Consider the following 534,634-nt stretch of genomic DNA (forward strand, 5'->3'; position numbering starts at 1 on the left):
AGGTCCCTCTTCTGCCTGACAAGCCAGTCCACCAATGGTGTGCTGGGCCCACCCCCTCTAGAAGGTCCATCAGTGGCCCTGTCTCTCCCAGGCCCTGGAATCTTCCTCCCCATCAAGCCGGCTTTGCGGCAGTGCCTGCAGTTACCCACATGCTCGGTCTGGCAGCCATCCCTCCCCTGGCCAGCATGACATCACTAGGTCTACCTCTCTACCATCCTTAATCCCTTGCGGGGGCCCTCCCTCCCTCCACCCACCCCCTCAAGTCAGAGTCACGCTGGGGAGGGCTCCCTGCCTCTGTCTGTGAGGTCTCCCTGTGCCCTCCTGCTACCCCCTCAGCTCCCGCCATGGCCAAGACCACATGCCCATCATTTGCTAAATCTACTTTCTAGCTCAGTCCTCTCCCCTGACCTTCCATCTGGCCCCTGGGATCCTATGGGCACTTTCCCAGGTCACGGGCGCGTAAGACTCACCCTGTCTCAACCTGAGACCAGCCTTGATTTCGCCCTGCCCACTGAATTCCAGAGGAAGGGCAGGTTGCACCCCTGCCTGGCTTCTGACAAGGCCAGCCTTGACTCTGACGATCCCTCATCCAGCCTGCCTGATCCGTCACCCCGGTCCTGACAACTTGCCCTCCTAGATATTTCCCAACTCGGTCCTCTCCCCTCCATCCCCAGGACCACAGCCCAAGGTCAGACCCTCCTCCCCTCCCCCTGTGTTATTACAACAGGCTCCCGTACCTTCTGCCTCTGTTCCCTCTGAGTCAGCTCCCACACTACTTCCAGGGCCATATTTTACAACACAAATCCAAACAAGCCACTCTGCAGCTTAAGAACCCTGTAGATGAAGTCAGACTGCCGAGGATGACCCATCAGGCCCCAGACGTGGCCCCCCCACCGAGCCTTCCAGTATCTTCCCCCCCCTCTACCCACCCTTGGGTGTTAACACAGCAGAACTCAGCACTTTATCCAGCTTCATGGATTTTCACACTGGTGTGTCTGCTGACGGTACCCTGTCTCGTTTTCAGTCAGCTCTATTCTCTCTCATCTTTCAAGACTCATCTCAGGTGCCTCCTCTTCCGGGAAGCCTTCAGTGGCTTCCCCTCCTCCCATCTGACATTAGACACTCTGCTCTGGGGGGTAGGATTATTCTGTTAAAAATGCTTGTTCAGCTGGCCTTTCTCTCTGCAAATTATGAGTCTTTCTTGATACCTGTATTCTCAGCACCCAGAACCTATTAGGTGCTCACAGAGGTGACGTGGAAGTGAGAGAAGGAGGAACACAGCAAGGGTGCCCAACTAAGGTCCCCTCACCTTCTCAGGCTAAGGGTGGCTCCTCTCTCCATCCTCTGAAAATCTTGAAATGCTATATGGTCTTTCCTAGTTTAGCCAGACTTTTTAGGGGGAGACGGGTGAATTGGTGATACCACCACAGTTCTTGAAACATAAGTAATGTACAATTTTTGGCCAAATCTCAGCCAGGTCTTCTACCTGCTGGCTCCGCCCCGGCTTTCCCCACTTTGGCATCGCTTACTGATTGTCCCCTTCTTCCAGCCCATCCTTGGCTCCAGCAGCCCCCACCACGCTCCCTGGAACTCAGTGTAGTCCCTGTGCACAGGCAGAAAGCCCACCAGGATGCAGGCTGTCCTGGTTCTGCCAATGGCCCCCAATCTGGGCCTCAGTCCTCAGTTTCCCCTGTGCAGAGTGAAGGATAGAGCCAGAGGATCCCTTGGGCTGTGAAGCTCTACGTGTAGAATTTCTGGAAGCTGAGAATGACGGTGGGACCTGGAGGTCACTGGGGACCCATACGAAGTCTGCATCCCCATCCGTGGGGACCGCAAACACACACCATCTCTCTGCCCTCTTCTGTGTGGGTCTTCGCTTCACCTCCGGCCACAAGACATCCCTGCTCATTCGAAGTGAGAACAAGATCCAGCAAGGGAGTGGGGCTGTTTTGTTGCGGTCACTGAGCTTGAGGTTAATCCAGGAAAATCAAATAGAGACATGACTTGGCCCATCCAAGCTGGTCTGACCCCAGAGATGCAGGGCTATCCTTGCTGCGGTGGCGTTTGAGGGTTTTATGTTAAGGTCACAGAGCTCGACGTGGGCGTGCTCAGACCATGGGGTTGGGCCAGGTTCGGTGGAAGAAGAGAAGAAACTGATTGCCACCACGCAGTGGAGCGACCACACCCGTGCCCACCACGGTTGCTGTCCTCGGTTGGGGGGACTCGAGCCATTTGGGACAAGCTCGACAGAGGAGGCGGGATTTGAAGACAGGGCAAGGAGCAGACAGGGTCGCGGAGAGCCAAGCATACTTTCTACCATGTCACCCTCCTGCTAACAGCCATCCTTGGCTCCCCGCTGTCGAGTGGATAAAATCCAGACTCCTCAGGCTGGCATGCAAAGCACCCCCCACCCCGCCCCACGCTGACCCCAGGGTGACCCCTCTATTCCACCATCCCTGGGCTGCCTGCCTGCCCTGACGGGGCCTGGGGGTCAGTCTCCTGGACGGCGCCCCACTCCACAAACAGCTGCTCCCGCGCCCCACTGGCTTTGCACCTGCCCTTCCCACTGCCTGAGACACACTTCTCGGCCGTCCCCAGCCTCAACTTTATCTCATCTTCATGGAAAATTCCTTGTTGTTGTTTTAGATCCGCACCCAATGTCCCTTTTTTCACGGCGCCTACCCCAAGCCCCTCGCTGGAATCAAACAATCTGTCCCCGTGTTCTGCCGAGCGGCGCTGGATATTCAAAACAAACAAACACACAAAGCTGTGTTCCAGCAGAGACAAAGTCATCCCTGTCTACCGTGAAGGGTGTCCCCGTGCCGTCCCCATGCCATCCATCCCCACGCTGTCCCCGCAGCGCCATCACCTGATTCTCTCTGTCTGTGGAGTGGGAGGAGCCGAGTAACTCTGGCTGCTATTTAGCCTCAGGCACCTGAGGCTCAGAAACCTCCAGGGCTTTGTCCATGGTCCCCTGGTCACTGGCTAGCTGTGTCCCACACAAGGCTGACTCGAGATTCCAGGCACTGGACGGTAGCCTCCCAGTTCTGACTCAGTTCACCTGTCTTTCTACCACCATCCCTCAGTCCTCAAGGGCGGGCCCTTGCCCAGCTCCCACCGTGCCCTCTCGAGCACGGAGCTGGGTGTTCAACGCGTAGGTCTGATGGTTTCTCAGCAAAGGAGAGGACTCAGCAGTCCAGGAGCCACAGAGAGACAGGGTCCCCGCTGTGCTCCCTAGAGCCGTGTGTCCGGAATAAGTGAGAGAAAGGGCAGTGGGCAGGCTGGGGTAAGCAGGGCAAGGCCAGCCCAATGGTTCATCAGCATGCAGAGGCAAGGGGACATCCTTGGAAGGTGTGGAGAAAGGGATGCCTTGCAGGCCCCCTCACTAGAGCCCCAGGAAGGAGTCATCGCTGTAAGAGGGAATTCCCAGCTCAGACCAGAACCCACATGTCCCGCAGCTCCGCGGCAGCCCTAGGGGCCACCCTCCTGAGGAGAGGCTGGGGGGAAGGGACAGCCTCCAGAATGGTGATCCAAATGGGACTTTTTGCAGCCCAGGGCTGGAAAGGGCTTGGCTCTCTGGGAAGCTAGGAATGTCAGCTCCTCCCGGACCAGAGACAGAAAGAGTAGGGAGCACTTCCTGCAGTAACCCTGGCCCAGGAGTCCTGAGTCCTGCATCCCACTACCCACCTGGGGAGGGAGGAGCCCCTCTCCCTGCCGCCTGGGCCCAGTTCTGCTCCGGGGCCCTTTCCACACGCAGACAGACAGCTCCTCATCCTCAGCCCGTGTGTCAGCACTTGTGAAGACATGGAGAGGTCTGGATTTACCAAGATAGTCTCCGAGGATAGCCAATGGGCGGGGGAAGGAGATGTCTCTGAGGGGCCCATGGGGGCAGCTCCCCAGGTGCCCAGCCATGCACGGAGTTCTGAACACAAGGCATTCCTTCCCTGCTGCAGCGAAGTAGACGTGGTCTCCCTGCGCTCGCCTCCCCTGTCACCAGCACAGGTTACATGTAGATTGGGCTCCAGCGGGGGTCCTCGGTCCAGCTGCTGCCAAGACACCTGCCTAGAGAACATACCCCAGTTCCACGTGGGTCTGGCAGAGCTTCCCACAGCTGCTCCCTGGCTGGGCCTTCCGGACCCTGCTCATTTGACCCCAGAGTCCCTCCCTCCCCTATCTCTCAAGCCAACATCCTCCTGGATCACTACCTCCCGATACCTGCACAGACCTTTTCTCCGACTTGAATTAGGGCGGCCAGGTAAAATATAGGATGCTCGGTTAAATGTGAGTTTCAGATTTATGACGAACGAGTGTTTGGCATATGTCCCGCACTATACTTGGGATATACTTATACTAAAAATTTACTTACTATTTACCGAAATCTAACTGGGCGTCCTGTGTCTTTATCTGTTAGATCTGTCTTTATCTGTTAGATCCCTAACTTGGGCCCATCATCCCTCCATCCCCACCCCAGTGAGGGGTGCTCTTCTGCGCCTGAAGTGGGTGGGCCCTGCTGGCTTTGCCTCCCCGGGGCCGCCTCCTTTTATCCTATTTCGGGTTATCAGTTGTTATGTAACTAACTACTCCAAACCTTAGTGGCTTATAGTGTAACCTGTTTTATTACACCTTACGGTTTTGTGGGTCGGGGATCCTGGCAGGGCTACGCAGGGCGACTCTCCTAAGCCCACGTGGTACGGCTGGAGGTCCCTCCTGCAGCATTCAGCTGGCGGACGGGCCCATCTGAAGGTTCTCCTCAGGCTGTATTTACACACCTGGCACCTTTGCATGGATGGCTGGACGGGAGAGCTCAGCAAGGACTGTCCCCCAGAGTCACTGCCTGTTGGTCCTGACGATTTAAGGTCAGCGGACTTCTTCCATGGAAGCTTGAGGCTCCCACATAGAGTGTCCTGTGAGGCCCAGGGAAGCTGTGTGCAAGTCTTCTCATCACCCAGCTCCAGCCCCAAACATCTGCCACATTCTATTGGCCAAGGGACTCCCTCAGGCCAGCTCAGATTCAAAGGTCAAAAATGACACTGCACCTCTTGGCGGGAGAATTAGCAAAGAATGCACAGCCCTCTTAAATCGATCGCACATAGTCCCCTCTACCCCCTGCATGTGGCCCAAGCTCGCACCTGCCTCCCTTGTCTGCACCCTCTCTGGTGTCCTTCTGACCAGCCTCCCTGCCTCTGCCTTCTCGCCCATTCCCAGACTCAGCTACCATCATACTTCATTTTTCCAGGATGTCAGTCTGACCATGTCATTTTATTACCTAGGCACTTTCAGTGGGTTCCTGGTAGACTCTAAGCTCGACAAAGGTAAGCACCAAGTGCTATTTTTGACTTGGAAATGCCAGGCACCTAGCCCAGAGCCTGATACACAGTTAGGGCTCAGTCATTGTTGGTGAAACAAATACTTGAGCGAAGGAGCTATAGGAAAATGTCCAAACACCTGATTTTCATAAGTTTTTGCAAAAGTCCCCACCCATCTTGGCATCCCGCATGGAACCTATAGTGCTCTTCAACATCCTCCTTCCTTCGATGGCATCTCCGTCTGCTTTTCCCTTGGCGTATGGTTTTACCTACTTTGCAAACTCCTCTGCAATCCTCATCGCCTTACTCAAGCATCACCTCCTCTCCTAAGCTCTCCTGCCTCACTTTCCTTAGCTTTTCCCAGGTCAGTCAATAATGTGTCTGTCTCAAATATGAATTCCTTCTAGGTCTTAGCTCCTCAAACACAGGGCAGGAGTGAAGGGCTTCCTCTGGTGAAAGAGAGCCTACCACTGTATCAAGCAGGCTAACACACATTTATCAAAAGCAAACAAAACATCTCTCCCTTTCCTCTGCCTGTGCTGCATTCCCCCAAGGCAAAGAGTAAGCCTCGCCTCCCAGAGCAGAACTCTCTTGATCACCACTTCCTGCAAATGGGCACTGTGGGTTATCTGGCCCTGAATCCCCACTGCAGTGAACTAGCACTCATTTGACACTTACTGTGTACTATTCCTTTGACCATATTCCTGGGAACCTGCAGCAAGCCAGGCACTAGCTACTGGGGAATTCACAGTCTAGTGGGGAAGGGGGCAAGTAAATAAGGCAATGCAGAGCTTAGAGGGGCCCCCCAATCCCCATCTGTATTGGGGGAGGTTTCCAGAGAAATAAAGTCTAAATTGAGATCCAGAGGAAAGTAGGAGTTGGCAAGAGGGTTTCTGAAAGAGGGAACAGTGTGCTCGAAGGTCTGGAGGCAAGAAACCAGTTCAAGAAATAGTTTAAAGGTATTATGTTGGTGGGAACATAAAGCAGCGAGTCGGGGGGGCGTGTGGAAGGGAAGGTAGGAGAGGAAAGCAGAGGCCAGGTAATGAGGCTTTGCTCATCCAGTGAGACATCTGGGCTGTGGCAGAGAGGACGATAATGCTTTTAATAATAATAGAGCTAACCTCTGTTGACCAAGCACTGTGTTCTGGTTCGCTTAGCCAGTCAGCCCTCCTGACCATGCTTTCAGATGGGCACTGTGATGATCACTCATTTCTGGAAGAGGCAGCCGACACTTAAAGCTACTCTACACTTCACCTGGGGTCATATATCTGGTAAGAGACAGAGTGAGGGTTTCAGCCCAGGCTGCCTGATCCAAGAACCTTCACCCCTCCGCACACCGTTGTTACTGCTGGGGTATGCTCAGTGGCTGGGGAACGGTCCTATTGGCACATTCATGGCCTTTTGTCTGAGCAGGACACAGCACTACCATGTTCGAGGCAGAGAAGCCCCGAGACTCCTTGAGCTCTTACTAGGTGGCCTCAGTTTTCCCATCCATAAAATTAGAAGTCTAGACAACTTTCAAGCTACTGCCAAGATGGGGCCCTCTCCCGGTCTCCCTCGACTTCAACGTGCCAGTCCTCAGAGGCCTTGCTCAGATTTGCCCTTCCCTGGGCTCCCGTAGGACACCTGGCATAGCTCCAGGCCCCAGAAGAGCCTCCAGAATATTTGACCCAAGTCTGCTTCATCAGAACAAATTCAAAGAACCCAACCTCCATTTTGTATCAGGTGCCCCTAAGCAAGCAGATGTCCTTCACCCAAGAGCTCCCTGCTGGACCTCAGACAGGGGAAGAGAGACGGGGTCACCTGGGAAACACCACCTGCTGGCCCCCAGAACGGCTTGACAGCTTGTCACATCCGCTGTCTTGGGACCAGAGCCAGGTCACCTTACCTGGCCTACTCCAGGAGATGGCAAAAGTTCTGAGTCAGGGAGGGGCTGGCCCAGGCCACCACAGGTCAATGGCAAGTTGGGTCCGGATGTAGGCTGGGCCCCACCCCAGAAGCTAGCTGTCCGTGCCATCTCACGTCATTAGAATGCTGACTGAGAGGCTGACCACAGTCATCTGGTCATTGGGTCATCATCCAAGGCAGTGCCATTGTCAGCCCAGTCATTCAGAGAGAGGGAACGAGGAGCCCATGTGTCTCAGTGTCTACAAAGAGCTGCCAAGGGCTCCGAGCTGCCCTTGATGAAAGCAGGAAACATTGGCCATAGATCAAAGCCCTTCAAAACAGCAAGGGCAGAGGGAAGAACGGCATGGGGCCAGTTGGGTCTGGGTTCCAATCCTGCTGGGCATTTGTAGCTGGGATCTGGGGTAAGGGGTGTTTTTTCATATCAGAATGGGAATTATTTGCTTATTTTTGTAGTTCTGATAATGGCCCGGTGGTTATGAAAGAGAGTGTCCCTGTATCAGTCAGACATGTGTACTGATGGTACCATGCCCCATGTGAAGTCTGGGGTGGGCTTCATCCCAACACTGCTGGAACCCTAGTGCTTAGGCAGATCCTGGGGCTCTGGCCAAAAGGTGGATTCTGACTCTGTAAGTCAGAGGCTCAGGGTGAGGCCTGAGCTTCTGCATTTCTGATTAATTCCCAGGTGACTCCTGTGCTGCTGGTCTGTGGACCACGCTGGGAAGAACATAGGCTCCAGATTCTTCAACGAGAGCTTCAGCAGAGATCGGTCCCGATAAAGGAGTTTGTTATGCTGCCTCTACTGTTTTGGTATGTTGGTGGGGGGAGGCGGAGGGAGTGGGGAGTGACTGCTAATGGGCACAAGGTTTCTTTGGGGGATGAGGAAATGTCCTAAAATTAGATTATGGTGCTGCTTGCACAACTCTGCAAATAGACTAAAAACCACTGAACTGTACTCTTTAAAAGGATGAACTTTAAACAATAAAACTGTTAAAAAAAAAAAAAGAAAGAAAGAAAGAACAGTAGTTTCTTCATGGGTTCTTGCAAGGAAGAAATGAGTATATGTAAAATGCCTAATTCCCTGAGAAGATTCAATAAAATGAAATTCTCTGCCCCTAGAAGCTTTGGATTTTCGTGGATTGAAAATCTTTGAAGCAGGACCCACGTGTATCTAAAACTAAACCATCATGTCCTTAGAGTTCAATGCCAAAGAGCCGAGGGGTCTCAGAGAGACAGGTGTTGGGAGGCTCCAGGAAAATGCTGGGGAGGGACCAGAGGAATGGCTCACCTATTTTAAGCCTGGCTATTGTGTGCCTTGTACAAGGGATGGGTAGAACCCTGCCCCATGCCCAGGGCTGGAGTTCCTCTCTCCTGTCTTCCCTTTCATTCTAGTGATGGAATCCAACTGAAGCCAGGGTTTTAATGACCCCTCAGCCCAGGAAGCTCTTCTTGGAGCCTTCCATGCCCAGTACCAAGGTCACCTCCTCCAAGAAGCCTTCCTTGAACTTCCATATCCCTGGATTTGTCTCTCCTTTAAAGAAGGGACCATTCTCCCCAGCCTAAGCTAGTAGGTCACATGGGCTGGCTCTGAAGGATCCAGTGGGCACCTGGCAATTACAGAGCTCCTACAAGAGTCTGTTCTGTGCTAGGCATCTAGTGTGGGGCATACATCAGAGAACCATTCATTCACTCATTCATCCCTGGCTGAGTCTGCATCTCAAAGATCATCTCCTGTGCAGTTTGGTCATAGATTGATCACCTACACTGTGCCAACCTCCTTGACTTCTCACCCCGATGCTGAGGCAGGTGAGGTTGCAGAGGAACCTGCAACCTCAGGAACTCCGGCCACCCCATGTCATGGGTTCCTTGGAGACAGCCCAGTGCTGAAAACCAGAAAGTCTGAGTCCTCTTCGGCCAGAAGACCACAAGCAACACCATCCTGGCCTCAGTTTTTCCATCAGTGGAATGGGGATCAAAGCCATGCCTGCCGTCCTCCCCGCAAGGCTGTTGAGAAATTTGAAGGGTTCCATCCGGAAGCTCACCCAGCCACTAAGGAGCACATCCACCCTTTGGAAATACTCTCCCACCTATGAGGTCAAGAAACTGAGGGCAGAGAAATGGCCCTGGACTGGAAGGAAGGCAGCCCCACTTTCTTCCCATACAGAGACTCAGTTTCTCCTTTGCCTGAAGAGAATGACAAGGCCTCCCTCATGGTGCTTCTGGGAGGAGAGGAGCCTGCCAAGACCATTAGCATCAGAGCTCTCAGCCTGGAGAGGAGAAGAATGAGCAGGAGGTGGGGCATGAACCATGAACATGAACATGTCTGGGGAGCTGTGGACCCTGATGAAGCAGGTCAGTCGTCACTCTTTTTTTTTTTTTTTTAATTTTATTTTTTTTAAAGATTTTATTTATTTATTTGACAGAGAGAGAAATCACAAGCAGGCAGAGAGGCAGGCAGAGAGAGAGAAGAGGGAAGCAGGATCCCTGCTGAGCAGAGAGCCCGATGCGGGACTCGATCCCAGGACTCTGGGATCATGACCTGAGCCGAAGGCAGCGGCTTAACCCGCTGAGCCACCCAGGAGCCCCAGTCGTCACTCTTTCAGGCTCTTGAGAGCATGGACTCTGGCATTAGACTACCTGGGTTCGAGTCTCGACCGCCCCGCTTACTAGCTGTGGGACACATACTTCTCCTTGCTGGTGCCTCATCTATAAAATGAGGACAATAATAATAAGTCCCTCCTGGTTTGGTAAGAGGATATACTCAGTTAATGCTGATAGTTAAGAACAGGGCCTGTTGCTTACAAATGCTGTGCAAGTCGTAGCTGTTACTGCTCACTCCTCCATCAGGCACCTGCTGCGCCGGGTACAGGGAGCAGGGCCGGAGGGACCCCGCCCACACAGAGTCAGCAGTCCAGCAGGACAGACCAGACCAAGAACGCATGAACCAACAGACAATGACAGACTGTGATAGTGCCAGGAAAGAAACAAACAGAAGGTGGAGGAACTGTCAAGGAAGAGAAAGGAAATGTATTTTGTGGCAATCAGGGAGGGCCTCCCTGAGGAGGTATGAGAACCGAAGGACATGGAAGAGCTGGCTGTGAAAAGAACAAAAGAAAAGGGGGTCCAGGCCATGGGGACAGCGGGCAGAGAGCGGCACACCATGAAGGGAGGCTTGGCAGAGGGGCCAGGCTGCCCAGAAGCACAGGCCAGCTGGGCCCAGCTGCCGCCTGTCAGTCCTGCCCGTCCCCCACCTTGCCCCTTCTCACTCCGGGCTTTGTTCTCCAGACAACTCCAAACAAACAGGTCTGACCTTGGGCCTTGTGACCAGGGATTGGTCCTGGGAGGACAGGGCAGCCTAAGAGCCCAGGGCTCTCTGAGCCAAGCCAGGACAGAGAAGGGCTGAGCCAAGAGGGGAGGTTGGGGGCAGGGGCACACAGCAGTCCAGCTAGGCCAGATGCATCACTCAGTGCAGAGCCCAGGGAATTCTGAGCCGGTGCCACAGTCCGCACAGCAGCCTCTCAGCACGGGGAGGGAATCCCAAAAATCATCAGGCACCATGATCGACCATGGTGGGCCCCATGGGGCTATCCAGTCTCCCCCACACACCTCTAGGGATGAGCCCTCATGTGACCTTATCCTGAGCCTGGAATCTGTGTCCCCAGTTCTGCCCTCCAGGGCAAAAAGTTTCATGTCCTCCTCAGTCCGAGAGAGCTGTACCCGACGCCTTGCCAGAGGCTAAGTGGCCGGGCTCAGCCAGTGGCTCCCTCACGGATGGGCACCTGCTCCTTCACACAGACAGGAGGATATAGGCACAGGGAGCCCTCCTTTTTCTGCTATGCCCTATGCACCCCACGGCCCCGGGGCCCACCTTCTGCCTCAGGTGAAATCCTCCTTTCAAGAAAGAAGCATACCTTGTAGTGACAGAAACCACTGTATCTTGAAGATGCCAGTGGTAAATTCCCAGCTGTGATACTGGGCTCAGGTTTTACAAGATGTTACCACTGGGGGAAATTGCATAAAGGGGACACAGGATGGATGTCTGCGCTGTTTCTTAAAACTGCGTGTAAATTTACAATTACCTTAAAAGATTTAATTAAAAATAATATATAAGAGAAAGCAGCATGATAACACAAAGTATTACTGTAATCACTATGAATTCCTGGTTTTCTTCCTTGTCTTCCCTCTCTGCCTCTTCCTCCTCCCTCAGGCACACGGGCTTCCAAAGATGCAGTCAGACTCCTTAAGTGACTGAGGACCCACGGCCACAGATGCCCTTCGAGGGCAGCCCCCAGCATGGGGCAGCTCCAGGCACCACGTCCCCTTCAGCATCGGCCAGGCGATCCGCCATTCTCCTGGGTCATGGCAGAGAGAATCAAGCGTCTTCACTGTACAGAGGGGGCGACTGAGGCCCCGAGGGAAGGAAGGGCCGGAATGGCCTACCTGAGGTCAGGCACACACAGTGCACTTACCGGAGGGCCGTGCGTCTCTAAGCCCGCCTAACGCTAATGATCAAGACACGTGTTAGCATGGGGCAGGCCCTCAAGCCCTCAGACACGTTAACCCCGTCCTTCCTTTGGTCCCTCCTGCTGCCTGCCTTTCCCCTTCGCATCTTTTCTTCCCACTCAGTTCCTGAATCAGATTCCAGGGGCTAATGTTCCAGTTACCTAGTTCTGTGTAATAAACCACCCCAAAAAGTTAGTGGCTCAAATCAACAATGGTCACTTCATTGGCTCACCAATCTGCAGGAAAGGCAAGGCCTAGCTGGGAAGGCTCATCTCTGCTACACATAGCACCAGCTGAAGCCATTCACCTGGAACCTGGAGGCTCTGCTTCCCAGACGTCTCCCTTCCGTGGCTGGCCAGTCTGTGCTGCCGAGGACTGGCAGCGTCCCTTCCTCTCTATGCAGACCTGCACATGGACTCTCCCCCGGCTGCCTGGACTTCCTCACAGCATTGGTGGCTGGGCTCAAGGACCGAGTATCTCAGAGACGAGAAGTGAAAGCTGCTAGTTTCTAAAGACCTGGAAACTGGCCCAGCACTACTTCTGCCATATTTTACTGGTAGAAAACCTCCAGAGCAAGACTGAGCACTAGGGACGCAGATCCCATCTCTCAAGGGGAGGAATATCAAGACCATTTTAAAACCATCACAGCGTATAAAAGCATATATGAAAATCAATTGTATTTCTATATACTACCAATAAAGCATCTGAAAATAAAATTAAGAAAACTCATTCACAACAGCATCAAAAAGAAGAAAAGTATTAGGAACAAATTTAACAAGAGACATAAGAGAATTGTAACTAGGAAACTAGAAAATACTGTAAAAAGAAATTAAGCCTACAGAAATGGAGATCTGAGTAAATGTGTGTGAATTGGAAGAGTCAAAATTGTTAAGATGGCAAGTTTCCTCAAATTGCCATCAAAATCCCTATCAAGTCTCTATCAAAATCTCAGCAGGCTTTTTTTGTTGTAGAAATTGACAAGTTGATCTTAAAATTTATACAGAAACGAAAATAGAATAGCCAAAACAATTCTGCAGAACAACAGCAAAGTTGGAGGATTTGCACTACTAGATTTCAAATTTTACTATAAAGTTACAGTAACCAACACAGTGTCACATTAGTAGAAAGATAGACATACAGATCAATGCCACAAAACAGAGAATACAGAAATAAACCCACATATATACAATCAATTGATTCGCCACAAAATGCCAAGGCAATTCAATAAGAAAAAGATAGTCTTTTCAACAAATAATGACGGGACAATCGGATATCTGTGTGCAAAACAAAACAAAACAAAAGTTCAATTCTAACCTTACATCCTATACAAAATTCACTCAAAAGAGATCATAGATCTATATAAAAGCTAAAAACTATATAACTTCTAGGGAAACAAAATAGGAGATCTTTATGACTTCAGGTTAAGCAAAGATTTTTTCACTATGACACCAACACCTGATCCATAATAGAAAAAGAATAATAAACCAGATGCCACTAAAATTTAAAACTTTTGCATTTCCAAAGATGCTTAAGAGAATGAGAAGACAAGCCCCAGACTGGGAGAAAATGCTTGCCAATTAAGTATCTGGAAAAAGGATATGGGAAGAGATGGTGAGACTATAGGAAGAGATTTTATAACTCAATAATAAAACCAACAACCCAATTAAAAGAAAAAGATTGGAATAAACACTTAACCAAAGATCTACTAATGAATAATAGACCTATGAAAAGTAGCTCAGGGTCATTAGTCATCAGGGAAATGCTCATTAGAGACACCCCTACATATGCAGTCGGATGGCTCCCATAAAAAAAGGTAGGCAAAAACAAGTGTTGGGGAGGAAGTGGAGAAAGCCTCACATGCAGCTGGGGAGATGGTAAAATGGTATAGCCCCTTGGAAAGACAGTTGGGCAGTTTCCTTTTTTTTTTTTTAAGATTTATTTATTTGACACAGGGATATCATAAGTAGGCAGAGAGGCAGGCAGAGAGGGGGGGGGAAGCAGGCTCCCTGCTGAGAAGAGAGCCCAATGCAGGACTCCATCTCAGGATCCTGAGATCATGACCTGAGCCAAAGGCAGAGGCTTTAACCCACTGAGCCACCCAGGCGCCCCAGCAGTTGCGTAGTTTCTTAAAAAGTTAAGCACACACTTAGCGTAGGACTCGTAGGTGTCTACCCAGGAACAGTGAGGACCTCTATCTGCAGGGAAACTTCGACGCAAATACTCGTCGCAGTGTTGTGGGTCACTGCTCAAACTTGGATGCAGCCGTGATGTCCGTGATCGGGTGATGGGATAAATACAACGTGTGGCCGCCGGATGCGAGATGACAACCCAGCAGTGGAGAAAGGGATGGGACGACATGGCCATGCCTCAGACACGTGATGCTGTGTGACAGGAGCCAGACACAAAAGACGATTTGTTGCACGAGTCCCCTTGCACCGGATGCCTAGAAAAGGCAAAAGTACAGAGAAAGAAAGTGGATCGGCAGTTTCCCGGGCTGAGAGCTGGAGCAGGGATTGACACAAAACAAGCAAGAGGGAGCTTTCAGGAGCCATGAAGATGTTCTAAGCGTGGATTGTGGGGACAGCTGCTCACTGTATAAATTTACAAAAGCTCATCCTACTGAACACTTCCAGTGGGTGAATTATACCTCAATACAGCTGGTTCCTTTTAAAAATAAATAAATAAATAAAAGCCACAGCAAGGTGCAAGCGTATGCAAGGGGAAAGGGGACAGAGTGGGGAAGAAGGGACCCTGGGGTAAGACTGGCTATAGAGAGGGGGGGGTCACACGCAGAACCCAGGACACAGACCCTTCATCAACCTGACTCCTCGCTCGACCGGAACTCTGAGGGTCATGGACAAGTTAGATGCCTCTTTAGCAGGCTCCCTACAAGTCTGTAACTCACTTGGGGATATCCACTGTTATTCCCTCAGCTGTGCCGGGTGGCACTGGCCTTTCTTGCTGCCCGCTCGCTTACCTTTGTCACCGGGGCTGTGTGGCCCTCTTTCTCGCCCCTCTGAGAGCCTGAGAAAGTATGGTGGGCCCTGGAACACGTCTTTGAACCTCCCTGGGCACTGTGGTAACACAGCTCCCTGCCTCTCTCCTGGGGGTGTGGGTGGCCGTTAGGATCAGTGGGGAGAGAGGGAGAGATGAGGTCTGACAAACCAGCTGTCATGAAGTAAACATGGCGGAAAATTGAACCACCGAGCCAGGGGGCATCCTGGGACACAGGAGAGATACGTTGAAATGGCCAGTTTCCTTGCCTCAGATCCAGCCCGAACTCTATAGCCCCAAACCCTCAGCTCATAGAAGTCTCAGTGGGGTAGGAAGACCTCTGGAGACGCCATTCAACCTCTACCTTATTCAGGGTCTCTGCTAGCTCAGCCTAGAGGGTTGGTGCCCCAAACTGGGCCTGGACCACTGTAGCACCAGAGGCTTCACTGCGTTTCTAGACAGCCCTTGTCTCTCTGAACAACTCCAGATGTCCAAAAAGCACTTGTCACCCTTAAGCGAGACACAACATCTCCTGTGACCTCCTCTAGCAAGTTGGGGCTGGAAGCGCTGGAGTGTCTGACGTGGTCTGAAAACTCCAGTGCTAAGTGATGCCCAGCAAGTGTATTTGGAAAAAGTCCTCCAGGTTCATGCAATGCTCACACACAGAGATCAAGAAGCACTTTCTAGGGCAATGGGTCTCCTAGCATGGTCCTCCAGAGATGCGGCATCCATCGGCATCACAGAGAACTTATTAGAAATGCAGATGATGTCAGGCCCCGCCCCAGACGCACTGAATGGAAACTCTGATTCCTGGAACCCACATGCTGTGGTTTAACCAGCCTTCCAGATGGTTCTGATGCAGGTTAAAGTTTGAGAACCGATGTGCTTCTCAGATGCCCGATTTGAAAAAACAGATTTAACATGAGCCCAGGATGGGAGAGTTGAATGTCACCCACTGAGCCTCCCAGTTCCCCTCAGCAGCTTAATTTGAAAGCCACCAATCGTGATGCTTTAGGTGGGCTGGGAATTTCAGCTTCCCCACGAGAAAGATATTTTTGAGGAAACAAAAAACCCGACCTGAAGCTTTCCCTCCATAAGAAAGGTGGTGGCAGGTGATGACAGCCCATCAGTCAGTCCTAGGGTGACAAGCACGGTGACAAAACATCCAGGCAGTCCAGGCAGGCTAAGTGTTTGCCTCTACACCTGTCAGGCCGTGCCCTGCAAGCCAGCAATGCTCAGCGCCAGGCCACCAAGGCGGTGGGGGGTGGCAGGTAGCCATTGTTTCTGTCTGGCCTCCGGCAGGCACAGTGATGCCGACACTGGGGTCTGACAGCCTCTGGTGAACCTTTTTGTCTCACGGCCATGGCCAATGCCCACAACTGATGTGGATTGTGGGGCTGCCCCCCTCTTCTTGGCTGGCAATTAGCACTCACACCGCGGGCTGTCAAAAATTCTTGACGCTTGCAGGCAGTGAGGCTTGTAAGGTTGCCGGGTGGCCCACGTGGCTCATTGTGCCAGAGGCATGGGGTCCCCCACCCTCCAGGTCCTTTGATTGCTTTTGGGCGGAGAGGGCAGGTGGCCTATCTTGTCACTTCTCTCTTTTAAAGAAGGTGAACCGGAGCCTCTGGTGATACCTTCCTGTCTCTTTCCCATCTGGTGTTCCTGAATCCTACACAGAGTGACCGACGGGGCAGGCTCTGGCTGGGTTAAGGTTGAGCCAGCAAAAGGGAGTGGCTGTGAAGGGCAGGTGGCTTGGGAGTCTGTGGGCTTGGACCCTTGCAGCCTGGGAGAGGGGCTGGTCAGTCCTGGGCCATCTTTGGCCGTCAGAAAACTGAGGCAGTGGATAGGTTCAGAATTACCAAATACTGGCCACACCCATTAGCGGATCATAAAACGAATTTAATGCATCAAGACAGCATTTTTAAAACTGAGAAAAGATTGGAATGGAACCAAATGTAAGGAATGGAATGGAATAGAATAGAGTAGAATAGAATCTCAAACTTGCATTAAGGGTAAGTATTGTTTCCTACACATTTGTTCCAATTTCGTATGTATAACGTGTCTGTATACACTGGGATGCAATGTAAAAAGTTTTCTTCTGATGAACAAATACAGTTTGAAAGCTGCCACATTGGATGAGCCCCTAGCTTCTGGAACGGGGGCTGAGCAGGCCATCCTTTCCAGAGTGTGTTCGTGGGAGAGGAGCGAGAGGAGGCAAGAAGAGGGAGAGACCCAAATCATGGCTTCAGAGACCTTCCACAGTAAAGGAAATGGACAACAGAGGAGTCCCCATGAGACCCAAAGGGCCAGGCAGGATCTCTTCACTTTCTGTGGCTGCCCATGCTTGCCCACTGCGGGGCAGGGAGGGGGCCCTGAACACTCCTTAAAGTGTTTTCCAAATGGGACTACCGAAGAGGGAAGAAGGAGTCCTCATTGGCTGTTTTCTGAGTGCCAGCCCCCGGGATGGTTCCTCCCGAGCTCATTCAGCCTGCATGTGGGGGCTCCTTCCGGGGTCTGTGCGTTTGAAGGAGAATACGCACAAATGGTGTATACTTCTGTGATGTATACGCTGCAGTTCTTGCACACAGAACTTCCCAGGGCACTCCAGCAGAATCAGCGACCCGCACACAATGCACACACAAAAAATAAAAAATAAAAATAAAAATCTAACACTGTGCCTAAGAATTGCAGGGGCCTTTCAGCTAGGGCCATGCTGAAGAATGACCGTGAACTGACCACCCCTTGCATGCTGCAGTTTTTTACAAAGCTCTTTCTTGGGCCCCTGCATACACTCCTCCCTGTGAGACCAGCACCCTTATCCCCAGTTTACACATGAGGAAAGAGAAGCTTGGAGAACGTGCAGTAGCCCGGCCAAGTTCGTACAAGCAGCCAGCAGTCAAGCTGGGAGGCTGCCGGCCCTACCTGGGTCCATGGGTCTGGTGGTCTAGCCCCTCCTTCTCCCCCTCCCAGGACAGCCTGTGATCTGACAGCCTGTAAGGTCCCTCCCCTTTTCAGACTAAGGGCAGCTATTTTGGAAAATCCCTGCTGAGCTAAGTCAGGTTCGACAGGGTCCAAAAAAGGCTTTATATTTTTCTCTTTGCTATTAAACCATATTTTATTTAAAAGGCTGAAGTCCCACGAATCACCACTAAACCAGCCTGCCCCACGCTGGCTGGGTCTATATCCACCAGCGCTCCTCCCTGGATTGTGTCGGTGGCCCCGCCCCCCCTCCCCTCCCCCTGCTGCCCAGAGTGAGGATGTATTGAAGCTTATGACTATTATATTGTATCTGTCTTAAAAGCCAGCCCCTCTTTGCAGACGCAGACACTCCCCAGCTCACATTTATCAGTTTTATTCCTTTAATGATTCAAACTTGTGCTGTGATGGGCTCCTCGGAACGGAGGATTTTATGGATTTAACAGTTTTATTAATTTAAGAGGTTTCCACTGAGCGCCAGAATGGCTCAGTGTGACAAAGAAGGTATCATAAATGAATTGATTTGTCACGTATCAGAATGCGATCCAGCAGTGATTTCATTATTGGAGTTATTTTCCTCCAATTATCTGCAAACTTAAAATGCTAAAGAGCAGCCCCCTCGCCCCGACCCCCAGCAGCGGCCAGCCTGGATCATTTGAGCAGGAAATAAATGCAAATCGATGGCCTAAATTTGCCACCATGTGTGGAGGCCTCCCATGCCTCCCTCCTCCCTCCCACACTGCCACCCCGAGAAAACAAAGCCGTGGCATGTAGGGTGTCTTTGTGAGGCCTGTGGGTCCAGGCCACCTGCCACCCCACATGCTGGGTCCAGGGGACCAGTCTCATCCCCAGTGGATCCCAGGGCCTGGAGGGACCTTGGGATCCCGGTGCACGTGCGGTCTAAAGAAAAGCCAGCAGAACGGCATCTGGCCATACCTTCTCCTGTCTGTTCAGGCTTCTAGACTTGGGTAGGTAGTGTACACGGGAGAGTGAGCACTGGACAGGGAGCCTGTTCAGACAGGGTTCTAGTGGGGGCTGCATCCATGCCTCACTCTGCAGCCTAGGCGGTTCTAGACCCTAATAACTTTCCTTCTGTGTCCTAATGGGACTGCACGCTCTCATACAGGGGCTGCCACATGCTCCTTCCCCACGTAGAAGACGCTTATCCCACCCCCATCCCCCTCCCTCGGGTCTCCTCCTCCGGCCCAGCCTCATTACTCGCTCCTCCACCCTCAAGCCAGGGCCACACTCCCACAGACCCCGAGTTCCTGGCTCTGAACCCTTCCCCGCCTGCCTTACTCTGGCCCACTGCGTCCTCTCCTCAGAGTTGTGTCCTCCAGGACCTCTGTTTCCCCATCAGCAAGATGAGGGGTAAATGCAGCTTCCTTTCCCAGCCAGACCGAATTCCCCTGACTGCCAGGTCTCTGAGCCCTTCACCTGCGGCTGAATTTATTTGTTTATTTACTCTGCAAAGAGCCAGCACGTGTCAGCCCCCATTAGGGACCAGGGAAGGAAAGGGATTGAACTTGATGACATCTCACCCGGATGGGGAGATGTGACAGTGGCCCGGCCCAAAGACGGTGTGTCCAGTTCCTTCCCTGGGCCCTATAGAAATTCTGACAAGGCATGACCGGGAAAGCTCTGACTCCCCACTTCTCCATCCACCCTGGTGCTGCGCTTTTGGGGGCTTGGTCTCTCTCGGATCGATATGGGGCCATCTGGGCTTGCCATGAGATCAGACAGGAAGGGACAATAGGGTTCAAGGTGACAGTGTGGGGGGGTGAGAGGCTTAACCAAGCCAGAATTCTCATAGACAAACTGGCTCCCACCTACTTCCCCGGTGAGGAAGATCCAAGAAGACTTAACTCCAACCCGCTCAGGTCTAAGGGGAAGAGAGAGGAGCAAGAACCCCTGAAAGTGACACACCTACTTCCTTCTGGCATGATTTCATGGGTGAAGAAATAAAGGTCCAGCAAGATGAAGTGACCTGCCCAAGGTCATACAGCTGGCCCCAGCCCTCACCTGGAAGGGGGGCGACTCCGAAGCCCTCCAAAGAGGCCACCTCCCTGCCCCTCCCTGAGGTCCACTTAGCTCCCATCCCTGCAGCATCTACCCAGCGAAGCATCCAGAAGCAGGGAGAGAGGATTGGTGGGTTGCAGGTCAGGGGTGCAGGGCTTTGAGACCAGACCCAGCTCGGTCCCTCACTCGCTGTGTGCCCGTAAGTGGCTTGTCACCCTCTTTATCTGCCCCAGAGGCTGAGGCTATGAGGGATCTTGAGCCACTAAAGGGCAAAGTCATAGTAAACTGTGAAGTGCCATGCCCATGAGAGCCAGGGCACCTGTGGGGGCCAGCAGCCTGGACAGCCAGAGGAGATCTGAGAGCCTTCTTCCATGTCACCAGAGTGTGCCCCGGGAGCCTGCTTGCCTCCTCTCCTACCCTCCAAGTGCCCCAAGGAGACCAGGCCTTCCAGAGTCTTCATGAGGGCAGAGGGGAAGCCTCACGCCTGCTTGCTTGTTGGGGAGGCTGCCCTTCTCACGGCTTCAGCCTCTCTCCCAAGAGCCAAGAAGAAATCGGAGAGTGGCACCCCGAGGAGGAGGGGTCCTCAAAGGGCGTGAGATGGACATTCCTGAAGCATCACCAGCTGAGTCAGCAGCCCTGGCAGACGAGCAGAGACCCCAGAGCAGGTCAGACTGCCCAGTCTAGGAAAAAGGGGACCCGGTGCCCAGCGAGGGCCTGAAGGGACTCACCACAGTTTCCTGGGAAGCAGCTGAAGGTTTGGGGCCCAAAGCCTCCTGGCAGGGGGAGCCTAGGCACAGCGAAGGCAAAGGGTGCCCTCGGGCCACTAGGCAATGCTCAAGCCATGTGTACAAACCAGGTCTCCTGAAGCCCAGGCCAGAGATCCAGAATCCTGGCATCGTGAGGCTGAGGGTCCGTCCGCCACCCCTGCAGTGTCCCTCTTCCCTTATAAGAGTCCCTCCAAAGAAGCCAGCTGCCCAAGTGCATGATCTCCTCAAATGGCAGGGAGCTCACTGCTCCACAGGAAGCCAGTTTCCTTCAGCTCACTTAGAAAGATCTTTACCCACATACATCTGCATGGGAACCCACTTACTCTACACACACACACACACACACACACACACAGCCCTAGGCACATAAACACGTGCTCACACACAGGTGAGCTTACACCACACATGCACACACACCCACACCTAAATGCCCCACTTCTCACTTCTCCGCATGTGCACCCACATCGGATCACCCGCGCAGACCCTCGCCCTGCCTGCCCACCGTGGATCTGGGCCGCCCAAGGCCGCCTCAGGCCGTGGGCAGCGTCTGACGGATGAGCTGACGCTGCTGAAACACAGGGAAATGGCCAGGCTCAAGGTGAAGCGTGATCTCTCCCTTCTACCTCAAGCACTTCATTACCTCCCTGACCTCCGACGGCTAATAAAGGTGTCTACTCCACATGGCACTAAAATAGCCTCCTAATGTGCACCAGGACCATCTCCTAAAATTAATGCAATGACAAGTAATGAGGGTCTCCATTAGCTAATATCTGCATGTGGAAATTCTCATTTTCACCGAGCGGGCTAATGTCTCGGAAAGCCCCCCTTCGGGGAGTTTGCCTTCCCCAGCTCCAGATGCAGAGCAGGCTGGAAGGCACTGGAACATGTCACCAGGCTACCACAGACAAACAATGACCAGCCAGTCACTCCAGATAGCAGCAGTGACCAAGGACAACCAGCAACTGTCCCGAGGATGGCAGGACAGGCAGGAGGCCCCAAGGTGCCCCTGAGCTAACCTGGGTGAGAGAGTACAAATGTACCCTCAGTGAGTATTCCCAGGAGGTTGTAATTCACTTGGCCCAGGGGAAGTCTGTGAAGGCTTCTCGGAGGAGGTGGTAGTACCCCCTCCTTGTTCCTTTTGGTGTTTGCAAGAACAAGGATGGTAAACTGAAGAGGGATATGATGTGGGCCTCTATCTTTGCATTCCTTGGTGTTGGGACTCATTTCTGGGACTCCTTCTAAGATTTATGACTGCATGTGATTTACGATTTGGGACACAGCCAAGCCCATCACACCAGAGCCCTTTCCTCTCCACAATGCATACATACACAGAACTTGTCAAGTTCCGACTCTCACCAGCTCCTGCCAGACTTCCAATAAACAGTGCCTGAAACAGGCTGAAGTAGCAAGAGACATTCAGGTGACTCCCTTCTCCACCTTCTTCCTGATCTACAGCCTGAACAGTTTCCTTCCCCCCTGCATCTTCCTTCCCTTCCCTTTCCTTCCTTCCTTCCTTCCTTCCTTCCTTCCTTCCTTCCTCCCATACTCTTTCCCTTCCTTCCTGTCTCAATTCAGAAATCACCTCCTCCAGGAAGCCTTCCCTGGTTGAGGTGCTCCTGCTACATGCTCTCACAGCCCCTGAACTGCCCCCCATCAGAGTACCTCCCGTGTAAGTGTTTCCAGTCCAGCTACTTATCTGCCTCCTAACCAGACCATGAGCTGCTTGAGGGCAGGGGCCAAATCTGTCCTATCGTCTCCCACACCCACAATCACCAGGCATGTAATTTCATCTCCATTAATCTCTTTGATCTTCCAACTCTCTTAGGAGACAGAAAGATTATTACTAAAATTCCCATTTTATAGATGGGAAGCTGGAGGTCCTCAAAAGGGGAAGCAGCTGCCCAGCACCACACATTGATAGCGACTGACAACTGGAGGATGGAGACAGAAGTATCTTCACTGAGGCCAAGCCTGGTGCTCTCCTGGGGCCCCTGGAGTCTAAGGCTGGGTTTGAGACACACCACTGCACCTCCAACCACTGCATTAGCTCAGTTCTGTTTTCTGAAAAAATTCTACCTTTGGGTGCCTGGCTTCCCTGGCAAATGCAAATCCCCCCACACAGCCGTGCCTTTGCAAATGGTTTCCAAAAAACCATGCAGACCCCTTCTCCCCTTCTCACTCATCCATGAACCCATCCAGAGATCTCCTCGGGCTGCCGGAGGAATGAATCACGGTTCCTTTCTCTGCCCTGCAGGATGCTCTCTTGCTCCATGAGAGCCTGCCCCCACTAGCCATTCTGTCCCCTGTGTGGTCCTTCCAGTCAGTTTCTGCGTGTTCCAAACATGCGCTATCCCCCCGGCCACACGAGGGCCCTGTGCACGGTAACTTCCTCTCTGGGGCAAGCCAGGGATGCTTATCTGGGCCCTGCAAATTCAGCCCTGAAGCTCCCTTTCTGTGTGGATGCCAGCCCATTCACTGGCTGGTGGTATTTCTCAGAATGTCCACACTGCATGATTGGTCTCATGGCCCCATGGTTCTGCCTCCTCTCGGCTCTCCCAGGGCACAGGGGATAAAGGGTGTGAGGGGCACTTCAAAGAAAGTCCTTAGCTGCTGCTGTCCTGGAGCACCTTTCTTGTGTGGTCTGTGGCATGGACTCGCAATTATCCTTTAGCCTCCAACCTAGTTGTCACCTCCTCCAGGAAGTCTTCTCTGATTACCAACATGGCTTCCAGTGAGAGGATTTTTCTAATTCAGTGATATAACTCAGGATTTGTATCCAGGGATGGTCAGGCACAGAAGGCTCCAGTAGACATGCTCAGGGATCTGGAATCAACCTGAGGTCCTTGGCATTCAGGGAGGAATTGTAAGCAAGGAAGGATTGGCTCGATTGTGCCTCAGGAGGATCCTTCAGTCTGAATGATGGAGAAGCAGTCAGAGGGAAGAGCCACTGGGTAGAAGAGAAGCATCTGAGAGACAGTGACAGTGACTAGGCGGGTCAGAGGTATGCAAACAGATAGGGGCAATGGAGCAGGAAGGAAGTGAGCAGAAACAGGGTATTCCCAGTAGCTGATAGTGGAGGGGGCTCGGGTGACAAGAAGAGTGCAAATGGGTCCCCAGGATCTTTTCTGGGGGACTCGGGTTGGGGGCAGGGCATGGCTAAGCTGGCAGGCTGGGGCAAGGTGAGAATGCCCCAGGAAGGCTGTGAAAGTCACGTGTAAACCACAAGGTCCTGCTCCAGTGGTGTCCTCCTGGCATTTTATTAAAGATTTCCACTGTGTGCAAAGTTGAGCCAGGAATTCCCAGATCAGCTGGCAGGACCGCTGTGCCCACCCCTCTGCTGACCTCCCTAATCCTGATCGAGTCCTGGTTTCTCTCTGCCTCCTCCAGGAAGGAGCCTGACCACCCAGGACCTTTTCTCCTGCCACCCACCAAACCCGTCTGGGGCCAGAGTTGCACCAGGCCTCTCTCATTCACGTGCTCCCTTGGCACAGACCAGCTCTTGTTGGCGACACACCCCCATGTCTCCCACCTAGACTGGAGGGGGCCCAGCTCAGGTCTCTGAGAAGAGGCCAGGGCTGTGTCGAGAGGCGGAGTAATACAGTGGCTAAGAAGGAAGCTCGAGGGGCGCCTGGGTGGCTCAGTTGGTTGAGCGACTGCCTTCGGCTCAGGTCGTGATCCCGGACTTCCAGGATCGAGTCCCGCATCGGGCTCCCAGATCTTTGGGGAATCTGCTTCTCCCTCTGATCTTCTCTTCTCTCATTCTCTCTCTCACTCATTCTCTCTCAAATAAATAAATAAATTTAAAAAAAAAAAAAAAAGAAGAAGGAGGAAGCTCGGGGCTCACCGTGGAGACTTGTAAGTAGCCCTGTGACTTACTAACAGATGCCATGAGTGATTTGCTTCCTCTGTCCATGCCTCAGCTTCCTCTGCTTCGAGAAGGGGGTCGTAACAAGAGTAGCTACCCCACTGGTGGGTTTGTGGATCCAGTGAGTGGCTACAGGAAGCCTCTCAGCCTGTTACCAGGCCTGGAACAGGTGTTCGGGGAATTAGGGGAAAAGCCAGTCACTAAGGCCCACATTTAAGGCATAATTCGGACGCACGTTTGAAAGAAGGAATGTCAAAGAATAATGGGCACATGTAAAAACCTCACATTTGGCACCTCCAAGTGACAAAATGCAACCTAATTGTCATAAACCATGGTGGCAGCTGCGTTGGGTGCACAAGCTGACCTCACCCAAGATCCCGGCTTTTAAGCCCTATCTCACTGGGCACACTCAGCCGTGTGGGTGAAATCGCACACCTTCTCTCCCCCCAGGCCCAGCAGGAGCCTCTGCTATGCCAACACTCCCATGCTCAGACCTCAAGGGAGCCAAAGCTGCTTCCGCACGGCCAGCGTGGGCCACCCCCGCTGCCCGCTCACTGAGTGCCCTGCTCCAGTCTGAGCAGTGGCCTTGCCTTCCCAGCCGCCCAGTGACAGTGAAGAATGACAGGCTCTCCGTTCAAGGGTGCACTCCGGTGATTAGCACAGGAGAGTGATGTCTGCGGCACTGAGCCACGGATCCAGCCTGCCTGGTGGGCGCTCTGCGGTGGGCAGGACGGCAGCAGCAGACACACGCAACGCTTGACACATCCCCGTGTGCCGGGTGGACAGGCAGGAGCAGAATGAAACCAGAAGGCAGGGAGATGGGCCGGATGTCCTGACCAGGGGCTGAGTGGACACACCCGGCCCTGGGAGAGGAAGCTCCGGTGGCCTTGGTCATAAAGGGGATCAGTAGGCTGTGCGCCTGCTGAGGTCACAGGGAGTGGAATGGCCTTGGCCAGCCCTGCTTCCTGGAGAGAAGTTGTCCTCGGAGTCTTCAGTTTGCTGAGGTTCAATTCGCCCCTAAGCTATGTTGGGGCAGGAGGAGGCCAGCGGAGATTTTTTAATTACGAGCACTGCAAGAGAAGGTTCGGGAACCCAAAAAGGCCTGAAACTGACCCTTGTCCATGGGGGGGGAATGAGGAGCTAGGGAGGACATGCCTTGGCTCTGGACTCAGAGCTGAGGTTATGTGACGTCCTTAGGCAAGTCCCTTCCCCTGGCCAAGACTGCTTCCCCCTCTGTCACGCGGGAGTGACAAGGCCATTATGAAGTGCCTGTTGTGTGCCAGGCCCCTTGTTCCCTGTCTTACGGTGTTAACTCATTTAATCCGAGCTGTAATCCTAGGTGGTGGCTACGACTCTTACAATCGGCCTTTCACAGCCCAGAGAATCCAGTAACTTTCCCCAGGTCCCCCAGGGCATCGCGTGCCAGGAGTCAAGCACAGGCAGCCAGCTCGCATCCCAGCCCTCAGCCACTCCGCTTTTCTGCCTCTCGTCATGCTGGACGCGGCCGCCGCTCAGGGATTGGACGGGTACACTACTAAGGACAAACGGCAGATTCATGTGCTGGTCCAGGAGCAAGAATGTTCCATACATTAGCTCATTGAATCCTCACAGTAAACCCAGGGGGCAGGTGGTCTCATCATCTCCATTTACAGGTGAGGAGAGTGGGAAACAGGGAGGTTGGGTTACCTGCCTCAGTCACCAAGCTTATGAGTGCGGACAGTCTGGCTCTGGTCCTGTTCTCCTTGCAAAGCAAGGGCATGAAGGGGCCCCAGCCAGTGCTTGGTGCCCACGCAGGGCTAAGGGAGACCATCTCTACCCCGGGGCAGCCCTTCTCCCCAAAAGAAAGTCGCATACGGTGAACGCCAAGGAAGGCTCCCCGCCATGCCCACAGTGAGGGAGGGCTTGGGGATGTGCCCTAGGACCCCAGATCTCCCAGGACTCCTGGCCTGCATGTGGAGCTAGACAGACTCAGAAATGCCTCTGATTCAGGGAAGATGGAGGGAAAGCTGGGACGAGGCCCCCAGCATTCGGGGACTTCGCAGCAGAGGTGGACAAACCCGCCCATAGGAGGTGGGCGGGTGGCGGCTTGTCAGAAAGGCAGAGCTCACTGCGGGCGGGCGACGGGGCCGAGGGAGAGCTAGGAGGTGAGTGGTGAGGCTAAGGGGGCAGACAGATGGCCAGGACTCTCAGAATCTGCCATTCCAAAAAGTCCCGCAAGCCCTGGCCAGGAACGGGGGTCACAGGGAGCAGCCAGCAGGTGGACAGCTTTGGAGAGGGACATGAAGGAACGGGCAGCCTGTGACACGCCACCCCAGCCTGAGGCTCAGGCAGCCCTGTGGCTGCGCAAGCAGGAACTCTGGGCCTCACTCCCATGGGGTCCCACCCTCCTCCCAGTAGCTTTTGCTCCCATCCTCCAGCTGCCCGGGACCCCACCCCTTAAATCATTACCCCAGATCATTAAGCTGGAAGTCCGTAATGCTGACACTCCCTCCTAGAGCATTTATCTGGAAAGTCATAAAATCACACCACAGACTGTAATTAACGATTAGAGATGCTTATCCCTCAGCCAGCTCTGGCCTGTGGGAGGCTGCCACAGGGACAGAGGCCAGCTTCCCTTCCCTGAACGGAGGCGGGTGGCTGCCACTGCCAGGTTCCTGCCATCAGAGATGCACCAACACGGGAAGTAAAGGCCATGCCCCTCCCTGGGGTCCCTGGTAGCTCACCAAGCCACCTTCCCAGCTCCTGTCCCCTGCCACCTGACCATTCCTCCCGCCCTTTGTATGAGCTGTGCCTCTTACCAAGAACACCACCCTGTCCACCCCTCAAGGATCAGCCACCTCCGAGAAGCCCTCCCTGACTCTTCCGGGTATAGAGAGGCTTCCCCTCAGACCCTCAGGACTCCCACCTCCTCAGACCTCCACCTGGTTATGAGGACGTGTCAGCATGTGTCCTGTGTCTTGATCATACAGACAGACTGGATACTCTCAGAGAATACAAACTCACTTGTCTCCAGTCCTCTGTCCCTCCCCTCCCCCACACCTAGCACAGGACAGTGCACCCAGCAGTTCCTCAGAAATGAACCACGATGCCAGAGTGTTCGAGCAGCAAGAGGACATGCCCACAATGGAGAAACAGCACTCTGCATGCGTGTTTATGCGCAGCTCTGAGGAGTAGGCCCTGTCTCCTTCTCAAAGGGGCGTGTGACCCAGACAAGTCCAAGGACCAAGTCAACTTGGAGAACAGAGGCCTCGACTGGAAGTTAGGAGCCATCTCAGGATCTGGGCGCACTTTGGGTAGCAGTGCCAGGACCCGGACCCAAGTCCTTAGGCACCTAGGTCTCGCTCCCCCGAAGGTGTGATGCACCACCCCCCACCAAGTCACCCGGAGAAGGCTGGACAGGATCCTGGGCCCCATGGTGTGGGCTGGCTCAACCACAACGCTCTTTGTGACCCCAGGCATGTCTCTGACCTCCTGGGCATCATGGTGAAGCTGATGAGCGGGTAAAAGTCTGCCGTCATAGGCAAGCTCGGAGTGAAGCAGCCATTAAAGTAGCATTCATGCTGGGTCCTTCTGGGTCTGGGTTGGGAGAGGGTTCTGGGGCCCCAGTTGGCCCTCTCATTCCTCCTTGGACATGGGCACTGACCCTTCTCTTCCTGGCTACCTGGTTGGCTGCCTGCAGGCTGTGGCTGCCCATGGCATTCTCAGGGAGGAGCCTTGAGGACCCCTGCCCCCTCCCCTCTTCCCGCCCAGTGATGGCATTCACCCACCCAGTGCTTCTGGCCGCTGAGCCAGCTCTGAGTGCCATCCAGTTTGGGTTCATCTATTCCAAGCAGCCAACCCCTGCCCGCCCACCTACGGCAGAGAGCCTCCGCTCTGATCTGTGAGGCCAACGTGTTAGGTCATCTAGTCCAGCCTTGCCCAGAGGCTCGCCCCGAGATGCTCAGTGTGGACAAAAAGGGCCCAGGACTCGGAATAGCTACGCAGCAAAAGCTGGTCTTGGAGATGCAGAGCCCACCTGGGCATGTTAAAGGCTCAGACAGGGTTTCAGGAGAAAACAAAATGAGGTTCTTAACCACCCTCTGTATGGGCGTATGTGTTTGCATGTATGTTCTGTGAGCATGGAGACAGATGTGTGAAGACACAGCCCAGGCGGGAGCGTGGCCGTCTATGGTGAGGTGGGAGTTACAGAAGGCGCTCGCCACTAACGTTGGCTTTATAAGACTCTACGCTCCTCACTGGTCACAGTGAGGACACGTTTCTTTTGAAGCTAAATCAATTATTTAAATAAAGAAGCATTAGGAAATAAAAAGTGTTGAACTTTGTTTAACCCAGTGTTTCCCAAAGGTATTTGATGATGAATTGTTCCTTGTAATGTCTAGAAACATCCACTGGAACTGGGGATGTGCCCAAAATGTATTTTGGAGGAGGATAAACTTGTCTAGTTTTTAACAAAGCAAGCCATGGTCCCTTCTGACTCTGAGAACCAGAAGGAGGCAGGGGCTTGCCGAATCCAGATACCTTACCAATATCGGGGCTGGACTGGAGCCCACAGACCTCTCAACCCCATCCCGGACCCTGCTGCTATGCCCTGTTCCCTCTCACACTTGGGGTGAGCAACAGGCAGGACATTAAAGGGGGACAGCAGTGACATGACAAACATCTGGCAGAGGGACAGTGACAGGGCCACAGAGGAACAGGACAGAGCCTGTGTTAGAGTTGGCAGGGTTACAAGCCCTTCTGGAAAGGACAACTGAAAATCAGGTGGCGCTGGGCAGCCCCTGACATCTTGCAGTCAAGGACTGTTCCAGCCGCTCCAAGCTCCATGGCCGGGCCAGTGGTTTAATCCCTCTGGGCAGGAGACAGATGTCTCATGCGATGACCTCTAAGGTCACTTGAGCCTGAAATTCTAGGTTTCTGGCCTTCACCATGATCCCGGCAGGGACGGTCCTGTAGTTTACCCCCGCCACTTTATAGGCAATATAAGTGAAACTCAGCAAGGGTAACTGACTTCTTCAAGGTCAACAGAGAACAAGCGGGAGTGCTCTGCTTCATGGCCTGAGGAACTGTGGCTTGTGTTCTGAGCCAGCCCTGAAGTCACACTGCCTAGGGTTCAAATACTGGCTCAACCTGTTGCTGGCTGTACAATTTGGACCAGCCCTTGGAGCCTCAGTTTACTCTCGTGAACTTGGAAATGCTACCTCACTAGATACAAGGCAGATTCCAACAGCATCCAGATTCAGCCCGGGGCCCAGCACACTCAGCTCTTCGGAAGCACAGACCATTACTGGTACTCTCGTTCTGTGAATGACTCCATGGTTAGGAGAGAATGGAGCGGTAGGATTGATTGATCTCAGGGCGTACTTATGTGGGGTCTGGAAACCTGTGGCCCATATGGGTCCCAGAACTGTCTCCCACATACTGAGTCAAATCCTCAGTCAGCAGCCGGTTTGTTGCCCATTGGAGGCTCCGTATAGAGCTTCAGTTTCCCCATCTAAAACAAGAGAGCTTGGACTGGATGACCTCTGGGAACCCCCAGATCTATCATCAGGATGAAATAGAGCCTCCAAAAGATACTCTTTTCCTACCATGGGCTGGAGGAGTTGGTTCTCCAGCAGCATGCAATCCTCTTCTGGGATATGGATGTGGAGGGGCATACGGAAGAGAAAGGGGGACAGGGCAAGGACAGGAGTAAAGAGAACATGAGTGGGGCACTTCTTGTATACTGGTCATGGTTCTAGAAGCTTTCCACAGATTAACTATTCGAGTCCTCAGAACAAGCCGATGAAGTCAGAACCAGTCAACCCATTTTACAGATAAGAAAACTGGCATCCAAAAAGATTAAATAATATGCTCACGGTCACAAGGTTGGTGAAGCAGGAATTAAACCCAGACCTCCCAGACCTTCACACTCAGAAGATGTGAAGCTGTTCTACAGCCGAGACACGTTTTCAGGAAGGGAGGTGGGAAGCCCACTGGGGACCGATGTCTCCCTCCATTTGGGACCTGCTCAGTTTTGGGGTCATTGTGCCCAAGGCAGAGAACACAGAGGGTCCCGCCTTCCTCAGATCACCACAAAGGAGATGCCTGCTGCCTGAAGGTACCACTGGGTTTGAACTGTTCTGTGGCCTCTGGGCCAGGGAGCCACCCCGGTCACCCTGGTCCCCTGCCGGTCACCCCAGCCCCGCCAGCCCCCCGACTGCCACTCACTCTGAGGCAGTTTTCTCCCAGACGCCACGTGCAGAATGTTTGTCAGTTCCTGACACTAATATTATTTAAGGCCCAAAGTCTAATGTAAGACTTCCTTTTAGCAAGATTGTCTCATTTAATAAAGCTCCCTGTCTCTGTTCCCCCAAGGTAATCACGTTGATGGTAACGCATTCCCCGTGCCATGATTTGATCTGGGAATAGAATTATCACACAGCCTTGCTTTGTTGTCAGATTTGTATTTTTTATTTTTTTTTCCCCTGGAATAAATAAACGAGAGAGCCAGCCAGGTGAAAGGCAGTGCTCTGCTCACCTGGGACCCTCCGTCACTGGCCTCCTTACGGGTTCACTCCTCACCCCCTGGAGTCACGCATTGGCTTCTCCATCGATCTGATCAATGAGCATTTCCCCAGTGTCAGTACCCTCGGCTGTACCCAGGCTCTGAGCTGGGAGTGGGGGGCACTGAAACAGAAAATCCCTGCCCAAGGAGCGGACAGTTAGTGCAATGGCCCGCACACCTCAGCTTCCTAGGAGTGCTCCCCACCCCGAGGTAGCACCAAGGGGCAGTCAGATAAAATGGGGGCGCTCACTCCCGTGGAGGCCTTGCTGAGAAAGAAGGCCTGGCTCGTCGCCCCTGCGTTGTGTCCGTGGCCTCAGGCAGGCCACTTGCCTCCTTCTGAGCCTCTATACTTCTGGGCCGGAAGATCAGATGAGCACAGGAGCTTGGAGTCAGACAGAGTCCGGTTCAAATCCCAGCACGGCCTCTTCCTGATTGCGGCTTGGTGCCCTCATCTGAGACACACACTGCTTAACCAGGTGCTGTGGGCCAGGCTGGGCTGCATGGCCCTGGGATGGAAGGCCCTCCCGAAACTCCATGCACCCCAGGAAGGAGGAAAATTAAGTGAGATGATGTCAGCTGAGTGCCTGGCTTGCGGCAAACACTCAGGACACCGTTGCTGTCAGCATTGCTGTCCTCGTCTTCAACATCATCATCATTGATACTACTCAAGGGAGAAATAAAAGCTGTTTTAAAGTTAGGGGCCTGGATTAGTGGGTGTGACTGAGGACAAGTCCCTTCAGTCCTCCTGTCTTGGTGCGCAGCTGTGAAGAAGTATTATTCCCAAGCCCAATGACCCAGCGTGCACAAGCACATTGGGGGACCTGTCCCTTACCCCTCTGTGCCATCTCTCACTGAGCTAGGTGTCCAAGGGAAGATCGAGCCCTGGTTAGTCCTCGGGAGTCCTCCAGCTTGTGAATGCCACAAACAAGGACATACCAGGCTAAGAGCTGATCCAGTGGGCAAAGAAGGGGTACAGGGTAATGGGATCTGGGGTTCAGCCTGCCCCATTACAAGGATGAGCTCCTAGACATCACAGGACATGAAGCCAGGAGTTCTGGGTTCAAATCCTGCCTCCTCCAGACACTCTCCGTGGGAGGCACTCTGAGCCTCAGGTTCCTTTTATGACGTATGATGGATGATGGATGATGGTATGAATGCGTGATGTGTATCAGTGTTCACGGGCAGGATGTGGTCGCCCAAGACGGTCACTGAAGAGAGTCTAATAAAGGGACTTTTAGAAATACGGGCAGGGTTAAAGGAAATCAGATGGGCCGGGGTTCACAACAGTGGGTGCTGCTACCACCCTTTGGGCTAAACACAGAAGAGGAAGAGACCCCCGCAGGGTGAGAGTAGCCATGGAGGAGAGGACAGGCCCTCCAGAGCTGTGGAGTGGAGGGGAGGAGCATAGGCCATGGGCCGGCAGGGAGGAGGCCACAGAATGTGGGCGGCCTGAACCAGGGAGAGGAAAAGGGAATGAATGAATGACTCTCATCTCTTGCTGGGCCATCCGCTGGCCTTCCCCTGGCCTTTTCCCTGGGGCTGCTTCTGTATCTCCCCCATCCCAACACACCCTTCTCCCTGTGTGACTTCAACCCTCCCTGCATCTGGGCACAGGTGTGATGACATCAGAGTGACCCTGCATGGCATCCATTGGGCCATAAGGACATGCGGTTTCCACCTTGCTGTTTCTGGGGCACACACACCTTGAAGCCGGCCACTATGGCTGGAGGAAGGGCGAGCAGCCACACCAGGAGGCCATGCCCAGGCATTTGGGGGACTGCACACCTGAGGTCCCAGCCCAGGGGCCACACAGATGATGAGCGAGGCTCTGGGGGCGTCCATGCCCCCGCCTTCCAGGCTTCCAGCATGAGGTTCCCTGACCCCGGGAAGCGGAGACAAGCTGCCCCTGCTGGTACTTTCGGAATTCCTGACCCACGGCATCAAGAAGCACAGGAAAACTGTAGGGGGTTTAGGCCACCACGTTCGGGGCAGTCAGTTATACAAACTGCTTGCTTCGTTCCATAAGGGCCACCCTACACCCCCACCCCGGGGGGTGGGGGCAAGAGCAGGGCGAGGAGGGGAAGAAAAGAAATATGAGGAGAAAACAGGGAAAATCTGGCGGTGGAGATGGCACAAAAAGGATGTGGGTTTTAGGACCCGTGGCCTGCTGGGCGCTCCATCCAGCCTAGCAGAATCTGAGATTCCATTCTCACATAGAAGATCAGTCCCAGTAAAGGACACTACCGCTCCAGCTACCTAAATCGCTTGTTTGCATCTCCCACCGGTCTTGCCTGTGTCCCAGGCTGACCCAGGACAGCACACACTGCGGGACAAGCAGCACACACCCTCTTGGCTTGTCATACGCTCAGCTTCTGAGCCAGCCCGGCCCCCTGCCTCATCACCGGGGCACACCCGCATAGACTCAGCTCTGCACCCTCTGGCCTGGCTGGGGAAAGAGGGGGATGGCAGAGAGGCCTGGTGGGACTGGCCTTCTCATGCTGCCCTCCGCATGCCCAGGCACGTACTTACCCTTTGCCCTCCTCTCACCCGGCATCCCCTCCCCACCACACGTCCAAATCTACCACCATCATGACATCTTCAAAGTAACCCACTGCTTTGGGCTGCATGTTTGCGCCCGACTGACATTCGTATGTCGGAGCTCTTATGCCCAGTGTGATAGTATTTGGAGGTAAGGCCTTTGAAAGGTAATTTTAGGTCATGAGGGTGAAACCCTGATGAGGGGGTCAGGGCCCTGATAAGAAGCACAGAGACATGATCCATCTCACCTCCAAGGGAACACACAGCAAAAAGGCAACGGTCTGTGAGCCAAAGACCAGATCCGCAGCAAGCTGACCCTAGACTCACAACCTCCAGAATGTGAGACACAAATGTTTGCTGTTTAAGGCCCCAGGCCTGTGGTCTTTGTTTAGTTGCCCAGGCCAACTAAGACACCCACCAACTCCACCATCCGCCCCCTTCCCAGGACCCCGTCCAAAAATACACCTTGTTATAATTTTCCTGGACATGCCCACAGGAGACCTTGAGGGCAGCATCTGAGTAAGAGAACTGGCGTGGACAAGATTTTTGTCTCCCCAGAAATCTAGAAGGGTCTGCACTAAATCCCACACGTGCCTTCTGCTGACAGCCTTTGCTGGGCTCAATGCCAGGCGCTAGAAACCCATCAGCGATGTCACAAAGCCTTCCTGGCTTCCCTGAGCACCCACGGCATCTCACGCATGCTCCCCGCTGCCCCAGCCCAGAGCTCTGTAACTCAGCTTCTCGAACCATGCCTGCCACAGGAGCAGGGCCCACATCTTCCCATCATTCCTGACTAAACAACAACCACGCTTAGCATTGCAGTCACTGTTGATAAAAACAGCTCACTTCCTCACTGGATATTCCCGACGACATATGAGGAGTGTGCCTGCGTTGTTTCCCTTCCACTCGTGCAACAAGCTCAGAGAACAGATGTGACTTGTCCGAGGTCACCGAGACAGTGAGACCAGAGCTGGGACTCAGAGCCAGCTCTGGTGGACTCCGAGGCCGGTGCTCTCTGCTCCTCCCCATCCACCTCCCCATAATGATTTATCACCTTCCAGCTCCCACACTAAACACGGGGCTGAGCACAGAGCAGGCCCTCGATAAATATTTGTGGAACTGAACAAAACCTTAACAAATTCTTGTTGCGTGAAACAACTTCTGATACCGAATAGAAACCAAACCGCCTCAGTGATTTCCAATTCAAACATCACCATCCGCTGCAGGCATTCTGATGCACTGAGGTCTTTTGTTTTTTGGAGGGGTTTTGTTTCCTTCAGCAGTGAAAGCTGGCGGTGAGGAGGTACACAGAGTGCCCTGGGGAACAACTATGGCATGGCAATTCGGACGGGAGGTGGAGAAGCATTCTAGAACAAAGGGGTCCTGGTTCTCACAGCACCGCCGAGAGGGAGGGGGGGCAAGGACTCAGGGTCCCACTGAACAGGTGACAAGCCTTAGGCCTCCAGAACCAAGGGACATGCTTGAGCTCACTCAGAGAGGGAGGACCCACACCAACCATCCAGATGCTGAGGGCAAGGTAGGTACAATTCCCCAGCTCCCACCACTTCCAAAGCGACTGGCTCTGAACTCCATGGCCTCATAGGAAGGATAGAGGGCATGGTGCTAGGAAAAACATGTGGCAGACTCCCTTGATCAAAGGACCAAGCTCTGGGTTCTGGCAGAAAGCAAAAAAAACACATAGGCCTTGTCATCCCTGCTCACCTCCTCCCGCAGGCAGATAATCAGAGCACATGGACTGAGTCTCCCAGAGCCACGCAGCTTTGCAGAAGGAAGAGAGGAAAACTGGCAGCCCATATGCCCTCTTGGCAATTGATGACTCGGGCTGGGCCTGGGGTTTTCTGAGGCCCTCAGAGGGCATCCTCTAGGAGTGACTGGAGACCCATTCATGGTAATCTCCTTCGGGAAGTCAGACCCCATCTCTGGGGTGGAAGGCGGTGTGGTAGAGTGTACCCAGTTCCAGAAAGCCCTCTGATCCTTTGAGTTCCTGCATGACCTTGGATAAATTACATCTTTCTGAACCTCAGTTCCCCATTCGTCAAACTGGGTTCCTTCTACCTTCCAGTGCTATCTCTGGGAGTACATACCTATTGCCAGAGATAAAATGGTGATACTTAATAGTATACTTGCTTTATGACTAACTCCCCAGCCCCTGGTCCTGACTCAAGCTGCCCAGGGCCTGTTCTCAGAGCCTGGAGGTCAGTTGCCCTGGCCTGGGACAGCAAAAGGCCAGCCTGGATGACCAAGTGTGGTTGCCCATGGCAACTGAATCAGACTGCATCCAAGGGACAAGGTCAAGCCTTAGCTAAGAAGGGAAGCAAGCCAGTTTCTCAGGAGCAGCATTAAGCATCAACACAGAAGGGAGATAAGGCAGGGGGTCAGGAATAACAGATAGGAGGCTGGTCAGGAAGCTGGCACCAGGGCACTGGAGCCAACAGATCAGGAAGAAGACTGTAAATGAGATCCAGGAAATGGCCACTCAGTGCAAGGCCTGGCAGGCCACAGAACATGGACCAGGCCACCAGGGGTCTGGGTGGCCAGGGACTAGAGGGAGACAGGCCTATGTGGTCACAAGAAGACCCAGCACTGCATTTTCAGCTGGTCATTGAATCCTGGGTCAGCCTGGGAATATTGTGCCCAGAAATTCTGTGTGTCTGCATTTAATTATATCTCATCTTGCTCTTAGGAAAAGAATTCAAAGCATACATAAACCCATAAGGAATTTGTAAGAATAATTAAAATACTTCTCTAAAACATAAATTGGAAATTGATAAGAAAGAAGCAAAACAGAGGAAAGGACATTAAACAAGGCTAGTTCAAAATGAGGATGACAAAGTCCTAAATGTTATTTCCAAGGATTAAAATTATAGCTCTGAGCTGCCTGGTAGCAAGTGCAAAAGGGGAAACCTAGTCAGTTACACAATGTCCATGAAATAAAAAGAAATCTATAAAACCTAATACTTAAAAAACTCATAACTGTCTCTAGCTGTAGAGCAGGGATTTTTCCTAATGGTCTTCATTATAAAAGTCAGAATTGACACAAAGATAAATCTCGTGGCAATGTGTTCTGGGGAGTGAAATCATACAAACAGACAGTTCAATAAGGGCAGTCCTGCAGGAACCAAAATAATGTGCCATGGAAATCATCCTGGCCTGGCCTGGCTTAAGGCCCAGACAGATAAGGCTGGACTATTTTAAGCAAGTAGCATTATTGCCATGACTGTTAATAGCATTGTTGTTAATTAATTTATTTATCTAAAATTTATTGTGCTCCTAATTAGTGCCAGCTTTGTATGGGCCATTGGAGAAGCAGTGGTGAGTAGGACAGACATGAACCTCAGCCTCCTAGGGCTTAAGGTCTTGGAGGGGAAGCTGTCATGAAACAGGTAGCAGCAGACCACCATGTAACAAGGGTCTGACAGGGAGCACAAGGGGAAGACCAAGGAGAGGCCTGGTGCTACAAATCAGGGAAGACTGCCCGGAGGAAGTGAGGCCTGAAGGGGGCCTATGTGGGACAAGCCAACCAGGGAAAGACTAACAGCAGAAGTAGCTGGGGCTGGACCACCCAAAGTCGGCATGCTAAAAAAGCTTTCACAACCCAGAGCTGCCACTGGAAAGGGCTTGAAAAGGGACTTCAGAGTCTAGGCCTGGGTGGGTTGGGTTTTTCATCCAGCCACACAGTCAGGACCCACTTCAGACAAAACCACGAGTAGGGCAAACTGGGAGCAGATCCCCCAGAGCCCTCTCTGGGTCTTTTCAACTCGTGGGTTGTGCTCCCCGCCTCCTTCTCATGGCTCAGCCCAGCTGCCGCAGGCTCAGGGCTATGTGCCCTCCTTAAGTTGATCACAATCAGGGTGGACTTGGCTTGGGCAGTGGGGGGGGTGGGCAGCAGCAAGGAGTCCTGCAGCCAAGCCAAGCCCACCTACGAAAACCAAGTGGGTCATTTCAGAGCTGAAAGGGTCCATCGACTCTAGCTAGCCCCACTGCCTTACCTTATAAACAGGAAAACAGAGACTCAGAAAGTTTGTAAAGGGACTTATCCAAAGACACCCAGACTGTGACTCTAGAAGTCCAGACTCCAGAAGTCCAGGGATAGGAAACCACAGAAATAAGGAGGAGACTTGAGTTGGCCAGGAGCACTAGGGAAGGAGCAGAGAGGAAAGATCTAGAAGAGGCTCACCTGAATAGGAGAAAGAGTCCACATTTCGGGCCATGCGGCCTGGAGTTGCGGTTTTCTCATCGCTTCAGTAAGGTGGATCTGCGCTATGGGGTTATGGGGGGGCAAGAGCATCTTGTAAACTGTAAAGCTCTGTGCACAGGAGTGTGACACAAGAGGCCAAGGAGAGGATGAGTCCACAGATCATAATAATGGACTCTGAGTGCGAGACAGCACTCTGAAAGTAACCCTCGGTTGGAGGTGTTGTCATCTCTGTTGCCCAGACTGAAGAAACTGAGTCCAGCAAACTGTCCAAGACCTCAGAGTGAAGAAGTGGTAGGCACGGATCATGCACAGGAGGCCTTGAGGCAGACACAGATTGGAGGAGCTCATCTCTGAGAAGGGAGCGGGCAGAGGAAGCAGAGCAGATCCCATTCCCAGGAGACTCTGGGCTCCCCAGTCTCGCACCCGCACCCTTCCCTTGGAGCCATGCCTGGCATGGAGAGCATGCACCCGGCCCACTACCCAGGCACTGTGGGGGAGAGATGCTCGAGGCGGGGCCCCTGAGATGACCACGTGGTGTGTCCTGGCCTGTCTACCGCAGCACAGCAAATCACCTCATGGCTTAGTGACATAAAACAGCCTTACCTGGCTTCCAGTTTCTGTGGGCCCAGGGTTCAGACAGAGCATATCAGGGATGGTTTGTCCCTGCTCCACAATATCTGGAGCCTCTGCTAGGAACCCTCCAACAGCTGGGAGGTCAGATGGCGGGGCTCAGCACAGACCAGAGTCCAGACGTGGCCTCCCCACGTGGCACTGGCTTCCTCACAACATGGTGGCCCAGGCTAGCGGTTCTTCTTGCCTCCTACATGGTGCTTCAGGGATCCAAGTGCTAGTATTCCAGCCAACAAAAAGGAAGTTGCCTGGTCTTTACTGACTTAGCATCACTTCTGACATTCTCTGTGGGTGAAGTGGTCACAACCCTGTCCAGATTAAAGGATTGGGAACACTCCATTTCTCAACAGGAAGAGTGTTAAAGTCTTTGAAACCACCACAATTGTCACGGTGACCCAGCAGTCTTTAGGGGAACACAGTGGGGACCCAGCCTCCATGACAGCTTCACAGAGGCCGAAGGAAGTCATGGTCAGTCAGGGCAGATGCAGGACCCAGTGAGGGCCACAGAGGCCTCCTCCAACTGTGCCCTTGACCTCTTGCACCCCACCTTTGACCCAGACTGTCCCCTAGAATGATCAAGTGGTTGAGCCAGGCACTTGCAAAAGCAGGACTTCCATTGTCATCTCTGCTGTGGCAGGATGACCTTGAGTGAGTCGTACGACATCTCTGGGGCTCTGGGCTCCTCTCCTGCATGACAGTGGATGTTTCCTCTCTTCCAGAAGAAAGAACATATGGGAAACGCCGACACCCAGTAGGCTCCTAGAATACTGGTTTCCTTCCAGGGAGAATGGGGTGGGGCGGGGGTGCCACATGCGAGGAGAGGATCTAAGGGCCTGACTCACTGGGTTCTCTCCCAGGGACTTAACCAAAGCAGCATGTCTGCACTTGAAGCTGCACCGGGCACCTCTTGGGCCTGTGGCTCCTGGCTCTAATTACAGCTTTCTGGACATGTTTCCTGTTTGGGAGCTGGCAGGGTACCCTCAGAGGAGCCACAGATAATGAGCAGCTGGCTGTAGGCCTCCATCCGTGAGGGCACTGACCCGGGAGCAGGCCCAAGCAGGCCCACCTAGGCAGGCAGAAGGCCCTCAAAGCCACCTGGTCTCTTTCTCTCTCTCACACATGCGTGCATGCACACACACACACACACACACACAACACATGGAACCACCACCATGGCCACAGGATTTCCCAGTCTCCGCTTGTATAGCTCCAGCAACAGGAACCTCATTACCTCACAGACAGCATGCTCACCCCCAGATAGGACAGGAGGTTAGAAGCAAGTCCCAAATCAGGTTGAAGCCAGCCCTTCAACTAGCATCAATCCTCAGGCCCATAGAGAACAAAGCAATAAAGGACAGAAGAAAGAGGGGAACAGTCTCTGGGGGCAGGAGGAACCAGGTTCAAATCCTGACTCTACCATTTTCAGGTTCTACAAGCTGGCTCAAGTCCCTGTACCTCCTTGAGCCTCAGTTTCTCATCTGTGAAATGGGAATACTCCTACACTCCCCCTCTAGATTAGGGTGGCTTCTCAAGGCTTAGAGGCCAGAGATGCGCTCAGACTAAAGCAAGTGACTCCCTGCAGAACCAGTAGCATGCCTGGAGAACCAAGGAGGCAGAAGACCATCTCCTCAGCCACATGCAGAGCCTCATGGCACGCTAGAGAGGACTAGTAGGGGGCAAACATTCCCATTTCTGCTAGTGCAGCTGAATGGCTACTGACTGAAGAATGAGAGGACGGACCGTTGGGTGGATGGATGGACAACTGAACAGTTTAAACAAGTTTTGAAACAAAAACACTAATTTGAAGAGATATTTGGCCCATGAACCTCAGTGCACTCAGCCTCATTTACTGTAGCCAAGACATGGAAACAACCTAAGTGTCCCTCATTGGATGGACTATTACTCAACTATAAAAAAGAATGAGATCTTTCCATTTGCAGCGACGTGGACAGACCCAGAAGGTAGTATACTAAGTGAAATAAATCAAAGACAAATGCTGTATGATCTCACTTAAATATGGAATCTAAAAAAACAAAACCAAGCTCACAGATACAAAGAACAAACCAGTGGTTGCCAGTGTGGTAGGGGAGGGTGAGGAGGATTAAAAGGTACAAGCTTCCAGCTGTAAAGTAAAGAAGTCCTAGAGGTGTCATATACAGTGCAGTGACTATAGCTAATAATACCGTATTGACATTTAGAAGTTGCTTAGAGAGTAGATCTTAAAAGTTGTCATCACAAGAAAAAAAAAGACTAAAAAATCTGTGATTGTGTATGGTGACAGATGGTACCTAGGCTTATCCTGGTGATCATTTTGTAATATATACAAATATTGAATCATTATGTTGTACCCCTAAAACTAATAGAACACTGTATGTCAGTGATACCTCAATAACAAAAGACAGAAATAAACAAGGCTCAAGGTCTAGCCAGGAAACGCCCATTCCCTTTTAATAACAGCCCTACTGGATGTCATATTTTGGCTAAGAAATTGTATAAGCAGTGATTTCTAAAATTTATGAGCATTGGGAGAGGGCTCGTAGAATGCAGATTCCTGGGGGCCGCCAATAGAGATTTTGACACTGCTGGCCTCGGTGGCAGTGCGGGGTCGGGGGGGGGGGGCGGTGCCTGGAGTCTGCGTTTCTAACCAGCTCTAGGTCGCTGTTGCTGCTGCTCCACTGGCCACACGTTGAGAAGCTCTGGAACCAAGCAGAGCAGCTGACTTACAACACCTATCAGAAAATAGGCCCGTGGCCAAGATGCAGTCATCTGGCCCTGGGGGCTTTGGCAGGCAGGAGAAGGAAGGGGCCCCTCCCAGCCCTGGGATGCCAGGGGAGACATGACCAACCCCACCTCTCGCCTCCCACCTCCTTAAATCTCCTTTCCCGACTCCCACTCTGGGCTCTCTTACGACCTGTGATGGCTTCATTAGGACCAGAAGATCACACCTCCCTGTAGAGATTCAACAGGCACAGAAACCCCAATAAATAGATGAGGTGCTCAGAGGCCACATAGACCCCACGACAGGCCTTTCTGCAGGAGGGGGAAGCCCTGGAAAGAAGGGACTCTAGCCTCCTGGCCTCCCAGACACGCACACACGCACACACACGCATGCCTGCACACACATGCACGTATATACACGTGGGGTAGGGAGGCTTCCTCCCCAGACCCCCTCCTCACTGAGGATCCCGTGGGCTGATGGCCGCCAAGGCAGAGCTCAGGACTCAGCTCAGGCACTAACTGGCTGCGTGGCCTTAAACAAGGCCCTTTCCTTCTCTGGGTATGAGTTCCTCTGCCTGAGGTGATTGGACTTGGCCTTGTCTAAGGAGAGAACTGGTATTACCTGAGCCACCGATGTGTTCGCTTATTAATTCTTTCGTTCAACAGATGTTTATTGAGCAATTCCTGCAAACCCGGATCTGAGCTATGGCACCGAACAAAAGAGGAATGAAGCTCATGTCTCGCGGAGCTGGACCGATTCTTTGTACCAGATGTTCCATTCCTCCCTGTGGCTTCGCTCCAGGCGGCTTGGGAATGGGAGCTGGCCGTCCTTATCCCCTGCCTTACAGACGTGGAAACTAAGGCACAGAGTAGGCGGCAGAGCTGGAGTGCAGACAGTCAGGGGATCCATAAACCATCATGCAGCCCTGAGACCTCTGCCCTACACCCTCTAGCTCTCTGCTGGGGTGGGGGTCGTACCCTCCCCGGGACGCATCACCACCACCCTCTGAAGTCCACCACCCCAGAGGGAAGTGGAAAATCCTAAGGCCATGGGAGATGACTGTTCCCACCCAGCCCCAGATCTGGGGATTTGGGGCTGGGCCGAAGCTTGTACAACTGCCCCCACCCCCAGCCTGGGAGAGCCATTCCTGGCCAGAGGGGCTTCGACCTCTTAGGAACAGTAGGTACCCTGAATCCTCTGGTGTTCTAGAAACACTGGCGGGTCCTTTTCAGTGCCCCCTCCCCCCCATCCCACTCACCATTCACCCCAGAGGCCCATCCGTGACTCACAAGGCAGAGCACGCGCACACGGCGGGCACTAACACAGCACGGCCTCAGGAAAAGGAGGCAAGTTCTGCTTCTGTGCCCTTACCCGCAGTTTTGCAATCCAGAAAGTAGAAGCAGGCTATTTCAACTTCCAACACACAGGAAGCTTAGCGTCGCTATGGAAAATAAACTTTATTCTGAGTTACCATGCAGGGTGCGAGCGAGCACCGTGATCTTTTGAGTGCTTGGGGCCCTAAAGGTCTCAGCCGGCCTTGGCCCCGTGCCCCGCCTTCCCACTTTGAAGATGTGCCCGGTTGTTTCCCACGGCCTGGAAGATTCTCTCTCTCCCCTCTGCCTCTCTAAATACGCCCATCTGTTGTGGTTCCATTCACCTCCTGTGTCCTCAGGAAGCTACCGGAAGCCCCACTGGCTTTCCCAGGTTCCATGGATCCAGCTCCGTCTCCAAGAACCACTGGGCTCTTGAACCTGGTGTCCTGCCTTCGGCCAACTGCTGGGATCATATAGCATCTGTCAGGCTGATGGGGGAGTCCGGCTGACAGCAGTCCCTGCAAGGCCCACATCAGGGACAATCTGAGACACCCGTTCTTCCTGAGGCTCTGCAAAGTTAGAAGGCTTTGTTTGCCCTATATGCTCTCTTTCTTTGGCAAACAAATGTACAGAGAAGTTTTCCAGAGGCATCAACAAATTAAATCCAAAACCAGACATGAGAACCCAGCTGTCTTCTCTTAGGTGAGTCATTAAAGAGATCTGCAAAAATGTGAAGTGATTTTTTTTCTTTCATTTTAGAAAAATAGTTATTTTTCATGAAAATGTATTATGTTCATATGCCGTGGTTTGTTCTCATTCTTCAAGAATATTTTATGATTTCTCGGCTTTAATTTCTAATATGGTAAGTATCAGTAGGTATAACCACATAAACAAAAGCCCTTTCAAGTCTCCAATAATTTTTAATAGTGTAATAGGGCCCCGAGGCCAAGTTTGAGAACTGCAGGTTGAAGAGAAATGACCCCTTCCCCGCAGCTGAACAGACAAGGGGTGGGGTCTGACCATCAGGGAGCAGAGCCAAAGGCAGATGGAGGCAGGGGACGGGACGGGGGACGGGACAGGGGCCGAGAGAGGACCGGGGCCGCAGACCCTGAATTGGAAAGTAGGAAGAAAATGGGGCAGGGGAGAGCCAGAAAGGGAATCCAGAGAGAATCTGAGAGGAGAGTCAGTGGGATGGCAGCCGCGTCTATGAAGAGCAGGGGCTACGGTCCAGAATGGCTATGCAGAGGGGAAGAAGAGAACTCGGGTGTTTACCTGGAACCAAAAGTAAGAAGCACAGAGATAAGAAGGAAACCCACTGGGGGGAGGCTGAGCTGCAGCTCCCGGGACTTCTGGATGCTGGGTAGAGGCAGGGAGGGCTCCTGCTCCCAGCCCTCACAGCACATCCCACAGTCCTGCCCTGCCTGTGGCGCAAGGGCTGGCTCCCCCAGGTGCCTGCAAGGTTCCCCTTCTCACTCAGCCCTCCCTTACTTAAGGTCAGCTGAGTACCTCTGGTCTCTGCCGTCCTCCGAGCTCAACCAAAATAGCCGAGTTCTGTTACAGCTCCGGGACCCTGAGGATCCCCTGGCTGTCAACATGGAGACGCAGCCAGCTCACGGAGCAGGGGAGGGCTCCAGGGAGCCGATGACAGAACATATGCAGAGGGCCTGGCACGTGCTAGACACTCAACAGGTGCAGCTAATATTAGTCTGCTAGCTCCTGCCTCGACGGCCACCGTTATTATTAGTGGTTGTATTAATATCCCAGCAGGAAATGGTCTTCAAGGTCACAGAGCTCCCAGTGTGACTGAGGGACACACAAGAAAGTCAGGAACAGTCAGAGGCGGACCCAGAGTCAGAACCCACGTCGGGGTCCCGGGGAGATGGTAAGCTCCCTGGGGGCCAGAGGCCCGCCAGCCCCGTGCATACTCACATCACCACCCCTTCCCTCTCTCAACAGTTACTTTTGGGACACGTCTCGTGGACCAGGCGCTATGCCAGCTGTTGTCTGCCCACAGCAGGGCTTGGCCCCAAATTGGTTCAATCAATGTTTGTGGATCGATCTTTGTCCTCTCCCATCTGGCTGGCCACCGAGAATCTAGGGCAGGCGCGGAGCCCCATGAGCCATCTCCCCGATCACCCATCACAAAAACACAGCTGTTCCCCTGAGCAGCTCTTGTACCTGCCACCCACCCAGGGGGCCCTGCCTCCTCATTCCCTTAGCCAGGGAGGAAACAAGACTCAGAGAGGTTTAGTGCCTGTCTCAAGACACATAGCCACAACTGGGAAGGCCAGTGCTGGGAACACAGGCCTCTCAATACAGGTTCTGGACTCCAGAGCGTGACTGGAGATGGCCACAGAGGGCCCGGGCAAATAAACCTGGGCCAGGACATGCCTGAGAGTAGGGAACAGAGAGCATCGTCTTAGGAGTCTTTGCGGGAGTGGGGAGGGTGTGGAAGGGGAATGTCTGCTGGTGCGGCAGCCCAGAAACTGAGCTCCGACAACAGTCACTTCTCCCTCCCTCTGTTCCACCGAGCAACTCCAAACGCAATTTCACGTTCAGGTAGTAGGCATCTGTGCCCACGGAAGCCTGTCTGTCCCAGCTAGATGCGAGGTTCCCTGAAGGCAAGCCCACTGTGCCTTGCTCACGGTCACACCGAGGGCCAGCAGGAGCTGGGCACGGTAGCTCTGCTGAGCATAGGCCTGCAGAGCCTGAAGTGATGGGGAACCAGAGCCCTGTACCCAGAAGAGTCCCCGCTCCTGCTCCACCCTGGTTTCCAGGTTCGCTTTGGCTGTTGTGACCCAATGGACAGAGGGGAGCAGAAAGGAGAGCCTGGAGTGGATGACCACCCTACAGCTGAAGTATTAGCAAGACCCAGGCAGGGGGGTTCAGGGCCCCACCCCGAAGCCGTCGCTCTGCTGGCAGCTGAGGCTGAGCTCCCGGGTGCAGGGACACCCCACCCCCGGACACCCTGCCATGGGGCCAAGGCCAAAAGGCTGATCTTTGGCCCCCAACTTGAGTCTGTAGCTGATCTGGGCCAGCTTGGCAGAGAGCGGGATCTTGGGGCAGAACTTCCTCTCGAGGCCATAGGAAGGAGCGCTGCTGCTGGGGCCCAGCCTGGTGAGCTCGTGGGAGAAAGGACGCGGGGCCAGCACCATCCAGGGACAGCTCCTCTTGCAGATCCCTGAACAGGCTACACAGGGAAGAAAGTGCCCTTGGGGCGGGGGTGGGGTGTAGAGAGCTGCCCTTGGTCAGCACCCAGGAGGCCTGAGTCGTGGTCCAGAGATGCCTCTGGCTCCCTGGGTGTCCTCAGCCAAGGTGGTAACCCACCGTGTCTGAAGTCCCTGAGGGGGCTCTGTCATCAGATGACGTGTGCCCCCCCCAACACCTGCATACACACGTGCACACACATACACAGCCACTTGTGCCCAGCATGGGCTCCAAAAAGCGCCCCTGGCCTGCCGCGGAGGGGATGGCGAAGCAGCCTAGGCAGCAGGCCCACAGCAGGGCCCCAAACAAAGGCGGTGGATTGGGGGGGGGGGGTTGGCAGCGTGAGGAATGGGGGAGGGCGGCTCAGACTGGGGAGGGATGTGGCTCCGAGCCTAACAGGCCACCAGCAGCCGCAGCATCTGCTTTTTCTCACCTCTAAAGGGAATCGATTTGTCTCTGACTGATTTCCCTGACGTCTAGTTTTCTTCTCCGCCCGGCTGTCAGCCCAGCCACTGTGCGGGGGAAGCGGGGGAAGAGCCCTGGCCGCCTGCCTGCCTGCCTCCCCCCACCTGCCCCCCCACCTGCCCAGAAAGCCTCTCCCCGCCTCACACCACCACCCCCCGCACTCTCACACCACACGCCACACTCACACTCACATGCCCAACAAAGAAACCCACACCCACACCACAGCCAGCCTCCCGGACACCCACACTCCCACCCGGACAGGCGGACCTGCCACACACAATCCAAACGCTCCCACCCAGACTGACACAAACACACACGCCCCCACCCAGACGAGGCACACACAGCCACACACACATTCCCAGGCACCCCCAGGGCACTACCCACAACCTATACAAATAGTCTCACACACACCCCCACACACATACATATGGCATTGCCACAGTCAGACACCAAAATGGACATCTACGCACACACCCAGAGCTACTCCCAGACAGCAGAGACCCACGCACACACCCTCATACACCCCCCATTTCCATGGCCACGCAGCCTACATCACCACACACACACACACACTCACACTCTCTGACACCCACCAACGCTCCCACGCCCCACACGGACACGCCACAGTCACATTCCCCGACACCCATAGGCACACACATCCCCACACACCCACACGCACCCACACACCATACCCACACTCACACCACTGTCCCCTGCCTCGGCCCCACCACCCTGCCAAGCCTCCCTGGACCGGGACTCCTCAGGGTTTCTGGAACCCTGGGTTCACTGATGTCGCCCTCATGCTGCTACCACTGGCACTTGGCAATGACTGGGCAGGGGAAAAGCTTGGGTAGGGGAGGCAGGAGGCGGCCAGGAGCAGGCTGAGGGCGGGGCTGGCAAACCTCGGGGCAGCCCAGGGATGAGGAGCTGGATCCCGGCAGAGTGTGAGTGATCCGGAGTAGGGGGCTGTCAGGGGTGGGGTGGGGGTAAAACCCTCAAGGTTACCAGAATCAGCCCGGGTTTTCCTGATCACAAGCACGCCAGCGGGGGCTTCCCGGCAACATAGGCCCCTGGCTGATCAATGACCCTGCTGGCGGGAACCACAACAATAAAGATACAAACTGACGTTTTCCCAAAACATCTTCACTGCCATGAAAGCATTTGACTGCATCTTGCAAAACCCACTGGGGCTGACATTATTCTTTTCTCCTGGGTGAGGACACTGAGGTCTAGATCAGGAAAGGGACTCCCCCAGGGTCCCACACGCTTCGTGAATTTAGACTTCTGACTCAAATCCAGGTCTCCTGATTGTGGAGCCAAAAATTCAGACCAAGCCAACCAAATCCAGAAAACAAGCCACCTGTCCTCAGAAACCCCATAAGGCCAGTCTGTCGCGGCACCACTTTCCAACTTGGAGAACCCAGAAGGAGCCCCAGCAGGCATGGGCCCCAGCAGGACGTGCATGTGGAGGATATGTGTGTACACACGTGTGCGTATGGAAGGTATGTGAAGGTGTGTGTGATTGTCAAGGCATGTGATTGTCAAGAGGTAAGCAGGGCATGTGGGAGCGTGTGGAAGCTCTCTGAGCAGATGTTAGGAGAGGGTGTGTCTGTGTCTAGTAGGACGTGTGTGGCTGTTGGGTGTGGGAAGTCAGGGGGGCAGGGGGAACTTGCTATGGGAAGACCCAGGCATGGCTTGGGTTCACATACATGAGAGGTGTAGGAGGGCCTCGTGAGCCTGTGGGGCTGTGTGTATGCATGAGAAAGGCGATGGGTGTGCCCATAGATTTACACTCAGGATGAAAGTGTGGATGTGCACACCCGTTGTGCTGTGTGCCCACCATGGTGTCCATCCAGACCGCGGCTGGCCTCCACTCGTGCCCCCTGTGTGTGTCCTGGTCCCCTGCCCCTCCCCTGGGCTTTATATGGCCAGGAAGTTCTGTTCTCAGTGCACACAGCAGATAATTGATTAATAGAACTGGTTCTTGCTTCTTCAAGGTCTGGCCAGAGATAAGCAGGGGCGGGAGTATGAGCAAAGAGTGGGTGCTGAGGATTCAGGAACCACGGACACCTCCGTTCCCAGCACAAGCCTCCTCCCTCTGCTCTCAGTGATCCACCCACTCACCATGGTAGCCCACATAGTTCAAAGCTACCCTAGAGGGAAGGAGGGAGCCCAACTGCCCTGGGTCCTGGCACAGAAGCAAAGCCAAGGGATGCTTGCTGATCGAGCTAACTCCCAACTGAACATTCATTCGTTCAGGCATCCCTCGTTCCAACACCTGGCCTAGGGCCTCCTGGGTACTAGGCTGGGGTAACTCCTGGGGCTGTAGAAGCCGATCAGACATACACCCTGCCTTGGGACCATCATGGTCTCTACAGCCTCTGAGGGCCCACTCCAGGACAACTAGGCAGATAGGAAGACAGTCCCATCAACCCCAAAGGCTTGGTCACATAAGAAGAAGCCACAGAGATCAGGCGAACAGTTATTTTGGGCCAGGGGGGTCTCTGGCTGACGTCAGCAGGGAAGGCATACTTGAGAACGGATAAGCGTGGCATGCCTGGGGACGGCACTGATAGGAATGCCACCACCCACCACTCAGTTCCTGTTACGTACTCGACACTGCACTGCCAAGCACTTGAGAGTGACAGTCACTCCGCCTGGTCCAAAGCCCTGGTAGGTAAGTACGCCTATTATCTAAGTGAAGGACGTCATCATCCGGGTGACTTGAGACAAATGAGGGAGGTGCCAGATGGACTTTAGAAAGATCCAGCCCCTACCCTAGCATATGCAAGAGAAATATGTCACCATTGTCAACGGAGAGCACACAGGCTCTTGCTAGGCTCCTTCTAGGGCACCACAAAATTCTCTCAGACCAGATCCCCGGGATGGCTGGGGCTTTCAGGGATGAGGGCAAGAGGACCGAATTGCTGATGGGCATGGGGGGCAGGTGCCTACTCTTAACTCGGGTAAAACAGGGCAAACTCAAGGACCTTGAAGTCGGGGCAAGGGTCCAGAGCCTCTAGAGTCCAGCCACGACTGGGCTCCACAGTCCTCCCTTCAAAGAGCAGCAAGGAGCAGCTGGCCCCTGGGCAAGGTGCTGCCTCCATGACCATGACCATGGCCTCTCTCCACATGGCCCACTCCAGACCGATGAGCTGGAAAACTACCAAAGGCCAGGGCCAGAGGGGCCTCATCTTACCAAAGGAGAAACCGAAGCCAGTGAGAGCACACAGCAGACTGGTTTCTGGTCGCACAGCTGGTCTGCAACAGGGCTGGGGTTTGAGTTCAAGTCTAATGCTTGGCTATTCTATTCTATTCTATTATAATAATGTTTTATTATATAGAGTGTGGGGCTCAAGCCAGTCAATGAGGGATGTCATTGAATTTTCCTCCCCTCTTTCTTCCACCTCTTTTCCTGCTGCCTCTTCCTCCTTCTTTTTCTTCTTCCTTGTACCATCTCTTGCTTAAGTGAAAAGTGGTTCCAGATCAGAAAAATCAGAAGCCTTGCTCCCCGTGTGTGGTAGCCAGAACACTACCCCACATCTTAGTCCCCAGAAGCGAGGAGAATATGAGGTTATCCAGAGTGGGGAGTGAAGGCCACAGATGGAACTGAGGTTGTGAGTCAGCTAACCTGGAGAACGGGGGATGCTGCGGGCCGCTGCAGGTGGGCCTGATGGGGTCCCGAGCGAGGAAGGGCGCGCATAATGGAAGCGGGAGGCAGAAGAGAGAGGCGGGGCAGTGGCAGCCAGAGGGGGACCCAGCAGGTCATTACTGGCTTTGCAGTCAAATGCTCTACCACTGAGCTATACCCCCTATTACTGGCTTTGAAGAGGGAGGAAAGGGGCTGTGAGTCCAGGAAAGCAGGCGACCTCTAGAAGCTGGAAAAGCAAAGAATTGGATTCTCCCCTAGAATCTCCAAAGGGAATGCAGTCCCTCTAACACATGAATGCTAGCCCAGTGAGACCCATTTTGGGAATTCTGACCTCCATAACAATAAGATAATAGATCTGGGTCACTAGCCATGACTCTTGTGGTCATTTGTTACAGCAGCAATAGGAACTAATCCACTGTTCCATACCCCCTCCAGGTGCGTTCCTTTGGTGACAGGGAACTCTCTTCAGTCTCAGTCAGCTCTCACCATTACTAAACCCCCCCTCATGGGATCCAAACTCTTCCCCTGGGATGGCTTTCCAATGTGCCAGCTCAGTCCCCCTGGGCCCCCCAAAACAAGCCACTCTCTGCCTTTCTGACGTCTGAAGGTAGTGATGGTGGGATGAATCCTCCTCTGTTCTTTCCTTCTCTTTGCCCAGCATTCCTGAATTCTGCTCTGCTGACCCCACCAGAAAGTCCTCTCAGTGGAATCTTATTCCCTGCTCCTAGCTTTCTTCTGGATTCTAGGGCTCACTCTTGCCCAGGCCAAAGTTCTCAGGAGCATAGACTCAGCCTGCCTACCAAGGAGGCACTGAGGTAAGGTGGAGGTCGTGGTCTCTGCTGACTGTTTGCCTTGGGCAAACCCATACCTTCTCTGGATCTCTGGTGTCCCATCTTCCCAGTGGGATGAAACCCCACGAGCTCCACGGAGGGTCTTGGGGTGAGGGGGGTCTTACCTGCCGTTGGTTCCTTTGCCAACAGGTTCCTTTACCTGCCTTCTCTCCATGTTGCTTGTCATTAATAGGGGAGGAGAGGAGCAAGGAAGGGAGGGGAAGAGAAGGGAAGGAGAGGAAAGGGGAGGGGAAGGGAAGGGGAAGGAGAGAGGACAGGAGAGGAAAAGAAGGAGAAGGGAGACATACATCCCTACAGAATTGGTATTCGAATGTTTTATTATCTGCTCTGGCTCGGGTAGCACCTTAGTTAATGGTGTGTCAGATGATGGTACAAATTTATAGCTGAAGGTTTACATCACAGACAGCTGGAATGAATGACAATAAATTAATTTAAAGTGCTACCAAAGTGTTCCCCAAAGTATATGTGCTTATGAGCTCTGGGCTAATAATTTATAAATGCATGCCTTTTATAATCCCGGTCTTAAGGCTTGAAAGCAGCTAGTTAAAAAGCAGTCACATGACATAAATTACTTTTATTAATATCACAAGTGCATGATTAGGGTGGCGGAAATGGTGGTCACCCGCCCATGGTTTCAGCAGCCAAGACCCCTTCCTTCCTTCCTCCTTGGCCTCTCATTCTGAGGGGTTCGGACTTCACAGTCCCAGCCTTCATCCCTTCCTCAACCCCCTCTAGCTTGCCAGGGCCTGAGCTGATGCCCCCAATCCCTCATCCCCTCTCCTGGGTTGCAAAGACCTCCATGTCCATTATGGGTTCCCTCTTCCAAGGAGTTGTGACATCTACATGTTCCTCAGATAGAAGAGCAAATATCTTTTATGTGCAGACAATCACCCCATTCACACAGACTCAGAGACAGAGTTCACTGAGCTCCTGGGGCTTCACCCATAAGGTGGACATCACAACACTGACTGCAACTGACCTCCTAGAGCCATTGAGAGAATTGGTAAAGGCCACAGGTTAGCCTCAACAATACATATCACTCTTGAGAGGCTCCCTCCACTACCTAGCCCACAAAGAAAAGGGAAAGTCCGAAGTGAGTGATGTAAGCCAAAACTTGGTAGTTGGTTGACCTAGTCTGACCTTCTTGACAAAGTGTAAGATGACCCTACCCTCCTAGACATCCATCCCAAGCCCTCTTTTCTCTAAAGCCAATCCCACAATATATGCCATGGGTCCCAAGCCCTACTATTTTCTGGATGGATTCATCAATTTTCTTTTATACACTCACCTCCTATATTACATGAAAGATTGTCCAGATTCTTAGCAGCTCTTCTCATCGAGAGATGGAGTCTCTTGCTCTACCCCTTCAGCTGGGAATGGCCTGTCACTTGCTTGACCTATAGAATGTGGCGGGAGTGAAACCAGGTCCCTTCCAAGACTGGATCTTAACATATGGGCAGCTTCTGGTTTGGAGCACTTGCAATACTCTTTCTTGAAATCCAGCTGCTCTACTGTGAAAAGCCCAGTCAGGGTGGGAAGGCCACCTGGAGAAGAATCGAGATGTTCCAGTTGGCAGCCCTAGCCAATGGCCAGCACCAGCTGCTGACCGTGTGAGTGAGCCATCTTGGTGTTCTAGTCAAACCTACAGGTGACCACAGCCCCAGGTAAGCCAGTTGAGCCAGGCCAGTCCAAGAATTGTGAGAGGCTATAGCGGGTTGTGGTTTTAGGGCATTAGGTTTATGGTGGTTTGTTGCTCAGCAATAGATAACCAGACACACCTCTCTATTGCTGCCTCATCTCAGTACTTAATGTACAAAAGCTTCACTCATCTAAAATCCTCCCCTGATCCCACGTGCCTCACCATCCCCACCCAGGCCCCCCACGCACGACCGAGCTTCAGGACAGAGAAGAGCATCTAAACTGAATCCCCTTTCACCAGCTCCTCACCAGCCAGTGCTCTGCCCTTTGCTGCCCGCCTTCCTCCAAGGGGGACACCTCTAAAGTCAACAGGGGATGGCTGTGCTTGGCCCTGCAGTGGGGTTGGCTTGAGCCCTGAGCGGCATGCCTCCCCTTTCGTTACCCTCTCCATGGGCTCCTCAGCACGCTGCTTGGTCTGCACCTTCTTCTCCACGACATTTCCTTCCATGTCACTTGTACCGCTCGTACCCTCCTCTTCAAGTCCTGGTGTACCAAGGGTCTCTGTCTTGGGCCCTCAGCCCTCCATGCTCTTTGCTAATTCACTCTCTCCTCCATAACCGTATCTTATGACTCCATGTGTCCAGCCCAGACTCTCTCCACAGGCCCGAATACCCCACTGCCAGCTGGATTTCCCAGATGTGCAGATGCTCTTACTCAGCAAATCCCACATTGGTGCATCATCTCCCTACTACTGCCCACTCCTGCCTCATTCCTCTTCTAGGCATAGACACTACCATCTGGTCAGTTGCCCAGGTCCTAAATCTGGGATCTAGACTTATTTCATTCTACTGCCTCCCCGCATGAAATCAGTCAACAGATCCTGGCAAGTCTGTCTCTAAGTCAGTCTCTTCTTCCCATTACCCTCATCCAGGTCACTGCCATCCCTTCCCTGGGACACTTACCACACTACCACCCAATTCTTTCTCTTCTCTACAGTAGAACTATAGATCATAATGATATCACTCTGCAAATAGAAAGCCAAACCCATCGATGGGACTTACGGACCCTCCTCACCTGTCCTAGGACCACCTCCTCAGCCCCAAATCCAACCAGTCCCCATATTTACACTGGGCTCCTTCCTCTGAAATGTGGGGGGCTCACACAGGGGACTTCACACTGCTGTTCCTCTACCAAGCACACCCTTCCCTCCTCCATCGTCTGGCAAATATGCTCCTACAGCCCTTGACTCCCTGCTCAACAGGCAATCTCCGTCTCCCTCTCCCTCTGCCTCTCCCCACCTCTTCTTCTCTCTTTCAAATAAATAAATAAATAAAATCTTTTTAAAAATAAAGTTCTTGGCATCATTTCTGTCACATTCTATTCATTTGAAGCAAGTTGCTATAGCCAGCCCATATTGAAGGGGAAGGGAATAGAATCCGTATTTTCACGGGAAGAGGACATGATTTAAACTCATCATAGGTACTATCATTGGACCGCCAGGAAATGCTATGTCCACCAGGCCCAGCGACTACATGCACTCACATTCACAGTGTCTACAGGCAGTGGAGCACCACGGACACCTGGATGGCCCAAAGACAGCTTTTTTCATTGTAAGATCATTATTATAATAACATTAAAAGAGTATTTTGGAAAAAAGGAAAATCACTCCTAATTGCTACTTATTCTCTGAGTGACCCTAAGTCATTTACCCTCTGTGCATCAGTTTCCTGATCTGTACAATAGGCATAATTATAGTCCCTACCACATAGTGTTATTGTGAAGATTAAATGAGATCATTGTGTCAAGTGCTTAGAGAAACACGGCATATGGCAATTCCTAATAACACATAGTTTTTCATGCTGGCTAGAGGAGTAAACGAAATGATCTATGGAAAGAGCTTATAGCAGCTCCTGCCTGGCACATGAAAATAAATCAGTTACATGTTATTGCTATTATAGTTATCATCATAATTAGCCATAACCTCCTCAAGACTTCCAGGATAACGTACAAATTCCTAGGCTGCCATTCAAGGTCCTTTGCAAATACATCCCTGCCCATTCCCCTGCTCACCTATAACTTTCCCTACATACACACCACAGATACCATCCCTGCACCTGCTCCAAGCTCACAGCTTCCCCCTATGCAGCCCCTTCTCCTAAGATGTCCTCCTCTACACCTCTTCCTGGTGAACTTCCACTCACCATGAACATTGGCTTGGGAGTCCGTGATGTCCACTTCTAGCCATAACAGAGTAGCCGGTAATCCAATGAGCCTTACCACCATTTAAAAAAAAAAAAAAAAAGGAAAGAACAGGAAAATTGAACAAACTAAGAAACACCTATTTTCACATAGAAGCACAGGTCAGTAACTCCTGAGAGAAGGGAAACTGAAAATGTAAGCTTCGTGATTATCTTGCTTTTCTAGCTGGAAATATGTTCCAGATCACTGAACAAAGAAAGAGAATCCAAGAGGAGCACAGCGTCTCATTGAGCTGATGAGTCAGAGATTGGAGCACAGGAGCAGGAAGGCCTTGGCTGCTGGAAGTTGTGGGCAAAGTACCAGAGAGGAGGGAGCTAAGTGGAGAAAGCTCTACAAATCTGCATAGTCTTACAATGAATTATAAGCTGTGTGTGTCTAGGGTGAAACTTGATAGGGCCAGGCAAAGACCAACTATCAGAGAAAAGATTACTACCAGGGAGCTGTGAGTTTCACAACTAGCAGAGTTCGTACAGATCTGGGAGACTTTGAGTTCCAACCAGTCAGAGCAGAGCGGCTTTATTGATTGACTTAACAAAGCTTGAAAATGAGCCTCAAAAGGAGCAACTTGATCTGCAAGTAAACTAATTGCCCGTCAAAACCATATCTTTATTACTCTTTGATGTAGATCACAAACTCCAAATACTCTGCAAGGAAAGATCACGATGTTCAGAGTCAAAACAAAAACTACTAGACATTTAAAGAAAGCAGGAAAACATAACCTACAACAAGGAGGAAAAAAATTCAATAGAAACAGAGCTAGAAGCAGAAATACTGGAATTAGCAAACTAAGACATTAACATAGTTATTATTAAAATACTCGAGCGTTTAAAATATATATAATGAAAATACAAATGGAAATACACACATACAGAAGGAAACAACAGAACTTCGGGAACTGAAAAACATGATCTGTGAAAGGAAAATTTCACAGGAATGAATTAATAGCAGATAAGACATGACAGGTGAAATGACCCACAAAGTTGAAGATAGGGCAACCAAAATCACAAGGGAAATTAAAAAATATTTTGAACTGAAAGAAAAGATATAAACACAATATATCAACATTTGCTTTATGCAGACAAAAGGTGCTCAAAGGACATGTATAGCTTTAAATGCTTATATTAGATACAATGATACTTTGAAAACATTTGTGCAGAGAAGCCTTAACCGAGTCAGCTTAAGACTGCTCTCCTTAGGAGCACCTGGGGGGCTTAGTGGGTTAAAGCTTCTGCCTTCAGCTCAGGTCATGATCCCAGTGTCCTGGGATCAAGCCCCACATCAGGCTCTCTGCTCGGTGGGGAGCCTGCTTCCTCCTCTGTCTCTCTCTCTCTGCCTGCCTCTCTGTCTACTTGTGATCTCTGTCAAATAAATAAATAAAATATTTTTAAAAAAAGACTGCTCTCCTTAGAAAAGGGCCTGTTTATAAGGTGGACCTCCATCTGGCATCTGGGAACTTACATTTCAGGGGAGTTTTCATCATTCCTTGATAGAAGGGGCTTGCTGATCAGCTGTATGAGTCAATAATATAGTTTATGCTGAGCACTACTTTCTTTCTGGTGTTCTGGAACATTAGTATGTGCCAGGCAAAAAGTGTCTATGTGGTGCACCCCCAACACCTGGTACACAACATTTCACACGTGTTGTCACAACTCATTGTCATAACCTGCATAACTCAAGAGTTTTAGAAGCTTGTGCCTGGTTGTCTTCAAATGTCACATCATCTGCCTTTTCCCTTTGCAGTTATGCTTTGTATCTTTTGTTATAATAAATCTTAGCAAGGAATATCACTTATATGTTGAGACCTGTAATTTCTCCTAGAAAATCATTGAAACCGAGGATGGTCTTGGGGAGCCCCATCACATCATTGATCACCTAAGGAAGTTTTTACAAAGAAGACTAAATTTAAACCAAAGTAAATAGAAAGAAGGAAATAATACAGAGCAAAAGTCAATGAGCTAGATAACAGACATACACTAAAGAAACTCAATGAAACCAATAGCTTATGTTTTTGAAAAAATTAATAAAAATCAGTGAGACTCTAGCTTGAAGATTAAGAAAAAAGAAATAAAACATAAGTTATCAATATCAGGAATTGAAGTGGGTTCATCACTACAGATCTTACAGATGTTAAAAAGATAAAAGAATATTATGAGCAACTTTAAGATTATAACTTTGGTGACTTAAATGAGGAAATTCCTTAAAAAACACAAATTACCAAAACTGACACAAGAAGCAGAAAGCAAATAGTCCCATAACTATCACAGAAATTTAATTCATAAAACCTTCCCACCAAGGAAATTCTAAGCCTCATGGCTTCATAGAGAATTGTATCAAACATTTAAATAAGAAATAATACAAATCATAAACTCTTTCAAAATAAGAGGATGGAATGCTTTCCAACTTTTTCATAAGCTTGCATTACTAAGATATCAACACCAAACAAAACTATCACAAGAAAACTACAAACCAGGGCACCTGGGTGGCTCAGTGGGTTAAGCCTCTGCCTTCGGCTGAGGTCATGATCTCAGGGTCCTGGAATAAAGCCCCGTGTCAGGCTCTCTGCTCAGCGGAGAGCCTGTTTCCCCCTCTCTTTCTCTGCCTGCCTCTCTGCCTACTTGTGATCTTTGTCTGTCAAATAAATAAATAAAATCTTTTTTAAAAAAGAAAACTACAAACCAATGAAAAATTAGAGTTCACTTTTTTAAAAAAATTAAAAATGACAGGCTGATTCTAAAATGTATAGGAAAATGAAAAAGACCTATAATACCAAAACAATTTTGAAAATGGACAAATTTGGAGAACTTACACTGCTTGATATCAAGACTTACATACAGTTACAGTGGTTGGCAGAGTGTGGTATTGGTATAAGGAAAAACAAATAGATCAATAGAACAGAATAAAATTTCAAAATATGTCCACACACCTGTAATCAATTAATTCATTTTTCACAAAAGTGACACAGTTATTTAGTAGACAAATGATTGTGTTTATAAATAAATAAACAAGCAAAAGTGCTAAAATAAATGGGTATCAGACATCTAGTTTCCAGACTAACAGGTAAGGAGATTGGAAGCCATCACTCCCATCCTCCTAACAAGAAAAAAGCTAAACAAACTAAAAAGCAACTACTCTTCTTAGATCTATCAGCATGGAGTTCATGGAATAAACCACTGCCTCAAAAATTGGAGAGCCAGGCAGAGATACAAAGAACCACATCTTCCTGAAAGCAAAATATCTGTGGAAATCAGGACCAAGTTCTTTGTATGTAGTTCATCAAGTCTGTATTCCAACAGAAATAATTACAAGGCATACTAAAAGGCAAAAACAAACAAACAAAATCAAATTTGAAGAGGCAGAGTAAGCATCAGAACCAGACTCAGATATGGCAGGAATATTGAAATTATCACACCAGGAATTTATAACAACCATGATTAATATAATAAGAGCTCTAAAGTAAAAAGTAGAAACATGCAATAGCCAATGGGTAATATAAGCAGAGATATGAAAATTCCAAGAAAGAATAAAAAGGAAATACTAGAAATCAAAAACATTGTAACAGAAATGAAGACTGTCTCTGATGGGCTCATTAATAGATTGGACACAGCTAAGGAGAAAATCTCTAATCTTGAGGATATCTCAAGAGAAATCTCCAAAACCTCCAAAACTCCAAAAGAAAAAAGACTGGAAAAAAGAACAAAGTATTTAAGAACCACAGGACAACTACAAAAAGAGTAATATAAAAAAAATACAAAATATACAAAAGTGATGTATAAAAGTAATATACAAGAAGTGCAATGGGAGTACAAGAAGGGAAGGAAGGAAGAAAGGAAGGAAGGAAGGAAGGAAGGAAGGAAGGAAATATTTAAAGTGGTAATAACTGAAATTTTCAAAAAAATTAATGGCACCAAACCACATATTCCAGAAAGCCCAGAGCAAGGAAGAAAAATACCAAACACACGCAAACACACACACACACACACACACACACACACCGGGAAGTACCCAAAACCAAAGATAAAGAAAAAAAATCTTTAAAAAACCTGCAGTTGGGGAGAAGGGACCCACACTTGTCTACAGAGGAGTAAGAATAAGTCTTCAAAACCATTCAAGCAAGAAGACAATGGGGTGAAATATTTAAAGTATTGAGATGGGGGTAAAAATCACCAATCCAGAGTTCTGTTTCCTGCCAAATTATCCTTCAAAAGCAAGGGAGACAGACTTTCTCAGATAAATAAAAATTTAGGAAACTTGTTGCCAAAAGACCTGCCTTGCAAGGAATATTAAAAGAAGTTCTTCAGAGAGAAGTCAAATTATACAGATCAGAAACTCAGATCTATATAAAGGAAAAGCATTAGAAAAGAAATAAGTGAAGGTAAAATGTAAACTCTAATTCTTCTCATTCTTAATTGGTTTAACAAATGACAGTTTGTTCAACATGATAGCAACAATGTAATTAATGATTATAGCTTATGAATAGGTAAAATCAATAACAGCAATGCTATAAAGCAACAGGAAGGATGAATTAGGCATACTTTGTTATTATAAGGTCCTTGAACTACCTGTGAAGCAGTGTAGCATTATTTGGAAATGGAGTCAGATCCATTATAAATGTATACTGCAAACTCTAGGGCAACCACTAAAAAGGGTTAAAAAAAAAAGGAAGTATGATTGATAGGCTGAGAAAGGAGACAAAACAAAATCACATCAAATATTGTCTAAACAGTGGGAAAAGAGTGGAAGACAAAACCAGGAACAAAGACCAAAGGAATTAACAAAAAACAGTACAAATATGGTGAATGAAACAACTCCACCTCATACCATTTACAAAAATAAACTCAACAATGGACCATACACTAAAATTATAAAATATCCAGAAGGATACTTATAAGAAAATCTTTGTAACCCTGTTAGCAAGCAAATATGCCTTCGACGAGTCATAAAAATCACTAACATGCAAGCATGTTAAATCAATAACTTGACCTTTGCCCTCCAAAAGATAACCATTAAGAAAGTGAAAAGGTAAGCCATTGACTATGGGAAAATATTTCCAGTACGTATATCTGACAAAGAAACTTGCATCCAGAATTTATATGAGGCATTCTTACAGTTCAAGAATAAGACAAACAACACAATAAAACTGGGCAAAAGATTCCAATAGATGCTTTAACAAGGAAGTTACAAGTACTTAAAAAGATGCCCAGCATTGTCAACATTGTTAGTCATTATGTAAATGCAATTTGAAACAGATGCCACTACATGCTCACTAAAATTGCTAAAAGCAAAAAAACTGACAATGCCAAATGTTGGCGAGGATATAGAACATGTAGAATTTTCATGCACTACTGGGGGCTAAAATGGTGCAAACACTTTGGAAAAGAGCTTCTCACAAAGTAACACATACCATACCTTAACCCAACAGTTCGATGGCTAAACACTGACTCAACACAAATGAAAACGTGTTCACCCTGATTTGTACATGAGTGTTCATAGCAGCTACAGTCATAAAATTCCAGATACATATTTGCTAGTGAGTGGAAGAACAGCCTGTGGTATATCCACTCACTGAAATACCACTCAGCAGTAAAAAGGTCAAAACTACCCAGATATGACGCAGTGTGGACAGAGCTACTCAAAAGAGCACATTCTGTTGAATTCCATTTATAAGAAGTTCTAGAACACACAGAATTAATCTATAACAATAGAAATCAAGTCAATGGTTCTCTGTGCAGGCGTAGGGAGAGGGATTGCCAAGAAGAAGTAGGTAGATGTTTTGAGGAGTGATGGAAATGTACTTTACCTTGAGCATGGCAATGTTTATACCCCTGTCCATATCTTGCAAAACTCATTGAACTATCCTGTTAAAATGTGTGTATTGTGTAAATTGTTGCTTGATAAAATTAACTTTTCTAGCAAGAGAGTGATCAGAAGGAGAAAAAGAATGTACTTTGGGGAAGAGGGAAGGATGGAGCCTGGAAGCTGCAAGGGACCCTCTGGAGAGTCTTGGCACTGTTCCAAGCCCCTCTTGTGGGTCCCTGGTGCTGCCTTTTGCTCCTGCCTTAGCAGAGGGAGCCCACAGAGAGGGCAGGTCTAGGACCACAGGCCTTGAAGACTTGGTCCTTTGGTGTTTTTTTCTTTCAGTTCGCTTTGGTGCTTATTTATTGAGCACCTACTGTATACCATCTCCTATGGTGCCAGGAGATTTAGTCACATTAATCTCTTAAAGACTTTGCAGTTGGACTCCCTGCATTTCAACCCTGGCTCAGGACTGAGTAGCTGGGTGATACTGACCATGTTCCCCCAACTTGCCTCTGTTTCCTTCTTTGCAAAGCAGAGATCCTCATTGCACAGTCTCCTGGCAGTTTTTCTGTAAGGATGAAATGAGGTGGTTCTTGTAAAGCACTTGGCTGAGTGAACTGCAATGTTATGGTAGTTGCTGTGTCTGCATATTTGCATGCGTCCTGCCCAGCTCCAGGACTCCAGGCAGACCGCCAGGCTGCGAACCCTGTCTTCACTTCTCCCTGGCTGCGGGGCCTGAGGGTGGTTTATTCGGCCCGTCTGTGCCTCCATTTGCCATGAGGTGGGCATGATACTGAGCTTCCCTTACAAGACATTTGAGAATTAAATGAACTAATAGAAGAAGCAAAGCACTTGGCTCAGTGCCTGGTACATCGTAAGTGCTTAAGAAATGCTGACTCTTATTCCTCTTGGTATGAGCATTGCATTTGAGTAAGGAACACTGTAGCCCAGAGATGCTGGGCCAGTTGGTCAAGGTCACACAGCAAGTCAGCCAGGACGAGTCACTCCATGTCTCCTGGACCATGTGAGAGCATGTCTAGCAAGAAGGCTGACTGAGAGTCTTCTTTCTTCCTACCACAGCATGAGACCTCCTAGGCCTCCCTCCCCAAACACGAAGGAGCCTGAGGAAGGCTCAGGGCACCAAGAGCCGGGGCTGACTTCTGTGGCCCTCCAAAGTAGAGCTCAGACTCCTACCTATGGGGGAAGCCAAGATGGAACACGTGCTCCCAGAGGCCAGGATACTGACCCCTTCAGCCCACAGACAAAGGGTGTCACCCTATCCTTCCAGGCTCAGACCATGTGCTATGTTCTCCATGAAGCCATTCCTGAGTGCCTCCCAAGACCCCCAGGCCAGGAGGGATCACAAAGAGATATTGTATGAAAGAGTAAAAATAAGACATTCCGCTTTACTCTCAGCTCAGATTCAAGACTCACAGCACTGTGAGGAGGAGTCCGTGGGAGGAAGAGTTCGTGCTTCAGGAAGAGTCTGACATGGGACAAAGCCCTAGAAGTCTTCAGCGAGTGTTATTTTCCTTAAAAGTCAGAGGGAAACTGAGGGGTTCAGGCTTGAGAATGCACAGCTGATAAGTGGAAGAGCTGACCTTTCTCATTTCTCCATACCTGCCAACCTCCTAATAGCCCTGTTAACTGCAGGATGGGGAAACCAAAGCCCAGAGAGGGCAAGTGACAATCCAAGGTCACCCAGTCACTGACAGAACCCAGAACCCAGACTTGACCCCGGGTCTCCTGACACCAAACTTGAACCCAACTTGACCCCACACACTCCGTCTTGGACTGAGCCGATAGACATCACTCCACAAACCCAGACCTCATGGGGATGAACAGCTCACAGCAGGTCTAGGTAGGGCTGGGGCTATGTCAGCTGCCCCTTCGGGGATCAAGACACAGCTTCAAAAGGTCAAGGGCAGGCTCTGCAGCTGAGCGGGGCTATTGCACGTTGGTGAGGAGAACCAGAACCTGGAGGTTCTAAGTTAAGAAGGGGGGATGATGGACGGACTATGGGCAGCTTGGGCCAAGCAAACACCAGGTTGATGTCTGCTAGTACCGAGTAGGAGTCCTCCCTTACTTCCTAGCTATGCCATTTGCCCAAGAGGGGCTCTCTGACAGTCAAGGAAGCATGAAAAGTGTGAAAAGTTTACAGAGATTCTTGTCCCTGGCCTGCTCATTCCAAGAAAGATGTCCTTGGACAATCACAACCTCTGTGATTGTCTCAGTCTCTTCATCTGTTCAGTGGAGCTAAGAGTACTATAATGGGGGCATGAGGCTATACCAACATGGATAGCTGCAGGAAGTATACCTTCTAGATTTTTCTTTTGAGAAACTAAATTCTGATCATCCCACCTCCACCATCAACAGGATGTCACCATCAGCCCCAGGAAGGGAGAAGCTCACCACACCCAGGACTAGGTCAGGGCCTTGCAGTCTGTCTGGGCACTGGGGAGGCCCTTGTGCTCTAAGAAGGCCTTCCAGTCCCCGGCCTCTTTTTCCTTTGATCCCTGCAACCCCATGAGCCAGGCACTGCAGGTGATGAAGGAAAGGCCCAGAGTGGGCAAGAGCCATGGAGAATGTCACACCATGAAGCAGGGTGTCCAGGGCATCCACTGAGCACGCCCTCCCTGAGAGGTGGGTGCGTTCCCAGGGCGTCTGGTTGCCAGCCTTACAGGTGATGTGGGTCCTAATGAGAGTTAAAATTAGAACTAATTGGAGAAGTATTTTTATTACAGGAATGAGCATGTGGGCAGTAAAGAAATCCAGCATGGCAGGAACAGGCACGGGGCTGGTGTGAGATAGTGTCCTTCCTCTCGCATAAGAGACTCCATGCTGGCCAGGAATTAAGGGCAGTGGGGGTGGCAGGGGAGGGCTGCCTTGGAGGCTGGCAGAGAAAGACGTTTGCTATTGACCAAGGTCCAGAAAATCAGCCTCTGAATACAAGCAAGGAAGCCTGGGTGCTTGGGTCTTGGTTTCCCTCTCTGGGAAATGGGTATGATGGCCAATGTGAGACTTAAACAGTTTTGTCCCACTAGTAAAGAACTTTTGTGAGCACGAAATGGCTATAGTCTGAAAGCCTGTGTCCCCCCAAAGTCCTAGGTTGAATCTTGACCCCAAGGTGATGGTGTTAGGAGTTAAGGAGATCACGAGGGACACCCCAGGTGTCCTCCTACTCCTTCCACCTTGTGAGAACTTAGAGAGAAAATGGCTAGCAATGAACAAGGAAGCAGGCCCTCACCAGACACAGAATCTGCAGGTACCTTGATCTTGGTCTCACAGCCCCCAGAGTGGTGAGAAATAAATGTTAAAGCCACCTAATTTGTGGTATTCTGTTAGAGCAGCCTGAACAGGCTGAGATTCTCCCCATCTGACAAATTTCAGGACAAGGGGCAGAGTAAAGTTTCCTCTAGTGTCCTGGCTTCCTCTGCTATGTGCAGCTGTGGCTTATCCCCAGCCCAGCCCAGCCCAGGTGGCGGAAGATGGTTCATCTTTGAGATAGCCCGTGACACTTGCAGAGAGACACACGTCAGGGGAATTATTTGCCTTACAAAAAAAGATGTTTCCTTCACAAGAGACTCCCCCAACTCCCCACTGAGCTCCCTGGCCTTCTGAGCTTCCCTGCCTTGACCTGGATGTGGGAGAGGCTGGAGGTGCCGTGAGGAAAGTACAAACAGGCTGTACCAGCTACCACCCTGCTCCGGGGGTGGGGTGGGGGGGTGCCGAATTTCTTCACCCCTAAGTAAGGGTTTGGAGAGAGTTGTCTCAAGGGCTGGGGTGGTGTCTGGAGGCTTGAAGCAAGAGGTAGGAAACCCAGTGCATGGAGTTTAGGAAGAAATGGGAAGCACGGTTCCCATATGGGCCTGGATTACCAAGAGAACACTGGGAAGAGGAGGAGCCCCAGCTCCCACCGGGCTGTTGGAATGGCTGGGGTTCAGATCCCCCTTTAGATGCCCCTTTTCTCCTCCCATGGGGCATGACAGCTGAACCTGGGAGAAGGCCAAGGGCAAGGAACCTGTCCCTGGCAAGAGACTGGTGCCTGGCCAGGTGGGACAGTCTCCATGATTCTTGGAAGGGAGAAGGGAGTCACCTTATTTTTCTGAAAAAGAGGTCAAAACCACATCAATACCTCTCAGCCTCCACTTCTCCCTTGTAGTACTCCTCAACTCTGCTGCCACCATCATCCTTCCAGAACATAGTCTTGATCATGGCGTTCCCTTGCTCACCCACCTTCAGGAGCTCCCTATCATCCCAGCCATTTTCCCCAGATTGGCAACTGAAACTTTCTGAGGTCTTTGTTAAGCACACAAAATCCTCAGTTCCTTGCCTGATAGCTTTCAGAGTCCATCAGGCTCTCTCAGGGACCCCTCCAACTTTCTCATTTGATCGCTAAGCCATCTGGTACTCAGAGAGGCTAAGTGACTTGCCAGAGGTCACACAGCAGGAGGACTTGAAATTCGAATCCAGCTCTGGTGACTTGGATAGAGTTCATATACTCTCCTCAGAGGGGACATAAGCCTAGAGCAGAAGTTTCAGAAGGCTGTGCCCTCTTGGCTGAGGAGAGCCTGGGTCCTGCGTGGGTGTAGAAAATGTCAGGTAAGGAAGGAGGGGGTTGAGGGTGAAGACTGAGGGCCGCACAAGCTGAGGGCAGAGCCCAGACTACCAGTCCAGAGGCCCCAGGCCCTAGCTGCCTTCGCCAAGCCTCAGCGGCCTGCTGTGGGAAATGGACAAGTCCCTTGATCTCTCAGGTGCCTGTGGGAGTGAACAGAGAGAGGGTGCTGCCCAGCCCGGAGCCCACACCCCTTGCCTTTTGCACAGGATCCAAAGGCTCAGGGCTGTGGTTACAACCCTTGCCAGCCCCAAATCCACCGCAATCCCCCCAGGTGCACCCCCCAGTGGGGCTTGGCAGGCCCAGCAAACAACCCTTCACCTCCTCATCAAATGGAAACTTTTTTAAAGCAACAGAAACCAACCTCCGGGTGCTGCCCTACCGAGTGTGCCAGTGACGGTGACGGGGAAGGAGATCTGCTACAGAGGAAAGGGCTCAGGGTGGGGGTGGAGGCCAGGCAGAGGCGGTGCCAGGAGGGGAGAAACGGAGATCTGATAAGGGGGTTCTGCTCATCTGGGCCCAGCGTGAGCGGGGGAGGCACCGGGCCCGACTCAGGACCTGCAATTGCTGAGTGGGGGAGTGGGGACAGCGGGCAGGGTTTTGCGGTGCCCACCCCCCTCCCCCGCGCTGCCAGGCCCTCAGACCACAGGGTTCCAAGGCTCAGCAAGCTTCCCCCACCCCCACCCCCCACCGTTGGCTGTTTCCTGGGGTGTCGCCCTCTTCTGGGCTCTGCCTCCCACCTCAAGTTGCTCTCAGAGAGGCAGCGGGTCTGGGCATGGGAACCAGCCAGAGGCTCCAAGGTCAGTTCTTCTCTGTGTCTAGCTCCACAGCCAACTCACCAGTGACCTTGACCCGACTCTGCCCCAGTAGGCCCGTGTCCCCCTTCCCCAAAGAGAGGTGCTGTCTGCGGTAATAGCATGAGGATGCGGGACTGGCCTGGGAATTGGGAGGCTCCTGGGTGTGTGCCTGCTATGCAGCCTGGAGTGAGAGGCTTTAGCTAGGGGTGACCGAGACTGTTGAGCTTAGCACTGAAAGTCAGCAGCCCAGGAAACTCCACAGTCCTCGGGAAACCACCGGTCACACTTTACCGCTCAAGAGTGGGGTTTCCTCTGCTGAGACTCTAGAGGTCATTACCAGCTCCCTGCACGGTGTTTTCTGTGACTGTGAAGTGACCTGGCCTCTTGAACAGATTCACAGCCCACCAGGAGAGAGTGGATATGCACCTGTCGCTGGGAGGCTGGGCCACCCCCAGGCCAGGCAGCCTGAGTGAGCAGGTAGGTCTCAGGAACCCACAGGGGGAGCAGGTACAGGGAGATGGGGTGTGGCCTGGGCCTCACAGGAGAAGGCACACTGGGGAGGGGGTCATGGCTTCGCCCACCCCGGCGAGGGAGGGGGAGCAGACCACGAAGAAAGCTGAGTACCAGGGCCTGTACTGAGTGCTCAGCCTCATGGAGGAGCCACACTGGCCCTCAGGGGCTCCACAGTTGAATTTTTAAATCTACCACCTTTGCTCTCTGAATTCCCCTGGTGGCATCTCCTGCTGAGTGACTGGCTTCTGAAGAAATACATAAAAAATACAACTGCAACAGGCAATAAATGTTTGTCTGTTTGTTTGTTTTTTAAGTAAAGATGGGCTTTACACAGAAATTAAAAGCCCCCAGGGGGCTCTCAAAGTGGACGCCTCTACACGCCCCATGCTTCCCTGACTCCCTATACAGCTGGCCCCAGCAGAAGCAGACCACCCCAGAGAGACTAAAAGGAGGTTGAGCAGACGCCCACCGTCCCCACCCACACTCCGGGGCCACAGGGCAGCTCTGCGGGGCACAGCCACCTGCCGAACGCCAGCCCCTCAGAGCATCTCACCAGCAGCTGTAGGGGTAGCCTGGGTTGCCACCCCTTCCTAGTTTCTTGGGCCCAAGAGACTTCACACTTCCTAGCTGGGTAGCCCTACACAATTTACCGACCCACTCCGAGCCTCAGTTACCTGAACTGCAAAAGGAGGGCACTGAGGCAAGGGCAGGCAGAAAGAAGAGGAGGCCCCACTCTCACCGGCTGGGCTCCAAGCTCTAGCCCAGTCTCATCCAGAAGCGTCCACTGGGAGGAGGAGAGGGACCACAGGGGGAGAAGGAAGGAGAATTTGAGGAAAATGCTGCTAATGTTATGTGGCCACCTCAGCTGGCCTGTGGCCTTGAAGAAGGCCAAGGCTGGACCTGCCCTTCCTCTCACCCCTGGCACCTGCTAGGCCAAGTCACATGACCTGTCCCCCCACCACACACACACACACACACACACACACACACACACGTTGTATGCGTTAGATACCCTTGTACTTGCCTGTTCACTGTCCTATATTCTCAGGGCTTCTATCCAGAACATGTTGGCGCTCCCACTTCTTAATCAGTCGCTGACACTTGGATAGAAGTGACTTGCCCAGTCCTACTGCGCAAAGCAGAGCAAGGATTGCAATCAGAGCTGACAAGAGCTCTGGCTTCTTACCATTGTGTGCAAAGATCTCACAGCCAGTGCCCCCGGGCAGGAAAGGGGTATTTGCAAGGCACTAAGGTTTCTGAGGAGGGGAGTAGCTTGATTGGGTGGGCCATTCGAAGTTGGACTAAGGGCCCTGAGCCTGGGCACTGCAAGACCAGTACAGTGGCTGTGATGCAGGGGGGGGGGGGGGTGGATTGCACAGGGTACCAGCAATGCTAGGAGATTGGACCACAACCCCTCTCAGCCTCTGGGGGCCTCAGAGGTGAAAGAGGAAGCCTGGAGGAGGAGGAGTGGGGATGGGGAGGACACGTAGAGCGTGTTCCCAAGCATTACATACTCAGCAAGCCAGGCGGCGGGCTTAGTGGGGTCGTCAGCTCAACTCCCAGATGGCAGCCGCCGGGGGTGGGGGTGGCAGGGTGGAGGGGCGCTGTGGCTCCCCCAGTGCAACTTGGCCAGTCGGAGCGAGCCCCCTGAGCCCACCGCAAGGGCCGGGCCAGCTCCTGCACCCACTGTTTTTCCAAGCTGATTCCCCATGCCAGATTGATGAACAACGTAATAAAGGGGGCAATCACATTATTCCTGAATGCATTTTAATAAAAATCAAATAAAAGCAATTACGTGAATTTTCAAGAGGATCACCTCTCCTCCTTTCCCCGAGGTAGGAAACAGAATGAATTCAGGAAATCATTAAAATCAGAAACCCGAGCCGCGCGCCACCGCTGTGTTGGCGGCGGCCACACAAAGGCAGCGGGGGAGGCTGGCCCCCAGCACCCGTGCCCGTGCCTCTTTTTCGCTCTTTGAGTGGAAATTCCACCTATGGGTGAAGAAGGGTAATTAAGGGCCAAGAGAGATGCTTTGAATCCAGGCTGCCTTTGCCCCTTCATTGCGGACTTCCCGGCTTCAAAGGGGCCTCGGACGGCCCGCGTGAGAGCTCTCCCACCTGGCAGCTGCGGAGGCCTGCAGAGAGCGGGCGCAGGGCTCAGAGTGGTCCCCAAACAATCATGGCTCTTTCTTCTGTGGGGGGACATGCAGCTCTCAGCCAAGCTCGAGGCCAGAATGCCGGGTCTGGGTGCAGAAAGACAGGGTCCCATCAAGGGGTGATGGGTACCTATTCCCCACACCTGCATCTTCAAAATGGACACAAACTTCATGATTTGCAAGGCCCTTCTCACCAGATTGGTCATTCTAGCCGCATGTGCCCCTCCGACGGGTGTGTTCTCTAGGGGCTGAGGATGCTGAGGTGGGAGGGGCCCCTGTTACACCCAAGGTCACCCTGCAGGTAAAACAGAGGCTGGGGCTGGAGTTCGGCTTTCCCCGGGCTGTGAGGCAGGCCGAGGTCCTGTGGTTTGGGTGCTCTGGGGATAATACAGGTTTGCCTTGCATGACACTCACAAGAACAAGCCCCAACCACCCCCTCTGACGTTTTCTAGGCCCGGGCCTGGCCCACTGTCCCCAAACATTGTAAAGTGAGTGCGTTCATCTTCTCAGTACAAGTTCAGGACCGAGCTTCAACAGAAGGAAGCGACCTACCCACAACCCCACAGCCAGAGGTGAGGAATCCTGGATTCACCCTGGGCCATCAAAGTCCAGAGCCAAGGATTCTGACTGCCACGCCCCAGTGCTACCCTTATCACCGGAAAGAGACCTTTTCTCAGGGCCTCCAGGATGCATCTGGGTGCTGGGGAAGCCAAGACAGCGATCGTCCCTTTCCCTGCCCTCCCCATTCACAGTGGCTAACCCATGTCACTCTCTCACGCCCTACAGTCGTCTCCCTCAGCACCAGAGTCTTGATTCTCAGATAGAGGGCAGACAGGAAAGCTGGCAGCCGTAGGGCCCTTTCGAGGGCAGCCTGAGTTAGAGGAGCAAACCGGAACCAGGAGGCCGAAGACTAGCAGTGGACAGCTTCCACTGCCTCTCTGGGAACGCATGCATGTGTGCACACGTGCATTTGTGCATATGTGCCTAGATACTTACGTGTGTGTATGTGGGGGCAAGGGGTGACCGGCCCCCCACTTTGAGGCTGTCCCACCCCGTCCCATCCCAGTCAGCTGCGAGCGCCCCCAGTCCCTGCTGCTGCTAACAGCTATGGCGCCCTCCTACAGGATGCTCAGGGAATGACACCCCCAAGTGCAGTTGCCAGGAGGATTCTGGGTGGCTCCTCCCTGTGCCAGGGCTCCCTTGGAAGCAGGGGTTTCTGGCAGGCCTCTGGGTAGCATCTGGACCAAGAATTGGGTACTGGCATGAGGGCTTCTAGTCTCAGCCTCCCACCTCCCCTGCTGTCCCTCTCTATTCTCTGGGGCCCTCAGAGGCCTCAACTGGGAAGTGGAGGTGGCACCTGGCTTTTAGGGCGAGTGCAAGGGAGAGCACAGAAGGGGACAGGAAGGTGGTTGTATGAATCCTCTGTCAGTCTTGTGCCCCCACTGCACCGCCAACCCCACTGGTCTGACCCACAGCATGTCCTCCCCATGCCTGTGCTGTGATATTCAGAAGAGAACAGGCTTGTCCTAGAGGGGGCTGAAGGCAGGAAAAGGAAGGGCCCCTGCATTTTCTGCGGGGCCTGTGGACGTGGAGCCCTGGGAGTGTAGACACATGTGCAAGCACTTGTAGGCATGTGCACTCCTCTGTCCACACCCACTGACCTGCACATGGGTCGCGCACACACCCATCAATGGAACAAATGATAAACAGAAGCCCCTAGCCCTGGGCAGTCTCCTCTGGGCCTTGCCTCCAAATCCTCCATCCAGACAGGCCTCAGAGCAAACCTGGTGGGACGTTTGAGGTCCCAGAACATGGAGTGCCACAGGGAGGTCCTAGTGCAATCACCTTCACCCTGATTTTGTCTTGGTCACTCTAGAAGCACCTGTCCCTGTGTGACAGTCCACTGTGCCTGGAATCTAGGGAGGAAGGCTGCTCTTGGCAGCTACTAGAACATCTGCTCTAGAATAAGACCTGACGGGAGGGTACCCAAGGACTCAGACAAGGCAGAGGAGGGCACACCCAACTCTGTTGGGAGGGTCACAGGATGAGGTTCACCAAGAAGGCCTCCCAAAAAATGACACCTTGGAGCTGAACCTACGAACTGGTTTTCCCAAGCAGACTAGATGGAAACGCATTCCCGGGGAAGGGAACAGCTCATGCAAAGTCATGGTGGTATGCCTTGTTCGGGGGATACCCAGCTGCCTGGACCCTGCAGCCCCACTCTGGCTGCACCACGAAGAAATGTCCTTTCAGAAGAAATGTTCTTTCCTCTCTGGGGAAGGCAGAGTAGAGCCCCACATTGCAAATACCCTCCAAGCATTATAATGGGTGCAGATGGCAGACCCTGATGGGGAGGGGGGTGTGGGGGTGCAAGTTACTCTTCAAAGCTCTCCCGTGCCTTTAAAGGCGGCACGTCTCCTGGGAATGCAGCCTGTGATTCACTGTCTCAAAAGTGGTTAGCCCAGGATAGCACACGTGTGCTCCAACCATTTGTTCCAAAGAGGAAGGGAGTCGTGACTGAGTTGCAGGTCGTGGGTCCCTCTGGGACATGTCTGTAAATGCTCCAGTTCTTTAGGATGATGGTCATGAGTGTTCACTGTAATGAGTTTCATAGCTTACAGTCTTTCATATGTATGAAATTGAAATAGAGCATAATAAAAGTTTTAATTGTATTTTTGTGCAAGTTTACAGGGCTGTTCTGAAGCTGGGTTGGCTGAGATGCCTCTGTGTGATTACCTGAGTTTGGCATCCTCGCAGGGGCCCCCATACTCGGGGCGGGGGTGGGCAGCATGGGGTCTGGACTCTGGTCCCAACTCCACTGGGTCCACAGAAGTTTCCAGACATTTCCAGAATAAGATCAGGTGGAGCTAGGAAGGTAGGGCATGGATGCCCAGCCAACTTCCTGTATGGGACTGGACACGTCCCTTCCGCTCTCTGGGTCTCAGTGTCCCTTCTGCACAGTGAGGAACTACAGGTGACCTGTGTCCTGGCTTTGAACCCAGACTCTGCTGACATGGGACAGTGACATGGAGCATTCCCTTACCTTTAAAGGGGGACGCCACAGAGCTGCTCTGAGGGCTGGATGGTACGAGGCTCTTTAAGGCACAGTTCCTGGCAGGTAGTGAATCCTCCATATGTTGTGGTTTTCTAAAAACTCACCGGAACAAACAAAAACCCCTAAAGCAAACGGGGCCAGATTGGAGGTTGGGAGAGCTATGCTCCAGGTCTGGACCCCACCACTCACTGGCCTGAAGCTTCTGGAGTCCTTTCATCCCTGGGCCTCACTCTGCTCCCATGTAAAATGGGAACCAAGGGCCTCTTGGAGAGGAGAGAGGATGAGAAAGTTTTTGCAAAAGGGAGTGTGCTGTAAAGGCCAGGGTCAGTAACCAGAGCTCTAATCCCCAAGACCCCCTCCCTGGGAGAAAAATCTCAACCTGCTGCCTGGGGGGCTATGCCTGGGGGCCTCACCCAGGGCAGCCCTAATCTCAGGCAGACCCAGAGCCTGCTCCTGCTCCGAGTTAGGGGCCTGGGCTGGATCAAAGGCAGAGAGAATTAGCATCACAGAGAGCCCGGGGGAGGGGAGGCCAGGATTAATTTATCTCTTCTTCCTGCTGCTCCTTCAGCAGCCCCTGGGGTTGGGGGAAGGGTAACCGTCCACCCCCAAGCCCCTACCACACCGCTGAGGCGCAGTTCCTATAGAGAGGGGCAGAGCGGGGCAAAGATTTGGAAGGGACCTGCACAGTGCACACATTCTGGAGCCATGGGCTTGAAGAGACAAGAATGAAGATCCCTGGGCCACAGGGCCATCCACAGAGACTGCAGGCCAGGGGGATGTGATGTGAGTTCACAGATCCCACTGGGTCATTTGGGGGACACAGGAGCGTATGTGCCTCTGTGTGTGTGTGTGTGTGTGTGTGTGCCGGAGAAGATCTAAGAGTGTGTGAAGGACACTCCCATGTGTATTTGTCAGGAAATGCTGCCACTGGGTGCCTGGGCTTGTGTGTGTGTGTGTATGTGTGTGTATGTATGTGTGTGTGTGCATGTGCGTGTATGTGTGTGTGTCTGCGGCAGGGTGGTCACGGGGCCTGTTCCCGTGCATGTGACTCAGTGACGGCGAGACTCATGCCGGACTGTCTCTGTGCGTCTGCACGACCGCAGTGTCCAGTGTGCGGGCATTCGGGCACACGTGTGGCCAGAGGGGCTGCTTGGGAACTGGGCAATGAGCAGGGACCCCACACAGGGAAACAGCCAGAGAGGTGCAGACTTGCACCTTGCAGTCCCTGCTGCAGGGCTCCGTGGGCTCCCCGCAACCCTCAGGCTTCGTCCCTTCCTCCATGCAACCGCAGTGGGACCACCAGGCTTAACCTGTCCCTGCCTGTCTCCTCGCCTGAGATGGATGTCATCAGTGTGGTTATGAGGATTAAATTAGTTAATATTATGGAAACATTTAAAACAGCCCTTGCCACACAATGAATGCTCTCAAAGCATTCATTAGTACAATTAGCGCTACCTGGAAGGGCCTAGTGGGCCCGAGGCGGGCCGGCCGCAGGAGCAGGGTCACCGCACAGCCTGCCAGGCGCTGTCCTGGCAGAAGCTTTGGAGGGAGTTTGGTTTTAAGCCAGCAGAACTGGGCAGCCTTTGGCAATGCCGGGAAAATGGAGCATGTGGTGTGGGAAGAATCACGAGGCACAACCTGAGCCAACTTGGAGGGCTTGGTGCTCTCTGGCCATGCACGTGCTCCTCCTCCCATCCACCCCTTCTGGCCTCTCTTGCCCCTCCTCCGTGGACCTCCCACCCACTTCCTACCACAGGAGTGTCAGGCATGGCCCCACCACCAGCCCTGTTTCCTTTTTCAACTGGCTCCCCAGGTCCATTTTTCATGCTCATTCTGCAGATGGTGAAACTAGGGCTCTGAGAAACTGAGGGATATAACCAGGAGGCGGAGCTTGTTCAGGAACCCAGGACTCTGAGTATTCAGAGTAGCTTATAAAGCAGCAAGATGCCAATCTGGCCCATAGGGCAACCCAAGTGGCTCTCAGCTCTTTGGAGTCTCTCCTGGCTTTCAGAGCCCCTGCAATAGTTCCCTTAGCTTTTTCTGAATCACAGACTGAACGACTAATACACCCTTCCCCATAGTGACCTTATCTGCTCTACCTACCCACCAGAACACAGGAGAAGGTCTAGACTGACACTTAAATGCATCCCTAATATACCTCTTCCACCTCTGCACTTTTGCTCTTACTGTTCTGCCTTGCCCCTGCCGACCCAGATCCTCCCTGGTAAGGCCCACTGCAAAAGCCACCTCTTCCATGAAGCCTTCTCTGACTGCCTGACTGCCTAATCCATTAGTGGCCTCTCAGTCCCCTGCCCCTAGGGAGCTAGAGACAATCCTCTTCAGCACTAACCACTTAACCTGCTCAGAAGTCCTGGAGGACAGACCAGGAGCTTCTCTGTCCACCCTGACCCCACAGGATAGGACAAGAATGTCAACAGGCCAGGGTACCCTGTGGACAGCCCTCCTGTTCCACAGCTCTTTAAGCCCTTCTAAGCCCTTCTACCATGGCCATTTAATACAATGTTCCAGAGCTAAGGCCCTGGAGCCAATTTTCCTAGATCCAAATCTCAGCTTTCCCACTCACTGTGTGACCTTGGGCTTGTTAGCTAACCTTTCTGTGCTTCACACTGCTCGTCTATCAGTGGGAGGAATAGTTCTGATGCCACAAGGTTGTTGTGAGAATGAAATGAGTTAGCACATAGAAGTTCTTAGAACAATAGCCCACACGTAGTCACACTGCTGTATTTACCATTGTTAATATTTATACTGCTGTCATAACCAGAGGACACACAGAAGCACCAGACACAATCTCTGTCCCCTAGAGATGGGAGTCCCAGACAGGAACAGGAAAAGGGAGTTCCATTTCTTATCCCACTTAACAGTCAGACCACCTTGGAAGGAGTGATGGCCAGCCCCACTTTACAGATAGAGAAGTTGAGCTTTCAGAAGGTGGTAGGAGGTTCCCTAGGGCTCACAGCTGTAAGTGGCAAGGCTGGGATTCAGCACCAGGTCGCGGGGCTCCAAAGTCCACACTCTTTCGGCAAGCCCGCTGCCTCTCAGTCTGGCAGAGAGATAAGCCGAGTACACAGATAGCTGTAATCCAAGGTAGAAAGTGATAAGTGGCAAACAGGGGCTGAGAAAGGCTGTAGGAGGGCGGGCGCCTGCCTGCCCCGGGAGGGGAAGCGGTGGCAGGCAGGGCGGGCTTTTGAGAGCAGATGACATCGGAGCATAGCCTCCAAGGTGGGCAGGCCGAGCGGGAAGACTTTCAGGCTGGAGAGGCCGGTGTGAGCAAAGACACGGGTGACCAGGGCTGTAGCATCTCGCAGGTGCCTGGTGGGTCACAGAGGCCCAACAAATATTTGTGAAAGGGAGGGAGGACGGAGAGACAGGGAGGAAGGGTGAGTATACCCTGACCCCACTTGGCCCAGGAACTTCCCCTGTCACGAAGAGATAGAAGTCAATTCCTCCTATTCCCTGAAGGGCTTCATGGAGGTCCCGGGGCCCCTTGTCCTATGACACCCTGGAGAAGTATCAGAAGTATCCCGTACCAGGAAGAACTTCCCAAGGCGTAAAGCTGGACAGGGCTCCTCTGTGGGGCAGGCCAGTGGTGTGCTGGAGCCGGCTGGGACTGGCTCACATGGCTGAAGGCTAGATTTTCTGGAACTGTGGGAGCTGGGTGTTGTGAAGTCAGCAGCTTGACCTTGGCCGCAGGGGGAGTATTCATACAATGGAAATCAGCAAACGCTATCTATCAGGTCTTCCCCACTTTGGAGAGCCAGATGTTAAACACTTACCAGCACATCACTGCGCAGTGTCTGCCAGGTGAGGAAGCAAGCTCCCCATTCCCAGAAGGATGCAAGCAGAGGCAGTTGCCTCCTGAGAAGAATGAGACCTAGGGGTTCTCGCTTCGATGACCTCAGAAGCCCCTTTCGGGCTCTGAGAGCTGATGAAAAGTCAGGTTTGAGAAAAAATTAATCAGAGTAATTATTCATGCTAGGAAATCATTAACCACTTGACTCAGAGGCTGGGAGGAGGGCAGAAACCTGAGGAAATGCGTAAGGTGCCACACGTTTGCAGATTTCACAGGTAGAAAGTCTTGTCCGGCATTGCACAGGGAGTTGGGGCAACACTAGGACCAGAACCTGTGTCTCCAGCCTCCTAGCCAGGGCTCGCTCCGGGGCACATGCGCTGGGCTGGTGGGCATGGGGACATCTTCCTGCATAGTCCGTTTGCTGTCTCTCCTCCAATAGAATATAAGCTCTGTGACAGAGACCCTATCTGTCTTATTCACTGTCGGATTCCCAGTGCCTAGTTTTGTGCCTGGCACATTGCAGAGTCAATAAATGTTTGTGAGATGAATCAGTGTGTCTGGGATCCCGTCCTCTGACAGCCATCCTCTGAGACCATTACCACTCTGGTCCCAACACCTGCTTAGTGACATGAAATCAGAAGACTGTTGTTCAAATACCAGTTCTGCCCCTTCCTGTATGACTCTGGCCAAACCATTGGGCCCCTTGAACCCTCAGTTTATTTCTCTACAAAGTGAGTTGTGCGATCTCCGCCTGCCTCGTGGCACTCAGGTAAGACATAAAGTGCTTTTTACAAACTCTGAGTGCTGCACCCAGAGGAGGAAAGGGGAGGCTAGGGAAGCCAGCTTTGAGGGCCAGGCCAAGTCCCAGGGCTCCCAGTGGACATGGGATAGTGGCCAGGTGGCTGCTCTCTTTGGGCTGATTCTTGGGGTAATCGGGGTCAGATAGGCCCTTTGGAGAAGAGAGGTGGGGGATGTTGCCAAACGGAACTCAAGGTTCTAAAGGGGCAGGGAGGGGAGGTTGAAATGAAGGCAGCAAAGGAGAGTTTGGGGAATCCTCTTCCTCCAAAGACCAAGTCTCTTGAAGCAAAGGCAGCGGGCAAACCAGGAACTTTAGAAAGCACTTCTGTGCCTGCAGAGCTCTTTGTTGCCACCTACCCTGCCCCTCCCAACCCCCAAACCTTCCCTGCTGCAAATTGCCTTAACGGGTGAGCTTGGACTGGCACTTGCCAAGTCGGGTGGGGGTTGGATGGAAAATCCTGGTATGTTCTGAAATCAAACCAGTGTTCCAAATGATTCCGTGGAGAAAGGATTTCTGCCACTCTCCTAGACAGGCATCCGAAGACACCCCCCCCACCTTGGTAGAGTGGGGGACACGGAAGGGGTCCAGCTCATTCTGGGTTGTGGAAGATGAGGAAGGAAAGTCGGGGGTGGCGGTGCTCCAGAGCCCTCCCAAGTGGCATCTGATTTTTGCAAAGGGGGTGAGGGCAGTGGGAGACTCAGAGCTGGGGCCAGGGAGGCAGGTGGAGAGGGTGCCCATGGAGGGGACGAAACGTCAGCCTGGGCCCCCGGGGGGAAAGCAAAATAGAAAGGCCCTGTGTCAGCAGCCAGGCCCCTGGCGGCCAGGCTCTCGGCTCCATTCTGTTCAGCGGGATTCTAGTTGGCACCAGCTGCAGTCAGGAACAATGCCTGGATTTCTTTCTTTCTTCTTCTTTTTAAAAAAAATTTTAATAGAGGGGAGAGAAGAACTAGAGCCACTCATTGAACAGCTCAGCATCATGAAGGCGTCTGGGACCGTGTGTCCTTGAAAAACAGCACAGACTCAGGGAGCCCCCCACAGCTGGCTGCAAGGTGCAAGAAGGCACATCATTCTGGGAGCCGGGGGTCCAGCCTACTGCTGCCTCACGCTTGCTGGGGGACTGGGGCACGTCCATGCTTCACTCTGGTCGTTTCCCCAGCAGAGCCTGCCTTCCAGATGCCATTCAATACCAACTCCCCTCTTTCCCCAGACTTTTAGAGTGCTATTTGCTGGGGACGGTCCTTTCTGATAGCCTGTGAGCTCCCAGAGGACCGGGCCAGGCTCGTCCTTAGGCGCCCCTTGCCTCTCCCCCTGTCCTTGACCGCCTATCAGTCACTCAGGCACTATGCTGGGTGATGGGATAGAGCAGTGAGCCGGCTTCTGGCCTGCAGTCTCAGCCTGGGAGGAGATGGGTGCACATCAAAATAATCTCCCAGCCTAGTGAGGTGTCATGCTGGACAGACGAAACTCCCTGTGCCTCAGGTTCCTTACCTCCAAAATTGGAGACATTACTACCACTAATAAAAATCAGCTCTTGTGAAGACGAGAGGAGTCTGTGGGCATGAGACCCTCGATGTCTGCCACAGAGTAGGAAATTTAATACGTAATCATTATGGTGATAATTATGATGGGGGAGGCAAGGGCAGCAGCACATGGGGGCTGAGACCAGGTAGACGGCACATCTGCCGGAGGTATGGGGCAGGCCTCTGAGCATGTGGCTGTGGATGTGGCCTTAAAGTTCGGCAGAGGTGTGTCCCAGGAGGCAGGAAGAACATGAGGAGCCAGGAGTGTGTACAGAATGCTGGCAATTCTAAAAGCCACCCAGCATGGCTACACGCATGGGGCAGGGCAAGGGGGTAGGAGACCTGAGGCCAGAGGACTGCTGTCCAGGTGAGGAGGGGAGACACGGAAGCTCTGGGATCTTCTCCTACCCCCTCCAGTGCCAAAGAGGAGGGACCCTTCCCTCAGGATGCTGGAGCTGCCAGCATAGAGGGAGGAGGCTTCATTCTCCTCTGCTGCTTGCTCTAGGCCCCCCAGGATTGCTGGACCTCCTAGCTCCCAGGTGGCTCTCTGGCAGCGCTGGAGCAGAGAAGAGAACCCTGTGTCGGAACACCTGGTTCTTGTTCCCGCTCTGACACTTCCCAGCTGTGTGGCCATGGGAAAGCCACCACCTCCTTTCAGGCTCAGTTTCATCACTAGAAAAGGGGCCATTGCAGGCTCAGAAGACGGGTGGTACCTTGTGAAGCAAGGTGTTAAGGTCATGACCGACTGGACGATCCTCTCTGTGTACACATGTTTTCCTTTCCCTACACAGCTAAAGGAGACACTCTGAGGGCATTCCCCAAAGCAGGGCCCCCCTAAACCCTGAAGTACACTATAGCTCAAGAGTAAGGGTTCAATCAGAGCCAGAACATTGGACATCCCATGTCCCATACTCTCCTACTTGACAGATGGGGAAACAGGAGGACGGAGAGAGTCTGTGAGGCGCTCATGACACACTGCAAGTTGGACAGTGGCGGGCTGGGAGCAAAGGTGTCCCAGCTCTCAAAGCAGTCTCTCCATTGATTCTCCTGGGCCTCCCATCAGAAGAAGGGAGTGGTGGCTGAGCTGGGTCTGGAACCATGGGGCAGAGAGCCATGATGGGAACTGAGAAGATGGCATACATACCTGTTGGAAAGATCTGGAGAGCCAAGGCCAGGCGGCTGGACAGGTGCAGCCTCAGAGAATGGAGTGGGCAACCTGACTGTCATAGGGAGAGGAGGCATCCCAGGGGTCCCTGCTATGATGAGGGGCACACCTACTCTCTGCTGGGCCCAACCACCCACCTCTAGAAACACAGTTGCCTCAGAGCTGGGCAAGGACCAGGTGCCTCCTGGATCCACCAGTGAAGACTGAATCTACTCCTCATGACCCCACTACCATGGGAGGGGACCCGATCATCCCCTGGCAGATGAGTCCTTCCCCCATCCACCCCAGAGGGCGCAGAAAGTCACCTTGTCTGTACCATGGCCTGGTGATGAATGAAGGCAAGTCCTCATTCTCAACCCTGAGGTCCAGCCCCACCCATGGAATAACTGTGAGACTTTAAGCAGGCCACTTAACCTCTCTGAGCCTTTGTCCTCAGTGGAGAATTATACCTTCTGGCTTATGCAGAGGATGGAATGAGAAATGCCTGGGAAACAGGAAGCTCTCGACAAGGTGACATTTCTCCGGCCCTTTTAGTCCTTAGGCTCCCTTTCGGGGAGACAAGGGTGAATCCTGGAGACAGAGAAGGCAGTCCTGGCACCCCCACATGTGCTGGTTCCCTGCTGCCCAGCCCACTGAGGGCCTCCAGCTCAGGAGGCCATAGTCACTATACCCTGTACGGGTTCTCTGCTCTCCCCAGGACATAGAGCCTCTTCCCACTGCCTTCCTCCTGGCCTCCTGGACCTCCTGGCTCTCCGCTCCCCAGGCCTAGGCCTAAGTCATGGACTTCTTTCCCGCTCATGGTTCCTGGAAGGCAAGGCAATTAATAAAATGTAAGTCTACTCTGAAGATAGGTGGGGCAGGACCCTGCACTGGCACACACAGGTTTGCCCCGTGCACTGAGCTGCCTCCAGAGCCATGTGATTTCTCGGCCCTGCGTTGGCTGAGTGATATCTGTCTTCTCAGTGGCTGGGAAGTGAAAGCACTTTTCCCTCTGCCTCACCCCCAGCTTTCTAGGCACACAGAAGCCAGGGTCAGGAGGGTGGAGGCTCAGGACACATAATCCCCAAAGAGGCCCGGCCACTGCCATGAGACCTGACCCTTGGTTTAAAGAAGCCCAGAGAGGGCTAGCAACTTGTCTGGGACCACACAGAGAGTCTATGGATGAGGAGGCAGAACTGGGCTAAGATGTCAACAGGATACATTGTTAATGAGAGCCTGAGTTTGAATCCTGATTGACCAAGGGACTCCAAGTGTAGTTTGCTCTGAAGGGGAGATGGTAATAGAGCATCTAACTCGAGGCAGTATGAGAATTCAATACGCTCATGCTAAGAGGCCCTTACCATAGTACCCAGCACACAGTAGGTACTAAATAAGTCATAACTTCTTCCAAGACTCCACAGGGATCCAGTCAGCCTTGTTATTTCTCTGAAGGATGAATAGAGACAGCAAAGGCCTGAGTCCCAAGGACTGGAGGCCAGGATCCCTGGGATGCCTGGGCAGACCCAGAGCCCAGGTAAGGTATCTCAGACTTGCTGCCATCTTATCATGCTTGCCCAGCTAGGAAGAGCTGAAGTTACCCTTGGCTCAAGTCTTCTTTGTATCCTGGGCTTGGCTCCTCTGCTCTCTGCAGTAGCATGCTAATTTTCAGATGTAAGTTAGTGGGCGGGGGGATTTTCTGGACAAGAGTTTTGAACACAAGTGATCATCCCCAAGGCTGTCTCCATTCCCCATTTCCTGGAGGTGGGGAACCCTTTTCACTTGGTGAGGAATTTGGACAGAAATGATGAAAGGAGAGCATCCTGACCCATCCTGACCCATCTAGGTCTTGGCTGAGGCTGGATTCTTGCCCTCCAGGCTCTTAAACCCGGAATCTCCACATCCTGAGGTTTTGGACCTGGGGTGGTGTGGGGGGCTGGGAGCTTTCTGGCTATTGCGATGCTATAGATTTCCCAGAGGGAGCAGTTGTGGCTCCAGCCACCACTCAGCCAGCTGAATTACACCTTCCAGCCCTAGGTCAGGCTTTTAGGGGGTTCTGGAGCTACCCCCATGTCCTGACTTAGGGTCCTGGGCCACCCAGAGGCTGAGGGGGAGGGGCTCAGGAATGTACTCCCACAGGAATGTACTGTACCATGCTCCTCTGGTGTCCTGAGAGGTCTGGAAGGTTCTCATCCCATCCACCTTCCCCAGGGGTACACTATCTGCCACCTGTGCAGAAACGGCAGCTTGGTAACAGTCCATGTGACAGGTCTAAAGACTGAGGCCCCGGAAAGGAAAGGAGCGCCTTCCCGTGCACCTACTGGCCTCCGGGCGGCAGAATTTCCCCTGGGAGTATCAAGCAGGTCCCTGGCATCCCCTCCCAGGCCCCTGTGGACCTCAGCTGCCGCCCTCTAAGCCCTCAGGAATCCAAGCTGAGTTCACGGGCTGTCAGACTAGCGAAGCCTTGAGAATGAATTCCGGGCTGGCAAATTCATTTTGCTTCCTTTCCCTCGGTGGTGGAAGGAGTGATCTAGCCGGCCCTGAAGGAGTTCAAGCCGAGGTCAGAGATGCCCACTGAAGGATGTTTTTAAATAGGGTGAGGGGGGAGTGTACTCTGGCCTGCTCCTCACGCTGGCCCAGGGTCGGCGCTGATCACTGCCCAGGAGGCCTGGACGATCCTCGAGTCTGCGTGGCACGTCCGCGCTCCCAGGCGGGCCTCGTCAATCAGGCAATGGCCCTCGCCTGTCCTGGACATCTTCCGCTAGTCTCAGTTCCCGCGGGAGACCCCCGCCCGTGCTGCCTCCGGGTACCCGCCCCCGGCGGTGTCATTGTTCTCTGACGTCACGCCGCGGCCCCGCCCCTCGACCCTCACCACCCCCCACCCCCCCACCTCCGGCTCCTGGCGCCGGAGACCCTCGCAGCCTGCAAAGCTCAGGCAATGCAGGGCTCCCCCCGCGGCCCTGCCCGGGCTGCGCCCCCTTGCGCTCTCCCCAACTTGCCTTTGTTATTCCAGCTCCCTTCCTCGCCTCGCCTCCGACACCGCGGCAGGCTGCAAAACACGGAGCGCGGAGCCACCGCCACACCTGGAATCCGAAGCGGGCGCCGGCCAAAGCCTCCCCCGCCTGTGCAGGGAGGAGAGTGCTTGCGTGCGCGCGAGTGTGTGTGTCCAACCCGCGCCGCGCGGGCGCCGATTATGATTTGGGACTGAGGGTTGCCGCAAATCACAAGCGGTGATGGGGGGTGGTTCTGGGTGTGAAAGAGGGAGTGGGAGGAGGATATGGGTTTGTGTGTGTACGTGAGCTTAAGGATTTCATGCACGGGGGAATGTTTCTTTTTTTTTGGAGTGTATTTGGTTGTACGGCGATGTGTGTGTCTGCGTGCAGTTGCGTATGTGTATGTGTAAATGCGGTGGCTATGGCCGTGTGCACGGGTACATTTGTGAGGGAAAGTGTACGTATGTGCGTGTTTGTGTGTGCGCACGTGTGGAAGTGTGTTTGTAAAACTGAGTGTGGGCGCGACTGTGTGTGCTGTTTGTGTAGGAGTTTCCGTGTGAGTGGCAGTGGACGTCAGCCAAGGTGGGTGCGCACTTAAATGCTCTCGTGGGTGGCTCCGCAAGGGGAACCCCGCGAGTGGGTGCACCCCGCAGCACCTTGTGAGTGCCATCCCTCTCCGTGGCCCTTGGGGCAGTGCGCAGTCCGGAACGTAGAACTGGGCCTGGGTCCCGGCGCCCCCATCCCACCCACGTGCACTGGGCCTTGGGCGCACTCGACGGTCCTCGGGGACCCGCCGGCCTCTGGATCGCGCATGGTGCCAGGGTCAGACCTTGCGTCCGGGTCCATCCCGGTTGTCGGGGACACCGCGCTCCAACCTCCCCCAACGTCACCCTTGGTGGTGACGGTGTTTGTGGTGTGTTGGGGGGGTTCCTCTACTCTCCCCACCAGTCAGTCCCTGGGCTTTCGGAACAACCCCAAAAGTCACCTCCAGGGGAACGCTTGGGCAATCCTTGCTAGCAACTAGATTACCCCCAAATAGGTTACCTGACAGCGTTCACAGCCCCAAGTGTACGCTAGTCCCGGGCGCGCGAACCAAGGGGGTACCGTGGGTGCCGGGTGGTTTTCCCCCCTCCCCAATGTGGTCCCTTCCCAGGCTCAGCATTTCTCTCCTACTCTAAACTTGCAGGAGCGGGGAGGTGGGGGCGGGAAGGGAGAAGTGGAAGAAGGGGGAGAGAAAAGGGAGGTGAGTGACGGGGTTGGGAGGGTGACGCGCGAAGCTCTTCCGAGCCACAGAGGGGGGAAAGCTTGGAGAGGGCCGGGACTAAGGAGCGGGGAAGAAAAAGCAAAAGAAGGGACAGGAAAGGCGAGGGAGAGAAAGAGGCGAAAAGGAACGAGGTAGAGTGAACGGCGAGAGCGCTGAGAGAGCGCGAGCCGAACGGAGCCGAGCGCTGGCGGCGGCGGCGGCGGCGGTGCCGCGTAGCTCCGTTCCGTCCGTGGTTCCGTACCTGCTTTTGCGGGCGGCCGGCGGCGCGGGGCCCTTTGGAAATAGAATAGCCAATGTAATCTGACACTTCAACTTGCTCGGCTCCGGGCGAGTTGATTCACTTACTCACCCCCTAACGCCGAGTTCCTTTTCACTGTCTGTGGACATTAAAAAAGCGAGCGGCGGCGGGCGCCCGGGAGAGCAGGCGACCGGGCGGCGGGCGGGCGAGCAGCGACCCGGCGGCGGAGCAAGCGAGCAGCGCCGGCGCAAGGCGGTGACCCCAGCCCCGGTCGGCGCGGAGCAGGAGCCGAAGCGGAGCCGTTCTCGGCGCCCTCGTAGCGCTCCTCCCGGCCCGAGCCGGGCCTGCCCGGCAGCGGCCGCGGCGGCAGCGGCGCGTCCTCCAGCGGCGGCAGCGGCGCTCGCAGCGCGGGGTAAGTTTGGGTCCAGACCCGGGCGCCCACTTGCCCCGGGCCTTCCTCTCGCTCCCCGCGGACTCTTGGGGTGCGAGCGTGGGGCGCTGGGCGCTGAGGGCTTATCCCTTGAAGGGTCTGCCGGGGCCAGGCAAGCCGGGCGAGCGGCCGGCGGCCGAGCTCCACTGCGCTCCCCTCGGCGGCCCGGGGACGAGGCCCAGGCGACCGGCGAACGCCCGGCTGCGCGGAGCCGGCTTGGGCTGCGCGCGGGGGCCGAGGATCTTCGGGTGTGCGGGGCGTGAGTAAGGTTGTGCGCGCGCGGACCCTGTGCCCGCCTCCTGCCGGTGCGCCTCCAGCCCTCGTTCTGAACGCCCGGGCAGGAGCGGGATTCGGGCAGGGAGGGAAGGACCCGGGTAGGACCACCTCGGTCTCCTTCACCACCTTCGGGGAGACGCGAAGTTGTGCGCCTGTGTGTAGGAGAATCGCCGGAGACGGCGCTGGATTTCGGGGTGGCAAGGGGTAGCGGTGCTAAGTTGTGCATCTGAATTTCCAGGCAAAACACACACTTTTGTAAATGGGAGGTGGAGGCGCGGTTAAGTTGTTCGTGTGTGAATTGCCCGGGGAGACGCGGCGCACGGTACTAGCGGGGAACGCGAAGGGGTGTGTGTTTGGGGCTTCCCGTAGGTCCTGAGAAGCCCGAGGGGCCTTAAGGCCGTCGCCCGGACGGGGCTGCCCCGGCCAGAAGGGGAGCCCAGAGGGAAGATGTGCGTGTGTGTGCGCGCGCGCGTTGCAAATACGAAAGTAATTTCTCCGTGTTCTTTCTTCCTCTCAGTCTCCGGCGGCGGCGGCGGCTGCCCCGGGGGAGTGGGAGGCCGGCCGGGGCGGAGGTTGGGGGGCCGGGCCGGGGCCGGAGCTGGGGTGGGGGGGCGGGCTCTGGAAGCTTGTTTCACATTCCTGGCGTCTGGGCTGGGGAGAGAACAGTGGGGAGCGCGGCCTCGGCGTCTGGGGCGCGGGCAGCGGGCGCGCGTCGCCCCCTCGCCGGGGACATCTGTCCAGGAAGCCAGGCGGGCGGGGAGAGGGCGCGGTGCGGAGGGCAGGCTCCCCGCCCCGGAGCAGCGGGGGCGCGGGCGAGGGGCGGCCGCCTTCCCGGCCATTGTGCGCCAGCAGATTTTCACGGGAGACTGCCCCGGAGCCGCCGGAGAAGGCCGAGAGTCAGCCTCAGCCCTGGGTTTAAAAGACACTCCAGGAATGTAAACAACCCGGGCAGGAGGGCGGGCTGGCGGGAGCGGGCCAGGGCAGCTGGCCCGGGCCCCCCACCCCTCCCTGGGGGACAGCCCGACAGCGGGGCCGCCCAGCCCTTACCCCTCTACCTGCCGCAAACTTTTTCTTCCTCTGCTTTCCCCTCCCACCTGGCCCCTCTAGCTGGGCACAGAGCGAGGGCCTCTCCTGAGGCTGGGGCACTGAGCGACTGACACCCTGCGCCTGACCCTGGAGGCCCGGCCCCTCCTTGGGTGTCCCGAGTTCAGGCTGCTCCTGCTCCGGAGCCGCGGGCTGCTTCCTTGGATAGTGCCAGAGTAACTGGGGCTCTGAGAGCTGCCTGCCTGCCTGCCTGCCTCTCTCTCTCTTCCTCCCTCCCTCCCTCCCGCTGCTCCTTCCCCACTCTCCCCCTTCTCCTCTCCCCTGACTGCTTTTCCAATGCCTTGACATGAGGGAGGAAGATTTAACTTGGCAGCCCAAACAAATGTTCTCTCAGAGGTCCCCCAAGAAGCTGGCGGCCGGGCTGGCAGGGTGAGGGCACTGCTCGGCCAGTCTTTTCCTCCTCCCGGCTCTGCCGTGGCCGTTTGGAGCCCCCTGGGTGGACAGCCCCTGGCATGGGAAGAGTAGAGCCCAACCCTGCAGATTTAAAAGGGCAGTGAGAAGCTGACTGTGGAAGCCCTGGGCTCGGAGCTGGGCAGAAGCCGCAGGGAGCTGCCTCCTGGTGCCAAGGGTTTTCTGGAGGATTTTCTTGAGCAACAGTTTGTCTCCCTGCTGCAACCCGGGAACAGAGCCTGGTAGACCAGAGGGTTAACCGGCGCTGTCTCCTCCTCTCCTGTGGGTGTGAGGACAGGCTGGTTACACAGGGCAGGGCAGGAGGCCAGAGGCTGTTCCCAGAGGTGCCTGCATTTGCTTATTATTGTTTTTCTGAAGGTAGAGATAAAGAGGCAGGCGCTGTGGTTGGACAATGGGCAGCTTGGCTGGCGTTGAATTCGGACTTGACTTCGCTGGTGTTGGTATGCTCCCGAGAGTTTAAAAGTTGTTTGCAAGATATCAGGGAAGTTTAGACCAGGGGGCGAGCACCTAGCTTTTTCTGTCCTGGCTGCTTTTTGAGGAGATCCAGAGCAGAAGTTGGGGTGGGGTGGTGGTTGGGGTGGGGGGGGGAATTCCTGGCCCCTTGCTTCCCCACTGCCTGGCCCCGGTGGTGTGGTTTGTGAATGCCCCAAGCCTTGTGCTGACCTTTTTCTCATCAAGTTGAGGATGTTGAAACACCAGCATCAGACAAAAGACACATTGAAAGCCCTATCTGCCACAGAGCACGTGTGACTTTGGGGCCAAGGGAATGCATCTGGAGGGAGATGGTGTTTTCTTCTAAGTTTTATGATTTCGGTTGGGTTTTGTTTTTCCCAAAAGGACAGAAGCATCTCCTTGTCCCAAGTCACGAGGTTATGAAACGCTGTTTTCACATGTAAATCTAAAAACCTTAGACTTTGGAGAGTTGGTGGCAGGGACTGGAGCTGAGGGGGTGGGGGCTGGGGGGGCGCTCAGAAGTAGGGAGTTTTCAAGAGTTTTAAATCGTTTTTGGATTGGGGTTTTGAGGCATTTGGGATATGGCTCACAGAGAAGAGTTGGGAACGAGAAATTGCCTGACTTCTGGGAAGCTTTGATAACTAACCCTGTCTTTGCAAAGAAGGGATGTCTGGCTTCTTGGTTGGGGACAGTATGTCCCTTTTTCCTCCTAAGGAAAGAAGAGAGGAGGATCCTCGTTCCTTTCACGGCCAGAGACTGAGGGGTTTAACCACAGAACCACAGGTTCTCTCTCTCTCTCTCTCTCTCTCTCTCACACACACACACACACACACACTCCCCTCACAACAGTAACACAACACTCTTTTCGTACCTGGCCCCCAGAGGTGTGCCCCCATATAGGACAGGTGCCCGCTGGCGACTCATCCTGGAAAATCGCCTAGGGAAGGCTCCCTCTGAGAAGAGCTGCACTCTTCACTTTTTCCCCTGATTGACAGAGATGGGGGGTAGATAAGGAAGGAAGGCACTCTGAGGCCTACCGTGTCCTGAGAATCGTGTCTCAAGAGTACCCATGTGTGACGCCACGGATACGGAGTTCTCAGGCCCTGGCTAGTGTCCAAACAAGCAGCCATGACCCTCACCTCAGGGTGAAGCATCGCAGTAAGAAATTTGGGCACCAACAAGTTAATTTCCGGAAGCTTCTCTGGGCACTCTGTCATGGAACCAGGAAGCGAGGCCTGCCAGGTTGTGACTGGGTCCCATACGTTTTCATTCATAACTTTGCTCCCGAGGGCTTCTGCAGGGCTCCTATCACAGCCTCATCTTTATGAGGTTCCTCGGGTTTTGTGTGGACAACAAAGGCCAGGCTGCAGTAATTACTCCGGACCCCGCTGCAGCCTTGCCTGGTGACTGCTCTGACCTCTCAGCAGGACACAGTGGCCTCTGTCCACGCCCTCTGAGGGGAAGCTCTTTGTCCCTAGGGCCTCTGACAAAGTGAGGGGAGGGAGGCAGGGCTTGCCTAGGCTGTAAACTCTAGGGGTGATTTTGAGGTTGGGCCTTGTCCTCAGGGAGGATCAAGAGAGGCTGAGTAAATCAGTCCCACACGCAGGCTCTGGTAAGACTCCAGGAAACCCTTCGTTGATTTTGGGGTTTTCCCAGTGCTTGAGGAGATGGTGGAGGAGTGTCAAGAGGCTGGCTCCCTTAGGCCAGTGGATTCACCCTGCTGGGACTCAGCCTCCTAATCTTTAAAATGGGTCCAAAGGCAGAACAACCCTGATCCCACTCGGCTGTGGGGATGAGACAGATGTGAGTAGTGGAGCCCTTGGCCCGTGTCCTCTGAAGGCCTGGTGGGCTCTAGGTGCAGAATGGAGCACAAAGGTGTTTCCTTAGGGGAGTTAGTAGCATTTTCCAAGAAGCTGCTTCCCCAAGCCTACTTCCTTGGCAGCTTATATCCAGTTTTGGCTTGCATGCCCCCTGTCACAGGGTGCTCACCACTCCAAGCAGCTTCTGCCTTCAGTGGACAGCTCTGTCAGTGTGCTCTATTGCATGGCATGCTTTCTGGAAATCATCTCTTCCTGACCCTCACTCTGGGCTTGAGGTGTTGGCGGGTCCACCAGATCACAGACTCATCCTTTCTTGAACGATCACAGATTGAAGACTAGTGCTCAAGCAGATCCTACTAACGGCTACTTTCAACTGTTATTGGAAAGGAGCTGCCGGGAGTGAGAAAGGGTCCGACTGAGGGACTCAGTTTGATCTGTCAGTGTATAGGCCTGGTCTGCCTCCTGATACTTTTCTCTCCTTGGATTGCGTATGAGGAGAAGGAAGGAGCTAAGTGATGGGAGTGGGGTCAGGTTAGGGGCCCAGCGTTGGTGCCACAGATAATTCCTAAGAGTCCACTGTTGTGAGGATCATGGCCTGTGAGACACCCAGAATGTGTAAGACAGTTCCTGTTCCTTAGGAGCTCGCAGCCAGTAAGGGCAGGAAGATCAGTCCAAATAAATAATTAACCACTATGAGCTGGCTCCCTGCCATGGGGCGCATGACAGGAATAACCACGGGCCCTTGCCTTTGTGTATGGCACTTGGAGGATTTAGAAGCACTCTCCAAATTTACAGCACTCCAGCAACAACAGTGGAAGCTAGCTGCGATTTGGAATTACCCCCACTTAACAGACAAGAAAATCAAGTTTCAGAGAGGTAAGATGACCTGTAGCTCAGCCAGGACTCAGCCCCAGGCCCCAGAGATAGGACACTGCAGCCACCCTCCCAGTCCACCAAGCACGGGTGCAGAAGTCGGTGTGGACCCCGCGGGATGGAGACCTGGGCACTGAGGTTAAGGGGGGAAGAGCCAGAAACAGGAAGGGTCCCACATGGGCTTACCTGTACCTGCCCCCCGCCCCTTGCAGCCATGCCCCTTTCTTTTGGCAAAGTGTCTTAAAGTCGAGCTTGCTCTGAGCCCCAGATGCTGCTGTGACTGCTAGGGCACATGTGTCTGTGCGTGGGTCTCCAACCCCCTCCCTGACCCTAGAGCAGGAAGAGGAGATGTTTCCAGGCCCCAGGTCTTTGTGCGGCCCAAGGCTCTTCCTTGGACTGTGATGGTTTCTATAGATACAGGCATTGACTCAGCCTGCCCCTCCTCTGGCTGAGTCAGTCCTCGGGCTACGTGGGGTGGCCGCCCTGTGGGCGCTCTTGGGTCCCTCCTACCCCCAGATGCAGCCCTCCTGCTGCCCATGTCCCTGTGCCTGGTGCTTGGAGCTCAGCTGAGGACCACAACAGGACAAGGCCGTCGCTGGAGGGGTACAAAGCAGGATGCAGCCTCGCAGGCTGAGCTTGTACCTCCCCAGGAAGCCTGGCCCAGCCTGGCACACCTGCACAGGTAATGACTGCAGCCCAGGAGGGCCCTGGGGCCCGCGTGTCAGGCCCAGCTGCCGGGGTTACTGCAGGATCATGCTGGGGGAGGCCGGGGTGTCTGAGCTAATTAGATTTCTTAGATTTCAATGCTCCCCTAATCCTGTTAGCCCGGCTGTAATTGTAACCACTTGAAGGTTTCAGCCGTGGCAGGCTGTTGAGGACAGACGGTGTGGGGACTCCGCTCTGCCCCAGCCCCAGTCTTAGACAGCCATCTGGGGACGTGGGACTCCTTTTCCAGTTCTCTAGGGTGGGGGCCTGAGTGGTGGTAGGTGTTGCACTTTTCTATAGAGCCTTGGTACCGCGAACTGTAAGAGCAGGCATGGCCCTTAGGATCATCCGACTTCAACCCTTCACTGTATAGAGGGGGTCACAGAATTCTGCAGGGGGCAAGGAGTGGCCCCGGCCCTTAGTGGCTGGTAGGGGCAGGGTGTCTGGGTCTTGCAGACCCAGATCTTTGTCCCTGGAGACTTCAGGGCAGGTCTAGAATTGTACAGGACTTGTGAACCCTACAGAGAAGTCTACCCCAAAGATTGGGGCTAGGGGTGCTTCATTTGTCCCAAAGCCTGCTCCCTAGTTGGCATTACCACCCCCCCATACATACATATGTATGGATCTATATGCCCTCACACACATGATGTCACCTGTGCTGGCCCAGGTTGCTGCTGAGGACTCAGGCCCATCTCTCCTAGGGCTCTCAGACATTGGGGGCTTTTTCTCTTCCTCCCCTGTCCCAGATTCTTGATCTCCTAGAGGGTCCAAGTCAATGCGGATGAGTGCTTTGCCAGAAAATGGCACAGCTATTCTGATGGGGTGTGTGTGTGTGTGTGTGTGTGTATTAGAAGACAGTTTCTTTGTACTTTCAAAGGCTCTCCCAAAATTATTCTTTTGGTGTCTGGTTTAAATGAAACTTGCACCCTTTCCCTATGCTCTCTCCTGCCCTACTGCCATCCGCATTTCCCAAAACTTCAGTCATCCACTCAGAGGTTGGTGCTTACGGGAGAAGGGGTGGGGTGGCTGTGATACCTTCAAAACCCCTGTTGGGGAAGTTCCCACCAAGCAGTCCCATCCTGTCCTCCACGTGGCCCTAGAGCAGCAGGGAGAGGGGTTCAAAACCTCCTTCCACTCTGGACGCTCCCTGACTCCGAGCACATAGTACAGAGCTGAGGGGCGGTAGGGCTCACCTGGTCTGACCCTTCCTTTCCTAACCCAGGAAACCCAGGTCTGGGAAGAAAGAATCATCCGTATCTAAGGGCAGCAGTGAATTAGTGACACAGCCAGGCCTGGAACCCTGTCTGTCCAGCCCATTAGCTCATTAAACATTTATTGAGCATCTACTGTTGGCCGGGCACAGCCCCGTTAGCCACGCTTTGGAGCTCATGGGTAAATGCGCTTCCATCTTTCACTGGGAAGGACCAGACGAGCCTGGGGAGGATGGGGTACATTTCTGAGCTCTCGGGGTGAGGAATAAGCATGGGGCTTTTCAGAAGTACTCCCTGATCCTACACATCTGGGAGGGGACAGGCATTAGCACTCCATCTAGCAATGTGTTTCTTAAAAGGTAATTGTGGGTTAGTTGCATTGTAGATTGGAGGGAAGTAAAATAAAAACCCTCTTGGAGGATATAAAGTTTCTTATCTGCCCAAAGCCTGCTTAGTACGAGAAGATGGGTGGCTTCCTTTGCCTGTCCCCTACCTCCCCCCAGACATCCTAGTGCTGACTTTTGTCCTTCAAGGGCTAATGGCCCACAGCCTTTTCCTGCTAACATTTCCTCTGCGTATGGAGAAGCAGGCAAGGAGCCCCCTTGGCCAGCCCTGGGAATCACATGCATCAGGCCCAGGTGAGAGCAAATGAGGAAGAGCCAGCAGGCTTAGGACAAGGGAGAAGATGCTGAGGGCCTGGACCTCACCCTGTCCACAGGCCCTTACCTAAACCCCCACCCTGCCCCCTGATAGACCAAAGCTGGGAAACCTGGCCCTTGGCCATGACCAGCCAGCCCTGTGGCTGAGGGACAGATGGGGCAGGGAGTCCTCTGGGAAGGGTTCAGAATCCCTCACTTGGCATTTGCAAGTGGGGAGGACTTTCCAGCCTTCTCATCTGGCAGTTGAAGAGACCCAAAGCCCAGAGAGGTAGAGGGACCGGCTACAGGTCCCACAGCAACTTGGCTCCCCTGCACCAGGGAGGCTGAGTTGTCTGTGGGTGGGTAGAGGTGGAATTTTCTATTGCTATCATGTTTTGGTGCTCCTGCTGTTGTTTACATCTTTAAAACAACTTCCCAGCGTCTACCAGAAACATCCAACAGCCAGTACTTCTCAGGCTACTACTTTGTTTGAGGCTCTGCTTAGACTGCCTGGCGTTCATTTCTCAGCTCCACTCTTCCTGGTCCTGTGACTTGGGGCAGGTTCTGTTAAACTTCTCCAACTCCCGTCTCCATGTCTGCAACACACACTTCTTCATGGTTTAAAAAGTTTCATTTCACCTTCCCCCAGGCTGTGAAAATGGAGCTCCTACAGCACCTGACACATAGTAAATGCTCAAGAAACAGGTCCTCAAACTTACACAGGAGACTCAGGTCAGGTGGGTTGCTCAAGGTCCCCTGGTACCTCAGGGCCAAGCATAGCTGGACCTGGCATCCAGACTTCCTGACCCTCAGCCTCCTTCTGCCATTCTCTACAGTCTCCCCTCTGTAGCAGCAAGGGCCAGCAGGTGATCTCTAGGAGGCCCTCCGTAACATTTAATCAAGTTCCTTTCAATTCACCCTACCAGGGAGGTCTGTTCCCCTTGCCAGCATGTTCCAAGGTGGAGATTTACATCTGGGTTCCTACCTGCAAACCTCTCTTTCTTCCCCTGTAAGGCGAAGCCAAAAGGAGGATACCACTTCCTTCCTGGGCTCTTCCCACATGGAGAAAAGGAGAGCATGAAAGACTGGGCCTTGTCAACCACGTAATGGGTTGTGGGACCTCAGGCCAATGACCGACCCTTCTGGGCCTTAGTTTCCTCACCTGAAAATCGAGAGTTGAGACCACATCAGGGTTTCCCAGAGTGGGTTGTCAGGAACCACAGTCCGCCAGAGGAAGGACAGCAGAGCACAGCCTCCTTCTCCCTGGGGACCCTGCCAGCCCTTTGCCTCACTCAGTGGTGCCCAAAAGAGGAGACCCTCCTCCCACCTTCCTTTTTTATGCAAATAGCTGTTGAAGATACCCCCTGTGGTCCCTTCCTGCTCTGGCATTGATGACTTGGTCCCCTGGTTGGTTTCCCTGTCCAAGAACCACCTTCCCAGAGGGGCTGTGCACAGTGGGGAAGTCGAGGGCAGCTTTCCCATGGACAGAGTCCCCTGTCCCCTGCCCCTGCTGCCTCTGCTGAGCGCCGCCCGCCCCTCCCGCCAGCTTTCTTGGCAGTGCCCTCTGACTTCTACCCCTTAAACCCACAGTCTTCTGTCTCACTCTCTGGCCTCCTCTTCTTTTATTGTTACGAGACCACAAATCTGTCTGGGGCTGGGCAGTCCCAAAAGCCAGGCCAGCTTGGCAGAGGGGTGGGACCTCTGCCATGTCCCTAGAGATGAGCCTGGAAGACAGAGCAGCTATCAGAGCAGGAAGAGCCTCGTGCTCACCCTGCCAGGGCCACACACCCCTGCCCCCACATGCATACTTTTGCAAGTCCAAGTTTGTCCGGAGAGATGATCCACAGCTTTATTCCTATTCTTTAATCAGTTTGGACACCCGAGAGCAGTGTAAGAACCATGACCTTCATCCAGGGGTCTAAAATCGCCCTAGCCCCTGAGTGGAACAGGACTGCTGTGCCGTCTTGCCCCACCTCCTGCCCGCAGACTCTTCTGTTGCGACTCACTGGAATCACCACGCTCGCCATGGAGGCATCTGTGTTCACAACTCCTGCTTCTGATCCAGCCTGACATCGTCCTGGGGAGGGCATCAAGGCCAAGGGAGGACAAGGGACCTGACTAAGGTCACTATCAGTGGCAGTCCCCTAGGACACAGGACCTGGTATGGGGGCTGGGGGGTGAGGAGGGGGCCCAAAGGATGGCCTCCTGTGCTGGCTGAGTGCACTGCTGGAACCGTCTGGTCTTGTCCTCTGCAGGTGCTCCAGAGATGTGTACCAGAGCTTCCGCAGTCATGGTCCCCAGCGAGCTAGGGACTAAGTGAAGGGAGGAAGTCCCCACCCGCTACATCTTCTAGGAAGGCTGGGCAGGTCTGGTTTAGGGCTTATGTCCTCTGGCTTGGGAGAGCAGTCCCCCACACTGCTATCTGCACTGCCTGTTTATCCTGCTCTCTTGGGTTCATATTTCCTCTTCTAGGGCTGTGGGGCTCACTGGTATTTACATACAGAGGAGCACTGTCTACACTCAGGATGCCTGGCTGGTATGAATTCTTCGTGAACCCTTCTGCTGTTAGCAGCAAGAGGCAGCCTGAGGCCCTGGGGAGGGATCTGAGCTGGGGGAGCTCCCATGCTGGCAAGCCCACCGTGGATGACTGCCTCGCTGGCTCATAGCCCTCGTGTTCTTGACTTTCTGGGGTCCTCAGGAGTGGGCTCTGTAACTGCCGTGAGCACGTCGGGGGCCAGGGTGAGGGGAGGCCTCCTTGGCCTTCCACCTCTGTACCCGGTTTGCTCAGTGCCCCCTGAGCTCCAGGACCCCTGAGTGCTTCTGATCCCGAAAGAAAAAAGGACACCTCAGGTGTGATATTTTGCCTGGTGTCTGGCCATGGGGCCATGGCTGCAAAGGGAACTTCCCCGAAGCTGTGAGTTCAGTATGGGTTGATTTTCTGCAGAAGGGCGGCGTTCTGATCCTGCCAACGTAGCTTGGGTTGAGGCCGGCAGTTTAACTCGAGCTTCAGCTTCAGGGCTGATCCCTCCAGGGGCAGTGGAGCCGCTTTGGGGTGTGGAATCTTTGAGGGTCCCAGAGTTCTCCGAGCGTCCTACCTGATGGCTGGCTCCCCTTCCAGCCAGCTCCCCGGAGGCAGCCAGGTCGTGTGATCACCTCCTCCGCCTGTCCCGACAGGGCTCCTGATGCCAATGTTCCTGGTACTCGGGGACCTTTAATTCTCAAGACTGCAGGGAGCTCGGCAGCCACCTCCTCTGATGCCTGTTACCCAGATGACTTGTGCCCCCTTCACGACATCCCCACAGAGTACCTTCTGGTGTCGACTTGCATGCCTCTGGGGACAGGCTGCTTCTCCCCTCCCAGCAGCTCCCTTCACCTAGAAAGCTCCATGTAGGGAGCTCACCTAGGCTGCTTCCTCCCAGGACCTAGCGCTCCTCTTGGGACGATGCAGCATGTGGTGAATATGGTTCTTGTGAGCCCCCTTCCATACTGTGCATCAGAGATTATTCCTCTCCAGGCTGAGTGCAAGGCTAGAGTGGGCAAAGTGGGCTTCCTGGAAGAGGTAGCCTTCTATTCCCTGGGCCGCCTCCTTATTTCTGTCTCTGTTCAAGAGCCTGGGCTGCTTTGAGATCTCACAGCTTGACCTGGAAATGGTCTAACCCAGGTCATGAGACACGGAAGTAGGCTGGGGAGGTCCCAACCATGGCTCCATGGGGTCTGAGGGAAAGAAGGTGGCCTGGTGTCAGCTCTTCAAGCAGGGTCAGACATGCCACATGGTTTGAGAAAGGTGTCTGTCTGCCTAGCCTCTCCCAGCAGATGGGGACTGGGAGGGTAGCCAGGGGTTGGGGGGGGGTCGGCTATGAGTAGTGCCCCCTCCCCTTTCAGCTTCTCCCTTCTTCTAACTGAGCCCCTGTCTGCCCAGCTCTGCTTCTGCTTCTTACAGGGAACATTCTGCTTACATGTCCTCTGGCCCCAGAGACCTGGGGTGTCTGTGGAGGGCGTTGGATTTGGACTCACAATGTCGGGCACTGCCTCCTTCCAACAGTCTCTCGGGGGTGTGGGGGGCTGTCGATCTCCCCCAAGGGCTGTCGCAAGAGTCCAAGGGGAGGGCCAGCACTCTGCGTGCTGTACTGTGTCACCGCGTCAGGGAGCGTGATGTTTTATTACCACGTGTGGTGGTGATAATGTCAGCCCAGAAAGGCCTTGGACATCATCCAGGCCAACCCTCTCATTTAGCCACCGAGTCTGACCCCAGAGGGGACAGAGGGCTCCCCAAGGTCACAGGGCAAGTTCATGGCAGAGCTGAAGCAAAAACCCAAGCGTCCTGCCCATCCGCTAGTGTCTGGTCTCCCTCCACCCTTGTCACTTGACAGAAACTTTTTGCTAGGGAGACACGGGGTGGAGGTCCCTTTGTGGCTGTGACAGTGGCATCTCGCTCGTCTGGGACTTACCATCTTCATCTCACAAAAGCTCCTGGACCTTATGCCTCTGGCTGTGGCCACCAGAACCGCTGGCCCTGGGGGAAGGCAGTGTTCCCTGGGGTCTCCATGAGGCAGCTGGCTCCCCCAGCTTGCCCCCACATCCCTGGCGCAACTGCCCTGTGAGGGGGCACTCCTCTTTTCTTCCTGGCCTAGACAGGGCTGCCTGCACCCTGCCTGCTGTCACCTTGGGTGGAAATAGAGTCTCCAGAAGCCCTCCTGAGACCCCTCACCTAGGTATCTGACCCAGCTGGCTGCAAGATGTGACCCCATCTGGGACCACAGCTTGAATTTGTGGCCCTAGTTTCAACCTGGTGTGACCCCTCCCATGACTCTGAAGACCTAAAAATGACCAGACTGTTGGAACAGGAGGGACCTGGGCAACCAACTTAGTTCATCCTCTTCTCGTCCCCATTTCTCAGATTTAGGGAACTGAAGCCCCGAGAGGGAAGGAAGCTAGCCGCACAACCACCAAGATACTGGCTCTTTCTCCGCTGTCAGCCTGGGCTCTTCTATCTCTTGCCTCCCTGATTCCTGAGGCTGCCCAGGCCCGGAGTGTATGGACTAGGGACACTGGTAATGAATAGCGACTGCAGGTCCATCTCTGCAGGGCTCTTCCAGACCCTCAGGCCAGGCCCTGCTTCCCTGTCAGATCTGGGGAGCCAGTGCACTGGAGGGCAGCACAAGTTTCCTGCCTGTGGGTCCTTGTGCCAGTCTGAGGACAAGGTTTCCTGGCTCTTCTGGAGCCCCCAGTGTTCTGAGCAGAGTCTGGGAGTCTTCTGTATCTCCCCTTGCCTAGCTCCCCAAGAAAGATTAGTTATTCATTCACCAAGTTTGTTGAACACCTACTACATGCCAGGCACCATTCCAGGCCCTCGGGATACAGTGGTGAACTTGACGGAGGCCTTGCTTACATTGTAACAGGCGAGACAGACAGTAAGTCAACAACTTCATGTATGATGTCATTGTGAGCTATAATGAGTGTTTTGAAGAAAAACAAATTAGGATAAGGTGTTATGAAGAGATGGATGTAGATCAGTCTTCTTTAGATGGAGTGATCAGGGAAGGGTTCTCTGAAGAGGTTACATTTGAGCAGATACCTCAAGGAGTGAAGGAAGAGAACCCCGTAAGCATATAGGAGAAGGGCATTCCAGACAGAGGGAATAGCATGTGCAAAGGCCCTGTGGCGGGAATGTGTTTGACATGCTCTAAGAAAGTCAGAGAGGCCAATGTAACTAAATGGAGTGGGAGAGGGAGGAAGAGAGGAGAGGAAGTTAGCAAGATGGTCAGAGAGTGGTGGCAGATGGCCTTTTGGAGCAGGAGAAAGGCTTCTGACTTCATGCTCAGTAATTCAGGAGCCACTGGAGGATTTTAATTGAAGGACTGAGACTATCCGATGTGCCAGCAGGTCCTTCTGGCCAGTGAGCTGAATATAGACTATAAGGGACAAGGGAAGCAATGAGGAGACCAGCTGGGTGGCTTTTAGTGAAGCAGGCAAGGATGCCGGTGGCTTAGACCAGAGTGTTCAGTGGAGGTAGTGAGACAAGGTCAGATCCTGGATGTAATTGGAAGGTTGACCAAGGTCATGCCCAGAAGCCGGTGGGGAATGCTTGCCACCCCTACAAAGCAGACTGAGGGGCTGCACCTGGAGAGCTGGCCACAGTCTCCAAGTCCCGTGGGTCTGAGTGGTGGTCTTTTATGCTGCCACTGCTCGTAGAGCCGTGAGCGGAGCCGTAAGCGACTGCCTTAGGGCATCGGTTTAATAATAGGGGCATGATGAGGAATTCCAGGCACCCTCGTGGCACTTGTCATTTTGCCATTCATCCACGAGTCTGCCACCTTTTCCATCCCTCTCCTCCACTTCTGCATCCTCTCCTCTGCACGCTGCTGGCTTTCTGACATGCCATCATCCTCAAGCCCTGGGGCCTGGGCCTGTGTCCATTCTTCCACCCCCATAATTCTATCTGGCGAACTCCTGTGTATCCCTAAGAGCCCAGCTCAGAAGCTATTGCCTCTGAATTCCCTTCCTCGACACTCTTGGACTCTGGGGATTTCTTCCTCCACTGAAAACCCTCCCTCCTGTACTCCATTGCCTGGGATCAACCGCCGCTGGGGCTGGGGCTGTGCCTTCCTTCACACCCCCTCTTTCCGCTTTGTGTCCTCACAGCCTGGCCCGGGGCCGGCACAGAGGAGGGAACAAAAACATTTCAGAATATTCTTGGAGCAGTAGCTAGTTACTATGGAAACAAGGAAGTGTTGCAACTTCCCTAACTTTTGAGGTTGGGGTCACAGAGGCCAGCTCTGTTTTGACCCCATGGGATCAATCCAGGATGACCATTCTGGGGTTCTTAATGGATTCAGAGTCACCTTAGGTAGGTAGGTCCCTTCCCATCCCTGGGCCTCAGTTGACCCATCAGTAGCATGGGAGCCTGGGGGTTGCTTGGCTCTCTAAGGCCATTTCAAACATCCCCTATTTCTGTGCCCCCATTCCTGCCATGTAATGACAGGCAGGCCCTTTGTTCTGTTCAGGCCTCAGTTTCCTGATTTCATTCCTCTCTGTCCTCTAAGAAGTTACCTGCCTGAGTCAGATACCTCCAGAAGCCCAGAGTTTTAGCAATCAAGAACTAACCTGGGATTGTTAGGACCTGCAGAGGCACCAGGACGGAAGTCTGGCTTCCAGAGCAGCAACATGGGAAGCAGGAAGGTGGGTTGTAGGGAGAAGTCAGGCCAGCTCACTCTGGTCTGAACCTGCACCGGCCCCTGGTCTCCTTCCCTCACCTTGAAGGTGGCCAGAGCCAGTGTTTGGCAGATGGGCCTTACCTCTGCTGGAGGCCATGCACTCAGCCTTCTGGTGTCAGCAAAGGGTTAGGGCCGGCAGTCCCGGGGAGAGGGGAGGGCCAGAGGCCACCAGCAGTGGTGGGGTGGAGTGGGTAGGCAGTCCCTTCTGGCCAGGTGTCTTTTCCCTCCACTTCATTGCTCAGCTTGGTAGCAACCCCTTCCCACCCCCCCCCCACCCCCTGGCTTTTTCAGAGTGGCTTGGCCTTCCCCATCAGGCTCCAAATGGGAGTGATCTGGGGTAAGAGGGCCTCTGGGCTCTCTGGGCCTACTTGCTCATCTGGAAAGTGGGTGCGGAGTCCTCATCTCCCAGGGCTGCCAGAAGGGGAGACTGAAGAAGACAGTCTGTGCCCAATGAAAATACTTGTTAGGGTTGCCAGCTGGAGGCAGGAATAGGCCTCCGCCGGACGGATGCCCGTGCAAACGACTTCTTCAGAAAATGAAAGCCGGAGCCTTTTCAGCATGGGAATCTGGAGTTGTGTCGCAGAAGTACCCCTGCCTCTGTGTCTGAGCTGCTCCCAATTGTCAGGAACCATTAGAGTGGGCTTCCCTGGCCATCCGCCTACCCGGCGTGTCTGCTGTTAGGCTGAATAACACCCCCAGGGCAGTATTGGGGCCTGGAGCGGGGCTGTGACCAGGGTCAGAAGACCCATTTCCCATCTCACCCATGGATCAGCTTCCTGACCTGGTCAAGGCCCTGGCTCTTTGCTCTTTTCCACATCTGTGCATGGAGGCCCCTTTTAGCTGGTATTCCTTTTGAAAACCTGTTTGAGCATTTTTACCTTCAAGATGAGCAAGGCTCCCCTACACCAGCCCCCCGCCCCCAAGATCAAAGTGTTTATCTCACCTCTACTCAAAAAGTTCTCACTTTTCTTAAACGGGACTGCCGTCTGCCCACATGACTTTGGACTTCACCGTGTGGATGGTGGTATAATGAGTCACCTAGCCCCTCCTCGCCAGCAATCCTGTTTGTCCTTGCTTCCTCCTTGGGGGGGGGGGTGGTTTCAGGTTGTCTCCCTCTGCACTCCCCCAGTCCTCTGCATTCTCCCCCACTGGACTGTCCCCTCTGTGAGGGTACCAACTGGTTCTTATTCCTATATCCCCAGAGGGCCTGGAGCAGAGAAGGTGTTCAGTAATGCTTAGGTGAATGATGGAATGGAAATCCTGATCCATTCAGATAGTTCCAGTTTTCTCAGCACGCCGGTTTTACTCTCCTATGTTCACTTGCTGGAATTTTGCTCAGTGTAAAGGATCTTTTTTCTTTTCTTTTTTTTTTTTTTTTTCCAATTAATTTTTTAGTAAGCTCTAAAGCCAGAACTGGTTTTCTATACTTTTTGGCCAATCCCCATCTTTCATAAACTGGGACTGTCTGTCTCATGTTTTTGCATTTCCTTTATCTGCCTCGTTTGAACAGTTTCTTTTTCTTTTTGGGACTACATGTAGATAGTAAATAATTCTACCTCTCATTTTATTGAGATTTCTCATGCCAAAAAGGCCGGGAGGGTTCGTAAGCACTCAGTTGGGGTGGTTCTTTGCTTTGCTGTGTTTTTTCCTTTGTGTATTGGATTATATCTGCTTTTTCTGCCTGGTCCCTGGGCCTCTGACACCCCATCTTCCCAGGCCTTGCTTGGTGGCATCTGCTGGGTCTACCATGTGTGGTAATGCCCATTGCACATAATCCACACATTATACATTTATTAAACCAATTTCTGGTGGATGGTGGTAAAGTATTTTGAGGAAGAGGAGCCTTGTTCTCGTTCTCATCATGCCACTGTGAGGATGAGAAGTAGGACTGCCATTGGCCTGCTGCCCTGGCTGAAACTTGGACTCTCCCTTGGTTCCTCCCCAGGACTACAACCTATGACACTGGGTTTCCATGTCCCCACCTCCCTGCCCTGAGCCTGGCCTGTGGGAGTACCTCGGAAAGAGCTGAAGCCTCCAAACTGCACCTTCCAGATGTTTCTGAAGCTGCCCATCCTCTCCACCCCCCATGCAACTGTCTTCTCCTTCAGGTGTCTACCTCCAGCCTCCCCTACTTGGCCCCAAGTGTGACCTTAATACAAGGCACCTACAACCTTGTTACCTTCTCTGCCCTACCTAAAACTCCTTCATGACACCCTACCACCCACAACCTGGCCCTCAAGGCCCTATGTTCCCTGGCCCCAGCTGAATTTTCACTTATATGTGTTTTACTGATTCTGTACTCTGCCTGTCTGCCTGGCGAACTCCTAGGCATCCTGTAAAACCTGGTGCAAGCCTTGGCTAGCCCTTGTACACCTGCCAGATCAAGTGGGCTGGGCCCTCACCTTTGCCCTAGTTCCTCTGGCACTGTTTTTTGACCACTGTTGTAGTCCTCACGTGGCATGACTGTAGCTGCCGGCAGGGTACCCCAGCCATAGGTGGGCTGTGGCTCCCCTATACCGAGCACCACACGTGACATCTAGCAGACATTCCATAATATTTGGTGAATAAATGAGTAACCAAATGATGGCTCCACTTTACATAGAATTGGTAGGTTTCATGGCTTGGGGGAGAAAAAAAATATGCGTATGTATGTGTATGTATATGCGTGTGTGTGTGTGTGTGTGTGTATTTATATATATTTGCAGTCTAGGCAGTACCTTAGAAGTGACTTGCACACTTTCTTGAGAAAGAATTGATTAATCTCAGCCCTGGTGTCACAGCTGGCCGGTGTACATGGTCTGAACCCTGGACCCTTCTTTTGCCCTCCCTTTCTCCAGTTAGAGCCAGATGGGTGGTTCAGCTGGGCCAGGCTCCCAGGAGTATCTCCTAGCCCTGATGGTCTTACTCAGAGCTGCCAGGGTCTGAGGCCACCTGGGTGTCAACTGTGCCCGCACCACTGCCCTAGTCAGCTCTGCTTCCTGGGAGAAATGGTTCAGCAGCAACAGGCTGGCCAGGCCGCAGCACCTCTTGGGCAAGACTCCCTGGGCAGGGCCAGGGGCTGGAACCTTCCATGCACGGCCTACGCACCAGGCAAGTCTGCGGGCAAATGGGCTCCAGCTTACCCTGGTGCTGGGGCAGGCGGGAGGGACACACTTCTGTTGGGTAAACACGGGTGTTCAGGCCTGCCTAGACTCATCCCTGTGCCATATCGGTTAGAGGCACGGGACAGCTTTTGGCAGAGCTGGGAGTTGCCGGGTGTTCGGCCAAGGGTGACAGAGAAGGACACTTGGGAGTCTCCACAGACCTTGCCTGGGACTCGGCCCTTCTGGGCTTTGTCAGAAGCAGAGCCGAGGTGGTATGGGGGGAAGTATGGGGGGTCTTCAGGCGGGCCTGACTGCTGGCCCTCCCAGTGTTGAGTTTTTTCTCCACCTCCCCTGGGACCTGGGGAGGGTGGGCCTCAGGATGGTGAATTTGCTAAGCTAGGACTGAAATCCGAGCTTCTAGGTAGATGTACCCCGCAGATGCATTTCATTCCACGCTTACCTGAGGTGAAGCTCATGTCCTTGGGAAACCCCACATGCATCAGGCACAACTCTTTGGAGTCTTGAAGTTGCCACGACAGTCCTCTGAAGTGGCTGATGTTATCCCCATTTTAACCAGGAGGACTCTGGAGCTCAGAAGAGTCAAGTTGTGTTAGGCCCTGCAGCTACTAAGGGGAATCTGCTCTCTCCCTACAATTGGCCCCTTTTCAATTTTCCTTTTTAAATCCATGCCTCTTGGTACAGATGAGTAACCCTATGGGCATGGTTGCCAGCCCCTGCCTCTGACTGGAGAGCCTGGCAGGTGCCTGGGCCGGTGCCTCACAGGGGAGGTGGACGGGTGGCCATAAAACGCTGAGAAGCTGGCAGAGTTCATGGCCACCAAGGAGAGCACCTCTGTTGTCCATGGCTGGAACCCCAACGCATTGGACCATTCTCCCCCCACGTAGCTGGAGCCAAATCCTGCTTCACTGGAGGCAAATGTGACTTTGGTGCTTGTGTAAACACAGATCGAGGACTGCACCGTTGACAGAGAAAGTAAGATGCCCTTCCCTCCCACTGCCACCCCATGAACCCGGCACCATGGGCAGGAGCGTTGCCTACTTTCCTTTCTCGGAGTTGAACTTGGCTGAAGCTATTTTCTGTCTTCGGATTTCCTCTTGGCTAGTTGTCGCCCAGTGCTGTTAGAGTCCCTGCCTCCTTCTAAGGGAAGCAGCGGACCCCCTTCCTGGGCCCCGAAACCTCGTGCAGTGTTGAATTAGACAGAAGTCAGGTGGACATGGGAGGGACTGGGCCCTCTGGGGCCTTGCGGGGGGCAGCTGCATGCCCCCTGAAGGGGAGCCCCTGCAGGGCGTGTTGGCTAGCGTGTCTCCATCTGGAAATGAGGATAACCCCCTGGCTTTGGAGGGCTGCCAGCATCACCTCTGCAGGCTACACCTGGAACAGGGAGCCAACCAGCCTTTTTCAGGACAGGGGCCAGACCTGCCCTCTCCTTTGTCCCTCTCCCACCTTCATCGTCCCAAGGCCACCTGCTCCCTTTGTACCCATACACGCGTGTCCACATGTGTGCGCAAGAGCTTCTGGTTTGGGGAAGGGAGGGACGCTTGCAGAGAGACAGGGTGAGCTGGAGTGTAATTTTATTTCTGTGGTTCTCTTTTCAAGCTGTCACGGTGAATCTATTTTACTTGTCACTTTGTAAATCATTATGCAGGATTAAGCCTTTTACCAGCTTTTAAGGCGCCTGCAGCCATCGACAACCCATCTCTTCCCCACCGTGCCTTCCGAATGTCCCTCGCTGCTCATGTCCCTCGCTGCTCATGTCCCTCGCTGCTCAGGGCTCTGGACCGACAGTGGCTCCTTTAAGGGTGCTCCTGGAATGAACGTGGGAGCCTAGGGGATTGCATGCCTGTCTTCATGTTTAGCTGGCCCATTTTCCTGATGGGAAAACAAAACTCGGGAGGGGCAGGTTGCAGGGGGAAGAAAGGGTCTGATGGTCACGGTCAGGCAGGGTACCGCAGCAGCAGGGTTTGTCCTTCATTGCCCCAGGGGGCAGGGCCGCCTCTTCTCCTCAGTAGTAAGACTGCTTAGGACCCACAGGGAGCTCCAGCTTGGAAGACTTTGAAGGGTGGCAGGGACAGGGTGGGCTGACCACATGTGCTTGGAGCCCGAGGAGGACCCCCTGTCTGCTCTCGGGGTTCCGGGGCCAGGCACACAAGCTGGGGTGACGGGGAGCTGGAGATGTAGTCAGAGGTCCCCACACTGGCGTGCAGGATCCTGTTTACTGATTTCTCTAGAATGCCTTGCCCTCCTCAGTAGGCTCCAGGATGCCAGAACAATGAAAGCATTCCCAAGGCTCACTAGGCCAGGCACCCGCAGTGAGCAGTGCTGCGTTTCCCATCGCCGGCCCATCTGGGGACGCCTACAGAACAAATCAGGAAGCAAAAAGGCACCCCCTTGCAAGGTTGACACACATTTGGGGAGCTGAGGCTCGTGGGGTGCCTACTGTGAGAGGGACAGGGATGTGTGTGGGGCCAGGCGACCCAAGAGCCCTGCCAGATGAGGCTCAGGCTTGTTGCTCACTGCCTTTTCCATCATGATAGATGAGCCTTCCCTCCAGGCCACGGGATTCCTTCTTGTCGCTTGGGGCCCAGGGCTTCCCCCTGCCTGTCCACTGGTTAGAGGCCCCAGCCTGGGAGACCAACATTCACCCAACCTGCTTCTCTCATGCCTCTCCCAAACCTCCTTTGTCTTGAAACTTGACAGATTCATCACTGGCTTGGAATTTCAGGCCAGCAGGAGAGCTGCTGGAGCAGCCCGTTAGGGCAGGGCCCTTGCTTGGCCTGGCAAGGACTCCTGATGGAGAACAGGAACCCTCTTACAGCCTCCAGATGCTGGGTCATCCCCCACACTCCCGCCATATGCTGGGTGGCAAGTGCCTGCTTAATTTCCTGTCTTTAGATGAGCTCCTTCTAGAAGGCCAGACCCTGTCTGTTATAGCCCCTGGCAATGGGTAGGGGGGGCGCATGGGGCACAGGCTAGGGCAATAGTTCTTAAAAGGATGGCCCAACAAAAATCCCAAGACCATCACTTTAAGGAGTTTCACAGTCGAACAGGAACGATACATCCTGAAGTATTAGAGAGATGGACTAAGAAGTTGCATGGAGAGCTTGGAACAAGTGAGAGATGAGAATGGTTTAGAGTGGTCAGGGAAGGCCTCCTGGAAGAGGAGACATTTAAAGGTGACTGTTGAAGCTAGAGAGACTTTAGCCAGAACAAAGCAGGAAGGAGGGGAAGGAAAGACACTTTCGGGAGGCAGAAAGTTGGGACCAAAGGAAGGGAGGTATACATACCGGGGGTCTGGGGGAGCTCAGCCAGTGCTCCCTAGCTTCAGGGGAGTAACTGAGGCCAAGTGTCCAGGGATAGCTGGGACCCCAGAGAGAAGGCTGGGTGAGGAGGGGACATTTATCCTAGAGGCAGGTGGCAGGGAGGCTTGAGCAGGGAAGGGGAGGGACCAGAGCAGTGTTTTGGGAGATGAGTCAGAAGGCAGGGAGCTGCCCAGCTTGGAGGGAGAGGCGGAAGCCTTGCTCGTGTCACAGGTGAGTGAAGTCCCTCGGGGGCACTTCAGGACCAACTGACCTGTGCCGGGTGGGAGGTTGTGAAGGTGGGCGGAGGCGCTGGCCACTCCTCCAGAGGGGCTCCTGCAGGGCTGAGGAGGAGGTAGAAAATGCAGGGGCTTCTGAAGGCCCAGCAACAGTTTGGCCTGACACCACCCTTACTACGTGACATGGTCCTCAGCCTCTGTCCTCAACCTGCCAAATGGGGAGATGTAACAACCTCTTCCCCTACCTTCCTGCCTGGCTGCTGAGAAGAGGGAAAGAGGCACAGTTAGGGGAAGGCTTTTGTGTGCTGACATCCTCGGCGGGGTTTCATCCCATTCTAGAAAATTCGTGGCCGCGTGACACGGCCATCGCATGGCTGCTGGCCTCCCTTATTCTCTGGCCTGGAGGCAGCCTGTGCGTCTAGGGTTTGTTCTCAACAAGGCATGTGTCTTTGGACCAGTCACTTCCCTCCTGCAGGCCTCAGCTTTGCCCTCTATAACTGCATCCCTCTGTCCTGGTAATCCCTGCACCCCCCCCCCCCCCCGGGGTGCTGAGAGTGGCAGTAAATGCATGCCCCAGGGCCTTGGGAGGTCCCTGCTCAGAGATCGAGGCTGGGGCGTCCTATCATGGGCAGGGCCTGGCAAGCCTGGTTGTGACGATAGCACCTGACGCCTCCTCAGAAGCTTCAGAACTTCCACTAAGAGAGTCCAGTGCAGTGTCTCAGTCTCTGGAGACTTCTAGGTCTGTTTTGTGTGTCCTTGCACTTCCCGCCCACACCCTGGAGTCCCCCTTAGGAGTCTAGCCCCAGCAAGCACTCCTAGAATCCCGCTATTCCCCAGCAAGCCTTGTACAAGGCATGTGCCTTTAAGTGATGCTCATGGCTGTTCAGAAATCCCAACGCCAGCTGGCAGAGGGGCGGTCAGGTAGCTTGCTTTTCTGGAAGATGGGTGAATTTTTTTTTAGAACATTTTGTTTTTCTGATCATCAAAGCTGTTTGCCTATGATGCAGGCAGTCAAGGGACTGAGTAACCAGCCAGTAGGAGAAAGGCTCCTGGGGACTCAGTGTCCATAGGGGAAACTGAGGCCCAGAGCATAAAAGGGACCATCCTGAAGCCACCCAGCAAGAGTGACTGGGTGGCCGGTCCAGTAATAATAACGTGACCATTATTTTCTTATTCTTCACCATGATCACTGTGTTCCAGAGACTTACTAGGGTCTCAGCACTGCGCCGGGTGGTGTCCATGTTTTATCTCATTCAATCTGCCAAAGAACCTTACGAGGGAGGGCCTATTTTTATCCCCATTTAACACACATGCACCATTGGAGTGGTGTTCAGAGAGATTAAGGCCACTAGAATGTGTCAGAGGCACAAGTCTCAGAGTCTAGAACCTTCCTTCCCACTGCTCTCACTGACCCCTTCACATGCCCGGGATGCCTCTTCAGGGCCCATCCCCAGGTCCGTCCCCACAAAGCAGCACGATGCCATCTTCCTCTTTCTAGGAGGTGTGGGGTGCAGAGGACTTTCTGTATTGGGCAGATAAAAGAGCCCGTTTGGGATGATTTTTATCAGCTTGAGCAAGCTGGTTTGACTTACAGGAAGAAGCCAGTTTGCATTTTGGGAAAGAGATGAGTGTAAAGGCCACGGCAAGCCTTGGATGGATTTATAAATAAACAGTCGACCGGAGGCATTGTATGTCCCTGGCCGTACGATGCTAGGCTCCTGTTGACTCCACAGACCCACTTGGCGTCACAGCTGCCCTTCCGACAGAAAGGGCCTAATGGAGTAAGAGCATGCAAGGAACTCGTCCTCTGGCCTGGCTCCCCAGGCACGGGGCATCGGAGGCTGCGGGTGCCTCCACTCTCCCCACAGCTCGGGGCCAGGTGCCAGGAGTCAGGATGGCGGGATGGCCGTGGATAGCAGGATGCAAACGCTCACTCTGCCCCCAGTAGTGCTTCTCCTTTCTGGAGACTTCCATTCCTTGGCCTTGAAATGAGTAGGGTTTACTTCCCAGGTGACATTGAGAATTAAGTGAAGTAGGGTCGACTCCTGTCCAGTCGTCTCTGCCCTCCTGCCATGGGATAACTGGGTGATTTGGGGCAAGTCCGCAGCCTCTCTGGACTGTGCTCTCCTCCTCAGAAGGCGATGAGGGGGATGCTGGTCAGCCTAGGATATTCGGGCTCGAGGGGGCTTCTCCGGCCCCACAGGGTCCAGGAACTCCTGGGCTGGCCAGACTTACAGCCCACAGCCTCCCCGTGCAGGAACTTTGGATTCCCTGTCAGCGATGAGGGTTGATGATGGAGTTGTGAAGAGGAGGTGTGCTAAGGTATATGCTTAGTGCTTAGCACGGAGCAGGCCTGTGGGAAACGCTAATAAATAAATTATATCTGGAATCCCTATTTCAGGAAAAAAATCTGTCTTCAAATCAGAATACTCTCTGTTCAGTCCAATAGTCTGATTTAATTCCAGATAATCCCATATACCAATAATAGCCATAATGTCAGTAGTTAGAAGACCACCCCTATCTGTTCGCCTTGTGAACTCCCAGAACTTTCCAGTGACCCTTGCTTAAGGCAGCCCCGCTCAGACAGACTGAACCAGCCTGGTTGTTCAGCCTCTCGGGCCTCCAGCTTGCCTCTCTGCCCAGATAAGGATCATCGGTCCTTATCTGACTGCTCTGAGGGCAGACCTGCCACTTCCCCGGCTTTCTGATCACGCCTGTCTGTTGCCCTGGGCCTGGAACGTACCTAATACATGCCACCGTGTGCACAAGGATGCTTGGCACCTGTTTGCCCAGGGACGTCCCCTGGATCCCTGCACCCCCACTGGGATGCCCAGTTATTCTGCAGCGCACAGCGGGTCTTTCCGTCGGAGTCTCGTCTTTGTTGTTCCAAGCCCTTAGGGGATCCGTGTCTTGTGGCCACCTGGGTCCTTGTACCTCAGTCCTCATGGCCAGAAGGCTGGCAGACTTTAGCACTAAAAGCACCCCAGGTGTACACTGTCCATGGCCACCGAGGGAGATGTCCACTCCTCTTGTGGAACCTGATACCTCCTGAGGTCCCTGTGAGACTGGACAGGGGTGGGGGGCACAGGTTTCCTACCATCATTTTGTAGGGAGACCACTGGGCAGACCTTGGTGCCATTAGTTACGTGCTCTGCCTACGTGGTGAGGTCGGTTCCTGGCCTGACCTCAAGCCCTCCGGTTCCCACTTGCCCTGCTGCCTCTGAGGGGTCCTGAAGGACACTGAAGGGGAGGAGGGGCTGGATGAGGAGGGCTAGGTGATGAGGGCTGATGCACAGATGTTTGCCCCAGAAGCTAGAAGGGAGGTGTTTCGTAGGATTTCTGGCATGGAGCTTGGGGTGGGACGAGGAGCATCAGCCCTCTAAGAACCAGCCATCTTTTCGAGAACTTCTTGATTCAACATGCAGCCTTCAGGGACTGCTGGAATCTGGTTTCTCAGATGCTCACTCCCCACATGGGTGAGGGGGCCCGCAGAGGGAAGTGGCCCACTGGGCTCCGGGGCTGTCACGGTGACCAGACAAGGTCCATGTCTGCAGGAAGCCAAAGGAGGGAAACAGGGCAACCAACACCCCCTTTATAAATTATGGTAAGCACTGAGAAAGAAAGAAGGGGGCTGCTGTGTGGAGAAGGGGGAGGGGTGGGTGTGGGGGCCCTTGAGGCAGGAGGGCCTTTCTGAGAAGAGCCATGAGATGATGGGGAACGCGGGCAGGGGGAACATCCCATTCAGAGGCAGGCCCGAGACTGGAAGGTGCTTGTCATGTTCCAGAAACTTCACAAGGAGTCTCATGTGGCTGGGGCCAAGTGGCCTGAGACAAGGTGGGCCCCACACACATCTTCCACCTCATCTTGGGTCTCCCACTGGCCTCCAGACCAGCCAGCGGAGCTGCCAGGTCTGCTGTGGGCCTAGGCCCAGGTATGGACACGGGAGTGGATCTGCTTGTGGGATCCACATGGGGCCAGTTCCCTGCCCCAGGCAAGGAGCACATGACAAGATGACTTCAATGGTTATTTCTGCCTCCCCCATCAGCCACCTCCATGTTTGCAGCAAGAATGGAAGGCCTGCTCTGAGCTCTTGCTCTGTCCCCTGGCTCGACTCTCCTTTGGGGACACCACATTTGCCACTCTTTGCCACCTGGCATTTCAGTGACCCTCCTGTTATTGAGGAGGGTGGAGGACGGTCACCAAGGGTCCTGGAACGAGCTCAGGTTCTCCCACCGGAGTTGGCCCTGGTCCCGAGACCTTTATTTACTTTGGTCCTTTCTTAAAACCTCTGGTAGCAAAGCTGCCTGGAATGAAAGTGAAGAACTCAAGATAATAATAAAATCAATTGGACTGTTTCCCCAGTAATTCTAGAGACTGATGCATCATTAATGTTGGTAATACAGTGCCTGTCAGATCACAAACTTCTCAATAAATGTGCAGCTGGCAAGCTCTGATAGAAATTGGAGGCAAGCAGAGAATGAGATTTGGGGCCTTTGATATATGGGGTGTCAGCGGTGCGGTGAAGTTTTTATCAATTTCTGTCACTTTGGGCTTTTGTGTTCACTACCTATGTGGTCTTCAAGGCACCTCTCGTGGGCTGCCTGGATACTAACTGTCCCTCCCCCATAGTAGGAGGAAGAAGAGCTCCTGGAGGGGCCTCATGACCCAAGAGCTTCTCAGGCATCGTGAGTCCCTGAGATGGGCACAATCGGAGGCTTTTGGACCTGATCCCATATGTCACTCAGCCACCCCATGAGCATTTATTGGGATCCTGCCGCCTCCAGAATACCACTGGGTCCTGCCTTCGGGGGCTCCAGGGGCTTTGTGGGAAGCCTTGGGCTTGGGAAGGGAGAATGGGTGAGTGGTGAATGGGTGAGTGGTCATTTCGATCTAAGGGTCAGGGTTAGAGGGAAAGTGGAAGGAGTGAGTGTCTGAGCTGGTGTGGTAGGTCAGAGTGGAGTGCCTGTTCCATAGGGAGCACACGGGGGACCAGAAGCACCATGGAGTTGATGGGGAGCAAGGAAGGAGTTGGACAGGTGAAGCACCCAGGGTGGGGGAGAGAAGGTAGAAGCATCTCAGAATCAGCCTCACATGGTGCTTAGTGCATGTGCCCCTGAAGCCAGAGCGCTGGCGCTGAACCCTAGCTCCCCCGCTGAACCCTAGCTCCCCCGCTTCCAGCTGGGCTGCCTCAGGAAAGTAACTCGACCACTCTGTGCCTCAGTCTCTTCATGTGTAAAATAGGGGTATAGCAGCAGAGCCACCTGCCTCGGCAGGGTTCTGTGAGCATCAGTGAATTAATTAATAGTCCAGGGCTCAGAGCAGGCCTAGGTGTGCCGGGAGCCCTTGACCAGTACTGGCATCACTTTTGCACGGCTCTCTGAGTTGACTCCGGGAACCTGACAGCCAGACATGTGAGCTTTGGGGAGGTGAGGTAGGATATTCACACGGAGCTGGGATGGGAGCCCAGCTGCCATGGAGGCTGGCACAGGAGGTTGGTCACAGGGGTCAGGTGCCAGAGGGAGGAGGTACCATGGGGTAGGGCCAGGACCTGTCCGAGGACTGGACCTGTGAGGTCACCATCATGGTCGGCGAGGTTAATCAGCAAGTGGGCAGTGGGTGGGTGTACGCTTTTGTAGGCTTTTGTCACTTGTTGGTGCCTCTGGCAGGGAGTGGAGGCGTTCTGAGACTCAGGCTTGAGTGTGGAGCTTTGGAATTGGCTCCACCTGGCAGGTGAGCCAAATGGGGACCATTCTGTTAGCGAGCCCCAGCCAGGGGTTAGATGCTTCCCATTGCACCCTGCCAGCGAGCAGGCTCTGAAAGCCAGGAAGGCCTGCAGCCTCCTTGACACCCACCCGAGGGCTGCAGCCTTGGAACCCAGAGCCTAGAGGGCTCCCTGGTGGTGGGAAGGGCTTGAGTAAGGGGTGGGTGCAGTCATGACTGCCTCTGACCTGCTGGGACCTAAGTGCAGGGCCTGGGAGTTGGGTGTGCCAGAGCTGGGTAGCCAGTGCTCCTGGCAGTACCCTGAGCACAGGAGCCCTGACCCTACTGGACAGGGATCCCTCCCCAGTCTGCCTATAATGGGTCCCTCCCTCTCCTGGCTTTGCAGATACCTAGGATTTACTTACTGGTTTTGCATCTGTGTTCACTTTGAAAGGAAGGCCAGGTTGCAAGGCCCCCTGGGGCCTCAGGAAAGAGGAAGCAATCTTGTTAGTCTGGGGTGTGGGAAAGGCAGGGGCCCTGCACTGCTCCTTGAGCCAGGAGAGGTGGCATTGGGGCCCAGCTCCACCCCAGGGAATCTGCACGTCTTGGGGTCCCTGTGACCCGTACAGGTCCTCCTGGTACTGACACTGGTGCTTGTTCTGGGCTGGGGAAGATGGCTGATCTGGCACTATGCAGGTGACTTGCCTGGGAAGAATCACTCTCCATACACCCCTCCCCCTACCCGCCTACCCGGTGGCTGGGCTTGGAGGAAGTGTCCCCTTCCGCCCAGAGAGAGCTCAGGCCCCGGTGGGAGTGGGGCCTGGGTGAGGAGCTGAGAGGCTGCAAGGTACAGTAGCTGCAGGTGCATTTGAAGGACAGGGGGCTCTCTTTACTACCTAGAGGGCCGGGCCCAGAGGCCTGGGAGCCCGGGTGCTGGCTCTTCCTACCTTGCACGGCTCCCACCACTACTGCAGACATGACCTAAACCAATCCTCAGCCCCTCTGAACACCACTTTGCTTATCTACAAAATGGGAGTCCTTGATTGGGGGTAGGTGGGCCATGCCCTATGATGCCCGAAACAGGTCTGCTGAGTTTCATCCCCGTACCAGGCTCTGGGTGACAGGAGCTCAGAGCCTCACTGTAGAATAGGACGGGCCAGCATTCCTACAACAGTGGGATCTAGCGGCTGTGATCCTAGACGAGCTGAGTGGAACAGCTTAGGTCAGACTGCTGGGAAAGGGTATTCAGGGAGGGCTTTCCACAGGAGGTGACCTTTGAGCTGGACCCAAAAGATGAGTCAGGCAGTGCTGAGCAGAAAAGGCCTGGTGGGGTCATCAGGCCTGGGTGGGTGGGAGCCAAGGAGCTCCATGAGGGACCCAATCACGTCCTTGGAGGACCTTAAATGCCATCAATGCCTTAAGTTTTATTCTCGAGGCAGGGTCATCAAGAAAGGATTTGGCGGGGAGGAGTGACCTAGCCAGATCTGATTTATAGAACAATCACTGTGATGGCAGCTTGGAAGATGTTGTCACAGGAACTTTGAGAGTCCCACTACCATCCAGGATGGAAGGCACCCGCCCAGCGCTGGCAGGGACCCGGCCACGCGAGCAGGGGTGCAGCGCTGCTGCACAGAGCAGGTGTGGGCACTGGGTGCTGTGGTATGTGAGGGGCTTGTCCTTGGCTTGTGCACACAGAATCCGTGGGTGCTCGTGCCGTGGTGTAGACGCCAGCCACACGCCAGTGTATAGGGGTGGGTACATGTCAGAGGCTGCTGGACTGCTGTGGGTCTGATGAGCAGGAGAGACGCTGGGCCTCTGAGAGCACAGGAGCCTCTGAAGGCCAAGGGTAGAGCTGATGGCAGATTGAAGACTCTCGAAGGGATACGTGGAGGTGTCGTGGGGGTGGACTTGGAGAGGAGACAGGACGGAGCTCTTACCTCGAGAGTTAACTCAGCAAACGGTTACGGAGTGCCCTTCCTGTGCCAGCTTTGTGGGTGACAGGGGCAAGGTCCTTGCTCTGCAGGAACTCCTGACTATCTAACGGAGGGGGGCACGTGACACTGGCAGTATGCCGAGCTCACTCTGCTGGCGAAGGAGGCAACTAAGTCAGTGCTCTGGGATGACTGGAGGGTTCTCGGGCGGAGAAGCAGGGGAAGGGCATCAGAGGCAGCGGGACAGCCCCTGCAATGTCTCTGAGGACCAGAGGGATTCATGAAAGAGCTACAACCATTCAAGTCAGGCCAGAAGGCAAGGACTTTGTTCCCATCTAGGGGCAACAATTCAGCCAGGCGTCCTGTCAGAGAAGAAAGGTCAGGGGCTGCCAGATCCTAAGAGGCCTCAGGTCCTACACCTAGTGGGTGCTTGGGGGTATAGTGGAGGACAGTGCTTGCCCGTCACTGCCTGCCCGAGGAGGGTGAACGAGCAGGACGCGGATCCTCCGACAGCCTGCGTGTTTCTTCTTGGCGTGGCCTCATTCATAGGAATTGTGAGGTCAGAGAAGAGCCTGTTTGTCCAGAGGGAGAGGCTGCCTCTAGGCAGGCAACTGGCACCTCCCCACTCTGGTGTTAAAGTCCATCTGGGTGAACCAGGGCAGGAAGGGAGGGAGGAGGGGAATAGGTGATGACTGTTCTGGCGAGTGTACCCGGTCATCCTTCACAAGACAGCCATGGGGCCCCAGGGGCCAGTCCTGATTTCCACTGACCCCCTGCCACCAGCACACCTGCAAAGGAGGCACCGCCGTGCCCCATGCTCTGGCAAGGAGATGCGAGGAACAAGGTGTCCGTTACCGCACCGAGCAGTGACTGAGGACCAGAGAGGGGAAGTGGCCAGCTCCAGCTCACACAGCGAGTTGGACCCACCCGTTCCCAGCTTTTGTGGCACCAAGGCCCCCAAAGCTTTGCAATAAACTGGCTGGGCCCCCACAAGGCTCAGGTTCTGTCCACCTTCTCTGTACCCCTGGCTTTAGCTGTGTCCCTAATGCCCAGGAGGAGGAGCAGTAAGCTCCCTCCTGACAAGCTGTCAGCTCCTGCTGCTTTCCTTATCTCCCTCCTCCTAAAACAACCCGAGGAAGCAAACCCAAAAATTCCCGGTCCTCGCCTGCATCAGACCTGGTACCTCCCAGCCCAAGTGGACTATGTGTCGCGGGTAATGCGAACACAGCGAGGTCCTGAACCCCTCCTGACAGGGAGGCAGAAATCCCAGCTCTGGGAGTGTGTAAACACAGTTATTTTTAGCCCTCAGAGGGCTGTGGGCATAGCAGCATGACCCGCATTTGGCTCAGCCCCCTCCTCCTGCCCCACCAGGGAGAAGAGGGCTCCTTTCTCCCCTCTCCCCGCCGTCAGCCTCAGGGCTGGGTCAGTGGATTCCAGGACCCACTAAGAGAAGGAGCAGGGTGGGGGATCTCAGCGAGGCTGCCCACGGCGGGGAGCTGAGGCCAAGCCCAGCTCACCAGGGGCAGGATGTGGTTTTTAGAGAGGCGACATTTCAAGTTGCAAGAGAAATATTGGAGCCACACAATTTCATGCTTTTTCCATGGGCTCTTATTCTCTAATCTTCGTTACTGTCCTCCGTCTGGGCATCAGGAGGCCTGGTCCCAAGGGAACATGCTGCCACTTCCACCACGGAGTGCTCGCGGGTGCATGGGACACCTCTTGGTATCTCGTTGGGGCCCTCACCAGTGAAGTGAGGTTATTCCCAACCCAGCTGTGGGGCTGAGGGCTGAACCGACGAGATCATGGGTGCTCACTCGCTTGGTCCTTCCACAAACACTCGCTGAGATCGGGTTGGTGCCAGTGCTATTCTTGCTGCTAACTATAAAGCAGGGAGCCAGCCTGGCAAGGTGCTGACCCTCCTGGGACAAACGTCATTGGTGGGGTGTAGCGGGGAGACACAAGAGACAATTAACAAATAAGTACATCCATCAGCAGCTGTCAGCTTGCAGTGCGTACAGTACAGGAATAATGCAGAGTGATGTGTTGTGGAGTGACTGGGGTGGGCGAGGGGCATGTATTTCAGACAAGGGCTATCAGGAAAGCCCCCTGAGAAACTTCAATAAAACTGAACTCACTATACTGGTGGGAGGGGGTGGTGAGCGGGAACAGCAAGTGCAAAGGCCCTGGGGCAGGAAGACCAGTAGGGCTGGAGAACAGTAATGGTGCAGGAGCAGGCAGTGCACTTGGTGAGATGGGCAGGGGCCAGAAGCACAGGGTGTGTGGGTCATGGGGATGCCTTGGGAAGGGCTATACACAGGAAAAGGTTTGCTTCATGCCTGCAAGGAGGAGCAGGCCAGTGAAGGGCTGTTGCCCTTGTCCAGGTAAAGGAGCTGGCGAGAGAAAGACAGGTTAGAAACCAGGGAGGTTGGACGGTGCAAGTGGCAGATGGCTTGGCTGAGAGGGAGCTCCTTGATTTCTGCATTTGATGCCTGGACTGTTGGGGGGTGTAGGAGAGGGCAGTTGATCCAGAAGGGACCAGCAGAGGGTGGAGGAGGAACAGGATCTGGGGAACAGGCTAGTGTGCATTTGCTATACCTGTCAATGTTCAGGTCCAGAGGGTTTCTCAGGGAGCAGTTGCCTGGGGAGTGCCAGGCCCCAGTCTGGCACGGATCTCCTCCCAGGGGCTCTCTGCCAGCTTCCAGCCAGGCTGTGTGGGCGGTTGCTCCCTCCAGGCCTGGCCTGGGGTTTTGTCCCAGTGCGTGATAGATGAAGGCCTTCCGGTCCCCCGACTTGGAAGTGGGCGTGGGCGTGGGTGGGGGTGGGCAGTGCCTGCATCCTTGGGGCACAGGATTTGAAGGCTCTGCCCAAAAAAAGGACCAGAAGGCGCCCTGTTGGGGGGTGACTGGAGCACCATTTGCCGTCAGCTGGACCTAAAGCCTGGGTGCCCCCTACCAATCCTTCTTCTCAGCTAGACTGACTTATTTTGAAGGAGCCTGTGAGTCCCCCTGTGTCTGAGCTAGGATGCTCAGACATCCTAGGACAAAGGGAGTTACCAGCACATTTGGGACTTTTCTTCAAGTGAGCTGTACACCCACCGTGGAGCTTAAACTCACGACCCCGAGCCAGCCAGGCACCCCAACTCATGAGATTTTTAACAGCAAACCTAGTTTGCCTTCATTTGTCATCAGCCAGCTTTGTGACCCTGAATGTGTCCCCTCGCCTCTCTGGGCCTTGGAATTCCCACCTGACACTAGGATGGAGCGAAATGTCCTCAGGGTCCCACAGCTTGGGATGCTGCATTTTAGTTACAGAAGATCAGTATTGAGGGTCACAATGTGGGTAAAGACGGGGTTGTGGAGATGCCTTGCAGGGCCCTGGGGTGCCGATGGGTATGGCATAGAAGCCACCTGAAGGATGGTCACAGGAGATCAGTCGGAAATGGCAGGCTTCCTGGAGAAGGTCAAAAGGACCAGCTTACCATACAAGCAGTTGTGTCCTTGGGAAAATCACTAGGACTTTTGAAGCCTCAGTGTTGCCATCTGCAAAATGGGGTCCTAAACATCACTGACATCAGAGGGGTGAGTAACTGCGGAGGTAATGTGAGGAGAGTGACATCAGGAGCTCAGTTTGTAGCTCATGAAATGTCTGGTCTCTGGAGGTTGCCTCCTCCTTGTCCCTCTTCAGTTGACAGCAGGAATCCGAATTTCACGGGAGGGGCTCTTCTGCTGTTGGGGCTTCCTCTGAGAGCCACAATCCTGGGCCTGGGCGTCCTGCCAAACCTAACTCTGGAGGCAGTGAACCTCGCTGTGGCCTTGGGGACTGGCCCATTGGCCTTGGCTTTCGAGCATCAGCATAGGTATCGCTAGGAGAGACGCTTTGGGGCTCCAGCCAGAGGCGGTAATGAGCCCTGAACTCACGCCAGTTGCATTTTGTTTTATTTCTCAAAGAAGGGACGGGCTTTGATCTCCTATCAGCATCGATGTGGTTGCTCTCGTGTGTGTGCGCGCATGCATGTGTGCGCGCGTGCATGTGTGCACGCGCACATGTGCGTGTGTGTGTGTGTGTGTGTGTGTTGACTGCTCTGGGTTTTGGAGCTGTGGTGGAAAGTGCGGAAAATAGCAGATGCTGTATCCATTTGCCTCCAAACTGTCTTGAAACGCTATAAATATTTTCTAAAAAGACTAGCTTCCCAAGCCCAATGTGTTAGTTATCTCCTCCCCGAGAAACTGATTCCCGAAAATTAAGACAAATAACCTCTTAAATCACAGTTGTTAACCTCAGGTGTAAAAACCGTTACCACGCCAGCCGCGGGTCAGAGTGACTCCCTCTGCCTAAGTGACTCCAAGTGGCATCCAGAGGGTTGTGGCTGTAAAAGGGGAGGAGCCTTGTGCTCCGTCAGGGGGCCGGAGTCCAAGCCTGGCTTGGCCGCTTACTGCTGTGTGACCTCAGCCCCACAGGCTCTCCTCTCTGAGTCTCTGGTTCCCTCATTGGGGTGACAGACACCTGCCACCTGCCTCCTCTCAGAGGCGGCAAGTGTCACTGCTCTGTCTTTGTGCTCCGCAAGGCACCCAAAGGTGACTGTCGGGGGTTCTTCGTGCAAGCCACTCTGCCCCCCGCCCCACCCTGCCCCCTCCAGTCACCTGGCTGATTCAAGGACAGCCTCCAGGACCTGGGATGCTTTTCAACAGAGAGAGGCAGGGGCCTTGGAGCCTCCAGCAGGCCGCCAGCGCAGTAATGCCAGGGCCCACTCTCCTTGTGTTGACTCTTCCGTTCAACTTCTATTTGTGGCGAGGGAGGCTGATTGTGTATTTAAGGTAGTCGTGTAAAGTTAAAAAAAAAATAAGTAAATGTCGTTTAGCAAAAACTGAGTTGGTTTTGAGAACAGTATTAAGGGACGCCTGTGGGGCTCCGTCGGGGAAGCGTCTGCCTTCAGCTCAGGTCATGATCCTGGGGTCCTGAGATGGAGTCCCATGTCAGGCTCTTTGCTCAGCGGGGAGCCTGCTTCTGCCTCTGCCTCTGCCTGCCGCTCCCCCCTGCTTGTGCTCTCTCTCTCTCTGACAAATGCATAAATAAAACCTTAAGGAAATGAAAAGGAACACTACTAAACAAATGGCAGTCTAGATGGCAGGAGGAATTGACAAAAACCAGGTAGGCGGCTGGGACACATGGGGCCAGTGCACTGTTGATGTCCTTGTCTTCATAGCCTCCTGTCAACCTCCTTTGCCTTCTCTCTCCTCATAGGGGAGTGGACAGGGACAGGCGATGAGAAGAACACTCAGGCAAACTGTCTTCTGCCCACTCGACACTCCCAGGTGACCTCTATGCTTCATCGCAGAGGGGCTAAAGGGGTCCCTCTCCCAGGGTACAGGCCTTCCTGGCAGAGGGTAGCAGAGACCCCCACCAGCAGGTGTGTCAAATGCCACCTGGGAGGGACAGCCCGGAGTGTCGTTTCCAGAAGCAATTCTAAGGTCGCATCTGTCTCTGAAGGAGAGCGCGGATCGATGGTTCGTGGCTGCTGTGGTATGGGAAGGGGGCTTGGTGACATGCCTGCCCTCCTGTCACTCAGGAGCCCCTCCAGGCCCGTGGCCGGACGCTGTTCATTCCACATCGCCATCACCAGGCGTGGTAGTTAGCCAGCGGCGGAGCCAGAAACTCCCGCTGGGATATAGCAGGTGCTCCGTGGGTAGCCAGCAGGCAGGGGCGTCCCCCCATCACACTGCAGGCCAGGAGGGTCCATACCCAGCCCTGCGTTCATGAAGCCCACATGCTGATCGGCACGTGCCGTGGCTGGCCTCGGGCTGCGTACGGGGTAGGCACCCACTAAGTGTGTTGACAGACCCGAGAACAGTCAGTGTGCTACCAGAGCTTCAGACCCATTATCTGTTGTTCTTGGGGTCCCCAACAGAGCAGGCATGTGGGCTTCTGGCTTGGAAATCCTGGCTGCCGTGTGTACACACGTTATGATCAGGCTCTGTTGTCTTCTGGTTGCTCTCTCTACCACTGCCTTCGTATCGCGTCAGTAGGTGAGGCAGCCCCATATGTCCCCATTTTACAGATGAGGACATTGAGGCCTAGAGTTGGCAAATTACTTGCTTGAGGCTACTAAGCTAGTTAATGTAGAGACCTGGCCTGATTCACCATGGCACTCATCTCTGGCCATTTCACCTTCCACTCACAAAGAAAGCTCAGAAGACTTTATGCATCCTGATGTTTAAACTAACTTCCTTCCTTCCTTTCCTCCTTCCTTTGTTCATTTGGAATCTTTGTAGTCTAGTGGCTAGGAGCTCTGGAGCCAAATATTTAGCCTACGTTGCATTTCAACCACTTCTTGGCCATGTGACCTTTGGCAAGTCCCTCAATCTTTCTGTACCTCAGTTCCCTCATCTATAAATGGGCATAAATACCACATAGGGTTGTTGTGACCAGTAACAGGTTAACAGTGCGTGGCTCAGGGTGAGGGTTCTCAAGGGCCAGCTGGTGAGTGCAGGGCAGGGCTCCCTCTCCCAGGCCATGCCCTGATCATGGGCACTGAGGAATTGTAGAGGTAGGCCGTGAGGAGGATCTCGTGGTTGGGTAAATGTGAGATGAGAGGCAGATAGGTACACCGAGAAAGCATTTTGGGTGGACGGGCAAGGTCCAGGATGCACTGGACTCCATGGGGTGGTGGGACTAGGGACAGTAGGCATCAGTCCCCATGCATGAGGGGCTACTGAGAAAGGCTTGCCCATCAGAGGGAGGCTATCACTTGTGGATGGCAGGGAGAGCCTGCCAGGCAGGGGGACCTAGGTGTCCGGGGCACAGAGGCATGGAATGGGAGGCCCCTGGGTCTGGTCCTAGAGTGCTGGCTCAGTGGGGTGGGAGGGGTGTTGGGGGGGTGGCTGGCCTGACCCTGGCAGATCACCGTGTCCAGAAGTTCTTTGGACAAAGCATATCCCCATCCCTTACTCCCTTGCTTACTCCTGCAGTTGAGGCCTCTGGGCTCTACTCTACGGCGGGGCCTGGGGCATGTGAAAGAGAAGTGGAAAGGCCTAGTTGGTTTGTTCCAGTGGTAGGCAGAGAAAATCCTGCCCAAGAGCCTTGGCGTGGGGTAACTGCCTCTCCCTCCTCAGCTGATGAGCCAGCTCACGGCCGTCTGTCTGTCTGCCTGCCTGCTTGCCTGTCTCCTCTCTGCATCTGTCTGTGCCCTGCAGTACAAACAGTCCCTCCCCAACACACGGCCAGCACTGATCCACTCGCACGCCTGGTACTGCCACCCCGGCCCACCCAGAGACCCATTTATTCTGCTGCAGGGGCGTGGGCCCGTTTTAATCATCCTCGCTCTGCCACAAGATACAGATGGTTGTATTATTAATAGTCATAATTAATCAGCCTCCACGGAGGATCTTTTCCCCTGGGCGTCAGATCCTCAGGACGAGCAGCCCCACGAGGGCCCGTTCCAGTCTCTGCTTTATAGACAGGGAATGTGAGGCCGGGAGGAGGAGGTGGCTCACGGCAGGGCCAGGGGACAGCAGCCTCGTCGGCGCTCCTGCCCAGCACACCTAGGTCACTGGGGGGAAGCCTTCAGGGCTGGGGGTGGGAGAGCAGCCCTCAGCCTGGGGGGGTGAAGTAAGAGGTCCCTGGCAGAGAGCAGAGGAAGAACGGTAGAACGCGAGCCAAGGCAGATGGAGGCAGGGCCTCGCGGGCTAGCAGGAGAGAGGTCTGGGGGCGAAGGTGAGGAGCCGGCCTTGAGTGGAGGGGGAGCCAACGCCAGCCCCCCCGCCCCCGCACCCGGACGGTGGACCTGGGCCTGCTGCTGGCTGCTTCCCCCGCTAAGCTCTGTGTCCCACGGACAGTGATTTAATGCTTGCGGCAGGCGGCTTCCTGATTTATGGGCTTGTTCTGGACAGGCCTGACTCTGTGAGCACAGCGGCAGTAAGGGGCTTCTCGCACAGTCCTGCGGATGGCCGCCTGCCCACCTGCTCCCCTCGCACACTCTCCTGTCTTCCTCAGAGTGACAGCATCCACACCCGCACGGTCACATGTGCATAGACACACGGCGACCAGCAGGGCTGGCCGAGACACCTGGTCCTCATTGTTAGGCTCATCCTGAGACTCGGCCACGGTGACCCAGAGCCTTGGGCTCATGCTCGGGGTACTCCATTCCATGGAAGGAGTCTGGGAGGGGGGATACAGCACCCCTGAGTCTCGGCCTCTCCCCACTGTGTTCCCCAGCCCACGTGTACCCTGTGCCAGGCCTTGGGGACAGCCCTGTGTCATGGGAGAAGCCCAGTCAGGAGTCAGGCAGATCAGGTCACACACTTAGGCTCTGCCACCAGTGCATGGCTGCAACCTCGGCCTATCCCGTCCTCGGCGTCCTCCTGTCCCTAAAGCGGTTTCAACAACAGCCACCTCGTGGGGTCAGCATGAGGATTCGAGGAGTAGAAAAGCTGCTGGCTAAATCAGAGCCCTTCCCCATCAAGCTCCGCCTTCCCAGTCTGTGACGTGGTCCGTAGTAACTATTGCTGGCCCTCTCCTGGAGCTCTTTTGAGAGTCAGATGAGAAGAGGGCCCTTTGAAGGGTGGGGGTGGCCAGGGCACTGGTTCCAGCCCTGTGCATGCTGGGCGAGGGGCTCTGGGCACGTGGGGTGGGACCGGTGCAGGGGCCTGGGCCTCTGTCCTACTCCCCAGCTGCCACAGTGGGGCCCTGCGGCTTCGGCACAGACTTTCTCTTCCTTGGGATCTCTAGGCAGCGTGCGCTCCTCGTCTCTGAAGCGGGCGTGGTGACAGCATGTACTGCAGTGCGTAGGAGGACCCATGAGACATGTGTGTTGAGCTTGACACACAGCAACCACTCGAGTTGCCAGTGTCCGTCGGTGGTGTCGCCGGCCTGACGGCATACGGGTGGATGCGGGGTTCGTAAGTACAGATGAAGGCCTAGCGAATGACCTACTGACATCACACTGCAACGGTTCCCATGTTTCCAGACATCACATCCGTTCGTCCCCACCCAAGAGTCCAGGCCCTTCTTCAGGGCAGCTTAGAGGAGGGGTGGCGGACTCACACCCTGGCCAGCACAATGGTGCCCCGTGGTCTGTGTGGATCTCGGCTGACTCCCAGGGGTCAGCTGCCCAGCCCCACACGGCCACTTGGCTCCCCAGGAGGCCAGCACTCGCCTCTGTTCTTGCTTCGACTGCACGTCCACTGACCAGAGGAGGCTGACCTCCTGCAAAGAAGGCTGAGAGGCGGTCCTGATGTCTCACCTGAGCTAGGTAGGGCCTGCAGACCCCACGGCCAGCCCACGAACTTTCTTCTGCTGGCTGCAGCCTGAGCCCATCACAGCTCCTGTAATGCGTGGACTCCTGGGTCTGTGCCCTGCTCCCATGTCAGCTTCTGGGGTCCAGAAGACATGCAGAGTCCCCATCTTGGCAAGGACTTTGCTGAAGAAACGAGCCCCTGACACTCAGCCCAGGGCTGTGGGGGCTCAGAGGTTATACGGGCCAAGATGGGCCCAGAGAGGCAGGGAAGAAAGGAGGCAGGACAGGCTACGGCCAGGCCTTGAAGGACGGGGATTTGTGCACTAGAAGGGATGGCCTTCTAGAAAGATCAAAGTGTGTGGGCAAAGATTTGGAGTCATTCCTAGGGAAAGGCATGCCCTCTCCCATAAGACATCTGGACTTCTCTGGCCCAGATGGTCTCGGCTCTCAGTGACCAGTGGCTGTGGGATGCAGCAGATGGCCAGTGAGGGGCGGGGCCACCCCAGGCTGGAGCCAAGCAAAGCCAAGTGGCCCACACAGGCCAGAGCCCAAGACTTTGGCACCAGCCACTCAGAGCTCTCGACTCGAGAGTTAATGATTCATTTGTGGCCAATTTCTGCTGGCCATTGCCTGGAAATTCCCAAGCCTGCCCCTTCCCTTGGCTCTGCGAGCTCCAAGAGTACAGTCTCATTTATACTTGGCTGAGAACATCTCACCGACTATCCAGGGAATGGCTTTTAAAATGAAAGCAGGAGTGATGCAGGTTAGGCATGAGGAAGAACTAATTGTGGGCGGTAGACCAGGGGCTGGAATGGTTGGCTTGTATGTAAAGTAACGTTAGAGTCCCCTCTCTGACCCCATGTGCTCAGTGCTGATGGAAGGAGCCCTGTTTGTGTTCGTGGTGTCCCCCGTTTAGTTCAGAGCAGGTGGGAATGGAATCCAATTGAATGTAATGTGGAAAATGTTGTAGCAGTTACAAGGGGGAAGTAGAGCTTGACCAGAGCAGGACTTGGCTGAGTAGAGAAAGCAATAACACATGCAAAGGCCCTGGGGCATGAAAGTCCAAGGGAAGTTGTTAGAGGAGGCTGAGTAGTTGTGGTGTGACTGGAGTGTGGCTGGAGGGTATGAGAGATGTCTAGAAGTATGGACTCAACTCGTAGGTGAAGGGCTTCAAGGACTTGGGAATTTGGGAGGCACTGGCAGGGGCCAGTCAGGACTGGTACCTGAGCAGGGACAGGTATGTTCAGTTTGGGTTTTTGGCTCATTTGTGCATTCGTGTCTTGATTCTGTTGGCCAACAAACCTTTCGTGGTAGCCTGCTCTGTGCAGGCTTAGGCCCAAGCCCTGCGTGGGCCCCTGCACTTGGCTGAAGGTGGGCTAGAGGGAGGGGGTTATATGTAGCAATCCAGGGGAGGGCTGCTGAGAGCATGAGCACAGGTCAGTGTAGAGGCAGGGAGATGGCCGATGGCCTTTTCAGACCCAGCCGGCCCCTGTGTTCCTTGCAGACTGGACAGACAGCCCGGACATTACCCCTGTCTGGTATGATCACGTGGTCTTACTGATTCCAGATGTGTGATCTGGTCACTTGCAGATGACTAGACTGAGGCCCAGGGAGGGGAGGGTGAGTGCCCGAGCCCAGACACAGCTCAGGGGCCCCCTCTCCCTGTCCTGGCTGGTTGCACACATATCCCCCCACCTCCCCACCTCCCCAAAGTATTTCTCCAAATCAGACAAAAGAGAGCAGCCTAATCTTCCAGGTTGAAATATCCGGGGGCTCGGGGAGGAGGCTTCCTTTCTATCTTCAACTTTGCAAATTTAATTTCTTCCGATTATTTCTTGACAGTCCCAGGCGTTGGTGGTAAACAACCGTTCTCCCCAGAATGTTTCCCTGTGACAGCAGCTTTCTCTGGCGAGGGTGCTATCAACACTTGGCAGGGCCTCCTCCCGGCTCCTGAGAAGTGAGAGCTTCTGAAAAGCATTCAAGAATGTGGCTCTCCCAGTGCGCTGGGCTGGCAGGGGCTGGGACAGGCATGGGCCTTGCCTCTTTGTTCCCCACGGCTGCCCATAGCCCAGCCTGCCCTCAGAGCCTCAAATGCCCCTGGTTGTGGATGGTCCCCAAGCGGAGAGGTGGGGCAGTATCAGGTATCCGCTGGCTCCCGAGGCCCTGGTGCCCGGGTCCTTGGCACAGCTCAGCGACCACAGGGAGCTCATCTCCAAAGGGTAACTCTGCCAGGCCTATCTGTGGCCAGGAGACCGGCAGTGTCCCGGCCCTATGTCCTCCGTGGCCTGCGTCATGCTGGCTTAGGTGTCCTGAGTCAGAGCCAGGAAATGGATCTGTGTACCGGGTTAGAGGTGCCATCGTCCTGGGTGGCTGGGGTGAACCCCAACCTCCTGCCTGTCCATGCTACGGTGGGCCTGGCCTGGGTTTGAACAGTGCCTGGAGGAGAGGCTGAGATAGACAGCCAAGCCTCTAACCCCACACGGTTAGTAACTGCCCCTGGAAACGCGTGAGCCTGTGGGTGGAGCAGAGCACCCAGACATGGGCTGCAGTGTGTTTACCCACGCTGGACCACTCTCCTGGAAGGCCCTCTTGGGCTTGTCCTCTGGACAGGAATTTACCCAAGAATTATTCTCCGGTGAATCCTTTCCCTGCAGCCCCTCCTGTAAGGGACGCTGCCCTCTTTTCCTTAGAGTGGGCCTCCGGATCTCCACCAGGGCCCCATCATTAGGTCCTGTGGTCACCTTTCCCTGCAGCAGGCTCCCCCGGTTACCTGTGTGAGTGCTTTGAGCTTATCTCTGCTCCTTGCATGCCTGACACATACTAGATGCTCAGGAAGAGCCTGCTGGATTTGATGAAGGGGGTCCTCAAGGCAGTGTCGGGGTGTTCCTTTGTTAACGATGTGGTAGAGAGGAGAGGAGAGAGTTTGTCGATGGAGAGGCTGAACTCCCTAGGCCAGGTGCCCCACCCCCCGCCCTGCCCTGCACAGCCGGGGCCCGGGGGATTGCTGGGGTGCTGCAAGGGACCCCTCCCCACCTCTCTGCAGCCCAGCGCCTTCCTTGCTGGCAGGAGCCAGCTCCCTGGGTTGGCCGTGTGATCACTCTCCAGAAAACACCCCAGTGGAAACTGCATGAATGATTGATAAGAGCTGAGAGCTGTTTAATTTTTTCCCCCTGTTTAATGGCTATCAATAATTTAATACGCTCTCTGTATGTTTTTAAGAAATAGCACCCATTTTGCCCGTCTCCGGTTTAGCGGGCTAAATGATTTAAGTGTTGGGAACAGGCTCTGAGGACGGAGGCTGAGCAAGTCAGAGGGATCTGGAGGCTGGGGGTGGGGGGAGACAGATTCAGAGCCAGCCAGCGGCCCGTGGCCCGGGTGTGTGTGCATGAGCGTGTGTGTGTGTGTGTGTGTGTGTGTGAAGGTGGGAGGGATGGAGGACCGAGGGGGCGGGTGAAAGCCAGCGCCTCTCTGCTAAGAGCAAGATAATTGCTTTTCCGGGTCTCACTGAGCAGCAGCTGAACAGCTGTCCGCTCGTCGCTGCCCCCCCCACCCCAGTGTCGAGCTTTTCTGGATGACTCTGGGGGGGTCACGGGGGCTCGGAAGGAGCTTCAGCTAGTACTACTGGGGGCTGAGAACAAACCCCCCCCCCCAACACGTCTTTGCCCCCTTCTAAAGGTTTTAAGTCATTTTTATTTTAACGATGCAGTGACTCCCTGGCCAGCCTTGTTTTCCAGACGGGGTAGGGCTGATGTTGGAGCAGGGAATTCAGGGCTCACAGGGACCAGGAAGGTCATCTGCCAGTGTTCCCCCAAACTTCCCAGATGCAAAGGATCCCCTGGGAGGACTTGTTAAAAATTTAAATTTCTGGGCTGTTTTCCAGACCCACAGCCTTCCCTTCTCTAGGGAGAGGCCTAGAACATGTGGGTTTACCAGGTAGCCCAGGTAAGTTCTTATCGGCAGAGGAGTTCAGGAAATGTCGACTCCAGCTCCGGCTTCGGTGCTCACAGCACACATAGCACCACATGGCTGCTCCCCCTGCTTGCACACCTCCGGGGACAGGGTACTCACCACTCTGGGAGACAGCACATGCACTTAGGGAAAGTATGCTCAGTCCAGAGATCCCTCTGACATTAGGCTTGTCCCACTCAGGCTATCCTAATGTATGTGGAGTTAACTTCCGCTAAGGACAGACTACCTCTCCTAGGACCTCTCCCTTTCTGGCGGTCCACTGGTTTATCTATGCCTCTCTGTTGGGCAAGGAGCTTCCTTTCCTAGAAAAGCACTCTGGGTACCAGAGAAAATGTCCCAGGGATAGCCCAGGCATAGGGGTGGGGAGGGAGTGGGCAGACACCATCCCTGGCACAATGGGGACCTGGGGGGAGGCAGAAGGGGACCTGGGCTTCAGAACTGCCTTGGCCTGTCACGGTCCAGTGCTCCCGTGGGAGAGAAATATATGACTCACCAGAGACTGTGGACTAAGCCAGATCTCCGGGATGACAATGAGGGATCTGAGACCAGAAGAAACTGCCCCAGGGTCATACGGCCATTAAGAACGGAGCTGGGACTGCAAAGATAGGACAGGGGGGCCCAGCGAGGGGCATCAAAGATGAAGCCCTGGTGCTGGGGGTCCACTGAGACCCCGGTTACCGCTGGGCTGGGAGGCAGGACAGGGCAGGGCTCCTCCTCCTCACTAGGCGCTCGCTGGTGGAGACAACTCAGTACATCCAAGGATTTGTAGTAGAGCCGAGGCCCCATCTGTCTGGCATCACAGCTCTTCCTTCGCTTTGCCTGGTCTTTTGCCTTGTTCCTACCGAGAGGCCGCAGTAACTGCATGTCAGCCTTGCTCTTTTCTTTTCATCGTTAGAGGGAAGGAATGGTACACATTTCACAGGTGTCATTGTGCACTGCAAAACAGGGTGCCCATTAAGCCCTCCTCCGTTGCATAGATGCTCATGGTACCCTCAAGTTCAGCCCCACCCTCGATGTATGTGGGAGAAGCCTGGGTCCTGACAGGTGCTGGCATACAGTCCCCCAGTGCCCCTTCACCGAAACCTGCTCTGGTCTTTACAGCATCACTCGGGGCCGTGGGGTGGGGGGTGGTTATGGGTCTTGACCCCAGAGGAAGAGGAGGAAGGGTGCCGCTGAACCCTGACAGGGCTCTTGCTTGCAGAGCTCTGAGAGCTGGCAAGACCACAAAAGACTAATCCGTGCTCAGGAAGGCCCAGCCCTGGAGCGAGAACTGCGTGAGTCTAGATACCTGGGCAAAGCCTGGGGCAGTCAGGGAAGGCATCCAGGAGGAGGTGCCACCTGCCCTAGGGCTTGAATCATGGAAGGAAGAAGAAAGGCATTCCAGGTACAGAGGTGTGAGGCAGCACTGTGAATGTGTGCAGGGAAAGTGAGATGAAGACAGCTGGGCTGGAGAGGTGGGCAAACCAGGGTGGGCTGGACCTGGAATGGCTGGGTGGAGCACCACAGAAGGCTGGATTGTTCCAGCTTCCGTTGAAGGACTACATCCACGCAGAAAAGTGTGCATATCCAAGTGTAGCTTGACAAATTATCACGAAATGAACACAGTCATGTAAACACCATGCAGATCAAGAACATTCCAGATGCCCCAGAACCCCCTATGTGCTCCCTCCCTGTCCCTGCTTCCCCTCCAGGACAGTGACTTCTGATTTCCAACAGCATGCTGCCAACAATACAAACACCCCAAAACTTCATGCTTCAAACAAACGACCACCGTTTGTTATGTCTCCTGGTTCTGGGGTTTGCCTGGACCATCCCTCTGGTGATTTCCCTTGGGCTCATGTGACTGTAATCACCCGAAGGGCCGACTGGACCAGAAGGCTGGTGGTGATGGGCTCAGTCACATCTGGCGGTCGGCACTGGCTGTTGGTTGAGTGGCCTCAGGTGTCCCCCATCCTCCAGTAGGGGAGACTGGCTTCTGACGGGGGCCAAGGTCATAAACAGCATGCCCCGAAGGCCTAGTCTCTGTAAGCCAGAGAATGTTCCTTTCAGGAAGTCCTATTGGTCAAAACAGGTCTCAAGTCCAGCCCAGGTCCAGGGCATCGAGAACAGACTCCCCCCCCCGCCTTGATGGGAGTCACCACAGCGAAGAATCTGTCACCCTGTTTAGTCGACCACAAGCACAGAGTAGTCTGCCTGGTTTTGACCTTTCTGTAAATGGGGCCCTTAAGCATGTTCTGTATTGCATCTGGCTTCTTTGGGTTGTCAAGTTTGTGAGATTTCTCTCTATCCTTGGATCCAGTTGCGGATCCTTTGTCCTCATTGCCGTGGTTTTTATTCCACTGTGTGGGTCACCAGGTGTCCATCCTATGACTGATGGCCTTTTGGGAGGCTTTTGGCGGGGGGTTGGGCCATTACAAATAGCACTGCTCTGAACATTCTAGTACATGTCCTCGGGTGCCCCACACACGCGTATCTCTAGAGGTGGAGTTGCCCTGGTGCGATAAGCCACTTGGAAGGATGGGAGACACTTCCAAACTAGTTTCTAAGGCAGTGGTCGGTGCATGCCCTTCCAGCTGTGTTTGGGAAGGCTGCAAAGGCTTTGCAGCGGGGAGCAATGTGTTTACGGGGCTTTTCGGAAGTCCTCCTGGCTGAAGATCTCTGACCCTGAGGCTCCCTGTAGTGTCCCTGATGGACCCACCTCGAGCCACAGGCCTCCAGGCTAGGGGAGATAGAGCCATCAGACCAGCTGGCCTCCCGGACCCCGAAGACTCGAGGAAGCTGCGTGCCTGCAGCGCTGACCCATGAGGACCCTGGAGCCGGAGGGGCTGCCATGATGGCCTCCATCCGTGACAACTCGGGGCAGTGGGTCAAGCAGTCCCCAAGGAGATTGGGGTCTACCTCTGGCTTTGCCTCTCTTACCATGAGCCCCTGGGAGGAAACCATTTCCCTAGCAGGGCTTTGCTTTCCACATTTGGGAATCAACAGAGAAGAGTATCAACCTCACCAAGTCTCTCTCTTGCCTCTCCCCAGCCCCAAGGCTATATTCTGGAATGTAACAGGGAGGGGCATCAGGAGGCCCTTGGAGAGCTCATTGGGCTTCCCCAATTAAAGACACGTCAAGGGCACCTGGGTGGTTCAGTCAGTTAAGCGTCTGCCTTCAGCTCAGGTCATGATCCCGGTATCCTGGGATCAAGCCGCACATCCATCAGACCTCCTGCTCAGTGAGGAGCTTACTTCTCCCTCTGACCCTCCCCCTGCTCACTCTCTCTCACTCTCTTAAATAAATAAATTTTTAAAAAAATAAACAAGTACATAAATCTCCAAGATGCGTCAGTTGGCCAGTTTTCTTCATCTTATTCACTAAACACCTTCACTGCCCCGTCCATCAGTCACTCGTTTGTTTGTCCAACCATCCCTCCAGAAGTCACTGGCCTTTCTAGTCTCCGAGGAGAGGGATAAACTTGACTCTGTTCCTGTGGTCCAGAAGCTCCATGCAGGGAGGAGACTGGCCTCCAGAAAGCTGGAGAAGACACGGTCGACCAGACCCCAGGCCCCTGGAAGGAGAACAAGGGAAGGCCGGGCCGGTCCTGGAGGGCTCAGTGGAGGCACTTGAGCAATGTCTTGAAGGCCAATGGGGCCCAGAAAGACAGAGCAGTGGGAGACAGGGCTCGGAGCAGAGCACCAGACGTGACCCGCGGCCCTGAGGAGTATGTGTGTGCCTGTGAGCTGCTGCTGTTAGAGCCAGGGCCTGGGCCAGGCCTCTAATACCAAGTTTAGAAGACAAGCTCTGGCTGGGGAGGTGGGAGACAGTGTCCAGTTTCTGGAATGGCTCCACTTCGAGGGAGTCAGCTCAGCCTTCCAGGACATGGCCAGAGGAGCCTGGGCAGGCAGAGCTAGGAGGTCAGTGGGGCAGATGGGGGCCACCTGCATGGTTGGCTTGGCGCTCACTGTGCTCTCTGGTCTGTCCCGCAGGACTTGCTGTGCTGTGTTTGGCCAAGTTGGACCGCAGGGGCCGTCGCCTTCTTCCCACCTTGGCGTCCTTTTCCTAACGCTCTTAGCAGCCTTGAGTCCTGGTCGTCTGCAGAGGCCTCAGCAGGTAAGCAGGACAGACTGGCCCCCGGTGCTGTGCCTCTTGTGCTATGGGACTGGGGAGCTGAAGAACGAGGGGACAGGGCTTGTTTCTCAGTTTTCACTTCTTTCTTGGCTGCCTCCTCTCAGAGGGAGCCAGAGAGTGGAAGGGGTTGCATCCTGGCCTGGAACTGGGATATTAGGTTTTGCATTGTTGCCAGGGCCCATGTGGGCTTAGACAGACCTACCTGTCTCTCTCCAGCCCTCCCATCTGTACTGAGAATAATAATGGTGGACACGCTGACCCTGTCTCTGTGTGCCAGGCACCACACTAAGTGCTGTGTCGTTATTAACTCTTTCCATCTGCACACCAACCTGTGAGGCAGGTGCTGGAATCAGGTCCACTATAAAGGCAAGAAGACTGAGGCTTGTGGTTGGGAAGGAACTTGCCCAAGGTCACATACCTGGCTAAGCCCCCGTGGGTACCCCTTTGGGTCTGTGTGGCTCCAGTACCCATCCCTAATCCCTGGACCGTTCTGCCCCTGGCTGTGCCCACCTCTGCTAGCCTCTTCCTGGGGGCAGGAACTGAGGCAGTCATGGGGTTTTCAGAAGTGCCGGTCCTAATCCAACTCACGGCAAAGGGAGGGGACTCCCACAAGGTGACAGTGGCTGCAGTGACCTGGGGTCACGCCTCATTTGTGGATGTGGTGTGACATGAATCAGGCCTGGCCTCTGCGGTCCCCAAAGTGGTACCTAGGGCCCCTTCTAGAGGAAGAACATGCTGGCTAGATAAGGTTCTCTCTCCCTCTGCCTCCCTAGTTTAGTTTTCCTAGCCTGTATTAGGCACTTACTGTATGCTAGGCCTGGTGTCTGGCCTAGAGGGGAAAGGGGCTCATCTCATTCAGGGAGATCACAACAGATGTTATACAAGCCCCATACCAGTGCAGTGGACAGTGCTAAGAGGTTGGGGGTGAGCATTCCAGAGGAGGTAACCCCAAAGTGAGTAGTGTTGTAAGGAAGACAGGAGCAGGGGACGGGTAGGAGGGCCTGGCAGGAAGGGGGATGAGGTTGGCAAGGGGATGGGAAGACTGTAAAAGCCACAAGTACCAGGATGGAGAGCTGGATCCCAAAGGCAGTAGGGAGCCGTGGAGGGTTCAAAGTGAGATAGGGGCCTAATGAAGGTGGCTGCATTGGAGAGGCTATCAGAAGGGCCCTGCTGTAAGCAGGGAGACTAACAGGACTGTCCCAAGGGCACAGTAAGAGGTCAGATGCCTCAGGTAGAGCCAGAACAATGGGCACAGAGCAGGAGTGAAAACGTAAGACACCAAGGCAGGGAAGTTGGCAGGGGTGCAGTTGGCCAGGGGTGGGGGTGAGGCATGAGGGTGGGAAAGCTGCCATGATGCAGGGTGCGGGGTAATGATGGAGCTCTGCATGAGTATGGGGACTCTGGAGTCTAGGAAGTGTTCTTGGAGGCAGTGGGCCAAGTTGTGGTCCAGTGTTGTTTCTGAGAGGGCCAAGATTTTTGTGAGAAGGAAAATGATTTGGGTGGTGTGGTGGTTAAAAATGGGCATGATGTTCTCAGCTATAAATACTCATATACATATAAGTTCCAGAAGATTCTCCCCACCCACAGTCAAACCTGTATCCATGAATAGCTAGGCACACACGCTTATGCACACAGACACGCAAAGCTGTCCATGTGTGCCGAGGGTATACAGATGTGCATGCACACCCGTGTGCAAATGGGCACGCATGCACAAATGCGCGCGCTGATACCCGGAGGAACGCTCCCTCACACACGCATGTACACAGACATGGCTCACGCACACCGTAAACATACACATGTGCACACAGACTTGCACGCACGTACACACCCATAGACGCCTTCACAAACTCCCATGGTGAAGTTCCACAGCCGCTGGGCACAGTTCCTCCGAGTGCACATGGTCCCCCACAAGCACGGGGAGGCGCTCCTGTGCGTGCACAAAGGGGCTCTGTTCCAGGGAAAAGGAGTCGTTCGGGGTTCAGTAGATTCTTGGCTGTCAGAGCTTCCATGGCACAGGGAGTTGCAGGGTCTGTGTGGTGTGGAGGGTTAGTCTATGTGTGGGGAAGAGGTTCGGGCAGGAGATAGGAGAGGAGGATCAATCTGCCAGCTTGCTTTAGAGACCCAAAGCAACCGAGCACAGAGCTCAGCTCTTGCAAAGTCGCAGACAGGTGGAAGTTTTCACCTGCCCTTCGCTGGCCCTGCCCAGCTCCCCAACCCATGTTTGTCAGAATCCACTAGAATCAGGACTGGCTATGTCATGTGTGGGGCTCATGGAAAGACAAAAATAAGAGTCTCATTATTCACAAATGATTATGGGTTTGGTGGCCACAGAGCATCATGGGTCCTTCTAAGCATGGGGCCCTGTGCAGTTGCCCAGGGAGCCCACTCTGCCTGTATGAAGTGGAGTGATTGCAGGATTAAGTGCCAAGAACTGAGTTTGTGTGCAGTCTCCACCAGTAACTTACCAGCCCAGAGACCTTGGGCGAGTCCCTCATTGCCTCTAGGAGTCTTGTCGGCCAAGGGGAGAGATGTGCCCCTCCTCCCCCAGTGCCAGCATCCGTCTTGTCCCCAGCAGCCTGGGACAGTGGCTTCAGCTAGAGTGAGATTTAGATCCCCTCTGTCAGGCAGTGGTGTCAAGGAGGCCCTGACCTTTGACAGCCTGGTTTGTCTGTGCTTTGCCAAACCCACCAAGGGCAGAGGTGGCTGGGAGCGTCTGCTCTGTGTTTTATTTGCAGAGTCTTCTGCCTTATTGTCTTTTGCCTACCCACCTCTGCTTGGCAGACTCGCTGTAGCTCAGATGCCATGGAGCCTTTTCTGACCCCTGCCTCTCCCTCCTGACCTTTGCCCTGGGACCCTTCCAGGAGCTACCATGACCCCTTGCCCTGAGACTTCTCTACCACGTGCAGAGCTCGTTCACACCCCAACCCATCACTGAACAAGCCCTTGAGAGGTCCCCTCTTATGTGTCAGACGGGAAACAGAGGCTCAGAGGTACAGCCCACACCCTGGCACCTGGGTGAGGGCAGGCCCGTAGCAGCCAGTGGTGCGGGCAGTGACAGCAGAAGGAGGCCCCTGGGCTCTGCTCTGGGCCAGCTTCCCATGTCAGCATTCTGGAAGACTGGCTTTTCCCCCTGGGAAAGAGCTCCAGCCTCTAGCCCAGTAGAGACCCCAGAGGTGTGTGGGGTGCCGAAGAGGGCCTGGTGGAGCTGGAGGGCTGGCCAGCTGGAAGAGACAAAACCCTAGCCCTGCTCCTCCCTGTGGTGACTTGGCCCCGTTCCCGCAGCCAGGAGGCCTGCAGCCAGATGTGTGTGGTTCCGAAGCATCAGGCGCAGAGGTGAGAAGGCCCCAGCTGGTCTGGACCATAACGGCCTACAGAGGCTGGACACAGAGAGAGGGTCTCTCGTCGGGGGCATGACCGCGGGCCCGTGTAGCCGGCAGCTTGTGAACAGCACTGTGAACAGCTTTGGCCAGTACCTGCAGAAGGTCCTGACCTGATCAAAGGTACAGACTGTGGGCCGAGGCTTCGGGGTTTTCCAGCTCTGCCACTCCTCTTCGTGATGCCAGATTAGTGGCTTGACCTCTCTGTGTCTTATTTCCTCGTCATTAAAATCAGGATACTGGTAGGACCTAACTCACTGTGTTGTGAGGAATTCGGTCAACTAAGCCATGAGAATCTCGGCTGCTGTGTCTAGAATGTGGTTCGCACCCCACCGCGTGTGGGTGGATGGTGGGCAGGCAGCTGGAGGACAGCGGTAGAGCAGACCTGAGCACTGTGGGCACACGGAGGTGGCGGAGTGGAGGGGTGACATGGCTGGTGTCATTTAAGAAAGGACGTAGGGAGACAGCAGCGTTGGGGCTGGGCTGGATTCGAGTTTCATGAGATAATCACAGTTGTTGATCCCAGCTCTGTGGGCAGAGACATGGGGTGACAGCCACACTCCCTGGCCAGCCCCTCTGGCCCCTGGTTTGTAACTTTGGGTTGCCAGCATGCACACCATCAGCTGTCAGTCAGCAGACTTCCCGGGTTATATGGAGCAAGGCGGCCTTGGGGCTGGCTGCAAAGACCTTGACAGCAGGCCCGGCCGTGGCATTCCCCGGGGCCCCATGGGGCGTGCCTGTCCATCTTCGGCACCAGCTGAGAATGCACACCCCGTTCTCCTTGCCTGGAATTTGTTGCCCGCGGCCCAGGCCCCTCCACTGCCAGCCTGGGAAGCCTGCCCTGAGCCCACATCCCTGAACCCAGCTGGAACTGGAGATCGTCTACAGCCCCCTGATCATTCCTGCCCCAGGTAGACGACTCTCGGTCAGGAGAGCAGGGCTGCTGCCCTGGCAGGTCCTCCAAGCAGGACTTTGTTCAAACCTCAACCCTGCCACATACCTGCTGTGTGACCTTGAACAAGTGGCTGCCCTTCTCTGGACAGTTCTTTATGGGTACATAAAATCAGAAAGCTGGCACCCGTTGGGGGTCACAGCCTGCAGTGGTCTTCGGGGCTTTGACAGCCCAGTGAGGCTGAGATTATCTTCTAATACAGATAAGGAAACTCAAAGCACAGAGAGGTTAGCAAGCATCCCCAGGATCACAGAGCTGTTGGTAGAGCTGGGATTCAGCCCAGTTTTATTTGACACCATAATATGTGTTTTCTCCACTACAGCAAACTGTGATGGGTACTTGGGTACTCCCGGGTGATCCATTCACTCTGCCAGCCACAGCCTGCGGAACGTTTACCAGGCTCTGGTCCCGTGCTAGGCACTGGCGTCCAAAACTGAATCTGCATCTGAGAAGCTGAGTGAGCCCAGCCCTGGGCTTGGAAGTCCCAGGGTCTCCAGTGTAGGACCTGCTAGCAGGGGGCCCTCAGCAAGTGAAGGCTGAAGCAGCTGGGAGGAGCAGCTCTTCCTGGATGCTAGAGGAGGCAGCCTGGGGGACTGCCTTGAGGAGGAGGCTGGATCCCTATGCAGAATGGGAGAATAGGGTCTTTCTAGGGTCTCTGTACAACTTGGAAAGACTCGCCCTGTGGGGTGTTCAGTTGAAGAGGAAGATTCATTGAGCCACAACTGGAAGTAGGTGCTAAGGGAGCCCCTGGGGTTCTCAAAGGCTGGGCTAGTTTGACCTTGATCCTGTAGAGAGTGGGGAGCCAAAAGGGCTGTCCAGTAGCAGTAGCAATTCTGAAGGCCAGGAAGGGAGGGTGGGCTTTGGCCCCCTAGGCTCCCAGCTCCACCCAGAATGGCGACAGCAGGGAGTAGCAGGGCTGGACCTTGTTGACTCCAGCAGGCTGGAACCCCAGCTTTACCAGGCCCTCTTCTGTACTCCAGACCCCTCTGTGGCCTCTCCTAGGCCAAGGGCTGGAGTTCTTTACCAGAAAAGGCAGTCTTCCAAAATGCTGGAATAGGAAGCTGCCCCAGAGCAGAGCCCAGGAGCTGCCCTCCATTACCCCCATCCGTACCCCTGCGTGATGTGGGCCTGACCTTAGCCCACGGGTGGGGTTGCAGGGAGACATGGGCGAACCTGTTGAGTGATGTGCTAGGGACGCAGAAGCCCAGAGATCAGCCCAGGGTCAACTAGCATCCCCGAGACAGGTGCAAGAGACCAGCAGGCCAGGCGAGAGGGATTTTTTTCCTGAGGGTGGGAGGGAAGGTCTGTGTCCCCCTCTGGCTCTCCCAGAGTCCCGTGTGAGCCTCGCCAGCTGGATGTGATCACCCCTGTAGGTATGCAGAGCTGCACATGTGCCGTAGGGGCCCCTGACTTCGGCTACCAACAGGGCCGGCTGGGAATTGGTAAATTACACCGAGAAGGATTCCTTGGGTGTTATGCACTCTGGGTGCTTTTCCCTCCCACTGATGTTTGCTCACCTGGCTTTGTCTGAGCTCCTGAGTCCGTCTCCCTCTGGTCCCTAAGCCACACACTTAGGATGAGAACAACCACGCCTCTGCCCTGTGTCCCAGGTCCCAAGCCTCCGTGACCTTGCGGGGTGGGAGCAGACACTGGGTGTGGCCGCAAGGGTGGCATCTTCATTTGAAGCATCTAAATAGTCTTTAGAAATCATTTGGCCCAATGCCTCATGGTACAGACGGGGAAACTGAAGTGTGGCCCGGGGTGGCACGCCATGCTTTCAGCGGAGGCCGCTGCCTCCCTCAGTAGATTTTGAAGCAGGGCAGGGGTAGAGCCTGGCAGGGCCCCAGACCCGCAGTGGGGGTGGTGACCTGGCCCTGGGGCACAGTGAAGAAAGGCAGGACCAACCCCTAAGGGCCAGGGGGCACAGAGATTAGGGCCTGGGATGTTCTGGGGGGTCTGTGGAGATCCGCCCAGAACTGGGACTGAGAACAGCCTTGGGCGCCCTCAGACCTGGCTCTGTGAAGCCTCTTTTGTCTTCCAGCTCCTGTAATCACCACCTCCTGCCAAGGCCTGGACCATTAGGGCTCCTCCTCCCATCTGTTTACCAAGAGAAAGGAGTGAGGGCTAGAGATTACTGGCCCACAGGCCAGGGTGGAGAGAATACTCTGGAGTCAGGGCCCTATTTGAAAGCTGACAAGTTACAGGGGTGAGAAAGGACAGAAGGCTCCTGAAACCAGGGTCCGCCCAAAGTCCTTTGTCAGCTCCCTGGGCTGAGCCACAACAGGGTGCCCAGTGCAGCCTGCAGTTTATGAGGCCAAGGATCTGGTGTGGCATCCAGAAAAAATGTCTGGGTTCCAAGGGACTCTAGGGTCAAGGAGGGCTTCCTGGAGGAAGTGGAGCTGCAGCTGGACCCTAAAGAAAGAACATGACTGTGAACTGAAAGCATTCCAAGCAAAGGGGACCAGCTAGGTCAAGGCCCTGAGGCAGGCACGTGAGGTGGGGGTGGGGGGCAGACTGTGGGGCTGGGTGGAGGGCCCAGACTGGGCAATGAAAGAAATGAGGTGGACATGCCCCCTAGAGGCCAGATGGCAGAAGGAGAAGGGAGTTTGCACTTTCCTTCTAACTTGCTAAATCCCTGAGCAGATCCCTGCCCTACTTCTGTGCCTCAGTTTCTCTCAGATCTCCCTAGAGTTTCAGACACAGTAGGGCAGTACCTCAGTAGAAGGGTCTGCCTTTGGGGAGGGTGTGGGCAAATGCCAAGATCCTAGGCTGCCTGGAAGTTGGCAGCCAAAGGCAAAGGCACTGCTGTAGGACCCAGGGCTTCTCTTTGGCTAGGGGAGAGCTGACCTCAGACTCCACGGTTTTGCCAGGAGTCTCCCCGAGCCTGGCCGGATGGGGCCTTGGGCCCCCTGGGGAAGGACCACCCCCCCACCCTTGCAATGGGCTAAGGGTCTGGCTCTCAGAGCCAACTCCAGAGCCAAGAGTCTGTGGAGTGGGCTTCCCTTGTCCTTCCTATTCTCAGGGAAGGGGGGACAGGTGGCCCTCCTCAAGGAAGGAGGCCAGGTCAGAGCGTGAGTCCCACACGCCGGCACCAGGCCTGGGATGTGTGGAGGGCTGGGTGTGCTGGCGCCCCTCCGAGTGTGGGCCCTCCCTGTAGCCCAGGCTGAGCCCCGGTTATGTTCGGTCCGCCTCCACTGACCCCTAGAGTCCTCTCTCACCCTCTCCTATCAGCGGGTTGGCAGCCACAGGCTCTTGGACACCTAGTACCCGAGATTGTGCAGATCTCCCCAGCAGTGTGCACCATGGCCAGCTCAGGCCCTATCAGCCCAGGGCTGGCCTGTGTTCCCGCTAGGACAGCCCAGAACTCTCTTCTGCAAGAATACAGCTACCACCACTGGCAGGAAGGGCAAGTCACCCTCCTGCAAAGCCTCTTCATGACCCCAGCTCCTGTCATCCTCATAAACAATAAAATGGTGGTCTTTGTGGGGCCCATTTTGTAGAAACTGCACTTTGGAAAGAGAGGCAGGAGTTTGGGTCAGGGTGACACACACGCTGCTGAGCAAGAGCTCAAATCTAGGGTCCCAGGCCCCAGTCAAGCTCCTCTGGGGACCAAGCCCATGTTTTCTGTTCGTGGCCAAAAGGCAGATGCACCAGGGCCTAGGGAGAGGAGGTGGAGGAGGAAGGGAGACCCCCCTGGGAGCCCGGCGGCCGGGGAGCCAAGGACAAAGACGCCAGTCATGTCTCTCTTCCTTGGCTCCAGCTACTTTAACTGGCTGGGTCTGCCAGGGTACTGACATTTACCTGGTGGGGAGGAGGGCCTCCTTCCTCTTGAATCAAGATGCTAAAAATAACCAGGCCCAGCTTCCCAGGGCCCCTGCCCAGCTAGCGCCTGCCTGCCCACCTCAGCGACCTTTCTCCTGGGCGCTGTGAGCTAATTGCTTTGTGAGCACGCAGTTGCTGGTGCCTAGGACTTCCTTGGGGTCACAGCAGGAAGGGCATTGTGCACTCAGCTTCGAAAACTGAAGAGGGGTCTCTGCCAGGCCTACCTGACCCCCAGGTATTGGGGTGATGGGCCACTCCCTGAACCCTGGCACTCACCCCCCTTTCTCCTGCATTCCCCTGGCCCCCCTACCCCTGCATGCTTGGACCCCTTCCCTGAGCTGCCAGAGTTTCTCTGGGCTCCCTAAATTCTAGGGGGAGGGGGGGCTGTGCCCCTCATCCTCAGAATTATTGGGTGCTCATCTGAAGTCCTACCATGGACCTACAAGCTGTGTCCTCCTGCCCCCATGCTGCTTGCTCATCCTTTCCCATCAGCCGCTGAGAGGAGACCAGACATTGGAGAAGGACATGTTTAAATCCAGCTGGGCAACCTTAGCAAGTTTCTGAGCCTCTATATTCTCATCTCTGAAATGGGCATCCTACGTGATCCTGTGTTTTTATAAGAATGAAATGAGGTCACTTGCAGAAAGTGCCAGATCCAGAGAGCTGGGTCCCCGGGGCCACCAGGAGGCCTCTGGGGGGTACCTCTGGGGGCTTCCCTCTCTCTCACTAAGGTATCCATAGACCCTAGGAACCTAATAAATTTGGTGACTGTGTTTGGACCAGAAGGGGAAGGACTGAGGACTAGTGACTTGGTCTCCCTGAGAACAGGGGTCCCTTGCCTGTTCCTGCCACACCTGCCCAGCCTGTGTATTTGTCCAGCATAAGCAGAATTGTGTTGACCCTGGCCTACAGGTCCCCCACTGTGGGGCCTGCCCAGTGGAAATGGAAGTGGTTTTCTGGGCTCTGTACTTGCCAGCTGTGAGAACCTGGGCTGGGGGCCGAGCTCCTCCATGCCTTGGTTTCTCCTGTGAAAATGGCCCCTGCCCCATAATCATGGTGAGGTTAAATAGCGCACATGTACTGGGCTTAGATGGGGGTCTGGCCTTGGGCGAGCATTCAGTGGGTACTAGTCGGTCCTCACGGTAGGAAGGTACTGGAAGCGGTCAGTGACAGTAACGGGCACATGCGTACAAGATTTCATCCTGTCTTCATGACGGCTGTACACGAGGTGCTCTGACAAGCTCTATGTTCCAGATGAGGAAACTGAGGCACAGAGAGGTCACATACAGTCTGAAAGTGGTAGAACTAAAAACTGGAATTTACATTCACCCCTGCTAGGGTGAACAACGGTTAGGGTTTGCCTGGGACCCCCCCCAGTTTTTAGTACTGGGAGTTCCATATCCCATGTACCACTCCATTCCAGGCACCCCAGAACAGCTGACCATGCTAGTCCCATCTAAATCCTAGGCCCCCCAGACCCTCTGGACCCCCTCCTTGGCTTCAGGGGTGGCTGGTACCTTCTGGGTTATTCAGGAGCTCCTGCCGGGTCCCCTCCCCCACATCCTAGATCCCTCTTCTAAACTGATCCTCCTTGCCCATCCCCCACAGCCTGGCTGCAGTTCCCCCAACCCCCCACCAGCTTCCTCTTCTCCCTCCCTCCCATCTGCCAGCAGGAGGGGTGCGGCCGTCCCCCACCACTCTGGCATCTCTGCTCCTGACTTTCTAGAGATGCTCTGGAGACTTCTTCCTTAAAAGAGGGAAGGCAGAGCGAGCCCCCGCCCCCAGCCCTGGCCCAGGCAGCCTGGCGAGACTGCACTGGCCCTTCCGGTGAATTGATAGAGAACACTGCTGACAAAGGAGAAAGGTCAGCAGGGGGACAGAGCCGAGGTGGTGACAGCCTGCCAGCCAGCAGTGTCCCCCCAAGTCAGGACTTCCTAGCGGGAGGGGCCCAATGCTCCTTGGGGTTCTGGTCAATTCCTGTTGACTCGGTTCAGCCACTGGTTTAGCACAGCTGAATGTCCCAGCCCCAGAGGGCTGGGGGAGATGCCCGGGTCATCCTGGACACCTTCCCCTCCCTCACTCCCACCTCCAACAGTCAGTTCAACCCCCTGACCCATCTCCGGACCTGTGTCCCTCTCACCACCCCCACCTTCTGCTGGCTTTGAGGGTCTTCTCCTCTTCTTGCCTCGCCATGACTCACCTCTGTCCGGCCGTCTGCTGCCCTCCCCGGCTTCCCACTGTCAGCAGGAATGAAGTCCAAATTCTGAAACTGACATTAAAGCCCTTTTTGAGCTCGGTGAGGCTGCCTCAAGCTGCCAGGCCTCCACTGAGGACTTCAGCCTGCCTATGCTCTCCCAACCCTCAGACAAGGGTTGAACCTCTCCAGCCCTCCTCCCAGCTTGGGTGTCTCTCCCCCCGCCGCCACAGACATGTCTTTCTAGGACCTGGCCCGCCGCTTTCCTCCCTAGGATCCCTGCCCTCTGGGGGAGGTTGGAAGAGCTCTTCTGTGAGGTCGGAGAGTGCCCTGAGTGCCAGGCCGGCTCTGCTCCTGGCGCTCCTGCCTCACCCAGGCTGCAGGGCCAAAGCCTGTAGCAAGAGCCTATGACCCCACGCCATCCCTTAGACTTTCCCTTGAGCCATCCAGTGCACCTCATACCCTAGCTGCAGAGAGCAGGAGCCGTGTCTCCCCAGTTCATGTAGAGGTCAAGCCCCAGTGAGGGCGGGAGGTACACTGAATAGTGCACAGGCCCTGGGATCTGACCCCACCTCCATCACTTAACTGGCTGTGTGACCTTGGGCAGTCACTTAACCTCTCTGAGCCTGAGTGGTACCATTTGTGGGATATGGGTAGTATCCTTCATAGGAGGCTGAGAGTCAGTGTGGTGATGGGTGTTGAGTATTTGTGGGGCCCTGGGACATCTTAAGGATCAATAAAGTTATCTCTCATCATTACCATCAGAGTGGGCAGCTCCCCTATTCATGAGATTAGGGGCTCCTCCTTGTTATTTGAATGGACATTCCATTTCTGCCCCCTTACTGTCCCTTCTTTGCTCTTCATCCTGTCCCAGCACTGCTCCCCCACATCTCCTAAGACCCCAGGAAGCGCAGACCTCCCTGGTTCCAGGTTGTCTCCTGCATGCCTGCCTTACCCACCCTGTCTTCACAGGATGCCTTCAGAGCAGGGACCAGGATTTAATCTCCGTTTCTCCCATGGCCCCTCACAGGTAGCTACTAAGAGTCTGTTGGGTTGAACCGATGTTCACCAAGCCAAAGTCACCTCTAAGAACAACACAACAGTGAGCAGCCGGCCCCTGGGCTCATCCTCGGGCTGCCGAGGGGCATTTCCGAGAGTGGGTGTGAGCTGCCTGGCTTCCGGTGACAGAGGACAAGGGACACCGCCTGGCCTCACCCCTGTGTTTGGGGAGGAGACTGGGGCAGTGCTGGGGTTTGACTGCTGCCTTGTAAGGTATTTCCAGGCTGGTGCCTCTCGCCGTCCTCTGAACTGTCTTGTTTGCCTGGGTCTTTTCCCCACCCCCACGGTTTTCTGTTAAATTGTGTTATTATATTTAAACAAATCAATTCCACTGCAGAGTTTTCCTGTCCTAATGATGAGTTTGCAGCACAAATGCCATTGATTTCTCACAGTCCTGAAAACCAGTTGATGAATAGCACCGGGCTTGTCTTTGAAGAGGCACTTAGAGCAGCTCTGTGAGCCCCTCTCTGCTCCCCCACTTGCACGGGCCCCCCCATCACGACCCCACCCCACCCCGCCTCTCGGGGTCCAGCTACAAAAGGACACCCCCGGCGCCGCCAGGGGTGGAATGTCATCGCAAGGAGCCGGCCTCTTGTGCTGGTAAAACAATCACAGTGCAGATTCTTATTGATTTTGGCCAAAGGCAGGAGCGCAGCCTACAGAGCAGAGAAGTGGTGAGGGTGTGATCTTCGTCTTCCCTTACAAGTTCAGAGCTCTGTCCCCAGTGACAATGGCTTGCAGCTCAGGCGCCATTTCCAGACCAGGATGGGACTGCTTTGTACAGGGATGGTATAGAGGTTGGAAAGCTGGCCAGGCTAGGGAGCATGAGGGTCCCCCCTTTGTGTAATCCTTCAGAAACCCCGCTGCTGGAAGTCCCTACCCAGGGCTTTGCCTTGCGGATTGCTGCCCAGGGCTTGTCTGAGCTTTTGAATGGCCCCGGGTTTGGGTGCATGGGTAGCTCATTGCTCCCAGTTTAGACACGGTCAGCCTAAGTCGAGGGTGGTCACTGGTGGTGAGGAGGGAAGGGCTGCTGGCCAGCTGCAGCCAGAGGCTCCCCAGGGCCCCAGGGCCCCAACTGTCTTCCTACAGGGTTAATGACAGGAAGTTCCTCTGACTCTTAGGCTTTCTGCTGTCCCTTCACCTGCTCCTGAGCTTTTGGACTGTGGAACGCAGGTTGTCAGCTGGAAGGGCCTTAGGTGGTTATCATTCAGGGTCTCAGTTCAACTCTTGGTGTGGCATGCCTCACAAGCCCGTGCACTGGGCTGGGGCAGGGCAGGAGGGAGCAGCAGGGACTGTGGCAGATGAGGTTGCCTACCTCTCTTAAGTCCCTGAGAGCACATAGGCTTTAGTGACCCCAGGCACATCACACTATATGGGATTGGCACTGTGGGCCAAACTGGTCACTGCCTATCCCCCATTCTCTTATAGGTCTTTGTTTTGGAGACAAGAATATGTGGCCTGGAGTTAGGAGTGGCTCCTCAAGGTCACAGCAGAAGGCCACACAGCTAGGACTGGAGTCTGGGAGGGGGTGGGGCCTCCGGCAGTACTGTCGCCCCTCCCCTGGGCTTGGTGAGGCCACCCCAGCATTCAAGGTTAGGGGGCAGGGCACGGTGCTCCATTCTAGGACAGGCAGGCCTCTTGCTCCAGAGATTCAAGAGTGGCCCAGCATGCCCCCCTTCCGTCACTTTCAGAGCAGTCACCCACCCTCCGCCCTGCAGACAAACCTCCTGTCCCTTATAATCAGGTTAGCCTCCTGCTCTGTGCTCACTCAGCTGAGCTGAACCAGCTGCCTCTGATGGTCTGTGGCCTTCCCCTCTCCCTAGCTCTGGGGTTGGGGGAGGGGAAGCCAAGAAATGAGCTGGGAGTGGGAAGGGGCTGCCCCACTCTCTCCATTCAGACCTTGCCATGGTTTCCAGGATCAAGTCTAAACCTGTTCTTAGCCTGGCATCTAGGACCGGCTGCAATTAGGCCCTGCTTATTTCCTTAGCCTCCACAACCTTGATACAGTCTTTCCTACAGTCATGGGATGCTATTTCCTACCTCCCTGTCTTTGCACATGTGGCTCCTTTTGTTACTTCCCACCGTCTCAGAAAACTCCTATACATCCTTTAAAACCCAGCTCTTACCTCTTCCTCTGGGCTGCCTCCTCTGAGGACTCCTGCCTCTGTACTACCACTGGGTTCTCCACTGGTCTGAAATGTAATCCCAGTGTTTGGGTACTTTATTCTGCACCTGGTTCTCCTGAGTTTCTGGAGGAAATGGGCAATATTCTAGAAGAGTATGTCTCTGGGTGCAGGACAGAGAATACTCAGTGAAGGAAGAGGGCCAGCAAAGAAGAGAGAGGTAGGAACCAGGGGAGGGAAAGAGACAGAAGTGCACAGAACAGCTGTTCTCAGACCCTCCATGCAGCTCTAGCCTACTTCCTGTCAGGGAGGCCATTCCCAGTGACACATGCAGGGCCTGAAATAGACACGTGGGGGCCTTGGTGGTACACTTCCAGAGCCCAGCGCTAAGCATGAAGCACCCCTCCATTCCTTGGGCACTGAAACCCCTCTCCTCCCAGCGCCCTGCCCCTGCAACCAAGACCCCCTCCCTCAGCAATGCCCAGGCCTCGTCCCTCTGTTTCTGCTAACTTTGTTTTATAAATAAACTATATAAATAGGCCCCTCTGATTCCTCGGCGCACACGCTTAAGGACTAGGGCACGGCTGCAGGCATAATTGTGCTACCAAATCCATCAGCTGCCTAATTACCATTTATTTTGCATTTATTTCTGCTAATTAAAAAGAGAGAAACTCCTAACAACTTTTACGTAAATACTATATTTGTTCTATGTAAAGATGGGATGCTAATTTGCTGGTGATTAGCTGATTATCTAATTTTGTAGCTGTCACACAGGATGGCCCTGTCTCCCCTTGGCACCCCAGAAGTCGCGTGAGGCCCCTGATCAGGTGTGCGAGGGATGGGTCAAGGGAGGTCTCTGTTGGTGGTGAGAAGAACTGCCTGGGACCCGGAGGTCACCATGGTTCAGAGAGGCTGAGAGGAACCTTTGGCTCATTCACAGTTTCTGTACAGATGCAGACACTGAGGCCCAGAGAGGTCTAGCATCCCCTAATAAAGAGATAGACCCCTGCCCCACATGTTTGGGCTCCCCCTCCAGGGCTCCTCTGGCTGCATCGTGCTTGGGTCAGGAGGACTCAGTAGGAGATGGCTTTATCTGCAGCTAGGAAATATCGGGACCAAACTCCAGGCCCAAGAGAGAGAATGTGTAGTCTGGTCTGAGCCGATTGCCAAACCAAACCTGTGTACCTTTCTGGAACTTACACCTCCTCCCACTTCCCCATCCAGCACAGGGCTCTGCTCTCACAGCCCCCTGAGCATACCTCCAGAGGCTCGCCCCCCCAAGTTTTGGCCAGCTCCCCCAGGACCTGCCTGCACACAGTATTGTGCCTCAAGCTCTGTGGGCTACCAGGGCCTGTGTGAGTGTCTGAATTTCAGATCTTAATGTTACATATTTATCCTTATGGAAATTAGAAAAACATATGATTAATATAGGAAACCCATGATTTCATACAGTATTGCTTTGAATGAGGGTATGTAAAAAGAAAGTGATTTCAATAACAATACATAAATTATTTAGATAGAACACGGATGAGACTTAAAGTATCTGGTAACTGAAGTTGGGGACATGCTCAGGGAGGGTCTGAGAGCACCAGGTCACAGGAGGCCAGGCGGGCGAGGCCAGGGTCGGTGGCAGGGACCTGAGGTCAGGGTTGGCCAGGCCCTGGCCTGCAGGCCGCCACTGCCCCATCCCACATCCAGGCCGGCAGTGTCCCTGGATCACGTTGCTCTCACTGCTATCAGTAGGAATTAGCCCACCACAGAGGAAGCATTTGCCTCCAGAAGCAGTCTAAAAGGACTCTGGTTCAGGGAGGCGGGAAGTCAGACTCTGCTCCATCTTGCACAGAGTGACCAGCTGTGGCTAAGTGATTCCGAGGGGACTTTCTGACCAGCCAGCTCCCCGGGCCTTGGTGGACAAGACCCTGGCTGACCTTCCACTCTCTTTTTCCTGAACAGTCTGAACATGGCCCTTTCTGGATATAAAGGCGGAACGACTAACGAGGCCAGCTGTCCTGTGGGTGGCCAGAGAGTTCAGGACCCTGGTTGGTATGGCCTGTTGGAAATCTCGGAAACCAGAGACCCATCCTGGCCACTGTTCTCTGGACTCTCAGCCTCACCCTCCGTAAAATGGGAGGTGGTGGTGGTTTGCTCCCAGGGTTGCCAAAAGGGTTCTGAGGGCCATGGGCCAAGCGTCCCTCAGAGAAGCGCTCCACACAGCTGGTGGTGAGCCCAGTCACCCGCCCGGGGCCCCCCTCAGCCACCCGCCGCCGCCACAGTGTCTATGTGAGGTGACGGCTGCCAGAGATCTCGCGCTCATCTGCCCTTTTATCGCCCTGAACACAATCAGGGGAAGCCTGGAAGGCTGGGGGCGCGGGCAGATGGAAAACAGAGAGAGAAAACAAAGGGCCTGCTCCAAGGAGGCCAAAAGGCAGGGTTGTGTCCTCGCTCTGCTGTGGCCTGGCCAGCCGGTCCCACCAGCACCAGGCCTTGACTGCCCCTGGGGCTGCTGGCGACCTGCCCCACCCCTACAGAGACTGGCCTTGGGCCTCACGCAGGGTCACCGCTCCCTGGGTGGCCCTGGGGAAGCCATGTTTCTCGTGTCTATAAGATGAAGGAGTTGGACAGCATGCTACGTGACCTTCAGCAAAGCCCCCTCCTCACCCTTGACTCACGGTCTCTTTGGGTGGGCCCAGCCCATCTCCAGGATACCTCCCCAGCCCCAGGAAGTCAGTGGGGTGCCCACTTCTGCCCATTGAGAGGACCCCAGCATGCTCTGAACAAAGCGAGAAAGTGGGGGGGGGCTGTTTACTGTCACAAGTTTGGTGCTGGCACGTGAGGATTTGTGCGGAATGAATGGTTTACGCAGAGGGGACTTCACACAGTGTCCACCCTTGGTCTCCGCTGCTGTCCGAGGCTCTGCGTCAGAGAAAAGGTTCCTGGGCCCTCCAGAGCAGGACCCGGGAACACTGGTTGCGGGCTCATACCTGCACCAGTGCTGGGCTGTCGGGGTTCATATCCTGCCTGTGTGACCGCGGGCTGGTTTCTGAACCTTGCTGTGACTGTGTCCTCGCCTATTAAAATAGGCAGGGTACCTACCTTGTAGGTTGTGGGGAGGTTAAATGAGTTCATTCACATCAAGTACTTAGAGTGGTACCAGGTCAAGGCCCGTTAATGTTAGATATTATGTTCATTGGCAGTTGTATCACTGTTATTGATCAGAGGCCGACTGGCCAGGAACTCATGAAGCTCCGGCCTCTGGGCCCAACCCCTGCACCACCCTGGGGAAAGTGGGAGTTCTGCGGGCAGCTCTGGAGTGTTCTAGGTGGGGCGGGCAGCAGGTTGATGTCGGGAACATTCCTGTGTGAGCATCTCTGGTAAACGGTTTAGAGGGGCCCAGACTCCTGAGGCTCTAGGAATATGATGGTGTTTCTTTTCTCATTTTAAGTAAGTATCTCTAATTCTATATATATGTCTACAGAGGACCCCAAAATAGTATATGCTTTTAGCCCCATGAGCCGGGACCACCCCCTGCTTATTCCTGTTGCCCTTACTGCACTTCTGAGGCCTGGCCCTGTGTGGCCTGGCCCGGAGCTTGGGGGATAGAGGGACCTAGCTTCTCACCTTGTAGGCTTGGCCCTGAGCACCCCAGACTGCGAGCCACACTGCACACCTGAGGCTGAGGGAGCCCTAAGGAAAGCAAGCAGGAAGAATGGGACTTCAAAGGAGTCGCTGGACGGGCATATCTCAAGAGCCCCATGCCTGTGGGCAAACGTCCCTGTGCTGCCGGCCGGAGCCCTGTCCCCCGCTCCTCCCCTGCCCCTTCTGTGCTATGTGGGCCCCAGTGGGCAGGCACAAGAGGCGGTTGGGGTCGTGGGAAGCAGGTTGCTGAGTTGGAACAGTTGCTCCTGAGGCTGTCACCAGGGTGGCTGGCTGTGTGCCAAGTCCTGGGTTTCAGCCGGGTAGAAGCCCAGCCTGGTCCCTGCCCTCTGAGAGCTCACAAGGTAGCTGGAACCACAAGATTCACACCTGGAAGGGCATAGAGTGGGCAGGGGGAGGTGGGATTAGACCCTGTTGGTTCAGACATCATAGAGACAGGAGGTGAGCGAGCTTAGAGATCGTGAGGGCTACACACTGTGGAGGGCCTCCTGGAGGATGGGCCCTCACCTGGAAAGCCCCCTGGAGGAGTGGGGGCTATGGACCCTCCACCAGCGGAGGGGCCTCTCGGCCTGGGCTCTGACAGGGACATTTATAACTCACAGCTGTGCGGTCCTGGGCCCAACTGACTGTGGTAAACCGATCAGCCTTCAGGAAGTCAGTCCCGAGGCCACTCCCTACCCCGACCCCACACTCTCCTTCACCTCCTGACACCCACATCCTGTTCTCAGCGGGAGGGGCAGGCACCGGGGCACTGGGCTGGGGGCCCAGTCAGGGTCTCCAACCTGGGGGCAGAGTGGGGAAGGATGGAGGGGTGCAAGAACCACAAGGCTAGGCCTCTGGCGTCCTCAGGCTCTACCCCTCATGGCATACCTGGGAACACTCATTCCACTCTGGAATACCAGAATGGGCACCCAGAGCCACAGAAGCTCAGAGGGGGAGGCATTCTGTGCTTTCAAATCTAACCAGAGAAGCGATTATGCTTTTAGCCCCTGATGACCAACTCTGGCCTGGGGGATCCTGGTGCAAGGGGCAGATGGGAACTAGAGATCTCAATACTGAGAAAAGATGCCATCTTGGACCTTGGTCCTCGAGTGTGGCCTACAGTCCTCCACTAGGACACCCCATCCTGGGGCCCCATTCCTCACAAGGCCTAGTGCCCACCTGCCTAGCTTCTCACAGCCAGGTTCACCTGTGGGGAGAGAAATGGTCTCGCCCAGTGCTGTGAAGACAGGACAGTATTAAGTTTCTAGCACATCATGACTCTGACCTCCTTATACTTCCCCTGACCTTATTTGCTAGTGGATTCTGGGGCCCTGTGAGCCATCTAACCCTCCCCATGACTCTTTCTGTGCAAGGAGAGGGCTGATAAGCAACAGTGAGTTTGCCAAAGCTCGGCCCATGTAACTCCGGTAGCCTGTGACAAGATTCTGGAATTCGGTAGTAAATGAAAGACATACACTTTTCTTTCATTGGTCGTGTACTTATTAAGGGATATTGGCAATATGAAATGAGCATATCAGATGGGCTGTTTCGTGGATATGATCGATTTGGACAAGGCCAGATTTATTGAAGCTTAAAAAAAAAAAAGTGACTTGAAGTAAAGGTAAATATTAATTAAGTCAAAAATATGTATGTTAGTTAAGCCGCTGTCCAGACGGGACTCAGCTGGGACCAAGAGTCACGAAGGGCAGGAAGTGAGCTAGTTTTCTGAAGAGGTGGACGCACATAAAATGGCCCCCAGTGCTGGCGAGAGATCTGGTAAGCAGTTCATACCGAGGAAGGAATTCAGGCAGGGGTCAGAGAGCGGCTTCAGAAGCGGCTGCCGGCCGGCCCTGTGAGATAATTCCGCGGAGCCAAGCACGGCAGAGAGGAGACGCTGTGGGGGCCTGTAGCCAGCTAAAAATACCCCGACAGCTTCTCCCTGTCACCCTGCCTGGGGGCTGCACAGGAAGGCCATGGCCTTCTGCTTTTCTCACCAGGAGGAAAAAAGACAACGACACAAAGCTCCCGAGCACCAGAAGAAACAAAACTTAAATATGTGTTTTAGTCTTCAAGATTCCCACCAGGAGGGGTTGGCTGGCTCGTGGCCGTGCCACAGGGATGGGGAGATGGGGCCCCAGGGTGTGCATCAGTGGCTCCAGAGGCCACGGAGATTAGCCTGGCCATGGGGGGGGGGGCGGGGGATGGAGGTGCGGGGAATGGACTGCGGTCTTTGTCCCTGGCTATTCACATGTGTCCTGTCTCTGTCCCTGTGTACCCAGGACGAGGAGGAGGAGGAGCCGCTCGGTGTCAGACCAATGCTGTGAGGGGTGTGAGGAAGAGAGCCACCGCCCGTCCCTCAGCTACCAGACCTAGAAAGGTAACAGCAGACCCCTGCTGCGTGCATGCTACCCAGCCACCTTCACCTACCTGGCCAGGGGCCTGGTCAGGCAGCCGGGTCACCATAGGGCTGGCTGAGTTCAGGGTCATCGGTCTCCACATCCAGCCCCTGACCCAGGCTGTCAGACTTCCATAACTCCTTGTGTGTGTCCGGTACAAAATGTCGCTGGGCTTCAGTTTGTCCATCTCGGAAATGGGTCATGGTTTAGTTCAGTTCTTGAGGATTCTGTGACTCCGTTGGACCTGATGGTTATGTGGAGTTAATCTGGCTCAATAGCCTGGTTCTGTCTGAACTCTGTGGGTGTGGCCAGCGTTCCAGCCCCTGTGGATGGAACAGTAAGGGTACACTTCAGCGGGGCGAGATGGGGCTTGAGAAGAGAGAGCTTTCCGAGGCAGCACTGGCCAGACATGTGAGTTGTTGGAAATGTGGCCATGATCTCCTTTGTGGCAGTATTTGAAATTTCAAAGCGATTTCCCTGATCGCCCTGGGTAGGAATAATTATCTGCATGTTTATACTGCAAGACCTAGGCACAGGGAAATGGTCACACAGCAAGCGCCGCTCACACCGTAGAGGCTCAACTCAATCCTGTCTGTTGGTATCCGTTTCTACACATCGAATCTCATGACACTGCTCTGGTCTTGCCCACTCACCGCATAGAACTTTGCCTGTCGAGCCTAAGCAACCAACTAGTCTTTATTGTGTGACTGTGGTGAGACCCATCCCCCTGTCCATCCCTACGTCCCGTCCATCATCCATCCTCTCACGGAGCCATATTTCCCCTCATCAATCCTCATATCACTCCTCCATCCGTCCATCCATCTACTCCTCTGTTCACCCACCTGTCTTTCCAGCCATCCGTTTACTCATTATTAGCTCACACATCCAACACTCACAGACTCCTATACCAAGCCAGGCCTACACTAAGGGCTGGGTTTGGAGGATAGGTATCCGATCTAGCCTTGCCCTGAGAGGTTGCAGTTTGCAATGGAGGCAGGCCCAACTCCATAAGTTCAGCGCTCAAGGCTTGTGTTGTATCTCTGATTACACAGGGAAGGGAGGAGAAGAGGCTTTGTGCAGTTTCTACAGGCAGGCAGTCAGGGAAGGCTTCCCAGAAGAAGTGGTGTCGTTCATTTACTCATATCCCAAGTGTTCGTTAAGAAAGTCTCCGTGCAGGGACTAGGGGCTGTTTCGGAGACCCAGCAGGAGACAAAATGATCAAGACCTCCTTTCCTCATGCTGTTTACATTCTCATGAAGAGGCATGGACAGAAAAGACCTAAGATGTGATATATGTTATGTCCAGTGATGCCAAGTTCTAAGAAGGGAAGCTTGTTGAGTAAAGGATCAGAGTCTGCCGGGGTGAAGTGGATGTCCTCGGATCAAGGAGGATCATAAAAGGCCTCTGACAAGGCAGCCTTTGAACAGAGACGTAAATGGAATGAAGGAGTAAGAAAGGCGCTTGGCACATTCAAGGAAGGAGCCAGGACGCCATGCGGCTGCAGCGAAGTGAGAGGTTAGGAAATCCCCTGGGGGACCCACTCGTGGAGGAAGGCAAGAGTGGAGCAGGGAGGTGGCCAGGACCCAGGTAGAGGTGGTGGCAGCTGGGTCTAGAGCCAGCAGGGGAAGGGGCTGGGAACCATGGGAGTCCGAATGACTCCAAAGACCTCGTAGACAGGCGTGCATGTGGATGAGAGGTGTCGAGGAGAGAAGACGGGGACAGTCAAGGAAGGCTCTTGGGTTTGGGACAGGAGCCACTGGTAGAACAAAGGTGGTCATTTACTCAGCCATGGATGATGGTGGAGCAGGGCCGAAGGCAGCTGAGGAGCGTGTCTTAGACACATGAACTTGGAGATGCCTCTGAGACACCTGAGTGGGAAGCTTGAGCGGGCAGTTGGGTACAGGAGTCTGGAAGATGGAGAGAATCTGACTGGGGATAGAAGTGTGGGAGCTGCTATGCACCGAAGAGGTTGCAAGCCATGAGGCTGAGAGGTCACGTCAGGAGCGAATGGAGAGGGAGCCGATGAGAAGCCTGAGTCCCGAGTCACAAGCATCCAGCCCTTGGAGGGAGAGAAGGCAGGGCAGGGACAGCAAAGGAGACGGAGAAGGTGCAGCCAGAGATATGGGAGAACTGAGACAGCAGGCTTTCAATGGATGAGGAGAATTTTGCTGGCAAAGCAGGGAAAAGACACTCCAGGTGGAGGGAACAGCATAGAAAAGGTTCGGGGGCCTCAGTCAATGAGCCATATTTAGAGAGGGGAGAAACCAGAGCAGCTTCCCCCTCCACACCTGGCCACACAGGGGCAAGGCCCGTGGGCATCTGGGCTGAGTGTGAGCCCATATCCAAGGACCTCTGTGTCACCTGGGCCAGCATTCCCTGGTCTCAGTGGAGTCTCCTGCCCTGATGTCTGCACACTTTGCACTTTCTTTAAAGAAGTTTCCACCTGTTCTGACCTCCCACCTCCTCTGTGAGGTTCTTGGGCTCAGGAGACTTCCCCCTTGCCTGGAGCACTTGTCTGAAAACACAGGGCTCAAGGCAGCCGCTTGGAGCTGCCTGCAGGGGGAAGGGCACCCAGCAGCTTCCTATTGAATCTCTAAGCACTGCTGGATCCTTTATCTTAAAAGAAACCGTAGAAACTTCCTGACTATGAGTGTGTGTCAGAGCTGCCCGCTCCGATCACCAGTTAGAGCAGAGGAGCTCGCTGCCTTTGGTGGGCCATTGTGTGCGAATTTGGTGGGGGAAGGCATCCTCTTTTGTGAGTCTGTGGGGCTTCACACTCCCTCTCAGGGGATGCCCACGGCTCTGTCAGGGAAGGCTGCGGAGCTGGGCTGCTGCCCAGGGGCAGGGCAGGTGCGTGTTGTCAGGGGGCCCAGGAGTGGAACAGGAGGTAGGGTGTGAGCATGAATCCATCTGGGGGCCTCCCGGGGGGCACAGTCCAGCACATCCACCTAAGTGCACAGCCTCGTAAGACCAGGATGCAGCCAAGGCTTGGGAGTCTTCTCCGCACGGAGGATAGGATGGAGCCAAGCAGAGACTTGGTGGCCCCCTCCCCAGTCCTTCTAGGAGATGCGCCTTTGTCTCTGCACTGGGAACTGGGGAGCCATGGGAAGCGGCTCTGATGCTGCCCAGCTCTGTGGCAGGAGGCTGTGGGTAATCTAATTAGTGTTCCAGGCGGATGGGACAAGTAATCCTGCCTTCAGACTCACTTTTTAAGCCTGTCCCCACCCAATCTCTCCCTAAATCCTTCCACTGCCTGGGTGATGTTGGGTGGGAGTGGGCTTATCTCCATTGAACAGATGGGTAAAGCAGGGCCAGAGAGGAAGAAGCTTGCATGATATCACAGCTACTAAGTGGCAGGGCAGAGCTCTGAACCGAGTCCTTCTGAATCCCGAGCCCAGACTCCTACCTCTGCCCGCCACTACCTCCCAGGCTTTCCTACAATATCCCAGCTGGCAGGCACTCTCATGTGAGCCTCATCATCTAAGTCCTCATTTTGTAGATGAGGAAACAGAGGCCCAGAGAAGGTGAGATACTTGCCCAGGGCCACACAGCAAGCCAAGGGCAGAACCTGTACCAGAATCTGCTCCGGCCCCCTGCGTCTGCCCAGCCCCAGCCCCCACTAGCAGGTGCAAGGAAGAGGTCCCAGACCCTGCCCACTTCCTCTTGGAGCACCCACTGCCTTCTGTCCTCCAGCAGCCTTTGGCACTCGCTCTGGTTGAAGGCACCAAGTTCCTCATCAGAAGGCTCCATTGTGCCTATTGTTTAAATATAGATTACTAATGAAATGCCTTTTCATTGCCTTCCCAGTGAATAGTTTCCGTGTAAAGTTAATTTGCAGTGTTATGTAAATTCTGTTTAACTTCAATCAAGTTTCTAATTATGTTTTTACCGCAGTAATTCCCATTTGATTTGTCATCTCCTGTTAGGTATTTAATGTTCGGTGGGCGGGTGTGCGTTCCCTCTGCCTCTCGGTTTTCCAGGGCCCTCTCCTTCTCTGACCCCGGCTCCCTTTCTGTCTGTCTGCTTCTCCTTCCTGCCTTCCCATCCCTGCCCCTTGCTTCTGGGTTAGTCCCCACATCGTCTGCTTCCCCTTGCTCCTTCCTTCCTTTCTTCCCCTCCACTCTTTTGGGCTGTGTCTGCCCTCCTCTCCTCCCCTCTACCTCCCTCCCGCCTGCCCTCCTTCCTGCCGTCAGCTTTCCTGGCCCCCATCTCTGTTTCTCCAGCCTCTCCTCTCCTGCCCTTTCTCTCTGTGTTTCTCCCATCTCTCTCCCCTGTCCCCCACCCCACCTGCTGTCTCTATCTCTCTCCCCTGTCCCCCACCCCACCTGCTGTCTCTATCTCTCTCCCCTGTCCCCCACCCCACCTGCTGTCTCTATCTTCCCTTGTGCCCTTGCTCTCCCCCACCCACACTGTCTTCCCCCCTCGTCCACGCACCCTGGGGACCCTCCCAGAAGCTGCCTGGGGCCGTGGGGGTTGTACATCCCAGGGGACCCCTTGTCTGGGCTTTGTAGAGGACCGGCCAGCCCAGCACCCCGCCCCAGGGACTTAGGGTTCTGGTTAGAACATAGACGCTGGAAGTGCACGGTCAGGGAGCAGATCCCGGTCTGCCCCATATTAACCCTGTGACCTTCAGGTTGCTGAGCCCTTGTCTGTCGTCTGTCGCATAGGGTGACAGCATCACCTACCTAGTGGAGTGGCTGTGAGGATTCGGTGATACAGCATAGGCTGAAGGACTTACCCAGGCCTGGCCGGAAGTGGCTTCTATCTGAGAACTCCCAGCCACGCCCCTCATCTCTTTGTTGCCTTCCTGAGGTGTCTGGGAGGTGGGTTCCTGTGTCCGCTGGCCTGCTGGGAGTCCGGCCTGAGGCCAGGGCAGTGGGCTGATGGCACCCCCTCCCCCTACCAGCCGGTCTCAGCCCTGCCTGTCAAGAGACATGATCTCCTTCTCCCTAAGTGGGCTGTGGGGACAGGCCTGCCATTCTAGGGAAGTATCTGAGACACAGAGCCCCAAAGCTGGAAGAGCCCTCAAAACCCTGGCCCACAGACCTTTCCCGAAAAACAGACCAAAGGCAGAGCTGCTTCAGACCCCCCCCCTTCTCCCACCCTTTCTCCTCCCTGGATGCCCCCTGGGCCAGCCACGGAGTCCTGCTGCAAAACCCGTCTCTGGTACGAGGCCTTGACAGGTCTGCTGCTGACTCACATGCAGCCTCCTCCCAGAGCCGCGGCCTCCCTCCTGCCTGACATCCAAATGCTGGGCTCGGGGTTTCTCCCTGGCTGGGCGGCAAGGTTTCCCAGCAGGCAGCTGCCCTCTGGGTGGGGAGGGCGGAAGGAAAACACCCCACAGGGGCCAGCGGGCTGGGCGCAGGCTCCTCCCCCTCCTTCCCCCCTTCCTCCCCCCCCACCCCCACTCCACTCTCTTCCCATCCAGCATGGCTCTGGTGCGTCCAGGAAGCAGAAAACAAGTGTTTGGAGAAGGCATTCTTCTGGGTGAAGAAAGGCAGGCCCAGTCACTTGTCCTTCAGAGACATGGGAACCTGAGCTGACCCAGTCCCTGCCCTGCTGGGCCACATGACAACCTGACCCACTGCGAGTGTGTGTGTGTGTGTGTGTGTGTGTGTGTGTGTGTCCGTGTCTGGTCCAGGAAACCTTAGCCAGTCACGTGGCTGCTTTCCCTGTTTGTCTAAGTAAGCAGTCAGGCCGGCTACAGCCAGGAGGCTGTAGACATGGAGGCTGAGACATGGAGTCAGGGGAGGGGGCCACACTGGCCTGGGTGGTGGACATAAGATCACTGGGGACAGAGGGGGCAGCCCTAGACTTCTTGGGCGGGGAGGCCCGGCCCGGGAATGGCCCAGCTTCTGACCTCCTGCCCTCCTTGGACCCCTCCTACCTCCATCTGTGCAGAAGTATTGGCTTTGGTGACTCTAGGGAACCCTCCCAGCCCTGAAATGTCCTCTGACCAGGAAGGGCTGAAGAGGGCAGGGCCCCAGCCTCGCAGAGGGGCAGGCGCGGATGCACCCACCGTCTGTCACGTGCCCTGGAGCGTGCTGCTGAGCTCTGTCCCCTCAGCAGGAAAGCCCAGGTCAGGCCTTCCCATATGCATCCAGCAGGCCACTGATAAATTCAACAGGTGGGAGTTAAGCACCTGCTGTGTGCCAGGACCTGGGCTGAGCTGAGCAAGGAGTAGGGTCGTCGGAACACAGATCTTCTGGAACTTCTGTGGAACCCTGCCCTTCTGACATATTTTCTTCCTGTTGGATGGGTGGGATTGCCTGTGACTGCAGAGACCCCATGCCCCCGTCATGAAGCAGCCATGTCCCATGCCACTGCCACTCCAGGGGAATGGGCCTCCTGCACCTGCAGGGCGTAACCAGCAAGGTTCAGAGATGGTGCCTAGTGGCTGGGGAGGAGGGTCCCTTTCCTCCAGAGTGATGAGAACCAGAGCAGATGTAGGCAGAGTACAAAACCCTTGAACCCTGGAGACTTCAGGGCCTTCTCTAAGGCCCCCTGGGTGGAGAGCCCCAGGGAAAGTGGGCCTCCTCCAGATTTACCCAGCCAACTTGGCATGTCTTAGCTATAGAAAACACAATCCCGCTGGGATTTGGAGGAGCAGGAGGACTGTGGGGGGCCCATAGGAGCCTCTGAGAGCCCACCTGGGTTCAAGTGTCTGATTGCCCCCTTTCTCCCTGCTCCTTCTCTTTCTCCTTCTTTTGACCAACATTTCCTGGCAGCCAAGTCTGTGCCAGGCTATGCTCAGTACAAGACCCATCCCTGGCCCTGGATCCCCTTTCCCCAGGGAACTGAGAGCTGAACCCAGCAGGTGCCCACGATGAGGGGCACAGAGAGCTGACATCTGAGCCACACAGAGCATTGTCAGACCTTGCTTCTGTTGCAATAGGATTTAGGGGTATTCAGCCCGGAAGAGTCCCACCAGCTCATGAGCCCAAGGCTATTCTGTTATAACAGGAAGCTCCTATTCAAGAAGGGGATAGAAGTTGGTGGGCCAGTGGCTGAGCTGGTGACACAGGCCAACCATCTTGCCACCCACAGCTGAATATGAATCCTGGATGGGGTGGGTATGCAGGTACTAGGCAAGAGTCCCAGAATGCCACCTAGGCAGTGTGTCCCTGGCCTTAGCTCGCATGTCCCCAAGGTCAGGAAACACTATTGCCCCGTGGCGGTCTTAGTAACTCTTCCTGGTAACTTGTCCCTTGCTACCCACCAGGCTGGAGTCTGGCTTCTGTCTTCTACCCTGCTTACCTCGGGCCCATAGACCTTAGGCCTTTGGCGTCCCTAACAGAGTCCCCCAGGCAGAACATCAAGCTGGGGCCACGGACAGCCCCATCATGGTGTATTTGATTGAGGAATATGGATAAGTCACCGCCAAAGTGAGCTCCTGCCCAAGGGATCAGACCCATCCCAGGATGGCCTCCAGGGAGGTTCTTAGGCTGCCTGTGGTGCACGCAAGAGACCTGGCTCCCAGCTCTGTCCCTGTTCCTGGGGTGATGTCAGGCAGGGCCCAGCCCCAGTCCGACCCAAACCACCTCCCCTCTGTGCTTCTCCCCAGCACTGAGCTCTGAGAGGCCTCTGTCCCTGGTAGGTTTACAGCAGGCTGGAGGAGCGTTCTGGATGTTCTGGCCTGTTTGCTTTCGGAGGCGCCTGTTTGCCCAGCAGCGTTGAGAGAGACCAGGGGTGCTGGCGTTGTCCAAAGCCTGTACCTTAGGAAACCAGGAGGAGCAGGGTTGGGGGCTAAGGGCCTTTGTTCAAGCCTTTTACCCCTCCCTGGGCCAGCCCACCAACCTCGATGCTCCCACCACATCCCCACTTATGGACAGGTGAGTTTCCAGCTCCTGAGACACAGGGAATAGGTTGGGTTCACATGAAGGCCATAGGTGGGCCCACAGCTACTGGGTCAAGCTTCCAGCCAACCCCCGGCCCCGCCCCTGCCCCCAGACCCCTAACACATGTAAGGATACAGGTGTGCAAGGCTGGGAATGGGATGGAGGGCTCGCACCCAGGGTCCAGGCCAGGGTCAGACAAGGTGCTGTTCCAGGGTCGGGCTGCGCTGCCCAGTAAGAGTACCATGCCTTCTGCGGAAGGGGGCTCTGCCCCCCCCCATCTTTCACCAGTGGGAATTTCTTCCTCTGAGGCCTGACAGCTATCCCTTCTTCGACTTCTCCCCTTATCCTCATCCCTCCCTCATGGCTCCTCAGAATTCAAACTGCCCCTCTGCCTTGAGTGAGGGAAGACGGTGCTTCCAGGCCCCCCAGGAGGGGCTGGTTCCTGCAACCCCCACTCAGCTAGGCCCGGAGTTGTGTGCAATCCCACTGCTGCTTTTGTGGAGTCCTCTTGCTAGGAAACCAGTAGCCGGAGGTCTAGAGGTCAGAAGCCAGAGGCCACCGAGCAGGCCGGGGCAGTCTGCCCCGCTCTTGCCCCAGAAAATCTGAGCGTCTGTGAGGAGGCCCTCCCCACCCTGCATCTCTCCCAGGCCGGGTGCGGCCAGTGGGACAGGAAGCCGGGGAAGGCCTGGAGGATGGGACTCAGGGTGGTCTGGGCCTGAGCCAGGGATGAGGCAAAGCCCAACCCCGGCCTGGCCCCAGGGTCACAGGCACGCAGGTCACCCACCCGAAAGGAAACCCTGCCCGGCACCCCCTGTGTCCCACCCCGTTTCCCGCGGGTGGCGCTTCTACTATTTCCCGTGGGAGCTGCTGCCAGGAATCATACCCTCTCGAGAAAGGAAGCCGGGCCTCAGGCTCTCAGGCTGCCCTGCCTCTGACCTGCTCTGATCCCCTTCTAGGTCCTCCCAAGGGTGGAAGCTTTGGGCCCACGCCCATGCCTCACCCACACATGCTGATGACTTATCTTCTCCCAGACAGTCGGTCACCTTTAGCAAGTGGCAAGAGAAACCTCATCGTAGGGCTAGGCCCGGGAGCCCAGAGACCAGGCTTCGTGGTCTAGGATCCACCACGAGCTTGCTGGTACACCTGGGCAAGTCAGTCCACCACGCTGGGCCTCAGCTGTAGAAAGAAAAGAGAGAAGCAGCAGCTCTGCCCCCACTAAGAGCATCCCATGAGATGAAGGGTTTGTGGGTGGGATGAATTTATACCCTATGCTTTGGGTATTAACTGACCCGGAGCCTCAGTCATGTATCCCAGACATTGGTCTCCAGCCCAACAGGGTGCATTGTCTGTGCTAAGCCCCAAGCAAGGAGACAGATATGGGTGGCTGCTGGTGTCCCCATGTGGATGAGGGTGACGATGCTGGCATGACCCCTCTCTTGGGTCATCCCAGGTCTGGGGCAACAGCGCAGGGGCGAAGCTGGGGATCTGCCCCTAGGAGGGAGTCTGCCTTTCTCTCTCCTCCCGGGGTCTGAGTGATGGTGCCCAGGGGGGTCTCTGCACACAGTGATCAGGCAGGAGGGCCAGGGGAGCAGGCCTGGGGGCCAGAAACCAGGAAGGGGACCCTGTGCCACCAATCTCCTGTCCTCCTCCTCCCTCCTGGCAGGCACTCAGAAGCCTTTGGTTTTCCTTCATGTTGTGATGTTGAGCCCAAGGCACAGGGAGACCCGAGGTAATACCGTGAGCTCTGAGTGCCTCTGTAGTCCTCTACAGCGCTCTAACCGTCTGTCTACAGAAATGCATATTCCCCATCTCTGTGAAGTCATTGCTCCCCTTACCCCCATTTCTCGGGGAGAAAACAGAGGCACAGGGAGGTGAACCAGCCTGTTGAGGTGGTTATGCTGGACGTTGAACCGGCAGCCAGTCCCAGGGTCCGTGCCCTTGTCTACTGCGCTGCCCTGCTTCTCTGACCCGTGGCCTCCACCCCAAGCCTACACCCAGCTCAGTATCAGCAGGGGGTACAACCTAGAGTGTCACCTGCTCCCAAAGCGGGGCAGGGGGAGGGTCAGGATGCCAAGTGAGCGGATCCGAGTTGCCGTGAGATCAGAGAGGCTCACAGTCTCGGGGCTACGCTGAGCCGGTGGACCAGCCGAGGGCTTGTCAGCAGCCGGGACACCCAGAGGTCAATGCGGCCCAGCCCCTCCCTGTGGTGCGGTCACAGCTCAGCCCCCATGGCCTTGGACACCTCAGCCCCTGAACCTCGCTGTCTACATCTGCCACATGGGCCTTTCAGAGCCAGCTGTGAGGAGTCCTTCATATTCAGAGTGCACATCGTCTGAGCCCCCGCAGCCCCTCGGCGGGTGTTCATTTCTTCCCCATTGCATCAGGCTGCGGGCACCGAGGACATTCCTGGCAGCGGGATTAATATGGGCAGGGGTGCAGATGTGGGAGACCCAGATATGTTTAGGGAAAGGTTACAGGTCAGAGACAGGCTGAGGCCTTGAATATGAGGCTGAAGAGTTAGAACTGAGCCTCCTAGACAACGGCGAGCCATGGAAGGCTCTTGGAGAGAGGAGAAACACATTGTTGGGGACAAGAAGCAGCAGCAGGGAAGCCTGGCTTGTTCATCCAGGTATGGGGCTCTGATTCAAAAGGAGCCATGTGGCTAAGGTTGACCCAAGTGGGTGGCTTGGCAGGCCTCCGTTTTCCTCCTATAAACTGGGTCTGTGGTCCCCAGGGTGCTAGCCATCGCAGGCGGGAGGTCTGCGGGCACCACAGGGAGGGGCCCGGGTTAGCACTCATGTCTCTTCCTCTGCATGTCCCTGAGTCCGTGTCCTTCCTCCTTAAGCTGGTCTGGGTTTCCTACCCGGCCCTGGGTGGGGCCCCACAGCTCCTTCCTCCCTCTGTGGCTTTCTGGTCCTGAACAGGAGGGGCTTCGGGGTTGCAGTGGGCCGTGGGGTGTGAGCCAGGCTGGGGACTTTGGCGGTGGGTGGAGTCACGGGATGGGTGGCCATGAGTCAGGAATTGCTGGGCCTATGTGTCATCAGGCTGCGTGCTGTCCTGGCCTCCCTGGGCCTTCTGCCTCCTCTCTCCCGCCCGCATCTGCACCGTGGGCTGCTCTGCCGGGCTGATGGTGCTGTTTCCAAGAGCTCAGAGCCAAGTCAGAGAAGTCAGGACACCTAGACTCCAGGTCCCAGTCTCCCCCAACACTCACCATGCTCCTGGACACGTCCCCTCCCTCCCTGAGCCACACTTTCTCTGGATTGGAGAAAGGGTGGGGCTAATCAGAGGCTCTCACCCCTGCTGCCTGAGGGCTCTAGGGCAGCCCCAAAAAATAGCACACCCCCACCCAGTTCCATCACATTCCTGGGGCAGGGTTTGGTTGGGCACCCATGCTCTGGGGGGCCTGTGGTGGGCTGCGCCGTCCACACCGGGGGCCCGCCTGTGGATTCCGGAGCTCTGGGCCTACACCCAACCTAGCTGTGCCACTTTCTGACACCAGGAGTAGCTGACTTCATGTCTCCGAGCTTCGGCTTCCTCATCTGTGAAATAAGGGTGCCGGGACCGCTTTGGAGCATCGCTGTGGGGACTGAATGGGGCAACCAGTGCTCAGTGTCACATAGAGCCATGCCTGGGCTGGATGTGGAAGGCGCCGTGCAAGGGGTCAGCTGCCTGTGTTCTCTGACCTAAAGCTGTTTTCACCCTGCGTCTTCCCTCACTGCTCCTCATGTATCTGGCAAACATTCCAGGGGCCAATGCTGGGGGCTGTGCACAACGGAAGAAGATACCCATCTTGGGGACTGGTCTCAGCCCCTCTCTTTTGCTTGTCCAGGGGCCCAGTCCCAGAGGTCAAGTTCTGTACCAAAGATTGATGGGCACATGAGAGGTGGCTCCCCCCCAAGTCCCCCCCAAGTCCCCTCAGCTGGGCTGAGGGACCCCTTCCATCTGAAAGAAGACCCCAGACTCCAGGAAGAAGGAGGTCCCTGGCACCTCAGCTGGGAAGCAGCTGCAGAGGTCCTCGTGCCCCCTGCTGGGACCCTGGGATACGCTCTGGGTGTGTGATGGCTCCCACAGGGCTGGGCTCTGGGGCTGCCCAGGGTCAGCCAAGGCTGGCAGCTCATGGGACAAAATGGGGACCTCCTCACAGCACGTCACCTGGCCTGGCCACCTTCTCCATCTCCCAGAGCTCCTCCCGAAGGCCTGGGGATTAGGCAGACATCATCCTCTCACATTACACATGGAGGATGAGACCTCCTGGGATGGGGAGGCTTGGGCTCAGGTAGCCGAGGGTAAAAGGGCAAAGGCAGGGTTGGAATCCCCCTCCATTCAAGCAGGGTCGGGAGGAGACAGTCAGGCTTCCCTGGGCAGGTGCCTGAGTAAGCATCCTGGGATGGGCTGCGGAGGGCATCGTGATGATTAATATGCCCGGCGGCTCCCTCCCAAGCCTTCCCAGCAACAACCCTGCAGACTGCCGCTGGGCTGCTGTTGACCGGAAGACTGGCTTTCCTATAAACAGCAAGAGCCCCTGTAACCTCCGGAGGCAGGAGTTGAGCCACGCATCTACCCCAGTTAGACCTCCTCCCTCCCCATTATACCACAGTGTAAGCTGAGGCAGGGGTAGTTAGGGGACTTGACTAAGGCCATGTGGCTTGCAAGCAGCAAAACCAGGGTTTCATCTGGGCCTGGTCACATTAGTGCCTCCGCTCGAACCCATTACCTCCCGCCATCAAGACCAGGGCTTTCCTTGGTCTGGTGTTTGTAAATCTGGGCCTCAGCCATCACCTCAGACTGGCCTGGCCCTCACATGGCCATGATCCCAGAGGGATGCCTGTTTGTGGGGGGTGTGACTGCCAGGGGCTGGCCCTGGCCCCGGAGAGGGGTCACCAGGAATGCTCAGTGCTAGGCAGTGTGAGGGTTCCACAGGGAATCCCTGGGCCATTCAGCCTCTCGACCTTCATGTCCACTTCCTTGGTGCCCAGGCTGTGCATGGAGCTGCCCAGCCCTGTGCCAGCCGTGGATGAAATGTCAGCTCAGCTAATCCTTCAGCCAGTGTTAGCCCAGATAAAGAGACTGAGACCTCAGGGGACAGGTGACTTGCTCATGAGTCCTTCTCCCTGGTCCAGGCTCAGCACTAGAACTGACCCACTCTTTGGTTCTTATCTTGGTCTTGGGCCCATTCCTGTACCTCTTAGGACTTATGTCCCCTCCCCGGTAAGGTGGCAGGCTGAGACTGAAGACTTCCAAGGACTCTTCTGAGAGCCTCTGTCAGCCTCGGTCAATGCTGTAGAGGAATTGACTTGGGCGGGGGGCAGTGTGTCCTAGGGGTGGGGATAAGGGGTATTCCTCCTGGGTTGCCTTTTGATGGGCAGTGCAGGACCAGGTGGCAGGTTCCAAGACACCAGATTGTTCCAAGACAAGCAGAGTGGGCAGAGGTGAGAGACAGTGTCCCTAAGGGAGGGTCATTGATAGAAAATTCCATTTAGATCCTCAGCACTGGGAGTGGCAAGTGCCCAGATGGGTGCTAAGGTCCCTGGTTTGGCCCAGCCCTCCTGGGTGCCCCTCTAGGCAAGATCCTAGCCCCTGGAAGGGAGAGGCTATGCCCAGCCCGAAAGGACTGATGGGAGGGCGGGTGCAGAAGGAGCACCCTGTACAGAGCTGACTCCTAGAAGGTGCCCAGCACCTTTGGCTGGGATTAGGATGGGAGCAGGGGACCCTCAGGAAGGCCATCTCTGGGGAACAGACCCCCTGGACCTACTCCTGAGTCCGCCCTAGGAGGGATCTGAAGCCAGGGTTCATCTTCACAGAGTCCTTCTCTGTGATAAGAGAGCTGGTGTCTCTCCCCATGCAAGACCCCAAGTCTTCGCTTGGGGACACACCGAAGCCAGTGGTGATGACGACAGTCCCTGTTTACGGAGCATTTCCCACAGTGGTACGGAACAGGTCTGCCCTCGTTGAGGCCTTACAGCTCTGACAGGACGGCCTCCTATCATCCCCATTTCACAGATGAGGAAACAAAAGCCCAGAGAGGCCCTGTTTCTCTCGCAGCACCGCAGCTCAGGAAGCAGCAGAGCGGAAGCCCCTCATCTTCTTTCAGAAACCACAGCCGCGCCGTGTCCCCTCAGGCTATGTTGTGTCCTTACCCCTTTGCACAAGCCCAACACCAAGGGTCTGGGTGGCTTGGTGGGGTGAGATCCACCTGTGTGCCCTGTGAGCCTGAGCTCCTCTGAGGGGCCGGATGGGTAAGCGTTGTCCCTTGGGACCTGGGCCATGCCCACTACTAGTGAGGATAGCGGTTCTGCGAGGGCTCCCTGGAGGAGGTGCCACTCCATCTTTCCCTGGAAAACACAGCAAATCAGGCTTGGGCCCTGGTGAGGCTGTGGAAGGGTTCCAGGGATGTGTCTGTATATGGCTAGGGATGCTGGCGTGTCCCCCGACATGGACCTTGTCCCCTGCTCACTGATGCCACCTACAAGTCTCTCTTCAGCCCAGATCTTTGCTCCTGCCAGGCCTCTGGGCTTTTGCCCTCCTGTCTGAGAGACTGCCCGAAAGGGTGATGCCGCAGGCCCTCTGTTCTGCTGCCAGGTCATGATGGACACACCCAGCACTCTGTCCTTGAATTCTCCATCTTTCAATGATTTGCCTGCCTCATGTTAGGCACTGTGCAAACACCCTTGGGAAGCACACAGGCTGGCACTTGTCAGCCTTTGACCCTGTCTTCCCTTTCCCCACCCACAACCCCAACCCTATTCCTTCTTGTCCTCCTCCAGCAGATGGCAGGCACCATCACTAGTTGTTGAAAGAAGGAAATGGATGGATGGATGGATGGGAGCGTGGATGGGAGGATGGATGGATGGATGGATGGATGGATGGATGGATGGATGGAGAGATGGATGGATGGAGAGATAGATGGATGGATGGAGAGATGGATGGATGGATGGATGGGAGGAGGATGGATGGATGGATGGATGGATGGATGGATGGAGAGATGGATGGATGGATAGATGGATGAAAGGAAGGAAGGAGCAACCCCCGAAGTCACTCCTCCATTTTCAGTAAGGGGAAACCAATGTCAGATGTTATGAGGGTGGAGAGGGTGCTTCTGGGAGCCCTCCTTCTCCAGCTCCTGCTCTCTGGGCGCCCCATAGTGCCAGGACATGGCCCCAGGTTTGTGCTGGGTATCACCTGGGCACCAGAGCTGTCCCTACCCAAAGGCATCCGCCAGAGCCCCGCAGCAGACCTGCTAGGTCTACACTTCATTCTTAAGTCCCTGCAGGTCAGTGATGACACTGGTCTGCCCTTCCCCCCACACTTGCCAAGATTTCACACTAGAGAGAAGGAGGGGGAAAACCCAGGGGCCTGGACTGGGCTTCCCTGGGCCTGGCTGTGGGCAGACTGTCAGAACAGCTTGGAATTCTTTCAGAGGAAGTGAAGACAGATGGAATTATTGAACCAAGGGTAGTTTTGGATTCTCGATTAGCCCTACTCAGGAGTTTCCCAGACCCTACTTACTTGGTCAGCCTTCTTACCTGTTCCTTAAGGACAACTGCAGCTACTGCTCTTTCATGAAAAGTCTCAAGATTTCAGTGTTACCCTGAGCACTCAGGCCTCTGAGCCTCCGGGCTCAACTCTGCTGTACCTGGATGGAGTAGGTGGGCAAGGATCTCACAGCCAAAGAGATGACTGGGCACCGGATTTTAATTATGCAAGAATAAGGAAAAAAACAGCATCAAAATGTGTGGAAGTTCAGGAATAGAAAAAAAAAAAAACACTTGGGGGACAATCAGGGAGGGCAGCATGATGGAGGTGATCCATTTGGCATTGAAGGAAGGGGTTCCAATGGGCAGAGCAGTTGAAAGCATGGTTGTGGCAAGATAGTACCCATTCTTCCACTTTCAGCTTTGTGACCACTTGTCTGTGCTGGGCATTTCTTCAGCTATAAGATGGACTATACGGCTCCCTGTTGATAAGATTATGGTCAGGATGGAGTGGGGTAGCCAGGGCTTCTGGGGTTGCTGAGGAAGGGCCCTAACAGGGGCACCTGGGTGGCTCAGTCCGTGAAGCATCTGCCTTTGGCTCAGGTCATGATCACGGAGTCCTGCGATTGAGCCCCGCATTGAGCTCTACAATGGGGCCCCCTGCTCAGCAGGGGGTCTGCTTCTCCCTTTTCCTCTGTTCTGCCTTCCCCTCCCACTCCTACTCCTTCACTCACTCACTGTCTCTTTCAAGTACATCAACGAAATCTTTAGAAAAAAAGGGGGAGCCCTAGACGACTGGAGAATCCTCGTGTTTCTGGCAGGCTGGGTTTCTCACTCCATAGGCACACCGGACATGCATGTGTGCGCGCAGCCCTGTGCGTGTTGGGTGGATGATGGACAGCAGGGGTGAGGAGCCGGAAGCCCGGTGCTGGAGCCCCCAAGTGCAGGCTCAGAGGTGGCACTGGGATAGACCCCACCCCCCCAACACTACTCTGGGGTCGTCCAGCTCCCTCCTCCGGTGGCCTGTGGGGAGGTCAGTGCTCTGGCCCTGTCCTGCGCTAGAAGATCCGCCACCCCCCACCCCCACCCCCAGTCAGGGTCTGGTCAGAGGGACAGTTTGAAGCTGCCCTTCTTTCTCCTGGCCAACAGGCCTGGGCTTCCACTGAGGCCCAGGACCCGTAGTCTGGTCCTTCCCCATGGTCTGGCTTCCTCTCCCCCAGCCACAACCCCCCAGCTTGATGAGGTCAGGGAACATGTATTCCAGGAATGTGGGAGGCGGGGCAGCCAGCCTGGTTTGGACAACCATCGTGGTAAATATTTGCCTAGCTCCTGGAGCCAGTACCATCCGCCCTGGGGAGGGCAAGTGGCCTATTCCTAGGGTCATGTAAGGGGATGCTTTCCTGGGAGATCTCAGAGGGGTGAACCCACATCTCCCCAGTGAACCTGGGTCTGAAGCCACCCCTCTGGGCAGGGCCAGAGACAGGGTCCCTGGCCCACAGGATGCCCCAGCTTGGCCCATCTGTAAAATGGGAATGAGAACAGCCCAGTTGGGGAAGGTCAGTGCCCAAGGAGCTGGTTCAGGGCAGCTCAGCCTGTGGCGCAGCAGGGTAGACCCAGTTTGGGTGGGTCCCAAGTGATCGTGTTTTGGTCCCAGTTTGACCACTTACGACCTTGAGGAATTGCACCCCCCTTCAGACTTCAACAGCCATTATCCCTGACCTGTTGTTTCATATGTAGTACCTGGATGCACAAACCCATTTCATCTTAAGCCCTCATAACCACCAGGGAACAATTAGCAGCATGTGACCCGAACCCTAAACTCTGGCTCAGGGACGCCGTCCATACGGCCCCCTGCCTACAGACCACGCTGGGCCGTCTGAACCCCACTGTATTCTGTGGGTAAGTCAGTGATCTGGCCAACGCTGGGCTCTACAAGGTCAGCCCGCCACCTCGCTGGTGGGCAAATAGCTACAAGGGCCACTGGTCCCTGTTCAGAAAGGAGATGAGCTCCCAGAGATCCCGAGTGACTTGCCCAAAGTCACCCAACATTAAAGGGCAAAGCAAGGATTCCAGTCCACTCTGCCCATCCTTGTCCTTGACCCCACCATGGAGGACAGGACCAGTGCTCCAGCCCGGAATGTGGGTTCTGAACCTTTGGCAGCTGTAGAGAACAACCAGTCCCTTAGCCACAGGCTTGGAGCTGGAGACACGAGCCAGCAGGGTGCCTCTCATCCTGGATGACCCGTGGCCTGGGCAGCCTGTGCTCCAGTGAGCCCCAGTTAGCCCAGCATCTCTCTGGGCCAGCCTTGGCCCCAACCCCAGTTGGCTTCTTCCCACCAAGCCAACACCCAGGGCCAGGGCATCCCTGCAGGAGGAAGGGATGGGCAGGTGGGTGTGCTTGGGAGAATGTGTCTGGGTCCTGGGATGCTCTCCACCCCCTGGTGACCTTGGCCATGTTCCCAGACCCAGAGTTGCCGCTCTCCAGCTGTGAGACCTCTGGCAATCCTATCCTTCCTCAGAGCTCAGTTTCCTGCTCTGCAGAATGGGCACCCTTCCTGCCCTGCCCTGCCCCTGGGAGCTCCAGACCTGCAAGGAGAATGAATGCATGGTTGTCCTGAGGTCTGCATGCTCCTCTCTGCCCTTGTGGCCTTTGCAGTCAAAGGCTTTCCCTCAGCTGGGCCCTCACCCCCTTCCCTGGCTCTGCAGTGAGAGTCCTGCGCTAAGGATGCCGGGAGAGCCTCTGGGTGATGGGGTTCCCAACCTGTGGGGACACTGGGTGCTCCGCCCCCGACCCTGAGGTTCAACCCGTGCCCCACCCTGCTGCACGGCCTCAAGAGCCCTCGCAGCAGAGAACATTTCCCCGTGGTGGATCTGTGTTGTTTCTGGTGGTGGTGATGCTGGTCTCCTTCTCCCTTATTCTCCCCCTGGTCGCCAGGGGACCAAACCCACACAGACTATGAGCTTCACCTCAGGGCCTCCTGATGTGGGGCAGGGAGCTATCACCTCCGTGCTCACAGCTCTTCTGTGCCTCTGTGAGTGGTGCCCGGGTGCCCAGCCCTGTCTCTGAGCTGGTCCACCCTCTGGCCGAGCGTGCGTGGGCAGACCACCAGCCTGCGTGTGTCATGGCTGTGTTCTTGTTATTCATTAGCTCCTTATTGCCTGTGTGACCTCGGGAAGTTACCCAACCTCTCTGGGCAGCGTGTGTAAGTGGGGGGTGCCAGTTTTGTTTCTACCTCATAGCACTTACCAAAGGTTAAAGAAATCGCAGGTAGAGCCCCAATATGGACTCAGTAGAAGCAGGTCTCCTAGTCCTGTCTCCTTCCCAGGGTCACAGGGAAAAGCCAGGGGGCAGTCAGTTCCCAGCCAAGACTGGAGTTCGTATCCTGATGCAGCCCTGAACCTATCTGTGCACTTGCTGTGTGACCTTGGACACATCTCTTCCGCTTTCTGGTCTGTGTGCCCCTTTGCCCAAGCCCAGCAGAAAGCCTGGGGTCTGAGGGCACAGGTGCGTGTGCGGTGAGCCGGAGCGCCCCTGAAGGGCAGGATGGGCAGGCGTCATTCCTTGGAGCCTGGACATGGCTCACTGTGTGAGCGAGGGCTTTCCGGCTCTGGCTTCGATCTCAGCTGCCAATATCATGATTTTCTCTCTGTCAGCGGGTCTGCAGGCCAGCTCGCTTTTGGGAAAGGCCTGATTTATGGGTGGTGGTGATACCGGTTTTACCCCAGCCTCTGACTTGCCACGTGACCCTGTAACAAGGGCGCTCACGGACCCTCTTCAGGCCTCAGACCCCTCCTCTGAGAAATGGGAGAGTTGGAGTCTGTGAGCACATGGGCTGCTTGTGTTCCTATGTCAAGCAGTTAGGGGGCTGCCAGAGCCGAGGGGTCAAGGTGCAGAGACATTGTCTTTCCCTCCTGGGGCAGGGATGCCAGCCCTGGCTTGGGGAGCTTGGGGCCTAGGAGCCTGCTGCTCCGAGGAGCCTGGCACCAGCCCCTGCAAGGTCTGTGGTGCCCCTGCTGACCTACCCGGAATGCTGCCTGTGTACCCAGCACTCATGTGTGCTACCTTCTACCATCTGTACACGGCTTTGAAGGAGGTCCTCTCATGACCCCTGTGTTCCCACCTGCAGATGAGAAAACTGAGGCACAGAGAGGTTTAAGTTCACCCAAAGCCACACACTTGTTAAGAGGGGTGAAACCCAGACTCGGAGCAGCCAGTGCACGCACTTGTCATCCCAGCTGCATCTGACGCCAGCTGCCCAGGACAGTGGGCCGGCTCTGACGCCTCCCATGGCCCCCTGGCATGTGTGGGAGCCCACGATTCATGTGGCCCGCACACTCCTCCCTCCTCTGTTAGCCACGGGGTTCACCCCAAGAGGCTTTCAGTCCGCAGTTAGGTTTCCCATTTCTCAGAAGATGCACAGCCCCAGTGAATTAGGGCAATTGTCTGGAGCTACCCAGTGGGGCACCTTTGTCGCCGGCTCTCAAATGTGAGGCTCTGTGGCCCGTGCTGTGTAGCCAGGACTCCAAGAAACCCACCTGCTGAGCCTTTGGGTCCAGTCCTCCAGGATCCCTCTGGGGAGTGGAGCAGAGCGAGGAGGGCTGGTAGCCCTTGAGGAGCTGGGCGAGTGGGATCTCCTCCCCCACCCCATGAGGGTTATTGTGCCCCAGCAACAGTGTGGAGCAGGAGACCAGAGTGCCCATGCCTTCTTTCTCCATCATTTCCATATACCCAGTGCACCAGCCGTTCCTGCCACTCTGTCTGCTGTGCCCTCTGCTACGAGCACCATTGCCTCTGGCCCGGACCCCTGAAACAGACTCTACACCAGTCTCCCTGCCTCCTCCCGAGCCCTTCTCCCCCAGCAGCCACAGAATCTTCAGCCACAGCTAAGGTCATGTCTTTCAGCTGTTCAGACCCTCCTGGAGCTCCTGTCCACCTCTCAGTGACTGGCCATCCACTTGACCCCCACTCACCCCACCTCTCCTTCCCTCACCACTCCTACCACCACCCACTCTCAACTCCTCCCCCTGAGTCAGGCTTTCTTCCCTGTCTTCAAGTCTTCACATGTACTGTTCCCTCTGCCTGGAATGCTGTTCCATGCATCTTGGCCTGCCTCTCTCAGGCTCACCCTTCAAATTTACTTCCTCAGAGAGGCTCCCCTGAACCTTGAGTCTATGTGGTGTAGCCCCTGTAACTCATTCTTTCTGGCAGATGCCTCTTCTAGTTATGTAGTGTCTAATTATCAGAATTCCCTCAAGGACAGGACCCAGCACAGCTCAGGGGTTTGTTCAGGGTTTCTTGAGCAAATGAGTGAATGCCGAGTGCTTCCGTCACCCCAAGTCCTCAGATGCTCCTAGAAACCCTGAGAGAAATTGTGATTCCCCCGTTTGACAGGTGAGGCCTGGAGCACACACATGCAGCTGGTAACTGGCCGATGAGGGGTGTCAGGGGTACTGCGTCGGGGCACCCCATCGTTGGGCCCCTCTTCCTCTCAGTCCCTCTGACGCTCCACCTTCCAAGTGGGGATGACTGGGTTTTGCGGGCAATAAACTTTCCAGAAGGTGGGTGGGTGGGCAGCGGTGGCCCAATCAGTTCAGGGCCCTGCAGCGAGGGTCCCCTCTGATCATCCCTTCCTGTTGCAGCAGGATGGCACAGGAGTGAGGCGGAGGGGCTAAGCACCGTTGACCAGACGTGGGACACTGGTGGTTCGCGGGTCACTGAGGTAGGTGTACAGCTGGGCTGGTGGGGGCAGGTTTGGCCTGGATGCTCGGAGAAGGGGTAGGCATGTCCTGAGTGAGGAGTAGTACCAGCCCCAACAACCGTGCCTTTGACTGGGCCTTGGTCCTCATGGGCTGCATGGGGTGCGGCCACCCCGACTGACCTTGTCAGCCCCCCAAAGGGCCTCCAGGGACCTCTAAGTCCTGGCCTTTCTCTAGAGTGGCTGCCAAGGCAGGAGGCAGGGGAATGCAGCCAGGGAGAAGGGCAGGTTTGGTGTCCCCAGCCTTGCCCCACGGCTTTGTCTGTACCACTCAGCCCCACGGCGTGTGGGGCACATCTGCTGAGCAACATGGCGGCCACACAGGAAGAGGCTGTTTGCTGAAATGGGTGTTGTGGCTGCCCGCACCCTTCTGTCCCACAAACACACAGACCTCTGGGCTCTGGAGTCAGAGTGAGTGTGTTCAAATCCTGGCTCTGCCACTTGTCCACCATGATCTTGTGCGGTTTCTCTGTGCTCGATTTCCCTGTCTGCAAAAGAGGGAGGGGTTCCCAGCACCTGCCCCGACATGTGCGCTGGCACACCTGGTACCAGTGTGCATGCAGGAGGCTAGGTCAGCATTCTTGTTGGGGATGCGGGGACACTTCCTCCTTTCTGACACCACGGTTCCCACCAGCCCCCCTGCCTCGAACACCCATCAACTCCAGAAGGGACGCAAACTGGGCATCCACCATACTGAGGATTTGGGGGCTCCTGGGAGCTCCTGAGTGTTGGAGCCACTAGGTCCTGGGGCTGAGCCTCCCGGCCCTGTGGAGACTGGGGCACCAGCATGTCTCAACACAGGGCGGCATTTCAGGGTTGATCACATTTGGTCCTGTGTCAGAGGGTGACCTGTATAATCCCTCTTTACTCTGCAGCTCCCAATCCAGAGATGAGAGGCCTTCACAAAATTGCTGACTTGGGCCAGGGCCCTTTGTCCCAAGGCCCTGGAGCTCAGCGGGGGGAGGCAGAGTCTTTGCTCTGGCATGATGCCTTGCCCATTCTATTCCCTAGGGCCCTCAGCTCCTCTCCTGAGACCCCTTGTGCTCCCAGGCGCCCAGACACAGGACCGGGGGTCCTGGGATGCTCCACACTGCCACTGGGCTCTGGAACCAGGGAGCCGGGTGGCGGGAGAGCCCAGCTCCCTGCTATCAGCTCATGACCTTGGGCTAGTCCTTTCACTCCTGTGAGAGTGAGAGCCAGTGTTCTCATCTGAAAATGAGGATAATTATACCCACACTGCTGAGAAGGCCATTATGGGGATGCTCAGAATCCTGAAATATTTTTAAATGTTAGAGCTTAGTGAGAGTCTACTGTGTACCAGGCACTATGCTCCTTAAATACATACTTCTCCCCGCAGTAATCCCATGAGGAGGTGTTTAGTGCCTCATTCTCCAGAGGCTCAAAGTGGTTAAGAAACCCATAGAGCTGTAAGTAGTGGCGTGGGGATTTGAACCGTGGAATTAAGTGGTCCACAATGCCGTAGAGACCAGGGCTCTGAGCCACTGGCAGGCCCGAGGTGGGTGCTCGGGAAACCACCTCCCTTTCTGCCTGGCGCCTTTGCCCGGCTCTCTAAGCCTGATGCCCTCAGGAGCCCAAGGAGGGCCCCTGGAGGCTGGTGGGCGCCCCTCCCCAGAGGGCCTGCCAACAACTCGATAAGCCTAGGGGAACCCACTGCTAATTGTGGGGTAACCTCTGAAATTCTCCTTCACGGTGGGTTCTCTTTTCGGATGTTTTTCAAGGTAATTCATTCCCTTTCCAGAAATTGCCAGTGGCGGAGCATTAGGGAGCTGGTAATTAATCATAGGAGAGGCTTGGAGTTTATTCTTTAAAAGGGGGGGAAAAAAAAAGGAAGACTAGAAAGCCTTGATGGAAAAAGAAAAGAAAAGAAAACCACTCCAAGGCAAGGGTGGTAATCAATACCTCGGTGTCCTAGAAACGGCTGAGGGGGTGGGTGGCGAGACATATTGCTCCTCCCTTTCTTCCTGGGGTTGACAGATGGTCAGCGCCTGCCTCCGCATGGATGAGGCTCTGCACCTCAGCTCCCTGGGCCTTTTGGAGCAAGGCACTGCCTCTCCCTGGACTCAGCTTTGCCACCTGTAAAATGGGTGAAGGGCAGGTGTCAGACTAGAAAAAGAAAATTAAATTATTTGTTCACCACCTCATCCTGGTGCCCGACGCAGGGTCGTTGCCCAGTTGATATTTTATTAATTGAGTGAGTGAGTGAGTAAGGGAATGAATGAATGATTTTCTTGGTCTTCATTAGCTATCACCAGTCAAGGAGATGGTACTTGCTCTAGAACATTGTTTCTCTAGTTGTGTTCTAATCTGGAGTGATAGCTGGAGTGAGGGGCCTGCTCTGTTGCATGGCAAACTCCTGATGAAAGGACCCTCTTACCCAGCAGACTGTAGCTGGCAGAGCTCAGGCCCTCAGGGGCGACTGCACTGGCATCCTCTGGTTCGACTTTCCAAGAGTCTGAGAGGTCTGGAGATTTTTAAGTTGCCTTCTGGGTGGGTAGTGACTTCCTCATCACCAAAAGTATGCAAGCTGGGGCTGCATGGGGCACTCAGGTGGCAGACTAGGTCGGGATGGGGCAGCAGGCACTCAGAGCATTCCTGAGTTGGAGAGAGAACATGAGGTTCTCCAGGATGGACACAGGGGAGGCTGGACCAGTAGACAGGGGAGCCCCTTCCCAGAGGTGAGCTAGAGGAGGCTGCTGAGAAAGGGGGTGGCCATGTAGGACCCCTATGCTTTGGTGCCTATTCCCTGGGGGAAAGAGGTGTGTGTGGGTGTGTGTCTCTCTCTCTTTCCGGATGGCTCTCTCTGTGCATGTGCCTCTCTCCTGCCCAGTTTCCCTGTCTTCTCACGTGGGCAGCCCCTGCTCTGCCTCCCTAGCTTACCCACTTTCTCCCTTTCCAGTCACATCCATAGCTCCTCCCGGAGCTCCCTCTGGAATTTCTTTCTGAGCCCCAGGACCTTCTCACGTCTGCTCTCCTTATCTTCGGAGGCACCCCTAGCCAGGCATCCCTGCAGACATCTGCTCCGTACCATCGCCTCTGTGGTCACCAGGATTGAGTAGAACTGAGAATTCCCAGGCTTCCAACCTGCCGCTCTTCACCTTGTTCTTCCAGCCCTGGCGGTGCCCGGCTCCCTCCCACCCTGCCCTTTGGAAGGGTCTGAGGCAGTGCCCCCCACTTCCAGCCTTGGGGGCGGCACACCATATGGGGCCTGTCCCCAAGGACCCACCATGCCACCCGCTCAGGAGGGACCATGAACTCCCAGCTGCCCTGTGCTGTCCTGGGCTCATGGGCCTCTGGCCACAGGCGAAAGTAGGAAAGCAAGAGGGGGCCTGTGTCCACTAAACAGGGCACTTGGAACCTGGCATTTCCCTCCAGCGCTAATAGAACTGCGGCTATAATTAGAAGTGAGGTGTCCAGAAGCTGGCTGCCAGGCAGGAACCACTGTATGCTCAGGAAGAAATCAGCTGTCCTCTCCGGAGGGGAGAAGGAAGCAGAGGGTGAACTCCCGGAGATCCATGGGCCTGGAGGGTCTCAGAGGCCGGCGAAGTAGGCCAGGTGCCTCCATTCCGCTGGATGTCCTCTGGGAGCTCCCTCGGTCCCCATCCCTGGCCAGTCCGTCTGTGCTCCTGGGACTCCTGCTGTGCGCCCAGCAGACTCTTCCCGGCGTTCGAAGCCACTGCTGTCCGCCCCTGCCTCCTTGCATGGCCGCGTCTCACCCTCGCTGTCTGCTGGCTTCCCGTGCCACCCGCCCTCCCATCTTCCTCACACGTCCCCACAACTGAGCCTTCACACCTGTGCCTCCTTCTGCCTTGAAAGCCCAACACCCTGGTTGCTGTGCGGTCTGAACCTTCTGGAGCCTTCCTCAAGCCCTGCTTCCTCCGTAAGGTCAGATGTGGCCTCCTGCCCACCCCGGGCCCCACAGCCTCTGCTTCCCAGAGTCCCTGGGCATTTCCTCCCTGAATTCTTCTGAACTGGAAACCCACTCTATGCCCTCAGGGCCTTCAGAGTGCTGGCCAGGCGGCCCATCAGCCCATCCTTGCTTTTGTCTTCATTGTATACTGGAAGGATGACATGCGGGCTCTTTTACACTCTGTTTTCCTCTGAAACCTAGTATGTGTTTAACACACACCCCACAGGCAGATGCGTGTTCAGTTGCCACGTGTGGTTTCCTCATTTGCCGGGGAGGGGGGTGGAAACTGAGGCTGGCGAGGGAAATCTTGCAGATGACAGTCGGCACAGTGAGCACCTTCCCTGTGGGCCAGGCTGCCACTGTCCTACCATTCAAAGTAAGACAGGGGCATGCCACACTGGTCATAAAGGTAAACTGAGGCAGGCAGAACTGTGGCAAGTCCCTAGACAGCCAGACCTGAAGAGGAATGGAGGGAACAAGTTGTGAAGGGTTCCATTCCCCTCACAGTGGGCTCCAGGGCTCCTGGTGCCTCCCTACCTAATCCCCAAATAGCCCTAGACCAAGGGGACAGTCACAGGCTGTGCCACATGAGAGTCAGCACGGCTGCTCATCACTCCAGACATTGCGTACAGCCTAGGACACTGGGGTTCTGGGGGTTAGCTCCTCTGACAGTCAGACTCTCATTTGCCTCTGGTCAGGCATCATGGCAAGAAGTCTGGGAAGATTCAGATGCTGGGCTTATCCTCCCTCCCACCCTCAGGGCTGGAGCCACTGCCCAAGGAGGACCCCCCTCGGAGGGGCTACCTCTTCCCACCCATTCGGGGCTGCAGATCTCAGGTGGGCTGAGCTAGCCCTGTGAGATGCATATATCCCCTCCTTTAGCTCCACGCATCCATGGCTTTTCCTCATGTCTTCCCCTCCAAGCCAACCACCTGCTGACTCCCTGGCTGGACTGGAAGCATCTTGAAGGCTCAAGGCAGACCGAACCGTGTCCCAGGCCCAGTTCCTGGTGCACCTGTGCCGCACAGCAGCAAGCCAGCAGACACTCAGGCTGTGTGCCCCCCACTCTTTCTGGGGATGGTAAGACGATTTTATCGGGTAGGCTGGTTCTTAATGTATGGGGTGGGCTGTGTTAAGAAGCATTCTGAGGCTGTGCGCAGGCTGGCAGATGTGTTGTGTGCTGCCTGGTGCGTGTTTGTCCTTTCCAACCCCAGCTCCCTGGGCTTCGAGTCCAGTGGTCAGGTGTCTCAGGTCTGGGCTGTGGCCAGTGTGGGCACAGGGAGGAGACAGTGACCTCGGTGGTGCCCTGCAGGTGCCCGTCTGCCGAGGCTACTGGGCAAACTGCCCCAAGAACCTTCCAGAGTTCTGGGGTAGTGGGACTCAGAGAGCTGACTGGGGAGCATCACCCCCAGGCCCCCCAGTCCGGTTAATGGAAATCTGTGAGAGCTTTTCCCTCACATCTGTCTTTCCTGTTAAGTGCTTCTTACCCTTGTTCAGTTCCGGTTTGGGAAATAGCACATCTTGCCTCACAGCTGTTTGGGACCCTCCACTGCTTCCCCGAGGCTCTTTGGGGGCCTCTTTTGGAGCCTGTGGGAACATCTCTGCTTCATAACCCCCGTGGAATGTTCCCATGCTGCCCCCTCCGTCTGGCCCACACTCTGGTTGGCCGGTAAGACAGCCTAGTGTGGAACAGCTCTCACTGGGTGGCCCCTGGTGAGCTCTATCTCAGCTCCCCGTCCCAGCCAGACTCCCCACCACAGCCAGCCCCCAGACCTCTGTCCCTGTCACCACCTGGGGAGCCAGCCCCCAGACTCCTGTCCTTGTCACTTCCTGGGGAGCCAGCCAGCCCCCTTCACCCCCACCATCTCTGTCCCCAACAAATGCCCTCTCGGCCGAGGCTTCCAGCCATCCTCTGCCCAGAAGTTCCAGAGTGGCCAAGGGTTGAGTCAGGAAAACATTGATGAACTAAAACCTGTAAATAATCCAAAACATTTTTCTTTGTGTGTGGAAGAAACACAATAAAAACCCTTGCGTCCTTTAGCCAGCTTCACCTGTCCCCAGTCATAGCTCCAGGAGGGCTGGTCAGGGTCATCCCATGCCTGCAGGGGGCTCCTCTAGCTGCTGCTTGCTCACCTCCACCGCTGGAGAGCTCACTACCTCAAATAAGGGTTCACGCATGTATGTGAGTTTTAGTGTGGTCAGTGATGCAGTGTGACATGTGGTTAAAGTATGGTTTTAGGAACAGATGGTTCGGGGTTCAAGACCTTGCTCTGCTACCTATCAACTGGGTGAGTCTGGGCAAGTTACTACATCTCCGATGCTCTCTGTTAGGTTACAGGTGAGGACAATCTATAAATGGGGAGAAGCCTGCTTGCAGGGGGTGCTGTGAGGCAGACAGGCAGCAACAGCTGGGTGGCACCAGTCTCCTCTGGTCATGGAAGATGGAAGTTCTAAGGGAGCTTGCCTCCCACCCCTCAGCAGTGGGGCATCTGCCCGAGGTTGGCATCAAGTCTGGTGCCCAGATACTTCCCTCCCTGGAGATACTGGCCTCCCAGGTCCTCTCTGGAGCTCTCCCATGGGAACTGTCCAGATGGAGACACAGTACTTCCCCAAAGTGCCGACATCACCAGGGTATTGGTTCAAATACAGTTTCTCAGGCCTCTCTCTTGATGTCTGCTTCCGCAGGTCTGGGGCCCAGGGCTCTGAATTTGTCACCAGTGCCCCATTGAACACCCGTGATCAGGCCAGTCTGGGACACACTGAGGCCTGTAATGGGGAGCTGGCCTAGAGCTTGGGCCCTGGATGGTGTCATAGCCTCACTGGTTGAACTGGAACAAAGCTGTCTGTCCCTGTGGCTAAGTTTTCGCATGGACACACCAGGGGTCCTGGTGATCCGTAAGGGCTCTTCCTGCTCTTCTAAGTCTGTGCTAATCAGAAGGACGTTGCCTAGGGGTCCTCTCTGCTAGGATCCCTGAGGCAGACCTCTGGGTTTCGGCCCCATTCTCTTTTGCCACAGAGCATTCATGTCCTAAGATACTCGCCAGACCCAGAGCCCGAGGGACAGAAAAGCTATTCCCTGAGTGCCACATGCCATGGAGTGGTGGTTCCCCTGGGCCTTCCAGGATGCCTTTAGATCAGCAGGTGTCTGTGAGTCCACTCAGATCTCACGTTTCTTCTGGAAGCTGAGAAGGACCACTTACTTGGAGCCAGCTGGGGGTGGGGGACAGGTGTAGCGGGGTCATCCAACTCCTCTGAGGGGCATTGGACCTTTATTAGTTAGCATATGTGGAAGTCTGGAGTGTCAGAACTAGAGGGGGCCCTGTGGAGCCCCTTCCTTTTTACAGATGGGGAAACTGAGATCCTGCATGGAAAAGGACTTGCTTCACCCAGGGAGAAGTGGAGAGCTGTGCTGGAACCCAGGTCTCTCAGCTTATAGTCTGCTCTCTGGACAGTGCCTGGCCTCCAACCACACCTCTCCTTGGGCTGTCTGGGACAGATGGCTCCACTGGGCCTGAGCCCTGCAGCAGCCTGTGCAGCCCCCCTGGGAAGAAGTGGGGCCATGTCAGGACAGGGTCCAAGGGGCTGCCTGCTCCTGAACACTGGGCCCTTCTTTGACCTTCACTGTCAGCCTAAATCAACAGCCCTGCTCAGCTCCTGGTCCTCCCACCCCAGCCAGGACAACCCCCATGGAAAGTTTCCAGGAATATCCACGCGGAGGGCAACACGATCCAGAAATGAAAAAGGCTCTCGCTCCTAGGCTCCCTCCTGTTTTCCACTCGCGGGTGCTCAAGGGAGTTCGTAGGCAGAGGTGGAGACGCCGGCCCTGTCCTAATGAGACCTTGTTGGAGGCGGCTCGGGCCTGGCAGGTGACAGAGGAGGCATTATTCACCGTTGGGGCGTTCACCCTGCCCCGGTCACCTGGGATGATGTCAGGACTTGGGGCCCAGAGTCGGGGCTGTGCGGTCACTCGGATGAGGGCCTGGGGCTCCTCTGACCACTGGCTTCTCTGACGCAGCCAGCCTTGGGTGTGGGCCGAGGTTAGCGGCTCACTCTCCTCCCTGGGCCCGGAGCCCAACTGGGTCCTCCATTCATAGCCAGGGCCAGGTATAGGACACGCCTCAAGGCCTTTGCATAAGCCAGCCCCTCCTCCCCACATTCTCCATCTGTAGTCAGTAAGGCAGAAGTATTTAGTAAGCACCTACTATATGCGTGGATCTATGCTCAGCTCTTGGGGAGATAAGGGAACCAAAGACTCTATATCAGCCCTCAGGTTGGCCCAGTCTAGGCCAAGGATCGCCCAAAGAAAGGAGAATTAGTCCTACCCAGGGCCCTGGGGCCAGGAAGGTGCTGAGATGACAGAGAAGGAAGCCTTGGGAAGTGTGAGATACAGAAGGCTTCCTGGAGGAGGCAGGTTAGAGCAGAATGACATTCTAAATTTCAAGGATTGCAGGTGGGGCTGAAGGTGAGGCAGGAAAGGCAGAGCCTCAGGTCAGGGTATAGCCCCCACCAGGACCCTGGATGGTGCCTACTGTGTGAGTGTCGTGCAGTATGACATAAAAAAAGGAAGACCCAAACTCTGAACAATCACTTGAAATCTTGCATTATCGATCAGTACGCAGGTCCTTCTGGTGCCTTCCCAGCTCTGTGGGAAGATGAACACCCAGTGGTTAGAGAATGGGCCCTTTCCCTGAACTGGTCTTTTGTAACGTAAGTAAATTATCTGCCAGCCTTTGGTGCCGGGCAGTTTGATAATTCAGGTGTTTAAACGGTAATGACTGTATGGCCAGCCCGGGCAGGAGGCAGTGAGTCAGGCAGCAGATTCAACAGGAATGAAAGGTACTTAATCTAAGTGCAGTGTGACTTTTCTAGATCTGCCTTCTCTGCATGAGGAATGATCTGACCAGGGATACCAGCCCCCCTCCCCCCGGGGCTGGTACATGATTCCCTGGGGCTGGGCCATGATAGACCCTCTTAGCTCTCTCTGTCAGGGGGAATTTGGGTGCAGAGCTTCTGGGAGGTGGCAGGAACTTGGTGGCTGTGAGTGGAGAAGAGGATGTGAAGGGTCAGGGGACAGCCTGGGCGTCCCAGTTGCCAGCAAATCCCTCAGGCCCTGAGGATAACCTGCTTTTTTAGGGTTTCCAGAAGGGTCTTCTGGAAAGCAATAGGAAGAAATTTAAGAATAGACCTTGGCCAGCAGAGAGAGAAGTGACTTGCCCAAGGTCAGGCAGCTAGGATTTAAGACCCAGTCCTTGATGCGGATCACTGTGATGTTGCCGTGTGTGTGTGTGTGTGTGTCTGTGTGTCTGTGTGTGTGTGTGCATGCTTGCACACACATGCACACATGAGTGTTTTGCAGGAGTCTGAATGATAGTCATGTTAGTGAGCGCCTGCCCCATATAAATTGTGTTTACCAAATGAGTAAGTTATGGGACAGAGAAGTTAAGTCATATGGTCACATGGCCCTTGGGAGATGGGGTCAGAACTTGAATCCAGCTTCGTCTGACTTTAAAGCCTGAGCCCAGCGTTGCCAGGAGAGAGCCCCTGCCAACCAGGAAGATCATACGTGGCTTCCTGGAGATAGGCTGCTTTTATCTCCAACAGACCAAGTATCATGAACCTTCAGGTCCCAAGCTGCGTAAGGCTCCATCACCTGACCTCAAGCTGTGTAAGGCCCCATCACCTGACCTCCCAGAGGCTCTTCCTCTGGGTCATAAAATGAGAAGGAAAAGGCCTCCTTGCCGGGGCTCGACGGGGACAAGGCCAGTGGTGGGTGTGTTCCCCAGGTTCAGTTCGGGTAGCTGTAGTGGCTGACGCAGCTGTGGGTGAGGCCAGCTGGCATCAGGGCCCAGAGCCCTTCCTAGTGTCAGCTCGCAACCAGGGGGCTCGGCTTCAGGGCCGCCCCTGGGAGGAGAAGGGAAAGGCCACGACAAAGTACGTGGCACGGTGTGAGTGAGGACAGAGGGCAGGCCAGACCCCAGCACCCAGTTGTTGGCCACACATAGGTGAGTGGGAGCAGTGGCGTGTGATGAGGCCTGGCGGCTCACGCTGGCTTTGACGGGCAGCGAGGGGCCAGCAGAGACATGGACCTATAGAACGACACAGCGTGTCACTTCTCTGTCACTGAGATGCAGCTTGTCAGAGTCCAGGGATGGAAGGTGGTTAGATCGTGGCTCTGCTCCCCTGGGCACTGGTAGGGAAGGAGTGCCCATGTCAGGGAGCCCTGCCGTCGCAGAGATGTCCTTCTGCACATCTGGGCTTGGAAATGCAAGCCCAGTGGGTGTGGGGATTGGAAGAGGTCAACGAGTTCCTTCAGAAACGGGGCTGGGACGGAGTGAAGTATGTGGAGGACACACACACACACACACAAGCGCGCGCGCGGCAGCTGCTAAATGTGACATTCCAGAGACACACGGCACAGGAGCAGCCAGAGACGCCAAGGAGCCAACAGACCCCCTCCTCTACATAGGGAAAACTGAGGCCCAAGGACAGGAAGGGGCTTGTTCAAAGGGACCCAGGTCATCAGAGGTGAGCACGGACACTTCCTTGCCCTGCTGCCCTCCATGGTTGGCAGGGGAGTTGCCACCTCCCACTCTACCCTTCCTCCCCTGGCCTCTTTCTGAGCACGAGCTGGGGGCAAGGCCAAAAGGGACCACAGTTAGTGTGCCTCACCCAGGGCACCTCTCTAGCCTTGGAGGGTACAAAGTAAGGGGATTCCTCACAGGACACAGTGGGGTTGCTCAGGGCTCCGTTCTCACTTCCCAGACATCAGCCTTGTGGCACCTGGACAGGGAAGGGGGGCGCCCGTGGCAGCCAGTGTTCCCAGAAGAGTCTGCCAGGGCTTGGAGCTCATGCATGTGCAGCAAGCTGCGTGTGTCTGCCCCATGGCCGCCTCCACACCCCTGGCTGGCCCTGGCTCCCTGTCCTCCCCGTGTGGCCCTCCCTGTCACACTCCTCCTTCCACCCTCTGTGGCTCTTTCATGCACTCGTTTCTGTCTCTCCCCTTCCGTGACTCTCTTGTGTGCGTCCTGCCCAGGGCAGCGGCTCTGTACAACTCCAGGGGGGCGCCCTCACACAGAGGTTCTCTGTGGGCCTCTTCCTAACTCCCTCTGTGCTCGATTGTCTCTTGGCGCCTCCCTGACGTGCGCCCTCTTTCTCACTGGGCCCCTTGCTGTTTTTTTCTCCGTCTCTTATTTTCTTCTCTGGGTGTGTACCTGCACGTGTGCTTGCCTGTATGTGTGTGTTGCCCCCCACCCCAGCTGTGTGTGCACACGCGGTGTCCGCCCTTCTGTGGGCCGGGCGCAGGCTCCTCCCTGATCCTGAAGGCCCCAGGAGGGCAGCCTGGAGCTCGTGCCCTGAGCACCCACCCCTTTGGCAACTCCACGGCGGTCCGTGCCGAGAAGGTTCTGTGTCTGTGTCTATGGTCAGCCTCCCTGGCCCAGCTCGCAGGACTCCTGGGAGCCAGTGCAAGCCTGGCTGTCACACGCCTGGAAAGTGGCTCCCGTTTGGGAACAGGAATGCCCTGGATAGGAAGAAGAGGGAGGGGAAAGTTGGTGAAAAAAACAAACAAGCAGGGGATTATGATCCCTGAAAATGTGCCCTTTGTCTAAGGCTGGAATGTGCCCAGCGAGGGAGCAGCGGGGCATGGGGAGGGCTCTGTGCAGAAGGGGCCGGGGGGCGCCCACGATGGAGTGCTGGGATGGGGTGCTGCTCGGCGGCCATGGGCCCTGGGGGCCGGGATGTGTCTCTCCTCCTCCCTAGAAACATCATAAATACATGGCTAGAGAGAAGAGCTTTTGGGTCTCTCCAAAGCCACTATGTGACCAGAACCCCCCTGCCCAACCACCATCCCCCACTGGTCATTCAGCAGACATTTATTTAACACCACCTGTATACCTGCACTCTTCTGAGTATTTAGCACCATCTGTATACCTGCACTCCTCTGAGTGTTCTCCTACTCAGTGAGTAGGAGACCAGGTCCCTGTCCTCAAGGAAGTGACCTTCTAGCAGGGGGAGAAAGAGCATGGATGTTTCAAGCCCCAGGGCCTTTGTGACAGTCCCCCTGCCCATTTGTGAAGCCGGCAGCAGGCTGTGGTCTGCGAGGGCCTCCTATGGGCCCGGGCACAGCCTCCTCCCTGCCAGCACAGCCCAGGGCTTTCAGCGACCCCCGGGGCTGAATGCAGAGCTCAGCTTCAGGCATCGCTCAGTTTACCAGGAATTTCCAGAAGCACCTGGAGAGGGGAGGGGCCCCCCAGGACCTGTGTGATTGGAGGCTTTCAGTCAGCTGGAGCTAAAGCAGCTTCAGACAGCAAGGAGTAGTGCTGAGAGCAGCCCCGGGAAGGAGCGGGGCGGGGAGCTCTACAGGGCTGCATGAGGCTCCGAGCTCCATGGTTGCCCCCTGCCTGACCTAGAGGGGCTCCCAAGCCCTGCTCTGCCTCAGTGTCCTCATCTGTCAGATATAAAGGTCAGACCGCTCACCCAGGCTTGTTCTGGGTTGAGCTGTGATCATGGTGCCCAGCTTCTAGGCCCCTAGTGAAAGTCCCCTGTCAGGACCATCCTGGGGGGACAGGCTCACTTTGCCAAGAGACTCGGTCGGGAATCTGCCAGTCTGGTTAGAGGGGTTAGAGGTCATTCTTTCCACACCAGTCATCTGGTGGCATTGGGAAGCCTCTTCTGTCTGTGGGCCTCAGTTTCCCCATCTGTCCGCCAAGGGAGTAGGGCTCGCTGATGTGGGAGCCAGGGAGCCAGGGCTGTGGTTCATAGAGAGTCCCTGGGTGCATTGGGAACTAACAAAACTGTATCAACTGTGGGGCATGGGTGGCCAGAGCAGTTCCGTGGGGATCCCATGGGGTCCCTCTGGGGCCCTGGAGCTCCCCTGGGCCTGCCAGGGGCTCCCAACTGCAGCAAGGCCTGGAACTTCTCTCCTCCCACGGCCAGCCGGCTGGCGGAGCGCAGGCTGCTCACGGCGCCTGGCAGGGACCCGTAAATTGAAAACATGATGTTTCCTGTCAGAGGCCAGCGCGGGGCTGGACTCGGTGTGGCCTTGGAAAGCTGGCCTCACTCTCAGGAAGCCCTGCTCCCCGCAGCACTGCCACAAAAACAGTGGAAAAGTGAAACCTTTTCAAGTCTGTGTTTCCACTGTAAACAGGGGATGAAAGCTGGCCCCTTGCCTCCTGGCTCAGCCAGTTCCCCCGCCCTACACCAGCCTGCCCAGTCTTCGGAAGCACCTCAGCTGCCCCCTCTGCCCCAGACAGCACCCCTTGGGTCAGAGAAGCCCCATGTGCCTTGTCAGGAGGGCTTCCAGCTTTAGATCAAGCGTCTGTCCTCAGTACCCATCTCCTGAGGTGAGGCGGACGAGGGGAAGACACCAGAGCACAGAGAGGGACCGGACTCACCCAAAGTCACACAGCAAAGTGAGGGCAGCCCCGGTCGTCTCTTTCCTGCCTGTGGTGGCTTTCCAGGGCCCTTAGGCCATGGAGGGAAGCTCTGGTGGCTGGGCGTGTGTGTGTGTGTGTGTGTGTGTGTGTGTGTGTGTGCGCTCAGCTGCTGCCTCCCGCAGTGAGGCCTCCTTTGACTTTGTCCTGCAGATGGAGAGCTTTGCATGAGTAGCATTTAGTGGAGGTGACTTATCTCAACCCTCAGAATGTCCTTTTCTCCTAACTGTAAAAGTAATGCACACTTGTTATGGAACCTTCTGGAAGTCACATAAAAGTTGAAAGAGGAAAAATAAAAACTATCCATAATCGTCCCAATCAGTGGTCCTCCTGATCAACTTTCTGGTCACTTTATAATTTTTCTTCTCTTTAGGGCTTAGGTCATGAGTGGATTTCAGGGTGATTCAGTGTTCCTAGAAAACATGATTCTTCCTGGTCCCCTGGGAGAGGCCGTTAAGTATCACTCCCTTCACAGGTCTGTTTGAGCCCTGGCCTGGATGTGATGTGGCATTGGTGGGGGCACTGTGAGGAGAGGCCCCAACCCTGGAGTTCATGATGAAGGTGCCCTGGCCCAGACCCTGGGCTGGGGAACACAAGCGGTTCTGATTTGCCATGTGACCGTGGGCCTGTCTGACCTGCCTCCCTATCTGTGAAATGGGTGCATGGGCTCCACCAAGTCCTTATGGATAGTCAGCCTGCCACTGAGGCCCTGCTTGCCAGCTGCCTGCATGCAGAGAAGCGTTCGTAGTCCAATGCTGAGTGACTTCTGTATGCAGATGTTGGCGCAACGGCTTGACAAGAAACCGTTTCCAGCCCCGTTCTCCCCACAGTTGTGCCTCCCACTCTCCTGCCCCTTCTAACCCTCAAGATCCCCAGGCCCTCCTCCTTGCCAACCCCTCACCAGGTGGGGGCTGGAGCCCAGCTGGGGTCCCAGGAGGAGCCATCTCCGGCCCCCTCCATCCACCAACGTCCTTGGTGGCCCTTAGACAGCTTTATGGAGGACGGATGGAGGCTGTCTCCCTCCTGGCAGGTTTATTTCTTCATTTTTCAAGCCTTGCTCTGATTTTTCCATGTTGGCTTCCCTGGTCCCCCCAGCCCTCCCTCTACATGTTTCCCCTACCTCCCCCTCCAATCTGTCAGCCCAGCCAGGAGAGAGGGCCACTGGCCTCCAAGGTGATTGAATTATTGGTGAGGGGAGACAGGCCAGGGTTTTCTGCGTGAGTGCTTTTGGCTTCCTGCCCTTGGAGAGGGGCTGGAGGAGGGGTGCGTCTGGCGGCGACTGTGGGCCGTGGGTTTCCCAGACAGCCCTGCTCTCTCCCATCTGGGCCCAGATGAGTGCTGCCGCTGGCCGAAGGCCACTGCCCCTGTGCCTGGCCCAGCCCAGCCCTGGCCTGCTCAGGTCTGTTTCACCTCCGACTGAGTGGGCAGGTCTCCATGCAGGCGAATAGAGGAAAGAGAGGTGTGAGGGCAGCCTCGAGCACTGATGCCCATAGGAGGATCTTGGACATGTCTGCTGTCTGTGCTGCAGGCCCAGGACCCCGGAGGAGGACGAGGAGGAGGTTGAAACCTAGAAAGCCTACCGTGTGCGCCAGGCACATACCCATACATGACTTCACGGCAACCTTCCCTCTCGATAGTAGTAGCTCAAAGATAGGCAGTGACAGGTGTGAGCTCCTGGCCTTGTTTTTACAGCTGAGAAATGCGCCTGATAGGAACTCCTCCCGCTGACCCACAGACTCCTAGACGACCAGGAGCTTTTTCTGGGCCTTTTAGGTTCTCTAGAGAAAGCTGAAGGGTAGACGCTTAAAAGGTACCCAATCAGTGCTTGGTAAATGTCCTTCTGCTGAAGCCAGACCAGAGAGGTGAAGTCACTCACCCGAGGTCACAAAGCTAGAAATGGAGCCTCGCATTGCCTGTCTCCAGCCCACCTCTCCTGGGCTAGGTGTGAGCAGGGAAGGCAGCCATTCTAGCTGGCACTATCCGACCCACATGGCTGCTATGGTGGGTTGGGAGCTTGGTGGCTCCAGGTCCCACCCCCTTCCCACCGGTGTCCGTGCCACAGCTGGTGAGTCCGCACACACGCGCTCTCTCTCCAAGCGGCCTTCCCCCGGAGGAGGGGCTGAGAGGAGAAAGCCCCCTCCCCCGCTTGGCTCCGCACTTCGCTCCTGGAAATGAAAAACACATTGGCTTCATTATCCCCAGACTGAATGAGCAGGGTTGCCATGGTGACAGCCATCTCAGGCCCGCGAGGGGGCAGGGAAGGGGCTGGTGAGGCCATGGCAAGTAGGGACCGGGCAGCAGGTGAGCAGGCATCCCGGGCGGGCAGGCGCTAGGAGCAACTGCCCCTCAATACCACCCACCCCCCCGCCCCTGTGCCTGGCCCGGGGTTCTAGATCCCCACTCTCGGGCCGAGAGAAGCAGTCCGGGCCCATCCTCCACTGACTAGCCCCTGGGCAACCTGGACTCCCGTCTGGCCCTCTGCCCCTTCCTGGAGGATGGCTGGTGCTGAAGGTGGACCTCATGCCTCACACCGTCCCAGAGGTCAAGAAATGAGGGAAAAGATGGGAGGTTGGGGGGGCGCAGATGAAGGCAAGAAGCCCACTCCCTCCAGAGACCCATCCTGGGTCTCCACAGGCCTCTCCAGGGGCCACAACAGAAGAAACGCTTGAGGTTGCCAGGCTGGGCACACCCCCACGCTGCTGTGTGACTGGGTTCATCCCGGTGCCCTGGTCCTCAAGCATAACCCCCTTACAAGAGGTGGGGTCTTCAAATATACAACAGGAAAATAGGTGTGATGGGGATTGTGGGAAGGCCCCAGGAAGGTACCATTGCCTCCAGGCCTGAGCTGGGTGGTCCCCATGACCCTGACCCTGGCCAGAGCCAGGAACCCTGCTACCCATAGGCATCCATTTCTTCCCAGGAACCATCTCCCCAGGGCTTGAGTCAGAGCAGCACCCCTAGGCAGGCCGTGGCTCTATCATCCCTGTGCTCAGGCTGGTCCAAAGAAGACTGATGGCACCCTCTTTCTCCTCTAGCCTCCCTGGCGATCTGGGAGCCCAAGTGGCCCTCTGGAGTGGCCCCAGGCATTGCAGCCTGTCTTAGAGCAGATCTTCTCAGCCGGTCCCTCCTGGTGACCCAGGGGCAATGGCCAAGAGCTCCTGCTTAGGAGTATTGAGTGCTCACAGAGAACTTTCCTTTCCAGCAACCCCAGTCAGAGGAACCCCGCGATAACTCCAATTCCAAATTTACCCTTGCCCCTACACCCAGCTTCAGATGGAGCCTCAGCACCCGTCTTCTGGTCCAGCCCACCTGGGCACATTTCCGGCTGTTCTCAGTTCTGCTTCTGTTCGAGCCGTTCTGTCCACCTGAACTACCTTCCCTCGCAGCCTGCACATCAGCAGATCTGGCCTCCTGCTTCCCATTTTAGAAGAGGAAACCCATGCTGAGAGAGGACACATGACTTGTCCAAGGCCATAGAGAGTCAAGGCAATGTGGCCTTGGGGGGAGGAGGGGAGATGTCTCTTTCCCAAGAGACAGAATCTTCCATTCCCCAGTGAGATGCGTCGGGGGATCCACATGGCCCTAGACCAAGAGCCTGGCAACTATAGGGGCTGGGGACGGGCTCCCCGCCAGAGCAGTTTTGGAGGGTAGGCCAAGAGCGCCAAGATCTTAGCTCCTTGACAGCTGTTCTTGGTGGAGAGGGGCCCAGAGGGAGAGCTCAGGGGCCGACCCCAGCCTGCCTGACCAGGCCCTAGTAAGCGGACCCAGTCGTGGGGCCCCTCCCACCAGTGGGCTGTGTGCCTCCGAGGAGACAGGTGGTGAGCAGCCACACTCGGCAGATGTGGTTGGGGTGTCCGTGGTACTGTTATCGTCTTGCCTGCTTGCCAAGTGGAGGTTGGTGCCAAGGGGAAGGCAGCGCAGGCAGGAGAAACCCCAGCAACCCCACCAGGGCAGAGGAAATCCTGGGGTTCCCAATCAGCCATCTGACACTCAGCTGCCGCCAGATCCCAGGGGCTCATTCTAAAATGCTGATTCCCCAGCCCACGCAGGGAGGCTGGGACAGAGCCCAGGAACCAATGCTTTTGCAGCTTCTCAAGCCCCAAACCCTGAGCGGTGCTTGCCTTGCTGCCTCCAGGGGCCTAGCCAGTCTGCCTCAGGGTCTCAGGCCCCATGCCTTGAGCCTCTCTGCAGAGGTCCCCTCCCTGTGCTTCTGGTCCCAGGTTCATGTCCGCTTGCTGACCCTCCCTGGGTCATGCCGTACAGAGGGCGGGCCTCAAGCCAACCCTGGGGCCTTGTGCCTAGCCCTTCCCCCTCTTCCCTCTCATCCATCGTCCACCCACCCCAAAGCCCACAGTCCCCATGACATTTGTCCCCCACCATTGACCTCCTCTGACTCAGCGGCTGCGTGTCCCAGGCCCGCCTCCCAAATACCACCACGGCTACCGCCCAGCTCCCTGCCCATCAGCTGAGGGCAGCCACTGGGCAAAGCTGTCATTTTCCCTGCCAGGAATTATAGGTTTAGTACTAAGGAAGTCTGAACTGGAGGAGGAGGAGCTGGGCCTCTCACCCCTATGCCAACCCCAAGAGACACCTCAGGAGAGGGTGGCCTGGTGTGGAGTGCTTTTGGGGCTGGATGGGGATTCCTATAGCCCCGTGTCACCCCAGCTCTGTGCGTGCACGTGTGTGTGCATATGTGCGTGTGCATGTGCATGCATGTGAGTAAGTATATATACGTATGCATGTGTGTGCGTGTGCACATGTGTGTGCATAGTCTCTTAAGACACATGGATTCTCATACTCATTGAATTTAATCCTCCCAAGTATCATATAAGCAAACGAAACCCATCTTCCAGCTAGAAAAGACACAGCTCAGACAGGGCAGTGGACAAGTCTGGATCACACAGCAGACTAGAGCAAAGTCAAGACTAGGCCCACCCTGGCCCTCGGCTGCCCCCCCAGGAGAGCTCCTCCTTGCCCTGCACTGCTCATCCTCCCACCAATGAGGATGTTGCTGCAGAAGTGACTGGGCCATCAGAGACCTCCACAAAGGGCCCAAGTGTTGGGTCCCAGGGTCCAGTGGCGTGGGCCAAGCCGCTGTGCTGGCTGCTGGGGAAGGCTCTGCAGGGCAAGGTGGAAGGAAGAGGGAGGGCATGTGTCCCTCTTCTGCTCGGCCATCACAGTGCCCCCCGGAGCCGGGTCTGGAGGGGCGGGTGTGAGCCAGGCCTGGAGTATGGCTACCCTGGGTTAGGGTGTGCGGAAGCTGGAAGCATCTTCCCGACGGTTCACCCACCCGCGGGGTGACCCCAGCCAGAGCCAAATCTGGGCGCCCCATTATCCACTCTGGAGAGAACTGGAGTGAGTGTCTGTGTGTCAGGAATGGGGCCCAGGGGCCCGTAATGGGTTTGAAGATTGGAGGGAACACAGTGGAGCTCTGGAATCAGGTTGACCATTCTGGGGTCTGAGCCCAAGTTGCATAACATCTCTGAGCCTTGAGACAAACCAAAAGCACTTAGTGCCGAATGATGGGGTAAACAGTGCATGTGCGGTAAGTGTCAGCTAGGGTCCCCCTTCTCGGTTCTGCAGGTGCTAACGGGCCCTGCTCCTCACCACCTGACCAGTGAAGACTGTAGTGTGAGAGCTAGCTTGTGGTGGGACCCGCAGGGAAGGACCACCTGTCCCTTTTGGGGCTTCCGCAGGCCTGAGGTGGCTCAGGAGCCAGCATTTCTGATGAGTAGGACTGGGCCACAAGGTCGGCAGCCACTCCCTGGGCTGAGCTGGCCCTCCCAACGGGGCCCATTTCAGGAGCAGGGAGCATGAGGGAGCCAAGGCTGGGGGAAGGCCTGCCTGTTCTTGGGAATTCACGGCATGTCTGCCTGTCACAAGTACCTCGATAGGGAAGATTTGTGGGTGAGATTTGCAATTCTGTTTTCTCTGAGGGTTATAAATCAGCTGCGTGCACACCCGGCTACAGCGTGGGCCTGAGGCACACACACGCGCACGCTCACACACGCACACAGAAATGCAGTCCGGCTCCTGCCTGCCATTCCCTGGGATGGGAGAAGGAGCTCTCCAGGGAGCTGAGCTCTAGGAAGGGAAAATCACAGGTCCCCAACTGCTGCCTAGCCTTATTTCGCCATCACTGGGACATCCTGCCTCCCAGAATCAGACACTCAAGGCTGGGAGGCAGGATGTTCCAGTGGTTAGAGAAACAGCACATCATGTGGGTTACTAGTGTGAGCTCAAGAGTCTGCCTGGCTGGGTCCAGACCTTGCCCCTATGCCTTACTAGCCATGTTGCTTACAGGGCTCTGTGCCTCAGTTTCCACATCGGTGAAATGGAATGAATTATAGCATGTACTTCATGGGATGGCTGAGGAAGAAAATAAGTTAATATGTGTAGAATGCTTTAAATACAACAGGCACATCGCATGAGCTCCGGTGGGTCTGGCTACTCGTCACCATCATCATCGTCATTAGTTAAGAGGTGTCTGTATTTTGGCATCAGACTCGGGTTTAAATCCCTGCCCTCCCTTCTTGCTAGCTGTGTGAACATAGGCGTGCTACTGAGCCCCGAATCCCTCATCTATGAAAGGGACCATGACGCTCTATCTACTTCATGGGGTTGTTCTGGACATAAGGGAGATGGAGCTTAGGAAGAACATGATATTGGGCCCTCAGGCCCGGTCTGCCTCCTGGTTCAGAGCCTCCAGGTGGCTCTCCTCCTCGGCCTGTCTTCCTGGGAAATGTGAAGAGGCCAGGGAGGCTGAGGGGAAGGGAGCGGAGGGGTGAGTTCTGGAACCTCTGTCTCCTTTCTGCCAGCAGGCAAGTCAATCTCCAGCTGGGGCCACTTTCCTGTCCCTGCCCCAGGCATAAGAACAGGCTTGGGGGCTGGCAGGTGTGGCTACCAGCTCTGCCGATCTCTTAGTGGGTGGCCTTGTGCAGGTCACTTGACCCCTCGGTCTCCTCCAGGAGGAGTAGCTATGTCTGCTTCGCCGGGCAAATGGAGGGCAGGTTAAATGAGATGATGTGTGTGGAGCATTTAGCACAAGCCCTGGCAGCCAGCTAAGTGCTCTACTGCAATGGCAGGGCCCCTGGCCGCCTCTTCTCCTTCCTCCCACCGGCCCGCCACTCCCACTCACATGTGGTGCACCGAGGGCGTCTTCCCTGGCCAGGTGCTTAAATGGTCCTTTCTGGGAAGATGGGCCCCCAAATGCAGGAGGTACTGAGGACCCCCTTGAGGGACCCTGGGTAGAAGGAGATGAGCTCAGAAATGTGGACCTGCTCTTTTCCAATATAGTTCCCCCATGCCAGCCGCACGAGGCCAAAGCGTGCCCGACAGGAGGCTCGGCCTTGCTGGGCCCTTGACCGTCCACCCCAGAGCTGTCACTGCTCCCTCGGGGTCCTCAGGTGCTGTCACATACAGGCTCGTATCCAAGCTGTTTCTGACATTTTTACCTGCTCCTTCCTAAAGCCCTAGGAAGTGGTGATCTGAGGATGAGTAGCTGTGTGCACAAGGGTAGGGGGAAGAAAAGGGGACCGGGGTCCACTGTTTGCCCCACCCCCCCAACCCCCCCAGCTTGTGGCCCAGGAAAGCAGGACGGTAAGACCTTGGCCGTGGGTAATTGTTGGGAGCATCCCAGGCCAAGCCTTCGTCTCCCGGCAGAACTTTGGAGGCTGGACTTCTCTGTTGCCAGGGAAACCTGTGTGTTCCCTGGAAAAGGAAACCACAGTGCTTTGGCTGTTAAGAACCCCCTCTCCCCCCTCCCCAAAATAAGTTCCCTCCAAAACTGATTCCCCAGAAACTATTGAGTCGGCAGCATCCCACCTCCTCCCCGAGCCTGCTGAAATGATAGAAAATGAAATCTGCCCCTGACCTTGTGCTTTTCACCTCTTTTTTAAACATTCCACTGTAGCACAAGGCCATGTTTTGTTTTTTCTTATTTATCTTCCTCCCATGCCAGCTGGGGCTCGGAGTCCTTCTCTCCTCTTGTTGACTGGAGCCAGAAGGGGAAGGACTTCCACATTTTTTTTTTGTTCAGCTGTCAGCAGAAATAAAACAAGCAGGTTTATATTTGGAAAGCAGAGGGTCTCAGCTACCAGATCGCTATGTCCGGGATAGGTCACAGCCTCCGTGTCCCCTCACGGCTGGAAATTTGATCTGCAGATTTGGGGTGGAGGGGGGGTGGTTTGCAGCCGGCCTGGCTTTCCTCACATTGACTTTTAAATGGCATTGGAGGGTCACGGGTGGTTCCTCGGCGGCTGACAGCTTGGGGCCCAGGGACCCAGGCCAAGACGGCTCTTCTTAGAAAAGAGTCCTGTGGGAGGACCTAGCGTGGTCAGGCTCGGGCAGGGTCTGGAGAGCCTGCATTTCCCTCCCATCCATCTTCCGACCCTGTGCAGGGAGGCAGGGGGCCCTCACCCAGCTGCACCAGCAAGGCACCTGGGTCTCAGAGAGTCTCGAGATTATCTAAGGAGAGGGGTCTGGACTCCCAGCCAGACCACAGTGACCCTGTGTGTCATCTTAGTAGGAGACAAAGCCAACACAGGGAAGGAGGGAAAGAGAAAGGTGGCCAGTGTCCACTTTCAAGAGCCCTGAATGCTTTGGGGGATACAGTAGAGAAGGGAAAGGATGTGAGGCGACCTTGCTCCAAATCCCAGACACCCACCTGCCCCTCTTGGGCCTGGGTCTCCCCCTCTGAACAACTGCCTCAGACCCGCCTCCTCCCAATGCCCACTTGGGCCTGCCCCCCACCCCATCCCTGCTCTCAGGGCCTCTTTGTTTTGGTGATCTGAGCAGTTAATTTTCCACCTAGAAGTGACTCTCTGTTCCGTAAATAATTTTAAACAAATTCTGTTTCTGCCCGTGCACTTCCGTGGGGTGGGAGAGAACAGCGGGAGCCGGCCCGGTTTTCCACCATCCTCTCCTTGGCCACAGAGGGTCTGCAGGCAGGACTTGGCGGCCGGGGACCTTTAGAGCCCCGGGCAACGAGGGCACAGCACTGTGTCCCCGCGATCGGCATCAAGGGACCCAAGACCCAGCCCCGGGTCAAGCATGTGGGTCCCGAGGAGCCATTTTGATATGTCCTGTCCTCTTCGGCCCCATGCTGGATTTTCAACAGGTCTTTCTTGGTGACTCCTGAAGCCTTCTGTCAGATCTCGCTATTAGCATGAGGCTCTAAGAGTGTAGAGTAAACTAATGAATTACAACATGATTACGCAGCACATAATTAACTTTGTAATTAATATGCAACTGGCACTTAAGCTAAAACACTGCTTATAGAGACGTACGGCAATAGTAAATCACAGGTCAGAAATAGCACTTTGGAATTTTCAAAAGAATGAGCGTAAGCAGGGAATCACTTAAGGCAGCAGGGCGAGTTAATTAAAAAGCAGATGAATTGTGAGCGTCCTGCTTCATCTCAGTACCCTGTCCCTTAAGAAGGACCCGGATGCCACCCTTCCAGACTGGCCAGGGTCTGGCCGGAAAGAGACCGAGCATGCAGTTGTTTTTCCAAAATAAGACAGGCCTTCCCGGCCCCTTTCTAGTAACCAACCCCCCACCACGGCCTTAGCCCTCTGCCCAGTTCCACCTACCCTGCTGGGAGCCACCCCCCTGGCCCTTGGGGTCTGGCTCTACCTCTCCTCCTCCAGAGAGTGTGTGGGAATGCCCCCAGCCCAGCCCTGAGTCTTCCCTAGGCCGGCCCCCGTGGTGGGTGCTCCCAGGAGGTGGATTGGTATAGCTCATGGGCCTTTGCCTAGATTCTGAGTTTCTAGAATGCAGAGATGTCATCTCACTTTTTTTTTTTTAAATCCTTTCTTCCCTCAACCTCCTGCCAGAGCATTAAAGATAGAGAATGCCTTAGAAACAATCTCACCTACCCACTTTCGCCAAGGCCAGACAGTCCAAGGGCTGAATGTTGTGGTCACACAGTGTGACATTGGGCCCATGCCTGGCAGGAATCCCTCCCCTGTCCTCTGTTCTAGCTCTGCACTAGGCTGGGGAGGCCTTTGAAGTATATCAAACCTAGGTTCCCATCCCAGGAATTCCACTGTCCTGCTGTATGACCTTAGGCAAGTTACATAACTTCTCTGGGCCTCCGTTTCCCCATCTGTAAAGTCTGAGCAATGATGCCCAACTGCCTGGGTCAGTGTGAAGATTAAGTGAAGTAATGTGTGTGAAAGGCCGGGTGCACGCCGAGTGCCCTTGGTGACCCTCAGGGATTTAGGGGTGCTTGATGACATCTCTATCAGCCCCATCCTTCAGGGACTGAGAAAACAGGCCCAGAGAGGCCGACTCTGTGTCTGCAGCACTGCGTGTGCGCTGGCATGCTTGGGACCCCCCGGGGCCAGGAGCCCCCTGAGAACAGACCTCTTGCCCGCCTGGCCCACTTCGGGCTGGGCACAGCTGAGCAAGTTAGCAGAGAACAGCACCTGGGGACAAATGACCTGCAGGCCTCTTCCGGGGCCACCTGGAGCCGGCCCCTCTGCAAAGCCCCAGGATGGTGCATAGGAAGCCTGACTTAGGGGACGGATGCTGGGCTTCGAGGCCTGACAGGGTGCAGCTTCAGATCCCAACTCTGCCATGTTGTCAGCTGGGGCGAGTTACTTCACTGTTTCCCGTCACCCTTTTCCCGTCTGTAGATGGCGCTCGTCACTGTTCTTCGGTTATATCGTTTTAATGATATTGCACATGAAATGCCAAATGTGCTGCCTGACGCAGAGCGGATACTTAATTTTGTTCTCATTATTGTTCACAACTACCAACAGAGGCTTCTGAGTGGCTGCTGAAGGGCTCCCCACCCCCACAGCCTCACGGGTTCTCTGAACTCTGGCCTTCTTGGCCACCTTGGCCTGTGTCCTCCCTTGGCAGTTCTTGGCTTGGGTGGGGCGGGGGAGGAGCCCGTCTCTGCCTCAGGCAGCTCATGTGACCTTCCACTCTGGCCTTTGCCCTGGCCTGGGCAGCTCTCCCCACCCGGGCCAGCCTTGCTGGGGGTGGGAGAGCTGAGGGCCAACCACCCCCCGCCCCCCACCTGGGGCAGGCTCCAGGTTGGTTGGGTGTATCCCGTTGGCCGTGACACCGGATTCAGAATCCAGGGCCCCAGTCCTCAGGTGTGGTGGCTTTCATATCTTGCCACAGGTGCCCTGTGGCTTCTCTTCCTGAAGACACTTCAGCTTCTGGTCCCCCTCCCTCAGCCCTCAAGCCCTCCTGTCTTCCTGTCTCTTCCCTTCCTGCTGCCTGGTCTCTACCCTGTAGCCACCCTCCCTTAGGTCAGAATTTCTTAAAGCCAGTTCCTGGGAAAACTAGTTCTATGGAATTTACAGATGTGTTTAGTGGGGAAAAAAGTGGTTTGTGATCTAGTAACTTTGGGAAAAACCCAGTTCTTCAAGGCACTGGCAGGGGAGAGTGCCTTCGCGAACTCCTGGAGAAGGCAGAATACACAGCTTGCCTCCAAACTAATCAGACCAGAGAATCCTTTGTTTAGGGAGGATCTCAAGGGCCTGGTTTCTGAGGAACTGACCGCAGGCAGCCTCATCCCCGGTGAGCAGGGCTCCGCCCCTTTTTGCCCAGAATAGGCAGTGTTTTCCCTCTGGCTACCCTGCCTCCATCCTTGACCCTGCCCACCTGGACAGACTTCTCATGGGTGTCCAGGCTGCCACCTGGGAGGAACAGAGCTCAGATCACATGTTGTGAAGGGCTAACCTGACCCACCTTCCATCTGGAACTTTCCATAACTTGCCTTTGCCACTTGGACAGAGCCCTTTAGCTCCTCAACCTCGCGTTCTGATGGGTGGGTATAGCGCTACCTCAGCCACCTGTGTCCTCAGAAGCCCCTTCTTCAGCCCACGGGGTGGTTCCTAGGGTTGCCTGTGTGAGAGGAAGTGGGGTGGGGGAACAGCCCCTCACCACCCCCTCTTCCAGAGCACAGCCCCTTTTGTTTTTGTAAAAACTGAACTTGTGCCTAAAATGTTGCTGCAACTAGATTTAAAAAACTAGGGTGTTTTTTTTTTTAATACGCTTAAAAAAAAAAAAAAAAAGGTTTAAGATCTTTAGTGTCTAGGGCAGTGCCATTTATCCCCCCAACCCCCCCCCCCCCAAGCAAGCACGGGCTCCTCTCTGGCCCTGGTTTCCTCCTGCCTGTGATGGAGACAGACGATAAAGCCCACCTGGGCCTTGTGTAGTGCCAACACTCGTGTGCTCGGGCTTCCTATTCCCCCGCTCAGTGAACTAAGCAGGCTCTGTTATTACTGCTTCCGTTTTACAGACCGGGAACCTGAGGCACACAGAGGGTAGCGTTTTGCCTCAGATCCAGAAGCTAGCAAGCGGCAGAGCCAGAATTTGAACCCAGGCAGCCTGGTGATCTTGACTGCTGAGCTCTACTGCCTGTGTAAGATGAGGGGCTGTGGGGCCAAAGGAGGTCCCAACGCCAGTGCTCTGTGAACTGTCGAGTGCCTTGATCGACCAGCGTGCGTGGCAGCACACGGCTTCAGAACACCTGGTGTGAATTTTGTCTCTTAGCTGACATTCAGGAAACATGTCTTCAGGTTGCCTGTGGGATGCCTGGTTTGTGCCCGGAAGTTTGCAGGGATGAGAGCCCCCTCCTCCCTGCCCCTCCTCCCTGCCTCCTCCCAGCTCCTGAGTAGCCTCCCATGCAGCAACTCCCTGAGTACACACCAGATGACAGGCACCAGACCCAGCCAACTCAGTTCCAGAGCCAGAGGGCGGGCACCCTTGAAGAGTCAGTGTGCCAGCCTTAACCCAGCTGGGACGCCTAGAATCTCCGCATGAGGCCGGGGGACCTCGAGGTCATTCTGCAGGGAAGCCACAGGTGCTGGCAGTGGGAGAAGAGCCTCAGCTTCCCCGGCAGGCCCTGGGGTGAGGCATCCATTCCCCAGGGAGCACAGACACGGGGAGGGGCAGAGAGAGAGTTGAGTTCGGGGCAACTAGGGCTCCTGAGGCCTGGGTGGGTATGAGCCCTGGCCCCATCAAGACTCTGCTTCAACTCGACCCCACCCCTACTCCTGCCATGGGCCTCCATTTCTTCATCTGTAAGTGTTAGGATAGGCCTGAGCAGATGTGAGGATCCCTTCTGGATCTAAGGCAGAGAGACTGTTGGGTTGTTGTTGTTTTTTAAATCATCTACCATGTTTAGTGCAAATAATTATCTGCTTTCTGATTCTTTTGTTTCCGTCTCTTTTGTTTCCATCCTTAACTTTTTATTTCTTGAGAAGTTAAAAAAAAAAAAAAATCTGACCATTCATAGCAACTAGCTAAAGGAGAAGGCACATACAGTAAACACAGAAGCCCAGGCTTGGGAGAAACTACCGTCCTGGGTCAGCCACACTTCCCTGTGTGACTGAATAGAAATTACCCACCCCTTCTGAGCCTTAATTTTCTCATCTGCAAAGTGGTTCACAAGCTGCTGTGACAGCAGCTGTGGCATGGGTTACTTGAAACTTGGCTCACCTGAGTGGTCCTTTTGTGGCCTCTCGGCTGACAAAGAGCCTGGCTCTGACTTCCAGCGTAGGGGAAAGAGTACAAAGTCAGAGGTTGAGAAGTCTGGGTGCGGATTTCTGCTCATGCCTATAGGGGGTGGTGACCCCAGGCTAAGCCCTCCCCTGCTGGGCCTCTCTCTGTTCACACCCCTTTCAAAGGTGGGGCTGTCCTGAGGTTGTCTCCTCCTGTGTCAGTGCCAGGTGGGTTGAGAAAGGCTGGGCAGAAGGGTGTGTGGAAATAAACAAAATCTTTAAAAAAAAAAAAAAAAGAAGAAGAAGAAGAAGAAGAAGGGTGTGTGGAGGAATGGCTGGCCATGTCTGGGTTCAATGGGAAGAGAATGGTGGCTCATCAGCCGTGCCTGCCGTGGGTATGGGAGGTAGGGGAGACATCTCACCTGGCCACCCCTGGCTCCATCCCCAGCTTTATCCCACCCCCTGTCCTCCTGGGGTCCTCAGAGAACTGTCCCCATGCTTCCCCATCCGCGCCTTCAGAATTGTCGGCAAGAGCTCCGAGACAGAGCCAGGTGAAGGCCACTACCTGAGCACCACTGTCCTGGGGCAAGCCTATGTCCCAGGCCCAGCATGGCGCAGCACAGGCATGACTCCCTGTCTCTGCACCGTCCTCAGCACTCCTCAGGCACCTTCGTCACACGTAGGACAGTTGGGGCCGGGGGCGGGGGTGGGGGGGTGGGGAGCGTCTAGTTGAGGAAGGCTGGCCGCGTCCCCATGAAAGCATGACGGAGAGTGTAATCGACCAGGGTCCCAGTGCTGTCACTGCTCACTTCTCAGTAGCGGGACCTCAAGCTGGCCAGTGGATCTCCCTGAGCGCCGGTGTCCCCTTCTGTCGTACCGTCCTGATGACTGGAATAGCTAGGCAGGTGTGGGATTCGGAGGCCCAGGGTGGGGTGAGGCAGAGACTCGAATGTCCGCCGCGTGCAAGCAAGCTCAGGACTTGTTCGGGTCCTCCTCCCACTCTGAGGAAGCACACGGCAGAGGCAGCACGGCCCTGGGGATGCGAGAAAACCCAGTGACCTTGTCCAGGATCGAATCTGGCCTTCCTTGGCCGTTTCGGGAGAGAAGCTGTGAGAGCAAGTTCATTGTGAGGTCATGGAGTTGGGCAGGGCCAGGAGGGGGCAGGCAGGAGGGTCCGGGCGTCATCACATGGCCCGGAGGGATGAGGCACACCCAAGTGCAGCTGGGACCAGGCTGGCACTCTTGTGGGGGCAGTACTGACACATGTTCTCGCAAGGAAGTTATCCCGCCCTCTGGATTAGCATGTGGGTTCCAGAAGAGGCTGTCCGACGGCTCTGCAGGGCCAGCCCTCAGGAAGCCCCCTCTCTGAATGGCGAGGGTGCGTCGTATTGTCCCATTACCCTCCATTGACGGTGGGTGTGCCTCCAGACCAGGGGCGGGTGCTCCGAGATGGGGTCACGGAGAGAAGTGGGCCCACCCTTCCAGGAGCCTCAAGAGTGCCAAGTCAAAGCCTCTGCCCCAAGCGGCCAGGAGGCTGGAGCCTTGTCTCGTCTTGGCAGGGGGGCACTCCCTGAGCGGAGGAGGGAGGAACTGGATGGGGAAGGGCTGTTGTCTAAATCAGAATTTCCCTTCAACTCCTCAGCCCCGGGGCACGGAGAGGGCTGCCCCTTCGGGTTGACAGTTGAGAACCCCCGGCTCAGGGAGTTAAAGTGGCCTCCCCCAGCCTCTCAGCTGGGAAGGTCTGACTGTCAGGGCTCACCCCCTTTCCGGGGAGCCTCACCCTGTGTGAGGCCTCCTCCCAGGGCAAGGGCCAGCTCCAGCTGCTGGGCCAAGAATGGGGAACAGCTGGTGCCGGTCAGCTGCCTGGCCTTGCCTCTTCCCTCCCTCTCCCTTCCCATCTCCTGTCCCTCTGCCCTTCCCTGACTTTCCTGCGCTAGGACACAGAGTCCCTCTCCTCTGACTGGCTTTGCTCCATCCTGCTCTCTTTCTCTGCCACCAAGCAGTGTACGCCATCGAGGAGTGGAGGAGCCACGTGCTGTGTGGCCGCAGGCCACCCCTGCACCTCTCTGAGCTTCTGCTCCTTTACCTCTGAGACGAAGAGCGTTGTCAGATTAGATCGGTGCTTCCGTAGCCTCCGTCACTTTCGTTCCATCTACACTGTTTAAAGTGGTTCTTTAACGCACTTGGGTCTGCCATTGCTTCCCAATTTCACCTCATCCTAAATAATTATATCCACCGGCTCACCAGTGATCATTGTTCTAGTCCAAACACTTCACTGTGGAAATGCACAAGTTGGGCCCACAGACCACCTAATATCCTCCCTCTTCCACCAAATGTACAGGTATCAGCCTTCGGGAAGCTTAGACTGGGTTAATGGGAGGCTCTCCGAGGCCAGAGTTCCTCTGATTGGGGCCCGGTCGTTGGATATTCAGCTCTTGCCATACTGTGGGTCACGTGTATGCCCAGCGCTGGCTGTCCATCCACCTGTCCATCCGTCCATCCATCCATCCAATGAGCTTCGCTGAGCACCTGCTGCATACCAGGCCCTGGGCTAGGCTCTGGGAATCCATAACTGGAAAACAGCCCAGCTGATGGGGGAGAAAGATACAGAGACATACCCCTGGTCTGGTGTCACCAAGGTGGTACATGGAATGGAAGTGAGTGGCTGTGCTAGAGGAAACCAGCAAAGAGGGTCATGGTTGTCCCAGGTCTTGTTGATGAAGGGGACCAGGAATTCTGGGCTTTGGGACAGAGGCAAAGACACAGAGGTATGATCTTCAGAGTATGGTCCAGGATGCAGGGAGTAACGCCATGCGGAGGACACCGGATGGGGCTGAAGTAGTGAGAGGTGGCGGCCAGGCCAGGGAGGACCTTGGCTGACACCATTATAGGCAAGGTTGGTGGGTCACTTGACATCTGTCCCATGACATCTTTCCGGGCCCATGACATCTGTCCCTCTTGGGAATCTGAATGCTGGTAAAGGGGCCAGACCTCCAGCATCCCCTGGACCTCCAGGCTCTCTCTCCCACCAGGGAGGTCCCAAACTCGCTGGCCCTGGCCATGTCTTAGAATGCAGCCTCTGCTCTGCAGGCTGTAGGTAAGCCCTCCACCTCCCCCTGCCACCTCCAGCCCGCTGCCGCCCCTGCTGCCAGCACCGCTCTCCCCAGGGGATCTGAGCTGCAGATGTGCGTGGTGATTGAATCATTTCTGCACACCGCTGCTCACACAGCTCCCCTGGGGACCCCGCCACTTGCCTGTGCAAGCTGTCGGGAGATGTGCATGCTCGAGTGCATCTGTGCCAGCCCTTGAATGTGTATGTGTTCCTGCACTTGAGTGTGCAAAAAGTGCCTCTGGATGTGAGCGTGCACACACATCCACAAATGCCTCTTTCTGGGTACATGTGAGCTGAGTGCACCAGTTAACTTATTGGCCTCAAGTGTGAAAAATAAAAAATAAAACCTCCTGATGTTGGTATAGCTGATGTGGGCCCACGGCCCTAAGGAGCCACCTCTAGCTCCAGCACCCCACATTTCCACAGGGCAGCTAAGAGCAGCCTGTCCCCATTTCCAGGGAAGAGCCTGCCAAGGGCCATGATGCTGTCAAGGGGAGCCAGCCAGGTAGGCACTAGTCCCACTCGACCCATGTCTTCCTCTGTGCCCCCCTCTCTCCATCTCTGCCCCCTCCCCTGTCCTGCCATGAAGGGCATGGGACCAGGTGGTCCCTGGGATCCTTCTGGTACTCCACATTCTAGCTCAGAGCAGCCTTCTGCGTGGAAGGGCAGCTTTCTCTAAAAACGGCTTCTGTGCGAGGTTCCACCAAGAGTCAGCTCGGCCTGCTAGGCAGTGAGGCATGTGGAACAGGAGCTTGGCCCTTCCAGACTTCCTGGGTCAGAAGACCACACCGATTCAGGGGTCACTAGCAGAGAGCACATATGTGTGGCGTGAAGCCAAGCTGAGCCTCGGGGGTGAGGAGGCGTGCGTGTGCAATCTTAGGGTTCCCCGGACCAGGGGCTCTCCCTTGCAGAGTTTTCAGGGCTGCCTTGGGACAGGCTTTGCAGTTTCAAGTCCAGCATTCTACACTTTGCTGAGAGAAAGTGTTCCAAAGAGCTGGAGCTCCTGACACAGGAATCCTAAGATGTTGGAGTTTGAAAGGCCTTGTTTTCCACGCAGGGAAACTGAGGCCTGGAGAAAGGTATCACAGCGCAGTCCCCCCAGACTCCTAGGCTGACTACAGGCACATGGCTGCCCCGACCAGGAAGAGGAGTCAGAGGCCAGAGGGGGTTGGGGGCTTGATTGCTTGAGCCTGCTCCCCATTCGGAGACAGGCAGGCGGCTGGGCAGGACTGAGGCCCCGGGTGCACCCAGAGCCAGGCCATCAGCCGTCTCCAGCTGGGAGGGAGCCCGGCCACTGTGGGCACCGGAGTTGCAGCCACGGAGGATTTGTAACTACTTGTAAAAGGTTTATAAAGAAGCCGGAGGTCTGAGGAGGGAAGCAACAGCCAGGCCAAGCAACGCTCCCGCAGCGGAGAGCGACCTCTGCTGGCTGCTGGGCTTGCGCCGCGTCCCTGCGCTGCCAGCTTGCAGGAGACCTGTGGCCCCGGGAGGGCGGGGGGCGGGCCTTAAAAGTGGATGAGTTTGGACAGTTTGGACGGAACAAGAGGACCCCTCTTTGGGCCCAGCACGGTCTTTCTTCCAGGAAGAAAAACACATGAATCGTTAGAAAGGCAGAGGGTCCGAATCTCAGCTCAACTGCTTCCTGGGCCTGTGACCCTGGGCAAGTTGCTTCCCCTCTGTGAGCCTTTTAGGATTCAGTAAATTAGCAATGCACGGGAACTGGCCTGCTGCCTAAACAAGGCAGGTACAGGCACAAGGAAGATTCCAGACTGCCCCACAATGAGCTACCTCTCCTAACTCCTTTAGCCCACCCTTCCCGTCTCCGCACCCAGCACCCTAGCCTTCCAGGCCTTCACCCTTTTTCTGTGTGGCCTGGAACCGCCAGCCTCATCCATTGCTGCTGTTAATAATCAAAATTTCCCACCGATCTCGGCAGTTTAAGAATGTCACCTCACCTGTGAGTGTCTCCTTCATCAGCTGGACATTGTTCTTCTGTAGATTAAGACCTATAGGACACACAGTTGTCCCCGTGATCTGTGACACCTTTCCTTCTTTCCTGCTCGCTTCCTTGCCAGTGTTCCAGGCTCAGACCAGTGGGTACTGAGCAGACAGAAACAGCCTCTGGCTGCCTAGTGGGTCTGGCTTCCAGATGCCGGCATAGGGCTTCCCTGGGTGGGTCGAGTGCCCCCTCAGTCTCCAGAAACGATCTGTCAGCCATTCAACAAGCATTTATCAAGGTCCCACTAGGGCTCTGACCCTAGATGAAAATGCTGTGTCCATCCTGGGAAAAGTCTACGTAGGGATAGAGTCTTGTGAGGCCGCCTAATCCTCACTCACCATCCTGCTCTACAAATGGGAAATCCGAGACCTAGGAAGCCAGAGAAGTTTACTCAAAACCCTCTGTTTGGGGCCGGCACGTCCTCACTGGAGGAGGGCACTAAAGAGAGAGCCCCACAGAGCGGGTTTTCCAGCTCTCTGGGTACTTAGCTTCATCAACAGCGCCCCCTGCTGGCCAACTGGGCACCATGGTTTGTCCCTGACTCCAGGAGTCCTGGAGGAGTGAGTGCAGCATGGGACTCTATAGACTAAATTCAGGAGAAACTCAGCCCCTGCCGGGGGGTCCTCCAGGAGCAGCAAGGGGAGCGACGCTCTTCTCCCATGACAACTGCCTACCACATCGCAGCAATTCTCCAGTGGAGACCCCCAGCCCCTCCCCCACTAGCAGCACCAAAGTCTGGGTTGTAATGGGAAAGCCCGGATTCTAGAGCTGACCGCTGTTAAAACCTCTGAGCCTCACTTTCCTCATTTGTAAAGTGGGGATATAGTAACAATGTCTGTCCACGCCCAGTGCCTGGACCAGTGCCTGACTTACAGCAGGAGCTCGACAAACAGTCACCTACTAGGTCACGTGGAGTGAATACTGGCTTAGTAATCTCTCCGTGGCTCCTGGATCTGGCAGAGGACCCAGCACTGTATAGATACTGAAAAGTATTTACTGGGTGAGTGGGAAGCATGCATGGGTGGGCACGTGGAGACTAGAGGTATTTGGGTGGATGCGTGGATAGGTGGCTGGATAGACAGAAAGACGGACAGGCATTTAGGTGAATAAGCGATGGATGGAGAGGTTGGTAATCTGGGGGTGTAAACGTGATCGGTGGGGTGCATGGAGGGTTGTTGGAGGGTAGAAAAAGTGAATGTGGAGGACTCCCCCTCCCTTTCCCTTTTTGTGGGAGAGCTCTGAGGTTGAGGGAACCCAGAAAGCATTTCTCAAAAGTGCAAATGCCCAAATGACCCAGAAACTCCACTTCTAAGAATAGGCTCGCCAGATTAATTCACATGTGGATGATGTGGCCAGTATAAAAGGTGATCTCGCAGGCCCGTCTGCACTATGGATTTGGGGACAGCTCCAGGCTTCATCACTCGGTCTGGAGCATGAGCCCTCTGAGCAGAAGGGCGGCCAAGGCCTCTGACCTTGGGGCAGTGCCTGGCAGGGGTGAACATTCAGAATTTGGTTGGGTAAGTGATTCATCTGTGCCTAGAAATACTGGGCCACTATTAAAAACTGAAAAGGCTCTTTATAGGACGCCTAGGTGACTCAGTCGGTTAAGCGTCTACCTTCAGCTCAAGTCATCATCCCAGGTTCTTGGGATTGAGTCCCCACATCAAGGTCCCTGCTTAGTGGGGAGCCTGCTTCTCCCTCTGCCTGCCTTTCTCTCTCTCTCTGTCTCTGACAAATAAGTAAATAAATAAAATCTTTTTTAAAAAGGCTCTCTGTATCTTGATGTGGAATAAACATTGAGATACGATTCAGAGGAGAAAAGCAAGGTCCAAGTAGTTTGTATTAGAATGCTATCACTTTATGTGTTTTCTTCTTAAGGGGTGGCAGGGAATAGTACCCATATATCTTTGCTTCTCTGTGCCCCTCAGGAGACCTGTTACCCTGGTCCTACCAGGAAGACCATCTGGGAGCTTACGGACAGAGCCAGAACATCATTGGACTTTGATTTTTGAACCATGCATGCCTTTCTTTCTTTCTTTTTTTTTTTAAGATTTTATTTATTTATTTGACCGACGGGGATCATAAGTAGGCAGAGAGAGAGGAGGAAGCAGGCTCCCTGCTGAGCAGAGAGCCTGATGCTGGGCTCAATCCCAGGATCCTGGGATCATGACCTGAGCCAAAGGCAGAGGTTTTTAACCCACTGAGCCACCCAGGCACCCCATGAGCTGTCTTTTCAATACAGATGGAATGATAGGAAGTGCTTGGAAGGAGCTGTGTAGTAAAGTGCTCCTTCGAAGTACAGCCAGGCCTTTCTTCCCAAGGTTAGGCCCCGGCATGTTCTGCTGGGAGTTCCCTCAGCCAGGGGGTCTCGTGCAGGGGACAGAGAGTCAGGACATGGAAGCAGACAGGCTCCTACGGGCCATGGGGACTTGGGTGATCTCAGATCTCAGACCTTTGTTTCCTTGTCTATAAAATGGAAATGATTCTAGTCTTACAGAAGAGTAAAGGAGAGGATGCAGGGCCCCAGCGTGCGGGAGGTGTCTGGTAAATGGGACCTTTGGTGACACCGCAGGAGCTGAGGGGACTTCCGGGGGGGGGGGTGCCGCAGGAACTGAGGGGAACTTCTGAGGGGCAGTGCCATGGGAGAGCGAAGAAGGCCGAGAGCCAGGGGCCTCTGTCCAGCACCCTATGTCTGTCACTTGAAATGCCCACTGGGTTGTGGGAAAGCAAACCCAGTGGCCATGGGCAGATTTCTGTATTGGCCCAAAGACCTGGGTCACTGAGTACTGGGTAGACTCTCCAGCTCTCTCTCTTTCTCTCTCTTTCTCCCGATCTCTGCCATTGCCATTGTGGCCTCTCTGGAGAGGCCCAGGGACTCTGGGGACTTTCTGGAGTGAGGGGGCTTCCTCCACCTAGCTTCCCCCGCCGGAAGGAAGTCACATTCATGTTGGAGTTCCCGAGGCCCACAGCTATTCAGGAAGTGAGCCTGGTGGCCGTGACGTCTGTGGGCCCTGCCCTCTGAGCCACAAGCTGGCGGCCAGAGCCCTAGTTCCTGGCCTGGGCTCTCATCCTGGCTCCCTGTGCCACCGTGGATGACTCCCATCCCCTTCTGAGCCTCAGTCTCCTTGTCTTGGAAAGGGGGTGGCACGGACGCCCACCCTACTTGCCCAGGAAGGCAAAGGGAGGAATGGAATCGGGTTCACAGCATGAAGAACTCGAAAGCATGGCGGTCTGAGGTGGGGGACCGTGGTACCCGTGGCAGGTCGCTGCTCTTACACCACACACGCAGTGAGGGCCATGTGGGTTGACCCCTCCACGTGGGTGCACACACACTTGCACACACACAGAGCCACGTCAGGTAAGCTAAGCCCTGAACTGGGAATCCGAAGATGGGGTTGCCATCCCCATCAGCCCCCCAACACACTCACAGGTGTGTAGAAATGAGTGTGCCCGAGTGTGCTGTTCCGTGTCCCGTGGTGGACATGCGTACTCCGGGCTGATGTGAGTCACCCACAGAGAACACCCAGGAGCACCTCCCACCCCCAGCCCAGACGGGCTTCCTCTTGGGCCAGGCAGCTGTGGCTGAAGTTCCTCCCTCCAGCACAGGGCTGGCTAGGACAGAGGCCACAACTGCTCCCAAAGGGGCCTAATACCTGCTGGGAGCCACTGGGCCCAGCATGTCTGTCTGTGTTGGGGCTGCAGGGTGGCTGTGAGGTTGTCGGGTCTGGTGCGACCCCAGTGACACATGCCCTCTTCTGTTTTCACAGGCTGGACAACGTTCATGGCTCTCGGGTAGAACCCAGTGAAACGGCCAGAATGAATTCTATGGACAGGCACATCCAACAGACCAATGACCGACTACAGTGCATCAAGCAGGTGGGTGTGTGGCCTGCGCTCACGCCTCTTCCCTGCCCAGCCTGGCATAGCTAGCGAGGGCAGGGCTGGTAAGACAGGCAGAGCAGGAGGGGTGCTGGCCTGCACTGTGGAGCTGGGCCTCTTGGGTGCTGGGTGGCGGTGATGGCAGGCCAGGGCTGACTGCCCGGGGTCTCTCTGACCACCCTGAGGTCTCTTGTCACCCACACTGACATTGCACACCAGGGTTCATGTGCCAGCTCCACACGGTCCCTTTCCTCCCTGCCTCTTCCCTCCCCTCCCCTCCCGTCCCTTTCTCTTCCCAGCTGTGTGATTTGGGGCCAGCGTCATGCCCTCTCTGGGCTCTGCTGTGCCATCTGGGCTGCTGTGAAGATGTAGTAAAGTACTTAGTCTCCTTCCTAGACCGAAGCTCCCCACCCCTCTGCTTCTGTGGTTCTCTATAAAGAAACAGAAAAGGAAAACTTTGGAGAAATTAGATCACACTACAGAAAAGGAAACAGAGGCACAGAGAAGAGAAGGGGGTCGGCTGAGGTCACACAGCCCAGCTTCACTCATGCTAGGAGGGCCTCATCCCTGAGCACAGCAAGCTCCCTCATCCGCCCATGCTCACGCAGCGTTCTAGAGGAGATCTTCCCACAAGCGTCCTCTCCAGATTGTTTAGAGTGGGGCAGGTTCCAGGTGGGCTCAGAGCCCCCACCCCCCACTCAGAGCCTGGTTCAGCCAAAGCTGACGGGCGCCCCCCAGTGTTGACCAGGAGTGGCGTACCACCCTCTGGGCGCAGCCCCCTTGGCAGCCCTGCATGGAGGTGTTTGTGCAGACTCTAGAGTGTTACCGTACTCCAGGAGCGAGCGAGATGGTAGAAGGGGCTGAGCTTTGACATCAGAGAGACCGGGCCCAAATCCTCACTCTTCCACATGCCCACAGTGTCATCTCAGGCCTATCCCTTTGTTTCTCTAAGCCTCAGTTTCCCCACCCATCCGATGGGTCCAGACCGTCATGGGGTGGCAGGGGCTATTATCCTCAGTGTCTCAGCATAGGGGGAGGCAGGCACTGGGGTGAGGCCCTTAGCTTAGGCAGCTTAACAGGACATGGGTCCCAGCATGGGCCACTGGCCTCAGGACTCCTGGGGAGGCAGTGCTCCCAGCCCCACCACCCCCGCAGCCGGCCCTCCCAGGGCCCAGTGGAGCTGAGGCCAGTCCCCAAGTACTGGGCGTGTGTCCTCTCATAAATATCAAGCAGAGCTCTCTCGGAAGCCCAGGCGGGGTCAGAGGAGAGGAAATTGAAGAAGACCGGTTATAGATTGAACCCAGCCCAAACAGCTCCCCCAAACGCCAACAACGCCTCTGCTCATGGTCACAGAGTAGAAGCCAGACGGTGCCCTCCTTCCAACTCTGCACTCGCCTCCTCCTTGGGGCTCTGCAGGGCTCTCTCCCAGCTCAGCCTGTGGCCCAGTTTCTCCCAGCCCTGAGGGGCCGCTGTCAGTGGCCTCCACCCCCAACAGCACAGTCCCACCACCCAGCATGAGCCCCTCCTTGCACTGGGCACGGGCTCCTCCTGAGACCTGCTCACGAGCTGACCTTTCTCCCGTGGCTGGCTTTGCGTCCCCAGGAATCAGGGCACACTTTCCCCCCTCCGAGTGTGGCCCCCAGGGCTCAGATTGACCCATCAGCAAGTCCAAGCCCCCATTCCGCCACTTGCTAACTACCCGACCCTGATTAAGCCGCCACAGTACCCCACTCGCGAGGTCTGGAGAATGACATCAGAAGGGACACCCAGCCGGTGTGTGCCAGGGCAGCTGGAAGGCCAGGGATCCCCTCAGCTGCCCTCCCCGGCTGGCCAGCCCACACATGTGTATACACACGCACACACGCGCACACACACTCCCAGAGCTCTGCACTGGGGCCAGACCCTGCTGCGTTTGTGAGGGTGAGCAGACTGTGCAGATGACTCCCAGGGCCATCCAGAGCTCCCGACGCCCCCACATCCACCTCCACACCTCCGGTCAGACACAGCTCGGCCCTTAACGTCTGTCTGCTCCGTGGCTGCTCCAGAGGGCAGCGCGTCTGGCTGAAGACTGTTGATCCTCAGACGTCCCCTGTCCTAATCAGAAGAGAAAGGCGAGCAGGTCTGCATGCTCTGAGGATGACAGATGCGTTGGCTGGGCCTTGCTCTGGCTAGTGGGCCTATGGCTCCCATCAGGGGCTTTGCAGCCTCAGACTCCCTGCCTCACTTCTAAGCACAACCTCCCCCACACACACACCCCACCCATTCCATCCTGATTCTCTCCGTTGCTCACCCTGGCCATCCCCCAAGCACTTCACTGCCTCTCTTCCCTCCAAGCTGCCTTTCCCCTGTCTCAGCCCCAAGGACTGGGAGAACCAGTGCCTTCTCTACAGTGGGCCCACTCAGAGGTCACAGACACATCTGGGCTGCACACACAAATTGGCTAATTCCTGCGCAACAGCCTGCCCCAGCCTCACGGCCCTTCTGAGCAACTGCACTGCCCATCTCTGAGCCCCACTGCTTCCTGGGCACCCAGCTGCCTCACCCACCCTGCTCTTTCTCCTTTGGGCCCTCGGCCCTGTGGGGCACATATCAGACCTGCCAGGCTTAGTTCCTCAGGGGCAGAGAACGTGCTGTATCCATCTCAAAGTCAGCAGATCCTAATACAGCACCCAGGCCATGGCCCACAGAGGTTGAGGAGGATCAGGGGAGAGGTGAACTGATGGATGGATACCTAAAGGAATGAGCGGAAGGGTGGACGGATGGACATAGGGATGGGTAGTTCGGCAGGTAGGTATAGATGATGGATGGATACACGGATGGATGAATGGAGGGACAGGAGGTTGGACAACTTCTGGATGGATAGACAGATAGGTAGGCAGATGAATGGATAGATGGGAAATGAATAAAGTAGTGAATGGTTGAATGGGTAGATGGACAAGGGGATGGTTGGATGGATAGACCGATTCATTTTTGGAAGGATGGACAGGTTGTTTGGATCACAGATGGTCTAATCAGTAGATGCATTCATCACTTGGTCTGCGTAGTCAGTCCAAGAGGTCTAGGCTTTGGTGTCCCGTAATCCTGCCCCCAACAGACCCAGTGGCCAGTGAATATAGCCCAGATCATCTCAGAAACCATGGAGACAGGCAGTCGGTCTGGTGGGAATTGAGGCATTGGTATCCAGGAACGGCCACACCCAGGGAGGCTTCTGCCTATGATTCAGATCTGTGCTCCCATCCCCAGATCAAGCTGGCCACACTCCCCCCGCCCCAGCTGGCCAAGCTCCCCCATAAGCTGGCCACGCTCCGCCCCCCCCCAGCCCTGGTTGCTCCACGAGCCACTAGGGACCTGTCCTGCAGCGGCCAGGTTGCCGGCCTACACCATGGATAGACTCTTTTGGACAGTGAACGGGTCACCAACTGTTTCTGTGCGGACCTGGCCTTGGGCCAGTCTTGAGGGTTCCAGAGGGGGACAGGGCACTACTTCTACCCTCCAGAAGCTCCTAGGAGAGAAGAAACTGGACAGAGGTCAGAGCAGTAGCCGTCTCTACGGGGCCCCGACTCTCTCATGGGGATGTCATGATTTAAATTGTTCCCGAGCCGTGGGGCAACCCTGCAGGCTATGGGCACCCCGTTTCACCAGTGAGGGGTCTGACACTCAGGAGCACACCCAGCATTGTGGAGCTCAGTGGCCGAGGTGGGGTTTGAGCTGGGTCATCCGTTTCTGTGCAGGCAGTGACCTCATAGTCGAAACGGGAAACAGAAGCCCTTAGAGGGGCGGGGGCGTGGCTGAGGCCACAGAGCTGCTGAGCAGCAGCCACTGAACGGGACACCCGTGTCCATTTTATCAGCGAGTCACACCCACCAGTCTGAAGGCCACATGAGGTGGAGAAACTTGAAGGTGGGCCGGCCACAATACGGAAGACGGTGTGCTCCGGGGGCCAGAACAAAACCGGGCCCCGGAGACTGGCCTCAGAAGCCACTTGTGAGCCCAGAGCTCCAAAGGGGGTGCCAGGAGTGAGGGTGCTACGGGCAGGCCGCTCTGAGAGCAGCATGTGGTGGCTGCTGACCCAGCTAATTGGGTGTGACATCAGGTAAATAAACGGAATAACTCAGTTAGCCAGGGGAGGCTGCCAGGCAAGGAATGAGCCGATTTGCATGGCTTTCCATGTGGAGCAGGGATGCCCCCTGCCCCCGACCCTGCGCTTCGTGGCCTCAGAAGGGGTCCACGTTAGAGAGCGGGCACAGAAGGCAGAGGGGAGAAGTCCCCACTGCCCTCTCAAAGGGCCCCGTCCTCCATGCGGAGGCTGCTCCCATCTCCTTTGCGTCAAGGGCAGGGAGCTCTGCCTTTGCAGAGAGAGCCTGTGTGAGCCAGGGCTGAGGGCTGCCGAGTGCAGCTGTGCTTCCAGGGGAGACTCCGGGAGCCAGAGTCAGGGCCAAGGGCAGCCCCACGTGGGAACACCCCACGCGCCAGGCGCCGTGCCAGGGGCCGCATGAGCCTCATCTTGTCTAAGCCTCCCCAGCCCCGTGACAGAGGGCTGCGCTGCTGCTTGCTTGTCCTCTTGCTCGCCTCCACCGCTCCCTCCCCTAGGGGCACCATGTTCTAATTCATTTCACTGTCTTCCATCCATTTTTAAATCTTTCTTACACGAACCGTGTCGTAGGAATAGTCATGAAGCCCTGCACAAACGAAAGAAAACTTCCCACCACTAAGCCATGATCCGTCATCCCCCTTTTACAGATGGGATGACTGAGTTTCAGGAACGTGAAGGGACTGTCCTAGGTCGGCAGCTAGCAGGAGGCGAAGGCAGAGGGAGCCCCTGGGGCCCTGCCCCACAGGGGCTCCCACTGTACGTGCCATTCTTTCCCAATTCTGGGACCTGGTGGCTGCTATGACCCCAACCCCGCCCCCGCCCAGCCTCCTTGTCTTGAAGACAGGCTCGAGCTGCAGTTTGGAATAGAGTGCCCACCCCAAGGGAAGCTACTGTTCCTGTCTCTCCCAGCACCAAGGCAACAGGGGCCTTAGAAGTTCCCACCATCCCCTTCGCAGCTGGCTTGTGCTCTGACCCTTATATCACACCCTAGATGTCTCTCTGGAGGACCGATTCCTGGAATTCTAGCTCTGCCCCTGCGCTGCTGTGTGATCCTGAGCGAGTCACTCATCCCCTGGGCTAAGGCTAGGCTCAGCAGGGCCTGGGAACACCTGGACAGGTGGTAGAGAATGAAGCTACCCCACCCCCACCCCCGCTCCCCCGGCTGCGCTGTGACTTGGGTCCAATGCAGGATCCAGAGGCCTTGGCACCAAGATTCAGTCTCTGCCGACTCAGGTCCCCTGACTGCGAGGGGCTTGAGCTCAGGCATGGACCCCTCCTGACAAGACGAGCAGACTGGGCCTGGAAATCTGGTTTGGGGAAGCTAAGCCACGTATGCCATACCTTAGTGTGAGGATATCCTGGGCACAGCGTGCTTGCACTTCAATTCCCAGGCTGGCTGTGGCCCAAAGACCTCTCTCTAAGCCGCCTGACCCTGCCCTGTTTGGCCATGGCTGAGCTCCCTCTGCAGTCAGAGCTGGTGGACGCCCAGACCAGGGCTGCGCTAGTGGTAGTGGTTAGTGGGAGAGGCATCAAGAAGGAATTTCTAGGGCTAGCCTGCCCTGACTCGAGGACAGCCAGCCCGCAAGCATGGGGGCCACAGGCCACCCTCCTGAACCCTGCAGAGTTCACCTGCCCCCACAGCCAGCATCCAGAAAACACTTGAATATTATTGTCTTTCTCTAGACCTTGGTGTTACTATCTTTGCAATGGGGTTACTAATCCACATCTTGCAGGGATTGGGTGGGATGGATGCATGGGAAAAGTGAATGACCGGTTGTTCGAGAAGGTTTTTTCATCCTGGCACCAGCACCCCCCCTTCACGTTTCATCCCCAGGGAGTCCTGGGGTCTTCGCCACCCCAGACCCACGTGCCACCCCCGCTGGCCTTGTTGCTGGGGCTTCATGCTGCCTCCTTCCCTCTCCCACAGCACTTACAGAACCCTGCCAACTTCCACAATGCCGCCACGGAGCTGCTGGACTGGTGTGGAGACCCGCGAGCCTTCCAGCGGCCCTTTGAGCAGAGCCTGATGGGCTGTTTGACGGTGAGTCTGCATCCGACCCCCCCACCCCTGCCAACCTGCACTGGTGCCAGGGGAAGATGCCTGAGGGGCTCACGTGCCTGTTCAGGTGTTGGAGAGGACCCAGACAACAGGATGAGAGATAGAAAGACACCAGTGCTGGAGGGGACAGCCCTTCTGGGAGCGCCCCCCAGCGTGCACCTTCAGGGAAACCATTCTGATGGGGAGACACAACCCTCGGGATAGTGTGGGCTCCCCACACTGGATAGGAAAGCACCAGGCCCACGTGGGGGGAGTACCAGGTCTGATGAGGGTGGATGTTGCACCCGAAGTGAAGCAGAGTCGTGGAGGGTTTGTAGCCCCCCTTTTATCCAGTCCTTCATTCATCCAGCTGGGCAAACATCTTTAGAGCTCTTTCTATAGTCATCTGTCCTTCCGTCCTGCTATCCATTCACAGAAGCATTTATTGAGCTCCTCTTACAGCCATCCATCTATCCAAATAAACACTGATTGATCCCTCATTTGTCACATCTGGTCTCCTCTGCTAAGTCCTAGGGAACCACAGAATAAGACTTTGCCCAGCCCGAGTCCCTCTAGCGGGGGAGCCCCACATGGAAAGAGAGGGCCAAGAAAGTTGTGTGCAAGGAGAAAGCAGCAGCGGGCAGGGAAGCGTCGGCGGCCCGGGAGGTGGGGCGGCTGGCTGGAAACTGAGGCAGGGAGCCCCAGACCCCTCTGCCGGAGTTCCCAAGCAGCCAGGCAGAGTGAGCACGTTCTAGGCACTGGGAACAGCATGTGCAAAGGACCAGATGGACCACAGAGCCCAGAGAGCTGAAGTTCACTCAGCTCAGTGAGGACCTAGGACACAGGCTGGGCAGAGGCCAGACCCGGAGCTTGCCGCCGGACAGCTGCCTGGAAAGAGCTCACGGCTTGTGAACAACCCCAGCCACGTGAGCTTGAGGGAGGCTTGGTGGCCAGCGAGGGCAGCTGCTCGGAAGGCCCTGAGTCAGCTTTGAAGAGAACATGGGTGAACAGATGGCCACAGAGCCTCGCTGCCCCAAGACTGGGGAGGAAAGGCCGAGGCGGATGCCGGGCCGGGAAGGAGCAATAGGTAAAACGGGGGTGCCACGTTCTCTGAGAAGCTCCAGAGAGGAGGGCGGCGAAAGGCCCTAGCACAGCCCTGGCCTGGAGCAAGTGGAGAGTGACATGGTCGTGGGCCATCCTTTCCAGGCACCCCTTGTGCCCGCGACGGAGCTGGGCCCACGACACACCTTCTCACCGAGTCCTCACACTCCGTGAGGCCAGCCCCGCCATCATCCCCATTTTCTAAAGGAAACTGAGGCTTGCTGAGATGGCTCTCCAGGGTCACACAGCCAAGACCCCACTGCCTCTAGAGAAAATGCTCCTGGCCCATAGGGATGTCAGCCAGGTGTGCAGCCGAGACCCTCAGCACTCCCGCGGTGGAGGCCGATGCCTCTGGCTCCCTTGGAACCACCAGGCCAAATCAGGCGGCCATCTGCACTCCGCCACCCTCCTCATCCTCCGCACTCCCCCACCCTCCTCATCCTCCAGCCCCCTGGGCTCCCCTCCCTCTACCAGCTCCTGTAATCCTCTTTGCAGGGATCCTGGTTCAGGCTGAGCCCTGCGGGCAGGGACAGATGTTACCGGAGGCCTCCCCCGTTTCCATCCCAGCTGCTGGCAGCCATAAGTGAAATGAAGTAGGAGGTGGCGGCCACCTCAAGGTGCTGACAGACTGGCTGCCACAGCCTCCCAGCACCCTGCCCAAGCCTGGCCCTGCCTGGGAGGTAGGGATTCAGAGCTGCATCAGGTGATGGCCCTGAGCAGGCCGGGTGGGCCTGGGGGCACGAGATGAGCAGTGACTGGCCCTGCTCCAGCCCCATCACTCATTTATTCAGTTGACAAGCATTCACCGAGGCCCTGTGCTCACCAGAGGCAGAGCAGCAAGCGCAGCGGACCTCTCTCAACAGCATATGTTCCCGGGGAGGATGGGGGAGGCAGACCCTAAACACTAAAGGAGTAAATAGGGACATAGGCCAGCGCCCCATGAGAGGGATTGGGGTGCTGCTCAGGAGAAGCCTCCTGAGGGAGGTGACCCCCCAGCTGAGACCAGAATGGCAAGAAGGAGTCAGCCAGGAGAGGGGAGGGTGCTCTGGGCAGAGGGAACCACCAGTGCAAAGGCCCCAGGAACTGATTTGTTCAAGGAACAGAAAGGCATCTTGGGACACTGGGTAGCTCGGTCAGGGAAGCGTTGTCCTTGGCTCAGGTCCTGATCTCAGGGCTCATGAAATCAGGCCCCTACATGGGGTTCCGTGCTCGGAGGGAGTCTGCTTGGATAGTCTCTTTTCTCTGCCCCTTCCCCCACGCACATGCACTCTCTGTCTCTCGAAAAAATAAATAAATCTTGAAAGGAAGAGAGGAAGAAGGAAGGAAGGAAGGCAGGAAGGAAAGGAAGAAAGAGAGAGAAGACAAGAAGGAAGGGAGGAAGGGGGGAAGAAAGAAAGTCTCAGATGACTGGAGCGCAGGAGAGGGAAAGGACGCAAGATGAGGTTAAAGAGGGAAGCAGAACCAAGGCAACACAGGACCTGCCGGCTGAGGGAGAGGAGCTCAGATATTATTTGAAGGGTGGTTGGGGGCCTTGAAGGATATTAAGCAGGTGAGCGATAGGCTATGGTTTATGTGAGGATAGGAGTTCTTTTTTTTTTTTTTTAAGATTTTATTTATTTATTTGACTGACAGAGATCACAAGTAGGTGGAGAGACAGGCAGAGTGAGAGAGAGAGGGAAGCAGGCTCCCTGTTGAGCAGAGAGCCCGATGTGGGACTCGATCCCAGGACCCTGAGATCATGACCTGAGCTGAAGGCAGCGGCTTAACCCACTGAGCCACCCAGGCACCCCGAGGATAGGAGTTCTGAGGGGAGCATCCTAGGAGGATAGGCTAGAGGGATTTTTGGAGGTCTTCCTGGAGGAGGGAGCCCAGGGAGGAGCCTATAGGATCTAACTAGACAGCAAGGAGGCCTTGGCTTCCTGGACTAGGACAATGGTGTGACAAAGGCACAGTGCCAGCTGCTCTGGGCCTCTCTTCATTGCAAGACAGTTTACGCTTGCTTGAATGGTGGGCTTTAACCCGCACCTCTCTAGTCTGCTGCTTAACCAGTAAGGGGTTTGGTTCTCCTGCCACAGTGGCAGAGATGTTGAGTTTGACTGTCCCTTGGAACTCCGTAGAACCAGCAGCAGGAAAGTGCAGGGAATGGGGAGGTCAGAGCAGACCCCTTGGTACCCAAGGCACTGTCCTGGGCCCTGTGTCCGCACATCCTTATGAAGACCCTGCAGACCAGGCAGGGAGGGAATTGTCACTTCTCCTTAATGAACAAGGCCACTGAGAAAGGGGGAGTAGCTCGCTACAGTCCTAGGCTGGTACTACCGACGCCCAGGGCCCTGATGCTGGTTCCACGTCCTCAGCTGTGCCCCTTGGAAAGGAAGGGGATGCGGGAGGTCAGACATCCTGAGGGGCCTAAGCAGGGCAAAGCCACCAAGCTCCCCCCAACACACGCACCCATCCCCATCCAGGTGGCAGGTCGAAGCATTCCAGGTGGCAGCAGTCCCCTGGGTGACCCCTGGGAACAAACTCCTCGGACTCCGGCTTACTTGGAGGTTAGAAATTAAAAGCCACTTAGCCTCAAGCAGAAAAAGGGCACTTTTTTGTCATCCTGGGGCTGGGCCCTGGGGTGAAGAGCCACTGGCACTCCCCTGCCCCACGTTCCCCTTCGGACCCTCTGACCCCACAATGCAGAAGTGTGGGAGTCCTGAGTCCCCTCCCCAGGGGTGAGGGCTGTGAGCCCTGGTCACCACTTGCTCCTCAGACCAGGTTTTTGCTGATGAGCCGGCGACTCGCCTCCCGGACCCTCCCTTAGCAGCAGGACTGAGCCCCATGCCTGAGGAGCCCCTCAAAATCAGGCCTTTCTGAATTCACTCCTTCTTCCTCCCCCGAGGTGGAGCATGCTGGATATGCTCAAGGAACAGAAAGGAGGAGGCCAGAGAACAGCAGAAGGGGAGACAGGGAGGAGAGGAGGTGGCAGAGAGGAACAGAGGCCAGCCAGCCTAACTGCAGTGCCCTCCCTTCTCTCCAGGGAGAGCTTCCTCACAGCAGCAGAGAAATCACTCCTGCAGCTATCAGGCTATGTTCACAGCTAGCGTTCATTGAGCTTTGTGACTGGTCCTGACTCTCATCCTCACAGGGAGGGCATTTCACAGATGGGGAAACTGAGGCCCAGAGAGGCTAAGTCACTTGGGTGAGGTAGAACAGCTAGTAAGTGGCACATGCAGAACCCCATCTCGTGCCTGACTCCGCGGCAGCCCCAGCAGCAGCCCCAAATACATGCACATCCTGCACCGAGAGGGGTGGCAGAGTGGGGAGAGGGCTCTGCCTTGGGGAGCTTCTGTTAGAGCCGGGAGACAGAACTGGGACACATGGAATTATCAGAAGCCACTGCACCTGCCGTGGCAGTAGAGGATGTCCCTGCACTTACACAGAGAAGGAACCTGAAACTTAGAGACATTAAGTAACTTGCCTTAGGTTGCACAGTACAGGGGGGGAGCAGAATTGGAGTACCCCTTGGCATGCCTCCAGTTTCCCTGACTCCCTCAGAAGATGTCAGAGTCCAGCCCCGTGCCTGGAACAGAAATCCCTTCTCTGGCATCCCCCAGACAGCTTGTCCTGCCTTGTAGCCAGGAGGCTCACCACTTTTCAAGGCAGCACACTCCGGGCTTCGGTTTCCCTCTCTGGCACTATGGGCTGGACTCCCTGACCTGTAGGTACCCCAGGGACCTCAGGGGCTAGGTCTCAGAGCACCCTGAGCTGGCTGGGCCTGAGCAGCCAGCAGAGGGCAGCAGCACGGCTGCCTCTCCCCTCTGGTCTTTCCGGAGGAGGGGTCTTCCAGCCCACCTGCACACAGGACCCTCACTGGGGGTGCTGTGCCCACTGAGGGGGGAGCAGGCCTCTGAAACACAACTGTCTACTCACCTAACCCCACCTCCCCACCACTGTCAGTCAGACCCACCTCACGGGACTTTCCAGCGGGGTCCTCGGGCTGGGGTGGATCTCAGGCCAAGGGGTGGATCTCAGGCCTCTAGAGCCTCGGGATCCAGCTTAGCCACACTGTGTTGTGCTGCCTTCAGTAAGGCTCTGCCCTCTCTGGGCTTAATGAAAGGGGGTTGTTGCCAGTGACCCTTCTGAACGGTAGAGCTCAGGGGATTTGGTGACAAGTGGACATTCCCAGGCCTGCAGGACAGCCCTATACCAGCACCAGGCCTCTCTTGCTCAGTTCAGCTAGTTATTTGGTTGTGTGTGTGTGTGTGTGTGTGTGTGTGTGTGTGTGTGTGTGTGTTTTAAACCAGAGCAACAGGATTAGCCAGTATTGGCCAAACAGAGGGACCTTTGCCTTTCTGCCCTCAACACAGGGCCTGAGGCTTCTCCCTTCATTTGGGAGTTATGTCCTTAACCCTTTATGGGCTGAAAAAGAGAAACTGTCATGGAAAGAGCCCAGACGTTGCAGCCTGCCTGCCTGAGATCACATCCAGGCTCTATCATGGACAAGACTCGTAACCTTTGTCTCATACAGTACTCTGTTTCCTCCTGTATAAAACAAGAGATAATGATACCACCTCGTGGAGCTGCTGTGAGAATTTGGCACTTCACTGCTCACAAAGCTTTCATTTAACCCTCCTACCAGGGAGCCAGCACTCTCATGACGCTATTTGCCTCCGTCAACATTTCCCACCAACAGCAGCCTCACTGATGCACTAGTCCAAACAAATTGTCTATGCTCACTCATATCCATTCCAAGGTTCTGCCAAAGAAAAGGCCACAAGAGTCATCATCTAAGCTGAAGTGACTCTTCTGGGCCTACTGGGGTGAGTCCCAGCTCTGCCCAATCTTGGGGACCTGCCTTAACCTGCCTGCCTCACCTGCCTCACTTGCTAAAGGGACAGTGCCAGTCTCCAGACCCAAAATGTCCAACGGGCCACAGAGAGCCAGTGACCTTGGTTTTTCTGCCTGGACAGTGAAATGAACAGTTACCCTGTTTACCCTGCAGTTACCCAGTTTACCCTGCCCAGAGGTGGCCCAGAGCCTCTGGACCCGGGGGTGTATGTAGAGGCAGGGGCAAATAGAGCCTGTGGAAAAGAGGCTTGGAGGAACAGGGGAGCTCTGCGTCAGGGGTTTCTGTTTGCAGCAGAGAAGCTGAACAAACATTCAAACCTGAGACGTCCCTTTTCCTTCCTGCCCTGGGTGTTCCTAGGAGGTATGAGGGGGGCAGCACCCCATTCCAGAGGCCATGGTGGTCCTGGGAAGAGGGCATCCCATGGCTCCTGCCTGGTTCAACACACACACTCTGTCCAGGTCTTAAGTGTTCATACTTTTTTTAAATGACAGGATTGGCCTAGATTAGTACTTTTCCCATCCTTTTGTATCCCTAGAGCCCTTGTAACGAACCCTTAAATATAAAGCAAAAAGCAAAAAAAAAAAAAAAAAAACTCTCATGGTTACAGGGGCCGGGCCAAACCCCATGGCAGCCTGAGGCCCTCTGAGGCCCTCCGAGCGCTTCTGGAGCAGGTGGTCTCTAGGGGCTCTCTGACGGAGTCTTCCCTCAAGCTCCCACATCTGGGAGCACTCCTCTCCCACTCAACCATAGCGGCTCCAGCTGCTTGCTGCACTGACTCTGTTTTCCAAGGTCCTTCCTTCTTCATAAGGAAACCTAATTTTGCTGCCATTAATAAGGGAGGCGGGCAGGAGGGAGTAGGTCTGGCTGTGGCAGGACACCTGGGCAGGGGCAGGAAGGAGTGCAGCCTGTGGAGTTATTTGCGGGGCTCCCAAGAGCACCCCACCCCACACTGCCCCAGGGGACTGACAGCGCTCCCCGCCCCTCACCTCTCCCCCTTCTGGCCCATACTTCAGAGGTTCTCAAGGAGAAGGGAGGGACTCCAAATACACAGCTGTTAGCAAGCTTCCATCGACACTCCAATGGAAGCCTCCCGTGTGCTGAGCAGGTGCCCCATGTTGGAGACAGACCCCAGGCTGTGCATGAGGGCCCTGTGGTCTCTGGGCCTGAGAGGCAGCAGGGTGCCTGGCACAGAGTGCAGCACTGAGAAGCATGGACATGTCCACCTGGAGAAGCCTTAGCAGTCTGTCCGGCAGCTCCACACTGCAGCTCGTTGGAGCCATGTCCTAAATCCCTGCTTCTCCCCAGGCACACGTTTTGACTCAGGAGGGGCCAGTGCCGCTGGGTGGGGACCATGCCTGGAATGGTGAGGGCAGCGAGCACCCACGAAGGTGGGTGCAGGAGCTCGGGGAGGGAATGTGAGAGGTGCTAGGTGTGGGAGACTTCCGGGCTGGGACTTAGAAGGGAGTTTGGGAAGCTGCCCCAGGGGAAGGAGGGAACAGAGGCCTGGCCTGTAGCCATCCAAAACACGGTGGTACAGCACCTTCTGGAATGTGGCCAGATGGAGTCCTTGAAAGCCACAGGGCCTGGACTTTGGGGTTAGGCTCACGGGAAGACTAGAAACCCCTGAGGGCAGGGGTCTGGATCCCAGGGCCTGGCAAGGAGGAAGAGCTTTATGGAGCAACTGAGTGAGGCAGAGTTTGAGTCCCAGCTCTGCCTGATGTTGGGGACCTGCCTTAGCCTAGCCTGCCCGCCTCAGCTGCCTTGCCTGCTAGATGGACACATGTACCACTCTGGGCTCGGAGGCCTGGCACTGGCAGTGACTCACCCCGCCCTTCCTCTCTCTCTTGGCTGGCAGGTGGTCAGTCGAGTGGCAGCTCAGCAAGGGTTTGACCTGGACCTCGGTTACAGACTGCTGGCGGTGTGTGCTGCGAACCGAGACAAGTTCACTCCCAAGTCTGCGGGTAGGTGACTGCTGGGGGTTCCATAGGGGTCATGGGGAGGTGGGAGCGTGACTGGATTTGAACCCGGGGCTACGCGCCGCCTCTGTCTGCTGGTGCCTTGGTTCATCCAGGTGTGGTGTGAGCCTCCAAGAAGCAGCGGTTTGTCCACCAAGCTGGGCAGCCCGCGACTGAGGCTTGTCCCTCCTCTCAGGCAGTGTGTTCTTACCTGCGGGGGTGCCTCGGGGCCAGCGAAGGACCCATGCACACCTTGAACGACCCAAAGCGAAGGACCCAAGCACACCCAAGGTTCAAGAGTGACATGCATCACCGTAATGACCCCTGGGTGTAAGCCCTGTGATCATCCCCATTTGACAGATGAGGGAACCAAGGCTCAGAGAAACTGAGGATGTTTCTCCAGGTCACACAGCTGGAAAGCGGCAGAGCTGGGGTTCGAGCCCAGGCCTATATACCAGAATGGGCATTCTTAGCCCTGTATTCACTCAAAACATCTGTATTTAAAATAAAATCCAAAATACAAGTGGATTGGTACATGCAGGTTTCTAAAAGCATAGTATTCTCTGCATAATATTCTCCGTCGCCACTCTGTCATTGCCTGGGACCTCTTACTTCCAGGTTAAACCAAGGCCACAGAAGGTGCTGGCAGCCTTCTGTGGCTGAGGGCTTTAAGCACACCAAAGATACAGTTTTACATTTCCCATCGTCCTCATTATCTTCCTTAAGCTAAGGGCCTGGCGTAAGCTTTCACTCCCACAGACCTGGGACAGCCCCGCCCTGTCACTTTCTGACCGTGTAGCCTCTGAGCCTCAGTTTACCTCCTTGGGAAGGCAGGAATGACAATGAGCCTTACCCTGCAAGGGTCACGGTCAGTTCTAGATATATGTGCAGTGCCAAATGCAGCGTCTACATATTGTTAATATTTTTTATGTTCGAGTAATTCATTGAAAAAGAAAAGAAAATCAATTATTTCCATTGTATAACAATAAAACAGACGTTTTCTCTGAATTCGTCAATCAGTTCTTTGGAGTAGCTCTAGAAACAGCTTCATGAAAATGTTTCAAAGACATCTTCCGATGTATTTTCATAAATTTGCTCAACCTATAATCTCCTGAGTGCGGGTTTGTGCTCCTCCCCATGCATGTTTGCAGACCACGCATGCAGACTCTGGGTCATTTGTGGAATGTGTGTGCAGTGACTGCTAGCTCGGAGGGCCTTTGCCCCACCAGCCCTTGTTGGGACGGTGCTATCGTACTGAGCTGTGGGCCAGAAAATGGTCTGGGAATCTCATAAGTGATGTCTACTCTTAATGGAATCTGCAATTTTAATAATAACTTAAGTCAACACAATTTGGACAAGGTAAAAAGTCCTACTTATCCAAGAAACATATATCTCTGTATCTCTGTTGGGCACCTGGCCAGGTCTGGGGTCTGATGAAGGCTACAACAGATGTGGTCCCACCTTGGGAAACTTAGAGTCTGGAACAAGGGGGTAGCAAATGTTCATGAAGAGCCAGATAGTACACAGTTCAGGCTTTGCAGGCTGTCCAAAGGCAGCCTTAGATAATATGTGAACAAATGAGCACAGCTCGTTCCAATAAAATCGCACTTATGGAATCAGGTGATTGGCTCTGGGTTCCTGACCCCAGTCTAGAAGAAAAGAAAACATCAAATAATCATAGGTGTATGCGGGTGTGCATGTGTGCGTGGGCATATGTAAATTCAAGCTGTGGTAAGTTTCAGGAGGGAAAAGTTGGGGATGTTATGAGACTACTCAGGAGTAGGGAAAGGCTTCTCTGAGGTCTGGAGGTCGAGAACCTTTGCATACTTGAAGAAAAGAAGGAAGAGCTTCTTCCCAGGTAAAGAGAAGAGCCTGAACAAAGGTCCTGAGGTAGAAGGAAGCGTGACTTAGTGGCAGAACCAAACCAAGGACAGTGGTTCCAGAGCCTGGAGGCGAAGTCAACAGCACAGGACCTGTCTTGAGGGTTGTGGGTTTTGTACTGAGAATAAGAACATAGCTACAAAGATCGCTCTGACTACAAAGGAAGAACAGATTGCGCAGGGGGAGGCGGCAGTGTAGATGCCCGGAGAGGGTTGACAGATTGCTGGGGACATCAGGATGATGGTGGCTGGACCAGTAGGGTTCCGCTTCCTGTGGAACAGAGTGCAGAGTCAGGGATGAATCCAAACACGGTGTTAGAGGCAACACCAAGACCAGGAAAGCATGGCCGTGGTTGGTGGTGTGGGGGGGGGCGGGGACAGGAGAGTGGGCTGTCCCAGAATCCCAGCTGCTTCCTTGTTGGGGAGAAAGGGGCTCAGGTCTCTGTGCAGCCCTTCCTCAACAGTCTCTTAGGATCCTGCTGATACATGCTAGGTGCTGTCTTATGCTTTGCTGCAACGCTCAGCTCTGTAAGACATGGAGTCTTGTCTTATTATGGGTGAGGACATTGAAGCTCAGAGAGGTTTGTGACTTCCTTGTGGTCACACAGCTCATTAGTGATAGAGCTGGGACTTCAACCTATGGCCTCCTGACCCCAGGCCCAGTCTTTGGCCACCCCATCACAGCTAACTCTGGACCTCGACTTTGGAGGCCGTGCCTCCACCTGAGAGAGCCCTTTACTTCCCTCAAGTCACTCCAAGGTGGTCCTGCCCTTGGCTGAGTGGCCTTTCCAGCATCACTTCTCCTGAAATAGGGGTTGTGTTCTTCCCTCTGTTTGCACTCCCAGTTATGCACAACTCCTTACAGTTTATTGAGCCTTTTTCCAGGCACTGTGTCTCTTAGTTAAGTCACATGGTAGACCCTGAGCTGAGGCTTCAGCATACCCATTCTGCAGCTAAGGACACTGAGGCCCGAGGCCTGGCAATGCCTGTGGCTTTGCTGTTGCTTTAATGCCCTTCTTGGGAATCAAACCCCTGTCAGCACCAACAGCCGTGACTAAGCACCTCTCACAGATTGTCCCCAGCCCCTGGAGAAGTAGGGGCCTCAGGACTCAGGTTCCCAGCCGGGCCCCTGCTGGGCCCCTCCTCTGGGAAGGCAGGCTGCCAGCCTGAGGGGGAAGGCTTCCGCTGCTGCTTTCACTGTCAGCGTAAAGGGTCTGCCGGGCTGGACCATGAGAGGGGCAGAGGCCACAAGTTGCTGAGCGGTGTCCCTGAGTTCCCGAGGTAGCTCCAGCACGGGCTCCCATCTCCGCCATGTTGCCTGCCTCCTAGACCCGTGGCCTCATCTGTAGAGATGGATGATATGCCTCCTTCACAGGCTGCCTGTGAGGATTCATGAGATTCCCTCATCGTGGAAGCGAGGGGACCTAGCAGTACCTGAGGCCCAGGGCTGCCAAGCCAACAGTACTCTCCAGCCCTCCTCCTCTGCTCTGGTCTGCCTTCTCCCTGCGCGCCAACCCCCCGGACCGTTCCTGACCTGACTCAGCATTTCTCTGCCCCAGCAAACTTGCGTCCCACTGCTCCAATTCCCTGAGGCTCTGTGCTTGGTGTATGACCTGTCGTAACCCCCTGCCCTGGCTATAGCTCTGAGGGTCCCCGCGGCCTCAGGTGTGTGCAGTGGCCATGCTGGCCATAGCCAGGCCTGCCCAGGCCTCTTCAGGCCAGGCCGCTGCACATCTAGCACCTACTCTGTCCATAGAGCTCCCGCCACCAGCCCATGCTTCCTCTTGTCCTCCTCTCCGTCTCTGCCTGGGCTCCCGTTGTGTCTGACCGGCTTGTGCAGTTTTTACCCTCCTCGTCTCTCCCTCCCCTTTCTCTCTGAGGGTCTCTGATGTCCTACGTCTCTCCCTGTCTGTCCTTCCCTTCATTGCTGCCCCTCAGACTTTCTCCCTGTGTGATGTGCGTGTCTGTGTGTGCATGTCTGTGTCTGGGTGAGTACATGTCTGGGTATATATGTGTCTGTGTGTGGTGGCGAGCATGCCTGTGTGCTTCTGTGTCTGTAGGGGCTACATGTCGGTGTGTGTGTGTGTGGTGAACATATATGTGTGTGTCTGTTGGGGATGTGTGCCTGTGTGGTGGTGAGTGTGTGCGTGTGTGTGTGTGGTGAGTGTGTATGTGTGTGTCTGTGGGTCTATAGGGACATATGGCTCTGTGTGTGTGTGTGTGTGTGTGTGTGTGTCTGTTGGAGATATGTATCTGGGTCTGCAAGGGTACATGCCTGTGTGTGGTGGTGATGGTGTTGGTGTGTTTGTGTTTCTGCATAGTGCTGGTGAGTGTGTGTGTGTGTGTGTGTGTGTGTGTTTGTGTGTGTGTGTGTCAGGGTGGCTGGGTATGTTTGTGTCTGTGTGTGGTGGTGAGTGTGTGTGTGTGTGTGTGTGTGTCGGAGATAAGTATCTGGGTCTGGAAGGGTCCATGCCTGTGTGCAGTGGTGAGGGTGTCGGTGTGTTTGTGTTTCTGCATAGTGCTGGTGAGTGTGTGGGTGGGTCTGTGGGGACGTGAGTGTGTGTATGTGTGTCAGGGCAACTAGATATGTTTGTGTCTGTGTGTGGTGGTAAGCATATGTGTGTGTATGTGTGTGTGTGTCTGTTGGAGATATGTATCTGGGTCTGGGAAGGAACATGTCTGTGTGTGGTGGTGGTGAGCGTGTTTGTGTGTTTGTGTTTCTGTGTGTGTAGTGTAGGTCTGTGGGGACACATATCTGTGTGTGTATGTGTGTGTATGTGTGTCAGGGCAGCTGGGTGTGTTTGTGTGTGTGATGGTGAGCATATGTGTGTGTGTGTGTGTGTCTGTTGGAGATATGTATCTGGGTCTGGGAAGGAACATGTCTGTGTGTGGTGGTGAGCGTGTTTGTGTGTTTGTGTTTCTGTGTGTGTAGTGTAGGTCTGTGGGGACACATGTCTGTGTGTGTGTGTGTGTATGTGTGTCAGGGCAGCTGGGTGTGTTTGTGTGTGTGATGGTGAGCATATGTGTGTGTGTGTGTGTGTGTGTCTGTTGGAGATATGTATCTGGGTCTGGGGGATACATGTCTGTGTGCAGTGGTGAGCGTGTTTGTGTTTCTATTTATGTGGTGGTGAATGTATGTGTCTGTTGTGGGTCTGTGGGGACACGTGCGTGTGTGTGTGTGTGCATGCGTGTGTGTCGGTGAGCTGGGTGCATGTCTGCCTGTGTCTCCCCACCCCCCCTTCTCCCCCACCCTTCTCGAGCTCCGTCTCCCTGTCTGTCTCTCTTGTCAGGAGGCCAAGCTGGGGCCAGACGAGGGCCGGTGGGATGAGATCATGCGGCGGGAGCAGGGCTTTGTCAGGAGGGATGACGGTGGGCTGGGCCGGGCTGTGCACGCCTGCATCGCCAGGCTCTGGAGCAAGAGCTCGGGCCTGGGGGCAGCGCTGTGTGGCGTGTGCGTGTGCGTGTGTGCGCATGTGTGTGTGTGTGTGAGAGAGAGAGAGAGACAGAGACGGAGCGTGAGCGCAGAGCAGACACTGCAGCAAACCGCCAAGCCAGGCGTCTCCACGTGGGCCCCTCAGCTACCCAGCCCCCAGCTCTTTGTTCTGGTGCAGCCTTTAGCCTGTGCGCGCGCACACCGGAGCACGCGCGCACGGGAACACGCACACGCGGGCACGATGGTCAGGAGCCTCCCCAGGAACAGGTCCTCGGGGGCTCCCCGCCCTTCCTCTGCCTCCGTGCGGAAGGTCACCTGCTTCGCGCCTTCCCTCAGTCCCCCAAGGGGCTGCAGCGGGTCCCCCTGCCCCCACCACCGCCGCGTGCCAGCCCCCAGCAACTTGGCAGGCTGCGCGGAAATGTCAGCCTCCTCGGCAGCCAGCGGGCCCACGCCTGCTGGCTGTGTAGGCACCAAGCAGCAGGCAGTCGCCATGTCCCGAGGTCCCCGAGAGCCCCCCTGCATGCCTCAGCTACTGGCCCAGTGTAAATGACTCTGTGTCCCCTCGGCTGACCTCAGCAGACTCAGGGACATCAGAACCCAAAGAATGGGGAGTGCTGGTGCCTGAGAATGGAGCAGGACCTGCCCCAGGTCACAGCAAGGCAGGGCCGAGTCCAGACGAGAGCCTAGGGTGCACACTGGCCATCCGCACGTCCCTCCTGTCTCCTCCGTGCAGACGAGGGTCTGTGATGGCTCTGGGCTCTCCTCTGGGGAGAGGAGAGGCCTGGGGCTGTTGGCAGAAGGGAAACATGCAGAGGGCGGCAGGTACGGGAGACGCCAGGCTTCCCAGGAGCATCCTGGGAGAGGTGACCGGTGGGCTTTGGAGAGGGAACAGAGAACTCAGGAGAGGACTCAGGGCTGGTAGAGGCTGCCTGTGACCACTCCAAGGAAGAGGCCAGCCTTCCTTAGGGACCGGGGGCGGGGGGGGGGGACAGTTGTCAGTCACCCGCCTGTGGGCTGAATGTGGCCCGCAGACATCTGAGCTCTGATGTTTGGTGGTTTTGAAAAACGCATGTTATTTGCCAACATTTGCTCTTTGGGAGTTCGTACTGTCAAGTTCAATGCCTGTCTTCCTTTCAGTGGGAATCTTGGACCCACAACCTACGGCTAACTGGGTGATAGCGGACCCCTCGGATGGCTGCTGTGCTTCTCCCATGGTCTTATGCCTCAAGCATTTTCTGAATTCGAGAACCCACCAGGCCCTGTGGTCATGTGTCTTTATGACCTCTGTTCTAAGCACACCCTCACATCCCAACACAGAAGCCTGAGCCCAGGGTCCTGGAGGGGAGCCCCAGGCAAAGTGGACCACTTGCTTTTTATCAACAAACACCTGCTTTCTCTGACATGCTGACAGTCCCCAGAGGAAACATTCATGGGAAGGGGACTGAGACATGCCCAGGGCCACCAGCCAGCCTGGAAGGCGAAGCATTAGGAATATGATGAAGCCCCTGCCTTGTCCCTCTGGGTCTGTGTCCTGTGGTCCCTGCAGAAGGGGCTCGGGAGAGGCTCGGTCCTTTGGAGCTTTCAGTCCCAAGGGACCTTCTTGTAGGAACTTGCAGAGCAGCCCTGGGGCTCAGACACAGACCCTGACCCGGAGGCCCCATCCATGGTGCGTTGTACCTCTGTCACATAGTTGGGATGGGACAGTCATCAGAGGCCACCCAGGTCATTTCACCACTTGTACTCAGGACTCTTAGCAGAAAAAGTAGGCTTCCTTCTCTCTGTCTTTGAAAACAATCCTTGCACTCACCTGGCTAACAGGGGCTCTCAGACCTCCCGTGTGGTAACAGTGCTGGTTTCTCTCAGAGGCTCTGCTTCCAGCTCCACCTTCACGCCTCCCCCAGGAGCTCTCCCCGCCACCCCCTGCCTACCCCAGAGCACGCAGCCACCTTCCCGTCACCGTCACCGGGGAGGACAAATGGCCTCATTCAGGGACGCCCTGCCAGATCTGTCTCTCTAAGACAAAGCTGTGTGCAGCTCTGCGTGAAAAATGGCTCGCAGCCGCCCAGTGAGCAGGCGGGATTGGTGGGTGCAAATTGCAGGGGATTTGTTAACGCTTGCTGGCTTCCCCAGAAACAGGGGGGCAGGCAGGCCCTTGCCCTTGAAATGCCAGGCTGCCAGGCTGGGTGCCTTGTCAAGGCTGGGGACAGGCTTCCTCCTGGACACCAGCCCCCACCCCCACATCCCAGCTTAGCAGAGCTGGGATGTGGGGGAGGGATTTGGCTTCCTTCCTCCTGCACTCCAGGGCAGGTCCCGCTCAGGAAAGGGCTCTGGATTTCATCACCAGGCCCCTGGGAACCGACTCATGGTCAGCCCTGTTTAATGGATGAAACCTGTTTGCAAGGCTTGCTCACCGCCTGCTGATTCACTGCTATGGGAGAGGCTGCTAGGGCTCTTAGCAGCATGCCCATTTTATAGAAGAGGAAACTAAGGCTCTGGAGGGAGAAACAGACCCAGGTCACGTGACTTGTGGTGCTGGAAGAGGTCTTGGACCTCCAGCTGGTCAGATCCGGAGCATAGGGAGCTTCTCTATTCTGAGTGACCCTGAGTGAGCAGGTAGGGTAGCTTGGCCTAGGCCAGTGGCCCCTGGCTCCTCTTCCCTCCCCCAGCTCCCTGAGGGCTGAGGCCTGGGATCTGGTGGCCTCACTCTGCTCTTGGAGAAAAAGAACAGTGGGGAGGAGCCCACGTGACAGGGTTTGTGGACACAGTGTTCCCAGGCTAAGGAATTGGGGGGAGGGGTAGCTGTGACAGTCCCTGGGGTGTCCAGAGTGAACAGTGAGGAGCCGGGCAGTGCCACGGAAGAATGAGAGAGGACAGATTTGGAAACAGCTACAGGGCCCTGGAAAAGAGCACTGAGTATTTGGATGGCCACTCCACAGCCATTAAAAACCAGGTTTCCCAAGAATTACTATATGGAAATGCTTATGATATAATATGAATTTTTAGAAAGGTAACAAAAATGGTAAGTTTGGTGGGACCTCAACCAGGTGCACAAGAAACAGAAAACAGAATATACCAAAATGTCAACTTATAAATAATGGATCTATCTGGAATGGGGGGGGGGTGACACCCTATTTCCCGCATTTTCTGCAGGGAACACAGATTCTGTTTTTAAGCAGAGGCAGCCGTGGGCATTGTTGGTTCCACTGACGTTTGGCTGGCGCTGGCAGGGGTGGAGCGAGACGAGAGTGCCCTTGTCTCCAGGCTGGCTCAGCAGTTTTCCCAGTGCAGCCCTCTCTGGTTCCCCAGGAGCCCCGGGGGGCAGGCCTTGGCTTGTCGGGAGGCTGCTCTTCCTGTCTCCCTCTCTCTTCTGCGGGATTAGCTCATCGCTGGCTCCCCCGCAGAGCCGGGGTGTGCAAGGACATAGCTGCCTGAGGCCCAGCTGGTGCATATCTGCTTTCGAGGCCTGTCCAGAATGAGAGGGGGCAGAAGGCCGAGGGCATCGGCTCGCGAGGTGGGGAGGGAGGATCCGGGGCCGGGACCTTTACAGGCAGTACAGAGCCCTCTCAGGATGGGGCTGCTCCTCCTACCTTGGACCCTCACCCCAGTCCAGAGCTCCTGCGGGGAGGGCACACACTCAGGCCCGTGATCGGGGCGGGGGTCTGCGAAAGGGAGGGGAGGGACTGATGAGGCTCGTGCAAGGGGAAAGAGAGGCTACCAGAAGCTCCTCAAACACATGATGCGTGTCCAAGTTTGGATTCCCCCAGACGCAACCCCCAGCCAACATGCTGGCTCAAGAGGTTTGTTTCGGAGGATCCCAGAGAACACACATTGAGAAGCAGGGAAAGACGGGGAAGGGAAGGAGTTCGATGAAAATGTGTTGTTAAGCACTGTACCTGCTGTGACCACATAGCAGGGAGCTCTGGGAGACAATAGAGCGTGCCCCTCTGAGCGTGCCCCTCTGAGAGGCAGGGACAAGGAGCTTTTTATCCTGCACCTGGCATCCATCATTGGCCGAGGGCTGCTTGGGGTCAGGGTGTAGGTGCGCCCTCCGGGTCGCCTTAGCGACAGTGCCCGGCAGAGTCAGAGCACACACAGGAAGCGGAAGATGTGTGATGAGGCACCCACTGGACGGGAGAAAGGCACTGGCCCCAATGACATCACTTCCATTCATTTCTCAGCATCCCTGCCGCATTCCAGTCCTAGTCCTATTATAATGGTCTGTTTCATATGGTTTCTGGCTTATTTTGACTTTCAAGATAGAAATTTTAAAAGGTAACTTTATATCTTATATGCTCCAGTAACTGGTCTTGCCACCTTTAGAAACGAACTGTCAAAATCAGGATGCTGATTGTCTGGGTTGAGCGACAGGTGTCTGGCCCATCCCTAGAACCTGGGCCAGCTCTCTGCCAGTTAAAAAAAAAAAGAGGTGAAGGTTTAGGAAATTGGGAGTCCCCTTTGTGAAATAACCACATCTCAGACGTGGGAAGAGATCTGACGTGGTCGTGGTTTCCTCATGGGGGCCACAGGCCCTCATCCATACCTGGGAGTGCTACTGTCAAAGAGGAAAGTCTTGTCCAAGGCCATGGGGCCCGGGCGCCGCCCCCTACCTCGGGGGCCCTTCCAAGTCAGTTTCTTCCATAGGCCAAAGCCCTCACTCCTTCTCTCTACCTTCTTGGCTACAGCAAGAAATGATGAGGTCATGGGTGTGAGAATCCCTCTCAAAATAAGAAAATACTAAACCAGAATTTTCAGGCCAGGAATGATTATCGTCTTGCCCAGTCCCACTCTGTGCCAAGCACGGGGGCTACAAATGTATATAAATACACCACACACGGTCCCTGCTCTTGAGATTTGAAATAGATGAATGGGCCCATTCTGTGGGTGAGAAATGACAGTAATCCTACACACAAACAGAGCCCTTTACAGAGCCTCTCTTGTCCAGCCCTGTGAGATCCCCAGGGCGGGCAGATCCCCCATTTAAAGAGGAGGGGACTGCAGCTTGGAGGAGTGGCAAGGTAGCCGCAGCTGGAGCAGAAGTGGGGACCAGAGCTCTGGCGAGCCCACTCCTGTATCTCTGCACATGTCCCCCGAGGAGTGGGCACAGCCTCTGGGGAGATGCGGGCCCACAGGTACCACCCTACAGGCACTAAGGGTGTTCCCCTTCAACCACAGTGCTATCCAGCCCAAAGGCATGTTCGGGACAGAGATCCTGCCAAAACAGTTCCCCACTGCCCCAGGGTGTCCTGAGAATGCCACTGGCTGTCCGTGAAGTTAATAAAGCCATCGGCAGCAATTAATTCTGCAGAGGAAAGAGCCAGGTAAGAGGATTAAGGAAGCCGGAGCTTTGGTTTTAAGATGGAGCTTAGCATTCCCACCAACAGAGGAGGGATTTCAGGGGAATCCTCGGGGCGGCGTGAGAGTGAAATGGAGCAGGGGCTTGGTAGAAAGCGGGCAAGGTGGTAACAGGACTTCTGAAGCAAGCTTTGCAAGCCATAGCCTTATAAATACCTTCTGGGTTAGACAGACAGACAGGCAGGAATTAACAACGGTGCTGGTGCTGGTACCGTCAATCTTGCCTGTTTCGATTTACAGGGCGCAGGGCATCTGGATTGGGAAAAAAAAATAGCTCCCTTCAGTCATGATGATGGCCAGCATGTGGTCAACATTTTCTTGGTAATGGCCCCTCGCAGCATGTGGCACACATGAACCCATTTATCCCACATGGTGAACCCATTTTACAGATAGAAAAACTGGGGCTGGGAAAGAATGAGTCATTTGCTGAAGGCCACTTGGCTAAAAAGAGCCAGAATTATGGTTCAACCCAGCATATCTGACCTTGAAGCCAGAGGCCACCCCAGACTATGAACAGGGTGAAATGAAGTCTGGGGAACAGCACGTTCATGACTCAAGAGAACATGTCAAGATCACCAGAACTGCTTGCAGGGGGAGGTATTAAGTACTTGATGATGATTTGTCTTTGCTGGTAGTTTAAACACCTTCCTGTCTTTGAGCTTATTCAACACTCACAGCTCCATAGATGGTGAGTAGCAGAGAGACTGGCACATAGTAAGCATTTTGTCCATGCCAGATGTTAGGATCGAAATGTCCTGGTCAGCCCCAATTTCAAATATTTTTCCCCGGGAACCTTCTAGCTCTATTGTAGAGAGGAGTAGTGGTTAAAGGCATTGACTCTGGAACAACCTGTCTAGATATGAATCCCACCCAGACTTCCACTCCGGCTGTGTGATCTTGGAAAAAGTCACTTAACTTCTCTGTGCCATGGTTGTCTCATTTGATAAAAGGAGGTAATAATAATGCCTACATCATGGGCATTAAGTGGATGAATGCATGTGTAGCACTCAGAACAGGACCTGGGGTATAGTAAGTGCTACGATACATAGGCTAGCAATTTTATTCCAAGTTTTGACATTCAGACATTCAGACTGTCTTAGGATGTCTCTTGTACCTGGAGGTTACCCAAAAGCCTGTGCCCTGTGTCCTTGTGTCATGATTTGTGGTGTGGAAAATATGGAACCTATATGTGTAGGCAGGGCCAAGGTAATTGCCCCCCAGACCCCCCTCTGAGAGGGTAGGAGATGAGTGGGGTGATGGCCCCTTCCTGAGGCTCAAGAGAGGCTCATGTGAGGTCAAGAGCCCTCTCCCTTCCCCCCAAGAAGAGGAGACTGAGCCCCAGAGGGGGAAGCAGGCTGCCTGCAGTAGATGATAGAGAGCTGGCTGAGGGGGGCCAGGCAGCGCCAGCAGAGCCCTGTCTGTGCCTTGGGCTAAGGAAGTTTGAGGGCCTCTTTCGTCCAGCAACGCTTCCCAAATTCTCTCAAGAGAGAAAGTAGCTCTTCAAGCACGGTTTATTGAGCTCCTGCTTCATGCCACACACTGAGCTGGGTATTTTATGAGTGTCCTCTCTGAGGGAGTGTCCTCCCTTCCCTCGGAAGGAACCAAGCCATTTTATAGATTGGAAAACAGATGCATTGAGATTTATTCACCCGCCCAAAGTAACCCAAAACCTTTGTAACAAAGGAAGGGATGATTGGCTAGATGGCTCTGAGTGGATGAAGTTTGATCAGCTGGGACGGAAAAGGAGGAGGAAAGAAGGGAGAGAAGGAGGGAGGAAGGGTGTGGAGCAGAGCCGGCCCCAACTCCAAGTGCTTGCTCCCTCTACTCTTCCCTGGTCATGCCTTCTTTCCCTGGGATCAGGCTCGTTGGCAGTGACCCCCTGGCTCGTCCCCAGGGCCCCTCTGGCAAGCAGGATCAGAGAGGAAGATGCCCATAGACCCTGCCCTCTTGCCCCACATTAGCTGCCCAGGACAGCTTGCACAGCAGAGCCAGGAGAGGCCAGGCCTTGAAAACTGTGGGTCTTGGCCTGCAGACCCCTGGTTCTCCTTGCCTGCTCCTTTCAGCCACCTTCAAGTCCAGCCCAGCTGCCTTCTGGGATAGGACTGGCCTCCAGAAATGCAGAGCCAAGATCTCGAAACCAGAGCAGGGGCAGCCTGAAGTAGGGGGTCCAAGCTCAGGCATCAGGGTCAGGCTGACCTAGGCTCAGCCCAGCCCATCACTTCCATGCCACGCGTGACCCCAGCCACGTCTCCTACCCTCTCATGAAACCATCGGCACTAACTACCTAACACAAACTGGCGTCTCAGGAGGGCTCTGTCCACAATCATTCAGATTAAGCCTTGCACTGCGGGCACTGAACCCTACTTGCTCTGTGACTTTATGCAAATCGCTTGGCTTCTCCCAAGCTCGGGGTCCAGCCCATTGGGTCCCCTGGCTAGAGCAGCAGCAATTCTGTTTCCATGGCAACCCAGCTGCCTCTCAAGGGACCATCTGGATCACATCATCCTGGCAAGGTGCTGCCCAGGCAACCAGGTGTTTGTGTTTTGCAGTGGAAGCTCTGCAAGGTGGTAATTCCCCTCGCTGGGGCAAGGAGATGGCCAGGCAGTGGCTGGAAGGAAGCCTGGGCGCCTTGGCCAGGCCTTCTGCTCTGCTCCTCCTGCAGGCAGAGAGAAACACACCTCAGAGCCTGAGAACGCTGACCAATGACTTTCCTTGAAGAGCTGTGAACAGTTGCTTCTTTATATTCCTGGGTGCATTTCCTGACTTGTTGAGGCTGGCAGGGTGGGAAACGCTGCCCCGGGGCTGGACTCCTGTAGGGAATTCCAAAGGACCCAGTCTCACCTGTTTGGGATGAAGAGCTACTATTGTCTTGGGGCAGGAAACTGGAATTACTGGGGTGGGGAGGGGGAGTGAAATTAGGAGTCTGCCTTTCAAACAGGCACATAATTATGACAACAGAAACTCAGTGTAAAGGATAAACTAAATTCACCCCTTCCCCAAGCAGGCACAGACATTGTGATTAACCGTGGAGTAACCCCAGAAATTGTCTGTACCCTCAAGGAGCTTACAGAGACCCTACATGCTCAAGAAAAAAGCCTTATCAACAGATCCACATCAGCAGAGGGTGAAGCTGAAAGGGGGCCAGCCGCTTGCGATGGGCTGCTCCCAACCTGCTGGGGTTGGACAGCTCAGAGACAGCCCGTGTTCTGCCTCCTCTTCGCGGAGGTGAGCCCCTGGACTCCTGGGACAAACAGTCGCTGAGGCACATCTAGCCCCTTTCCCAGATGGAAACTGGGACTCTCGGAGAAGTGAAGTCATGGCAGGGTCGCACAGCTGGGAAATGGCTGGGCAGGGATCAGAACCGGGGTCCTCTGCCTCCTCAGGGGGCACCCTGTGGGGGCCAGTGCTCTTCTGGTGGGCTGCCCTAGGAGGATCCCACTTCCCCCATGCCCCAAGGCCTCCCTCTAAGCTGAGCAAAACAGTCCTCTGCCTCTGGGTCCTTTCTCCCTCTCTTCCCCCCTCTCTCTCTCCCTCCCTTTCTCCCTCCCCTCTCTTCTCCTCCCCTCCCTCGCTCCTTCCCCAGGCTCCTTCCCTCCCTCTCTCCCTCCCTGCTCTCCCCTCTCCTCCCTGTCCCTCCCACTCCCTTTCTCCTTCAGTTCCTTTGTCTCCCCTTTCCCCTTGGGACCACAGCTCCATGCAACAATGGGAGGGCTGCATCTCAGCCCTGCCCAGGAGCCCAGGGCAGCCAGCCATTTGCTCAGGGCCACAGGCTCTGGGCCAGAGGTGGGGCACCGAGGTCCTGCCCCCACCCCCAGCCCTGCCCCCACCCCCAGCCAGAAACACTGGCTGCTGTGCAGGGCTGCCCCCCTCCTACGTACCCTCCGCCAAGGAAGTGACATAATTGCCTGTATTCCCATTTCCTCCAGGCTCCCCACTCTCAGATGTGTGCCCCAGATGTTTAGACTTACTTCCTCCCAATTAAGCCTCTGTCTGCTGGGAGGCCAGGAGGCAAGGGGCCACGTGTGTGCAGGCGGGCTTGGAAGGGAGAAAATGAGAACCTGCACTCCGGGGAGAGACAGGGGAACTGGCCGGCTACTGAGTTCCATGGGGAAGCCCACCAAGGGCTGGGAAGTGTAGCCAGACGCCCCTTTGGTTGGCAGTCAGTCCAACTGCTGTGGGAACACCGGCCCCTTAGCAGTCTGCCTCCGGGGGCAAATCCTGGTGCCCAGCCCCTGGGGACAGGGCGCCTGTGTCTGGTTCTTCTCCCAAATAAGAAAAAGAAAGAGGAAGGGAAAGGCACTGCCCACCCCCCAAGAGCAAAGTCCGGGAATGGGCAGGTGACCCCAGAGATTGGGTCTACTTCCTCTGAGGCACTGGTGCCCTTCTTTTGGCCGAGGCTGAGCTTCAGGGTGTGGGCCCAGGCCCCCTCATTGTGCAGAGACACTCATGTTTTGACACAGCCAGGGGTCAGGCTTAGAACAGTGGCTTCCAGGTGGGAGATAGAGAGTAGGTCAGGATCAGAGAGCCCAGCGCCCCCAACAGGGCTGTTACGCATAAGGTTCCCCCTGGGACTATGTGAGACAAGCCCAGAACCGCCAGGGTTTCCAGTTCTGTGAGAAATCTCCTGAGGTTTGCAATGTGGAGACCACCCCTTATTGAAGACCAGAGCTGGCTAGTCCAACTAAGACAGAGGGTTGGCTCTCAGGTGGCCCGTGGAGGCATGGAACTTTAATCACCAGGGACCAAGACCGGAACGGATAGACCCCATGACTCATGGGAGAAGGAAGGGTCAGCCCACAGTCTGTGGGACTGGGTCATGTTCACTGAATCCAGAAAGAAGCCTCGGGCCATATCAGCAGGGAAGGGTCCGGAGAAAAGCACCTGAATGGGGTCTAAGGGTAGGAGGGCAGGACCTGTACAAATCCCCCATATGGTACGTATCAAACGGGCAGACAGACCACCCAGGGCTCGCATCCTACTCCCCTGCTTTCAAGCTGTGTCACTTGAAGTAACTGGCACAACCTCTCTGAGCCTCCACTGTGGCGTCAGCAAATGGGGCTAAGCATACCTCCCCGACACGCTTGTTTGTGCTGGGGTGTTGAGGATTCGGTGGGATGGTGCGGGGGTGGGGGGGAGCTGTGCCTGTGTGTAGTAAAAACTGGGTATCCGTCTGCCACGTCCCAGTGACAGGCCAACCAGGTGAGCAGGTAGCACCCTTCCCACCCAAAAAGAAGCTGTGAGAGGGAGAAGGCCAGGTCAGGGAGGAGGATCCCGTATGTTGGACAGGAAGGGGGAAGCAGGCAGATGGTACCCTTTTGGGGAACGTGAGATATATAATAATGAGGAGGAATTGTAAATAGTAAGGGTCTGTAGTAATACTGTTTTTGCTGCTACTGTTACTCTCAGATGTGAATGTTGGAGTGCAGAGGGCTTTTGGGATCACCCCGCCGAACCCCCTGTTTTTACCTTAAAGAACAGACTGCCTTGGAGAGAGAGAGAGCAATCTTCCCAGCATCCCTCATGACGCCAGGGGGTGGGGCTGGCCGTGTGCCGACATTTACCCCCTAATACTCTTTTTGTTACTACTAGTAGCACCATTACTCCCACGACAGCTATTATTACTGCTAATGCTACCATTATTAATACTGCTGTGCTAAACCTCTAATGCTATCATGTTTTCCCTACTAGTCAGTGAATAAGTTAACTTTTACTGAGTTCTTACTGTGGTCCAGACACTGGGTGAAATACTGCATTCTTTCATCTTTACAAAAATATTGAGGAGACTCAGGTTAATTACGTGCTCAAGGCCACACAGCTAGCAAGCGGCAGGGCTAGAATTAGACTCAGGCAGTCTCACTCCAGACCTGCACGCTCGGGTACCCGCTCAGATGCTTTCCGGAAGGAGGAAGGATGCTAGACAAGCCCAGGGTCCTGGATGAATGGAGGCCTGGTGTGTCTCCGGAGCAGGGCTGCCTTGTGAATTAGTCCAAGGAGAGCTGCCTTTGTGGAGAGCCTAATAACCTCTCTCTTTCTTGCCTGGTTTCACGAAACCTGAAATTCCAGCTGAAATTCAATTGGCTTTCTTTCGATTTAAGTATTTGTCTGTCTGTAAATAAGCCTTATTCATTCGCTCTGGCATTTGAGGACTATGGTCAGAGGGGACAGTGAGGCCAGGTCCCAGACTCAGACAGGCCTGGCTTCCAGGTCTGGCTATGTTTGCAAGCTGGGTGACCCCGGGCGTGTCCCTTCCCTACAGAGCCTCACAGAGCAGCGGTGCTGTCCTTCTGTCATGGAGGCCACGGTGTCTGGAGGGTATCTCTGCCCTGAAGCATTCCTGTAGCTCCCTGTAACTCTGAGGGACTGTTGGCCGGCCCCAGATACAATATTTCTAGATATTGTATAGATGAGACCCCCGCCACCCAACAACCAAGGCCGAGGCCAGTGATGGCAGGGACACAACAAATTGTGTCTGAAAAAGACGCAGAATATAGAGCTTTAATCAGCCATTCGTGCGGCAAATACTCCATGAGTACCACAGGGTCTCAGGCCCTTTGCTGGGTGCCTTGACACAGCCTGAGTAAGGCAGACATGGTCCCTGCCTTCCGGGAACTCAAGGCTTGGTAGAGAAGACAGATAAATGTTGGAATAAACACCCTCCCGCGATGATGCCATTGTGATCGGTTCTACAAAGAACATCTTAGAGGCTCGAAAAAATGACCCTAGCAAGAAGGAGAAAATCTGCCCAGAGAGGAGGGCAAAGAAAGGCATTTCAAATAGAGGGAAGAGCATGTACAAAGACCCTCACATGCAGAAGAAATGTGGACTCAAATCTCTCTACCTTTTCCAACTTGGTGTCCCTGCCTAAGATGCTTCTGGGCCTCAGTTTCCTCGCCTGTAGAATGGGAACAATGCCACCTGCCTCCCAGGGTTCCAAGCAATGGAGAGACTAAGGAATATGAAGGTGCTGGTGTGTAGCACTGCTTCCTTGAATGCCTAAGGAATCCAGAGGCTGCCACTTGGCTCCTGGTTTCCAGTCACCCCCTGACACCCGAGGCCTCCATCAGTACTGGTTGTTCCTCAGCGCAATTAGGTAATTAGGCCAAATTCAATTACATACCACACTCCCAGGTCTGTCTGGGGCCCGAGGGAGGCGTGGGCTCCCCTTGCTGAGGGGGAGCAGCAGAAGCACTGGCTTGATTCCCAGGGCTGTGCCTTGTTACCATGCAACCCAGAAAACTGCCTGCATCCCAAATGGGGAAACTGAGTCAGGGGAAAGGAAGAAGTGCTGCTTTGCCCCAAACTACAGTATCCCCAGAGCTGAGATCTCCGGGCTGATTTTTCCCTTCCTTGAGCACCCCAACTCAGGCTGCTGGCCCATGGCTTTCCCAACTTTCAGATTCATCAGGGGTCCTGGCTCCTCATCCCTCTGGATGGGCCCCCAGATTGGAGGAAGGGTAGGGTTCGGCTTCTCTGTCACTCCTGGATTTGCGGCAGTATCTCCTCCCAGCTGCAAGCTGGCACCTAGTTGCTGTTCAACACGTTGTTTGGCATCTGGGTTTTTGTGGCAAGCTTACCTCCAATAAAGCTGGGCAAGCTAGGGTTTAGAAGGGCTTTAAGAGACTTGCTGGAGGCATCTAGACAAGAGCAACTCAGGTTGAGGGTAGCAGAAGGACCTTCCTAGAGACCATCATAAGACTTCCAGGGCTCTGAATGCCAATCCAGGGAGCTCAAGCTTGCACTTGATCCTGGCAGCACTGGGTAGCCATGGAAGGTTTTAGACAAGGTAGTAACACGGTCAGATTTGCCTTTTATAAAACTTAGCAGCTAGAGGAGGGACCAAGGGACCAGTGGCAGAGAAAACAGTGGGGATGCTCTTCTGGGTATTCAGAAAAGAGACTGCTGGGGTGGAATTGTGCCATGTGTAGAAGGAAAAGGACAGATGGTAACTCTCCAGCAATGCCTCTTGCCTGTGGCCAGCCCCTGGCCACCCATGCCTGGGCCTCGGAAGCTCCACTGGTGACTTAGAGTTGTTTTAAGCTTCACTGTGGAGTTACTGAGTAGTTTCTGAAGGCTGTGTGTAGCTCCTTTCAGGGGGAAAAGTCTTAACTTTGGATTCATTTCATTCTAAAAAGAAAGTGGCTTTATGGGCTTTTCCTAATCACGAGAATAATATATACTCCTTATAAAAAGTTAAGACATACAGAAAATTATAAAGTGGAGCTGAAATCCTACTGACACACTAACTGCTCTTCAACAAATATTTGTTGAACACTACTATGTGCTAGGTACAGAACCACCGGAGATATAGCAGTAATCAAAACAGACAAAATCCCTACTCTCAAGGAATTTATAGTCTACCACAAAGGGTACTATGTTTGCAGATACACTGCACAAACATTTGTAAGGATGGACCTTAGTAGGCCTACTACTTTGGAACTGGCTTCTTTGTCATAAGAGGATTGTGTGTATACTGGAAGCATCTGGCCTGGCTTGCTCAATCCCTTATAGGTTATCAATGGGGAAGGGGGTGTCAGTCCTTCTTGGGGCCTTGCCCCTAGTAGCAAAGAGGCTCAGCATCTGCACTGCATGTCAACACTGCATGGGGAAGCGGTGTCCCAGAAAATGGTAGTGATCTGCTCTTGGTCACACAGCAAGTCCCCAGCCTCTCTCCCAGGCAACATCTCTCCATTGGGGCCCTGGCCTCCAGTGGAAGGGTGTGCTGTTCCCACCTGCCAAGCTCAGCTAAGCAGATCCTGATTTCAACATCAAGCCTCCCACTCCTTGCCCTGCCCTGGCGGCCACTTTGGATTTTCCCCAGACAGACATTCCTACGTGGCCTGTCTGCTCACGTCCAACCACCACCCCCAACCCCTGGGAGAGGGGGGACACCTGGGACCATACGGGGGAGTGAAGGAAGCTGCCAGATTCCCTGGGCTGCTGTGGGCTAGGAGTAAGTGGCTGGAAGGGAGTGGGCAGCGGGAATAGTATCCTCTTACTCAGGACTGTCTGGAGGAGGGAAGGAAGCACACAGGTGATGAAGGCTTTAATGGGTCTGGAAGGTTCAGAGAGCTGCTTTGTTGCTGCCCAGAACATACTGAGGTGCTTGGGCATACTTTTCAAGCACCCATCCTCTCCTCCTACCTATAAGAGCGCCCCAGAGCAGAAATGGCCACAGAAGCCCTAGCCTGCTACTCCGATATTCTCTCTGCATTTTCACATCCTCAGCTTACACACCTCAGGTGACAAGGTGCTCACTACTACCTCAGGGCAGCCCTGACTTCCCTTCTTTTGAGCCCAAATTGGATGCCACTACCCACCTTCCTGATGTGCAGGACCCTCTATGGATAAGGAAAGGAGTGGAAGATTCCAGAGTCTGGACCCCAACCTCCCTGGGAGGAGGAGGAAGATGGAGCGGGACAGGCCCTCCACATCCGAATCCCATCAGCTCATAAAAAGAGGCAACCGATGGACAAGAGCCCTTTAGACCTTCCTATCTGTCTAGCACTTTACAGTTTGGAGAACATGCCCTTGCCAGTACACTTGATGGGAACACAACATCAGGAGACATGGCCTGGGTCTCTGGAACAAGCCAGAAATCTTAGGGCTAGTCCTGGCTGTCCCACTAATTTGCTGTGTGGTAGCAGGAAGCCCAGGCCCCTCTCTGAGCTCGGGTTCCCTCATTCCAAGTGAGGCTAGGGGCTCTTGACTCCAGTGCTAAATGAGTCGATGATCCTAAATGGTCAGGTAGAGGCACTGCAGGGAAGAGGGCCGGCTGTAAGAGGCCATGCAGGCTTGCGGGCACAGTGGGGTCAGTAACGGCTGGGGCAGCCTGCATGCAGCTCCACCGGCCCCCCAGCCTTGAGCCAGAATGTGTGTGTTTTCGGAACTCCATCCCTGTCTGAACTTCATTTCTTCCTCTCCAATGCGGAGGGCATCCTCCTGGGACCTGCTTGAGCCTTTGTCTGGGGGATGTCAGGAGTGGAATTTGGCTGCCCTGGCAGACGGGAGAAATGCTGCACAGTCAGGGAGGCAGACAGACAGACAGACCGACAGCTTCAGCAGGAAGGGAAATTGCCTTTCCAACTGCAGGGAGCTTATGTCCGTCCAACCCAGGGACCGTCTGGAAGCCCCCCATCAAAGCTGTGTCCTGGGAGAAGCAATAAAACCCCAGGACTGCTGAGGCGCAGACATTCGAGCTGCCTTGGCAGTCCCTTCCCTTCAAAGGCGACTCCAGAAATCAATGGAGAGAGATTCATTAGAGGCCTGGGTGGCAAGTTCCCCACCACCTCCGGTGGCCCCTTTGTAAGCCGGCCTGAGCTTCCTGTCTGAACAGGCTGCCTCCACAGAGAAGCCTCCCAGTGTTCTTCTAGGCAGTGGTTCTGGGGAGGGGTGCAAGCCGGGGACACAGGGCACCACAGCTTCTCCTATTCATGCCTTCATTCCTGGCCCCATTCATTCATTCATACATTCATTCATTCAGGCAGCTGGTTCTTGTGTCCTTCCTAGAGCAAATATCCCGCATCTGCCCGGCATCCTTTAGATCCTGTCCATGCGAGACGTCCAAAGCAGACAGTAGTCGCTGCTGATGCGGACCTTGCCTTCTAGTCAGGAGACAGCTTTGACAAGAGAAACAAGCAGTCAGAAGTGCGCAGGGGAGAGCGAAGTCAGGAAAGAGTGGGAGGAAGCGTGGGGAGGGGCGGCCGTTGGGGGCATCGTGGCTGCGGAAGGCTCCGGAGAAGGGGTCAGCCGCCAAGAGGCCTGCAGGGAGGGGGCACGTGAGCTGGGCCACCTGGAGAAGAGTGTGCCTGGCCCACCTCAGAGGGTGCGTTGGGGGTACCTGCGGACAGAAGGGCAGGGAGGCTGGGGCCGAGTGAGCCAAGGGCGAACTGGAAGGAAATGAGGTCAGGGAGGTCACGCAGGGGCTTGTGGGTAATCGTAAGGGCTCTGGGACTTCACCCTGCCCCAGCCAGAACCTCTGCAGGAAGGGATCTGAGGTGAGAAGGGATGTGCTGTGACCTCTGCTTTCAGTGTCACCAGGGGCACTGTTTGGGAGGAATGCCAGAACAAAGTACCACCTGCCCGCAGCTTCAACGAGACAATCGCGCCATCTCAGGGAGCTGGGGGCCAGAGGTCTGCTGCTCGGAGATGGTGGCGGCAGGGCCATACACGGGAAGGACCCGTTCCAGGCCTCTCCCCCAGCTCGTGGCACCATGATGCCACAGTCTCTAGGCATCCTCCCCCTGTGCGTGTGTATCTCCATGTCCAGATGTCTGCTTTTTAAACAGACACCAGTCATAGGGCAGTAAGGCCCACCCCAATGACCTCATCCTAACTTGATCATCGGCAAAGGCCTCCTTCCAAATAAGGTCACGTTCACAAGTGCCGGGGACTGGGGACTTCAGCATCTTTGGAGGGACACAGTTCAACCCACACTATCACTGCACAGACTCAGCCTCTTGCGAATGGTCACCGGTATTTCCTTTGGTCCCCTGAGGACCTGGTGTGAGGTGGTTTCACTTCCGTCTTAGGAAGGAGGCGGTACGGGCCCAGGAAGCCTATGGGACTTGTCCACAGCGGGTGGCTGTCAGTGCTTGTTTCCCGAGCCCCAGCCTCCAAATCCAGGCCCATCGCCTCCCTCCACCGCTCCTCAGCTACCAGGGACCTGGCCAGCTCCTTCCTGTCTGACAGGCCAGCCCCTGCCTGCCAGCCTCTCTGTCCCGGCAGCACGGGCAGACAGCCTAAGGGGGTGGCTACCTTCTCAGCCTAGGCATTTAAAGGGCAGACAGCTCTTAAAGAAGCCCCCCGAGTGCCCATTTTGTGCCCAGCTCCTGGCTTCCCTCCCCCATCTTCTCCTCTCCTTCAGCCTGGCCGGAGGCTTTCCCGGGTCCTCAGTAACCTTGCCATTGTAGGGTCTCTCAGAGGTGCCGAATGGAGGTGTGGGGCAGGGGTGGGTTTTGTTTCTGAATAAAATGATAAGATTTGGGCAGAAGCCAAATGCAGACTTCTGGGAATGCAGTCTGAGTCTGGGACGAGGGCCCTGCTGGGGAAGAAATCCAGGAAGGGGGGTGGGGTACAATGATAGGAGGTCCTGAGCCAAGGAGGTCTCGTTCTCCACCGTGTCCCCAGGCTCTCCCCCGCAGGGGGACCCTAGCCTGGCCAACCAAGATGTCAGGTGGTTGCTTACCATCACGCAGATGGTAAACAGGAAAAAGAAACACAAAGAAAATATTGTACTGGAAAAAATATAAAACAAGAGTCAGGGGATAAAGCTCTCATTAGCGAGCTGGAGTGACCTCGATGGCCCCTGTCCTCTGGACCTTTGAATTCCATCTTAGGAATATAACAAGATGGTCCATGGAAGACTCCGCAATCAGATCGTCCACTAGTTTAAATCCTTCCAGCAAGTTGTCCAAACCTCTCTGTGCCTCAGTGTTACTGTCTGTAGAGTGGGAATAATGACCGTAGCTCATCAGAGAGGGTAAATGATCACACGTCAATACTTGCAAAGTGCCTGGCAAATAGCAAACTCTCCGTGACCTGGAGCTCTTCGCAGTTAGGAATCAGGAGAGGCCTGGATCCAGCCCGGAAGTCCCAGCTCTGTTTCCCAAACAGGAGTGCGCTCTCCTGCTGACCCCCATGTGTGGGTAGGGTTGCGAGGCCTGGCGGAGACACCTCCGCTGGCTGGGTGCTGGACTTCCTCCTTCAGGAGGGTCCAAATAGAATTGAGGGGATTGATGGGGGCAAAGGGAGAGAGGAAAGGGGGAAGAGGGAACAGCGTTATCGAAAGCTGTAGGGGTTTGTGCCCTGGCTCCTCGGAGGTGGGCAGGAGAAGCCTCAGGAGATGGTCTCTGGAGGCAGAGCCCCTGAGTTGACTCCTGCCCCCAGTGCAGTCCCTTGAGCCTTCCTGGGCCAGCCGCACTGGCAGTGAGACAGACGTCCCACGACGGTGACGCCCAGAACGTGCTCATCCCTTTATTGAACATTCTCTGGACCGTGAACATCCTTCGTGGGTCCTGAGAGGGACCAGTTGTGTGAAGGTGGACGGCCCAGGGGGCTCCCAGGCCCTGTGCTTGTGCCTGTCACACCCACGTGGCTACATGTCCAGGGCCTCCCTGTCTGTCTCATCCTCCCCCTGAGCTCTTCAGCATGGGTGACATCTCTGAGTTATCGGGACCCCTGCTGAGACGTGCTGAATCAGCCAGCCCCGCTTGAGGAGGACCCGGCTCTATGGCTCCCCAGAACCCAAGGCCCAGAAGAGCCGCCTCTGGAGTTCATTGTTCTGCCTCTCCTCAGCCTGGGTTTGAGGAGGCTCGGCTTTTGTCTGCCCCCAGGCCTCAAACACAAAGCCTCGCCTGGGTGGCGACCCAGCCCTGAGCCTGGAAGCCCTGGGCGGAGCTACTTTCGACCCTGGGGTGATTTACATCCAAGGTGGCTTGCTCTTTCTCTCCTTACCGGCCTGGGCTGGCACGGGCTCCAGGAGGCCGTGCCCGCCCCGGTGGTTAGCTGGGGAGCCCTGGAAGAGGTTTTCCTGCACCCCCAAGGCGCCACGCTAGTCTCCTCCCCCCTGCCCACGGTCCCGCAGAAGTGGGTTCTGCATGACAGGTTCCCCGAGCGGAGTGAAGAATCCTCCCGTCTGCGACCCCCGGAACGAGCCGCTGCCGCGTTCCTGGCTCTAGTGTCGTGATTTATCGGCGGCTCTTCCTCGCCAGGGACCAAGGCTGGAGGAGTTCAAACACCCGCAAGAAAGCCACCCGCTATTGATCCCCACACCAGGCTTCCCGAGCGCTCGCAGCCATTCATCAAGGAGTCAGGGCGCTAGGGCCGCCGCTCTCCCTTTCTTCTTCCTTTCTTCAGCCTCCCAAGTCATTCCCCCGGGCTGTGCCCCCCTCCCTGAGGTCACTCGGAGAGCTCGCGGAACAACTGCTCGCAGAGGTGGAGGGTGGCTTTGTCTTCGGCCCCTTTCCGGCAGATTCTTATCAGGGCGTGCGTGCGCCCAGGGGGTGGAGCAGGCCGCTTAGGGCTCGGGCTCCGGGCTTTTGAGCACATCTTTGGAAGTTGGAGAAGCGGAATTGGAAAGTGAAGTGAGGAGAAGCCCCTCTGAAGCAGGAACTGGTTAGAGTACCCGTGTATCTGTAGGCTTGGGACGGGTTGTACCAGTAAGACCCCAGAGAAGGGCTAGAATAGGGCCCTGCTGGCCTTGAAATTAACATGTGAAAACCCTAGCTTGGGCCGGGAGGCCTAGGTGCTGGCCAGTGAATGGATGCTGGAAAACAATTTGTTTTTCTAGTTATGTAAATCTGCTGGATGGTATTTACTTTCTTTTAATTTTTTTCTTTTCTTTTTTTTTTTTTTTTTTTTTTTGGCTTACCTGGAGAAAGTAAAAAACAATTGATCCCAGGCCTGAGGAATTTAAAATTTAAATAAGCATATTAATGCTTTTCTCCCACCCCATCCTGCCAGAAGTGGGAGGCTGGGGAGGCAGCGTGGTGGGGCTGTCTTACTCGTTTTCCAGACAGTGACGCCAGGTCTGTGTCCCTCTGGTATAAACCTCAGCTCCAGTCCGGATTCTGGTTCAACGTACAGGAAGTGGTTTTTCTGAACTCTGCCTGGGGACTGGCTACTTGGTACCAACACTGATAGGGGATTTCAAAAATGAACATGGAAGTTCCAAACATTTAGTTTTTCTGTGGCTTGGAAGGCACCAAGGATCAGGTTAATATCATGAACTATCAGTGCCCAGAATTTCTGGGAGGGGAGGATCCAAGAGTGTGTTCTGGTTATTTGAAGCTTGGCTATTTGAATTCTGGGTAATCTGACACTATGTTAAAACCAGATTAATGTTAGTAATCTGGTTTTGAGGACTTCCATCTCAGAGTTTTCTTCTGAAATTTGGGCCAAATTGTCAGGCCCCATCTGCTTCTGGGTGTCACTGGCAGAGCACTGGGCTTTGAAAACCATTGTCTAGGGGATCTGCGGTGGGGACTGGGCCAGCCAAAGTGAGAGAAATGGGAGAGTCTTTTTATAGGGCCATAGGGCTCTTCCCTCTTGAGATCCCAGATTCTGATGAGACTGCTTGGGAGGGCAGGTTCCCAACAGATGTCTCACTAAATTACTGCCCCCCCCCCACCGCGCGCCGAAACCATTCTAACCCAAAATAAGGAAGACTCCTTGGAAGAGGTGAAAGTAAGCAGAGCCTGAAATTGGTGATCAGAGAAGTCCCTCTTTCCCCAGCTGCCCCTGGGGTTGGCCCTGCAGGAAAGAGATGCCAATTAATCTCTCTTGCAGGAAGCTAGTTCTTGTCCAAAAGGCAGCAAGTTATGAAGTATGAATTAATCCATTTAACCAGCTCCTCGGAGGGAAAGCCCATGACAACTGCATTTCCAAATGCCATCCCCGAAAGTGATATTTCAAGTGGCAGTGGGTGGGATTAGAGCCTGCTAACGATTTATGTCAAACAAGGAGCAAGAACATAATTTCTAGATAAGTGATTTGTCTCAGCCACTTCCAGGGCGGGCAGGAGGACAGACAGTAAGGTTTAGGGGCCAGCCAGAGGCTCAGAATGAAAAAGGAGGGGAGTATCCGAGTATGAAGTCTAGAGAGCAGCAAAGGCTAGTGGACCTGGTCAGTTACTGGGGATGTCTGAGAGCAGTGTGCAACTGTCAGTATAGAGGAGAAGACAGTTCTGGCTACCTTTCTTTAGGAAAGGTACCTTCCTAATCATTTGAGTGAGTTAGGTCACCAAGCAATTTTCACTGGCAGGTAGGTAGGGCTGGGGGAGGGGGCTATAAAACCTTTCTCCCGAGAGGGTGATGGTAGTGCAAAGAGAGAGGGGGGCAATGCCCTTTGGGCAGGGCAGCAGGTGGGCTTTCAGGGGCGTCTCCGGGACGGAGGGGTAGAGAGGGGGCAACTCAGCTCAACGCCAGGAGACCTTGCAAAAGACAGGCTGGAAGGAAGAGGCCGCGGCCACCACAGGATGCAATGTCAGGAAGGCGGCAGCTCCCGGGGCGGGGCAGGGCCGAGGCAGGCGCGCACCGCAGCCGCCCCCGGCTTCCCTATAGCCGCTGGCCTAGGGCACAGGAACTCCCCGAAGTCGGGGAGGTTGAGCATACGAACGCCCGCTCACCCTGCCCCTGGCTCCGCGCTCGGGGAATCCCGAAGGTAGAGGTGTCCCTGTGCCAGGTTAGATACCAGGTTGTCTGCTTTCTCCGCCCCTTAACCGGTTCCGAAAATCCTGCAAACCGAGGTCGTAATCCGGATGACCCAGTACCGCCCCGCTCCTCCCCTCCCCCCACCCCCCGGGCCGAGACCGCCCCCAGGCCAGCTCCCTCCTCCGCCCCCACCCCGCCGGGGACCCTCATTAGCATGACCACTTGGGAGGATTCGCTGGGGGGCGGTGGGGGGTGGGAGACACCCCAAGTCAACCACCGTCAGCGCCTTCCCGGCGGCCCCCTCAGGCGACAGCGCTCCGGGAGACCCACTCGCACAAGTGTTGCTTCCAATTAATTGCCCAGGCGGCGGGAGGGGGGCGGCCGGGGGGCCGGGGGGGCGGGGGCCCTGGTCGCCGCCCCCGCCCGGAGGCTGGAGCGCCGCTTGTCGGGTCGTGCGTTCGCTCGGCGGCGGCGTGCACCAGCACCACCCCTGCGTGCAAGTTTGAAATGTGAGCTGCCTCCGATTCATACTCGCTCGCGCTCCCTCGCAGCAAAGTGGCTGGGCCGACGGTCTGCGCGCGCGAGTGAGTGCGGGCGGCGGGCTGGGGGGCGGGGGTGCGGACGGCGAGGCTCGCGGGGCGGGGAGGGCGCGCGCGAGCCGGGGCTCCCTGGAGACGCCGAAGCAGGTCTGCTAGCCTTTCATCTTCCTCGCGCGCTCCTCCTCCTCCCTCCCCTCCCCCCTCCGCGGCGCGCCCGGCCTCCCCAGAGCCCCCAGCCCCACGCGGGCGCACGCAGGGTGGGTGGTCGCGCCGCTGGGGTCCCGGCGCGCGGCGCAGGGCGCGGGCCGTGGGAAGTTTCGCTGGCGCGCCCCGTGCGCCCCCGCCCCCCGCGCGCCCCCGGCCCATCCCCGTCCCCGGAGGGCTGTCGCTTGCGCCCGGGCGCGCGGCTGGCTGCCTCCTCGGCGGCGGCGGCGGCCCCATTAGCGGAGCCTCCGCCTGTGATTGGCTTCGCCCGGGAAGCTGGAGACGGGCGATGAATAATTGATGTGTGCGGTGCGGTAGCCGGACGGCGGCGGCGGTGGCGGGCAGCAGCGAGCGGGAGCGCGGGAGCCGGAGCGCCCTCGGAGCGGGCAGCGCGGAGCGAGCGGGCGCCGGAGCCGCCTGGGCCCCCGCGCCGCCGCCGCCGCCGCCGCCGCCCGGGCGCGGAGCGGGGATGCAGGCGGCGCCCGCTGCCTGCGCGCAGCCTTTGTTCGGCGCCGGCTGAACCCTGCCCGGAGACGCTCGCCGCGGCCGCTCTCGGCCGGGCCCCAGCCCCCCGCGGGCGCCAGGGTGGGACCAAGGCCGGTGCAACTTCTAGGTGAGTGCGGGGCTGGAGGGGTCGGCACCGGGGCGCCCGCGGGCCGGGCCCGGCTCCCTCTGGGCGCGGGGGTGAGTGTGCGTGCCTGTGTGTGACAGAGGAGGGCCGGTGCATTGTGGGTAGCGCCGTGTGCTGCATGGTGTCAGCCCGAGGCTTGGCCGTGAGAGTGGCACAGGCGTGCACCGGGCCCGTTTTGTGCTCCCACTGAAGGGGCCCTCATTTTTCCTCAGGGCCCAGGGTCTGGGTGCTCCCCCGCGTTCTTCCCGAAGGTGAAGTGTGGTCCCCCAGCAGACATTTTACGAAGCTCGTTCTCAATCCGCTCCTGTTGCAAAATAAGAATCGGCCAGGAAGCCTTCCACGGAGGCAGCGGCCGAGGGTCTTTAACTTCAAGCTGCTCCTTTGTCAGGTTGTAGCCCTAATGTTGAAAGAGCCCAGAGACCCCCACGGGCGCTGGTGATGCCACCATTGCGGCAGGGCGTCCTTCGGAGAGCTGGTGGGCACGGAACAGACTTCTGACAAGTGTTTGTTAGGAAGCCGGCTGGAGAAGGAGAGAGAGGGTTCCCAGTAGCGGGCAGGAAGGCGCCTTTCTGGGGGTGCCTGACACCAGGCTGTGAGGATCTTATTTAAGGCTTTGGAGAGAGGGTTTCTCAGGAAACTGTTGGGTATATGGGTTGTTTCCTTGTCCTGAGCACATGGTTTTGGTGTTGGCTTACTAGCCTTGGTGCCCAAGCCTCTAGACAGGTCTCAGTTTCCGGGTCCAATGGGAAGCTTGCTCCGAGGAGACTGGGGAGACCAGGCTGTGCCTTTCCCTGCCCTAACCCTCTGCACCAGTGGAGGGAGGTGGCGCCTCCTCAGATGGGCTTCAGGTAACTGTCATTCTCAGGGCAGGCATCCAGGACCCCTGCCCTTGACCGTCAGGCCAGACTGCCAGATGGGCACTGGACATGGCTGGTGGTGCTTCCAGCGGGAAGATTTTGTGAGACAACTGACAACGAGCGGGTGCCAGAGTGTTTCTTAATGGCCCAGCCTGGAGAGTGGGTGCAGTGTGGGCCAGAAATCCTGCTGGGGAGTGAGTTGGAGTGGACAAGGTGGTGCCACCCTGAATTCGGGGTGACCCCAGTGGCATCCAGGGCCTCAAACCCTCCAGTTCTGGGACAGGATGTTCATCTCCTGTCCACTACAAAGCAAAAGGCTCTGTCCCATGGCAGGGACCAGGGCTTGGGGGGGCACTCTAAGCCTTAGGGTCCACATGGTCACTAATAAGCCTGTTCCCCTTTTTTTGTGTATTAGCTCAGCAGTCACTACGCCCCAACTAGCTGGATTCAAGTCCCCTCCTGAGCTATTTTTACCGTGAACTTCCTTAGTGAGAAACCACCAAACAGCAATGCTTTGGTGAGAATCTGGGTCTGAACCGGAAGCAGCAGGCTGCACAGAGTTTGACTTGCTTTACAAGGCTGTCTCCACTCCCCTGCACAGCCGCCCGGCCCCTCCACCATGCTCTCTTGCCCCTGGGGTCTCTCCGCAGCCTGTGCACTCAGAGACTTGGGATCCCCAGTGTCTGCCGGGAAAACGTGTGTGAAGCCCTGAGACCATCCAGTAGAGGACCGAGGAAGCCAATGTTAGCTCGCACTGGAAGGAGACCTTGACCCTGAGCTCTTTGGAGGCAGGGATCATCTGGTCCTCATCACCGGATAGCCCAGTACCCACCACCGTGCCTGGCAGCTGGCGGACCCTCAGTGAGTGCTGAGGGCTACAGGAGCAGAAGGCAGGTCTGGTGCTGCTTTCCCTACAAGGGTGGGGAGGGGACAGAGCGACCGAGAGAGCACTCCTGGACTTCAGTTTGTGTTGGTTGAGCCCTAGGCAGCCAGGCCCTGCTCAGACCCTGGGAACTTTCACATGAGTCCCCATTCTGGTGTCAGCCAGTCAGACTGAGAGAGGTGCCCCCACAGATACTCAGCCAAAGTCCTGCCTGGGAGTTTCCCGATGGCTCTTTCTGGGTCACACCCCGGCTACTAAGGATGGCAGAGTGCATCTAGAACTGTGCTGTCAGATATGGGAGGCACCAGCCATGTGTGGCTATTCGGGCTGTAGAACATTTGCCCTGTGACAGAAAGTTCCACTGGACCACGCTGGCCTGTAAGACTCAGAGCAGAAGTGAGGTGAGGACACTAGTCCAAAGCCCACAGGTGTGCCAGTGCAGATGAGGCCATCTTCTGTTTTCTTAGCACTCGATTTTCTGACAGCTTCCCTGTGAGGGGAGTAGACACAAGCCAGGTATCCCCATTTAGTGCAGGAGAAAGCCGAGGTTCCGTTTTGCCCAAGGTCACCCAGAGGATGGCACGAGCCCCTCCTCTACCAGGGCTCTGCCACCGAGCGGAGGTCAGCCAGGGGGCAAGGGTGGGCAGCAGTCCCCAAGCAGCTTTAGACCTCCCTGAGGACCATCGTGGTGCCTGCTAGGCGTCCGTCTTTGTGAAGTCATCCATCGATCGGGCGGGAGAGCCAGCTCAGCCTCGGGTCCCCAGGAACAGAGAGTTCTGTGCTGGCAGGGCTGGGAGAGGGAGAGAGGCTCTGGGTGAGGGAGGTGTTTACCTTGATCGATGCCACTCTGGTCCCCAGGAGAGACTGGCTTGTCTCAGAAGGGAAGGACCCAGTGGACGGGCCTGTGGCCAGGTTCGTTAGCACTGTCCCAAAGGAGGTGTGCAGACCCCAGCCTGATGGGAAGAATTATCCGGGGACTTTGGCTGGAACAAGATGCCCTTTGCTCCCTCCCTGCCAGGGTCTGCTGCCCCTTGTATCATGGGGCATTTGCGTGGCACCTTGCCCCCCCCCCCCCCCCCCCGCGCCAAGAAGCCTCAGCTGCTGGAGGAAACTCTCCCAGGGCCTGGCAGGGAAGCATCAGCCTCACGGGGGAGCCTGCTCAGGGAAAAACAAGCCTCTGCCCTCCAAGCACACCCAGCTTCTCGGGGGAGCTCCCAGTCCACTAACCACCGGCAGGAAAGGACAGTGAACCCATGGCCCAGACTAGCGAAGGGATTTCCTGCCCCAAGGTCACCCAGCAGGGCAGGCCTAAATGGAGCGAATGGCCCTCTCATGGCCCACTGCAGATCCTGGTCTGTCATTTTGCACTGGAGATTTATATAAGATTTAATTGTGCCTTGCTTCAGTTTCCTGTCCCAGCCCTGAGGTGAGGTCACTTTGTCTCTGGCCTTGGCCCTATGTCCTGAGGTACAGCCCAACCCCCGCCCCCAGCATCAGCCTCACTGCAGCCTCCAGCTCTTAAATGGCCCTGAGGTGGCCGAAGGGAGGGGTCTGAGAAGAGGGTGGCCCTCTGCCAGGGACCCCCACACATCTCGAAGGGGGTTTCTAAGGCCCATCCAGGGGAACTGGAGGGATGAGAGGACCTTTGGCCACATGCCCAGGTCCCCAGTCCCCTTGAGGGAGGTAGGGTGGTGTGTGGAGTCCCTGTGCCTTTCCCCCGGGTCAGGGTGGGCCGCCCTGGGAACGCCCACGACACTCTTGCTCCCCAGAGTCTGATGTGCTGTAGGTGAGAAAGTGGGCTCTTTTCTTCCGTTTCGGTACCCAAGCCGTGGCACCAACTTCTTCCTGGACCCAGCTCTCAGGCCTTCTCTGAGCCCCCTTAACTTCTGCTGGGCCCTGCTGGCCCCGCCCACCTGTGGGTAAGGCCTGGCCTCCCGAGGGCCTCTGCCCCAGCTTGTAGTGGGTGCTTCCAGCATGTTCAGTGAATGAAGAACAGGGGCTTTAGCCAGGATACCCGCATTCCTGGATGCTGAGGCTCCCAGTCACTTTGGAAATTCAGTGGTTCTGAGGTAGGGCCCGGCCTCTATGAGTTGGCTTTGGTTTTGTAAAGGTCCTTCAGATAATTCTGATGCAGTTCATGGAAACATGGCTTTCAGGGCCTAGCCCTCAAGCGATAACATCTGTGATCTGAGGCCACATTAGTGTGAGCCCTTTGGCAAGTCACTTCCCTTCTGGGGGGAAGTATACCGAGAGCATTGCTCTGTGTCTCATCTCTGAAAGGTAAACTCCACTCTGGCAGTCTTGTGCTGGGGGGGAGGCAACGACAGAAAGCCTTGGTGTTGTCTCTGGGCACTGCCAGCAGCCTCTGATGGCACAGGGGGAAATATTAAGGCACAGCAGGGCAAGGAGAATTGCCCCACACCCTAAGAGCTATGGAAGGAAGAGGGGGAAATGGAAAATTCGAGGCTGGAGTAGCCTGAAATTTTTCCCAGGTGGAACTGGATTTCCAGAATGGTAGGATTTGGGTCTTAGGTACAAAGGGCAATGGATCTCAGGTAGGAGGGTGGAAAGAAGCAAAGGTGTGGAAACCCAGAGAGGTGTGGTAATCTCAGGGAAGGGAGGGGATCCCTCCAGATGAAGCACCAGAGGTCAGCGTGGGAAGTGGAGCCATTGCCGAAACTCCATGGGGAGCACAGATTTTATCCTGGGGGCAACGGGGAGCCATCCAAGGCTTTGGATCCACACATGCCACTGGGACTTCCAGGAGCGGGAATGCTGCTGAGTTCCAAGCAGCGATCCTTGCAGAGAAGTGGGGAGCAGTGCGAGGTCTCAGCGCGAGGTCACAGTTCTGCTGCAGGAACATCCCTGCCTGTGCTGACGCCATGGAAAGCCTCCTCTTGTTGCAGGGTTCCTGTTTTGCGGTTGCCCGTGGTGGGGGGCAAGGGCAGCCGACTGTTCTTCTGAGAAGCTCCGGGAACTTGGTGGCACTAGGCCAGACCTCCTCTTTGCGTCCTCAGCTCTGTCCTGGGGGGGGGGAAAAAACGTGAGATGTGTTTGTGTCTCCAGCCCCTCTAGGGGTGACAGCCAGGCCCCAGAGGTCTGAAATCAACATGCAGTTCCCTGGAACTAGAGGGAACTGGTGACAGGCGATAGCCTCTGGGCTTGCCGAATTTGTTCTCCTGCCATCTCAGTGGTGTCCTGGGTCCGGGCCTGAGGTGGCTGGAGATTTATACACACCGTCTCCACCTCCCAAGAGTGTAATCTGCTTGGCACGTTCACAGAAGGTTTAGCAGGTCTGGTTCAGTGGCTACGTGTGGGCGGGTGGGCCGTGAAAAACTGCGGGGGGTGGGGGACAGGGAGGCAGGGAGAAGCCCAGGGAGGCCTTCTTCTCTCTTGTCTCCATCCTGTGTGGCTTCTAGGCCCAGCTCCAGTGTCACCCCCCAGGAGGCCTTCCCTGGTCCCCCACCCCCCCCAGCACACGTACAGATGTGGAACCCTGTATTAGGCAGTCCTTCACGCCCTTTTGGATGGCCAGGTCCCACCACCTGATGCAGGGCTGTTTCATGTGGTCACGTGCCTACCCAAGTGTCTAACCAACTCCCCCCCACCCCAGGCTGTGGGTTATAGGACAGGACCTCCCTGGCTTAGAGCAGTGCTGGGTGCTTGATAACAGTGTGTTAAATAAGCAGCCCAGGGCAGAAGTGGGTCATGGCAAAGGCAGTCACCCAGGAAGAAATGGAGAGGCCTGAGCTCCTGGCCCAGCTCAGGCTTCCCAGGTTGACCATGTGACATGCCAGAGCTCTTGTCCTTCTTGGGGAACCCACCTGTAGGAAGAAACACCTCATTTGCTGGGCTGTCCTAGAGCATGTCCAATAGCCACATGTGGCCACTTACATGTGTATTAGGAAAAATTAAGTGAAAATAGATTTTCGGTTCCTCAATCACAGTACACACAGTTCCAGTTCTCAGTAGCCCCAGGGGGCTAGTGGCTGCCGTGTTGGACGAGGCAGTGGTTGAACATTTCCCACCATCATGGTTCTGTCAGACAGTGCGGCCCCCGCCCGGCTCCCGGGGCCTTTGTAGCTCTGTTCTTGTGGTTCTGTGTGGGGGTGGGGTCCCAAGGCCCACCTGCCTGGTCAGCAGCTCCAGCAGCTGCCCCCACCCTGCATCCCCTAGCTCAGGGCCCCAGACTCTCCGTCCCCCGCCCTCCATCCTTTCTGTGAAGCATGGGGTCCCAAAGGACCTCCCTGCCCCATCCCCACTGGGACTTTTAAAATGGGGCCACCAGCATCCTTCCAGAGACAGTGTCAGGCAGTAATTATGAAACCCACATCTGTCACTTACTGGGTGACTTTGGGTAAGTCACTTCACCTCTCTAACCCTGTTTCCTGGTCAACCAAATCGAGCTCCCTGTACTTGCCTCTGTGTGGCAGGGCTGCAGTGGGGAGGCAGCGAGACGGGCTGAAAGGTGCTTAGCTCAGGGTCTGGCACATAGGACTGCTCAGTACGAGGCGGCTTCCTGACTTAATTCCCTCAGTGCTGGGCTTCTGGTTTCTCCCGAATTCCCAAGTCTGAGAGATTGGGCTCTTCTTGTCCCAGCTCTGTCTCAGGCCTTAGTGTCCTCGCCTGTGAGATGGCTCCTCCCGCTGTGGGCTGTGGCCAGAAACCTTGCTGTGACATCTAGAGAATGGGTCTTGTTGTCCCCCCTCCCGTGGGGCCACGGTAACCGGCGATCCTGTGAAGGCCAGTGGGAAGCAGCGAGGTTGTGAGTGTGCCTGCCACTTATCTGTCCTGACTCTGGGACTGCGAGGCTGTCCCCTGCCAGCAGCCGTCAGGAGGTCCCAGTGTGTGTCCTAGCTCTGCAGGAAGTCTGCATGGCTCCCCACACAAACCTACTTTCATTTCCCTCTGGGAGAAGGAGCTGTAGATCTGTACCTTGGACTCCTGAAGCCCTCTGAGTGACTTGTGCATGAACCTCCCCCATTTGAGGTCCACAGACAGTTTGCTGGGGTCTGCGAGTCCCCAGTTTGTGTCTTCTGGGCAGGGGATCCCATGAGACGTGCCATGTTGACATTGGCTCTTGGGTCCACAGTAGCTCTGAAGAAGGCAGGCAGACAGGGGAAGGCCTCTGGGTCTAGGCCTGGCTTCCAGGGGTCCAAAGGGCTTCAGGAAAAGTGCTCAGTGAAAGAAAGTTCTAGGAGCTGGGGGAGGAGATCCCAGGAGCCTCTGTGCTTGGTGCTGGGCTCTGGGCAGCAGGACAGCACTCAGGCCTGTCCTTGAGAAGCAAGACAGCAACAAGTCTCAGGTAACAGACTGCTTGTAGGGAGGGTACAGGGGCAGCTGGGGTGGAGGCCTTGATATGGGGCTCCCCAGGGATTTGTCTCCATGCAGAGAGGTGGAAGAGGTGTAGGCTAGGAATTCACAGGGAGGGTTCCACTGGGGCAGCGGGGAGGGGGACCAAGGGGAGGGGTGTGGCCTTCCTGTGGTTCCCCGTTATGGGTTGGCAGCCCGTAAGTCCGCAGAGGTCCCGACCCTCCTGTGGCTTGCCCACCAGCCTCTCCCACGCCCCCTCTCCTGCCCCTCCCACACACTGGGACTGGAAGGGACATAGTCTAACCCTCTCTGAGCCTATTTCCTGATCTGTAAAATGGGCAAACAGTGCCCATCTCATAAGGCTGCAGGAGGGTTAAAGAGTACATTCCAGCTATAGCTCTAACCACAGCGCTAGGACCTAGCCAGCCCTGAGTAAATGTTCACTGTCCTTGCCGCCCAGTCACGGGTGTCCTTGTATGTGTGCAAGGCCCATTCCTCTGGGAACACATCCACCCGCTTCGCTGCCTCGTAACCCTCCACCGCAGCCCAAGCCTCTCAGAATGCTCCTCGCTGCCTGTGCCCACCCATGTGTCTGCATGGGGGTGCCTTTCCCCCAGCACAAGCCCTGAAATGGGGAGCACACAGAATGCCCATCTCCCCCAGCGATCCTGGGAAATTCTGGACCTAACAGCCCTGCTGCTTCCCTGCGGGGGCCTCCCAGAGCTCTTGGCCAGGAGCTCAGGCCTCCTCAGTGTTTGCTGAGGGAAGCTTGTGGCTTCTCTGCAGGGGCTTTGGGACTGCTTGTGTAACCCTCTGGTGTGTGTTTTTCATTTGCCAGCAACGGGACCCCTAAAAGCTCCTGGGTAGTTCTGGGGTGCCCTACAGGGATTGCAAGCACCACCATGCTAGGGGCTCAGGGCAGGGGGACCCAAAGCAGAGCACACCGTCCCCCCCCCCCACCCCGACCTGGCCGGACCCAGGACAGCCTTAACCACTGGGTCTCCACTTCTGAATGCCCTCCTCCCATAGGGTGGCAGCCCGGCCCCCAGAGGGGGTGCCAAGGTCAGCATCGGGCTAGGGAAAGGGGCAAGGGCCTAGCATTTCCTTCCCTTTGTAAGCAGAATCTCCACAAGGTATGGGACCTTCCCTGTGAACCCTCCCTTCTGTCCAGGCCACTTTGACCCTTGAGACAGAGGTGGGTCCTTGGCCCCTCTCCATGCCCCTGCCCAAAGGCACAGTGAGTAGCAGGCAGACCTGGTGGGCCTGCTCCTGCTGGGGAACAGGGGGCGTCACTGCCTGGTCAGTTCACCCTCCTTACCCGGCACCCCCGCCCCACTGTGCTCCAGGCTCCCACAGCAACCCCCCCTCCGCACCCCCCCCCCCCGGGAATTAAACCTCCCCACCACCAGGCCTGTCAGGGGCTTGATAATCCTTTCAGAGCTTTGCATGGAGTTGTACCTTCTCCAGGAAACACGTTTGATGACCCGGATAAGCTGTTTGTCCTCGGGTTCCAGGGTCTTCCACGGGAGATTTCTTCCCAGGTTGCGGCTTCCTGATTACTCCCTCCTCTCTCCTGGGAGTGCAGGAGTGCTCCCCGCAGTGCCCTCTGGCTCCTGCCCAGAGGGAACCCAGCCTCCGGCTAGGCTGGGCCTGGGTGGCTTCCCCAGACACCTCCCCGGTCTCAGCTACCTCTTACGTGCAGTGCAGCCTTCCCGGCCTCCACACAGGTGCCCTGAGCTTGAGATTCCGCTGTGCCGCTTGAGCTGCCTCTCCAGTAAGATGGGGGCCCCCCGCCCCCAGGCCTATTGTAACAGGAGCGAGGGAGTGCGGGCGGCCGTCCTGCTGAGGGCCTTCCACGCGAGTGCACTCACTAATGTCTCGCCTGGGACCCTCTCCCAGTTCGCTGTGAAGCAGTTAGAGCCCTCAGCGCTGCCCTGCGTTTGTGTAGGAATATTGGATTTCTTCAAGTTCATGGCCCTAGTGCGTTCGGAGTTTTTATGATCCACATCCAAATGGGCCGAAAAGTACATACTCTAATACATTTTGGATGCATGAACGAACAAATGACGAGTGGGCTCTGGGTGGGGCACGGTGGGGAATGTGGAAAAATGGAACATGGTCCCTGCCCTCTGGGAGCTGGAAGTCCCCAAACAAAGAGGTCGGCCGGATGGGGCGGGGTGTGCGGGGCCACGGGTGCACCTAGCAGCAGAGCGAGGGTGAGCTGGTTGTGTGTTGTAGGTGTTGGAGAAGTGGAAGATGGAATATTTGAAAATGTTCTGCGGGTTTGGGATCTGGGTACAGATGCCGTGAACCTCTGTAGGGGCACATGCCTATGGTCGTGTGGGGGGCATTTACAAGTGGAGTGACTGTTGGATGAATGTATATGGCGGTGTTCTCGGGGATTTGTGGAGGTTTGTGAACACAGGGGTTATTGCGAGTGTGTGTGTGTGTGTTTGTGATTTAACATGTTCCCATCCCTTTGGGGCATGCAGGTGCACACATCGGCCCTCTCTCCATGGTGGGCAGCATAAGGGAGGCCCAAAGCCAGGCTTTGTGCGGCCCGCCCCTCCTCTCACCAGTTTTGTGACCTCAGGCAAGTTACTGACGCTCTGTGATTCCTCAGCCTCCACGTCTGTCTAGAAACAGGGATAATAGTAGCGACCTTGAGATGGCCTGTGAAGACCCGCCAAGTCCATGTGCCTAGACGCAAAGGAAGCCCTCCATAAATACCAGGTGTTCTCATCGTGCTAGGGTAGGAGGGATGGTCCCCGACTGGCCTAGGGGCCCATGACTCTGAGCAAGTGGCCCCAGATGAAGGCAGTCACTATGCCTGGCCCTGTCCCGCCCCCTCCCCAGTGTAGGCATGCCCTTGGCCCACTCAAACTGGAAGATGGACGTGGAGCTCTGAGAAGGGTCTCGCCCCAAGGTCTGGACCTTTCTAGGGATATCCTTCCCCCTGAGAGATGACCAAGGGCCTTTAGCCCAGTGGCCTTCTCGGTGCAACCTCCAGGGACTAAGGGAGGGCCTGGGAAGGCCTGCTGGAGCTGACCCCAGAAGGCCTGTCCCATCCTCAGGAAGATGACTCTGGACCCTCCCAGCCCTCAGGAAAGGGTGTTCCATGGCTTCCCGGGACAAATCAGCCCTGACCCTCCACAGCTTCCTCTCTGCCTGTCTCTCGGGGTGGCAGAAGAACTCTCAGAGCTTTGTACAGAGAAAGAGCTTTGGACTGTTCATCTATCAGAGCACGCAGAGTCGGGAGACTGCCATATTCCACCCTTCACGAGAAGTCCCTTGCCTTTCGGGGCCCCTACTTTCCCCATCTGAACAATGGGGCTGTTAATTCCTGGCCTACTTAGCTCTAGGATTGACTCAGGGCAGGCTGTATCTCTGTGTCTTCACAGCCCTGCCCCTTGGCCACAGCTGCCTGGGCGGGAGCAGCTCCCACACAAACCGGCCCTGGCCTTTTCCTGCCCAACCTCAGTGTCCTGCTGCCAGCTCCATGGGCTCACTGGGGCTTCCCCTCCCTTTGGAGGGATAGGTGTGGGGAGGGGAAGCGCCCTGACCTAGTGGCCTTACCTTACTTACACTTCCCACCCAGGGCCCTGACTTCAGGGTGCTTTGTAAACAGAAGTCGGGGGCCATGGGCTGCCCCCATCCTTGAGGTTTCAAGTTGGACCAGAGTCTCTTCAGAGTCTAAAAATGTACTGCTATCCATGGGGTACCTTCTCTCCCCCCGTGGGGAGCTGCTGTCATTACCAACACTGGGCAGACTGGGAGGCAGGGTCGGGCCGTTTCAGGGGAATGCTGAGGCTCTCCCTCTGGCCTTCCCCCTGCAGAGCGGGGGTCTTCGTTGCCCACCGGTGCCAGCAGCTGCGAAGGTGCAGGGTCCAGGCTTGGCGATGGTTTCCTGACCAGAGACAGGACAAGACCATGACCCCAAAAGATAGCCACGTGCTGGACATGCCACACGTCCAGTGTGGACGCCTGAGCCTGCACACACATGCCCACAGCCCTTCACACAGACGCAGGCACCCACGGACTTCCCACCGCTGGGGTGTTCCTCTCCATCTAGACAACTTGACGGCAGTTTCAATTCTTGTTTTAGCCAACTTTGTTTTTAATGTTGAACAACTATCACTTGTTTGTATATACTTCAGCAGCATAGTCCCTGGGGGAGAAGCAGTCTGTTTTCTTAAGCGGAATCCTGGAAGTCCAATTAGGGAATGATTGTTCCACTTCTAAGATTTTTCCAGCGGCTGCCTGGCATGCCCTGCTGAGCCCCTAATTAGGCAGCCGGGGCACCCCCGGTTCAGGGCCCAGCACAGCTGGGGCTGGCCTTGGGAAGGCCAGGCAAGGGCAAGTTCAGGACCTGAACCCAGGCCACGTAAGAAGCTCTTTCTCCTCCACGTAAGGAGGGCTGATCCGACTGCTTACCATCCCGCCGCCTGAACTACCTTTTGGAGCAGCACATGGGCATGACGGAAGAAGCAGGGCTCTCTGGGTTAAGGGAAGCCGGACCAGTTAGGTCAGGGTGGCCTTCCAGCCCACGCTCAAACTGTCTGGAAGGCCGCCGAATGCCGTTCTCACCCCCACTACTGGGAGTTCACCCGTGATACGGTCCAGCCTGCCATCCTGTCCTCTGAGCTAATTCGAGCCAGGTCTGTGGGCTGCCCGAGTCCTGCCTCTCAGTCGGCGCGACATTCAGTCTCATGGAGCTCTGGAGAGGAGGATCCACTTGGGTGGGGGAAGGCTCCCTGGGGAGGCCAGGCAGCACTGTGTACCATGGGTAGTTGAGAAAGGTGCCAGGGGGTATGCAGGGGCAGGCAGTGCCCAGAGAGCTGGCAGAGATCAGGGCAGGGGCCTGTAGGCTTTGGGAAGCAAATACCTGAGATTCACACCGAAGACGGGATTTTTAGTATGTTATCCAGTGGTCTGCATGCACTTTTGCTGGAGAAGGAGGGTGTGTGGTTGAAAAACACACGTGCCTTGTAGCCAAGTGCAGCCTGCAGACTAGAGGCCTGTCTGAGCAGCAACAGCTGGTGCCTGCTTGCTCCCGGTGGGCCTTGGCCCCCAGCCTGGGCTGGCTCAGTCCTGTGGTGCCACGGAGTGCCTGTGGCCGCCTGGGGAGGCACGGCCTCTCCCCTGGCCCAGGCCTGTTCCCTACGGCCTCTGGGAGGTTCGGATTTCTGCCTGCCAGGTGGGCAGCTCCCCCTGTTCCCTGCAGCTGAGGCTCAGCTCCTAATACCGCCGTGCTCTTGCCACCTGAGCCCCCCAGGTGCCATGTGCCACTCTGTTTCCAGGCAGCAGGTAGGTGGCCTTGGGGCAGGGGCGAGGGGAAGAAGGCAAACAGATCCCAGATGGGACAGGGACGGTATCTAGCCCAGACAGGCAAGTAGGGTCTGGCCTGCCACCTGGCACTGGCATTGTCCTGACCCCCCCTAGGAGCAGGGGGAGAGTAGGTCTAGTAATGCAGGTGTGTGTGCGTGCGCTGACATGCGTGTGTGTGTGTGTGTGTGTGTGTGTGTGTAGAGGGGATTCCTTACTACATCTCTTTCCGTGTCTCTGTATGTTTCAGCAGTGGGGGCTGTCTTGGTATCCCTGTATCTGAGTATCTGCCCATCTCTCTCCCAAGTTGGGCCACTCCCCAGGCTTCCCTGTTCACCTGCCTGTGTCTTTGCGGGTCTCCACTTACACCTGCCGTGTCTCTCACTGTCTCTGCATCTCTGCGTCCCTGCCTGTCTCTGCCTCAGTTCAGAGCCAATGAGGGTTCCTTTGCCATCAGAGCCACCTCCCCCCACATCGGGCTGCTCTGCTTAATTTCATTTTCCTGGGGCTCCAACTCACAGAAATAAACCCTCCCTTCCCACCCCTGCACTTTTTTGATTTAACAAGCCTGCTGGAAAACAATAGTGATTTCCGCATCGATCATAAACAGAAGTGATTACCATACAATTACAGCCTGAACCATCAGCCTCCATGCAATCACTGCGCAGCATTGTAAATCGGAAGACAATTGCCTGCAGAATTACCCCCAAATTGGTTTAAGTGGCAACAAAAGAGTGTTGGCATTTTGGCATTGTGGGGAGGGATGGGGGGAATGCTGGTGGTCCTGGCGGCAGAGGGTCCCCACCGGGGAGCTCTTGGGGTGGCTTCCTTACCTTCCAAGCAGGTGGCTTGCTAGGGAGAGCTGCCTGCCACCTTCCCCCACCCCCTTCTTTCTCCTGCAAGTATTGCTTCTTGCCTGTCTTGGCACAGTTTGTTATAAACTCATTTATACTAATGTGTGAGTGGCTAAGCATACCATCAACTGGGACAACAGAGAAGGATGAATCTGGGGAGAGGGTGTGTCCCAGGAGGCTTCCTCAGCTAGTCCCTGCTAGGCACCCCTCCCCACTCCCATCTCCTCTATGGCTCCTCCAGGTCACCTCATCTCCGGACTCTTCTGGTCTGGCTCCCACCTCGCAGCCTTCCCTTCTCCTCTCCCAGCCTAGAGGAGATGTCCCACCCAGAACCTCCTGTATTCCATCCAGAGGAGGATGTTCCCTCCTACAGCTGTGTCCCCTGCATTCTTCCCAGATGCCCAGGCTGGCCCACTCCCGGAATCCTTCTGACGACTGGCACAGAGGGTTTCAGGAGAGGTCCCCAAGGTGGGCTTCTGTTCCCCTGGGCCTGCCCCTTTCCAGCCTCAGGCTTTAGGAGAAGTCCACTACCAGCTGGACGTCCCTCGAGCATCTGAAGACCCAGCTCTGAGTTCTGGCTGTTTCTGCAGCCACCTCCCCTCCTGGGTAGGTGATTTCTCTGTAGGGCGAGGCTGCTCTCCAGTGATTGGGAAAGCCTCCCCAGCGGCACACCTAGATTTTATCAGGCGTGTCCAGATCCAGTGTGTGTGTGCAGTCGCCTGTCCCTTCGGATTGCACCAAGGGCTTTGCGCATGCCTATGACTTTATTCTTGTTTTTGATAAAGGAGACCCCGAGGGTGACACAGCTTGTGCCGGAGCCAGTCAGTAAGAAACAGGGTCTTCTGGCCCCTGTGAGACTGCTCATTCCTAAGGGCCGTCTCTCCAGCCTTGCCAGCCCTGCACACAGGCTGGGGGGCTCCTTGGTCTCTGATCTGCCCTGAGACCTCAGGCAGGACCGGTCGTTGGAACAGGTACCCAGTGAGAGAGCGCTTGTGGGGCACTGTATCCTATCCCCAGGTTTGTGAGCACCCCTCGTCTCCCTTCAGCCCCGTAAGGAGACTCAGCTCCCCCAGGACCCTCGGGTTCCTGGTGCCAGAAGCTGGTATGAGCGCATTACCACCAGCCCTGCAGCCTGTGCTCAGTAGCATCCTGTAGAGCAATGTCCCTGAGCTTTCTCGCTGGTCCTAGAGTCACAGAGGCTCCATTTCTGGGTGCTCTGGTCACTCTGAAAAAGCCTCCGGGTGGGGCCCCATCTAGACTCGGTATGTTTAGAACCACAAATTGTGTTGGCTGTTCTAGCTCTACCCTGTGCTAAGTGGGGCGGGAGGTGGGGTTTCCAGGGACCACTCTGGCTTGGGCAAGCTGGACAGGGAATCTGGGGTGCCCCTCTGCCTGGCACCCACCTCCTCGGCTCTGGCATTGAGAGGAGACTGGTCCAGAAAGAAGCTGGTACGCACGGCATCTGCACACATGGTGGTCAAGGGAGAGACTGCCGCTAGCAGGACATCCTTGAGCATCCAAAGACCCGACTCCTAAGTCGGTGGGAAGCATTCAGTGGGAAGACGGGGGGTTCGAGATCACAAAGACCTAGACTCGAGTTCTGTGCCTGCCCCTTGGTGATCTGTCTTTAGCTCTAAGGCTGCTTTTTGTTTCAAATGGGAGCATGCCCCCCCCCCCCGCGTCGGACCATGAGACAAGGGAGGTGACAGCGTTACCGGTGCCGGGTTTTTGGGTCATAGCAGCTGTTGTCCTTGGCCCCAGAATCCAGCCCTCTCTTTGAGAAGGAAGGGGGTCTAGCCTTCAGGGAGCACTGGTCACAGCTTTGCATTGGCCATGGTAAAGCTGTCCAGTGTACCCCTCACTTCAACCCTGGAAAGGGAGCGGCCACTGGATTTGCAATGTCGGCTCTGGAACTGGAGCCCTGTGCGGCCGTGTATACTGGCATTTAATGCTGCAGAAAGAGTGAGATGCAGTGAATAACCCAGCTCTTCGCATGAGCCGCAGGTCAGGAGTCCCGCCTCACAGGTGGGCTGTGGCTCCAGGCTGGAGGGCGCGGATGCAGGCCACGTCCATCCCCGCAGAGGTCACGTCAGATGGTGCTGTATTAGGTCGGTGCCCCATTTCACGGGTGTGCGGTCAAGGACTAGATCAGCGACATGTCACTCTCGGGGTCCCAGTCCGAGGAGAGGGAGCTTGGGGCTTCGACCTGGGCCCACAGCTCCATCCACACGCTGAGCTCCCCTCTGGCCAGCTCGGAGACTTGCCCTTTCACAAGCTCTGCGTGGGCTCTGCAGTGGCAAGGCCTGTGTCCGCTGGTACCCCCTCGTGCAACCTGAGTCCTGCAGCAGGGTGGGCACGTGGGATGGTGTCTGCTGGGGGGATGGTGGAAGGCGCGACCCAGTGAGCGCTGCCTGCTAAGACTTGGGTGCACACGTCACTCCCCTCCTGCAGGAGGAGGCACAGAGCCAGCTGCTGGGGAGTGATGGATGGCCCCTTTCCAGAGATAAATGTGGCAGTCAAGGTAATCGGATTGTGTGTGACGGTCTAATTTGTAGGCGAGGGTAGGAAGCGCCCAGCCGTGCCTTGCCCCAGCCGCCCATATTAGTTTAATCAAATGCCCAGTATCTAAATGACTGGGCCCCAGTGATGGATGATCTGAGCTTTGTTAAATGCTGTTGCCCTGTCAAACCAAACTTACCAAGGCCCTGCCAGGCTCCTGGGCTCTTTAATTTGTTTTTTTCTTGCTTGGTTATCTCCGCATGGGGCAGAAAGGGGAGGGCGGGCTGGGGGTCTTCTGTCTGTCTTAAGTGTCTAGTTTTCTTAGAAAGGAGGAGGCCAGAGCTGAGGGGGAGTGAGATGGAGTCCCCTTCCGTCTGTCCTGAGAAGCCCTCCTAGCTCACTGCAGACCGTCTTAGGGCACCCTCCCTTGAACCTGGGCATCACAATGTGCTGTGTTGTCTTCTATCTCTTCCAGACCCTCCCACCACCCTGGGCCTCACCTATTTCATTCTCTTAATGGGGTATTTGGAGTTAGCAGAGGTTCTTTGCTTTAATGTCAGAAAATTTATCAACTTTCCCTTATGGTTAGCATTTGCGGTCTTCTTTGAGAATCTTTGTCAACCCCAAGGTCATGGAGATCTTCTCCTGTAGCATCTTCTAAGCAATGTATTGTTTTGCCTTTTTTTTTTTTTTCTTTTGGTCTGTGGTGTGAGGTCAGGGCCAAGTTTCCAGCCTGGCCATGCTGTGCTCTGAATGTGTCCTGTGTGGCCCCCAGGCCAGGCTGGATCCTTGGAGAGACAAGAGGTAGAAAAGGCTCCGTCCTGTTCTCCAGGAGTGACAATCTCTTTGCGCTGAACCGTATGTTCTTAGAAAGAAGGTTGAGAACAGCGTGTATAAGATGCCACCCTTCGTGTCAAGGGTGGGGTCTGCCCACCTGTATAATGGCCGGGGCCGGCTTTTACGTTCATGTTGTTACCCATGTGGGTCCTTGTTCTAGGTACCGAGGCCGTGGCAGTGAACACAGCATGTGGAAACCCCTGCCGAGGAAGAGCTTTCGCTCTGGCTCAGGGAGTGGGGCATCAGATGATAAACACGATCAAAAGCAGAAGGGAGTCAGTGCTATGGAGAAGGATCACTCGGGGGAGGGAGACAGGAGGCAGGACAGGTGGTACAGTGTGCACGCTGGAAAGGGCAGGGACGCCCTCCCCAAATACGGGCAACTGGGTAGGGGGGTGAACCACGTGGATATCCAGGGTGGGAATCTTCCAGCCAGACGTTGCCAAGGCCATGATGTATGTCAGTGACAGAACGGCTCTGAGAGGAAACCCCAGAGCCTCTAGCAGGATTCCCTTGGTTGAGGCAACAAGCCTGGGGTTGGAAGAGACCATGTTTTCCAGCATGTGTCCTTTATCGACTTCTGTCCCTAAGTCACGTGCATGCATGACTTCTTCAAAATTATACTGAAAAGTTAAAGAAGGGCGGGCGGCGAAGTAGAGCCAGCTGGAGTCATCAGTGGCAGTAGAAGAATGAGCGGTTTGGAGGCTAGCAGATCTGGGCCTCGGTTTCTCTTCGGGTCTCCGTCTGAAATGTTAGCTTTAAGAGGATGCTTTCATGTATTATGTAAGTAAGCAGTAATGGCATTAATGAAAAATAAATCGTCCCCTTCTGCCAGTTGTTTTGGCTGGTCGTCCTTGGGCAAGTTCCTTAACCTCTCTGAGTGCCAATTCCCTCCTAGAAAATGGGAGTCCTGATCCTGACATCATAGGACTGTTAGGAACACGAACGGACCAAAGGGATGTGTCGAATTTCTGCCCAGCTTGCAGTCGACCTTCACGAGGGCATGTACCCGCATGGCCTGGCCTTCTTTGGGGCAGAGGCAGGGAGTAGATCCCCTGTCCTCAGAGCCTCTGAGTGCTGGAGATCCCAGGAAGGTCCGGGCTCTGGGTTCTAGCTCTCAGAGAGGTAGCTGGATTTGCTCTGGACTCCCGGGCCAATGGCCGTCCAGACCCTGGGGCCCTGTTAGGGGGTCAGGTGCGTGACCAGCAGGCCCTCGAGAGCCTCCCCGGGATCCAGCTGGTCCAGCTGGTGCCTGCTGGGCTAGGACCAGCCGGTCATCTGGCTCCGACGTCCCTCCCTGCCCTGGTGTTTCCTTCTCTCTGGGTGCTGTGTTCATTTTTCATGGCTTCCATCAGAGGCAGAAGGCAGAGAGCTGTTTCCTGCAGGGAGAGAGCAGGCGCTGGAGTGGGGAGGAGGGAGGCAGAGCTGCGTGGTGATTAAACACTGCAGAGACCTAAACTAATGACGGCCCCCTCCCCCAGCTGCTCAGGAAGAAAGACAGGAATGGAAGGCAGCCCAGGCTGCTGTCAGTGCACCCCCCCCCCCACCCTGGGGCCTCCTCCTGAGAGCCAGGGCCACGCTGAGCCCAGCAGGACCTAACCCTGTCCTTCCAGCCACTCTGTGAGGCAGACTGCAAGGCAGAGAGGGCTTAGGGCCACCCAGCCAACGCACTGGCGAGTTGTGGGGAGATAGGAGTAGTTGCCTCCCAGAGTGCAGGCTTGCGTGAGACAGTGTGTGCAAAGGGCTCAGAACAGGGCCTGGCCCCAGCCCAGTTCTCCACGCACAGGAGGTCCTGCCAGGTCCTGCCATTACACCTTGGGAGCAGGTAGGTGAGATATATCGGCTGATGTGCAGGTGAAGAGAGAGAGAGGTCCATAAATCTGTCAGGGTCTTGCCCAAGACCACACAGCACAGAGTGAGTAGACAAAATGGGGACTCACCCACTTTGGACTCCCTACCCAGTGTTCTTTCATCTATACTAAGGCCGGGGAGGGAGTTTAGGGTCAAACTTCCAGGGCCTTGAATCGAGGAGTCTGCAGACCATGTGCCAAGCACACAGTTCCCCTTGGCCTGAGAGCCTGTGTGGATTCTGAACCCTGCAAGGGAAAGGGAAGAATTATTCCTTCTTTCTCCGTTCATGGAGCAGAGGACCACTGGGCTAGACCAGTGGTTCTCCAAGTGGGGTTCTTGGACTAGTGACATCAGCGTCACCTGGGAACTGGCTAGAAATGCAGATTCTTGGGCTCCATCCCACCACCCGCTGAATCTGACACCCCACTGGGGATGAGGCCTTCCAGATGATTCTGAAGCACAGGCAAAAATTTCCTATCCTGGAGACCCAGGTGGTTCAGTCCTGCCCTGGCACCTCAGCACCCAGGACACCGAGTCACCCAGACATCCCCAGGTGTGTTACTCTCTGAGAAACAGGTGCAGCCAGGAAGCACTATATGTAAATGGAATTCTCATAAATGATCATTTTCATTGCAACAAGGCAGCTAGATATTTAAAGAAACCTCACAGAGAATCATTTCATCTCATAAAGGAGCTTCTGCAAAGAGAAAACTCCTCTCCCGTTTCCCCCAACCCCCTCCCCAGTGTTCTAGAAATTCAGTCTCTAAGTCATGTTTTCTTCGGGTTGGTGTCCACCTCTCCATAACCAAAACAGGTAGGCAATGTGACAGAGTCACCAAGAGGCACCAGGGACCCCAGCAGTCTTGGGCAGCCCAGTTGGGCCAGTCCTGTGTTTTCAGGCAGCCAGGCTACCAACGGCCAACCCCTGTGAGGCACCTGGAGAGGTCGTGACAGCCAGTCATGGGCGGCTTCCAGGCTTTCCTCAAACGTCCACATATGCTGGGTTTCACAGAAAAGGAGTGGTGATCAGTCAGGAAGCCAGGACAGAAACGCAAGATGTGTGGGTGATGGGCTGCTCTTGTTGGATACACGAAGGAAAAAAAAAGAAAAAGAAACAAACAGTGCAACACAGGTTTTAGATAGAGAACCCACTGGACGGTTGTCATCTCCCACAGTGTGGGGCCAGGTGACCTGCCCCTGAGCTAAAATACCTGCCTGATTTGCAGAGCGACTGCCGCTGGAACAAGACCACTGCGTCAACTTCTGAGCCACCTGCCTTGTGACTCAAGCCTTTAGCACAACGTGGCCTCCCCTTCACTAGCCCAGGCTGAGCCCAGGCTGGGGAGGGTGGAGGTGTGATCCGCCTCTCTTGTACTGTGCACCTGAGGTTCTTGCAGGACGATGAGGTCCCTCGGGCGGGGGAAGCAGAGGAGGGTTGGGGGTGGTCAGCAGATTGGTCCTGAACTCGCTCTTTCTCAAAGGGCAACGAGTGACCTAAAGCCTGTTCTCAGGAGTCAAGTACATGGATCACCAGGCAAAGTGCCACCCGCCCCAGATCTGTCTCTTGTCCTTGTCACTATGGCACACACACACCCTCAGTTACTCTAGGGCTGGGAAGGTTTCCAGGTGGTTCCTTAATAGAAACAAAGATACCCTGGGATCAGTGCCTCCCCAAGGCCTGGTCCCTGGACCCCAGGGTGGTCTGCCATGGCTTTGGGAGCCCAGGCTGAGTGAAAGGGAACCTTCTTCTGAGGGTTCTGGCGTTTGTTGCTGGCTTCCACTCCCATGAGGATCGAGAATGGCCGTGGGAACCGGAACTAACAGTGGAGGTGCACAGCCAGGCCTCTCAACTCTCAGACTCACAGCTGCCTTGCCCTCCTTTGAGGTGGACAAGCATGGTGTTTAGACTCGGCTTCTGGTTGAGCCTAGAAGGGGTCTCCACTCGACCTCTCCTTAGATCCGGAGGGAACAGAAGGAGCCAGACCAATGGCCAAGCACTATGCTGGGAAGCCTCGGGAAACTCAGCTCCTCAGGGAAGAAATAGATTCCTGCCCCGCCCCCCGCCCCCACCCCTCCAGTTCCCTTAGAGTATGCCCTGGGCTGTAGTATTTAGGCCCCAGGAGAAATTCTATGTACAGGATAGAAACAGGCTCTCCAGGTAGCCCCTGCTGGAATGAGGGACATGCAGGTTTCATGGCTCCCAGGGGCACGCTCTGTGCCTGTGGGGCCCAGGTCTGGTCTTGCAGACCCCCTGGGGGTGTCATCCCAGGGTCAGCAGTGTGGGGAGAGCACCCTCGCTGTCGTAGGCCTCTGGGCTCCCCTGTGCCTTGTGTGGGTGCTGCCTTGGAGCAAAAAGGAGCCGTGGAGATTCTTGACTCCCTGGACCCTCCTCCTCCCAACGGCTATTCTGGTCAGACCTCAGGGAGTCAAAGGGATCTGTCCTTTCCGAAGCCGTGTTCTCCCAGAATATGTTCTCCCAGAATATGGTGGGGCAGATGCACAGAGGGCACCTGGCTTCAGTCAGTTGTGGGGGCGGCTCAGGGCCCTTCTCCCCTTCCCAGCATGGAAGGGGAGCTCTGCTCACCCTTACTCTACTACCAGCCAGTGTCCCTGGGGTAAGAGGAGAAAGTCCCGCCTCTGTCCCAGCCTGGCACGAGCTTGGTGTGCCCTGAGCCAGGATCCCTACCCTCTCTGTTCCTGCCCTTCATCTCTAAGATGGGGGCTGTGACTGCCCCACTCCTGAGTAGTTTATAATGATCTGGCGGCAGAGTGCTGGGGCATGGGACATGGTGCAGGCTCCCTGCCAGCTGGTCTCAGCAAGCAGCACTTTGGTCTGTGCCTCTGCCTGGCAGGACCCAGGGGGCACCTCTCAGGAAAAGGGAGCATTCTCTTTCCAATGCAAAGAGCCCCTTGAGCTGGCTTTGGGATGTCTTTACAATTAAATGGGTTATCCTGGAAGGCTCCAGATGGTGGTGTGAGGTAGGCAGGGAATTTTCCAGGCTGGGATTTTCCTAAAGCCCACAGACAGGCTCAACCTGTCTGGCATCTCTCCCCCCTCCCCACCCCCACCCCGGGTCTGAAGATCCCGCCAGGCAGGATGAAGGACGGCCGAACCGGTTTGGGAATCATCCCTGCCAGCTCCGGCTCCGGGGTCCCCTGGAGTTCAGTTCCCAGGGTGAGTTCACATGCCCTGAGACTCCAAGCTCCTGCCAACCCGGGCAGCCCTTGGGGAGAGGGGGTGGGAGCATGGAATGAGTGTTCTGGGAGGAAGGGCACAGCCCAGAGGCCCTCTCTGGCCAGCCAAGGACCTGGAGGAACGGGATGTGGAGCTCAAGGATATGGGTAGGACCAGGCAGGACAGGCTGTGAGCCTCCATGCATGTCTGCGGCCAGCCGGACCTCCAGCCTGCTCAGTTCTCGCTGCTCTTGGGCCCGAGCATGTGCACAGGCGCACATGGAGAAGGGCAGGGTCACTGGCAGCCAGAGGGCCAGCAGCGGATTCCTCCTTGTTTTGACTTCCATGGCCACAGTGCAATGAGAGGTGACAGAGCAGGGAGTAGAGTGCGGGAATGAGCTCGCGCACTGTCCTCCTTGTGCTGCTGCTGCTGCTGGTACGAGGGTACAGCTGTTCTGCAGGACAGTAATATTTCCCCCCAAGGAAAACATCTCTTGTTTTATGATCCAGGGGTCAGCTGTCAGGGCCATGAAGTCCAGCCTACAGCCCCCCAGGAACAATGTTTTCAGGAATTGGAGGGAAGTCCTAGCCTCAGCAGCCCCAGCAGCTCCCTCTCCCAGCCCTCCTGACCCCCAGGCTCTCAGATCTCTGCACACCTGCTCCCCGCTCTGCATGCCTGGGTTTATTAAATGGGGTAACCAGGCAAGGTGAGATCTCTGGAGCCCTTTCCTTCTGTCACCCGGGGAGGGGAGGTGACAGGGAGAGGGGAGGAGGGACGTGTCCAGACCAGACAAGAGGATAGGCGGCTCTTCCCACAATCCCACAGCACCTGCAGGATTGAGAAGGCCAGAGGCTAGCCTCAGCCCTGAGAGCCGTGACCCCGTTAGGAGACCAGTTGCTGATTCCCAGAGCCACAGACTTCAGAGAGCGCAACGCCCCCCGCCCCACCCCGCGCATGCATGGCCCAGAGGCAGAAGGGAGTTGCCTGAGGTCACCCAGGAAGTTGGTGACAGACCAGGGACAAAAAGCCGGGATGAATCACAGGACGGGAGGTGGGCAGAAGGCGTGCCTTGCCTGTTCTCAGATCTGTGACATCACAGACTTGGGGGGTTGAGAGGGAAGCTGTGCTGGCCCAGCAGCGGGGTCACGGTCCTGTGGTGGGATTGGGGTTGAACCGCCTTCTTGTGGGCCGCCGTTGCTGCTTGGTAAAACATGGACAACCTTGTCCTGGGCCAGCCCTCGCTGGGGTTTGTGAGGCTCAGCAAAGCAGAGGGTGCCAGCCAGATGAGAAGAGTCAAGGGCTGTCTCTGCACCTTCGTGATCCCATCAGATCCTCCCTGTCCGTGCCAGGGTGAAATCACCCTGTTTCACAGGCCTGCACTTGGGGCCCCTGGCTGGCCTCGAGTCCGTGGCCACATTCAGGCCGACACCCGGTCTCCTGAGACCCAGCAGCTGCTGGCCCTGGCTCTGCCCCTTTGTGGTCAAGTGCATCCTGTGCTGTTTTCTGGGAGGAGATGACCCAAGAGAACTGGCAGGGAGGGCCCCTCTTTCCATTTCTGGGGGACCCGGCAGTGGTGGGCCCACCAAGGAGGACAGGCGGAGGAACAATCCCATGGACATCTCTGTTCTCAGAGCTGGGGTCATGGGTCAGAGCAGGAATCCTGACCTTGGTTCCTGTCTCTCGTCCCACCTCCTGAGGGATGGGGACTGAGGAGGGGCCAAGGGCCCGCCCAGGCCTCCCAACTGACCCACACCTTGTTTGGGGCCAGAAGAGAGGCTCTTAGTCAGCTGCTCTGTTGGCCCAGTTGGAGAGGAGGGCCGCAGAGTCCGAGCCTGCTCCCCGGCACTCCTGAGGAAGGAGTCTGCCCAGATTGGCTACCTGCCCAGCGTGGCCTAAGAGCTGGGTCAGAAGTGAGCAACTTCTGGGCCTCAGATCTGTGGGGGCCTGCCATCTGCCTGATTCAGAGTCTGGCAGGGACAGCAGAGGGCGTGGGCGTAGCTGGGAGCTAGGGAGCAGAGCAACACCACCTGCCCAGAGAGCAAGCGGCGTGAAGGAGGTAATTCGGGGCTGGGCCCAAGGTGCAGATGCATTTTTGCGATCCTCTTGGAGATGAGTGAAAGGAATTGTATTCTGTTTGAGCAGCAGCATGTGGAGAGGGAGAGAGAGAAGCCTCCCAACCCTAGAAGGAGCATGTGCTCTACAACCAAACCAGGACAGTTTCTTTGTATAGAGTCTTTGAATGCCAGAAATGGTACTATGGTACTACCGTGTTATGTGCATTAGCTGGTTTAATCTTGACACCTTAGGAGATGGGTAATATTTATTCTCCCCATTTTACCAAAGGGAAGACCAGAGCACAGAGAGGCTAAGTAACTTACCCCAGGTCACACAGCTGCCAAGGGGCTCAGCTGAAATTTGAACCCAAGCTGACTGGCTCCTGTATGTGCTCAGCCCCTCTGCCTTCTGGAAGCAAGAGGTAGTCAGCATTTTCCAGCTTCTGAATTTCCAGCTGAGACTCTAGCACAAGACTTGACATTTCTTCCATGTGGTTTAAAGCTTGGGTCCTTCTTTCATCTCAGGACGCCTCACACCAGGCCTGTGAATAGAGGTTCCTCTTATTGTCTTCACACTTTACAGATGACACGGAGAGACCAGGCCACACCTGAGTCATGTCAACCCCTGTGGCTGCTCCCGCTTCGCCCTCCCCTCCAGGCTGCTCACTACTCTTTTTCTCTGCACGGCTTTGGAGCGTGGATCCTGGGCCTCAGGTGCAGACAGGAGTCCCCGCTGGCTGAGTCTCCATGGTCTCTGACTCCTGAGCTTCCCGGGCAGCGGTTCCAGGGTCCCGTCCTGTGGTTGGGAGATGAAAGATGTAGGTCAGAGACTGGGAGGGCATGGCCTGGGTCTGGAGACAGGAGGAGGAAGAGCAACAGCATCTCCAGGGAGCCGTGGGTCTGGGAAGGCCCTTGGCCTTCCCCTGTGGGGTGGACAATGTCAACATCAAGAGCAGTATCACACCGTGAGCAGGGAAAACCCAGGGCTGCAGCTAGCCTGCCAAGGTGTGGGAGCTGATGTGGTTCCTTTAATCTTCTTACCTTTCCTTCCCTTGTTAGCAGAGCCTATCAGCGGGTAGGTCACAAAACAGGTGTCACAAAACAGGTGTCAGTTGACTCAGATACAGATGCTTTTGGATGACAGCACCCATCTTTGAACACATCACGATAGAATTCCATGCAGGGCTGATGCTGCTGAGGCCAGGCCCCTGCCCTCGAGGAATGGGGAGAGGGGTGGAGGGCTGCCAGCAGGTTTAAAAGCCACAGGGAGCCTGTCGCATGTGTGCCCTGATTGTCGGTCTCTTGGATGCAGCAAGTGGGTCTGTCCAGCCCCCCATTTCCCCTGTAGTACGTTCTCCAGCGGTGATTCGTTTCAGCCCGTCGGTCGCATGGGTGTGTCGCCGATGTCAAGGGCCATGTTGGGTGCTAGGGCTGCAGAAGCGAACCCCTTGGATCCCGTCCTGGCCCATAGGGCTTATGCTCGCGTGGGACAGTGGTGCACCTTTCCCCTGGGGTAGCCCGGCTCTCTGACTCATTTCTGCGTCCATTGAGCACCTACCATCTACCAGGCTGTGTGCAGCCTTCGGGGACACAGATTAGAAAAGAGGTGATCAGAATACATTTGTGGAAAAATTCCTCTGGCTGCCTTGCGGAGTGTGGGTTGGCGGGAGGCAGTTTCGGAGACAGAGATAAATGAGGGGCCAGGCTTGTCATAATTCAGAGACGGGACAAGGCTGCCGAAGGTGATCGGAACAGGCAGGAAGCAAAGGGGACACGCTGCAAGGCGATCAGGCTGCAGTGGCCCTGCGTGGGGCAGGGGAGGGGGCGTCTTCAGGAGGGGGCTTGGATGCTCCTGGAGCTTCGGGTGGATGAGGGACCAGGAGGAGCTCAGATGTGGCGGGGGGGGGGGGGGGGGCTGCGTGGAAGCCGGCACTTCCTCCTAGCTCCCCGCTGGGAAGTGGGGCATGCTCCCACTGCCACTTCTGAGTCAGGGAGCCGAGAGCACAGAGATGTGTGGGAATGGGTCCTTCCTACCTCTCCCTGAGCCTCGGACTCCACGGCATGCTCCCAAGGGTTCTTCGTGCCTCGACCGGCCGGGCTCTTTTCCTCACCCGCTTCCAAACAGAGCACACCTGTATCCTGCCCCATCCCTGGGTCTCAGAATCCCCTCCTTTCTCCTTCCTTCCCTTTCTTCCTCTCTCTCTCCCTCTCCCTCTCTCGCTCTCTCATACACACACACACATACACTCACAGAGTTTCTCTGTTCTCCAGCAGCCTTTTAGCCGCTAAGATGCTCTTTGATACTTAATACGCCTTTGTTTCATTTCGCATGTAGCTTCCCCAGGCTGCAGTGCATTTGATAATTCCACATCCAGGTCTCTCTAGGTCTCTCTGCACTCCCCCTCACGCCCCCCTAGGCCGCTCCTGTCCCTTCCCTATGCCCAGACCTTCCCCAGAATGAGCAGACCAGGCTTCTTGCTGTCTGAACATCCCCTGCTCGCCTCCCTAAAGAACAAATGCCTTGTTTCCTGTGGCCACTTGGCTGCCTCTGGTTCCTGGCTCCTTTTCAAGCTGGAGTCCAGCCTGGTAAGGGGCAACCTTTCTCTTGTGCCAGGGTGAGCTTATTCACCCCTTTGATGCTCTAGCTCCCAGACCCCCAGCCTCTGCCTCTCCTCCACCCCCACCAGCCCATTGTCTGCTGGCCGCTAGCCATGCCTGGAGAGTACAGCTCCACCCTCCTTACCTGGAACCAGGCGATTCCCAAATCCTGCCACGTGCAGCCTCTTGCCCCTACCCCTGCCACCCCCGTGGTAAGACTGGCCCATCCCACTAGGCCATCTGGTTAGCCCATCCTGGGGGTCCCCTCTGCCAGGAGCTGCGGGTACAGAGACAAGTGCAGGGCCTGTCCCTGTCCCCAGGAAGGACACATCTGGGACAAGCCGGGACTAAGACGCTCTAGGACGCCACTCCAGACCTGCCCTCGCTTTGACATCTGGTTTCTTTGGCTTCTCCATAGAGCATACTGTGGCGGCTGCGGCTATGGGGGGAATGGCCAGGAAGATCTTGGGGAGCAAATGTCTGGAGCTCTCCTTCCCTGCCCTCCTTCAGACAGGCATCCTGTGTCCTCCCGATGCTCAGACCTGGAGCTCATTTCCACTTCTCTTCCAGAAGAGTTCATGCCACCTTAGCCACCAAATCTGCTGGCACAGGGGTCCCTAGACTTGTCTGCTGTATCTCATTCATAGAAGATGCCCCCCCCATGGTCATACTCACCACTGTTTTATGTACCACGAGGAAGGAAGTCACGCCACGAATCACACCACGACGTGGCATCAACAGTAAGACACATGCTGTTGGCAAATGACCCTAGTTGCTGAAATCCGAGGCAAGGCGGGTCTGGAGTGGGAGTCCTCGTGTCCCAGTGGCTTCCTGGGTAAGCTGCAGAGACAAGTGCGGGCAGTGGTCAACCGTCATGTCTTCTCCCGGCCGGGCTCGGCTGACCCTCGAGGCTGCTGCTTCCCCTATAACGTGGCTATCCGGAACTTGGCTGCCAGACACCAGGGCCCAAGACCGGGCCAGGTGAGGTGCCCCGGGGTGGGTCTTGGGGTGTTAAAGATCCCAAGGAACCCCTCGTTGAAGATGGTGGCTAGTGGGCCAGGAGGCAGATCCTAGGGAAGCCAGAATACCTTCCTTCCGGGGCTGAAGGTCCCTCTCCACTGACTGAAGCAAAGGCATAACTGCATCTAAACGGGGAATTGATTTTTGCCTTTCATGTCTCAGGCAAAGCGGGACATGTGATAGGGGCCACTCGGCAGATTCCATAGCCAATGGGGCAGGCAGGCCTAGTCATCTGCTCTGGGGTCTGGGACTTAGGGACACTCTGCTTCCAGCCCAGCCCCTTTGGCACTTCTGCAGCTGCTTGCCTCCCCACATCATTGGTCTCTGTCGTACGGTCCCACATGGCCAGCGACACCAAAGCTGCATCCTGATGGTCGCTTCTCTTCTGACTGAGGTCAGTAATACTAATCTTCACCGTAGCAAACACGTGTATGGCCCCCTACGAGTGCGGCCCCCGTACTGTGTGATGGTAACTCAGCTCATGCTTGCGACTACCCTCTGAGGTGGGGAGTAGAATCACCACCATCCCATTTTAGAGATGAGAAAACTGAGGCCCAGGAAGGGTAGGCAACTTGTTCAAGGTGCCACACGGGTGGTGGAGACTGAGCTGGGATTGGGTCTCATGGACTGGTTCCAAAGCCGGTGCCTCCACACTCTCCCAGGGCTGTGTGATGGGTGTGGGATTGATGGGCTGCTTTTCGGGGGCTACTGTAGGATACAGGGTTCCTTCGTTCTTCTGCCCACCCTCCCTCCCTTTCTGGCTTCTGCTTGGATACCTTTGCAGTTGGCTGACAACACTAATTTATAGCTCCCATTCACTCCCTGAGACAGGCAGCTTCTGTTAAGCCCATTTCACAGATGGGGAAACTGGGTTTTCAAGCCTGTGTGAAATCTCAACAGCCAGGGAGTGGCAGGACAGGACCCAAGCCCCATCACCCATGGGACTACAGAGCCAGAGCACTTAGCTCCTGTTCTTGGGTCCTCCCTACCATTGTCCCGTCCCCTACCCTCTCCCGGAGCGGCTTAGGCCCTGGTGCCCGTTGAGACTGCCTTGACCCCTCCTGGAGTAGGTCGGGTTGGCTTCCTCCCGTTCACAAGGTGCTTTCCTGCTGGGGGGAAGAGGGAGCATTCGCAGACCCTCACCTGCTGTCCGGAGAGCACACGCGGTGTTTTCCCAGCTCTCTGCGCTTATTACACCAGACCCTTTTCTCAGCACCTTGTAGGTGTTAGTGTCATTCCAGGGGCCCAGCAGTCCTAAGGAGAGAGCATTAGCATTATGCCTATTATCAGATAAAGAAACTGAGGCCCAGAGAGTGTGTGTAATTCACCCACAGTCACATCCCATTACTGGAACCCAGACTGCCAGGGTGAGTGGTACCCCCAGAACCAGACCCAGGGCTGGCCGCCGTGGCTGTCCAAGCAGCAAGAGGGCCACTCCTTCCCCTGCCTTAGCCCCTTAAGATGGCTGGTATCTCTTCCTGAAGCTCTGCCCAGTTCGGGCAGCCTCGTGCACACCGCACAGTGCCTTCCCATCCCTCCCACCCCATCTGGGGACTCCGCATGTCTGACATCCCGCCTGAGCCCTGAGCCTGTGCTCGGCGGTCCCCTCTCCTTTCCCACCGCAGAGAGGGCACAGAGCAGAGACCCATGGGACCCCATGGACATGCAGGCAAGACCGGCCCCATCTGAGCACACACGCTCCACTCCTCCTGGATGCAGGCACGATGTGGTGTGCACGTAGACGCCCACCCAGCTGGCCTGTCTGTCTGTCCTTGTATGACCCCCTGCCTGCCTCTGTTAGTCCTCCTGGGTCTCAGACAGTGCCGACTCCCTGTTGGGCCGCAGACTGGCTCTCACCTGCTGTCATCACCCAGCCTTTGTGTCAGAGCAGCTTGTGGGGGTCTGCGGCACGAGAGAGCATGCCCTGTGTCCGTGCCGCCACCCCCATGCGTCGTCAGCATGGCCTCTGTGCTAGCTGGCTGCCCGGCCGAGGAGGGGAGGGTGCTGCCTTTCTCGCCCCCTGCCCTCCTCCTCTGTGGCTGTCCTGGTATCTGTGTTATGTCGTGACTGGCTTAGACACACGTCCCATCTGCTCCCCATGTCCCAGGCTCTTCGCAGCCAGGCCCCGCGATGCCACCAGCTTCCTTTCATTCCCTTTATGGAAAACCCCTCCACCAGTGATAGGCAGACGAGGGCTGTCCTTGACCAAGCAGGGGGGTGGCCCGTGACATTGGAGGAAAGCTCCCGCCCGGCGTGGTGGCCCCCAGGAGGAGCACGGGCTGGGAGGGGCGTCCGTGGGCAGCGGGCGACACCATCTGTGGCCGTCCTTTGTGCTGGCAGCCGAGCAGTCCCTCCATCGCCGCGATCCGGCAGGCCTCGTGCTTGGCGTGCAAATCAGTTTCCAGATGCCCAGTACCATCCTCCCCGCCCCCCGCCCAAGAAGCGGTAACTAGGGGCTTGGGAGAAGAATGGAGCAATCTGGAGATTCATTTCTGTTTGTTCCAACCTCTCTGAATAGGCTGCCTCCCCCTCCAGCTGTGGCAGATGTGTGCTGGATGCCTGCTTTAGGGGCGTTTTGCCATGGTTCTGGGCAGACACCCGCCAGGGTAGGGGTCTCTCTGGCATCCTCCTCCCTGGACAGGTGGTGGCAAGATGAGCCTGACAGAGAAGGGCAGGACACATCTTTTAAGATGTAGCTCACCCATTGGCATCCCCTCCCGGAGGCAGAACAGGTACTCTCCTGGCCAGAGGCACAGGCTGGTGTTCAACCCCTGCTGGCCTCTTTGACTGGTGGTCTTTGGGCAGCACACAAGCAGAGCAGACGAACCCAGCAACCCTAGAGGACCCCTCCCCACCCTGACCCCATTCCCCGGGAGAACCATTGCCTGTCCCTTGCGCAGCAGCCTCTGTGCTTCCCCGGGAACAGGTATGCCACCATTGTGGGCAGCTGCCAGTGGGACGTGTGCACAGGGCTCTCCTGCTGGCCTGAACAGTGGCCTCTTGGCTCCTGCCCACCGGGTGAGGGGCAGGAAGGAACCCACCGCTCCCCATGACTGGCAGAGTTGCTGTGGGCCTGGGCAGGGTCAGACAGGACTGCAGAGGGTCCCAGCCCTGCCTCTCAGGTCTGTGCACCAATGGGGCACTTGGTCCAGGATCTGGGCAGTTTGACGTGACAGCCCTGGGAAGCCACTGCAGGGCTCTGTAGGGCAAGGCATCTTTCCCAGCGCTCGCTGAACATGGTGATGGGGGCGGGGGAGTTCGGACGAGGCCGGAGGACTTCCTTGCTAAGTTGGTGGGGCTGGAGTCCATGGCCACTCGGTTTTTGCCTTCTGAAGGGTTTCATCTGCTCTGCCACATTTTGGTCCCGGCTTGGACTTCACTACTGGGGCAATGGGGCAGGAGCACCCCTTCTGTGTCTGCCCCTCTAGCTGTGGTTACTGGGAGCCAGTGACTTCCCTCACCTGAGCTCAGTCTGCTTATCTGTCGAATGGGGTGAGTGGCTGGCATTCTGGATCATGCAGGGTGGATTTGGAGAAAAGGACACAGAAGCATGTCATACAGCATCTAGGTGGGAGAGCCTGGAAATGAGGAAGTGGGCTCTGCGTCCAGCAAGCGGCTGAGCGGTTGTGCTTCCACGGGCGTCTGTCAGACTGGCCTGACTCCTTCCAGAGCTCTCAGACCCGGCTGACCAGTCCTCATGGCAGGAATGGGGCAGTGGCCGGGGTGTGGTCACCCCCTTTTGCTCCTACACCATCTCAGCAATCCCCCCCCCCGCGCACCCCTCCCCACAGCCCTGCGAGGAGGGCAGGGCAGAGCTGAGCAAACTGAGGCCCAGAGAGGGTCTCTGAGCTCTGTTGGTTCACGTAACAAAGTGGTGGCAGCCCAGCCTTCCCAAATCGCTCATGCTTGGATGGACTGGCCAGACGAACTGACCAGGAGGGTGCTTCTGGCCTCTGGCTGCCACATTAGGACAGTGAAGAGTGATTGCCCAATACCCCTTTAGTTAGCTTCAGTTGCTCTTCTCTTGGTGTTCAAGGGCTCGATGCCCGGATGTGGAGGTCCTCCTGGGCTTCTGCCTTCCGTGCCCCCAGCGTACTCTGGGTTAGCCCCCCACCTCACCCTGGGGCTGCCCTCTGCCCTGCAAGTCCTTAGTCCTCCTAAGCGTGGGTGCCCAGCAGCACAGGGACCAGCCTCAGGTCTCCCTGGAAGGCACGGGCACTTTGGTGGGGAAGACTGTCAGGAAGGAGCCCACGGGCATTCCTGGGATCATCAGGAGTCTTCAGGAACGCTCTGGGTTCCGGGTGACTTTTGCCCCTCCTACCCTGCCCCCCGAGGAAAGGCCATGTTGAGCTGACTGTCCAGAGGCCTTGCTGAGAAGTTGGGGGGAACGCAGCACTTCCTAAGCTTGCCCCACATAGGGTCTGTGCTGGGCTCCCTCCCTCCCTCCCGCTCTGGTGGTCTCTCCTTGACACCGTCTCTGACATCCCCTCCATCGAGTCCATGCTCACCTCTGGCCTGTCCTTCTCAGAGTGAGGGCCGTTGACATTGGCCCTCCTTCGGGGTGGCCGTCCCACTCTACAGGTGAGAAGACCAAGGCCTCCTGAGGAGGTTTGGTGGCTCTCCTGGTGTCACATGAGGGTGGAAACACCCAGTCTGGGAGGGTGAGGTGTGGGGGCGGACATAGCAGGGGGAGGTGGCCACGGGGCTGGCTGACCATCCTGTCCTTCCTTGTAGCCCTGCTGTCCTCCTGGTGTGAGGAGCTTGGCCGCCTGCTGCTGCTCCGACATCAGAAGAGCCGCCAGAGCGACCCCCCCGGGAAACTCCCCATGCAGCCCCCCCTCAACTCCATGAGCTCCATGAAACCCACTCTGTCGCACAGGTAAGTGGGTGTGTATCTCCGGGATGGGTCGGGGGCTGCTGGGCGAGCACCGGGCAGTGCCCTTGCAGTGGAAGACCTGGAGGGTTGGGGTGGGGCACCAAGCAGCCCAGAGGATATTCTGTGTTTTCTAAAATGCAGCTGTTTTTGAAATCCTGGTGGAGGAGCACTGTCTCTTCCCCGTCACAGCAGAGGTTGAAAGTGCTGGTCTTACCCAGCGTGGCTGCCCTGTCCCTTTGGTGGAAGGCTGCCTCTTCTTTTAGGTTCTAGACTTGAGGCTGAAGCTTAACTGTCCCGAGCCCAGGGTCTTCCGTTTCTCCTGAGCAGGGTCCTGGGCAAACCCAGAGATACCCAGGGCCCACGAGGGGCTCAGGAACATCACAGAGCTGGGCTCCCACCAGCAGATGGGGACAGAGCCAGCCCAGGCGGAGCAGGCAGGAGCTGAGTGAGGCTGGGCTGTCGGTGCAGGGGTGGGCTCCAGAGAAGCCCGGGATCACAGGTGGGAATGCCTTGGAGGAGGCCGTCGGGCCCCGAGTAAGTGGCCAGTCTGCCCGGCCCCAGCCTCGGAAGGAGCACGTGTTCAGGATGAGCAAACCCTGAAGTCAGTGATTCTGCAGTTCCCTGGCTGAGCTGGGCCCGCTCCCTCTGCATGCTCTGCCGGATGACCCCCCGAACAGCAGGGCCTGCCCTGCTGTCTGCTTTCCCTCCACAAGTCCCCCTGATGACAAACTCAGGAAGGTACACTTGTAGTCAGAGCTAGGCTCTCATCCATGACCCAGCCTGACTGAGGCACCCGCAGCCCAGAGCATGCGGCAGGTGACCTGGGTCCCACCCTGACCCCTAGACTCAGGACAGCGCCCCCTTCTGTGGGTGTTTCTCATTGGGGGGGGGGGCACTGCCGGCATTGGGTCAGGGCATTCAATGTCTCGGTCCCTGCCCACTTGGTTGTTCTAGTGCCCCCCACCCCAATGCTATAAAAGCACCTTCACACATTTTGAGGGGGTGAGGGTATCACCCGTGGTTAAGAACGACGGCTCTAGAAAGGCAAAACCTGCCTTTGGCTGCTGTCCTCCCGTTGCCCTGGCTCAGCAGAAAGCCGCAGGGCTTCTCCGTCGGGGCTGCCAGCCGCTCTGCGCAGGCTGTGGCTGAAGGGAGCCTCAGCGGTCTGCCTATACTTTAGGCCCTTACCACTCCGCCCTGCCAGACACCTGCCGTCTCTCGTTGCCTCCCATCTCCGTCCGTCCTTGATTTCCTCCTCCAAGCCACTGCACGAAAGCAGTCCCGGCTGGTGGACCGGAGCCCCGCAGCCCCACGAGAGGCCTGCCTCGCATCTGCTCAGCCATGACCGTTCAGACTGCAGAGTGCTGTGGCTCTGGACCCTGGCCAGGCCTTTGCCAGGTCGTTGCTGAGCTGAGCTGGGCTGGAGGCCGGAGACCGTCCTGTCCTGGAGTTACCCGGATGAAGGATGTCTGTGCTCCGGGGAGCTGCATTTCGCTAGCTGGGGAGGAAGGCCCACTGAGGCAAAACTGAGACCCAACAGATAGAGGCATGTTTAGGGTTAGGTGACAGGCAGGCCTGGCGTGGGGGTCAGAAGGAGGAAAAACGGCCAGGCTGTCAAGAGGCTTCCCAGAGGACATGGGCCTTAACCTTCAAGGACAAGGACTTGGTCTCAGAGCTGGGTAGGTGCATTCCGTGAGCTTGAACTGGTTTTTCCTCAGGGGGCCGTGACGCAGTGCGCTGCTCCTGATGCCACACTGGTTCAACTCCCTGTAGGGAGCCATGAATGACAGGAGGCAAAGAGGCAGCCTCTCAGAGATGGGAGAGCCCCATCCCCCGGAAGAGTTGCTGAGAACTGATGGAGGGCCAGTTGCTTCCACGGAACGTGGCCTCCTCACATTCTGCACCATACCTCCCTCCCCAAATGACAGAGCTAGAACAGAAAGCAGGACCAGAGCAGGACAGTGACTTGCCCAAGAGCACACAGCCGGTGAGGAGCAGGCCAGTGCTGTGCCCTTCACTCTGCTCCTGCTCCTGGCCATTCAAGACCGGTGAGGGGGTGTCTGGCTGTTTAACCCAACTCTGATCCAGACTTGCCCTATTTCCCAATTCTGTACGATGCCACTACCAGAAAGAAGTGGCATCATTTGAACAGGGACTGGTCCACATCCCTGAAGACCCCACGCTGAGGCCAAGGGCACATTATGGTTGATGATGCAAGGTGGGCCGTTCTCTACTTCTAGCTTCGTGAGTTGCCCAGGAATCCCCAATAGGAGGCATCACATTTTAAGTCCTCATGTAATTTCCCAAATAAGAAGGAAAGTCAGGTACTTTTCACAGAGAGGAAAATTTTCAGGCCCCTTCCTTCGCTGCTGGATTGAGTGACTTGGAGAACAGAAGCCCCTCTTTCCCTTTTAATTCGGGAGACCCTGGGCCACGGGGGGTGATCAGGATTTGGGACTTGGAGGGGTGTCGCTGTTTGAAAACTCAGGGGGGCTTGTCTGTAGGCTCTGAGGACTAGTAAGTAGGAAAGGGTGGGGGGTCCCTGGGAGCCCGGAGCGCCAGGCTGTCTCTGGGGGACCCTGTGACTGTCATGCTTCCGTTAGCTCCGGAGCCACAGTCCCAGCCACTTAAGGGGTAGGTTCCCTGGAGGTGGGCACCACAGCATCAGGGCTGGAGACAACAGGCACACAGTGGCACTTGGTACCACACACACACAAGGATCAGAGGGCTCAGGCGTCCCGCGGCCACTGCTGGGGGTGACAGCGGTCTTGGGGGAACGACAAGCGCCCACGCGTTGAGGAAGAGCTTTATGGTCTGTGGAGCTGTCCTTGGAGTGGCTCTGAGGCTGGCCGGGATGAGGGGCTGTGTGGATGTCGTTCTCTCTGCTCTGCAGACGTGTGCCGTGCTCCTGACCCTAGAAGGAAGGCCGAGCCTGGGGCTGGAAGGGGCCTTGGGCTCACAGCCCCCCCGCCGTCACCTGGACGTGCTGCCAACGTACACTTCTACCTTCTCTCTCAGATTTAAAGGAGTGGTTAAAAAAGCCGTTTGTAATTAGCACATTGTCCCTATGCAAATCAGTGCTGCAAAAGTAATTAAAAGCCTAATAAATCTCATTTACATTCCTAACTTAATTACAGTCAAAGCCCGCTAGAGCTAAGGATGACTCCAAAATCAAGGGGTGCCGCCCTTCCTCTTCCAGGGGACGGGTTTGTGTCTCCTCCTCCCGCCCCCTGGAGAGGCGCCTGGGTGCACCCCGGGTGCTCCGGTTTATGCAGTAGGTGGGCGGCACAGGCACTGAGCCAGGCCCCCGGGCGTGAGTGTCTTCACTCTGTCCTCTCCGGGCTGGGGGCCTCTGGGCAGCTCTGGAACCTCTCTGTGCCTCAGTGCCCTCATCTATAGTACTAGAAACAGTAGTGCAGGACTTCCAGCGCGGTCGGTGCCCGCGGACTCCGACGCACTCACTCTGGTCAGCCAACAGAGAGGGGCTCCATCAGAGCAGAACCCTCAGCCGCCTCCTTTCCTTGGTGCCGCCACACCAGCTTCTCTGTGTTCATCGTTCGCTGCTTCTACAGAGCTGGGCCCAAAGCTTAGGTTGTCATGGGTCCTTCTTCTTGCCCCCAGAAAATTTTTTAAAAAAAGAAAGGGAGGGAGGGAGGGAAGAAGGATTGATGAAGGAGCCAAAAATCCTGCTCCATCGGTTCCAGATTGCTAAGATACAGGATCTTTTCCTTTCCTCCTTCCTACTGAAAAAATGTAAAACCCTCCAACATGCAGTCAGCTGCGCAGGTCCCTCCGCGTTTCACCGCGGGGAGGGAAGGAAGCGGCCCGAGTAATTGTGATGATGGAGAGCCCCGTTAACGGCTCCCCTAGATGAAAGAGGGTGGGGGCTTCCGCTCCTCACTGGCTTGGTGTTTCATTAGCGGGAGCTCTTCAGCCTTGCATGGAGACGGACCCATATAGCCAGATCAGGGAAATTAATTCGGGTCTGACAATACCCTTAATAGGAATTTGTTCTTTCTCCCAAATAAAGTGGCTGTTAGGAGTGCAAGGGAAGAAATAACTCAGCCCTGCCCGCCTCTTCCCTCTGTGAATGTCTGTGTAGACGCTGCCACAGGAGGTACCCAGGAGCCAGGAATCAGCACTCCACTCTTGCTGGGCTTTTACTCATTTTCTCACATTTAGCAAACATCAGTCAGTGCCTATGGAGCTGCCAAACAGACATGTAAATTGTCTACGCTAACTGCAGTGTGAAAAGCTCTTTTATGTGACAAAAAGAGCTGAGGGAATAGAGGAAAATGTCCTTGGTTCTGCTTAAGAGAATCACAAAAGGGAGTGTACCCAGGCTGGGCTTTGGAGTATAGGTAGGAGTTTGGTAGGGGGCAGGAAGGCAAAGGAACACTAAGGAACGCCCCCAGAGGCTTGGGAAATCTGTTCAATGGGCAGTAATGATAAGAACATCCCCCTCTTGTAGCATTTTTTGAAAACTTGTGAGCACTGTCCTCATATCATCAAGTAAATAAGGGCACCTGCACACACTCAGCATGGAAAAATGGAGAGAAAAGTGGAAGTACAATTTAGCAGGGACTCAGTGCCCGGCTCTGGGTGAAACTTTACCTATATTCGTATGCTTCATTCTAGGAGAGTGTTAGTCCCATTTTACAGATGAGAAAGTTGAGCTGACTTAAGTGATATGTCCAAGGTCATAGAAATTGTCAGTGGCGCAACCAAGGCTTAACCCCAGAGACTCGAAGTTTAGAGCTCCGCTATTTAGCAGGGCCTCCCTGTGCCATCTGAGTATTAGTCTCATGAACGTCTAGTTGGAGTCCCTGAATATTTTCTGGGATACTCTGTGCAGGTTTGTTTTTGGGTTTTGGGTTTTTTTCCCAGGTCACTGGGTTTTCTCTGCAGCCAGTCTTTGAGACTAAACTTTTACATGTCCTCTGTCCCTTCATGCTGGGTGGCGTCCCCCAAGAAGCTTAGAAATTGTGCCCCTTCTCAGAATTCTTGGGGACTGCTAGATGTCCCTCATACTTTGTGCCCCCTTTGCATTACCACCATCTCTCTCCTTTTTTTTTTATTTGAGAAGCGGGGTGGAGGGAGTGGGAGGGAGAGAATCCCCAAACAGACTCCCTCTGGGCACAGAACCTGATGTTGGGCTCGATCTGATGACCCTGAGATCATGACCTGAGCATGAACTCAGAGTCAGCCGCTTAGCCGACTGAGCTCCCCAGGCGCCCCTCTCCATCTTTGTGCGGGGAGGTGCTGTCTTACCAGATCCTTAGCTCCCTGAGGCAAGAGGATGAGGTCAAGCCCACCTGGCAGTCTCGCCCTTGATAAGCTCCAGGACCTTGTGACCCTCAGCTCCTACAGATGCGTCTGAGTTGAGCCCCTTTAAGGGATGAAATGAGTTCTTAGGTGAAAGTCCCTTCACCTAGTTCCTTGCCTCTAGAAGCCACTCCATAAACCATAACAACAGCAGCAGTCACCAGTTTTAGGTGCCAGAGGTAAGCTGCATGTGCTCACGTTGCCTTACACGTGGGAGCTCACTCAGACCTCCGGACAGCCTTCTGAGAGACATACTGTTATTGTCCCATTTTACAGACAAGGACCCTAAGGCACAGAGAGAGCAAGTAGCTGCCTCATTAGCTTCCCTCTGTTTCTCTCCCCGGAGGGTGGGTCTCGGTTGCTGGGAGCCAGTGCCCATGGGGTCACAAGCGCACTGTGGGTGGTCAGCAGTCAGGTTTAATGAATGGACACAGTTACTCATTCTCGGGCTTCCTTCTGAGGAGGGTATGGAAAGTCGGTTTTTCTCTCTGGCACTTTGGTTAGCAAAGGCTTTCTGAGTCCTGTAGGTGTGTAGAGACATCATGCCAGGTACAGGTAGCCTAAGTCAGGACTCCTAGGACGGAAGGAGAAAGGCAGCCTCTCCGTGGGCCCCCACTCAGGCCCTGTGAATGTGAGGAACAAGTGGAGCTCAAGCCAGTGAATTTCCCAAGGGCTTCCTGGAGGAGGTGGCCTTTGGAAGAGGAGCCTGGGAAGGATGAGTGAGGAGTGAGGAGGAAGCGTTCCAGACTAAGGATGAGGGTCAGGAGGAAGCATTCCAGACTAAGGAGGCACAGCAGTGGTAAAGCAGCTGCCTCCCGTGAGGAGGTGCTGGGTAGGCAGAACACTGCCTAGATTACAGGTGGCTGCTGGCACGGGTGCCTCTCCCTGGGGACTGGTGTTCTTGCGGTGGTTTTGGCTGGATGGGACTGCCACTCGTGCTGCAGCTTTCAGCATGAGAGTGGGCTCTGGGGTGGTGCACGATGGGGTGTACCCACTGGGGATGCATAGAGCTGGGCAGGATTACTAAGAGTAGGATGCTGACATCCCAGCAGCCCTGGCCTCCCTCTGAACCACAACCCACTATGAAGAAGGGGAGAGAAGTGGTTCCTAGCAGGCAGTTCCAAAATGCCAGGACCCCTGACCCGGGCTGACCTCATCTGCAGTACTTGCCAGTGGAAGGAAAGGCCTCAGGACACCCCCTTCTCCCACAGGCCCCCTAAGGCTTCCTCTTCATCACCCTAGGCCCCCTCCCACCTTGGTAGGGCCCAGGAGCCGGGCTTGTCCTTGTTCCTCGAGTCCACAGGGAGCTGTAGCTGGGCAGCCCCCCGCCCCCTCGTGGTGGTGTCTGAGCCCGGGCAGAGGCGGTGGCAGGGCCGACTGCCATGGGCCTGTGGGGGCGAGAGCCTTCCCTGCGACAGCAGGAGCCGTCTCCCCAGGAGATGAGTCACAGCCGTGTTGGTGCGGCTGCCACTTCTGCTTCTGCAGCAGGTGCGAGTGGGGGCGAGCAAGTCCCTGAGACCGCCCCTTCACGCGTGTGCCTGTCTCTGCCCCCACGTGTGCACGGCACCGTGGCAGCAGGGTGCGTGTGCAGACCCACAACCGTGTCCCTAGCCGCCCGCAAGCACTCCCAGGATGGGCCTGGGACTCTGGGGGTCCCCTTCCAGCCAGACGGTGGGCATGCCGAGTTTGGGAACCACGGTTAAGTTTGCTTCTCACCAAGTTTCGGGTGGAGAGAATGAAACAGGAAGGAGCTGGTTTCCGCCCACAAGGCCCACCCACGGAGCTGTAGGGCGGTCTGGGGCTGGTTTGTCGGCCTGTGCAGTATCCCGGTGAGCGGGGGCCTGCTCCCCCTCCCCCAGGTGCAGGTGGGGCCCTGCCAGGCTCCAGGGGCTCCCAGAGGGCTCTCCTTCTGAGCCTGCCAGGCACATTCTAAAAGGACATCAGCCTGGAGGGTCGCTGGGAGCTTGTGGGCAGAGAAGATGCACACTTGTGCTGTTAAGTTACTAAGGGTCCTGTGTTCTGTCCTGCACACCAAGGTTGAGGGCCTCACAGGACAGCTCGTGTCTAGGGGTCTTCTCTCTTGGTCTAAACTAGTCTGCAGGGCTTTCCTTCAGGCTGCTGGTATGCCAGGCCCAGGACCAGGTGGAACCCCAGTCCTTCGTGATTTCTCCCAGGGAGGTCCTTCCAGCCCAGCTGTGCTCAGGACCAGGCTCATAGCTTCCTTCCCTGGGCTTCTCCACCCCTCCTGAGCTCTCTGGGCTCCTGGATGCACAAGCAGCCCTCCCAGATGCCAGTATGAGCTGTCCTCCAGCTTTGGTCAGTGCATCTGGGCCTCACCTCCTCTTCACTGGCCCATGCTGTGTCTGGCTGGCATGAGTAAGGGGCAGGCAGGAGGTCTGGGTTCCTGAGGGCCTCTCCTCTCCCCCTGGAAATCATGAGTAATGCCCAGGTCTGTGTCCCTTTCTAGCAGAGAAAACCTTTCTGGCTGCATCTTCTTCTTTGAGCCACATCAGACTTGAACTACCAAGGCCTGTGTTGTCCAGACCGCCTTGACTGAGACCCACAGTAAATATGCGTAGTACACCATGACCCAGGGTGCCCACACACTCGCGCGTAAAATCAAGCCACTGAGGAACGTTATTTATTCTTTTTTTTTTAATTAACATATAATGTATTATTAGCCCCAAAGGTACAGGTCTGTGAATCGCCAGGTTTATACACTTCACAGCACTCACCATAGCACATAACCCTCCCCAGTGTCCATAACCCAGCCACCCTCTCCCTACGCCCCTTCCCCTGGCAACTGGAACGTTATTTATTCTTACCGTGCGCTCACCCTTAACTGCTTTCTGTTTAATTCCCTCTTTTTCCCCTCATGCTGGTTTGATGCCATGACCCAGTCGTGTTTCATGACCCACAGCTTAAAAACTCTGAGAACAGAGTAGGGGAATGTCCTTCCTCTGCCCATTTGATAGATGAGAGGAGTCGGTGCAGACAGGCAGGGGAATTTGGACGGGAGCTAGGACAGGACAGGACTCATGACCAGGGTACAAAAACAAACAAACAAACAAAAAACAAAAACAAAAACAAAAAAACAGGGCAGGAGGAAAAGGGAGTAGAAGGGATGGGGTGGCTCTTACCCCAGGAGATCAGGGCAGGCTCCTCCAGCGAGAGGACTTGTGAGCAGAGATAGGAAGGAAGCCAGGGACTGGCTGGGCAGAGAGGGTGTCCGGGCAGGGGGTGAGCAAGCCTGGGCGGACAGTGACACAGCCTCACCTTCCAGTTTGATCACCCCTGCAGGGCCCTGCCTGCCTTGACTGCGTTGGCTGCGGAGGGCTCTACCTGGAAAGAAGCAGGCATGAGACTCAGCCCCCCGCCCCCCACTGGCTTCTCCCTGCCTGCCTATCCCACAGGACAGTGCCTCCCCTCATGAGTCCTGACCTCGGGGCTGGCTCCCAGCACGTCCAGGGCCGGGCCTGGCTTGCCTGCTAGGCCAGGGTCTAAGTTCTCCAGGAGTGAGCAAGCCCTTTTGCCTTCTGCTGACTTCCTGTGCCAGACGGAAGCATGAAGTGCTTTCCCCCAACACCTCCCCCAGACCCACCCCCCATCCTGGTAGCCAACAGTGCCGCCCTCCAGGCCTCCCTGCTGTCAGGAAGCCGTGCAGGGCTGCTACAACACATCTGGGTTCTCTGTGTTTTCTCCCCCCTTGGGGGTCATGTCCAGGGTTGTCTCTCCATGAGAATTACAGGGAGTTCATGCACAGACAGCCCCAGCTCAGCACTCCTGGGGGCTGGGACCCCAGCACTTTCTTCATGCTATAACCCTGACAGCCCCTGCCCCCTCCTGGGGTCACTCTTCACCTGCACCACAGGAACTAAGAGGAAGCCATTATTGAGCACTTACTGTGTGCAGATCAGGGTGTTGGGGCTAAGGTCAATTAGTCCTTGCTTCTGGTGTTTGGGGGCTTCTCAGGAGATGCCCCCAAACACGGTGGGTGCTTCTGGGCCTAGCAGGGAGATGGGGCAATGGGGCCATGGCTGACGGTGCTCCAGCAGAGGTGGAAGTCATGCGGGGAGGCAGGTTAGGGTGGGATTAGCCAGAAGGGTAAATCATGTTGAAGTGTGTGAGTTTGGACTTCGCCTTGTAGACACTGGGAGCCATCGAAGGTCTTTGATCGTGGAAAGGGTCTTGGGTGTTTAAGGGAGCTTAGCTCGGTGGGGACGTGCGCAGGAGATGGGGGCCAGAGCAGGGGAGGAAGCATGGCGGGCAGGCCTGTACCTGTGATCCAGAGGCAGGAAGGCGGGGTAACGTAAGGAACTTCTTGCCAAAGGCCAGATCAGGTGGGCTGGGTGGCCAACCTGCTGCAGAGTATCAGGAGGAAGGGGGAAGAGGCGAGCTTCGGACTGGGGCCATTCCGGTGTTTTCTGAGAAGGGACTGGGAAGTTCCGAGGGGAAGCTGGCACGGGGGGAAGTAGAGCTCTTTCTGGAGAGACACTTCGAGTCTGAGCATGGTGGAAGGAGGAGCTCAGGTGGGGCCTGGGGGTCTGTCTTCTTCCTTTGGGCTAAGGTGAGGCAGACAGCCATGGGGGTGGGACCTCCACAGCGATGCGGGGAGACTTGGTCACTGGCACGGTTTGCCACCGCGTGAAGCAGGTCTGTTTTGCATTGGACCCCATGCCAGACATAGGGGGTCTAGACAGAGATGGGGGTCACCTGGGTTTGACTGGAAGCTGTGGAGGACAGTGAGGTGATGGGACCCTCCTTTGTATGCAGTCCCTGAGGAACCCCTTCTGTCTCCCTCTGCAGTGATGGGTCATTCCCCTATGACTCTGTCCCTTGGCAGCAGAACACCAACCAGCCTCCCGGCTCCCTCTCTGTGGTCACCACAGTTTGGGGAGTGACCAACACATCCCAGAGCCAGGTAAGAGCCTGTCCTGCCTGCAGCCGCAGCCCCTCCCCAGCAGGACCATCCCTTGAGCATGGGGACCTTAGCATCATCTCCCATGCCAGCCGTCCTCGCTCTGCCCAGCTGGAAAGACCAGCTCCTGGGGCACACTCAGCCGTGGGCACGCCACTACCCTCCATGCTTGCTCTGGAGGGCAGCAGCTGGCCCCTAGGCCACCATCCCCATCTGTTTGAGGGTGTTTCTGGGAATAAAGTTCATCTTCGGAGAGCTGGGGGTTCTTCCCTAGCCCTCGTTTACTTGGGTTGGATAAATAGGAGAACTTCTTGGGTGTTGTTGGTCTCAGAGCTCCAGTGTCTGGGGTCTTTGACCTTGGGTAACCCCAGATAGATTTCAGCAAAATGGTGAGCTTTCAGCTCGTGACACACCCCTCCCGCTGGCCAGCTTGCCCTCCTGCTCTCACCCCTTCCTCTTTCCTCCACGCCTTCTTGTCCAGTCTGCTCGGCCTCTGCCACAGGTAGGGGCTGGTGGCCGCCCCCGAGGGCAGCCCCAGGCTTCCCTGCAGTTTCAGGCCACAGGCACCCCTCGGCCAGGATCCCGCTGCCCTCCAGAGTTGGCAGTTTGGGCTTCTCTTTGCCCTGACAGAGCAGCAGCCCAGTTCTCTGGGCATCCAGACCCCTTGGCAGGGGAGGGCTGAGAAGTCCAGTTCCTTCCACCTACAGCGGAGGGCAGGACCAGCCCCTCCTGGTTCTATCACAGGCTGGGGTTCTTATCCCCTGCACTGCCAGCTTCCAGGCCGCATTACCCACTTCGAAGCATTTGTATGGTCTGGGGACCGTTCACGCCTCCAGGTTCTCCCCTTTTCCCTCTGCCCTCCCCCATTGTACCATTTCAGCTGCGCCCCCCACCCCCCAGTGTCTCCTCTTTCCCTCCCGCGCCCCCTGGGGCACCACTTGGGTGACAGCCTCTCTGCCCACAGGTCCTCGGGAACCCTATGGCCAATGCCAACAACCCCATGACTCCAGGCGGCAACCCCATGGCATCGGGCATGACCACCAGCAACCCCGGCCTCAACTCCCCCCAGTTCGCCGGGCAGCAGCAGCAGTTCTCGGCCAAGGCTGGGCCCGCTCAGCCCTACATCCAGCAAAGCATGTACGGCCGGCCCAACTACCCCGGCAGCGGGGGCTTTGGGGCCAGGTGAGCAGCCCCCCAGGAACAGCTTTGGCCCTGCCCTTCCCCCTCTGTCCCGGAGCAAGTGTCAGGTTGAAACGCCCATGGGCAAGGTGCTCGGGGTTTTTTGAGGCACCATGTCCTCCTCCAGAAGGTGGGCTCCCCATGGCAGCGAGATGCAGTTATCTCGTGCCCGGGAGGGTCCACGCAAGCCGGACCCACCTAGGGCTTCGGGAACACAGCAGCTTGCCTGTCGCCAAGGGGCACGAAGGGCTGCCAACCCACAGGAGGCCCCTCTCCCCTATTTGGGTTCGGAGTCCAGACGCCTCCCCGTCTGTGTGCCCTGGGGCAGGAGGTCACGGAAGGACCCGCATTCTCCCCCCCAGCCTCCAAGCCCAGGGCTGACAGTGGGTTCATCTCTAGATTCAGGCAGTGTCTAAGTCTCCCCTTCTTCTCCTTGCAGTTACCCCGGGGGTCCTAACGCCCCCGCAGGCATGGGCATCCCTCCGCACACCAGGCCGCCCGCTGACTTCACTCAGCCCGCGGCTGCTGCTGCAGCAGCTGCGGTGGCAGCGGCAGCAGCCACGGCCACGGCCACAGCCACGGCCACTGTGGCAGCCTTGCAGGAGACGCAGAACAAGGATATAAACCAGTATGGACCGGTAAGGGCCCCGCTAGTCCTGGTCCAGCCTTGCCCCCCCCCAGCAGAGTTGGGGTGTTGATGCCGTGTGTGCTGGAAATGCTGATGGTGTCAGGGTGCGTCTGGGTTTCCTTGGAGGCATGTGGACGGGTGTGTGTTAGGACGTGGGTGTGTCAGAGTGGTTGGGTGTGGTGGGTGGGGAGGCCGTCTGGGTGCTTGTGTTTGTTCTGCGTGGGTTTGTGGTTCGTGTGTGTCTGCGAATGGGGATAGACATTCTTTATCGCCCTCTGGGTGCCTGCTCACCAAAGAGCGGGCTCAGTGCCTAAAATGCCTTGTCACCAGTGTGTCCCCGTGGTGGCTTCTGAAGAGCATATACTCTTAGTCATCCCATCTGAGGATTGAACCCAGGTCCCATTTCTGCTCCCCTGACCTTCAGGACTGGTGGAGTGAGAGGAGGGAGGGTTCCCCGAAGGAGTGGAGGATGGGACAGGAGATGGGGCTTGGAGGAAGGGGACAGCGGGGCAGGTGGGCAGAGGTGGGAGCTGGGATTGCCTTGGACTTTGTGGATGGAGGGCGTGTCTCCACTGGCCGAGGGCGGGGCCAGGGCTTCCAGGAAAGGGGCTCCTGCCTCCATCCTCATTCCCCTCCATCCTCCCATGCCCCTCCCCACCTCTGCACCTTCTTTCCCGTTCCCTGCCTGCCTCCCTGGAAATGCTGCCTGCTCTCTGGAGTGACTGCACCCCACCCCGGAACACCCCTTGGGCTGCATCTTTCCTGTGCGGCCTGCAGAGGGCAGTGGTGAGCCCAAGAGGCCAGACATCCCTTGGGGCCTGGTCACCAGCTGCAACCCCACAGGAAAGTGCCCCCCTGGCCCAGAGCCTCCCACCTCCCCCACCCTTCCCTCCCTGCACTTTCAATGCATGTGGCATTTTATTCTTTTTTTTTTCTTCTTCTCCCGTTGAAGGTCTGTTCCTCTTTCCAGATGGGTCCCACCCAGGCGTATAACAGCCAATTCATGAACCAGCCCGGGCCGCGGGGGCCTGCCTCCATGGGGGGCAGCATGAACCCCGCAAGCATGGCGGCTGGCATGACACCCTCGGGGATGAGCGGCCCTCCCATGGGCATGAACCAGCCCCGGCCGCCCGGCATCAGCCCCTTTGGCACGCACGGGCAGCGGATGCCCCAGCAGACCTACCCGGGCCCCCGGCCCCAGTCCCTTCCCATTCAGAGCATAAAGAGGCCATACCCAGGAGAGGTGAGTGTGACAGCAGGCAGGTGGTCACTAGGGTGGGAGGTGGGGTGGACCCAGGGCTTGAAAAGAGATGGGCTGTGGGCAGGACCTTGGAAAGGGCAGGAACTGACCAGCACCAAACCTGGACCAAAAGTCTGAGCCTTAGGACAGAGTCAGGCTTCTGGCTTGGAGACCATCTCTGCCATTTCCCAGCTGGAAGCCCTTGATCAAGTCATGTTCCCTGCTGGAGTCTTGGTTTTTCATTTGTAAAAGATGGCGCTGATCCAGCCCACCCCTGGGGTCGCTTGGGAGATGTGAATGAGGAGCTGGACAGGAAGCACTGGGCTGGGGGCCGGCACAGGCAGCAGCAGCTGCGGTTGGCGTGGTGTTTTGTCTTGGCACAGACACTAGCCGGGTGGCATTGGTAAGGAGCAAAGCCTTCTTGGGTCCACGTTCCTCACCTGCACACAAGAGCTTCTTTCTTGCAAGAGTGAGAGAAGGAATAAAAGTCTGTAGATATCTAAAGGCTGTGCGTGTCAAAGAAGCGACTGGAAGACAGACAGCGTGCTTCTTAGGGCTCTTCTCAGCCAACTGTCAGCTGCTCTTTCAGGAGGAACACTGCCTCACTGGCTGCCCAGCCAGCTCAGTGAAGGGAAAGGTGAAGATTTAAGGAAGCAAAACCCACACCCGTCCACTGGCAAATGAGACTCGCAGAAAAGGGGATCACCTTCCTAGAAACCTGTCTAAGCAGGAGCCCATAAGGAGGTGACACACAGGGGGTATCCGGAATGAAACGTGGGGTCAGAGAAAGAGGACTTCCCGGAGGAGGTGTCATAGGGCCTTCAGTGAGCCGTGGGAAAAGCTGGCAGCCAATGGCCTATCTGGGTAAGGCTTTAGTTAACCTGCAAAAGACACAGGGACCCTAGAATCCTGACCCAGTGCCTGCTCCTCAGGAAGCCTGCCTTGGTTCCTTACCTAGGCAAAGCTTCTTGCTGAGCCATCTCCACCACAGCTCTCTGTTTGCCGCCTGTTCTCAGACTGGCTCCCCCCACCCCCATCCTACTTGCCTCCAAACTGTGGCCTTCAGCTTGGCCTTGTGGTGGGTTTAGAGGCCAGAACTTACGTTCCTCGAAGGTCTGTGTGATTCCCTCAGCATTCCCCCTAGCTCAGGCTTGACCATTGTTGGAGGTGTCCTGAGTTCAGAAGGGGAGAGTTCAGGGACCTCCTCAAACACAGGGAGCCTGGCTCAAGCCCAGACACTCCTGGGTGGCACCGATTCAGGAGGCACCAGCCAGAGAAGGACCGTGCTCTCGAGGTCCTGGCTGTCCTTGGGCGGGGGATGCTCAAGCTCCTGGTCTCATTGCCACACACAGTCCCCACAGGAGTTCTGGACCCCTTGCAGCCCATCTGTCCTCAGACTCCCAGCATCCCTGTTGGCTGGGCTAGTGATGCCATCTGCAGATCCAGCTTTGGGACTGGCGGCCACTAAGGAGGAGATCCCAAGAAAGGAAAGGCAGAGAAAGTCTCAGTCCTTGCCCTGATGTCCACCTGCACCTGTGAAGGCACACACCGGAAGCTTTGAATTATGTTCACTGAGTCATCCTCTTCATGGAATGCTGATGCTTCCCCATTTACAAAATGCCTGGCACTGGGCTGGGACACTGCGTGATCCCAGCCCGTGTGGCCTGACCCTGTCTGAGAAGGCGGGCATCACCCTTCAATGCTTCTAGAATCTGTGAGCCGTTGGAACGCTGGGGCAGGTGTCAGACTGGCTGGTCCCACACGGGACTCCTCTTCGGTGGCCTGATGGGCAGGCTCCCCTCCACCCTTGCTCCTCCAGTGCTATGACAGGAACCACACAGTCACCCACAGCAGCCACCCCTGTCGCTGCAGTGTGAGGGGCAGAGGTCCTCAGTACTGACACAAGACACCTCCTCCTCTCTGCCGCTGAACTCTGGACTCTGCTTTCATTTGCTGAGCAAGTGTTTATGGAGGGTCTACTCTTTGCCAGACACGGGGACACAGCCAGGACCTCTGAGCCTAGAGGCAAGAAGGACAGTTTAAGTAGATAAGGAGACCAGGAGAAGAAACCACCAACCTGGCGGGATGCCCTGGCCTGGAGTGTCTGGGTGGCAGGTGGCCCTGAGGGTCCCCTCACCTTACGGAGCGGGGAGGCGGCTGCAGGGGTGGACATCGGCGTGTCAGGGGTCACCTTGTAGATCCTCGAGGACAGGGGTCCTTCTCTCTCGGTTGCCTGTCTTGAGAGGGTTGTCTGGACCCCCCACAAGCCTGCTTCTCTCGACCTCTGCACGCATGGCCCAGAACTGAACATCCGTGTGTGCTGTTCGGTGTGGGGTATGGAGCCAGGGCCCCTCATATTCAGCTTCTGAATGCAGGGGTTGAGGGGGCCCCCTTTCCGGAAGCACATCCCGTCGTCTGTGTCACCTGCCACAGACCAGGCGCTGGGAGACACATAAAGGGGGCTTTAGAATCGAGCCCCCTCCTAACAGGATGAATGAGAGTCTCTGAAAGCGGGTTACTTGGGGGGAGGCTGCTCACAGGGAGGTGGCCCCCAAGCCAGATGGAAAGAACGTCGTGTCCCCAGATGTAAGGGCAGCAGGGGGGCTCAGACAGCCTCTGTGCCGCCACCCCCCTCTGGGTGGAGGAGGCAGTTTGTGGAAAAGGGCAGGGATGAAGGTGTGGGCCAGGGTGTTCCAGGCCTTCTGGTAAGTGGCTTGGCTCCACGACACTGACAGCCTTTCTCCTCTCCTCTGTCTGCTGCCACAGCCCAACTATGGAAACCAGCAATACGGACCAAACAGCCAGTTCCCCACCCAGCCAGGCCAGTACCCAACCCCCAACCCCCCACGGCCGCTCACCTCTCCCAACTACCCCGGGCAGAGGATGCCCAGCCAGCCGAGCACCGGGCAGTACCCGCCCCCCACGGTCAACATGGGGCAGTATTACAAGGTGAGTCCCACCACCCCACCGGCCCCTTTCTTCATCTCCACCTCATATCCCTGCCCCCAGCTGGGTCATCTTGGTCCTGTGTGTCCCCTGAAGTCACCAGGGGGCAGGCAGAGATTTCCGGATGTGTCCTCGAGAGCTCAGAGCCATGGCCAAAATGTCATGCTGGCTTCTCTTGGTTCCTTTTCTCATGGGGCTCAGACAAGGGCTTTCCCCTTCCCTGTTGCTGTTTACAGCATGCACCGATGATCATAAAGGAAGCACGGGGTTTTTTTATTTTTTTAAAGGTTGTATTTATTTATTTGAGAGAGAAAGACAGCGAAAGAGGTAACACAAGCAGAGGGAGTGAGAGAGGGAGAAGCAGGCTTCCTGCTGAGCAGGGAGCCTGACATGGGGCTCGATCCCAGAACGCTGCGATCATGGCCTGAGCTGAAGGCAGACCCCACGCCTGAGCCACCTAGGTGCCCTGGAAATAACTTTTTTGTTTTGTTCTGTTTTAATAGCATTCATCTGGTTATATTAATACTAAGTTCTAAACCTTTTTCTCCTACTGCCCGTGACTGCCCATGAGCATCAGCATTTTACATAGTTATTATTAAGGTTGTCATTTTCAATCTGTTTCTTTTGCTTAACGTGAAATCAGTTACTTGCTGTTACAGAGTCTCTGCGGTTTTCAGTTTTCTAGGGTGCCTCACCTGTGGATCTAAGCCACACTGTATTTTATCGTTCCCTTCCTGTCTGACATTTGCATTGTTTTTGATTCTTCACTTTCAAAGTAACACCGTGATGGATATTTCCAGGCATCTAGCTTTTTCCTTCTTTGGGATCATAAAGTTCGTTCTCAGGAGCACAGAGAACTCTGGACACACTTGACGTGTATTTGCCCAGGAATCATGCTAACTTCCACAACCACCCAGCCACCACTCCAACTTCAGCATTCTGGGTGTTTCTGTTTTTGTGAACTCTTGCTGTATCACTAGCTGTGGACAGAGAGAGAGGAAATTCTGTTCCGGGATGGGGAGGGGGTGACCTGCCCTACCCCTTGGGGGTCCCACTCCGCACCCCAGCACTGGATGGGCCTCATCAGCATCCCCTGTATTGTACTCCTGGCCAGTTTTCATATTGGGAGAGAAAGCAGGCTTCTGGTAGCTTCTCCACCTTCCACTCTCACCACATCATGTGTCTTGCATTAACAGCCAGAGCAATTTAATGGACAAAATAACACCTTCTCGGGAAGCAGCTACAGTAACTACAGCCAAGGGAATGTCAACAGGGTACGTTCCACTTTTGATCTGGTGTATTTGTGTGTCTAAGGGGCCTGGCCGTTCCCACCTGAAGCCCATGGATGGGGCTGTACTCCCTAGTCCTCAGCTCCTGGGAGCAGTGATGCCCAGACAGAAGCCACAGGTCCAGGCAGGTGGGGCAGGGATGAGTAAGGACTAAGAGCAGAAGGGAGAGGGGCTCCTAGGGAGCCAATTTCCCGGGGTCCTGCAGGCTCAGCTCCATCTGAGGACCGCGCTGGGCTGGAGTGATGACATAGGCAGCCAGAGACCCAAGTGCTGGCCAGGATGGAGGGATTTCCAGGGGGACTGGCTCTCCACCCTTCGGGGAGTAGGGACTACAGCCCCAGGACAACCGGGTGGGTGGGGTATACATCCAGAGCCATAGTCCCTCCCATCCCTGTGACCCCATAACCTATGTGTGGTTTCTCTTTCCCTCCAGCCTCCCAGGCCAGTTCCTGTGGCAAATTACCCCCACTCACCTGTTCCAGGGAACCCCACGCCCCCAATGACCCCCGGGAGCAGCATCCCCCCGTACCTGTCCCCCAGCCAAGATGTTAAACCACCCTTCCCACCTGACATCAAGCCAAATATGAGCGCTCTGCCGCCACCTCCAGGTGAGTGCCCCACCTTCTCCCTCTGTCCGACCAGCTCCCCCTAGGGCCCTAAAGAGGGCCAGGAGCCAGGGGGCTTAGATGTTGCACTGCCTGTGGGGGCTGGGCATGTGGAAAGGGCAGAAGGGCTTTGACGCAGGTAAGCCCCACCCACAAGGGAAATTTGGGGTGGTTCTGGGCCATCCACAGCCCTGAGCCGCTGGAGGCAGGAAGCAAAAGCAGCTCCCAGCCATGGAGAAGAGCTGGGTGGAGGAGCCTGGGGCTTCCAGAATAGGGAGTAGGTGGGGCCAGAGGGAAGTAGCGCCAAGATGAGGGGGACAAGAGATGCAGGGATGCTGGGGATGGCATGGGGCAGACTTGGAGAAGCAGTGGGCTCCCTGGTTTGCACACAGGCGGATAGCCCAGCTTCTGTGGCCGTGTTTACACACACATCTGCACAATCCCAGCTTCTGTGGCCGTGCTTACACACCCACCTGCACGGTCCCAGCTTCTCTGGCCATGTTTACACACACACCTGCGCAGTGTCAGGAGCCTAGAGCCAGGAGTGTATGTCATGTGGGGACGCGAGCTCCACCCACCTCCCCTGAGCCCACACTTGTCCGTGCCCACGGTGGCACCGGCGTGCGGCTCACCTGCGGCTCTCCTGCCCAGCCAACCACAACGACGAGCTGCGGCTCACGTTCCCGGTGCGGGATGGCGTGGTGCTGGAGCCCTTCCGCCTCGAGCACAACCTGGCCGTCAGCAACCACGTCTTTCACCTGCGGCCCACGGTCCATCAGACGCTGATGTGGAGGTGAGTGTCGTGCTGGGGGCCCAGGCCCAAGTTGGGCGGGAGAGGCCTCTGCTGGTGACCTCCCTGGCCGGGCATTGCCCTGAGCGGGCAGTAGCAGCCTCTGCCTGCTACCTTCACCTGCTTGGCCTCACTGACTGGGCCCCGCTCTGGGCAGGGTCTGGGGGATGTCGTGGGGAACTTGCAGGCAGGCCTTGGCAGGTACAGTGGCCCGAGGGCAGGGAGCAGCTTTGGCTCACTGTAGGCCTGAGGGAATGGTCAGGGATGATCTCCTAGAGGAAAAGGTGGCTAGCTTAGACCCAAAGACCTTCAAGACCCAAAGACCACTGGCAAGAGGAACTTGAACATGGCTTGTTCAGGCTAGAGCAGGAATGTAGAGGAATAAGACTGGGTTGGACAGGACCAGAAACCCCTACGCACTGCCAGAGGCTGGCCACTGAGCCAGGCCACTGCTCAGATGTCCAGACACACCAGAAGGCAAGGGCTGAAGGTCCAGGCTAGGCCGCGCCCTGTGTTCTCTGCCTTCTACACCTGACCTCTCTTGATCTTGTCAGTGGGCTGTGCTTTTCCCATTGACAGTGAAGTAGAACAGGGAGTTCTCCCAGCAAGCGGCAGAGCTGGGACTCGGGCCTAGTTCTCCTGGATGCCAGAACCCATTGGTGTCCTCACTCTCAGTCCTTCTTCCTCAGGCAAGACTCACACTGCCCGGCCACCACTGTGACCAGAGTCTCTCAGCTTCCCAACAATGGGCAGCTGAAAGGCACAAGATGAATATGCACTGGGCATATCCACACAGCTCGCTCAATGCCTTGACCCTGCAAGGCAGGCTTCAGCAGGGGCTACAGACAGAGCTGGGGTGGGTGGAAGGGCCCAGGAGCCCAGGTGCTCAGGCAGGAGGGTGGAGAGACCCCTGTGCAGAAGCCCTGCTCACCCGTCCATTCTTACCACAGTGCCCTTACCTAGGAGGCATCCCGTGGCCCTGGCCAGTGTAGTTTCCACACATACGTGGTCGCTGCTGGGTTCACAAGTATCTTCTGTGCTGTATGTCTGGCACCCAGCAGGGAACTGAATCAGATGCAGCCCAGGCCTGGGTGCTTCTCCCAGCTGGAGTCTGGGTTGGGCATAATCAGCCTCCCAGCTGGTCTGCTCACATTAGTGTCTGTCCTTTCTGTCCCTCTGTCTCTATCCTGGGGGAGTGGCAGTCACCCTGATAGGGAGGGGTCTGGGGGAGACCAGCAGAGCTGTGGGGTGTGGCTGGAGTCAACAGTATGAGAGAGCATGGGTGGCCGGGAGGGCTTTTGGCCAGGGACATGGGGAGAGGGGCTGTCCAGGGTGGGAGAGGAGAGTGCAGGAGTTTGAGGGCAGCGGTCACAATGGAGGACGCGCGGCCCCAAGGACCTCGGCTGTGGCCAGATCACCCAGGCCATGGGCGGCACCATCTGAGCGCTGCCCCGCCCCTCAGGTCTGACCTGGAGCTGCAGTTCAAGTGCTACCACCACGAGGACCGGCAGATGAACACCAACTGGCCGGCCTCGGTGCAGGTCAGCGTCAACGCCACGCCCCTTACCATCGAGCGCGGCGACAACAAGACCTCCCACAAGCCCCTGCACCTCAAGCACGTGTGCCAGCCGGGCCGCAACACCATCCAGATCACCGTCACGGCCTGCTGCTGCGTGAGTGTGTGGGCGGGGGCGTGGCATGGGGAGTGCCCCTCTGGGGCGCGGCCATGTCCTCGCGGCTCTGTCCCCATCCCCGTAGCCACTGAAGTGACCTTTCAGCAACATGCCTCTGTACACGTGCGGCGGTCCCTTGGGGCTATGGGATAACCTTCAGAGGCGCCAGGCTCTGGCCATAGAGGTGGCCTTTCCCACTCTCTTGCCACAGCTCCCATCCTGTCCATACACATGCCTCCACTTCCTCTGGCGGGTCCCTCCTCCTGGACACCTCCCAGTGCCCACCACTGTCTTCTGCTGGTGGAGGTCTGTGTGCCTTGAAACCAGCACTGTTCTGGCTTCATTCACAAGAAGTGTTTATATTCTAATCAACCTTTGACGCAGACCCACTCCATCAAGTCTGGAGTTAACTTTCTCCCTTCTTCACCCAACCCTGCTGTCTCAGAATCGAGTGTGTATGTGTCCATCCGATCTGTGACCTGCTCTGGGTCCCCATCTGAGCCACTCTCCTACCCCCAGAGATCAGGGCCTGCACATAGGGCTTGTTCAGGGACATGTGGGGAAGTAGGTTGCCTACCCCACTCTGCTGGCCTCTGTGGGGGACACGGGAGAAGGAAAATCACTGATCCTGCCCTTACAAGCATAGGGACACCAAGGCTACCTAGAGACAGGAGTCACAGAATCAAGAGCGTGGAGAGGCTCTCGAGGGTGTACAATCCTGTGAGGCTTCCTGGAGGAGTGAAAACAGGGATAACACTCTGTCAGGAATGGTAGAGAACACATGATGGGGGGTAGTGCTGAGTGAGGTCAGGAAGTGAGGCCAGCTCCAGTCCTGATGCCGGGTGTCCCATAACCTGATGCCAGGGGTGTTTCATTGTCAGCCCAGGCCCCAGGCAGCTGTCCCAAGGGGTGACCCCTGCCTGGATCTCCAGGCTCACCAGTCCCAGGGCACATCCTGGGGCCTCAAGGGGACCTGTTCTAGAGTGGTATCACTATGGATCATGGACCCTTTCCTGTGCTTGGCCTTCAGGGGCCTTTGGGCACAAGTTGGGACCACAGGGAGGCGTAGGGGGACCGTAGGGCGGGGACTGAGCCCACACTCTCTTCTGGCAGTCCCACCTCTTCGTGCTGCAGCTGGTCCACCGGCCCTCCGTGCGCTCCGTGCTGCAAGGCCTCCTGAAGAAGCGCCTCCTGCCAGCCGAGCACTGTATCACAAAAAGTAAGTGTGGGGGCACAGGGAGCCAGAACCAGTCGTAGCCCGTGTTCGTTGTCCAGCCACGTTCATCATCCACCCAGGACTCGCCTTGGGCTCCGTGCACAAACCACAGGGCCCACGTTCCCCTTGGCACCAGTCCCCATCCCCAATTCATGTCCCTCCTTCTGGAGCCGTGGGGATGATCAGAGTAGCATGGCCTGTGAGACCTCCCTAGCCTGTTCAAGTGGGCTCACAGCACAGGGGAGTGAGGCAAATTAAAAGGAAACGCCATGATGTAGACAGGCCAGGCAGGCTTCCTGGAAGCGGTGATCACCTGGAAGATCACCTCTAGGAACTGGACAAAGGGGATCTTCAGCAGAAGGGAGGCCCAGGGGTAATTTCCCGACTGGCCTCCCCAGCTTGACTGCTGGAGAGAGGGATTTGACTCAGAGTCAGGTCCTTTGGAGGAAACACCCAGGTCATTAGTGAGGGGTACTATGCCGGGAGGTGCCCTGCGGCGCCTCCCTCTCACTCTGCTTCTTCACATGACCTCCTGAGCCCCTGATTCCCGCCAGGCACGGGTCCATTCCCATTTCTGCCCTTGCAGAAGCAAATGTGCCTGACCCAGAACATCATGAGCTGTGCCAGACTGGGTTTCCACACCTGTGGTAGGAAGTCCCCCTTCCTAGGGAATGCGGGGCCTATTCCACAGAGACTGGGGAGCTGACATGGTGACCTCTGGGGACACATGCCTCCCACACATCGCGCGTGGGGGCTGCCATCCCAGAGTGCTGGGTGGCCCAGGTTGCCCGGAGGGCCAAGCCTCCCCTCCAGTCAGGCCGGGCTGCACCTCTTATTCCCGGGGCCTCCCAGTGTCTTCGGGGCCGTGGAGAAGCAGGCGGTGTCCCAGCCCCAGGAGGGAGTGCCATGTGTGTGGGATGGGCGTGTCTCCCACATCCACTTGTGCCTCCTGCCCCACAGTCAAGCGGAATTTCAGCAGCGTGGCTGCCTCGTCGGGCAACACGACCCTCAACGGGGAGGACGGCGTGGAGCAGACGGCCATCAAGGTGTCTCTGAAGTGCCCCATCACATTCCGGCGCATCCAGCTGCCCGCTCGAGGCCACGACTGCAAGCACGTCCAGGTGAGGGTTCCCGAGGGTAGCAGGGTGTGGGCGTATCCACCCATCCCAGCCGTCGTTTGTCCTTGGAGCATCTTCTCCGTCTGCCCAGGGCTTGGTTCCCAGGCAGCTGCAGAACCGACTTAGTCCCTGTCCTGACAGAGGTCGGGTGTCAGCTGAAAGTTCTGCACGTACAGCCACAGCTGGTTTGGAGCCCAAGTGTAGGGACACTTCTGCCTGATGATTGCCGTGTCCCGGGAGCTTGCCCCCAGCGGGTGCTCAGGGAGTGGCCAGGGAACAAGGGACTGTCACCGTCTGGGTTGCTCCAGTAGAGCACTGTGCAAATGTGGGCGGCCCGGGTGGGTGGGATTCCCTTGGATGGGGGAGCTGCTCAGGAAGGAATCCTAGAAGAGGGGACAAGGAGCTTCATGGTGGGGCAGGAGCTTCCCTCTGGGAGAACAGGGTGGACACAAAGAGTCTGGGCTCTCGATTTGTCTGACACACGTTGACGAACCAGACCGGATGTGTTCTGGGTGTCGGGGCTGGGCTGATGGGGAGATTGGTGTCTGCACTGCCCCCGGCCGCTGTGAGAGGGGCCATCACATGTCAGAGTCAGTGACGGGCGTACCAGGACATCTCCTCTGAGGACATGGGCAAGGGCCACCGGGCACACAAGTAGTGTGAGGAGTGATGCGTGCAGGGCTTCGGGGTGGCTGGTTTGCTGTGCAAGCAGCGAAAGGCCCCATTATGGCCACCGGTGATGGCCCAGCCCCCAGTTTCTCCCCGCACCCCTTTCCCTCCCTGCTGGGAGATCCACATAAAGGTCCCGAGAGCAGTGGCACTTGCATCTCTGCATCTTCTCATCCGTCTGTCTGTCTGCCTGTCTCCTGGCCTCTGCAGTGCTTTGACCTGGAGTCGTACCTGCAACTGAATTGCGAGAGAGGGACCTGGAGGTGTCCTGTGTGCAAGTGAGTGACGGCCACCCTGGCGGGATCCCCCCAACATAGCCTCGAAGCGGAGGAGCTCACTGGCCTCCATCGGGCCCTGCGTTCGGGCCCAGCCCCCTGCACCTGGCCTAGAAGCCAAACGGGGAACCCAGACCAGCGGAGGAGCCCAGAGCAAGGGGGCTGTGAGCCATCCTCTTATGTCCGGCTGTCGCAGGCTGGCCTCCTCCTGTTTCTGCCTCCAGTGGGATCGCAGAGGTGGAGGCTCTTTGACACAGTAGGGAGGGGTGGGCTCTGCCCCTACTCTCCAGGGTTGCAAGAGCGAAGGCCAAGCCCCCCTCTCTTTTTTCCAGTAAAACTGCTCTGCTTGAGGGCCTGGAGGTAGATCAGTACATGTGGGGCATCCTGAACGCCATCCAACAGTAAGTCGGCCTCCCCAGCTAGGGGCACGTGGCGGGGTGGGTGGGGGTACTGGCCTGGATGGGATGACGTGAGCACGGGGGTACTCCTGACACCCCCTCGCTCTCCAGGTGGGCAGACCACTCGGCGGCCCAGTCTCTCCTTTCTCTGTGACTCTACCTCAGGGACTTCTCTGCCTGGGGACAGATGAACTTTCCAGAAAGTCCCAAACTCAGCCAGAATAAGACAGCGCCCCGGACAGCCTCTCCCTGGGTGGGAGGCCTTGGGGCCAGCTGCCTGGTACCCAGCCTCTAGCTTTTCCTCACCATAGTCACCCCTTAAAGTCCCCCACATCTCTGTCTTGTGCAGTGTATGGCGAAAATGGGGACAGGGGGCCTGGGCAGGGACACCTCAGTGTGTGTCTAAGCTGGAAGCTCTTGTATCCCAGGACCTCAGTTCTGTCCTCTTCCTCCCCCCAGCTCCGAGTTTGAAGAGGTCACCATCGACCCCACATGCAGCTGGCGGCCAGTCCCCATCAAGTCAGACCTACACATTAAAGATGACCCAGATGGCATCCCCTCCAAGAGGTTCAAGACCATGAGTCCCAGCCAGATGATCATGCCCAACGTCATGGAAATGATTGCAGCCCTGGGCCCTGGCCCGTCCCCCTACCCCCTCCCACCTCCACCGGGGGGCACCAGCTCCAACGACTACAGCAACCAAGGTGGGTGAAACTGGGCAAGGAGGGAGAGAGGAGGCCCACGAGGGGCGCAGGATTTCTGGGCTCATGTGGCAGATGCAAGGGGGGTTGTGGTAATGTACATGCCCAAAACATGACCTAGGTCACTGGACTTGGGGATACAGTGGCCCATTCAACACCATCCTCCTCTCCTTTCCCATGTGGTTCTGTCCAGCCCTGTGGGTCAGCACCCAGCTGGGAAGGGTGAGGAGCTGCCCGTGAGCCAGCCTCCTGCCTCTCCCACCTTCCCCTACTCGCCTCCTCAAGCTCCAAGGGACAGACAGCTCCTTGACTCCTTTGGAGCCTGCTTTGCTGGGGCCAACAGAGCATTCCCACTCGGAGCTCTTAGCCCTTCCCCTGGCCCTCCCATGTTTCTCTGTAACATCTTATTGTCCTTGTCAATACAACACTCCCATCCTTCCAGGCACAGAGTCCAGAGGTCTGCAGTTCTAGGCTTTGGCCACCAAGGTCACCGTCACTACCTCTCACTCTCCCTGCTGCCCAGACCAAGCTGTACCCTACAGCCCTAGGTTCCTAGAAAGTTCCCAGCCCCCTTAAATACAGGGGATGGCAGCTCCTCACGGCATCCGGGATCTGGGTGATTAGAAGCCCAGAGAGGTAAACCCACATAGCAGGGTCCCACAGCGTTCAGCAGGCCCCAGCTTTCCAGCATGATGGGCCTCTGATCCCTCACTGGGGCCATGTGGTAGAGAGAACAGTGGCCAGGGAAGCCAGACAGCTGACTTCTAATGTTGACTTCTCAAATCTGAAGCAGCTTTCTTTGCAGACTGGGCAGATCCCGATCTCCCACTCTGGGCCAGGGTCTTCCCATGGCTGAGGTGCAACCATGTGGGGGCTGTGGGAGACAGCCCTGAGGATCGAGCTCAGCAGACCCTATGGAAGGCTCAGACTTGGACCTTGTCTTTCCCACTCCCTGCCACCTTAGGAGCCTGGCCTCCCCTTGCTCAAACTAGCTCTGTCCCCTCATACCTGTAAACCAGCTCATGTCCTGGGGTGCTAAGGCCCACCGGAGAAGGCTATCACTGCCCTGTCATCCAGCCAGCCCAGATGTCTAAGGCCACAGGAGCCAACTCCAGCCTCAGGGGACAGGACTCATCTTAATTTACATATGCCACCCCCTTATGCACCCCCCGTGGTGCCTTTCCTCTGGGTGACACAGCCCCACTGCCGTCTTGTTCCCTCCCCAGGCAACAACTACCAGGGCCACGGCAACTTTGACTTCCCCCATGGAAACCCTGGTGGCACGTCCATGAACGACTTCATGCACGGGCCCCCTCAGCTCTCCCACCCCCCGGACATGCCCAACAACATGGCCGCCCTCGAGAAACCCCTCAGCCACCCCATGCAGGAAACTGTGAGTACCTCTTCTTCACCCTGATCTCCTCTCCGCCCCCTGCCTTCTCCCCCTTTGTCCCCATCCTCTGTGTGCGATTCAGGGGAGCAGAGGGCTCCCCATCCCCGAGGACCTTTCTGATATTTGCCTAGCTCCCCCCTGCCCCCAAGGAAAGGGGTGAACTGAGAATGAGAATGGTCCTGGGCGGGCTCAGAGGGAGGGAGAGGCCTGACCCAGGTTGGGTCATGGCCCTCTGGTGTTCTTGGACTTGGCTCTTTCGCTCAGGACATTGGATTCTCAGCTGGGGGAAGCTGCAGTCTCCGATCTGCACACACCACACATACCTGTGTCCACCTCCCAAGTGTACCCACCGCGCCACTGCACATAGCAGCCCCCTGCACACGCCAGCCCCCCAGCCCCGCAGTCTCTCTCCCTGACTTACACGCACTCTTCTGCTGACTTACTGTAGCCCCAGCCATCTAGAATTTTGTCTCAAACCCAGGCACTTGCTCCCCAGGGGTCTGAATCTTCAGGATATCACATGTCCTGTGGGAAGAAATGCTGGCGATTCTGCTTAGCCTGAGAATATTCCCTTCTTGTTTCCTGTCCCATTTTAACACACACCAACCAGTGGTAACAGGCCGGGCTGTTCCCCGGGTCCTCATCTCGTGAGCACTGCGTGGTTCTCTTCGACTCTGTAGACATTTCCTGGGCCTGTGCTCTGGGCTAGGTCTTGTACCCAGTGTGAGCAAGACAGATGCGAGCCTTGTGCCAATGTAGCAAAAGTTCTGGCAGTGCTTGGATGGAGGGAGTTGGGTTTTGGGAACACAGAGGCCTGAGGGCTGAAGTCAGGCCTCAGTCATCTTATGAGTCCCTGGTCTCTCCCCTAAGGAGGAGGGAGCGGCCACGGGGGGCCTGGGAGTGGGACCCATCTTCCACCATGTGACCTGGTTGGAAGGGCCTCTGGGTGGTGGTGTGTTCCATACGGAGTTGGCTCTGCCGGAAGCTGTCTTGTCGGCCAGAGCCACTGACTCTCAGCAGGAATGACTGTTAACTGGAAGGCTGACAGACTGAGGGACAGTGTAGCGGCTTTCCTCTGGAACTCCAGAATGCCACGTCAGATGTAGCTGCTGTCCCAGGGCTCCAGCCACATTTTTGCAAGTTACTTTCTGCCCCATGGGGCTTCTGACTTCTAGGGGCCTCTCTCCTAGCCCCCGTTCCTCAACATTCCATGCCCCAGAATCACCCAAATCACACGCCACACACACTCACGTGCCACACACCCTGACTCACAGTTCTCAGTTCCGGAAAATGTCAACGGGATGCCATGTACTTCTGGGTCCAACAAGGCTTTCTTTTGCCTTCTTTTAGCTGGGCCGTCAGAGGTTTTTGCAGCGGGACCTAAGCCCATAGGTGACTTCACAGCTCCCCGCCCCAAGATGGTCCCAAGATACCTACTGTCCTTCCCCATATCTGGGCTTTTGCTAACTGGCAGCTGGACCCAGAGAGACAGTGTGCAAGAGGGTCAGTGCAGTCACAGCTGTACTGCCCTACACCATAGCAGCTTGGCCCTGGCTGAGCACCTGCCAGGAAGGACGCCCCCATGTGCGGGGCATGGCCGAAAGGCTCCAGTCAGGTGCTGGTTCATGGAGACCCTCCCTTGCAGGAGCCGTGGCAGGCTGACCAGCAGTTCCCATAGAGCACCTGCCTCTCTGGGCCCTGGGACCTTCCAGCAAGTTGTCAGGGCCAAGGCGGGCGGCTGTGTCAGCAGATCCGGGGACCATCTGCCCTGGGCTGGGCTGCTCCAAGAGTATGGAGCCGCTCCCTGCCCCCCAAAGTGGGCACCATGGGGCACCCACAGCCGTGGGGGGGGGGGTCACCAGCTGGTGTGGTGATCATCCTTCCCGCTTCTGTCAGTCCTTCCAATCTCAGGTGCACCCCCCCATGCAGTCCCACGGTCCTGCAGTCCGGTCCCAGCTTGGAGGGGCTTGCTGGACTGAGCAGAGGCCCAGCGCAAGGCCTGGGGGCAGTTTCAGGAGAAACAGGAAGAGGAACTAGGGTCTGGAGATCAGAGGAAAACAAAATGTCTGTGTGGTCTGGATGTTGGGGGGTGGGTAGGAAGGTCCAAGAAGGCCCAGGAGACATGTGCTCCCCCGCGGCCTGTTGAGTCCATCTCCCCTTGACAAGCACAGGGCCGGCAGGGTGGGAACGATTTGTCGGGGGCCCTGGCAGTGGGGTGAGGGTGTGGATCTGTGCTCTAAAACCTGAGCTCTGAAGGGAGGTTGCTTGTGACAGCACACAGATCAGCATATGGTCCCCTGCCCGCCACGGCCCCATGTTCCAAGCACCTCCTGCTCGACTCGGTGAGCCCTTGGGCCTAGGGCCAGGCCTAGAAGTGCCTACCTTCCTCATCCCCCCGGGATGCGGCCTCTTGCTGCCTAGATGGACGGCCAACAGGAAGGGTCTGGCAATGCAGAGAAGGCCCCACTCTGCTCCTCCGGCTTGGATTCGGTTCCACCTACCCCGGGGCAACAGGCAGGGCTCATCCCGAGGTACCGGCCTCTGCCGCCAGGGGTTCTTGGAAGGAGCCTGTGTGTCCAGCGTCACCCACCAACTAGGGCCCGTGTGGGGCGCAGACCCCTCCCTGAGCTGCACGCCTGCCCATGCTGTCTGTCCGTGTCCGCTCTCCGCTGCCCTGGCCCACAGGGGGCCCTGCACCACGCTGCCCCCAGCACCCCTCCCGCCCCCCTGCTCCCTGGAAACATGCCCATTTTGCTTCTCCATTCCGCCCTTGCTGCTCCTTGTGGTGATGGTGTCTGGGCCACGGAGGCGGACGGGCCTGCAGGGGCCTGGACCCTGCCGTCAGTGTCTGCTTGTCTCGGAGCCCCTGGCCACCTCCCTCCCGGATGCATACGGCCCCAGAGGCCTCCTCCCTGCCTCCTCCACAGCCTCCCTGACTGGCAGTTTTGGGGGAGGACTTTTTGTTTGTTTGTTTCCCTACAAAACAACAACAAAGCGTTGAGCTTTGGAAGGGGGTGGCTTTGTTTTGGGGGTTTGTTATTTTCCTGGTTTTGTTTGGTTTTCATTTCTCCAGGCATCTCGTCGCTGTACCTCGTCACCTCACATTTCTTTTCTCCTGCTCTCTCCTCCTCCACAGATGCCACACGCTGGCAGTTCTGACCAGCCCCATCCCTCCATACAACAAGGTTTGCACGTCCCACACCCCAGCAGCCAGTCAGGGCCTCCATTACATCACAGTGGGGCTCCTCCTCCTCCTTCCCAGCCTCCCCGGCAACCGCCACAGGCCGCTCCCAGCAACCATCCACACAGCGACCTGACCTTTAACCCCTCCTCAGCCTTAGAGGGTCAGGCCGGAGCGCAGGGAGCATCCGACATGCCGGAGCCTTCGCTGGATGTAAGTTGGGGTCACCACTGGCCTTGGCCTGGGGCTAGGCCTGGTGCCGGGACCTGCCCAAAAGCAGGGGTGGGTGTTGAGGGCTCAAGGCCCAGGGTGGAGGAGGTGCAGCCGTGAGGGGGTGGGTGGGTGGTGGGTGGGCTAGCAGCCTGCCTCCCCTGGCTCCAGAACCAGGGAACCCCACAACAGGGAAGCCTCCCCGAGGGTCCCAGCAGCCTTTCCCTGACCTTGCCAGTGCCTGCCCCCTGGTCCCCTCAGCCACAGTCCTGCAGCCCCACCCTGCCCCACCCCCACCTTCCCCCAGGCCCTCACAGAGTCCCCCTGGGGCAGGGTTCAGCAGGAAACCCAGGAAGGCCCCTGTCCTTCTTCTGACCACTCCCACCCCCAACATCAAGCTTGTCATCTCAGTGTCTGCCACACTCTGGCCTGAGGCAGGGGAAGGGTTGGAGTGACAGGGTCCCTCTGTCTGTCTCGCTGGTGTGTGTCTGTGTCCAGTTTCCTGTCCGTGCGTCGTCCATGCCCTGTGCTTCTGCTTGCTCCATCGCTCACTCTGAGAAGGGACCAGACTTGGGTCGTGCCAGGGTGACTGAGATTCAGGGGTCTCCCACCTTGAGACCTGAATGGTCTGGAAAGTGGGGTGGAAAGAGGCTCTGTGTGATGGGGGCCAGGCAGCTGGCTAGGGTTGGCCAGGAAGGGAGGCAGTGCCTGCCCCTCCCCTCCCCTCCCACACCCCTGGGCTGTAGATTCCCACAGAGGAATCTTCTCTGTCCTCATCCCCTCCTGTCTACGGGCCCAGGCCCACTGTCACCCTCAGCGCCCCCCCCACCACAGCGTCCATCTCTACGGTGAATGGGGTTTATTCAGTCGTGCGGCCATCTTGGATTTTCACCCAACTCTCCTCCCCAGACCAGGCCAGTGGGGGTGCTTTTAAGTGCATGAGGATCCCCAGGGTGACAAAAAGGCCCCAAGGGCCTCACAGTGGAAGGTAGGGACAGTGTGCAGCCTTGGCCCCGGGGGGCCACAGGGAAGGACAGTGCTGTGCGGCCCTCCAGCAGTAGGCTCACCAGACAGCAGTGAGCTCTTGAAGGGAGGTAGGCTGGCGACAGTGACAGGCACCGTGCGGCCTTACGCGCAAAGCCATGTGGTTTCGACTGGAAGGCCCATGCGACCCACACCTCCTCTGGGCAGGGTCTTGGGGCTGGAGGCACACTGGGATCAGAAAGCCCCTTGACCTGCCATGAGCCTTCCCAGCTGGAGGGCCGGGGGGCGCACTCTACCCCTCTGGGAATAAGCATTGGGTATGCCTCAGACTAGCACTGTGGCCTGGATGCCTCTGGGGACAGCCAGCACTGTTGGTGTTGGGCCAGGACCCCGGGCAGCAGCTAGAGAGGGCACATGCCCCCGCCGTCCACACTCTAGGCCATCCAGCCCCTCAGCGGACACCTCATCTGGGCTTCTGTACTTCTCTTCCAGCTCCTTCCAGAACTCACAAATCCCGATGAGCTCCTCTCGTACCTGGATCCCCCTGACCTGCCGAGCAATAGTAACGATGACCTCCTGTCTCTCTTTGAGAACAACTGAAGCCCACCCCCTCCCACTGGGGCCGTCCCTCCCCACTCTGGCTCCTTCCCTGTCTGTCCCCCGCACACTTCACCACTGGGAGCTCATGCCCTCAGACCGCCCCTGCTGCGGCCTTCTCAGAGCAGAGGGGCGGGAGGGTGCACTGTGAAGGCTGTGTGGGACTGGTGCCCGTGCCCAGAGCGGGCCCTGAAGATGACCCTCGTGGTGGGGAACCGGCCCGGCGAGAGGGCACATGCTGATGAAGGCTTCCTGGTCCCTCTGTGTGTACTGATTCCAAACGACCCTCCAGTGCCCTCGAGGTTCTTCCGGTTTCTAGACTGTAACCCTGCCTCCCTGCTTCCTGGCCCAGAGCCTCCTTCAAGTGACTGTGAGCCTGAGAGAGGGGCACCCCGAGACCCAGGCAGGCCCCCCCCACACCCCAAGCCTTGGAGGAACAGTGACGGTTGGCGGCAGTGAGAACGGCCCACCCATCACCACCACCACCACCACCCACCACAGAAAAGCACAAACCTCTGGGAAAGAGAACTCTCTCAGGGGCCAAGGTCTTCACTTTGACCCCTGACCTCTAAGCCAAGATACCCTGTAAAAACACTCCTCTCTCAGAAAGCAGAGAAAAAGGACATGATTCTGTGTTTGAGAGAGGGTGTGCCATTCCTGCTTGGGGACTGGTGGAAAAGGGGGTCAGGGCCTCCTCAGAGCCAGGACAACACAGCTGGTCCCACGACCTCTGGACTCAGGCTGGTCGGGGGGTGGGGCACCGGCCTGGGGGTGGGGGGCGGCGCAGACAGAGAGTACCCAGCTGAAATTATTGTGCCCTTAGTTGGGGGCCTGATAGAAACGGCAACTTAAACAACGTTGCTCCAAGCCACTCCCTGTTTTTAAATGACAGTTTGATTAAGCTACGAAGTCATCTGAGAAAAGGGACGGTGGACTTGGACGGCAAGCAAACCATTTCTCTCCGTGCATCCTGCTTCCTTCCTCCCGCCCCCACCCGCCTCTCCCAGACTGTTATGTGGGAGGCCCGCTTCCCTTTGTCCCGTTCTCCTTTGTCCACCCTGCCAGCGGGGGGGGGCGCGGGTGGAGAGGCAGGGGAGGCCCGGGCTAAGGCACCTACGCGGGCTTATCCGCAGGAACCCCAGGCATGGGTGTCCCTCTAGCCCGGCGGCCCCATCTGTCCCTGTGCTCCAGGTTGTCCCGGCTGCACCCCGGTCCGTCACACCACACGTGCCGGAATGTGCCTGCCAGCATCCCGTGGTGTTTCCGTGCCCCGCTTGGCTGCCGGCCTCTCCCTCCCCGTGTCCCTCTGCCCTGCACAGCTGCCCACACTCCTGCTCGCTTGAGCAGAAGCAGCCTCTGGTTTTCCCTCCACTGCTTCGCTCCATCCGGCTTCCCGCTCTCGGAGTCTCCCGGGGAGCTTGTGTGGGCGTCCGTTTTGTTTGGGGGTCCTCTGTGCCCCCCACCCTAAGCCGCATGGCCTGTGATGCTGCTGGGCCGTCGGGTCACTTGGGTCACGTCTGTGAATTCGTTGCGCCCCTCCCTGCTGCTGCCGGGGGCCTCCTGCTTTCCGTCCACTGTCCCGCGGTCTCACTCTCCATCTCCCCCCTACACCCTCGCCCCATGGCGGGCGGTGCCCAGCGCTCCTCTGGGTTTGACCAGAACGGTGGCCCTAGCTGTTGATTTTCCAGTCACTGTACCAGACGGCCGGCACAAGGTTCTCTGTAGGAAAGCTGCCATGGGCCCTGCCCCCTTTTCCTTTGTCCTGTTGTCGAGGTTTTTTCAGACAGTGTGGTGTTCAGTATGCAAATCAATTATTTTAAGAATTGCTTTTGTAAATATCTTTGTGAATATTTTAGTATTGTCTTTGATAATATTCAACATTTTCATGACCTGGTTATAGCCTTTGCTGGTGTTTTTAAAATACCTTGACTCAACAACAAAGACCGAGTCCTTTTTTTTAAAAAACAACAAACAAAAACAAAAAAGAAACCAGGGCTGTCTGTACAGATGAAGGGACAAAGTACGTGGGTGGGTGAGGTCAGGCCACCCGCTGTTCAGAGCCATCCCCAGTCGGCTGGCGGGGACCAGACGGTGCCAGGTAGCACGTGGTCGTCTTCGCCCGGTGGCTGAGGGCCCTGGAAGGTGGCCACACTCTGTGGTAGGCCATCTGGGAATGTTCTGCCCCAGACAGACTTAAATGCCTTCCTTAGAAGTTCCCGCTTCCTGCTGTGCTACTTTCTTCCCAAAAAGGCCTGGGGTCCATGCTGATTCTTACTGGGTGTCCCCACTCGGCTCACCAACCTACCCACAGCTTTCTAAGCCAGAGGGTCGATCTGCTCCCCACAGCCCAGGCTCTGGGCCCCTCCCTCAACCATCTCCGTGGAAGCCCGGGCTTGGTTCCCCGAGGCAGGTTTCCTGGGGCCCCTCCCACGCGAACCTCCACCAGCAAGTCGGGCAAAGAGCTTTCCCGAACCGTGGTGCCTGAAGCCCGTGCTTTGGGGACGTGCCCCCCAGAGCAATTTTGGAGCCAGGCCGGGGGGTGAGGGAGGCAGAAAGGTGTCCGGGGCTGGACGAAGGCCCAGCTGGTGACAGATTTCAGGTGACAACAGCCTCCCCGAGCCAGGGAGGTTCTGAACTCTAGGGAGATGCTTCCCTCATCCTTTTGGACGACTACTTGGAGCCATAAGTAACCTCAGCAAAAACGAGGCCTCAGCAAGCCACTTCTCCATGACAAGCATCCACCCAGGCCGCAGACGCATTTCTGCTGGCACTCCACAGGACGGACAGGGCACCAGCGAGCAGGCGGGAAGGCCCGAATACAGGCAATCACCCCATCTCCTTGGTTCGAAGCTTTACCCGTGTATCATGTTCCCTGTAGCCATTTTATTTTTTAAGAAACTTCTAATACTTTCTCCCTCACGGAAGCCCGAAACCCCCCAGAGAGCTACCTGTCTGCTCCCTCGACCTGACCACCTAGACAGGACGACGTCAGCAGCAGCGACTCAAGGGACAAGGGACGTGTGTACATATGTAAATGAGAAATAGAGACACGTTAACAGATGCATTCATTTCCCTTGGAATGTGTATTGTTTTTATTTTACGGAACAAAACAAAACAAAACAAAAAAAAGGCTTGGAACTCCATCTTAACGTGGAAAAACTAGATCCTGTTCGTTAGCGTCTGTGAGGTCTCTCTCCACATGTGTCTCATGTAATATACTCTGACCCTGTGTGGAAAGGAATTTTTGTTCTGTTTCGTTTTTATTTTACCTACATGTACTCTTTAGCTTCAGTGTGCTAGTCCTGCCACCTGTGTATTTTTAGGGTGCTATGGAAATAATGAAAAGAAACGGGGATTTCAGAAGAAAATTGTAACCAAATTCATACTTTGTATAATTTTTTGATATCATGATTGCAGGTGATTCACACGTACACACATAAACACACCCACAGTGCAGCCTGAAGTGACCCCCCCCCACAGAAACCGTCATCGTCTTGTACATCTATGTACAATGCAATCATTTCATACTTTAAACTGGTCAGAAAACTAATTGTGATTTCTAGTCTTGCAAAGCTGTATGTAGTTAGATGATGTGACAACCTCTAATATTTATCTAATAAATATGTATTCAGATGAAACCTGTATATTAGGTGTTCATGTGGTTATTTTGTATTTAAAGATCAAATTATTTGACTATTGCTAGACATTTCTATACTCTGTTGTAACACTGAGGTATCTCATTTGCCCATGTTAATTGTTTTCTAAATAAATTGACAAAAAACGAAGGTTTGGCGAATTAGCTATTTTGTGAATTTTAAGGAGGGGCTTGGTTGTTTGTTTCCGCTTCTAAACCACCACCCCCTGCCCGATCACCCGGCAAAAAAACAGCAAGTCAGGTGGTTTGGTGTGGAGCTGGAGGCACCCCTGCTGTGGGTCGTCCCTGGAGGAGGCTCTGGGAACTGGAGCCAGGTGGTCATATCCAGACCCCAGAGCCGCCTTCTGGCAGGACTCCAGTTTGCTGAAGGGCCCTGCTCCCAGCAGTGGGACAGCTGGGTTCTAGCGGAGGGTGTGCAATGCTGGCCGGGTTCAGTACAAGCCCCTTGTGGATTTCCTAGATTTATGGAACAGGAACCTGTTCGTGCCAAGCCCCAGAGGGTGCTGTCGAAAGTATCTAGAATGAAGAGCTGAAAGCCCAGTGAGGCTTCATAGACCCTGGGATACTGCTGACTCAGCCACTCTCCCAGCTGGCTGGCTGGCTCAGCTTCTCCCTCCGGCCACCGTACTCCCCCAGCACCCCTGTCACCTACCCTCTGAGGGGACCTTGGGTTTCCTCTTCTCTGTGACTGTGCTTTGGGTGGGAATCTGTAGCCACGGCCCCTACCCAGACCACTGTCCTAACTCTGCTTTGTGGCCTCAGCCCCTGACCCAAACTCGGTGCCCCGCCCCCTCCCTGAGTCTCCTCCTGGAGTTTGGGGAAGTGAGTCTGATTCTTAGAGCCCAACAGCAGGGTGCTGCCCCCACTCCACTCAGCTCTGGGCCTGGCCACAGGAGCAAAACACACATGGCTGCCAAGCCTTCCCTCCACAGGGACTGGGTGAGGGTACGTTCCAAGAAGGAAGAGGGGGCTAGCAGGTGCCCCCAAATTATCCCCTGGAGTGTGTGTGGACGTGCCTGTGAGGAGAGTGTGCAGGTCTCCTAAGTGTGAGGGGTGGGGGAGGGGGGAAGCAGGAAGCAGCAGGCATGAAGGGTGCGTGGTTTCAGCAGCCATGGAACTGCCTATGGGGAACGGCATGCCCGGAAGTCCCCTGCCTGTAGGGCTTCTCCAGGGAGGCCAGTTTCTCCAGTGGGAGATGGAAGGGGAGGAGGGAAGGAGAAGTTACATTAAAAATAGAATCCTGGGTGCCTGGTTGGCTCAGTGGGTTAAGCCTCTGCCTTGGGCTCAGATTGTGATCTCAGGTTCCTGAGATCGAGCCCCACATGGGGCTCTCTGCTCAACAGGGAGCCTGCTTTCTCCTCTCTCTCTCTCTCTGCCTGCCTCTGTGCCTATTTGTGATCTCTCTCTCTCAGTCAAATAAATAAATAAAATCTTTAAAAAAAAAAAGAAAAAAGGAATCCTGGTCACGGCTGAGCTGCGGGCACTGCCTTTTGCCAGCATCGCGGGGACAGGAGGCATATTCTCTGAGAGCAGACGCCCTTCCTAGAGGAGGGGCCACCCCCTCTTCGCGCAGTGCTTCTCCAGGACCTGTCCAGGGACCCACGGAATCTACCTGGGCTGCGGCCAGCGCTCCTTTCCTGAAATGGAGGGGAGCGAGGAGAAGAGCATGAGGAGGCTTCCGGAGTAAGGGTGGGGACGGACCGTGAAACGTTCCTTGCTGTGGTGCAGTGTGTGTGTGTGTGTGCATCTGCTGAATCATGATGTCAGATTAATTCTTACTTGTGGGTTGTGGTTGAAAACAAAAAGTCTGAATGCCATCGCCGTCAAGGCAGGAAGTAGGCAGGGGACGGGGAGGGAGAGGCAAGGCTGTAGGCTCGCCAACTTGACGTAAAAAGCAAACCGTCCCTGCGTTCTCGCTTCAGAGCCTGAAGCCAGCGGTGTGGCTCAGCACAGGCCTGTGGCTGCCTCGTGGGGCTTCAAGGCTGCATGGAAACCCGCCGCCCCGCCCCCACCAACTCCTCCCAGGACTGGTCACTTCCGTCTCCGGGCCTCGAATAAATCTGCAGGAAGAGCCCAAGGAGGGCCCAGCTCAGGGCTGCTTGGAAGGTGGACCCCCACCGGGGGCCACACATCATATCCTCCAGCTCAGGCATCATCTTGCATTTCTGTCCTTGGTCCCCCATCCCACAAAGCCCCCACCCTGAATCCAATGACCGTCCCTCCACATAAGACCATAGGGTGCTGCTGGGGAAGGTTACTCAGGCCCCCAAGTCAGTGCCAGAACAAATCAGGGTCTCTAGCCCCCCCGAGACCTCAGGGCATGGTCTCCGCTCCCTCCATCCACCCATGTCCCTTATTCTGTCCTGTGTGCCAGCCTCCTGCTCAACCACAGCCACCTCACTCTAAGCAGGTTACCACCCCCACCCAGACCACCCCCCCACACCCCCCACCACCATGCTGCTCCACCCATGACCCTACCTTCACCTTCCCCAATTTTATATTCTTCTGTCCAGGCCCAAAGGATGTGGTGGCCCTTCTCCAGTCAGGGCAAGCCCTTCCCCCGGCCTCTGACATCACTACCTCTTTCTCTTCTGTGAGGGCCTTGGCTCCGTCAGCTGGCCCCTTTCCTGCACCTTCCCCGGGTCTGGAGCTTCCGGCCCGGCGTGGTGAGGTCTAACATCCCGCATCCCCACCCTTCGCCGTCCATCTCTCTGCACTCCTTCTCATGCAGACTCCTTAGCCAGGGAAGCTGTCCATGCTCACTCACCCTCCCCCACGCCCTATGGCTCACGTCTCAGAAGTGCTCTGAAACTCCCCTCACAAGCCCACCTGTGACCTCTTGGTCACTGAAATCCATGCTGCTCTTGGACACTGGCCCTTACAACTACGTGTGATGGTGGCCATTGTCCCTTGAAACTCTTCTCTTGGATTCCATGACAACCCCCTCCATTGGGTCTTCAGTCTGCCTGAGCACCTCTGACCATGCCTTCTTTGTCGCATTCATGGGTTCCTGCCACAACTAGGTCCTGGAGCTCCCTCCAGTTCCCCTGCATCTAGCCAACATGGCTCACAGCCTCTCTCCACCAGCGAACTGCCCTCAGCAGCCTGGAACCTTCTTGCCTGGAACACATCCACTCCTCCACCCCCCTGACCCCCACCAGGAAGCCCCGCAGCCAAAGCCTGGGAGCTCACATCAATCGCAGGACAGCCTCTTTGCTGCGGTGCAGTGCGTGTTCCAGAGTCTTCCCTGTGGATCAGACCAGATTCTCCCTAAAGCCGTATGCTTGCTTGACCTTGTCCCTGTCTGTCTTCCGCCTCACTGCCTCCCTTGTAGGTTTCCCCTGAGAGCCATCCCTCGGGGCATCACAGGAATCTGAAGGCCCATCTTGGGCTCTGCTCCTAGACAACCAGACCTAAAGCAGGGAGTGGGAGCAGGCCTGGGAACCAGCCTCTGAGGATAGGATGCTGGAGACGGTTCCTGACCAGATGGGAACGAGGCCCTGTCCCTGGTGACAGCGCAGGGAAGGGGGAGGGGGCCGCGCCCGCCGGGGCTGTGCAGCCGGCCTGTAGCAGGTAGGAGGAAAGAACAAGTGTTGAGACTATGGACCTGAGTGTCTGTTGCTAAGTGCCACTGATTCACCAAAGAAAGGAAATTACAATCTCAGATCTCTTACTTGGCGATTTGAAACAAATTTGTGAGAGTCCAAGGAAAGCACTAAAGGAAGGAAGCATTGCAACACTCACCTCCCACAGCCGGACCAACGGGGCAGGGCTTCTTGGAGCAGCAGGAGAACCTCAGAAAGTGCTCAGCACTCTGTGCCATCAGGTGGCCTGCACCAACATCAAGCCCCTAACAGGGAAGGAGTGAGACCCCAGGACTTGGGGTGGGGAGAGTTGCACCCGCCCCTCCCCCTTGGCAAATACCTATTGCCACTTAGAGGGTCTATTATGATCAGCTGTGAACTTGGTTCACAGGTGAGACAGCTTAGGACGTGGGGGCAAGCCACAGGGGGAGCCCCACTCAAGACGGAAAGGCCGAGGTGAGAGGGAATCCTTCCACTAGGCAGGGATTTGAGTGGGACGCCTGGCCATCTATTTCGCAAGGAGAGAGGTGACCTGAGAGAGGGGCATACACACAATCGTGGGCCGTGGCAAGTGGCTTACCTAGCTGGTCAGAGGCTGGACAGAGCAAGACTGACCTTGGAGGGACAGGGAGCACCGGGTGGGAGGCAGGCGTGTAGGCCTGTGGGACAGGGCAAGTATGAGGATCCACGTAGCATGTTTTTACAGATGCGTCCGCTGCGGAGGACAGTGGGCAACCAAGGATGCTGGACGACTCGGCCAGCAGACGTCAGCCAGTCTCTGTTCTCACCCCTCACCCTCACCTAGGCTTGCACGACCTGGGCTCAGGAAGAGAGTATCCTAGAGACAGAGATCAAGTTATACAGGAGCCCACCCGCTTCAATTCCCTCTCTCCGAGCCTGGCCCGGTGGCCACCACAGCTGAATGTCCACCCTGTCTTCAACAGAGACCGTGCTGAGTCTCTGAGACATTAACACACCATGAGACCAACTAGCCCCTTGGTGGCACACTTATTACCCAGGACCCCCCTCTATCCTAGAAAGGACAACCTGGCCAGGATTGATCTGTACTCTAGGGATGGGCTTGCTTCTCCCTGCTGTGGAGACTTAGGCCATGGCCGCTGCCTGGGAGCACACGGACATGGGCTCTCAGACCAAGAGCGCCTACACACAGAAAAGGTGGTGTGGCCGTGGATACACACACAGAGATTCCACTGGGGCCACCGTGTGTCACACCAGGCAGAAGCTGCAGACCCCATTCAGGGTCCAAGGGCCTCTTCAAGATGCAGCTCAGCTCCCGGAGCAGATGCGGTCCTGAGAGAACGGCATACCACACTCCAAGCTGCACCCCACATCACCCACCGACGACCACCCCGTGTCTCCCGATGTGCAGGTGGAGTAAACTCGAGGCGAGGAGCAAGTGGGTCTGAGCAGTGCAAGGGAAGACCGCATTAACACCAGGTTCCTATCCAAATCTGCCCTGCTGGGCCCCCACACCCCACCCCCACGGGGTGACCAACGCGGAGTATAAAATGCCAGCCCTCGATCCTGACCAGGAGACCACGCTGTGGTGTGCTTCTGCTCCAGATCCCTCACTCTGTGATCAAGCCAAGAGCAGGGGATGGGGGGCTCTCCCTGCTCCTCACCCCTCTTGCAGGTGCATTTGGAAGAGACCCCCCCCCCCACAATACATCAACTTCACAAGAATCCTGGTCGCAGGCTCTGCTTCCCGAAAACCCCCTTCAAGGCAACACCTTCGCCCTCACCTTCTCTGCCTGGCGGTCTTGCCCTCTTTCCTTAGTCTGCCGTCTCTCCATGGGCATCTTGACCTCTCCTACGACCTTGACCACCACAGTTTTTCTCCAGTTCATACATGCTTTTTAAAATTTTTAATAATTCATTTTTCTAACACTGTTGAAGTACTTGAGAAATATCAAAAACCTGACAAAAGGGGTAATAAAACTAATGTTATTTAAAACTTAAATATTTCATTTATCCCTGAAGCAGGATCTATGATCATTTTACTTTCCCGTCTTCAATGGAAGCAAACTCATCAATAATACCTTAAAAATATACTTGTCACCTATCTGCTTTTCAACTGTGAGGTTTGCCATGTTTTATCATTTCTCATGATCTAGTGCCAAGCTTAAATAATTTCAGACTGATTTCAGCTTACTAAAACTCCATTCACAGGACTCCACTGTGTCCATCATTGTTAAAGAAATGATCACAACCACTTCTTAGTTTGCACAAGATTGCACTAGGCTAAGTCTGTGAATCAGTTTTAGAAGAAAAAGCATGATGATTTTTTTTTTAGTGTATTCAAATTGATACCTGAATCTGTTGATTTATTTCTGATTTATTTCTTTTTTATTTTCTAATTCAGTTATTGTATTCATCTATTTTCCTATGTTTTAAAGCTTTGACTACTTGACCCCTTAAATATCTGTTTAATCGGACATCTTATCCCCATTCCTAATCCTGTTACTGAAATTCAAGACCACATCAGTTCCCATCTGGACTCTACAGAGCTTTGAAATGTGTCTCTTTGCCCCAGTCTCATGCTCTTCAGATCTGCAGTGATGCTGACTTCCATCACGTACTCCAGTGTGGTCTCCTAACCTTCCAGGCACCTGGGAATAACCCACCTCCCCACCCGCCAAGGTGGATGCACGTGAACAATTCTGGAAAACAGGTTGTGAGCTTAACTAATGTGGCTCGCTTGTAGGCCACAGCAGTTCGTTACCATCGTGAGGGTGGCCAGCATGCCCGTCCCCTGCCCCGTGACAAGGAGGCGATGGGTTAAAATGGTGCAACGGCAGGATGGTGGATTCTCCCTCAGCCTGGGTCCCTGAGGGGCTGGTGGAGCCAGCAGCCCACTGATCCATGTTGGAAATGCAGCTTGAATTTTAAAAAAATGAAAAATCTTTATTATAGTAAGCCCGTGACATGGAGTGTTAATTTGTTCCTGCAGCAAAACCTAACGTCTTCTGCCTCATGCATCCATCCTTACATGACCAGCTACTGCTAATCATACCATCCCTTACTGAGCATTTGCTACAGGTCAAGTACTATACTAATTGCTTCGTTTGCTTAATTTTGTTTATTCATTATAACAAAACCACAGGGCAGATGCCATTTTATAGAAGAGAGATGTGAGCAGCAGAAAGGTTAAGTAATTTACTTTCTGAAAGAGGAGGTTCTAGACCCTAATATCTATAGCACCAGACAGGGAAAGGTCGGGTGTAGGATACAATTTGCCTGCAAATTAAATTCACGGAAATATTCCTCATTTTCATTAAGACATATGCTTTCTCTCCTTTTTCCCCAAAGACATCACCTCCTTGGCTGATTGTCCGTTTTGATAAGAGACAGGTGTGCCAGTTTTCTGTTGCTGCTGTAAAAAGTACCCCAAACCTAGTGACTTAAAACCATACAAACGTATTATAATACATTTCTGAAGGCCAAAAGTTCAAGGTGGTTCTTTTTTTGTTTTTTTTAGCTTTTATTTTTTATTTATTTGAGAGAGAGAGAGCATGAGTAGAGGGGTGGGACAGAGGGAAAGGGGGCAAACCCCTCCCTGAGGAGGGACCCTGTTGTGGGGTTCCATTCCAGGACCCTGGGATCATGACTTCACCAACTAAACCACCAGGCACCCCAAGATGATTCTTACTAGGCTAAAAACCAAGATGTCAGCAGCCCTGTGCCCTTTCTGGAGACTCTAGGGAAGAATCTACTTTCAGGCCTTTTCCACTTCAGGGGATGCCATGCTCCCTGACTTATAACCTCTTCCTTCCTCTACCTTCAAAGTCAGCAGTAGCCGGTCAAGTCTTTGTCCCATCTCATCCCTCTGATATTGACTCTTCTACCCCATCTTCCACATTTAAGGACCCTTGCGATTATACTGGGTCATATAGGATCATTTCTCCATCTCAAGATCAGGTGACAAGCAATCCTATTTCCATGTGAAATTTAGCTGCCCTTTGCCACATGCCCTAACTTATTCAGAGGTTCTAGGGATTAGGGCATGGACACCACAGGGACACCATTATTCTGCCTGCACATGGATATGGAGAATTATTTCTCTACTGTAAGAAAACAGTAGTGGGACTGCTGCTGAGGAATGCGATGCCAGGGCATAGGCGTTGGGAAGCTGGTGGGGAGAGGTAGAGACTATGGACAGCCAGCAAGCATCAGCTGCGACCAAGGGGCATCTCCTTCTCTAGGTGTTTGTTGCCAGGTAGGGCCGCAGACCCAGTTGTTGCCAGATCTTCTGATCTTCCAAGAGAATCTGGAAATGCAGATTTTTTAGAACGTTAACAAGCAAACCAAAACATGTACAGACACCATGTTGCCCAAAGAAAGCCTATATGTGGGCTGCATCTGATTCAGTGACCCCTAGTCCTTGACCTTGACCCAGGACCATATGCATGGTGTAAGTGGCAGGACCAAGCTGCAAGCCCAGAGCTGTGGGACTCCTGAGGGCAAAGCTTAACCACCATGTTTGTTCCTGTAGGTCAGCTGGACAGACCTATGCCTGCTGAAAGCCCTTCAGAGGTACCTATGGTCTGCAGATCCCAAGACTGGTCCCATCTCCCACCATCTCAGAACTGAATTCACTCTCTCTTTAGCCATCGTCGCAAACTGTCCTGCTTCTCCCTGCCATATCTCTGCCAATGACTGTCCCTGTCCTAAATACCACATTAGATTTTTGTCCACCCTTACCCTCCTTCCCTGGAAACAGCCACCTGCTGCTGCTAGGGGACCACCAAGTTTGGCCCACACAACCAAACCCCCTTGCCTTCAGCCAGCTAGACCAGGATAGGCACACAACTCAAAGGATTGGCTGGTCCGTGACCCATCACATTCCCTCCCTCACTCAAGAATTTGGCCTCAGAAGAAAAGGCTGCAGGGTGGCTGCCTGTGACCCCAGCTGGGCTGGAAGCCTGGCCTCCTCTTTCAACTCCTCCTGCTTATAGAAGCTTTCTATTGTTTGGCCTCCTCTTTGCCCGGGACTTAGTCCCCTCCCTCCAGACTGCATGAGTTCCTTGTACCTTCCTGGGAATTTTCTGATATGAAAAGTTAAGTCTTTTGATACCTCCCACTAGACCAAAAGGAGATTTCTAGCTTTTAACTAAGAGGACGCCTGTTAGAATGAGAACACATGTCCAACAAAGATCAGGTCTCCGCTTTAGTGGGCTTGAGAGACTTTGAGGTCCCACCAGTGACTTTTTCTCCCTATTATTACTGCTCAATGTCCAGGACCCAGTGTCATCCCCATGAGGCAAGAAAGACCACCCCAGGCAAGGTGTTGCTGGGTAAGGCAACACATAATCCCACAGATCTCGCTCTCCACAGCATCCCAGAGTCTCTCTTTAGGTTGGTTTTATAGCCTGACATTCGAGGTGGTTTGTGGCTTACGGAGGGGATATTTATTTATTTTATTTGAGAGAGAAAGACAGAGAGACAGAGATAGTGACAGAGATAGCGAGAGAGAGCACAATCAGGGATTAGAGAGAGAAACAGGCTCCCCACGAAGCAGGGATCCCGACGCAGGACTCCATCTCAGGACTCCCAGATCATGACCTGAGCCAAACGGAAACACTTAACTGACTGAGCCACCCAGGCTTCCCTAGAGTGGACATTTAATGTCCTGCCTTGCAGCAAACACCCCTCCCTTCTTCCAGGTGCAGTACCAGCTGATTTGGGGAAACTGCTCTGTTCCTCTTTCTGCCCCTTTCTGATACGTGAGTTGAGCTATGCTGCCGTAATAGTTACCACCGCATAATCAGTGGCTCCCGGCGCAGCTCACTGTGGGTATTTCTGGTTGGACGCCATCTGTGTGGTCACTCAAGAACTCAGGCTCTTCTTCCCTTGTAACTCTGCCCTCTTTTCTCATCCTGGAGTTCTCTGCATTAGGCCGGCTGATGGAAAAAGACAGGGCTCTTCCCCCAGGGAGTGAGGCTGTGGGCCAGGCCCACATTCTATCGACTGGGACTCAACCACAGGCTATCTAACTACAAAGGTAGCAGGACAGAGTTAAGAAAGAAGGCAAAGATCAGAACAAATTCAGCCTAACTACCCGGGGCTATGAGAGAGAATCCTAGAGAAGGATTTTGTTTGGCCAGTTGGCTTCTGTATCTACCTCCTCGACCAGTCATTGTGGACTAGAAGGCAGGGTTGTGTCCCTTTCCATGGATTTGATAAACACTTAGCCAGTGTCTCAGCAAACTTCTGCTGTGTGACAAACAGGTATTTATGATTCATAGCTTAAAACAACTCTTTATTTGTGCCCATGAGCCTGTGGGTGGAGTGAGCAGTTCTGCTGATCTGGGCCAGGCTCTTCTAACCTCAGCTGGCTCGTTTGTGTGTCTGCAGCCAGCACACACGTTGGCTGAGAATGGCCTCACTCACATGTTTGGTCGTTGGCTTGCAGTCAACTGGGGTGGTGGGGTAACTGGGCCATGTGTGTCTCAGCCCCCATCAGGTTAGCCTGGGCTTGTGCCAATGGTGGCGGCAGGTTATGAGAGATGAAGAGGAAGTACACAGGATTTCTTAAAGCTCAGATTCGAGACAATGTTACTTCGACCTCGTTCCTTTTGTCAAAACAAGTCACAAAACAAGTCACAAGACCAGCCCCGATAGAGGGCATGGGAAAATAGACTCCGCCTCTTGATGAGAAGAATTTGAAGGTCATGCTGCAAGAGGTGTGAACAGAGGGAGGAAATTACAGGGCAGACAAGGGCAACCTACCGCAGCCAGTTTCTGCTCCGCGGTTCCGTGGGAGCTGACAGTAAGCCCTACTCTCCGGTCTATAGTGATGGGTCCGGGGGTGGGCCCCGAACCCTGGCTGCACCACTCAGAATCCTTCCTCAGATTTTCCTTTCTGGTGCTAGAATGGAGAGAGTCTTCCCCTGGCGATCAAGTTCTGAGGATGGGAGTTTGGAAATAACTGGCTGCCCTGTCTCAGGCCACACAGAGAAGGAAGCCCATGGGAACAGACCATGAGACGGCCATGCAGAGGGACAGAGAACAATGTCAGAGAGAAGGAGGCTGGTTCTGGAAGTTCTCGGTCACACCCACGTCGTCCTCAGTCAAACGAGAGCCAGTGATTCTCCTCTACTTTAAGCTAATTTGAAATGCATCTCGGCCAGGCACGGCTGCAGCTATTGGAGAAACAAACCGAAAAGGACAACCTCTTCCTTTTTGATTGGCCTAAACCAGGGTATGATTGCTGCGAGTAAATTTACAAAGAGGCCCTGAGAGAGAGAGATGGGCAGGGCTGGTGCCAGCCTTCCTGCCTCCCAGCGGCACCATCCCACCCCCAGAAGGGTGAGTGTCCTGGGGTCCACAGGAGAGAGGACCTGGGGACTTGGAAACTCCAAGGTCAAACTGTGTAGAGTCTCAGGGCCTCGGATCAAAGTCACCATCCCAGGGCTGAGGATCATGGGGTCCAAGATCCTAGGCTTTTCTGAGTTCCTGCATCCAGAATGCGCATTTAGAAAATTCCACTGTGGTTGGACAAACTAGGACACCTCGTGTACATATGAGTTAGCGAGCTCTGGGTACAGCAACAGAAACCAACTCTGACTACTGTAAGAGAAGGAAAAGGGCATTTGTTCGTGGGATGTGGGTGAAGGCAGAGGCTGGGAGGCAGGCATGGAAAATGAGCTTGTAACAGACAGGAATATCACTCCGGACAGGCTTGAGAGCAGGAACGAGTAGCATAGCTTATCAGACACAGCTATAGGAAAGAATGAATGAATTCTTGTGGGTTTTTTTTTTTTTCCTGTCCTGGTATCACATCCTGCTAGAGAACATCTGGTTCTTGGTCAGGCTGAGGTCACAGGCAAAATTGTGCCCCACTTCCACCCCCACAAGCCTCTGAGGAAGCGTCTAGTAAAAAGTGCCTCAGGGATCCCTTTACTTTATACCAGGAGTTCATAAACTATGAGTCCAGAGCCAAATCCTAACCTGGATCCTATTTTTAGGGCCCATAAGCTAAAAGTGGTTTTCATTTTTTTTTTAAAGATTTTATTTATTTTACAGAGAGAGAGAAATCACAAGTAGGCAGAGAGGCAGGCAGAGAGAGAGAGGGGAGAAAGCAGGCTCCCCGCACAGCAGAGAGCCTGACTCGGGGCTCGATCCCAGGACCCTGGGATCATGACCTGAGCCGAAGGCAGAGGCTTTAACCCACTGAGGCACCCAGGTGCCCCTGGTTTTCATATTTTATAGTGGTTACATTTTAAATGATCACATAAGTACTTATATCGTGGCCTCAAACTTGCCTCTTGGCCCACAAAACCTAAAATATTTATTATCTGGTGCTTTAAAAAAAATGTTTGCAGGCCCCTAGCTTACACAGTAGGGCTCAGGCTTCTGGACACATTGATACACAAGGACAGAATCTGTAGAATGAGAAAGAGCTCCTCCAAAGGAAGTCAGAGCGTAGGTAGGAAGGAGAGAATTGTGGGAGACCAGACAGACAAATCTGGTGTGTGTGTGTGTGTGTGTGTGTGTGTGTGTGTGTGCACGTGAGTGCATCTTTAAGCTGAGCTATCTCCCCACCAGTTCTGCATTCTAGGAAGAAACTTGGGAATTAAAGTGACAGGATTTGGACAGGATGCCCTTCGCTGTCATTGTCCTGTTCAAAAAAGAGATGCATGGTAATGTAGTTTAGAGCAAGGAGGAGTGGGAGCTCTCTACTCATCACGCAACATCAAGGCTACTGTCAGGAGAAAGGTCAAGTTTATTTCAGATGGAGAAACATGGATGTTTCTGATAGCGTTGGGAGCTTTCGGTGACCACGGACAAAGTCCAGCTATCTGAAGCCGCCATGTGGCAAGACCACATAGAGATGCCACAGAGAAAGTGAGAGATGTGCCGAGACTCGTGGCTCTTCCAGCCCCATCTGTCTGTCTTTTCAGCTCGGGCACCGGACATGGGAGTGAGGAAGTCTTCAAGACGACCCCCGCCCAACCACCATGTGGCTGAGGCTGCCGGGGTCTCTGAGAGAAACCTTCATAGCTGGCTCCAGTCAACCCCAAGGTCTGCGAGCATGATCAACATGGTTATTACTGAAGCTGCTGTCTAGACCCAGTAGCCAGAGGACACCAAGCCAAGAGTATGAGGGGGACACCTCTTTTCCATGTAGGATGTGTTGGGTTTCTATCTTAGAAGAGCACAAGCTTGGAGAATGGAGGGATGGGGATCACCCCTTGCCGTCCTCCCCACGCATGACCCCCAGGTTCCATCCAGAGCCGCGCTAGGACCCAAGGTCCAGAGAGGAGGCAGCTTTTTCATTGATATGGCCTCCGAGGCGAGCAGGGCACCTGCCCCCTTGGGGTGTGCAGATGGAGAAACGAGAGCATAGCCTGTGAGCCTCTTTTCTCCAGGGTCAGGCAGAGGCTGGGAGAAACTCTGTCCCAGTGTTTAATTCAAGGGCCCAGGGTGTGACGCCCACGGGAGGAGGGAAGAACCCCAGGAACCACTGCGTTGCCTGGTGTAATAGGAGCTCCCTTCCCTCGTGCCGCAGCAGGAGAAACAAGGATGGTGACAGGACACCAAGCAGGTGAGACCAGCAGCCCTTGGGCCCCTGACCTCAGGCACCTAAAGAGAAATGGGCAGGAAAGACCCAAGGATGGAGGGGACATGGAGATCTCAGATAACCCACACTGCCTACCGAAGGGAGCTTTTTCTTAAAAGGTTCTATTTTTACTTATGAGACAGAAAGAGAGCACAAGCCCAAGCAGGGGGAGGGGCAAAGGGAGAGGGAGAAGCAGGCTCCTTGCTGAGCAGAGAGCCCAATACAGGGCTCTATCCCAGGACCCTGGGATCATGACCTAAGCCAAAGGTAGACACTTAACCAACTGAGCCACCCAGGTGCCTCTGATTGAGCTTTTTTAAAAAATATGAGCTTCTGAAAGTATTTTGGCTAGGTTGTGATATCTCAGACACTGGTTAAAAATTAATTAATAGAGAAATGCTAAGGTGGCAGAAACTTTGGATTTGAGCATTTATATCTGTACATTCACGTAATACTCACACTCCTCACTGCATTTGACCTGCCCCTGCTGCTGCCAGAACAGACCAGAAGGAACGAGTGCAAAGAGGAGCCAAGCGTCCACGGGGCCTTTAAGAAGGTGTCACTGGGAAGGCTGCTCTGAGCCACCATTCCCACGTGAGCATTAATCACACCATTAAGGAGACATACTTGCACGTTCCTTTCCTGAGGCTTCCCTTGTAAACTGCACATCTCCTGGGAGAGGAAGCCCAGAGGACAACTTCATTCTCATGTAGTTTGTGACCCAGGTGAGTCAGGCTGAGGACAGGGAAGAAGGTCTTGACCATCCTGCCACTAGCTGTCCCAGCTGGAGTGATGGAAATGCCCACAGAGGGGGACCCATGGCACCAGCCCCTGGTCCATGATCCTGGCTGGGCCTGGAATCACTTCCTGGTGTGGGGACACCAACCCAAGGCCTTCAGAGCTGATCACATCACAAGGAACCTTCCTAGGGCAGAGAGCGAGAGAGCGAGAGAGCGAAACCAGCTTTCTGTCAAAGTTCTACGGACAGCTCTGTGAGTCTGTATAATCAAGCCATTCTCCGGGGCCTCAGTTAGCTGATCTGGGCAGTGGGCATCCTGCCTTCTCATCTTCTCTTCGTGAGGCCCCACGCACAGCACAGGTGACTGGCCAGAGAAGAACAAGGTCACATAAGCATTCCACAAACTAGGAAGGGAAATGTACATGGAGGAAGCATCGTCCCTGCTCTGAAGTCAGGAGCACTGGTCCTAGGGTCCTACCCCATGGGGTCCCCAACTTTGTCAGAGAGGCAGAGCCACCCTCCCTCAACTTGTCCCAGAGAGGTTAGTGTTGAAACAGAAGAGCAGATGGCACTAGAGGAATGCTGATGAAGCCAGCAGGAGAGGGGCTGGGCACAAGGCTTCACCTTTGCCAAGTACTCAATTAGTATTTGTTTATGCAGACAGTCACATAAGCTCCTTGGGGGGATATAGTCCATTTTGTTTGCTGCTGCATCCCCAGTGCCGAGAATAGAGCCTTGGTATACAGCAGTTGTCTAACAATTACTTGAATGAATGAAAGAATGAATGAATGGAAGAGGGATAAGAGAAGGCTGTCAGGTGAGCTGAACTGCCAAGAATGAGTCAGAAATGATGTGGAACATTCCAGGAAGAGGACACTGCATATGCAAATACTGAGATGCGCGCTGGCATACGGTGCGTCTGGAAATGGCAGGATTCCCACTGTGCCTGTAGAAGGGGGAGATGAGGAATCTGGGTCTGAGAATCTGGGTCTTTACTTTGAGAACACAGGGAGCTACAGAGGGTGACTGGCTCATTAAATATGGTTGAGCTTTTTAAGCAACTTTACGGAGATACAAACCATACAATTCACCCATTTAAAGTGTGTAATTCAATGGCTTTTAGTACATTCAGAGCTAAGAATCAGTGTAATCTGAAACATTCTCATTATCCCCAAAAAGAAATCCTAGGCCCATTAGCCATCATCCCTCTACCCTCCCATCCCCCAGCCCCAGGCAAGCGTTCATCTACTTTCTGTCTCTATAGATTTGCCCGTCCTGGGCATTTCATATAAAGGAAATCATACAGGTAGTCATTTGTGACCAGGTTCTATCGCTTAGCTTAACATTTTAAAGCTTCATCTGTGTTTTAGATTTCTTTGTATTACTGAGTATAGTAAAATAAATATAAAATAAACATATAATATAATAATAATATATATAAACAATAATATAAAATAAGCATAAAATATAAAATAAAAATAGTCCTATGTATGTGTTTACTGCATTCAGTTCATCCATTCATCAGCTGATGGACATGCGGTTTTTTAAAAAAATCCTTTCATGACTAAAATTAACAAGACCGACAATATCAAATGTTGGCATGGACCTGGTGTATTATTTTTTTTAATTGTGTTATGTTAGTCACCATACCGTACATCATTAGGTTTCGATGTAGTGTTCTAAGATTCATTGTTTACGTATAACACCCAGTGCTCCCTGCAATACGTGCCCTCCTTAATACCCATCATTGGGCCAACCCATCCCCCCTACTCTGGTACGTTATGGGTGGGAGTCTGCAATGGTATAACCACTTTGGGGAAGTTTAGTCTCACTTAGAAAGATAAACATACATCTACTACATACCCGAGCAATTCAATTGTAGGCATTTCCTCAAGAACAATGCAAATATATGTCAAAACAAAAACCTGCGGTAAAAACAATAGACTACCTAGCTGTCCATCAATAGGAGAATGGACAAACAAAGTTATTTTCATAAAATGGAATCTTATTCAATAAGTCACAAAAGATGGATGAGGGGCACCTGGGTGGCTCAGTGGGTTAAGCCTCTGCCTTCGGCTCAGCTCATGATCCCAGGGTCCTGGGATCGAGCCTTGCATCGGGCTCTCTGCTCAGCGGGGATCCTGCTTCCTCCTCTCTCTCTGCTTGCCTCTCTGCCTACTTGTGATCTCTGTCTGTCAAATAAATAAGTAAAATCTTTAAAAAAAAAAAAGAAATAAAACAAAAATATTTAAAAAAAAAGATGGATGAGAGTGGAAAACATGTTGAGTGAAAGAAGCTAGACATAAAGGATTATGTACTGTATAATTACTATGGAATCCCATTTTTGTGAAATTCAAGAACCCACAAAACTCATCTGTGGGAGTAGAAGTCAGAACAAACATTGTTTGGGAAGAAAGATAGGTGATTTGAAGGGGATACAAGGGAGCTTTCCAGGATGATCAAAATACCCTACACTCTGGGTGTTACCTACACAGAGATATACATTTGTCAAAACTCTTTAAACTCACATACAGATGGCCAACAGACACATGAAAAAGTGCTCAATGTCATTCATCATCAGAGAAACACAAATCAAAACCACAATGAGATATCACCCTACACCTGTTAGAATGACTGTTATCCAAAAGACAAGAAATAACAAGTGCTGGCCAGTATGGGAGAACAGGGAACCGTCGTGCATGGTTGGTGGGAATGTAATTTGGTACAGACACTGTGGAAAAGAGTATGGAGTTTTCTCAAAGAGTGGAAAATAGAACTCCCATAGGATCCAGCAACTCCAGTTCTGGGTATGTATCTGAAGGAACCAGAAACACGAATTCAGAAAAATGAATGCTCACTTAAGTTCGTGGCAGCATTATTTACAATAGCCAAGATACAGAAGCAACCGAAGCATCCGTCAATGGATGAACAGATTAAAGAATGTGTCACACACACACACACACACACACACACACACACACAGGAATACTACACAGCCATAAAAAGAAGGAACTCTTGCAATTTATGACAACACGGACGGACTTCAAGGGCATTATACTAAGTGACACAAGTCGAACAGAGAAAGACAAATACTATATGAACTCAGTTATGGGTAGAATCTCTGAGAAACAAACAAAAAGAAATTCACAGGTTCAGAGGGGGGGGCTAGTAGTCGCCAGAGGTTAGAGGTAGGAGGTGGGAGAAATGGGTGAAGGGGGTTAAAAGGCTAAAAAAAAAAAAAAAATCAGGATCTGAAATGTTCTTGAGGTGCTGGAATAATGAGCCAAAGGAGAAAAAAAATAGGAAAGATTTCTACATACTGAATGTCAAGTCTTGATTTTAGGTTAAAACATTTCACAAGAAGAGGTTTGAGGATCTGGGTCTCAGCTCATGTGAGATAAAACAAAGCAAAACCCTCTTTGGGTTTTGTTAAGGTCGGTGCATCCTATCGATTATCTGGTGTACTTGACTAAAGCCAGGGTAGGGGGAGCACGTTCTGGAAGCCTGAGGAATACTGACCAAGGGGCTCAGGCTGGGGCGCGTGGAGGTACCTCCTGTAGCCTCTAAGGTGGGGGCTGGGGCCTGGACCTAGGGCAGGGGTGCAGAATAGGGAGGGAGGGTAGACGAGCCAGATGCTAAGGAGAAGCTAAGGAGAGGGCACTCCTGATAAGCAGCAGTGGAGACAGTGGGGAGAGGAAGGTGAGGGGCCTCCCAGGTTCCCCTCTCGGCACCTGTGGCAGGCTAATCCTCACCCTATTCCTGGTCTGCCCCATGGGCTTCCTGCGTGTTCGAAGCCTCCTGCCCTGTCACCTGTGCCGGAGTCTCGTGATGCTCCCTGACTCACGGGAGAGGCAGCACAAGTGACTTCAGCTCTGTGAGGTCAGCAGACTGGAGCAGGCTTTCCAGCATGCTTGCTGCTCTTTGGGAGAAGGGCGTGGGCCTGGCAAGCCACCTCGCCTCCTGGGTGGTTTGGGGCACTCCCATAGGAACCACCTGGAAGGTATCACCCAAGCTCCCCATGTAACAGAGAAGAGACCCGGAGAGGGCAGGGGAGTAGCTCAAGGCCAACATGCCTCTGATTTTGCTGGGTGGGCACCTGCTGGCACCACAAAGACCCTTTCCTCCCTTCCTGCCTAGAGTCGGAAGCTCATGGGGGTACCCTCCCCTCAGATTACCACACAGTGGGGCAGGGAGGCACAGAAACCCCAGCCGCCTCCCTCCGGGTGCTTCAGCAGCTGAGGTGAGCAGTGGCCTGGGGCAGAGCTGGCAGGAAAGTCCTAGATGTGTGTCACCTTGTCGTCACTGACTACCTCGTGAGCTTCCCCATAGGTGCACCCTCTCCTTGGCATCCGATCTGGCCCCCTGCCCCAGGCAAAGACCAGCCTCTGCCAAGGAATTCCTCTGAGACGTTTTATACTGAGTCCCAAGAACTGTGGACCTTGGAAGGGACCTGGTAGTACTCCCTTTGGGCTCCTCCCACTCCCATGCCCGCACACCCAATTCTTCTGGAACAAGGAAACTCAGATGTATTTTTCCAAATGTTTTGTATACCATAAAAGTGTACAATAGAAGTACGATGACCGCACCCGTCATCAATGTGGAGTTTGATGACTTCTACAGAGCACCACCACTGAGAACAACATACAGAGCATTTCCAGAACTCCAGTAGACTTCCCCCTTGCCAGCAACCCCACCCCTGCAAATCACCACGATTCTGACTTCTCTGACCACAGATTAGTTCTCCCTACTCTTACAAGTGGAAACATACAGTCTATACTCTGGCTTTTCTTGCCCAAGTACTGTCTGGGAGATTCACCCATGTCATATGCATCAGTAATCTCTTCCTTTTTTCTCGATAAGTGGCATCCCATCATACGGAAGTACCACTAGGTCTGTATCTATTTCACTGTTAATGAGCATTTGGGTCATTTCCAGTTTAGAGCTCTTATGAACAGTCCTGTAAAGTATTTGCATAGACTCACAAACTCCCTTCTCCTGGAGATACACTGAGGGCTGGAATTTCTCGATCATCGGTAAGCATATCTTTAACTTGAGTACATAACTACCAAACAGTTTTCCAAAGTGATTGTACCAATTTACATTCCCACTAACAATGTATGAAAGTCCCAGCCACGTTACATCCTCTCCAACACTTTTTAACTCTATCTGTTCTAGTGACTGCATAATGGTACCTCCCTGGGGCTTCGGCTGGCTTTCCCCTGTTGACTAGTGATGTTCGATGCCTTCCCGTATGCTTATGGCTCATTTAGAGGCCCCTTGTTTTGTGAAATGCCTGTTCAAGTCTTTTGACCAGTGTTTACTGGGCTGCCTTCCTTTTTGTGTCGATGTACAGGAGTTCTCTATACTAACATATAGACAGATAAATGTCTTATGAATACCTTTGCCCAGTTTATGGCTTCATTTTTTACCTTATTTTTAAATAATTTTTTAAAGTAGGCTCCCTGCCCAAAGTGCAGTCCAATGCAGGGCTTGAGCTCATGACCCTCAGAGCAGAACCTGAGCTAAAATCAAGTCAGACGCTTAACCACCTGAGCCATCCTTAAATGATGTCTTGCAATGCCCAGAAATCATTAATGTTAATGAGTCCAATTTTTTAAGAAAAATGAAACCCAGGTTTTCCATCTTTGCTGTTTTGATGACCGCTCTTTGCATTCCCTGCAAGAGATCTTTGAGAAGCCTATGTTTTGTGCCAGTAAAGGTTATGCCGGTTTCCTCTCCGGCCTCCTTCTGGTGCAGGACGCACTTATTACTCACCAGCCCCAGCTGTGAAGTCAGCTGTGGACCAGTTTGCCTGCCCACCTGTCCATCCACCCACCCACTGCCCTTCCCGTCCACCTTCCACCACCATCCACACGTTCATCCATCCTTCTGCCCATGGACCCACCAAGCATTTCCTGCCATCCCGGTGCACTGAGTGACAACAGACAGCAGGACACTGAGATGGTAGCAGAGTTACTAGTGGGGAAAACAGAAGATACACAGAATCCTTGACAGATTTCTATCCAACCCCATGTCCTGAAATCCACCCTCGCGGTCACCCCTGAGCCACGCTCACAGCCACTGACAGAGTGTGACAGGGGTGCTAAGGCAGCCCCCACTCCCGGGAGACGCGGACCCCTCTGGCAGCTGATTTGGGCTAGAGGACTCCCCCAGCAGCGGTGCAAGAGGATTTCATCCAGCCACACTGCGCCCCCGCCCCCCACCCCGGTCCCACAGTCCCTCTCTTTCTCCTCCCCGCCCCCTTCCTTCCTTCCATCCCGCTGGCCTTCACTCAAGGACATCTGTAACTTTTGTTCATTATTCTCCGAAACGTCCATTCATTTGTCCTTGGTCCGTGGCCCTCTTTCCAGAATCTGTAGGTAGTGTGGTTTCCATAGCTCTGAGCTACAAATAGCAAAGGTGATTCTCACTTGCCTCATTCTAGATACTTCCCTGATGTGGCCCGAGATGCTTGGCAGCCCTGGCCCACCACCAGCTCAGATCCTGCTTGGGACTAGCCTGTACTCAGAGGTGGCCTCCCATTGGGGGTGGGTGGGTGCACACAGCTCCATCGGGGCCGACTGGCCGGCAGTGGATGCCGGAAGGCTGGGCTTGTGGGACCAGCTGAGGGCTCAGTCTGGCAGTGGGCCTGAGCCGGAGTGTCAGTAGCCTGGTGGAGCTGACTGAGAGTGAAATAGGGGCTGGGGGGGGGGTGGGGAGGGCCCAAGCTACATGCAGAATGGTGGCTTCCTTCCTGGCTACAGGAGGCAGACTCCAATCTCTGCTTGTCTCAGGTCAAGCTGGGACCAGGGGCTTGAGGTGTGGCCTGGGCCCCACTGTGGGGGAAGAGAAACTGCACCCCTCCCGGGGCCCCCTCATCTAGCCCCTCATCTAGCCACCAGCTTGGCAAACACACCTCTCAATTCCCCAGCCTGGACCTCTGCCAGCCTCCCTCCTCTGACCCCTGCCTAGGGACAGTGGCTCACAACCAACAAAAACAATGAAGAGCCTGCTGGCCCCGGCCCCCACCAGCCCTGGTCACTCGTCTGTGATCTGACCGCCCGGAGTCCCTGGCAGGCCTGGCTGCCGTCCTGCTTGCACACCTGCCCTGTGGAGGACACTGGTCCTTTGTTGAAGGAGACGACTTGTGGGGACTGCCCTGAGGAGGGGCTCAGCCTTGTGGGCAGGCTGGCGCCAGGCGGGACCAGGATCCTCAGCAAACAAGGCCTCCTACACAGCAGCCGGCGCGGCGGGGGCAGGTCTGGTCCCAGCAGCCCAACCGCTGTGCCCAATGGGCCTGGAGCAGGGGTGGACGACAGGAGGGCGGGCAGGCCCCAGGACCCCAGCCTCAGACCCCACACCATACACACACACACACACACACACGCGCGCGCGGTCACATGGACTCCTCCTCTCCCTCTCCCCACCTCTCTGGTCCCTCAATAGGCAAAGAGAACCCGAGAGTGACCCCTCTGTTCACTCTTCCTCCAGAAGCTTAGGGGTGACAGAGAACCCTTGACAAGACATCAGCTCCTTGTGGGGTTTATGGCCATGCCGACCATGAGGCAGGTCTGAGCTGAAAAGGTCATTTCCACCCTTTCTCTGTGCCGCTGCCTTACCTGCAGCCTCTCACCGGACCCCCACAGCCACCTTCGGAGTATGTATGTACATATGCACAGATAAGAACATAAATGACCACCTTAAGGCTCCCAGGTAGTGGGCTTGGGGAGGGGGTACAGTAAGAGCCCAGGCTGTCTGATTCTACAGCCCATGTCCCTAGATGGTTGGTACGGGGGACAACGGAGGCCGCAAGGCTCAGCTCAGGAAGCTGTTCCTTACCCCACGGGAGACGGGAATTATCAGCAGATTTCACGGGAGAGATGGGTGTTTAAGAACAAAAGCTCCAGATACGGTTTGGGCAGAAGGACTAGAAGGGAGGCTGTCTCGATAACCGGGTGGCAGCCATAGAGGGTGGCTGGGATGCTCGTTTTGGGAAAGCACTTGATGTTTGCTGCCAAGGGGTGGAGGAAGCCTGCAGCACGCTGAGCTCACACTCCTCTGGGCAGCCCCAGGAACAACCGCGCACAGCGGCCATACACCGGCCTGAGCTTTTGAGCCCAGGGGACTCCTGTATCAGCCACCTGTGCTCGGGGGCTCCCATGGGGTGGGCCCAGGCTTGGGTCTGCATGGAAGCCTGGGGCTGCCCTAGCCCAGTCCTGCTGCCCACTCTGTCTCTCACAGGCACGATCCCCAGGGAAACCCGTCTCAGCCTCTGCTTCCAGAGAACCTGCAGGACCTCCACCACAGCAAAGTGGAACGGGGGAGGAGGGATGGGCTGGAAAGAAGTTCTTTCTTGGTGCTCCCACTTCCTACCGCCATCACTTCCAGGACCACCCCTCAGCCTTTCGGCACCCCCGTTTCCTCACCTGAAAAATGAAGCCAGTGATCTCTGGAGCAAATAATCTCTTCATCATGGAAAGGATGATTAAAAGAACATGAGGGACTGAATGTTAATCGAGGCACACAGGTATTAAGATAGCAGAGTTAGTGCCACTTGCAGTGAATGATTTGCTTGACTGTAGCTTCCTGGGAGACGAATCAGGAAGTCCTGCTCTCTGGCATCTGCACAAATGCAGCACAAAGCTCGAGGCGGAATGGGGGCTCCACAAAGGCTTGCTAAATGACAGGTGGCTGGGGATAAACAGCATGGGACAGTCAGGTAGAGGGAGGGATCGAAGGGGACACCTGGGATACCTGGGGTGGCCTGGGCAGATGGCCGTGCTGTCATCTGACGTCTGGGAGAAGGAGGAGGGGGGCTGGAGATGTAATGAGTCCCCACTGGGCCGTATTGTCTGAAGATTCTAAGACCCACAAGATTAGGTGCCCAGGGAGGGCTGCTGACAGGCCATCAGGGGTCCACCACATGGCCCCACGGGGCGTTCTGGTTAACTCCAGCTGTGTAACAAGCCATCCCAAAGCTAGTGGCATGAAACAAGGGCAGTCATTGTGATTAGCCCCTCTCCTGGCTCTGGGGGCTGATGGGACTCAGCTGGGCAGTTCTCATGCAGGGCTGTCAGGAGACTGCCGTTGGGGACACTAAGGCCGGAGTTCATTCAAAGGCCTCTCCTGCACGTACCTGACCGTTGGGAGCCTCAGCGGGAACTGTCAGCTGGAATGCCTTCAGGTGGCCTCTCTGAGCATCCTGGGCTTCCTTATGGCCCTGCAACTGGATAGCACAGCAAGAATCCGGTGAAAGCATGTTGCCTTTATAGCTTGGCATAGGAGGACCTTCAACCTCACTTCTGGAACATTCTAGCAGTTAGAAGTGAGTCACTGAGGCCAGCCCATAGTCAGGTGAAGAGGACTGACTCCACCTCCTGATGTCAGGAGGGAAAGCCGCCTCCCTCTCCCCCAGAACTTCTGCCCTGTCCCAGCCCCACATCCTGCGGTCAGAAACCCTGCTATGGAAGACCATCCCTTGCCAATGGTGGCTCCAATCGAGTTGTCAGGACCTCCCCCACTGCAGGACTTCTCAGATGCCAGCTGATGGTTTAGACCCTCATCCAGAGATGCTTAGCCTCCTGCCAATGCCCCTCCCCAACTACCTCTGCTGGGCCCAGAGCGGTCCTAGGACTGGATGAGAGCAGACAGAGAGGAGACGGGCAAAAGAGAGATCTCTGGGAGGTCCACTCAAAAGGGCCAGGCGGGTGGAGGGAAGGCTGAGAAGGCGATGAGAAGGAGAGCTTGAGAGGACAGTGGGAAACCAAGAGACACCCAATGACAGTCTGGCAACAGAGAGAGCAATTTTTGATGAGGCTGTGTTGAAGGGCGCTGGTCGCTGGCTACAGTGACGGCCTGAGGAATGGCCACTGTAAGGAGCCAGGAGAAGCCCCTGGAGAGACGAGTATGGGTGGGGCCAAGAGGGCAGCGAGCTGCGGGGTGAGTGGAGGTGAGCGTGCAGAGGTGTTTGCTGCTAACTTCATCACCACCTGGGAGCCTGTCAACAAGCCTCGCAGCCTAGAAACCTTGAACGTTCAAGAGCAGTGCCTGGGAAGCTTCTCTAGTTGACGCAATCACAGCCCAGAACATTCCAGGCTGCGTGGGTATTTCTCCCGAATTGGCATGTACAGAAGTCAAATACCCTCTGTGATCCTCTAACAACAGCCCAGGTCTTCGGGTCAGAGAAGCGTGCAAGTTCTCCGAGCCCATCCACTGTGCTCCTCAGCATCTGATGGGGTCCTGGGTGCTCTGAAATCTTCCAGGTTAGACTGGGACTGTTTGTCCCAGTGGGGGTCCACAGGTGCCATACACAAGAATGGTAGAGAAGTGAGGTGGCGCCTGTCCCTGAGGAAACAGCCAAGTTCATAGCACTGGAAATAAGGGTAGTAACAGTAATTGTTCATTGAGTGCCCAGCATGCCAGGCGAAGGACCTTATGGACATCACCCCATAACAGCCCTGAGGTAGGAAGCGAGCAGGTGCACCACGGTCAGCAGGTAGAGAACCTAGTCTAGGAACTGGGTTCCCAACTGGAGTCTGAATGGGATTTGGCACATCTGGGTCTGCCTGGTGAACGGGTAGCCTGGCCTACCAAAGACCTCGCCAGAGGCTGAGGAGTCTCCCGGGTGAGACTGGGCCCAGCCTTGTCCAGGAACAAATTTCTGTCATCGGAGGAAAGGACAATTCTGACATCATTCTGGTCCCCCAGTCCTGCCTCTCTGAGGTTCACGACCAGGTCCTGAGGGGTTTGAGAAGCTGTGGGTACAAAAGGAGGGGAAAGAGAGTGGTTTTGCTAAAACACTGGTGAGATGTTGAGTTCCTAGTGGCCTGCTGTGGGACCCCACTAAGGGTTGAAGACCTATGTTGAGGTCTTCACCCCCCAGGATCTCAGAAGGTGGCCTTACTTGGAGATAAGGTTGTTGCTGTTGTAGTTAAGATGACGTCATTAGGGGGGACCTACTCCACAGTGACCGGTGTCCTTATAAAAATGGGAATTTTGGACACACACAGGCATGGGAGGAAGATGATGTGAAGACACAGTGTGAAGACAACATCTACAAGGCGAGGAGAGAGGCCTGGAACAGACCCTGGAGGGAACAGACCCTCCTACCCTCGTCGCCCTCAGAAGGACGGCCATCTTGATTCTTCTGGCCTCCAGAACTGTAGGACAGACTTCTGTTGTCGAAGCCCCTCCGCTCATGGTACTTCATTATGGCTCACTGATGGGGGCAGAGCAGGAGCAGAGTGGTTTGGGGGTACATGTGATGCCTCCCTGGGGTAGGGGACAGGAGAGCTGGTGGGGAATCTCTTAGTACCGTAATCCCCCTTGTATCCCATCCTGGTGGGCTCCGGATAGACATTCTAGGACAAGAGTGCAGCAACACCATGACCTTTAGGGAGGGAGGAAGCCTACCGGCAGCAGCGGACTCACGGGGAAAGAGCTGGGTTTGTGTGGAGGAGCCCCCGCTGGCTGCTAGTGGGGTGCCTCTAGCAAGCGGACACCAAGACAGGATTAGATGCCCAAGAAGCATATGAAGGAAAATGCCCATGAACGGAAATGGGGTTGGCAGAAAAGGAAGAGTGGGAGAGCTGTCAGACTGCTGTTCAAGTCTGCCCTTGAGTGAAGGCCAGCGGGATGGAAGGAAGGAAGGGGGCGGGGAGGAGAAAGAGAGGGACTGTGGGACCGGGGTGGGGGGCGGGGGCGCAGTGTGGCTGGATGAAATCCTCTTGCACCGCTGCTGGGGGAGTCCTCTAGCCCACATCAGCTGTCAGAGGGGTCCGCGTCTCCCGGGAGTGGGGGCTGCCTTAGCACCCCTGTCACACTCTGTCAGTGGCTGTGAGCATGGCTCAGGGGTGACCGCGAGGGTGGATTTCAGAGTGGGGCAGCCTGAGTCTCCACCACATCCCCCGCCAACCCCCAGGCCTTGCAGGCAGGAGTGGGATCAGTGCTTGCCCCGGGCTGCTGGGGCAGTCAGGGAGGGAGGCTCGAGCTGCTGTAAAGAACCACGAAGAAACATTCGGCCCATGCAGGTAAATGGGAGCCAGCACGCAAGGCTAAAATGATACTCTTTTTAATACTGCTTTTTTAATACTGTGCTTTTTTTTTTTTTTTTTAAGGAATCTCTATGCCCAAGGTGGGTCTCAAACTCACAACCCTGGGATCAAGAGTCCCATGCTCTACTGACTGAGCCAGCCAGATGCCCCCTTTTGACGACATGTCTTTCAGTGAGCTGGAACGTTCTTTTTCTTCGGGCTTCCGGCCATTTATATTTTGCATTTTGTGACCTGCCTCCCATTTCCTCTCTGTGTTTTCTCCTGAGGTGTGAACATTCTTCTTGTTGATTTTCATGAACAATCGTTGTATTAAAGTGTATAGCAGGTATTTGCCCCGGTTGTCCGGAGGCCTTGAATCATAGAATGGATAGGAATTCTAGCCCATAAATCCAAGTGTGCAAGAAACACAACTAAATTTACTTTCTGATACAGAACTTAATTTCTTTTTCAAGTTCCTGTTTTGGCCAAATGGTGGAAACTCTCTGAGTCATCTGGGGAAGGCCCTTCCCCCATCCTTTCTCCCAGCATGGCCTCAAAGCCCCTGGGGTTATGGAGAGCCAAGAGAGCAGGGCTGGGCATCTGTCGGCACTGTCCTTGCTGGCCCCCTGGCGTCTACTGTCCTTGTTTCCATCTGGTACTTGTCCCTGCCCTGCCATGATCTCCAAGACTTCAGGCCTATGGAGTCGCTCTGTGTCCTTTTGGCCATCCCCCCTCCCCCCCAGGAAATCAGTTGGTGGCTCCCTATGCCACACCATGGCCGGGGGAGGGCACGGAGGCCCACTTGCTTAGACACGTAAGAGAGCTTTCTTGTCTAAATAGGCCCAGATCTGTCTCCTGCTGGTCCTGCTTCAGGCCTGGAGACCCCCACTGTGTGGTCTACCCAGGACAGTCCCCGTCACCCTGGAGATGGCCCTGTGCCCACACCCCTCTCCTGGCCAGTGAACTGCCTCGCTAGAGCTGCTCTGCATACCCTTGATTCCCAGCATCCCTGCGCCTCCTCCTTCCAGGCTGTGTCCTGCTGTGTTTGTTGGGCTTGTCCCCGTGTCCCGGAGGCCCGCAAGCATGGTGATCCCCTGACTTGCCCAGACTCGCCCGGCGCCAGGGCCTCTGATACTGACATGCTGTTTTAGGCCGTGAGTTGATCAATTTTCGGAGCCTCTGCTCATCTTTGTTATATAAATGGACACCTCTCCCTGCCTGACCTGCACCTGCTGACCTTTTGTACTAAAATTCAGCGACAGTAGAGGGTAGAGCAGCCAAGTCCTGGGATTAGGCGGAGCCAGGCCAAATATAGCTCAGCCACTCATTTAACCCCAGGGGCGGGGGGGGGGTAGGTCCGTGTAACCATGAACAGCTTACATAACCTCTGTCCGCTCTGGAGACTTCATTTCTAAAGAACCGTTAACCCGAGTACCTCTTCTTAAGGACCACGGGAGGATTAAGAGGTAATATAAATTCCTACCACGTGCAGCTTATGAAGCACGCGGTCAGTGATAGCTGAGCTTGTTGTCCTCAGGCACCTAGGACCGTAGCACTTATTTTAATTGGAAAAAAAGACAAACACTTGTCGTCAGGGATGGGCCACCTCAATTAGAAGGCCGGCGACGCTGATTCGCCAGAGGACTTACTCTAATCGAGCGGTGAGTGGTGTTAATGTTAGTAAGGAGAGACGGAGGGTCAAGCCAATAGATTCGAGAAACTTAGCCAGGTCAACAGGAGAGGCAGACCAAATAAGGAAAAGGAGACTGCAGAATGACAGGCTGTTTGCCTCCCGCGGCCACAGGGCAGAGAGCCCGGAGCTCAGACAAGGTCTGGCCAAGCAGCGTTTTAGCCTTGGCAAAGGCTCGAGTCCCACTCCTAGGGAGCCTGGCAGTGGGGCTCTCCCCTTAGCATAATGATGCCACTCAGGGCATGGAAAACAAAGGTGGGAGAGAGGGGCACGCACAAAGGCCAACCTGGGCTGCACTTAAGAACCTCTTGGGTCCTGTCAGCCGGCTCCTTTTCCCATTGACTCTAGGCAGGGCTGTGCGAATCCACTCAGGATGTGTCGCTCCCCTGTACTAGTGGAACCTGTCTCTGCAGGGCTGGAAGGCAATGGTAGATTCTGCAGGGCAGGGAGGCCCAGCCAGTGGTGGAGGACAGACAGTGGCAAGCTTTGGAGTCAGCTGGACGTAGGTTCAAATCCAGCTCAGTCATCTGGTATCTGTGTGGCCTTGGGCATATCACAGGCTCCCTCTTGGGCTGGGAGCTGTCATCCATTCCATGGGGACCACAGCCTGTCCTTTGCAGAGTTATCCTAAGCACTAGATGGGATTGTGGATCTAAGTAACCAAGCACAGTGCCAGGCTAGCTGGAAGAAAGGCCACCTAGAGAGAATGACACCTGTTGTAATTCCACTGAGAGTTGCTGCTTGGAGCTCTGCCCCCCCACCCAACTCTTGAAGAAAGATACACAGCCCAGCAGACTCCTCACTAGTGTGACTTTGGACAAATGGCTTACCCTCCCTGGGTCCCCATTCCTTCATTTGTAAGACAGGGATAACCTTCACTGTGCCGGGTCCTCCTGAGGACCGGGACGATGAATAGAAAGTGCTTAACGGGGGCGCCTGGGTGGCTCAGTGGGTTAAGCCTCTGCCTTCGGCTTTGGTCATGATCTCAGGGTCCTGAGATGGAGCCCCGCATCGGGCTCTCTGCTAGGCAGGGGGCCTGCTTCCACCCCCTCTCTCTGCTTACTTGTGATCTCTGTGTCAAATAAATAAATTTTTTTAAAGATTATATTTATTTATTTGACAGAGAGAGAGAGATCACAAGTAGGCAGAGCAGCAGGCAGAGAGAGAGGGGGAAGCAGGCTCCCCACTGAGCGGGGAGCCCAACGTGGGGCTCGATCCCAGGACCCTGAGATCATGACCTGAGGTGGAGGCAGAGGCTTAACCCACTGAGCCACCCACGTGCCCCTCAAATAAATAAATTTTTTAAAAATCTTAAAAACAAAAAAGAAAGAAAGAAAGCAAGCAAGAACGTGCTTAGCGCAGAGCCCAGCATGGAGTCATAAAGTGAGGCACCGTCCCTTCCCAGAGGCCATGGAAACGCCAGGGCCAAACCCCTGCTCAGGCCCTCCCCCTGACGGCTTCCTCCCAGCTCCTCCTCTCTTGCAGCCTTCATCATGTGCACCTTCAGAGGAACAAGACAAAAACAGCCAGCCCACTGCACGAATTCACCAAGACAGGGCAGCTCTGTCTCCCGGGGTTGGTTCTTTCCAACAGTGCCCGCGAGGTCTCTGCCAAGAACAGCGGATGACACAAGTCTGCTAAGATGGCAGATCAATGACAGGCTGTGTGTGCAGCAACGGGATCCCAGCTGGCCTTGAAGGCCCCTGGCTGGGGGGTGTATTAGCTATCCATTGCTGCATAACAAATGATCCCAATATTGAAGGGCTTAAAACAACAAAAATTTATTATCTCATCGTTTCCAAGGTCAAATGTCCAAGTGTGGTTTAGTTGCATGCCCCTGACCCAGAGTTTCTCAGGGGTTGTAATCCGGCCATTGGCTGGGGCCACAATCATCCCAAGGCTCCACGGGACCTGCAGGATCTGCTTCCAAGCTCACTCCCAAGGCTGCTGGCAGGCTGCCCAAGGTCCACGTCCAGATCCCTCACAGAGTTGCTAGCCAGACTTGGTGGCTCACCTGGGGGCCTCTATACGCTGTCTGAATGTCACAGTATGGCAGCAGGGGAGAAGAAAGAGAGAGAAAGCCCAAGGCAGAGAGCGCGGCTGCTTTGTAACCCAGGCTTGGAAGGGGCATCCCATCACTTCTGCCACATCCTGTTTGCCGGGAGGGAGTCATTCGGTCCAGCTGACATGCAGGGTGAGGGGACCGCAGCAGGCTGGGCCGACCAGGGGAACACGGGGGGCCATCGTGGAGACGGCCTCCGTGGGGGTGGGCATGGGGAAAAGGTAGAAAGAAGAAAAGAACATCATAACTTTGTTTAGAGAGTGGAAAGACCCCGAGCCCAGTGAGCCTGACTCAAATCCTGGCTGTTCTGTCGCCCTGGGTGGCCATCCAACCCGCGACATACAGCTCCAGCCTCCTTCCATCGGGTGAGGTGACAGCTCAGCCCAGCCAGCCTCCTAGGCTGTTTTGTGAATCAAAAGACGCAGTGGCCGTGAATACACTCAAGGAGGCCTCCAAGCAGGACATACCAGTTGGTGCAAGGATTGCTCTATTAGATCATTAAGGGGAGTCTTGGGCGGACAGTAGTAAAAGCCCACTCATGGGGCATCTGGGTGGCTTCGTTGGTTAAGCATCTGACTCTTGATTTCAGCTCAGGTCCTGATCTCAGGGTCCTGGAATCGAGCCCCAAGTTGAGCCCCGCGCTCTAGGTTCTCCCCCTTCCCTCCCTCTCCCCATGCTCACTTGCTCTCCATGTCTCTCTCAAAAAATAAACAAACAAATAAACAAATAAATAAACTCTTTTAAGAAAGTCTCCACTCATAAAACGCCCATGGGCACAGCTGAGGGTACATAGTCACAGGGCCCAATATCACTCCCTCAAAATCATGCTTTCTGCCCTGACTCGGACTCCCGCGAGGGCCTGGGCTAGGTGGGATGCATGCATACATTCATTCATTCATCAAGCCCTTCACCATGTCCTTCTCCTTAATATGGACAATTCTGCGACATGGGCATTATTAACCCCTCTTTACAGATGAGGACAGTGATGCCCCCAAGAAGCCAAGAATGACTTCTCTGAGCTCACACAGCTACATGTGATTTGTCCGAATGTTTCCTCCTGGGCCAGGCCACGCTGATCCCCCCCAGCTCTGCCCCCAGCCCCTGCTGAGCACAGCACCTTGCTTCACTTGTGCACAGCACAAACCACTGTCCAAGAGCATCTTCCTTCTCCTTTGCATTTTTTTTTTTTTTTAAATGGTTGTTCTCTCTCTTCCCAGTGAAAACGTAACTTTACTTTTCTGTCCAATGACCACCATATTTCTAATCCCTGGAGAAAGTGGCAGGCGCTCAGCAGGGTGTAGAGCAAAGCTGGGGAGTGAATGAGTGAAATAGGAAGCCAGGTTTCTAGAGAGTTCTGCCTGTCTCAAAACCCACACTTTCAGGATCCAGGGCTGGCTGATAGTTACCCCTTCCCCCAGGGCCAGCCTCCACCATCCTTCCCAACTTTTCCCTTTGGGGGCAGCTTCTTAGGAAGACTTCCTTGGCTCCCAGTGTTGTCCCCATCACAATGGCTAGCAGATACATTCAGCAAGTGAGCTCCTTCCACTTCTTCCTGTGACCAGGTGGCTTGTGGGACAGCCAAGCAGCTGGGGAGGGGATGGGTGGGGAGCCAGCCCTGCCTGTTGGTTGCCTCTCCCAGGGGCCCACACAACCCACACAACCAACTTCTAAAGCCCAGCTGGACTCCGGAAATGGGAGTTTCCCCAGACCCTCCTCTTGGGCCTCTTTCTGGTCACCCTGCCTTCCACCCTCCTGGACCTTGAGGGAAACCTGCTTCCCGCCATGCTCTGGTTCACAGCATGCTCGGGAACAGACCCGCCTGTGGTTCCTGGAAGCCAGTGGAGAGACACCGAAGCTTTCGTGCTGCTCCATGAAGTCTGGGAATGGCACGGGGGAGTGCCCAGAGTGCAGCCTTCCCAGGGCCTGTGCGGGCAGTGTGGCTTCTCCTTCAGGTTCCCTGTCAGCCGCCCATGACAGACACTCTCCTGGACCCCAGCCCCCTCTAAAGGAACTAAGAGAAATGAAGTCCAAGGCACGTTGTCCCCGCGCCTGATACTGGGACCAATCATTCATGAAAATCCACCCCCTGCCCAAAGCAAGGCCACTTCCCTCCCTGCCCCTCCAGGAAGGGTCTCCAGGACCACTGTTAACTTCATCCCTCACAATAGCCATGACAGGCACGCATGCCACACACAAGGGCTGCCTGGGAGAGGCTTGCCCAATAGCACTTAGAACCACCTGGCACCGTGAGTGCCTATCCCAGACTTTGTCCTGTATCTCCAGGGCAAACCTCAGGCTCGGCATATAACAGGTGCTCGGGGAAACATGGCTGCCAAGTGACTCTTGCAGAAGGGGTCCCGGCACCAGTGAACAGAGGGGTTTGTCCACAGTCCCGGTACTTCCGGGCTGTGTGATCATGGGCAGGTCCCTGTGCCTCTCTGAGCTTCAGTTCTCTCATCTGTACAGTGGAGATCAGAACTTGCAAAATGCTGGCCCAGAGGTCCTATCTATGTCATGGATATGTTGTTCACAGCTCATTCAATGTTTATTCTAAAATTTGTTCCCAACACTTAAAAATGGGGAGATTCCAAAAAAAATGGGGAGATTTTCATAAGCCCAAGATTTTCAGATTTTATTGAAAAAAGAGAAGATCCACTGTACTGGGTCCCTAGTCTCACGTACACAATCGGCTGGCCTGGGAAGCAGCTGCCCCTCTAACGGGGGTGTTTGGACACAGCGCTGTCTCCCCTCACTCCCTAGAGACTTGCCTAGTATGTTTCACTGTGTATGTCACTGCCTGGCCCCCTAGGCATCTGAATTTGTCACCCCTGAATGTCAGCGTGACCTGTCTGTTCTTTGGCTCTATGATACCTTAAGGAATCCCACGGGATCCCCAAGTGACAAAAGCCATTAACATCCTGAATGAGAAGCCACTTGAGCCGAGTGGAGAGAAACTGCTGTTTCTGAAGATGACACAGAGGCTATAAATAGCCTCAGAGCCATTTGAGTGCTGACACCTGCCCAGTCTCACCTGGGCCGGGAGTCCTTGAGGGCTGGGCATGCTTCCGTTCAGGGCTCAGCCCAGGGACTGTCCCTCCTCCTGATGCCGCTGAGGACAGTACAAGTAAGGATGACATCATAGCTCAGCCTGTGGGGAAGGTGGAAATTTCTTCAGCTTGAGCAGGAGGGAGTGATGACATTTGATTTTCCAAAGAGGGTAGGAGTAACGTGAGTGAATGAGGCTAGTTCTCAGTCTGGAGTCGTAGGGATGGGGGCACTGCATCATCCATGGCTCCCCAGTGCTATCCAGTAATGTTGCACCTCAGCCTGGCCTTCCGGACCCTCTGTGATTTCCCCCTACCCACACCCCAGCCTTTCAGCTTATGGTCAACATTGCAGCCTTTCCTTAAAGGTACCCTGGCCTGCCTCTGGCTCATTCCCCCTCTGGAGACATCTTTGTGTCTCTGCCCCCTCAAATGTGGTTGTGTCCAGGCTGATCCCCCCAGGCAGAAACCATTTTCCCTGTCCCTTGAGTCCCACAGCCTCCTCTGACTAACTCCTCAGCCTCTCTCTTGCTGTGTTGTCTGTCCCTGGATTGTGTCTCTTGCCTCCCCCACCCCCCCACCTCATTCCCAGCTCCATGATGGCAGCGGGAAGGATCTGGCCTATGCAGTACACCCTGGCCCTGGGGTCAGAGTCCTCCCAGCTCCAATCCTCCAGCCCCAGGCAACTCACTCTCTTGTCTCTTGGGACTTTCCTTTCCCACCTGCAAAATGGAACTGCCACCCAGGCTATGGCGGGGAAGCAGACACACTAAGGGCCAGGGAAGGGCTCTGAGAGCTCAAGTGCTTGAGTGAATGAAGGCAGCTCTTCCCTGGGTTAGGGCTGCTCAGGTTCCGTGGGGGTGGGGGATAGACGGAGGCTTCCCCTCAGGAACAGGCTTGAAGCACCACAGGGCACCATTAATCCACCTGGTGTAGCGAAGGGCTGTGTGAACCAAGGAACTGGAACCGACATGGGAGGTGGTTCCTCTCTTCCTCTTTCAAATCTACAGTATGCACTGATGCGGGGCTGGGGGTTGGGGGGATCTGGGAGACTCCTGAGGGCCCCAGAGGGGGCAGGGGGCAAGCCAACTCCCCATTCAGCCCTGCTCTACTTCAGGGCATGATAATCACGAGAAAGGAGGAGCCATTCTCTAGGACAGAGTGAGACTCCATCCTGGGCTGGACCCTGGGGAGCCTCTGGGCTCCAAGATGCCATCACTGAGTGACCAGGTGTCGCTCTCGGCCCGCAAGAACGACCCGCAGATGAGGTGGGTGGCAAACTTCTTTATTGACAATCTTCTTCCCCGGGACCCTGAACACCGATTATAGCCCCAAGTTATAGGATACAGTGGATAGAAAGTAACCAATCACCATACAACACGACTAATATGACACCCAATCAGAAGGGACACAGATGACTTCAACCCAGATCATGCGGGGAGCTCGTGCCTACTGACGTGAGCCCCCGAAACTTATTGTTCACTCTGTTTTTGTGCCGTTCCCATGGTCGTGGTTAATCTTATACTAGTCCCAATACTTCAGTACAGGTTGTGCGTTGCCTGGAGCGCTCCCACATAAACATTCACCTGCCCTTCTCCTCAAGCCTCGCCTAGTATGTGACTCCCAGCTTCTGCTGCATGGCTCTCCACAACCAGGCTCCTCCTGGGCCATGAGAAGAGAAGTGGACTGTAAACTTCTAGGAAAGGGCCAAGGCCAGAATTCTAATGAGCCTAAGACATGCTGCTTTAACCTCACGAATTTACTCGGACCAGCATTTTGCCGTCTTACCCCTTCCCAGGAGCTGATTCAAGTCCAAGTTCAAGCCCACACCCTAAGGTTCAGCCTCCACCCTCTTCTTGGGCCCCTTGGACCTCTCAGCCCCTGCAGCTGAGACCCACTGCTGTCGCAGCCCTAGACCTGAAGCGAAGACAGTCTAGACCCCGTCCATCACTGATGCTCAAATCACAGCACTTAACGGTCGACACACGCCTCTCTCTCTTGTTCATGTTACCCTTGAAACAGACCTGGGAAGAAGCAGAGTAAGGACTACCATCCCATCTTGATTCTCCAGTGGGGAAACTGAGGCTCAGAGAGGTCTGACAGGTGCAGGCTGACAGGGAAAGGTGCAGGGTGCTCCTAGCCCCAGGCAGTGCCTTCCTCACTCTGGGTCTTTGTTTCCCATCGGGAGAGCCCGGGTGTTTGCTGAGATGCTCTGCCTGGGCCCCTATTATTTACCAACTGTGAACTCCCCACCCCTACCACGCTTCTATGAAGCCCCTCACACATGGGGTAAATTCTCCTCACCAGGGTTCTCAACTCCCCTTCTCTTCCTGCCTTACCTTTTCACTTTTCCTTGCATTCCCTGTGGAATCACCCTGTACTGTGTGACCTGCAAGTGTGTTCTTGGGATGACTGGGGTGGGAGGGAAGCCAGCAGCCAGCTGACCCTGTTGCTAGGGACCAGAACCGTCCGTCTGTGGCATTGGGGAGGGGGCATCTGACCCAACCCCGTGGAGAGCTGGGGCCTGGCCAGAGCCCACTGGGACCTGCTGAGTTCCAGGTGTGTGGGAAGATGATCTGGTGTCCAGAAGCATCTGGAGAAAGGGCCAGACTAGGACTCGGAGGCCTGTGGTCAGCAGGGGAGGGGTCCCTGCCTGTGTCCTCCTGCACCTCTCACTCTAGTCCACCTCTCACCTTCACCTTCTTTGTCTCTCACCCACTGTCTCTCTTGATCTCTCGTCTGCAGGGTCTATGGGTGGAGGGGAGGCCTATACAGGGGCTCAAATGGAGATTTTTGTTATATTCAAATAAAAACATACGGATGCCCTTATTTTGGAGTTAACCACGTTTTAGCATAGTTCCCTCTCTCTGTTTTTAATCTGGGACGCTTATAAAATGGAACCGGCCCCCTTTTGCCAGGTCGTGTCTACCCCTCAGGTCTCTCTGGTCCTTGGGGAACCGGTTGCAAGGAGCTCACGCTCCGTCGCCCCAGCCGCCCGGCTGTGCCGCCCGCTACGGCCGCCAGGGGTCGCCCGCGAACAGGCCCGGAGGGGGCGGGCAGTGCGGGTGGGGGCGGGCAGTGCGGGCGGGGGCGGGGCCTCGAGGCCGGCCCGACCAATAAAGACGGCGGCGCGCGGCCGTGGCGGACTCCAATCTCTGCGCGCGTAGCCGTCGCTTCCGCCGCCTCCGCTCCTGCCGCCGCTCTCCCACCCCGACCCGCAGCCGCGATGCTGGCGCTGCGCTGCGGTCCCCGCCTGCTCGGCCTGCTCCCCGTCCCGCGCTCCGCGCCGCTGCGCCTCCCCGCGGCCCGCGCCTGCAGCAGCAGCAGCAGCGGCGGCGGCTCCCGCGACTCGTCCTCTTCCTCCCGGAACCCGCTCGTGTACCTGGACGTGGGCGCCGATGGGCAGCCGCTCGGCCGCGTGGTGCTGGAGGTGAGCGGACGGGCCCGGCGCTGTGCCTAACTGGCTGGGAGACCTTGCCTCCCACACCTGGCCATGGGCCTCAGTTTCCCCATCCCTAGAGGGGGGCATCAGATTGGTCTCTTCCGGTATCCTCTCGGCACTTCGGAGTAGTGGAGGCGGGAGGGAGGGCAAGTGAGGAGGAGAAAGCTCAAGGTCAGGTCGTGGACTGTGGGATCCCGGCCCTGCTGGCTGGCCCCGAGGTCGGGGAGAGGTCCTGCGACCTCGCGGGGTCAGCGCCCAGACCCGGGAGCTCGAGGGCGGGTGTCGGGGGGCTCGAGGGTCCTAGCAGCGGGCGGGCGGGGTGCTCACGTGGCTGCCCTTGCATAATACGGTGCCCGGCCCCGCCCCCTCGGTGGGACTCACCCCGCCTCCCGGCCCTGGGGCAGGAGCCGAGGTGGTTTCAGGCCTACAGGCCTCCTCTCCTGCAGGGCGGGCCTGGGGGGCTTCTGCCCCCAAACGGACCCAGAAGGCCCCCTGCAAGTCGGGGTAGAGTGCCCAAGGGACCTGCATCCCAACTCCAACCCCGCCACGCTCCTGGACTCACAAAGTAAGAAACAAGTAGGGGAAACAAATGGGGAAGCTCAGGTGTAGCTCTCAAGCCAGACCCTCTTTTGAACAGAGGGACCTCTGGTAGGCCTCAGTTTCCCTCCTGGAAAATGGAGACCACTCTCCTTACTCCCCTTAATTTTAGTAGCTTTGTGCCAGGGTGGCTTTTGAAGCTGGGACTCAAGAGCCTGCTTGGATGGGCTCTAGCCTCTCTCCTTGCCCACCCACCCACTCCCCTGCCTTGAAGCCTGTTTCCCCTCTGTGCATTGAGCTTCGACTGGCACCTCTCCCAGCCCCGAGTCTCTGATGCTTGGGGCCAAGCTGTAGAAGCTCTGCCAGTTTTGCCCCTGGAAGTAGGCCAGGATGGCACTGTCATCTCTTCTGATAGCTAGGGAAACCGAGGCTGCCTCCTCCCAGCCTGGGTTCAGGAAACAACTGGCAGAGATGATAGCTGCCTAGGCTGCCTCCTGCTGAGGGCTGGGAGCCCCGAAAGTGGATGGGGCTCCGTGGCCGCTGTGGGGGTTGGTTGGTGAGGAGGTTCCTTCTATCACCTGCTTCTGGACTGACCATCTTCTCTTGGCCCCTTCCCTCCCCACAGCTGAAGGCAGATGTCGTCCCCAAAACAGCAGGTAAGACGGGACTTGGGGCTTTCTGAGTCTGGTCTAGATGGGAGAGAAAGGGGCCAGGCCAGATGGGTGGGATGGTGAGAGGAGTTGGGGCACCGAGACCCACGACCAGATGAGAGTTCCACATGAGGCTCAGCTGCTGGTACCCCTGCGGCAACTCTCTGTCCCTCTCTGAGCCTCGGTGTTGGCCCTGCCCACCAGTCCAGTATAGCCTTATGTAAATTTCCACCGGGACCCGTTCCTCCCTCCTGGTGCCCGGTGGGGCAGTGGCTGCATGGCCTAGGGATTCTCTGCCGGGAGCCTGTGCTCTTGTCATAGTGCTTGGACGCTGGGACACTGAGCTGTGAGAAGGTGACCTGCCCCGGGTAGCACAGCCAGAGCAGACCCAGGGAGCAGGCTTGGCGTCTTCACTGCCCCTCTTCACCTCCTGGAGGGTAAGAGGTACAGGCTTGAACGAGTTGTGATCCTGGAGTTGAGGCCTGGCCCTGCTGATCTCTGTCTTCCTTCAACCCTCAGAGAACTTCAGAGCCCTGTGTACCGGGGAGAAAGGCTTCGGCTACAAAGGCTCTACTTTCCACAGAGTGATTCCATCCTTCATGTGTCAGGTACAGCAGCCCTGTCGGCCTCACTTCCCTGTCAGGGGGCGGGGGGGGGGCGGACAGCAGGGGCCGCCTTACAGGGTGGTTGTGAGATACTGAATGGAGAGGACACATTGCTCTCCTGGCCTGTCTTCTAACTCAGAGAGGGTGGAGTGGGTTGGGCGGCCCCAGCGGTTGAGCAACGGAGCCAGGGGCAGAATGGGCTGGCGGGGAACCGGCATTGAGATCCAGCTGTGCACGGGGGCGGGGAGTCGATCTTCAGGCTTTGCAGGATCAGCGTATTTAGGCAGTCTCTGGCCGCGTCCCCCTGTGTGTCCCACTGAGTGCTTGGCACGGGAGGCTGGGAAGGAGGGAGGGCGACGGCTCCAGCAAGAACGCATGGGTCTGGACCGGGCGCTGCTCCTTTAGAGCGGGGCGTCTTTCTTGGTTAAATGAATGTTCTTTAGTCATATGTGCTGCCTGTTTTTTCAAAAACCTCAGTAAGGCTGTGTCAGAAGTTTTGGGGTAGAGGAGGACAGCAAGGACTTCCCAGGATCAGGAGCCCAGCTGTGGTGGGGGTTGTCCTCTGTTAGGTCAGGCCCCGTAAGACAGAGGTGCGTGTCTTGAGGCCAGCAGGCCATAGAAGCAGAGACATGAGTGTCATGATCTCTCTGAAGTCCTTCCCGCCCAGAGTTCTCTGCCCCGTTCCCTCCACTCCTCCCTGGGGCTGTCATCCTCTGTGGTGAGTGGCCGTGGGTTGGAGCTGGGCCTGCTGACGTGTCCAGTGTGATGATTGCAGGGACGGGAAGGGAGGCTGTGGCTGTGGGACATGGCTGGCTAGGCCTGTGGCTCTCTGCCACAGAGGCCTTCCCAGCTCTGCCTGAGGGAGGCAGTGGATGAAGCAGAAGCTGAAGGGGCTGTCCTGAGCCAGGTGAGGGTCTTCCTCTGAACAGCAGCTGGCAGGAGCAGGCCCTTCCAAGGCTGGAGGGCTCTCTGAGGCATGAGTTGGCGGCACGGGAGGCCGAGGCCAGGGTTTTGAATCATCCTGTCTGGGAACACCTTACTGGCATTTGTGGGTGCTTACGTCAGGCTAGTCGGGTCATCTCTCTCACCTGAGGGATATCTCAGGAAGATAGCTGTGAGTCCTTGGCCAGGGGCTGGGCTCTTCTGGCCACCACTCCCTTGGAAACCTCGGGCAAGCTGTGAGGAGGGATGCCAGACCCGGGGGGACTCCTTCCTGGGTCTGCAAGGTGTAGGAAGGCCCCAAGGCCTGGTGATGGGGGAGAAGTGGGGCTTAGCATAGGGAATTGGCTCTGTGCCAGCTGCTGCTCCCCACCCCCCAAAGACCAGACTTGGGAACACAGACTCCCTGGTCACCTCCTTGTCTCCCCTCCAAGAGCTGTAGGTAGAAAATTTGAGGTCACTATGTACAAATCATCACAGAATAGCTATTAGATCCTTTGAGAGTCTTTTAAAAAACCTGCCCAAATTAAAAAGTGGATCATTTGGAAGGTAGGGTAGTGATTAATGGCAGAAAATGCGGAAGCTAGGGGTCAGGAGATCTTTGGATGTTTTCTGACCCCTTGGCCTGCGGGGCTTCTGGCTGGGTGGACCCCAGGTGGGCTGGGGGCCACGTCCCTGCGCCATGGCAGCCTTCTCCGGCCAGCTCTGGTGGTTGTCCGCTCAGAAGGTGCTCTGTGCTCGCAGGCGGGAGACTTCACCAACCACAATGGCACCGGGGGCAAGTCCATTTACGGAAGCCGCTTTCCTGATGAGAACTTCACACTGAAGCACGTGGGACCAGGTGAGTGGAGGCCACCACTCCCCGTTCTGAGTGCCCTGAGCTCTGGCCTGGCTGCTGGCTTGCCTACCAGGCCCACCATGCCCACCACGGCTTGGAGGCCGGGACCGATTTCCCGATACCCAGCAATGCCCCTTCCCTCCTTCAGCACTCTGGGTTGGAGTGTTGGTTTTCCTGGAGTTTTGTCATGCTGAGCTCTCCGTTTAAAAACAAGTCTTTCTTTGAGAAGCTGGGGGAGAAAGCCTTTCAGCAAAACCCAGCGTTGTGTCACGTTTAAGACCCAGGATGCAGTGCGCCAGACTCCCATGCTGGCTCTGCCGCGGAGAGCTTCCACAAGGCCCTGTCCTTCCTGTGGCAGCACAGGGGGGACGGGCCCCAGGGAGCCGTTCGTCCTCTGGCCCTGCTTGTCCCCTTCAAGCTCCAGGACCGTCAGACCCCAGTGTCCTTGCTGTGCTGGAAACTGTATGCTCTTATGAATGGTTCCCCAGTGAGGGGCCTCCTGGGGCAGCCTGGCTCACTCCTGCCTGTTTCTGTAGGTGTCCTGTCCATGGCGAACGCAGGCCCCAACACCAACGGCTCCCAGTTCTTCATCTGCACCATAAAGACAGACTGGTGAGTTCCTCGCCCCGGGTTCCACATGAGGGCTGGCCTTGCAGTTGAAAGAGGGTTTGTGTGCTTCCGGGGGAGGGTAGCGTGAGGCTGGACCGTGTTCTAGGGCGGCAGCCCTCCGCTGGGAGGTGTGTCCCTAGGGAAGAAGGTAAAGTTCATGAAAGGACTGAGGGGGAATTTGGGTTGTTCTTAGAACTGCGTCTGTGTTAGGCTTCTGTTTGTTGTCAATTGGAATTTTCTCCATGTGTTATGCCAAAGGACTTGTACCACATCCGTCTGGGACATGCTGCAGAACTCACGGGCCTCAAGGTGGCCTGTGGTGGAAGCCTGTTTGCTTGGTTTAACCTGTTGTTTCCCGGCTTACCTTGAGCTTGGAATGCACCATGGAGGTCTCTGGTCCACATGCCTGTGGATTTTAGGGGTGTCTTCCCTGGTCGCTGTCCCACTACCTAATAAGTTCCTCTGCCTGGAGTTCCCTGCATCCTAGCCCTGAGGCATATGGGGTTGAGGGGACATTAGCTGGCCAAGAGCTAAGACTTCACAAAGCCCATTTTTTAGGACTTTAGAGAGACCTGAGTGATAGATTGGTCCTAGTTGTCTCTAGCCCCCAGGCCAGAAGGGACACAGATGTCAGGGCTGGGCAGGTCGCTGCTGGCTCTGCCTGCCCTTTGCTGCTTCCATGGAACATCTGATGGGTCCTGCAGTTCTGCCCCAGGTGGTAACCAGTGTTGGCCTTGTTGGCACTGGACTAAGGGGCTGTTTAGATTCTTGAAAGTCTCTCAGATGGAAAGAGCCACACGTGCTATCTTGGCTCTTACCTTGTCATTCATGACCATGAAGATGGTTCCATTTACACGGACTTCTTGTTTCCTGGGAGGAGTCTAACACCCTGTTATCTCCCTGTGCAGAACAAGAATAATTCACTTTTTGTAGATGAGTTACCAGGATTCAGGTTAAGTGGCCCAGGACAAGGTCACACGGCAGAGGAGGCAGCACAGGCCCCAGAAGGGAGAGACCCTCTGGTCTGTTTGGGGGCGCTCAGCAAGGCCTCGTACCAGAGCTGTGAGGGCAGGGTCCAGATTTTCCATGTGGGTCCCTTTCAGAATTGCCGTCTCTGCTAAATAGTTCCACGGCCAGGTGACCATGACATTGGGTGACATTGCACTACTCTTACTCTTACCTGGCTTGACTCACAGGTTGGATGGCAAACATGTCGTGTTTGGCCACGTCAAAGAGGGAATGGATGTCGTGAAGAAAATAGAATCTTTTGGCTCCAGGAGTGGGAAGACATCCAAGAAGATCGTTATCACGGACTGCGGCCAGTTGAGCTAACTGGCCACGGCCATGGCCACGGCAACGGGGCGCTAGGCCGGTAGAGGCTGCACTCATGTTGACTAACCTAGGTGTCCACCTCAGGCGCCAGCAGCGGTGCCCCGTCCAGGTGCCTGTGCGCCTTCCACCCTCACTATGTACTGGAGCGAGACCTCTCCTGAGCGTCAGATGTCCACCAGGCCCGCCATGCTGCTTCGCCAGCATCCGCCCGCCCTCACTGCCCCATTTCTAGACACCCATCACGGATGTGATGTCACCACTCCTCATCCGGCCAGCCCAAGGTCACCATGCCTTGGACATTGGGGTGGTGATGGCTTAGCTTCAGGGACAGGTTACTGCCCTTTTCTCGACTGAGGGGGGAAGACCAGCTGTTGCAAAAGGGCCATTATATCTCTTCTAATTGAAATAATTTAATTAACAAGATTGTCTAGAGATGAAGCTGTGACACTAACTGCCCTGTGCTGTGGCAGGACCCCAGTTGGTGGCTGAAGCCACGGAACCCCAGAGCTTGGCCTTTGGAACACGACTGGGGCTTTAGTGAAGGGGCCACAGCCACAGCACTTAGCCCAGCCACTGTGAATCCTGTTGGTTTGCTGCTGTGGTTTTGAGGGGAGTCCACGGGGGCAGACGCAGACTAACCTGGGAACAAACCCATCGCGAACTGTGCCTAGTCCGTGAGTTGGTGAAGAGTGGAAGTGGCCCGGACATGTCTTTCTGGAGAGCTTTGATTTTTCTGTGGTTAATAAATCTACTGATTTTGTATGTAATATACTTGTGGGACATTTATTTGTGTTCACTTGAAATGTGAAAATAAATCCTATTTTCTGTAGAAGACCGTCTGGTGTCTGGTGGTTTTAGGAAGCAGGTTTACAGCTCAAGTATTTGGACCCAATCTTCACTGAGTTACCACACGCACGTCTGGGCTACCCTGAGGGTTTTTACTTGGACCATCTCATTTAATCACTCCAGCAACCAAGGATGGTGTTGTTATCCTCAGAGATGAGATGGGCTCAGACAAGATATCTTAGAACCCATAGCCTGGCTGTGAGCACTGGCTGACCCCCCACCCGCCAGAATCCCAGCTCCACCTCTTGGTGACCCGAGTCTATTTTCCTCAGCTGCAAAATGGGGTAACAGTAATGCCTGGTTCACAAGGTGGGGAGAGGCCAAGGTGATCCGTGCAAAGTACGTAGCGTAGGGCCTGTCCCATCATTTTAATGCGTGCTCTGGAATGACAGAGATGATGACATTTCCCATGTCAGAGTCTTAGAGAAGGATCTGTGATCATCAGAAGTTAGGTGTGGAGTTGACGATCCTAGATTTGCTGCTTACATTTGGAATTCTAGGTGATTCTGAGGTGATGGGGAAGGCAGACTGGGGAGTGGGAGGGCAGGCCAGCGATGGCAGTCCGAGTAGTAGAATCGTCGCATTCTGTTGACAGTGTGAACAGAGTTCTTTCACGTTGGGGTTCCCAGAGTCCGGTTATGTGTGCTTCCTGTCATTCTGAGGTCACAGTGGCTGGAGTCGGGCCGTTTGGAGTCCTGGAGGGTTTCCATGAGGGCAGTTTCCAGAGCTCAGTTGCAAGGACTAGGAGCCCAGCTAGACTAGTACTTTTTAAACAATTCTCAAGAGCTGTAGGGTCCTCAGAACAAGGGGGAGACATGGGCCCCTACACCCCATTTTTAATCAGATACCCTCTTTTTTCTTATTGGAGCTCTACAAGGGGTTTCATTTGAAGAGTGGGATCTTGAACCCAACAGTAATCATGATAATAGTGATAATAATTGGTAATTAATCATCCAGTCTAACGTTTTACAGATGGGGGAACTGAGGCCCCAGCAGGGTCACCATGGCCCCAGGCAACCCTGCGAGTTGGTTGGCAGAACGGGCTTAGAACCTCGGACACGCCAATCCAGAGGGCTCCCTGTGGGGGCCTCCCCCAATGCCCCTTGGCCCTCTGATCCCCACATTCAGAGCTCGTGATTTCTGAGGTCAGAGCCACAACTTCTGTCCCTGTGGAGTTTTCTCCTGACCTCTGGGACCCTAGGGAAACCGTGGTGCTGGTGGCAAGCATGAGGGGCCTCTTCTCAAGTTGCGACCAGTCAGCCCCATGGTGATTTCTGAGGCGTTTTGGTCACAGAGCCCGTGGAGCTTGTGTTGACCCCACGGAGACTTTCTTTTTCCATGAGCACAGAGTGTGTGTACGTGTGTATGTGTGTGTGTGTGTGTTCCTCCATCCAGAGGACTGCGGTATGGCACAGGGGACTGGAATGCAAGAATTGCCTAAACTCGGAGTTTCCTGAAGATGGGGCCTCTCACTCCCCTCGCCAGTTCTTTCCTAAGCACCCTGCTCAGGGGCCTGGGGCTGGTCTTACTGGATCAAGCAGGAGCCTGATACGCAGATAAGAGGATGACTTACTGGCACGCGGCACCTCACGCATGAAAGAAGCAGTGAGTCACACACATGCTCTCGGATGTGATCCTGTGACGTCATGGGAGCCTGGTGTGTAAACATCTGAAATATCCTTTTTCTGAGATAACATCTGACAAGCTTTTTCAAAATGACTTTGCTGAGGTATGGTTTGCATATAACAGAACTCACATATTGGAAGTGTACAGCTCCATCCCTTTTGACAAATTCACACACCAGATGAAGTTCTAGAACATTTCCATCTCTCCAGCGTCATCCCTATGTGCCTTCCCGGGCAGCCACTGAGTCCTGTCACTGTATGCGCCTCTTGCCTATTCTGGGACTTGGTATATATGGAGTCATGCAAGATTTGCCTTCTGTGCCTGACTCCCTTCGTGGAGCATGTGTGAGAATATGGGGAATTTAACACTGTTCTGGACTCTAGCATGTTGCTCCATGAAAAGGGATGTCTGTGAATGTTTCCCAGGAGTCATGGGCCACACCTGAGACCTATTGAATACAGATCTCTGTGGGTAGGATCTAGGAATCTGAATTTTTAAAAAAAAAATAGTTCGAAGGTGTGAGAATTTGAGCACAGGCCAGGGTGGGCGAGATTCAAAGGAAACCACTAGACCACTAGCGTCGTTGGTTGCTTCTGGTAACACTTTTTGCTGGAAGTTCTGGGAATCTGGAGCAAGCCCTCCACTTTCAGAAAGGGCCTCATGACTCTGGGATGGTGAGGCCGGGCCACCTGTCCAGCCCAAGCTTTGTGGGCCGCTGCTCTTCCTAGGGCTAGCAAACATGGCTTCCTAAGGCCTCAGGGCAGTGAGGTGCCTTTGAGGGGCAGACCTCTGTGTGGTGGCCTCAGCTCTTCCTTTGTCGTCAGGAGGAGGGTCAGGTTTATGTGCGTTCAGACTGAAAAACATTTCTCAGTGAGTGGCTTCTGGAAGCCAGAAGTCAGCTGGGTGTCCAGGCCACTGGAACAGGGGGGATAGAGGAAGTCTTGGCACCACTGAGCCTCCCAGATCAGTCTCAGCCTTATGAGGCTGTCCAGAATTATAATGGTACTATTATTATTATTATAACACTATGATGGTTAATTTTATGTGTCAATTCAAATGAGCCATGGGGGGCCCAGACGTTGGGTCAAGCATTATTCTGGATGTGTCTGTGAGGGTGTTTCTGAAGGGGATTAACTTTCCAGTTGGTGGGTGGGGCTCATCCAGTTGGTCAAAGACCAGAATAGAACCGAAGGCTGAGTAAGAAGAACTCCTACCTAATTGCGCTGGAACATCGCCTTCTGCCCCCCAACGGAAACATCTCTTCTTGGGGCTCCAGTCTGCTGGCTGTTGGAGTGGAGCTTCCACACATTGGTGTTCCCGGTTTCCAGGCCTGCAGACTTGGACTAGAGCTACACCAACGGCTCTTCGGGGTTCCCAGCTTGCCAACTGCAGATCTTGGAACTCCTCAGCCCCCATAATTGTGTGAGCCAATTCCTTATAATAAATCCTGTTTTATACACACACACACACAGACACACACACTATTGGTTCGGTTTCTCTGAAGAATCCTGGCTCATTTTTCTTTTCTGCTTGTAAAACCAAATACACTTGTAAAAATTCAAAAGTTCCATAAATACAAAATATAGAGAATCTAAATTACCCATAACCCTATTATATTAATAATCGGTATGGGTTTCGCATTAGCTTAGGATAGAGAAGCCGCAAGAAACATTCCTGCCCCAACAACAATAGAAGGGTGGGTAAGCTACAAAGTCTGACTTCTCTTGAGTTCATCGGAAAGGCAACCAGGTCATCCGAGTTCCGAGGAGAGAAGACAGCCAAACCGTCTTGCCTGTGGCAGAGCAGTGCAGAAAGACCCCGCCACAGGACAAGTGAGGAAGATGAAATCCAGTAAAATTTTATTGAATTGTAAGGGCAAAGGAGAGACCGATTTGTCTGGAATGGCTGGAGCCCCCTGTGCACAGAGCAAGTTCACATTGTCTCGCAGGGTGTCTCCCCCAGCAAGGCCTCCACCAGATGCTCGGGAGAAAGGCCCGAGACCTGCCTCGCTGCTGACAGTCCACAGCTCCTGGCATGAGGCCTTGCTCACCTCCTCAGATGTTCTCCTATGAAGCAAAATTTTTAATCCGCTAGGGAAAGGGCAGCATTCCCTTTATTCCCAGGAAGAGGTAAAAGTTCATGCTAAGTGGGGGAAAGGTAGAAGAGAACATCCTCCAACCCCCTTGGAAGGACAAGAAGCCAACCAGGGCCTGAGAACCCATTCAGGTACCAACTGGAAATCAGCTACCCCTGGAGACACGCACCCAAGACATGCCTAAGACTGAAGCCAGACCAGGACCACGTGCGCCCCTCCCCCCACCTCCCCAGCCTGCGGGGAAGGAAAGGCATAGAGACGGATACTTTCTATGCCACATTGAGCTGAAAGTGGGGTACAAACACTGAGACAAAGCCTTCCACACCCTGACTTCTCCCCAAGGACAGTTGGCTGCTGCTGTAGGAGTCTGTGTCCATGGGGCTCCAAAAGGAAGGACAGTGATGACACAACCCAAACACAGCTCAACTTCTGCCTCCATCGACTAATTTCCCACAATAGACTCAAAACACAGAGCAGCACGCCCATTGGCCAGAGTGTACACCACACTGCTGTCTCTTCTATTGTTCAAGTAACGTTCAGCATTCAAGGAAGAAACACTGTTGGTCACTAAAGCCATCAACAGAATTGGATTCAACTACAACCCTCCCAGAGGGGGACATTAAAATAACTGGGATTAATATGTGGAGTACCTAGTAGGAGAAAGATGGACAACATGCACAAACAGATGGGGAGTAATTTTAGCAGAAATTATAAGAAAGAGTCTAGTGGAGATGCTACAAGGAAAAAAAAAAAAAAGATATGTATATATACCAAAAACGATCCCAGAAATGGAGACATCTGTAGATGAGCTCCAGAGTAAAGACAGCGCTGCTGAGGAATGTATCTGATTTGCCAAGGATTATGGATACGACACCAACGTATCATCAACAAAAGAAAAAAACAAACAAACAGATAAATTAGGCTTCATTTTAATTAAAATTAAAAATGTTTGTGCCGCAGAGGACACCATCCAGAGAGTGAAAAGCCACGCAATGGGAGAAACCGATTACTGATGCTAGGATATAACATAGTCCACCTGCTTTGGAAAACAGTCCGGCATTTCCTGAGATGACTGCGCAGAGTCACCAAGTCCACTCTGGGGTGTACAGCGGGGAGAAATGAACGTCTACACAGCGACTTTTATGCTAACACTTGCAGGAGCATTATTAATAACGGTCAGAAGTGGAAACAACCCAAGTGTTCCACAATGAGCAAACGGATCAAAACTGGTATGTCTGCACGGTGCAATGTTGTGTTGTTGTTGTTTTTAAAGATTTTATTTATTTATTTGGCAGAGAGAGAGATATCACAAGTAGGCAGAGGCAGGCAGAGAGAGAGGGGGAAGCAGGCTCCCCGCTGAGCAGAGAGCCCTCTGCGGGGCTCGATCCGAGGACCTTGGGATCATGACCTGAACCGAAGGCAGAAGCTTTAACTGATGAAACCACCCACGTGCCCCACGCACAGTGCAATGTTATTTGGCTATAAGAAGGAATGAGGTGCTGATCCGTGCTACCACCTGGGAAAAGCTTGAAAACATTATACTGAGTGAAAAAAGCCAGTCCCAGACCACAAACTATATGATTTCTTTTTTAAATTTTTTTTAATTTTTAAAGTTTATTTATTTATTTGATTGTGTTATGTTAGTCACCATAAAGCACATGATTAGTTTTTGTATATAATTTCATTCATATGAAATGTTCAAGACAGGAAAAATCTATCAAGGCAGGAAGTGGATTAGTGGTTACCTAAGCTGAAGAATTTGGTGTCGGTGGGGGTATAAGTGGGTGATAGGTAAGGTGTATGAGGTTTCTTAATGCAATGATGGAAATCTCCTAAAATGGGCTCTTCTGGTGGTTGCCTGTCTCTGTGCCTAGACTAGAAACCATCGAATCGTGTACTTTAAATGGATGAATTGTATGACACGTGAACCATAGCTCAATATATACGCTTAAAAATATATGTTAGCTGGTGCCAAGGTGGCTCCGTAGGTTAAGATTCTGCCTTCAGCTCAGGTCATGGTCTCAGGTCCTGGGATCAAGCCCCACATCCAGCTCTCTGCTCGGTGGGGAGCCTGCTTCTCCTTGTCTCTGCCTGCCCCCCTGTCTACTTGTGATCTCTCTCTCTCTGTCAAATAAATAAATAAATAAAATCTTTAAATATATATATATGTATGTATCTATGTGTGTGTGTGTGTGTGTGTGTGTGTGTATATATATACATATATATAGTTTATATATGTATATATATATATATATTCGTGAAGTCTCACAATTCTTTGGGTGTATGACCTGTTCTCTCTGGGTCCTCCTGTTCCTCTGGAAAGTGCTGAGGAATGAACTAGTTATGGGACTGGTGGTGGTGGGTCTTGGGCATTGCATTTCCAAGCACCTGCCCCGGAGGAAGTGCTCACAGTGTTTGTAAGCAAGGAAGCCTGTTCCTCTCTGACACAGAAGGGAAGCTACTTCCACAGCTCAGGGAGGGGTGGAATGACGTGAGGGGTCAAGTTAGTTTTATTTCAATGCAATCAGATGTCCCTGTTACAAATTTCAGGATCCCAATCTTGCCTTTTCACATGAAAAACTTAGGGAGGCTATGAGTTTATATTAATTTAAAATATGAATTGAAATCTAATTCAGCAACCTGCACCATTAAATGTTTGTTTGATTTTAAGGGATATCAGCCTAGTGTCTGTAAGAAATGAGAGAATCTTTTTAGAATTGTTAAAGCTTTGTGGTTCTTGACCAGAACTTAAGCTGAGAATTTGTCATTTTCTTTTGGTGAACTGTCAAGTACGCTCAGAATAATTCATCCCACATCACAGTCCTTATGTCATCATTGCTGCCATAATAGTCAAGTGGGGCAGCCACCTGGCCTCCCAAGGCACATGCTTCTCTCGTCACATAATCACAAGAGATAACGTGATTCATTGTGATGTCACAGCATGGCAGGCGTTGCTAGCATTCCATTTCCCACTGGCAGGTAGTTTAGAGCTGCCTTCAAGCCCAAAGATAGAGCCAAACAAATCTCTAAATCCCATCTTTGTGGGGTTATCTCCTATGACCACTGGCCAGTGTTAGTTCTATATTGGTCAGGGTTCAAACTGGATAGAGAAACAACCCAATAATTCTAAGAGGAAAGGTTGCATATAAAATTTATATACTGGCACAAGAATAGACACATAGATTAATGAAACAGAATAGAGAGTCCAGAAATACACCCATGCTCTTATGATCAATTAATTTATGGCAAAGGAGGCAAGAATATACAATAGGGAAAAGACAGTCTCTTTAATAAACTGTGTTGGGAAAATAAGGAGCTACAGAATGCCAAAGAATGAAAGCGGGCCAGTTTCTTACACTATACACAAAAATAAACTCAAAATGGTTTAAAGACCTAAATGTGAGACCTGAAACCATACAATTTGTAGAAGAATACATAGGTGGTAATTTGACAACAGCTGTAGAAACATTTTTCTAGATATTCCTCTTGAGGCAAGGGAAACAAAAGCAAAATTAAACTATTGGGACTACACCAAAATAAAACACTTTTGCACAGCAAAAGAAACCATCAACAAAACAAAAGGCAGGGGTTAGTATCCAAAATATATAAAGAACTTCTACAACTCAACACCAAAAATCTATAATCCAATTTTAAAAAGGGCAGGGGATCTAAATAGACACTATTTTCAAAGAAGGCATACAGATGGCCAACAGACACATGAGAAGATACTCAATATTGCTAATCATCAGGGAAATGCAAATGAAAACCACAATGAGATATCACTTCACACCTGTCAGAATGTCCAAAATCAAAAAACATCAGAAACAGTAAGTGTTAGGATGTGGAGAAATGGGAGCCCTCTTGCACTGTTGGTGGGAATGCACACTGGTGCAGCCACTGTGGAAGGCAGTATGGAGGTTCCAAAAAAAAAAAAAATTAAAAATAGAATTAACATAGGATCCAGTAATTCTACTACTGGGTATTTATCCAAAGAAAATGAAACACTACTTTGAAAAGATATATGCACCCCTATGTTTATTGCAGCATTATTTAAAATAGCAATTATCCATTGCTAGTTGAATGGATAAAGAAGATGTGGTATATATACACTGTGGAATACTACTCAGTCATAAAAAAGAATAAAATTTTTGCCACTTGTAACAACTTGGATGGACATAGAAGGTATAAATGCTAAGTGAAATGAGTCCATCAAAGAAAGACAAATACCATAAGTTTTTGCTCGTATGTGGAATTTAAGAAACAAACAAAAAACCAGAGTCTTAAATACAGAGAACAAACATGGTTGCCAGAGGGGAGGTGGGCAGGGGATGGGTGATCAAGGGTATTAAGGGTACACCTATCGTGGTGAGCACTGAGAAATGTATAGAACCGTTGAATCACTATATTGTATACCTGCACCTGATATAACACACTATGTTAACTATAATTGAGTAAAAAAAAAAAAATGAGGAAGTGGTGATGCAACATGGGGGCTTAAGTGGGTAGGAGAAGAATCAATGAAACAAGATGGGATTGGGAGGGAGACAAACCATAAGTGACTCTTAATCTTACAAAACAAACTGAGGGTTGCTGGGGGGAGGGGGGTTGGGAGAAGGGGGGTGGGGTTATGGACATTGGGGAGGGTATGTGCTTTGGTGAGTGCTGTGAAGTGTGTAAACCTGGCGATTCACAGACCTGTACCCCTGGGGATAAAAATACATGTTTATAAAAAAATAAAAAATTAAAAAAAAATTAACCATAACATGGGTTTATCTACTAAGGGGAAAGAGAACTCTAAAGAATAAAATGTCTCTCCAGTGCTCTCTATTGATAAAGTTTAATATAATTCCAGATGGCAAAGGAGAGCTCTTAGAGTATCACAAACAGGGCAAGGGAGACTTTAGAGCTAAGAGAAAACGATCACATATGTTGCATTGAGCTTTGCTTTCTTATCCAGTCTGACAATCTCTGCCACTCAACTAAATGTTTAAACCATTTATATTGAATGTAATTATCAACATCATTAGATTTAAGTTGACCATCATGCTATTTATTTTCTCTTTGTCCCATCTGCTTTTTGTTCCCTTCTTTTTTTTTTTTTTTTTTTTTTTTTTGGATTGAGCTTTTCTTCTCCCAGATGATCCCATTATTATTGACTTATTAGACTTAATTCTTCATTTTCTATTTTTAGTGGTTTCTCTAGGGCTACAATATATAGTTTAACTTACCACAGATTACCTGCAAATATATTGTACTGCTTTACATATAGTGTAAGAATCACTGGATCATATAGTAATTATCTGTTTACTGTTTTGAGGAACTGCCAAACTGTTTTTCAAAGTGGCAACAGAATTTTACATTTTCACCAGCCGTGAATGAGAATTTCAGTTTCTCTACAGCCTCACCACACTTCTGATTATCTATCTTTTCAATTCTTGCCATCCTAGTTGGTGTAAAGTATTATCTCATTTCAGTTTTGATTTTACTGATGATGTTAAGCATCTTTTCATGTGGCCATTTTACTGGCCATTTGTATGTTTTCTTTGAAGAAATGTCTACTCAGATCCTTTGTTTTTAAATTGGGTTATTTGTCTTTATATTGTTGAGTTGTAAGAGCTCTTTATATATTCTAGACACAAGTCCTTTATCAATAGATTTGGGGTTTGCAGAGATATTTTTGCTGAGTTAAAATTCTAGGTTGACAGTTTCTCCTCTAAGCAATTTAAAGATGCTGCTTCCCTGTCGTCTGGCTTAGATGGTACAATTTTAATCTTTGTTCTTCTGTATGTAATATACCCATTTCCTTCTATCTTCTTTTACAATTTTCTATCTGATTTTAAGCAATTGGATTATGGTGCAATATATGGTTTTCTTTATATATTTCTTGGGTTTATTGTCCTCCTTTGATTTATAGATTGCACAAATTTTGAAAATTTTTAGTTAATTATTTCTTCATATATCGTTCTGTTCTTCCTCTCCTTTGGGGATTCTTAATTTGAACAACAGGAGTTGCCCACATCTCATTGATGCCCTGTTCTTTTTTTCCCCGTCTTTTTACATTGGTGCATTTCATTTTGGATAGTGTCTATGACTATGTCGTCAAGTTCCCTAATCCTTTCTTTTTTTTTTTTTCCTTCCTTTCTCTTTCTTTCTTTCTCTCTCTCTCTCTCCCCCTTCCTTCATTCCTTTATTCCTCCTTCCCTCCCTCTCTTCTCCCCTCTCTCCCTCCCTTTCTTTCTTTCTTTCTTTTCCAGACCACCACCATAGTTTTATTCTCTTTTTTTTTTAAAGATTTTATTTATTTATTTGTCAGAGAGAGAGAGAGAGAGTGAGCACAGGCAGACAGAGTGGAAGGCAGAGGCAGAGGGAGAGGCAGGCTCCCTGCGGAGCAAGGAGCCCGATGTGGGACTCGATCCCAGGATGCTGGGATCATGACCTGAGCCAAAGGCAGCTGCTTAAACAACTGAGCCACCCAGGCGTCCCCATAGTTTTATTCTTAAACAAATGCTCGGTCTAAGGCTAGGTTAAGCAGACAGATGGGCCTAACGCAGAGGAAGTACAGGTTTTACTAATCCTTTCTTCTTTTTATTTGATGTTAATTTCCAGTGTATTTTTTGTATCAGAAAAAAAAAATTTCATCACTAAAAGTTTGAGGTATTTAAAAATATTGTTTCCATGTTTCTTTTTAACATGTCTTTACTTTCCTCTCCCTTCTTGAAAATACAAAATCCAGTTACAACAACTGCTTTAATGTCTACTCATCCATTATCTGTGGGATTTCTGTCTGTTTTTAGTTATTTCTACTTCTTTATATGCCTAACTTTTAATGGATGCCAGACATTTTACCTCATTAAAATGTTTTGGATATCGTTGTGTTCCTGTAAACATTCTTAAGTTTTGTTGCGGAATGCAGGTAAGTTACTTGGAGGCCATTTTATTTCTTTGAGGCTTGGTTTTGAGCTTTGTTGAAGAGATGAGCTCACCCTTTAGGGAAGGACTAATTTAGGTCCCCTTCTGAGGACATGTGGTTCTCAGTGGTCTGCCCTGTTCATTATGAGGTTTCCCGATCTGGCTGGTGAGGACTCCAACCATTTTTGTCCCCATGTGAGATTTGGGGATTTGGTTTTACCTGTTCCTTCTGGGCTGGGGAGAGGTCCTGTGGTCATCTTTGGGTCATCTCCTCACACATATGCACTGATCTGTTCTCAGCTAACTGGGTGAGGGGGTTCCTCTGCACGGGTCTGGAGACCTCTCTGCGGGATCTTCCTCCTCTCCGCGTCACTTTCCATTCTCAGTGCAGCTGTCTTCTTTCCAGTGTTTTTTTTTTTTTTTTTAAGATTTTATTTATTTATTTGACAGAGAGAGCGCACAAGCAGGCAGAGCAGCAGGCAGAGAGGTGGGATGTGGGGGGAGAAGCAGGCTCCCCGCTGGGCAGAGAGCCCAATGTAGGACTTGATCCCAGGACCCTGAGATCATGAGCTGAGCCGAAGGCAGAGGCTTAACCCACTGAGCCACCCAGACGCCCTTCTTTCCAGTGTTCTGCTCCGAAAACTCTACGTAGCCTCTGCCGCCTGAGTTCCTCAAGCAAGGGAGCTGGCTGGGCTGTGTGGCTTCCCCCGCCTGGCTCGGCGACCCGAGACCGTCCAGGCAGCACGCTCCGCAACCACAGGCCTCACCCCATTTGCTTGTTTTTCCCTTTTCTTAGGATTCCCTGTTCTGTCCAACGGCTGGACACCATTGTGTCACATATTTTGTCCGTTACTTTAGTTGTTTAAACCGGGAGGGTGACTCCCGTCTCTCTGACCCCAGAAGCTGAAATCTTCTGCATCGCTGGAGTTGTTTACGAGGAGAGTACTTTCTCTTCTTACTTGGGTGATACACAGGTCAGCTCCGGGGAGGAGGAAGAGGCTATAGATGCCCACGGTGTCCTCTGAGAGAAAGCAGCCAGCCCAGCGGCCCTCAGCCAGCTACAGGAGAGGAGCGAGCGTCAGAGCTCACTCTCCCTCACCCAATACGGGGCAGCGGGCAGCACCCCAGCCTGTCCTTCTCCGCAACTGTCCGCGTTCCCACTGGGCCCCAGGCATCCTCCCTGCACCAGCCCAAAACCTGTGTGGGTGATCCTAGGACAGCCTCTGGGGTCACAGCCCAGAGCCGTTGTCACAGTGAAGGACTCCAGATGGAGCCGGATGCCCTGCTGTGCAGGTGGGGAAACGGGCCTGGAGAGGCACAGGGGTGAGATCGATGACAGTGGACAGAGACCTGTCAGGTCAGATCCTGGCTTTCCTGACCCCAGACCTTCCGACTGCACAAACCGGAAAGGTGATTAAGAAAAAAAGATCGACCAATCAACGTGATACGTCACATTCATAAAAGGTTGAGAACCATAGGGATCCTCTCAACAGGTGCAGGAAAAGCATTTGATGAAGTACAACAACCATTCCTGATAAAAACCCTCGACAAAGTAGGTTTAGAGGGAACACGCCTCAACATCATGAAGGCCTTTTATGAAAAACTCACAGCTAATATCCTCCTCAGCGGGGAAGATCTGAGAGCTTTTCCTCTCCAGTCAGGAACAAGACAGGGGCCGTCCACTCTCACTGCTTTTATTCAGCTTTTATTCCAGCCTCAGCGATCAGACAACAGATAAATGGCATCCAAATCAACAAGGAGGAAGTCAGACTTTCCCCATTTGCAGAAGAAACGATACCATATATAGAAAACCCGAAAGACTCTGCCAAAAACCTACTAGAATGAATAAGTGAATTCAGTGAAATTGCAGCATACAAGATCAATGTACAAAAATCTATTGCATTTCTATACACTAATGATGAAGCAGCAGAAAGAGAAATTAAGGAATCAATCCCATTTACGATTGCATCGAAAATAATAATATCCAAGGAATAACCCTAACCACAAAGGTAAAAGACCATACTCTGGACTATCAAACACCGATGAAAGAAATTGAAAATGACACAAAGAAAGGGAAGACATTCCATGCTCCAGGATTGGAAGAACAAATATCGTTAAAGTGTCTCTATTACCCAAAGCAATCTACTCACTTAATGCAATCCCTATCAAAATGCCACCAACAATTCTAAAATTTGTATGGAACCACAAAAGACCCCAAATAGCCAAAGCAACCATGAAAAAAACAAAGCTGGAGGCATCACAATTCTGGACGTCAAGTTACGTCACAAAACTGTAGTGATGAAAACAGCATGGTACTGGCACAAAGACAGACACATAGACCAATGGAACAGGATAGAAAACCCAGAAACGAATGTGCAATTATATGTTCAATTACTCTTCAACAAAGCAGGAAAAAATATCCAAGGGAAAAGAAGTCTTTTCCACAAATGGTGTTGGGGAAACTGGACCACTTTCTTGCACCATAAGCAAAAACAGACTCGAAACAGATTAAAAACCCAAATGTGAGACCTGAAACCATAAAAGATCCTAGAAGAGAACACCGGCAGTAACTTGTTGACGTCAGCCATAGCAATTTCTTTCTAGATATGTCTCCTGTGGCAAGGGAAACAAAAGCAACAATAACCTGTCAGGGCTACATCAAAATACAAAGCTCCTGCACAGCAAAAAGAAACACCAAAACTAAAAGGCAACCTATGGAATGGGAGAAGATATTTGCAAATGACCTACCTGATAAAGGGTAAGCATTCAAGATATACAAAGTACTTGTTAAACTCAACACCCCAAAACAGAATAACTCAACTGAAATAGGGGCAGAAGACATGAATAGACATTTTTCCAAAGGAGACATACTCATGGACAACAAACACATGGTAAGATGCTCAATATGACTCATCATTGAGGAAATGCAAATCAAAGCTACAAGGAGCTGTCACCTCACACCTGTCCGGATGGCTCAAATCAACGACACAAGAAACAACAGGTGTTGGCGAGGATGTGGAGAAAGGGGAACCCTCTTGCACTATTGGTGGGAATGCAGGCGGGTGCAGCCACTCTGGAAAACAGCATGGAGGTTTCTCAAAAAGTTAAAAATAGAGCTACCCTACAACCCAGAAATTGTACTACTAGGTATTTACCCAAAGAATACGAAATTCTTTGTAAATTCTAAAACAAAAATACTAATTCATGGAGATACATGTACACTGATGTTTACAGCAGCATTGTCTACAATAGCCACACTATGGAAACAGTCCAAGTGTGCAACAGTTGATAAAAAAAAAGATAAAGAAGATATATGTGGATATATATATGTGGATAAAGAAGATATATGGATATATCTCACTCAGCCGTAAGAAAGAATGAGCTCTCGCCATTTGTAAGGACATGGATGGAGCTAGAGTGTTTTATGCTAATCAAAATATCCATCTGAGAAAGACAAATACCATATGATTAGACTCTTGTGGAATTTAAGAAACAAAACAAATGAGCAAAGTGAAAGGAAAAAAAAAAGAATGGGGAATGAAAAAACAGACTTTTAACTATAGTGAACAAACTGGTAGTTACCAGAGAGGAGGGGGGTGGGGGATGGGTGGAATAGGGGATGGGGACTGTCATGATGAGTGACAGGTGTTATAGGGAAGTGTCGAGTCACTATATTGTACACCTGAAACTAATAGTACATTGTATGTTAACTAACTGGAGTTTAAATAAAATCTCTTCTTTTTATTCATTTGTTTATTTATTTTTAAAGATTTTATTTATTTGAGCAAGAAAGAAAGAGCAAAAGAGAGCATGAGTAGAGAAGAGAGGGAGAAGCAGACTCCCCGCTGAGCAGGGAGCCCAATGCAGGACTCGACCCTAGGACCCTGGGATCATGACCTGAGCGGAAGGCAGATGCTTCACCGACTGAGCCGCTCAGGTGCCCCCAAATAAAACTTTTTTACAAAGGTAAAATGATTGACTTTTATAAACAATAATGCTTCAAATCCTTCTAAAAGAAAATGACAAATACATTACTTAACAAAGAAGTGCAATCAGCTGTTAGACAAATGAGGCAGACTGTGTGCTAACAGGGCAAGAGGATGATTTAGACAATGCTGGTTACAGAATAGCATGTCAAGTATAATCCCATTAACATGTGTGTGTGTGTGTGTGTGTGCATGCATGCCTGCGTGCGTGTGTGTACATCCCACGCACACAAATTTACGGAAGCAAAAAGGCTGTGGAACGGTGTGATCAAACCCCTGACAGTAGTGATCTTTGGGGAAAGTTGGGCCTCTGGGTATTTTCACATCCTAGTTCCTATTTCCCTGTGTTTTACCTACTTCATATCGTGCATGCATTATTTTTATAATAAAACTCAAGTATTTGCACTTGACAGTATTGTTCCTAGGTGCATAGGCGATGAGGCAGGTAGCCCTGTGCCAATGAGGTCAGGACTTACCTGGAATTGGAAAGGAGAAAAAAATTCCCCCAGCAGGAAGTTGCTGTTCTCAGACATAGCCACCAGAGGGCAGCAGAAGAACGGCCCATTGTTTCGAGAGACCTGAGAGGCGGTGGGGCTTAGGGGGGCGGGGCTTCTAAACCAGCGAAAACGTCAGCAGAGAGAGCATGACCACAAGGTTTGAAGCCGACTCCACTGTGGTGCAGGGCTGGGGTCAGGTTGCAAAGGAGAGGGGGAGATATATTTTAGGCAGAGGCCTCTTGCCTCAGCCCTAGGAGGAAACTGAGGCAGAAGCCGAGTCTGCCCTGAACAGGGTGTGGATGCCTGGGGAGCCGAGGAGGATGGCCTCCTGCCCCAGGAACTGACACATCCAAGTCCCTTCCCAGAAGCCAGGCCTGGGCTCCACCTCTGCCACCAGGTCCAGGGGAAGGTCTCAGAACACGGAACAGAGGGGGACCCTGGGGAGCCCACTTCCGAGGCAGCACAGGCCGGGAGCTGTCAAAACCTCTGTGAGGGCGGCGGTAGCTAACAGTTCCTGAACACATTCTCGCTGCCAAGCACTCTGCCTTCTTTTAATCGTAACAATGACCTTCAGGGAGACAGACCGGCATTATCCCATCTAACGAGAGAGGAAACCAGGGCTCGGAGGGGGCAGTGACTTGCTCAGGACGACAGCTGATGAGCTGTGGTTCCGTGTCCAGTCCATCTCACCCCGAATCCCGGCCAGGATGAGGGTGGGCAGGCAGAGATGGAGGTCAGGGCAGGGGCCATAGTCCCAGACTTGGACCTCAGATGGCCCTGGGGGGGTGGGGGCGCAAGAGCTGTGCGAAGGGGCTCTGGAGGCTCAGCCCGGCCTCAAGTTGTGACCAGAGGTGGGGGCAGGGGCTTGCTGAGCAACTGGTAGAGGGGACGGCTGCTCGGCTTCCAGCGTGGTCTGCGTGGGGACAGGAGAAAGTGCCCTTCGCTTCCTGGCCGAGATGCAGGATGTGGGAAGGTAGCTGGCCTGCGTCTATGGCTCTGGGGAGAAGGGAGAGCAACGATCTGGGGGAGGAGGTACAGGTGCTGGGCCTGGCCTGGCCTGGCGGGCCCTGGGGGTGGCGGAGGCAGAAGCAGTGTTCTCCCTCATTGCCCTTAAACTTTTCAAGGACAGAGGTGGCTGCCAGATTGGGGGCTGTGAGGGGGCTGGGCCGGGGCTCTGGCTCCCACACAGGCCCGCTCCCCACTCCAACAGGACTCCCCGCGGGCCGCAGCCGGTTGTGTCTGTGGGCGGGTGTGAGTGCATGTGTGTGAACGTGTGTGAATACGTGTGTGTTGGGGCGAGGTGAGCGTGGGGCTTCTGACAGCTCTGGATAAAGTGAGTGAGTTTAGAGGGGCCTTTGTGCCTGAGGACAGACTGTTCCTGGCTCTGCACAGAGTTCCAGGAAACAACCAGATGCCTGATTCTGGAGGGGGCAGCCCTCCCCCAGCAGGCCGCCTCCCCTTGTCCCAGCCCCTCCTGCCCCTTCTCCCTCTCCCAGAAGCCATGGGGGAGCCTGGCCAAGGCAGCACTGGCCTGGGAACCGCTTGGGTGGTGTTTGGATCCCTGACCCTGGTTTCCCAGGCCTCGGGGAGAAGGGTCAGGATGTCAGAAGGCAGGCAGGGATCTGACTCCCAGCTCACTGGGGGGACCAGCCACAGCTCAGGGCCCTAGACCTGGAGCTCAGGCCCAGCGCTGCCTCCACACCCCCGCGTGGGGATGGAGAACTTGGGGTTCAAACTTTGCCACTGACACCTACCTGCTGGGTGACCCTGGGCAAGCCTTTCTCCCTGGGGGCCTCACCATGGCCCCGACAGAAATGTGAGGGGTGCAAATGGGTGCAGCCTCCGAGGGAGGAAGGAGCCAGCCCAGCGCATGGCCACCTTCCCCAGCCCGCTGACACCCCTTTCTGAGGTGGACTGTCCACTCTCTCTGGGGCCTTGCAGCCAGCTGTCTCTGGACACAGACATTAAGTCTGACCGGAAATCCTTCCTGTCCAGGGGAATTACTGGTTTGCACAGCTCTGGGAGATGTCGAAATGCAGGCTGTGTTTGCTTTGGGTTTGTTTTCTTTCCACGGAAGACAACACCAAACACACATACGGGCGCGAGCACCCTGGCACACCAGGGCAGATAACCGAATGTTCGCCCCAAAGCCCCAGCTGTTGCACAGAAGGCTCCCTGTGATGCCTGCAGGGCCAGTCAGTGGACCTGGGGGTCCTGGGCAGGAAGCTTGGTTCCCACTCTGACTTCTGTGTCACTTTGACTTTCTGTGTGATCTCTGGGAGGTGTCTCTGCCTGAGTCACAGACAATGACATTAAGGGCGCTATGTCCCTGGCAACCCCCCTGGGTGCCAAGCCAGGCACTGGGCTGTGTGCTTACAAAGCCCTCTGATCTGTCTGATCACCACACTATCCCTGGGGAGGCCCAGGGCTCAGAGAAGTGGAGGACCATTATCCCCAGAGGTGGCAGGGCTGTGCGGCACAGGAGCACTCTGACAGGGCAGGGCTCTGGTGCTCAGATCTGTTGGGATCCCTACTGGGGAGGGCAGTGGGCACCGCACAGGCACTCTGAGGAGATATCCCCTCCTCCTCCTACCGTGTGGGGGTTGGGTCCCCTTCTCCACTGCCCTGCTCAGCTCTGATTCTGAGTTCAGGTTGACTCTGGCCCTGTCAGCCACATCACCCACACTGAGCGTAGGCATCTGGGGGTGAGTGTGCCAGCAAGCAGGGAAGGGCTGGTGGCTTCTAGGAGTCACTGGGCACTCCAAATAACACAAGGGGAACATTCCCTATTCCTGAAGTCGGGGATCTCTGCTCCTGCCTGTCCTGTGCTCCTCCCCCACTGTGGTCCTTAATCCCAAGGACCCACACTTTTTCTCTGCTCTCAGAGGCTGCAGTCTGGAGGTGAGGGCTGGCCCCACAGACACATGATCGGACCTATATACTATCTATAATTTCAGTAAACTAGTTGCCAAAATTGAAAATTGGAAAATTTCACATAACCACCTGGCTTTCTAGGACCACCCCCCTCCAAGTAGCACGTTCTTAGACAGCAGTACCTGGCCGGAGCTGAGGATGGGGGCGGGGGGCGCCACCAGTGTGGCCAGAGCCTCGCCCACCGGCTTCCGCACCCCTGACATCACCACTGGCCCCACAGGACCGCGAGAGACCATTTCAAAACCTGGCATTTCTCAACCTTGTACATGGGACTTCTCTGGGGAGCTTTAAAGACCTGAGGACACAGGCCAAGTCCTCCAGCGTCTCTCAGGTGGGACCACAGCGCCCATGGTGATTCCAAAGAATAGCAAGGTTGAGAGGGACCAGAGCACTGGCCCTGGTCCGAGGGGACCCTGTGTGTGGGTAGCTTCTCAACATCCATGGCTTCCTTTCCGTGGCTCTCAGCTAAAGCCTCACCTTGTGACAGCTTGGCCTTATCCTGGCTCATTCAGAAGAGAGATCCTCTGTTCCCTCTCCTGGGGACTTCCCAGGGGGCCTGGACATTTCCAATTGCTCATTGGGTGATGCCCAGGGTCTGAGGCCCAAATCCAGGGCCTGGCAAGAGGGCCAAGTGTGGCCACGGGCGGTGGGGCCCGGGGTTGTTGCCTCCAAGGAAGATTCACTCCTATATATGGTCACCCGGGAGTCCCATTGCTGAGCTAACGTGTGACCTAATGTGCTGACAATCTCGCCCAGTCTGGGCCTGAGTTGGGAAGGGCCCTGAGTCTGGAGAGTGTCCACGTGGGGGCAGAAGGGCTGGGAGCAGGCAAATCAATGGCATGGAGGCAGGGCAAGGACGAGGTGCCCCAGACCTGGGACAGGAGAAAGGCAGCTCCGAGTCCTTCCCACTCGGCTTGGCCTCACGCATCTGTGCCGACGTCCGGCTCCCCCTGATGCTCTGCGTAAACAAGGAAACCCACGAGCCACTCTTGCTTTTAAAAGTTCTTTTAATACAGCATGAAAAGGCTATATTGCTATAGGCAAGCCGTATACAGATTTTCCAGGAATAAGGCACACAACGGAATGCCATCCCGAGGGCAGCCCTTCGGAGAGACCGGGAGCCTTCTCCACGCACCCTCCGAGCCGGGCCCACGGGTTCTGTTTGTCTTTTTAGCTGGACACACACGTATTAACAGATACAGACATGGACAGGGTCACCACACGGGAGCGAGGAGGTCCGACGGCAAGGTTGGCAACAGACGGCGATGGGCCCTTCTGCCACCAGCCCTTGGGGACGGCTCAGCCACCTCCCTGAAGGCCGGAACGCCTCCCACACTACCATTTAGTTGTTGTTCTGGGCTACAATGTAGTGATGTTGGATTAAATATGCATTTAGAGTCTATTTGATGCTGGAGGCAGGTGTAAGGGCTCTGGTTGGCACATCCCAGTTCAAAGAGCATGGGGTCCAGAGGCGTGGCTCCGATGATAAAGCTCCAAAGAGGGCCGTGGAGAAGTCAACCTCCTGTTTCCTCTTCCCTCCTGGGCCCTGCTGACCGGAGCCCTCCACCAGGCCAAGGAGGCCATCTTTGGAGCTGGCCGACCACGGAGGGGCTGGTGAGTCACCTAAGCTGGCTGTGTAATACTGTTAGGCCCCCTCTTTCCCTGGCCCACTCCCTGCCCCCCCACAAAGTTAATAACCATAATAACAAGATAATAATAAGAAGGTGCAAAAGAACAGATTACAATGCTGTGTTTTTACCCTCAGCTGGAGAGGCTCAAAGGGGTCACTATTCCCTTTTTGGCTACATTATCTAATAATAGCTTCCCTTAAAAAAAGCAATACTTTCCAAAATACACACATGTATAAATACAGGACACGAACATATTAATAAGTCTAAGCACTCGAATAATATGCTTGGCTACATAATACTGATATTTTCATCCAAGGAAAATAACACAGAATAACAATATGGCTTAAAGAATTGCAAAGATTTTTTTTTTCCTCATCAGAATTATGTACCAACTTCATATAATATTCTATGTAGACAATATTTCCTTCTTAATGTAGTTCAGTTGCATACTTTTTACAGATCAAAGCATAGTAAAAAATCAAACCAAACACAAAATGAAACAAACAAACAAAAAAAACCAACAACAAACTCAACAATAGGAAAAAAGAGAAAAGTTCTCACCATAAATATTTTCTTGCAGCTCAAACAGAAGGTTTGCAAAAATACTTCCAGACATCTTCATTTGATATTCTGGTGCCCTCCTGAAAGCTCCGAAGTTTTTGAAAATGCCTCTCTCTTTTTTTTTAAATCTCAAAAATCAAGCAATTATATTTTTCTTTTTCTTTTTCTTTTTCTTTTTTTAAAAAAAAAAGGCCCTCAAATATATACAGACAAAGATAACCATGAAGATTTTTTTTTTTCGGGAGAAGGTAACAAATTCAGTGTTGTGAGAAAAATTGGTAACCGGAAGAAATTTTAACATCTATGATTTTTTTTTCAAAATACACACATAGTATTTTTCTTAAAAAAAAAAAAAAAAGAAAGGAATTCTGTGTCAAGTATAACTCAAAATAAATACAAATTCACAAGTAGAACTATCGAATACTTCATACGGGTTAAACGCCGTTATCTCTCAACTAGGTCACCAGATCTACTAACTGCAGGCGATTGTCCCTTTTGAACATACAAGCCACACACTTTCTTGTCTCCCGGGCTCTCGGGCCCTCTGAGCACTTAATTCTCACAGTACCCGGCCGGGGCTGCCCACAGAGAGCCCCCAGATTCAGCCAGAGCCATGCAGGGGTGGGCAGTGCAGAGAGGGGCTGCCTTGGGCAGGAGGGCCCAGCCCCCACCTCGGCCAGCTCTGCACAGACGACAGACAGGCCTACTGGGAAGGTCACTTTGGGGGGATATCCCATTTCCTACTGGCCCCGGGGAAGGTCCCAGCCTTCAGCAGTCTGGAGCCTTCGTTCTTTTTAGGGTGTGGGCTGCCCTCACCACCGCAGCACGGTTGGCAGGCTCTGGGTCTCCCGGGACCCGGTCCCTGGAAGGGCTGGGTCCTGGTCCTCACAGCAGAGACCAGCACACCGCCCACCACTGCGGACACCACCTTCCGCACGGCACCAGGGTGACTGACAGTGACAGCTTCTCCTTGCGGACAGAGAGCCTTGGGCCGGGATGGCTACAGCTCCCCTCGCCACCATGGAGAAGACAGGGGACGCTGAGAGGGACTCTGCGGTGGCACTCCCAGTGGGAGGTAGGGTGTTCACAGTTGGCTGTGGGGCCCTCTGCCCCTGTGGGCAGCGCGGAGGTGGTCACGGGCTCAAGCTGGAGCAAATAGTCTCTTGTTAAGTGCTCAGAGGACACGCCCCCCCCATTGCCCCTGCAGGCCCGCCCCCCGCCCCCCTCCCCGGCTGCAAACACACTCACACCATCTCTTCAACTTGCTCCCTGGACCCCTGGTTATCACTTCCCTCTAACCCCTCAGTTGTACACAGCATTTTCATTTGAAAACAAAAGGCGACCAGGCCCCAGTTGGGTGACCTTGAGCCGTGGTAAACACTGAATTTCAGGCCCATTGCACGGTCTGAATTGTCTGTTTGTTTGTTTGTTTGTTTGTTTTTCCACAGAGGCATAATGTTGGGACAAAACCAAGTGACCCGGTCCCGCCAGCCGGCTCTCTCCCGCTCCCTGGGAGAAAGGAGAGATGAGGGGGCAGTAAAAATAGGGCTTCTCACGGGGGAGAGAGCAGCGAGGCGAGCGTGATCCCTCCCGCCAGCCGGGACTGCGGTCACCCTGACCAGCGTGACTTGCCCAGAGGCCTCCCTGCTCCCTTGGGAGGTAGGAAATCATTGTCCCATTTTATAAACGAGAGGTTCTGTAGCTTACGACGGGTCAGCCTCGCGTGAGGGGGATTCTTCTCCCTCATTTTTGCAGAGGTGGGATGGGGACATCAGGAAGGGCAGGGGTTACAGGTGGTGACAGGGGAGGACAGGCATCCCTCCGCTGTGTTCAAAGTGACCGACGGGGGACCATGTGCAGTGTGGGGCTTGGTGGGCCTCTCCGGACAAAGCTTCATGGGAAGAACAGAATTGGGCCTGTGCACCCCGGAGACCCTCCCTCACTTAACTAGCGGGCACCCTGAGGGCCAGAGTCGAGAAGTCCTTCCTGAGGCCTCATAGTGTGTGAGCAGCAGGGCTGGCACATGAACCTAGGTCTCCAGACCACCAGGCCAGTGTCTGTCCTGCCAGAGGGCCTTCCACACCGGGCCCTACGGCCTCCATCAGGGGGTGGACCCCAGTGTGGGTGTGGGTGAAGGACAAGGGAAGGGAAGGGGCCTGACACAATCCAAGCACAAAATCTAATCCCAAGTGGGGCGAAGTGTGTGGTGGGGGCGGGGAGAGGCATTGTCTGATGTGTCCCAGGCCACACTGTGGGACACTGGCCAACATTCAGCGCCTCCCTGTCCCTGACCTCTGGGTCTAGGGTATGCAATGCTAATGACATCACAGGCAGTGGGGTCTGGGGCTCATGGTGGGCAGAGGGCAGAGATGCCCACTCCCCAGCAGCTGCTAGAACAGGGGTCAGCTCGCCAGGATTGCTGACTCAAACAGGACACAAACGTAGGGCTTTTCTGAGAGTGGCTTTGCACACATGGCAAACTGGAAGGTTGTGGGCAGAGAAGGAGGCCTGGCTAGTCTTGGGGAGACAGTCCCCTGCAGGCTTTGGGATTCACAGTACATTTAGTGCACTTGTGGCCAATACAAGGCTGCTCACCCCAAAGGGAGCCTCAGAGGAAGACCGCCGCCGGCAGGGGACACCAAGAGCTTTATGGGGTCCTGGGTGCTGACCTCTGCTTACCCCTGTCCCCTCCACACAGACCCCAGGCCCACCTGCAGAGAGCCCCAGCATTCGGTGGGGGCAGCCACGTCCGTAACACTGTTTGGCAACACACATGAGACGAGAACCTAAGACACCCCTGCCCAGGCGTGTAAGGCTGCAGGACACACGGCAACGAGGAGAGGCACAGGGAGTGGCGTCCCCTCCGGCCGCTGGGCGGGCGGCTGCGGGCATGGTGGGCTGGCTCACTGCACCCGGCGGCAGTAGTAACCAAGCACCTTGCACTTCTCGCAGAGGTGCTGGGGGTGCTCCTTGCTCTGGTCGGACACGTCCAGGCCGTCGGGCTTCTCCAGGGGTCTCTGCAGAGAGGAAGGGGGAGGGGAGAGAATGACAGGAAGACGAGAGATGCAGGGAGAGTGAGACAGATGCAGAGAGAGGGATGGAGAGAGCACAAGATAGACAGGGGTGCGGGTGCCCGGAGACAGTCTGGGGTCACCGGGGTTGTTTCCCTAGGGACCCGGGCCCTTCCTGCCTCTGGCCTGTGGCAAGTGCTTAGCCCAGGGAGGAGGGGCTCTTGGACCCTCAAGGTCTGGATGCCACTTTGGCCTCCCCCTGGACTGTCAGAGCAGCCACCCCTGAAGCTCATGAAAGCCCAGGACACAGGCAGGACGGTGGTGCACAGACATTACCCAGATGAGGAAAGCGAGGCCCAGAGCAGGGAGGACCCAAGCCCATGTCTCCTAACCCAGCACACTCGGCACTCTTGCCCAGGCGACCTGTCACTGCCATGCTTCGGGCTTGGGGTAAATGAGCTCTTGGCTCTGTGAGGTTAGTAGCCAGTGTCCCTCACCCCAGGGTCTGGCACAGTCCTTGCCCTGTCCGTTGAGTGGCCAAAGGAGCAGAACTCCACTGTGTCCTAACAGGGAAACTGAGACCCAGAGAAGGGAGGTGGCTTGCCAGACCTGTGATGCTACTCACGCACTTTGTGACCTCAGGGGGGCCTCAGTTTCTGCATCTGGAAAGTGGGCCTCATCGGACCTCAGTTGTGGAGCAGTGGGAGGAATTGGATGTCTAGATGTTTGTAAACTAGGCAGCATTAGGCACGAGGAGAGCACTTATGGGACATAAGGAGCTTCCTGCTCCCTCTTTCCCTCCCATCCTGGCTCGCAAAAGCCAGCAGAGACTTGTTTCCCTGGAAAATTTATGGAGGCTATTAGGCACACCTCCTGAGGCACAGAGTCTCTTGGCTGGCAGTCGAAGCCCCCGCCCAGAACCCCCACCTGCAGAAGGGTCCCCTGCCTAGATGTGGGGGGATGCAGAGGAAGCTGCTCAGGGACAGCTGGGACCTACATGCTGAGGAGAGGAGGCAGGAAGCACAGGCTGCTGCGGGGCCACGGACCTTGATGTCAGTGGCTGTGACTGGAGATGGTCCTGGAGGGAAGCCACGGGCAGACTGTAATCTTCCCCAAAGCAGTACACAGGCTTTGGGGGCCCGTCATGCAATCCCCAGTCTGAAGCAGATACTGAGAGCAGTCTGGGAAATGAAAGAACCCTAAACCTCCAGGAGGAGAGCACAGAGATGACGGAAGGCCAAGGTCCAAGGTCCGAGGGTCACAAAACCCACCTATGTGCTTCTAAGCCTAAAGCCACCCAGAGAAGGCTTGCAAAATGGACAGGAGCCTTGGCCTCGTCCAAAGGGCCTTAACATGACCAGCTTTCCTGGCCAGGGGAGAGGAGGAAGACTTTAGCTTTGTGTCAGACAGGGGCTTGAACAACCTACAAGCTGTGTGACCTTGGGCAAGCTACCTGGTCCCTCCGATTGTCCATGTCCCCGTCTGTAAAAGGGGGCGTTGGCAACACTTTTCTCGTGATGTTGTTGTTACAACTCAATGAAAAGAAAGAGCAGAGCAGAGCTCCTCACATAGTTCACTGTGATTACTGATGGGCGGGGGGGGGGGGTACCACCAGGGAAAGGGGCACTGAAGCTGTGATTCCAAGCTGAGCGGCCCGGAAGGCCTCCAGACCTGCTGTCCCAGGCATCTCAGGAAGACCGACAGCAGCCCACGGCATGGCCTGCAAGCCAGGGCTGGGAGCTCCCTGCCAGCCAAGCTGCCTGGCTCTAATAAGGGCTTCCTGACCTGGAGCTGAAGTCTGGCTCCCTATCCCTTTTCCCACCATCCCTGCCACACAGGGGCTCCCACAGGTCTGAGAGGGACAGTCCTCAAGTCTCCCCGCCCCCAGGTCAAACTCGGCCTGGTTTCCAGCTCTCCTCCCCAACTTTCCATGCTAGCCAGGGCACCCCCCTGAACCAGTCTACCGGGTGGGGCCAGAGAGGCCAGAAGAGGCAGGTCCCACACCACCCCTGCCCCCATGGTTTACACTCCACAAAGCATGGCCATGCAGACCGTACACCTAACCAGACAACCTCGCTACAAGGGGCCTATTACTATCCTTAAGTATTACAGATGAGGAAACAGAGGCTCCAAGACGGTAAGGGTCTTGCCCAGGGGCCTGCAGCTTCCCCTATCTACCCGGGGCTGTTGGGTAAGAGCTCTCTGCTCTAGAACCTCAATGCCCCCTTCTGTAAGCCGGGCAGAAGGTTAAGAACACTTAGAGAGTGTGCGTGACAGAGATAGCAGGGAACGAGACGACTGCCTTAAAGCACTTTATGGTCATAAAGAGCTCTGCAAGACTTAATAATGGCTGTGTGACCTCTAGAAGCTACTTAACCTCTCTGTGCCTCAACTTCCTCTTCTATAAAATGGGGTAACTAAGAGTACCTACTTGATAAGGGGTTGTGAAGAGTAAATAAGATAATTACCTGCAGTGTCCACCAGTATTCCCACAAGGGCTTATTGCTGCTATCGCTAATACTATGGAGGACTGGGGGCGGGCGGGGGGCAGGGGAGCTAGCTGAGTCCCCGGGGAAATATCCCTGCCATAGCCTCACCACCCCTCCTCCTTGGCCATGACCCCATCCGTGCTCTTGCCCTCCACGGGTCGGGGCTCCGCTGAGTGGAGGAGCTGGGGGATGCTGTCAGGACTACTCCCGTCCAGTGAAGGAAAACCTCCAGCTGCTGGGATAGATCACCCCGGGGCTGTCCCCACCCCCAGCAGGGAGGCAAGGCCCTTCAGTGTTTTCTTCTCCTGGGGGGCAGGGGAGCTGCAGCTGGAGCCTGACGGGAAACAGATGTGGCAGGGGAAGGAGGAGAGGGAAAGTGGAGGGTTCTCAGGGGATGGATGCCGTACAGGTCAGAGCTCAGTGGGGGGTGTGGGGGGAGGGACAGGCGGCAAGAGAAGTAAAGGAGCCCCTCTCCACCATGGGGGGCTGGGGGGTGGGGACTCCAAGTCCTCCTCTCAGGGCACCCCCCCTCCCCAGCCCGCCTGTAATCTCCCTGAGGGAGAAGGGCCAGGTGAGAAGCACATGGAGCCCAGGAGAGGGCCCGTGTGAGAGCAGAGTTCAGCTCAAAGGCAAGTGCGCTCTTAATTCAACACAGGGGAGAAGGGGTTTTTGGACTGGGATCTCAGACCTTCTCAGGAATTGGCAGGAAATCAGGAACCAGGACACCATGTCTCCTTTAAACTGCCACCCTTGGCCCCAGACCCTGGACATGTTCCTACAATACCAGGCCTACTCAATGGGTCATCAGGCCTGTCCTGGCACTGCAGGGCCTCGGTCTCCCCCCTCGACGCCATTAGCATGTGGGCCAGGAGACCCCTGTCCACTGGACTGCCTTGGCCAGTTTTGAGACTGTTTGTCCACGTGATGCAGTGTGGCTGATGAGAACCACAGAGACCCTGGGGTTGGGGGGAGGGGTGGTAGGGAGGGTCTGCAAACAGAGGCAGTGGAAGCCAGCATGAGGGACATGAAATCACACAATGTTTCCACCACAAGAGTCTGCTCAGACGGCTCCCTCCTTTCTCTACCCACCGCCCCCCACCACTCCGACCGTGCTCCCGGTAGAATAAAGACCAATTTCCAAGCCAGGGCTTCTGAGCTAGCCCCATGCAGCCTGGCCCCCACCCCGACCACTGCTTCACCCCTCAGCTCCTCCAATGCTCTGTACCTGACCCTGGCCTCCCCACTTTGCAAACGCTGTTCCCTCCCCCTCGGCCACTCCCTCCCAGTCCCCTCCACCCTCCCCCAGAGCTCAGCCAACATCAGTGCCTTCCCCAAGAGCCTCAAAATCCACCTCCCTATCCATCCTGCCTCCACCAGACCCCCAACCCCTGCTCCCACCATCCTTAGTGACTCAGCCTCCAGAGGGAAGACTGGCCCCAGCCCTGGTTCCTCAATGCCCCTACAACATCATCAACATGACCTCTCCCACTGCCCCCTTGGCGGCCCCTTGGCCACACCCTGGATGTGGTCTTCTTCAGAACACTGCTCTCTGTGCTGGGCAGCCCCCCTCCACCGACCTCCCTGTCCATCGGGGCCCCCCTGGCTCCCCAGGATCATGCACCATCACACTTCTGCAAACACACCAACTCTGCAGCCTTCTACCCTCAGAACAGCAGTCCTGGCGAACCTCTGCCCTGTGCTGCTGTCCACAGACTCTGGCCCGCTCCTGCCCCTGCCCCGTGACCCCCGCTGAAGCAAGTCATAGAACCAGGCTGGTAGCGCTAGTGACAGTTATGACCTCACACCTCCCTGGGCTGGGGACGCAGTTCGATCTCTCTGGGAGGCCCACTTCCTCCTTCATCCTTCTCCAAGGCCACCCCACCCCTCCTCACCTTCACATCTAGTTGAAAACCTCCTGTCCTGTTTCTCTTGAGAAGACAGAAGCCTTGGAAGGGAAGCCCATCTTCTCTGCACCAGTAAACCCACCAATCATGTCCCTCCCTCCTATGCCCATGGTAAGGCATTGCCCTCCTGTCCCTGCATCATCAACCTTTTGCCTCCTTCTGGCTCCTTCTCATTTACCTGTAACACACTTGAGCTCTTCCCATCTCCATCACACCTGCCTCAATGCCATCTGTGTTACCGCAGCGACTGCCCCATCGCTCTGCAGTTCTCTACAGTCAGACCCCCTCGAGGGAGTGGACAGTGAAGGTATTCCCACTGCAGCTCAGTCCCACCAACCCCTCCCTCCCCTGTCATGGCTCCGTGGCCACTGCCCCAGCCAGTGGGTCACTGTGAATCCACATCCCCACTCCGCCCTTATGCCTGACCTGCAGGGTATCGACTTCCAGGATCGCAGACCCAAGCTGCAGTTCAACAAGGTCTCCAGGTCAAAGTGATGCCCAGGAAGTTTGAGGACCACCTCCTTGGTGCCAAATCCTCAAGGCACTTCTCCATGGCCAGGATCCCTGACATCTCTACATGAGCCTCACCTGTCCCCTCAAGTGGCACGTCCCGACCCCAGGACTCTACACTCCCTAGTTCTCCTCCTTGATGGACTTCTCCTCCATCTGACCCCTCAGTGCTGGGATTCTGCAACACATAATCTGGGGAGTTCTGTCTCCACCTCGTCTACATTCTGCAGGAAATCTCATCCACTTCTTGAATACCTTAAGGTCAATGACACCCAAGTATGTAGGAGTCACCTTGATTTCTCATATGAGCTTCAACATAACAAATCCAACTGCCTTCTTGACATTTTGACTTAGATTTCCAGACACATCTCAAATGTAACATGTGTATAAAAGAACTCTTGGTTTTATTTGGGACACCTGGGTCTTACTCTGGCTTGCCTACAGTCCAGGTTGCCCACCCCATAAGCCCTCTTCCATCAACTCAGGCTGATGACCATTCTCATGGGTTCGGGCCCCTTCCTCACTTTCCACATCCAACCCAGGGACACTTTGCATCTGACCCAGGTCCAAGGCCACCCCTCTTCCCAGCATGCATGGGAATATAGCCATGACTTTTCCACTGGTCTCCTCATTTTTGACCACCCAGATGTACAACGACTAGTCTCTGCATACATCAGAAGAGTCATCTCAAAATAAAGCTGAAAGCTCTATTGCTTGTGAGTTTTGAGTGGCTCCCAAGACTGGGAAGCACCCCGTTCAGCTTCCCACCCCATTCCTCTTGTTCAGTTCTCCTGATACTTCACTGAGGTTTGGGCCTTGAGCATTGAAGTCCGTAAGGCCACAGAGCATTTGCACCTGCTGTATGGTCTTCTTGAGATTGCTGCCCCCCACTTGTGACAGGTCTGGCTTCCTCCCATCCTTCGGGTCCCAGAGTAAACAGACCTCCTCTTTGCAGCCTGCAGTGAGTGGATCCTCCCTGGGGCAAGCTGCCTCACCACGTCTGCACCCCCCCACCCTCCAACATGCCCATGTACACCTTGGCCACCAGCCCCACGCGTGGTGCCTGGAACACTGGAGCTGCGGGCGAGCAAATGAAGGAGACGTGTTTTCTGCAGCACGCTGTTGCCCCCGCATTCCCACTCAGCCTGCAGCGGCACCCCAAGCTCAGTTTCAGAACTCGCCTGGGTCTGCAGTCTCAGGGTCTTGCTGAACTCACCCCTTTAACCTCCTTCCCTTCCCAGGGAAGTGGTGACCTCTAACTTCCATTTCAGAGGAGACTGACAAAGGGCCAGCTTGGAGAGATCTGGTCTCATCATTGTCACATGCAGGTGTAAGCTGAGGCCCAATAACGATCCAGGTCAGCCCCCAGGCCCTCATGAGGGCTCCTCTGGCCACCACCTCCTCCCCCCCAAGCCCCGCCCCGCTCACCTGCTTATGCGGATACACGTTGATGTGGCACTTAATGCACTCCTGCCCCATGTTGGCCCACGAGTTCCCGCTCATCCATTTTCTCTTGCACTTGGGACACTTGTACTCGCCGAAACAGCGCTTTTTGCCCTGGTACGGGGTCAGACCCTCGCCTTTGGGGCGAGCCTAGAGGACAGGAAGCAAACACAGGGCATTGGGGCCCACCAGGCCAACATGATGCCCCTACAGGATCCCCACAGTCTTCCCTGTGCAGGCAGGGGGTAAGGCACTTTTCACCCCCACCCAGAGAATGCCAAGGCCAGCCCCAGAGCGCGCACGCGCACACACACACACACACACACACACACGCGCGCGCGCGGGAATCCCAAGGCTAGGAGACCCACACAGGGAGTCAGAGAACAGGAGGTGGTGGGCGAGTCACATCTTTTCTAGATTTCAGGGAACAAAGTACGAGACTACGGCCAGGAATGACTTCTCTGACTCACAGCATAGAAAGGCAGCTAGCAGTTCCATGCACCTGTACACAGGTGATCTCTGGCATGCCCTGTCCCCTCCGGAGGTGTGGTCTGCATGGTCGTTGGTGAGACAACAGGGGCGCAAGTATGCAATCTGGGATACAGCGAAGGGGTGTCTCCCCTCCCCCGGGGCCCAGCCACCGGCTCCCCTCCTGGAGGCCACCTCCCTTTCCTTCCCACCAGCCCAGAGGGGGGCTCTGCATTTACAGACACACGCAGCACACACAGACACACATGCGTCCTTGTCCCTCGTTCCATGGGCACACCAGGCATTGATTCTGTGCCTTCCCTGTTTCACTTCATAATCTAGCTCGGGCATATTATTATTATTGTAAGATACATAATGGTATATCTTCTCCCCGAATCAGGACACACAGTCCTACTGACTTGTGTTTAATGGCTGTACCAGTGTGGAGTCTCCAGGAGCTTCAGGGTCTGCCCAGTGCCATTACAGAGCTTCCGGGTTGGTGTACAGACAACCCTATGATGAATAATCGTGTGGATGTGTGGGGGGCGGGTGTCACATTTTGCACATGGGAGAGGACATTTGTGGGACAGATGCTCAGAAGTAAAACTGCAGGGTACGTGCACTTTCAATTGTGAAAGGTAATGACGAGTTAGTCCCAGCTTCCACCGCACCACAATGCAGGGGCACCAACATAACGTCCTATCTCCTTGCTGGAAGTTTCCGCCGTCGCCCATCTAAGAGGCAGAAAATCTTCTCAGAGTGGATTTGATGTGTATGTCTTTTATCACGAACAACAGAGAATTCCCCACGCATTTAAGAATCGTCGTGTTTCCTTTGCTGAGTCTTGGTGTATGTCCTTGGTGATATTTTTTTTCTCCTGGGGTTTGTTATTTTTCTTGTTGATTTGTAACTGCACTTCATCTATTGAAGAGACTGGCTCTCTCCTGCATGGTGTTTTTTTTCCTTTTTGTTTTAAACCGCTTCAGCGAGATAGGACTCCTACATCCCACATTTCACAATTGTGAGGTATACAATTCAATGGGTTTCAGGATACTCACCAAGTCTAACAACCATCATTACAAGCAAAGTTTAGAACATTCTGTCATACTCTCCCGAAAGAAACCCTGTATCTATTAACAGCCACTCGACAGACTACCCCCACCGTCTCACCTTTCCCCAACCCTGGGCAGCCACCAGTCTATAGATTTCCCTGTTGTAACTAGTCCATCCAGAAGAGTCATACAATAATTGTCCTGTGGGGCCTGGCTTCTGTCTGTGTAATGCTTTTTTTTTTTTTTTTAAGATTTTATTTATTTATTTGACAGCGATCACAAGTAGGCAGAGAGGCAGGCAGAGAGTGGGGGGAAACAGGCTCCCTGCTGAGCAGAGAGCCCGATGTGGGGCTCAATCCTGGGACCCTGAGATCATGACCCGAGCCGAAGGCAGAGGCCCAACCCACTAAGCCACTCAGGCACCCCCATGTAATGCTTTTAACCTCCATCCAGGTAGTAGCACCTATCAGTACTTTATTCCATTTTGTTGCCAAATGATACCTCATCATATGGCTATGCCGTGTTTTATTTCCTTGTTCGTCAGATGACAGGCATGTGGGTTGATTCTAATCTTTGGCTATTACGAATAATACTGCTATGAACACTTGTGTACGAGCAGCACGGTGTTTTATAAAGTTGGATTCGTTACCCCAGTGTTTGAAAATGGAAGATGTCACCTAGAACTATGACCACATTGCTCGAGAAATCTTGGTGGTGACCATCAGCTGGGGTCAAGGAGGGTCCTCTCCATTCCGGCCAGCGGCTCCCTGCACTGACATCGTATCTTCGGGGCTTGCACGCTCCGGGTCTGAGACAGGCTTAAACACAGGTTCTATGTCAGCACTCTTCAAGGTGTGGGTCCTAGACTGTGTCCGCGGCATTCCCTGGGAGCTTGTTAGAAATGCAGACTCTCAGGCCTCACCTTACATCTACTGAATTAGAATCTGCATTGTAACGAGAGCCTCCAGGAACCCATGTGTCATTATGCTTATTACGAGGTGATCTGTTTCTACAGTAATGTTCCTCTGGGTAATTGCCCATGTACGAAGGACTGCATAAAGGTTAAGCACACAGACTCTGGATCCCAATCCTAGCTTTGTGATCTTGGGCAAGTTACTTCACAAGAGTAATGACAGGAACTACCATATAAGGCTGTTCTGAGGATTAACTGGGATAATACGCAGGAAACACTTAGAACAGTGCCTGATACATAAAACAGCGGTGTTAGTTATTATGACGATTTACGAACACAGAACAATAGCAGCACACAAAGTGATCATTGCTACCTCTGGGAATCATGTCTTGTTCCCGGGAGCCAGCACTACCGCTTGGTGACAGCCTACTAGAATTTCAAGAAACACTAAAAAGGGACATATGTGCTGAGCATGTGAATCTAAATCTAGAAAGTGACAAGAATATTGCCCTGATCTCTTGGGCCTGCGGCCGAATATCTTTTGGATCTTTCTTGGCCTTCCTGGCAGCCATAATATCCTGGTGAGGAGGTTCTGTCTGAGCGCTAAGACAGGGCTGGCTCTCGGCACTCGCAGGTCGGGGAGAGAGGCTGGTCATGCCAAGCGGAGCCCTCCGTGTCCAGGCTCCAGGCGCCCTGCAGTACAGGAGTCAACATATGCCTCGGAAAGCACTTTGAGCTCTGTTGGTCTCAAGCCAGTGGGTGTGCGGTAAGCCCTCTAACCCCTCCCAGGGCTACCTTTCCCACCTGGTGCCTGGAATGTCAACATCGAAGCCACTCTAGCTTCTGTGGCCCCCTTCCTCATAATCATGAAAGAAGTACTTCGTGAACTCTTTCCCGAGTGTCTCCACTCTCCAAGGCACCTCCATTCAAAAGGGAATAACAGGTAGGCCTGGGGTGACTCAGTGACTCACCAGGGGTTAGGATTTGAGACCCCTTGACTGAAAGGGGACTGCTTGATTCTGAAACGGATAGGCCCTGCAGCTGGGGCAAAGGGTGGTGGGGGTGGGGGTCAGAGGGAGGGGGCACCCAGCCGAGTGAAGGATGACGACCCCTGGCAGGGCCGACAATTTGGTCCCAAAGGGTTTCTGCTTCAGAGACGAGCAGGAAGGAAACCCACATGAAAAAGATGATACAGAGAAACCGGCACCACAAACAGAAGCCGGCAGACAAGAGGCAGGAGGGAGGGGAGGGTTGGGAAGCAACACTACACGGTGTAATTAGAAAACCAGCCGTTCTGGAGCCATCCATCAGGGAGTGTGAACTGCTGGGCAGGGCCCAGGGACGGGGGCCCCAGCCTCCTGCAGGACCAGAGGTCCTCGGCACACCGTTCCCACCCTGGGAGGGCCCTGCTCTGACACCCCCGTGCTTGGGACGTGACCCACAGCACAGAAGTCCCAGTCAGATGCCAGTGATGGCCTTCCGCCTCTGCCCGGGACAATCTGGGGGACCCTCCATCAGTTACTCAACCTCTCTGTGCCTTGGTTTCCTCATCTGGAAATCTGGGAGAATGGTAGGGGCCTGCCCTTCAGCGCGGCTGGAAGGGTGGGCGGCATTCATGCCTCTGAAGGGTTGGCTGGCTGGCTGGGCATTGCTAGCGCTCTCTGACCATCAGCAAGGTGATTTTCTGCTGGAGCTGGTAGCCGCTGCGTTCTGGGTGAGGCAGAGGCTAGGGCTGAGATCAGGACGTGGAAATCACGGGAGGAAAGCTCCAAACATGGGAGGGGGTCTGGGTGGAGGGTGGGTTTGCTATCCCCGGGGGCTGGGGAGGTGGCAGGCAAAAAAACGGACTGCGTTAGGTGTCTTCACCTTCTAGAATTTTCAGAAAGGAACCAAGAAAGAGAGAGGAAGGCCACGGAAGCTCTGCAGGGGGCTGCTAGCAGAGAACAGAGGGAAGAGCGAGGGCAGACGCTTAGGAGGCACCACCACAGCCTGTCAGCCTCCCACTCAGCTCTTCCCATAATCCTGTGGGGTAAGGAATATCATCAACCCATTTAACAGATGGTGAAACGGTGGCATGAGGCAGGGGGCGGACCTGCCAAAGAGCTTCCAGCTTCCGGCGTGTGAGGCTTTGCCACAAGGCTACCCTGGGCTTCCTTTTGCTGTCTGTCACCCTTAAGTGATCCCCACCACGAAGCTGAAACCCCCAGCCCCTCTGCTCAGCCCAGCCTGGTGGCTTTTGCACCCCTGTGGGCAGAGGGGAGAAGTGACCCGCAGGGCAGGGGTGAAGAGGCAGATGATGCAGGGAGGGAAAGATGGGCCAGCGGGCAGCTCTCTCAGCCCAGCAGCGAGAAGCCGAAGCCGCTTCCTGGAAGGACTTATCCCAACACTGTTTATGCTTTCAGAGGAAGGCAGGGCCAAAGGGAGGAGGAATTTTTGACGAAACAAAGGCTCCTCTACCCCCCACACTTTCCCCCTGCCTCCTCCCAGAAAGGCCGGCCTCTTCTCATAAACTTCAACATGAAACAGACACTGAGTGCCCAGCGCACTGCAGGGGCGGCCGCCCGCCCTGGCTGGGAAGGGTGCCAGGTCTGACCTGCTCTCTTGACCCGGGCCCCTGCCACGTACCCCACTGGGGAATCACATCAGCCAGCAACCCCGGGCAAAACTCAGTGGCGCTCAGACACCACCCCTTGTAGCACAGACAGGGCCTCTGGGGGCCAGAGAGGCAAGGCAACTTGCTCAAGGACACACAGCAGGCCACGGGCTGAGCTGAGAGATGGGGCTGGGTCCTCAGACTTCCACACCACGGCTACAATCCCTGCACGGGGCAGCCTGAGAAGTGGATGGTCGTGGCTGCTGTGGGGGAGGGGAAAGAAGGTGGGCCTAGGAGCCACAAGAGCAAAGCTGGGTGGGGCTGTGGGAGGAGCCATCCAGGGAAGCCTGGGAAGAGAGGCAGATGATGCTGACATTATCTGGGCACTTTCTCAGAATGGCTCCATGTTTTTTTCCCAAAAGTTCATGCGATTTCTTAGGGTTGATGGTAAGATGGTGAGCTCCCTGTCACTGGGGGTATGCAAGCAGGGGGCTGGGTAAACAACTATCAGGAAGGCTGCCGAGGGGGTCTCTGTTTTGGTCAGATTATTCTGAGGGCACTTCCCCCTCTGTAGTACTCCAGCTCTTACTGAGGAAAGCCGACCAGCAGGTGTAGAGAGGGGGTCCTCTCAGACACTGCTGGGGGTAGGGTGTATTTCCTACTAGATTCTCAGAGCACAACTAGGCAACAAGCCTTCACACTTTTTAGAAATGTCCATCCCCCCAGCAAATCTATTTCCGGGAAACCAGCCTAAGGAACTGATCAGAGTTGGGGACCAGCAGGGTGTTCAAGAATGTTCATCACGGGGGCGCCTGGGTGGCTCAGTGGGTTAAAGCCTTTGCCTTCGACTCAGGTCATAATTCCAGGGTTCTGGAATCGAGCCCCGCATCAGGATCTCTGCTCAGTGGAAAGCCTGCTTCCTCTTCTCTCTCTGCATGCCTCTCTGCCCACTTGTGATCTCTGTCTGTCAAATACATAAATAAAATCTAAAAAAAAAAAAAAAAGAATGCTCATCACAGCATGGTTTATGACATGCAAAACTAGAACCGTCTAAATACCAACACCAGTGCTCTGGCTCCCTCAGTGATGTTACACTCATTGGATGAGTGACAGCGAACCATTAAAATACTGATGAGGAATTTTTTTAAGGGTTTGGAAAAATGTTTATAAAGAAAGCAGGACAAGTGATAGGCTATAAACGACTCCCTAAAGTAAAACCGTAAAAAGGAAAAGTGGGCATGAAAAAGGCTGTAAGGAAAAAGGTCATAAGTGTTCAGAGGTTGCCTTTAGGAGACAGGATTCTCTGTTCTAATTAATGAATTGTCTTTAAGGAGTAGGTATGACTTTGATGGAGAGGAGGAGGATGGCTCATCCGCCAACTCCCTGGCCTGCCAGCCCCTCCTGCCCACAAGGGGGCGCCCCATGCTTTCCCACGGAGGTGGCAACCCATGGAGATGGCAACGCTGTCCATACTTGCCCCCCGCTTTGTCCCTGCAGGTGCATCCACTGGGGCCCGCGTGCTGGACACTGGCCGACCTCTGGATGCTGGTCGTCCTGTTGGAAGAGCTGCCCTGCCCCCAGCCACGGAGCAGACTTCCCACCTCCTAGATCCTACCGGCTCCCTCAACTGAGGACAGCTGGGAAGTAGCCACACCTGTCACATGACATAAGAGCTTGGCTAGTCATTCTGCTCGTCCGTTTCCCTGCCCCTGCTTCCTGGAGTCCCACCCAGAGTAAGCCTTGAGGGTGATGCTTGCTCTTCCCTCAGCCCCTTTTTAGATAGAGTCCCTTTGGCAGCAGGAGGACATTGTCACCTTGGTAACTTGTGGCAGAGAATCCCAGGGACCCAGTGCCCAGGAGAGGGCAGCAGGGTAGGACTGCGGAGGCTCATGTCATGTCAGGACTCCGTGCCAGGGTCTGCCCCAGGATACACGGCCTCTGCTCTCGGGATCTAGGGTTCGACTGTGCCCCAGCCACACACCAACCCCGACCACACCACCCCCGCCTGCCTGGGAGGGCAGCCTGCGGCCCGCCAAGCTCTGCGATGGAAGAATGGCCACACTCCTCACAGGTCTTGCCAGGGCCAGGCTCTCTTGGTATTCTCATAAACACCACCTCCTTGTGCGCTAGGCCTGTTATGTCCCAGTCTTCGGAAAAGAACACTGAGGCAAAAAGAGGTTAAAAGAACTTGCCCAAGGCCACATTGCCGGCAAGAGGAAGAGTCTGGATTTGAACCGAGGCCACCTGACTCGAGCCCACTCTCTCCATTGCCCTGCCAGGCTGGCACAAAGATGAGAAACCCACCCGGCCACGACGCGGAGAAACAGGGACCAGCTGGTACCGTCAATGCACCGGTCCTGGCACGCTGGGCGCCCTTGGGGGCCTCCCTTCCCCTCGCTGGGCCTCAGATTCCCCACCTCCAGAATGAGAGCGGCACTGACTGCTGGACCTGCTGGACAGGGTCCCTTTTCTCTCCGGGGCCCGCTAGTCAACGTGCGTCTTGGCAGCCCCACTCCTACTCCCCTGTCTGCTGTGGGGCGCGAGTCCAGCCCACGGTGCGTTCAGCGGAGAGGCAAGGCTGCAGCCGGGAGCAGCGGGGGAAGGAAATAAGGACCAGATGGGCTCCTTGCCGGCTCCCCATCCCACCGTGTCTGCCTGCTCTGCTGCAGCCGGGTGCCTGAGGAGCTCTGGGCCCAAAGTCAAGAGAGGAAGAGCCCTGGGTTTAGGGAGTTTGAGATGCCCTTCCACGAGGAGGCCCTGTCATAGTCCCAGGACCATTTGTGCAGCTGTGCTGGCCCTTCCTGGATAGTTCAAGAGGGTTCTGGGGACTCTTTCTGGACCTTAGGGGTCCTTCCTGGAGGAGGCACTGCCCCGCTTCTGGATGCTCCTCTTCCAACCCCCCCTTCCTCAGGCTTACCCTTTTGCCCTCCTGCTGTGTGGGCCAACGTGGGTTGAACAGGGGCTGTGGCCAGAGGCCCAGGTTTGGGTCCTTGCTCTCCCACACTCATCACCAGTTTCTTCGCCTGCAAGCGAGGGGGCTGTTCGAGAGGATCTGGGACACCGACATTTAATGAGCCCTACTATGTGCCAGCCGCTTCCCAACCACAGCCTCCCCATTTGACAGAACAACAAACAGGCCCAGAGAGGCCAAGTAACAGGTGGCAGGTCCCACAGCCATGGAGTCTAGACTTGAGCCCAATCTGCTAGCTCCAAAGCAACCCTTCCCTCCTTGTGCACAGCCTCTCCACAGAATAGCTATGAGAAAACCAGAGTACATGCCTGTTTCTAGGAACATGACCCCACCTCTGACCTCAGCCTGTGGACCCTGCCTCAATCACTCATTCATTCAACTAACAGCTATGGATTACCTAGTCTACACCAGGCCAGGTGAATACTCCAGGAAGACAGATGAGGAATGTTCTCACAGTGGGGCCTTCCAAAGGGCTCAGTCCCGTGACTCATTCTCCAACTGCGGTCTACACCAGTCACGGACACGGTCAACCATGCACTTCTAGCTCTGGCCCAAGTGAGACTCACACCTGTAGAAACTCTCTTGGACCCATATCCTCAGGCAGAGTCTACACGTCACCCTCCCAGGCGACAGGCATGGAGCCTGTGCGTGACGCTTGAGATGATCTCTAATCGATGCAACAGCCCTACAAAATCAAGACTCTTAACCCTAATGACAGAGAGGGAAACTGGGTCTTGGGAAGGGTCAGTGACTTTGTCCTAACTGACATAATTAGTAGGCAGTGGCACCAGGTTCTGGGCTCAAGTCTGTCCCATGCTGAGACCCACTCTTTTCCTTCCCTGCTTTGGGGACCCTCCAAAGACTCCCACACTCACGTGTCCACACACGTGGCCTGTGGAGGCAGGCAGGAGGGCCGCCGTGGGTGTCTGCAGCCTACGGGTCCACGCAGCTGCAGGGTCCGCGGAGGCCCCAAGCAGGGATCAGAGGGACAGGTGGGCCGGGCTGGGCGGCCTGCGGGCTGCTGGGAGGGAGGAAGGACGCTCCAAGAGGCCACCCTGGGTTTCCTCTGGAGCCTCAAGGGCCCCCTTGTCTGAGCACAAGAGTCCTGGCCACCTCCCCCCTCCTCGGCCCCCTCCCCTTTTCTGGGTTCCTGCCGCAGCCCAGCATGGGCCCAGAAAGCCCAGCCTCCTGTCACCCCTCCCGCCCCGTTCCCAGCCCAAAGCCGCAGCAAAAATGCCATCCTGATTCCACAACACTAGGGTTTGTCAAAGTGCCGGGAACAATGGAAGCTTTCACAGTGCCAGGAAAAGGTCTCAGGAAAACCCTGGGGAGGGGGCACAGAGTGGGGGTGTGGAGAGGAGGGAAGAGCCCAGAGAGAGGGGAAAAACAAGGCGGTGGGGGGGGGAGGGTTGGTGGTACGGCAGAGAGAGGCAGGGCAAGGGGAGGCAAAGACATCAGTTACAAAGGACAGGGAGGGTGAGGTGGGGTGGGAGCCAAGAGCCCCTGTTGGGGACAGGGCAGCAGGACAGGGCAGTCTGGGAGAGGAGGACCAGGGAGGGACAGGACGAGGTTAGAGAAGGCGGGAAGCGAGCTACAAGGGAAAGCGGAAACGGACACACCGAGACCACGGAGCCCCTCCAGGCACCCCACCCATGCCCCCACAGGCCTCCAGCTCCCTTCCTGTGCCCCCAGGAGCCCTGGTGACAGCAGGGCAGAAACCCCTCTCTCCAACCCCACCCCGAGGCCAGGCAACGTGAAGCCTTTCAGGGCTAAACTTTTTGGAAAGCAAAGACTTTTGAATCACATGAACAACCCCTCCCTGAGTTATCTGTTTCCTGCTTCTGGCCTTCCTCCACTAGCAAACCGCATGGATCAGAACTCAGGGGCGGGGAGGGGAAGAGGGGCCAGTCCGAAGGGGTGAAAAACATCCGAATCACAGCGATTGCAAAAGATGTGGATTTTCCTCCCCTCCTGCGCCTGCAGAGAACAGCGGCCCACACCGCGGCCGCTGCAGGAGGTGGATGGAAGACTCGCAACCAGCCTGCGGTCGGCCCATAGCTGGATGCTACCGAGTCTGAAAACCGCTGGTTCCGAGTAGGCCTCCCGGTCCCCGCACATCCCCATTTGGGTGGCCCGTCTGACTGTGCCCCCCCTTCCCCCACTGCAGACAGAACCTGGGGTCAGCAGGGCAGCCTGCCCAGCATATTTTAATGAGCACAGCAGCCTCGGACAGCGCCCCGCCCCACCCCCAACTGCAGGACTGAGGCAAAAACACCTTGGGCATTTGAGCCCCTTCCCCACGGGGCCCAGATGACCTTCTCACCTTAGTGCCAGCTAGCTACTCCCCCTCCTACAAAACCTACACTCAAGGACAGCAAAATCACTTTCTGCAAGTGCCGTGTACTCCTCCCCACCCCCACCCCTGCCCCTGGCCTCTGCTCTTGCTGTTTCCAATGCCCTAAACGTTTCTCTACCTGGGAAATGCCCCTGCATCCTTCAAGGCCAAGATCAAAGGCCACGCCCTCTGGCCTCCCCCATCCCAGACAGAGTTAACTGCCCTCCCTAAGGACTTAGTTCTGAGTCCCAGGCTCCTGCGCTAGCTGAGAACCCTCCCACCACCTCCCCCAGAGAAGGCCCCAGCTCCCCAAACTCCCAGGGGACTGTGTGGTCTGCACCACTCGCTTGGCTGCGGGTCATGTCCTGCCCTGACCCTGCCTCCAGCATGCCGGAGATGATACAGCATGCCAGAGACTGCATCCCGAATTTAGCCACTTCTGCCTTCTTGTTTCCCACCCATCTGTATGTGTGTGGTGAGGACGGGGAGCCCTCTGTATCTCCCACTTCCCTCGGAGTCCCAGGTGGGGCTCGGAGCACATGGGCTCTAAGGGCACACGGGCACGGGCTGTGCCCATGCTGGGTGAAGTGTGCAGGCCAGGGCTGAAGTCACACTGGCGGGAGGGGGCAATGCAGGGTCCCGGTGTGGGCTCTTTCGTTCACAGGACACCCCTCCTGGGATGCACTGACCACTCTGGAGGGCCACCTCGGGCTGGCAACACTGTTTTTCAGGTTGGGTGGTCCCCAGCTCCACATCTGAGGCCATCCCTGGCCAGGCCAGGCCACATGTGACCAGCCCAGCCCCACCTGCTGGAGGAAAGCTCTGCACTAATCCTAGGGGTGCTGCTGGGGACAGGAAGGTTGCAGTAGGGTACCTAGTGGTGATCTTCACCTGGGATGAGGCTTTGGTACAAGCGCCAAAGCCTTAGGAGGAGGGGACAGGGGAACTCAGCTCAAAATAGCGATGGGGGAAGGGTGTGGAGGGTGGCCCAGAGCCAGAAAAGAAATCTGATCTGTCCTGGCCGGTAAAACCCTGAAGTCAGCAGTTTGGGGCCACTCTGGCAAGAGCCAGTGCTGGGGCTCCCACGGCTGCCTGGAGGGAGGCTACAGGCCCGACCTCCAGCCTCAGCTCTACCCTCACACCAGTCCCTCCTCTCTCTGGGCTTCGATCTTCTCAGGCCTCGGAGGGGTGGAAAGAGAAGCAAGCTGTCCACCTCTGAGAACCTTCCACGGGTGAGTGCTGGAGCCTGAGTCGCTCAGGAGACCACAGCCACCGCAGACAGGAAGGGCTGTACTGAACGTCCACTGCCCACCAGCACTGGCCACATTCCTGGCCTGCAGGAGGCTTCATTGTGACCCCGTTTCCAGATGAAGAAACAGAGGCCCAGAGAGGTTTTGTCACCTGTCCAAGGCCATCTAAGCAAGTAAAAGGCAGGCCTTGAACTCTAGTCTTGTTGGCTGTTGTCCAATTCCTTCATTGCCAGGTGAGGTCCCAAAAGCCACGGACTGGTTTCAAGGCCACCTGTGGCAACTGTGTTTGGGCAGAGCGGAGGTTCAGAGGCTCCCATGGGCCAGCCCAGCTAGCCACCGGCTTTTCCTGTGGTTCCACGGTGTCGGACGGAAACCAGAGAACAGGCTGTGGGCAGGGGGGTGGGTGTGCATACAGACCTGTGATGTATATGGGAGCCTCTCATGGCCACTGCCACAGCACAAACCTACCTGTGCTCTTCCCTTTCGGGGTGGGGACCTAGCAGAGGAGGAGCTGCCCTTATGGTTCATGAGGAGACAGAAGCCTCCCATTTCTCACCTCCATAGCCCAGACTGCTGCAGGCCTCACTTCTTCACCCACAGACTACACACACCTGCAAAACCATCCCTTCCCCGCTGCCCCAGGGCAAGAGTGCTCAGCACAATGCAGCAAGCCTCCGGAGGAGCTCTGCTTCATGTCCCCAGAAGCTCCATTCCCCTCCCTGGGCCCCAGGGCCCCCGCCATAAAACCCTCACGGGTCCTGCCTGTGTGCAGTATAACCTCCATCAGCCATTCCCTCTTCACTCTGATCCCTACAGGTGAGGGATCCAAGACACAGAGAGGTGGGGAGATTGCCTGATGTCACACAGCCAGGAAGCAGTAGATCCAAACCCAGGCCTGGCTGACTCCCACAGCACCACCTGCCTCCCAGAGGGTCTCCACTCTGATTCTGGGGAGGTGTCCTTGCCCTTGCCCGTGACAGCTGCATATGAGGAAAGAGAGTGTGTGCCCATCACTGGAGCGGGGTGGGGGTTCCTGGCTAACGGTATTCGTTCTCACATTCCCCTCTGTGCACATCAGTCTTTCTGTCCGGCCTACCCTGTCTCCCCACCTGATCCAGAGGAAGCTTCCTTGCCCACTTTCTTTGCCCACTCCTGCCTGCAGGGACCTTTCTGGTCTCTGCACCCCCCCGGGGTGGGGGGCTCATCTCGTCACTCTGGGCCACGACTCCTGGGGCAGCATGAGGGCCCACTTCATACCCGTGAGGGCAAGCAGTGCCCTCGCCCCCCACAGCCTGGGTGCGCCCCCCCTCTGCTGGGCTTCTGAGCCAGATCCTTTAAAGTGCTGACGTGGCAGCATGTGCCAGACGACCCTGCCCTCACGAGGGTCTTTGGCAGAAGAGCGGTGTGGGAACCTGGCTGACCGGTGCTCAGTGTCGCGCTTAATCAGCACTGTGGGAGGAATAGTGACCCATTTTCCTTACCAGGGAACTAAGGCTCACTTCCAGAGCCACACAGCTGAGAAGTCTGCTTTCCATTTCCCTGACTCGAGATCTGCCCACTCCTAATCCTAGAGTATAGGTTGTTTCTCGGGCTTGGGCCTGCATCTGAACCATCTAGCAGGGCAGAAGGGTCGGGGGTGGGGGGTGGTTCGCTATAATATAGGCTGCTGGTCCCATCCCCACAGTTTCGGAACCAGTCGGTCTGGGATGGGCCCGAGTTTTTGCATCTCTCACAAGCTCCTTGTGCTGCCGGTGCTGCCAGTGCTGTCAGCCCAGGGACGTACTGTGTGAACCACTGCTCTAGATGATATGAAAGTAGGTGTGTCGCTCAGACACTGTCTTCTCTGCCCCACTCCCTCCCCACATGCCCATTCTGTACCCTGGAAACTGAGGCACCCAGAAGGCGAATGAGTAGTCCCAGCCATACAGCAAGTGAGGGTCAGAGCCCGGAGTGGAGCGCAGGGCTCCTCACCCCAGGAGCGGGACAGTGAGGCTGCCAGGCTGGAGCCGGGCGACAGCCTGCGGTGGGAGGAAGGGCCATCTCTTTGAAAGCAGGACTGGCGCTGGTGGAGGTGGCGGCGGGGTGCTGGGGGAGGGCTGGCCTGGCGCTCCTGGCTCAGCCCCAAACCTGTGACTCCTCAGCATCTGGAAACCATCACGGGGAACAATGAAGGGAGCAGGGGGCCTGGCTGCTTGGGGCTCTGGCCCTGTCTGTTCAGGAGAGCAAAGGAACTCAGGGCCTACAGGCACTCCCCCCACCAACCCCCGCCCCTGCTGTTTGCCTTGGCACTGGCATGCACAGCTCCCGAGGGGCCCAGCTATCAGGAAAAGTCAGTCTCTGAGCTACAGATGTGGGGGCTCGTGGCCAGGTTGGGTGCCCAGAAGTCAGGAGATTCTGGCTCAGCTCCCTGCCCAGGTTGCAAGACTCCCCTGCAAGCTCACTACTGTGGCTCTCTGGGTCTCAGTTTCCTCACAGGAAGCTCAAGTACCACCCCGACCGGGCTGACGGCTTACCATGTCCTGGCAGGTACGTGACCGGCTTCACGGCTGGGCCCGTGTTGCCCCTGGGGGTCCCACTAGTCCTCCTCAGGCCAGTGGGGACCAAACAACCAGGCCTGGAGTGGGGAAGAGGCTGAGGCATGGTCACTGTGTGTGCGTTTACCCCTCCTGCCACAGGTTCTCCCATTCATGGCCTCAACACTTCATGTACGACTGCCAACTACCTACAAGGCACTGGAGCAGGGTGCCCAGTGGGACTGACAGAACCCTGGCCCCCAGGAGCTTACGGTCAGGTTGGAAAGAAAAACCCAAGCATCTCATTCAATATTACACTTCCGAAGCAGTGAGGGGCCACCTCGGACCGGCGGGGTCTCTTCTTCATAGGGCGGGGGGATGGGGGGGGAGATCTGTCCCAGCCTCTGAAGCACTCTGATCCCAGGTGAAGCACTGACAGCTGCACCCTGGCCCCAGCTGCCACCAACATGCTCTGTGACCTGAGACCAGCCCCTTCCCTTCGTGGGTCGCGGTCTCCCTTGTATCAGCAAGAGCGGGGGAAGAGAACCAGGAAGGGCCGGTTGGTCATCCTGGTATCATTCCAGCTCCTTGCTCCCGGAGGACTGGCCTGAGGAGGATTCTCCGGGCAAGGAGGGTATGACTGAGGAAGTGCCCGTGGGCTGGGGGGTGATAGGCACCCGTGTATTGTGCTGGCAATCCTGCCCTAGGTCCCCTCTGCTGCAGACGGTCTGTAAGTGGACAACACGCAGGCTGGAGAAGCAGCCAGAGTTCACATCCCAAGGTAGAGACCATGGCTTCCTTCCACCTCTGAGCCTGTAAAAGACACCTGTCCACCCCTGCCATGCCATACGGCCATCGTGCCTTCAAAATGGGACCCAGGGTGTAGGAACACTTTAGAACTACAACGCCTCCTCCTCCAGGAAGCCTTCCCTACCAGCTCTTCCTGTAGACCCAGCCTTGTCCGCTGTGGGCCACTGTGCTCTGTATATCCCTGTGCAGGCGGTACGTGGGATGTCTAACTTGGTTCGTGCGTCTGTTGCCTCATCCTCTGTCCCCTCCCTGGGGAGAGAGACCGTGTGGGATTCTTCTCTGATCCCAGGGCCCAGCATGGGTCTGGCACAGAGCAGGGAGCCTCTAGGGAGGAGGTGAAGGACAAAGTGACCATTTTGGACCTTACGATCAGCCTGAAAAAAGTAGTTAGAGGAAAAAGTCAGAAGGGGTTGGGGAGGCCTGGGGAGGGGGGCAGGCAGCGGCCTGGCGACTTCCTGGACAAGCATGCCGGCTGATGTTCCTGGTCCTCAGTGTGGCTATTGTCCCTGCTGGTCCAGAGACTGAGCTCAATAGGGCCTCTGTCCCTCCTTGGGCAGGCCAGCCTGCGCGGTGGCATCCCACCCGGGCAGCTGGGAGGCGAGGCCCGACACTTCCTGTCCCCACTGAGAGCGTTCAGAAGGGCGGGGGGAGGGGAGGAGGCTCTCAAGACAAGTGCCCATCTATGTCCCCTAGAGGAAGGCTGCCCAGCTGGGGGAGGAGGTGGGAGAAGGGAGAGCAGGGCTGGGGACTTGCTCACTCCTATGCCTCAGCCCCTCTCCTCCCAGCCAGCCGTCTCTCTGAGCTGGAGCTTTCAGGAGGGCCACTCTGGCCCTCCTGCTCGTCTTTGAACAGGCCAAGCACATCCTTGCCTCACCTCAGGCCCTCCGTTCGTACTGTTCCCTCAGCCAGGCTTGTCCTTCCCACAGACCTCTCCCATCACTCCTTCCTTGCTTCACCTGTCTCTAGCAAGCCATCCCTTTTTCAGAGCAGCTGTCCCCGACAACTCCAGCTGACCTGACCTAACCCCTTAGCACACCCATCTGTACCCATTTCTTCACCATCTGATGCCCCACTAAAGTGCAAGCTGCATTCTTCTGCTGTCTTCTTGTTCACCATGGTACATGCCCAGTTCCAGGAACAGAGCCTGGCACGTACTAGACACTCAGTAAAGCCATGTCAAATTAACAGAGAAAAGTGCCACACTTCAACAGTGATCTACGTACCAAGAGATGGGCTCTGGGGAGCAGAACCCTGTGTTCTGGGAGCACAGGACCAGGATGGTTGGGGAGGAAGCACAGGGAATGCAGCAGGGCCAGATGAAGATAAAGGGCAGGGGAACCCCTTGTGGAGAGGGCTGGGTGGCAGGAAGCATGGGGAGCTTCCGGAGAGCCAGACCACACAGGCTCCTAGGCCTACACTGCAGGGCTGGATGGTAGTCCTGGAGCCGTGAGGCACCAGGGAAGGGTTTATAATCAGGGCTGGCCAGAAGAGCCTGGAATTTCCAGAAGGTCTCCGGCTGCGCATGGAGAATGGGTTGAATGGGGGTCGGGACTGGATGTGAGGACACCAGCCAGGGAGGGGGTGTTGCCCCATGCTGCCGAGAGGAGCTGCTGGTTCATTCTGGGAAGGAGAAGTGGAGAGAGGACAGACAGGGGACAGAGATCCGCTCCCCCCCACCCCTGGCTTTGGTTGGCCCTGGCGAGGGACAGCCAGGAGTCAAGAATGACTCTGAGGTTGTCTGACCTCAACCATCCTGCATGGCTATGGGGATGGCCAGGGACCCCCTCTTGGCCGGTGGTTGGAGCAGGGGGAGGGGGACGGGAGGGGAAGGGCAGTGCGCTGCAACTGGCAGTGATGGATGGAAGGGGGGGGACAGGCCATCCCTGGGCAGCAGGCAACAGCGGTAGGTGGGACAGCCTCATGACAGCTGTCTGTCCTGGCTCCTTCCCAGAGGTCCGCCCTGAAGAGTTGCCGATAACCCTGTCACCTGAGCTGGTGAAAGACGCCCCTGGGGACAGGGTCCACCACAGAGCTGACGTGGAAGTGGGGTCAGCTACCCTGCCATGTGCTAATTATCACACACACGCGCATGTGTGCAGACACACACACTCCCCTGCCAGTGAGCACAGGGGCTCAGGGCAGGAAGGGCCACGCTGGAAACTCCCATGCTCCCCATGGCCGGCTCGGCCCCAGAACAACTGATTCTTCAGAGCCCAGAAGGAGGAGGCAGTGGGAGAGGTGTGGAGTCCCAAAAGGGAGAAGGCCCTTTGGAAGGGGAAGGAGCTGGATGCGGCTGGAAGGAGCACCTCCTGGAACCAGCTTCTCCAGGCTGGGGCCCCACCAGGGCTCCCGGAGGGCCTCCATGCCACAGAAGAAGGCCATTGCACCTGACTCCGGCCGCGTCACCAGGAGGGCACATCCGCCCTGACGGCGGGGCAGTAACTCGGTACAGGCACCCAAGACAAGCCCCCTGGAAGCCCACCATCCCACACGTGCTCCTTCCTGGTCCTGGTCTCCCGCCCTCGCTTCATTCCCAGCAATCGCAAAGGCCCGGATGGCAGGGGTGGCGGGAACCACCTAGGAGATGCTGGCATGTGAAGGTCTGGAGCAAAGCTTCCTTGCTCTGCCCACAGAGGGCCATTGAGCCTGTGCACCGAGCTGGGCCCTGGGCGGCCACAGGTCTGCAGACATGCACGCACACACGCAACCCGCACAAGGAACGACACGCACAGGAAGGTCTCAAAGGCACACACCTTAAGATGACCGCCAGCTCCACTTTAAGTCAACCCATAGGGAATCGAACGGTCAGGAGCACAGCAGTGGCCCTTCAGGCTGCTCCAGGACCCAAAGGGAGGCCGGTCTGCCGAGCTTCCTGTCCACCTCACGGCTCCCCGGGGCTTGGCAGCAGCGAGAGCCTCTGTGCAAGTGTACCAGCATATCGGCGAGGGGCGGACATGCCCGCACGCACACTCGGCGCTCTGTGCACGGGTGCCGAATGTGTGGCTGCACAGAGCCCCTGCTCCACACCCATCTCCACCAGCTTCAGTGGATCGGGTGGAGGCCCGGCCACAGGCAGCCCTGGACTTCTCAAAATCACACAAATGACTGCCTGGAAAACTGAGGGAACCACGCTGAAGGAAGGAAAACTGCAACCGCCCTTCCCTGTTCTGGAAAATGTCTCTCTATGCCCTGGCGGTGGGAGGAGACGGCTGCCGTCTAGCTCCTGAGCCCGCCAGGTGCAAAGTGCAAGAGGGCGCTGGCCATACGGCTGCGACCCGAGTTCGAGGCCTGCCTCTGCCATGACTGGCTACAAGCACCTGGGGGAGCTGCCAAACCTCTCTGAGCCTCCGTACAGGCTCCCCTTCGCTCCAGTGGGGGAGGAATGATGCGTTTTGGGGGAGCCGAGAAGATTTAATGAGCTGATGAATGCAAAGTGCTCAGCCCAGAGTTGGAACCCAGGAACTAGCAGAGCTCATCATTGTTACAGGGACACCTGTCTAAACGCTCAGATGCCCACCATCTCTATAATCTTTCTTCCCTATCTTGCCTTGGGTAAAAACCCAGAGAAGTTTCTGAAATCCCAAATTACCACCCTCCACCCCGCCCAGGGAATATAAATAAGCCCAGTCTCCATCTCCTTCAGCAAACATGAGGAATGGGCCAGGGCCGGGTCGGTGCTGCAGGTGCGGAGCGGGCAATGGACAAGGCTGGTCTCCACCCCATCCCAGCCTGTCAGGGTTTCCTATATAGAATCTCAGTTAATCGTTTAACCAATAAAAAAAAAAAGAATCTCAGTTAGGATCCACCGGTCCCCAGAGAGGAGCTTTCTTGAAGTGACAAGGTGAGGACGGCCACCCCACGCCCCACTGCTTCTAGCCCACCGTCTGCCTCCCAGTCCCTGAGCCCGACGCTCCCTGGTGCATGCCAGCCCCGGTCCTGGGGGAGTGTAATGGAAGACAGTGTGGTCTGACAGGCAGGAAATGGCCAGGGGAGGTCATGTGGGGCAGGGAGAGCTCCTCCTGGGCCTGGTGTGTGAGCCGCCGGCCAGAAATGTGTGATCCTGAACTGCCGGGCTGGTCCCCATCCCCTCGGAGGGACCTAAAGGCTGACTTGGTCCTACAGAAGGTCCGTCATTCTGTGCAGAAAGCGAGGCTTAAGGAGGACTAGTCGGAGGGCGCCTGGGAGGGGCTGGCCTTGGCCACCAACCAGCTCCCTCGGGCAAGTCAGCTCCCACTTCCAGGCCTCAGTTTTCCCACCTGGAACCAGGGTGTGTGCCCGTGTATGTTTAGGGTTGGGCTTTGGGTGGGATAGACTGTCATGTCCTGCACCAAAACTGACACCCTGGAAGATGACAGCTCAGTTTTGAGACAGGGCCAATGCACAAAGCGAGCTCGAGATGTTGCTACACGCGTCGCCCACCGGCCTTTCTGCTGCGGATCAGACATGCCCTCATACTTGCCCTGCCCTCCACTCCTCTACCACGGGGACACAGCCGGAACCGGAGCACAGAGAGCTCTGTGGGGTCTCTGCTCTCCCCACCCCCACCCCTTCCCCCAAGAGAGGCCAGCCAGGCCAAGCAGGGGAGGGGGCACGCATCCAAGCTCGCACAATCACCACCTTGTCTTGGGGAGACAAAGGCCAGGCTCCGGGCCCTGGCAGCCAAGTGCCTTAGATGAAATGACAGATCACAGAGTTGCTGAATTTAGAATTTCTTTTTTCAATGTTAGTACCATAATAGCTTAGATTCTTAGAATCCTTGAAAGTCCGTCTAATAATACGTTACAATCTGAGATGCAAGGGATCTTCATTTTAAAGGACAATAGTAAGAGCAGGTTGAAATCCAGAGAGCGGGGTGAGTGCAGAACCGCACTGTCTGGGCATGGAGGGATCACAGAACCTCAGGCTCTTAAAATCATATGATTCAGAACAACCAAGTATCAGAATCATCCCGTGTAGAAGCCTCCTCCCACAGAACTGGAACACCTTATAATCATGCGATCGAAGAAATCTGGGACTGAACATCATACAGTGCTAGAGGGGGGACCCCTGGAATGTTCAGTTCCGAGTTTCATGGAATCTTGTCGTCTTGCATCCCCAGGTCCTTCCCCTGCGGCACCTGCCCGAGCTCCCCACCACTTCAGACCTGGGCGAAGATACACACCAGAATCACCTAGAGAGCTGAAAAAAAAAAAAAATGCCGTGGGTAGGCCTACCCCAGATTTCCCGCATCAGAATTTCCAGCACCAAATTTTTAAAAAATTCTCCAGGTGATTCTAATGTGAGGCTCCAATGGAGAATTACAGATCTGGTCCACTTCCTTCCATGCAGGTAGGCAAACAGATGCAAGTAACTGGTCCAAGGACCACAGTAGTGGTCCCTACCCCAAGGTCAAGGCCCTTAGCCTTCCCTTGCTTCCTCTACCTGGACCCTTCTGTCTCCAGGGGCCCTGTTCCCAACTCGTTGTGTCTATCTCACAGCCCCCCTGCTCCAGGGGTGTTCCCGATGGTCTCGGGGACCGAGTGGGCCAGGACAGAGTGAGACACCTGGAGGCTGCTGGACTCAGAAAGTCAGCCTCTCCCTCATCCCCAAGCGCATGCTCCAAGCCCTCCATACCATTTCAAAGGGAGGCTGGAGGGACACTTCAAAGGTCATCAATGTCAATCCCCAGCCTCCAGAGAGACCTGTAATGAAGAAACGTGCCAGGCATGGCAAGTCGCGAGCTTGGGGTCCTCACTGTCACTAGCCTGCTCTGTGGCCTTAGACAAGTCACCTGCTCTATGTCAAAACAGTCTAAGGCAGAAAGGCTGGACAGAGAACCTCTGGGAATCCCTTCCACCTCTGCCTCCTGACCTCTTGCAACATAGCTACACATTTAAGGAGGTGGGAGCCCTCAACATCCTTTGCTGGCTTGTTCCCCATCAGTAAGTTCCTTCTTATTTCCAACCAAAACATTCCAGCCACTGTTTTAGCCCTTTGCCTTTCTGCATAAAGATGGAGACTGTCTGGGCACAGAGGCCCTTCCCTTGCTCAAAGGCAACCCCCAGCTCTCCAGCATCCCAGCCGAGGATGTCCCCCTCTGCACCCCTGCTGTAGGTCTGGCCAGCCCTGCTGACTCATGGGGGGCTGCGCTCGCAAACAAATGTAGGGGGCCTGATCAGGGCTGCCAAACCACAGTGGCTGCCAGAGCCTCTGCCCGTTCCCGGTTTGAATCTGATGTGCTCCTATCAGGGGCAGAAGCCCTGCCAGGCCAGAGCACTTCCGAAAATAAGATGGGGATTTCCAGGTAAGAACCCCTATCGGACTATGGAAAGGGGGCCCAGGGGGGCCCAAGGCTCAGAAATGGGGCAGCGGGAGCCCAGATATTCCTTAGACCAAACTGTAATGTGCCCAACAGTCACCCAGGAGTTTGTGAAAATGCCAGTTCTGATTCAGCAGGGCTGGGGGAGGGCCCAAGGCTCTGCATTCCTGGCAGGCTCCTGCTGATGCTGCTGCTGGTCTGAGGACCACACTTTGAGACATTCATAAATAAAATCTTTTTATCCCTAAGGACTCCTTATTTTTGTTCAGCTTGGCTTGCAATTCGTTCCAGCCCTGATGGTTTGTGAGATCCACACAGCAGCTCTAAGGGGCAGCCAGGATGTTTATCACAGCACAGAAAGGGAAACTGAGGTAGGGAAAGGGCAAGCGGCTTGTTCTAAGTCACCCACCTGGCTGTGCTTTCTCCTCTAAATCCTCCTGTGGTTGGTTAGAACCACACAGCTTATCAACGAGTAGCCTCACCCAGTTGCTCCCTGTCCTGCCTACCCCATAACTGTGTAGGCCTGGGGGTGGAAGCCAGCTCCTCTGCCCTGAGACCTCTCGGGGGTCCCCATGAGGCTCTTGCTGAACCTTACTGGCTACTGATCCAGCTCCTGGTGGGCTGGATAGGTAGAATGGGGAGTTAGGAATCAGCGAGGCTGCAGAGCCACGCTCCTTGGGCTCACACCCCAGCTATGCCCTTGGCTCCTGTGTGGCCCTGGGGGAATTTCTTGATGTCTCTGAGGACACTGATGAAGTGCAAGGAGCCAGAGAATGCTCAGCCTGTGTTAGCTCCCCACCTTCCCCACACTGCACTTGAGCCTTGTTCATTTCTTCCTCCCTCCCTCACAAATTTATAGCGGCACAACCTCTGAAGCAAGACCGTCTGGACAGCATCTGTGCTGTGTGACCCTGGGCAAGTCACTTGCCCTCTCTGTGCAATAGGGAAAATAGCATCCCCAGCCCAAAGGGCTGTGGCAGGAAGCAGATAAGTCAACATGTGAAAAGTGCTTAAAGCAGCACCTGCACGTCGTGCACGCCCCCCTCCACATGTGCAGCTAATGTGCTTTCTCCCCGCTCCAGATGGTGGCCCCAGCTCTGCAGCAGGTGCCACAGCAGACACCGGCATCCAGACTTAAAGCTGCAGAAGTAGCTCACGTTTGCTGAGTACTCACTGCACACCAGGACTTCCAGGGCCCCTCCACCCCGGCCCCCAAGAGTATAATCAGGACACAAAACACTAAGCTGGTTGTGTGCAGATCTTGGGGAACACAGAAGAGGGAGTAACCGGTGAATGGGCAGAGCTCGAAAGTTCAGTGGGAGGAGGGGACCCCTGGCCCTATTTGAGCTTCATGCTCCCCAGCAAGGGATAGAAGAGCTTGGGCTTCCGGAAGCTTCTAATCCTTGTCATCAGGCTCACCACCATGGAAATACATCCCCTTCCTCACCATCACCCCGACCTGTGGGATGAGAGACACCAGCTCCCATACAAAGCCTCCCTCCCTAGCCAAAGCCAGGGAAGTGCCAGGACACAAGGCAGTGAGGAAAGCCTGGGGCAAGAGGGGGGCACCCTTTCTCCCACAGCCTGATCATCGCCTGGGTCTGAGCACAGCAGGTGCACAGTGTGTCCTAGTGGACAAAACCATTCTTGTAGGCAGAGAGGGGCAGTGGGAAAGGCTGGACCCTGGAATGGGGCCGACTTGGCCCAATCCTCACCAGCTGTGAGACAAGTTACTTAACCTCTCCATGCTGCTTTGTTACAAAACAAAAGAAGGAAGAAAGGAAGTGAGGGGGAGATGAAGAGAGAGAAGAAGGTGGGCAGACGGACTGCAGAAACAGCCCAGGCTACAGTGAGAATGCCATCAGCCACGGATAGACGTGCTCTGTAAGCCTGGCAGGAGGGAAGTCTCATTGCCCCTGACTCCCCACCCCACTCCAGGGGCATTCCTTCCCTGGCCCGGCTGCCTGACTTCTCTGCAGCCCGATCTGCAGCAGGTGGGGAGAAAGCCCAGCTCTTCAAGGCAGGCCAGGTCAGTGGTGATCAGTCCCTGAATTCAGAGGCCAGACAAAACCACGGGGTGCAGGAGGACCCAATCAGGCCCTGTCCCTGAGCGCCACCCCAGATGCAGAGGGAAGAGAGACTGCTGCCCTCACGAATGTGCCTCCAAGGCCCGGGTGCAGAATAGGGCACTTGCCAGAAGCCCACATACCGTCTAGTCACTCAGGCAAACATTCTGTGGGCTGCACTGGGCTGCTCTCTGGGCAGTGAGGCAAATGGCGCAAGCTGACAGTTTCAAAACACATCAGGGGCACCTGGGTGGCTCAGTGGGTTAAAGCCTCTGCCTTCGGTTCAAGTCATGATCTCAGGTTCCTGGGATCGAGCCCCGCATCAGTCTCTCTGCTCAGCAGGGAGCCTACTCCCCACCCCCACTCCTCTCTGCCTGCCTCTCTGCCTATTTGTGATCTCTCTCTGTCAAAAAAATAAATAAAATCTTTAAAAAAAAAAAAAAACCCATCAGCCTGCTCACCACCTCTGGGTCTCACGCAGGTTCTCACATGAGCTCCCCGGCTGACCCCATGTCCGAGGCTCAGACAATGTGGGGGCCCAAGGGCAGGACAGGTTTGGCCAAAGTTGGACAGTGACTGAGAAGCAGGCCTGGGACAAGAGTGGCCCCCAGAGCCCACACGTGCCCCCTCTGCCGGTCAAGAAGACACAGCCCCCGCCTGGGCCAGGCCCCCAGAAGGTAGGACAGAGGGTTGTGTGCAGATCAGCCCAGCGCTAGGTGGGGCTCAGCAAACCGGGGTAGCAGCAAGGCAGGGGGCATGAGGGGGCGCAGAGGATGCTCCACACGAAAGGGGACACGTGGGCTGGGCTGGGAGAAGATGGAGAAACTGAGAGAGAATTAGCAGCCAAGGCTATGGCACAGGCAAAGTCCTGGGGCAGGGGAAGGCTTAGACCTCAAATGGCAAACACGCAGGCATTGCCTCCTGGAGCAGCGGCGGGGCCACCTTCCGGGCCTGGGGCAGAGCACAGCCTGCACCCGAGGGACCTGCTCTGTCCTCTGGGGCCTAGATGGAGAGGCAGTACAGGTGAGAAGCCACTGAAGGCCTGGCTTTGGGGTGCTGGTTATGAAAAGTGGGGTTGTTCAAAGAGGAGAGCGGGTCGTCTAGGATGGCTGGAAAGGCACCTGAGGGAGGGGGACTCTGCTGGGCTCTGAAAGCAGTAGGAGGAAAGAGAGGAAGGAAGGGTGCTGTGGCGAGGGGGGATAGCATGAGCTAAGGCAGAGGCTGAGAGCCCCAGGTGTACATGTGTATGCACAGGTGTGGCGTGCACCTGTGTGTGTGGTTAAGCTGCTGGTGGGGGTGGGGCAGGGAAAAGGAAAGAGGAAGGTTCGGTGCCCCCTGCATCCCGGGCTGCTTCTCACCTACCTCCCACCAACCCTGGGAAGGCAGGCTCTTTACAAATGAGGGCTGATTAGGCTTGGGAGGCCCCACAATGCACCGTGTACGACTAACAAGAACTGCCATTTTCTGAAGGCTGTGCGATGCCAAGCTCTGTATCAGTAGCTTTGCGCACCCATTTCCCACAAACACCCTGCAAGGTGGGTGAGCCCATTTTACAGACACCCGGGTGACGCTGTGTGACGGGCACAAGGACATGCAGCTGGGAAAAGGCAGAAGTGCGAACTGAGAGCCCAGCTCTGTGAGATTCTACTGCCCTGCTCTCTCCAGTCCTCAGTGAGGCTGAGGGGGCCAAGGGATGACCCTATCGTAAGTTTCCATGGCTCTGAGCTACTCCAAGAGGAAAACAACTGTGTGAGTGGGGGGCAGGTCAAGAGCCTGGCACACAGGAGGCCATGGGCAGGTAAGGAATTAAAGAGTGAGTGAATGGGCTCCTTCAGGTGTTCAGAGGAAAGCAGTCCCTTTGGTCTTAGAGAACAGGAGAAATCAGAGAAGCCTGCCTGAAGGAAGTGATACTAGGGAGCTATTCAGTCCAAGGATGCAACTGCTTGCCCTCTATCCACTAAGCCCTGCAGGTGGTTCAAGGACCAGGGACGGGTCCTGGCTCCCTGTTCTGCCAACATCCCTGTCCCTCAGGGCCCAGGGGCAGAGGATTGAGAAGGTAAGGCCACCTGACATGGCAAGATTGCTGGGGGCTCCGAGTCACTCTCTGTGGTCCACTTAAAAGGAGAACTGGCAGCTGAGGATGTGAAACTGGCCCTCTCGGGCTCTTTCCTGCCAGGCCCGGGACAGCAGGAAGGATGGACAAGTGGCTGCCCAAGGAGCCCCCACGCCCTGCGCCCTGCCTCCCCCCACAACCGCAGCTGCTCCCACTTGTTTGTGCCAGGGCCAGCACTTGGCTGGGCCATCCCTCGGCCTGGGCCAGAGGGGAGCTAACAGCCCAGAGGAGGCACTGGGCATCTTCCCTCCATGCCTAGCACCCTCCTCCTGGAGCACCCACTTGGGCAAAATGGAGCCTCCAGGACCCAGTCCCTACCTTCCTGCCTTAGGACCCCTGCCAAAGAGGTCCCTCTGCCCCCATCCCAAGGCTCCTCTGCACCTTTCTGGCCCGTCCCAGAGGCAGCCCCTTCTGCCTGGAACCAGGGTGGGGTGGGAGGACCAGGCCCCCTCTGATAAGCCCACAGCCCTGAAGCACTGTCTCAGACTTCTAGAATGTCTTAAAACAGTCCGACCAGCTGAGCATAACAGGAATGATGGTCATTAAAAAAAAAAATCCCCCTTGGCGTGTGTACGAGGTGCCAGGCTCCCTGTTAAACAGTACAGATGAGGTAATGCATGTATCCTCATAACATCCCACGATCGCCGTCTTACACAGGAGGAAACTAAGGCCCAGGGACATTCCATTAATTTTGCCAAAGACACGCAGCTAATACATCCCAGGACCGGGGTCAATCCCAGGAGGGTGGGCATCAGGGTCTGTACTCAGAACTACCCCGCCCCAAAGACGGAGTCTCAGAAGAGGCGGCCGCACTGGCTCTGGGGTCCTTCTCCAGCCTCAGCACCTATACGCCGATCTGGAGGCCCTCCACCCCCCGTCAACACCCATCCCGGCTAACATTCCCTGAACGCTTGAGACATTCCAGGTCCTGAGCCAAGTGCGGGACATCACAGCCCAGGCCCCTTGGCCAGGCAGCCAGCCCCAGGGTCCGGAGGAACCCTGCGGAAGGACTGCGTACACACGCAGGCCGCCAGCCCTGGGCCGGCCCTTCCTTGCTGGAGTCACATAATGACGCTGTTTGTCTTCCCACCTTCCCTCCCTCCCTTCCTTCCCTCTTCTCCCCTCCTTCTTCCTTCCGCACTCTATGGATCCTTCCTAACATGAAGCCCTGGCCTGGGACTGTGAGCAAACCTCAGTGTCCCCACCAGCACACCGATGGCTCTTAACTAATCAAGGATCCTGAGCCCAGGGTTCTGCAGGGAAAATTCTGCATGCCCTCAGTCCCTCTCTGCCCACCCCCCACCACCCCCCCCCCCAGTTCCAGCCCCTCTGGCCCCAGAGGAAACCCAAGCCTGCAGTGAGGTCAGGGCAGGAATGGGGGGCTGGAACCCCCAGGAAAGGGTTGGACAAGGCCTAGTGGTCACAGAGCCCCACAGAGACCCCAGCCTGCTCTGGACTGGGGAGCGATCCAAGGGCTAAGGTCCAGGGGCTATAGAGATTGGGGTGGGGAAGAAGGGAGCCTGGGCCAGCCTTTGCTCTTCCCTTGCCTCCCATCCCTCATCCGAGCAAGACCCTGAAACTATTTACATGCCACCTCTAAGGTTTCAGCTGTTCTAGGATCCATTCTCTCCCTGCTCTATTTTTCTTCTTCTTTTGCAATCTCCAAGTAACCCGAGCTGCCAGATGGGTGGGGGCGATGATTGTTTTCTGTCTGACATCTGGATTTCATTAGCAGCCCTGGGCATGCTGACTCAGGAACGGCAGCTCCCCTGGGCTCAGGCCCTCCCCAGACCCATCACAGTGCCCGGTCCTTCACTGGACACAGGAGGCACAGGCGATGACACCCCTCAGACCTCCCTCAAGGATATAAGCAGCCCCCTCCCCACCACCACCGAGAACGTCCAGGGAGTGACAGAGCCTGAGAGCTTGGAGAATGTCTGCTCCCAGCTCAGCGCCTGAGTGTGGCTGGGCCTAGCCGCCATGAAGGGTGAACAGAGGCCTTAGGGCAAGGACGCCCGTCCTGGATGTCCTGCCCTCATCCACACCCCAGCTTCCTCCTTACAGACACACTGAGTGGACCATCAGGGCACGGACCCTAAATCCCAGATACATTTTAGCGATGAGGAAAGGCGGCCCAGAGGGGTCGCCATGCCCCAGAAATGGTACCTTCTTACAGTGCCTAGAATTTGTCCCCTTACCTCCAACCTCTGCTCACCCTCCCTTGCCCAATGTCTGGTCTTATCACCCGTCCGCATTACTGGACCGGTTTTGTTTGCAGTCTTGCCTCCTCCGGCCTGGCCTCCGACCTGCCACCAGTGTGAGTTTTCAAAATGCCAATCAGAGCATGTCACCTAAATCCTTGGATGGCTTCCCCCTGCCCTCCAGATAAAGGCCAAGTTTGTGCAGCTTGGCACACGGGCCCTTCACCACCTGCTGGGGCCACACCTCCCCTCCTCCCCTCAGGCACCCCGCACGCCAGCCACGGCCAAGGGCTCGCGCTTCCCGGAAAGCATACCCTCATTATTTACACGCAAGCTTGGAAGCCTTTCCCACCCCAGTTCTAGACTCCTCCTCTTGGAGGCTTCACATGAAGCCCCAGGCCAAGGCAGTCCTTTGCTACGAACCTCAACCAGAGCCTGGCCACCCTGAACAGCCCGCAGTGTTTCTATCTACCCCACTGAGAACAGGGTTGGGGCCTTACAGAGCATTGGCCTGGTACACAGGAGGAGCTCCGAGAGGGTTGGGAGCCTAGCGTGTCCTGGGCCCAGCTCTGTCCTGGACAGACTGTACATCCTGGGCACAGAGATAGCACCCACCACGAAACCCCATACCCACGCAGGCTCAAGTGCAGCTGGCTCAGAACAGAACGCTGCCACTCAGGTCTTCACAGCCTGTCACGCTGGGGTGCAGAAGCCAACGTGAGATGCACAGGTGAGCCTGCAGGTGGGCCCTGCAGAGAGCAACTGTGTCTCTCTCACGGCCAGTTGGCATTCTCGCTGCCCCAGCCCACCCCGGCCTTCCTGACTGCACGAGGAGCCACAGCACCCTGGGGCTGGGCCAGGGCTCCAATCTTCCAGACACAACAGCTTGGCCAGGCCGGGTCTGCTATGGCCCCTACCCACATCATCCTCATCCCTCCTCATTTCCAGGAACCCATCTTTATAAAGAACCCTGACTAAAAGTAAAGAAAGAAAGAAAGAACCCTGACATTCTGAAAACGATTAATACACTGTATGTGAACTAACTTGAATTTAAATATCTAAAAAATTTTAAAATAAAGTAAAAAAATAAAGAACACTGACTTCCTGAGAATGACAGGGAGATCCAGGTCTGGATGTGAAGGCAGATCACAGAACCTAATTTTTAAAATATGGGCTCTGGGGATGCTTGCATGGCTCAGTCGGTGGAACATCTGATTTAGGCTCAGGTCTTGGTCTCAGGGTCATGAGATTGAGCCCCAAGTCGGGCTCCATGCTCAGTGGGAATCTGCTTGAGATTCTCTCTCCCTCTTCTTCTGCCCCTCCTCAGCCCATCTCTCTCTTAAAAAAATAAATAAAAAATAAAAAGCATAGGCTCTGGAATGAGGAAGGCCTACATTCCAATTCTATCTTTGCTGTTTTCTAACTACATGACCTTAGGCAAGTCACTTAACTTCTCTAGGCCTCAGTTTTATCATCTGGAAATTGATCTGATAGAGTTTTTGAGAAAATTAAATAAGTTAATGCATATTTCATACCTAGCTCAGAGGTCAATTCAGTGTGTACAGACTAGTATCACTGTTATTAATATTATTATTACCCTAGAACTCAACAGCTGCAGATACGGGGTTTTCAAGAACTGAATGGTAGACATTCTTGGCTCCTGGACCTTCTAGGGCCAGTGCTGACATTGGCTGGAGATGGACTTTGGCCCAGGCACCTCCTCACCCCACAAAGAGGGGCTGCCCTCTGCATCATTTGTAATTGGTTTCCACCACCTTCTGCCTCTGCTTCAGGGGGCTCCCAGTCTTCCTGTAGTGCCCAATCCCCCTCTTACTGCTCTCAGGACCTATGAGAAACCCCATCAGTCCAATGACTGAACTCTGGACATTTCTCTCCACCCTTAAGTTTGAAAAAGAATCATTTAACAGAGTACAGGGCTCCTGTACACTCCGTAGTACGTTCTAGGCCCAGCTCTGTCCTGGACAGATTGTGCTTCCCGGGCACAGAGGTGGCACCATGCCAAGCCCCCACAACAAACCCCCATACCCATGCAGGCTCAAGTGCACCTGGCTCAGAATGGAACACTGCCACTTGGGTCTTCACAGCCTGCCACGCTGGGGCACAGAAGCCAATGTGAGATGCACAGGTAAGCCTGGAGGTGAGCCCTGAAGAGAGCAACCATGCCTCTCTCACACCCAGCGGGCATTCTTGCTGCCGCCAAAGCCGGCAGCCCCAACCTTCCTCGGCCTTCCTGACTGCACTGGGGGCTGCAGAGTGTCTCCTGGCTCCTGGGTGCCACTGTTCAGGCTGTTGGCAGTGAATGCCTAGGGTTCCATTCTACCCCCAGTTAGATTTAAGATTTTAAAAGCACTTAGACCACTGAAAAATCATTCTACAAAAGGAGAGGAGAGAGAGGAGCAGAAAAAATATTTGAAGAAATAATGGTTGAAAACTTCCCAAATCCAATAAAAAATCTTAATTAACACATCCAAGCATCTCAACAAAGTCCAATTAGGATAAACACAATGAGATCCACAAATAGACACATCGTATTAACTGCAGAAAGTAAAACAAGGAGAAAATGCTGCTGCAAGCAGCAAGAGAAAAAGGACACATCCTTCACAATGGAATTGCAACAATATTAATAACTGACTTCTCATCAGATATGATGGTAGCCAGAGGGCAAGGGGTAAAATTCAATGTGCTCAAAGTTGGGGGGGGGGCGCATTAGCCAAGAATTCTATACCCTGCAAAGCTGTCTTTAAGAAATGAAAATGAGATAAAGACATTCCCAGATAAACAAAAACACAGGATTTCATTGCTGGCACACCAACCTTTCAAGAAATGCTAAAGGAAGTTCTTCAGGCTGAAAGCAAGTGACCCCAGACATAATGCAAATACACATGAAGAAAATAAGGAGCTCTGAGAAGGTGGTTATGTAATTATAAAAGATAGCACAAATGAATTTTTCTTTTCCTTTCTTCTTTCAGCTGGTTTAAAAAGCAAGTGCATGAAACAGTACATATGTAACTGTACTATCTGGTCCTATAACATTTGGAAATGTAAGATATTTGCCAATAACAGCACAGAAGAGGGAGGTAGAAGCAAACCTGTCTTGGGTTAAGGAAATGATGCCAGGTGGTCACTTGAGTCCACAGGAACAAATGAAGAGAGCAACAAGCTGGAAATAAAAGGGCTAAGATGTCAAAAGTTATGGGCATATAATTGCTCTCTTTTCTTCTTCCAGCTTCTCTGAGACACATAAAATTACACAAAGTAATGATTATAAGTATTGTTGAATTTGCAACATACAAAGATATAATACGTATAACGATAATGCCCCCAAAATCAGGAAAACAGAACAGAGCCATAAAGGAGTCGCATTTCTAGATCTCATTGGAATTAAGTCAGTATAAATCTGAAGCAGATTTTACATGTTAAGATATGTAAAATAAGCCCCAGGGCAGCTACTAAGGAAATAGCTTTTAAAAAGTAGAAAAAAAATCATTAAAGAAATCAAAATGTCACATTAGAAAAGTATCACTTAATGCAAAAGAAAGCAGTACAGGAGGAACAGAGGAACAAAAAAAAAAGACATGAGTAATTCAGAAAACAAAAAGTGAAACAGCAGAACTAAATTCAACTGTATCAATAATTGCATATATCAAATGAGCATTAATAAAAGCATTAGCAATAATATGAATGGATAAAACAATCCAAACAAAAGGCAGGGCTTGTTAATGTGAATAGAAAGTGAACTAAGATCCAACTGCATGCTTCCTACAGGATACACAATTTAGACCTAAAGATATGAATAGACTGAAAGTAAAGTGAACAAAGACCTATCGTGTACATAGTAACCATAAGGAAGCCAGCTATATTAGTATCAGACTAATTAGATTTTAAAACAAACAAACCAAAATGTTACTAGAGGTAAATGGGGACACCTTAGAACAATAAAAGGACCAATTCATTAGAAAATAAAACAGTTAAACATCGATGTAGCTCACAAAGGAGTATCAAAATACATGTAGCAAAAATTAGCAGAATCGAAGAAAAAATAGTTAATTGAACAATAATAGATATTTCAACACTCCTACACTTATAACAATGATTAGAAGAATGAGACAGAACATCAACAAGGGGACAGAAGACACCAACAACACTGTGAACCAACAGACACCTACAGAACCTTCAACCACAGCAGAATTCATTCTTCTCAAGTGCCCATGAACCATCCTCAAGGACAGCCCAAATGCTATGAAACAAACCACAACAAACTTAGAAGTGCTAAAATAATACAAAGTGGAATGAAAGGAGAAATCATTTTTAAAACACATTTGGGAAACTCACAAATATGTGGATATGAAACAACACACTTCTAAATAACCAATGGGTCACAGAAGAAGCCATAAGGTAAATCAGAAAATACTCTGTGATGAATGAATGGGAAGAGACAACACACACAATTATAAGATGCAATTCAGAGGAAAATGTATACCTGTGAATATCTATATTAAAAATAGAAGAAAGATGTAGAACCATTAACCTAACTTTCCATCTTGAGAAATTTTGATGAAGAAGAGCAAACTAAACCTAAAACAAGCTGAGGGAAGGAAACGATAAAGATTAGAATGAAGAATTGAAAGCAGAGACTCAAAGAGCTATCTGCACACCCATGTTCATAGCAGTGGTGTTCACAATAGCCAAAAGGTGGAAGCAATCCAGTTGTCCATTGACGGGTAATTAGATTAACAAAATGTGGTCTACACACACACACACACACACACACACAGAGGAATATTACTTGGCCTTAAAAAAGAAAGGAACTTTTGAAACTTGTTACAACATGAACGAACCTTGAGGACATAATGCTAAGTGAAATAAGCCAATCACAAAATGACAAATACTATGTAATTCCACTTCTACAGGGTCCTTAGAGTAATGAAATTCATAGCAACAGAAAGTAGAATGGTAATTGCCAGGGGCTGGGAGAGGTAAGGGGGTTGTTGCTTAATGGGTACAGAGTTTCACACAAAAAAAGAGAGTTCCACAGGTGGATGGATGGTGATGGTTGGTGGTGGATAGTGATGGCTGTCCAACACTCTGAATGTACAGTTGACCCTTGAACCATGTGGAGGCTGAGGTGCCAAGCCCTGGAGCAGTCAAAAATCAGTGTGTAGTGTGCCTGGGTGGCTCAGTGGTTAAGTCTCTGCCTTCAGCTCAGGTCGTGATCTCGGGTCCTGGGATCAAGTCCCACTTTGGGCTCTCTGCTCCGCGGGGAGCCTGCCTCTTCTCTGCCTGCCTCTCTGCCTACTTGTGATCTCTCTCTGTCAAATAAATAAATAAAATCTTTAAAAAAAAAAAGAAGAAGAAGGGGCACCTGGGTGGCTCAGTGGGTTAAGCCGCTGCCTTCAGCTCAGGTCATGATCCCAGAGTTCTGGGATCGAGTCCCACATCGGGCTCTCTGCTCAGCAGGGAGCCTGCTTCCTCCTCTCTCTCTCTGCCTGCCTCTCTGCCTACATGTAATCTCTCTCTGTCAAATAAATAAATAAAATCTTAAAAAAAAAAAGAAGAAGAAGAAGAAGAAGAAGAAGAAGAAGAAGAAGAAGAAAAAAGTGCTGTTTTAAAAAAAATTAGTGTGTAACTCTCGACTCCCCCAAAACTTAACTACTAACAGCCTTACCGATAACTTAAATAGTCGAGTAACCCATGTTACTTTTGCATGTTACATGTATTCTAGACTATATAAATAAAGCTTGCTAGAGAAAGGAGAATGCTATTAAGAAAATCATGAAGAAGAGAAAATAGTTATTGTACTGTATTGTATTCACCAAAAAAAAAATCCATGTATATATTCAAACCGATGTGGTTGAAAGGTCAACTGTTCTTAATACCACTGAATTATACATGTAAGAATAATTAAGATGGTAAGTTTTATGTTCCATATATTTTACCATAATTTTTAAAATATTTGAGTGGAAATTAATGTAACAGAGAACAGAAAAACAGTACAGGAAGTCAACTAAACCAAAAGTTATTCCTTTGAAAAGTTCAACAAAATGGACAAACCTTTAGCTAGATTGACCAAGGGAAAAAAGAAAGAAGACTCAAGTTATAAGAATCAGAAAGAAAAAAGGGGGACATTATAACTGACCTTACAGAAACGAAAATGATCGTAAGAGACTATTACAAACAACTCTATGCCACTAAATTTGATAACTTAGATGAAACAGACAAATTCTACAAAACACACAAACTACAGAAACTAACTCTAGAAGAAATAGAAAATCTGAATCTACCCACAAAAGAAAGCCCCAATTCACATGGCTTCATGAGTGAATTCTACTAAACATTTAAAGAAGAAATTTTGTAAAGGTTTTATTTATTTATTTGAGAGAGAGAGAGAGAGCGCGTGAGGGAGGCAGAGGGAGAAGCAAGCAGGCTCCCCCACTGAGCAGGAAGCCCTATGTGGAACTTGATCCCAGGACCCTGGGATCATGACCTGAGCCAAAGGCAGATTCTCAAGAGACTGAGCCACCCAAGTGCCCCTAAAGAAGAATTAATATTAATTCTTCACAAATTCTTATAGAAAATAGTACAGGACAGAACACTTCCCAAATCATGGAACTGATAAATGCTACTATGTGCATGAACCTTGAGAGCAATATACTAAGTGAAAAAAAACAGTGACAAAAGACCACATATTATATGATTCTATCTATATGAGATGTCCAGAACAGGCAGATGTATAGAGATAGAAAGTAGATTACGGGTTACTAGGAGTTGAGGAGCCAGGGGGTAGTGACAGCTAAAGCGTATGAGGTTTCTCTTTGAGGTGATAAAAGTGTTCTACAATTGGGGCACTTGGCTGGCTCAGTCAGTAGAACATGTAACTCTTGATCTCAGGGTCATGAGTTCAAGCCCCACATGGGGTGTAGAGACTGCTTCAATAAATAAAATCTTTTTAAAATCTATTCTATAATAGGTCGTGGTAATGGTTGAGCAGCTCTGCATATACTAAAAGTCACTGACTTCTACACTTTAAATGGGTCAATTATATGGTATGTGGATTCTGTCTCACTAAAGGTGTTTCCAAAACAAGCACTCCCACTCCACTTTTAAATATTCTATACACTGAGCTCATAAAATTTCATTTGAAACAGAGGTTTCCAGGCTTATAAAAGCCTTGTCTGCCCATTCCTTCATTCCAGAAGGCTTACACTGAGCGCCTGCTGTGTGTGGTATCTTGGTCCAGCAGGGGAATACAGAGATGAATCCAGCCCAGCACCTGCCCCTGGAGTTTGTGGTCAGGTGAGGGTGGAGAACATCTAATAAATTCCAGCCTGCCAAAATCTCTAGTACCTTGCCACATAGGCACACTCCCCATCGTTACCCAAAGGAGGAAAAAATAAAATGCTAGCCAACATTTATTAAGTGCTTACTGTATGCCAGACACTGTGTTAAGTACTTTCCATGCATTACTTCCTTGGACCCTCACAACGTTACTCTGTGTTGGTACTCTCATTAGCTTTGTTTCACAGATGATGAAACTCTCATGACTAGTAGAGGAGGTCCTTGGGCCTGCAGGAGTCTCCGATAGAATCAGGTTTGAGGTAGAGCTTGAAGAGGGCCTCTACCAGCTCGAGAGGGAAACTGAGGCCCCAGAGTTCATGGGCGTCTCAGCCTGGATTGGTATGGATGCTCAAGAAAGCAAAGAGGACTGAGGTCCCAAGCCTCGGGCTCTCATAGACACTCTGCCCTCTCCCCAGCACTTCAGGTCTCTGAGACTCTGTTTCTTCACCTGTAAAATGGGCCAGTATTTCTTCTGCAGAAGAGGTAAGAGCCCTGCACGAGTGCACTCTCTATGTATCCATATAAAAGAATATAAAGGAAGAACCATGGTTTGCACAATGCTAGAAGTCAAGAGGCACTGAGGTCAGGGACCCTCTGTCCCCACTTTTAGGAGAGCCCTGGCCCCTCTAAAGAGAGGGCTGGCCATGCACACACACTCACCCGGACGCCTTCACTGTCCCTCCACTAGCTGCCTCAACATCCCTTGCTTTTGGATACTGCTCACCCTTCTTCCAACAACCAGCCAAGCCCCCTCAAGTTCTCCTTCTCCTGGAAGCTTTCCCAGACCTCCAGCTCAGCACGGCCCACCTCCTCGGAGCCCTAGGGGCCCCTGTTGGTGTCTGAATGTCACCTGCTGGCCGGGGTTGAAATTCCAGCACCTCCACAGACTGGCTCAATGATCCCGTGTGAGTGCTTGACTCACTCAAAGCATCACTTAACGAAAGGCTAATGAGAGACTTGACACGTCGGCTAATTGTGAGCCCAGGCTGCAGGCAGGAGATAATGAGGGAAGTTTCCAAGGTATGGTAAGTGACTGAAAGTCCCCTCGGAGAGGCTCAGCTGGGGAAGGTGCAAGGGGCTGCTGCCAGGGTGGGCTGGGGGCACATCCTTGAGGACCAATGGGATCCTGAGTCGCCTGCTTGCACCTCATCCCGTCTGGAGAACCCCTGGGAGGGGTAGGATGTCTTACCCTGTGCTGGGACCTCCTCATCCCAAGGGCCCCTGGCTTCCTGCGTATACTGAGGGCGGAGTGTGGGGTCTGGAGAACAGCCATCAGTAGGCCAGCTCCCCCACTCAGGGTCAGGGGTGGGCTTCCCTTAACCAAGGGTTGGGGGAGGCTGAGATCACCGGTATACACAGGTATATGTGGGACTTCTACTAAAATGCAATTACAGGCTGGGCCTCAGACTGCCTTTCTGACAAGCCCCCAGGCAGCTATCCTGGCCATACTTCACACAGTGAGGACCTAAAGCACGGCACAGCTATTGCTGAAAAGAGCCACAAGCAGCAAGCACATCTTGGCCTCCAAGTGTCTGGAGGCACCCCGCCCCACCCAGCCACACCCTGGGCTCCCCCCATCTGGTGGGTAAGACTACATGGATTTTCTGAGTTTCCAAGATCCCATTTCCATTACATATGTAAAATGGAAGCAAAAAATACACATTACGAAAACATTAGAAATTTTGAAAAAACAATAGGGAAAAGAATCACGGATCCATCTCGTACTGTATTGGAAATGACTTTCCCCTCTCTCCCCAGGCTGCCAGAGCCCAGCTGGCCAGAGTCAGGAGTCATTCTGCAAGTGGGACCTGCCCCCAGGAGCCCCAGCCCATCACAGAGAAGCACTGGGGGGGGGGGGGGAGATGGGGCTGCTCCCCACATTCTCCATCGCCTGGCCCCCTTCCCACGCTGAGAGAGAGGCCCAGCCTGCAGTGCCGGAGGCCTTCACCCAGACCTACCCTGTGGGGGGCACAAAGTCAGGGGCAAGGCCCTCTCCCCTCCCCCGTTACAGGCAGGAGACTGAGGAAACACTGCTGCGGAGGAGGGAGAGGTGGGGTCTGGGGGAGGGGGTGCACATCTGGATTCCTGGCCCAGAGCCTGCATTCTTTCCCTGTGAGTGTGAGGAGATGGGGTCTCTCTCGGGAGAGCTGCGAGGAGGCTGCTGGCCCCCGTCCTGCCCCACTGTAACAGGACCCACCCTGGCAGGAAGACTGGCGGAGACGGGAAGGCCCGGAACCTCATTTGGGGGCCCTCACCCAGATTGCTCACTAGCCAGGGCAGGCCCAGGCTGGGGCTCTGTCCCATCCATGCCAGCCAGTGCCTCAGAAATACCAGAGGGGAGGAGAAGGTGGAGACCAGAGGGCACAGGGCCACTTGTTGATGAAAGGGGCCCTGGGGGTGGGAAGGTGGGGGAGGAGGGAGGGGGGGCCCGCTCAGCCTGTTCTAACCAGAGAAGCGGGGCGCCTTACCTGGGGGCAGTCCTTGATGTAGTGTCCTTTGTTGAAGCACAGGTGGCACAGGTAGTTGGGTGGGGGCCGCTTGCTGGGCTTGCGGGTCTCAGAGGTGAGGGTCAGGTCTGAGAAGTGCTCAGTGAGGGAGCTGAGGCCATCGGCGATGTTGTTGAGGGAGCCGTAGGGCGAGGCGCTCTTGTACACGCTGCTGCTCAGTGCCTGGGAGGAGGGACAGAGATGTGAGGGCTCCCCGGGCCTGGGCACGCTTGTTTGCAGCTATGGCCTCATGGGCACCTGTCCACGGGCACATACACGCACACTTGTGAATGCACACTCTCTAGCTGCCCGGGAGCTCTGGCCCCCTAGAGCCCCAGTTCATATCCCAACTCCTGCTGTGCATCCACAGGCAAGCCAGTGAGCGGCTCTGGGCCCCCGGGGCCCTGTCTGGAAAACAGAAGTAATGAGAGCCACCTCCTAGGGTTTCTAGGAGGCTCAAGTGAGGTCACTGCATCTCCCATCTGGCACTGAGGAACCACTCAGTAAGAAGTGAGGAGGAGGAGGACGGTTCTCATTAGTTCTTTACACATTCCCAGGAGGTAAGCAAGCATAGCAGAAAGCAAACTATTGGATCTGGGGCTTTGCCATTTACTAGTGTTTTAAACAAGTCACTTATTGCTCAGCTGACTCAGTTTCCCCATCTTACAAGAAAGAGGGGCATCAGCGTACAGGATTGTTTCCATTGTACAGAAGAGAAGACTGAGGTTCCACACTCTGCCTGGTCTCCTGTGGCATGAGGCCTGTGCAGACTGTGTCCGGGGAGCCCCGAGGCTGGCCCAGGCCTGCCCTCTGTGAGCCCAGGAGGAAGTGGCCCACCTCTCCCACCTCCAGCTGACAGGAACCAGATGTCTTGCCTGGCTTCAAAGCAGACGCGGCCCAGGCCCCCTCCTGGTGTATACAGCCTCTATTTATAGGAGTCACGGGCTCTGGGCAGCCAGGCACACTGGAATTTAGCAAAGGTGGGGCCTGTGGTGAGGTTGGCAGGGAACAGCCATGGTCCCCTTTTCCTGGGGCAAGGCCAAGGCTGTAAAGAGGCAGCTCCTCCAGGAGGGTCAACGACAAACCTGGGCATGGGGCCTGGGCATCCTCTGGTCCCCGCTTAAGGTGCTTAAGGATTCCAGGAGGGAACCACAGACCTTGGGGAGCCTTGGGTCTAATGGGAAGACAGCCTTGTTCCTGGAAGTCTCCAGGCCGCTAGAGGAAGACGGCCCCTGAGGAGAGGTAGCCTCAGTCTCCCTTACGAAGACAGGGCAGATGGAGGCTCAGAGTGGGCACAGTCCCTCCTTCCGTGTGGGCAGGGAGGGAAGGGAGTGGAGAGCAGGCCCCTGGAGATCAGGCACCCCTCCCCAAACCAGGACAGATGCCACCCCTCACACATGTATACCTCAGCCTCCCCACTTGTTCCATCTCTGGGAGCCTGGCATTCCCTCCTAGAGGATACAATCCTCACCATCTGCAAACCACCACTCTTCTTGGCTCCCTGGACACCCTGCTCTGTGGCCTGGGGCCAGTCCTTTCCCTCTCTGGGCCGTGGTTCCTGCTCCTATAGGTTTAGACTGGAGCCTAGGAAAAAAGATGCAGTGACCACGTCTAAAAAGCATCCAGGCTGAACACCCAGTCAACCAGCCTATGATGTCTGGGCATGGGACTCAAAGGCTCCTGAGGACCACCTCTGCTCTACCACTGCCCAGGGCTATCATGAAACCCAGGACCAGTGCAAAATACCACACCTTGCCTTCACTGTGAGGGTGATTATCCAGCTCTCAGATGAGCCGAGAGAATGGTCCATCCTGAGAGGCAGAGGGTCTCCCATACCCGGAGGTGTGCGAGATGGTTCTGGAAAACCAACGGTTCTGGACAAGAGGTGTGGAGAGGGGTCCAGTGTCCACAGGATTTGATCCCAGTCCCATCTACTGAGCAATTACAGTGTCCCAGGGGCTGGAAGCTGTACACTTATTAAGACAGCCGACGCTCACCACAACCTGTGGTCCCATTTTACAGATGAGGCAGTGTGTCCAACTTTGTACTGAGCACCTTGAGAAACTGAACCAATACAGTTTTCTTGGCCCCACCTCAGACCTACCTACCTACCAAAGTAGTCACCTGGCACCGAGAGCCTGGAGCCTACAGCTTTAATGTGGTAAGAAATTCATTACAGAGAATCGACCATTTTAGTTCTGGTTTTTAGCGTACGGTTCCGTGGCACTAAGTACATGCCCATGACTTTGCGACCACCAACCACCACCACCCCCTTCCAGTACTTTTACATCGCTCTAAACCGAAACTGTCTCCCCCTGACGCACTAACTCTCCGCTCCCACTTCCCCCAGCCCAGATCTGCACGTTCAAGCTCCCCAGGGCAGTCTGTCCAGAGGGCCCAGCTCTACCTGGCCTTTCCAAACACCCAGGTCTCTCCTTAGCTTGAGTGGAAGCTTCTCCTCACCCAAACAGGCCTGAGGGAGGGCAGCACCACCACAGCCTCCTGGAGAAAAGTTCATCCAGAAAAGAAACTCCCAACTCCAAATGGTGTGACTCACCCTCATGGCCGGGAAATGCAATTTCACAAATAACAGCCCTCTTCATTTTTTCCCCCCGTTCTCTCTTTTCTTTTTTCTTCTTCTTCTTCTTCTTTTTTTTTTTTTTTTTCTGGATAAGATTTAAGCAAGTTCACAGGAATTGGGACTGTTTTGGCAGCAAACTGTCAAGAGGAAGGGGAAGTCTGGTGGGTGCCAAAAAGTGCATTAATTACACCCTGAACAGCCTCTCCCCTGCCTTGTGGCCACACTGCCCTGCCCACGGGTGACCCCTCGGGCATCCCTGGGCAGCCAGAGCCCTCCGAGCAGGCTGTCCTCTCCCCAGCAGCTGGACACCGGCACCCCCCACCTCACGAGGGTCCTACGAGCAGCTCCGGGAAGAGAAGCGAGGTCAGAGCTCTCCTATTCACCGCTTCTGCCCCCCTCCCTCGGGTGCTCTGGCCTGTCCCTCCTGGTGGCTCCAGCTCCCTTCCCCCAGCCTCAATTTAAGATGACACCACCTTCAAGTGGAAAGGAAGGAGCAGAATAGCTGACCCAACTGCTTGCACATTCCAGATGGAGAAACTGAGGCCCAGAGGGGCCCAGGGCACAGACCAGGGCACACAGCCAGGCCCGAGGGCCATGAGTCCTGCTTGCCAGCTGGCTAAGAGAGCGGGTGGGGCAGCAAACTGTTTCCTCTCGCAAGCCCCAAGGAGCTCCAGCCATGGAGGTGAAAGGCAAGCTGCTCTCAGACCTTTCCCCGGCCGGCCTGCGGGGATGGGTCAGCACAGAGGCCAGGACACACCGTGTTCCGGCCCCTCTGGCTGCGGAGGCAGGCCTGGCCTCGGGCTTCCCGTTTGTAAACTGAACCCGGAACAGGGAAGGAAGGCAACATGGATGACCTTCGCAGTCTCGCTTTCTTAGGGTCCAGACACCAGCTACTGAAAGACCACCCCAGAGCCCAACATGCGGAGGGCACTCGGTCACTCTGGGCACCTCCTTTCCGAGTCCTGCTGCCTATAGCTGGAAGGTGAGGCCCAGCAGGAGTGGCCCTTCATCAGGGAGCCCCGAACTCCCTAACGGCCGTGCTTCTCCTCCTGGTGTCCCACGGGGCACCTGCTCTTCCCCCTCTAGTTCTACACTGGCTGTCCCCCCAGGGTGCCCTGTGTCCATCCAACCTCCTCCAGGACGTGGCTCTCGATCTGGTCATACCTCTGGTGGTGTGGCCTTGAACCCATCCCTTCCTCTTACTCAGACCTCAGATGCCCCTGCCTCCTCCAGGGGCCTCCTGGACCTCATGGCCATAGCCTTGTCTGTCAGGGCTAGGCTGGGTGGGGATCACGCCGTGACTCTGCTGCCCTTGACTGAAGGAGCTCTGAAGCCTCTTCATTTCCCCACAGGGCTGGACATATCAAAAGGCAAAAATTCTGCAACATTCCGTCACCCCCACAGCCCAGACTGTTTCTGCCATCCCTCATACCTGCCACTGTCCCAGGTACAAATCATCAAAGGCAGAGAAGGGTCTGAGAACCCTACCCAACAGATGAGGCAGTGAATGCCCTAACACCTCAAAGATTCAGGTTGGGGGGGGGGGTCTCTGAGTAGCCACAGACGAAGTAGAAGGCACTCTCACCCCAGATTAAGCCGCTCTGGACACTGGTTGAGGGCAGCCCCACTACTGTGGTGGATGGAAGCCACTGGGCCCAAATCACCAGACTAAAGGAAGAGACCACCTCTCCCTCCTCCCCACTCTCAGCAGCTGGCAGGAAGTGTGGGATCCTCATACCATATCTGGGGGACGGAGCATTGGACTCCCGCCCATTCCTGGAACGTCTCGGAGTCTCTGGCTTGGCTGTTGGGGAAAGTTAGAGGGGAAGATGCTGAAATCTATTCTCATCCTGCTTGTGTCTTAGACGTCACTGGATCCTTTCTCTTTCCTAGTCTTTTAATACTTGCAAGAACACTATTTGGATGGGCATTATTGGCTCCATTTTACAGAGCTGGAAACTGGGGCTCAGAAAGGCTGAGTAACTTGCCCAAGGTAAAACAGCCAGCATGTGGCTAAGCAGAGACTGACACCCAGATCAGCCGGCCTGTTACATTTCATCTCCCACATGGCCTCCAGGCTTGGCTTCTCCTACAGTAAGGGGAGCCAAAGGAGAACACAGGGGTGGACCACTCTCCCTTGGGCCTTTGACTTCATATCACCAAGCCCCTCGGCCCTGGCAAGATGAGGCACCACCTTCTCTGTGCTGCATGAGGGGTCTGGGTCCTCGGGCTGGGGGTTCTGTAGAGGGACCTGGAGTGTGCAGGCCAAGACTTCCAGGGCTGACTCAAACTGCCACACACTGTTGGCCCTCCCAGGATGAGAAGAGGGTCCAGAGGGAGGGAGGCAGACAGAGGTTAGGGCAAGTGCAGAGAAGCCTGCTCTAGGGAGAGGAAACCAGTGCAGAGAAGAGAGGAGAGACAGCTGGCAGAGGTGGAAACACCCACAGAGAAGGACACGGCAGTGCGCAAGGCCATGAGAAGGGGAGCGTTTGAGGAAATTGACCGGAGCAAAGGCTGAGTCTTGCCCGAAACCCGAGGCCAGAGAAGGCTCTGAAGGGCGCATGTGGGGGGTGGGGGGGACTCTCCAATCCTAGTTCCCAGCTCTTCTTTCATCAGCTGGACAACTGCTTTCTCATCCCAAAATGTCACCCCGCACCCCCTTCCAGACACACGGACACATGCACACACACGTGCACACACATACGCACCCACACCCTTCTCTTTAACACAAGAAACCATTCATTTCCCAAATGGCTCCACCCATTCTCCAAGGGGATCTGCACTTCTTCTACCCCTAGGGTCTGTCTGGGGCTCCAGTCCCGAGAGTCACACCCCTACCCCATCCCTAGGAACAGGTGGATGTGTACTGCCCTCGGGGAGAGGAGACCACGCATTGGCTGATGGGAAAGTGAACTCACACCTTGACTAAAGATTTCTCAGGTGTGGTCAGAGAGCAGCTTGGTTCCTGCGGGCCAGGAAGCTGACCTGTAGGCCAGGAAGGTAGCAGGGCTAGCCATCACCAGAGGCAGCAACCCCTCGCCCAAGAATGCCCAAAGGCTCCACAGCCTTCTAGAGGCCCATTCAAACACAGTTCCCCATACACAGCTGGAGCTCAATGAGAGATTCTAACTTAAATAAGCAGTCTGTGTGCCTTTTGGAGGTGGGGGGGAATGGGGAGAGAGAAATGAGGAGAAGACCCAGAGAGGGAGGAGCACAGTGGTGGCAGGACACACAGAGAAGTCCTAGGGTGAGCCTCCCTCCAGACTCCATCCCTCCAGGTCCTGCCCAGCTCACGGCTCACCCGACAGGTGCCCACATTGTCCAGCCGTATGCCCTCCACCCAGCTAGAGCATAAGCACTGGGGACCAGCTGCCTCTCGCTCTAGAACGTAGTCATGGAATGAAAGCAGAAAGCACGAATTTGATAACCTAAGGGCTGAAAGGGACCCCAATATTCAGCCAGTCCAAGGGTACCACTGAGGTCTGCTGCCCCTATGGCAGGTGGCCTCGGTTTGGATCTGTTGTTGACACGGCGGGGTGTCAGGAGCAAGTTGAAATAACGGGGAAGGTGTGTGTCAGTGTGTGCATGGATGCCTCTGCTCTGTGCATGAGCGCTGAGAAGAACTCTGGTGATATTCAGCTTCTCGAAGAGGTCCAGAGTCGAGAACCATGAGCATACCTAAGTTGCTGCTGGAACACCTGGAGGGACAGGGCTTTTCCATCTCCCAAGTCAGCTTTTTTCCAATCAAGCAATCCATAAACATTTTGCCAGTGAGATAAAACAGGAGATAAGAAGCTGAGGAGGGAGCCCCTGGGTGGCTCAGTCAGTTAACTGGCTGCCTTCAGCTCAGGTCACGATCCCGGGGTCCTGGGATGGAGCCCCACTTCGGGCTCCCTGCTCAGTGGGGAGCCTGTTTCTCCCTCTCCCTCTGCTGCTCTCCCTGCTTATGTTCGCTCTCTATCTCTCTGTCAAATAAATAAATAAAATCTTTTTTTTTTTTTTTAAAGAATCTTTTTTTTTTTTTTTTTAAAGATTACTTATTTATTTATTTGACAGACAGAGATGACAAGTAGGCAGAGAGGCAGAGAGAGAGAGGAGGAAGCAGGCTCCCTGCTGAGCAGAGAGCCCGATGCGGGACTCGATCCCAGGACCCCGAGATCATGACCTGAGCTGAAAGCAGCGGCTTAACCCACTGAGCCACCCAGGCGCCCCTAAAATCTTTTTTTAAGAAGAGAGAGAGAGGGGCTGAGGAGATCATTCATGGTGTCACAAGTCACCCGTCTACCTAACCACTTAGTACCTGAACACTGGTCAGTCCCAGGCCCTGACCAACAACAGCCGGTGGAAAAAGACAGGATTCCCACTCTCTGCATGCTGACAATGTAGACAGACCCACATACAGCGGATGCTCGTCCACAGAAGCAAATGCTACGACATGCCTCACCGGAAGCACGTCCCGCTCTTCTGCCACAGCCTGCGGACACTGGAAGGAGGTGAGCTTCCCCGGGGCAGCTGGGGAAGGCCTCTCGGAGAAGGGGCGGCCTCTCATGCCAGATAGAAGTTGGAATCTGTCAGTTCTTGAGGGCAGGCAAGAGCATTTGAGGTGCAAGCAGCAGTCAGTTCAAAGCTTAGTGCCTTCTCGAAGCTTTACAGTATAGAGGACAGAATAAAAGATGATGCTCCATGGGCGCCTGGGTGGCTCAGTGGGTTAAGCCGCTGCCTTCGGCTCAGGTCATGATCTCAGGGTCCTGGGATCGAGTCCCGCATCGGGCTCTCTGCTTAGCAGGGAGCCTGCTTCCTCCCTCTCTCTGCCTGCTTCTCTGCCTACTTGTGATCTCTCTCTGTCAAATAAATAAATGAAATCTTTTTAAAAAAAAAAAAAAAAGATGATGCTCCAGCACACCCACAGCCACACGGCCCAGACCAAGCCTCCTGAGACCTCGGCTGGAGCCCGAGTCCTGCCACTGATGCCCTGACTGTATCATCCTCTTCTTGAAGAGCCTTAGTTTCCCCACCTGGACAATGGGGACACTGCACAATGACTGTGCCATGAGAGAAAAGTGCCAGCAAGTGCTCATGCCCATCCTCTGACTCCCCCAAGCCAGGCCATCCTTGGACTTCCATCCCAGGGAGCCCCACGCCCTGTCTCTGGGGAGGGGCTGGAGCCATGGGTACGACTGAGGTAGGGACACAGTGCGACGGCCGGGACCCGTGATGAATGGACCAGTGCCTACCACTCCTCAAAAGGTCTGAGATTGGGGGGCAACACATCAGAGGCCCCAGAGCTTGAAAGAACGTTCCTGGGGATTGCCTGCCTTGCACTGGGGCCCCGAGAACAATCCAGGCGACAGCCAGCACAGTGAGCCACAGAGCCAATTCTAGCTGGAATATGGAGGCATTCTGCATGTAGCCCGGCCACCGACTCGCTGAGGGTGCCTTGCCAGGCCTGCTTTCTCTTCTAGAAAGAGATGAAGAAAGAGATGCCAAGAAGAAAGCACTGCCCAAGAGTAAAGGACCATGACTCGGGGCTGCCTTCTCTGCAAGGAGCCCCTTTAGGTGCTGACAGAGCCTGGCTCACTGCCACAGCTCATTACAGATTACTAACCCTGCCTGCTTTCTTCCCTCCCACCTGACTCAGAAGGTCCACAAGGTGTGGCCTCCCCTCTGAGTCCAGGCCTGCCCAGTCAACTTACTTTGACGGAGGGAGGATAGGGCCACCTCAGCCTACAGGCCCTCGAGTGATGGCCCTCCTTGTCTGAGTCAGAGCTCAGCTTCCCAGGGCTGGCCAAAGGGGCCAGGCAGACTCCCAGGCTCTGCTGGTCTGGAAGGCCCATCCCTCCTGGGACCTGGAGCTGCCCCCTTCCCACCAACACACACAGACCACGAAAGTTGCTAGGAATGAACTCCAGCCCCGAAAGCTCACTCTCAGCCCCACTGAGGCAAACCTCCATCCTCACACAGGCTGGGGCTTCGTCTGCACCTGCGCCCTGGTCAGGTAGCCTGGGCTCACCTGCACCTGTGGGCAGCACAGGTGACACACAAAACCTTCACAGGACTGTCAACACCCAGGGGCCCTTGAAAGCAGGACACCTAAGTGGCGCCTCGAAGGGTCTAATAGCCCTCTCTGCAGAAGGGCTTAAACCCTGTGCATAAAGCCTCGGGATATCCCTGCTGCCTTCAGTGGACAGGCTAGCGCCGCAAAGACGAGGAGGTCTGCAGTGCTGGGGTTGAGAGCGCCAGGATCAGGGTGGGGCTGGGGAGAGGGCTTGAGTCAACAGCTCCTGGAAGAATGTCCTAAGGGTTAGAAGAGATGTGCCTTAACGGAGCCGTCCCTGGGCCTGGAGATGTTCAGAAGAACACTGTCAAACATTTTATGCCAAAAACATTCTCTGGTCAAATACTGATGGAAATGTGGGGCTGACGAGAGGGAAATACGTTTCTATGCTGCGGGACTTCTCAGAGCCTTCACAGTGCTGGGGGTTGCGGGGGTGGGGGCATTGTGTGTCTCCAAGGGAAGGACAGTCTTTTGCTTTCCAGACAGATTTGACCCCAAAGCCCTTCCCCCAGCCTCCACAAACCATGGTTTCACTGTAAAGCCATGTCTGTCTATCCCTGGAGGAAGAGGGAAAGATAACGGCCGCCCTCAGACTCTGACCTGGAGTGGGACAGCCATAGTCCTCTTGAGGGAGTACAGGCACAACGCAGGACGGCTTCTGGACATCCCTCTGAGGGGCCCAAGAGCTAATTCTCATTCTCACAATGAGGGGTATGTCTCCTGTTCTGGAGGTGGAGTCCCACAGCTCCTACACTGCTGTGAACTCAAATTCCAAGCTAATCTTGGCAGGGAAGACCCCCACACCACCCAAGCCCCCACTCCCTCTAAGAGCAGCCTTCCTTGGTACCTAAGAGGAGAGCAAAGGGGCTCAGCCAAGAGCCCCCGGAGTCTCTCTTCAAAGACATGTAGTTGTTGCCACAGATAGGGGGTTGAAACTAAAGCTCCCAGGGCGCATATTCTAGACCGAGGCCTTTAAAAAACTGCACAAAATGTCTGTGCCTGCTTTGGCCTGGCACCTTTACCACCAGCTGAGAAGCTGAAGAGCCCCCATGGGCGTCCAAGACACCTCCGGGTGTCGCTCCTGCCCTCGTACACAGACTCTGCCATCTTTCTGCTCCTGGGGCCAGTGTTCCACTCAGAACCCTTGGCTTATCTTCAGCTTCCAGAGCTGAGGTTCCAGGGGCACAATGGGCTTCTGTGCCCCCATGTCCTCAACCCCCCCGCCCAAATCCCAGCTGCATTCATGGTGTTTTGCTATTGTGGTGGGAGCAGCCTAGGGGTGGTGCGGGAGGGGGTGGGCTCTTGGCACCGGGACCCGCGCAGACAGGCCGTGGTCAGCGGTCAGCATGCAAGTCACATCCGCAGGCACTGCCACCAGGCCTGCCAGGCCTTGTAGAGAATGGCGATGCTCCTGAGTCCCTGAGTCCCTTCACAGAGTCCCCTCCGGCCCACACATGATTTGCTTCTCCAACCAGCCCCTCGGTGGCATTCAGGTGGGGGGTATTTTTTCATGCCTTCTCAGCCAGTTGCTATTTCGGAGCCATATTAGGTCACTGGCTAAGCCCTGGACGCAGGAAAGCCCAGGAGCACAGCTGGGGCTCCAAGAGGCTTTAGGAGGCGAAGTGGGTGAGGGGTGAGAGTGAGTGAGTTGAGAGCCCAGAAAGCCATCCGGAAGTCAGCCAGCACAGCCCTCCAGTCCCTCCAAGAAGCCACTGGTCTGTCAGCGTAGGAGAAGCCCCTCTTACCTCCCCCAGCTCAGCCTGTCTGCTTGCGTACGTATCTCTCAAATCCCATCCTAAGGGGCAGCAGAGACTAAATTCAACGAATGTGTAAACTGAGGCCAAGGCAGAGACAAGGCATTCTCCCAAAGTCAGGTCATAAGAGACTTCCTTCTACCATTGTTCTGCATAACCTTTATCAGCTTCTTTTACACTGGCCCTCCTCACAAGGGAAGCTGGGGTCAGCAGCAGCAAAGTGACCAGAAACAGGTTTCACTGAGATCCAAATGAGATCTCATGGAAATGTTAGACATTTCCAAAAGAAGTCACCACTTCCTACTCCTACAGAAGACTTTGGATGGCTCCAAACTTCCAAGCCTCTCAGCAGAAACCCCCATTCAGGGAAGAAGGCAACCATTGGGTAGGAACTGGAGGAGGCTAGTAGAGGATGTTTAGGGACACCCTGCCCCACTCGACCCGTGAGGGGTGAGAGAGTTCATGGTCACATGCGTCATGATCACTGTCCTCCTTGGGATTCCCACAGCACCTGCACGAAACTACCTACCACTCACGTTGTAACTAACAATCTTGTCTGTATTTCATCTGGGGCCCTCACTGATCTGTCCCTGCTTCCCCAAGGGCACACACAGAACTCAACAAATGTTTGGTAAGGTAACAACTAAAAAGACCCAGGTAGTGAGGAAACACCCAGAACCTGTACTCCAGTTGCCCGTCATTGGAGCCAGTTCCCTGAAGAGGTGGCAAGTCTCTTATAAGAGAGAGGATTCCCAGCCAAGAATAACTCCTCCCGTGGAGAGAGTGCTTTACAGTTTACAAAGAGCTTTGGTAGACAAATGCTTTCACTTGGCCCCAAAGGGTGGCTCTTCAGACCCATCTCCCTGCGCTATGCCCAACAGACCCAACACAGGTCAACCAGTCCTTCTCTCAGCTCACGCGGTACTGACCCACTTCTACGCCTCAGGTCAGCATTTTATGTCCACATCCTCCTCTGGCAGAGTTGAACACATTATGGGACCAGAAAGGGAAACCCTCTGCCTTTCCCCTCTCATCCTAGCACACTCGCACTTTCACAGGCCCTTGTCCCTGACTCATTCAGGACTCTGAGTCTCCTAAACCAAATGCCATGCTCAGGCCCAGAAGGAAAACGAACCTTCAAGCGTGTCCTCTCCTCCACCCCTTCCCCCTGCACACTTGCAGGGGGAGCTGCCAGAAGACAGATGAGTGAAGGCCACAGAAGGGTATCTGCAATTCCCAAAAGAGACCAGAGTGGATGGGAGGGGAGGAGGAGGAGGAGTCCAGCTGAAAGGAGAGAGGAGTGGTATCTAGGAAAGCTCTGGAGAAGACCTCTGAAAAGGGGCTGGGAGGTCCTGGCAATCTCTGTATTTATCTGGCGGGGAAGACACGCTGCCCCTTCCACTTTGTAACCGAATCCACCCAACAGGCAGACTTTGCAAAGCAGCCAGCCCAGGTTTCTGGAGAAGGCACTGGGCAGCTGAAACCTCTCCCCCAGGCTAGCCCCCCTCCCAAGAGCTCAAGAGGATTTCCCTTTCATTTCCTTCCAGTCTGGGAGGGCGGGGGACAGCACAGTCTGTGGGGTCAAGCCCTCAAAAACCACTTCCTATGTGGCTGGGGGAGGGCAAGCAGCTGGAGGATATATCTGGGGGTCCCTGTGTAAGAACAGCAGGAAAAGCCCTGCTCTCCAGGGTGCCCTTTGGGTCAGCCACCACCGAGGTCGGAGGAGAAAAGATTTCAGGCCCCTGCAGAGAAGCTCAGAGCAGAATCTGCACTCCCGGTCCCAGCGAGCGGTGGCCAAGAGGGGGATGGGGCTGGGCGTGGGAAGGACACTTGGAAGGGGCTCTCCGCCCTGGCCGCGCCCGGGCTGTCTGGAGAGAATCCGGAGCCCCCCGCCCAGCCCGGGCTCCCCCCAGTTCCCTTCAACAGGGCGCTCCAAGCTGGGAGAGGGAGCAAGAGGGCCCCGCCCGCGCCTGAGCTGCTGGGAGCCGGGCTCAGCCGGGAGGTGACGCGCTCCCGACGCCCCGGGGACATCGGGTGGCGAGTTTGGCAGAGCTGAACGAAGCCAAGCCAAGCAGGGCCGGGCAATACCGAGCCGGGCCGGGCCAGGCCAGGAAGAGTCAGGCGGATAGGAAAAGGCCCCGCGCGGTCGACGGAGGGCGGGGGCGCGCGGGGGCACCCACCTCTCCGCGCTGCAGCTGGAAGAAGCTGTTGAGATAGCTGGAGTGCAGGGGCGAGCCCAGCTGCTCCGGGCGGCCCTTTCCGAAGGCCAGTTCTGGGGGCGCGGCGCCTGCGGGCGGTTCGGGCCGAAAGGCATCGAAGGCGCTCGCCTGGTGCGTGTCCTGCAGCGACAGGTAGACCCAGTTGAGTAGCTGGGCGGGCTGGTACACCGAAGCGGCGCTCGTGTCGATGGCCGACAGCAGGCTCATTTTGCGGCGGCGGTGCCGGCCCCTCCCCGGCCGCCCGCTTGCGCCCCCCTCCCCCGCAGCGGAGGGGCGGGCACCGGGGAGCCTGCGCCCACTGCCCACCGCCCGAGCCCCGACGGCGATCGCCCAGTGCCGCGAGCACTGCGCTCTGCCCGCAGCCGCCGCCGCCGCCGCCGCCTCCCCCCGACTGTAGCCGCAGCGCGCGCGGGCGGAGGAAGGAGGCAGCGAAAGTTGGGCAGGAAACTTTTGGGCCCGCCCCCTCCGCGCCGCCCGCCCCGCCCCGCCCGGCGATCCGCTATCTGCCTCAGTGCTGACCCCTTCGGCAGCCGCTCCCGGGGCGGGCTCCAAATGGACCACGCCCCTTATACACTGTACTCGCCTGCCATTGGTCGTCTCATTGAATATGGAGTAGTGGGGCGGGGAGAGCGAGGAATTAGGGCTCATCTGTGCTTGCCGCAGTCTGCTGGCCCGCCCATGGGCGGGCCCCTTCCAGGCCCTACCCCACCCCTAGCCCGCCCACCCGCCCTACACCCGGAGCCTGCGGGAGCTCAGGACAGCCCCGGCCTAATCAATCTGCTCTTTCTCTGCTTGGAGCTCTTCTGTCTCTCGTTCTTTCTAAATCCACTGCAATTATTTCATTTTCACTCGTTTCTCTTGCCGGATTTTTCTTCTTTTTTCATTCTCTCTCAGCTGTCTTTCAGATTAACATCTCCTGGGTCCCTGTCTCTGTCCGGCTCGTCGTCTTCTTCTGTGGTTCTCTCTTAAGTGCGTGCGTGCGGGTGTGTGTGTGTGTGTGTGTGTGTGTGTGTTTTCTATTTCCGTCCAGTCTGATGTGTTTCTCTGCCTCTCCTCCTCCCCTCCCAGACACACGTGCACACACACACGCCTCCCTCCCTCCCTCCTCTCGCTATCACCGTAGGACCCTCCCCCTCCCACTTAATTCCTTCCATCTGCGGAATCGCTTTGCGGGCCTGCTCCGCCGAGGGGGGCCCGGGTTCCTGCCCCAGGAAGGACTCCCCGCCTCCTTCCCTCGCCTCACCCCCTCCCCCTCTCCCTTCTCCTATTTCTGCTCTGAGCCGGCCTTTTCCTCCGCGCAGACCCCCCGGCCCCAGCCCAACCCGGTGCTTCGGCGGGCCGCCAGGACCCCAGATGGGACACGGGGAGCTCGGGAAGACGACTATCACCCACCTTCCAGAACGACCCAGCTACTCCAAGTATGCTTGGGGGGAACCTCCGCCCCCGTCCCCTCCTCGGCCTGACACACCCCGAAGCCCAGGGCCTTCACCCTCTCAGTCTGGGGTAGTCAGTCATCCCGCGCCTGCGCTAAGCCATCGCAGCTAACTGAAGGCGAGGTGTTTGGAGGGGACGTAGTCACCTCTCCCACCGCACCCCTGGCTCTGGAGCCATTCCACCGGCCGTTCAAGTGCCAAGTTGGCAACCCTCCAGCTCAGTGACCTCCTCATGGCGCCTAACCTCAGCGAACAAGCCTATTTTCTCCTCCGTAAAATGAGGATGGTCACCATCCTTCCTCTGGGGATGTTTATGAGCTGACCAGTTTGAGTTTGGTAAGCAGAAGACATTCCATAAAAGTCAACCTTCACAAGAATTTCTCTCACTACCTACGCAGAGAGCATCTGTGGGTTTTTGGACCTGAATGGTCTTCAGGGATGTGTCCCTCTTTCCCACCATATCACCAACCAGGAGCCCCTTCCATAATTTTGTCTCAGATCATTCGATGATGTCAAAGATTTTGTCTATCAAACAATCTAGGATTATTAATACCGATGATAGTGCATATCCCAGGTTTGTTTTAATCTATGTTTCTTTATCAGAGACCTATCCCTTTACATTTTAAATCATGTTTAGTCTATTTGTTTAAGCAGAAGGTACACTTTTTTTTTTTTTTTTTTTTTTTTAGAAATAATTGTAATAACTCCTGGAAATATTTGGAGTCATCTCTGGAACTCTACTACTATCTTTAAGGTTCTAAGATGGGAGGAACGGGAATTGGATTTGAAACCACCAATTTAGACTTTCCCTGGACATTTTAGAGAAAACTGCTGTTCAGAGAGGGGGCATCTTCCAGTTGCACAAGCAGGCAGCTGGGGAGCACAGAGGAGAGACCCTGAAGCACCCAGGCCCAGCCCCGAGCTCTCCGTCTCTGGCCCCCACTCTCCTTCTGGGTGAAGGGAGTCCTGTTATGTTGTAGTGCTGGCATTTTTCCCCAGTGTGGGTTGCACATTCACACTGCTTCACAGGCTGGGCAGGTCCCACCAGGTATAAGGCAATAAATGGGAAGTAGTGAAGTAGCCTCATGGAGAAGGGCTAGCTACTCAAAATCTTTCTGTCATGGTTCTCAGCCTGAAACTCTGAGTCTGTCACCTGCCTAGAGAGACATCTGCTTGGGGGCTCCCTGCTCTTCAATGATTTGATGCTGTGAGGGCTCTTGTCATACCTGGCAACAATGCTGGTGGCCTCTGCCCCTTTTACCCCCTCCCCCCACCCACCCCTGCCCCATAGTTCCTACACAAGGCCTGCTGCATCAAAAGTAGATGATCCCCAAATGTTTGCTAGGTGGAGGGCTGGATGGAGGGTTGGAAGGGTGGCCAATTTTCCTCCCCTTTGAAACCTGAATGGCTCCTCTGGTCTTATACTTTGCTTCCTCCTCTTGCCCACAACACACCTGCCCAACATATACTTACTTACTTATACCTGCCCAACATATACTTACTTACTTATGCCCTGTAAGTAATCAATAAGTGTGAACAACTGCTGGGTAGTTTGCCTGAGTAGCAGCTGGTTGCCGTGAGGTCAGTCCCTCGGCCCATCCTAGAAGAGTCCCTGAAATAGCATGTCCCGTGGGATGGGAGGCGATGGAGGCAGATGGCCAGATAGGTATCAGGGGCCTGGGTACCAAGCTCAAAAGACCCACCTAGGCCCAAGCTCTGTGCCTCCCTTGTTCCCCTCATGTACACATCAAGAAGCCTAGCATTTAATGTCAGAGGTCTTAAGCCCAAGCCTTCACTTCAAAGAGAAGGAGGCACCATATTCCAGAGAAGGAAAGAGACTTGCCTGAGCTCAGCCAGGAAACCTAATGGCTAAGCTACCTTCTCGTAATCCACCCACATTCCCATTCCCCCTCACTGGTCCCCATCTGGCAGTCTCCTGGTGCAGCATGGCCCCAGACACACAGGTCAGAGGGTACTCCCGGGTGAGACTTAGGTCCCTGCCTCCTTTCTTTTCTGGTAATTCTGTCCACCTCATGGTTTCCAGAATGGGACAATGGAGAAAAAATGGGATTTGGAGAGCAGAGACCTGGCCATGAGGCCTTGGGCAAGTCTCTGCCTTCTCTGTAAGCCTCCATTTTTCTCAACTACTGGCTGACTTGGTCAAGTGAGGATACAAATAGGAAGACGGTGCTTTGCTAACTCTGAATAAGCCATCATTCAAAAGGAAAGTGTGGTATTAATAATTTAAGCAAGAGAAATATTCAGTTTATCTGGAGGGGTGGTTAGAAGGAAAAGCGTGCATGGAGGGGAGGGTCTGTCCCTCAAGTTCCCCAGACAACAATCTGATAGATGTTTGGGGGAGTTTCAAAACAAGAGCTTTGAGTTCAGAGAAGCAAGAGAAATTTTGGAAAGAAGGGCATGCAGAAGTCTTCATGCAACAATCAGCCTTCAGTTTGGTGTTGAAAGGCACCAGACAGGAGCCGAGGAAGAAGAGGGGGCCTCACGACCCCATGCTAACTGATTAGTGCTAACTGATGCTGCTTATTTCTCTAAAGCACATCAATCGCATGGTAATTTACAAGCCTTAACCCTCTTGAACCTGCCCCTACTCCATGCCCCAGGAATAAACAGCGAAGTGCACCCTGGGAAGGCTGAGTGTTGTCTCTCCTCCAGGCCAGGACTAGGCATTGGGTTCCTTTGGACTGTGTGTTGACACAGAAGGTGTCAGTTTACAGCAGTGATAGCAAAATGGCAAAGAGTCTCCCTGCACACGCCACTGCCCCATCCCCCCACCCAGGACAGAAGTCACTGAGTACAGAACTCTTTCCCGGACATGACTTCAGACCCCTTCTCAGCACGGCACTCTGTCACCGTGAAGGATGGAGTGGACCCGGAAGATGAAGACTGTTTGCTATCTCCTCTTCCCCGTGGACGTGGCGTGTGCTTCTTACAGGGCCATATGACTGCTAGCTCAAGTTTAGCATCTTCGTGCAAGGCTCTGACAGCCAAACCATGGGGGCAACCTGACCAGTTCAGTCCCCAGCCACAGACTCTTGACTCTTGATAAAAGAACCACAAAAGATGAGGGGATCCATGAACCTTCAACTCAGTCAGCCACTCCGTGTAGGTTCTGAGCTGTGGAGAGTGCCTGGGCCTTTGGAGATGGTCTGTTTCCCAGCTATGACTTTGGTGAGTTGATTATCCTCTGCTCAACAGTTTGCTCATGTGCAAAACCTTGTCCCTATTACTTGAACCCCAGGACACAGGAGGGCATTGGACACTCTGACAGCCTTGGCCACTGGAAGGCTCTCAGAGGATGCTTGCTGCGTTTCAAGGCTGGACAATGGGCATGAGCACGAGGGGCACCAGCCTGGATGTCAGAAGCCTCAGGTTCTCTGCCCTACTGTTGTGTGTCGCCTGGGGAAGCTGGCAGTGCGCCCTGGATCGCTGGTCCCCAGAAGTCATAGGAGGAGGCCTAGTAGGCCACTGCTCCCTGAGAAATAGCCTTCAGAAAAGTGCCAAGGCAGAGATGGGGCCATCCTCACACAGAAGCTAGAGGAAGCCATGACTCTCCTTTCAATTTCCTACCTACTTTTCCTTAAAATATAGCGACAACAATAACAACAAGAAACAAACAAACAAAAAACGAGCTATATACATTTTACCAACAGCCCCTTAGGGGCTCAATCTCTGAAGATACCCTGGGCCTCCAGGGCTGGAAAGAAGACACCTGGTCACTCAGGACCAGTGATGAAAATATGATCCCATTCTCTTGTGGAGGACATGAGGGAGTGGCTCTTGAATATCCATGTATTTAGACTTATGAAGCATCTGTTTGGAAAATGGAAATTAAAACACTCACTCTGAAGTTGAGTGCACAGTGCTGTCTATATTGTTTTGGGAAAAGTCTTGCCCATATCAAAGAATGGAGAAAGCTGGATGATGGGGACTTTGGGAGGGGCTCAACCTGCCCCTCCAGGCACCCCTTGACCTTTCTTGCCTGCTTAGACAATCTTTCCATGGCCGCCCACTGAGTAAAGTCCAAACACTGAGCATGATGTCCAAGGCCCTTTGGGTCTCTGGCTGTTGGCCACTTTTCTATCCTAATTGCCAGCCCAAACTACCTTCTAGCTCCTAAGCCCCATGTGCCACCTGCCCTCCGGCAAAATGAGACAACCAGCCTTTCCCATTCAAGCAAGGCCTTCCTTGCCTTAGGCCTTTGCACATGCTGTTCCCTTGCCAGGAAGAGCCCCCACTGTTAGTCTCTTGGCAGTCTTCTCTCACCCTTCAAAACCTAGCTGAAAAAATGACTTTCTCAAGAAGAGTTTTGTAATCATAACCCCCGTTCTCACCCTCACAACCACCCATTTGATAGTCTCTTTCGTTCTTGACTAGAGGGTGTTCAAATGACATCACGATGTTCACAGAACAGTCAGTCCTCCCTTCCCACCCGCTTCCACCCGGCAACACCACTGGACTATGAGCTCCTTTGGCTGGCCCAGCACTGGAGCAGAGCATACCCTCTGTTTACTTAAGGAAGGAGTAAATAAACTCAGCAAGCCTTTGTGGTTTGTGGACTCAGAGACAGGAGACTGTCAAATCTGGTCTGGAACAGCTCAGAGACTCGAGGATTGCAGAAACACAGGAGGGCCCTGGCAAGAAGGGTCACTGTTCACTCCGCGTCCATGTCCTCCCTCCATTTCCCAGCCTCCCTTGCAGCCGGGAACTGCATGAGACTCGTTCTCGACAACCGGACAGTGAGTAGAAGCAGGGTGTCTGTAACGAGGCAGTACAACGAGGTGTGGCTTCTCCGTGGCTCGTCTCTCCCATTCTGGAGGCGGGAAGTGACCGACTCCAAAACAGAAGAGGGCAGATGGCTGAATCAGCGCTGTGGGAGATCTGGGGCAGAGAACTTCCCAGACTGTGATGGGCACTACGGACAAACTCTCTGGTGTTCGACCACTGAGACTGGGGGCTCATTCACCACAGTAGCTAAGTCTGCTCTAACTCCGCTCGTGGAGGGACTCGAAGATGATCTGGCCCAAAAAACCTCATTTTGCCCGTTCGAAAACTAGTATTGAGAAGAGGAAAATCATGTGGCTTCTGATTCTGTGATTTTGGTTGGCCTGAATCATTAGTGGGTGGCAGCTGTCCCATCTTCTGATGTTCAATACCAACCTTGTCTCTCTCCCTCAGCCCAGGTGCACGGGAGGTCATTAACCATAGCCCTTGCTTTGTAACATTATTTTGTAATTAATTATCTGTGAATTTAATCAACCCCCATGAACAAATCAGCCAGCATAAAAACTAAGTCCTGGGCAATAACTTATATATACCCATGAGGTCTACCCCTAGCCAATGGCCCAGGCTCTCCAACCCGACATAAGCACCGTCTGGAACCCTTTCCTTGCCTTCCTATTTATAAAGTTCTGTCTCCTCTATGTGTATTCTAAAAATATATCTTTGATTTGTTCTTTAACATGATCAGAATGGTGTCGTGCTGTTTGAAATCTTTGTGACTTACTTCTTCCACTTCCCATGGTACTGCTAACGTTTAATCCTGTGATAGTCGTGCCCCTGTAATTCATTCATTGGGATCGCTATATATCCTAGCCCGTACTGTAACTCGGCGGCTCCTTCAGCCCCTCTCCTGCTGATGGCTCTTGCCACGATGTGGCTAGGACTCTTCCTGACATCCATCCATAAGATCATCTCCAGAGTATATGCATTTGCTGCACTGTGGAGACGTAGATGTTCACGTTTGCAAGATACTCCTCAATGTGCTGTAGCACAAGAGGTCCCGTGGGCCCACACCCTCCCCAACACTCAATCTCAGACTTTTTAATGTTGCCACATGTGTGCAGTCAGTCCGCGGCGGCAGGCTCCCTGATTTCCCCGGACCTCAGTTTCCAAATCTACCGCAGGAAAGTGATCCTCAGAGGGTCTGCAAAGCTCCCAAATTGAAGTTAATGTGGGGACTGAGTGGTGTTGGTGCAGGAGACATGAAGCCAAGGAGTAGAAGGGCGGCCTTCCTTCCACTGTGGCCCCTACAGCGGGCCACTCATCCTGGCTGAAGCCTGCAGGACCTGGCAGGACGCGCCATTGCAGAGAAGGAGCTCCTGACCCGCAGAGCTGGGTGGTCAGCTGCAATGCGAGAAGCAGAGGGAGGCAGAACATGAGCGCTCAGGGCTGGGAAAAGATTCAGGCCCTCCCTAGTGGCCAGCTCCTTGCAGACCCATGCTTGGGGGTTTTCCTGTTGGCTCGTGAAGTGATATGAAGTCACGGGTATTGTTTATCCTGGTCTCTGCAATTGATAAGACAGAGAAAAACAGCTCCAACAATAATGTGGATGCCGCCAGCCCTTCCTGCCATTTGCCTTCCTGGTTAGAGTCCTCCTCTCCTGGGCTCCTTCCTCCCTCCCCTTCCAGAGACTGTGATTCAGACCCGGATAACATTTGGGGTGGAGGAGTGGAGGGTGAGCTCCGTTCCCACCATCGTGACCTCCATGAGCTCCAAGCCCCATCCAGCCTTGGATCTTCTGTCTGTCAGAGCTCAAAAAGCTCCGGGGCGATGGTGGAACTAGAGTGGGCTCACACGCGCTCGCTAGAGCAGACTGTACGTGTTTACAGATTTTGCAAGCCCATTGTTAAACACCACTATTATTAAACAGTTAATTATATAAGATTACAATTAAATTACTTTGAACACAAAGATAATAAATACTGAAAACACATCAAGCCCTAATTATTTTATTATGCTTTACTGTGACCTAGGCTCTCCATAACAACAGCACTGTGTTTTCAGGGTGGAAATGCTATGTAATGGTGTGTGGCTACGCATCTCTTCCCAGGATACATTATTCACCTGAATATGACCTGGAAACTGGTGGGAGTATTAATACCATGGAAATCAGTGAATGTTAAAGTCAAGGACTTGTTTTTGGAAAGCTAGTTGTTAAACATTAACTAGGACACCACTGTTCTAGGCACTTCCCAAATGCTGCTCTGAGGTCCAAAGAGGGCTTGGGATTTGCCCAAGGCCACACAGTGAGCTGTAGGTGCTACGGAGATGGGGGTCCAGGTCTTCTGAAGTCTTTCACCACCAACGTACACCACACTTGTCCTGTTGATCTGTGTTACTGTAAACTCTCTAGATACACACACCACTATCTCATTTTCCCTATTTTTAAATGAAATTCTTTTACAATAGCTGTACGTTGTCACTGTCAAAAATTTAAGCCACCTGTGATCCCACCAGCCAATGATAACCGGTGTTAACATTGTGATGTACATCATTCTAGTCTTTTCTCTATCTAGTCTTTTATCTTTATCTTTTAAGATAAAACCAGATCAAAAACTGCATCAACCATTTACTGTCTGAATCCTGTTTTTGTTTTTCAACTCTGCAAGATAATGGTGACATCTTTCCAAGTCAAGAGTCATCCTTCTCCAAAAGATTGAGTGCCTCTTTCCTTGACAAGAGCTACCTTCTGCAGTCAGGCAGAATTGGTTTAAATCTCCACTCAGGCCGGTATTTGCTATGTGACTAAGGACAAGGAAAGTAACCTCTCTGTGCCTCTTCTGTAAAATGAAGACAGTACTAGCCCCTATTCCATTGCATTATCCTGAGAATTCAATGAATATGCATATTGCTCCCAACACTGCTGGGTAGAGAGGAAGCTCTGAGTAGCTATTAACTAAATTTTTTGTATTGCCTCCATGTTTCACCATGGGTTGCTTTCTACCTGTTGTGTGCTTTCTCAGGAGCTGATGCTAAGCCTGGAGCACGAACAATTAAGAGGAGTGAAATTGTGCTGAAATTGACACCATCCAAACAGAACTCTTGATTACCTGCAAATCTGCTCCCTCCCCATGGTAACCCATGTCAGTAATCAGCACTGCTGTTCCCCAGCAACCCAAGCCAAAAACTAAGTCATTACTAATTCCTCCCTCTCTCTCCCTTTACATCTAATTCATTAATAAGTCCTGTCCATGCTGCTTCTAAAATATATCCCATGTCTGCCCATCTGCCTCTGTCTTCACCGCCAACATCCCAATCCAATCCTCTATCCTTTTGTGTCTGGATTTGTGCGGCACCCTCCTCGCCGGTCTTCCTGCTGCTCCTCCTGCTTCCCCCCACGCCTCCCACAACAGTTTTACACTCAAGGGCCAGAGCAATGTTTTAAAAGCTGTGTAGCGGCGTCTGGGTGGCTCAGTGGGTTGAGCTGCTGCCTTTCGCTTGGGTCATGATCTCGGGGTCCTGCGATAGAGCCCCACATCAGGCTGTTTGCTCGGCGGGGAGCCTGCTTCTCTCTCTCTCTCTCTCTTCCTGCCTCTGCCTACTTGTGATCTTTCTCTGTGAAATAATAATAATAAAAAAAAAACTTAAAAGCTGTGTAACCTGTAGGTTACAACCAATTACTGGGTGTGAAATCAATTTAGTGGGTCATGACCTGATTTTTGTTTTAATGAAATAGAAGAATTGGGACTATCAGAATACATGGCTCCAAATAGCTATTGTTTTGTGACACTTTTGTTTGATTTTGATGTGTTCGAAAAACATATGTTTATATACATACCTAGTGTACCTGGTCATGACATAACTTGTATTTCTTTCTTTCCGTGTGTGTGTGTGTATGTGTGAGATAGGCACACTTAACGTAAGATACACACGCTTAACAAATTTTTAAGTGTACAATACAAAATAGTGAACTGTGGGCACTCCACTGTATGCTAGATCTTGAGGATTTATTCATCTTGTATCCCTGAAACTTTGTATCCATTTCCTCCTCCCCTTGGCCCCTGACAACCATGGTTCCACTCCGCTTCTGTGAGTTTGACTATGTTGGGGTCCTCGTGTAAGTGGTATCAAGTAATAAGTGTCCTTCTGAGCCTGGCTTAGTCCATTTAGCACAATGTCCTCAACATGTATTTCTGAAGCTCTTGTTTTAAAACATCTATCAGATGCCACTCCAGTGCCGTTCAAACTCCTCCGACAGCTTCCACCTGCTCAAACCACGCCCAGAGTCATTACCGTTCCCACAGGCCCTGCAGGACCGCCTCCCGTCTCATCTCACCTTCTCTTTTAGACGCTGGCCTTATTTTCATTCTTCTAACATCCTCAGTTTGCTGGCCCCTCAGGGCTTTGGTATGAGCTGACTCTGCTGTCTGGACCGCTCAGCCCCAATTTTGTGCCTGGCTTCACACTTCATACGGGCTTCACTTCAAACCTTGCCTCCCTGCTCATGTATCTATTCACTTAGGTGCTGGCTGTGTCCACCCCCCACTCTACCCATCTCCAAACCAGGATGTAGCCCCCTGAAGATGGGGGCCTTGCCCAGCACACAGTATGCTGCCTGGCACACAGTAGGACATCATTTCCTGTTGCTGGGTCAATGCACTGACCTCAGCACCTAGGGCAGCCCTTGGTGACTTCTCACACCCGGAAGTGAGCTTGTGGTTCTCCCTGAGCACATTTGCACAGCTGTCCTTATGAACTGCTACCTCACTCACCCCCCTCCAAAATAGATAAGGGATGCCATAAGGTCATAGAGCGAGTGTGCAGAATGAGGAGAGTGGCCACTGTCCCCTGCTGCCCCTGGGATCCCCGGCCGGTAGCCAAAGGCCCTGTCCTTGAGCCTACTTCAGGCCCAGCCCTGTGGGAGTTCAGCTCTCCTGAACCTTTATCTGATGGTTTGACACCTTTATTCCTTTTAGCTTTGTTCTTTTATTCTGCTTGATTGTATTTCACTTAGGCTGTATTTCATAGCATTTCAGTATTTTGTAATAACAGTCCACAGCTTCTGTGTTCCGGCGAAGGCTAATGATTTACTAGGAGATCTCGAGCTTCGGTCATTTTTCTTCTCCCTGCATCTCCCTCCTTCCCCAGTGAAAGTTCTCTCAGGCTGATTCCTCCCCTGTGCCCCGCTGGCTCAGGAAGAAGGCACTATACTCCCTGGGCCTTCCAGGTGAGTTTCAGGGTTTGCCACAGCTCCCCCCACCCACCCTATAAGAGCTGATGTCCTTCCGGAAGATCCCTTCCTTCGTGGGCCCCAACTCCAGAGCCTCGGCAAAACCTCCTTGAACCTTAGTGTTCTCATCGGTGCCTTTGGCACTGGGATCTGTGCTGTGCCTACTACCTAAACCTGAGGCGATCCAATTAAAATAACAGTGAGCACTGTTTGTGGAGTCTGAGGCTCAACCTGGTTGTGAGCAAGTATGCACAGTCCAAGCAGAATGCACTCTCACTTATCCCGCGGACGCTCCTGTCCCGAAGCTGACCTGGCTGGTGTTGAGTCCTTTCCCCACGCTGGTCCCCCTCCTCAGGCTGATACTCTTCTCTCAGCCATGCTCAGGCCTGGCCCTGCCCTCCCAGCCTCCCGGGCCACCAACAAGGCTTTCGGACGCATATGGCCGCTCCAGCCTCCTCACCTTCCTTCACCGTATCTGGCAACCCTACTTCAGAGGTTTCCTCAATTTGCTTTGGGTCAATCACCTACATCACATTCTGCCTTGGTTTCATTTTCTGAAAGGAAAATGTAGCAGATAATTTTCAAGAAAGTTACGAGACTGAAAAAAAAAATGCTTGAGAAAGTCCAAAACAGTATGACTCATGTAGGAGGTGGAGCACATCTTATTCTCCCCCAGGTCTAGAGGTGGTGCCTGTGTCCTCCACTGTCCCCAGCCGAGCTTCTCACCCAGGCTCTTCCACCCCTTTAAAGCCCCTGCTTGGTGAGCTTCCTGGCATTGGTCATGCCACCTTGCCTCACTCTGTGCTCAGCTGCCTGCGTGTCCCATCGGTCCCTAAAGAAGTCATCTTCCCCATCCTGTGGGCTGCCATCGGCCTGAGCAGCTGAGCCTCAGAACGAGCACAGGCCTCAGTTTGCTCAGGACAATCCAGGCCCATGCCTGTTACTCCTCTGTACACTGTAGATCCAGAAAGCCTCCTTTCCCTTGCAAAAGTAGACAATCGATTATAGGCTGACCCATCACCACCCTAGCTTTCAGTTCCTTGACTGCTTCATCTGCAGGGACCATCACCACCACTGCCTTCTGTTCCCCATACTTTCCCCACCACCACCAGCCATACTCTGGCCATATTACCCTGAGCCACCCCACCTCTGACGGTGAGAATGCAAACATCAGTCTTTGACCATAACTGCTCTCATTCTGACTAACCCAGCGTCTCCTACTCCCCTTTTCCCCTTTTTTTTTTCCTCCACTACCTTCCATATCTTGGCACAGCTTATCAATCACCCTGATAGACATCCCTCTTGTCCCGTTGGCCCTGCTGTCTCACCTGGGTGAGAAATTCCCAGGACAGGTTCCTTCATCATCAGCCTTCTCTGGACTGGTCTGGGCCATCAGGGGCTGCTGGAGAACCTCACACCATTGGACAGTCTGAAGTCACTAAATGTTTGGTCTTGGCCATGGCGGGTTGCTTCTGGAGGCTTGCCCTGGCTGCAGTGTGGAGCGGAGACTGGAGGGGCGGGCCTGGCAGGCAGGAAACCAGACAGGAGTAATCCATTCACCAAGACTTGACTAAGTATCTGCTTTTGGTCGTTATCCCAGTCATCATTAAAGCTTTAATTAATTGCATGGGCCATGAGCGAGAGCGGAAGGATGCAATCGGGAGTTATCAAAGGGGTTTGGTGGGGTTCGGGGAACCTGCAAGAGCAAAGCTCTAGGAAATCACCCAGCTCTCTGGCTTGGGTCATTGGCTTCACGGCCAGGCCTTACTGAGATTGCAAACATAGGGAGTCTTCAGGGAGGGATGAGGAACCCAGCAGGGGTGGGCTGAGTTTGGGACATCCTAAGGCCCTAGGCGAAAAGGTGGATAGGCCTGGGACTAACTGGATATTCAAGTCTTCAGGAAAGATATCTGGGCTGAGGTTCCAATATGGGAGATTAAAGAAGAGATTAGAGCAAGATTGGACTAAAATTTCGCTCTGCAATGATTACAACTTATCAAGCCCATCCCATCAGACATTAGACACTTACAGACCCCACCTCATCTGCTCCCACGGCCACCCTGGGACAGCAGTCACATCATTTCCCAGTGTGGGAGAGACACACAGAGGTATCAAATGATTTACCCCAAAGTACACTTGGATTAAGTGGTGATCCAATGAAGAAACTGTTCTAATATCCAAACCCGGCTTCTTTCCATGGCCTCTGAGTTTAGCAGGATCATGGGACTCTTGACCCAAACACCAACCCAAATACCCACAACACACCAGGGAGGGAGTCGAGGTCCAAGACAGGGAGCCCTGTGGGACCTGGCACGGGCGCTTGGTAGGCGCTTTCTAAATGATGCTGGATTGGAATGTGCTAGTGAGTCCTGCCAAAGCCCATGGGCGTGGGCAGCTTGGAATCTGAGGCTAGTCAGTTGTGATCCCCATGCACTGCTCAGGACTGGTTTGCCCCGGCATGGCCTAGGAAGATCCCGAGAGTCCCACAGGGGTCAGCTGTAAGTCAGCTGACCAGAAGGAGCTGCCGCTGCAGAATCTCTGGAGCTTAGGAGCTGAGCAGCCCCCATCTTCCATTCCCTGCATCTGCCTGCCTCACACCTCACGCGTGTTATTGTCCTTAGCCTGAGCTGACGGTGCTGGAGACTTGATTTTGCTCGGGGAGCACAGTTTATCCTCTCGCAGAGGGGAGGCAATGCTAACTCCCAGCCCCCATCATCCTCCCAGCACAAACCACTGCCCCTCGTTTGGTGCAAACAGGCTTAGCGGAAATTCTGTTTACTGGTGGGCATGCTCCAAGCAGGTCAACCGCTCCTGACCCCCCCATGGTGTCCAGGAGCCACCCCCCTCCCTTCTCTGGAGCCTTCACGTCAAAGTCATCCTCTGTACCTGTGAAGGGGAAATGGATTTGTTCTGCCAGAGGAGGTTTGACCCAAGGGAGGACCTACTGGCCTCTGGATCATTATCATCGTCATCATTAAAGCTTTAATTAATGGCACAGTGTGAACTTGTTTTTCAGAATTGGTCACTGCCCTGGGAATTTGTAATCTGAGACACATAGACTTGTTCAAGATGCTAGTAATAGAAAAGTCATTTACAAACCTCAGGCAAAGTTCGGAACTACACAGATGGAAAGAATCTGAATTTAAGGTTGGAGACTGATTATATCTTCGATACGCCACCAAAAGCATCAGTAACAAAAGAAAAAAATGGATAAATTGGACTCCACCAAAATTAAGATTTTTGTACTTTAAAGGATACCATAAAGAAAGTGAAAGGGCAACCCACAGAATGGGAGGAGACATTTACAAATCGTACATCTGATTAGAAATCTGTATGTAGAACATATGAAGAACTATTGTCGCCTATTAATAAAAAGACAAATGACCATTTAAAAAAATGGGCTAAGGATCTGAATGGACATTTCTCCAGGGGTACCTGGGTGATTCAGATGGATAAGCATCAGACTCTTGATTTCAGCTCAGACCAGGATCTCAAGGTGGTGAGAACGAGCCCTGCATCAGGCTCTGCATTCAATGGGGAATCTGTTTAAGATTCTCTCTCTCCCCTCCCCCTATATCTCTCCCCAACTCTGTTCACTCTCTCTCTGTCTTAAAAAGAAAAAATGAATAGACATTTCTCCAAAGAAGACCTACAAAGGCCAATGAGCACATGAGAATATGCTTCACATCATTAGTCATTGGGGAAATGCAAATCAAAACCACAATGAGCTTCCACTTCACGCCAGCTTAGGATGGCTGTTTTTTGAAAAAGGAAAATAACCAGCATTGGTAAGGATGTGGAGAAACTGGGGGTGGGAATGGAAAATGGTGCAGCTGCTGTAGAAAACAGTTTGGCGGCTCCTCAAAGACGTAAACACAGAGTTACCATATGACCCGGCAATCCTAGGCAGATGCCCCAGAGACCTGAGAACAGGGGCTCCGACAAACACTTGTCCACACATGTTCACAGCGGTCCTCTTCCCAGTAGCCCAAAGGTGCAAACAACCCAAATGTCCATCAGCTGATGAATGGATAAGCAAAATGTGAAGATCACTGAGCCATGGAAAGGAATGAAGGTATGAAGCATGCTACAACATAAAGCTTAAAACATTCTTCTGAGCGCAAAAAGCCATACGCCTGTGTGATTTCATTAATACAAAATGTCCAGAACAGGCGAATGGATAAATATGGCGAAAGCAGTTTACGGGTAGCCAGGAGCTGGGGAGCGCAAGGGCAAGGATGGGGAGTGCTTGTTAATGTGTGTGGAGTTTCTTTTCCAGTGATGACAGTGGCCTGGAACTACAGGAGGGTGATGTTTGCACACGCCTGACTACACTAAGAAACCACTGAATTGTATACCTTAAAAAGATGAATTTATGTTTGTAGGTTATATCTCAATTTTTTAAAAAAGATTGAGTGTGCATTCTCAGAACCTGCGGGGACCCATTCTCCAGTGCTCCCAAAGGGCGAATGCAGACCCTTGCTTGTTGCCTCCATCCCGGGCTGTGTCGAAGGAACAGGACAGCAGGGGTGCTGGAAGGCGGACGTGGAACAGGAGCCTTCTCAAAGTAGCTTGAGCGAGAGGGAAAATTTGCCAGAGAGATCCAGGAATAGCTCACTTTACCTGAGGGGTGGCAGGGCTGGACTCTGAAAGAGTGAAAACAGGAAGGGAAAACTGTCAGGACCCAGGGCAGGGCCCCTCCCAGCCTCCCTCGGAGCAGGCCCCAAGCTTCCCGGAGGCTTATGTAAGAGTCCTCAGGACTGCCCTTCAAAGGTTCTGTTTACCTTCAGCGCTCAGCCCGGCTAACATCGGACCCTGACCATCGATACTCCAGTTCCAGGAGACACAGTCTGGTTGGTTCAGTTCAACTTCTGCATTGATTCCCCCAGGGTCAAAAGTCCACCCACAGTCCCATTAGTTGGACCTCAGAAGAGGCTGGGGGAAGTGGGCCGCTCCTTCTGTCATCTCTAGGCAGTGTGACAGGCAGAGCAGAAGAGCCCCTGAGCTCATGACTCCTTCATGCTGTGTCTTTTGTCTCTGCTTCTCTCTGTGTGTCAGCTTTCTTCTCTCACTGCAACCTGGTGCTCTCCATGTGGCTTCCAGCAGCTCCAGATCTACACGCCTTCAAGAAAGAAAGAAGCTTCCATTTTCAACATGATAAGTCCCAGAGCAGAACCCTGGTTAGCCCAGCTCAGATCATGGAGAAGGTCAGGAGGTCAACAGAACCCTGGGGAATGGCGAGGCACTCCCACAAAGGCACGTAAATGGGGTCAGGACAGTTTCCAAGAAGTGGGAGTGAAGTTAGAACTGCAGGTCTTCTAGAGGGTTCATAAAAGTTGGAGGCTGGGGATGGGGTAGGACCATTGCCCTAACTGATCATTATGTGAGGGTGTCTTAGAGGAAGGCAGGAGTTTGAGAACGTTTCTGTGATAGAAGAGTTACCATCTGGTGCCTTCAAAGTTGCAGGGTTATCAGAACAAAAGATTAATAACCATCTCAACCCAACCTGATGATCCGGGGAGCCTCGAGGGAAGCTTTCACCACCAAAGCTCCATAAGACACACATCTGTTAAGAACCTGGCGTATGGGTGCTCACGCTTTCCCGCAACAGCTCCCCAGATGAGATCCTTTCCCTGTCTCTCAGATAAGCCAAACTGAGGCTCTGAGGGTCAAAGTCCCTTATGCCGGTAGAGCAGGAGTCACTGGTGGACTTCCGGCCCCAGCTTGGATTCTTCCTGTTGCTGTGTACTGCTTCCCGCTGTGCAGACCCCTGAAGCGAGGAGAGGTCCGGGCTGCGGCTCAGTGTGGGGCCTCATTGAACGTGACCAGATGGGGGCGGCCGGGACCTCAGGACTACTGCCACAGGGCATGTGGCCATTGCCGGGCACTCCAGAGCTCCCGTGGGAGGCAGGCGGGGTGTTTGTGCTTCTGGGAGGTCATATCCTCCAAGTAAACACATCCGTGAGGGAACTGGGGCTCCTCCCTGTGACTGAGACTGTTTGATTGGCTTCTGGGCAGTAAACTGCAGCTGGCCTAGAGACTGGCGGATCCTTCCGGAGAAGCAGCCCATCCGCAGCTCCAGCATCTCCGAGATGCCTGCCCGAGGACCGCACCCAGCCCCTTACTCCAGACGTCGGGGCCCTTCCGTGGCCATGATGTGAGAGACGACAGGCCTGGCGGTGGTCAGCGTGCTCCAAGGAAGCCTTGGGGGAAATGCGAGCCCTGTTTGCACATCCCTGTGGGATTCAGATTAGGAGCAGATGAAGCAGATGTGTCATGGGAGCCCCAGAGAGGACACAGGAAGATTCCCACCCGATGTGATGAGAGACTTCTAGGGGTTAGCGATGTCTTCAGGACAAGGGCAGGTTGCTGGGTGAGGAGCGGGCTCCCTGGCGTTGGAGGGATGTGGGTTGAGATTGAATATCCCCGTGAGGACCGAGGAGGAGCAGCGTGGGTAGATTCTACGAGGTGACATCCTAGCCCTCTCCCAGCCGGAGCTTGCTGGTTCCCGTCGTCCTCTCTAGGAAGCTGTATTTCCGTTCCATTCCTTTTGTTCCAGAGAATAATGTACGTGATGAACTTTGCCGTTGGCTTCCCAGCATTCCAGAACAGCGGCCATTCCGTTCTGGCAGGACTGGCCCCACCCCAGCGCCAGGGGGAGGCTTGCGTTCACCCCAGCCAAGGAGCATGACCCCATCTCTTCCCACGGTGATAGGTGGCTGGGTGGGCAGTAACTGAGCACAAAGGCAACCAGGACTGAGCATTCTCCTGGACACAGCTTTCAGTTGCTATGTGGGCATGGAACAGGACAAACCTCAGTGCACCCCAGGACTATGGGCCGCCAGCTGTGGGAAGGACTGCTCCCTCTCCCAGCGGGCAGGACAGAGGAGACACAGAGTTGGGATAACAGACACACTCAGCGCCCTCCCCAGAGCCCCCGTCACATCGCCAATTGGCAGCTCTGGCTTTTTTGTTTGGCTTGGTCTTGTTTTTTGGTCTGAGGCTTTTTCTGGCTGCTGGAGCCTACTGGGCCTGCTCCCGGCGCAAGCCAGAAGTACCAGGGTCAGTGGGTGGGATAAAGTGATACATGGTCCGACACTGTTCCCCAAAATTCCTCAGTGGCCATGCACTCCAGTCCTCTAATTGTCTAGATAACCCTTGATGGGCTATTTCCCTTCCCAAGTCAGTTTGCCATTTTCCTACTCGTGTTTCCTGGGATCACGTCCCAAATAAACCACTTAATCTTACATCCTCGGCTCAGGATCTGGGGGAAATCTAGCAGTCAGAACCTGGCTTGCTAATGACAGCCATCCTGAAGCCTTGTGAGAGCTCATGTAAGGATGAGGCCAGGACCGCGGGAGACGGTGGGGCAGGAGAACAAGGCAAAATGGGTCCCTGGGGACATCGATGAGCTCCAGGACCCACCCTTTGCTTCAAGTCTGCCTTTCCTCTAGACATTCCATTTCTGTGAACCACACATTTTCTTTCTAGTTTAAGCCAGCTTGAGTTGGGGCTCCTATCACGTGTACCCAAAAGCATCATGAGTGATCTCATTCACAACAAGGAGAGTCTCATTCACAAGGAGAGAGGCTCCGTGTCCTTGGAGATGGGGGTGGCTGAGAGTGAATTTTGGGTGAAACAGGGAAAAAGCATGCCGTGGAGGTGAAAGTCACATGGACCTCTCAGCGCGGCCACCCGGCAGAGCTGCTTACTTGGCGTCTCCAAGGCTTGCTCCTTCCTCTCCAAAACAGGATAGTATTACCAGTCTTTCAGGATTGTAGTGGGTTTTGAAAATATAACACTGGAGGGGTGCCTGGGTGGCTCAGTGGGTTAAGCTTCTGCCTTCAGCTCAGGTCATGATCCCAGGGTCCTGGGATCGAGCCCTGCATCGGGCTTTTTGCTCAGTAGGGAGCCTGCTTCCCCCTCTCTCTCTCTCTCTGCCTGCCTCTCTGCCCACTTGTGATCTCTCTGTCAAATAAATAAATAAAATCTTTGAAAAAGGTTAAAAAATTTAAAAAAAATAACACTTGAAAAGTAGCCAACCCATAGCAAACATTCAATACCCAGTAGTTATCATTGAGAATGGGAGATGGAAAAAGGGAGAAAGGAGAAGGAAGAGAGGGATGTCATCTTGCCCTTGAAGACCCCATAGCACAGATGAGAGTTCGGAGGGAAACAGGGAGGGGCGTGGTCTGACTGGAAAGGAGGCTCTATCTTGGGATGCACAGGCGGTGCAGAGAGTAGGAGCACAGCTGCAGAGAACCTTCTGAGCACCAGGCACTATTCTGAGCCCTTTTCACTGGTTCATTCATTTCATCATCACGAAAACCCAAGAGAGACGTGCTATTATGACAAGCACTTACTGGTCTACAGAGAAGGAAACTGGGGCACAGAGAGGTTGAGTAACTTGCCCGAAGTCTCACAGCAGGTGCGTTGGGAGAGTCAGATTGGAAGACAGGCACTCCCTGCCTAGGCTGATCCTAACCTCTGGGCTCCCCTGACTACAGCCCCAAAATGAGGACATCTCTGCTGATGCTGAGTGGCTTTACTCACAGGACAGGACGTGTGGGCTGTCTCCCACAGGCAGCGCAGATGTACTGGTGCAGGCCTGGTGACAGTGAGAACATTGCATAACCCCCGGTCATCGGTGAAATGGCTGTGGAGTCATCCTAGGAACCAGATTTTCATCCCATCCTTCCCATGGGAATAAAACCTCCTGTGTATTTTCTTTTTTTATTTTTTAAATTCTTTTTTTTTTTTTAATTTTATTTATTTATTTGACAGAGAGAAATCACAAGTAGATAGAGAGGCAGGCAGAGAGAGAGAGGAAAGCAGGCTCTCCGCTGAGCAGAGAGCCCGATGCGGGACTCGATCCCAGGACTCTGAGATCATGACCTGAGCCAAAGGCAGCGGCTTAACCCACTGAGCCACCCAGGCGCCCTCCTGTGTATTTTCCAACGGGGAAACCAGAGAGCTGGGAAGCTGTTTTTAACCCCACTGAGAGATGAGCTAATGATGCAGGAGGAAAAAATGGAGGTTAAAATAAACTCTAAGAAAAACTCGCACATGTTTGTGAGACCCTAAACTGTGCTGTCGTAAGAGGCTGGGAAACTGCCCTCTCCAAAGAAAGCAGACTTTGACCCATCTTAAGACGGCTTAGGCGCTGAAGGAATACTCCGAGACCCTTAAAAAATGAACCCCAGTAGGGGAGATAGGTGTTCTCTCAAGTTTCAAGTCACACAGCTGTCTTGCCCCTCCCCAACCCCGGCAGCTCGAAGACCTAAAGAACTATAGCAAAGACATTTAAAAGCTAATAAATAAATACATAACAGTGTCAGAAAGAAGACAATATGTATGTGAACCAGAAACTTGGAGGAACCCTTCAGAAAACCGAACAAATGATGGGCCTGGATCTAGAAAGGGCCAGCATGGCACAGAACACACCTAGCTATTACACCTGGCAAACCATCACCACTCAACTAGAGCAGGAAGGGGACCGTGGCCAGAGATACAGCTCGGGAGTCCTTTGGATACAATACAGGCTGAAGTAAGGACCGCTGAGTAGAAGAACTCACCAGGGAGAAGGTATTCTGGGTAGAGTGAAAACAATAAGCACAAGATTACTAGAAGATGGGCAGAGGGAGCTGATTCCATTCAAAGACCAATCATTCAATTTCTTGACTATAACCCTGAACTTCACCGCTTCAGTCATTTCCCTAGAAGGCTTGCTGCAAGCAAGACACTGCTTGTTGGGGACATGAGAGTGGCTGTGTCAGTAGAGAGTAGACAATGGGCTACTTGCTCTCTTTGCCCCTTTCCTGCCATCCCACATTGGTGCATGTCCTTGCTCTGAGGCCTCTAGCTCAGAATGTTGAGTCTCCCTCTCCGTTCTCCATAAGTACAGGTCTTCAAAGCCCCAAGGCGGAAATCACCAAGGGCAGGGAGCTGGGACGGAGGTCCTGGCTGAGACAGGCACCAGGAGACAGATTTGGAGCAGAGGGTCTTCTCCCATAACTGGAGCCATATCAGCCATGACTTGACAAACGCGGGCCCTACCTACTTCACAGGCAGGGAGATCAAATCACAGCCTTGGAGAGAGGGAAGGGGAACACTGCTGGTTGCAGTTGGTGGGCTGAATACTGGCATTAGCTTTCACTCCCTCCCACTAAAATGACAGTGAAAGGGTCAAGAGAAGGTATAAACCCACGAAGATAACGGGAGGGGAAGAGGGGATTAAGCAACATCACAATCCAGGCTGGAAAGCTGACGAAACAGTGGAACCAGCTCAGCACACTAGAGAAAGGGGAATCGCATGCAGGCAGGCAGAAAGCCATGAAGCAAGTAGATCGACACTGCAGAACCCCCCAGAAGCTTGAAGACAGGTGGCGTCCCTTCCCCTGGGAGTGGGCATGAAGGTGGGGTCAAATAGAAGAATGATTGGTCACAAGTCTGTTGAATGACCCAGCTGGTCTGAAAACGTGTGCCCACACGAAACCCAGGGTACAAATGCCTCTCTGTGGTCTTTTCCTCAAATAATACGTCATTCCTGCCTGATCACTAGAGAAACTTCAGAAAAAAATCTCAGTTGAAGGATATTCTACGAAATACCTGACCAGTATTCCTCAAAATTGTCAAGATAATCAAAAACAAGGAGAGTCTGAGAACAGTTCTAGCCAAGAGAAACCTAAGGAGATATGACTGGACACAGGTAGTTTTTTTTTAATCCATGGAAACAAAAAATGCTAGACAAGGCTAGCTAGAACCCAGAATTCTTGAAGAATCTACTTGACTAACACATATGGAAGTATTTTTTGAGAGGAGTATATTGTTCAAGTGTACTCATTATAAGTACAGGTTGAGGATTTTAAAATAAAAAGATCTTTGGATGAATGTGACCAAAAAGTATACATTTTTGGTAAAATCTTACCTTAGGATGACAGAGAAATAATTCCATCATATTTTTATTAAAAGGGAGTTATTAGAAATTGGTGTAAAGTCCATACACTCTCATATCATCACTTCTTATTTTAAAATTTAAGTCCCCAAGCACCGTAAAAAAGATAGTAGATGTTATTCTTATGGAATACGAAAACATTGGGGGGAAATGAAATTTTCTCTTTGGCATGAACTCAATATATTACGCCCCTCGAAACAATCTCACAACAAACGTAAGCCCTGGGTCCATTCCCTGCCTCGCTCTGCAGGTTGGGGACTGTCTGTTCTCCAGCTCAGCAGAAGCCTGAGGCTTCATTTTCTGGATGGGATAAAACGAGGATATCCAGACAGGAAGACAGCAGGCACGGATGAGTGGGGAGTATTAAAAGTGGGATTAAATGTAAGTTTACTTAATAGATGTTACAGTCTCCAGTCTTCTTCTCCCACTCTAATCTCGAAGTACCAGCAGTGAGGCATGATAGGATTCAGGCACGGAACGTGTAGGCGCACCCTAAGAAAATGTCTGGCCTGATTGCGTAGAGAGAAGCCGGTAGTCCCCAAACAACACCCCCACAACACACACATGCTTACGCATGCGCACACAACATCCAATCAGATTTGGGGGGTCTTCCTTAGACAAGAAGACAGCCAAGAACCACCAATCTTTTGAAGAAAGCCTCTACTAAGAGACAAACGCAACTTGGAAGAAACAGAGGCTGTGTAGGAAGAGGAAAACGTACGAAAAATGGTCATGATTATCTTCAGAGAGATGAGAAGGGCTATTGCATACATGAAACAAAAAGGTGAGCCGTAAGAAAGAACATCCAGAGAACCAAAAGGAGCCCTTAGAAATTAAATCCAGAATAAGAACAAAAGTTCAGTATGTAAAAAGAATGAATAAGGCACGCCAAAGACTAGGAGAAAATGTTTGCAATACACAGATGTGATAAAGGCTTGTATCTAAAATATACAGACTTAAAACTGAACAATAAGAAAACAAACAACCCAATTAAAAAATGGGCAAATGATCTGAACAGATTCCTCCTCAAAGAAGATAATACAGATGGCAAGTAAACATACAATTTGCTCCACATCGTATATCACTAGGAATTATAAATTAAAAATAGCGAGACACCATACATACTCATTAGAATGGCTAAAATCCAAAACACTGACAACACCAAATGCTGGTGAACATGTGGAGCAACAGGAATTCTCCTTCATTGCTGGTGGGAATGCAAAGTGGTACATCCACTTCAGAATGCCGTCTGGAAGTTTCTTGAAAAGCTAACCATAGCCTACCTTACAATCCAGCTACTTGGTGTTCACCCAAATGTGTTGAAAACCTTTGTCCACAAAAAACCCTGCACATGAATGTTTATAGCAACTGTATTCCTAATTGCCCCCAAGCTAGAAGCAACCAAGATGTTCTTCAGTAGGTGCATTCAAAAAGTATCCAGGGACGCCTGGGTGGCTCAGTTGGTTAGCAGTTGCCTTTGGCTCAGGTCATGATCCCAGCGTCCTGGGATCGAGTCCCACATCGGGCTTCTTGCTCGGCAGGGAACCTGCTTCTCCCTCTGCCTCTGCCTGCCATTCTGTCTGCTTGTGCTCGCTCTTTCTCCCTCTCTCCCTCTGATAAATAAATAAAATCTTAAAAAAAATATATCCATACAAACAAGTTATTCCAAAATAGGGAAGTAAATACCAGCAGAATTATTTAAAAGAGTTGGAAGTAGTTGTTTCTGGAGAAAAATAGTGAGGACAGGGTGAAAAAGGAGTTTTTGTTGAAACAAAAGAACAATTTGCCTCTTTGACTATGTCCATGGATAACTGTGATAAAAATAAAAACAACAACAAAAAAAGAAAAAGAGAAAAAGAGCTGGAGAGGAAGGAAAAGTCACACAGAGACTGAGCAGCGCTCTGAGCCAGGACTGTTCCAGACACGTCCTTGTGCTTTTCCTCACTGATTCCCCCTGCCCCCGACCACAAGCTTACCTCCCCTCCCCTGTGATGTCGGTGAGAAAAGAGGCCCACAAACATCAAGACCCTGCCTAGGGACGCACAGCCAGCAAGAGGGGCTCAATCTGTCCATCTCTCTCTTCCAACCCCTTTGGGCAGCTCTTACCAACACATTATTTTTCTTCTGAGTTAGTTCCTCTAAGGAGCAAAGGTCGGGTCCCTTCCCCAAAGCCTTCCTCCAACCCCTGCTGAGTTGGGGACATAACACTGTCAGTGGTTTAATTCGAGCCAGATGGAAGGCTCTACTTGGCTCTTAAAGCGCGCCCTTTGAGAGTGCTGAGATTTGCAGATAAACCTTGAGATGTGAGAGGAAAACAAGAAAACAGGAGGGTGACAGCATAGGAAGGTTGGGGTTGGGGGCTCATTCAGGGATGAGTCTGAACCTGATGGAGAACCCCCTGCACAGCTGTCAGGCCTATGGCCAAGGGTTGGGCCTTGAGCCAGCAGCCCAGAATCTTAGAGGCTGAGATTCATGTGCTCCACCCATTCACAAATTCCCCAAACACTTTTGAATGCCCAGGGGCAGGCTTTGGGGTGGGAGCTCGGGTACAGTGTGGAATCAGACTTAAACATCTGCCTGGAGGGATTTATAGTCTAGCAAATAAGACGGTAAAATGGGCAGACAGCTGGGTATTCAAATATTTAGGATCCAGTGGGACCTGCAAGTAACATTATAGTAGAGGCAGGGTCGGTATAGGAGGAGGACAAGAGTCACAGTCTTGAAGGCATTGACATGGGGCTGGGTTATGAAAAATGAACAGGCACATGCCAGGGAAAGAAGCTGGGAGGCCCAGCCCAGGCAGAGAAAAGAGCAGGTGCAAAGACACAGTGGCTTGGAAGGATAGTTAATCACAGAAGCAGGGTGAGAAAGAACTCTAGGGTTGCTTGGAGCAGTCCCATATAGTTCAGAGGAGCTGGTATCATGAGACAGGGCCTCCATTCCTGGTCCTTCCTCTAGCTAGTGGTATGACCAGAGGAAAGTCACCTCTATTCTCACTCAGGGCCTCGGTTTCTTTATCTGTTTAATAGGGAATGTAGATTTGAATTTTTTCAAATAACATGAAAATAATATATTACACTGTATTCTTAAAAAAAAGAAAACCCAAGATAAGTTATATACATGTGTGTGGTGAAAAACAAGTTTCTTGGTCCAGTGCTCCCTACCTCTGACTTACGTCCCCAAGCAAACTTTTTAAATCATTTATGTTTTTGTTTATTGAGGTCCTTAGTCTCTGAAACTCTGAATAAAATATTCATGGAACTGTTTCTTGATTTACTGACTTTAACTAGTCTATTGACTTCATAGTCAATGAAAAACAAGAATTTAGTTCACATAAACTCCCTTCGTTGTCTCTTCTTCTCTGTTCTTTCTTTCTTTTCTCTTATCTATCTATCATCATCTAACTCTGTGTTTTATTGATTACATTTAAACACTTTTAAACAATGTACTTATAGTTCTATTTCTCGTTTTCTCAACTCTATTCAATATTTCAACAACCTGTTTGAAAACTAGGCTCTTAACTCCTCCACTTTTTATTTCATTGTCCCCCCAAACTTAAGTATTCCATTGATTATACGTGTATTTTTATATTATCAAGGTCATTAACACTGCCATTCTGTCCTTAATCATCACTAAGTTTCTACACTTTCTTTGCAAGTTATTTGAAAATAAAAAACATGGTGAATCACTAAATTCTACACCTGGAGCCAATTTTACTATATATGTTAACTAGAATTTAAATTAAAAATTAAAATTAAAAAGTTTTTAAATAAAAATAAAAACAGTATTTACATTCTTATACATTAATATTATTTACTATGAAATTAATAGTATGCTATGATTACATTGCCTTTATTTTTTCTCTTGCTTTATTTTTTTTGGAGTTGATAACTGCCTTTCTTTTTTCATTGCATTGTCTTGTTTTTGTCCTATCCCTAAGTTATTCCAGGGTCACAAGGATAATATAAAATCTATGGAAATTCTAAATTGTAAGCTCCACTAGGCAGGCATTTTTATGTTTTGTTCACTGCTGTGTGTCCTCAGTCTGCTATCTTGAACCTGAAGTCAGAATAATTTTTATGTAACTTCCAAGACTATTTAAAAACTCAGTTGTGGGGGCACCTGGGTGGCTCGTGGGTTAAAGCCTCTGCCTTCGGCTCAGGTCATGATCCCAGGGTTCTGGGATTGAGCTCTGCATCGGGCTATCTGCTCAGTGGGGAGCCTGTTTCCTCTTCTTTCTCTGCCTGCCTCTCTGCCTACTTGTGATCTCTATCTGTCAAATAAATAAATAATCTTTAAAAAAAAAAACACTCAGTTGTGCCAAAACAACTTTATTTTTTTATCTTGACTTTTTAAAAGTTTATTTATTTATTTAAGCAATCTCTACACCCAACATGTGGCTCAGACTCATGACCCTTGAGTTCAAGAGTCACATACTCTTCTGACTGAGCCAGCACGGCTCCCCTTCAAAACAACTTACTAAATGTCAAGTATTGTAAACATAGAATTATTTCCATTATCTCTATTATTATTTATTTCTATTATTATTTTTATTCAAATAGGAATCCTCTCCATCACCTCCCGGACTAATGATTATTCAACATCTGTATGCAGTAATGAGAAGCTCGCTTCCTAAATTTGGGCATCTCTGATTCCGAGAACCTTCTTTCCTCTTTTAAGCTTAAAATTGCTTCCCTGTAATTTCTTGCCAGTGGGCCTAGCTCTTCTTTCTAGGGTCTCAGAGCGTCAGGCAGCTTCCTGCTTCCTGGGTCAGGCGTTTAGAAATAGCATGGCTGCCTCTTGACCTTTCTTGGGTCTGTTTGTCGTAAGAAGTGCTGTAGGTCCTCCCTCCTTCCACCCACCATGCAGGTTCCCATCCCTCACCACCTGACCATGCTGCCCAGACAGCAGTGCCTACAACTGCCCACAGACTCGAGACCCATTTCAACACTCATAGTAAACAGTAGGCGTGCAAATGGATATCATTTTCTTAAATTTTCTTAAGCTCTTAATCCTGGGAACAGCATGAAGACCAAATATAGAAAACAGTGGCAACACTACCTGTCTTTACTTTAAAATGTCAGGTCTTGGGGCCCCTGGGTGGCTCAGTGGATTAAAGCCTCTGCCTTCAGCTCAGTTCATGATCCCAGGGTCCTGGGATCGAGCCCCGCATCGGGATCTCTGCTCAGCGGGGAGCCTGCTTCCTTCTCTCTCTCTCTCTCTCTGCTTGCCTCTCTGCCTAATTGTGATCTCTGTCTGTCAAATAAATAAATAAATCTTTTAAAAAAATAAAATGTCAGGTCTTGATATGACACAAAATATGTACTGAAAGCCCAGGACTGACACTGCCTTAATATTTGCAACCACAACACAGACCCCAGCATGAAGTTGCTTGTATTGGTTTGTGCCTGAAACCCAGGCCAAAAATAAGAACAGGTTTGTGGTTTTTCACTTGTTTATGAGAAATAGAAAAATTGAGGACATCATAGGGAAATATTTTGTAAAGTTAAATTTATTAATTTAAAGGACTTTTCTTTATTGGGACAACCTATTCCTCTTCCTTGTTTTGATCATAAAATAAAAAATATAGACCTTAAAATTTGTATTTGATTATTTTTTAAAAGGATGAGTGGTTCCCATTTAAAAGCTCCAGGAACATTTTGGGAAAATTGAAATGCAGATTTTTTTTTTTTTTTTTAGTATTTATTTTTGAGTGGAAGGGAAGGCACTTATGCATGAGCAGGGAGAGGGGAGGGGCAGAGGGAGAGGGAGAGGGAGAGATAACCTTAAGCAGGCTCCCTGCTCATCTCAGAGGTGACACAGGACTCCTTCTCATGACCCTGAGATCATGACCTGAGCCGAAATCAAGAGTTTCATGCTTAGCCAACTGAACACCCAGGCAGGCCAAGATGAGATAATATTATAATGGGTTTCTTGGAAGTATTAAAAGTTGGGAACGTCATTTGGTTTCCTACATTGGGAGTGTGGGGAGGGTTTGCTTATAGGCCCATGAAATCCAAAATCCAGGAACCACTGGGCTAAATAAAAGGGCGGAGAATGGAAATCCAGGTGGTCTCTGACTTTCGCTGCAATGACTTTAGGTCCAGTCCAGGCACAGGCTGTTACCTTGCTGCTCTGGAGGCCTGGCCCGGGGAAGTGGCAGTGGGGACCCACATGTGGCAGCCTTGATTGAGGAGATGGTCAACTGGGAAGGGGCCCAAGCGGGCTGAGTACTAACCGTGCAGATTCCCGGGCCCCATCCCCCCCCCCTCACCTCCCCCCACAATAAGAGCTCGGGGCAGAGCCCAGGAATCATTGCGCCTAGCAAGCTGGTGCCCATGCAAGGGTTCTAGCCACTGCACTTTGAGAACCGGGAGACAGTATCAACCATCCAAAGGCCTGGAAACTACGCTTCAGAAGGCAGTCACAGATTCAAGCCTCTGCGGGGGAGGGGAGGGGCGCGCTTGGGAGCCCAGAGACTCTGGTCAGGTCCGCCCCCCTGCTGTAGGGGATGGGGGTGGGGAGAGCCGAGGGGCCTATACCGCTGTGGGGCAGAGAAGGGCCCAGCAAAGCCACTTGTCTTCCCCCTGGCGTCTGAGGTCAGGTACTGCAGGTCAGAGCTCACAGACCCAGAGGGCAGGCTGACCAGCTGCTGCCCCAGGGAAAGGGGCCAAGGATCAGCTCAAACCTTGCTTCTTCCAGGAAGCCTCTCCAAACTTCCTCTGCCTCTCTCTGCTCCTGCAGCGCTCATCTCTGAAACACACCACCTCACTTTGCTACACCTCCCCCTAAGGTCTCTAAAACAGTCATTTTCGAGCTTATGCAAACACTGATAGTTTTATCTCATTAAGTGGGGAGCCTTAGGGATACTGTTGACAGCTGAAGGTCTATGGATATTAATTAGAGTTACAAAGATTGCAACCAAGGAGCAAATGCCAGGGATATAGCTGAAGGGAGAAAGGGGAGGGGAGAAAGAGAAATCTCCCTTCCAATATGATCCAACTTCAATAACATAGATCAATCAAGAGATAGAGGAAAGGCTACCCATTGTCAGCCTCATCTATAGGACACTGTGGAAAAGGCAAAATCGCGGAGACATAAATTAGCTCCGTGGTTATCAGGGAAGATCTGGGGATGAGCTGAAGACGACAATTGCTTTGCAATCATGCTTGAAGGCAGGAGGAGGGGGAACCACACGGCAGAGCAGGGGTGGGTTAGAGAAGGTCCCAGAGCACACCCTACCTCCAGAAACCACGTGGCAGTAGTGGAGAAAGATTAGCCTACTCAGCCAGCACACAGAGCCCTCCCCGCCCTGCCCTGGCCACTGATGAATGTCACTGGGATGCGAGAGGCCCAGAAAGTATGCTGCCAAGGATTCCATGCACAGCAGGTCACAGCATCTGGGGTAGGAAATGAGATCAACAGTAAGAGCAACTGATTAGAGCTTCCCCTGTGCTGGGTATGGTGTGCGTTGGGCTTCACAGGTATTATCTCATTTGATCTTCACGACAATCTTACGGAGTTTTACTACACCCCATGTAACAAAGGAGGGGACCAGAGCCCAGAGATGTTAGGTAATCTGCACAAAGTAACACAGCTGGTAAGAGAGGATGGGATTCGAACACCGGCACCTCTGGCTTCAGAGCCCTGGGCCTTAAACAGCACTGCTCTTCAGAGCCACAAGGGCCAATGACAGCAGAGTCTCCTCCCCTTCCTGCAGTGCACCCATCCTGCCTTGGTTTGCACACCCCTGTTGGCGGGTACTCACGTTTTTTCCAGGAAGGTCATGCTTAAATGAACTTAAAGTTGACTTCTGAATACACGCACCCACACTCAGTCACCCCTCTGGGCCCTGAGTCAGTGTTGCCCAGCAAACATTACCGCCTGCTCCTGGGCACTGGGGAGGATTGTACTTCCTGGTCGCCAGGACTTAGGTATTCCTATATGCCTTCCTCTGGCCAAGGAAGTGGGAACAGACACTTTATAGGCCATTGTCCAGTTCCCTGCTTCCGATGCTACAGTGTTTGGGAGGCTCACGTCTGGAGGAAACCCTCCTCGGCGTGGACTCCTGAGTGATGAGGACGAGCGGAGCCTCCCTCCTGATCTGTGTGGTGATGTGAGCAGGAAGTAAGGCTTGCCTGGGTAAGCCACTGAGATTTGGGGATCGTATGTTACTGCAGCAATACCGAGCCTAGCCTGGCTAAATGGGCCACAGAGCAAGTCAGTCTGCTCAGGGCCAGCAACAATCCAGACTCCCCCAAATCTCCTCTAAGTCCCAATTTTTTAGCCAAGCCTCCCACGACTTGGTTAGCTGACTTCTTCCCTGCTCTTCTCTTCAGGATACATTACAACATGAGAACTGGACACAACATTCAGCAAAGCCTGTTGCCTCTTCCCTCCTCCTCCGTGCCCTACCCTAGGGATGCAGCCCATGATTTCACTGGCCTTCACCAGGACAGCAAGGCCAGCTCCACCCCAACCCCCAAGATTCCATTCTGACCGGCCTGGCTCTAATTCTTTGGGCCTCTACTACTAACTTAACTGGGTCACTGTGGGCAAGTTACTTAACCTCTCTGAGCCTTATTCTCAAATGAAGGATGGATATAATAAGACCGACCTTGAGATAGTGGTCCGTGTCAGGTGAAGCACCCAGCTGCTCCCTAAGGGCTAGAAGCTCTGTGCAGATGCTACTTCTCTTCCTGTCCCCCCACTCCATCTCCTCCAGGCTCCCAAGATGGGGAAGGGGGAAGGCATTTCTGGAATGAGGCCCCAGGCGACTCTTGTACTGTTGCTGGGCCCTAAGCCTCAGTCTTAGACCAGTTGGAGGGGGGGCCTCCTGCCCTCCCTTGCAGGTTGCAGCTGTCTGCTCCCCCAGCCCCCATTCCAGGGGGGCTGTCCCATGGGGGTGGGGAAGAGGGAAGTGGACTCCGGGCTGCAGATGTTCAGTGCTCAGAGAAGGCTGCTAGGCTAATCCCGGGGCTGCTGGCAAGGCTGGGCCAGAGTCTCAGAAGTAGGCTTCCAAGAGGCCCTCTCCTGCCTGCCGGCTGCCTGTGGCTCGGCTCGAATTCCCGAGGCCCCCAGCTCGGGAACAGCTGCGTGGCTGCCCCTCCCTGCCTCCGATCTCTCTCCTCTCTTCTCTCCACATGAGTTAAACGGACAGGGGAGCAGTGCTAACCCAGGGTCTGGACGGAATCCAGGTATCTCCCGGCCACGCAAACCAGTTCTCTGAAGCCTCAAGGAGCTCAGAGCCACGGGGTCTCTTGGGCCTTTCAACTTGGAGACATGTTTCTTGCTGCTCTTCTTTTGGCAGAAAGTCTCCGGTCCAGCTTTGATGCTTGCACTTTTGCCTGCCCCTCTGCTCCCTGGCTGGCCGCACTTTTCAAGATACCCTCTAACCAGGGTGGTGGGGCAGGACTGGACCTGGGGTGCGACTCAGCAGCAACCTCACCGACAAGCCTCCCCAGCCTCCTCCCTCCCCACCCAGGTCTCTACCCGCCTCTCCTAACTGCCTCCCTTCCCATGTCGCCATTGTCACCACCACCCCCGCAGAGGGGGGTGCGTGTGTGCGCACGTGCCTGTGGGTGTGTACTCACTACCATTTTCTGAATGTTTGTTATAGGAAAAGCTTGTGTTATTTTATCCTCCACGTTCTTGCTGCTTCTCTTTGACAAACACGGAAATAGACAAGAAGAGAGGGTGAGAGTCTTGACTTGTTCACAGAAATAGGAAATGACAAAGCCAGGATGTGACCCCAGTTTTGATGCTCTGATGACTTCTGCACCCATGTCCCCTCTCCAGCCAACCATGGAGTCTGGTAAGGACTAGTCCTCTGCGCGGGAGCATGTGGGACAGCTACGTGATTTACCTCCACTCGATATAGAGCCCCACCTGAGCCACAGATGTAGGTGCCCCTGTAGCTGAATGTGTCTCAGGAATGACACGGAAGACAGCCTGATATAGCCGGGGGGAGGGAGATCCCCACCATCCCAGCGTGCTGGGGTGAAGCACGGGACAGGACGGCAGAATCTGTTGCCCTCGGCTGGGTCCCCAGGCTCTGCCACTGGATTGTTCCTCTTCAGGTTGGGAGTAATTCCAGGTGAACATAAGGGTACTTCTCATGAGTGACCTTAAATACAAGCCAGCATCCACCAAAGAAATCAGGTTTGAGCCAAGGCAAGGGGAATACCTGCCCTCATGGGTTTGTTGAAGGATCATGTGGAGGGGTCCACCAGGTGTCTCCTGAGATATTTCCAAGGGTGACTTTGATGCTACATGGTCTCTGCCTGTGATTACAAACTAAGTCCAAGCATGAACAGTTGTCCCTTACTCGCAGGGAAATTGCCTCTGATGATGAGATCCCAGGACTGGAGAAAAATCTGGGGAAAGACTGGAGACCTGGGGCTTCCAGGGACCTTGGTCTCCCTTTGAGATCCCCAGAGTTCCCTGTTGCCCTTCCCCATCTAGGTTTTCAGTGTGGGGCAAGGCACACTGCTGGACAGAGAATGGGATCTGGGCTCCAACATGGCTCTGCAAGAGACCCCGGGCGGGTCACTTACGATCCACATGGGCCCCACGTTCCGCAACTGTCAGATGAGGTTGTTGGACAAGTAATTCTGCTGAGGCACTGGGGGCCCTTGGGGACTGCATCTGGAATGGGGAGGGCTCCAAACCCTAGCCCAGGGAGCGGCACGGACTCTAAGACTTATTGTATCTTGACTGAGGCTTCCAGCAGCCTCTGCCCACTTCTGGTGGTTGCTTCTGGTTCAGGGATGGCTTCTAGATCTGCTTCCAGACACGGTATCATCACCTCATTTTCCAGGTGAGAGAGACACCTGTTGCCCATAGGGCCTTCCCCCACCCATCTCCTTTCCAATACCTCCATCCTCCCTCTGTCTCTCTGTTGTGAAGCTCCCATGTCCTGGCACTGTGCTCCCAGGCCTGCCCCTTTGCAAAGCCTCAGGGTCAGGTCCCCTCAGAACCTCCCCCGACCATAATCAACTAGGTGCCCCTATTCCCTGAAGAATTGCCCCCTGTCTTTTTCCCTCTGTTTCAAAAGTCTACATTTGGGCTTGAAATAGTCATGGGCCCAGTTGCCCTTCAACACCAGCTGGTGACCTTGGACAGGTCACCTCAACTCTCTGAGCCTTAGCTTTGACATTTTGAAAGAGTGCCTAAAATAATAACAATAATTCCAGCAGTGACCACGTGTTGGGTGTTTATCATGAGCCAAGCTAAAAATCGAGTCCTTAACATACAACTCAACACCAAAAAAACCCCAAGCAATCTGATGAAAAACTGAGCAGAGGACCTGCATAGACATTTCTCCAAAGAAGACATCCAGATGGCCAGCGGACACATGAAAGGAAGTGCGACATCACTCATCATCAAGGAAATGCAAATCAAAACCACCGTGAGCTATCACCTGACACATGTCAGAATGGCCAGAACCAAACGACAAGCAACACCAAGTGTTGGCGAGCACGTGGAGAAAAAGGAGCCCTCCTGCACTGCTGGTGGGAATGCAAAACTGGTGCAGTCACTCCAGAAAACAGTATGGAGATTCCTTCAAAAATTAGAAATAAAAAAATTAGGGGCGCCTAGGTGGCTCAGTGGGTTAAGGCCTCTGCCTTCGGCTCAGGTCATGATCCCAGGAGCCTGGGATTGAGTCCCTCGTCGGGCTCTCGGCTTGGCGGGGAGCCTGCTTCCTCCTCCCTCTCTGCCTGCCTCTCTGCCTCCTTGTGATCTCTGTCAAATAAATAAATAAAATCTTAAAAAAAAACTTTTCAAAAAAGAAATAAAAAAATTAAAAATAGAAATACTATATGATCCATTAGTGGGTATTTACCCAATGAGTACAAAAATACTCATTTAAAAAGATATATGCTCCCCTATATTTTTTGCAATGTTATTTATAACATTATAAATATAAACATAAAATATAAAATATAAAAACATAGATATCTATATATATATCTTCGTGTGTATGTGTGTATATATATTTATACATATATATTCATATATATGAATATTACTCAGCCATAAAAAATAATGAAATCTTGCCACTTGGAACAATGTGGATGGATCTAGAAGGTATTAGGCTAAGTGAAGAAAGACAGAGAGCACCCAGCCTTGGAAGCCAAAAGTCCTGTTGTCATCACTTGGGGTGAGCAAAGCCCCAGCCAGAGTCATCCCCATAAAGTGTAGGGGGACAGTGAGTGTGACAAGCCCGTCAGGCACCGTCCTGCCCGGACAGCATTATGACTGCCGTGGGGGCTTGCTGGGGCAGCTGCTGGGCAGTATGTCCTGAAGAGCTTGACTTGCTTTGGCCTTTATCCAGATCCTGTGGTCCGGGGCTGAAGGAGAAGAGGATGGGAAGAGACCGGAAGGTGGGAGGGAGGGAAGGGGTGAGAATGAGCTCCCAAAGAAGCCTCCGCGGCTGCTGGCCAGTGGGTGGAGCCCATGGTGTACAAAGCCTCATTGTGTGGGCCTGAGTCTTACCAGAGCCCTCCTGAACATGATCACCTGGATAGGACGTGGGCTGTCCAGGTGGGGAAACTGAGTCCCTGGAAGCAGCAGAGGCTTGCCCAGTCGATAGCCAAGCCAGGGATCGAAACTGGATCTTCTGATTCTCAGTTTGAGCTTGATTTGCCTTCTAGACATCAGCGTGGGGCCTGGGTGCAGGCTTGCAGGGGCTGTCCTACTTCCCCCTGGGCCCGTTCCGTAGCTATGGAAGGAAACAAGGAGGCCAGTCCCCTTCCATACAGTGGGGTGGGGATGGATGAACCAGTGCTGGTTCCAGCTGCCCCCCAAGGCTCCCACAATCTTTTTCTGCCCTAGCAGCTTCCCTCTCCCTCTGCAAAATGGAGAACTTCAGTTCTCTGGCAGGTAGTTGTGGGGTCAAATGAGAACATACCTGAGAAAGGGGGTTGCAGGCTGTAAAGCTCTAACCCGAGGGAAGGGGAGCTTGCTAATGTCTCTGGCGCATCGGGGCCCCCGGGGAAGGAGAGGTCGGGCTGTCCTGTCCTGCTGGAGGAAGGACTGGACCAAGTGTGTACTTACCTCACCCCGCTCTGGGCTCTGTGGGCCAGGAAGACAGTTGAACCAAAGCCTGGCCCCCAGCCCTGGAAAAGAACTACACACAAGGTGATTTCATCTGCTCACCTCCCCAGACATGGGCTAAATTAAGGGCATCCCAAGCCATAGTTCCGTTCCTATAAACTGAATACAATCTTCCTCCTGCCCCCTCCTGCCTGCAGCTGCGCCTTCCTTCCATCAGAGCGGTGGCTACAGAGTTGATAGGAACCCCAACCACAGCCCCAGGGGCTGCCTCTGACCCCTGGCTGTTCCTGGGTGGTGAGTGAGTGGGGGGACAGCATGGGGAAGGGAGTTGCCCCCAGACCCTCACCACAGGCCAAAGCCCAGGTGGCATGTCGGGGCAAAGTACCCCCAGCCTTCCCCTGTTGCTTCCACACATACTTTTCCAGCCCCTTCTAAATGTTGCGCCCTCTCCTTCAGGTAAAATGGGTCCCTGCCCTCAAGGAGCTTACATTCCTACCAGGGGCTCAAAAAGGGTAAATTAAGCACTGTTACAAGGTGGCTAGTGTTACTCTGGAAACAGAGAAGAAAGACCCCTCTCTGAAGGGGCCAGGAGAGCCAGTGGGGTGCAGGGGGACGAGGAGGCGTTGCAGTTTGAAAGAGGGAGGTCTGGACAGGCTTCCTGGGGACGACGGCAGCCAAGGCCCCCGACCTCTCCCCAGCCAAGGGATTTAAAGTTTTCAGTTGCTGGCATCTGGCGTTCGTTTTGCCTTTTCTCAGGAGTGGGAGGACATAGAGTGTTTGGCAGGGCTATTCTGGGTCAGGCTCGGGGACAGCTTCTCTGTGTCCTGGTCAGGGGGAGGCTCGTCTAGGGGCAGAAGTTGCCCCTGGAGCTCAAGGCAGCTGGTGTGCCTCAGGGAGATTTGTGGTGGGGATCAGGCCAGAGTGAAATCCCCATCCGTGCCAAGCATGTGGGCCTTATTTAAAACAAAAGACACCCCAGTGGACACCCTGAAGACAGGCCTCGTCGGGGCGTGCTGTCCTGGCTGGGCTGGGGCCCCGCAGCGCCTGAGGTCCATGAACTAGGACGCGAGTGCCACTAGAGCCCAGCGTGTTTGTCCCAGCCCTGCACATGCTCCCACACACTCACACACACAGCACCGCACACACTCACACATACTGCTCATCACACATCTGTCCCCATGATGAGAACGTAGCCACCACATATACACACACACAGACCTACCATAGCACCCAACTCAGAAGGACGCCCCCAACCACGCACGCTCACACAGACGGATCCCCACGCGACGTAGACCCACAACACATATACACACCCCCCACACACATACACAGTATGCCCCAGACCATCTCACACGCACGCGTGCACACACGCCCTCACAGACACACATCGTATGTCCACCCACCACCACATATACACACACAGGCCGCACGCCCCCGCACTTTATCGCCCTTAAGGAGCAGGCCTGACGCGGCTACAACAGCTCTCGAAACCGTCTCTGTCGCTTACGTAGCTGGGTGAGTTCTGACTCCTTGACCCGGTCCCTACAAGGTATCCGTCTGACAACCACTTTAAGATTTAGTTAGTGAGTTAGTTGGTTGAGAAAGGGGGGCAGAGTGAGTGAGGGAAGAGGCAGAGAGAGAGAATCTCAAGCAGACTGAGCGGGAGCCCGTCGATGCCACTCGGGTCCGATCTCAAGACCCTGAGATCATGACCTGAGCGGAAACCAAGAGTCAGGGGCTTCTCCGACGGAGCTGCCCAGGTGCCCCCTGCCTGACTACCACATTATCTCTGTTCCAGGGCAGCTCGGAGTGAGAAGGTCAGAACTGTCTCTGTGTTGCTTCATAAAATGCCCAGCAAGGAAGGGACTTTTTCTTCCATCTCGTGGAGCTCTCTGGGACAAGGCGAAGATCCTCCAGCACAAATGTCAGAAACCAGGTTTTACCCCTAGCCTGTCGGCTACCGGTTACATGCATGTCACTGGGCAAAGACACTTCGCTCCTCGAAACCTTAGTTTCTTCATCCACAAAATGGGAATGGAAACCGCGTTTTCCAAACTTCTTAGCGGGGGTGAAACTCCCTGTGAAATGGCTTTGCAACCTTGAAGTCATGCCGATACGAAACGGGATCACCAGTAATTTGGACGAATTGTATGGGCTTTGTTGCTTAACCAGGCAGGAAGCACAGGTGGGTGGATGGAGAGCATGTCTTCTTGTCCTCTGTCTCCCTGCTGCTTCCAGGAGGAGGCTTGAGGGAGTCACGTGAACATGGAGAAGGCGCTCCACCGTGGGCCACCTCTTCTCATCCCAGGACCCAGCAGAAAGTGCTTCTTGCCAACAACCATTCTCCGATGGGCTGTCCAGGGCCGAGAAGCTAGGGATGGGGAGAGCAACAAGGCAGGGCAGAGAGCCTAGCTGGGGAGGAGAGACAGAGAGCTACAGCGTCACCAGGCCTAGTTTGCCTTCCTTGATTGGGGCTGATGCCAGCCCACTTTGCAGAAAGTACTGGAAGGCCACCTGGACTGCAAGAGAGCTTTTCTGTGTGAGGTTATAGTTGCTCTGAGCGGTCGCAGGGCTGAGGGTCCTAGGCAAGAACATGACTAGGTCCTGGGGTACACTGTAAAAAACTACAGTAAAGCTCTTAAAGCTTCCTGGAAAATGGGGACTCTGTCCTTCTCAAAATCCACAGAACGTTGTAATAGTTTAGCTGGGGGCCCCAGGTTGGCAACTCTGAGACACTGCTACTTAGTTTGGGTCTCTCTCATGTGACAATCCTAATGGCACCTTCCGGAGTTGAGGCAGCAGCCTTGCAGCTCTGGGGACAGTCTCACTCATTCTAGTTTCTAAACTCAAAAAGTGAAATAAAGGGGCGCCTGGGTGGCTCAGTGGGTTAAAGCCTCTGCCTTCGGCTCAGATCATGATCCCAGGGTCCTGGGATCGAGCCCCGCATCGGGCTCTCTGCTCAGCAGGGAGCCTGCTTCCCCTTCTCTCTCTGCCTGCCTCTCTGCCTACTTGTGATCTCTATCTGTCAAATAAATAAATAAAATCTTTAAAAAAAAAAAAGTGAAATAAATACAGGAACATGTTGATGAGTACCACTACTGTATTTGTCTTCTACTGCTGCATAACAAATTCACCAGAGTTAAAAAGAGGAACCATCTGTTGGTTCACTGATGAGCAGCCCAGAAGCCCACGCACGGCGTGGCAGGTGGGCTCAGGATCCTACAGGCCAACACCAAGGAGTTGGCTGGGCTGTGATCTCATCTAGAATTCTGGGTCCTCTTCCAAGCTCATAGGGTTGTGGTAAATTTAACTCCTTGAGGTTGTAGGCCTGAGGTCCCTGGGTCCTTGCTGACTGTCAATCAGGATCTGTTCTCAGCTCCTAGAGATCATCTGTATTGCCACAGAGGCCCCCTCATCTTCAAAGCCATGTATGTCACATCTTTCATGCTTTGAATCTCTGACTTTCTGTTTCTGATCTCTAGAACAGGTTTAAAAGGACCTTAGGACTTGGTCAGGCCGACCTGGTTAATCTCCTACTTGAACTCACATGCAACTGGTTAGTTACCTCAGTCACATCTGCAAAATTCCTTTTGCCATATAATATGACACAATCGCCAATGATACCTGTCATATTCACAGGTTTGGTCTATACTCTGGTGCTGGACATCTTAGCCTTCTGCTTACTACAACTACATTATCATTCATAACTTCAAGTCCTCAAAAGACATTCATAAGGAGGAAAAGAGATAACAATTTATCAATATACATAGATGATAAAAGAGTTGTATCTCAAATATAGTTTATAACGCCTACAGATTAATGGTGGCGGGGGGAGACAAAACAAGAGAAAACCAGACAAGGAAATAATAAACAGGCATTTCTCAGAAGGAAGGCAGAATAATGAATGTATGGAAACATGCTCATTATTAATTGGGGAAAAATAAATGAAAACCCAGTAAAACACCATTTCACCCTCACCAAATTAGCAAAATTGTAAAAAAATCTGACAGCATCAAGTACTTGCAGTGAATATGGAGTAATGGGAACCTGCACACACTCCTAATGTGAGTTTCCATTGGCGCAACCTCCTGGGATAATGAAATGTAATTATTTCTGAAGTTGAAAATGCACATGATCTATAACCCAACAATTACACTCCCTAGGTATGTAGTTGACAGAAATATACCCACATGGATGTCCAAGGCAGCAAAAATCTGGAAACAACAGGAAAGAATTCAAATGCCCTCCACAGTAACATGTATAAATAAATTAAAATATATTCATACAATAGATGACTTCAGAGGCAATAGTATGGTTCCATTTCTTAAAACTGGTGGAGACTACACAGGTGTTGGTTCCATTGTTCCTTCGGGAAGTCTTTCCAACTCCTTTGTCCCTTCCCCTGAGTAGAAAGAAGTCAGAGGAGGACAGGTGTTTAGAGATCCGGAGCCTAACCCATGGCGTCACAAACAAGGAGACAAGGGAAGAAGATACGTGTCAGGTTTTCCAAGGGCTTCTCTTGATCCGTCCTCTTTCCCGTCTCAGTACCCATCTATAACATTCTCTTCATCTTTCAAGGTCTTCCCTCCGGATGCTCGGAGACCATCCTAGCCCATGCACCCAGTGAGAAGCCCAAAGTTCAGAGAGGTTGAAGGATGTGCTCAAGGCACACAGGCACGGGGAGGCGGCTCGAGCTCTCTGGCCGTCTTTACTGGCAACATCTAAGGCTAATTCATATCTCTACTCTATAGCATCCTCAAAGATGGTCCCTATAAACGGGAAGTGCTCAGTTAATGCAGCCCTGCCCATCTTGGGTTTGCAACTCTTCTTTTGCAACTTTTGCAACTCTTTGCAAAACTCTTATTTTGATACTGCTACACAGGAAATGACCAGCAGATGGTAGCATTTTCCTTTCCTGGCTCCTAACTCTTCCCAATTGCAAGCGTAAAGAGAGGAAAATTGGCTTTTTTCCCTTCTGTTCTCCAAACTCGGATGTCAGTATATCCCAAGGGCCTATTGCTCCCATTCAAAGCATGCATCTGCTTACTCCTTTGCTGGGAAAAGCCTACTTCGCATCTGCGGAAACTCCAGTGTTAGACACTGAAGGAGGAGAGCACGGGGATGTGCAGCAAGCACATGAATGAAGCCTTATGAAATACTGATTGCCCCCCACTGGGATACAGTGGGCAGAGAATGTGGCTTGCTTAAGGTTCCCATTTTCCTTCGGGGAAACAGGCTCAGAGAGGTAGGGCAATGTGCTCAGAGTCACACAGCAAGGTCAGATTTTCTGACTCCCAATCCAGTGCACCTTGTGAGTTTTGCCAAGTTAATTCTCAAAGGCAAAACCTGCCCTGAGGGCATTTTTCAACCTATATGTGCAGACAGGACATCTGAAAGTTAAAACACAATTCAAAATGCTATATGGTGAATAATAAGGGAACAGCATAGGAAAGAAGTGGGGGCTCAGAGGAGCAGACCTTACCATTTTCAGGGTGGGGGTGTGTGTATGTGAAGACCTGTGAGGTCAGGGAAGAGCTCCTAGAAAGAGAGGAGCTCTTACCCTTGAAAGTCAAGATGTACAAAAGACAAGGAGCCGTGGTGGAAACTGTAGATCAGGATGGCAAATGTGTGACCTGGGTCTGCAACTTTCTTTATTCTTCTGCACCCTCCATCCAGCACCCGGGCCCATGGTAGTCATCATTAATCGATTGCTGGACTCTTTCCCCCTGAGCACTGGGCCTGCCCAGGATCCGTTCTAGCACAGGGCTCGGGGCATCCCCTTCCAGCCCATCACAGGCGGCCCGGCAGATGAAGGCTGCTTGCTCCTCCCGGGCCTGCTCTGCGGCCTCCCTGCTCGCTTGCTGTCCTTTATTGCTCACACCCTGGGGGGGCAGGAGCCACGCTGAATCATTTACACACACCTGCCATTCAATCCACTGGACAACAAAATCTCAGGTTTACAAATAACTGAAACTGAGGTACAGAGGTGCTAAAAACCTTTCCGTGGCAGAGCCAGGATGCACCCCCACGCCTGTGTGCCTCCCAAGCCCAGGCTCTGGAGACTGCTAGAGTGTTGTGTAAGCCAGTGCGGGAGAAGGGCTGCGGTTTAGGCCCTTGTTGGGAAGGTAGTAATGAGACTAATGGGGCTTCAGTGGACACCGAGTCCCAGAGAACAGGGGGCATCAGAGGTGCTTTGTTTGATCGTGCATTCCTTTGACGTATATTTATTAAGCACCTACTGTATGCCAGATACCTTCTAGAAGCTGGGAGTATAGCTATTAACAAAAGAGGCATGGGCGCCTGGGTGGCTCAGTGGGTTAAGCCCCTGCCTTCGGCTCAGGTCATGATCTCAGGGTCCTGGGATCGAGTCCCGCATCGGGCTCTCTGCTCAGCAGGGAGCCTGCTTCCCTCCCTCTCTCTCTGCCTGCCTCTCTGTCTACTTGTGATCTCTCTCTGTCAAATAAATAAATAAAAAAAAAATCTTTAAAAAAAAAAAAAAGAGGCAAGACACCCCGCCCTCAGTCGGGGGAGTCTAACAAGTGCGCCATATGTCAGGTGCTGTGGGGAAAAGTAAAGACTGGAGAAAGCCGTGACGAGTTATACGGGTTCTCAGGCCTGGGAGATAAGGGATGGCCTGGGCGCCTGAGCTTTCTGGAGTGACTGAGGCACATGGACATAAAGCCCTAAGGAGGCAGATCCTGATGGCCTCAAGGTAAATAATGGTGGTGAGGAGTCCGTGTGCGGAGGAAAGAGCGGGGCCTGCCAGCAGTTATGAGGGATTCCGGAGGCCTTCTTTGCTCTGCCGAAGGTGATGTGGCTGCGGGAAAGGCGGTCTTTCAGAATACACAGGCTCCTGGGCCCCCTCGGACGCTGGCCGGTGTGGGATGGAGGCAGAGTTCTGTGTGTGCCTCATACTATATACGAGCACCTAATGGAATCGATTTCATTCTTCAGGGGTCTTTGACCACCGCCCCGTGGATGGGGCTGGAGCAGGGTGGGAGGTGAATTTTCAGCCTCTGGGCCCTAACTCCCAGCAGGGCACTGGGAGGAACTCCATGCCATGAACAGTGGAAAGCATGGAAACATGCTGGTCACTATCGACAAGATGCTTGGTGTTTAGTTGGTGGAGGAAAATGACTTTCCAGGAGTCTGTTCAATAGGAAGCCAGGAAGTCTGTTGTTCCAGCGCAGTGCCCTCTGTGTGCCCAAGCTCACAGACAGGTTAGCTAGGCTTTGGGGAAAATAAACATGCAGAAATAAGATGGACTTGGGTGGCTCAGTCAGTTAGCATCCAACTCTTGATTTTGGCTCAGGTCATGATCTCAGGGTCTTTGGATCGAGCCCCGTGTCGGGCTCTGTGCTCAATATGGAGTCGGCTTGTCCCTCTGCTTCTGCTCCTCCCCTGGCTCACATTCTCTCCCTCCCTCCCTCCCTCTCTCTTTCTCTCTCAAGTAACTAAATAAAATTAATTATTTTAAAAAAGGAAATGGGCTTGCTCTGCTAGGGTTCAGGTCTCCCTTGGGTGCATGAGCAATGTGGAAGGGAGTAGAAAGGAGGAAAAATTTGAGAAGTCTCGTGGCCAGTTCTTTCATGCCAACTTGCCCCATCTCCCCCCGAGGGTTCAGTGCTTTATGGAGGCTTTCTTGTGGCCGGGAGGGAACCATGAAGCATGTTCTTCACTTGGGCTCTGCAAGCATTCTAGGAATAGTGTACCCTCTCAAGCAGGGGGGATTAGTATACATATAAGTCCCTGCGTGACTATAGGGATGCACACCTGTGCGCATCCAGCTTTCTTCAAATGCCCCTAGCATGTCTATGCTAGTTATCAGTTTATGACTTTTCAGCTCCAAGTTCACCCACAAATAGCTGCTGCCTGCTAATGGTCAGGACCCCCACAAGCATCTTGCCTTTATAGTGAGCGTGTTGGTAAGTCTTCTAGCAGAGTGTGCAGGGAGAACTCCACAGGAGGACGAAACTTCTGTTGTTGGTTTTGACAGGTACAGGACATCCTGTGGTTCTCTGTCCCACCCATGTGTCCGGGAGGTCCCCCAGAGACCTAAGCGTCTTGTCCAGCCTGGTGATCACCTTCCCACGACCCTCCCCAAACGGACACTGTGTGTTCCTTGTGGCCCACCTACACTGCCATCTGACCCCTTCTAGATGCCCACAGACCCCACCACCAGGTTGTGACTCACCTGCACTCAGGCAGATTGCTTCATCCTGTCTAGCCACAGAAGGCCAGCTCTGGCCAAGACACACGCTAATTCCTCCACCATCCAAGGGGCCTTCTCCAACAAGGTCTGGTCCACAGCCTTGAGAGGTGGCCCCCTTCTGAGGCTGTACCCCCTCCTTGGGTTCCCTTTCTCAGCTGCAGGGAGAGTAGCCTTCTAGGGCTCTCTCTGCATCCTACAGTTACTCTTTTATCACAGCATAGTTTTCTTTAGAGTCAACTCCCACTGCTTAACTGCTTACAACTCCCATTGTTTCCGTCTCCTGTTTCTGACTGAACCTAGGCAGAGAACAGTGCTTAGCTCCCCAAGGATCTACATAGCTAGTCTCAGGTAAAACAAAAATAGAAAACTCTCAGCTCATTGCTCAGCACACAGAAAACTATAAACCCAAGTGGCTCTGTTACTACTCTGTGTTTGAGGTAGAGGTCACTTCCCCTGCTACCAAAGGGTTGTTGGCTCTGGAGAATCGGAGAATCGGCCTTAGCCACTTCCTCTTACCTGTTTAGCTTGAGCTGCATCTCCTCTGGGGTGGCAGGAACATAATGAGAAGGTAGAGCTATCATTTGTGGAGCACACCCCCTATAGGAAGCGGTGGGTCAAGAGTTTTGTGTGTATTAGCAGACAAAAAAAAAAAAAAAAAAAAAGGCCAAGGACTCAAGAAGTTAGAATGTTGCCCAGCATTTCACAGCTGGCCCAGGCAGAGCTGGAATGTGAACCCTGTATAGCCTCTCCCAGAGCCCAGAGGCTTAACCACCATGATGAATTTCTTCGTGGCCAAGATCCATTGCTGTGTCCGGCCCTGTGCTAGATGAGTCACAGAGGTTACATAATGTGTCTCCATAACAACTGGGTTTGGCACGCAGTGTTTTGGTTCCTGTCACACAGATCAAGAGACTACATTTCTTACCCAAGGCCACTCAGCTAGTGAGCACGGAGGCAGGATTAGAGATGGGCCCTCCAGAGCTATGCATTTAACATCTAGAGTATGGCTGCTTCCCTGACTCCCGTAACAGAAGTGAACATTGGGGGCAGGATGTACGTAGATCTAGAGAGTGGGCTGGGTGAAGCATTGGGAAACACTTGACATGGCTGGCACTTGACTTCATATATGGTGTCCATGCATTTCCAACCATGCCATGTGGCATCAAAGATGAAAAGCTAGGGAGAGAGAAGGATAGAAGAGTCGATAGGCTTCTCTCCCTGTGTCATCGCCCTACTATACCTGTCCTAACCTCAGCTCTATGTGAGAGGGATCATCTGCAGGCATTTCTATAAGACTAGTTTGGAGACAGACCTGTGTTGGTTTCCAGCCCTCTTCTAGGGAGGGGATTGCCCAACACTCAAGACGGATGGCACAGCCCCTCACGCACCTTGCCAACACCCAGGTCTGATTCCATTTCACCAATGGTGCCAACCTGAGTGATTAGTTCCCTTTGGACAGTTTCGTGCTTCTTTATCAGCTTAGCCCTAAGACCCTAGCAGCAGATACAGAGAGGGAAGTAGCACCTATTGTAAGATCTAAGAGTATTTGCAGATTTCAGAGAGTGAGGCCAAATAACACATTCATTTCTATAAGTTGTCCTCTTGGAGAGGTTGCTATGGACATAACAAGCCCCGTGCTCTACAACATCTCTGCAACAGGAGAGGGATCCATGTTCAAAGCTGTATTTTGCATCATGTTGCTCAGTATAGATTGAGGGCCTCCAATCAAAACACAATCCACTAAAAGTTAATCTTTAAAAAGACACAGGAAGCACTCAGGCGCTGAACTCTGCGGCTCTGGCTGAACTGGTATTATATGTATTTAAGTATATGAGTCTGGGGTGCCTGGGTGGCTCAGTGGGTTAAGCCTCTGCCTTTGGCTCAGGTCATGATCTTAGGGTCCTGGGACCAAGTCCTGCATCGGGCTCTCTGCTCAGCGGGGATTCTGCTTCCCCCCACCCCCGCCTGCCTCCCTGCCTACTTGTGATCTCTCTTTGTCAAATAAAGAAAATCTGTAAAAAAGAATATGTGTCTAGGGATTGAATAAAATACATACTTCATAGGTACTTGTCCACAAACAGCATTTCTTTCAGCCAAACTTTTAAACAGTACATTGTGGCTCTGAGGCTGAGATTCGACTCGGAATGCTTGTACTTTCCGTTGCCACTTATGAAAGGAGCCACACGCATTAATAATAAACTAATCTGGGACTTCAGTTCAATCCTCTGAGGAAAACTGGGGCGCCAGCAAACGCATGTTCCTAAAGCAAAGGCCAACACACATCCCCTCCAACATGCGTCAAGAGAACCCCTGCTGGTGGAGCCAAGAATTGCTTTAGGAGAAACTTCCAGAGTTCTCTAAGAACACCACAGCGGGGTGGGGGGTGGGGGATGGGGGGGTGGTAACTGAGACCCCACAGTTCCACCTGGGACTGTGCAATGTCAATGAAAGTCAGCCTGGGGAAACAGGACAGCAGGTGTGGAAGCACAGATCCTTTCCGAACACACAGGCAGATACCTGCAGCCCCACTCAGGCCAAACAGCAATACCTGCTAGTCAAACCGGCTGTGAAATGCACTCCCTAAGTAACTAAACAGGGTAGCTTTTCTGCACATAACTGTTTTCTCCAAATCCCCTAAAGTTGGAGGATAGCTCTTAAAATGATTGTTGGAGATCCAGAATTGGTAACCCTTGTTTCTGGAGGTAATAAGAGAGTAGTAGTGATTGTCTATTAAGACCATTCTGTGGGTGCCTGGGGGGGCGCAGTCTGTTAAGCATCTGATTCTTGATTTCTGCTCAGATTCTGATCTCGCTGTGGTGGGACTGAGCCCCCTGTCGGGCTTTGCTACACGGAGCATGGAGTCTGCTTGAGATTCTCTCTCTGTCCCTCCCACTCGTGCTCTCTAAAATAAATAAATAAAACTTAAAAAAAAAAAAAAGAAAGAAAGAAAGAAAGACCATTCTGAGTCCATGATATCCAAATCAGATTTCCCAGAAAATCTTCAGTGCTTCTAATTCCCTGAACATTACTTGTCAGTTTTTTTTTTTTTTTTTTAAATACCAGTTTTTTCCTTTCCTGACATTTCCGGAGTTTGGGACTGAAGAGATAGACTACAGCATGTGTTCTATCCACTATCATGAAGGAGGAAGTCCGAGAGCCTTATTACACAGAATTTCAGCAAAATACATTTCCTGAAATTGTTTTTTAAAATATCTATTTCTATATGTTTATATGTAGTCATTGCATATGTTGCCTTATCAAGTATATTTCCTACAAGAGAACTTCCATTTTAAATGGGCGTGGACGAGGGGTGCCCCGGGGGGCTCATCAGTTAAGCTACGCACTCCTGATTTCATGGCTCACGTCATCACCTCAGGGTCATGAGACAGAGCCTCACTTCCGGCTCCACGCTCAGCACAGAAGCTGCTTCTCCCTCTCCCTCTGCTCCTCCTCTCACTGGCATGCTCTCTCTCTCTCTCAAATAAATAAATAAAATCTTTTAAAAATAAAACAAAAAATAAATGGGCATGGATGAGGATAAACTTTCATGCTTAAAACTTCATACATACAATGTTTGGAAGAGTTTTCCATAGACTAATTTCTGGTTCCAAACGTATCAAATCTTGTTTCTCCTTCACTGCCTACATTTTTCTGAAAACAGGTGCGAGAGGACATGTTTATTATTGAACCGTCTCCGGCTCTCCTGGCTGAATCAGAGCCGTGTTCCTAGAAACCATTCCCACCCTGAAAGATGAGCAGTAATGTAACCACACACAGAAGTGACTGGAAATGGCATGAACATATCTTATTAAACTCTAACTAAGAGAATCTTCAGCTTGCCTTTTTTTTAGCTAAATCCCAAAAATGCCTATGGCTCCTCTGATGTGAGGGGTTTTTGGAGAACTCAGGGTAGAAAGAACCAGATGTCTTAATTGCTTGTATTTAAAATAGCTTATTTCTGCAAACTCTACAAAAACATTGGACCATAGAAAGGTTTGCTAAGCCTCTCCCATGAGGAGCTCACAGAGGTGAGGCACCCTGTAGTGCTCCCTCCGCTGAGATACAGAAGCCGAGAGAAAAAGCAGGTTGAGCAGGAAAGAGGATTAGTTCACTTTTTGACATATAAAGTTGGGTTTTAGGAGGGATATTCTGGTAAAGGTGTCTAGGAAGCAGCTATCTACTCAGGTGTTTTTAATTCTTGCAGCACCTCCCTATTAAATAAAGAAAATTCAAACATTGCAAAGGGAAGTAGGAAAAGAGAAAAAAAGATACAAAGAGAAAGCGTATTTCACATGATATTCAAAATATGAATCCACCTACCTGGCCCCTTTCCTAACCAATTAGAGACTTGGAAAAGGTGCTGAATAGCCCTGGGATAATCACTGCCCCTTTTGTTGCTAGATCAGGGGGGAAAATTAAGGGTGGAGGTACTATGAGGTCTCAAGGCAACAGCTATTTACCAAGCAGGATGAAAGAACTTTGACTTTTTACAATTTACAGCATTTACCAATGTGTTTTAGGTGAATAGCAGCCCTGAGTACGTGTGTGTGCATCTCCAAAAAAGGGGCAGAAATAAGTCCAAATACTTCTGTAATCATTATTAATACAAACTAAACTCATCAATTAAAGGCAGGTACCCAACTGGATTTTTAAAAATTTGTTAAAAAAAAAAAAAAAAAAAAAAAAGGCGAGCGCCTGGGTGGCTCAGTGGGTTGAGCCACTGCCTTTGGCTCGGGTCGTGATCTCGGGGTCCTGAGATCGAGTCCCGCATGGGGCTCTCTGCTCGGCAGGGGGCCTGCTTCCTCCTCTCTCTCTCTGGCTGTGTCTCTGCCTACTTGTGATCTCTCTCTGTCAAATAAATAGATAAATAAATAAATAAAAAAGGCATCATTTCCAGGAGATGAACCTAAAGAACAGGAAAGCCTGAAAACAAGACAGGAAAAACACACCAGACAAATACTATCTTAGCAATACTGAAAGCAGGCCTAATAATTTTTTAAGGAGAAAAATGATAAAAGAAAGTAAGTCACCAAAAGATAAACCAATTATGAACTTGTGTAAAGCTAATAATTTGTTCTCAAAATTATAAGGCAAAATGAGAACAAATTATAGGGGGAAATTGGCAAAGTATAATAAAGGTAGGAAACTTTAAATCAGCCTTCTTGGAAATCAACGGCTGGAACAGAAAAAACCTGGGGTATAAACAATCTAAGTAGCACACTGGAGGGAAAAACACATAGAAAGAAGCCTGTGCATTCACAAAAACTGGGACATTAAAAAAAAGAAAAATCCGTCTGTCAGGCCACAGAGAAGTCACAAATTCCAAAAAGAGCACCTTTTCTCATCTCTAAGCATTAAAATTAGAAATTCATGACAAATTTTTGTTGTTGTTGTTAAAGATTTTATTTGTTTATTTGACAGACAGAGATCACAAGTAGGCAGAGCAGCAGGCAGAGAGAGAGGAGGAAGCAGGCTCCCTGCTGAGCCACCCAGGCACCCCCAAAATGTTTTTTAAAAAGCTACAGAAACACGCTTCTAAATAATACATGAATTAAGGATAAAATTCTAATTTTAAAAAAACAAAATATTTAGAACTGAGAGATAACAAAAGCATGGCATGTTAAAACTTGTGATATGTAGATAAAGCAGGATGTACAGGGAGATTTATCATCTTAGATACATTTATCAGAGAACAACAAGAGAGAGATTTGGAAAATGACCCAAATGTTCAACTCTAGATACCAGAAAAAGATTACCAGGGCAAATCCAAGGAAAGAAGGAACAGAACTACAAAGATAAAAACAGAAATGAAAGCAGTAGATAATATTTTAAAAAGGATGAATATAATTTATAAAAAAATTAGGGACGCCTGGGTGGCTCAGTTGGTTAAGTGTCTGCCTTCAGCTCAGGTCACCATCCCGGAGTCCTGGGATCAAGTCCCTTGTGGGGTACTCTTCTCAGCAGGGGCCTGCTTCTCCCTCTCTCTGCTGCTCCCCCTGCTTGTGCTCTTTTTCTCTCTCTGACAAATACATTAAATCTTTAAAAGATTTTTTTTTTTAATAAAAAGGGGATTGTAAAGTCTGGCCAGACTGATCAGAAGCAGCCTTTCCGGATCTCATCCTCTACACTTTCCTCTCCCATCCTTGACCCTAAGGATCCTCTGTACAAGCCTGTGTTTTGTGAGGTATTTGCGATTTGTTTGTTTCCCCACTGGAGAAGAGCTGTGTTTACAGCAATAGAGTGTTCTATAGTCCCTCTTTGTGTGGCATACCTTGGCTGTACTCAAACCCTGTCTGTGCAATGACTCAAGGCTCCTGCTCTATTCAGAGCCGTGCAGCACCTGACCGGTTTACAAGGGGTTCACTCCCCCTTAGCTCAGCTCATGTTTGTGTCAGACTCTCGCCGCGATGAACCAGGGGTTACTTTGCATATTTTCAAAGACCATTTTGAAGATTTGCTAAGCGAGAACACCGAGGCTCAAAGAACGGATCACTTCCAAAGCGACAGGCCCCAAGTGTTGGCACACCAAACCCAGAGTCTTTTCCCCGACACAAGTGTCCCCACGGAGTCCGAGCCCAACAGGACGTTTGTTAAAAATAAACGCTTCAGGGCGCCTGAGTGGCTCAGTGGGTTAGGCCTCTGCCTTCACCTCAGGTCACGATCTCAGAGTCCTGGGATCGAGTCCCGTATCGGACTCTCTGCTCGGCAGGGATCCTGCTTCCTCCTCTCTCTCGGCCTGCCTCTCTTCCTACTTATGATATCTGTCTGTCAAATAAATAGATAAAATCTTAAAAAAAAAATAAAGTAAAATAAATGGTTCAAAGTCACAGAAGGGTGACCACAGGGGTAGCTATTCACCGCCCTGGCCTTGAAGAGCTCAGGCCCGACGTAGGAAAGTGTGTGTTACACGCAGAAGAATTCCGCTTTGATTTATGTTTTTAAAGGTGGTATTTAAGGAAGCAGTAGCTCATCTACGAAAAAAGTGAGCCATTCAGAGAAGCTTGCCTTTGAGGCCGCCCGGAGCCGGGGCAAGCGCGGCGCCGACGCAGGCCGTCCAGCCGGAGGCTTGGGTGGGTGCCAGGTGTGACCTTCCCCCGATGAAGTCCCCAGCCGAGGGCACGCCAGGCGACAGACGCTCCCTCGGAAGGCCGCGGGGCTCGGTGGGGGCTTCGCCCCGACGCGCGCTCCTGGGTCGCCGCAGGCATTCCCACCGCGGTAATAACCCGGCCTGGCAGAGCCTCCTGGTGCCACTGACCCTCTGCTCGTCTTCCGCTGAGGGTGGGGGCGGGGCGTTTCCTCCGAGTCGCACTGGAGCCTTTGGCCCGAGTTTCACTCTCACCCGCCTCTCATCGCTAAAAAATGCAGTTCAGCCCCGAAAAAAGGCCGCGCCTTTGCGGGGTGAAGGGTATTGCAGAGGCCGCGTAAAATGACTAGGTCCGCGGGGTTTGTAGTCGGGCGCGGCTTCCGCACGGCACCCGCGACCCTACTCGGCAGGCAGAGGCCAGAATCTCCCCTTCGACCTACAGCGCCCAGTCCCGCCCTCTCTTTGCGCTCAGAAAATGGAAATAGGACCAGCAGCGCACTTTGCTACAGCCCCAAACCGGCAGCAACTTAAATGTCTTTCCCTAAGAACCTAGGTGACACGCACGTTGGTGCACCCCTTGGGTCCTTGGGAAGAACCAAGGAGATCAAAGTGTGCTTGCGTGGAAAGACCCGTCAAGATGTAGTGAGTAAAAATGCATGTCGCAGAAAACACGGCAACACCGTCTTAAACAGTGCATCTAGGCGAATATATAACACATCGAGGTTGCAGAGAGAAAGATCTGGAAAGACACACCTAAAAGCGGGCTGGAGGAGTAAAGAGTGAATCTCAGTTTCTAAAAATTGCTTTTAAATGAACATACATTCATTTATTACCTGTGCGAACATTTTTTTTTTCAAAAATAAGATCTTTTAGAGTAGATTTATATGTACAGAAAAAATGAGAAGTTAACACTTGGTTTCTCCTGTTATTAGCATTTCCTATTAGCATGGAGCCTTTGCTACAATGAATGACCCAGTACTTCATTATTAACTGACGTCCATAGTTTATTTAAATTTCCTTAGTTTTTTACCAGGATCCCCTTCAGGATGCCACGCTACATTATTTTCAAATCTCCTTAGGCATTTCGTGGCTGTATTCTTGGGAGGAAGACCAACATGGGTACATGCTATCACTGAAGATTTCTCTCTCTCCATGTTGACCTTGATCACCTGCCTAAGGTAGTTTGTCGGGTTTCTCCACGGTAAATCTACTCTCCCCACCCCCACCTCTATTTCCATACTGTTGGGTGAACTTTTTTTTTTTTTAAAGATTTTATTTATTTATTTGACAGAGAGAAATCACAAGTAGATGGAGAGGCAGGCAGAGAGAGGGAGAGAGGGAAGCAGGCTCCCCGCTGAGCAGAGAGCCCGATGCGGGACTCGATCCCAGGACCCTGAGATCACGACCCGAGCTGAAGGCAGTGGCTTAACCCACTGAGCCACCCAGGCGCCCCTTGGGTGAACTTTTTAACGTGAAAAGTGTTCTTTACCTGAAGGAGAGTCGCTAACAAAGGTACATAGGGCCGGAGGAGGCTTGGAGAACGCCGTCCCCGAGATCGTAGCTCAGGCACGACCGACAGAGGCGGCGGGCGGAGCGGGAAAGCCCCTGACCAACCTCCTGGAGCCGGCAGGATCCCCTGCCAGCCCAAAAGAGCCAGAAGGCCGGCGATTTTCTCCCCCCGCCCCAGGAGGAAGCTCTCCGCCCGTTAGCCCTCCCGGCTATCACCTGGGGGCGGGGACGCGCTCCGACCCCACCCCTAGCCCCGCCCCGTCCCCTGCGCGAGCTGCTCCGCCCCGGGGCGCGTTGGCCACCGCCGGGTTTTCCGCCTCGCGCACTCCTCCTCCGGCCCCGCCCTGACGGTTGCGGTTCCCGAGTGCCCAGAGTGCCCCGAGTGCCCCGAAAGCCGGAGTGGGACAGAGCTCCAGGCCGATAGAGGCGCCGCGGCCGGGACGCCCGCGGAGACAGCCGCCGCTGCCCGGGGCCCCTCGCGGCCCCCACCCTTGTGATCAGTGGCCAGCGGCCGGGTAAGTGAGGGCTCCCTGGCCCTCCGGAGGCACGGGGCGGGGCGGCGGCAAGGGACGGGGTGGCGGCAGAGCGCCGCGGCCAGGCCGGTGAGCCCCAGACTGCCCTGCGCCCGCTCCCGTCCCGGTCCTGCCCTGCGGCTTCCTGGTTGCTCAGCACGGCGGTTGGGGGAGTTGGGGGGGGGGGTTGGTGTCGGGTTGTCGGGCTGGCCCCCGACGGGTCGTCGGCCAGGTTGCCCGGCTTGGTCGGCCGCGAGGGGCTGCCCTCTTTGAGGTAAGCGGTGCGCAGGCCGCCCCCCTGTGCCCAGGGCCACGTGACTGTGCTGCGCGGCTGGGGTCGGGGCCTCACCCGCTCCTGGGTGGGCGTGGGACGACTGGGTGAACTTGGGACCGGATGAACCTGCGACCAGAAGGCGACTGACTGGTATGGGGGTGGCCGATGGTCCGGGCCCCTCTGACCCAGCGGAGTTCTCAAGAGTGTAGGTGCCCTTCCGGGGCGTGTGCTAAGGAGGGCCCGTAGAGGAGGCTGGCTTCAGGAACTTTCCTCCTGAACTGGGAAGATGCAAATCCTGGGAGCTGTTGGTGTTGGAGATTGTTTGTTAAGGCCCCTTGAGAAAATGCGGAACTACCCCGGCGCTGTGTTCACCTTTCTGCCTTTCCCCTTGAGCTCTACGTAACCCGTGGAAGGCTTAAAATGGCAGAAACCCATTTTATTGGTTTAAAGGACAGTTGGGAAGTTCCCCTTCCGAGGAGAGAAGTTAAGCTGGCCAGTTCTAGCCCAAGCAGGTTACAGTTGCCGCCCCGTCCCCACCCCCGCGACATTTCTCTCAGCTTCCCCCATCAGTGACCTTGCTTTGCTTTGGGTATCCAAGGTAGACAGCGACGCCGCTCTCTCTCCCGACCCCACGTTTTGCTTCTGGCTGCCTTGACCTGAGCGTGAAGTGGCGCTGGCGCGCCTCTTCTCTGCTCCCACTACGGGAACAAAAACTTGCAGGGGAGGGCAGGGCTGAGTCCTGGAGGTGGAGGCTCAAGGTGTGTTCTCTTTCTTCACTCCTAAATGGCTCTCATTATGTTCCTTCATTCCTTCCTAGCTTCAGTCCATTGTTGGGGATTCCAGGAGGATTAACAGTTCTCCTTCCCTCAAGGCACCGTCCTGTGCTTCAAGGTGGTCCCTGGCAAGACAGGTGCTAGGGAAATCTGTTACCCTGGCATGGGTTGCTCGGTACCTCCGGGTCCTACATCCCTCCCTCTTGTCTCTTATAAGTCTCTGTGCCTTGGGTTCCTCATCTGTAAAGTGGGGATGATAATACCTACCTCACGGTGGCATTGTAAGGGTTAAATGAGTTAATACGTGACAACCATACCGCCCAGGCACAGCGCTGAGCTGGTGACTATTTGACCATACCTGTGTGCTCTAGGTGGATGTCACCTACATGGGGTAAAGCCTGTGCTCTAGGTGGATGTCACCTACATGGGGGAAGGGCCTAGGACACAAGTGTCAGCAATAATAATACAGTAATAATAGCTGTTGTTTCTTTCATGCAGCTGGAAGTCCATTCAAATCGAATTGCTCTCCTGCCAGTCCCTGTTTTAGTTCATGTTGTTCTGCCCTCCTGGAATGTCCTCCTTCCCCATCTCTGCCCATGATTCCCCACCCTTCTGGGAACCATCCAGGAGCTTACTCCGAGCTGGAAGGGACAAGACATACTCTGAGCCCACGCTGCCCTCCTCCTCCACTCCTTTGGCATCCCTTCTCCATAGTCGCCTTACTTAGTATTTGTGTGGCCCCATGTCTTATCCCTGCCCCGTCCTTTGTTTTTGGAAGGCGGGGCTTACTCATGTTTCTTACTTGTGCCTTGGTTGCACAGCACCCAGGATGGGCTCTGCCTAATATATGTCCTAGCAGAATTTCGCTGAGTGTGAGAGGCAGGCCAGGGAAGTAAGGTTTTCCTTGATCTTAGACCTTGAAGGCTCAGTTTGGGTAGGCAACGAAAGAGAGCCTGAGATAGAGCTAGGGCAAGGCTGACAGATACCTGTCTTGGATTGCTTACCTAGAAGGCCAAGATTCCGTGGAGGATGGGTCCTCTGGAGTGACGGGAGTAAGAATCCAGCCAGAATAGGTTAGTGTGGGCTCTTGGGAATTCATTGCAGAACAGAGAGGCAAAGTCGGTATAGGCAGGAGGTGAATGTAGAAAGGAAATCTGTGTCGAGTGCTGGGGACCTGTGCCGAGGACCCAGGGCCTTTTTGGAGTTCACCCTCCTTCCTCTTGGATTCACCTCCTCCTTTCCTCTCTGCCTAAGCCTGAGGCAGTGCCTGGTGCTTGATCCCGTGGTGGGTCACTCAGGGAAGACTGTGCGCTGGTGTGCTTCACAGTCACAGCCAAGCAGGCCAACTCAGGTCTACTGGACTTCTCTCTACAGCACATTCTGATGCCATTGTCCCCTGGTGCCTCAGGAATTTGAGTGATCCTAGATAGGAAAGCCCTTAGGCTTTCAGCCCTTAGGCACCTGTAAAGGTGAAGAAACTGAAGTTTCTTTGTTGGGAATTTGCATTTTAAAAAGGAGTTGTTGAAATTCAGTGAAGCTTTCTAGTAATGCTGAAACTATAGCACAGTAGGCCCACTTACCCCCCTTCCCCTCAACTCCCCCCCAATAAAATAGAGGTCTGATGTTACCTGGTGGCTTGTATTCTGGAGGATTCTAACAGTACATAGGGCCCAAACAGAGGCTCCAGTACGCTGTTAGAAGAAAGTAGTGGGTGAGGGCAACAATGGAGGAGTCAGGAGACAGAGTTCTCCATTTTGGGTCACTGGGACAAGTTGTGGAGCCACACAAGGTCCCAGTGTTCTAGATGGTAAAATGCCTGCCTCATGTGGTTGTTTGCAGATTCTGGTGAGAAGATGCTTGTGGAGGGGGTTTAAGATCAGCCAGGGCTTGATCATGATGGTGTTGATCTCTTGGGTGCTTTACTGCAAGGACACTTGAGACAGGATGGAGTGTGCCGACTGTTGGCCCCTGACTCTCTGATCCCTCAGTGACTGGTCTTCCAGGGGTTGTGCTCCTGAAAGTCCCACGGACTCAGCAGAAAAGAAGGGAAGAATTGTTGGTGAAATTGCAAGGGAAGTCTGGTGTCCCCAGCCTTTGTCACCTGGAGCTTGGGGGTAGGCTGGCTGGGAGGACCATGAGCTGAGAGGAATGTGAATGAAGGTGGAAAGGAGAAACCCAGAGGGGGTTAGCTGGGGGGCTGGGGGGGGGGCGAGCATGTGGCAGATTAAGCCTGGGACTGGCTCTCTAGGGGGAAAAGTATGTTTATGTGGGGGGGGGGGGGTCAGCTGGCAGTAGCAGATGTGAGCTTGCTGTGGCCACCTAAAAGGTCATGGCTATTTTTAGGAAGTGGGTGACAAGGCATGTTTCTGTTGAACCAACATTGTGAGTACCCACTGTTTGCCCAGCCCTGCGCTGTGCGCATAAAAGCACAGTCCACCCCACCCACCCTAGGTTGTCTGCCTGGATTCCCCAGAGATGTGGCATACTGGATGAGAACCAGGTCTGGAAGGTGGCCAAGATCATGATTGTGAATTCAGTTTTGGACATGGAGCGTCTTGAGATGCCTTTGGGGTACCAAGGAGTCAGGTGTGTCTGGAGCTTAGGAGGACTCTGGGCTAGAGAGACATTTTTGTCTAGATTTATCTGCTATAAAGGGCACGATGAGATTGAGGAACTCACCTTGAATAGCTGAGTAAAGGAGCCTGAGCCCAGGAAGGAGCTAGAAAAACAGCAGTCCATGAGGGGAGAGGAAAAGCAGGACAGTGTCAGATCATAGAAGCCAGGGTGAGTCCACTTCAGTTGGTGGGAGTGACCACGGGTGCCCACTGTTGCTGTGGGAAGTGATAAGGAGGATACGCAGCACGTTAGCTGTGGCTGTTTTGCTGGGAGGCTGGTGGAGAAGCCAGATGGGAATGAATGGGCGGAGGATTTGCAGGAGTGCGGATCAGCTGTGCTGAGTATAGACAAGCTTTGAAGGGAAGGAGAGGCGTTGGGTGATGCAGGAGGAGGCCGTTGGGTGATGCAGGAGGAGGCCGACACCGAGGGGGTGTTTATTTCTGTTTCTCAGATGATCCTCCCATTCCACCCTGAGAAATCAGCAGTGTGGATGGCCGTCAGTCCAGCCCTGCCAATTCCTGTGTCGTATGGACACAGGCACCTGTAAAGGTTTGCTGCTGCTGCTGCTGCTGCTGTTTTTTAAGGATTTTCTTTATGCATTTTAGAGAGCAAGAGAGCAGGGAGAGGGGCAGAGGAAGAGGGAGAAGTAGTCTCTCTGCTGAGCAAGAAGCCTGATGAGAGACTCCATCTGTCCCAGGACCCTGGGATCATGACCTGAGCCAAAGGTAGACGCTTAACCAACTGAGCCCCGCGGGTGCCCCTGTAAAGGTTGGCTTCTCTCACAGAATGGTTTCATGCTGCACCCCTTATTCCGCAGCTGGTGGTTTTGATTAGTTGATCAGGGGCAGTAACCCTGAGTGAGCCGTGTTCTGGGTCGGTAGCCACTGTGGAATGATCTATAGTGCAGGGGGACTGTGGTATATACAGTCTTCCCTTAATTGATGGGTATGGGGACCATTGACTATTTTTATAATTTGAACTAGTGCTGGAATGAGCAACGAGTAGGGCCCTGATAGGGATGGCATCGAATGTATTCATTTATAAGGAAGAGTTGACATTTTTATAATACTAATTTTTGCAAATCAGGGACAGATTACAGGCCTTGTAATACATCTTTAGTAGATATTATGAATGGGATTCTAACTGGATTTGCTAGCCGGATAATAATCTTTTGTATCCTTTCCACTTTTTTTTCCTGCTTCTTGGCCATTAATTCCAGCCTTTATCACTATTCATTCTTTTTTACTTTTGGCTTATTTTGTTGCTCTACTTTTAATCTCTAAATTAGTTCACTTATTTTTTTAGTTTTTTAACTTAAAAAACATGTAAAGTTCAACATTTGTGTGTAACAACCCTAGCTGTTTGGCCTTCGAAAGGCTCGCCTTTCCATTCCTTTATGGCCACCACAGAGATCAGGGATTTTTTTTATTTCTTTAAGTTTATTTATTTATTTAAGTAGTCTGCACCCAACACAGGGCTCAGACTCATGACCCTGAGGTCAACAGTCTCACGTTCTTCTGGCCAGCTGCCCTGCCATGTAGATCTCTTTTGATCCAAGGATGTTTTAGAAGACAGGATCCTAAATTTAACCAGTAACCGGTTTTGTGGGGAGTATGATTACATTTTAATGTCGACTGCTGGTTTTATTGGGTTATGTTTAGTGAATGTGATCCGCAAAATTTTTTCTCCCTGGGCGGTATCCAGATTTTCTCTGTGGCAAGTACATGATCATACTAGAAGCTCTCACGGACAGGAAAGGTTACATATTCCTGGTGGGTCACAGACTGTAAGATGTATCTGTTAACTTGAGCTTGTTTGCCTTTCCTTGCATATTGGTCGGTCAAATTCTGTAAGAGGTCCCCAAAATTCTCGCTATAATCTCCAGTTAAGTCAGGCAGTACTTACCTTCGTTCTCGATGTAGGGACCAGACATCCATGCTTAATGTGTACAGGTTTATGAGGCTGATCTGTGCAGATAGTACTTCGCATCATTTGTTGCTTATTTTAATGCTTTTGGCCTTTGGCCTTCATTGCCACATTATCTGTATATTGGGAGACCATATTGCCAAAGGTCTGGGAGAATCCTTTCTTCTTCAGAGACCAAAAATAAATAAAAAGTGCATTTTGTAAGATAGTAAATGAAAGGCTCAGAAACGCAGAGGCAGGCAGAGGCAGGCATCGGCCCGGGGCTTTACACCAGGACCTGTTTTAGTTCAGGCTTATGCGCAGTATGTCAGTATGTGATCCTCTGGTCTCCCGGACCTGCTTCTCAGCACCCCAGTTGTCATGAAATAATCCGGTCCCAGTGGTCACCAGGATAGCCAGCTTCTTAGGAGGGATGGATAAAATAAGATTTGCCTGCAAGCTCCAGGGACAGGGCCCACACTGCCTCTCTTCTTTTGTGGTTCTTGTCCCTTCCTTTGTGTCCAAAGACAGGGACAGCTCTGACTGGCAGTTACACTGTTCCTTCCTGGTTTGTGACAGCACACAGCCTTTCTCTGTTCCACAAAGGATATGACAAAACCGTCAGTACGCAAAAAAGTCCCAAGGCCAACTTAGGCCACAGCCTGGGTGGCTCAGTTGGTTGAGCTTCCAACTCTTGATTTCAGCTCATGGGATTGAGCCCCACATCAGGCTCCACACTAAGTGTGAGCGTAGAGCCTGCTTGAGATTCTCTCTCTCCCTCTCCTGCTCTGTGCTCACTCTCTCTCAAATAAATAAATCCTTTTTAAAAAAAGGATTTTTTTTTTTTTTAAATATGTCTTTTGTGCTCAGCACATGACCAGGGTGTGGGAGGATGGCAGAAGGCAGTGGCAACAGCAAACCGAATTTGGGGGTTTCTGTCTTTGATAGCAAATTCAGACTGTTCACATACCAGACCGTCTTGATTTTATTCCTTGGATCTTATTTTCTGTTTATTATTTTCTATACCTGGGTGTTACTTCTGTCCTGATTTCTGCTGACTTGGGGAGGTTTCTCATCATCCCTCTTCCCTTGCCTGTCTGCATTACGATTCAGTGTTGGCTGTGGATTAGGAGAGGAACCCCCTCTCTCCTCAGAAATTGGAGGCCGGGGTCCATGTCTGCTCATTGAGGTCATCCTGGCACCAGGCTGCTGGTGTGGAGTTGCCCCCAGCACTCTCTAGGGCTGTGGTTTCTGAATATAAGCGTATCTAAGACTAACTGGGAAAGTTTGTTAAAACACAGATTTCTACTCCCTCCGCCCTGAAGGGCTCTGATTTAGGAGGTCTGGGGTGAGGCCTGGACATCCTCATTTTTGATAGCCACCCCTGCTGTTGCATCCGCGTGGGGACCCTCCCGGAGGGAAGGACCTCCGGGGCCTTCCCTTAACCCTTGTGGTGCAGGGCAGCTGGCTTGCAGGGCCATGCCCTGCCTGGTTGCCAGGGAGGCTTGGAAACTAGTCCTTATTGGAGGCTACCATGTGCCAGGCAACAGTTGTTGTTCTGTGCCACAAGTAAGAGGGGGCAGATGGTCGTAGGGGACAACCAGAAGTTCCTGGGACACCACCCACTGCTGTGTTTAATTTGAAACTCCAGTCTTGCCATCGGCCAAGCTGGTAATCCTTGGTTAGGAAGCGGGAATGGGGGGCGCCTGGGTGGCTCAGGTCATGATCTCAGGGTCCTGGGATCGAGCCCCGCTTCGGGCTCTCTGCTCCGCAGGGAGCCTGCTTCCCTCTCTCTCTCTCTCTGCCTGCCTCTCTGCCTACTTGTGATCTCTGTCTGTCAAATAAATAAAATCTTTAAAAAAAAAAAAAAGGAAGTGGGAATGGCCTGTCACGACCAGAATAGTATGTCGTGATGGTGACAGTGGCGAGCCCATAGGCAGTGCAGGGCATGGCCACCTCCAACCCCGTGGCGGGTACACAGAAGGCCAGCAGCTGCTGCTGCTGCTCGCTGATGAACTGAGGATTCTCGCTCCTTCTAGGCTGCCCCCAAGAGTCCGGTCCCTTCCTCATTTTGTCTTAACATTTCCGAAGCTCCATCCAGCCCTGGGGGCGAGGGGGTTGGCACCCAGAAGGGAGCTGAGTGGAGGGGAGATGGTGTGGGCTGTGAGTGCGTCAGCCCAGAAGCCAAGAGACATGCTTCTGGTCTGTGTTCTGCCTCCAACCCCGTCCTGGGACATCAGGCAGATTATTTCTGCTCTCTGGGCCTCCACTCCCCACCTTAGTAAAATAGGCTGGTTGAAGCCGATGATTTCATGAAGGCCACTGCCAGGTCCAGTATTCTAGGATTCCTGTGTAATCCAATGCCAGGGCACTGGAAATTGACTTTTTATTTCTAGGACGTGTCTTTCAGAACTGGCTTGCTCAAGTTCAGCCTTCCAGTAAGGCTTAAACACTACCCCATTGCTACTTCCCCAGCCTAGCCTGCCTTGTTTGGAGCATCTCTCCGCTGTTTAGCCCCAGTGCCAGCCCTGGGGCAGTCTGAGGTACAGACTGGCTAATGATTGACTTAGGCTCCAGCAAGCCTTTGTTCACGGCCTGTGGGTGGGGAGTTCAATGTTTAACAGCACCTTGTGCAGGCTTTTTGTTCAGTGAGAGGGAAAATACAGTCAGGATTGGTGGGGGTCTGCCTGGGGCGCTCTGGCTTGTTTCTGTGGCACTGTGCCCACGCCCCAGAGAGGCAGATCCCCATGAGGGCGGGACACTGGGACTCTGCATCCCTGTAGAGAATAGGGCCACTTACCTTGCAGAGTTAGGGATGTTCGTACACCCTCAAAACACTTGAAATCCTGCCTTGGAGTGAGAGGGAAGGAGAGAATGTCCTTGAAGTGTCTTCCTCTCTGCCCCCAGAATTCCTGGAGCCTCTGCACCAGAATGTCTGACCAAAGAGGCCATCAGAACAGGTGCCACCCAGGATGTGGAAGAGATGAATCAGGGTCCACTGGTGTCACGTCGTGGTGCCCAGCCCTCTGCTAGCCAGTGGCAGGTGGAGGAGAGACCTGTCCTACAGCCTAGGCTCTGCCTCTTGCACCGAGAGGCCTAAGAAATAGTAATTCTGGCTCTGGCGTCAGTTGGTGTGACTCTGGCTTGCCAAGAATCATCTCTGAGCCCTGTTCCCTTGAGGGGATCTTATCTGTCTTGTAGGAACACTGTGAAGATGAATGAGGCAATATATAATGAGGTAATCCGTGTCTCGACCATAGGTACTGGGAAAAGGGGAGTAACGTTCATTTACTAGAGGATATTAGGCCAAGTGCTGATAAGTTCCAGGAATAGCAGTCATTAGGGGTAGAGAGATCAGGGTGGGCTTCCTGAAGGAGGTGGGGCTCTGTCTTGGCTAAAGGAAGGCCAAAATTGACATAGGCTTAAGGAAGGCGTAAAGGAGCCAAGGAGGGCAGACTGGTTAGAAGGAACCAACTGAACAAAAGTCCTGAAGATAGAAAGTGCCAGGATAACATCCTGACTGTGAACCGCAGTCCTGTTTGGGAACCTGCCGTCAGCTTGCTGTGGCCTAGTGTAACTCTTGGCCCAGGGCCCTTTGGCAGAGCCTAGGATCCCCCCTGCACAGGGGTTGGCCCATGCCTGAGATCGAGATCCGAAAGAGAATCTTCTCTACTGGGAACTATAGGCTCTGATGGGGATCTCTTTCCACTTCAGCAGCACAAGGTTGGCCGGGAACTTTGTCACCCTTAGACGGAAAGGTGCTGGTAAGTGTTATTTGAAGGAGAGGTTTCTTGGGGCTTCTAGGTGAGGTGGGGGGGCCTCTCATGTATCTGGGTTCGAAGGGACTGAGCTTCTCCAAAGCCATTTGAACAGGCGCTCCCTGCTGCCTTCCGTTCTAGCCCTCCCTGCCACCCCCTTCCCCCAGTTCACTGTGAGAGGATCTGTGATGGGCTGTTGGCTTCATAGGGCTCATTGCCTCTTAACTGGAAGGGCCCTGGGTGACATCACCTGTGCCTTTGACTACACATGCAGGTACCTGCAGGGATAGCCCAGCTTGGGACAGTGGGCTGCTGCAGTAGGCACCTGGCTGAAGGGGTGGTCGCTGCCTCCCTAGCTGTGTGCTACCGCAAGGAAATAGGACCTGTGTTGCCAGATCTCCTATTTTTCCATCAAAAAATTTTTTTTAAAAGTCAGGCCCAGCTCTTTTATAGCCGCTCGCCTTCCCCCCCAGGAAATAAATGTGAACTACAGAACCCTCGTGGAGCCCCAGGTTCTGGGCAGCACAAGCCCAGAACCACACACCCCTCATAGGCTCACCCATTTAATAAGTGAGGGAGAAAGATGCCCAGAAGAGCCTTAGGTTGGTCAAGACCCATCAGAGGAGCCAGTTCTCTATACTCTTCTCCCTCCTTCCTCTCCCAGAGGATGTATTTCCTGATTCTCTGCCATAGTCTCCATTCTTCCTAGGAATGGCTCTTAAACCCCTTGTGGATAACTTCCTGCAACTGCTCTGTTGTGTTTATGTCACCAGGCAGAGGGAAAGCCTGGGGCAGGCCAGGACTTTGGTTTTTTCCTCCTCCTTTCCCAGGTAGCCTAGCCCAGCCCTGGGTTCCTCTCTGAGCCCAGAGGTGGAATTACTATGAAGATAATGGAATGTAAGTTTCCACTTCAGGAGACCCTCCACTCCCTGCACCTTATTTGCCAGGGAGGGGTCCTAGCAATGATGTGTATTCATTTTCTGGAAGAAGACCCCCAAAATCATGTGAGCTTCAAGCCCCATAAAACCGGGACTGACCCCTGTAGATGCGGTGACTGGCTGGCATCCTGTCTTTTGGATTGACCTCTTATTTGGGTGGGGGGCAGGAGATCGGGGTCCTGGGCCAGCCCTCTTAGGATCTTGGTCTGTCACCTGGGCACGTCATTTCCTCCTCTCTGGTTGTCAGTTTCCCCATCTGAAATGAGAGCCGGGGTGGCGTGGGTAGGAATGAACTGAGTCATGGCTAGGACTGAGTGAGCTCCGGGCCCCCCGCTGTGCGATCCTGGCAGGTTGGGGTGCGATGGTCCCGCCGGGGTGGAGCACACTGCCAACCTTTTCCCTCCCCAGAGCGTTTGCATTGCTGGCGGGGTGTGTCTGGCCCGGCCACACAGAACCACTCACAGGCCTGAGCCTCACCATGGTGATTCTTGTTGACTGATAAAATACCAGGGAGCAAAGCTTTATGGAGGTTTTATTCCCAGACCTGCAGAAATGGTGAGCACCTGGTCCTTCCTTTTTCGGTTGGAATAGTCAATTTATTCCTTCCTCTTCCCTTGTCAGGGAAAGCCTCCTGTGAGTTACATAGACTTGTGCCTGGGTCTTTTTACAAGGAAAGCAGAGGCTTTTTCAAAGGGAACACCATAGAAGGATTTGGAAGAAAGGAGATTATTGTCTGTGTTAAGTTTTGTATTGTTGCCATAACAAATTACAACAGACTTAGTGGCTTAGAATCACACAACTTATTTTGGTGGTAAAATAACATAACATGGGACACCTGGGTGGCTCACCTGGTTCAGCATCTGCCTTCAGCTCAGGTCATGATCCTGGGGTCCTAGGATCCTGTGCCTGCTGCTCCCCTGCTGCTGCGCTCTCTCTCTGTTAAATAAATAAATAAAATCTTTAAAATATACACATAAAATTTACCATTTTAGCATTTTTTAAAAAGCGTGTAGTTCCAAGGCACTAAGGATGTTGAGACTGTCGTGTGGCCAACAGCGGCTCCCCGGGCTCCCCCCTTCCTCCCTGACCCTGGCTACTACAGTCCTCTCTGTCTGCATTGGGCTGCTCCAGGCACCTCCCGACAGTGGACTCACACGGTGTTTCTCTGTCCATGATGGGCTGAGTTCTCAGCATAACATCCTGTGTTCAGCCCTGCCGAAGCACCTGTTGCAATCTCCTTCCTTTTTAAGGCCGAATAGTATTCTGTTCTGTGTTCTATATCGCGTTTTGTTTATCGTTCCTTTGGGCGGCCAAAGCAAGCGCCCCCAGCAGGGCTCAGGCACCCCCAGTGCCTGGTTGACATCCTCCTTCTTGGCTTACGGGCCGTCCTGGGAGCAGCCCCTCTGCAAAGGTGGTGTCGCCAGGAGTCGTCACCCCCAGGTGGAGGGGTGTCTCAGGGAGACACAAACCTGTGTCTCCTCAGCCTGCACTGCACTTGGAAACACAACCACAGTTTCCTCTTTTTGTGTGTGTGTGGGGGGGGTGTTTCCTTAGGACCTGACCACAACTTGGACTTGTCACTGCCACTCTGTCTGTCACAAGAACCTTGGCATCTGCCAGGACCGAGCCCCAAGGCCTCCTCACGTTCTGGGCTTGGGTGTGAGCCAGTGTTGACACCATGTATGGGTTCACCTTCATTTTCCATTGCTCAGAGATCCCAAATTGGGATTGGCCTGTGACTAAGCGTCGGCCCTTCCGGAAGCCCATTTGGTGGGGTGTCAGAGGGAAGCTCCCATGAACAGGAAGGAGCCAGGTTTGTGAGAGAGCTATGCTGTGGAGGGGTGGGAGGGAGACCACAAGCTGGTGTGTGAAAGTGGTCACTGCTGCCTCGCTGCTCCCCTTCTCAATACCCAAGGACCGGGTCTAGAAAGGCAGCTGGGAGGAAGGAACATGATTTCCATCAGGGTGAGGACCTGGGGTCAGAGTACTGACAGCAGGTACAGGGGCGCAGGAGCTGCTTCCCTGGGTCCCTCCTCACAGGCAGAATCTTCTCCAAGAGGCCTTTTCAGAGGTGCTTCTCTCCCCGCACCTGGCCTCCCCCTGCCCTGTCTGCTTCTTGCTGCTGCTCCTCTGGCCCCTGCCATTCCTGGGGCATGGACTGGGCACCCAGGCACGCAGAAGGGAAAGAAAGAAAGTTTTGCCAGTTTCCTGTTGGTGAATTCCCCCTTGGGGAGACAGGAATATCCAACACAGCCATTCCCAGGACCTGCTCTTCCAGAACTGGGTTTGGTATGGGAGAAGGAACTGGCCAGCAGGATTCTTATCACGTGCTCTACCCCCACCGCTAGCATTACTCCCCAGTTCTCCATTCTCTCCCCACACTGTCTCCAAGTTTCTTAGCCCGAGTATTATCAAGTGGGCTTCTAGTCCTCCTGTTTGCTATTTTGTACTGGAGAAACTGGTATCATGAAAGGTTAAGTGAAATTAGAATATATTTGATATTAAACTGTTGCTATCCCCATTTTACACATGTGGAAAACCGAGGCCCAGAAAGCTTAGGTAACCTGCCCAAGGTCACACACCTAGTAAAGAGCAGGACAGGGATTTGAACCTGTGCGGTCTGGCTTCCGAGTTCATGTTCTTCCCACCAGCCTATCCTGCCGTTGATGAAGTACCCGGGGTCCCAGTGAGGCCTGAGATCCTGATTCCTAATCCCAGGCTAGTCCCTTAACTGGCGCTTTCAGTTTCTGAGATACTGGTGTCCGGGGCAGGTGAGCTCCAGGAGGAAGTAGAGTATAGCATGGGGGTAAAAGTCTGGGGCTTTGGAACCTGGTTTCCTGGGTGTGAGTCTTGGCTCAGTCATTCACTACCTGTAACTGGTGAGTTCTATAATCTCTCCGTACCTCAGTTTCCTTATCTCTTAATAGTGGATCATAATCTCAGTGTTTGTTTTGTAAAGTTGTTGTAAAGTTGAATTCCATGTAAAGCACTTAATAGAGTGCCTAGCACATATTAAAGTAGTTAGTAAATGTTAACTGTTATGATTTCCTAATTAGCTGGAGAAATTTGGGGATAAAGTTAAGCAGTCTCCTTTGTTACAGGACTTCTCAGAGCCTTTTTTTTTTTTTAAAGATTTTATTTATTTATTTGACAGAGAGAGATCACAAGTAGGCAGAGAGGCAGGCAGAGAGAGAGGAGGAAGCAGGCTCCCTGCCGAGCAGAGAGCCCGATGCGGGACTCGATCTCAGGACCCTAAGATCATGACCTGAGCTGAAGGCAGCGGCCCAACCCACTGAGCCACCCAGGCGCCCTTCTCAGAGCCTCTTACCGTGCTATTATGAATGGGCACTTTGGGGAGGAGATGCAGTAGGCAACTTTTTCCAAAGTTTTGGACAACTAATCTCTCTCTCCTTTTAAGTTGCATCCCACTGAGTTCTCAACTTGGAAGATACTAAGCTGGTGTCCAAGAACATAGTTCAGAAAGCACTGAGCTGTAAATCAAGCTGCCTGTTTGTGCTGAGCTGGGGCTGGAGGCCCAGGTTATTGCTGAGCCAGCTCTGAGTGACTGTTATGTGTGTAGAGTTCTGTCTGTGTCTGGCTTCCCTCCTCCCCTGTAGGTGTGGGGAGAGGGAACAGGTGCCAGCCTAGGCACCTGAGGATCCCTGGAACCTCCTGACCATGAGGAATGGCTTTGGCAAACCCTAGTTCAAAGTGAGTGAGCAGAAGTGAGTGCCCCCTCCTCCCCAGGCACTCACTTCTGCCCGGGGAGGAGGGGTCCTACAGTAGGTCCCCTGTGGCAGGAATGGCTGGGAGCACCAGATAAGCCAGCCTAGCTCAGATGGAAGCAGCCCCAGGTGTTGCAGCGTGGCTCTCTTAGGAGAAAGCAGGCAGCGAGTAGAGTTCTACCATGGATGCTCTCCCTAGTGTGTGTATGGTTTGAGTAAACCGTGTCCCTGGTGTATTTTAGCTGCAAAACTAAGGGGGTTGGAAATTAGACAGCCTTCGAGGTCCCTTCCAGTGGGAACATTTGGGTAGTCTGTAAACCTGAGATTGGGGTAAAAACCTAAAGGGGTGTCCCCTTTCAGAGTCCTAAAATACAAAAGGAAGGACGAGCCCTGAGAGGGGGAACCCCCCCAACCCCCCGGGCAAAACCTCCCTTCACACCCATGGGATAGCAAGGTCTGTGGAGAACTGGACCCAGCACTGGGATCCTTTTCCACATGAGATTCTTAGAAGAGGATTGCTTTTTTTGAGAGAGAGAGAAAAGATGCATGAGAGGTGGGGGAGGGGCAGAGGGGGAGAGAATCTTAAGCAGGCTGGTGCTCAGTGTGGAGCCGGACTCGGAGCTCCATCTCATGACCCTGTGGTCCTGACCTGAGCTGAAATCAAGAGTTGGACGTTTAACCGCTCAGCCACCTAGGTGCCCCAAGGAAGTGGATTACTTTAAGTAGATGTTTCTATCTTGCTTTGGGTCTCATTCACACCCCATCTGGGTCATTGCCTCCTTTTGTCCAGCCCAGTGACCCGGGGAAGAATGCCCAGCACTCCCAGGGTGGTGTATGGAGGCCAGGAGCTGCTCAGACTGGCTGAGGGCGAGCAATGCCGGGTAGTAATGTGTCCCATTAATGACCCCCAGTCTGCCCAAACCTAGCCTGGTACGGGAGCGAGGAGAGTTTGCAGATAAGCAAATAAATCTCTTGCTTTAAAAAGGTTGTATACACACATGCACAAACATAAATCATATATATTCACACACATGCAAGTGCATTTATGTGTGTGTGTTTTGGTGGCGCGGGGTCTTGTATTACACATTAGAAACTGCCAGTAGTGAACTTTGGTTAGACCTTTGCTTTTCACTTTTTGGTGCCTTTCTGGTTGTGTGTGAATTTTCCTGCAGTGTGTTCTCATGTTTTTTATTCTTTAATTTTATTTTTTTATTTTTTTAGAGCAGTTTTAGGGTCACAGCAAAATGGTATGGAAAGTACATTACTATCAACACCATCAGTATCCATTGTCAACACCCCTGCCATAGGGGTGTGTGTGTGTTGTGATTGATGAACCTGCATGGACGCATCCAGAGTACATAGTTCACCTTAGGTTCACATCTGGTGTTGTGTGTTCCGTGGGTTTTGACTAATGCACCCACCATTTTAATATCATACAGAATAGTTTCACTGGCCAAAAAAAAAAAATCCTCTGTGCTTTGCCCATTCGTCCCTCCCTCCTCCATAATTCCTGGAAACCACTGATCTTTTTACCACTGGTTTTACCTGTTCCAGACTGTTGAGAGTTGGAAGCAGGCAGTACGCAGTCTTTTCTCATTTGCACTCCAGCTCCCTGCATGTCTTTTTTCCTGGATTGACAGTGCACTTCTTTCTAATACTGAGTAATAGCTCATCATCCTGGCATTTGTCCATTCACCTGCCTAAGGACTTCTTAGTTGCTTTCGCATTTTGACCATTATGAATAAAGGCTCTTATACACATCTGTGTGCACGTTTTGCGTGGACAGTTTTCAGCTCACCGAGGTTAATACCAAGGGCTGCTGGAGCATATGGTGAGAATGTGTTTAGTCTTGTAAGAGGCCGCCGGACTGTGTTCCCGAGGGCCAGTACCATGTTGCATTCCCAGCAGCAATGAACGAGAGTTCCAGTTGCTCCGTGCCCTCACCAGCAGTTGGTGGTGTCACTGGTAGGGACTTTGAGCATTCTGATGAGTGTGCAGTGGTCTCTCATTATTTATTTGCAGTTCCTCTAACGCTGTCTGATGGGGAGCATCTTTTCACGTGCTCGGAAGCCATCCATGTGTTTTCTTCGGGGAGGTGTCCAGGTCTTTTGCCTATTTTTTAAATTAGATTGTTTTCTTACTGATCAGTTTTTAAGAGTTCTTTTTTGGATAACAGTCCTTTATCAGATGTGTCTTTCGTCAACTTTTTCTCCCAGTTGGTGGCTTGGCTTCTTTTTATTTTTAAAAAAGTATCAGCAGAGAATCATCTGAGCTGCATGACTTAAACTCTGTATTTAAATTCTTATATCAAAACAGATTGAGGATTTCATATTAAAAGATGAATATACAGAAGACTGTTCCAGCCCCTAGGCTGCGGAAGGCCAGTGGAGGGGCCATCCCACAACAGCTTCCACCCTAGTCCTGGGCCTGCTTGGTTTGCTGCTGGGCACAGAGGGTTGGGAGGTCTCGCATGGTGCTACCAGGCCTCAGCCTGCTGCACGCTCTGTCCCCACCCAGGTCCCTCGCCGGCCTTCTGGGGAGGACACTTTTGTATCCGGGTGCCACAACAACTGCTACCACCCACCCTTCCTTCCCTTTTATGTGCTGGAAGTCAGGCCAGCTGCCTGCCATGTGGCACACGCTCCCTCCAGTGAGTCCCCGTGTCAGTGTCCTGACCGGAGACCAGAACCACCGCATAATGGGGCATCTGCCCAGCCTGCCAGAGCTGCTGACGGTCAGGAGGAGGAGAGCCTTGGTCAGTGCAGAAGGTGTGATGATACCTGTGGACACCGAAGAGAGAGCCGATCTAGTGGACTATAACTCAGCTGTGTTCCCTGTGGTGGAGAGCAAGTGCTGGATGGGCAGGCGCAGGGAGAGGAAGGTGCGGAGCCCCTCTTAGAAGCCCCACTTGAGCTCACCTGCGAGTGGGGATGGTGCCGGGAATGATTTCACGTGGTACAGCGGGCCCTGCTGGTGGTGGAAGTTACCCAACGACTGGAGGATGAGCGGATTTCTTCATGTTGAGGAAGGGGAAAGCAGGTAGACATTGTGAGTCGGAGAGCTGAGTGCCCGCAGCCCCCAGGTTGGGTAGGCACTGGGGGTGGGGACGTGCACCCTGAGGGTGCCACGGGTCATCCAGCTGCCGGGGCTCTTCTCCTGGCGGTTATCAGGCAGGTAAACCGTGGGGGCTCTGGGCATGGGCTGTGTGTTCGAATCCTAATCGGATGCGGGCCCTCTTGACACCATCGTGAAGTTGTGGGGGAATGTGTAGCATCGTTGTGGTAAGAGTTAGGGACAGGAGTACTGCTTGCGTGGCGGGACCTGCTGCTCTTGGGCTGGGGCGTGGTCGGCCTTGACGGTTCTGGAGTGTTGTCCTTGGCCCCTTTCCTACCAGTTACTTGGAAGAAAGCAAATGTCATGCTTACTGAACAAAGCTGAGCACTAAGATGTTGGACGCTGGAATGTCTGGTCCCTTCGGCGGGCTGAGCAGCACGCAGAAGGCACAGGAGGAGCAGGACAGGATCTGCATCAAGGCTTCTTGGCCATAACACTCTGTGTCTTAACCCAGGGAGGAGGGAGGCGATGATCCAGCCCTGCCCTGTGCTCTTCAGGGACCACAGCTGGGGCCTTGGGTTCTGAAGAGAGCTCCGAGACAGGGAAGGGAATGGTACTGCACACAGGAGATGGTGGGGAGATGAAGCTGCTCTTGGAGGAGGGCCAGTCTGGAGGTGGTCTTTAGAGGACGGCAAGACCCAGGGATGAAGGCTTGCTGCTCGGACGTATGGTCAGACCCGGCTCACTGCCAAAGGACAGCTTTTGACTCTTGCTGGGAAGTCTGCGAAGCCCTCCTGGGAATGCATGCCATCACCCTGGGAGCAGCCTGCCCTGTAGTCCTGTCCCAGGTGGGGAAACATGGGTGGACCCTCTGGGTCTGGGTCCCAGGGTGCGTTTCTGTAGGGCTGCTAACCTCAGCCACTGAGCCGGGCTGCCTGGGCCTGAATAGAGCCTGTGTGAGGTATTCAGATCTTGGAAGAACAGCCGTGGCCTCAAGGGAGCTCAGAAATCGCCACCTGAATGGGGCCTTTTTTTTCAAGTTGTTTTTTTAACAGGCAGTACACGCATGTAGCCAACAAAATGCAAATATGAACAGTAACCTTCATGTCTGTCCCCAGTTTTCCCTTCCAAAGGCAGCCAGTGTCACCAAGCTTCTTGTTTATCGTTCCAGGAATGGGTGTGTGTGTGTGTGTGTGTGTGTGCGCGCGCGCGCGCGCTCACAACCACCGAGTGTGTCTGTTTTACATCTTTTTTTTACAAAATGTTAGCTTAGTAAACACACGGCTTACACCTTGATCAAGAATGGCGATCATTTCATATTCCCAGTTACAGAACCGGCTAACTGTAAAATAGCTATGAGTGTTCGTTGTGCAGATCTGTTCTGATTCCCCGCACCAGCCGCTGCAGAGGGCTAGCTTGGGGGCTGTTATCCCAGAAGGCCCCAGCACACTCCCTGTCCCTGTCACTTCACACATGTGTAAGTGTTCCCCGGGAAATAAATTTCTAGAAGGGGAGTTTCTGGTTCAGACCAGGTCATTTTACATGTTGACATCTCTGTGTTTATAATCGGCGGTTCTCGCCTCTTAGTGTGCATAAAGCCTTCTGATCCTTTTCTGGAATTGCCTGTTTATATCATTTGTGTTTCTGTACTGGTAACTGGGTTTTTTTGTTTTGTTTTGTTTAATTGCAAAACATTTTTCTTAAGTTTGTTATTTCTCTTGTCTTTCTGTTGGTTTCCTTATTTGTTTCCTATTGTGCAGAACTTTAATTTTATGTCTTTGGGTTTCGGGGCCACTTCTTACATTTAAATCTCTGGTCTGGCTGAGATTAGTTTTGGTGTAGGGAACAGGGTGGTACCCAGCTTTTGGCTTGTCTCCCCCCCCCCACCCCCACCCCTGGCTGTGGATGGGGCCTTTTGGCTTCATTCTTCTGGGAGTCGAGAAGGGTGGCAAGGGGTCTTTGGTACCCAAAGACCTTTGGTACAGTCACCTCTAGACAAACTGACCAAAACATCCCCACGCCCATCATCCCTGTGGGCCCCATGGGGACCAGTGGCACCTAAGGAAGCCCTTCAGCCTCCTTGCAGACACCATGTGCAGATCTCCAGTGTAGCTGTGGAGGGCACACAGAATCCTGTAGGTGAATGATGGTGTCTAGAGCAGTGGTTCTCAAAGTGGGGTCCCTGCACCAGCAGCATCACCTGGGAATTAGTTCGAAATGCGGATTCTGGCTCTGCAGACTCAAACTGCAGTGGAGCCCAGCTGTGTGTGTTTAACAAGCCCTTTGGGGTTGTTCTGATGCATACGTTGCAGTTTGAGAGCTAGGTTGGGGCCCAGTGTCCAGGGGGAAGCAGGTCACCTGGGGTCAGCAAGAGTAATGGTTGAGGGGGCCTGCAGATCCCCTGACACCCTTACCTGTCCCTGGACACCGCTGTGGACTTTAGCAGCCACTGAACCACTGACCAGCAACAGGAAGTAGGTTGCATGACAGTCTGAGTGGCTGTGCCCCTCCTGGGCAGTTTAGCTGGCATGGGACATGGCAGAGGGATCCATGTACAGAGGGACTTTGTGAGAGCAGCTGTCCCACCCAGCACCAGCAGGCAAGAGCCCTGGGTTCCAGGGCTTTCTCCTTCCCTACTCCTGATCTGCAAGTCACTTAACTTTCTGAGCTCGTAGGACGTAGGAGGCCACCGTGGACAGCTTGGGGTCTCTAGGCCGGGCCCAGGGGACAGGGGCTCTGGCTGGATGATGATGAAGAGATGGGAAAATAAAGACCAATAGAGCGGGCCCCTGAGAGTGAGACAGTGCTCGCCTCGGGGGTTAGAGAGCAGCTCCACACGCGTGTCAGCAGAGGTGGGAGTGAAGCATGGGGGGGAGGGGTCTGCGGAGAATCGCAGCCACTTACGTGTGGTGAGCCAGCCCTGCAGTGTTGCGTGTGGGCACGGGCGCCAGTCTGCCCCTAGTCGCCGTTTCTAGCTGGGTGCCCCGTAGGTGGAAGGTACATTGGGCTGGCCCAAGTCAGGCCTGACGCAGCCTCTGCTCGTGCAGGGGCCTGGCCTGTGCCTGTTGGGGGATTCGGCAAGACTGGTGGGAGCTCCCCACAGAACCTGAACATGCTTCCCTCTTGCCTTGCAGATTGAACCATGAGCTACCCAGGTTATCCCCCTCCTGCAGGCGGCTACCCACCAGCTGCACCAGGTAAGAAGGTCTGGGGCGGGCAGGGGAGGGAATGCCCTCTCTGCTCAGTGTGCGGGAGCGGACAGGGAGAGAGGAACAGTGCTTTCCAGTCATCTCCTCTCTAACCCAAGGGGGCAGCCAGGATGGGGAGGGGGTTGGAGAAAATCCTGGACCCAAGGACCCAGAAAGGCCTGGACTTGAAACACTTCTGGAAAGCCAAGACGAGGCCAAGACCCAGTTTCTTGCTTTATTAGCTGGTAGCAGCAGGCAGATCTCTTCTTCTCTCTGGGACCCTTTTTCTCTCCTTTGCAAATGGTTTCACGTATCTCTCTTTTACTGGATTGCACCTGAGACTAGTGAGATAGCCAGGTAAAGCCCCTGGCACCCTGTGATCAACCGCAGGGTCCTTCTGCCAGGGGAGGAAGTGGAGGCTGTTGCTATGGATCAGCTGTCTGTGCTGCAGCTCTAGAAGCTACCGGCGGATTGCACTGGGGCTGTACCTGCAGTCAGGCGGCCAAAGCCCGGCCCCACCAAAGCATGTCTCTTCACACTCAGAAATCAGCTTCTCGGGGCGCCTGGGTGGCTCAGTGGGTTAAGCCGCTGCCTTCGGCTCAGGTCATGATCTCAGGGTCCTGGGATCGAGTCCCGCATCGGGCTCTCTGCTGAGTGGAGAGCCTGCTTTCCTCTCTCTCTCTCTCTCTCTGCCTGTCTCTCTGTCTACTTGTGCTCTCTCTCTGTCAAATAAATAAATAAAATCTTTAAAAAAAAAAAAAAGAAATCAGCTTCTCTGGCCCTAGCCTCTCCCAGGTTCCTCCTGAAATGATATTGGGTCCCCATGGTAGGGGAGGAGATGAGGGCATCGTTCCAGACTGGTAACCTGAGCTGCTCTCACCCCACAAGACCAGCGGGCAAGTTCATTTCCCCAGAGCAGAGGCCCTGGAGTCTGAGCACCCATGACCCTGCCGGCCATCTGTGCCCACCCTGCCCTTTCAGCAGGCGAAGAACAGGTCTGGAGCGGGGAGGTGGCGTGGCCACCATCACGTGGCATACTGGGTTGAGCAGGGCCGTTTCCCTCTAAACAAGGCACAGCCCAGGGGTGCCAGCACTGGCCTCATGTTTGGTCCTCGGCCACTAGGGATGCCGCCATGGTGTCCTATGACCGCCACCCCTGCCACGCTGAGTGGCGAAGAGAGGGCAGGCCGGAGATTCCTGACAGGCTCCGTCCTCTGGGGCCTGGAGCCCTAGAAAAGCTGAACTTGAGGCCCTTGGGACCTGTTCACTGCCCTGGTCAGAAAGGCATCTAACGAGCCAGGGGGCCACACAACAGCTGCCAGCCATGGCACGGGAGCCCCGCACAGGCATCAGGTCTCCGTCCTCATCCGGGCAGTTTGAGGCAAACTAATGATCATCCCCGTGTGTCAGCTGAGGAAGCTGAGCTAGAGGGGCTGAGCGCCTCGCCCCAAGGCACACACTGGGTCCCTCTGGGTTCAGGACTTTTTACAGCTGTTCCCCAACTGCCACCACCCCGCCCCCGCCCCGTAGGGATGGTGTCTGTGTTGCGTGACACCCAGCCCTGTCTGCTGCTGCCCTGTCGTCCTGCTCTCCCTTCTTTCACAGACTTGTCACTGCCCACAACCCAGTCAGCAGGACACCCACCCTTCCCTGCCATGCTTTCCCTTCATCGTGGGTTTTCGGTGCTCTCTGAGCTCACCGCTGTCACGGGCTGAGCACAGTGACCCCAAATGACCTGCTTTTATGTCTGTATTCCCTTTCCGTGATGGTGAGCCCAGGGGGGCAGTTCTGTCCTTGGTCCTTCTACCTCTTTAGTCCCATAGAGGTCTTGGGAGGGTTTGCTGATCCCGACCTTCCTCCCTGGAAGGAGGGGCAAGTTCCCTCTTTTCTTCTGGCAGCGGGCTTCATTCAGCTTTCTTGCCTGAGTGTTTTCTGTGGGGTCTGTAGTGCTGTCCTCAAGGCCGTGCTTTGGCCTCCCCTTCTGACGATCTGAGAGCTTGCTGCTCTGCCTTTCCCCGCTGGGGGTGCTGCTGCCAGGCTGCTGAAGGACTTGGTGTTGCTTCTAGGTGGTGGTGCCTGGGGAGGTGCTGGCTACCCCCCACCCAGCATGCCCCCGATCGGGCTGGATAACATGGCCAACTACGCAGGGCAGTTCAACCAGGACTACCTCTCAGGAATGGTGAGTGCAGCCCTCCTGCTGGGGCTGCCCCTCGGCGGGGGGGCGTAGGTGGGCAGGTGGGGGTGTGGGGTTTACACCTGCATGGCCAGAGGGATAAAGGCTGCAGGCTTGTGTGCCTTCAGAGGTATCTGTGTGTGCGCCTGCCTGTGGGCACCAAGTATTGGACTGCATCTTAGAACGAAGAGTTTTCTTCGGGCCTCTCCCTGCTCACGATGTCCCATTTGTAAACTGGGGGGAAGAGGCATGCACTGGGTTGCCTGGTCTCTCGGGTTTCTTTCCTCCCTGAAGTGGATGGGGCAGTGCCTTCACAGAGTATGTGTGGAACACCTTTGTAGGAGCACTGCGTAGGGTCAGGAGGGAGGAGAGCATAGGTATGTGAGTGCCAATGTACACGGGCATGTGTGCGCGCGCATGTGTGTGTACATGTGGATGACTGTTCTGCTCAGGCCCGGGTGCCTGGTAGCAAAAGCTACTTTTATTTGTTAATTGGCTTATAAAAATATGTTTTTATAATCTAAAAACAAATGCTTGCTCGGTGTCAACCATGCAGCCCGTATGCAAGTCTCATTTGTGCCTGGCTTGCTCTAGGCACCAGGAGTATGTGGATACAACAAACAAAAATCTGAGCCCTGAAGCTCCTGGGGAGACAGCCAGTTGCCATAAGTAAACTGTGGGGCGTTAGAGCAGATATGGGTGCCTTGGGCATAAGAGCAGATACAGGGCTCAGGAGTACAGGTACAGGGGAAGGGGGCAGTAGTTCTCAAGCTGGGTGGTCAGGCTGGGCCTTGCTGAGAAGCCAGGGGTGTTGGCCTCTGAGCTCTCAGTGTTGGAGGGCTCAGATCAGGGAAGGACGGATGGTCAGGCTGTGGCCATGCTCTTGGGTGAGCAGCGGGGGCATGGGGTGGGGGCATTCATCTTAGGCTTGCTTTGTGGACTTTCAGGCATCCAACATGTCTGGGACATTCGGAGGAGCCAACGTGCCAAACCTGTACCCTGGGGCCCCTGGGGGTGGTTATCCTCCCATCCCCCCGGGGGGTTTTGGGCAGCCGCCTTCCGCCCAGCAGGCTGTTCCTCCATATGGAATGTATCCACCCCCTGGAGGAAACCCGCCCTCCGGGATGCCTTCCTATCCCCCCTATCCAGGGGCTCCTGTGCCAGGCCAGCCCATGCCGCCCCCTGGCCAGCAGCCCCCGGGGCCCTACCCCGGACAGCCGCCGATGACCTACCCTGGGCAGCCGCCCATGCCACCTCCTGGGCAGCAGCAGCAGCCAGTGCCAAGCTACCCGGGATACCTGGGGTCTGGGAGCGTCACCCCCGCTGTGCCTCCATCCCAGGTGAGTGCCCGCCCTGCATCACCCTTTGTCCAGGCTTGGGCCCCAAAGGCCTGAAACTCGTGGCCCAGTGTCCTCTAACAGCAGGGCTAGGGAGGGCATAGCCCATGGAGAAGGGCTCTGTCCTCCATCTATAACTTCTTGTTTTACCAGACTATTGCTTTCTCACACACACACACACCCCAGTTTATATTCTTAAAGACCTTAGGGAGCTGCCCTATTTTCTCAGAAGTTTGGTTAGATGTTCCATGTGCGAGTTGGATCTGAACATCCCCAGGGTACTCATCATTCCTCCTGTGTCATTTACTGCCTGGGCTCAGTGCTTTGTAGGAACTGCCCGGGCCCCAGGCCTCAAGCCATGTGCCCAGTGAGGCTTAGTCTTCAGTCTCCTGCGGTGCCTCTCAGGCTGGTCTTAGAGGGTTCTTAAAACCTCCTTTGGCTGGGCAAGCTTGCTGGCAGTTCCTCAGGGCTTGCTCTTGGCTCATTTTGGAGACCATTTCGTGTTTGCAGTGCCTAGAATTCATTGTCATGGTTACATGGCCAAACCAGCCAAGCACGGGGCTAGTGGTATGTGCTCGACTACTATTATTAGACGGAGGGTCCCTCTCCTCCCTGCCCCCACAGTCCCCTACCCCTGCCCTGCTCTCCATCTTCCTCTGCCCACCCCCCCATCCCTTCTCCAAGCTTCTCTTTTTAACCTGTTAAAACCAGTGGTGCAGTAGGCCCGGAAGGCAAGCCACCAGGAGACCACTTAGGCAGGAAAATGCGTTTGCTGGGGAGGGCGGCCGTCAGTGTCAGGAAGGAGCCCGGCAGGCAAGCGGGGCTGAGAGCCTGGAGAACAGTGCCCGGAACAGCAGAGGCCAGGACATAGTGAGGCAGGGAGTACTGTGGTAAAGGCCGGACGCCAGCGTTTCTGGAGGGAATACCTTTGCCTTATTTGCACCGAGCTGCTCCGTGGCCTACCCAGACCATGGGAGGAGGGCCCTGAAATGTGCTCCCATGTGCTGTGGCAGCGAGGTTCGCAAGTAACACCTGCCCCACTGGGAAGCCGGAGGACCTGGGAATAAGGCAGATGTTCAGCATCAGGACTCAGCTAGAGACGGGCCTCTAGCATGGGAGCCAGGCAGAAGTCTCAGTACCTGAACTGGAGGGTATCTAATGGTCACAGTAGGCTCCCTCAGTGACTGACTGCAGGCTCCTTCAGGTACCCAGAAAGGTCGCTTTCAGAGTCTGGGCAGGGAAGTCTTGCATTTGGGGGATACGACATCTTCTGTGAGTCTGTTTGTCTGAGCAGTTTGGCAACCGAGGCACCATCACAGATGCTCCTGGCTTTGACCCCTTGCGAGATGCCGAGGTCCTACGGAAAGCTATGAAAGGCTTTGGTGAGTGACCCTGGGTGGCTCGGGTCCTGACAGACCCCCTGACTTGCTAGGTGGCTCTGGGGTGATGTGGGGATGCTGGGAGGAGCTAACCCAGTCCCAGTGGTGGTGGTGGAAGAGGAGGTCGATGTGGGGGTGTGGTGGGGATGCCCAGGAGAACGGGAGGGCCTAGACCGGGGAAGCTTCCAGCTGCAGAGCATGCCCACGACCCCAGCCCTGCCCACATTCGCCTCTTCTCGTCCTAGGGACCGATGAGCAGGCCATCATTGACTGCCTGGGAAGTCGCTCCAACAAACAGCGCCAGCAGATTCTCCTGTCCTTCAAGACTGCTTATGGGAAGGTGAGTGGGGGAAGGCAGTGGGGGGGCGGGTCCCCACTGAACTGAGGCATATCCTCTAGCACAACCCCACTCACCCCTGCTTTTCTTCGGCCGCAGGTGAGCCTAGGTCTCCTGGGTGGGCAATAAGGCCCATTAGGGCATTTTCTGCTGCCCACCTAGCAGGGCCCTCTCGGGTTATGGCATCTTTGTACAACAGAAGGATGCTCTGAAGGAAATCCAGAAGTCCACAGGGCACTGAGGTTTGATGAGAGAGATCTGGGCTCTGGCCCTGGCTCTGCCATGACTCATGGAGACCATGGACAGTATTTCCCTTCGGTTCCCACTGGGCCGGATTTTCCTTCTGGGGACCAGGCTGCTAATCCCAGTCCTCCTCATGACTACCCTGGGAGGTGTAGCTGGGAGGGGAGCTTTGAAGGAAAAGGCTTGCTTGCAGTTCAGCACAAATGCATGGGAACATATTTTCCACTTCTGGGCTTTTTAACCTTAGGTAAACACCAGGTCTGGTGTTCTATCTAGCCCAGTGCTTCTCCAGCCTGAATGAGCCACGGGTCCCCGGGGAAGTGGATTGAATTGCAGGCTCCAGCTCTGCAGGTCCGGGCTGGCTGAGGTTGGGCTGTTCTGCCAGGCCCTGGCTGAGGCAGGCGCTGCTGGGCCTCAGATCTGTGATACTGTCCCTATTAGTCACTGCCTGTGGATTCTCAAAATATGTTTGTTTGTCTCTTTGAATATTCGATCAGGATTTGATCAAAGATCTGAAGTCTGAACTGTCAGGAAACTTTGAGAAGACAATCCTGGCTCTCATGAAAACCCCGGTTCTCTTCGATGTCTATGAGATAAAGGAAGCCATCAAGGTATGTACATGCTTGTGTTTGTGTGTGTGATTATTTGCTTACGTGGACACACAGGCCAGGGAAAGGCCTGGACTGCACAGTGGGGCTGAGCCCATTTATTAGCTGCTGTTGTCGGTGAGGTTCCTGGAGCCTCTCAGGTTAGAATCCCAAGTGCTGTAGAAAGGGTGACTTTTGGTGACTTCCCTAAGAGGCAACACAGGTGTCATTCATTCATCATCAGGGAGCATCTGTGTCTGCCCATCTCAGAAGCACAGTAACAGCTGGGTGGTCGAGCTGGTGGTGACACAGAGATGGGAGCAGGCATATGAGGCCGTAGGTAGGACCATCCTTCATTTAGGACTCTGCCTTAGCAAAAAGCAGAGACACTCTCGAGGGGTTTAAGGGAGACAGAGGTACAGAATCGGTTATGAGGATAGAGGTAAGTGGCCTGGCTTGAGCCAGGACAGGGACCCAAGCAGGATTTCTCTTGTCTCAGCTGCTTCCCGAGTGCCCACTTCGTTCTTCCATCTGCTGGGAGTTAGAGGATCCCTAGGGACCCCACTCTGTTTAACTCTGTTTCAGCCACAGAAACAACAAGCTATCCCTCAGTCCAAATTCCACTAGAGGCCGACTCTGACAGGCCTGCTTAGGGTTTACAGTCTGTCGCCCAGGCCAGTCCCTTGTGGCCATACAGTCCTGTGGCTCCTAAGCCCCATAGCAGGTATCCTGTGGATGGGGCAGGGGCAACTCCCACAGCGGGGGGAAATCCCTGTGAACTGAGCAGGTGTTCCTGAAGGAATCCATCATTTTTCAGAGGCTTGATAGGTACCATGACTCTTCCTGCCCCCCAGAGGAGAGGCAGAGAATTCAGTCTGGAGCCTGGCGGGGGAGAGGCGCCTGCTGAGATCCTCAGGCATGCCCTCTTCTAGGGAGGGGTCAGGAGGCAGGTGGGGACAGCACCCAGGGAGCGGCCCCCAGACCTGTACTGGGCCCAGCCGCTGCCTCTAGCTGGCTTCATGGGGTGGTGGTGGTTGTGGAGTATGGGAAACCACACAGGGCTGGGGTCACCTGTCACTGATGAGCGGTGTGTCCTTAAGCATGTGTAAAATGGGACTGCAGACTTGAGGCATGTGGTGAGTGATGAGCACGGTGGCCAGCAGAAGCTCTTTGCAAGCTCTGAGGCATCGAAGTTGTGCTCATCCTGAAAATAGCTTCCCCCGTACTCTGCTTCCTACGTGACTGGCACTGTTCTAAGTGCTTCTCATGCCTAACATTTAACCCTCAGAGCTCGGAAGGAGGTAGGTATTAGCTGCTCCCATTTAATGCACAAGGATCCTAAGGCACAGAGAGGTGGTCAGAGGCTCCTGATGTCACACAGCTAATGAGCAGCAGGCTTACTATCCAAGCCCGCCCAGCAGCCAGGCTTCCTATGTCCTTTGCCTTCTCCCCACTCCTGACGTGCTCCACTCTCCCGGCCTCGTCAGGGCTGCCTCTTTTAGCTGTCTTCAGATGCTCCACAGTCCAGTCCAGGACTCTCCTCTGTCCACACCTCTGCTCTGGCTTTATACCCATTTTTCAGTTCTGTCTTGTCTCATTCATGAGCTGAACTTGGAATAAGACAGATCTGGGTCCACATTTCAACCCACCATTTATTGTGTGGCCTTGGATAAGTCACTACACCTTTCTGATACTCCGTTTCCTTGTGGGGGAATGAGCGTGGTCCTTCACGTGACCTCTGGGCATCACCATGTCCCTGTCATACTCTGGTATTTTTGTGGGACTGGGGCAGTGGCGGGGAGCTCGGCTGCCTCAGGCCCAACAGCAGCAGCAGCCCCACGGGGGGCGTGGGCCGGTGCTGGCCGCAGTGGCTGTTGGGGTTTGTGCTGTGGGGCATAGGGCACCTGCTGTCTTCCCTGTGTGCGGGTGAGGGAGCTCTAACAAGCTTGTGGTTTGTGTTCTCTGCCACCTCAGGGGGCTGGCACTGATGAAGCCTGCCTGATCGAGATCTTCGCCTCCCGCAGCAACGAGCACATCCAGGAATTAAGCAGAGCCTACAAAACAGGTTAGGCTGGTGCCCTCCCCTCAGTGCTCCACAGACTCCTGCTTTCTGGGCCTTGGCTACACCCTCTCCCTGGGCCTCTTAGACCTTCCTGGCCTTCTTATCACCTCATCTCCTGCCACCCCCAACACGTGGGGCTTTGATCCGAGACCCAGCCCTGCCTGCTGTTTGCGCAGGGGGCAGGTAGCTAAGGTAACCGAGCACTAGTGGGAGGACCTCTTGGGTGTGGTTTGGGCTGAGCCTGACAGAGGCGGGGTCAGCCTGGAGGTCACAGTCCCCTTGTCCCTTGGAGGGCGGTGTGCACCTCCTCGCACCCAGGACTCCCGGGCCCTCCTCTTGCCAGCGTCTGCTGCTGATTGGCTGCTGGGCATGCCTTCCCTGTCTCTCCCTTTCAGAATTCAAAAAGAGCCTGGAGGAGGCCATCCGAAGCGACACGTCCGGGCACTTCCAGCGGCTCCTCATCTCTCTGTCTCAGGTGCCTTTCCCACGACAGAGCTTGGGGCTCAGAGCAGAGAGAGGCGGAAAAGGCTCAGGGACGGGGGAGGCACGCAGCTGCAAGGAGCAGCCTTGACCATGCCTCCTGCTTCCTTTCAGGGAAACCGTGATGAAAGCACCAACGTGGACATGACGGTGGTCCAGAGAGATGCCCAGGTGGGTGTCATGGCCCGGTGCCCCAGCTCAGCTTCCGGCATCAGGGCACACCCCTGCTTTCTTGCTCCCTGAGGGAGGGACTCAGGGGTGGAAAGAGCAACTGATCAGGAGTGGGTCTCAGATGCTGTCAGTCTCAGGTGGGCTCTGCTGCGTATCACCTGTGAGACCTTGGGTGTCCCCTCGCCTCGGTCGGCTTCTGAGACCCACTTCAGCGTGAACCTGGGAGATAGCTGTGACAGGAGTTGGTAGGTCATGGTGAGCGTGGCAGGTTTCATGTGACCTGGTTTTCTTCCTGTGTTCGGTTGCATGTCATTGTGTTTGCAGACAGGCAGACTTTACACTTGCCTCGTAGCTTTTGAAGGTCAGAGCCTAGGAACCAGCTGTCTCATTAATTGTGCAGCCTTAGAATTCTGCTGGTGTCTGCAGCCGGTCATGACCTCAGCTTAAAGGCAAAGGTCTCTCCAGTCCCCTCTGTCAGGTCGTCTGAGTGTCTCTCTAGAGGAGCTTGGGTTTCCCACTGATGAATTGGACCACAGCAGTTGTGGCTAGAGTAGAGTCACAGCTTCTGGTGGGATGGAGCTGGCCAGCCCTCTCTCCCCCTTTGTCGCCCCTGCCAGCCCCAGCCCGGCATTCACCAGGAGCTGCCAGTGGTCTCTTTATCTCTGCTGTCTGTCAGACTGAAGAGGACCTTTGTGGAGGGCTCTATTTTTAGGGCTGGAAAACAGCTGCTCTCTAGTCTGGTCCATTTCCTTTCCACATGGGGAAACCGAGGCTCAGAGAGGCTGACCCTTGTGCCTGGAGGAACCTGGAAGCAGGGACTGGACAAGGGCCCAGACTCCTGGCTTGTCCATGTGTCCTGGCCTCACCCCTGATCCCCTCCTTCAGGGTCTGCCTTAACATCTCCCCTAGCTTGAGACATGTGCTCACATTTCTGGACTCAGGGCTGGGCATCTCCAGGCTCCCAGCTCTAGCCCTTGCCCCAGTGGAAATTTTCCTTTTCTGCTCTCCTGTCTGCTAGATAGGCCTGGCCATTCCCTGGCCGACACAGAAGCTGCCTCACTTTCAAGGTTTTGTGCCCACTTCTCTATCTTCTTAGTTACGGACCTTTTCCTGCCTCACCTTGACTTGTGGGATCTCTGAGCCCCTCCTCCCCTGGACATTGGTGCCTTGAGTTCCCAGAGCCTCTACCTGAGGCCTCTAGAGCACTTCTGGGCCATCTGGCATGAGGGGTTGTGAATCGACAAATATTTGGGTACAAACTTGCAAAAATGTAACAGGCAAGTGCAGATTCTGCCTGTTTGCAAACATTATTATGGTATGGGCAGGGACACCTAGGGACACACAGGGAAAGTGGCTGCCACAAGCAGACCCACACCCACAGTTGCATTCTACTCATTGTGCTATTATTCATTGTTCCTCTTATAGATAGGGAAGCTTCTTATAAAGATTGGGAATTTTATATAGAAATCTGGATTTCTGGCAACTGTGGGTCTGTGCTCCTCTATTATAATAAAGTCTCCAGCAGAAGCGCCTCGGTGGCTCAGCGGGTTAAAGCCTCTGCCTTCGGCTCAGGTCATGATCGCAGGGTCCTGGGATGGAGTCCCACATCGGGCTCTCTGCTCAGTGGGGAGCCTCCTTGCTTTTCCCTCCCTCTCTCTCTGCCTGCCTCTCTGCCTACCTGTGATCTTTGTCTGTCAGATAGATAAATAAATAAATAAATAAATAAATAAATAAATAAATTCTTTAAAAAAAAAGTCTCCAGCAGGTGCTAAGAAGCAGTCGGCCTTCTGCGTGCTTAGCCTTTGTCCCCACCCCACCCACCAGCCTTACAACTGGCCTGCTTCCCTCATTTAAGTTCCCCAGACAACCTTTGGGCTTTCAAGTTCGTGATCCTGAATCTAATCTGAACTTTGCATTTCAGAGGTGAGAAAGTGAGGCTCCAGAAGGATTGCTGGCACACCAGAGCCCCCCAGCAAGTTGGCAGCAGAGCTGGGACTCCAGCCCAGCCCTCGTTCTGTTGTCCCTCTTGTGCTGCTGCTCCCTTGTTGGGGGTTAAAGCTGTCCCTTGTCTGTCCCGGCCTCAGCCGGCCTCAGTTCTCCTGGACCGGAGTGTCCTCCCCCCCACTCCCGCCTCAGAAGCCTGTGTTGCCTGGCGAGATGATGTGTGGATGGTGTCTTGTTCTGTACTGTGCATGGAGCACAGCCAGAGCCTGGCATCCATTTCCTTCCCCGGTGGGCCTGCATGGCTGCCCTAGGTAACCTGGGCCTGGTCTCTGGGGTGAGGCCTGCATTGCATATCTGCCTTTCCCTCTGTGCAGGAGCTGTATGCAGCCGGGGAGAACCGCCTGGGAACAGATGAGTCCAAGTTCAATGCAATTCTGTGCTCCCGGAGCCGGGCCCACCTGGTGGCAGGTAAGGCGGTCTCAGGTCCCAAGGGCCCGATAGATGAGGGCAAACAAGGTATAAAGGGGAGACAGCTAGCGGGAACACTTGGCAAGCCCACTGCATGGGGCTTACTCCTCCCTAAAAGAGCCCCCTGGTGGGACTGGGTGGCTCAGTCATTAAGCTGCTGCCTTTGGCTCAGGTCATGACCCCAGGGTCCTGGGATCAAGTCCTGCATTGGGTTCTCTGCTTGGCGGAAGGCCTGTTTCTCCCTTCCCCATTTTCCCTGCTTGTGTTCCCTCTTTCTCTCTGTCTGTCTGTCATAAAGTAAATAAAAAATCTTAGGAAAAAAAGAGCCCCCTGGTGGTGACATGAAGGGTCTTACCAGTGGGTTTCCAGACTTCCGTGCACTTATGGTTCTGGAGGGAAGCAGAGGAAGAGGTGAGAGAAGTGCAGTCTCCTGCTGGCTGGTGTCTTTATACACCACAGTGTGGAAATTAGAGTTGAGAGAGTCTTTAAGGGCACCTGATGCAATGCAAGCGTGGTATACAAAAATCAGCATAACAATTGATTGTGCATTGTACAAAAGTACATTGTTTACTCATTCATTTGGAACCTATAAGCCAAGCTCTTGCCACAGGCCAGGTTCTGGAGTGGGTGTGGGGAAGCAGCAGGGCACTGCGTTCTGGAATCGCTGCTCTCCTCAGGTTGACATTGTTCTTAACAGAGATAGGGAATGGTGTGGGGGTCGGGGTGGTGCGGGGGTCAGGGATGGTGCTTGGGGTGGTTCTTGCTGAGGTCACAACATTTGAGTTAAAAACATGATAGGGCCGCATGTGCAAAGGCCCTGGGGCAGGGGTGGTGGGACTAAGATTTACAGCCACACATAGCAGCCTGGTGGGGGCCTGAGTGAACACCCAGCCCCCTGTTCTGTGCACGGACTAAGGCCAGAGCTAGAGTTAGCACACGGGTCTCCACTGGGCTATACCTGCCTCTCTAGGAGCCTGGAGTCCCACTGACAGGGGTGCTTAACTTGTCCTTGGGTAGGCTCTGGGGGCCAGACGGGTGTTAGCTCATAGTCTGACTGAGAGCTAAGACAGATACATGGGATGATGGGGAAGGAATGTGGGCATGGACAGGAAGTGAAGGGATTTGAGAACAGAGTGAAATTTCTGTCGGTGTGTGTGGAGGGGTGCTTGTGGGGTGGTAAGGGACGACTCAGGTGAGCCAGGAGCTGACAGGAGTGGGGTGAAGAGCCTGCCTGACTTGAGAGCTGGCGGGAGGGTGCTGGTCAGTGGGGCCACCTAGGGTACTGCAAGCTGAGGGGAGAAGTGGGTCTCGTAAGGCCAGGAGGCCTCCTCACCGCATGCCTGTGTGTGTGTTCTCGGGTAGCCAAAACAAAGTAGCACAGACCGAGTGACTTACGCAATAGATGCTCATTTTCTCACTGTCCTGGGGGCTGGAATTCCAAGACCAAGGTGTCGGGGGGCAGAGGGGAGTTTCTTCTGAGGCCTCTCCTTGGCCTGCAGACGGCTGGCGTCTTGCTGTGTTCTGAAACGCTCTCTCCCCCGTGTTTGCATCCTTGATGTTTCCTTGTGTGTTCAGGTCTCTTCTTCTAAGGACACTGGTCGGATTGGATTAGGGCCCATGCAAAGGGCCTCATTGTAACTTAACCACCTCTTTAAAGGGTGTAGGTACATTCTGAGGTGTAGTGTGGGGGTTAGGACGTCGCCCCATGACTCTGGGGGGACAGAATTCAGTCTGTAACTTGTCCCTTCTCTCTTTCCACTAGTCTTCAACGAGTATCAGCGGATGACCGGCCGAGACATCGAGAAGAGCATCTGCCGGGAGATGTCTGGGGACCTGGAGCAGGGCATGCTGGCCGTGGGTAGGTGTCCCAGGCCCGCCTTGCCGCCGGCCCCCCAGGGCTGTTGTGCGTTGTCTGTTTGCAGGGCGCTCCCCCTTCTCTGACTGCAAGGCGAGCGAACACATGATCCACGATTGCTAAACTCTGGGCTGAAGCGGTGGGAAAGCAGCCTGCTTCCCGGCTCACAGCATGGCCATACCTCCCACAGCCCGGGACAGTCCTGTTTATATTTCAGGCGCAGCTCTGGGGAAGGGAGCTGCTATGTGGGCACCAGTGGGACAGCAGCCAGCTGCTCTCCCGGAGGAAGATGACTCACATCCTGCCAAGTTTCCTCTAAAAATACATCCCTGCAGGCATTTGTCAGATGTTTGTGATGGAAACACGTGGAAAGATTTTTACTTGCAACAGCAGAACAGGCCCTTGCTCAGGAAAGCTGGCTTGGCTCCCAGAACCGCAGAGTGCCCCTTGCTGTGCCCGCACCCAGTGCAGCGGCGTCCAATCCATTCCATGGCCACCCACCTGCCCAGGCCTTGCAGCCTCTCCATGCCCTGGGGGGCTGTCACAATCTGCCTGTCTTTAGCTGTGCTTTCCTTGGAGCCTTCTGGCCAGGGCAGATGGCGAGCCCTCCCCATTTCCTTGTGTGTCCACCGTGACACCGGGATCGTGGCCGGGGACATTAGTGCCACTTGCCCATCCTTCCTCCGTGAGGGTCCCAGCCCCTAGGTTCCCTCACGTGTCAGTATCCCTACTCAGCTCCCTTCACCACACTGTTGCCTGGAAGGAGGTAGAGGTTTGGGTCTGGGCTCTATGTTTCTATTCCAAAGAGCCAGAACCAGGAGCACAGACAACTGAGCCTGGAGGAGAATGAGAAGCGGAAGGTGAAGGTGTCCCCCACGGCCTCGCACAAGGACACTCGTTCTCTCCGTGGCACCTTGGACGGAGAGTTTCTGCAGATGGAGTGATGCTCTGTTTCTCTGTTCTAGTGAAGTGTCTCAAGAATACTCCAGCCTTCTTTGCTGAAAGGCTCAACAAGGCCATGAGGGTACGTGTCTCCCACGTGCAGGGGTCTGGGCGGAGGAAGGGAGGGGGGTGTCTCACCTTCCTCCCCATGACCGGGACCTTGCTTGGGGCAGAAGGCACGAGGAGAGCCAGCCCTCAGCCAGGAGGACAGAGAGGGCCCCCAGGCAGGAAGGTGGCACAGTAAGGAAGCTCATGGCTTACACCCTTGGTGGACTCTCTTCAGGGAATGGGAACGAAGGACCGGACCCTGATTCGCATCATGGTGTCTCGCAGTGAGATCGACCTCCTGGACATCAGAATGGAGTATAAGCGGCTGTACGGCAAGTCGCTGTATCACGACATCTCGGTATGGCCCTCACGGGGACGAGCGGGCTGCCTCCTGTGGACCTCCCTGGCCTCCCCTTTGTCCCCTCGTACCTGCCTGCTCGGAACCCTGGCCACCCGCCTTGGCCCCTGGTGTGCGCAGGCATCCTGCCTGTGGGCTTTGCGCTTGCTCTCCAAACTCTCCTGGTTTGTCCAGTTGCCCCCAGATTCTTAGAAGCTCCTGAGAGCAGGCTGGGTGTTAACCCCGCTGGTGCCCCTGCCCTACCTCTCCAGCACCCCCACTCCTGCTGCTCAGTAAACAGAAGTGGGGGGGAGTCCCTACACCAGCCTTGGAGAAAATGCTGGGCCTCCCCACATTGGTACTCAGTCACCCTGTGAGTCTGTGACCCACTGGTGAGGACTCCCATCCTGAGGTGACAAGTCTTCTGTCACCTGGTCACACGGCAGAGACAGCCCTGGGAGCATGAGAGCACTAGGGCTCTGGGGTCATGCGGCCTGGGGTCCAGTCTGGCTCTTCTCACTTGCTGTGTGGCCTGACCATCCTTCCCGAACCCCAGTTCCATCATCCCCAAGACAGGGATAGCAGTTCAGGAAGTCTGAAGGAGGAGAGGGTCCTGTCAGGCACCTGGTGTGACATGTGTTATGCTTTTGTAACCATGCGCCGGAGCCAGCCTGACAGTAAATTCCTTCTGACCATTAAGTTCTTGAATCCAGAGCCACCACAACCAGCTTGTGACTTCAGGCTCCCTCAGATCTGATGTTGGGCCTGTCACCAAGAACAGCCCATCTCCATTTTTCTGGCTATAACCTGCTGCTTTGGAAAGTAGAGGATCCTTAATTATGCACAAAGTGGCTACCGTGTGCCCATGGGCTCCTGGAAGGAGCCATAGGCCTCACCTTTGGGGAGGGACATGGTAGAAGGAAATGGTCAGACGTTAGCCAGATGCAGGGTGCCTGGTTGGCCGAGTCGGTAGAGTGTGCAACTCTTGATCTTGGGGTCATGAGTTTAAGCCCATGTTGGGCACGGAGCTTACTTTAAAAATAAGTAAGTAAAAAATAAAATTAATATTTAAAATAATTTTTTTTTAAAAAGTTAGCCAAGTGCATTCTGCGCTTCTTCTAATGGGAGTGCAGCAGTGTGAGGTGGAAGAGAGGTCGGTGGGTGCTGGGATGCCCAGGTGACAGTGGTGTGCCCTATGTCATGCTCCAGGGCACGTGTAGTAAGTACCATGTCACATAGAGCCTCAGTCCAGTGCAGTGAAGATGCTGGGGAAAGGTCACCAAGAGTTAGCCCCAAGTGAGGGGTTTGGGTGGGCTGTTTTAAATTTTGCATGTTTATTTTTCAAATTCTGACTTTGATCATCGGGGTGAGTGCACCTGTCTTTTCTCAGCAGGGGCTTGGGGAGGCCAAACCCCATGCTCTGCGCTAGCTTTAGGCCGCCGCAAGGCTGCGTGCGTGAGCCTCTCCCACCCCGGGACCAGCACGGGCTACGGGGTGGGATATGGGGGGGAGTCCCTGCAGCAACACTTGGGGCAGAAGAAAATCAGGAGCTAGGAGGCCAGAACTGGCCACAGTTCGCTAATGTTGTCCTTGTTTCTGTGACCAGGGAGACACTTCGGGGGATTACCAGAAGATTCTGCTGAAGATCTGTGGAGGCAATGACTGAGCTGTAACCAGTGGCTCCCACTTCTGTCCACCTGCCAGTGATAGTGATGCTAGGAAAAGGTCAAAAGAATGTCCATCTGTTTCTAACAAATCCACAAAGGAGCCCCCCAGGTGTACCAGGGCAGCCCGTCCATTGTTAGATCCTTGGCCCGTCCTCCACCTCTGCCCTCCTCTCCTGCTCCGTGTATCATGCTCGTGCTGTAGGACCTGGGTCCCTCTCTCAGGGCGCCTTTTCCTCCCCAGCCCTCACGGCCGCTTGCTGCGAAAGTAGACGTTTTATTTCTTGACCCATGCAGTCAGTCCCTTTAGCTTGTGGCTGAGACTCTTGGCTTCCTATTAGTCATGTAATTTTATATTTTTATTTGGAGACACCTTTTTTTTTTTTTATTAGTCCTTGCCAGGCAGATGCATACAAGTCTCTGCTGCATACACATTTTGAGTGAAAGGCTGCGGGGAGCGCTGTGTCCGCAGCAAGGAGTAAAAGGGAAGACCTTTAACAGTAATCTTAGCGTCTGGTGAGAATGTGTCACCAGCTTTGTTATTGCCAAACTCACTCCGTAGAGTTTTCTTAGGAAAGAGAAAAAAAGAAGAAAAAGGCCAGAAAGTCATCTGTTCATCCTTCCATGCAAAACCAGGAGAACAAAGCCAGCTCCCGGCCAGTGACAGGGTTTCTTGTAATTTGGAATGTGCCTTAAACCTGAATGTTAATAGCCAAAAACTTTCTAAATTAAAGTCAGCCAGCTCTGGAACATTTTGGAAATGTTTCCCTGGTGCCAGCTTGTCGTCTTCTGCCTCATGATTCTGCCTGTAGCTCAGGGTTCTGGCCTTAATAGCCAGTGAAAATTTATACAACTTTAAGTAGAAACTTATGCTCAGGAAACTGTGAGCATAGGTAATTTACGGAGGCCCGGGTTGTAAGTAATGAGAAGGGAGGTTCCTGAAATCCCTGCTCGGGGCCCAGATGCTAGAGGTGTGTGGTGATCAGACGTGGGTGTGGTGTAATCCACACAAGGTTGGAAGAGTGCGGCCCTTCATCCGGGTCCTGAAGAGGCACAGGCAGGAGGGCACATGCATGACTCCTGGGCTAGACCTCTTGGCTGGGTGCCGGAGAGGAGGGTGGGGACAACCCAGAGATGCACAAGACTGGTTCCTCCCTTGAGGGACCCTTTGGTCTCAGAAGGTACTCCTGACTGTGGTCCTGGTGGGCCTTTGGCCCCTTGGTTGGTGGTGGGTAGGAGAGGGTGAGTCCGGAAGGGGTGGAATTTCTAGACATCATTGTTCTGTCCAGAAACCTGGAGCTTGCCTCACTGGCCAGGGTTCTCCACTCACTCCCTTTCTGACCTCCCTTATTGTTGGGAGTTTAGAAAGGAGAGAATTCAGGGACCGAGGTGGGAGATTGAGCCAGCTGGGCCCTGGCAGGGGCCTCAAGGAATGGCCTGTCCCCAGAGTAGGTGTCTGCCTGTAGTGCCCCCCTCACTCTCCCCTGGTCATAGTGAGAGGAGAGGATGGCCCATGGGGCACAGGGCAGCCAGGAGCTAGACCCTAGCCTGCTTCACCTACACCCACCTGCCTGAGCCGGAGAAGTTGCCTTGGGCACCTTCAGTGGTCGGCCCTGCTCTTTGTTTCAGGGAGATGTTGTGTGACATTCCTTCGCCTCCTCTCACCAGAGGTTGCAACCTGGTGTCCAGCAGGCAGTTTCTGACTGTTTGTGCATTTACTTTGGTCGCCAAAGAGTCTTTTCAGACATTTGAATTTATTGCCAACATGTAGGTATTGAGAGATGTTATATTTTTTAAAAAAATCTGAAATTCTGGCTTCTCTTTAAAAACTAAATTCTGGCAACCCTGCAGACCGGGAGCTGCTGGAGCCAGGTCGCAGCTGCCCTCTTGAAGCATACGTTCTGTTTTGCCACAGGCCCTGCCAGTCCCCGTTGCATGTTCCTCTTTGGCCCCAGTAGGGCTTGGAGTTGGGAGACCCCGGCCCACACACTTGGGGACCATCTGTGTTCACCCTGGCCCAGTCTACCCTCTTGGTCATGCCCATGGGACCCAACCCATAATAAGGATAGGCTAGAGGACAGCATGAACTCCGAGTTCTCTCCAGAGCCAAAGGCATGTACTGCCTTCTAAGGTCAGTGGGAGGTTATTAACTCTGTTGGTTATGCTCAGGACCAAGAAGATGGGGAGGGAGACCTTCAGCCTTACAGGACATCTTTCTGGGAGAGGACTGCACTGGGTGGCGGTGGTGGTGGTACTACTGTTTTACGTCCTGGGGTGTTAGTCAAGACCAGTTCTTGCTACACATCTAATACCACTTCCAGAAGTACTAGAGGATGAGATACCAGGGGAATTCAGCCCTGAGTGAATTCTCAGCAGTTGTGGGGCATTGGATGGAACAGTGTGTTGGGGGCAGGACCTGGACTAGGATGATGCAGATGAGTCACTTGTCTTGGTTGTTCTGCTCCCGGCTTGGAGAGAGGGATTTGAAGGATAAACCTCTGTAAATGCCCATGATCAGAGCAACAGCTGGGTGACCCTGCCACGTCTCTCCTCTCACTTTGGCAAGGAGTTAGAGCTCTAGCTTAGGACATAGCCCCTTCTGTTTGCTGCCGGTTCCTCCCTTCCCTGGCTGATAAGTGGAGTCAGACTTGGGAACAGAAACCAAGCTAAATCATCACAGATGTCTTTCCCAGCTCAGTAACAGTTTATATTTTCACCCCGTCAAACCTGAGAGCTCTCTCTGGCTCTCTCTTCCTCTAAGAGACCGGGATGTCATTACTCAGTCCTCTACCTGGCCCCTTATAGAGACCCTCTCAGTTAAAGATGGAGTCAGTGAAGCCCTCAGCTCTATAAGGGACTCCTGGCCCTCAGCCCACACTCCTTGGAAAGCTCTCCTTGGCCCAGCCCTGGTGCCCATTCTGAACCTGGTTCCTTCCAACAGTAAGAGTTGACATTGTCCTGAAGCAGAAAGAGTCTGGGAGTCAAGCTCCTGTCCTGATCTCAGGTCAGCCACTGGTGTGCTCTGTGATCCTGAAAGTGTCCCCTCTTTGGGCCTTTGTTGTCCTTTTGTAAAATGAAAGACTAGATCAGAGCTTCTTGAACTTGAATGTAGTCAGCAAAAATGGTGGAGTAGGGACCTCCAAAAGTGTACCTCCTACACAAAAGCAACAAAAAAGATGGCGAGAACTGTCAGAATCAACTTTATCCAAACTCCAAAAACTAATGGAAAGTCTGCAGCAACCAGACAAATGCTTGAGAAAAAAAAGTCTCCGTGAGAGGGTTTTGTTGCTTTTTCGCACACCCCAGCCCCATCCCCCTTAATCCCCCAGCTCAGCAGCAGCCTCATGAACATCCCACATGCCTGGGTTCTTAGCACTGAAAGGAATAGAATGGATCTTGTTCTCAAGAACTTTGGATATTTTGATCCATCTGGTTGCTCCCCAAAAGACTGGCTCAGATGACTTGTATTCATTTCACCAAATTTGGAACTCTTCTAAGATGGAGGTGGCAGCCTTGGTGGACATTTGAAGGCAAATATATTAGCCACTGATGCCTGGAGGAGGGGATAACAGTTGGAGCAAGCAGGAGATAAGTGGAAAAGTTTAGGGAAGAGAGGCTGGCAATAAGATACTTTGGGGAATAATGGTTTTGGAGAGGTCCCACAAATCCTGGCGATCTAGAAGGCCACCACACGTATGCCCAGGGTTGAGTGCATGCTTAGAAAAAACCTGAGAAGGCTCTGAGTGCTCACCTCTGGCTGACCTGGCTCCACACGACTGGGAAGTGAAGGCTAAGGCAGAGTCAAAGACTGCTTGGCTCCAACACACACACAACACATCAGCAAAGGCTAGGAGATTTTGGGGTGGGGGGGGATTTGGTTTCAGGTTCTTAAGGAAATTTGTTGAATCAATAGTGACCACTAAGCTAACTGAACATAGAGACTTCAATGGCCACACCTCACAAAGAATATAAACTTCAAAAAAATAATCCAGAAAATAAAACTCAGAAAATTCTCTAAACTACATTACAGCAAGCAGCAACAATAAATTCCGGGGAAGGAGAAGACTCGGGTTTCCAGAATTGTCACATTATAATGTACAAAGTGGCTACTTTTCAACAAAAATTATGAGGCATGCAGGGAGGAGTCAAGATGGCAAAGCAGTAGCAGCTGAGATGACATCAGGTAGCAGGAGATCAGCTATATAGTTTATCAAACCATTCTGAACACCTACAAATTCAACAGGAGTTCGAAGAGAAGAAGAGCGGCAATTCTAGAAACAGAAAATTGACCACTTTCTGAAAGGTAGGACCGGCAGATAAGTGAATCCAAAGTGATGGGAAGATAGACTGTAGGGGGAGGGGCCAGCTCCTGGCAAGCGGCAGAGCAACCCAACACAAAATCAGAACTTTTTTAAAAGTCTGTTACACTGAGACACATCACTCCAGAGGCTAAGCCAGGGTGAAGCCCATGCGGGGACAGCATGGTCTCAGGTCCTACGGGGTCACAGAAGGATCAGGGGAGTCAGAGTCGCAGAGCTCACAGGTATTAGAGTGGGGAAGCCCGGTACAGAGACGAAGCCCAGGAGTGAGCTCTCAGCTCAGGGTTACTTTAAATTGTGATCCGTGGCACAGGCCACTGCCCTGTGAGCAGAGACCCCGCAAGATCTGGGTGACACCCCCGGAAGAGCACAGGTTTGGAGGTTTGGAGACTCTAGGCAGGGCTGTGTGCCAGAGACAGAAACGCTTGGTCACAGGCTGGGTGAGCTCGGAGCGCAGCCAGAAGCCAGGGAGACAGGAATGATTGAGCGCTTTTCTCTAAGGGTGCACTGAGGAGTGGGCCCCAAGCTCTTGGCTCCTCTGGGCTGAGATTGGGAGGCTGCCATTTTCATTCCCGTCCTCCAGAACTCTACAGAAAGCGTTCAGGGAACAAAAGCTCCTGAAAGCCATCCCAAGCGGATTACTTAGCCTGTCCCCTGGTAAGGGCAGTGCAATTCTGCCTCTGGCAAAGACACGTGAAAATCACTACAACAGGCACCTATACAAGAAGATCAGCAAGAAATCCAACCAAGACCAAGTTCATGTACCAAGGAAAACAGCGGAGTTCCAGAGGAGGAGAAAGCAAAGCTTCTCTCCATGATTTTCTGGTCTTGTAAAGTTATTTTTTTTTATTTTATTTTTTTCTTAATGCTAATTTTAAAAAATATTTTTACTTTTACCCTTTCCTCTTTTAACGTTTTTTAACTAGTTTATCTTAACAATACCTTCATTTAAAAAAAAAAAGAATCTTTTTTGAACCTTATAGTCATATTTTATCCTTCATTGTATCTAACTTTACTTTTTGTATACACGTAGGGTTGTTTTGTTTTGTTTTTTTTCTAAAAAAATTTGGGATACAGCTTCTTTTAACAGATCAAAATATACCCTAAATCTAGCACAGGGCTTTGTTCTAGTCCAGCCTGAGCAAATTTTCTCCACTTTCTTTTTCTATATTCTCCCAACCAACTTATCAACTCATTTTTTAGAAATTAAAAAAAAATTTTTTTTCATCTTTATAGTCACATTCCATCCCTTCATTGTGTTTACCCTTACATATGTTTTTCATTCTTTAAAATTTTGGGAGGTAGTTTCTTCTAAGAGACCAAAATACTCCCAAAACTAAGTGGGTGACCTATTCAACAGTCTAATATATAAATTCTTTTTTATATTTCTTTCTTTTTCTTTTTTTTTTAATTTTTTTCTGAATTTCTTTTTACCCCCTTTCTTTCCCCCACGATTTGGGGTCTCTTCTGATGTGATTAAAGCACATTTTCCTGGGGTCTTTGCCACCCTTTTAGTGTTTTATTCACTCCTTCATATATTCTTATGTGGATAAAATGACAAGGCAGCAAAACTTGCCACAAAAAAAAGAACAAGAGACAGTACCGAAGGCTAGGGACTTCATCAATATGGACATTGGCAATATGTCAGATCTAGAGTTCAGAATGACAATTTTCAAGGTGCTAGCCGGGCTTGAAAAAGACATGGAAGATATTAGAGAAACTCTGTCTGGAGAAATAAAAGCCCTTTCTGGAGAAATAAAAGAACTAAAATCTAACCAAGTTGAAATAAAAAAAGCTATTAATGAGGTGCAATAAAAAATGGAGGCTCTTACTGCTAGGATAAATGAATCAGAAGAGAGAATTAGTGATATAGAAGACCAAATGACAGAGAATAAAGAAGCTGAGCAAAGGAGAGACAACTACTGGACCACGAGGGGATACTTTGAGAGATAAGTGATACCATAAAACGAAACAACAGAATAATTGGGATTCTAGAAAAAGAAAGAGAGAGGGGAGCAGAAGGTATATTGGAGAGAATTATTGTAGAAAATTATCCTAATATGGCAAAGGGAACAAGCATAAAATCCAGGAGGCACAGAGAACCCCCCCTCAAAATCAGTAACAATAGGTCCACACCCCGTCATCTAATAGTAAAATTTACAAGTCTTAATGACAAAGAGAAAATCCTGAAAGCATCCTGGGATAAGAAGTCTGTAACATACAATGGTAAAAATATTAGATTGGTACCAGACTTACCCACAGAGACCTGGCAGGCCAGAAAGAACTGGCATGATATATTCAGAGCACTAAATGAGAAAAACATGCAGCCAAGAATACTATATCCAGCTAGGCTATCATTGAAAATAGGAGAGAGAAAAAGCTTCCAGGAATAACAAAAACTAAAAGAATTTGTAAACACCAAACCAGCTCTACAGGAAATATTGAAAGGGGTCCTCTAAGCAAAGAGAGTGTCTAAAAGTAGTAGATCAGAAAGGAACAGAGACAATATACAGTAACAGTCACCTTACTGGCAATACAGTGGCATTAAATTCATACTTCTCAATAGTTACTCTGAATGTAAATGAGCTAAATGCCCCCAATCAAAAGGCACAGGGTACCAGAATGGATGAAAAACCAAAACCCATCAATATGCTGTCTACAAGAAACTCATTTTAGATCTAAAGACACCTTCAAATTTAAAGTGGGGGTGGGGTGGAAAACAATTTACCATTCTAATAGATGTGAAAAGAAAGCTGGAGTGGCAATCCTTATATCAGATCAATTGGATTTTAAGCCCAAGACTATAATAAGAGACGAGGAAGGACACTATATCATACTCAAGGTGTCTGTCCAACAAGATCTAACAATTGTAAGTATTTATGCCCCTAAAATGGGAGCAGCCAACTATATAAACCAATTAACAAAATCAAAAAACCTGATGGACAATAATACAATAATAGTAGGGGACTTTAACACTCCCCTCACTGAAATGGACAGTTCATCCAAGCAAAAGATCAACAAGGAAATAAAGGCCTTAAATGACACACTGGACCAGATGGACATCACAGATATATTCAGAACATTCCATCCCAAAGCAACAGAATACACATTCTTCTCTAGTGCACATGAACATTATCCAGAATAGATCACACCCTGGGTCATAAATCAGGTCTCAACCGGTATCAAAAGATTAGAATCATTCCCTGCATATTTTCAGATCACAATGCTCTGACGCTAGAACTCAATCACAAGAGAAAATATGGAAAGAACCCAAATACATGGAGACTAAAGAGCGTCCTTCTAAAGAATGAATGGGTCAACCAGGAAATTAAAGAAGAATTGAAAAAAATTCATGGAAACAAATGATAATGAAAACACAACAGTTCAAAAGCTGTGGGACACAGCAAAGGCAGTCCTGAGAGGAAAATATATAGTGATACAAGCCTTTCTCAAGAAACAAGAAAGGTCTCAAATACACAACCCAACCCTACACCTAAAGGAGCTGGAATTGCTCCTAACCAGAGAGGCAAATAATCTATACTCAGAAAGCTAGAACAACAAAGAAAGCCTAAACCCAGCAGGAGAAGAGAAATCA

General features: G+C 54.2%; 5 protein-coding genes and 3 long non-coding RNA genes across 44 annotated transcripts; 3 read left to right on the forward strand and 5 right to left on the reverse strand.

The window, feature by feature from the left end:
* Window positions 1–13,631: 13,631 nt before the first annotated feature.
* On the reverse strand, window positions 13,632–54,640 carry LOC309857390. The gene is made up of 2 exons (XR_014307678.1): window positions 54,313–54,640; window positions 13,632–14,157 (listed from the first exon to the last, which is right to left on the reverse strand). It is a non-coding gene; the product is annotated as an uncharacterized lncRNA (long non-coding RNA).
* A 19,403-nt stretch (window positions 54,641–74,043) lies between these two features.
* On the reverse strand, window positions 74,044–82,887 carry LOC309859093 (uncharacterized protein). 5 transcript variants are annotated; one of them, XR_014308537.1, is made up of 4 exons: window positions 81,572–82,887; window positions 75,096–75,244; window positions 74,850–75,001; window positions 74,044–74,631 (listed from the first exon to the last, which is right to left on the reverse strand). XR_014308537.1 is itself a non-coding variant. In XM_082719563.1 (3 exons), exons 1-3 carry the CDS (start codon window positions 82,233–82,235, stop codon window positions 74,266–74,268), a joined length of 942 nt encoding a protein of 313 aa, XP_082575689.1. In that variant the 5' UTR covers window positions 82,236–82,887; the 3' UTR covers window positions 74,044–74,265. The 5 variants fall into 5 exon arrangements, 1 of the variants encoding a protein (XP_082575689.1); XR_014308536.1 differs by lacking the exon at window positions 74,850–75,001; XR_014308539.1 differs by lacking the exon at window positions 81,572–82,887 and having other exon boundaries at window positions 75,096–81,422.
* Window positions 82,888–82,979: 92 nt separating this feature from the next.
* On the forward strand, window positions 82,980–315,697 carry ZMIZ1 (zinc finger MIZ-type containing 1). Of its 27 annotated transcripts, none has more exons than XM_082719536.1 (25): window positions 82,980–83,479; window positions 129,646–129,769; window positions 149,230–149,327; window positions 170,297–170,376; window positions 206,116–206,224; window positions 212,248–212,361; window positions 220,149–220,254; window positions 280,436–280,580; window positions 290,709–290,823; window positions 291,785–292,002; window positions 292,439–292,637; window positions 293,580–293,870; window positions 296,634–296,816; window positions 298,010–298,087; window positions 298,536–298,710; window positions 299,359–299,500; window positions 300,960–301,170; window positions 302,284–302,389; window positions 303,347–303,507; window positions 304,384–304,451; window positions 304,781–304,849; window positions 305,306–305,550; window positions 306,774–306,940; window positions 310,077–310,334; window positions 311,808–315,697. In XM_082719536.1, the coding sequence occupies exons 5-25, from the start codon at window positions 206,165–206,167 to the stop codon at window positions 311,913–311,915; spliced, it is 3,219 nt and encodes a 1,072-aa protein (XP_082575662.1). In that variant the 5' UTR covers window positions 82,980–83,479; window positions 129,646–129,769; window positions 149,230–149,327; window positions 170,297–170,376; window positions 206,116–206,164; the 3' UTR covers window positions 311,916–315,697. The 27 variants fall into 27 exon arrangements, with proteins under 27 accessions (XP_082575662.1, XP_082575685.1, XP_082575673.1 ...); XM_082719547.1 differs by having other exon boundaries at window positions 83,102–83,479; window positions 170,300–170,376; XM_082719556.1 differs by having other exon boundaries at window positions 83,103–83,479; window positions 293,598–293,870.
* On the reverse strand, window positions 271,810–273,221 carry LOC309858694. Its single transcript, XR_014308308.1, has 3 exons — window positions 273,048–273,221; window positions 272,751–272,879; window positions 271,810–272,625 (listed from the first exon to the last, which is right to left on the reverse strand). It is a non-coding gene; the product is annotated as an uncharacterized lncRNA (long non-coding RNA).
* Window positions 315,698–322,632: 6,935 nt separating the features above from the next.
* LOC309858798 lies at window positions 322,633–338,050 on the reverse strand. Its single transcript, XR_014308333.1, has 2 exons — window positions 337,900–338,050; window positions 322,633–323,439 (listed from the first exon to the last, which is right to left on the reverse strand). It is a non-coding gene; the product is annotated as an uncharacterized lncRNA (long non-coding RNA).
* Window positions 338,051–351,383: 13,333 nt separating this feature from the next.
* On the forward strand, window positions 351,384–358,085 carry PPIF (peptidylprolyl isomerase F). Its single transcript, XM_082719023.1, has 6 exons — window positions 351,384–351,731; window positions 352,906–352,936; window positions 353,450–353,538; window positions 355,219–355,315; window positions 355,849–355,924; window positions 357,118–358,085. Exons 1-6 carry the CDS (start codon window positions 351,528–351,530, stop codon window positions 357,251–357,253), a joined length of 633 nt encoding a protein of 210 aa, XP_082575149.1. The 5' UTR covers window positions 351,384–351,527; the 3' UTR covers window positions 357,254–358,085.
* A 19,050-nt stretch (window positions 358,086–377,135) lies between these two features.
* On the reverse strand, window positions 377,136–438,126 carry ZCCHC24 (zinc finger CCHC-type containing 24). The gene is made up of 4 exons (XM_082719892.1): window positions 437,691–438,126; window positions 425,103–425,303; window positions 387,681–387,845; window positions 377,136–381,355 (listed from the first exon to the last, which is right to left on the reverse strand). Exons 1-4 carry the CDS (start codon window positions 437,934–437,936, stop codon window positions 381,242–381,244), a joined length of 726 nt encoding a protein of 241 aa, XP_082576018.1. The 5' UTR covers window positions 437,937–438,126; the 3' UTR covers window positions 377,136–381,241.
* Window positions 438,127–490,198: 52,072 nt separating this feature from the next.
* Window positions 490,199–527,497, forward strand: ANXA11 (annexin A11). 7 transcript variants are annotated; one of them, XM_082721342.1, is made up of 15 exons: window positions 490,199–490,465; window positions 510,640–510,702; window positions 512,760–512,872; window positions 513,814–514,206; window positions 515,498–515,585; window positions 515,828–515,922; window positions 516,660–516,773; window positions 518,724–518,814; window positions 519,207–519,286; window positions 519,406–519,462; window positions 521,781–521,874; window positions 523,637–523,732; window positions 524,695–524,753; window positions 524,955–525,077; window positions 526,663–527,497. In XM_082721342.1, exons 2-15 carry the CDS (start codon window positions 510,648–510,650, stop codon window positions 526,720–526,722), a joined length of 1,518 nt encoding a protein of 505 aa, XP_082577468.1. In that variant the 5' UTR covers window positions 490,199–490,465; window positions 510,640–510,647; the 3' UTR covers window positions 526,723–527,497. The 7 variants fall into 7 exon arrangements, with proteins under 7 accessions (XP_082577468.1, XP_082577469.1, XP_082577470.1 ...); XM_082721343.1 differs by lacking the exon at window positions 490,199–490,465 and adding an exon at window positions 490,502–490,736; XM_082721344.1 differs by lacking the exon at window positions 490,199–490,465 and adding an exon at window positions 490,697–490,941.
* Window positions 527,498–534,634: the final 7,137 nt, after the last annotated feature.

Source organism: Mustela nivalis, assembly GCF_964662115.1.
Source record: "Mustela nivalis genome assembly, chromosome: 2".
NCBI classification, from domain to species: domain Eukaryota; kingdom Metazoa; phylum Chordata; class Mammalia; order Carnivora; family Mustelidae; genus Mustela; species Mustela nivalis.

What these genes read in the sequence shown, in the direction of transcription:
- PPIF (XM_082719023.1), top strand. Translation starts at nt 351,528, where the DNA reads ATGCTGGCGCTGCGCTGCGGTCCCCGCCTGCTCGGCCTGCTCCCCGTC. An exon ending in TGTCGTCCCCAAAACAGCAG is followed by an intron (nt 352,937 to 353,449) that starts GTAAGACGGGAC and finishes TTCAACCCTCAG; the next exon opens with AGAACTTCAGAGCCCTGTGT. An exon ending in TGCACCATAAAGACAGACTG is followed by an intron (nt 355,925 to 357,117) that starts GTGAGTTCCTCG and finishes CTTGACTCACAG; the next exon opens with GTTGGATGGCAAACATGTCG.
- LOC309859093 (XM_082719563.1), bottom strand. Translation starts at nt 82,235, where the DNA reads ATGGCACTCACAAGGTGCTGCGGGGTGCACCCACTCGCGGGGTTCCCC. An exon ending in AGGGAGCTGGAATAACAAAG is followed by an intron (nt 75,245 to 81,571) that starts GCAAGTTGGGGA and finishes ACTTTTCATCAG; the next exon opens with CTCTCAGAGCCCGAAAGGGG. An exon ending in CACTGCGCAGTGATGTGCTG is followed by an intron (nt 74,395 to 75,095) that starts GTAAGTGTTTAA and finishes CTTGGATTACAG; the next exon opens with CTATCTGTGTACTCGGCTTA.
- ZMIZ1 (XM_082719536.1), top strand. Translation starts at nt 206,165, where the DNA reads ATGAATTCTATGGACAGGCACATCCAACAGACCAATGACCGACTACAG. An exon ending in GTTCACTCCCAAGTCTGCGG is followed by an intron (nt 220,255 to 280,435) that starts GTAGGTGACTGC and finishes CCTTCCTTGTAG; the next exon opens with CCCTGCTGTCCTCCTGGTGT. An exon ending in CCAACACATCCCAGAGCCAG is followed by an intron (nt 290,824 to 291,784) that starts GTAAGAGCCTGT and finishes CTCTGCCCACAG; the next exon opens with GTCCTCGGGAACCCTATGGC.
- ANXA11 (XM_082721342.1), top strand. Translation starts at nt 510,648, where the DNA reads ATGAGCTACCCAGGTTATCCCCCTCCTGCAGGCGGCTACCCACCAGCT. An exon ending in CTACCCACCAGCTGCACCAG is followed by an intron (nt 510,703 to 512,759) that starts GTAAGAAGGTCT and finishes TGTTGCTTCTAG; the next exon opens with GTGGTGGTGCCTGGGGAGGT. An exon ending in TCCTCATCTCTCTGTCTCAG is followed by an intron (nt 519,287 to 519,405) that starts GTGCCTTTCCCA and finishes GCTTCCTTTCAG; the next exon opens with GGAAACCGTGATGAAAGCAC.
- ZCCHC24 (XM_082719892.1), bottom strand. Translation starts at nt 437,936, where the DNA reads ATGAGCCTGCTGTCGGCCATCGACACGAGCGCCGCTTCGGTGTACCAG. An exon ending in TCCAGCTGCAGCGCGGAGAG is followed by an intron (nt 425,304 to 437,690) that starts GTGGGTGCCCCC and finishes CCCTCCTCCCAG; the next exon opens with GCACTGAGCAGCAGCGTGTA. An exon ending in ACATCAAGGACTGCCCCCAG is followed by an intron (nt 387,846 to 425,102) that starts GTAAGGCGCCCC and finishes CCTGTCCTCTAG; the next exon opens with GCTCGCCCCAAAGGCGAGGG.